Source organism: Ovis aries, chromosome 24 (genome assembly GCF_016772045.2).
Source record: "Ovis aries strain OAR_USU_Benz2616 breed Rambouillet chromosome 24, ARS-UI_Ramb_v3.0, whole genome shotgun sequence".
NCBI lineage: Eukaryota > Metazoa > Chordata > Mammalia > Artiodactyla > Bovidae > Ovis > Ovis aries.
In genome coordinates, this window is record NC_056077.1 from 13859221 (window position 1) to 14367148 (window position 507928).

A 507928-nucleotide genomic window follows, 5' to 3' on the forward strand; every position below is an offset into this window, starting at 1 on the left:
CTTACTTAGAAATGCTTTTGAAACGAAGATGGATTGATGGAGAGAGGCACGGCTGAATGGTTATGTAATAAAGTAAATACAGCAAAATGGCAGCTGTACAATCTAGGTGGGGAGGAAACTGATTTTTGCTGAACAAATCTTTCCACTTCTTTGTATGCTTGAAAGTTTTCATAATATGATGTTGGTGGGGGGAATACAAAACTATAAGAAAATAGAGCCGCAGCACTCAATCTCCACCCCAGTTCTAAAATCAAAGAACTACAAAAGGACTTGAAGGGAAACCCTGAGGTCCCCACTTCCACACCTGCCTCCACGTTTGGTTACAGTACTTAAGAAACCACAGGACTCGGTGGTTCAGTGGCTAAGAGTCCAATTCAGGGGACAAATGTTCGATCTCTGGTCTGGAAATATTCCACATGCCAGCTGGGCAACTAAACCCGTGAGCCACAACTACTGAGCCTTGGCACTCAAGCCTCTGCTCGACAATAAGCAGCCTCCACTCACCACAACTAGAGAAAACTCGCACATAACAACAAAGGCCCAATGCAACCAAGAAAAGAGAAAAGAAAGTCCGCCAGGGACTTCCCTGGTGGTCCAGCGCTTAAGATTCCATGTTTCCACTGCAGGGGACATGGGTTTGATCCCTGGTCAGGGAACTAAGATCCTGCAAGCCACACAGCATGGGGAAAAAAAAAAAAAGAAACCCCAGAACCACAGCCCCCTTATTTTAACATGCCTGAGTCTCAGTATGGAAAAGCCAAAGCAGCATCCTAGGGTTTCAAACCCAGAAAAGACATGGAGAAAGCCTGTGTGTGTGAATAGGCAGGAGGGCCAACCCAGGTCACCTGCTGTAAGTCACTTGATACAGCTGGGAAAATAGGAGTCTGGACACGTACCAGGGCTTAGCTGGGTATTTAACGCTAATTCAACCCCTCCCCCTGCCCCTATCATGCCTGTGTCAACTCCAACCAGGGTTCCAGATCAAAAGCGTCTTCAAGTATCACTACAACTCGCTGTGCACTCGTATGAGTGCTGGGTGTTTGACATGATTCCATTTAACCCTCACCACCACCCTGTAAAGTAGGTTAATAGTATAAGGCTGCTTTTATGATTGAGGAAACTAAGGCTCAGAGAGGGTATTAATGTACCTGGGAACACACAGCATGGATGCAGGCACATCCCATGAGGCTCTAGGGCAGAAGCCCTTTCTAGAGAGCACCTCCCCAAACCCCTCTGGACCATAAGCTGTGTGTCTGTGACACTTTTTGAACAGGAAGAACTGGGCTTCAGGTGATAATGAAGAATCTCATACCTGAGAATAGTCCTCCAACTCCCCCCGCCCCGAGGCCTTGCATGTGTGAAGTTCATTAGGCCGCCCCACGCTCGGCGTTTCCACGCTCGGCCTGCCCATCAGGCCAGAAGTGCGCTCCGAAAGCGCACTGACCACCACTTTGCACTGGTCTGCCCTGTTCGTGCTGTTAAAAGCAGCGTCAGGTGCGCCTGTTTCCACCTGCGGGTTTTAATGACTCAGCGGGGGCCAGCAGCACCTCTAAATCCTCCTGGAGATGCTGCTTTGTCTGGCCTCACCCTCCCGTCACATGCTTTCCCAGTGGGCTGTGCACAGTGACAGCGGCAAGGAGCAGGGGAGCCTGGGTTTGTAACTTGGGGCTATCAAACTCTCGGGGAACTGGGAAATGTCAAGAGGCCCTTAACTGGGGAAAGCATCTTACAAATCTGAATTCCCTCAAGACCTTGAATTCTGTTCAGAACCTTCCCACCATGAAGATGCACCCCTCTGACACCGCTGACCACCGGCTCCTCTCCAGCACCAGGCGCCTGACTCATCAAGGCAGGTGTAAGGGGTTAGAGGTTAAGAGAGAGAGAAAAAAGAAGAAAAAAAAGCACCAGGCTTACTGACTTTGCAGAGCTTTTTCTGGGGTGATCTTTAAAGAGAAACACATCTATATAGAGATTAAGTATGTCATTCACTTACAAAAGAAGAGAAAAAAACCCAGAATCCTAAGAAAATCTCTTTAATTTTCATCTTTCGGAAATACATTTTTCATTTCTTTTTAATTACCATGATACAAAAATGTTAAATATCTAACAATGATCTGTAGGAAGCAGATCCACGGGATTCTGTCGCTGCTGTGATCTGGTTTGACAGAGAAAGGCTGGTACAGGGTGTTGATTTGTTATGATTTCACACACATGCACACATACGCACACTTGCCACCTCACCCCCAGACACCACCAGACAAACAGACAAGACACTGGCTAACACACGGAATGCTACCTGGGAAAACAGAAATTAACTTTTCATTTGTACACCCCACCATGAGAAACTCACATCTTAGGTGGGGGGGAAAAACCACCTCTAAATAAATATGCCCCAAAGGTCAAGGCATGTGTTGACGGTGGTAGACATCTTCCTACCAGGAAAACAAGCTTGGGAGCTTCGTGGTTTCAGGCAGCAATGATGAGAAGCAGGCAGACACAACCGAATTCTTCATGGGAGGCCGTACCACACCCCAGGGCTGCCCCCGGGCCTGAGCGTGAACCTCTCGAGAAGTTCAACCCCAAATTCATGGTCACAGCACACAAGAGCGTCGGCTCTTTCTGCGGGTCTCACGGTTGGCCTTCCCCTTCGGGTGGATTCGCACACACAGATCTGTGACTGGAGGGTTTCACACAAGCAACAAGTAATGACCTTAATGACCTGATGAATCATGAACACACGACAGTCGACAACACGCTGAGTGCCAGCACATGGGTGAGGCTGAGGCGGGAGGAACACAGCCTTGAAAATAAAAACTGGGGTTTTTTCAGGAGACACACTTGGTTTCAGGCTCCTCCCACACCACAGTGGATTCAGTGAAACGCGGTATGGCTTCCAAACGTGCCAGCTGCTTCTTTCCTTCTCGCCAACAGCACCAGCGGGGTTGTTCCACTCCGGTCTTGGTTACCACGTGTCGGGGACTTCGAAGAGCTTGGCCGAGCTGTCCGAGATGCTTCCTGGTGGGCGAGGACAAAAGAAGGTGAATAAGGAGAGGGCTGCCCTGGCCGGGGGAAAGAAAGAGGAGCTGCCTGGACAGGGTTGACCAGGGCCAGGCTGGGATGGTCTTGTCGCTGGAGAGCAGTGCCCGGCATACAAAGGCCATGCTGCAGAAATATCACCGCAGGATCCAGGAATGCCCCCTGCCTGGGCATCTGTACTGACTTCACAGGAGTTAAGCATCCTCTAGTGAGCACACACTCCCATATTCTTTGCTAGCCAGCATGCTGGGCAGAGAAGGCAGTGGCACCCCATTCCAGCACTCTTGCCTGGAAAATCCCATGGACGGAGGAGCCTGGTAGGCTGCAGTCCATGGGGTCACTAAGAGTTGGGCATGACTGAGTGACTTCACTTTCGCTTTTCACTTTCATGCACTGGAGAAGGAAATGGCAACCCACTCCAGTATTCTTGCCTGGAGAATCCCAGAGACAGAGGAGCCTAGCAGGGGGTCGCACAGAGTCGGACACGGCTGAAGCGACTTAGCAGCAGCAGCAGCATGCCAGGCACTTAGTTCATTTAACCTTCATACAAGCCTGGTTTAGTGGCAGGCTTGTTTTACGGCAAGTGGCTGAGATGGGGGTCCAGATGCCCCCAGAACCGAGATCCCTGCCAAAGGCCTGGGAGGATGAGTTTCTCTGTGCTGCAGTGACTGTTAACTAGACAAGAAGTCTCAGGGGCTGGTGGCTAGATAGTGGCTAGAGGGAAGCTGACCAGTGGGGGTTGACATCCCAAAACAGATCTGCAAAAGCAGCTTGTAGCTCTTTCCTATTTCAGCAACACTGGCTATAGACTTCGTGACTTAAAGGAGCCTCTTCTGTTACAAACAGTTTCACCCCAAAGTTACAAGCCCTTCTTCATTCGGAAACACTCTGTAACAGCAGCAGCACCATTGGGTCACTGCTTGGACCACCGATGTCCACAGCCAAGTACATGGGAACTAAGTCAGGAAACAGCATGTTCATGATGGAAAATGTGACCGGCTAGGTGCTCTCATACCCGGGATATCATGCATTATTTAAGCCTTAAGGTAGGGTTGGCAGGGAAACAGGCAAAGCCAGCCCCAGCTAACAGTCCAAGACTGAAAAAGGGGAGAGGTCTGTGATGATGCCTGAAGCGGAGAGTAACTTTCAAAAACAGAGGGGCACTTGTTCAGCTGGGGGTGGTTACTGCCCGTGACAGGAAGGCCTAAAGGTAACTAGGTCCAAACACGTGAAATGACATGAGGATTTCTGCTGGCATGAGAATCCGCCCCTCTCCTCCTTTACTGAGATAAAACCCAGAGAGACAGGATGAGAAGAGCAGGAGAGGACGTCATCTCAAGTGTTCTGTCGGGAGTCTCAACGGCTGCATGGAACACACGTGTCCCAGGACTGCTCCAGAGAACTGAAGGTGAGCAGGAGATGGTCCCCATGACCAAGTCCCATGATCCAGTTAGAAAAGGAAAAACGGTGGGACTTCCCTGGTGGGGCAGTCGTTAAGAATCTGCCTGCCAATGTGGGGGACGTGGGTTTGATCCCTGGTCCAGGAAGATTCCATATGCTGTGGGGCTACTAAGCCCACGAGCTGCAACTACTGAGCCCGTGTGCCCTGGAGCCTGTGCTCCGCAAGACGGGAAGCCACTGTAACGAGAGGCCCTCGCACTGCAGCTACAGAGCAGCCCCCTGCCTGCTGCAACTAAAGAAAGCCCTCGCCCAGCAACGAAGACCCAGAGTAGCCAAAAACAAATAAATGCATAAAACTTTAAAAGGAAAGAAAAGGAATAAAGGCTATTGAAAGACAAAGCAAAACACAAACAGTCCCCTCCAGGGAACAACTAAATTCTGCAGATGGCCCAGGATAAGATTAAACTAGCCTGACCCCCTTCTCAACCACCCAGTCACACAGTACTTGATAGGGAGGAAAACTGACATCAGTAAGGGCGTTTTTGTAACTCACATATCAAAGAAATAATACAGCAGCCTATCAGATATTCTAAAGGCAAAAGCCACAAGGCCAAATGTTGGGGTGGGGGTGGGCGCTGAAATGAAACTGAGAGGGAAAAAGATCTATGGCTAAAAGCAATGTGCTGCCATCCTTACCATGGCACCCGCCCCTACCTGGGTGGGAGTGCATGTGAGTCTGGCGGCACGCCGTCCCACACACAGAAACAGGACTTCCTCGGTGGCCTGGGGGTTAAGAATCCACCTTGCAATGCAGGGAACACAGGTTCGATTCCAACTAAGCCTGAGCTCTGTGACTACCGAGCTGTGCACTACAAGGAAGATCCTGCGTGCTACAATCAAGACCAGATGCAGCCAAAAGCAAACAAAAAGAAACCACACAGCAGTGACTCTGTGGAGAGCAAGTGAGAAACAATGGAATAAGCAGAAACTGGGGAGAGAGGCAAGCGTGGTGGGGCTGTCTCAGTAGCTGTAAGACGCTGAGCAACTCTCACTGCCGTATCTGTATGGTACACTCAATGCTATTCTGAGCCTCAGAGGATTTCCATGACTCAGCTATGTTCCTGGCCACAGAGCCAGTTCTGAATGCTCATTAGCCCCTTCCCCTTGTGGAGAAGGTGGCCCAACACTGCATGTGGTTACTGCCTGGGGAAGCCTACAGCCTGCAGTCAAAGAGAGCTGCCTACAATGTGCAGCTGCTGAGAAAGGATGGTGTGCACAGAGCAACCAGAATTTCGTGAACCAACTAAAGGAAACCTAGACCAGAGGGGAGCTGAAGGTTAGTGCTGGTGCTCATTCCAGCACCTTCCAGAAAGGGAGAGCTGTAGACCGTTGAAGGATCCATTTCAAAGCTAATGGATAAGAAACTGTGGTCAGTTTTCCAGGAAACTCACTTTTCACAGCCCTGTGTGGTAACTAGAATGCAAAGAATTACTCAGGAACAACTTTTCTTTTTCAACAGAAACTTCAGGACATCTGTCTCCTGCTATGATGGACTGTACCTTGCATCATATACAAAATGGATGGTATATCTAAATGTAAAACCTGAAACTAGAAAACTTCTAGAAGAAAACATAGGAGAACTCTGCAATCTTGAATAAAGCAAAGCTTTCTCACATATGACACCAAAGGCATAATTCAAGGGGAAAAAATGATAAGCTGGACTCCATTAAAATGTAAAACATCTACCACTGAAAGGCACTGCTAAGAGAATGAAAAGCACCGTCCAGAAGAATCTGTAAAACACTCAACAGGACTTGTGTCCTGAATCCATAAGAACTCTCAAAATTCAATAAGAAAAAACAAACAAACAGCCCAATGAAAAAACAGGCAAAAGACTTAAACACTCATTTCACCAAAGAAGATATTTCAATGGACAAATAATCACATAAAAAGATATTTAACATTGTCAGTCATTAGGGAAATTCAAACCAAAGCCATAAGGAGATACCAGTCCACGTCACTGGGATGGCTACAAAGGACACCACCAGCGCTGCTGACTGCAGAGAGCCACTGAGCCCTGGTGGGGATGGGGAGCGCTGCAGCCACCCTGGAGAACAGTGGGCCAGGTTCTTACACAATTAAACATACACTTACCATCTGACACAGTAAGTCCACCCGTAGGTGTTTATTCCAAAGAAATGAACACTTATTTCACATAAAAACTGACACAGAAGGTTATATTTGCTAGATCCTCAGCTGCTAACACCTAAATGCCAAAGGCAAAATGGATAAACAAATAGTGGTATGTCTGAAAGTGGGTTGTTAATCCACAGAAGAAAGGAATGAACCAGCGAAGTGGGTAACAGCACAGACAAACGTCAAAGGCCTTATGCTAAGGGCAAGACCTGAGGGGTCACATATCGAATGATTCCATTTAAATGACCCTCGGAAAAGGCAAAATTACAGTGACAGAAAGCAGATCGGTGGCTGCCAGGATCTAGGGATGGGGAGGGGCTGACTGCAAAGGGGCACGAGGGAATCTTCTGGAATAGCTGTTTTATTTCTTGAGCACAGTGATGCTTATATGACTGTATACATTTGTCAAAACTATACACTTTGTCAAAGCCGGTACGCCTCAGAGTAATGACTTTCACTGTATGTAAATTGAATCTTAATAAAGCTGACCCTGTAAAAGGTATGAGGAATGTTGTTTAAAAAAATTTTTTTAATATAAGATATTATGCTGATAATTAAAATTATTTGACCAAGAGTTTTTTAAATGGGGGAAAACAAGATACTAGATGGCATACAGAGTATGCTCCCACTATGCATAAAAATGACAGGTAGAGAGAAATACTTGTTAACAGAGTACCAAGTAACTGTGGAATTTTATATTCTTCTATTTTCCTTCATTTTACTGATTTTCATCATAAGCCCATTATTTTTATTAACAAAACAACAAAAGAAAGTAAAAAGTGGAAACAAAAGGTGACTGTTTCTGCTGATTTGCCTTTCACCTACTTAAGAGTTGAGGGTTTCCCTGGTGGCTCAGACAGTCAAGAATCCACCTGCAATGCAGGAGACCCAGGTTCGGTCCATGGGTCAGGAAGATCTCCTGGAGAAAGGAATGGCAACCCACTCAGTATTCTTGCCTGGAGAATCCCATGGACAGAGAAGCCTGGCTGGCTACAGTCCATGGGGGTCTCAAAGAGTCAGACATGACTTTATATTCACTTCACTCCATTAATTAGAGTTGAAAAGGAGCAACTCGGAGCTAAGGCAGCTCTTCCCTCATGTGAATCTGAAAAGGTATGCAGCACATCAGGAATCTGCCATCAAGTCGTCTCTACAGAGTGGAACTCTTTACATGGAAAGATCCTCTGGGGTGCCATATGGGAGTTTTTAACTAGGAAATGCTCCGAAGGGCCTGGTCATGGGGTGGTTTCCACATTAAGAAGGCAGGGCTCCCCTGGATGGCGTGTGGGGAGTCCCTGAGGGCTGCCTGCAGGAAGAGGAAGGGCACTCGCGGAGCACACTGCCCTGCAGTGCAGCATCCCCCTCAGTGAGGCTGAAATCCATATCTTAACTGAGTAATTAGAAAGCTCCTGGGGAGGCTGCTGGGCTTCCCTAGGCTGGCCACTCAGGTGACCGACAGCACCAACTGCAGACCACGTTTCTGACTTCAGGAGACCTCTGACAGCAAGAGGAGACTGCTGTTCCAAGTAGAGTCTCCATTTTCACACTGAACCCTAAGGGCTGAAGCTGGAAAAAAATCAGCAGATTAGTCAAGACTCCAATAAAACTCTCAGTTCTTGGAAAACATGGAAAGCTCTACTGTGTTGTGTTTTAAACGTGAGGGGGAAAAGAGACTTGGAACGACATCGCTGCTACATGACAAGTCACCAGGAACAGCCACAGCTCTTGGCCCTGCTCTGTGAACACTAAGAGCGTTAGACGTGGAACCTCGGCTATTGGACAGTCCATCTCTATTTTGAGACTGGCCAGTCCGACCAGCATCAGGCCACTGGAATATGAATTCACTTCCTCAGCAAGAGCAAGGGCGCTGTGGATACCCACCCATCAAACAGTGTCTGGGAAACACTTCTTAGAGACAGCTGACTCCAGCATATACAGCACACGGAGCTGTTTCCTTTATGCACCAATGGAGAGAATGCCTTGAATGCCCCAGAGGAGAGCAGACAGCATTATCAATCTCCATTAACTCCAATAAGTATAAAAGCGGGAGGACTGATAGTATAAATTTGCTTCCTGAAAATAGGATAGAAACAACTACATTCAGGAGAAAAACATTTACTAAGTCACATGACATGCAGATAAAAAGCTCCAAAAGGGAAGAATATCTTGGATTTTTATCACATGACTTCATCACAAGAAAGTCTGGGTGGGCAGCTGTTTCTGATCTAGAACGGCTGCCAGAAACATTCACCTTTGGGAAGAACCCTTCGCGTCCTCTGAAGTTAGGAGACACCACACACTGCAGCGAGGTTTGATGCCTCTGCTCTGGCTCAGACAGCCCTCCCCGCCACCGTCAATAGCAGCTGTATTTTACTTTGCCTATCTGTGATTCTTTGACTCTTTCTTCTCTCTATAAATCAGATAATGACATCTACACTTTACTCAGTTTTTACAATGACTAGATCACAAAGGACACTCCCAGCACAATGTCTGGTATATACTATTAAACGGTCATTTCTTCTGCAACTTAAGTCCTTTTGTTCTGTGGGAAGGCATCCAGTACTTAACTCTCAGTGTATCTTTGATATTAAGATGTATAACTAAGAAAAATGACACTGTTTGGGGGGGGATTTCTTGAGCATCAGTTGGCCAGAAATTGCTATGGTACATGCTATCCTGTGAAAAACAGTGAAAGTGTTAGTTGCTTAGTCGTGTCTGACTCTTTGAGACTGCATGGACTATAGCCTACCAGGCTCCTCTGTCCATGGAATTCTCCCGGCAAGAATACTGGAGTGGGTTGCCATTCCCTTCTCCAGGGGATCTTCCCAACTGAGGGATCGAACCCGGGTCTCCCGCATTGCAGGTGGATTCTTTACCATCTGAGTCACCGGGGAAGCCCATGTGATATCCCATGGCCCTACTTTTCGCTACCTTCCCCTTGGAAAGCAGAATGCTCCCTGCTGGTGGGAGACTGTCCTCTGCGTCCCCCATGCCTTCACTGGCAGTGCTCTGGGCACCCAATGCGCCCCAGTGAGTCATGGGGGCACCTGTCAAGGCGCCGTCCCCACTGAGTTTGGGGGCTTCGATACAAAAAGATTTGCAGAATCCTGTACATACTAATATCAGAGAAGCCTTGGCCATCGTGGATTTGAGTGTCCACATAGAAGCGGCCAGTTAGACAGCAAGAGCAAAAGATGGGGCTAGGACCGAGATAAAAGCATCAGTGGCTCCCCAGGTGGCTCAGTGGGTGGAAGAATCCACCTGCCACACGAGAGATGCACGAGATGCGGGTCCATCTCTGGGTTGGGAAGACGCCCGGAGGAGGGCGTGGCAGCCCACTCCAGCGTTCTCTCACCCGGAGAATCCCATGGGCAGAGGAGCCTGGCGGGCCACAGTCCATGGGGTCACAAAGAGTCAGACACAACTGAGGTGACTCAGTACGCATGCATGGAAAAGAACTGGCAGAGTTATTCCTGGCTGAGAATTTCATCACTGGCCTTATAAAAGGAATTCATGCAAATCCTGTTATCACACTGTATGCTTTCATGTATTCAATCTGTTGAAGACATATTTATTGAGTATCTAATTCGTATAAGGACAAAATCCCTGCATAGAAGGTTAATCTATAGTGAGAGGGATGTATTTAAAATAATACTCAGATAAATATACCACCACCACATCTGATCTTGTTATAAAATAAAACTAGTGATAATAGTGTGTTCTCTGGAATTATCATTAAGTTTAGTGATGAAACACTTTATAGTTAAAAGAAAAAAAAAAAAAAAGATACTGTCCCCAGTAGGACTGCTCAGCTTGATGCCTTAGAACCCTTCTCTGCAGGAAAAATGAAGCCACATTGTACCAAACACTCTAATCCAGTTCCACCTCTGGTCTCCTGGGACACTCTGAAGCTTTGGGAGTTTAACACAGACCCTTCAGAGTCTGAACTCTATTGTTGTTCAGTTGCTCAGGCACGTTCCACTCTTTGTGACCCCATGGACTGCAGCATGCCACGCTTCCCTGTCCTTCACTATCTCCTGGAGTTTGCTCAAACTCATGTCCATTGAGTCAATGATACCACCCAACCATCTCATCCTCTGTCATCTTCTTCTCCTCCTGCCTTCAATATTTCTCAGCATCAGTGTCTTTTCCAGTGAGTCAGCTCTTCACATCAGGTGGACAAAGTATTGGAACTTCAACTTCAGCATCAGTCCTGCCAATGAATATTCAGGGTTGATTTTCTTTAGGATTGACTGATTTGATTTCCTAGCTGTGCAAGGGACTCTCAAGAGTCTTCTCAGCACCACAGTTAGAAAACATCAATTTTTCTCTGCTCATTTTAGGACCTCCTTAAAGTAACTGAGCAATCAAAACTGGTTGACCTGCCAGGCCCAGTACCTGGGATCTTGACCTACATCCTGCGGATACTTTTAGGACTATGTGCTCAAAACAAACCAGCTAAAGAGGATCCAGGGAACTTCCAGGCCTGCACTGCTGGAAGATCTAACCCAATGAATGGTGTTCTAGAAGAAAACTCATTGCTCTTAAGTTATCTGATTCAATTAAAAGTTGTCAAGATGTTTCTCTTTCTTCTTTAGCAGGACTGACAAAGAACTGAAAAAAATATACCTTTTTTTTTTTTTAAAGCTCAAATCTTGTGGCAGTGACAGCTTTACTGTCAATCGGAGGGAAAAAGAGACTATTTAAATGATGGTGTTATAAATTCAAAACCCCAAATAACTCACAGAAAGTTTTCCCTTAAAATGATGAAAGTTATAAAAGGAACTAATCTATTAATGCAATCTATTATTGGGTATTTTAATATCTTTGAGACTGTGCTGAGATAGAAGGGAAAAAACCTAAAATCCTGTCCCTGAGAAGTAACAGATAATTTTAAAAAATTCAGGAGACTGAGAGATGAAGGAAAGCTATACAAGAAGGGAAAAGCCCCCGATCCTGGTCATGCTCTGGGTGAGCTCTGACAGCCATGCTAACCTTTAGTATCTAACATCTGTGGAGCAGGCCCAGTGTGACAGGGGCAGCGGGCGTCAGAAGGGGCAACGGGCGTCAGAGCTGAAGACAATGTTGCAGATTAAAAAGCTCTCTCATACTTACATGCGGGAAACGAGGGGCGACGCACAGCCTGGAGGAGACAGTGAAAACACACAGCCCAGACTTCAAGTAAGAACTTACGCTTTCAGTTAGAGTGCAGCTTCAGCACAATGCATAAAAAGGCATCTGTGACACTTCTGCTGTCTTTGATTTCATTAACATCAATGAGATTCAGAAAACGCGCTGCAGGCAGATCAAGCCGTGTAAAAAGAGGAATTAACTGAAACACAATGCATTCTTGGCCTGGGTATGAAGCAAGTTCCAGGGCTCCACCCTTATCCTTTGACCTGACTGTTGGTTCCAACTAACGGGGGTGACTGTCACGAAGTCAGATACAGGACAGGAGTAACTTCCCTCTCAGGCATCCCCTCATCCTAAGGAGACAACATGTAACTGCGCTTAAAAATATCCACTTTGTTGGAGGCCTGACTTCGTGCTCCGTGACCCAGGGCAAGTCACACAATCCTCAGGCCTTGGTTTCCTCCTTTCCTCTTTTCCCTCCTCCTTCCCTCCTTTCTTCAAAAATTTTTTAGTTGCAGTATAGTTGACTTACAATGTTGTGTTAGTTTCTGGTCTATAGCAAAGTGATTCAGTTATATATATACACACATATAGATGTTTTTCATATTCTTTTCCATTACGGTTTATTAGAGGATATTGAACATAGTCCCCCATTCGATACACTAGCACCTTGTTCATCTGTTTTATATATAGCAGTTTGTATCTGCTACTCTCAGACTCCTAGTATCCCTCCCCTGCCCTTTCCCCTTTGATAGCCATAAATTTGTTTTCTTTGTCTGTGAGTCTCTTCTTGTTTTGTAAATAAGTTCATTTGTATCGTATTTTAGAGTCCACATAGAAGGGGTATCATATTGTATTCGTCTTTCTCTTTCTAACATTGGCTTAGTATGGTTATCTCCAGGTGCATCCATGTTGCTGCAAATGGCATTATTTCATTCTTTTCTATGATTGAGTGATACCCCACATATATATGTGCCACATCTTTATCCATTCGTCTGTCAGTGGACATTTAGGCGGCTTCCATGTCTTGGTTACTGCATATAGTGTGGTTATGAACACTGAGGTGCATGTATCTTTCAGAATTAGTTTTCTCCAGATATATGTCCAGGAGTGAGGTTGCTGGATCATGTGGCAAGTATATTTTTAGCTTTTAAATAAGGAACCTCCATGCTGTTCTCCACAGTGGCTGTACCAACTTTTGTTCCTACCGACTTTTTTCTACACCCTCTATAGCATTTTGGAGAAGGCAATGGCACCCCACTCCAGTACTCTTGCCTGGAAAATCCCATGGACAGAGGAGCCTGGTAGGCTGCAGTCCATGGGGTTGCTACAAGTCAGACATGACTGGGTGACTTCACTTTCACTTTTCACTTTCATGCATTGGAGGAGGAAATGGCAACCCACTCCAGTATTCTTGCCTGGAGAATCCCAGGGATGGGGGAGCCTGGTGGGCTGCCACCTATGGGGTTGCACAGAGTCGGACACAACTGAAGCGATTTAGCAGCAGCAGCAGCGGCTACATCATTTATTATTTGTAGACTTTTGACGATGGCCATTCTGACCAGTGTGAGGTGGTACCTCACTGCAGTTTTGATTTGCATTTCTCTAACAGTTGGAGAAGGCAATGGCAACCCACTCCAGTATTCTTGCCTGGAAAATCCCATGGACAGAGGAGCCTGGTAGGCTGCAGTCCATAGGGTCACAGAGTTGGACACGACTGAGTGACTTCACTTTCACTTTTCACTTTCATGCACTGGAGAAGGAAACGGCAACCTACTCCAGTGTTCTTGCCTGGAGAATCCCAGGGACGGTGGAGCCTGGTGGGCTGCCGTTTATGGGGCCGCACAGAGTTGGACACGACTGAAGCGACTTAGCAGCAGCAGCAGCATCTCTTCATCTGTATGCCTTCTTTGGAGAAATGTCTACTTAGGTCTTTTGCCTATTTGTTGATGGGGTGGTTTGCTTTTCTGTTGTTGACTTGCATGAGCTGCTTGTATATTTTGGAAATTAAGCCTGTCAGTTGCATCGTTTGCAACATTTTCTCCCATTCCACAGATTTTGTCTTTTCAATTTGTTTATAGTTTCCTTTGCTGTGTAAGGGCTTCCCTAGTGTCTCAGACGGTAAAAAGGTTGTATAAGTCTGAGTAGGCCCCATTTGTTTATTTTGCTTTGTTTCTATTGCCTTTGGAGACTGACCTAAGAAAACACTGCCAAGACTTGAGTCAGATAATGTTTTGTTCTCTTCTAGGAGTTTTATGATGCCATGTCTTATACTTAAGTCTTAAGCCATTTTGAGTTTACTGTTGTGTATGGTGTGAGGGAGTCTTCTAACATCACTGATTTACATGCAGCTGTCCAGCTTGGCCAACACCACTTGCTGAAGATATTGCCTTCTCTCAGGCTTTCGTTTTCTTCATTGTAAAATGGACCATGATGCCTACTTCAGAGATTTGAAGGAAAGTGTTTCAGTCAAGTCTGAGGGGCAGAGCCAGGCCCTCTACAAGCACTTGGTCAGCAGCGGCTGTCCTTTCTGTTGCTGTGACAGCTTGCTGAGCAGGTTCTGGTCGGATCTCCTAGGCAGGGCCTTTTTCAGGCTCTGGCTGCCCTGCAAGCCCCTTCCTTGCCTTGCACTCGGGCCTGCAGAAGGTCTGAGCACCAAGGGCTGGGTGAGCTCCTGGGGCCTCCAAAGCATGTCTGGGGGATGGAGGGGATGTGGGACTCAGCTCACCTTCTCTTTCTGCTTTTGGTGTTTTTTCCCTGCTCTTTAAAAAAAATTATTTATACTTAATCTAAAAAATTTTTTTTAATTAATTTTTTGGCTACGCTGGGTCTTCACTGCTGCGTGTGGGCTTTCTCTAGCTGCAGCGGGGTTGGGGGAGCCTACTCCCTAATTGCAGTGCACGGGCTTCTCATTGTGGTGGTGTCTCTTCTCAGGCGGACAGTTGCCCCCTGCGGCATGTGGGATCTTCCCACATCAGAGATCAAACCTGTGTCCCCTGCATTGGCAGGCAGATTCTTAATGACTGGACCACCAGGGAAGTCTTTGCTCTGCTTCTTACTAGCTACATGCACATTTCCTTGCCACTCTGAGCTCAGACATCTGCCATCACTAAAACAAGGGTGAGTTCCTAGGTCAGAGCTGTTGTGAGAATGAAATTCAACCAGGAGAGAGAGAAGGCTCCTACTGCACTGTCTAGCACACAGTGGGTTCACAACATGTGTTCATTTCCCATTTCCTTTGCTTCTTACGTAACTCTGCTTACGAGAGAAATTCAGGCTGCCTGGGGTTGGGTTAGGACCAGTGAAAATTCTACTGAAAATAACAAGTGTAGGAGTAGAGCTCTGTGCAAACTCACATACATATTTAAAATACTCAGGTGACTTTATACACATCACAAAACCTCTAAACAATGGAGGAGAGAGAGAAGGTTACCAAAATGGGCGGATCATCTTTAACAAGGAGGCCCCTGCCAAGCCTCACACTATCCAGAGCCAGGGCTATTAAGGGATTCCTCAAATTAAAATGAAAATGATCCAAAAAACATCTGGTCCCGTTTTGGGCTACATGGGTTTGGCCATCAACTGAAGCCCTGATGTAATTTCTTCCCCTCAATGAGAGTTTCTAGAGCACTGTGGAGGACTCAGCTCCAGGCCCTTGGTGAGACTCAATACAAACCTGTCGGAGAAAGGTCCTTCTTCATCCTTTTTAGTTTCTTGGCCTTTTTCCTTCCCTCTGAGAGGGGTTCTGCACAGGGATCTGTCTGCTCAAGCTCAGTGTCAGAAATCTCCCCCGATACTCGGGCCTCCAGGCCAGCTTCTGCTCGACTGGGACTCAGGTTTCTCTTTCCTACTGTGCTGGTGGCTGTGAGACTGAAATGCAAATAGAGGAACAACATGAGGGTGCTGAGAGTAACTGGAAGACTAAGCCTATAAAAATATTTTAACACTCTTAATTCTATTAACACTTAACTAGCAATCAAACAATACAGTCAGCTGCTCCCTGTGAACTGAAGTCTAAACGTATACCTACAGCAAGCCTATTCAGAGGAATCTTCTGTATCAGACTTGTGCACAGATAGACACAAATCTAAGAGTGTTTAAAAGAAAAAAGTTTTAATGAAAATCCCGGGTCTTTATTTGATAGAGTTACAAACAGCCGATTCATTGGGAAAGCCCCTGATGTTGGGAAAGATTGAGGGCAGGAGAAGAAGAGGGCAATAGAGGATGAGATGGTCGTATCACTGACCATCATGGACATGAGTCTGAGCAAACTCCAGGAGCTAGTGAAGGACAGGAGGGCTGGCGCCCTGCAGTCCATGGGGTAGAAAAGAGTCAGACATGACTGAAAGACTAAACAACAATCCTAACAGAAGAGTCGGAGAAGGCAACGGCACCCCACTCCAGTACTCTTGCCTGGAAAATCCCATGGGCGGAGGAGCCTGGGAGGCTGCAGTAAAGAGTAAAGAGTCAGACACGACTGAGCGACTTCACTTTCACACATTGCAGAAGGCAATGGCAACCCACTCCAGTGTTCTTGCCTGGAGAATCCAAGGGATGGCGGAGCCTGGTGGGCTGCCCTCTATTCGGTCGCACAGAGTTGGACACGACTGAAGCGACTTAGCAGCAGCAGCAACAAAAGAGTACAACAGACTAGCAGAGCAATCATAACAAAGCAGTGGTATGGATTACATTAAATCACAAAACAGCACTGTTACTTACATGCCTGCCTAACAGATACACAGGAGAACAGGAGAATTCTTGATCTGTCTGCTGCCACACTACTTGTGCATTTGACTATACTTAAGGGGCATACCTCAGGGCTTCCTGGGTGGCTCAGCAGTCAAGAGTCTGCCTGCCAACGCAGGAGACACAGATTTGATCCCTGGGTTGGGAAGATCCCTGGAGTAGGAAATGGCCACCCACTTCAGTATTCTTGCCTGGGAAATCCCATGGACAGAGGAGCCTGGGAGACTACAATCCATAGAGTCGCAAAGACACAACCATACCCCACCTTCATAGAATCTTCTTCTATTCCAAAAAAGTGACTTGTCAAGATTATCATTAAACCTGGCTTCATTTTTAAAACTTTACAGGATTTGACATGCTGAATTAGATCAGATTACATGTCCTGATTTTCCTTAAGAAAGTATGTTCCCTGAAATAGAACTTGATAAAAACAGAGACCACATGGCCAGTGTGAGTCCTGTCTCCTCTAAATGAGTCTTACAGGTTTTTTTTAAAAAACCATAGCCCCACGTTATGAAAAGCATAAAGAATCCAGTCATTCCCCTTAAGGGAGGCCATTCCAGCCCAGAGAGAAGGGTGGATAGCGAGAGAGAGAGAACGTGAGCATGCCCCTGGGTCAGCCTTTCCTAGGAAGTGAGTGCTTTAAAACAGGGGTCCCCAACCCCCAGACCATGGACCTGTACTGGATGATGAACCAGGCCGCATGGCAGGAGGTGAGCAGTGGGCGAGCAAGTCAAGCTTCATCTGTATTCACAGCTGCTTTCCATCGCTCATATTGCCGACCAAGCTCCGCATCCTGTCGGATCAATGGGGGCAGCAGATCCTCATAGGACAGCGAACCCCATTGTGAACCGTGCATGGGAGGGATCTAGGTTGCAAGCTCCTTTTGAGAATCATCCTGAAACCACCACCTACCCTGGTCAATGGAAAAATTGTCTTCCATGAACCTGGTCCCTGCGGCCAAAAAGGGTGGGGTACCGCTGCTTTAAAAATGTTACCTATAAAGCACTCAGGCTACTCAATTATTCAAGTTCAGAAATGTTACTCCTGCACTTCCCTCTTCCCTGTACCTTACACTTGTGCACTCAGAAGAAGAAGGTGGTGGTGTTTAAAAGCCACAGGAAGCAGAACAGAGCCCAGAGCAGATGGCCTCTTAAGAATGGCTGGCTGGCCTGCCACTGTCTTCTTTTCACCTGTATTATCTGCAGCTTTCAGAAACATCTTTTATTGAGGGGACATGAAGAAAAGGGAGAATACCAATGGAAGTATTGGGGGGTGGGTATTAAAAATTCATGCTAAAGTTTGCTGTTTGAAAACTGACAATACCTTTAAATTTTTCTTAAAGACTGAAACTATTTTTGGTTGGTGTCAAGAAATTTTGAAAAATTCAGAAAGCATAAGTTGGAAGATAGTAAGGACATATCCCTCCATCTAAAAAGGGGTAGGAGGCCTAAATATTCCTCTGTGCTGTAAACCCTAGAACATGACAGCCTCTGAGACATAAATGTTTAATGAAAACTCAGATGGAACCATCGGTACTTCAAGAAATACAAAGTGCTGAAATATCCCTAACTGCACACAGAAATCTAGCGGATGATAAAGGTAGTAATCAGGGATTTCCCGGGTGGTCCAGTGGTTAAGAATCTGCCTTGCAATGCAGGGGACACAGGTTCGATCCCTGGTCCAGGAACTAAGATCCCACATGCCGAGGGGCCACTAAGCCCAAGTGCCACAGCTAGAGAGCCTGCACATCGCAACAAAAGATCCTGCATGAGAGCTGAGGCGGTCGAATAAATAAATTTTTTTTGGTAATGGTAGTATTTAAATTCCCCTGGAGGAAGAAATGGCAACCAATTCTGGTATTCCTGCCTGAAAATTTCCATGGACAGAGGAGCCGGGTGGGCTACAGTCCAAAGGGTTGCAAAGAGTCAGATACAACTGAGTGACTGAGCACATACATTCAAACTACTGGGGCAGAAATAAACTTTCAAAAAACCGGTGGTGGGACAAATGGAAAAAGATACACTAGACCCATTCTTTACCCATAAAAAAGAAAAAAATGTTAAAATGGATCAGATATCTAATGAATATGAACCTAAACACATACCGAAGGAAAACATGGATGAATTCCTCCAATACCTGGGTGTAGACAGAGGCATCATGACTCACTATGACTCACAATCCATGTGTAATAAAAGATTTATAAATCTGATCACTTAAAGATAAAAATCCACTGCATAGCACAGTGAAGACAAATGAGAAATCAGGAGAAAATATTGGTAAAGTGTTTCACAGATAAAAGGCTAATGTCTCTAGTATACAAGTAAAACTCAAAATTAAAGGGAAAAAAGACCAAAATTCTATAGGAAAATCAGCAAAGCTATGACTAAATAGCTCATTACACACAAAGATAGACCACACACACACCTCTTAAACACACAAAAAAATGTTCAATTACCCCTTATACACACAAAAAGATGTTCAATTCCCTTCATGATACAAAATAAAATGAAATATTGTTTCTCACCATTAGGTTGGCAAAAACATTCAAATGCTTGATGAAATACTCTGTTGGTGAGACTATGAAAACAGGCACTCACAAACCACTAGTGAGAATGAAAAATGGTCCAACTCTTCCAGAAGCAAATGTGCCAGTATTTAACAAAACTATGTATCTGTTTACTCTTTGAGCTAGCAATCCCACTTCTAGGAATTCAGAAGATATACCTCCAACAATGCAAAAATATTTATGTACAAGATTACTCATTGCCACTTTATTTGTTATTAGGATATTTTCTTGCCAAATATCCAAATGTCTAAGTATAGGAAATTGGTTGAATAATCGGTTATAAACTGGTTGAATAGACTATGCTATGTATAGTCAATCTAACTAAGCACTTACAAGAATGAATGATAATCTCAAAGAACTGATATGGAATAATTTCCAGTGAAAATGGTGAAAAAAGCAAAGTACAAACCAGCAATTTATGAACCTGTATTCCCATTCTTGGGTGGAATATTGGGGTGGGTGGTGGAATTAAAGAAAAAATCCCGAACTCTTCAGTAGGTTTGCTTCTGTAGTTAAATGAGTGAAGCGACTCTGAAAATGTCTGGATACACGATAATGCTTAGCAAATTAGTAAAAGTGTTGATGTAGTTGGAAAATAGATATGCAAATACTGGAACAGGAGAAGGCAAGGGGGACCCTGTGGGGATGGAATGAAATGGGAGATATGAGTATGGGCGTGGCATATCATTTTTTTTTTTCATTTTTAGTGGCTATTTTCTATTACGTTTCCTATTTCCTTCTTTTTAAAGAAATATTTATTTATTTGCTTGCAACGCAGGATCTTCAGTTTTCATTGCGGCATGCCGGACCTTCAGTTGAAGCATGTGAACTCTTAGTTGTGACATCTGGGATCTAGTTCCCTGATCAAGGATCAAACCTGGGACCCCTGCACTGGGAGCACGGAGTCTTAGTCACTGGATACCAGGGAAGTCCCCAGACTTGGGATTTCAAAACCAAGTGTGGGTACACGTGTGCATGTTTATCTGCGTATGTATATGACATATATGTGTATACCCATGCACATACTTCCCAGTATTGCCCACTGAAAGAACAGAAGGAAAAAAATTTCAGTGGTCACAAGCACATGTAGTGTCCACATTATAATGTCTAACACCATACCCCACTGAAAACAAAAAGGGCTCCTCAAAGAAGAACTTGATCCCAGGGCTGGGGTAAACAAAGCACAAAATGAGCCCAGAGTATCTTGCTATACAAGAAAGCAGGAAACTGCTCAGGAGATGACAGTGGCCTGGCACAGGGACCAGGGGCCGGGGTGCAAAGGGCTCTGACTGACCAAGCATGTGAGCACCAGAGTGATTTAAGGGTCAACAATACACTCTAAACCACTGAGAAAAGACAGGAACCCATGGGTCTGCATCAATACACAACAGACAGAGAGAGGAGGGAAGAGCTCTTAATTCTGGTTAAATGCGGAGTAGGAAATGGTAAAAGTAGAGAGAGATGGAACTGGCAAATTATCCATTGGTAACCATCACATGAAGAATGACTGATGCAAAAACATCAAGAGATGCTAAATCAGAGGAGAAACTTTGATGAAGTGCAGGATATCCGCGTGACCTTAAAGTGTCACTCCTGAGGCTGATATCCTGAGAAGGGCACAGCATCACTTCTGCAGTATTCTAGTCAGGACTGTATAACTTGAATGTAATCATGAAGAAACATCAGACAAACCCAAATGAAAAAAATACCTTATGGAAAAAAAGTGGGGTGAAGGGTTGGTGTCCTTCAAAAATGTCATTGTCATAAAAAAGACTAAAGAGACAATGAAAATTAGTTGCAACACATTATCACAGACTGGATCTTATACTAGAGGTAAAGCTATAAAGATAATATTGGATCAAATAATAAAACTGGAATATAAATAGGAGATTACTGTATTATATCAATGTAAAATTACTGAAGTTGATAACTACACCACAGTTATACTACTACTACTACTACTAAGTCACTTCAGTCGTGTCTGACTCTGTGCAACCCCAGAGACGGCAGCCCCCCAGGCTCCCCCGTCCCTGGGATTCTCCAGGCAAGAACACTGGAGTGGGTTGCCATTTCCTTCTCCAATGCATGACAGTGAAAAGTGAAAGTGAAATCACTCAGTGTCCGACTCTTCACGACCCCATGGACTGCAACCCACCAGGCTCCTCCGCCCATGGGATTTCCCAGGCAGGAGTACTGGAGTGGGGTGCCATTGCCTTCTCCGTGATGTCTGTCTACTGCAGCACAATCTAGGACTGAGTTGTGTAAGCGCTTACACACGAGTGATAAATATATCACCAACCCAGTAATACAAGGAAGCAGCTCCCTGACCCATTAACAAAACGTCTCATTTGATACAAGTGAAAGTGAAAGTTGCTCGGTTGTGTCTGACTCTGAGACCCCAGGGACTGTAGTGTGCCAGGCTCCTCTGTCCGTGGGATTCTCCAGGCAAGAATATTGCAGTAAGTAGCTATTCCCTTACCAGGGGATCTTCCTAATCCAGGGATTGAAGCCACGTCTCCCACATTGCAGGAGGATTCTTTACTGTCTGAGCCACCAGGCAAGCCCAAGAATATCGGAGTGGGTAGCCCCATCCCTTCTTTGGGGGATCTTCCCAACCAGGAATTGAACCAGAGTCTCTGCACTGCAGGTAGATTCGTTACCAGTGGAGTCCCTTTAGGGTCCCCCGGAGTCAGCACCCATGCCTTTTCGTTCTTCAATGCCTGGGCCCTTCAGTTCATCCCCTCATTTAACCAACATTCTATCAACATGATGAGCATCTCTCATGGGTCTCCTTCCAACCCTGTCCAGTCCTGCCTGTTGACTCTCAGTCACCGTTCCAGCTCCTTCCTACACTGTCGCCCGTGCACCCTCCCAATCTTGCCTCTCGATTCTTAAAACAGGATCTGAAGTGGTTAGTCCTTCCCCTTCCTCCTCCTCCCAGTCTCCCTTCCCTTTCAAATCCTTTCCTTCCAATGTTACCAAACATATTCCAAAGCAGAGATCTGATCAAATATTTCTAGCTCTGAGACTTCCACTGCTTTCACCACAAAATTGACTTGTAACTGCTTAGAGCAGCATACAGGTTCCTCTGTCATCTGGGTCCCCATTGGTTTCTCTAGCCTTATCTTTTTTAAAAAAAATATTTATTTATTTACTTTTGGCTGCGCCTGGTCTCTGTTGCTGTGAGTCGGTTTTCTCTGGCTGCGGTGAGCAGGGGTTACTCTTTGCGGTGGTGTGTGGGCTGACTCTCACTGCAGCGGCTTCTCTTGTTGCACAGCATGGGCTCCAGATGCACAAGCTTCAGCAGTTGTGACTCACGAGATTTGCTGCCTTGTGGCATGTGGGATCTTCCTGGACTAGGGATCGAACCCACGTCCCCTCCATTGGCATGTGGATGCTTAACCACTGGACCACCAGCAAAGTCCTTCTAGCCTTCTCTTCCACGAGGCAGTTGAGGTGCAAAGACAGCATCTGTTTACCTTAATTAATTCCATGACATGCAGTTTTCCACATGGTCTGCTGTCCACCAGTGGGCTTATCAACCCAAATACACCCTGTATTTCCCATTCTGACATTGCTGTTTGTGCCAAGAGCCTACTGCCCATCTCTTCCTGCTCAAATACCACTAGCCTCACAGAATGCTCCCTAATTCCTCTGTTCGGTGCTCCTTTTCCTCCATGCTTCCTGGAACACTCTGCTTGTCTGTCTCCAGGGGCCTTTAAGTCATATGTCCTTATCATCTATAATAAACAAAACTGGGACCAAAGCAGATGTTCACCAATAGGGGAACAAACAAACAAACTGCAACACAGGTATACAATGAAACACTCAGCTCATAACAATAAGGAATTACTCATATAAGCAACACGGGGGAATCTCAAGCACATGCTTAGTGAATGAAGCCTTCACATAAAACAGTGGGTACTTCATAATTCCATGTGTATGAAATTCCAGAAAAGGCTTAACTACAGAGAAAAAAAAACTGAGGAAGAACTGGGGGATGGCAGAGGCAGAGGGACCTCAACTTTCTGGAGTGATGTTAATACTCTATCTTTATACAGAATACACTTTTGTCAGAACTAGTCCTCAACATTAGGTAGTTTTCTATGAGTATCAGGATTGACTGCATTAATTTTAGCCTGAATTTGCAGGTGATGATTTTGCAGGTGTTTGCTGGAAACATTATTTTTATCCTCATTGTACGTCACTGAGATAACCCATGAATGTCTAGTGTTCCTCTTGATAAATTTCTAAGAGTCTACTATGTATCACAGCCTATGCAAGCACCTTGCCTCTGGGAGGTTCCTGTTTTTATATGACTTTTAATTTTACAAAACATTTTCAGAAACATTTTCCCCCATTAATTTACAACACATTTCTTAGTTCTTTTTTTTTTTTTCCAGCACCCCTCAGCATGTGGGAATATCAGTTCCCCAATGAGGGATCAGAGCAACTCCCCATTCATTGGAAGTGAAGAGTCTTAACCATTGGACCACTTAACCATTCAAGTCCCCATATTTCCTTTTTTTTGGCTTCACTAGGTCTTTGTTGCTGTGCATGGGCTTCTCTCTAGTAGTAGAGCCAACAACAGGCTCTAGAGTGCACGGGCTCAGTAGTTGTGGCACACGGGCTTGGTCGTGGCCTTGCAGTATGTGGGATCCCTGACCAGGGATCGAATCTGCATCCCTGCATTGGAAGATGGATTCTTAACCTCTAGATCACCAGGGAAGATCTTCAGTTCAGTTCAGTCGCTCAGTGGCTCTTTGCAACCCCACGGACTGCAGCACGCCAGGCCTCCCTGTCTATCACCAACTCCCAGAGCGTGCTCAAACTCATCTCCATCACGTCAGTGATGCCATCCAACCATCTCATCCTTTGTCGTCCCCTTCTCTGCCTACCTTCAATCCTTCCCAGCATCAGGGTCTTTTCAAATGAGTCAGTTCTTCACATCAGGTGGCCAAAGTACTGGAGTTTCAGCTTTAGCATCAGTCCTTCCAATGAATATTCAGGACTGATTTCCTTTAGGATGGACTGGATGGACCTCCATGCTGTCCAAGAGACTCTCAAGAGTCTTCTCCAACACCACAGTTCAAAAGCATAAATTCTTTGGTGCTTAGCTTTCTTTATGGTTCAACTCTCACATCCATACATGACTACTAGAAAAACCATAGCTTTGACTAGATGGACCTTTGTTGGCAAAGTAATGTCTCTGCTTTATAATATGCTATCTAGGTTGGTCACAGCTTTTCTCCAAGGAGCAAGCATCTTCTAATTTCATGGCAGTTCGTAATCTACAGTTTCTAGCTTCAAATAAGAAGCCTTTGCTCCCTACGAAGGGCTACTGTTTACTGGACATTTTGCCTGAGAAAGCCCTCACATAGGTGTGAAATTAATACAGTTCAGATGTTTGAATATGCATTTGTATGAAATATCTACACCAATATAAAATTTTCTCAACTGTTACTCTTTCATTAAAAATAAAAATTGTGACTGTATCCCGTATAGCTTAACTAAAGTGGTTTTGGATCAAAAACAGTTTTTATTAAACACTGAAAACCAGATTTAGGCAGTAAGGCCTTTAAGTTTTTGATTATCCATTTTTATGGCCCAGTGTTGTGTGTGTGTGTGTAGACACTCAATATATGCAAGTTGATAGGCTAGTACCCCAGTGGTGTGTGTGTGTGTGTGTGTGTGTGTGTGTGTGTGTGTGTGTGGACACTCAATATATGCAAGTTGATAGGCTAGTACCCCAGTGGTGTGTGTGTGTGTGTGTGTGTGTATAGACACTCAATATATGCAAGTTGACAGGCTAGTATATTACAGATTGATTTTAAAGATCAAAAGTCAGGATGAAAACCCAGCAAAACAACCTCTATGAGTCTGAGCTCACTTCGCATGCAAAACTAGAATGCACAAAGTAAACTACTTTATAATGCATACCAAGTGCACATTTAAATCCAGGAAAGAAGTGGTGATTAATTTAAAAAATAAAATGTTAGAGAAACAACATGGTATGCCAAAACTGAACAGCAAACCTTTCTTAGTGTCTATATGGGGGAATGCAAATGATAAGCTGGCCTGGTTACAACAGCTCTTAGGTCAAACTTAGAATTCTGCTACGAGATATCGTTAACAATGCAGCAACTACAAATTAAATTCTGCCAGGGTGAATATCTCCATTAACTTCCTCCTCTTAGTAGAAAAGAAGGTTTGCTAACAGGAAGCTCACATTTATGAGCTTCTACAAATGCCTTTTTCTGTAAAACCACAAAAATTTGACTGCCTCAGGAAAAATTTCCCCTCTTTACTTTTAATTAGGGCATTATCTACATGCAATTAAATCCACTCATTTTAAGTATACAGTTCAGTCAATTTTTATTATTTATTTGTTTGGTTGGCTGTACTGGGTCTTAGGTGTGGCATGTGGGACCTCGTTCCCTGACCAGGCATTGAACCTGGGCTCCCTGCACTGGGAGGGCCAAGTCTTAGCCACTGGACTACCAAAAAAGTCCCCAGTTTGGTTAATTTTTGAAACTGTATGTAGCCCTGTAAGCACTGTAACAATCAAGATAGATGTCAGTTTCCTTCTCTAAAAATATTCCTTGTGCCACTCTGCACTCAATTCCCTTCCCAGCCACCACTGATCTGCCTGCAGTCCCCATAGCTTTGCTTTTTCTAATGGTTCATATGAACGAAATGATACAGTATTTAGTCTTTTCTGTTTGACTCATGCTTAGCATAATACTCTGAGAACCAGCCACACAGTTGGAAGGATCGATATTTCATTCCTTTTGTTACTAAATAATATTATTTCATAGTATGGCTATACTGCAACTCATTTACTCATTTATCAGTTGATGGACTTCTGGGCTGCTTCTAATATTCTGCTACTATAAACAGGAATACTATGCACATCCCTGTAAAGGCTTTTCTGAGTTTTAATTGTGGCAAAAGACACAAAACATAAAACTACCACCTCAGTGGAATTAAGTACATTTATATTGTTGTGCAACCGTCACCACCATCCTTTCCTAGAACTCTTTGCACTTTGCAAAACTGAAACTCTGTACCCATTGAACATTAATACCCCATTCCCTTTTCCTCCCAGGCCCTGGCAACCACCATTCTTCTTCTGTCTCTATGATTTTGACTACTCTAGAAGGTACTTCATAGAAGTGGAACCATACAGTATTTGGCTTTTTTTCATCTAGCATAATGTCAAACAAGGTTCATCCATCTTGTTGTGTGGGTCAGAATTTCGTTCCTTTTTCAGGCTGAATAAAAGCCCATTGTATAGGGCTTCACTGGTGGCTCAGTGGCAAAAAAAAAAAAGAAAAAAGAAAAAAAAATCCATCTGCCAATGCAGGAGATATGGGTTTGATCCCTGGTCTGGAAAGATCCCACATGCCATGGAGCAACTAAGCCCGTGGGCCACAACTATTGAGCCTGTGCTCAAGAGCCTGGGAGCCACAACTACTGAGCCCATGTGCTGCGACTGCCAAAGCCTGCAAGCCTGAGAGCCTGTGCTCCACAACCAGAGAAGCCACTGCAATCAGAAGCCCATGCACTGCTACTGTTAGTCCACTGTACACATACCATAGTTTGCTTATCCATTCATCTCTCAGCGAACACTTGGGTTGCTTCCACATTTTAGCTGAGAAAATGCTGCTATCAACATGGGCTGTACAAATCTCTCTTCAAGACTCTGCTTTCAATTCTTTTGGGTACATATCAAGAAGAGGAATTGGTGGGATCATAAGACAAATCTGTTTTTAGTTTTCTGAGGAACCATCATACTGTTTTTCACAGCAGCTGTATCAGTTTACATTCCTACCAACAGTGCACAAAGTTCCAATTCTCCTATCTTTGTTAACATTTATTTTCTAGTTTCGTGTTTTTCTTAATGGGTATGAGGTGGTATCTCACTATGATTTTGCTGTGCATTTCCCCGAAGCATAGTGACACTGAAAATCACGTGCTTATTGGTCATTTGAATACCTTCTTTGGAGAAATTTCTGTGCAAGTTCTTTGCTCGTTTTTGAATCAAGCTGTCTGATTCTTATTGCTGATGGGTTTTAGGAATTCTCTATATACTCTAAACATTAATCCCTTATCAGATATATGGTTTGAAAATATTTTCTCCCATTCTGTGGACCGCCTTTTCACTCTGTTGTAGTGTCTTTTAACGCACAAAAGCTTTTATTAATTTTCATGAAGTCCACTTTATCTGTTTTTTTGTTGCCTGAGTCTTTCATATCTAAGAAGTCATTGCCAAATGCAATGTCATTAAAACTTCTCCCTATGTTTTCTTTGTTGTCTTCTCAGAGTTCTATAGTTTTAGCCTCTATGTTTATATACATATATATATATTTAATCCAGTTTGAGTTAGTTTTTGTATACGGTGTTACGTTAGGGTCCGACTTCATTTTTTCCTGTGGATATACAGTTTACCCAACACCATTTATTCAAAAGACTGTCCCTTCTCACTGAATGGTCTTAGAACAATCCTTGCTGAACATCATCTGACTACTGGTATATGTCTGTATGCCAGAGCCACACTGTTTTGATTACTGTAGCTTCATGGTGAGTTTTGATATCAGCAAGTGTTAGGTCTTCAAATTTGCTTTTCTTTTTCCAAGACTGTTTTGGCAATCAAGGATCTCCTGAGATTCTGTAAGCATTTTAGGATGGATTTTTCTGTTTCTACAAAAAATAGGTTTTTGAAAGAAATTGCATTGAATCTGTAGATCACTAACATCTTAATAGTATTCAGTCTTCAAATTCATCAACAGAGAATATGTTTTCATTTATTTAGCTCTTTAATTTCTTTTGTCATGTTTTAGAGATGGTAAGAGAGACCCACCCCTCTCTGTATTCCTCTTCTTATAAGGGCACCAATCCCATCATGAAGCCCCCCACTCTCATGACCTCATCTAATTCTAATCACTTTCTCAAGGCCCCATCTCCTAATTCCATCTCATTGGGAGTTAGGGCTTCATCATATGAATACAGGGGTGGGGTGGAAACTCAATTCAGTCCACAACATAAGGTCACTAAGTCTTTTCTCCATCTCTAGAAGTGTTACAGTTTTAATTCTTACATTTAGGCCTGCAAGGCATTTTAAGCTTCATTAGATATATGGTGGATATAAGAGTGGAAGTTTATTTTTTTTGCATTTGATTGAGAACAATTTGTTGCCAAAACTAACCTTTGCCTATTGAATTACCAGCACTTTCATCAGAAATTTTTAATTTTTCCAAATTCCTGACAATTATTAATCTTAGGATTTGAGAACAAGAAATTGGAATTGCCAAATTACATATTATTCTATATTTTTCACACTTTCTTTCTTACATGATTTTAAGTAATAATGAGTTATCATGAAACACTGAATCACTTCTGTGATAGGGTTATGTTAAGAAGTTTCAGGGGCTTCCCTGGTGGTCCAGTGGTTAGGAGACTGTTTGCCAATGCAGGGGACATGGGTTCGATCTCTGGTCCAGAATGATCCCACATGCCTCAAGGCAACTACTGAACCCATGAGCCACAACTACTGAAACCCAAGCGTTTAGAGCCCTTGCTCTGCAACAAATGGTAGCCTCCTCAGTGCAACCAGAGAAAGCCTGCACACAGCAACAAAAACCTAGTGCAGTCAAAAATAAAATAAATAAGGAAATAAATCGTGAAAAAAAAAAGAAGTTTCAGGGGTTACTTTGGTAAAGTAAGATATAATAATAAACGTGTGGGTTCCTATTATTATGAACAAATAGACTGTGACAATATCATATATTTCAATCATGTAAAAAATAATCTCCACCTGATACAGAAATCTGATAATAAAAACATTAGCACTAAATGAATGCCCAATAAATATCATTTAAAAATAGAAAGATGTCACAAGTATTTTGTATTTAAAAGTTATTCTTAAATGAGATTTTAAAACACATCAGCATTAGTATTTTTCATAAGACAAATGTTCCAGATGGAGAAGAGATTCGTTCAGGTCGTGCTGATGTTGATCAAACTATTCCGAGTGTGTCCAAAGCAAATACAAGTTGGGTGTTAAACTATGCACTATTTCATATAGACTCATTTCCTTTTCTAGAGATGAAAATACTTCGTCTGCTTGCCTTAATTTTGGTTTTGCTGCTAAAATTGATACCGCTTGTCCTAATTCAGATTTTAGATCGACTGATTTCACACTGGAATATTCCACAATGACACTTACATTTGTCTCTGCATTTTTTCTGCAGAAGTCTTTACAAAGAACTGTAACCTACAGCAAATATTCAAACACTGGAACACTACTGGATTCTATTAAGATAACGTAACATTCAGATATCCTATTAACAGTACATGGTTCAAAACTGCCAAATTAAAGACTGCTTCCAAAACTGATTTCTTAGAGCAAGATTTGCAGAATCTTTATACAGTGTACTACTGTTTGTAATCTCACTAATATTTTTTAAAATTAATGTATTGCTGTGCTGGGTCTCTGTTGCCGTGTGTGGGCTTCCTCTGGTTGCGGCAAGCAGAGGCTACTCTCTAGTTGTGGTGTGCAGGCTTCTCATCACGGTGGCTTCTCTCATTGCAGAGCACGGGCTCCAGGGCACAAGGGCTTCAGTAGCTGTGACTCGTGGGCTCCAGAGCACTGCTCAGTAATTGTGGCACATGGCTCAGTCGCCCCACAGAATGTGGGATCTTCCCGGACTAAAGATCAAACCCATGTCCCCTGCATTACAGGGCGGATTCTTAACCACCAGACCACCTGGGAAGTCCAATACATTCCTTCTTATAAGAATAAGTTAGTATTAATAGCAGACAGGGCCGCAAACACATATAACAAAGCAACGGTGACAAGCGAGAATGACTGATCTGATGGTGGCCCTGTTCATCCTGTCTGCTCCAGTCCTTACTTCAAAAATGTTGACCTTAACCTTTGACATTCATTCCACTCTTGCTTTTGACTTGTCAGATGACTCCTTTGAGTTAGTAATGCCTATGACTTTTTTTTAGTAATGCCTATGTTGATGGTTAAACTTTAATCCCCACAGATGTTTTCCCTTTACCCTGATGTCTCAACTGATACTTCTTATGATTTGGAATAATACATAGATGTCCCTAGAAACGCCAGGAAGGAACTCCTGCATGGCAACCCTATTGGAAATAAACCGACCACACACTGGACTCTCTGCTGTCTCATTATCTGCCTGTCTCTCCTTATGCCAGCACCACACTGTTTTCACCCCCAGCTTCAGTGTAAGTCCTAAAGACAAAGGTAAGTTCTTTAGCTGGCCAGGAAGTTCACACTGCTAAGTAAAATAACAGCCACCTTTCATTTTAAAGGGGTGCATAGTTTATAAAATTCGCTCATTTGATATTTGTCTGTGATCATTTGAAGCTGAACATGCGTTTTCATTCCCATTTTACAAGCAAGAAACCACATCCTCAGAATAAGTGACTCCTCCCAGATTGTGTAGCCGGTTGGGTAGGTCTGAGGGTGTTCTCCGAGTCTACTCCTCTTTGAAATGCTCCACAGCCTTGCCCCTCACACCAGCTCCCCAGGGCCAGTTCCTTCTGTGCAGGTCTCAACTGAGAAGAGACCGCCTTGGAAAGGTGTGGCCTGGCCCCCTGAGGAGCCCAAGCAGCTCTCACCCTTCCCTGTCTGTCTTCCTCTTCCTACTCATCTCTGCCTCCGTTTCATACTGATTTGTGACTTGCTTATTCTCTCTCTCTGCCACTAGAAGGTAAGTTCAGCAAGAGCAGGACCTTACTCTCTGCTGACCTCAGGGTTCTCAGTACCCTGTGCAGAGCCTGCAGAGTCAGTCAGTCCTTTTCAGTCAAGAAATAAGTGAATGCTCCCCCCATCAGACCAAAGAGCTAAGTGACAAACACCAGACTGCTTATCCTGTCCTGAATTATACATAATACTAACATGGTTTACTGTCTAGGACAGTAAGTTCCCTACATATGAACCTTCAAGTTGCAAACTTTCAAAGGTGTAAATGTGCCTTCCACCAGCATCAGGGATGAGTGAAATTGCATGTGTTATTTATGTGAAAGGTATTATAAACCCGTTACAGGACAGGACTCTAGCTGGTTGTGTTAGCTGGGGACCTAGGCTAACTTTGTTGGATTTAACAAATTGGACTTATGAATGCGCTCTTGGAAAAGAACTCATTCATATGTTGGGGACTTACTGTACACAGTCAACTTCCCCAGAATGCCTAGAAAAAAGCACACACCCCACAAGAAAAGAGCCAAGGGAAAGAAGAGGTGTCCCACTGTGCAAACTACCTCACTCTGCAAAATGAACTGGAAAAATCTGGGGATGTGGGAGCTAGAAAATGCATCTTTATTGTTTTCACAAACTCCCGGGCTGCATTCAAATTCCAGCAGCATGACTGTTTCTGAGTCTGCAGGCATGGTCCGGGTGGACAAGAGGAGGATGCCACAGAGCCTAGACCCAATTCAGAAGGCAGCTCCTTGAAAACTGCTGATCAACTGTGATTCTTATTTCTAAAAAAGAAGTTTGAGTTTGAAAAGCAAAATTAAGTACGGTACATCTGTATGATGGCTACCCAGGAATAAAGGCTGTCATTTGTGGAGTGAAAGGTGTGGGTGGGGAGGATATACAAATGTGTGGCATGAGTATGTGCTCAGTCCTAGGCATAACGTTTATTTGTAAATTAGCATAAAGGAGACAAAAATTGGTTCTGGGTTACAAAAAAATCAATGGCATGCAATTAGAAATACATTTTACAAGAACATAGTCTGAACCTGGTAAATAGTCCCCTATTCCTAACTTATTTTAATTCAATATAGAAAAGATTGATAACAAACATGAACAACATCAATACTAACTCCTAAATTTAAGAATTTAGACTCAACATACAATTAATTGAAGCTGAATTCACAATATTTGGAATTCTCAGGGGCTAGGAAAAAATTTAATTTTGCAACTAAAATTTACTTTTGCCTCCAATGAAAGGGCTTACTAATCATACCAGTAATATTGGGCTTCCCAGGTAGTTCAGAGGGTAAAGAGTCCACCTGCAATGTAGGAAACCTGGGTTTGATCCCCAGGTTGAGAAGATGCCCTGGAGAAGAATACTCACTCCAGTATTCTTGTGTGGAGAATTCCATTGACAGAGGAGCCTGGTGGGTTACAGCCCATAGGGCCACAAAGAGTTGGACTTCACTGAGCAACTTAGCACGCACATACATAGCACCAACAATCAAACCAAAACGACTCCCCTCACCATACCAAAAGCTCAACTATTTCAGAAAATGAACTGCTTTTTAACAACTTCCAGGAAGTTAAACATGACCAATTGTACATAGGGATTTATCTGTAGAGAGACAGAAATATCCTTACAAAGGCACAGAAGAGGAGAGGCAGCGGGAGAGGATGCGATGTGTGCTCACCCTGGAGACATGGTCTTTGGAGATGACAAGTAAGGACAGGAGTCCCACAAAACATTGCATAGTGGGGGAAACAAATCTAAGTGTTGTATAAAAGCTGGTTCGCCCAATAGAGCTCTGCGTAGTCTAGGCAAGTAACAGGCACCAGATTCCTGTGGGTGATAAGGACTGGCTATGCCAACAGAGGGAGAGGCTGTTCTAGGACCCCCACCCCATTCCTGTGAAGCCAGGGGGCCAGCATTCCCCCAAAGTCAACAGAAGCTGGAGAGGAGGTTTTGGCTCTGGAGAAACTGATCCCCTCAGAGAGGCACCAGGTCCAGCAGTAGAGAGCGGGATTGACAAGGGCAATAAGAATTGATTAACAGAGGAAGGAGGGCTTCCTGGGTAGCTCAGCTGGTAAAGAATCCACCTGCAATGTAGGAGACCCTGGTTTGATCCCTGGGTCGGAAGTTCCCCTGGAGAAGGGATAGGCTACCCACTCCAGTATTCTTGGGCTTCCCTGGTGACTCAGACGGTAAAGAATCTGCTGGCAACGAAAGAGACCTGGGTTTGATCCCTGGGGTGGTAAGATCCCCCAGAGAAGGGCATGGCAACCCACTCCAGTATTCTTGCCTGGAGAATCCCCACAGACAGAGGAGCCTGGCGGGCTGCAGACATGACTGAGCAACTAAGCACAGCACAACAGAGGAAGGAGTACCTCCCATACACTAAGAAGCGAGCCTCCAGGGCACCAGCGGTCAGGTCATCTCCCAGAAGCTACAAATTAGAAAATCAATCTCTCAAAGAGCTCAGTCCTTAGAGCTAGCATCACACTTAACGTGGAATGCTTTTGCCCTAAGATCAGGAACAAGGCACAGATATTGACTCTCACCATTTCTATTCAAAACTGTACTAGAGGCTCTTGCCAGAGAAATAAGGCAAGAAAAAGAAATGAAATTCATAAGGTCCTTTGGATAGAGAGAAATGCTAATGCCTTTTTTTTTTTAACAGATTGTCTAAACAGAAAACACCAAATAGTCTACAAAAAGGTTGTAAGATTCAAGGATACAAGGTCAAAATAGACAAATCACCTATATTTTTTATATTAGCAGTGAATGACAAGAAATGGAACCTTAAAATGTATGACTTACAAAAAAAATAATATGACTTACAGTAGCATCAAAAAGTAAAATACTTAAGGACAACTCTAATAAAACATATGTAAAATCTGTATGCTGAAAACTACAATATGGTGATGTGAGAAATCAAAGTAAACCTAAGTGAAAATATACACTTTGTTCACGGGTGAGAAGACTCAATATAGTTAAGCTGTTAACTCTCCCCAAAATGATCTTATATTAATAGATTCAACAAAATCCCAATCAAAGTTCTAGCAGACTTTTTATAGAAATCAACAAATTGACTCTAAACTTTCTGTGCAAAAGCAAAGAACTTGGAAAAAGCATTATTTTTTTTTAAAGAAGAAAATGATTGAAGGATCTACTATCTGATTTCAAGGCTCACTATAAAGCTTCAGCATAAATCAAGACACCGTGGCATTGGCATAAGGAAAGACACAGATCAATGGAATATAACAGAGTCTAGAAATAGACCACATGCATATGGCCAACTGGTTTTTGACAAAGGAATCAAGGTAATTCAATAAAGGACAGTATTCTCAAAAAATGATGCCAGAACAAATGGACATCTATATGCAAAAAATGAAACTGTATTCATAACTCATTCTGTACATAAAAATCAACTGGAAATAAATCATATGCCTGAACATAAAACTATAAAACTTACAGAAAAAAAAAGAAAGAAAATCCTTATGACTCTAGTTTAGGCAAAGATTTCTTATGTACATTGGAAGAAGCACAAGCCCTAAAGAAAAGCATGAGTCTCAGAGAAAAGATATGTAATTACAAAGCCAGCCTCTCACCTCACCACTCTATAAGGAGAAACCATCAGTAAATTCTGCCTCCAAGAACTTCTCATCCCTTTTCAGTTCTTTCTTAAACAATATTGAAAGTGAAAGTGTTAGTTGCTCAGTCGTCTCTGACTCCTTGTAATCCTATGGACTGTAGCCCACTATCGATGGTAGTCTATCCACGGGATTCTCTAGGTAAAAATACTGGAGTGGTTTGACACGCCCTTCTCCAAGGTGATCTTCCCAACCCACATCCCTTACATCTCCTACACTGGCAGGTGGGTTCTTTACCACTAGTGCCACAATACTGGATGGCCAAAAACAGTCAAGCCTTTGAAGAAAATCTTTGAGAGACAAAACCCAAAACACACCAGGATTCAGAGAGAAAAAACTGAGGAAACAATGTAGGGAGCTGAGGGAAACTTAACGTGACTGGACAAGACTACCGTATTTGGAAGTCAATGGACACAGAAATATGAAGACATAGCAATAAGCATATTACTCGGATATCACTTGGAAATAAGGTAAATTATCAAATGAAAAGAGTTGAAAGTGATTGCCTCTGAGGGACAGAATGGGCGTGACAGGGGACTGATGCTTTTTACTATAATTTTTAAAAATATTATTTGGCTTCAAAAGAACAATGCTTATGTATTTTGTTGGCAGTATTTTAAAAGAAAAACAAGTGCCAAGAACTTCACAAAGTGAAGTTGGTATGTGAAAAATCACCATACCAACAGTAAATTGCTACTTGTCTGTCTTAAATTGCCAATTAAGTAAGAGTAAGCTCTCTTAATTGGCTTCATGGCCATGAGTAAGAGACAGCTTCTCTGACTCCCCAACTCTCCTCTCTAACACAGAGGAGGGTGTACAAGATCACCTCCAAGTCCCCTCCAGCTTCCACAAGTATGTGGCTTTATCAAGCAAGACTTCTGTTCATACAGTTATAGGCACTGCTGTAATAAAATAAAGAAGAATTTTTTTATATATAGCATATTTAAGTAGAAACGACACACAAGAAAAAGTTCAAAGCCAGTTACCTATAAAACAACAAATTATAGCATGAGTATCTTAATCCTATACGTTTTTGAAGACATTTAATTTCTTTGGAAATTGTCAGTTTTGGTTTTTGGTTGTCATTTTTGGTTATTTTTCTCACAAACCCAGTAAACCCAAACTGAAAAGGAATAAACCCCATCAATGTCAACTGAACAGGCTCAAATGTGGAGGTAAACTACTGCTTCACAAATGACAAAGGACAGGGCAAGGTGGGGCTTTTTCATACTCATGGAAGGCTCCAACTCCTTCTCTCTGCTTGGACACCCACCTTTATCTGATGCCCACTGAAGCCAAAAGATCTGAGCTAACAGAGACAGAGAAACTGGGAATGAAAGAAGAGGACAGAAAGAAGGCTAATGACCATGTGGACAAGGCTACTGCAAATTCTAACAGTATCATTCTATTCATGAAGTTAGCCATCCTAAGTGGACATTCACATTACAGAGTTATCAAACTAATGATGAGATGACTAATTAAAGCCAAGATCCAAATCAAGACCTCCGAATTTATACTTTTCAACTGGAAAGAATCAAAGACTGCAGCTATGTTTCTAAAGTAGCATCACTAAAGTATTATTCTCATGAGTATTAATGGACTACGCTGAAACAAGGTAAAACAGAGTACTCTTATTTGGTGCTTATTTTGTGAAATATTGCCACTGAAATACATTCCAGATGTTTAGCCTGACAGATGCTTCTACGAGGGTTTGTGCCCTCAAATACTGATAATCGTTATTCAAAAGTAAACTTACAGAACACCTCAAAACAAGATGAACTGGAATGTGTGGACAGTTTGATAATAGTCATTAGCAACAATTTTTTAAAGAAGGCTACTGTTTTAATGCAAATGAGTAGGTATTTAAAAACTGTCTCCATTTAGTGCTTTAGCACTTACAGTTTGGTCTGATGAATCAACAGAGTAGGATGGCTTCAGCAGAAGAGAACAAGGTAAGTACCTTGACATGGAGAACATGTTTCAGCTCCCTGAGAACAGAGAACCAGGGACCAGGAGAGGTTCTGACACCAGGAAACCACGTGCTTCTATCACCCTGGCTTGGATTTTGAAGACCCTTCTGGGGATAATTTGTGACTACAGCAAACTAAGAAACTAATCCCTTCCAAGAACGTAGAATCACTCATTTAAGAAGATGAACTAATATACTTCATGGTCCTTCCCAAGAATTCCCCAATTCTTTACATCAACTATTTGACAACTGATGTTAACACTCAAAAACTGGTGGTCTGAATACTGATTCCTGTAGCATCACGAGTTTGATTTCCTTTTAAATTACTTTCCTTTAAAATAAGTGATTAGCCAAGGGTGAAAGGTCTTCAGACTTGAGATATTCCAAGGCTTTCACAGTCACTCTCCTCCCACCTTCATATGGCTCTTTCAGATGAAACAGCTGTAAATAAGCTGGATGCTGGTATGATTATGGAAAAAAAAACGTCATTCCATCTTGCCTAACCTTTAGCAAAGCATGTGAAAGTATCCAAGCATGGCCTCATATTGTTCAAAAGGAAAAAAGCAGACTGCATGGCCTTCTCCAATCAGAAGCTGGGTGGGAAGATGTGTTCCTAATGCCTTATGGGTTCACTTGTTTATTTAAACCTTTCTCTGACTGACCACAAGGCATCATTTATCCGGTGCTGGAGCGAGCACTAATATGAATAAACAACAACCCCAACTTTATCTTTTCACTTCCTATGAGAGTCCCCACGGCAAAGAATTCTCAAGGATTCCAGGTGGCATGGAAGGCATGTCAGAGGGCATTTCTGGGGGTTTGGATGGATCACAGATAGATGTGGAGGAGACAGGAGGCATCCCGGAAAGAGTGTGAATGGGATCTGGGATGAAAGAGTTATGAGCACTTGAATCTGGGTGTTGTCATTTACTGGTTTTGTGACTCAGGGCAAAAAGGAGCGAGTCTCAGCTCCTCAATTATAAGAACAGATTATTGTGAGGGTGTAAGAGGCATACAGCAGATACTGAAATGCCAGTGCCTCCTCTGTTCCCACTCTGGACCGTGGTGAGCAAAAGGTTCACGTTTTCTAGAGATGATGTTGATCAAAGTCTTCAGAGACAGTGGCCCCAAGCTCTGCAAAGCATCAAGAAAGGAGGGGAGACAGAGAGAAAGAAGAGCAGCAGGAAGGTGCTGAGTGGCTCGAGCAGGTTGCAGAGCCTGGTCTGCATGGCTGGAAGGGTGAGAGGCGAGTGTGCCCAGCTTCCCTGGGGGGCCAGGGAAACCACCACACAGACACCCATTTGTTAACTCACAGGTGCCTGGAACCTGCAGATTATCAGGAACCACCCAAACTGCCCACCCCTGTTTCTAGAAGGCCTAGTTCCACTTCCTGCCAATATTTTATTAGGAAAACTTTCAATACACAGGAAAGTTTGAAGAGTTGTACAGTAAACATCCATTTAGGCATCACTTAGATTGTATTATTAGTTCTATTTTGGAAGTGGAGATCTGAACATATACAGCAGATTTTAGTTCTTCCTGCATTTGGGAAAAGTGGGTACAAAAGGAAGGGTCTGAAGGTTCCTATCTGGCAAAGGTCTGGCTTCTGTACTACCAGCGACGCAGCGGGATGAAATGAAACCCTTCAGTGACCCCTGAACAAACAAAGGGACCCACACACCTTAAATCTGTAGACGGTATTGAAACATGGAGCCCTATCAGTGCAAGGACAAACCTGGTGTTTGATCACAGCAGTCATTCTGCATCCTCACAACTCCCACCCCTCTCAAATAACACAAGGACGCCGCGGCTTCTGCGGGCTTCCAGTGTAGCAGCAGAATATTAAAAAACCATAAAGTGTCAAAAAAAAAACCACAAAAACTGCCAGAAAAGTGAACTGTCAGATTGCTACATCTGGCAATTAAAATATAGGATTTACATAATTCATGCTTTATTTCAATGAAAACTATACTACAAACAGGAATAATCTTAACTGCACATGACCTGAGTACCTCAAACAGGAAATCTGTTTTGTATTTCAACATGAAAAGCAGCATTTCAACTTCCCTATCATCTAAGTGTGTTGAGGGCAATTTCAATGGTTAGCAGCATTAGAAAAAAAAATTATACTCTTATATGAAGACAAGCACAAATATATAGAACTCATTATTAGAAACACAGATAATTACTGTTAATTACGGTTAATCAAGTAAACAGCATGAAGATTAGGAAAGAAAACAGTAATTTTCAAACATTACTGCTATCATGAAACATGATAGCGTCTACGATGGCACCAGCTCTGTGATCTAGAGCAAGACACTTCTCTCCGAGTTGTCTTATCAGTGAGACAGGTCTACCAATGCAACTTAGGCCTCCTCAGGGGTTCTTCCTCTGTCCTCTGCCTGGAGAAAGGACCACTGCTCTTTTTTTTATCTGTGTATAATTCTATTTATTTATTTATTTATTTATTATTTCTGGCTGTGCTGGGTCTCCGTTGCAGTGAGGGCTTTTCCCTAGTTGTGACCAGCAGGAGTTACTCTCTAGTTTTGGAGCAAGGGCTTCTCATTGCTGTGGTTTCTCTTGTTGCAAAGCATGGGCTCAGGCTTAATTGCTCTGCGGCATGTGGGATCTTCCCGGATCAGGGATCAAACCTGTGTCGGCAGGCGGATTCTTTCGCACTAAGCCCCCGGGGCAGCTCCCAATGCTCTTCTGATGAGGACGTTTGATAATCCTGCCCACAGTTCCTATTGCCCCTTCCCTCCAGTTACTGTGCCGGGCTGAGGAGACTCGACATCTCCCCTTCACCACCAGTCACTTTCCTCTTGCTGTGCTGCAGTTTCTCTACTTAAAATCAGATGAACAACCCACCAAAGGCCACTACGAAGGGGAAGACCAGTGCTGAGCATCCTAGAAGGATGACACCCCAGTACTTCTGATATTAGCTTGTACATCACAGAGTCACTTCTCTTTCTTTGGCGGTGGGGGGGGGGGGGGGGCAGGAGCCAGAAATTACAAACTAAGAGTTTTACACTGATGATCTGTGGGACTAGGTATCTAAAGCCTCTCCCCAAAGAAGTAAATTTGAAATTCAGATGTTTTAACCTCAGGGCTTCTTTAACACAGGATTTTTTTTTTTAAGCAGGGGTCCCCAACCTCTAGGATCTAATGGCTGATGATCTGAGGTGGAGCTGATATAATAATAATAGAAATAAAGTGAGCAATAAATGCAATGTGCTTGAATCATCCAGAAACCATCTCTCCGCCCCCCTTCTTAACCCTGGCCCTGCTCCTGGTCTTCCTCAAAACTGGTCCCTGGTGCCAAAAAGGTTGGGGACCGTTCTTTTAAAGAAAACATGATTTGCTAAAATGAGACCTCTTTCTCAAATACGCACACTCTTAGGTGTATATGTGTCGTCTTCCTGAGAGGCAAAGTAATGCACTTGCTATGGCTCCCAAAGGCCTGTAAGTTAGAATCTTGCATAACTTCAGTAAATTATTTAGCTTCTCTGAGACTCAGCTTTCTCATAGATAAATCAGGAATATTCCAAGGGATCACTGAGTTGTTAGAGTTTTGAAATGATATAAAGCACCTAGCACAGTGCCTGCAATGAAGAATCTGCTTCATAAATGAGCTTTCTCGTTTTTCACATCGTTCGGCAGAGATTCCAAAAAGCATGCTGAGTGTCAGTGAGCTTTACATCTTTATACTGATGAGGACAAAGAAAGAGATAAGAAGAGGAGAAAGGTAAAAGAAGAATGCTTTATCCGAGTGATTTATCATTTATCTGGATAAATGATTAATGGATTTATCCAGGGCCCTACTGGTTGTGAATTAATTTTTCACAAAGCAACTTAATACAACATTCATGAGTTTTGCTACATGGTTGATCATTTAAACTAGGATGAAACACTGAGGTTTAGCTGGTTAGTATCATTTAAACTAGGATGAAACACTGAGGTTTAGCTGGTTAGTATCATTTAAACTAGGATGAAACACTGAGGTTTAGCTGGTTAGTATGTTTTATTAAGGAGACTGAAGAACACAAAAACCATCTGCAGCATCAAGAACCACTTTTTAAGAGACACAGAATGAAAGTGACTTCCAAGATACACAGCTAAATGAGAAAAGGAAGGTGGCGAAAAGTATGTGTGGTCCATTACCAACTAACAAGAAGGTTTCATATGTAATTAATTAAGCCCTGGAGTCTAATTGGATTGGAAATATCACTATAAATTTATCTTAAAAGCAAAAAAAGGAAAGGAGGGAAGACTTCTCTTTACATTTAAGAAGTTTATAAACAATGACAAATCTAATATCAATAAACACCCTTAGAAATCAAATTATGGTTTCTAAATACAATTGCCAATCAAAAGGAACAGGGCCTTTGAGAAATGGCTGATTCTACTGCCTGCAGTGCAGGATACCCAGGTTCAATCTCTGCATTGGGAAGATCCCCTAGAGGAAGAAATGGCTACTCTCTCCAGTATTCTTGCCTGGAGAATTCCATGGACAGAGGGCCCTAACGGGCTACAGTCTATGGGGTCTCCATAGAGTTGGATACAACTGAGCGACTAACACTTTCACTTTTTCACTTTTAAATACCCTGCAAAAAAAGAACCGCTTTGTATTGGCTGGACTATGGACATGGATTTGACAGCTTTTTAAATTTAAATGGCAGCTATGATACAAACCCCAGGACACCTACCCAGCCAAAGAGCCAAAGAATAGTTCCTGTGACATGCCACCTTCTCCATATAGTCCCTTTTGGAAACCTACCACCAAACTTGGGGCCTTCACACCAACAAAATTATAAGTGTTGTTAGGTATTCATGTAAGAAGTCTTGCTGTAGTATGGATAGCTGTGATCGGTGAGTCAACTGTCCATGGCTACCAGTTATACCAAGATTGTAACAGCATTTTTACTTTCTACACAACAAAGAAGCTTTGCAAATAAAATCTTAACACTTTGAAAAAAAAATTAAAAAAGAAATGGCTGATTCCAAATATAAGGTAGAAAATGTACAAGTATAGTCTGGAATATCTTCTTAAGAATATCAGAAGTTAAAGAAGCTACTAACAACTATTGGGATTGCAATAGAAGACTCAAGAGACAGCTGGAAATGGCTCTCACCAGTCAGGAACAAGATAATCTGAACATCAAAAAGAACAGTAACTGTAATGTATTAAAATATATAAAATACATATTTTATATGTATTTGATTCAAACAAAATAAACCTCATTGCTCACCTTTGAAAGGTGCTAGGAAATCAAATTTTTCTGAAAACTAGTTTTAAAAAGGTGTGTTGGGGGGAAAGATTAAATCACTCATTCTGCCTTTTGTTTTTTTTTTTTTTGGCTGTACTGCATGACATATGAGATCTCAATTCCCAGATGAGGGATTGACCCTCAGGCCCTGTATTGGAAGGGTGGAGTCTTAACCACTAGGGAAGTCCCATTCTGTTGTTTCTATATGAACTATACCTGCAGGTAACCAAACAGATGATAAGAGATTTTTCATTTTAAGTAAGAGCATCTGGGACAATAAATGAGGAAATAACAACACATTATTATTTTGCAACCTTTAATGAAATAATGAATCTAGCCATTGATCATTAATGGCTACTAAAAATCATCAGATAAAAAATTGATAGGGGAACTTCATATTAGATGAACCAGGCTAGCAACATCTGAACCCACACGATCAATCTTATCACAAAAGGGAGAAAAGTAGACTTTTTGTGCCATCCAACGCAATGCAACAGGAAAGACACAACACCATCTAGGAGCTAGTCGTGCCATTCAGTTTAGCCCTGAATCTGATTTGAGTTTATAGATCTAACTACCGGTTGATTACAAACACAGCAGTCAGGTAACCTGTTATACAACCTTACAAGAATGTTCCAGAATACGGGAACTTCTACAGAGCAAACAATCTGGTATTTTAAAATCTACTGCAAATTACAGGCGGTTCAGGAAAAGGACAGGAGGAATTCAGAGATTGAGAAAGAAATGTGACACATCAATCAAATGTAATATGTGAACTTGTTTAGAAACTGGAGGTCAAACAAAAGAATTATTTTTAAAAAAAATCTGTGAACAAAAAATCTGAGAGTTCCTTGACGGTCCAGTGGTGTAAGAATCTGCCCCGCCAATCCAGGGGACACAGGATTGATCCCTAGTCTGGAAAGATCCCACATGCCACAGAGCAACTAAGCCTGGATGTGGCAATTACTGGCCTGAGTGTGTAACTACTGAAGCCTGGCCACCCTAGAGCCCGAGCTCTGCAACAAGGAAGCCACACAATGAGACGCCTGTGTACAGCAACTAGGGAGCAGCCCCCGCTCACAACCAGGGAAAGGCCGCACAGCAACGGACAGCCAGGACGGCCAAAAGAGCAAATCATGGGAAACACAAAAGGAGACCTGAACACTGGATCTCTGACAGTGAGGAATCATTATTAATGTTTCAATGTGGGAGGAGTATTATAGTTTTGTTTAAAGATGGTTGCTCATCTTTTAGATACATACACATGTAGACTCATGCCTGAAATCATTTGCTGTCTATGATTTATTACAAAATTACCTGAAAGGGAGGGGGAGAGAAAGAGTACTATTTTAAGCAGGACTGGCCATATGTCTATCACTGACACTTTGTGGTAGCTAGATGCTCATTCATTATGTTATTTTCTCTACTTCGGTATAGATTTGAAATTTTTCTGTAATGAAAAGTTTCAGGATTCATTAAAGCAGAAATTCAAAAGGACCTCTCTTCTGTTTCCTAGGATATCACTTTAAAGTGAAAAGACACAGCTCTTGGATGTTTTCTTAGATGTGTGGTGATTACAGTTAAGACAATAGTCCCAGGACTTCCCCTGGCAGTCCTGTGGTTAAGAATCTGCTTTCTACAAAAATATACAAAGGAGAAAAGTGGTGCTGGGAAAACTGGTCAACCACCTGTAAAAGAATGAAATTAAAACACTTTCTAACACCAAACACAAAAATAAACTCAAAATGGATTAAAGATCTAAATGTAAGACGAGAAACTATAGAACTCCTAGAGGAAAACACAGGCAAAACACTCTGACATAAATCACAAGATCCTCTATGATCCACCTCCCAGAGTAATGGAAATAAAAACAAAAATAAACTAATGGGACCTAATTAAACTTAAAAGCTTTTGCACAATGAAGGAAACTATAAGCAAGGTAAAAAGACAGCCTTCAGAAAGGGAGAAAATAGTAGCAAACGAAGTAGCTGACAAAGAATCTTAAAAATATACAAGCAGCTCATGCAGCTCAATACCAGAAAAATAAATGACCCAATCAAAAAATGGGCTAAAGAACTAAACAGACATTTCTCCAAAGAAGATATGCAGATGGCTAACAAACACATGAAAAGATGCTCAACATCACTCATTACCAGAAAAATGCAAATCAAAACCACAATGAGGTACCATATCACGCCAGTCAGAATGGCTGCTATCAAAAAGTTTACAAACAATAAATGCTGGAGAGGGTGAGTAGAAAAGGGAATACTATTACACTGTGAAAATGCAAACTAGTACAGCCACTATGGAGAACAGTGTGAAGGTTCCTTAAAAAACTGGAAATAGAACTGCCATACAATCCCACTGCTGGGCATACACACCAAGGAAGCCAGAATTGAAAGAGACACATATATCCCAATATTCATCGCAGCACTGTTTACAAGATAGGACATGAAAGCAACCAGATGTCCATTGGCAGATAAATGGATAAGAAAGCTGTGGTACATATACACAATGAAATATTACTCAGCTATTTAAAAAAAACACCTTTGAATCAGTTCTAATGAGGTGGATGAAACTGGAGCCTATTATACAGAGTGAAGTCATAAAGAAAAACACCAATATAGCGTATTAATACACATATATGGAATTTAGAAAGATATGCAAGACAGCAAAAGAAACACAGATATAAACAACAGACTTTTGGATTCTGTGGGAGAAGGCAAGAGTGGGATGATTTGAGAGAACAGCATTGAAACATGTATATTACTATATGTGAAACAGATGACCAGTCCAAGTTCGATGCATGAAACAGGGCACTCAAAGCTGGTGCACTGGGATAACCCAGAGGGATGGGATGGGGAGGCGGGCAGGAGAGGGGTGCGGGACAGGGGGACACATGTACACCCATGGCTGATTCATGTCAATGTACGGCAAAAATCACCACAATATTGTAAAGTAATTAGCCTCCAATTAAAATAACTAATTAAAAAAACAAACAAAAATAAATACATAAATCTAAAAAAGAATCAGTCTTCTAATGCAGGGGATGTGGGTTTGACCCCTGGTTTGGGGAACTGCAATCCCATGTGCAGCTGGGCAACTGAACGTCCGTGCTGCTATGACTGAGCCCCCGTATGCCGCAGCTAGGGAGAAGCCCGAGCGCTGCAGTGAACATGCTGAGCGCTGCAGTGAAGACGCCATGTGCTGCAACTAAGACTCGATGCAGCCAAATAAGTAGAAAGAAGAAGAAAAAGACCACAGTCCTCTATGTGGCACGTAGCTAGGTGCAATCGGTTTGAGTACCTTCTTTCCTTGAGGACAGAGCAGCGTACCAGACCTGGGAAAATGTATAGGGGGTTTGATGGATAGTGGAAAGCACGGGGTTCTGTAGCTGACCTGGTTTCAGGCTCCAGTTCTTTGTCAAGAATTGTTTAATCTCCCTGGGCCTCCGTGAAATGGGGATAACCTCCCCCACTCTCCCTGCCAAGAGCTGCCATGAGCATCTCAGGGATGAAAACATGAGAGCCCTAGCTCAGAGCAGGCACTGGGGATACTGGCATTCGGGAATTTATTCATTCATTTATTAACCAAACATCTGAGTATATCCGCTGGGTCAGACTCTAGGTTATGTGCTAGTGAAATCAAGACATAAAAAGCATGGCACCTGCCCTGAAGGAAACAGGAAAGTAAATGAATGATTATAGTGGTGAAAGCAATGTATTTTAAGTTCTGAAAGGATAAACTGTTGGATCTGGAATTCTGTATTCAAGCAACACTACCAATTATGAAAGTGAAATTGAGACATTTCTATAGCGTTTACTAACCATACACTATTAATATATATATGCAAAAAGGAAAAGAAAAATCACTCCAGGAAAAGATTACTTCCCTGAAAGAAAAAAATCTACACATGAAAGGCTGGGATATTTGGAAAATTATCTTTGGGTAGCAAAGCTTTAATGGCATAGGAATCAATTTTCTTCTCTGTGGGCCTCTTTATGCTACTTTTTCTCTTCAGAATATTGCGTTTACACAATCATATTACAGATGCTGTATACAGGCTTCCCAGGCAGCACCAGTGGTAAAGAACTCACCTGCCAGTGCAGGAGACATAAGAGACACGGATTTGATCCTTGGGTTGGGAAGATCCCCTGGAGGAGGACATAGCAACCCACTCTAGTATTCCTGCCTGAAGAATCTCATGGACAGAGGAGCCTGGGGGGCTACAGTCCATAGGGTTGCAAAGAGTCAGACACGACTGAAGCAACTCACGGATTATAGAAGCTGTATACCTACTGTCATCTCTGGAATCAAGATTCTCAAGAAAGCACAAAAGGACAGATACACAAAAGCAGTAAAAATAAATAAATAACATCACTCACCAAAGTGAGAAGGGAAACAGACAGAAGGTAATATACAAGTGTTAAATTTCTAATCTTTTTTAGAAGTGATCAAGATATATTGGTCAAAGTGTGTAAGACGGGAAACAGAGGTATAATTTAAAAGTACAGTGATAATAGAAAATGAAGAAAATGATAATAGTAGCTGCCACTGGGAAAAAGAACAGGGAGTGTGGAGCCAAGATTTCCTCCCTTCACTTTATATTCTCCTGTACCATGCAAATTTTTAAAAATTATGTGCATTTATCACTCCAATGGTTTAAAAAGTGTCACGGGAAACACTTTTTCTGCTAAAATATGTGTAACTTACAAGTTCTACAGTGAAATTTCCAACATTTAGTCTGCCTAAATACAAGAAAGATATTAAGGTAGCTAGACTTGATAACTTTTATAGTCTTTTCCAGACACTAAGCGTCTATCCAAAGGGAAATAGAAATTGTGTCACTGTCATTTGGATAATATAAAGACACACCTGTAAAGTCTGTTCCTAAGCTACTGAACCAAGAACAAAAAATAGGAAATTTCCCCAGGAAAAGGCAGCTGAAAACCAGGAACAGAAGCAGCAAAACTAAATGGAGATTTCTGCAACGGAACCAGGAGCAAGAACAAATGAACAAGAGAAAGTCAACACTGAGAGGGAGTAAGTGGCCTCCAGGGTAAAAGGGGTGGGGCTGAGGCTGCAAAGATTCATTCTCAGATGGGGGTGGGGTGGCGTGGGTTTCCCAGGTGGCGTTAGTGGTAAAGAACCCACCTGCCAATGCAGGAGACACAGGAGACATGGGTTCAATCCCTGGGTTGGGAAGATCCCCTGGAGGAGGGCATGGCAGTCCACTCCAGCATTCTTGCCTGGAGAATCCCATGGACAGAGGAGCGTGGCAAGTTACAGCCCATGGGGTCGCGAAGAGCTGGACATGACTGGAGTGACTTAGCACGCAGCATGGGGTGGGGTGGCAGGGGTGGGGTCTGGAAGTGAGAGGCAACCGCTCTGCCATAGAAGCTGGAAAGCAACAAATGTGCAAAAAGAAGACCAAGACATGGAGGACAAAAAGGATTGAGTACAAGTTTCTTCTGCTCCAGACAAGAGCTGTCTAACCGTCTTCATGAAATCATGGGGAGAAGGACGGTCAAAGAAATTCTAGTACACAGATGATAGGTGGAATTTGAAAACAGGCAGTACCCAGTGAAAGGGTCAACCGTCTTTTCTCTACTGGGTGCCTGTCTTTTATTATTTCAGTGTGCACTGCTGTGCCTAGTCGGTCAGTCACGTCTGACTCTTTGCGACCCCACGGATTCTAGCCCGCCAGGTACTTCTGTCCATAGGATTCTCCACGCAAAAATACTGGAGTGGGTTGCCATTCCCTTCTCCAGGGGATCTTCCCAACCCAGGGACAGAACCCAGGTCTCTCACATTGCAGGTGGACTCTTTATGGTCTGAGCCACCAGGAAAGTCACATTTATACATTTCAGTATAGTAAAGGGATTTCACAGCTTCACTTAAGATACTGGTTTATCCAATCTTATTTTTATTATATACCTCTTAACCAAAAGTTCTCCTACTACAGGGATTTTCAAAAATCTAACTCTTTGGGTTGAAAAGAAGCTACCTTCTATCTTGAGGAGATTCTCAAAGGGTCTTGAAGAGTTTGTATCAGTTTCCTCTTCATGCCCTACCTACACTGGACACAAGGTAAAAACACTTGGGATTTAAGATCTAGAAGGGACTTTGGCCTTCTTTCCAATAAGACGCCTCATTTAAGATGAGAAAACACAAATACTGGGCTCTTGCTGGTATTCACTGAAGGGAAGAATGAACGTAGTCTTAGGCAAGGTTCCAGCAGAGCGCAAGCTAGAACACTTCTTGTCCAGCTGCCTATATGTCAGCTCCCTTTTCACTCTGTGGGCTCTGCTGTCTCTATGGCATTTTTTTTCAGTCGGAGGAGAAAAAATACTTGCTCCACAGACCCATTTATGAATAAACATGTAAGCAGTCTGACAGAGCAATAGGTCCTGGGACCCAGTCTGCTTCATCTGAATCTTCTGTGTCTCTAAAGGGCTTTCCCTCCATTTCCTAATGAAATATGTACATTCAATTACTTGCAGAAACTGCTAACTTCAGATGAAAATTATATGTAATCTGAAAACCACAGCTTTGACGTATGCTTTAGCGTTTCCTACATAAAGAGGAATTCCCAGGAGCTACAGAGGAATGAGATGGTTGGATGGCATCATCGATTCAATGGACATGAGTTTGGCCAAACTCCGGGAGATGGAGAAGGACAGGGAAGCCTGGTGTACTGCAGTCCATGGGGTCGCAGAGTCAGACCCAACTGAGCAACTGAACAACAACAACTACATTTTCAAGGAAGGCTGAAATTTAGTCTCACAGAAAGGAAAGGCTAGAAGGAAGACAAGCCAAAGGGTTTTTTCCTAATAGTTGAAATAAGCCAAAAAGAGCAAATAATCCACCGATATGATGGACCAAACCACTGTAAGGGCAAAGTGGCTTTGGAAAACCATTTTCTTTCATTACAGAACATCCTTAGTAAAATGAGAAGGGAAAGAGCATCTGTTTTTTTAAGACTGTTTCAGACATCAGTGTCTGCTTATGGGGACTAAGTATCTATTAGTGAGATCTTAGATGTTTCAGCATCCACTGCAAAGGAGGATTCTTCAAATGCTATGCCAACCTGTACTTAGTCACTCAGATCTCTTGCCACCAAACCAAATCTCCTTTTTCCCTTCTCAAGCAAATCCAGTACAGTTTCCCAGAACCAAAGCCCTATCTTTTGTCCAGTTATCAACTATAAACTCTTTGAATATTCTGAATCTATTACAGAAAAGACTTCCGCCACAACATCAGTGCAAACAGAAGAAGAAATGGACAACCATCTCCAGGGAAAGTGCAGACAGCCAACCCTGGAAGCTCAGCAGTCATGAGGTGTCTCCCAAGGTCTCAGGTCAATTCTCTAAAGCCAACAGGAGCAAGTCACACAGCCAACTGTAAGGGCCCTGACAATCTTAACTGGACTTTTCTAGTTATGCCTGAATTTTTGTTTATACTTATGCTATTTTCCCCAGACTTCAGTACCCCCTCCACTTTTTTTTAAGAGTATTAACTGTTTTAAAGAAAAAGAGAGAGAAAAGGAACAACAGCAACAACATGATCAAGTTTACAGAATGTAGAAGTAAAATATGAGACAAAAGTTCACAAAGGATGAGAGAGGCAGATGGAAATACTCTTGTAATAATCTTACACTGTTCATGAAGTAATGTAATTTTCACTTGAAGATAAACTGTGATTCATGAAAGAGGCGTACTGTAATCTCAGAGGAGTACTTGGCCAACAGAAATATATTGTGAGCCAGATACACAATTCTAAATTTTCTAGGAGTACCATTAAAAAATAAACAAATAAAATGAATTTCAATATCTTTATTTAGCCCAATATATAAAAAATGTTATCATTTCAACATGTCATCAATCATTCAAAATCATGCATGTTTTAAATCTGCAACATCTTAGTTTGGACTAGACATATCTGAAGGACTCATTAGCCATGTGTGGTCAGTGGCTGCCATACTGGGCAGCTCTAGAACAGGAGTCAGGAAACTTTTCTGTAAAGGAACAGATAGTAAACATTTTGAGTTGTGTGGGCTACATAGTCTCTGTCATAACTACTGAAATCTGTTATCGTATTGCAAAGCAATCAGAGGCAAAATGTAAATTAATAGGCATGGCTGTGTTCCAATAAAACTTCACAAAAACATGTTGGCCAGATTTGGAAGGAAATGGGAACCCACTCCAGTATTCTTGCCTGCAGAATTCCATGGACAGAGGAGCCTGGTGGGCTACAGTCCAGGCGGTCGCAAAGAGTAGGACATGACTGAAGCAACTAACACAATACAGTTTGCCAACCATTACTCTGGAGCAATGACAAAAAATAACACAAAGAAATATAAGCAAAAAGTTGATAGGGAAGATAAAAATGGGAGGCTATAGTATCAGTAAACACTAAATAACACACAATTCATCCAAAAAAAGACAGAAAAGAGGTACAGAGGGACACAGAACAATCAAGACAAATAAGAAAGGAACCCCAAGATAGAAGACAGGTTCATTTGCATCATTAATTAGGTTAAGAATAAATTAGGCAGGGATTGCCAGAATGGATAAAAAAGCAAGATCCAACCATAAGCTGTTTATAAGAAACCTACTTTAATTATAAAGACAAATAAGTTGACAGTAAAAGGCAACCATATAGGATAAGAAACAAGAGTGGCTGTATTAATACCAGATAAAATAAACATCAAAAGAGTTATTTCTAGAACGGAGAAGAAATATTCCACACTGATAAAACGGGAAATCCATTAAGAAGACATAACAATCTATAAGACAGGCATACATTTATCAAAAGAGCTTCAAAATACATGAAGAAAAAACTGATAAAATTAAATGGAGAAATAAATCTACAACCACAGTTGGCGATTTCAATACCATTCTCAGTAGCTCAAAGAAAAAGTATACAACCCTCCTACCCACCCACCCCAAAAAAACCCAGCAACAACAATTAAAAAAACCTAACTCACAATCAGTAAAGATATAAAAGAGTTGAGCAAAACCATGAACCAATGTAACTTAAAATGATATTAATGGAATATCACACTCACTCGAGTGCATACAGATGATGTACCAAGACAGAACACATGTCAAGCCATAAAACAAGTCTCAATAATTATCACAGAAGTCCTAAATAATTCATGTGTTAAGGAAGACAGCACAAGAAAAATTAGAAAATATTGGTAATAGATAATAACATGTCAAAATATGTGGAATACAGCTAACAAAAACTAAAGGAAAATTCACAGCTTTAAATACTTCTACAGAAAAGAAGAAACATAACTTCAATGAGTTAAGTTCCTACCTTACAATGGGAGAATAACATATGAAATCCAAAGAATCACTATTAAATTCAAAATAAGCAGAAGAAATGATAAGAGGAGTATAAATAAATGAAAAAAGAGGACACAAATGCAATACTAGATAAGTCCTGGTACTGAGAATTAACACCTAGCATGGAAAAAAAAGAGAGACAACACAAATTACTAATATTAGAAGTTTTTAAAGGGATATAATTATAGATCCTACAGACACTGAAATTATAAGGGAATATTTCCTTTTTTTTTATTTAAATTGTTTATTTGGCTGCACCAGGTCTTAGTTGCGGCATGTAGGATCTAGTTCCCTGACCAGGGATCAAACCCACGCCCCCTGCCTTGGAAGTGCGGAGTCTTAACCCCTGGGCTGCCAGGGAAGTCCCTTAAGGGAATATTTTCAGCTAATAATTTTACGCTAATAAATTTGACAACTTAAACAGAGTATTCCTTGGAAAACACAAATTCATAAAGCGATATAAGAAATAATAGACCCGTATCTATTAAAGAAATTCAGTTCACCATCAGAAACTATTTTCATAAGAAACCCTTATGACCAGATGTCTTCACTAGTATAAGTAAGTAAGTGTTAGTCGCTCAGTCATGCCCGACCCTTTGTGACACCATGGGCTGCAGCCCACCAGGCTCCTCTGTCCATGAGATTTTCCAGGCGAGGATACTGGAGTGGGTTGCCATTTCCTTCTCCAGGGGATCTTCCCAACCCAGGGATCGAACCCGGGTCTCCTGCACTGCAGGCAGATTCTTTACCAACTGAGCTAAAAGGTAAACTTGACCATTAATTTAACCAATGCCCCCCTCCCCTCAAATCATACATACACTGTCACCAAATAACAGAAGAGGAACTTCTAAACTATATGAGGTCAGCAGTATCCTGATACCAAAACTTGACGAAGATATAAAAAAAGAGCAAACTATAATCTAATATTCCTCATGAACAAAGATATAGAAATAATTAACAATATATTAAAATCCGGCAACATGTAAAAAGGAGTGTTGATACATCATAACCCAGTGGATGTACTGGGTCCATGACCGATAGACCCAATCCACGACCCAGCTGGATTCCTCTCAGGAATGCAAACCTGATTAAGCATTCAAAAGCCAACCAATGTCATTCAAAATATTAACAAAGGGCAAAACCATATGACAATTTTGAAAGATAGGACTTCCCTGGTGGTACATGGGCTTCATCCCCCTCCAGGAAAATTCCACATACCATAGAGCAACTAAGCCTGTGTGCCACGACTACTGAGCCCGAGCTCTAGAGCCCATGAGCCACGACTACTGAGCCCTCCAGCTCTACAGCCTGTGCTCTGCAACCACAGAAGCCACCACAATGAGAAGCCTGCACAGCGCAATAAAGAGGAGCCCTCGCCCACTGCAGCTAGAGAAAAGGCCTGCATGCAGCAACAAAGACCCAATGCAGTCAAAATAAATAAATAAATAAATAAAGGTAAAAAAATTAAAGAGGCAAAAAGATACAGAAAGAGTACCTGAAAATATCCAACATCTATTCATGATACAAAAGTCGTAGCAAACTGGAAATGGAGGGTAACTTTCTCAACCTGAAAAAAGACTTGTGAACAGCCTATCAATCATAGATCAAGGGGCAACACTGAACTAATACTGTAAGCAAGGAAAGGATATCTACTCTTCCCACTTTAACAATATACTAACGGTGCTAGTTGGTACAATAAAGCAAGAAAAAGATAAAAGACACGAAGATTGGAAAAGAGATAAGACTATTATTAGTATGCCAACATGACTGCACAAATGAAAAACCCTGCAGAATATTAAGAAAAAACCCAACCTATCAGAATAAGCAAATTTTAAAAGGCTGAAGGGATATAAGATCAATATATATAAGACTTCACTATATATATTGAAGAATTAATTATATATCCATATAGAAGCAGCAGACAATTTGAAAATGAAACAAACAATTCTACCTATGATTACATAAATAATATAAATATTTAGGGGAAAATGAACATAACTACTGAGCCCAGATGCTCTAGAGCACGTGCTCCACAAGAGAAGCCCACACACTGCAACTAGAGAGAGCCTGCATGCCCCAACGAAGATCCAACACAGAAAAAGTTTTTAAAAAAATTATTTTTTGTGGAATACAAAGGATCTAGAAGAGCCAAAACAATACAAAAAAGAACAATTGTTGGTGGGTTTATGCTACCTGATTTTGAAAGTGAAAGTCACTCAGTTGTGTCCAACTCTTTGCGACCCCATGGACTATACAGTCCATGGAATTCTCCAGGCCAGAATACTGGAGTGGGAAGCCCTTCTCTTCTCCAGGGGATCTACCCAACCCAGGGATCGAACCCAGGTCTCCCATATTACAGGCAGATTCTTTAGCAGCTGAGCCACAAGGGAATCCCAAGAACACTGGAGTGGGTAGCCTATCCCTTCTCCAGTGGATCTTCCCAACCCAGGAATCGAACTGGGGTCTCCTGCATTGCAGGTAGATTCTTTACCAATTGAGTTATCAGGAAAGCTTACTATAAAGTCAGAAATAAGAAAGCGTGGTATTGGCATAAGAACAGGTATAAATATGAGTGGAACAGAAGGATCCAGAAATAGACCTAGACATACATGGTCAATTTATTTTTGACAAAAGTGCCAAGTCAATTTAAAAGGAAAGAAAAAGTCTTTTTAACAAATGCTGCCAGAACAACTAGATGTCCATATGGAAAAAAATAAACCCTGACTCCTATCTCATACAAAATTCATTTGAAATGGCTCAAGGTTAAATGTAAAAGCTAAAACTATAAACCTTCCAGAAGACAAGTTTCTAGAAAATTATTGCAACCTTAGGTAGACAGAGTTTAGGGACAGGGAAAAATCCACCAACCATTAAAAAACAATTATTAACAGGACTTCATCAGCACTAAAAAATCTGCTCATCAAAATACATCACTAAAAAATGAATACACTACCCCAAACTCAAATAAAATGTACTTCAGCACAAATATTTGACAGAGGATGTGTGGATCCAGAATATATAAAAGAACTCCTACAATCTACAGTAAAAAGAGGCAAGAGACTTATATATCTACCTCACACAGAAGATATCTGAATGGTTAGGAAGCACACAAAAAGGCGGTTAACCAGAGAAACGCAAATTAAAATCCCAATGCAATACCATCTTGTATCTTCTAGAATGGCTAAAAAAGGCTGATAATACGAAGTGCTGCCAAGGATGTGGAACAACTGGAGTGTCCAGATAGCGTTCCAGCTAGGGGAGTATAAAATGGAACATCCACTTTGGACAACTGTTTGGCAGCTCCGATAAAATTTAACATACACATATCCTAAGAACCAACAATTCTAACCTTAGATATTTACTCAAGAGCAATGAAAACACATACCCACAAAAATTTTTTTTACAGAAATGTTCACAGCAGCCTGATTTATAACAGTCCCACCTGGAAACAAACCAAATGTCCACCAACAGATGAAAAGGCAAATACTGTATATTCATACAATCAAATACTACTGAAAATAAAAATTAACGAACTCTTGATACATACAACACTAAGGGTGAATTTCAAAAAGATGTTAAGTGAAAGAAGCCAACTACAACACTGAGTGATTACATTTTTTATACATTCTAAGAATAATCAAAATTAATCCACAGTGATAGAAATTTGAAATAGCAGCTTAGGATAGTGGGGGCTTGGAGTTGCTTGAAAAGAGACACAACAAAAATTTGAGGTGGGAGATAGAAATGTTCTAACATCTTGCTTCGAGTGGTGGTCAAATGGGTATATATAACTATTAAAACTCTTTGAACTAATTAAGTATTTTAGATTAGCACATTTTATCATATGTTTATTATACCTCAATTTTAAAAATCCCTAAAAACCATTTTAAAAGTATGGAAGGCAATCCAAAATATTAACAGAGATTGCTTCTGGGAGGTGGGATTATGGCTAATTTTTTCTTTGCTGATTCACTTTTCTCATCTTTATAATTTTCTACACTGAACTCCCCCTTCTCCCCCACCACCACTTTCTATGGTATTTATGTTTTATAGTTTCACAAAGATCCTAAAATGTCACGAGTATTCATCTTCTGAAAGTACTATAGGATTACAGGTAAGTAACAGAAGCATGTGTCAAGTTCTCCTTCCACAGCAGGCATGTGGTTCAGTGTCTGCGGGGGACACGGAAGGGGCTCAGAAGCTCAGCCAGAAGCACCGTGGCAGTCTGGGGAGAGGAAGAGGTCCGACGTGGGAGAGTTCAGCTCTGACCCTGGCTCACTCACTGAGTGGTGGCCAAGTCACGGAGCCCCTGTTTCTTCACCCCTAAGATGGAAATAAGATATATCCCCTTTTCTGCCTCACTGGGGTTTTGAGGATGTTAGCTGAAATGGTCTATACAGTACAGATGGAATTAAGGGAGTAGTAACTTCTGATATTATGTGAACAGTCAGAAAAAGCCTTTCTCACAAGTCAGATTTACTACTCTTAGTCCCACAAGAAACAAATAAGAACTTTGCTAGGATGACGCAATGCTCTTCAAATCAACAGCCAAGAACTCTTACCTGTTGGCGTGGTAATGGTGATTCTGCAAACCGTAGGAGACGCACTGCGTGTTTAGCCGCTTTGGCTCAACCTCCTTCCAACTATCTTCTGTCCACTTTCTCTTCATCTGCTTCTCCTCTCGCTTTTTCCCGACATAGTCAGCATAGGTCTGGATGCGATAGCTCTCTGCATACTTGCTGGTATTGACAGCTACAAGGAAAAGAACAAATCCTTAACAAAGGGTCTGGCCTGGCCCCAGCATGTTGGAAAAGTGGCTTGAGGTCATCAAAGGAACCCTGAGGTCAGGTCTGCCATTTAGAAGCCAGATGGCTTTGGGAATATCCCACAGCTCTCCCCGTCTGAGTCTCCTCACCTGGAGAAGAGAGTCCTGCTCCCCAGCCTCCCTTACAGTGTGAAAGTGCTCTATAAACTATAAAGAACCAGAAGGATGTGAGCAAGACATTAATTTTCAGAATATCTGCAGGTAACATTAGTGCCTGAAAAGTACTCATTTTCAGAGTAAGAAAATGAAAAACAAAACCAAATCGCCAAGGGAAAACTGTTGTGAAAATAAAGATGACAAGAAAAGCAATCTGGACAGCAGTGCTGATCCCCGTAGGTCTACTGCACACCTGTGCCTGGTGCTCTGCATACGTGACGTCTAACCTTCACAGCACACTTACAAGGGAGAAGTCACCTTTACTGATTATAAGTAAGCTGGGGCTGCCGCAGGCCACGCTGCACCAACGGCAGGGAGGAAAACCAGGCTGCTTGGACCCTAAGGCCAGGGCCCTTCTCAAAGGTCTGTGCTTCCCTTTGGACTCTGCAGATTCAAGACAGTCCCACAATATTTGAGACCTGCCTCTTCTCTTTCTCTTCTTAAAGCCTGTTAATTCTCTGTAATGTGCTTCTGGCAGGAGTTCTTGAGAGCCAGAGCTTGTTCCCTTTTGGGTGTTAATGGGTGATAAGGCCAGGACTGTCTTCCTGCCTCTTTCTCGGAGGCTGGGGGCTGGAACACGGGAGTGGCCTGGGAGTGAGGACCCACAAAAATGGTATGGATGGGCCCCTTGTGCTGCTCTGGCTTCTGCAGTGTGAGCAAACATTCCCCATCCACTGGTTATTACCCCCACTAGCAGCGAGACAGCAAGGGCTGGGCCGTGCTGGCAGGGAGCTGCGGGAGCAGACCTGGGACCTGTGCTGCTGGAAAAGCACCATCATGTCTGAAATAGTCTGTGTACCTATTTTCAGCGACTTCTTGGTACAGAGTGAAGGAAGTGAATGTTTGTTGCTCAGTCATGTCTGACTCTTTGCAATCCCATGGACTGTAGCTCACCAGGCTCCTCTGTCCATGGGAGTTCTCCAGGCAAGAATACTGGAATGGGTTGCCATGCCCTTCTCCAGGGAATCTTCCTGACCCAGGGATTGAACAGGGGTTTCCTGAGTTGCAGGTGGATTCTTTACTGTCTGAGCCATATAGAGTGGTTCCCAGTAAATATTATGTGAATAAATGTAGCAGGTGATGATGGACACATCAGAACTGGAAAAGGGACTCCAGTACTCCAGGGACCTTGAACCACAGGGACAAGACACCTAGATGAGACGCAGATACCCCCTGCATATCTGACGCAACCAGCTTCACTCCAAACAGACTGGATTTGCCTAAAACTCCTCAGCACAATAGTAGTTTATAGAATGTCATGCCTTAAATGCTTAGCCATCTGAAGAGCAAAAGCAAAATAAAACAGCAACAAGAAAAATAAGGAAAGACTCCCATTCTTTATTTATTTTTTTTTTAAATTAAGAAGTTTGCTGTACTTTTCAAATATTCACTCTAGAGTTAAAGAGGGTAGGGTGGGGGTGGGAGGAACAAACCCTAAAGGTATTAAAGAACTTTCACACTGTCCCAAGGGAGTAGAGTGAGTTAGTGAAACGTGAGCTCAAAACAGCATGCTCTGACTCACTCACAAGGAGATAAACAGAAAGCAATCAGTTCTGCAGATATGCTATCGACCAAAGTCACTCAGATCAGAGAACTGCAGAAACAGTATCCTCTGCTGAAAATCCTATTCCTCGGGACGGTTACTTTTCTAGCTTCCAAAGGACTGCACGTCTGACTTTCTCAGCTCGTTCATCTAACTGCCTCACAATCTGTACATCCAACCAACATCATCCATCCATGCCTCCACCCAGCAATTGCTCACTAAGTGTCTGTCCGTCCCAGGGACCATGCTAGACATCTGGTAGAACAAGACACAGTCTCCACCTCTCGAGCCCACCTTCTCCCACACAAGCTTCACGCAGAGTTATGGAAGCCTGAGACGACCTACTATACGACAGTTCACCTCTCAGTGTGATGGATAATGTGAACCCACAGACTCTACATGCTTATTCTGTACCAGTCATTGGCAAGTGAGCATCTGCTGGATTTTCCTCTTTAGGTCTCACTCCTTACTCAGGCAGGGTTATTCTGAAGCGTGTCCCCAAGGGAAGACATATGCCGCAACACCTCTCTCGAGTTTAGTTTGGACTACCGAGTCAAAGAGGAGGCTTGAGTCAACGTTCCCCATGAAAGCAAAGGTGATGATAAGGTCATAAAGGAGCCAAGATGATCTGCTTAACAGCATCCGACTGCTTCCAGTAATTTGGGTCCCAGCCCCACGGACAAATGCTTCAAAAGCTCCCTGATCATGATGGGGAATTTATCTGAGCACATTTGGAACGAGGAGCGCTTAAAGGGGGAAACAAATAACAATCCCCTTTTCACTGCTGGCCTTCACATGGCAATAATTTACCAGCATTCCTTCAAGTCCCAGCAGCTTTGCAGCTCTCAGCCTTTAATCTGGAAGCCAGCTCTGGCGCAGAGCCACCCCTCTAATGGATGAATCAGCAAAATGAATTGGCTGTCAGCTGCGTCCTTCAGTGATTCCAGCTCGCCTGTCAGAAGCGGCGTGGAGCAGGAGGCTTGGTAACACTAACCTTTTCCAAATTTGTCAGGGAAATGCTTCAAGGCCATCTTTCGGCCATGCCACTCTGTTGAAGCCACTGTGAAACCAAACACGGTGAGGGCCTTCCCCGGCTCCCTGTGGGTGAACAAGAGCACCTCCTCTCCTGCAGACTTCACCCACCCACAGCTTCGCTGAGCTGGGCGCCCTGTCTTGAAGCATTTAATCTTCACAACCACCCCACAGGGAAGAGACGTTCTAGTCATCACACAGATAAAGAGGCTGAACATTCAAGGAGCCACGCATGTCTGCTTACAGTCTTGTAGAGCAAGCGACAAAGCTGGTTTAGAACCAACATGTGAGCATTTTAAAAAATATAACATTGCCACAAGTCTGACATATACTTGTGTATTTCTGTGTCCATTTAGATTGAGGATTATCTCATAAAATGCTTCCTTGAAGAGGACTTTTAAAGAACTACTTACAATGTTTAGATTTTTTTTTTTCCTAAAAATGTAGACCCTTCCATTATAATCAAGTAAAAGATCTCTCCAACTAGGTCAAGAGCTATATTACATTCACAAGAAGACAATGTAAGACATAGAGACCTTCCTAAATTGATCTATAGATGGGATGCAATTCCAATTTTTAAAATTCCACTTTAATAAAAACATTGAAAAAAATTTTAAAGAGATTAAGAAAAATCTCAGCAGAACACTGAGCAGCGGTAGCCGGGGGCTGGGGGGATGAAGCCAACCACCAAGGAGGCGAGGGAATTCTGGGAGTGATGCAACTGCCCTCTGTGTCTTGCCTGCGGTGGAGGTTACACCATGGTGTGCGTTTGTTAAAACAAAGCCCTGGCCAACAGAACAGTGGATGTGTATTTCATGGTATATAAATTACATCTCAATCATTCTGTGGCATTTCAAAGGTCCAATTCCAAATTTTAAATGGAAGACAAATGGGCCAATAATAGCCCAAACATTTCTGAAGAAGAATAAGACAGGGGGACTTCCTTGGCTAGCTAAAAAGCTTATTGTAAACCTGTAGTACTTAAGACAGTGCCGTAATGGTACAGAGATAAACTGACCGATGGCACAGGAGAGCCTAGAAACAGATCTAGGCATCTATGAAACTCTGATATCCGACAGAGGCAGCATGACGGCGTGCAAAAGGAAAAGTTGGAAAAATTGTTTATCCACGGGAAGAAAAGGAAAAAAAAACTGGATTCTTACTCACACCAGGCCAAAAAATCAACTCCAGATGGATGAACCACTTAAATGTCAAAAGCAAACTTTGAAAACTTGCAAAGAAAATAGAAGTGAATATCTCTTCCTGAGCTTGAAGTAGGAAAGAATTTATGATGATACAAAAAAAATGTTAAGCATAAAGAAAAGATCAATAAGTTTGGCTTACATTAATATGAAAACTTGTGTCCGTCAGAAGAGACTCTGAAGAGGGCAAAGACAATCTACATGCTGGGAGGAGATATTTCTAACATGTGCAACTGATGGAGGATTAGCACCAGAATACATAAAAACGCCTACAAATCAGTGAGAGAGGACCCAACAGAGAAATGGGCAAAAGACACAAAAAGCACACCCAGTCATCTCACAGAAAAGGGAGCATAAAATGCCAATAATTATAGAATATTCTATAGAATATAGAATTATAGAATTATAGAATAAATATAGAATAATTCCCTGCTCAACCTCAGGGAAAGGCAAATTACGAGCACTTAACTAAGGCGTCATTTTGTAGATCTGTAGAGGGAGAAGGAGGCAGGGAAGGCGGGGGGAACAGGAGACAGAGGGGAAAGAGGGGAGAGCGAGAGTGAGTCTGAGGCTAGAGAGGCACAGAGCATCAAGAAAGCAAGAAAAGGATCAACGTGACTTTTATGAGAGTGGTTCCCCATTTCCACGCTCCTCCACCAGGAATCAGGTTTGGGATGTGGAGGAACAGCAGATTCTTGTTATAATTTACTAACGGTATTTTAGCTCTTCTGGTTGAGTAGTGGTTTCACAGAGGTTCACTACATTGTAAACACATTGGTTAGGCTTTCTCGGTCCAACCCCTAAGGGCTGTTTCTGAGGCCAAGTTTGAAGGTCTCTTGTAGGAGGTTAAGAGTTTCTCTAGTTTCAATGTCTCCGGTGATAAGGAGGTGTCCCTGCATGGTTGGAGTGCTGTAGCCAAGCACGGGGGTGCTGACACACCGGGCTTCTCAGACCTTCCCTGGGGAAGCTGAGGACACTTGTGCAGTCTGTTATCAAGCTGCTGCAATCATTTTATTGCAGCAATGGCTAGGAGGGGGCGGCGGTTGGGAACATCAGGAAACTTCTAAAGCAGTTACCACCATCAGTCCTGCGTTTTCTGCAGTGGCTACCCTCAGCCAACATTAGGTTCTCAGTCAGTTTCTATGGGAATCACCTATGCTTATCCATCCGATAGTTACGAGAAAGGGAACTATTTACTGGTTACTTATTCTGCCAGGTACGGAAAAATCCTGTAAGGATTATCCTGACTTTATAGATAAGGACACTGAAGCTCAGAAGAAGTGATGGGTTCAAGGTCCTGAAGATGACAAACTTTGGGATCCAAACCAAAGCTGCATTCTTTTCATGACACCATGTGCACTGGAAGGGTCCCACACCATGTCATTTGGAGTTAACACAGGCAGGCGCCTCTGTCTGCGAGAGCCTCAGAGTCCAGCCACCTCTCCATACAACAGAGTTGTGTACAAAGCAGAAGGATCTCTCTGTGATAACCTGGTATGTTCACCTCCCACCAGAAGTGACGTGTGCTGAGAGTGACCTCTGCCAGCTTTGCAGGCCCAGACCCTTCGCCCCACCCGCCAACGTGTGCTTTAATCCTTGAAGATGCCCACTTCCGATGCCCTTCACGGCCTCTCCTGACCCCTCCGTCGGCCGCCGGCCTGGGGCCCTGCACCACTGTGTCCTCATTCTGGGCTTTCAACCCGCACCAGGAGGGCACCCGACGCTGCTTTGTATTTGCTTGCTTATTTACATGAGAACATATCGGATTGAGAAGTTTTCTCGTGTTCTACACGATTGGATCCAGTTTGGGTTTTCAAGGAGACAGTCAACTTTATAAAAAAAAAAAGTGTGTGCAAGCTCAGCCATGTCCTAGTCTTTGCGACCCTATGGACTATAGCCTGCCAGGCTCCTCTGTCCATGGGATTCTCCAGGCAAGAATACTGAGTGGGTAGCCATTTCCTTCTCCAGGGGATCTTCCTGACCCAGGGATCAAACCCACGTCTCCTTCGTCTCCTGCACTGGCAGGGAGGTTCTTTACCTCTGAGCCACCTGGGAAGGCCTTTACAAAAACACTCAACCCTAATAATGGTCAGCAGGAATATTTGCCTACGTTCAACCCATCTAAGGAACTAGGCAGATAAGGTGCTCGCAGGGCTTGGTGCTCTGTCAGAAGCATGTGCAGTACAGCTATTTCCAGGGTGTCCAACAGGTGAGAGTGGGCAGCCGCCCAGGACACAAACAGCCCTGTTTTACCCTCACCAGTCCATTCTCGTCTATAAAACCCTGCAGAGTCTTCAAGATAAAGTGCCAGCCTGCGAGAGGACGTCAGGGCGTTTAACTCAGTGCAGCCCTCCCTCAACTCTGACTTCTTCCCACGTGTGTTCCCAATGGGGCCAGGCGCTCTGTGAGGGAAGGGATAGTACTTTACTCATCTGTAGCGCCTAGGTTCTCCCATGGTACTCTGGCAGGAATTTAAATGAAGATTATGGAGGGAGGGAAGAAGCACAGCTTCTGTATCTGTTGGCAGCTTGTTTCAAGAGGAGAAAGCCAGAACCAGGACACATATTCATATCTTCAGTTAAAAGTTCCGTGATGAAGGCTGATCAGGGGACAGAGAGTCTGGGGCTAGACACAAGAGGAGTGAACTCTGACTCTGAAGGGCTGGCTCTCTCTGGGCAGTGGCAGCCCACGCACGTCACCACCCCTGAGCCTCACAGCAACACCGGGAAACGGATGGTGATGGCCCTTACAGCAGCCTCGGCGGGGCCAACACACCGGCCCCGGACACAGGGTCAGGACCCAGAACCTGTGATTCCTTGTCTGCTGCTCCTCACACAGTGCCTACTCACCCAATGAAGGGTTTCTGTTTGTTTGCTTGCTTTTAAAGTACTAAGGCTAGGGACTTCCCTGGCAGTCCAGTGGTTAGGACTCCATGCTTCCACTGCTGAGAGTTTGCATTCGATCCCTGGTTGGGACACGAAGATCCCACAAGCCTTGCAGTGCAGCCAAAAAAAAAAAAAAAAGAAACAAAATAAAAAATAAAGTACTAAGGCTAAAGAATGAATACTAAGGCACGTGAAAAAGACACAAGCCCTGTAAGAGAGGACATAATGGAGTAAGAGGCGGGGACAGGGGCCGGTAGTCCGTCTCTCCTCGTGGTCCAGTCACTAAGGCTCCACACTCCCAACGTAGGGTACCCAGGTTTGATTCCTGGGCAGGGAACTACACCCTGAATGTCACAACTAAGACCTAGCACAATCAATTAAATAGATCAATATTTTAAAAAAAAAAAGAGGCAGAGGGGCACTGGTTTCATCCACCTCTGCTTTCCCCCGGCCTCCATCACAGCACCCGACATGAGACACTCAGGAAAGAAATGGACTAGGGCCAGGGAAGCAGGCTCAGGCCACGATGCTTGAAAAGATGTAAAGGGCAGAGTGTGAGAGAAAGAGCAGCTGAGCGCTCACAGAACCGGGCTTGCACCCCACCCCACTGGGTCCTCGGCACCGTGAGGGTGGGCACTGGGAGCCCCGTCAAAACTCGACGGGCACCAGAGAGGAAGTGGGTCCCGTCCTGGTTCCGCCACCTACGAGCCCGCCTGCGCCGTGCTCCTCCACGTCACCCCCTCATTCTGCCCGTGGCTCCCACAGCGCCTTTCACCTCACGGTCTCTAATGAAGGCCAAGGAAGTGGAGAAGAAAACACTTTCCACAAACTGGACGAATGCTGATGTGTAGATATGGCGACATTTACTTCAGATCTACACAGGGGGAGGCCATGAAGTCAAGTGGGAAAAACCACAGGTTCTGAGGCCGCAGAGGCCTGGGTTCAAATTCTGCCCAAATCTTTACTTGCCTGAGGCAAGTCACCAGGCCTCCCTGGGCTTCCCTCTCTTTATCCATCAAATGGGGCCTATTTACCCATCTCAGAAAGCTATTAGGAAGGGCAGCGCTCTTAGCACAGGGCCTACCACACAGTAGCTGCTTAATTAATGAGGCTATTGTGGATAAATCAGAGTTCAGACTAAAAGAACTGTGTCTAAAGCATCCTACAGAGACACAGATTCAGCGAACTGCAGCTCATCACACGTAGGGGGCTGGAAGTGAGGGGGCCTCACACACCCAAGCCTGCAGCAGCTCATGCAATAGCACTACCGTCTAGAATTGGGGTCTTTCCCATGCAAAAAAAACATGAAAATAAAATAGATTATACAGGAACCCATACATCAACCATACAAGACAAGTGTGAAATCAGAAAGTCTGAACCATAATTTAAAAAAACTGAAGCAACCGAAATTAGTCAATTAATTTTCACTCACTCTTGGCGACACCAGAGTCTGCTTCTGAAACGTGCACCTCATTCATTCACTCCACAAACACCAGCTCCAGGTTCTGTGTCAGGCACCGGGGCATGATGGAAGGGGACAAATGATCCCCTCACAAAAGAAGCTCATAATCTGGAGGAGGAGAAAAGGAAAGGAACGGACTGGCAGGGGAGCACCGGGGAGGCAGGGCTCTAGGTGAGGAATAAAGATTTCAGCACAAGGAGCAAAAGGTTGACAGTGAGGAAGAGGCCACCGCTTAAGTTCCCAGCTCCCAGGGCCTCTGCCAACTGCTTCTGCGTTCACTGAATGGCATCGCCAAGAAGCACTGCTTCCATGAACCAGCCTGCGGGTGGCGGGTGCAGGGACGGGGGGAGGGGAGGTTCTTTTCTTTCCATGGTTCCTAGCTGAAAAGTCAATTAAAAATAAATAAAGCCACCCTTTATTGAGTGCTTACTACATATAAGCACTCTGCTGACTGCTTTACAAACAAACATATTTAGCTCCTGCTTGTTCATTTATTCACCCTTCCACCTGTGCGTGAATACACACTAAACTCTCACTTGTTCATTTATCCATCTATCCATTCACTGATGAACAAACACATCATCTTCTATGCCTGGGCCACTGGGGCTGAATCAGAGATCCGGTCCTTGTATTTGCTGGGAGGGCAGGACAGGGCACAGAGCCCCACATGTGCTGAGGGTGAGAAATGCGCTCTGGAGTTTCCAGTGGAGTGCTGGCTGGGCAAGCCTGGGACACAGGGACCGTTTCTCTAAGGAAAAGACACTCGGGCTTTCCTGAGACTGAAGGTGAGAGAGCAAACAGTAAAAGACACTGGGGACGGGGAAGGGCGTTCCAGGCAGGAGTAGCACGGAGCGACCAACCTGATAAGGAGACACGGTCTGGATGGAGGAACTGAAATACGACGTTAACAGTGGAGACTGCAGAGGGAGGGGGGAGGACCTGCAGTGAACCTGGGTGATGGGCACCCCATGCCACGTGCAGCGGGACCCACAGTCTGGCTTCAGTCACCTGGAGGGGGTACAAGTGTGAGCTGATATGTGTCTACAAGGTCACTGCGACCAACAGGGAAAACGGGAGGAATGGAGAAGGCGCGGAGTGAGAAAAGAAGTCCCAGTGGGACATTGAGAAACAGCAACACTCACCTTATAGATGGCAGGAGCAGGGCCTGAGGGGGAGGGGGACTAACCTAGGAAGTCGGGGGCTGTGGGGCCCAGAAGGGAAGAATGGTCAGTGTGCTGGGGACCAGGCAGGAGGACAGGGCCCTGGGGCTTCAGGATACAGAGGTCACCAGGGACCACAGCTGAAGCAGAGGGCAGATGGCAGGGATGATACTTGCAGACTCCTGGGACTTGCAAAAGAGGAGTCATTGGGAGCAAAGGGCACTGGAATCAGGAGTCCTTTCGAAAAGATGGAAAGGATTCGGCAGGTTTTTAGGGTGTTGGAAACAAGCTGCAGGTGGGCCTGAGGATATGGGCCCATGTGAGGCCTGGAGAGGAGGTGGGGCCCAGAGCATCTGTGGGGGCCCCACTTCTGAGTGGAGGGAGGAGTGGGTTAGAGCTTTGTGAAGCCAGGGTAGGAAGCCCCACCAGGAAGCTGGTGGTTCCCTGGGTGGAGGGAGGGGGTCTCCCTGAGTGCCCCGGGGCTGAGGCCGAGAGGACAGAAGGGCAGAAGAGGCCATGGTGCTATGACAAGCGTCCAACCGGAGACAGTGGCCTTCTGTGCAGAGTAACCAACTCTCCCATGCTCTTTCTGTCCTCAAAGCAATCCCGCAAGGTGGGCAGGAGCTCTGTTTTCACAGACACAAAAACAGAAGCTGAAAGAGGCTGAATAACCTGCAGAGGGCCAAGAAAATGATGATTTTATGATGGAGTCAAACAGGAGCAGCCGGAGTTCCAAAAAAATTTAGAATTGAGAGTCACTTAAAAAGAGAGAGAGAGAGAATTTTTTTTTTTTAAAGATAAAACACTTAGGAAGTTAGGAAGTAATTCCGTACTTAACAGTCCTGACAAACTTGACAGACAGCTGAAAGAGCTAAGGTAATTTGTAACATTCTTCACACTTCTTGGGAAAAAATTAAGGTTGATGTCTCAACTACACAGGAATAATTCAAAGTAAAATCAAAGATCTCCTAGAATGTGCGAAATGGCAGATCCTAAATGTCAGGAATACTGAATAAATTGCACTCTAGGGAAAACTAAATAGTACATGTTTTTAGTTATACTATTTTTTATAAGTGTTTTTAAGGCCTGCACATATCACAGAGGAGTACAAATAAATAATAGTCATGGTTTACAGAGGGGTTACCATGTTCCAGATGCTATATGAGCTCGAGTCCTAATAGATTACCATACAGTTTATAATACCCTAATATATTAACCTTAACATAGACTCTTTCATCTCTAATCCTATCCTCTACAAAACAGCCCTATTTTGAATATGACCAAACAAGAGACGCAGATGGGTTAAGTCCCCTGCCGGACATCACAGTGCTGAGTGGTGGTGAACAGCCAGTTTTAACCCCCTACTGACACAACCTCCTCCTACAAGGGCGCCTTCACAGTCTAAAGGCATACAGTGTGCAGCACGTTTTAAATTGCAACAGTATCACTAAAGGAGACCCACCTTTTCTACCCAACCCACTCTGATGCTTCCTATTGTTTCTTTTCTCCCTTCTTTTTAAATTCTGGTGTCAACTAGCACTGATTTCCTGACCCGAAGTTTGAAACAAGCCACAGCTCATTGACACCCACCATTCAAAGTGGCATTTCTGTGAGACAATGCGCTTTGTGTTCTAAAAGGTTAATCAACAAAAGGACTTTTAGGACACAACCTATTCACCAGCCAGAGTTCGTATGTAACTGAACTGCTGGGTGGAGGCAGTGGCTGGGTGTGCAGCTGGAGTTAAGCAGGGTTCACTAACTCTCTCCTGTGATGTTTCAGATGCCAGATGCAAACATACACCAAATAGAAATGTCCCCCACGTACAGCAGGATAATACTTTTGGACTACTGACCTTGGCAGTTTGAGCACTTTATGAAGCATTAAATCTGCCACAATATTACCGCTATTGTGATAACACATAAATGCACCATCTTTTCTTTACGTCCCAAGACCATGTTTACAGAAAGCCTGACAGAGCAGCACATTTTCAGATTTAAAGGTTTCCACAGTTGAAAAGCTTAAAAGTCTGTTTGTGTATAAGCCAACCAGATACTGTGGGAGATGCTGAGCCGCAATATTTACACTTTCACTACATGTCTCTCTGTGGCTGTTTTGATGTGGTTTTCATTTGATAAAAGAATTTACTTACACCTCGTGACTCAGCTTATTCATTAACCAAGTGAAACCCAGGAGGGAAGGAGAGAGAGAATGAAAATGACAGGCCCTTATCAGCAGGCAGGGCTGAGCTGTCTCACCTGCAGGGTGAGTCATTACCCCTGGGAGGGAGGGCATCCGTTCCCCAAAGGGGCCTCTCCCAACCCAGAAAGGAGTCACAGAAATGCCGTATAAAGTGTACACAGGGCAATTCCGTGTATGGTTCCCGTTAACCCTTCCTTGCCGCGCTACCGGTCTGGAACCTCTCAGGGTTCTCCCGAGGGCATTGTGATGCCACCCATGAACAAGCCCTCTTCCTCGTCCTGCCTTCTTCCCTTCTAGCCCCCTCGCACCCACCACTGCGATCCACCTACAGATGTGGAACCCTCTGAAATCTCCATCAGATGTGACTTGCCTCTTCAGTGTTTTCAGGACACCCCATATAAGACCTGTCACCACCAAAAAGATTAGGAAAAAATGCCAAGACGACCTGCTCTAACACTCAGGCCTGCGGCCTCAGTGCCTGCACAGAGCCCTCACTGGCAGTAACTCTTACCTGTTTACTCGACGCCAGTCCTTGTATGCCAGCTGCTGTGCTATACTAGGGTCCAGTCTCTATGCAGGGAGAACTGATTCACAACAAAACGAATGGAATCTGCTCTTTAGACCACAGGCTGCCTTGGGACCATGCAATGTATTTGTTATGACCGGCAACGTCTGATGTCAAGAGCGTATAGAGAGAGAATCGCATGCTTCGCCGATGGGGAAATAAGCCACAAATGATAAAGTTAGCCTTATTTTCCACATCAATTTTACTCTTTGCCTTTGCTGAGACTATCTGCCCGACAACTGATTTTTTTCCACTGATAGGTTCTCTCTGTTAAAACCCTACAGTTCACCAAACAGCCCAAAGGGGCAGCACAAAACTGAGTGAGAATTACTTGGGTTTTAAAGTCCCATTCCAGCTTGGCATTTAACACGTTCATTCTACACTGACAGGTAAGTCCCCTGCATACGAACGAGTTTCATTCCAAAAATGCATGTGTTAGTCCAATTTGTTCCTAAGTCCAACAAAGTTAGCCCATGAACCCAACTAACACAATTGGCTATATAATACTATACTGTAATAGGTTTATAACATTTTCACACAAATAATACATTAAAAAACAAACACACACAAAAAAAACACTTTAAATCTTACAACACAGAACCTAGCACAGTACAGCAGCTGGTATACAAGGACTGGCATCGAGTGAACAGGCAAGAGGAGTTACAGACTGGAGGAGGGAGAGGAGGTAGGAGACAGCAGGGCTGAAGGTCGTCAGCAGCAGCAGATGGAGCGCGAGCTGCAGGCTCACTCACATCTGACGTAACTGGACGTGCGAGTCCACATTCAAGTCTTTGAAAAGTCTGCAACTCGAAGGTTCGTATGCAGGAGACAGACTGTATTTTCCTCCCTTTAAGTCACCCAACCATTTCCCTGTAGACGTCAGGATTTTAGGAAGGCTATTCCACCTCTTTTACTTTCTTCATCCTTAAGTCTGTCTTGCTGTTACAGGAGGCGGAGGTTCCTGACATCAGGGGTCAGGCCTACAGGCAGCATTCAGGTCTGACAGGAAGATGCTAAGCTAACAGAAACAGGCGAAGCAGCTCAGGGTCAAACACATACATGTACAGGAGGGCAGGGGAAGGAAGGAAAGGACAGAGATGAGAAAGAGAGGGATGCGAAGAGGAAGGGGACGGGGAGAGCGTGCCTGCCTTTGAGCCAGCCAGACTGAGCTTCTCCCATCTGGGGAGGAGTTGCTTTCTGTAAGCAGCAACTTGCAAATTCAGAGAAATAACAAGCTCTTCATGACTCCTGCATGTTTAAAGCGAAGGTGTTAGTCGCTCCGTAGTGTGTAACTCTTTGCAACCCCATGGACTACAGTCCACCAGGCTCCTCTGTCCATGGAATTCTCCAGGCAAGAATACTGGAGTGGGTAGCCATTTCCTTGTCCAGGGATTGAACCCAGGTCTCCTGCGTTGTTGGCAGATTCTTTACTGTCTGAGCCACCAGGGAAGCCCCTCCTAAACATTTAAAGAACTGAAATTCTTTGCCAGCAGGAGAGTAAGGAAGGCTTTTTTTCTTTTAAAATGTGATATTGGCACTGGTTAGCTTTCCTGTCTCAAGTGATTAAGATCTCTACATTATTCTGAACAATCATTTTGTTTTCTACATCCTAAGGAGATGTAAATGTAGAACTTTTTGTATGTTTGGACATCCGATGGAAAATCAACTGGTTAGAAAAAAAGAGTCAAGTGTTACATTTTAAAGCACTTATGTTAAAAAAACAACAACAACAACAACGAATACAGTGGCAACTGTGATACTGCTAAGTTTTAAAGTATTCTGGAATATTTTATGACATTACACCTTAAAATTTCCAATGGCCCTAGAGTTTCCGGCAATGTCAAAATGCTTAACACAAATTAGGAAATTGAAAAACAACTTTTGCAAGGCCTGTATTGGTAGAGTGGAACACAGACTGCTTTCTGACTGATAATGGAGCGTTCAGGGACTTTAAAGTGCTCTCTACATTAATTTTTCCCTAGAAAAATATTTATCACCCTTTAAATTACAGCTCTGCAGGCCCACATCTACTGCCTCTAATGTAAGCCAAGTCTCATTTTAAAGCACGTAAACTTAAGTGTCATGAATGAATTTATTTATCCTGCCTTTGCATAGCATTACACTATGATTTCGATGAAGAAAATATATGAGTATCTGATGGCAACTTGAATGGGACAGAGCTGCAAAGCTCCACAAACCACGGTTCTGTGGTACACTCAGACTGTTCCCTCTCCAGGTTAGGGGAGGGAGCAGTTAGAGGCCTTCACCAACAGGAAACGCACAAACCACGCTTGCTTGTACGCTTCAACTGGATTCTTCTGTCAAAACCAAATCAAGCCTCCAATTAAAATAAATAAATTTTTTTAACGCAAAAAAAAAAAAAAATCAGCAGAGGTGCATCACTACATACAACAGGGTAAAACAGTCCTTGAGTCTGACTCACAAAAGAAGTCACTCTGACTAATGTAAAAAGGAACATGTTTTCAGTAACAAATCCCCCTCGGGATTTGATTTGGGAGTCAAACTCTCCAGCTTCTACCTTTAAATGATAGATAAGAACAGAAGAGTGAGCAAATATTAAGACGCAGGCAGGGATGGGGAAAAAGAAAGGAGAAAGTCGGCTCGCGGAGCCAAGTTTATCTCCTACTCCCTCCCGAGTGGTCAGCCAAGAGCTGATAGAGGGTTTTTGGTAAAGTAGGTAGGAAAAAAATCCCCACCAGCTCCCGGGTTGCCAGGCAACCTGCCACATTTTATTAAAGCGGGAGCAGTGAGGATCCCCAGAGGGCGGCTGGAATGCTGCGTCATGCCTTCTCCCAAGCTCCAGGCACACACTCGCCCCACAAGCCCGCCCTGGGGGGGGTGGGGTAGCAGGGAACCGGACACACCCAACAGGGAGCAGCTACCTGAGTGTGGCCAGAAAGTCACAGATGGGGCACAAAACCCACACAATCGCAGCCCGTTCTTCTCCAGCTCAGACCGGAACACAGCAGGGTTCGCTGCCGTTGCCACAAAGAGCACAGGCAGACCCTGTACTTGGTTCTCTGCAAGCCTGACTAAATGCCGCTGAGACTTTGTTTTTGGCAGCTTGTGGGATCTTAGTTCCCTGACCAGCGACTGAAGCCGGGCCATGGCAGGAAAAGCACCGAGTCCTAGCCACTGGGCTGCTGGGGAACTCTCTGTTGGGATTATTTAAATTAAAAAAGAAAAAAAATTTTTTGTAAGTGATTCATGGTTGAAAAGGTAGTAATACAACTGTAGGAGCACGAAGGCACAGTGGAATGAGTGAGCATATGCGCCCTGGGGTCAGCTCTCTGGGCAGCTGCTTCCTTGTCCTGGAGCCGAGGTGCTGCCCACAGGTCATTTCAGGGAAAGCAGTTAGTGCGGTGGAGTTGCAACAGTGTGTGTACACCTGGAGCAGACAGGCAGGGAGGCTAAAGGTGAAAGCCCCATTTAGTCGAAGTTACCCCTGTAAATTCCCTTTGGAGGTGTCACAGCAGCATCAGACGTGGCTGTTTTCCCCTTCGGTGTCACAGCACCCCACTGTTGCACCTCTTGCACACCCAGGGGAAGGGATGGCTGGCACATGAGGACAAGGTTACTGAACACACACACAGGTGAGCGCACTTAATCTCTATAATCGGCAGGAGTCTACCCTCCAGGAGGAATGTGAGAATGGATATTCTCGTGGGAGAAGCATATCCCTGCCTCCCATTTCATCTCTGACTCACTTTCACTGCGTGGTGGTGGCTGTCATTCAGTCGCTCAGTCGTGTCTGACTCTTTGGGACCCCATGGGACTGCAGGCTTCCTTGTCCGAGTTTGCTCAAATTCATGTCACTGAGTGGAGTGACAAGCCAAACCAGTCTCACTACTGAAAAAAACAATTTCCCCAACAAGTACTTTTGAATTCGTACAAGTTGAAGCATTTTATGCTGCCTCTCTAGCTGGAACCGAGTGAACACACAATCCAGGCCTTTGTGCCCGTCCTCTGGGCGCACAGACCCCAGCAAGTCCTTCAGGACAAGCAGCGTGCTGCAGTCGCTTTATGTCACCAGCGGTACTTCTCTAGGAGAGGGTATCTAACACAGCTATTTCTCTCTGCTCCCAGGAGCCCTGGGCTGGCAACGACTGCCAGTCACTGAATAACCATGACTACCCATGACTGGAGAACAGAGACGAAAAGTTAAATAATTAATCTGGTCATTGGAAAAGTTTTAATATGAAAATAAAGTGGATGTGGGATTTTTCAAATGTGTGAGGATGGTTTAAATAAAACTGCAGAGAAATGCCAACTTGCATTGCCCGCCCCCGCCCCCACACATTGGCATCCCATCCACCCTCCTTTGGAGCCAGGGGTCCTTAGTGGAGTTTAAGAGTTTCCCCCTACTGCACAGGTCCTTTGTGATAAATAGTAACTGAATAAATAACCCACTCCGTCTGGGGGAGCAAGAGCACCAAAAGAGAGAAGAAACTCATCCTCCTCTTCTTGGCAGCCACGTGGCAAAGGTCATGTCCACGTGGAGTGGTTTACACAAGACGATTGCACTCTCAATGCACACAGGATACTCACAGAGCTGTTAGTTTTTTGTGGACAGGAGCAATCCTGGAAAGAGCTGACTGGTGTGAGACAAGGATAATGCCGTATCTACTTTTCCCAGCAAAGGTGACAGCAATGTCAGTATCATGTACGAGCAAGGAAAAATGAGGGTAGCCTCAGCTCAGAGGGCGTGCTCTCACAGGTCAGGACAATCTGTCTCAGAAGGGTGATAATACTCCTCTATCCCTGCACCCTGTGGTCAGAATGGGACAGTGGGAATCCTGTCCTGCAAGCTCACAGCCTGACCCTCACTGACCAGACAAGTATTTCAAGGCCAAAGTGAAGTCATCGCCTCGCATCTGTCAGCTCATCACCAAGTGATCTGGACCAGGGACTGGGTGAGCGTGGAGCAGGGACCGCCTGCCATAGAGCTGCACTTACTACCTCCTGAGACTACATCCCATGTGATACCCCCAAAGGCTCTGCTACCATCACGGTCTAGAGAAAACGGCAATCTGTTGAACGACTTGCCCCAAGTCCTGCAGCTGGTGTAGGGAGGGGAGCTGGCATTCAGACCCGAGGTATCTCCGACACCCTACCAACCAGGAAAAATGACATCAAAGAAGTGACCAGCCACCGGCCACCGGGCCTGCTAGCTCTTCTCAGAAGCAGGAACACAGAGTCATGGTGTCAGTCCTCTCCACGCGCCACTTTCAGCAGACAGATCACTGACTGTCGTGGTGTTCTGTCGGAATCAAAGGGGCATACCCTTTCATCTAGAAATCTCTTTCAGGAAACCAGTCTATGAAAACAATCTGAAATGAGGATTAATTTTTAATACACAAAGATGCAGTAAACTTGTTTAAGGGTAATATATACCTATATTAAGGGTATATATATGTATATATATACCCTTAACCCTTTCACATCTTTGTCTAAGGATATATATTTTAACAACCCAAAACATAAGCCTCCAAAATGTTCAACAGTAGGGAGTAGCTAAATAATTATTCTATTCAAATTCATCAAAACTATCCTTTTCAGGGGGATAAGGACCAAGCAATAAATAATCAATAGATTCTCTCACTAGTTATTTGCACACAAAGTAATCTTTTAAATGTCTACCTCCCAGGCTACATCACTGATTCATTCAACAAATATATCTGCTGATCACCTACTATGTGTCAGGTACTACTTGAGGCATTGAAAATCCACTGAGAATAAAAATTCTGGCACCCCTGGAAGGTGGTTATACGGATGCACTCACTTTGAGGAAATGCACTGAGTGGTATACTTATGATGCACGCACTTTTCTATATGTATGTTAAATCTACATTTAAAAGTTTAAAAATGTCTGGCATCATAGATTTTATATCCCAGTGGTAGAGTGAAGACACTCAACAAAAAAATAAAATACACTGTTTATGTATAGTGCCATGGAGAAAAAGAAGAGCGGGGAGGGCTGATGTGGGAGTTGCAATTTTAAATAAAATGACCAGGGAAAGCCTTAATGATAGCGTCACCAAACAAAAACGTGTGTGTGTGTGTGCATGTGTGCTAAGTCGCTTCCGTTGTGTCCGACTCTTTGCAACCCCATGGACTGTAGCCCACCAGGCTCCTCTGTCCATGGGATTCTCCAGGCAAGAATACTGGAGTGGGCTGCTTCCTTCTCCAGGGGATCTTCCCAACCCAGGGATCAAACCTACTTCGCTTACATCTCCTGCTTTGGCCGGTGGGTTCTTTACCACTAGGGCCTGGTCGGACATGACTGAAGTGACTTGGCGCTGGCACTGGCCACCTAGAAAACCCTAAAAGTACAAATCTCTGCATGTATCAAGTTAAAGTTGAATTTCAGACACACAACAGGTCATTTTTTAGTATAAGTATATCCCACACAATATTTGGGCCATGCTTACTTTAAGCAAAACTAGCAACTTAACCCTACTTAGTGATAAGATGGCATTTGAGCAAAACTCATTCCTGATGGATTTAACACTTAATGCTTCTATACAGAACACAGAAGGCAAAAACTATAACAGGATAAATTGCTAGTTGTTATTGTGATAAAATGTAAAGCTCGGTGTAGCAAAATAGACTATCGTAAGATGCACACAACAAACTGGGACAAATATCTGCAAAATACAAAACCCAGCATTCATCTCTCTAAGCTTCAATTTCTTCTGTAAAATGAAGGTGGGGGTGGTTCATAAAATCGTTATGAAGATTTCAAAACAGTGTCTAGTAGCTAATAAATAATGGCTCATTAAATGTTAGAAAAGGAATAATCATAATAAAAGTATACTGACAAATCAGTAAGAAAGCACACAACTCACAAAATGCGACGAACCAATTAAACTCTTCAGAGTAACTCTAGTGTGCTCTCTGCAGCGCATCAACTAAACCCTGAATGGCATCCTTGCACAAGTACTGCCCACAGAGTACTGGTTAGCACAAAGGGGGAGAGCTGCAACGGAGATTTCTGAGGCCACCATTTAACAAAATTACCAAACAAAACATCAGTGATAATGGAACAAACAGTGTCTGTGTCCCTCAGGGAAATGTGCTAAGGCGAGGTCACCTATGTAGTGCTCCTGTCAGACACGTGGAATCCCAAGACAAAGACAAACCCCGAGTGGAGGACACCACAAAGCAACACCTGCTCTGAACTTTCCAAGAAGTGTCAATGTTACGAAAAACAAAAACAGGCTGGGGACTGCTCTATATTGAAGGAGATGGAAGAGCTAACATGACTTTACTGGCTTTAAAGATGAAGGATGGGGACGAGAAGCCGAACTATACAGGTGACCCCTGGAAGGTGGGGGAAAAGCAAAGAAATGGACTCCCCTCCCCCGAGAAGGAACACAGGTCTGCTGACACCTTAATTTCACCAACTGAAACCCATTTTGGACACTTGCCCTCCAACTATAAGACACTCCAACTAAGCCGCAAGACAATCAGTCTGTGTTGTTTTCAAGCTGCCAAGTTTCTGGTAATTTGTCAGAGGCAGCAGAAAATGAATACCAGGGTTTGTTTTTGTTTTTTTTTTTAACAACCTGTAGAAGTTAAACTGTAGAAAACTGAGAGAAATACAAGAGTTATGCAAATGATTTCTGCTCACGGAACTGTGAAAATACATTGTCTAGTGTGTTAAATTCTCATCTGAACTGCTTTTAACATCTTATTGGTTTTATCATTAATTAATGAGCTGAATAAAATCTTTGACACATGTTTAAAACCAGAGAGCTATGATGACTAAATGCAATATATGATTTTGACTTGATCTTGGATCAAAAAATAAGATAAAAAACCGTAAGAGACAATGCTGGAACATGTGGAGAAATTTTATTATGGCCTGAACATTAGCTCATATCAATATCATAAATGTAATTAAAGAAATAATAATACTTATATACTAGTGGCTCAAACAGTAAAGAATCTGCCTGCAATGCAGGAGACCCAGGTTTGCTCTCTGGGTCAGGAAGATCCCCTAGAGAAGGAAATGGCTACCCACTCCAGTATTCTTGCCTGGAGAATTTCATGGACAGAGGAGCCTGGTTGGCTACAATCCACAGGGTCACAAAGAGTCGGACAGGACTGAGCAGTTAATACTAACACTGTATTTCCTCATCTCTTGAAGAAAGTGAAAGAGGAGACTGAAGAAGCTGCCTTAAAACTCAACATTCAGAAAACTAAGATCATGGCATCTGGTCCTATCACTTCATGGCAAATAGATGGGGAAACAAGAGAAACAGTGAGAGACTTTATTTTGGGGGACTCCAAAATCACTGCAGATGGTAACTGCAGCCATGAAAATAAAAGATGCTTGCTCCTTGGAAGAAAAGCTATGACCAACCTAGACAGCATATTAAAAAGCAGAGACATTACTTTGCCAACAAAGATCCATCTAGTCAAACCTTTCTTTTTTCCAGTTGTCATGTATGGATGTGAGTCGGACCATAAAGAAAGCTGAGTGCCAAAGAATTGATGCTTTTGAACTGTTGAACTATGTTGAAGACTCTTGAGAGTCCCTTGGACTGCAAGGAGATCCAAACAGTCCATCCTAAAGGAAATCAGACCTGAATAATCATTGGAAGGACTGATGCTGAAGCTGAAACTCCAATACTTTGGCCACCTGATGTGAAAAGACTCACTGGAAAAGACCCTGATGCTGGGAATGACTGAAGGCAGGAGGAGAACGGGACAACAGAGGATGAGATGGTTGGATGGCATCACCGACTCAATGGACATGTGTTTGAGTAGGCTCCAGGAGTTGGTGATGGACAGGGAAGCTTGGCATGCTGCAGCCCATGGGGTTGGGAAGAGTTGGACACGACTGAGTGACTGAACTGAGCTTTACATTTTATGGATACATGTGCACATATGTATATGTGCAGAGTGAGGAGAAGATAAAGGAAATGTAACAAAGGCTGCCATCTTACCTATAGGTTTATAGGTTACATTTTTCAAAATAAAAAGAAAATCGCAAAAATAAAAAGAACTGCTGATAACAGTTTTAAAAAGAGAAATACTTGACACTTGGTGGATTACAAACTGACATAACCATTATACTTTATATTCCCTCGAGAAGGAAATGGCAACCCCTCCAGTACTCCTGCCTGGAAAATTCCATGGACAGAGGAGCCTGGTAGGCTACCGTCCATGGGGATGCAAAGAGTCGGACACGACTGAGCACTTTACTTACTTAACTTTTATACAGGGCTATATGATAATATACGAGAAATTCTAATTGTTCTTAACATTTTTTAAACAAAATCTCTGACTCTATCATGTTACAGACACAGGCCAAGTGAAATCCCAGGTATTTTATAATTTTGCATTTGCAGTTCATCCTTTTACACAAAATTCTTGTTCCCAAAGAGGATTGTGAGTGTTGTTAAAATGAAAATACAATGTCTGGCTAAAACCACTACAATATTGGAAAGTAATTAGCCTCCAATTAAAATAAATAATTTTAAAAAATGAAAAATCACGTAAAAACTCTATAATAAGAATATTATTGAGTAAATTATGGTACATTGACTTGAGGGTTTAAACTAATGCAGTTGGTTAAAAGCTTTTCAGAGTTGTCTCTGCAGGGCCCAGCATACCTTTGCTTATTACCAAATATTTTTTTTCTCATCTCCATGTGAACTATCTTCTTCTTCCCTTTGATACAAGCCTCTGGGGCTTTCCTGGTGGTCCAGTGGTTAGGAATCCACCTACCAACGCAAGGGACACCAGTTTGACTCTTGATCTGGGAAGATCCCACATGCCACTGAGCAACTAAGCCCGTGTGCCACAACTACAGAAGCTCGCACTCCTAGAGCCTGTGCTGTGCAACAAGAGAAGCCACTGCAAAGAGAAGCCCGCGCACCACAACTTGGGAGCAGCCCCCTCTCACTGCAACCAGAGAAGGTCCATACAGCAACAGACTCAGTGCAGCGCCGCCCCCCCTCCAAAAAGAGAGAGAGAGAGAGAGAGAGAGAAGGCATACAAACCTCAACTGTCTAACTTATCCTTGGGTCTCTCTGTATTCACATATATATGTATAAACATAGCTATCTTTTGTGCTCAGTAGTGTCTGACTTTTTCCCACCCCACAGACTGTAGCCTGCCAGGCTCCTCTATCCTGGGATTTCCCAGGCAAAAATACTGGAATAGGTAGCCACTTCCTCTTCCAGGGGATCTTTCCAACCACAAGGCCAGAGCGCGGGTCTCCTGCACTGCAGGCGGATTCCTTACTGCGGAGCCACCAGGCTTATATATGTGTGTGTATGTACCCTGTATGTGCATGTGTGCACGCTTGGTCGCTTCAGTCGTGTCTCACTCTGCGATCCTATGGACCAGAGCCCACCAGGCTCCTCTGTCCACGGGATTCCCCAGGTAAGGACAGTGGAGTGGGCTGCCGTGCCCTGCCATCCCTCAGGGGATCTTCCTGACCCAGGGATCAAACCTGCGTCTCCAGTACTGGCAGGTGGGTTCTCTACCACTAGTGTTACCTGGGAAGCCCCATATGTCCAGTATATATATAATTATATTTCTCTTTCTTCTGCTAACCTGTCTCATGTCAGTATAACTCTTAGACAAGCCAGAAGAATCTAAAAAGGATAGAGGGAAACTTTCTCCTTCCCCGACAAGTTTAAGTAACTTGAGAAAATCTCTCATAACTATTAATGAAAATAGCAAAAGCTGAATGATGGACACTTAGACCTACATAAAGAGGCAAAATACTGAAAAAAAATACCAGAAGGTTATTACCATTGTTTCTAGGCGATTGTCTTCATTCCATTTGTGTGTGTTTCTCCCCAATTTTCTATAATAAGCATGTATTCATTTCACTTTTTAAAAACAAAAGACAAAAAAATTTGGCATTCTTAGACCTAGAACACATTGAATTTTTTTTGTTATTGGAGTTACCCGATTAGACAATCTGAAAGGTGAGAGCAAGGGAATACAAGCTCACAGACCCACAGTGCTGGGTCGTCTGTAACTATAGAGAGAGAGCTCTATTTAAAAAGAAAACTTTTAAACTGACTGTGGGACTGCAAACTTTTTGATAATTACAGAGGAAGGTTATGAGCTATTTATACATATTATTAATATGCTGAAAATGTTCTACTCAAAAGGCTTGATTCAATGCCAGTAAAGATCAAATAAATTTTCTTTGAGACAGAGCAGTCTTAATATTTTATTTAATTAATTTGGGGTTTGGCCATAGCTCAACCTCAAAAATCCTAGTTAGGCTGAACCCAAATTCCGCAACTCACTTCACTTTTAACTGCAGCCTTAAGAGAACAGAGTTATCACTAACTAAATGAATATCTTGGTTTCATTCTGAATGTAGGCAAGTCAACATCTTGCATTGACAACTTTCAACATGTGACAGAATTTAAAAATTATTCTTGATAGTCAAATGTTCTGAGAATGATAAAAATTATTCTGAGAATGCAGAAGGTAAAATTTTTAAGAGGCAAAATTTTCAAAGAATAAGCTAAATTATAAACAAAATTATTCTGAATGATTAAAGTTATTGAGAGAAATAATCCACTTAAGAGATTTCACCTATGTAGACTGACTCTCAAGAAAACCCTATGCATTCAGAAAGGAACCTCCCCTACAAGGCTACAAGCTGCCACAGAGAAGATGCAATCAGCTGATCTATCTGCTTTATCGACCTCACTGATCAGCCTCTGATGCTTTCAGACAAGATTCATACTGCATGGATGGGCATGACAATTTTCAGCCTGCTTCTCTCATTCAGCTGGCAGTGCATGCTCAAAGAAAGCACAGATAGTACACTTGAGAGTTACTGAACTGAAGGTGGAGAGAAGGGGAAGAAAGAGCTTAATTCAATAAATGTGACTTACTACATGATTATTTAGTAACTTTTTTCTTTGGCTGTAAGTAAACAGATTATTTTAAGATGCTGTCACAAATGACAAAGCAGTATAATTACCAATATGCTTTCTTTTAGAAATTTTATTGAAGTATAGTTGACTCACAATATTGTGTTAATTTCTGCTGTACAGCAAAGTGATTCAGTTATACACACATAAAACATTCTTTTCCATTATGGTTTATCATAGGATATCAAATATACCTGTGCTATATAATAGGACCCTGTTGTTTATCCATCCTATATATAATATTTTGCATCTGCTAAACTCAAACTCCCAATCCTTTCCTCCCCTACACCCTCCTTGGCAACCATAAGTCTGTTCTCTGGGTCTGTGCTGTTTTATAGATACGTTTATTTATCTTATATTTTAGATTCCACGTATAAGTGATAACATATGAAATTTGTCTCCACTTTCTTACTTCGCTTAGCGTAATACTCTCTAGGTCCATCCATATCACTGAAAATGGCATTATTTCATTTTTGTGGCTGAATGATATTCCGTATATATATGCACCACATCTTCTTCATCTATTCACCTATCGATGGACGTTTCGGTTGTTCCATGTCTTGGCCATTGTAAATAGTGCTGCTATGAACATAGGGGTACCTGTATCTTTTCAAATTAAACTCCTATCTGGGTATTTCCCAGGAGTAGGATTGCTGGATCAAAATTCTGTCTTTAGTTTTTTGAGAAACCGCCACATTATTTTCCATACCAATATGCTTTCCTGTGAAGAGATACTTGGAGGATGAAAACTTTAAACCCTATACCCCACCCATCACTTAAGAGAGCTATCAAACGGATGTGTCTATGCATGCATGCTAAGCTGCTTCAGTCATGTCAAACTCCTTGAGATCCCATGGACTGCAGCCCACTAGGCTCCTCTGTCCATGGGATTCTCCAGGCAAGAATACTGGAGTGGGTTGTCATGCCCTCCTCCAGGGGATAGTTCTGACCCAGGGATGGAACTCACGTCTCTCCTACATTGGCAGGTAGGTTCTTTACCACTAGTGTCAGCTGGGAAGCCCATCAAATGGATAACAAATTATAAAGATAAATTCATGTCATCATTATTGTTTAAAGTCCACAAATATGAAGATCAAATACTTGATCAAATATTACCAAAATCTAAGAGCATCTGAAAAGCATCTTTATACACAATATTAACACAAGCATGAGGGCAAAGTGCATTAAATGACAGAGATTTTTATACCTGGAGCAAAAAGCCTATAGAAGCAACTGTTTCAGGTAGAAATAAGCTTCACAGAAATAAGCGCATCTCACAACCCTTGGAGGAAGAACTCTATTCTTAAGGAATAAACATTCTGGCATAGTATTTCTTTTAGTAAAGAAGGAAGAATATGGTTAAACGTCCTTCTTACTTCTGGTCACTAAGAAATGGGTTTCAGAACTCACCAGAGGAGAGATATACAATTTATTGTGCTAACATACGCCTGTTTTCTTTCAGAGGAGAGTTTAAATCTTCATGCAGAGCCAACAAACAAACACGTCCCAACGAAACGACAACAACTGGCGGAAGCATTCCTCTTCAGAGAAGATTCCCAGACACTCAACAATTAAACTTAACCTGCCCAGTGTTGCTGCAGGCTTTTCTAGCATCTGTGAGGCCCAAGACTCTCCCCATGGGAGAGAACAAACAGCAGAGAGCTGGACGAATATGTTCATTTGTGAGGAAAAAGAAAAGGTCAGGGCCGCTTCCAAAGCATGGGGGTAAAAAGGTTCACCTGTTTTTTCAACAGGTGTAGGCTGTAGGAAAGAGGCTGTAGGAAAACCTAATAAAACAACATATTCTCCTCAAGCTGTAAACTGCCACCCAGGGTAGCTTTTTAAACCAATATATATGCAGTGGCCAACTTCACCGCTACTGTACTTCTTGAACATTTTCACAAATTCTTGGGGCAGGGGGTGTGGGTTGGGTGGAAAAACCAAGACTGGGAAAACTATGTACTGAAGGGATAATTAAGTACCTGTACAGAACCCTAAATTATGAAAGTTTTATAAAAATTCACTTTTTTAAAGCACAAGAAGAAAGATGAATCTGTGTGATACGAAGATGATGATTAAGGCCTCAAAGAGAAAGAAAACAATTGCTTAATCAAAATGACAAATTAAGGAAATCCAAACCTTGAGCTAGACTTAGTTTCTTAATCTGTCATTCTGTGTTTCCAAAGACCACACCAGGTAACTGCATTTTAAACCGAGGTCTTCACTGGCACTTGTCAGTGAAGCACAGAAGCACACAGCTGCAGCCCACCTAGCTGCCACCACTCTGGGATGCAGTGTTTTCACTTTGCTATGCAGACAGTGCTCAGTATCTAGCCAAGCTGGCTCTCCTGCCTGCTAAACCAGGAAGGAGGAGAGACAGAAGAAATCTTTATGGAGAATAGAAAAGGTAGAAAAGAACTGGGCCACACAGGGTGGGAAAAATCACCAATGTCCAAAGTTCTAGATGCCAACTGATCATGAGATTGCTCAATCAAGGGCAGTTTCTGGAGGGAATTTCCTGGTGGTCTAGTGGTTAGGATTCCAAACTTTCACTGCTGAGGGGCTGGGTTCAACCTCTGGTTGGGGAACTGAGATCTTTTTTTTTCTCAAGGGGAATTACTTCCCCTTGAGTTCCAACAAAACACAAAAATCAGATGACAAGTTCTTTTTCTTCTGTTACCTCCAATCTACATAAGCATTTCCTTTAAATTGTACATTAGTTGTCCCTTATTTAAAAAAATAAAACAAAATTTAAAAGTCACTGCTAGCTCAAACCCTAAAAGCATACAGCTTGCTTATCTCTGTGAGCTGACGCAGGGTGATAAGTCCAAGGTTCCATTATCTTTCAAAGGTCAAGGATGAAATAGCTTGGTCTGCGCTAGGGACAAAGCCTAAACCCTGCACCCTTTCACGCCCCGCTGAGAAATGAAAATGTTCTTTTTCACAAAGGAGAGGGAAAGAGAGTCCAGACACATTAAACAAATCCATTCCTAAGGCTTAGAAAACCCCAAGCCACATCCTATTTGATGGCTCATTAAAAAAAAAAAAAAAAAAAAAATTACTTGGGAAATGTTCAAGCAACAGACGAATTCCAACGCGAGTCAGAGAGGGTAGCTAATAATACATTGCACATAACCTAAGTTTGAGTCAACACACTGAAATCATGACAAAAATATGAACCTGAGATATCTTTGTTTGGCTCTCTTCTGCCTCCTGAATTAACAGGCTTAACAGATTCAAGTAGGATCCATGTTCCTAGAGGGTTAAATGCATCTCAAAAGTAATTCTGAAAAGCTTTGGGGATCTAAAAAGAAGTGATTTTCTTTTCTTCTCTTGGAAGGAAGTGTAAGTTAAAAAGCCATTAACTGTGTACAAAACCCCGTAAGGCAAGTAAGTTATCTCCCACACTGGAGGTGGGAGCTGCCAGGTAGTGGAGAATTTCCTGAGCGGCAGGCGTGTGCTAAGTGTGGTACCAGCAATCCTCTCACTCAACCTCATCATGCTGGGAGGCTGGCGAATGGGGCCTCCTGAGGAGGAGGCTCGCTGACTCCCTACAGACGGATGAGCAAAGTAATAGCTCGGCTTTGTTTTCTATGAGAGGAAACCTAGGCTCAGAGACGTCTGGATAAAGTAATTGGCTAACATCAGTTAAGTGTTGTAAGAATCAGGCCGTGGAAATCAGAGTGAGGCCATGGAATGCCAGAAAGATCCTGCTCTTTGCACTCTGGCTTACTCCATCTGCTGTCTCCTTTTATCCATACACTTCTAAAAACCTTTCCTTTCCAGGTGAAACTGGCATTAAAAGCAGTCATCTTGCCCATTTAAGGACTGAGGCTGAAGCTGAAACTCCAATATCTTGGCCACCTGATGTGAAGAGGAAAAGGAAAAGGTCAGGGCCTCTTCCAAAGCACGGGGGTAATGAGTTTCACCTGTTTTTTCAACAGACTAGGAAAACCTAAAAAACAACATATTCTCCTCAAGCTGTAAACTGCCACCCAGGGTAGCTTTATGGACTCACTGGAAGAGACCCTAATGCTGGGAAAGATTGAAGGCAGGAGGAGAAGGGGATGACAGAAGATGAGATGGTTGGATGGCATCACCAACTCGATGGACATGAGTTTGAGCAAACTCTGGGAGCTGGTGATGCACAGGGAAGCCTGGGTGCTGTAGTCCATGGGGTCACAAAGAGTCGGACACGACTGAGCGACTGAAGCTGAACTGTCCATTTTAAAGGGCTTTTTTCTTTTCCCTTCCTTTTTTTTTGAAGTCTTATAATTAAAATAAATGCTTTTCTTCCAGAACCAACCTAAAACATATTTTCAGAACTTCAGCAAATTAAGTACACTATTAAAAACAAAAATATTATAGTACTGTAACCTTGCTAATAAATAATACAAATATTTACTATACATGTATTTATTTTATCTGAGGGCTCTCAAAATCGCTATGAGAGAGCCATGACAAATGGTCCAACTACTAATCACTCTACTTCCCTGCTGAGCATCCTGGAAAACCCTGTGTTTACCATACATACTGTGAATGCACCACACTGTCTGAGTTAGGACCCAACCTATGTGGTTGTGATGGGTACTACTGTTCAGACAGCTCACTGAGGACAAAATCTGTAACTCTGCCTGGAGGCCCTGCCAGACATGGCCCTGCCCAGCCACCCCAGTGTCTGCTCACCTCTCTCCCATTCCTCACAGTGCTGACCTGGTTCCCTCTGACTGATAAGCCCGTCAAAGAGGTGCTCCATCCTCCTGGACAACTCCCACCACAAAGCTCACACTCACCACACCGTTGCTTCTTTAGCTCAGAACTCTTCTCAAAGAGGCCTTCCCGACTGCCCTAGACTACCTGTCTCCTCTGTCCGGTCCTCTCATCCAGCACTTTCTACACTTTATTACTAACATCCACCTCTCTCAGTAGACTTTGAATTCCATGTGGGGGTGGGTAGGCACATGTTGCTCACCCGGTTACTTTATCCAGATGTCTCCTCAGTGTCCAGTATGTATGTGCTAACTGAATAAACTGCTGACTGCCTCACGTGTGTCAGGAACCAGTCTAAGCACTGGGCATCTAACCTGGACCTTTGATTCGAATAAGAGGAAACAGACATGGGGGAAGTGTACAAACTAAATGAAAAGTCAAACAACTGCAGTGCTTTGGGAAGCAGTAACGTGAGAGAGAGAGTGCATGTGCGCGTGCATGTGTGGGTAACAGTTACTGTCAAGTGGCATGCTAAGGCAAAGCGATCTGGTTCAACGATGTGACGGAGGTGAATTAAGAGAGTGAGAATCAGTAAATATCTAGGGAACGATCATTCCAAGTGGGGCGTGCACCTTGTTGAAAGGCTTGCAGCAGGAACAGCAGGCTTGGAACAACAGGCATACAGTGGGCACTTGATAAGGATATTTTGTATAAATGAGATGACATCGAAAAGTTGTATAAGATCAAGCTGTTAATTATCACAAATGCCAAGGGGAAGCTAAGCTTTTATCATATAACTTCTCTGTTGGTAATAATACATCATATGGTCCGCAGAACAAAGAACAAACATCTCTACAAATTCCCGAAATCAACACATCCCTGTTCCTCACTATCTCCTCAAACCAAACTTGCCTTTGTTACTGCGCTGGTCAGATTCTAAAATATATAACCGCTCCTGTCTCTCACAGCTCAGCCATAGCAATGCATATAGAACTTGAACCTAAGTACTTGGAGATGTTAACTTCCTTTTAAAACAACGTCCCCAGTACAAATATGAAGTGCCTTTAACCCACCACAGCAAACACTATGGTATGTTTCATTGCTGTGAGATGACTAGGACCGACGACGGAACTCAAATACACATGCACAAAAATATTTCATTGCCAACATAATGTTTCTCCAGAGGTTTTAATAGTTAAAAAATAAACCACCAAAATGAGTAACAGAAAAGGGATTGTGTTCAAATCCCATAGGAAGTTATTATAAAAGGAGCAGAAATACTACCCCTATGGTCAATGAAAGCATGCCAGAAAGACATGCCTACCAAGGAGATGAAAACTGTGTCAAATACTTTGAAATGAACTGTAAGAATTTAAGAGAATGATAAAATATATGTGAGAACAAAATGAGACCTAGAAATACTCAGAAATGAGGGGGCAGCACTCCAGAAAACATTAGAATTCAAGAAAGAATTTGACATAAAAGAAATCATTTTGTAAATGAAGACTAAATTACAAAGAAGAATGAATAAATCCAACATCTTAAGGGACAGAAGAGATGAAAAGGAGGAAGATGTTAAACCAAAAAGAAATGCAGAGGTTAAAAATGATTGGAAAATGACACAGAAAACAGACAAAGAAGATCCAGACGGGTACAACAGAAGTTCTCATAAACAAAAATAAAAGCAATACACAGAACAATACTGAAAATTCACGTTACTTCATGTTACTTCAGTTACTTCATGACTGAAGTAACCAAAACCAATTTTTAAAGAGACAATAATGCGCACTGAAAAGGCGCACACCTGGGAAAACAGATCCAGAACATCTAGCCTGAAGACGTATTTTAGCGAAACCAGTAGACTTTAAAGCAAAAAAATCTTTGGGGCATCCAATCAAAAAGAGCAACCCACTGAGAAGGGAAAATGTCAGACTGCCTTGGACAGAAGCACTTCAAGCCAGAAGAAAATGGAACATCATTATTTTAAATACTCAAAGAATATCTGAACGAACATCTAAAAATATAAGAATGCATGATAAGCTAAACTGACTCTCAAAAAGACTACAGACAAACTAACATGCAAGAATTTCAGAAGCATTTTCCCCATGACTTCCTAAAACATGTACTAGAGAAAAAGCTTCAGAAAACAAAACTGACTTAAGAAACATCATTGTAAGTACTGATAGTGAGCACTGAATGTATATTTACCTGTAGGACTCACACTAAATGATGGTTATAAGAGATAGATTATAGTGCATATGGCTGTTTGCTCTGACAATGCAAATATTAAAAGAGAAAAGCTGAGAATAAGGAAGGCATACAAGAAGAGCAGAGTAAGAGTTCTGGGACTTCCTGATGGTCCAGTGGCTAAGACTCCATGCTGTCCGGGCAGGGGGCCTGGGTTCAATTCCTGTGAGAGAACTAGATCCTACACACTGTAACTAAGCCCCAGTGCAGCCAAATGAATCAGTCAAACGAAATTTTTTTAAAAAAAGAATAAGTATAGTTAGTAATGGTGAGTACAAGGGTATTTCTGCAAGTCAGATGCAGAAGAGAGGGAAGGCAAGGAAAATAAGAGGTTATTAACTAATTTCAATATTGCTCATACTGGTAGGGAACCAACAGATAATGATAACAGACAAGATTAAAAACACTATATAATGGGAGTTGTGGCAGAATGCCAATGCCCCCAAATTCTTCCTTCTGTTCATGCACACCCTGTGAAACGTGACTTTTCTGCTCTTCCCATCAAGAGGGGTAGTAGGTTCACTGCTCCTTCTCAGACTGACAGGGGACCTCCTCTGGCCAAAGGGGTGTTAACAAGCAAAATGCAAACAGAGGGAACTCATGGACAGTGAAAAAGGGCCTGGCTAATGTATTACATAATGGCATTAGAATATGGTAGCTCTTCAGACAAAAATATAACTCATTTTTTTAAAACACAAAACAAAACAAAACCCAGGGCTTCCCAGGTGGCTCAGTGGTAAAGAATCCACCTGCCAAAGCAGGAGACATGGGTTCAATTCCTGATGCAGGAGGATCAAAGAAGGCACGAAGCAGCACCACAATCACTGAGCCTGTGCTCTAGAGCCTGGGAGCCTCAGCTCCTGACAGCTGAGCGCCTTAGCGCCTGCGTTCTGTAAGAGAAGCCACCGCCACAGGAAGCCCGAGAACCACACCTAGAGAGTAGCCTCTGATTGCTCCAACTAGAGAAAAGTCTGGGCAGCACCAAAGACCCAGCACAGCTGAAAATAGATAAGTAAATAAAAAAAATTTTAATCCACAAAAACAATAAACAAAACGTCAAAAAACATTAGTTAAAGGCAAGAGAGAATACATAAAACAGATCATTCAGAGAAAGATTACCCATAGGAAAGACTTGTATAACTATATATATAATATAAAACAATGACAGAATCGAGGCCAAGCATATTGGTTATATGAACAAATTTAAATGGGCTTAAGCCCATCTATTAAAAGAACAAAATTCAGATTGGCTAGCAAAGCAAAATCCAACCATGCGCTGTACTATTATAGTAATATGACTGTGATGCTCTCTCCCAGATAGCTTGTGAAATGAGAAAAGCAAAGCTGAAAAAAAAAGTAAATACAGATTGCAATTTATCGAACAGAATATAAATATGTCTAACTTATCTGTTTATCTTAAGAAAAATAAACAAAAGGAGGATAAAACACACTTTTAAAAATAGTTACTTATAAGGGGAGGGAGAGAACACGGTGGAGGAAACTACTAAAAACTAGCCGTTTCTGAATAGAGTATACCTTCTTTTTTAAAACCAACTTTGGGACCATGATGATATTTTAAATCATTACAAATAATTACATTTTTAAAAGAGATCCCTAAGAACTGCAAAATTTAAAAATGAGCCTAAAGTGTATCCAACTAGGGGCATAAACTCAGAGAGAAACTAATGGAAAAGGCTTTAGAACAGCTATCAGATGGTGTGTCCCTCGTCCCTTGGGGAAGAGCCCAAGCCAAACAGAACTGCAAAAAGTCTGGACTGTTCTCCATCACACTGGCACTGACTGGTTGTTCTGAGGCTTCTGGCATATATATCATGAGATAAAACAGACGAATAGCTACATGATGCTCTATTTCCACCCTTCCCGGTATTCTCCCGGTATACGGGATAAAGAAGATATAAGACAAAAGAGGTTAAGTGAAAAACTTCAGTCCCGAATCAGAAATACCAGTTTAAACTCACGATGTATTTTTATCTGAAAGAAAAAGATGTTTTTCTTAGCTCTATTGTAAAGGCTCAGAAACAATGACCAACCCAGCCCAGCGAGCCGGCTGGCACCCAGATTGTGGTCCTGAAACACCGTTTTCCATGAAGAGCAACCAGAGCCCCTCAGAGGAGTGCTGACTCCAGGCCTGGGGCAGAGCATGCACAGGTGCGCCTGGAACATCCTGTCGTGGCACAGGGCAGGCCCAAAAGGACTTGGCCAGAGGCTCTTGCTTGTGAAGCTGGGAGAACTGGATCACTGATAAGGGTCAAAACTGTACCTGAGTGGATCACATTATAGATGTTTATGTGCCATTAGGTCCATGAGTTCATTGTGATACCAAACCAAAATGGCTAACTGGTCACAAATAGACAATTCTAGTAAATCAACTCACTTTACCAAAAAAAAAAAAGAGCAATAAATGAACGAAGTAAACACATATTCTGCTTTTCCTATATCAACCGCAAACCACATTGGAGATAAGCGAGAATTTCTCTTTAGAAATGTATTCCAACAAATAACGGAAACAGGAATGCTAGAATGACAAAATCACCCTACTGCAACCTCTGATGAAATAAAGGATCTAGGGTAAGCATTAACAACAGTTTTGTGAGCTCTCTCACAGAACGAGACGCACCAGACGTCATGGGCTTCCTGATCGGAGAACACAATAGCATCCATGAAGGGGTCTTGCATCCTGGCCAAATCAAATCTTATCTGGGTCAAGCCTTTAGATTTAAGAAGTAATTTACAGGCAACAGGAGGACAGGAGAATATATAAGACAACACAAGGAGACATAGTCAGTAAAATCAGAACTGAAGGAAACTCTACAGGACCAATGACCCTGGTTTCTTCAATTAGTGAGAGAAAGAGAGCTACAGATTAAAAGACCTCACAGACATTTCAACAATCAGTGTGTGGGCCTCGTGTGGCTCTTGACTCAAATGGAAAAACTCATGACACTTGTGAGATAACTGGAAATTTTAACAATCGGTGAATTTTTGATGATAGTAAAGATTTAATTTTTTTAAGAGCAATAATAGTATATATTTTTAAATGCTCTGCTTATTTATTTGGCTGTTCTGGGCCATACTTGTAGCACCCACGGTCTTCAACCTTCACTTGCTACATGCAAACTCTTAGTAGTGGTGTGTGGGATCTAGCTCCTGGATTGAACCTGGCCCGCTGCACTGGGAGCACAGATTACCTGGACCTTGAGAGAAGTCTCATGGTTGTTTGTTGTTTTTGTTTTTTTAAAGAATCTATCTTTGAGAGATACACACTGAAACACAAACCAATGAATAAAATATGGTGTCTAGAACGTGCTTCAAAATATAAAGGGAAACAGTGAGTATTGGAGACCTGAAGCAGGACTGGCTGTTCTGGTGGCTGGGGTTGGGGGTGGGGCGCGTTTAGCACACAGAAGGATTCATTACATCCTTCCATTTTCTTGTATATCTTTAAAAGTTTTCTGCAATTAAAAAATGTTACCAAACCAACTACTGGACTGCAGGAGCCTCTCCCCTCCCCACATCCCTTTAGGTTCACCATCCGGGGCCCCCATCTGGTGACGGTGCCACAGTGGGTACCCTCTGGTTTCCTAATCTGGCTCCCTGAACAGGCTTAATGAAGGTGAAAGGTCTGACAGAACATCATTTCCACTTTCACGGCTTTCCAGCTCTGTCAAGATGCTGTAACAACACACTTTGACAAACCTAAATATTCCCTTTCCCATATGGAAAACAAAGTAAAATAGAGCACTTGACATACCACAGACCTAATTCCTGTAAATTCCCCCCTCCAACCTCATGCGAAGAGTTGACTCATTGGAAAAGACTTTGATGCTGGGAGGGATTGGGGGCAGGAGGAGAAGGGGACAACAGAGGATGAAATGGCTGGATGGCATCACAGACTTGATGGACATGGGTCTGAGTGAACTCTGGGAGTTGGCGATGGACAGGGAGGCCTGGTGTGCCGCGATTCATGGGGTCACAAAGAGTCGGACATGACTGAGTGACTGAACTGAACTGAACTTCTATTTTATCTCTCCCCATATCCTTTGTCACCCCCGCCCCCCGCCCAACTATCCCTTTATGGTAACCATAAATTTATATGTCTGTGAGTCTATTTGTTTTTTAATTAAGTTCATATATATATATATATATATATACACACACATATACACACACACATATATATGTATGTATACATATATGTATATATATGATTCCATATAAGATTCCACATAAGTGACACATATTGCTATCACTTATGTCAAATTCCTCTAATTTTTTTCTAGAATTGCAGGAATTTGCCAAATAAATAAATATATATTTTTTAAAAAGGCACATCAATGCTAGTAAAATAATGCTCAAAATTCTCCAAGCCAGACTTCAGCAATACGTGAACCATGAACTCCCTGATGTTCAAGCTGGTTTCAGAAAAGGCAGAGGAACCAGAGAACAAACTGCCAACAACCGCCGGATCATGGAAAAAGCAAGAGAGTTCCAGAAAAACATCATTTCTGCTTGATTGACTATGCCAAAGCCTTTGACTGTGTGGATCACAATAAACTGTGGAAAATTCTGAAAGAGATGGGAATACCAGACCACCTGACCTGCCTCTTGCGAAATCTGTATGCAGGTCCAGAAGCAACAGAACTGGACATGGAACAACAGACTGGTTCCAAATAGGAAAAGGAGTACGTCAAGGCTGTATATTGTCACCCTGCTTATTTTACTTATATGCAGAGTACATCATGAGAAACGCCGGACTGGAAGAAACACAAGCTGGAATCAAGATTGCCGGAGAAATATCAATAACCTCAGATATGCAGATGACACCACCCTTATGGCAGAAAGTGAAGAGGAACTAAAAAGCCTCTTGATGAAAGTGAAAGAGGAGAGTGAAAAAGTTGGCTTAAAGCTTAACATTCAGAAAACGAAGATCATGGCATCCAATCCCATCACTTCATGGGAAATAGATGGGGAAACAGTGGAAACAGTGTCAGACTTTATTTTTTGGGGCCCCCAAATCACTGCAGATGGTGACTGCAGCCATGAAATTAAAAGACGCTTACTCCTTGGAAGAAAAGTTATGACCAACTTAGATAGTATGTTCAAAAGCAGAGACACTACTTTGCCGACTAAGGTCCGTCTAGTCAAGGCTATGGTTTTTCCTGTGGTCATGTATGGATGTGAGAGTTGGACTGTGAAGAAGGCTGAGCGCCAAAGAATTGACGCATTTGAACTGTGGTGTTGGAGAAGACTCTTGAGGGTCCCTTGGACTGCAAGGAGATCCAACCAGTCCATTCTGAAGGAGATCAACCCTGGGATTTATTCGGAAGGAATGATGCTAAAGCTGAAGCTCCAGTACTTTGGCCACCTCATGCGAAGAGTTGACTCATTGGAAAAGACTCTGATGCTGGGAGGGATTGGGGGCAGGAGGAGAAGGGGATGGACCCAGGATGAGATGGCTGGATGGCATCATGGACTCGACGGACGTGAGTCTGAGTGAACTCTGGGAGATGGTGATGGACAGGGAGGCCTGGCGTGCTGCGATTCATGGGGTCGCAAGGAGTCGGACACGACTGAGCGACTGAACTGAACTGAACTGAACTGAAAGTAAAGCCTCTGCCTGTGTGGACCACAATAAACTGTGGAAAATTCTGAAAAGATGGGAATACCAGATCACTTGATCTGCCTCTTGAGAAACCTATATTCAGGTCAGGGAGCAACAGTAAGAACTGGACATGGAACAACAGACTGGTTCCAAATAGGAAAAGGAGTACGTCAAGACTGTATATTGTCACCCTGCTTATTTAACTTATATGCAGAGTACATCATGAGAAACACTGGACTGGAAGAAGCACCAGCTGGAATCAAGATTGCCAGGAGAAATATCAATAACCTCAGATATGCAGATGACACCACCCTTATGGCAGAAAGTGAAGAGGAACTAAAAGAGCCTCTTGATGAAAGTAAAAGAGGAGGGTGAAAAAGCTGGCTTAAAGCTCAACATTCAGAAAACTAAGATCATGGCATCTGGTCCCATCACTTCATGGCAGATAGATGGAGAAACAGTGGAAACAGTGTCAGACTTTATTTTTGGGGGCTCCAAAATCACTGCAGATGGTGACTGCAGCCATGAAATTAACAGACGCTTACTCCTTGGAAGGAAAGTTATGACCAACCTAGATAGCATATTCAAAAGCAGAGATTACTTTGCCAACAAAAGTCCGTCTAGTCAAAGTTACGGTTTTTCTAGTGGTCAAGTATGGATGTGAGAGTTGGACTGTGAAGAAAGCTGAGCATCAAGAATTGATGCTTTTGAACTATGGTGTTGGAGAAGACTCTTGAGAGTCCCTTGGACTGCAAGGAGATCCAACCAGTCCATCCTAAAGGAGATCAATCCTGGGTGTTCATTGGAGGGACTGATGCTGAAGCTGAAACTCCAATACTTTGGCCACCTCATGCGAAGAGTTGACTCACTGGAAAAGACTGTGATGCTGGGAGGGATTGGGGGCAGGAGGAGAAGGGGACGACAGAGGAATAGATGGTTGGATGGCATCCCCAACTCAATACACATGAGTTTGAGTGAACTCTGGGAGTTGGTGATGGACAGGGAGGCCTGGCGCGCTGCAATTCATGGGGTTGCAAAGAGTCAGACACGACTGAGCGACTGAACTGAACCGAACTGAAAGCAACCCAAGAAGGTTGAAACTACGAGGCTGGAAAAGATATGAAGCAAATACTAACTAAAAAAGGGAACTTTTGGTCTAATAAAGCTGTATCAGACAAAACTGAGTTCAGGGCAAAAACAACAAACCACTAATTAGAACAATGAGACTAACTTGCTCCAAACCAGAAACTGACAGAAACATAAGGAGAAGCCAAGAATTTCAAAACCACAGTAGGAGCTTAAAAAAAAAAAAAGTCAATTATAAACTTACAGATCAAGCAAAGGAAAAGAATGAGTAAATAAATAAAAGATCAGAGCCACATATTTACAACCTTGATTTGCCCATATGGTACCCCATACTTCACAACTGGAAAACTGCACTTTCCTTTCAAACACACTTGGAATATTTGTAAAAAGTGACCAAGTCACGGAGCAACACTTGACAAATATCATGGACTATCCTTCCAACTCAGGAGCCTCAAGAGATGTGGGTTCAATCCCTGGGCTGGAAAGATCCCCTGGAGGAGGAAATGGCAACCCACTCCAGTATTCTTGCCAGGAGAATCCCATGGACAGAGTCCACGGGGTTGCAAAGAGTAGGACATGACTGAACAACCGAGCATGATCTTAACCACATTTCCTAACGTGAAGTCATAGAACCAGAAATGCTCTGGTGGGGATTGGGGTGCAAGCAACAATAATCTCCACTTTCTGCCCCTTTCCTCTAAATACAGAGAATCTGCCCTCCCACTAACCTAAAATTAATATTGTATATGTGTAGAGAGTGAGCTCTACTGAGGAAAAATTATACATTTCTGGAGAATGTGATTGTGCCTCTTAATATCAAAGACACAGAAACAGCTAACTGCACGGCCAAACGGAACCTGCTTGTGTCTGCGTGCCTCCAGGGAGTGATGCGAGGATTAGGGAGATAAAAGGACCAAGTCATTCAAGGGAGCCCAGATGCAACACAGGGGCTGATTGTAGCCTGTGAGCTTTATTTAAATTCTCTTTTTCCTTAGCCTAACACACTGAAAACATTTCATGAGCTGTTGTTTTCCCAAGGCAATTGCCTAGTTATGAATTTTCTGTTTGGTTTTGTTTTTCCTTATCAGAAAGGAAGCTCTAAAAGAAGAGCTGAGGCCTGAAGACAAACTAGTATATTATCATACTCCTGGTCCACCCCGAGCAGTTTAGATAATCAAGATTCATTACTAGGTACACGTTCCTGTCCCACACATGAATTATGAAAAAAGATCTTGACTCCAAGGGGCAGCTGTTCACTGCTGCTGCTAAATTGAGGCATTAGGAGTATTCGATTTACCAAGACAAGGAGACAAAGATCAAGCTCTAACATAATCACTTTTCAAAATGCTTGCAAGCATTTACAAGGTAGGGGAAGGACTAGACTAGGAGGGATGCGTACATGCTAAGTCACTCAGTCATGTCCGACTCTCTTATGACCCCATGGACTGTAGCCCACCAGACTCCTCTGTCCATGGGGATTCTCCAGGCAAGAATACTGGTTGCCATTTCCTCCTCCAGGGGATCTTCCCAACCCAGGGATCCTGTGACTTCTGCATTGCAGGTGGATTCTTTACCACTGAGCCACCAGGAAAGCCTAGGAGGGATAAAGTTTCCTTTACTCAAATTAGAAATCTAACAAAAATTTAGAGAAAAGTCTTTAAATGTACCTAAAATACTTTACCGAAAACATTTTATCTCCACTTACATATAATTTTCCAAACAGTATTCTATTAAAATGTTTCCGTAGCAATACTAAAAATGACTACCAACTGCTTGTAAAAATTTCTCTAAGGAGTTAACATCAACAAAATATAACCATCGGTGCCATTCCGATCCTGCCCTGTGGTGTTTGTGTGTATCTTTCCTCATTCGGATCCATTAAATCTTTTTATTACCAGACAACATAGCAGAATTTTATACATATGTGTAAAAACTGCAACTCTTAACTTTATTCGTACATCAAAATGAATCTCTCCTTTAAATACAGCCCAACACAGCACACGTTACGGCAAGGAAGGCAGCTCCCTCCAATTAATTCTCAGTAATTTCATGAGAAAGAGGAGGAGAATTTAAACAATAACAGATATTTTCCAGAACAAACACTACTAGCACTACTTTAAAAAATATATATGCACACATGGGGGTCGCAAACGAAGTAGTTCCTTGTTTCTGTTTGTCTGAAGTTATCCAAAAGACTCGGAGGTAATCTCACTGTGGAATTTCAGTTGAAAGATCTCTCAGAAAAACACAGAGATTAAGTTCCTATGCCTTGCCTCTCTTACTAAAAGTGACCCTCCACAGATGAGGAAGTAAATGCATCAGTGGATAAAGGCTATTCTCTGCCAAAGAGTGAAACAGATGACCCCCACCCATCTGCGAGATAAGGATGTGTCTGGGAAGTGCAGGAAGCCACGTCTGAAGTTGTCCCAGACCTGTCAGTTTCAATACTTAATACTGATACGGTCTCGTCAATGCAGCAGTCACAGAAGGGACAAATCCTCTCAGCCAGCGAGGCGAGGCGTCCATCATTCTCAGACGGGTAGGGGGCACACACCCCACCTGCAAGAAAAGTCAAGAGTGGCTGTGTGTGCAACAAGCTCCCAGCCAGGCGCGTGAAGGCAGCGATGTGCCAGCCGAGCAGTGTGCTGGGGCACAGCCTGTCCACCACATCCACTGTCGCTCAGCCGTGAAGGCATCCCACATGCCACACAACCGGTCAGAGCTGCTCAGTAAATCCGGGGAACTGATTAGCCTAACAGACTTACAAGTGACACTTTAATTATGGGCTCTACTCAGGGAAGACTGGACTCCGTGTTCTGTGTACAGAGGTGAACAGAACGGTTGTGTAATGGGACAGCAAGTCCCCTTTCAACCAAATCTGCCGCACGTTACTTTCTCTAAGTACCTAGCAGAGGGATTAAGTGAGTCCTCCACAGTCTTTTACTCTTCTCCCACCCCAGGCCCCTTCCCTTCTAAGAGGGACCAACATGCAAGCTAAATTCTGTGGAAATGAAGAGGCTGGCGAGGTGAACCACACATCCCGGGTTTTCTCAAACCTCACCACACAATGAAAAAGGTGAGGTGGAAACCCACAAGAAGATTCATCTGCAGAACTAAGGTGTCAGAAAAAAGAAGAAATAAAGCAAATCATCTTCAATAAAAGTCAAATGCAAGAGTTGTAGGAATTACAGGCACAGATGTCCAACATACAATCTCGATCCTTTAGCTATACAGCCATAATAAGAACAAATGCTTAAAGTCGCGATACCCTGAGGAGATGGCTCTTGGTAACCCAGCTCACCACATGAAGCTCCTTGGTGTCCATCCACCTAATGACCCAGCACTGAGGGTGTCCCTGTGCCAGGTACCACCCGGGTCACCACTGGCGAGGCTAGGCCTCCTGCAGCAAGCCCGTCTCTGCGGCAGGGCTCCTGTCAGGCAGGAGCCAAAACCTCTCACAGCTCTCCTTGAAAAACAAGGAGCAGCCCAGAAATCCTTTTTCCCTAAGGGTGCTGCATGGAACACGCAGAGGAGAAGGGAAGGCAGAGATGAAAAGAGTCAAGTCTCGCGTTTCCGTAAGAATCCTCCAGCACTGCCACCACTCCCCGGGGGAGACCAGGGCCAGGTCCCTGCAAGCCTTGGGCCACAACACTTTCTTGAGCCAATCAACACACACGCTTGTCGTTCGTGTACTTCCATGTAAAGATACCGTATTTAAGACACGTTGCTGACTCACTACTACTGAACTGAGCAACAAGGAGCTGTAACTCATGCCTGAATGCAGCTTCTCTCACTACAAGGCACATTGGTCTTGTCGGGCCGGGAATACAGACAGCACTTTAGCCCCGTGCTAGGGGCGGGGGCATTTCAAATGGCAAAAATCACCGACAGAAAGCAGAAAAATGTGCAAAAAGTGGCAATAAATAGGCGGTGAAAAGGACCCTTGTTTACAGTATGAGCTGCACCGAGAAGCATCGCCTTGTTCAACCTCCACTGGGGACCGTGTGTGTTTGGAGAGTCACGTTTCTGCTGCTCTGCGCATGTCCGTGAATGACCACAAAAGCTCCCTGAGTGCTGATTTTGAGGTTGCAAAAAAATTTTAACGAGTAGGTGAATTCACAAACACAGAATCTGTGCATGATGAGGACTGACTGTACTTTTAAGACCATGCCCAAACCAGCCTCCCGTACTGACTCTGGGAATAAATCTGTAGACCAATCTTATAGCAATCTTACTGACTTCTGTAGGGTCCTCGGATTACTTGCCAACCTCCTGAAAAGCTGACCTCTGTTAACAGGAAGGGGCTCCAGGAGCTAGTGCAATGGGGGCCCCATGTAGGCTCCAGGGGAAACCCCTAACTACAAAGTGGGTAAATGAGGAATTAGAAGAGCAAGGCAGGAAGCCACAGGTAAGAAAGGGACAGACAATGAAAAATCATTTTGGCAGTAGTTTTGGTCTCATGTTGAAAAGGTGCACATGGAGGGTACTTTTATCTGAGAGGTACATCATTCTCCAAGTTTTACACAAGTTTCCATGTTGCGGTGATGCACACTTTTTATAGAATCAGTTCGGTAATATTATTTTAATATCGGGATTTCTGAATGGGGACGGGATAGGGTAAGAAGTGCATGTTTGCTAAGCAGATAGCGTTAAGACCATCACCTTTCTTACTGCCATCAATTCTTCCCAGCACTGATAAGTATATTTTCTCATCTTGCTTTTACAGCTGAAGGCTCAGAGAAGTTAAGTCAAGCACCCAAGATCACACAGCCAGTTTTATTCCAAGTTCATCATAGCATCCAGGTTTCTTTCAAATGGTTACAGTAAGCTGGGTAATTCAACTGTGTATCCAATGAAACAATCAACTGAGAACAGTGTTTCTGGCAAACCTGATTCAGGAGTTTTTCTCCAGGTACTCAGATCTTTTCCAAAAAGAGAGGAAATTTTCTCTCTATGGAAACTTCTCTCCTCTCTATTCATCAATCTTCATACCAAATTATGGAAGACTGCACACAGATCAAATAGCAAATAACAGAAATCTTCACTCTGACTCTTCACTCTGGCCCTGAGCAAGCACCTAAGGGAGACTCTGGTGGCAGGTTTCTCCAAGCTCCAGACTCTGAGGTTTTTGCTCCCGCAAATGCTGCCTAACTACTGCCGTACCGCATGAGGGTTACGCCGTGCAAACGGCACGCTCTATCTGTCCACACTACTTAGTGTGAATAAGCATTTAGATGACAGGGTTTACTAGGAGATGGAAAGGTGGATTAGTTGCCAGCACGACAGCACCACCTTCTGGTCGGTGACATGGAATGAAGACAAGACTCAGAAAGTCACACCTGGATTTAAAAAGCATTTCAAGTTTGGTAACCCAAAAGAGTGGCAAACTAGGAAAATTTAGTTTCCACAAAATCCAAATAATGTCAGTAATAAACAAACACCCTCATGGACCAATCCTGGAATAGAAGAAAATTTAACTGTAGGTTACTACTGGTCGACTTCCTACTTCTGGAAAGTCATGCCCAGTCTCTCAGCTCTCCCACACCACGTAGCCCATTGTTCCTATAGGAAAGAAAGGAAAGAAATTCCGTATCTTGCAGGAAAGAAATGTGAGGAAAGAAATTTCTTATCATGTCATCACCCACACTCACACCCACACACCTCTGGGTGCACAGAAAGGCTCTCTGCTGCTCACATACAAAGTCGACATCTGGTTGGGCAGCAGTACCAGGAGCCCTCAGGCTCTGGTCCTTTCCAACCATCTCTCCCACTGGTCCCAGCTGGCAGTGAGGGAGCATCACCCTCTTAGGGTTCGACAAGTTGTGGGACAGATGGAGGGATGGATGACGACACAGTATCATCTTTAGGCTCCCCCAAAGCGTGAAACTCCCTGTGCTGGAGACAGATGTTGGGTCTGAGGTCCAAACAGGGCCTCCTACCATGGCCAATGCCACCCCCTACAAAAAATTCAGACCAGAACCGTCGGCTATGCCCCAATAAAATAAAAAGTAAAAAAAAAAAAAGGGAAATTCAGACCAGGTGACCCTCCCCACCACCCGCATCAGCGAAAAGACCTGACAATTGCTGGGAGCCTCTAAAATCTAAACTATTTCCTAATCTCAAGATTAGAACAGAACCTAGCAGCTGGTTTTCCAGGCCTGCCTTCTTCAATACAATGACCCCTCCCACTGATCAAGAAGGCCCAGGGGTGTCAGCCTTTTCCTAATTTCACCATCAGCTGCCTTCCACGAGGAACAGCAAACAAGGGGGATAGAGAGGGGTGAGACATTTTGGCCACAGTATCCCTCTCTGGGTTGAGAAGCATGGAGGTCTCCACCCGATTCATGGAGACTAAGAGTGAAGGAATGAGCCTTCCTTCCAGATGCTGTCCACAGCGATCCCCAGCTCTGCTAGAGACAGGGAGCACCTGAGGACGCAGATCGTTGTCAGAGTCACCCTCAGCTGCCACGGGCTCTGCACATGGAAGAGGAGACTCTCATTACATGGAAGCTTTGCTTATCTCCTAAACTGTCTGAATTCACTTTTTTGGCCATGACCTGCAATACTACATTTTTATTACAACCCAGTACACACACACACACACCCCCCCACATGTACAGATTTATACCTGGAAAAAAGTTACATTAAAAAAAGCAAACCTATCATTATCACATGAGACTCACTCTGACATTTTCTAACTTTTTTTCTTTTATAAAAAATAGGCTGGTCACACTCACTCACTAAAACCATTTCACAGCCCAGTGAGAGGGAGCCAGCCTGACAAACCCTGTCGTAAACATTCACTCCTCTGCCTATACCAGCTCCACCTGCGCCATTCTCTCTCTCCTCTGTTAACTCAGGATCAGCCCTCTTTCAAGGACCCCACTGAGGCCTCTTCTCAAAGCCTGCCCAACTCATCCCAGCAACCACCCCACATACCAAGGACGAAAAGCGACAGACAGCACTTGCCATCTGTATGCCTTCGTTCACTCACCCACTCAGTTATTCTCTCCTACCTTGACTTGCTTCAGTATCCTTTGTATAAATGTTTACATGTTTGCCCAAAGACGAACCCACTAGGTAGGATTTCCTGTTTTTGCAATCTTATTTGTCAAGAGATAATTTTTATGAACTCTAAATTAGGATCTGAAGTGCTCTGTCACCGATTCCTGGAAGCCATTGGCCCATTTATTATTCTGTGTAGCATTTATAGATGTGGCAGCTTCCCAGATAAATTCAATTTGGCCTCAATCTCAGAGAAGGCTCTGAAGCAAAGACCAACCTCCTAGACACTTAAAAATAAACAGAATCTGCCTGAATATATCCGTCTATTTTTGACCTTGTGCTACAATGATACCAACACATATGGAGGAGTGTCATGGGGGGCAGGGGCGCTGTGTCACCTCTGATAGCATTCAGGCTTGTACAGGAACAGTTCAAATTGACACACTAAGCGCTCCATACCTGGAAATTCTTTTGAAAGCCCCAGACTTCAACAACAACAACAACAAAACAAACTGAGATGCAATATATTATTTTCAAACCTGATTTAAAAAACTACTTCAAGGGGACTTCCCTGGTGGTCCAGTGGGTAAGATTCTGTGCTTCCACTACAGGGGACTCAGGTTCCATCCCTGGTCAGGAAAAGTAAGATTCAGCAGGCCTTGCAGTGCGGCCAAAAAAAAAAAAAAAAGACCACCCCAGATCACCATTACAGGAGGCTTGTACAGGGATCAGATGCAAACTCCTAGTTTTAACGTACACATTTCATGGTTCTACCTTCTAACTTCCTTTCCAGCCACTCCACCACGTGTACCCACGTTGCAATCAAATTAAAGGATGTGCTGGTCCCATTCTTTGCCAGAACTTTCTCAGGTTTCCTCTACTAGGCTAACTCCATTCAACTCATAACTGGGAGCAGTACCACCTACTCCAGGAAGCCTCCCCAGCTGACCCTCTTCTGTGTCTCCACGACAGTCTGAACCGGTCCTCTCTCCCAGAGCAGGGTACCTTGTCCCAGCCCCAGTGATGCACTGGTTGTCTAGATTCCCATCCGCATCATCAGACCGTGAATTCCTTGAGTGTGGAGACTCTCATCTCTATTCTTACTTCAGAACCTTGGTTCTTCAACAGTACACAGGCAATTATTTATGCAAAGATTAACACTGCAGCTTTCAAATGAAACCCAGCTTTCTGATTTTTTTTGGCCACGCCACAAAGCTTATGGGATCCCAGTTTCCCAACCAGAGACGGAATCCTTTCCCCCTGCAGTGGAAGCTCAGGGTTCTAGCCAATGGACCACCAGGAAATTTCTAGAAACCTATCTTTTTAAAAAACCTTGCAAACTACCTCATAATTATTCTCTTCTCTGCCGTGACTATAAAGAACACTGAACATAAAAATACAAGGTTTCTACCAATACACAGTGATAAATCAATAAGGCTTACATGCCATCTGAATATATGATTATAAAAATGCACATCTAAATGTGACCCAGCTCGTACTATAACACAATTCATATTTTGAGAAACAATAATTACTAAAATCAGCAGGTATCCATCCTATAAGTAGCTCATACTGTTTTGCTACATAATATGCTATAATAATTTATTTCCTTCCCTTTAAATTATCTACATAATAACAATAAAGGATTTTTGAGGGGAAAAAAGCTCAGTTTCAAAGTTTTATTTTCATGTGTTGGTGTCTTTTCTATGTTGTCTGTGTGCGCAGTTCCTCAGTCGTGTCTAACTCTTTGCAATACCATGGACTGTGGCCCACAGGGTCCTCTGTCCATGCCATTTTCCAGGCAAGAATACTGGAGTGCATTGTCATTTCCTACTCCAGGGGATCTTCCCAAGTTAGGGATCAAACCCGAGTCTTTAGTGTCTCCTGCCCTGGCAGGCTGATTCTTTACCTCGGTGTCACCTGGAAAGCCCTCTTTTCTATTCCTTTCCCCAACACTGTAGCAGTTTGCTCTTTGGCCTGTGACACAATTAGAAAACAAATCTCCATGAAACTCCCCATGTTGCTCCAATTCAGTTTAGTTCAGTTCAGTTCAGTTGCTCAGTCATGTCCAACTCTTTGCGACCCCATGAATCACAGAATGCCAGGCCTCCCTGTCCATCACCAACTCCCAGAGTTCACTCAGACTCATGTACATCGAGTCAGTGATGCCATCCAGCCATCTCATCCTCTGTCGTCCCCTTCTCCTCCTGCCCCCAATCCCTCCCAGCATCAGAGTCTTTTCCAATGAGTCAACTCTTCACATGAGGGGGCCAAAGTACTGGAGTTTCAGCTTCAGCATCACTCCTTCCAAAGAAATCCCAGGGCTGATCTCCTTCAGAATGGACTGGTTGGATCTCCTTGCAGTCCAAGGGACTCTCGAGAGTCTTCTCCAACACCACAGTTCAAATGCATCAATTCTTCAGCGCTCAGCTTTCTTCACAGTCCAACTTTCACATCCATACATGACCACTGGAAAAACCATAGCCTTGACTAGATGGACCTTTGTTGGCAAAGTAATGTTTCTGCTTTTCAATATGCTGTTTAGGTTGATCATAACTTTTCTTCCAAAGAGCAAGCGTCTGTAAATTTCATGGCTGCAGTCACCATCTGCAGTGATTTTGGAGCCCCCAAAAATAAAGTCTGACACTGTTTCCACTGTTTCCCCATCTATTTCCCATGAAGTGATGGGACCGGATGCCATGATCTTTGTTTTCTGAATGTTGAGCTTTAAGCCAACTTTTTCACTCTCTTGTTTCACTTTCATCAAGAGGCTTTTTAGCTCCTCTTCACTTTCTGCCGTAAGGGTGGTATCATCTGCATATCTGAGGTTATTGATATCTCTCCCAGCGATCTTGATTGCAGCTTGTACTTCTTCCAAACCAGCGTTTCTCATGATGTACTCTGCATAGAAGTTAAATAAGCAGGGTGACAATATATAGCCTTGACGTACTCCTTTTCCTATTTGGAACCAGTCTGTTGTTCCATGTCCAGTTCTAACTGTTGCTTCCTGACCTGCATATAGGTTTCTCAAGAGGCAGGTCAGGTGGTCTGTATTCCCATCTCTTGAAGAATTTTCCACAGTTTATTGTGATCCACACAGTCAAAGGCTTTGGCAGAAACAGATGTTTTTCTGGAACTCTCTTGCTTTTTCCATGATCCAGCGAATGTTGGCAATTTGATCTCTGGTTCCTCTGCCTTTTCTAAAACCAGCTTGAACATCTGTAAGTTCACAGTTCACGTATTGCTGAAGCCTAGCATGGAGAATTTTGAGCACTGCTTTACTAGCGTGTGAGATGAGTGCAACTGTGCAGTAGTTTGAACATTCTTTGGCATTGCCTTTCTTTGGGATTGGAATGAAAACTGACCTTTTCTAATCCTGTGGCCACTGCTGAGTTTTCCAAATTTGCTGGCATATTGAATGCAACACTTTCACAGCATCATCTTTCAGGATTTGAAATAGCTCAACTGGAATTTCATCACCTCCACTAGCTTTGTTTATAGTGATGCTTTCTAAGGATAAAACTAATAGAGTTTTGCCAAGAAAATGCACTGGTCATAGCAAACGCCCGCTTCCAACAACACAAGAGAAGACTCTACACATGGACATCACCAGATGGTCAACACCAAAATCAGACTGATTATATTCTATGCAGCCAAAGACGGAGAAGCTCTATACAGTCAACAAAAACAAGACCAGGAGCTGACTGTGGCTCAGATCATAAACTCCTTATTACCAAATTCAGACTTAAATTGAAGAAAGTAGGGAAAACCACTAGACCATTCAGGTATGACCTAAATCAAATCTCTTATGATTATACAGTGGAAGTGAGAAATAGATTTAAGGGACTAGATCTGATAGAGTGCCTGATGAACTATGGACAGAGATTCGTGACACTGTACAGGAGACAGGGATCAAGACCATCCCCATGGAAAATAAATGCAAAAAAGCAAAATGGCTGTCTGAGGAGGCCTTACAAATAGCTGTGAAAAGAAGAGAAGTGAAAAGCAAAGGAGAAAAGGAAAGACACAAGCATCTGAATGCAGAGTTCCAAAGAATAGCAAGAAGAGATAAGAAAGCCTTCTTCAGCGATCAATGCAAAGAAATAGAGGAAAAGAACAGAATGGGAAAGACTAGAGATCTCTTCAAGATAATTAGAGATACCAAGGGAACATTTCATGCAAAGATAGGCTCGACAAAGGACAGAAATGGTATGGACCTAACAGAAGCAGAAGATATTAAGAAGAGGTGGCAAGAATACACAGAAGAACTATACAGAAAAGATCTTCATGACCAAGATCATCATGATGGTGTGATCACTCACCTAGAGCCAGACATCCTGGAATGTGAAGCCAAGTGGGCCTTAGAAAGCATCACTACAAACAAAGCTAGTGGAGGTGATGAAATTCCAGTTGCTCCAATTAAGAAGGAATAAAAGACATTCCTACTAGTAGGACAGTGTAATATAAAGCCTTATTACTAAACACGTATTTTAAGCCATGCTTGCTTTTTATAATCATGCAACCTGAAACACACTAGTAAATATCTAGATATGTTGATATTGAGGTATAGAAATTAAGGTAAAACCCTGGTCTGAAGTCCCAGGGTCACCACCACCGTCAATTACAAATTATTTAACACTCCAACGTCTAGTATTTTCTGGCATTTTTGCTGAACATGATGAAGTGACATTCATCCTGCTACAAAAGTGATGTTTGGGCTTTCTTCCAGGAAAAACAAGAAAAGACGGGTTGTAAAAATACTCAACAGTGGAAATATGATCAACAAATAACACAAATCAAAAATGATTCATACTTACCTTCCCAGAATAGATTTACACCAAAAAGTTGAAGAAGGAAAATTCAGAGGAAGTAATTCCGTAAATTTCATGATCAGGAAAAAGGTACCATCAAATAACTACAGTCAACCACATGCTAGACATTTAAGAATTTTAGAAGCAAGAAGTTTCCTTTTGCTGTCTTCCTGCACATATGAAAATGAGAGAAGTACACCTTCATTATTAAATTTTAATATACAGGTAATACCTGTCCTACAGAAAAATCAGAAAACAGAAAAAAAAAAAACCCTCACAAGAAAGTGAAATTCACGTGTAGTTTCACCATCCCATGAGATTTCACTGGCAATATTTTTCATCCCCTTCATGGGTCACAGCCTTCCAAGATGAATATGTCATAGTGAAGACTTCTGACAAAACGCTTCCTCCTCTTCTCCAGTGGAGGAGGAAATGGCAAATCACTCTAGTATTCTTACTTGGAGAACCCCATGAACAGTATGAAAAGGCAAAAAGATATGACACCAGAAGATAAGACCCCCAGGATGGAACATGTCCAACATGTTACTGGGGAAGAGCAAAGGGCAATTAATAATAGCTCCAGAAAGAATGAAGTGGCTGGGCCAAAACGGAAACAACAGAAAGTTGTGGATGTGCCTGGTGTTGAAAGTAAAATCATGCCTTAAGGAATAATGTTGCATGGGAACCTGGAATGTCAGGTCCATGAATCAAGGTAAATTGGACATGGTCAAGCAGGAGATGGCAAGATTGAATATCAACACCTTAGGAATCAGTGAACTAAAATGGACAGGAATGGGTGGATTTAATTCAGCTGACCATGATATTTACTACTGTGGGCAAGACTCCCTTAGGAGAAATGGAGTAGCCCTTATAGTTAACAAGAGAGTCCAAAATGCAGTGCTTGAGCGTGATCTCAAAAACGAAATGATCTTGGTTTGCTTCCAAGGCAAATCATTCAACATGACAGTAATCCAAGTCTATGCCCCAACCACTGATGCCAAAGAAACTGAAGTTGACTGTTTCTATGAAGACCTACAACACTGTTTAGAACTAACATCAAAAAAAAAAAAAAAAAAGATGTTATTTTCATCATAGGGGACTGAAATGCAAAAGTAGGAAGTCAAGAGATACCTGGAGTAACAGGCAAGTTTAGCCTTGGAGTGAAAAATGAAGCCGGGCAAAGGCCAACAGAGTTCTGTCAAGAGAACACACTAGTCATGGCAAACACCCTTTTCCAACAACCCATGAGACAACTCTACACATGGACATCACCAAATGGTCAATATCAGAATCAGACTGATTATGTTCTTTGCAGCTAAAAATGGAGAAGCTGTATACAGTCAGTAAAAAAAACAAACAAACAAAAAAAAACCTGGAACTAACTGTGGTTCAGATTATGAGCTCCTTACTGCAAAATTCAGACTTATATTGAAGAGAATAGGAAAAACAATAAGGCCATTCAGAAATTACCTAAATCAAATCCCTTATGACTATATAGTAGAGGTGCTGAATAGATTCAAGGGATTAGATCTAGTAGACAGAGTGCTTGAAGAACTATGGACAGAGGTTCAAAATACTGTACAGGAGGAAGTGACCAAAATCATCTCAAAGAAAAGAAATGCAACGTGGTTGCCTGAGGAGTCTTTATAAATAGCTAAGGAAAGAAGCCAAGCGAAAGGCAAAGGAGAAAGAGAAAGATATACCCAACTGAATGAAGAGTTTCAAAGAACAGCAAGGAGAGATAAGAAGGCCTTCTTAAATGAATGATGCAACGAAATAGAGGAAAAAGATACAGTGAGAAAGACTAGAGATCTCGAGAAAATTAGAATGATCAAAGCAACATTTCATGCAAGGATGGGCACAACAAAGGACAGAAATGATAAGGACCTAACAGAAGCAGAAGATGCTAAGAAGAGGTGGCAAGAACTGTATAAAAAAGGTCTTAATGACCTGGAAGGCCACAATGGTGTGGTGACTCACCTAGAGTCAGACATGCTGGAGTGTGAAGTCAAGCTGGCCTTAGAAAGCATTACTACCAACAAAGCTAGTAGAGTTGATGGAATTCCAGCTGAGCTATTTAAAATCCTAAAAGAAGATGCTATAAAGTGCTGCAATCAATATGTCAGCAAATTTGGAAAACTCATCAGTGGACAAAGGCCTGGAAAAGGTCTGTTTTCATTCCAATCCCAAAAAAGGGCAATGCCAAAGAATTTTCCAGCTACCATACAACTGCACTAACAAGGTTATGCTCCAAATCCTTCAAGCTAGGCTTCAGCAGTATGTGAACCAATACGTTTTGGATGTACAAGCTGGGTTTATAAAAGGCAGAGGAACTAGAGATCAAATAGCTAACATTCATTGGATCAAAGAGAAAGCAAGGGAATTCCAAAAACATCTACTTCTGCTTCACTGACTACATTAAAGCCTTTCACTGTGTGGATCACAGCAAACTGTGGAAAATTCTTAAAAGGATGGGGAGTACCAGACCACCTTACCTGTCTCCTGAGAAACCTGTATGCAGGTCAAGAAGCAACAGTTGGAACCAGACATGGAACAACTGAACAATTCAAAATTGGGAAAGGAGTATGACAAGGCTATATACTGTCATCTTGCATATTTAACTTATATGCAGAGTACATCGTGAAATGCTGGGCTGGATGAATCATAAGTTGGAATCAAGACTGCTGGGAGAAATACCAACAACCTCAGATATGCAAATGATACTACTCTAATGGCAGATAATGAAGAGGAACTAAAAAGGCTCTTGATGAGAGTGAAAGAGGAGACTGAAAAAGCTAGCTTGAAACCAACACTCAGAAAACTAAGATCATGGCATTTGGTCCCATCATAGCATGGCTAACAGAAAGGGGGAAAGTAGAAGCAGTGAGAGATTTTATCTTCTTGGGCTCCAGAATCACTGCAAATGGTAAATGCAGCCTTGAAATTAAAAGACTCTTGCTCCTTGAAAGGAAAGTTATGACAAACCTAGACAAAAGCCGAGACATCACTTTGCTTGTCAAGGTCCATCTAATCAAAGCTATGGTTTTTCCAGTGGTCATGTGCTGATGTGAGAGTTGGACCATAAAGAAGGCTGAGTGTTGAAGAACTGACGCTTTCAAATTGCGGTGCTGGAGAACACTCTTGAGAGTCCCTTGGACTGCAAGATCAAACCTGTCAATCCTAAAGGAAATCAATGCTAAATATTGATTGAAAAGACTTGCTGCAGCTCTAATACTTTAGCTACCTGGTGCAAAGAGCCTACTCATTGGAAAAGACCCTGATGCTGGGAACAACTGAAGGCAAAAGGAGAAGGGAGCAGCAGAGGATAAGACGGCTAGACAGCATCACCAAGTCAATGGACATGAATCTGAGAAAACTCCGGAAGACACAGAGGACAAAGGAGCCTGTTCTCTGGGACAGACGTAATGGAACCTACTTTCTAACTTATTCTGTGTAACCCTGAAAAGTATGTTGTAAACACAAGAACCACAAGACACAAAATTACATTCAAAGATGCAGAAGATCATCTGAGTAAAGGAAAAGACACAAATACCTCATCACAGAGACTGAATATGTCAAAATAAAGACACCAATGGAATTAATTTGTTAAAATAGCAGTGAAAAATCCAAGTGGACTTTTTGAGTGACCCTACCAGAACAATTCTAATCTCAATCTGAAGAAAAAGTAAAAGTTTATTTTGAAATAGGAGTAAAGAATCCTAAAACTGTATAAATGTCCAGCACAGAACTGGTTAAATAAATGATGATATATTCATGATGAAATGTTATTCAACTAAACACAAAAAAATATAAAGAGCTTATTACATAGACATGAAGCACTGTTAAAAGCACACAGTAAAACAATACGCAAAGCATAAAATACTGTAAGATGAATATATACTTAAACATACAAAATTCAAAAGTACATCTCAAATGCTACTGCATTATCTGTTCATAATGAGAGGGGTGCTATACAAATTATTAATTTTTGGTACTTTAAAACTTTTCTATTAACAAAAATTATCACTGTTCAATAAGAGGAAAAAATAACTTGTTTTAGATTTTTTTTCTTTAAGATCATCATTTCGATTTCACGTCTTCAGAATTTCTTTTAAGAAAATAATCAGAGATAAGGCAAAGATGCTCATTAAAGAAGCTATTTAAAATAGTAAAAATGTGGATATAACATACAATCCAGAAGGAATTCCAGATAAATAAGTTACATATATCTCTACAATGAAATATAGTGCATCCATTAAAAGAAAACATGTAGAAAAATGTGTAATGGCACGGGAAGTGCTTGTGAAATAATGTTAAATAAAAAAGCAGACCTGAAAACCACTTAGGGCTTCCTTGGAGGCTCAGTGGTAAAGAACCCACCTGCCAATGGCCGGAGACATGGGCTCTCAAGAAGATCCCATCCCACATACCTTGGAACAACTAAGCCCGTGCGCCACAACTACTGATCCTGCGCTCTAGAGTCCTTGAGCCGCAACTGCTGAAGCCCGAGCTCCCTGGAGCCAGGGCTCTGCAACAAGAGAAGCCACCACAATGGGAAGCCACGCACCGCAACTCGCAACTCGAGAGCAGCCCCCTGCGGACCCCAACTAGAGAAAAGTCTGTGCAGCAAGGAAGACTCAGCACAGCCAAAAACCTAAAATAAACAGATGAGTGTTTTTAAAAAATGCATTTAAAGTCAGGTCTCTAGTATTAAAAACATTATAAAAATACTCATCCAGACAGAGTAAAACAACTGACAGGAAACACTAGCCAAAATACTGCTAGCATTCATATCTCGATGGTGAGACCATGGTTGAACTGTTTTCGCCTTTATATTTTCAGATATTTCTCACATTTTCTATAGTGAGTTTGATTTACTTCTAAAATTGGAAGCGGGAGAGCAAAACAAAAGCAATATTTTAACAAATGACATGACAACTAAATTTGATGGGTTTCCTGAATATTTGTCCAGTGCATCACAAAGCAAACAGTCTTTGAACCAGATATAACATGGCCCCTTAAACACAAAGGTCAAACCCAGTTCCTTGAACAACAAGCAGGTGAACAGAAGATAAAGATCCAGCCTCTGAAGCATAAACACTGCGTTTCTCCTGGCGACATTCTCACTGCCACAGGACTCACTTCCTCACTGCTTGCTTTAACACTGGGAATTCTATTAAGAACTTGGGAAGCCTTATCTGGCAGTCAGGAAACTTTCCGCCCTATTCTTACACCAGTTAATGCCTTAATTAGGAAGAGCCCAAGTTACTGTCACGCTCTTAAATAAATCTGACTGATACAGACTTCACAGCAGAGGTGCATAAGACCGTTAACAATCAAGATTAAACACATAAGGGAATTAGGCAAACTAGAAGGTTCCTAATAAATATTATTAAAAATTTCCACAGTGCCTTTTGTAGATTAAGTGATTTACAGGGGGAATAAAAAGAGTCAGTTGCTCTTACAAGTTTTCAAATGAGAAGATATCAACACAAAACATATAGACATGCATGCTTTTATTTTAATTTTAAGATTTTTGGCCACAGTCCCTAGACATGCATGCTTCATACTAATAATGATTTCCCTTTACCAAACTGAAGTACTCAATAAGCCACCACTATTTTAAAAACAAAAACAAAAACAAAAAAACTTGTTCTGTATAAAAACAAATATAAGGACTTCCCTGGAAGTGGTCAGGACTCCCCGCTTCCACTGCAGGAAGCACGGGTTCAATCTCTGGACAGGGGACTAAGATCCCACATGTTGCGTGGTGTGGTCAAAACACAAAACAGAACACTGCTTTCAGGATCCAGTACTTAGGGCATAAAAATCATGTTCAATTTTAACCAAAAGTTAGGTCATCTATCCTCTCCCTCTGGAACAAGCTTATTTAAAAGAATTTTTATTTTAAAAAGGCACGTTGTAGTTGAACTCATTTATTTATTGCCATAATTTATAATTCAAGATAACTGTTGAACCCACATACCATTTAAGATTAGGAAAATTACCAAGAAAGGAAAAATATCACTTATTTTTTGGTTCTTGACTGTTCTGTGCATTTCTTCTTTGACAAGAATAAATATACAGAAACACACTAGCCAACTATGAAAAGCACCACAGATAGAAGCAAAAACACCAATCATTTCTCAGGGTATTGTCTATCAGTATATGCGTGGTATTTAAAAGGAACTAAACTTTTTATTCTGGGGGGCTTCAAAATCACTGCAGATGGTGCCTGCAGCCATGAAATAAAAAGACACTTACTCCTTGGAAGAAAAGTTATGACCAACTTAGACAGTGTATTAAAAAGCAGAGACATTACTTCGCCAACAAAGGTTAGTCTACTCAAGGCTATGGTTTTTCCAGTAGTCATGTATGGATGTGAGAGTTGGACTATAAAGAAAGCTGAGCGCCAAAGAATTGATGTTTCTGAACTGTGGTGTTGGAGAAGACTCTTTGAGAGTCCCTTGGACTTCAACGAGATCCAACCAGTCAATCCTAAAGGAAATCAGTACTAAATAAATGTTCACTGGAAGGACTGATGTTGAAGCCAAAACTCCAATACTTTGGCTACCTGATACGAAGAGCTGACTCATTTGAAAAGACTCTGATGCTGGGAAAGATTGAAGGCAAGAGGAGAAGGGCATGAGAGAGGATGAGATGGTTGGATGGCATCACTGACTCAATGGATATGAGTTTGAGTAAATTCCGGGAGTTGGTGATCGACAGGGAGGGCTGGTGTGCTGCAGTCCATGGGGTTGCAAAAAGTCAGACATGACTGAGCGACTGAACTGAACTGAAACTTTTCAACTGATTAGAGGAAGCAAGTGACAGGTTGTTATTGCATTAACATTAGATTCTCTTAAAATGTTATTAAACAAAGAGAAAGACACAGTTCAAGCATGGCATAGTACAGCAGGAAGTTCTGCATTAAAAGCAGATGCCATAGGGGCAACAAATGAAAAGCAAAGGTAGAAGCATTCCACCTCCAAGATGGAGGAATAAGCTCTTAACAAGCTGACCTTTCCACTGACGACAACATAAGCTCTGGGCGAAAATGCTAAAAACAAGTATTTAAGGGCCTTGGGACAGAAACAGAGATATACTGGAGGAGAGCCAAGACTTGAAGGAAGCAAACTAGCACAGAGTGAATTTCCTGCTGTTTTTTTTTTTTTTTTAAATGTGACTTTGCCCTAAAGGGGATCTGTAGTAAAAAGGGCAAAGAGGAATTAAAAATCTGATAGCGAAATCCCATGTCTTTCTCATCGGAGGAGTCGGGGGGTGGGGGAAGCAAGGGGTAACCAGTGGCAATACAGAATGACGAAGGAATCCTGGAAAAGAGGAACCCAGGGTATGGGCACCCCAATGTGGGGCTTTCCAGGGGCACTATTGGTAAAGAACCCGCCTGCCAACGAAGAAGACATAAAAAACATGGGTTCAATCCCTTGGTTGGGAAGATCCCTTGGAGGAGGGCATGGCTACCCTCTCTAGTATTCTTGCCTGGAGAATCCCACGGACAGGGGAGGCTGGTGGGCTAAGATCCGTACAGTCGTCTAGGAGTCGGACATGACTGCAAAGCAACTGAGCACACACAGCACAACTGGCTGGCCCTCGGCCATGCATGCGACAGAGTGAAAGCAGTCCGAACTGCTCATGTCTAAGCTACTTCCCACCACAAGCATGAGAGGCTTTGAAGTTTAAGCTAACTGCCTGTTAAAACTAAAACAAAAACAGCAACACTCTTCTGAGGAATATAAATGAATCCAAAGTCACCACAAAAGAATAGTCACACTGTCCAGGAAACAATCCCAAGTTACTGAATATATGAGGAGTCAGGAAAATACGACCCAGTCTCAAAAACAAGATAATCAACAGGTACCAATGCTTAGATGACACAGACATTGGAATTACTAGACAAAGACTTTAAACTAGCTATTCTGAATATGTTCATCAAGGTAAAGGTATATAGGCTCAAAATAAAAAATCTCAATAGAGAAGTAGAAAAAGTAAAAAATAAACTGAATGAAAATATGGAACTAAAAAATATATAAAATTAAAAATTCACTGGACAGGCTAAACAGCAAAATAATGATGACTGAGGGAAGAGTCAGTGATCTTGTAGGTCAACAGAAATGATCCAACCTAAAGAAGAGGGCAAAAAAGGTAGAAAAGAAATGAACGGAGCATCAGGAAACATAGGGACAAAATCAAAAGGTCTCCTACATATAGGTAACTGAAGCCCCAAAAGAAGAGGTACGAGGATACAAAACAGGAAAAATATATTCAAATAATGTCTAAAAACTACCCAAACCTGATAAATAAACATAAATCTATAGCTCAAGAAGTTCAGTCAACCCCAAAAGGATAGTTACAAGGAAAGCCATGCCTACCTACATCTAAAAAACTCAATGGTAAAGAGAAAAATCTTTAAAGTAGTCAGAGAAAAACAATTCATTACACAGAGGGCAACAATGATTCAAATGACTGCAACCTTGTCATCAGAAACCATGGAAGCCAGAAGATGGTGGAACATCTTTAAATGCTGAAAGAAAAGCTCAGCTAAAATGTTCTACATAAATGAAGGCAAAAAAAGACATTTTCAGATAAAGAAAAACCAAGAGAAATAGTTGCCACCATACCAGCACTATAAGAAATACTAAAGAAGTTTTTCAGGCTGAAGTGAAATGATACCCTAAAGAAACCTGGATCTTCAGGAATGAATGAAAACATTTGAAATGGTAAATATCTGGGAAAATACACAAATTCATCCTTTTAATTTCTTAAAATACCTATGACTACTTAAAGCAAAACTATAACACCATTCTGTGGGATTTATAATCAGAGCACTTGTAATGATACCTATGCCAATCACAGCCAGAAAGACAGTAGGAATTAGAGTAAATGGACCTATTTAAATGTACTGAATTCTGTGGAATATATATACAAAGGTTTCTACCTATCGTTCGGTAAGGTTTCTACCTTCTATATGAGAACATGAACTCTAAGAAAACTGTGAAAAGTTATGAATATATGTTGAAATTTCTAAAGCAAACAGGTATAACACTAAAAAGCCAACAGAAAAATTAAAATAGAATCCTTTTAAATTTTTCAAATAACCCAAAAGAAGACAGGAAAGGGGGAAACAAAGGCATAAAAAACAGAGTGAATAAACAAAAAACAAACTTCAAAATGACAAGCCTAAGCATGTCTGTTCGTCTCCAAGGCAAACCATTCAATATCACAGTTATCCAAGTCTACGCCCCAACCAGTAACGCTGAAGAAGCTGAAGTTGAACAGTTTTATGAAGACCTACAAGACCTTTTAGAACTAACACCCAAAAAAGATATCCTTTTCATTATAGGGGACTGGAATGCAAAAGTAGGAAGTCAAGAAACACCTGGAGTAACAGGCAAATTTGGCCTTGGAATGCGGAATGAAGCAGGGCAAAGACTAATATAGAGTTTTGCCAAGAAAATGCACTGGTCATAGCAAACACACTCTTCCAACAACACAAGAGAAGACTACACGTGGACATCACCAGACGGTCAACACCAAAATCAGATTGATTATATTCTTTGCAGCCAAAGATGGAGAAGCTCTATACAGTCAACAAAAACAAGACCAGGAGCTGACTGTGGCTCAGATCATGAACTCCTTATTGCCAAATTCAGACTTAAATTGAAGAAAGTAGGGAAAACTGCAAGACCATTCAGGTATGACCTAAATCAAATCTCTTATGATTATACAGTGGAAGTGAGAAATAGATTTAAGGGCCTAGATCTGATAGATAGAGTGCCTGATGAACTATGGACAGAGGTTCATGACATTGTACAGGAGACAGGGATCAAGACCATCCCCATGGAAAAGAAATGCAAAAAAGCAAAATGGCTGTCTGGGGAGGCCTTACAAATAGCTGTGAAAAGAAGAGAAGCAAAAAGCAAAGGAGAAAAGGAAAGATATAAGCGTCTGAATGCAGAATTCCAAAGAATAGCAAGAAGAGATAAGAACGCCTTCTTCAGCAATCAATGCAAAGAAATAGAAGAAAACAACAGAATGGGAAAGACTAGAGATCTCTTGAAGAAATTAGAGATACCAAGGGAACATTTCATGCAAGGATGGGCTCGACAAAGGACAGAAATGGTATGGACCTAACAGAAGCAGAAGGTATTAAGAAGAGGTGGCAAGAATACACAGAAGAACTGTACAAAAAAGATCTTCACGACCGAGATAATCATGATGATGTGATCACTAATCTAGAGCCAGACATCTTGGAAAGTGAAGTCAAGTGGGCCTTAGAAAGCATCACTACAAACAAAGCTAGTGGAGGTGATGGAATTCCAGTTGAGCTCTTTCAAATCCTGAAAGATGATGCTGTGAAAGTGTTGCATTCAATATGCCAGCAAGTTTGGAAAACTCAGCAGTGGCCACGGGACTGGAAAAGGTCAGTTTTCATTCCAATCGCAAAGAAAGGTAATGCAAAAGAATGCTCAAACTACCCCACAATTGCACTCATCTCACATGCTAGTAAAGCAATGCTCAAAATTCTCCAAGCCAGATTTCAGCAATACGTGAACCATGAACTCCCTGATGTTCAAGCTGGTTTTCGAAAAGGCAGAGGAACCAGAGATTAAATTGCCAACATCTGCTGGATCATGGAAAAAGCAAGAGAGTTCCAGAAAAACATCTATTTCTGCTTGATTGACTATGCCAAAGCCTTTGACTGTGTGGATCACAATAAACTGTGGAAAATTCTTCAAGAGATGGGAATACCAGACCACCTAACCTGCCTCTTGCGTAATCTGTATGCAGGTCAGGAAGTAACAGTTAGAACTGGACATGGAACAACAGACTGGTTCCAAATAGGAAAAGGAGTACGTCAAGGCTGTATATTGTCACCCTGTTTGTTTAACTTATATGCAGAGTACCTCCTGAGAAATGCTGGATTGGAAGAAACACAAGCTGGAATCAAGATTGCCGGGAGAAATATCAATAACCTCAGATATGCAGATGACACCACCCTTATGGCAGAAAGTGAAGAGCAGCTAAAAAGCCTCTTCATGAAAGTGAAAGAGGAGAGCAAAAAACTTGGCTTAAAGCTCAACATTCAGAAAACGAAGATCATGGCATCCGGTCCCATCACTTCTTGGGAAATAGGTGGGGAAACAGCGGAAACAGTGTCAGACTTTATTTTTGGGGGCTCCAAAATCACTGCAGATGGTGACTGCAGCCATGAAATTAAAAGACGCTTACTCCTTGGAAGAAAAGTTATGACCAACCTAGATAGTATATTCAAAAGCAGAGACATTACTTTGCCGACTAAGGTTCGTCTAGTCAAGGCTATGGTTCTTCCTGTGGTCATGTATGGATGTGAGAGTTGGACTGTGAAGAAGGCTGAGTGCCGAAGAATTGATGCACTTGAACTGTGGTGTTGGAGAAGACTCTTGAGAGTCCCTTGGACTGCAAGGAGATCCAACCAGTCCATTTTGAAGGAGATCAACCCAGGGATTTCTTTGGAAGGAATGATGCTAAAGCTGAAACTCCAGTACTTTGGCCCCCTCATGTGAAGAGTTGACTCATTGGAAAAGACTCTGATGCTGGGAGGGATTGGGGGCAGGAGGAGAAGGGGATGACAGAGGATGAGATGGCTGGATGGCATCACGGACTCGATGTACATGAGTCTGAGTGAACTCTGGGAGTTGGTGATGGACAGGGAGGCCTGGCATGCTGTGATTCATGGGGTCGCAAAGAGTCGGACACGACTGAGTGACTGAACTGAACTGAAGCACAGAAATAATTACACTTAACATCAATGGACTAAATACTCCAATGAAAAGTCAGAGTTATTAGAATGGATTTTTTAAAAATGCAAGACCCAACTATACGCTGTCTGTAAATACAAGAGATTATTTTATGTATACATAGATGGGCTCATAAAAAATGGAAGAAAAAGGATACACCATAAAGGATTTACCAAACATAATTAATATCAGATATATATTAATATCAGATTAGACTTAAAAATAACAGCAACACAGAAGATAAAGACAGGGATTTCATAACGACAAATGAATGAATTTATCTGAAAGACAAAACAATTATAACAGCTTCAAAATATATGACATGAAAAATGACAGAATGAAAGGGGCAAATAGACACTTCCACAATCATACGAGAGTTTAACACCTTCTCTCAAAAATGGATAGAATTACTAAATAAAACGTCAGTAAAGATACAGTATCTGAACAATAGTGATATTTATAGATCAAACCTTATCCCACAGCATTTACATTCTTAAAAGTGTACACAGTATGTTCAGCAAGACAAGTCATATTTTATGTGAGGCTATAAAGCAAATTTCACTGCATTAAAAGGAATGAAATCATAGTAAAATTTCTAATCACAACACAATTAAATTGTTAAGTAGTAACAATAAGAAATCTAGGAAAATTCTAAGTACTTGGAAATTAAACAACACCCTTCCCAATAATCCCTGGTTAAAGGAGCCTTCCCTGGTAGCTCAGAGGTTAAGAGAAGGCAATGGCACCCTACTCCAGTACTCCTGCCTGGAAAATCTCATGGACGGAGATGCCTGGAAGGCTGAAGTCCATGGGGTCGCTGAGGGTCGGACACGACTGAGCGACTTCACTTTCACTTTTCACTTTCATGCATTGGAGAAGGAAATGGCAACCCACTCCAGTGTTCTTGCCTGGAGAATTACAGGGACGGGGGAGCCTGGTGGGCTGCCGTCTATGGGGTCACACAGAGTCGGACACGACTGAAGTGACTTAGCAGCAGCAGCAGCAATGTGGGAGACCCGGGTTCGATTCCCGGGTTGGGAAGATACCCTGGAGAAGGAAATGGCAACCCACTCTAGTGTTCTTGCCTGGAGAATTCCAGGGACGGCGGAGCCTGGTGGGCTACAGTCCACGCGGTCACAAAGAGTCAGACACGACTGTGTGACTTCACTTCACTTCAAAAGAGCCTTTAGAAAACATGTCTAACTTAACAATAATGCAAACACAAAGTACAGTTGATGGGATGTACCTGAAATGGTGCTTTGAGGTAACTTACAGCTTTAAATGCTTGTATTAGAACCAAAAAGAGGTCAAAATCAATGACTGGGAGAGGGTCTTAGCTACATACACACTGTTGGCTGGGTGTGAGGCCTTGTGCACTCACACTGGAGAAAGAAGGTCCACCCCAAAGTGAAAACTGGGGCAGACTTATGAACTGCTTGAAGGTGGGATGCTGAAATTCCCAAACCTTGCTGGCAAAAGGAGAAAGCCTTAATGGCTCAAGATGTTCAAGCACATCTGACTGATCACTGGCTGTACTGCTAAGCTATCAGAAGCCAGGCTCAAAAATATTTTAGAAGACAGGGGGGAATAAAAAAGTACATAACTTTCTACTTCAAGAAACTGGAAAAGAAGAGCAAAGTAAATCCAAAGCAACTTAAAAAAAAGAAAACAACAAAGCAGAAACCAACAAAATAGACACCAGCAAACAACAGAGAAAAATGAAGTCAGCCAAAAGCTGGTTCTTTGAAAAGAGCAACAAAGTCAGGAACCTAGAGTGACTGAGGAAAAACGAGAAGACAAATCAATCCCACAAATGAGTACCTCTAAAAGACTCTGATGCTGGGAGGGACTGGGGGCAGGAGGAAAAGGGGATGACAGAGAATGAGATGGCTGGATGGCATCACCGACTCGAGGGACGTGAGTATGAGTGAACTCCAGGAGTTGGTGATGGACAGGGAGGCCTGGCGTGCTGCGATTCATGGGGTCGCGAAGAGTCAGACACAACTAAGCGACTGAACTGACTGACAGATTCGGTAAACTTTAAAAGGTTAACAAAAAGCACAGGTGAAGTTTAAAGTTCTAAGCAGCCTCTTTGGAAATCCAGTACTGAATTAATCACCTCAAAAACCACATCACAACTCTGATGTTTATCTGTTCAGCACAATCACAAGCGGGGCTTTTAAAAGCACGGTTTAACATAAACACACTCATACTAGGGACTGAAGTGAAGCTGTAAAGCCAGGTACCTACCCATCCCCATAAACTCATCATGAACAAGCTCCCAAGGCAGCGTATCAGGAATTTCTGTAACTCCCTGAATGGGGGCTGGCTTTACAAAATAACCACTAGGTTTTTTTTACCTCTTCTACAGTGCCTTCATCAATTTTTGCTTTTTAAAATTTCTCTGTAGTATTCATGGTGTGCTCCAAACTCTGACTTTCAAAACAAATGAAAAGCTAATTTTCCTCAAGCTATTTCTATAAGAATTACAGGCAGAGGGATAATGCCTTATAATGTATTTAAGGGGCTTCCCTGGTAGCTCACACTGTAAAGAATCTGCCTGCACTGCAGGAGACCAGGGTTCAATCCCTGGGTCAGGAAGATCCCCTTGGAGAAGGGAATGGCTACCCACTCCAGTATTCTTACCTGGAGAATTCCATGGACAGAGGAGCCTAAGGACACATAAGACAATGTCTAAATATTGAGAATAAGACTAGGAAGAGCCAGTACATTTGAAATGTTTTTGAGCTCTTTCTCCCATTTAACAAGACTGAATTAGGTATATAAAAATCCTAAATATGTCTGAGTTATTCAGATGTGACCATTACATAAGGTCACATAAGAAATAAGGTGATTTCTTATTCAATGACTCTGAGAAAAATTCGCAAACAGTGAGGCTAAGTGATCTCCTCCATGGCGTCAAGTCCCACACTGGCCACAGGCTGTCTTCCCAGACAGAGGGGAAGCATGTGAAGAAACAAAAAGCAACAGGAATCATACTAAATGACACTCAGGAGAAGAGTTTTAATCATTTTGATAGACCTGAGAAAGAGCTGTCATAGTCATGAAAATGCTCTGAAGAAATCTTGATTAGACTCAGCACGATGAAGAAATAAAAAAAAAGACAGGTGTCAGTAAAAAAGCGACTCCTTAAATGTAAATCAAAAACAAGTTTGTAACTGAGCCAAAGAAGCCATTATGAGCTGCTATATAAATAGGCATTTAATGATTTTTCCAATGTTATGTTATTGATCTAACAGGCCCTGTGTTTCCGCTGAAATGAATAAGTAATTTGTTTAAGATAACATTAACAGGATTTGCAGCATATTAAATACCTTGGGTCTTGCTCATCGGTAAACTCACCACGATAAAAAACTAATTCTGCACTGCCTTTCAGTGAAACATTTGCATTGTTTCAGAAATCACAGCACAACGCCTGAGACACGAGATACACCCAGCAAATGCAGAAAGGCATTTCTAAGTCATGACACCTTGAATGGCATTTATTCAGCTCAACAGCTATGTAACATACACTTCTAACATCAGACACTAAAACTCGAAGCCCTGAAAACACAATGGCAAACAAGAGATAAGGTCCCTGCTCTCAGAGAGTTTCCAGTCCCTCTGGGAAGACAACCAGGGAAGCAAGGTATGGTAAGAAAGGGTACCAGGCTCTGTACAGAGAACAGGGTCCAAACCACTGTAAAAGGAGCCTGAGAAAATACCTGGAGACACGGATGTCGAGGCTGAGCTGAGAAGGGAAGTAGGACAGAGCCAGGCTTCTGGAGGAAGAGGACGGTTGAGTGAAAGACAGCTCCTGGCCAAGAAAACTGCAGTCATAGGCACAGTACATGCAAACGGCCAGGTATTTATGTTAAGAGTTGTCTTTTCTGTCAGAAGAGAGACTATGGTGGAATATTAGACTTGATTAGTAAAGCTGCATGTATCAAAAGACAAGTCACAGGACTTTCCTGGTGGTCCAGTGGTTAAGAATCCGCCTTCCAAAGGAGGAACAGAGGTGTGATCCCTGGTTGGGCAACTAAGCCCCTGTGCTGCAACTACTAAGCCCTCAGGCTCTAAAGCCCACGCTCTGCAACAAGAGAAGCTGCTGCAAGGAGTGAGCACACTGCAACTAGAGAGTAGTCCCAGTGCGCCAAAACCAGAGAAAGCCCACATGCCGCAACAAAGATCCCCCAAATAAAAATAATAATAATTAAATAAAAAATAAAGAAGAGAAGGAATGTAAAAAAAAAAAACAAAACAGTCACCTAACTTCTTAACCTAGGAGGAAAAGAGGTAAAAAGGTCACAATTTCATCTTGGCCAACTCCCTACATGGCCCATTCACACGCCAGGCACGAGAAGGGGATCCAGTGGTGACTGCATTTGTGTCTCAGTCACTCAGTCGTGTCTGACTCTTTGCAACTCCATGGACTGTAGCCCGCCAGGCTCCTCTGTCCATGGGATTCTCCAAGCAAGAATACTGGAGTGGGTAGCCATTCCTTTTTCCAGGGGATCTTCCTGACCCAGGGATTAAACCCAGGTCTCCTGCATTGCAGGCAGATTCTTCATCATCTGGGCCACCAGGGAAGGCCCCAGTGGTGAATAAGATGGGCAATGAACAAATCAGAGGACTTCTGTGGCTACGTGATTCTGAAATCTAGCTTGATTTCAGGTATCATTGAATAAAATATTGAGCGTAAAAGCTACTATACTATTGAAAGATGCAAAAATAAGTAAGGGAATGATCATTACGGGACATTAAATACAGTATAACAGGAACGTTAAAAGAGGCTTTGACACCTCTTACCCATAAACAAGGAATTATGCTTGCGCTTTCAAGTAAATACTACTCACTAGTGTCTTACAGATTCCAGATTTACACACAGCGAGGGAGGCCAAGCAGTGTCATGATAAATACTACCAATTGTCTGGCACTGCTGATGGAGTGCCAGGCTCTTTGCTGGGAACTTAAAATCTGTGATCTTGGAGCTTCCCTGGTCCAGGGGCTAAGACTCCGAGCTCCCAGTGCAGGGGCTGGAGAGCCGCTGGTTGGATAACTACATCCCACAAGCTTCAAAGAGTTCATATGCTATAACTAAAGATCCTGCATGCCACAACCAAGATCAAAGATCCTGAGTGCCACAACTGAGACCCAGAGCAGCCAAATTAAACAGACAGACAGATACTGTGTGGTATCATTTTACAAAGTAACTATCACCATCTCCATCTCTCCAGTGAGGAGCCTGTGGCTTAGAATTTACGTGGCATGCCTCGAGGTGCGTGGTTGACAGGTGGCAGAGGCAGGCTAGTTCCCATGTCAGTGTGACTTGAAAGCTTGTGCGTCCCCTTTGCTCCCACTGCACGGCCTAATTTCTTGAAGTCTCACAACCATCTTAATCTCAAGGTCCTTGCCCCACACTTGAAGTCATCCTTAGCTTTCTAATAACCCGTTCCCTTCGGATTCCATGTAAACTGTCTTTCTAAGGACTGTGGGGGGATAGGTCACAGATGAGCAAATATGAAGACATGTAACTGTTGACAGCAATATAATTCACACCCTGTATCCAGTACTGTTCCTAGTGCCACAAGCTCCTGCAGTGCCTTTCATGTTGAAATCTACTTCTAAATAACCACCATGAAAGTTCCAAGCAATGCCAGCTTTATATACACAATCATCTCGTGTAATCCTCACAACAATCCTAGAAAATCCGTAGCATTGTCCTCAGTTTATAAAGATAAGCAGAAGCTTATTAAAGAACTTGCCCAAGGTCACACTATAGGTGGTGCGGCAATATGATTCCAGAGCCTAAACTTTCCGTTTCTATAACACGGCATATCTTCCTGTGATGGTTACATATCTATTTTTAAATGCCAAAAAATATTTGACCTGAATTTGTGTATTTGTAGAAATTTTCATATAGAACTGCTTATATTCTGCTCATACATCAGTCAGAATTATATACTTTTAGTCTGTGGCACTTCATTTAATAAGAAGAAAATGTTAATCAGCATACTTAACATTTTCATACATTTTTATTATTTGCACCAGGGAACTTGAAATCTATGTGAAGAAGTAGGTGAACAACACATATTTTCTTCAATAGCTTTACATCCTAAGAATATAGGATGTTTTGTGATGGTTAAAATCAAAATTATTTAGGATCCAATGTTATAAGAGAGTTGGTATTCGACCGTTTTACAATCCTAATTTAGAAGCAGCTAGAGTATCTTTCAGTTTATTTGTTTGTAAAAACAAGTATTTGATACCAGTTTAATGAAATAAGTGAATCGCAAAAAGTTATAAAATAAATGGGAAAAGTATAGAGGCAAACAGGTCAATATAGGAATCACCATCTGGTATTCCCCATTCCTCTCAACTTGCTATTTCTATCCTTCAAAGTAAACATACAAATCATTTTCGAAAAAGGGCTATAAGGGAACAGAAAAATGAAAGATATATGATAGAGTATATCTAAAGAATCTATACATTTGTCTTATTTTTTCATCTACATGCGATACTTACTAATTACTTCCTTTATTTCAAAGACAAGCTCAAAACAAACCAAGCAGCAATGCTTGTGAATCAGTTGACTGAACACCACAGTATCTAGACTGGGAAGTGGGCAAGCTCCCACTTTTAATCAATACACCAAACAAAAGCCCAACACACTTACCAATTGGCACTTGTTCAGGTTGGCTGAGAGAAACAAATGCTGATGTGTCATCAATCCAAGATATCTGAATGTTACCTGAAATATTGAATTAAAAGCAAAGTAAGCATTTAGCCATTTAGATAGCTCTCAGATTCCATTTGTATATCTGACATATTTCAGAACATCCATCAATTTAAAGAGAGATGAGGTGTTAGTTTAAAAGATGATCAAAATCTCAGCACTACAGAGAAATAAAACTTAAATCTATCATAGTAGCTGCTGCTGCTAAGTCGATTCAGTCGTGTCCGACTCTGTGCGACCTCATAGACGGCAGTCCACCAGGCTCCACCATCCCTGGGATTCTCCAAGCAAGAACACTGGAGTGGGTTACCATTTCCTTCTCCAATGCATGAAAGTGAAAAGTGAAAGTGAAATCTCTCAGTCATGTCTGACTCTTCGAGACCCCATAGACTGCAGCCCACCAGGCTCCTCCATCCATGGGACTTTCCAGGCAAGAGTACTGGAGTGGGTTGCCATTGCCTCCTCCGATCACAGTAGCTGCTACAGTTAAAACTTCAAGAAAGCAGATAACCAGGAAAACCAGAAGAATCTTCTAAAGTTTGTTTTAAAAACAAACAAACAAAAAAAGATCCTTCTGGATTAAATCCTGAGGCAGTTTACCATTCAACCCAATCTCCTGCCAGGGTTAGAGACTTTTTTCCAATCAAGATCAGGAGTAGGGAGTTCCCTGGTGGTCTAGTCGTTAGGATTCGGCACTTTCACTGCTGGAGTCAGGATTGAAAATAAGCAAACGAAAACTAATGAAGACTTAAATAAATGAGGGACTATGTCAGGTTCATGTACTAAAAGACTAAAAGTCCGTGAACCTGGTATATTTTTAAAAGGATCACTAGTAAAAACCAGAGAGCATGTGTATAAGAAATAAGAAAAAGTCAATGCTGATCTCAAGGCCAGGGAAAGAACTCAAATAACGAAAAACAGATAGGGGATAAAGGACGAGGAGAAGAAGGCGTCAGAGAGAGGAAACCAAGACAGACCAACAAAGAGGGACAGAAGGCAGAACAGTGGCACAAAATGACTTTCACATACAGAGACAAGCCCTCTCCAAAGGCGAACGCAAACAGAATGGAGTGCAGGAGAGTGGGCAGAGGGGGAGAGGAGCGGAGGGCCGGGAGCTGGAGAAAACCCAGGGGCAAGCAGAGATCTACCCACTACCCTCTTCCCGAAAACACACGGAAGACTGCAATGAATTTTTTTTAATGGCGAAACATCACCAAAACTTAGTGATGTTATCTATTAGTCTATTAATTATCTATTATCTATTAATCTTAGTCTTATTATCTATTGAAATTTTTGAAGGCTTCAGAATACTTGAAAGCTGCTTTGCGTCTCCTTCACAGGAAAGAACTTTCACTTCCTGCTGCACCATAGGGTGCCAGAACTTTCTCGATTACAAAAGTCACTACCATTACTTCCTTAGCTCTCTAGACAAATAGTGTGTGGGGGCTTCCCAGGTGGCTCAGTGGGAACGAGTCCACCTGCCAGTGCAGGAGATGCGGATCCCCTGGGGGAGGAAGTGGCACCCCACTCCAGTACTCTTGCCCGGGAAATCCCAGGGACAAAGGAGCCTGGTGGGCCACAGTCCATGGGGCTGCAAAGAGCTGCACACGACTTAGTGACTCAACAACAATAATTAACGTTTCTCAAGTAGCTACTCTAGGCCACATACTATTCTGAATGCATTCCACGGATCAGCTCATTTGATCATCCTGACAAGCCTATTAAATAGTCAGCAACATCGCCATCATCATCTCCAAGGAGGAAACACAGAGAGGTTACCTGTTCAATATCACACAGCTAACCTTTCTTTAATTAAAATGAAAAATATTCTACTCAGAGCGTCCTGATGAATATAGCCAATTAAAGTTTAAGTAAATAGGGGTAAGAGCAACACAAGATGAGAAACAACATCCAAAGCTTACCAAAGGAATGTACTGTGAAATCTCACTGCATTTAAGTTAAAAAGCAGGACTAGAATTTCAGAAGTCATTTAAACTATCTGCAAAGATTAGGATAACTTGCCAGAAATATACTTGCATACACTTACATTCCTAAAAACTGCACAATGTTTTGTACTTATAAAAGCTAATGTATGTTTATTTTAAGAAATATTGAAAAGCACAAAGAGGAAGAAAAAAATCCTATCTAAAACATTCAGTGATAAGAGCACGGTGCATCCTTTCAGTTTGATTTCAACAAAAATGATGTTAGTTATATAGGAATTCTACTTTGTATCTGCATTTTACTCTGAATGCTAAAATACAAACATTTTACCATCTTTTAACAAACTCTTCAACTCTTTCTAAAACGGCTACATATTAAGCTGTTGGGGAGACATATTAACATTCACTAAACAGGCTTATTATTGGACATTCAGGTTTTTGCTGCTTCCAATTTAATCATGAATCTCCAGAGATGACAGTCTAAATACTTTATTTGTTAAAATTAAGAGACACTGCTGAAGACTTACAATCAGAATGGCCTTTATAAACCCTAATCAGAAGGCTGTTCAATTTAATCTAATCACCTGACCTGATAAAAAAGGTAACAGAAGAACCTACCCCATACTTGGTTCTCTCAAACACCTGTGCTTGTCTGCTGGACTATTCGATATTGAGCAGCAACTGCCTGCCCTTATGAAATAGGCATTCTCTTTCCATTTCATCTTAACAATGATTCAGCCTAGACTTCTTCCCCATGGGTCGACAGTAAGGGGCCAACTGTTCTTGATTTCCATGGATATAGATGAGTAACAGAGCTCTGCTGTGGGATGCTAGCAAAAAGTCCTCAGATCATATTGGCATAAGAAGGCAGCATACCAAGCTCCAAAAACTCTCTGAGTGAGATGAAAACTTTGCATATTAATCCTCTTTTATGTCCAAGCTAAAGCCATCTACATACTCTGACCACCTAGACCGTAAGAGGAGCAGGACCCTAAAAAAACATCTATACTTATTCTTGACTTACCAAAGGCACTGAAAAGCTGGTAAAGGTCACTGGTTTTCCATTCTTTGGGGAATGTCACATGGAGGACGTGATCACGTTTAGGCTGCACTACAAAACAAATTTTTGATGAAAGCTTGATGGCTGAAAAGGGGACACCTGACCAGTGGTTCGTCAATGAAACTGAGCCCAGGCTAACTTGGAGAATCATTATGAAACCCTTGCAATTACCAAATGGGCCTTAATGTCTATGTTTATCTAACTTAAAAAAAAAAAAAGCACTGTCCAAACTGAATGGACTGTTTGAACAGACGTAGTCCTGAGTCACAATCTTGTTTTCTAATCCCACACCCACCACTTGGCTGTGCAACTCAGAGCCAGAGGCCTAGCCACTCGTGGTTATTTCCTGGGGATGACAAGACTCAGCTCACACAACTGCTGCAAGGGTGACAGGTTTGAGCATTAAAACTAATACGAAGTGCAACACAGTATGTCCTCAAACTTCTACTGCAGTGATTATTATCATCGTGTATAAAGTGTAATTCCTCTGTTTCTATCTGCCTATGGCATATATTAAGGAAATTTACCAAGGCTACAAAAAGTGCAACGGAAAAGAACAATCGGAAGAAGCGACAACCACCTCTCAAACAGCGTGGTTGTCCAAGGTCTTCAAAGAGAAAATTAAAAAACCTAACCACAAAACTTAAATATATACATACTCAAACAACTGGAAAATAGAAAATGTACTGTTATTATCACGGCTAGTACATCTTGAGATCTATTACATATACAATGTATTTATAGAAAATCATGAACTCAGAGTGCTGAGTGAAAATGAAGTAATGATGAGAAGATACATATATTTTTTAATTCAACTCATGTATAAACTGCAAAATACAAGTAAAGAGATGGGTTAATCAAGGCCCAAGGGTAACATTAAGTTAGGCATACTATTCATATCAACCACAAAATCACTGGCTATTTGTAAGTGAATAAAGCTCTTTCTTCAGTAATTCTGTTCCTGTTATCCTTTCCAGACCACACACTTAAATGTGCAGATGCAATGAGAAAATAAAAATTCACTTACAGTCTGGTCCTTCCAAGTTTAGATACGGGATATCCATGACTCTCATAAGAAATAACCTACCAAAAGAAAAGGAAAATGGATAATGGATTAACTTCTTAAAAAAAGCAACTGATAAAAACATGTAGAAAATTCTTTCATAGAAGCTCCTTAATTATATTACCTTATTTCTAAAATCATTTTGTAGAGTCTTAAGATCCACTTCACATCTTTCTCTAGGGCTAAATATTAGTCAGACACGACTGAGCACACTTCTTGAGTCTGAAGTATTTATTATAAATAGAAAACAAAAACTGGTATCCCCAACACCTACAACAGTTCCTGGCACTCAGGAGCTACTCAATAAATATTAGCTAAATGAATAAAATTAGTCATCAAAGAGTCGAAACGAAGTCCTCTGCTGAACTGCCCTGTTAGTCCAGAAAAACTGAGAGAAAATGAGCCCTACAGCGTGCCAACCATCTTAACTCCCTTGAACAACTGTCCCCACAAATCGTAAAGGTAATCCCTATGGACCGGTGCTTTGCGAGCTAGGAATGTGTCACCAGTGTCTTTCTTTTCTTTTTTTTTTAAAGTGAAATGCGATCATTGGATGAGTACTAATCTTACTGGGTGAACTGTCATTACTCCCATTTAAAACATATTAAAAGCATGAAGCAAAATAATCCTTGGTAAAAACAAACAAACAAAAAACCTATCACACTGATAGAAATCATAGCAGGATTTATGTATACTTTTTAAATGGATACAAAGGCACTTTTTAGAAGAGTGCTTCTAAATTACAGTGCTCCATAATGCCATTCAGTTTGCTTTTATTTGCAAGATTGTGGGCAAAATATCAGGCATTCTGTTGTCTGTAAGATGATTTTAATGAGTTTTATTTAGATAACGGCATATTGTGCATTTCTGGTAGCAATTGCATTATACAGCAAATTAAAAAGGCAATCCAAGTGCCCAACAAGCAATTAGTTTGGCTTCACTGACCTGCAATTAAGGCACATTATTACCAGGCATTCAAAAGCCAGGCAGGGCATGATCCAGTTTACAAATGGAGCCATCAGTATGAATACCACTGTTCTGTGAATGCCAGAAAAAACAAAGTCCTGGTACTCTGCGGTTTGAGGACTTGTTGCCTAGCCTACAATTTAATAAACCAAATCCTATGGCTAAGAAACCAAATTTATTTTTAGTTCACTAATTTAGGCTCAAGTGTACTATTCTGGCTCTGGTTCACCCAAGTTTAATCGATACCGCCTGCAATGCCAGAAAACAATGAGACATATAAAAGCATAGATTCCCCTCGAAAGTGGTTGTTATTACTACTGACAACCAGAACCTGATGAGTTAATCCTGGGTTAGAAGGATCAATATTTTTATGGTTCACATAATTCTCAGTTTTCCTTTTAGTAAATTGAGAGATGGCTCCCAACTCTACACCAAAAAAAAAAAAAACAAAAACCCAAAACAACTTTCAGTAAAAGTTGAAGAAACATATCAACCACTACAAAAATAAATTGTGTACCCAAACTTCAACAGAAGAATAAAAACTGAATCAACAAGATGTTCACTGTTATACCTTCAAAGGCACTAGTAATCAAAACCAACCTCCAGATTCAACAACGTGTGTGGGTGGGTAAATTATAGTTCGTCATTCCAACAGAATTAATTTCAAGATAACTTTCAAAAAATTCAAAACATCAGTAACTTGCAGGCCAATTTTTAATTTTTTTTAAAAAAGCACATTTTATACTATTGTGACAGCTTTGTAAAACACCCAATATCATTAAATCAAAAATAAAAAATACTCCCCACTCCCTGCTCTGAAAAAAAACAGCCAATGATTTTGGGAAACTGAGTTTTGTTCTTCAAAAATCCTTTTGTGATTATTTTTTAAACTTAAAAAAGAAAACAGAGGCTACCAGATCTGATAGGCCCAGGGGGAATAACTATAGAGATTTTCTTAGAGAAAGTTCAACTGAAAACACCGGTAGAATCAATCCTGTATATCCTGTGCACTACCCCACCTGCTGTGGGGAGACCAATATAAAGCAAGATCACAAGTTTGAGTGTGCAGCTGCTTTATTTCTTTTAAAAATACTGTTTTCCTCTAAAGGTCATGTGGCCTCACCAAGTTTAGAAAATCTATTGTCTTATAAATACAAACAAGGATCACATTTAAAAGCAGACTTCCCCAGTTCTCTCGCCATGTAAATATATATTTTCTTAATTTTAAAGATACATTTCGTCAAGCGTTACACTGGCTGTTTGTCCTTTAATATTTCATCTCGATTATAAGTTATCATTTCTGTTTAAACTCGGTAAAAATTTATTCTCAGCAGAAACACTCAAAAGATTTTTTTTAAGTCAGTTAATCCTATACTACCTTATTTGCTTATTCAATGCTTTAACTAAATAGAAACCCCTTCCAAATGAATTATATTAATAGCCCTTCTCACTCATCCCTCCACCTTCATGTTTGGGCTTTACAGAGAAGCAAATCACCCCAAACCCTGGAGGAACATGCAAACCAATTCTGTCTGTGACTTGGCTGACAGCACCCCATGCAACTGGGAAACCGATTCTAAAACTGGAACTGAGCGTCTGTGGAACAGACCCAAAGTCAACTCGCCGAGGGCCTCCCTCTCCTTTTAGGCCAGACGGTTTGCAGGCCACTGCACTGGAAGCATCCCCGCCTGCCCTTCTGAGGGAAAATTAAAACATTTCATTGCATGCACCCCTCATACTGACTGGCTGTCAGATGGCCTACACTGACACCCTGGTATGATCTGATAAAACACCTCGTGTGTGGCTCATCTGACCAAACAGTTTTCATTTTAACGTATAAGAAATGCACTAGGAGAGCAGAAATACTGACAAGCACATGAAAGGATGCTCCTTCCCTGTGAATTGTATTGAAGAACAGTCTCTCCCAGAAGGCCTTTCATCTGCAGATATTGGAAACACACTCGGACCATCGCTTGCAGGAAATGTTATTTTTATTTCAGTGAAGATTCAGGGCGGCTATAATTTGGTAGAGACACACAAGACTGTGTGGGGCCCTGGCCACGTTCCTGCAAGCTTCCTGATGAAACACTATTTTTGCACTTATTCTCTGAAGGACTGACAATGATTCTGTCAAAGACTAAAATTAAAGTTCCCATCTGATACAAGGGCCAATCATACATTGGGATTCTATCCCAGTACACTACATGACTCATGTTCACATTCTAGATGCTATAAAATAAATTCTACCCTTTTGGGCATTTGTCAGTTTCTTAATGCTCTATGATGATACTGGCAATGTTGTTTAGTGTGGCTTTCAAACATCCGGACAGATCCAAGGGTGGAGCACAGCATACTCGGGGGTCATTCAGTCAGCAGACTGGGTGACTTCAGCTCAGCCTCTTAATAGGCTACACAGAATAGGCTGTGGACAGTGCCTTTGTGTCCAGAACAGCCACCCAGCTCTGCTGCCCGTATGCTGCATGGCACTCATGGAAAGTCATCTGCTGACATTCTTTTCTGACCATGGTGGTGTGACACTGTGACCTGGACTATGTTAGAAGGCTTGTAGTCACAGGAGAATTTCATTTCAGACTTAAAGCTTCTTAGAGCCTAGAACCTTGAGCACTTATCAAAATGTGTTTCCCCAGACAGGCATCTTGATAGGAATGCAAATTCCTGGGCCCCACCCACCTAAGTCCTACTGACTCATAACCTGGGAACTGAAAATCACTGGGTTCACAGAAAAAAAGTGTGTTTAAGACTGTTAATTTCCACAAATGATGATTCACTGATCAGGTGGGTAATAATGACTTGTGTCAACTTCTCCAAAAAAGGTATTAGTTTTAATGATTTGTTTGCAGTAAATTCTTGTGGCTTAAGAGAAACACAAAACTATCACAACAAACGTCAAGGACTCCCTCAACATCCAGGCAGCAATAACATAAGGCTTCCACCATTCCCTGAAACCAGGAGGTCAATTGTGGCAAACAGCTAGGTCCTCTGCAAGAGGTCAATTGGGGGAAACAACTGCTGACCACTGTTTTCCTCATTTTGAAGAAGAAAGTAAAAAAAAAGACAGCATAAACTACTCTCTTGGCAACTCACTGGCAAAAGTCCAACCCTTTCTATGACTTGGCGACAAAGCAGCCCCTCCGGCATCACAAGCTTTAGCCTCTAATACGGACCCCAAGGCTGGCACACACATACACAGACTCTCCAAACTTGTCAAAATTCTCCGACCTTACCAACAAGCTTCAGACCCGGATTTTGGCAAGCACAAGACACACTGAGCAGCTCAAAAGAGGTACACTAAGGTCAAAGGGTATTCTTTGATGACACAAGAGCTTGTCTTGGACTGTGGCTTATCTGAATCATTTGCAGTTGTCCAATGTGAAAATGGATGGCAAACAGTGCTAGTATTAACCTGCTTTATGCAGCTGTGCTCAAGAAAACATAAAGGGCAAAGGTGACATTTAAATGCAGACAGGAAGTCCTGAAGGTGATTCAGGAATATTTTGCACAGAGGCTCAAACCTCTGGGAACCACAAAGATCATTACAGTTCATTAAAATTCCACATGACCGAGTCTATATACACGTAAAGCCAATAATTCTATTCAGAAATGAAAGGAAATATTTCGTTTTGCTCCTGCAGCAGCATGGTTTCCACTGCTGCTAAGTGATGGCAGAAAAAGACAGTGGATCAATGACCTGCACTTGGGGCCACTCAAAGAAACAATCAGCAGGACTTCCCTGGTAGTCCAGCGTCTAAGACTCTGCACTCCCAGTGCTGGGGGACCCTGGATTTGATTCCTGGTCAGGGAACTAGATCCCACACGCTGCAACTCATGATCCCACAGGAGTTCACATGCCTCAACTAAGGATCCGGCATGCCGCAACAAAGACCCGGCAGAGCCAAATAAATAAATTTAAAAGAAAAAGAAGAAAAGAAACAACTGGCAAAAAACCAGTTAATACCCAGTGCAGGGCAGTGGCTGTGCAGCTGACAGAAGGCCGGACACATGGATTAGGCTGTACGTGGACCACGATGCTCACCTGAGCCGCCACTGAAGACCAGCAACGCCATGCTGCTAACCGCTAGTGTTAACGTCTTTTGAAAAATCCTTTACTGAATTTTTTTTAAGTTACCAAATTATATAACAGTACTATCTCAATTAATACATGAAATAGAGATAGAAAACACATTAGCAGGAAATACACCAAATGACAGTTTTGTTTTGTTTTGTTTCATTTTGGCTGGTGGAATTACAAGTGGGTAATTTGTGCTTCAATCAGGATAAGAATATATTACTTTTTAAAAGGACAGGTTCCTGACTAAAATAAGCGTTTGTTACGGCTCATTCAGCCTTCTCTGATCCTCTGGTGTCTGGGGGACAGGCACCAAGTCCTATCATACAAGGAACGAGCAAGCAGCTTTTTCCCGCTCCAGCGGCTTACCCTCGGCCATCATGGGAGCAGAGACAGATTCAGACCCGAAGTTTCCCCATTACTGCTGCTGCTGCTGCTGAGTCATATCAGTCATGTCTGACTCTGTGCAACCCCATAGATGGCAGCCCACCAGGCTCCCCCGTCCCTGGGATTCTCCAGGCAAGAACACTGGAGTGGGTTGCCCTTTCCTTCTCCAGTGCATGAAGGTGAAAAATGAAAGTGAAGTCGCTCAGTCGTGTCCGACTCTTAGCGACCCCATGGACTGCTGCCCACTAGGCTCCTCCGTCCATGAGATTTTCCAGGCGAGAGTACTGGAGTGGGGTTGCCACTGCCTTCTCCATTACTAGTCTTACACTAAAGGCCTCACCTTCTCTCTGCCAGGTACTCCCTTACGCTTCAGTTGTGTCCAACTGTGCAACCCCGCCAGGCTCCTCTGTCTGTGGAATTCTCCAGGCAACAATATTGGAGCAACTTACCATTTCTTCCTCCGGGGGATCTTCCTAACCCAGGGATTGAACCCACGTCTCTTACATCTCCTGCACTGGCAGGTGGGCAGGTTCTTTACCACTGGTGCCACCTGGGAAGCCCACATCCCCCTCACATTGGGCTTCTAACCTGAGCTCTTCCCACAGCCTCACGTGAAACAGTGAGCCTCTAAGGGACAAATGAGGACACGCGTCCTGAATCACCTCTAGCGCAAGAACTCGAGATGTACAATCTCAGACATAGGCTTTTGTCAGTAGTTTTTGGCAATGCTCTAAGGGCTGATTAAATTATAGCTTCGTGCAACGGGGCAGAGTCCAGATATAAGAAACAAGGTTGCTTTCTGAGAAGAGCTTTGGGTGGACTGAGGAAGGCAACCAGGATGAAGGAGCAGAGAAGACAGCCATGCTGCTGCAGGTCAAAGGACAACGTTTCCACGTCTGCAGTGCAGAGCCAGCTGCGACCCGGGCCTCGGGCCTCGCGGTCACACCCGCCCCGCACACCATGATCACCATCAGGAAAACCTGTGAAACGGTGCGTCTTAGGGGTCAGTGAGATAATGAGGTATCTGAATACAAGAGCTTTACTTTCTGTAAGGTCAGATCTGTACACATACACACAGGCTTGAATGATCTAGAAGGATTTCTGATGTTACAGCCTGTCTTCATAAAAGAGGACAGTGTTTACTCTGGTTCTGCCTGAGCAAAAGGAAAACCCTCCAGCCCCCAAACTTTTCATTCTTTCACCTAGAAACTCAGTATTTCATTTAAAGAGTAAACATATGCATTTGTTCAAGACTACACGTCTCTTCCTAAAAAGCTTTACCTCAAAGAACAGATTTCCAAGCAAAACTGAACTCCTCTTATGCCACTGCAGACCAGAATACGGAGATGCCGAGTACAATCTCATCTCAACACGATTTGAGTGGTGAATTAATTTGCACCTAACTCCAAGTCCCAAGCCTTCCAGAGGAAAATTGAAACCTTTAACGACTGCCAGCTCTACTGTTCTTGCAAATGGTCTTGGTATTTCCTTCAGGGCACAGCAGTAAAAAGCACTTCATGAGAACCGTGTATGCAAGGGCTCATCATTATACATATTTATGCGCCATAAAAAACTAATTTTATCATCCAGAGTAGGAAGCATGCAGACATCGCTCACAAAATAAGCTCATTTATTTCGCTCGCTAAAGCTCTTGTGTAAAATGAGAGGGCAACCACTGGGTAGAGGAGTCACTGTGGCACCAGTTATTTTCATTTCACTCGGGGCGGGGAGAGGGGTGCACGCGCAATTTCCAGTCTAGTCACTTGATGTCTTGACAAATAGAGCATTACCCGACATTTGTCCCAAAGCCAACTCATGTCCCTTCTCGGAGATGAACACAAGAAACAAGGGGGGGGTGTGGGGAAGAAAGGCAAAAGGAAAGAAAGTCAGCAGCTCGTTTAAACAGTCTCCATCAATGAACCGTATCAAATTACACCAAACAGAAGTGTTAAACTAAACATTGTACAAAGGCAACGGCTGCTGGACCTATAAAACAGCAGACTGTAAAATGTCAGAGGAAACTGGTCGTACTCGATCCGGTGGTCCAAGTCAACATCTTTTAGAATCACTGCTCAAGCCAAACATGCAGACAAAGAAACCTTTCAGTGACACTAGCATTGTCTCTTAAGAAAACGTCCTACTAACTGTCAAGCCGTCTCTTTTAGAGACTGATGCTCTGGAGTAAGAATCCTATCCCCAGCTGAGGACAAACCTGGGTTATCCCAGACTCAACTGTTTCTGGGGCCCTCTGAGGCCTCAGCAGATGGCCTCAGCTTGCAAATGAGGGACCTTATTACCTACCTCCTCAGGGATGCTGTCAGAGAAGGCAATGGCACCCCACTCCAGTACTCTCGGCTGGAAAATCTATGGACGGAGGAGCCTGGTAGGCGGCAGTCCATGGGGTCACTAACAGTCAGACACGACTGAGCAACTTCCCTTTCACTTTTCACTTTCATGCACTGGAGAAGGAAATGGCAACCCACTCCAGCGTTCTTGTCTGGAGAATCCCAGGGATGGGGGAGCCTGGTGGGCTGCCGTCTATGAGGTCGCACAGAGTCGGACGAGACTGAAGTGACTTAGCAGCAGGGATGCTGTCAGAAATTATAGTCGCTGTGGGTGAAATACTCTGAACCATGGAAGATGTTCAATAGAGAAGATACTTGGCAGCTAGTCTAAATTCCCTCATGGCTCAGTCAGTAAGGAGTCTGCCTGCAATGCAGGAGACCCAGGTTTGATCCTTGGGTTTGGAAGATCCCCTGGAGAAGGAAATGGCAACCCACTCCAGTATTCTTGCCTGAAAAATCCCATGGACAGAAGAGCCTGGCGGGCTACAGTTCATGGGGTTGCAAAGAGTCAGACATGACTAAGCGACTTCACCTCTCTTCACTCTCTCACTTCTAAATTTCTTAGGGTACCCTGCTAACCTCTGACTCATATAAATTAACTGTGAAACAGTCTTGGAAATAACTATGACCTACTTGCTTACAGCCAGGGCCAAAGCAAGGCAAGGACTATCTAAGAATACTGACTTTACTACCAACATGCCTATAAATGGGCCTCCAAAAAGATAGATCCACAGCCTAATTCCCAGAACCTCTGAATGCTGTCTTCTTTGAAAAAAGGATCTTAGCAGATGGAACCAGAAATTAGGTTAAGGACCTTACATGAGGACATATCCTGAACTATCTAAGTATACCCTAAATACCATCACAACTGTCCTTACAAAAGAAAGAGAGACAGGATACACACAGAGGGGGAGGCAGAGACTGGAGTGACACGGTGACAAGCCGAGGAGTGCCAGCATCACCAGGCCCTAGAGAAGCAAGGAACAGATCCTTCACAGAGCCTGTGGAAGGAGCACAGCCACACCTATACCCTAATTTCAAACTTCTGGCCTCCAGAACTGTGAAAGAATAAATGTCTGTTGTTTTAGGTCAGCTACCAAGCTTGTGGAGATTCAAATAGGAATCACAGGAAACTATGATGATATCCTGCTAAGAAGGAGGCAAGCTGCTTAAACAAATATCCAGGAACTCATTTTTTCTAACCTCTACAAATTGTAATGATAAACAAGTTATTAAGCTAGAGAGACATGTACTTTCAAGCCAATCCAAGGCTAGAATGGGCCCACAAGCAGACAGCCCTTGGGGGCCCACAGGGCTAGCACACCGACTAGAGGTATGTGGCATGGCCTATACCCATATCAAAAGTGGCCTTCTGATAAAGCCATGGAAGCAGCTTGCCCGATAAATCTTTAGGAAAACAAGGTTGCTAGGCAGAAATTAGATAAGGCAGTGTCAGTTTGAGGCAAGCACCCCTTGCCTGGAGAACTCAACAACTAGTCTGGAAACAAGCACTAGTTTCTAGTCTTAAGAAGCCCCACACTCAAGGCTATTTTCATGTGCTCGAGACTCACCTTGTCTTTCACCTTTATGAAAATCAGGGTGCTCACTTTTGGGGCAATCAAACCAAGCCAACACTGATTTAGGAAACCCAAGGTGTTGTTTCAATAGATTAAGATCTCACTGGAGCAATGAGTTGCTCAAGAAGAAACAGCTCACACAAGGACAAATTTGTAGATAGAAAAGCAGGTGAGAGGTTCACCTGGGGCTGAGGGGAGCCAGGGGATGGGGAATTACTGCCTAATGACCACAGAGTTTGTTTGGGGTGAGGAAAAAGTTCTGGAAACAGACAGTGGGACAGCTGTGCAACACTGTGGATGTACTTACTGCCACTGAATTGTATGCTTAAAAATCGTTAAAGTGGCAAATTGTAGGTTACATACAGTTTACCATAATTTTTAAAAAATGCATAATATTATATACCCCAAACCACTGAACTGTACACTTTAAATGGGTGAACTGTATGGTGTGCAAATTTATATCCCAATAAAGCTGGTAAAAAACAAAAACAAAAAGAAACCACTTTCAAAGGGTCACTTAGTAAATGCTACTTCTTTACTTTCCTCTCCCAATAAAAATCTGCAACTAGAAATGCTGCCCATCCCAAAGACTGAGATATGACCATATGCCTCAAAGGGGGAAACAAAAAGCAAAAAAAGACGTACATGCAAATCTTCCTGAGCACCACTGAGTTACAAGCACGCTTTATCCTCCTCTCCCTATTTTTTCTGATCAAGGCTCATAACTGAATACAAAGCCCACCTTATAGGAGGCCTACAGTACTAAAGATATGATTATACGGTATTTCCTTTAAAAACAAAAAGCTCTCCATTTGTTCCCAGCATCTGGTCAACAGAAGCACCTCTTCAAAGTACAAATGTCCCCAAAGCAGTGACAAGCTGACTGAGGCCTATGACATGTCAGGCACTGTGCATTTTATACACATTCTCCCATGGCACTCTGACGGCAACCCTATCCAGTGGGTACCATCATTCTCAACTACAGATGAGGAAGCTGAGGGTAACTTGCTCAAGGGGTTCCAGGTATAGAGAGCGGGGCTGGGATTCAAATCCAGGTACCTGATCCCAGAGACCACAACTGCTCTCTATTACACAGTACCCTGAAGTGAAGCTGTTCTACTAGAGAAATTAACCAAATGATTTTAACACGTGAAACACATATGGAAACCCATCGTGTTGAGCACTGTGACACCCACAGGCAGGTCTTCCCAAAAGCACAAACTGTGTTGCACCTCTCACTCGCTTATGTTGTAAAGCTGGAAAGCTCTTGGGGGAAATTACTCTAACACTTAAAACAATGGACTTATGGGCTTCCCTAGTGGCTCAGTGGTAAAGAAGAATCTCCTGCCAGTGCAGGAGATAACGGTTTCATCCCTGATCCAGGAAGATCCCACATGCCGCAGAGCAACTAAACCCATGCACCACAACTACTGAGCCTGTGCTTGAGAGCCCGGGAGCCACCAACTACTGAGCCCACAGGCCACAGCTACTAAGTCTGAGCACCCTAGAGCCCAGGCTCCACAACAAGAGAAGCCACAGCAATGAGAAGCCCGAGCATTGCAACTAGAGCAGCCAGCACACAGCCCGACTAGAAAAAGCCAGAGCAGGAACAAAGACCCAGCACTGCTAATAATACACAAATTACATTATTTTTTAAAAAAAGAACCACAATGGACTTAACTGATACCCAAGCTTAACAGGATCTCAGGTAAAGACATATTGGCTCCATCCCCTAAGATGCTAAAACCTGAAGCAATTGCTAGGAAGCTTCCCAGGTGGCACACAGTAAAGATCCACCTGCCAATGTAGGAGATGCAAGAGATTTGGATTTGATCTCTGAGTCAGGAAGATCCACTGGAGGAGGAATTGACAACCTCCTCCAGTATTCTTGCCTGGAAACTTCCATGGGCAGAGGAGCCTGGCGGGCTATACTCAATGGGGTGACAAAGAATCGGACACGCAGTCTGAGTGACTGAGCACGCACGCAAGACAGACTGGCCTTGCCTTCTTGTTGCTCCAGCACCTTTTACTCCTCCGTATGAGAAGGGGCAGGCAGGACAGGAGAAGGTAAGGTGAGGGCTGCGCTGCAGGGGCGCAGGTAATGCTCTCATGAAAGACAAGCAGGGGGAGGCGGTCCTAAGATGGTGGAGGAATAGGACGGGAGACCACTTTCTCCCCAACAAATTCATCAAAAGAACATTTAAACACTGAGTAAATTCCACAAAACAACTTCTGAATGCCGGCAGAGGACATCAGGCACCCAGAAAAGCAGCCCATTGCCTTCGAAAGGAGGTAGGAAAAAATATAAAAGACAAAAACAGAGACAAAAGAGGTAGGGACGGAGCTCCGTCCCGGGAAGGGAGTCTTAAAGAGAGAAGTTTCCAAACACCAGGAAACACTCTCACTGCTGAGTCAGTGGCGAGCCTTGAAAGCACAGAGGGCAACATAACAGGGAGGAAAAATAAATAAATAATTAAAACCCACAAATTCCATGCCCAACAGTAACTCCCCCAGCGGAGAAGCAGCGCAGATGCCTGCACCCGCCACTAGCAAGCGGAGGCTGAGCAGGGAGGCGCGGGCTGCATTGCTTAGCATAAGGATCTGGCCTGAATGCCCCAAGCCCAATCTGAGCGAACTAACTTGGGCTAGCAAACCAGACTGTGGGATAACTACCACCCAAAAAGCCAGCCCTAACCTAAGACACTGCCAGGCCCATGCACAGAACAAAGGACTGAACAGAGACAGCTGGCTGCAGACCATCCCCCTCCGATGACAGGCAGCCAGAGCCGGAAGGGGGCAATCACAGCCCCAGAGAGACATTATCTACAAAATTGTAAGCAGGCTTCTTTGTCAACTAAGACTTCTTGGGGTTCTGGATGTCAACATCTGCCTGAGAAGGTGCGCCGGTTGTACACCCAGAAAACCGAGCAGCAAGGATGGGAGAAGCGATAAGTCGCAGCGACCGCGCTCACCAAACACCCCATCACCTGAGCTGCTCGGACCTGGGAAGGGCACAAAATGCAGGCCCAACGGAGTCTTCGCCTCTGAGGACCACCCAAGTGCCTGAACCAGACCGGCTTAGACCTGGGAGATGCGTGTAGCCGAGGGCCGGCCTCGGACGGTTCCCGGCAGAGCCACATAGAGCCTGAGGAGAGTAGGCAGGGAGGGTACATGCACCGTGAGCAGGGGAAGGCCCAGTGTGGCTGAGGCACTGCGAGCACACGCCAGTGCTATTTGTTTGCAGCGTCCCTCCCTCCCCACAGCGCGACTGAACAAGTGAGCCTAAAAAAAGTGTCCACCACCACCCTCTTTGTGTCAGGGCGGAAATCAGACACTGAAGAGACCAGCAAACAGAAGAAGCTAAAACAGAGGGAACCGCCTTGGAAGTGACAGGTGCAATAGATTAAAACCCTGTCATTAGTACCAACTACATAGGAAGGGGCCTATAGATCTTGAGAAATATAAGCTGGACCAAGAACTATCTGAAAATGAACTGACCCCACACTACCCACAACACCAGAGAAAGTCCTAGATATATTTTTACTATTTTTATGATCATTCTTTTTTTAATTTTTAAAAATGTTTAAGTCCTCTATTACTCTTTAATTTTCACTTTTATAACCTACTATTACTTTGCAAAAAAACAAAAAAAAGACCCTATTTTTCAAAAGCAAACTTCATATATATATATATATTTTTAACAATTTTTGTGACTTTGTCTTTTTTTTCTCGCCTTTTTTTTTCTTTTCTTTAATGTTGTATTTTTGAAATTCCAAATTCTAGATTTTTAATCTTTGCTTTTTGATATTTGTTATCAATTTGGTGCCTTTAAGAACCCAATTTTCAGTACCCATTTTAACATGGGAGCAAGATTACTGGCTTGACTGCTCTCTCCCCCTTTGGACTCTCCTTTTTCTCTACCAGGTCACCTGTGTCTCCTCACTAACCCCTCTCTTCTCTACCCAACTCTGTGAATTTCTGTGGGTTCCAAACGGTGGAGAACACTTACGGAACTGATTACTGGCTGGATCTGTCTCTCTCCTTTTCATTCCCCCCCTTTTATCCTGGCCACCTCTGTCTCCTTCCTCCCTCCTCTCTTCTCTGTATAACTCCGTGAACATCTCTGAGTGGTCCAGCTGTGGAGTACACATAAGGAAGTGATTACTGGCTAGCTTGCTCTCTCCTCTGTTGATTCCACCTTATCTCATTCGGGTCACCTCTAACTCCCTGCTCCCTCTTCTCTTCTCCATGTAACTCTGTGAACCTCTCTGGGTGTTCCTCACTGTGGAGAAACTTTTCATCTTTAACCTAGATGTTTTATCAACTGTGCTGTACAGAAGGAGAAGTTTTGAGACTACTGTAAAAATAAGACTGAAAACCAGAAGCAGGAGGCTTAAGTCCAAACCCTGAGAACACAAGAGAGCTCCTGACTCCAGGGAACATTCATTGACAGGAGTTCATCAGACACCTCCATACCTACACTGAAACCAAGCACCACCAGAGGGGCAACAAGTTCCAGAGCAAGACATACCAAGCAAATTCTCCAGCAACACAGGAACACAGCCCTGAGCTCCAATATACAGGCTGCCCAAAGTTACTCTAAAACCATAAACATCTCATAACTCATTACTGGACACTTCATTGCACTCCAGAGAGAAGAAATCCAGCTCCACCCACCAGAACACCAACACAAGCTTCCCTAACCAAGAAATCTTGACAAGCCACCTGCACAACCCCACCCACAGCAAGGAAACTCCACAATAAAGAGAACTCCACAAACTACCAGAATACAGAAAAGACACCCCAAACGCAGCAATATAAACAAGGTGAAGAGACAGAGGAATACCCAGCAGGTAAAGGAATAGGATAAATGCCCACCAAACCAAACAAAAGAGGAAGAGATAGGGAATCTATGTGAGAAAGAATCCCAAACAATGATGATGAAAATGATTCAAAATCTTGAAATCAAAATGGAATCACAGATAAATAGCCTGGAGACAAGGATTGAGAAGATGCAAGAAAGGTTTAACAGGACCTAGAATAAATAAAAAAGAGTCAATATATAATGAATAATGTAATAAATGAGATCAACAACACTCTGGAGAACAAATAGTAGAATAACAGGGGCAGAAGACAGGATTAGTGAATTAGAAGATAGAATGGTAGAAATAAATGAATCAGAGAGTAAAAAAGAAAAATGAATTAAAAGAAATGAGGACAATCTGAGAGACCTCCAGGACAGTGTTAAACGGCCCAACATTCAAATCATAGGAGTCCCAGAAGAACAAGACAAAAAGAAAGACCAGGAGAAAATACTTGAGGAGATAATAGTTGAAAACTTTCCTAAAATGGAGAAGGAAATAATCACCCAAGTCCAAGAAACCCAGAGAGTCCCAAACAGGATAAACCCAAGGCAAAACACCCCAAGACACATATTAATCAAATTAACAAAGATCAAACACAAAGAACAAATATTAAAAGCAGCAAGGGAAAAACAACAAATAACACACAAGGGGATCCCCATAAGGCTAACGGCTGATCTTTCAACAGAAACTCTTCAAGCCAGGAGGGAATGGCAAGACATACTTAAAGTGATGAGAGAAAATAACCTACAGCCCAGATTACTGTATCCAGCAAGGATCTCACTTAAATATGAAGGAGAAATTAAAAGTTTTACAGACAAGCAAAAGCTGAGAGAATTCAGCACCACCAAACCAGCTCTTCGACAAATGCTAAAGGATATTCTCTAGACAGGAAACACAAAAACGGTATATAATCTCGAACCCAAAACAATAAAGTAAATGGCAACGGGATCATACTTATCAATAATTACCTTAAACATAAATGGGTTGAATGCCCCAACCAAAAGACAAAGACTGGCTGAATGGATACAAAAATAAGACCCCTATATATGTTGTCTACAAGAGACCCAACCTCAAAACAGGGGACACATACAGACTGAAAGTGAAGGGCTGGAAAAAGGTATTCCATGCAAATAGAAACCAAAAGAAAGCAGGAGTAGCAATACTCATATCAGATAAAATAGACTTTAAAACAAAAGCTGTGAAAAGAGACAAAGAAGGACACTACATAATGATCAAAGGATCAATCCAAGAAGAAGATATAACAATTATAAATACATATGCACCCAACATAGGAGCACCGCAATATGTAAGACAAATGCTAACAAGTATGAAAAGGGAAATTAACAATAACACAATAATAGTGGGAGACTTGAACACCACACTCACACCTATGGATAGATCAACTAAACAGAAAATTAACAAGGAGATGCAAACTTTAAACGATACAACAGACTAGTTAGACCTAATTGCTATCTATAGGACATTCCACCCCAAAACAATGAATTTAACCTTTTTCTCAAGCACACACGGAATCTTCTCCAGGAGAGAGCACATCCTGGGCCATAAATCTAGTCTTGGTAAATTCAAAAAAACTGAAATCATTCCAAGCATCTTTTCTGACCACAATGCAATAAGATTAGATCTCAATTACAGGAGAAAAACTATTAAAAATTCCAACATGTTGGAGGCTGAACAACATGCTGCTGAATAACCAACAAATCACAGAAGAAATCAAAAAAGAAATAAAAATATGCATAGAAACGAATGAAAATGAAAACACAACAACCCAAAACCTGTGGGACACTATAAAAGCAGTGCTAAGGGGAAAGTTCATAGCAATACAGGCATACCTCAAGAAATAAGAAAAAAGTCAAACAAATAAAGTCAAATAAATAACCTAACTCTACACCTAAAGCAACTAGAAAAGGAAGAAATGGAGAACCCCAGGGTTAGTAGAAGGAAAGAAATCTTAAAAATTAGGGCAGAAATAAATGCAAAAGAAACAAAAGAGACCACAGCAAAAATCAACAAAACCAAAAGCTGGTTCTTTGAAAGGATAAATAAAATTGACAAACCATTAGCCAGACTCATCAAGAAACAAAGGGAGAAACATCAAATCAATAAAATTAGAAATGAAAATGGAGAGACCACAACAGACAACACAGAAATACAAAGGATCATAAGAGACTACTATCAGCAATTATATGCCAATAAAATGGACAACGTGGAAGAAATGGACAAATTCTTAGAAAAGCACAACTTTCCAAAACCAAACCAGGAAGAAATAGAAAATCTTTAACAGACCCATCACAAGCACAGAAATTGAAACTGTAATCAGAAATCTTCCAGCAAACAAAAGCCCAGGTCCAGACGGCTTCACAGCTGAATTCTACCAAAAATTTAGGGAAGAACTAACACCTATCTTCTCAAACTCTTCCAGAAAATTGCAGAGGAAGGTAAACTTCCAAACTCATTCTATGAGGCCACCACCACCCTAATACCAAAATCTGACAAAAGATGCCACAAAAAAAGAAAACTACAGGCCAATATCACTGATGAACATAGATGCAAAAATCCTTAACAAAATTCTAGCAATCAGAATCTAACAACACATTAAAAAGATCATACACCATGACCAAGTGGGCTTTATCTCAGGGATGCAAGGATTCTTTAATATCTGCAAATCAATCAATGTAATACACCACATTAACAAATTGAAAAATAAAAGCCATATGATTAGCTCAATAGATGCAGAGAAAGCCTTTGACAAAACTCAACATCCATTTATGATAAAAACTCTCCAGAAAGCAGGAATAGAAGGAACATACCTCAACATAATAAAAGCTATATATGACAAACCCACAGCAAACATTATCCTCAATGGTGAAAAATTGAAAGCATTTCCCCTAAAGTCAGGAACAAGAAAAGGATACCCACTTTCACCATTACTATTCAACATAGTTTTGGAAATTTTGGCCACAGCAATCAGAGCAGAAAAAGAAATAAAAGGAATCCAAATTGGAAAAGAAGAAGTAAAACTCTCACTGTTTGCAGATGACATGATCCTCTACATCAGTTCAGTTCAGTTGCTCAGTCGTGTCCGACTCTTTGAGACCCCATGAATTGCAGCACACCAGGCTTCCCTGTCCATCACCAACTCCTAGAGTTCACTCAGACTCACGTCCATCATTACCAGTTAATCAATGAATACAGTAAAGTTGCAGGATATAAAATCAACACACAGAAATCCCTTGTATTCCTATACACTAATAATGAGAAAATAGAGAAATTAAGGAAACAATTCCATTCACCATTGCAACGAAAATAATAAAATACTTAGGAATATATCTACCTAAAGAAACTAAAGACCTGTATATAGAAAACTATAAAACAATGGTGAAAGAAATCAAAGAGGACACTAATAGATGGAGAAATATACCATGTTCATGGATTGGAAGAATCAATATAGTGAAAACAAATATACTACCCAAAGCAATTTATAGATTCAATGCAATCCCTATCAAGCTACCAACGGTATTTTCACAGAGCTAGAACAAATAATTTCACAATTTGTATGGAAAAACAAAAAACCTCGAATAGCCAAAGCAATCTTGAGAAAGAAGAATGGAACTGGAGGAATCAGCCTGCCTGACTTCAGGCTCTACTACAAAGCCACAGTCATCAAGACAATATGGTACTGGCACAAAGACAGACATATAGATCAATGGAACAAAATAGAAAGCCCAGAGATAAATCCACGCACCTATGGACACCTTATCTTCGACAAAGGAGGCTAGAATATACAATGGATTAAAGACAATCTCTTTAACAAGTGGTGCTGGGAAAACTGGTCAACCACTTGTAAAAGAATGAAACTAGACCACTTTCTAACACCATACACAAAAATAAACTCAAAATGGATTAAAGATTTAAACATAAGGCCAGAAACTATAAAACTCCTGGAAGAGAACATAGGCAAAACACTCTCCGACATACATCACAGCAGGATCCTCTATGACCCACCTCCCAGAATACTGGAAATAAAAGCAAAAATAAACAAATGGGACCTAATTAAACTTAAAAGCTTCTGCACAACAAAGGAAACTATAAGCAAGGTGAAAAGACAGCCTTCAGAATGGGAGAAAATAATAGCAAATGAAGCAACCAACAAAGAACTAATCTCAAAAATATACAAGCAACACCTACAGCTCAATTCCAGAAAAATAAATGACCCAATCAAAAAATGGGCCAAAGAACTAAATAGACATTTCTCCAAAGAAGACATACAGATGGCTAATAAACACATGAAAAGATGCTCAACATCACTCATTATCAGAGAAATGCAAATCAAAACCACAATGAGGTACCATTTCATGCCAGTCAGAATGGCTGCAATCCAAAAGTCTACAAGCAATAAATGCTGGAGAGGGTGTGGAGAAAAGAGAACCCTCTTATACTGTTGGTGGGAATGCAAACTAGTGGGAATGCAAACTACAGCCACTATGGAGAACAGTGTGGAAATTCCTTAAAAAACTGGAAATAGAACTGCCTTATGACCCAGCAATCCTCCTGCTGGGCATACACACTGAGGAAACCAGAATTGAAAGAGACACGTGTACCCCAATGTTCATCGCAGCACTAATGTTTATAATAGCCAGGACATGGAAACAACCTAGAGGTCCATCAGCAGATGAATGGATAAGAAAGCTGTGGTACATATACACAATGGAGTATTACTCAGCCATTAAAAAGAATACATTTGAATCAGTTCTAATGAGGTGGATGAAACTGGAACCTATTATACAGAGTGAAGCCAGAAAGAAAAACACCAATACAGTATATTAACATATGTATATGGAATTTAGAAAGATGGTAACGATAACCCTGTATGCAAGACAGCAAAAGAGACACAGATGTATAGAACAGTCTTTCGGACTCTGTGGGAGAGGGAGAGGGTGGGATGATTTGGGAGAATGGCATTGAAACATGTATAATATCATATATGAAACAAGTCGCCAGTCCAGGTTCAATGCGTGATACTGGATGCTTGGGGCTGGTGCACTGAGAAGACCCAGAAGGATGGTACGGGGAGGGAGGAGGGAGGGGGGTTCAGGATGGGGAACATGTGTATACCTGTGGCAAATACATGTTGATGTATGGCAAAACCAATACAATATTGTAAAGTAATTAACCTCCAATTAAAATAAATAAATTTGTATTTTTTAAAAAAGACAAGCAGGGTCTGCACTTTCGGACACGTGGGTCACCCAGTGAACGACATGGTTCAACATGAAACGTGGCTGCTGGTAACTGAGACAATAAGCGTGGTTCACGTCCAGCACCAGCAAAAGAAGGTTCCGCACGGATCTGAAGTATTTTGTTTTTTTACAACCCTTCAGTTTAAAAAACCTCTCTGATGTCAAAGGTGAAGCACAGGGAGATTAGCAGAAAGAACTTACTGCCCGCACATGATTGCTCTCCATGGAGGAAAAGGGAGAAGACATCAGTGTGCTTCATCTCAGGCGCTGTAACCATTCCTCCTACTCGCCACTTATCATTGCTTTGTGTACCTATACAACCTTCCATAAATTGCTGGATTCATCTGCATAACAAAACTTTCTAAAATGCTTCAAATCAAAGCAATCTTGCTTCTATTATGTACCAATCTGACATACTTCATTGTCCTCTGATTTTTCTTTAGCAAACACTAAAAGGTGAGTACAGGAAAAGCGGATGCTTCACATTTGCTCCAGTTTTAAATCAGCACTTCAATCCATTTTCTTCTCTATCATGAAACTAAAAACATAAAAACTCATGCTGCTACGATATCTACTGTTTTGAATTTCCCAGCATGTCAAATTCTCTTGTACTTCAGGAAAGGAAAATAATAGACCCTGACCACCTACTAAGTCTGAGGAACTATCAAAGTCCTTTTGCATCTCATGTGACTTTTATAACTTACATGGGAGGGGGATAGTTCCAGTCCTGTTTTTACAGAGGAGGAAATGAACTGTCTTATCTTCAGCTTAGATGGAACACACAGCCCTGTCATCCTAGGAAGACTCCTGTTGAAATTCAGAACGCTGTGGGACTTCCTTGGTGGTCCAGTGGTTAAGAATCTGCCTTTTGATGCAGGCAGTGTGGGTTCAATCCCTGGTCCAGGGGCTAAGATCCCACATGCCTCATCACCAAGAAGCCAGAACATAAACAACAGAAGCAATACTGTAACAAATTCAATAGAGACTTTAAAAAAAATCATTAAAAAAAAAATTCAGAACACTTGTGCCCAGCATGACGCAGCTGTCCTATATAGTAAAGTGCAGGCACTTCTTCCTTTTTCATCCCACTACTTAGAGATTGGCCAAAATAAAATACGTGCTCATTTCCTTCCTCCTTCTAAGAACTGAGGAAAATCGAAAATAACCTTTCCCCAAAACCCTTCATAAAAGGTTATCTATTAATACAAGAGAGCTCAAGGGGTCTTGCATAAACAGATGGGTATTAATAAAACATAACACTAAAGTCTGATTATGTGCTTTCTGTCGTGCAATAAAAAGTATAAGCAGAGTGTATTTTTAGCTCCTTCCGGGCCTAAAAGGATTTGACCAAAGGATCTTCTCTAAGTCTGGTTTTCTATGCATTGATGAAAACTGACCAAGGTCATAAAAGAAGGTAAACCAATTCCTGAGCAGAGAGCCCACAACATAGAGGAAGAGCACGCTGCACACAGCCTGTCATTAGCAGTGGTCTCATCCCAATTTCCATCATGCAGCAATGTTAGGACTTTCATTCTGAGTCCAAAAAGGAAGGGAGAAATGAGGTGCCCAGGAAAGGAAAGAGACAAATGGTACCTTGCAAAGTCTACTGGGACATTTCCCTGGACAAACTGGGCTTAGAAAGTGCCCCGTACTACACTCCATTTCTGCAATCTGCTCAAGCACCAACTGTCTTGGGATCTTCTCAATAGCGGACTCGGTAAAGCTTCCCCGAAAGGAACACCTAACGCAATCAGATGCTAATTTAAAATAATGCAGAAATAGGCTGGGTTTATCTTCACTCAAGGTTTACTTTTTAAACAATCTTGTGAGAGCAGAGCAAAAATATTATTTGCACATGTAAGTCGGCTCAGGTCCACCCAAATTCATATTAAGGCTATGTGTGTTTGGTTAAGCTTACATTGAGAAAAGCCAGGTGCCAAAAAGAAGGCTGTGTGCCGAAGAATTGATGCTTTCAAACTGTGGTGCTGAATAAGACTCTTGAGAGTCCCTTGGACAGCAAGGAGATCAAACCAGTCAACCCTAAAGGAAATCAACCCTGAATACTCATTGGAAGGACTGAAGCTAAAGCTGAAGCTCCGATACTTTGGCCGCTTGATGCAAAAAGCTGACTCACTGGAAAACATTAATGCTGGGAAAGATTGAGGGCAGGAGGAAAAGAGGGTGACAGAGGATGAAATGGTTGGATGGCATCACCGATTCAGTGGACACAACTTTGAGCAAACTCTGGGAGATAACAAAGGACAGGAAAGCCAGACATGCTGTGCTCCATGGGGATGCAAACAGTCCAACACAACTTAGTGACTGAACAACAACAAAAACAAACAAACCCTCAGAAAAATTTAGATTCTTCTAAAATCAACCGCTTGAGATAATACTGATAGCAACTGTTGGACATCTTTTTACAAGAGCAATCTTGAAGTAAAAAAATCAAGGTTTAATATTATAAATGAAACCTGCATTTAAGTGAGAATGGGTCAATATTGGCTTCCCAGGTGGTGCAGTGGTAATGAATGCACACGCCGATGCAGGAGATGCGTGTGTGATCCCTGGGTCGGGAAGATCCACTGGAGGAGAAAATGGAACCCCACTCTAGTATTCTCACCTGGGAAATCCTATAGACAGAGAAGCCTGGTGGGCTACAGTCGAAGGGGTCACAAAGAGTTGGACACGTCTGAGCAACTGAACACGCATCTACTCACAACATCAAAAGCAACCGCTTTTCCCATTTTCTTAATGGCTTCAGGATGGGTGGCTGTACTTAACCAAGCTAGTCCAATATAGAATAAAAATAGTCTTTATTTTCCACTTTAAATCCTGCTAGAATCTTTCTTCCCTTCAAAGATAAAGAAACAATTCTTCCTTCACAGATAGGGAAAAATGGAGGAAAAAAATCAAATTGGGCAAGAATTTTCAGTGCAATATCACAGGATTCCTAAACCTCAACTATTTTTGGTATGCATCTAGGTTTTAGCAAAAAAATAATCTGAATGGACACCAGCCCCATTTAAAAGTGAAGTTATGTGTTTACTGCCCAGTTCTTCTAGTAATATCTTTGCATATAATTAGCAATACTAAATTGATCTAGAAGTCTTATTTAAACTTTTAAAGGGCTTCCCTTGTGGCTCAGCTGGTGAAGAATCCTCCTGCAATGCAGGAGACCTGGGTTCGATCCTTGGGTTGGGAAGATCCCCTGGAGAAGGGAACACCTATCCACTCCAGTATTCTGATCTGGAGAATTCCATGGACTGTACAGTCCATGGGGTCGCAAAGAGTTGGACACAACTGAGCAACTTTCACTTCACTTAAACTTATAAACCAAAGCCTACTTTGACTGCTGTTCATTTTGGCCACACAGATGACTGATAAACAAGAGACAGCCTCTATCTATCCACATTTGCAACCATCACCTGACTTTATTAGGAGCTGATTTTAGTGCAGAAGCAGGATTGTTGTTTTAAATATTTAAACGGGAGTAAACATCTCCCCAGCTGCAAAATACTGCTGAAAGACAAACTTAACATCACGTGCATAAAAATGCCAGAAAGGCCACAATCCATATGTATTTAGTGTCACTCACAGGTTCCTTGGTTGATGCCATAAGCGGTCCTAAGATTTACAAAGATAAACACTGCCCCCAATTTAGAGTTAAGGGGTTAGAAAACCCCATTTTGAACTGGATAGATAGCAAGAACTCAACTGGTGGCAGAATTAATTTTCCATGCAGAAAAATTCAACTTAATTTTCAATATACACTACATTGTTAACCAGTCCTCTTTGAAAGATTTTTTTTTTTGATGTGAAAGATGTTTTTGCAAAGTCAAACACATTTACCTCTGAACTTCCACAGAAAAGAACAAAGATTTAAAAAGGAAGAAGCCACAGGATGACAGAATTCACTAACTCAGACTACACAGATTCCAAGCCTGTAGGAATCCAGATGTTTGGAATTAACTTCTGACTGCAGCATGGTACCTATGAACAAGCACTGTGATACCAGAATTTATACAGACTCTGGAGGAGACGGCACTCTTACTCAGGAAAGCACTGATAGAAATGCAAAATGCCACATATAAGGAAATGATGTCACCAAGCCGACCTTGAAATGGCTCTCTCAGAAGTGGTGAGTGATGTGGGCTGCCCACTTCTGTCTGGCTCACCTAAACCTCCCAGAACCAGCCCTGCGGAAGAGAGGTAGGGTAGAGACGAAGGCTTGGGGCCCTGGCACAAAGCCATGCTGCGGCTGGCTGGATGATCACATTCACAACTTTAGTCTCAACTGTGCCAAGAAAGCACCAGCCTCACTTTGAAGTAACAATCTAGAGATTCTTTGGAAATGCTCTGAGAGCAGACGTTTCTCTACAATCACACTGACTTCCTCCGACGATGAAGGAGCAACTTCACCGGATCCATTCAGATGAGGGCTCGGGATGCGATGACCATCAACCTGCTCCACAGGTTATCTGAGAAGTCATTTGTGTAACCAACGTCTTCTTAGAAAGGACATTATTTAATTAGACAATAATGCAAGCGTGAAGAATAATCTCACTCGTGAAGCCTGTTGGGGTTAAGTTAGGTCTGACTGTGTATACAGACACATACTCAGAGACTCCCTCGTGGGTCACTTAAATTCTGAAGCCACCAGTCCTTTGTCTTGGAAGAGATGTGCTACCTTTCATAATGTTTTCTTTTTTTTTCTAGCAAATATTGAATACATTCTTTTCGAAAAGGTCAATTTCTATTTTTCAAAAAACATCTGAGTCACTAGCGATGAGAAATATCTTATCTAAAAATGCCCGAGAGCTCCCAGTCACCCCTCACTGACATCCCAGATACTGGGCTCTTCCACCAGCAGAGGATTCTGGGGCACTGGGACTCTGATTACTTACTTGTTAAAAAAAGGTTCGATGAGTTTTGATCTGGCAGACACATGACTCTTTGGAGGACTAAGAAAAGAACCTAATAAAGAAAAGAAGCAGAATATCACATACAGTCAAGGAAAACAAAGCCTGAAAAAAATATCCTGAAATCAACAGTATGGTTCTGCAAGGGTACAATAAGTGCTCATGTGGACCAAGGACCACAACCCCAGGTAAGCGTTTGATGGTTCTTCCTGTGCACTCCCCATCCCCTCTCCCAACCCCCTCCCCCTCCTCCCTCAAAACCCTCCCACTTCCTACTGGGTGAGTGGATCCCAGGGAAAGGGTAGACAGGGAAGATCCCCTCTGGACCATGGTGTGTTGACAGAGACAGGTACAGTGTGTACCTAGGTAGTTGGCCATGGAGATGAAACACAGTCCTGTGATATAAGCATCATAGCCTGCCTCGTGGAGCTGTTCAGAAGCCGTGTCATAACTTGGAAAGCCTTCTGCACTTTCTAAAGAGAAAAAAGAAATAACAGTCTTCCCAAGGTCGTCACAAATCATGAAGACTGGTAAGCATGCTGCCCTGCCAAATCCAGACGTCTGTGCGGCAGAAACACCATAAAGAAGCAGAAAGAAAGCTATCTCCTTAATTCTCTCCACACACGATCTTGAGATAACAGAGTCACTGAAAATGAGGGCTTGGGTCTAGACTAGAGAAGTGTCTTGGTTACGTTGTCAAAGACTCAGCCACACGCCTCCCAACTGCATGCTGTTGGATGCTATTTACAACCATGCATAACTCACTCCTGTGACCATGACTCCTCCTCTGATTGGAACACAAGGGGTATTTCAGAACAGTGGTCCCCAATCTTTTTGGCACCAGGGACCAGTTTCATGAAAGACAAATTTTCCATGGGGGCGGAGGTGGTTTGGGGATGATTCAGGCATATTACATTTATTGTGCACTTTATTTCTATTATTATTAAATCAGCTCTACCCCAGGTCATTAGGCATTAGATCCCAGAGATTAGGGACCTCAGAGCAACGGCTAGGAGCATGGCCCCCAGCGTGCACTGTCTGAGTTTGAATCTTTGCTCCATCACTTAGCTGCTATGTGATCTTAGGCACGTTGCCCTCTCTGGGCCTCCACCATGGTAGAAGGGCAATGACAGTCAGAGCTCCCTCGTTAGGCTTTCGTGAGGATCAAATGAGCTCAAGCAAGCAAAGCTCTCATGCCACGTTTGGTATGTGGTAAACACTCCGTAACTGTTATCTGACGATACTCCAGCTCACCCTCCCCAAAAACCAAAGACTCCCATCAAGGCTGGCAGCTCAAGTCAACAGTGTCCTTCACTATGTCTCCAAACTCACAGATATAAAGACGGAAAGCACAACCAAGTCCCAAAACATCAGAATTTGCTCTAACGCTGCCCTTGCAACATGGCACATGATATTCACAGATGCTGAGAGAATGAGGTTTACTGAACCTGCTTTAGACTAAACTCTCCTTACTGGAATATTATATGGAAATAACGGGATAAAACTGTAACTCATAAATAGTTCTTTCCTAGAACCATTTTGTAAATGAGAATCAAAAAGGTTACAACAGAATCAAAAGCATGAGTGGAAATTAACAATGAAAAAGCTATAATTGTTTTTATATCAATACAATGCTCTTTAAGCAAGAATTCTTTAACCTCAGTAAGTACTGAATATTAGATTTTAAGCTTAAAAAAAGTCTTTTAACATGATAGCCAACTAAGTCATGGCCTCTATTCTACCACCAGCTGAAACAGTTATTTCCAAAATCAATTATTTCCATTATACTGTCCATTATATTGTTAGAGGAAAGGTCTAGGTTTTCTCCCCTCATCCTTTTCTTAATTCCTTTTTTGGACTATTCCAGAAAGGGAAGCAAATAACTGTCATCTTGGCTGCTTTAGTACCTTCCATTGTCAATTCCTGAGCCATCAGTCCTGTTATCAATTTCTCAGGAAGCTTGCAGGCTACATCTAATGGGATGTTAATTATGATACCAGCAGCATGACTGAGGCCAAGAGGAACCAAGGAAGTAACTAACACCTGGAAGGTTCACCAAACACATGGGTGGGACCATGGCCAGATACGGCAAACATTTCCACCCCTGAGAAATGTCCCTCCCTTCTCTGGTTTTCCTCACCACTGCTGTCCAGTGCCTAAGCTACCTCTGAAGGAGGCAGAGATGGAGCCCCCTCCTTCCTCATCTGTAAACCCAGTTCTTGGGCTTTCCTGAGACAAAAAGTATATTTTCGCTCTACCCCTGACAATTAATCACCAGCTTTTTGTCTTTGCTTAAACCAAAAGGAAGACACATAAAGTTTGGGGGCAATTCCAAGCATTAAGAAACAAAAAGCCCTGAAGATTCCATTGCTAAACTTCTCAACGAACAGGCTACCCAATCCTACCCGTGCAAAATCGAGGTAGGATTAGAAGACCATCTTTATTCAGAAAACAGCAACTCAACCAAGGGTATGAGCAAGTTAATTCAGCCAAAATTTATAAATGTACAACATATGTAGTTTCTAGAATAGTTTTACCTTTCTTCTATAATAGACACCCATAATTATCATTGATAATGTGGAGCTTTCTGGGATCGTTTATATTCTTACCAACTTTAGGAGGGTTGAAAGGTGTCTCTTTTAACCGCTTTTCCAATTCTGCAAGGGATGTGTTGTTAATGATATCCTGCAAACCAGGAAACACAGGGAGCAGCTGTCATCATCTCAGAGCAACATCTATTAGAGATTCACGAAGAATTAGGACCAAAAAAAAAAAAAAGTATCTAGTACTGCCCCCTTGTGTTCTTTAAAGAAACACAGGAGTCGTTCTTTTCAATATGAGAGAGAAACCACAAGTTTAATTTCCACCATATGGGAAGTATAGCCATATGAAAAGTTTTTACAGATGTGTTAAGTATCTACAGACCTTTGGCCAGAAAGCTATACTGCTCTGGCATTCACTCAGCCATATAAAGTCACTTCAGAAAGAAGCAAATGATTATATTTTTACCTGAATTCTCTTGTAGACTATATATCCAAAATATGTAAAATAAGGAAAAGGAATGAGTGTATGCATCTGTAATCTATTCAAAAATTCATTATGTTTTAACATTAAAAATTTATATTCAAAAGGAAAAAACTCCCACAATTCCACTACCCAAAGACAACTGCTATTTACATTTTGACATATCTATTTCGAGCCTTTCCTCAATTTCTTTTTTATCTTTTTTTGTTTTTTCAGAGAATAAGAGGCAGGTAGGGGGGAAGTTGTATTGGAAAGTGACATTAATTGACCAGAATTCTAAAGCTGTTAGCAGCAATCAGGAAAATTTCAAACTATAATTTATCAACAATAGTTCTGATTTTTTAAATACCTTAAAAGGTTGTGTGCTGGCCATCAATTTTGTATCCAAGAGCCTAAAAACAGAATTTTTTAAAAAGGTAAACAAAATGGATAGCAACGTTCAAAATGTACTTTACTCCAATGAATAACAGTGGATGGGGGCGTTAGGCACATCAGTCATCTGCATCTCCACTATGTCAGACTGAGGACACGGTCCCCTCGTCCAGGCACTTCATCAGGAGGCTGTGGGGAAGCCCACACCTAGAGCACAAGTTCTAGAGGGCATGGGCTTACACTGACATCAGGGGTAAGTCAAACATCCTCGTGTGTTTGCACGTGGTTCAAACACTGCTGCAGGCCTGATGCTCCCAAGCTCTTATCATCTCCTACCACTACCCAGATCTGTAAAATATATATCTTGGAGGGTCAAAAACTGCATTTGCAGTCTCATACAACTGTTATTTCTCACTACTCTGCTTCAGAAATTGCAATAACAGAAAAAAGAGACACACACACACACATATACACACTCATATAAAAATACTATTTCCTCTCATATAAATATGAGTACTGCAGATAATTGGACAGAAATAGTCTGGCTGAAAGAGCAACTGCTCCAAGTCCTCTGCAGACAGGTCCTCAGATGTAGACTCTTGTTCTGAGGGCTTCATGCGGCTGATGTAGGATCTACCAGAATACACCACACTAAGGCTAAGGTACTGACAAAGTTGTGAAAAAGGAGTTCTCTAGCCAGACAGGTTTTGACCGACAACAGAATACTCTCAACATATCCAACTCTATCCAACTATATATTCAACCATCTTCAGTATTCAACAGAATATCCTCAACTGGATGCTTCACTGTGACAAGGTTCACCTGACAGACAAGACAGACAAGCGCCAACTCAAGCAGACCTCCCAGGTCCCACAGACAGTGGGAGGCAGGGTGAGCGAAAAGGCAGCTGCTGTCCGTTTTCACCCTTGGATCAAATTCTGGCTTTTAAATTTTAACAACAAACATAATCATCATTTGTAAAAGCAAACATCAGCAAGGTGGAGCTATTAAGCCATTTTCCAACTTATGCAAACTGAACTGTCACCATGATCTAATGGTTTTAATAAATTACTGTATACCTATGTATAATTATGGATGCCCTGATGGCAGTTTTTAACAAAAGGCAAATCCTCAAAGAAAGCTTACCTGGGGAAAACACATGTTGTCATCTCCTTAAATTCATTTAAGTCCTAAAAAATAAGAACGTGACCTGTTATGATTTTACTGGTATATTTGCAATATTTAAAACAAATATTTCAAGTCCCATGGTTCTCTTCTCAAACCATGATACCAACACAGGCACTTGAAGCTAAACTTCCATTTCTCACTAATATCTAAAAATTTTGGCAATTCCTCACTGATTGGGAATCATATGACCTGGTACTAAAATTCTGCATAAGCAAAATAGATATATGAGCATTTTTTTATGGCTGAAACAAGAGTTTGGGGAAAAGGTTTTTATTATATGTAGAAAACTATCACTAATACTTCTATTACACAATTCACTGTAAAGTGAGACATAGAATTATTTAAATAAAATGGTTGACAGTATCTTTTTTTTTTTGGTTGACAGTATCTTGTGATAAAGCATAAAGGAAAAGAATATGAAAAGGAATATTTATGTATAACTGAGTCATCCTGCTGTACAGCAGAAATTAATACAACACTACAAATCAACTATACCTCAATAAAATTTTTTTAAAAATAAAATAAAGTAGTTCATGCAGGAAATGGACATACTGTAAATTGGATCATACTTTTAATGGAAACACCATTGAAATATTGGTTAAAATGGCCACTAAAACAGAGACTTTCCAATACACATGATTCTTGCTTTAACTACTCAGAAAATTGCTTAAGTGGCACCAATAGCAAATGCCTAAATTAGGCAATTCATTTCCCAAGTTTATTTGATCAGGAAGTCTAGAGCTGGAATGAGATTGCTCTCATTTTGAATTAACTTATTTATATATATAATTGCCATACCACACTGCCTGCTCATACTCCTGACCCACTGTGACTACAGTTCTCTTCAGCGTTATTCATGCTTCACAGGAAACTGCCATTTCCCATTAGCTTTTTGAGCCTGTAAATACAGTCTGTACTTAGCTAGCCTGAAGTATTTGCCAGCTTTTTCAATGGCTATCATTAAATTAATGAACAATACATGAATAATCGGTTTCAGTGCTAAGTCAAACAAAAAGACAATAAAGACTGTAATCTCTCAGTACCATTAGAAAGCCTCACAAGCAAGATAAAATTAGAATTATGGCCAGTTCCAGGGCCAGCATATAGCAAGGTTCTAGACCAATGTCTTCTAAAAGGTAGCAAGAATGAATAGCAAGACTTTTAAGAAGAGACTCTTCCCCTAAAAACCTGCCCCAAAACATAGATCCTTTAGTGCACTTTTAAATACAACATTTGGTAACAGTGTATTTCTATCATTTTAATTAGGCTTTTTCCTTTCCTGTTATCACTTCTTCCAAAGGTGGATGGAAGAAAACCATTTTCTCCTTCTGACAATGACAGAACACAAATAAGTTACATAACATACTCAGGCCTTAGTAATAAAGCAAGGAACAAAACCACTTACCCTACCTCACCTTCTATTTTGCAATAAACCATATGCTCTTTCCAGTAGAATTAGATTGAAAACTAGCTACATGCAAGATAACATTTATTAAGTCCTCACATACAAAGCACTATGCTAGGCATTTAGACACAGACAATAAAAAGGTCACACTCCTTGTCCAAGGAGGGAATCACTTACAGAGAAAAGTGGAGTAAGATGTAAAGGCAAAATTTATGCAACAGGAGAGGTACATGGTTCTCTGGCAGTTCAGAGAAAGGAAAGATCACTCTTGGGCAAGGCAGCAGGCAAGGGAAAGGTGTACACCCAAAGAGGCATACACTGGACCTGGGTAAGATGGGTAAAGCTGTAAATAACAAACAGTCAGAAAAGCCAGAGGAAGTTCAAGTTGAAGGATTTCATATACCAAAAACTGCTGCTGCTGCTAAGTCTCTTTAGTCGTGTCCAACTCTGTGCGACTCCATAGACGGCAGCCCACCAGGCTCCCCGTCCCTGGGATCCTCCAGGCAAGAACACTGGGTGGCTTGCCATTTCCTTCTCCAATGCATGAAAGTGAAAAATGAAAATGAAGTCGCTCAGTCGTATCCAACTCCTAGCGACCCCATGGACTGCAGCCTACCAGGTTCCTCTGTCCATGGGATTTGCCAGGCAAGAGTACTGGAGTGGGGTTGCCATTGCCTTCTCCATACCAAAAACCACAGACATGCAAAAGCATACAACATTTTCTAGGGGGAGAAAAAATGAGCCAGTCTGGCTGGGAAGAAGGACAAAAATGGGTCCAGACTACACAAGAAGGTTGGGCCAGATCACAGAAGGCTTGATAATGCCAGGCTAAAAAGAATCAACTGTACAGAAAAACAAAGAACACGGGATCAACTCAGAATTTAACTCAGGGTCAGTCATGTGGACAGAGCCATACATCAGGAGATTACAAAACTGACACAGTCGGAAGACACTCATTTGTTAAATCAGTATTTAATGCCTCTTACAAGCCAAGCTCTGTTTGGTGTTTAAAACACCTATAAACACAGCATTAAATACACTTTTCCTTACAGATAACTTCACTGCTCTGAAGGTCAAAAGGCCGTGAGAGAGGCTACTACTATTCAGTCAATAAAGAGTGACGATCTGAAATTAACATTAGCTCTTTAGCTTTACACAACGCAAATTCACACCCATCACGTTTGTTTTGAGAGTCACAACTATGATGCCTTTGAGTCCCTGAGGGTGATGCAGTTTTTATGAAAAGCAAGGACAACCTTAAGGCTGCAGAAATAGGAACAGGCTTCCCAACAGACCTGCTGTATTCAGTGTTGGAATTTTCCAAAGAAAAGTAATCAAGATGCTGAAGGAACGATGCATCGTGAGAAACGTGAAGTAACTGAGGCTTTGCAGACGTATAAATGGCACTGGACTCTAAAGTAGGTATTATCCAATCCAGAAGCCATAAAAGGCAAATCTGGTGGTATATGCAGACAAAGCCGTAGAAAATGGACTTGCAGACGGGGAGGGGGAAGGAGAGGGTAGGATGAATTGAGCAGCGCTGACATGTATGCACTACCGCGTGCAAAATAGCTAGCTAGCGGGAAGCTGCCCTGAAACACACGGAGCCCAGCCTGGCACGCTGTGATGACCCAGAGGGATGGGGTTCAGGATAGGGAAGCCAGGCTCAAGAGGGAGGGGAGATATATATACTTATAGTTATAGTTATAGCTGATTCAAGTTGTTGTATGGCAGAAACCAACACAATATTGAAAAGCAATTATCTTCCCATTTAAAAAAATCTGGTGGTATATAATAGTTTAAAACAGAGGCTGGAAAACCACAGCCACGGGCCAAATCTGGCCTATCATCTATTTTTATTCTGGGGCAAAGTCATACCCATTTGTCGACGCACTGCATTCTACAGCAGTTTTCAGTGACAATGACAGTGTTGAGAGTCCTGACAAAGACTATTCAGCCTGGAAAGCCCCAAATATTTTACTATCTGACCCTTTATAGAAAAAGTTTGCCAACCTCTGTTTAAAGGATGGGCTGAAGGTTAAAGTGAGGCAGGAAATCTTGCCTGGAGTTTGCTAACTTCAGATGAGGAATAAAGCTACTTGCTACTTGAAATGGAAAGAATCCAGATGTGAGGGACAGCCTGGAGACAAAACTGCCAGGATTTTAGAACTGGCCAGATCTGGGGGACAGAGGAAGAGCCAAAACAGATGTTAAAGACCATGTTGGTGACTGGGCATCATTTACAGTGAAGCAATCAGGAGAAAGAATGGGTTTGGAGACAGAAGGAGAGAAAGGTTACGTTAAGTTGCACACCCAATTTGCGGCACATGAATTTTAAACCCCACTCAATCTGAAAGCTACCCAGGTAGAGACGTGCGGGGTCAGCACAGACTGTGACCGGGATCTGAGGAGAGATCCCAGCTGGAGAGGAAGATACTGATGTCTTCAGCTGAAGTCCTAGAAGGTGGGTGAGATCACTAAAGGACAGAAAACATGGAGAGAAAATGAAGGGGAGGCACTGAAGTGATGAGCGGCAGCAAGGTGAGACCCCAGGCAGTCAGGGAGCGAAGAGGAGGCAACAGAGAGCAGCCCTTTACCCAGAGCTCGTGCTTTGGTGCACTGAGACAGCATGGCTCCAAGAGACCCAAAACACCAAGGTCCACAAAGAATCTCAGGGAAGCAGCCTCACAAGAGGGAACCAAGACTTTTACACAACCTGATCCAGTCTATAGACCTCTAGCCCCACTACCCACCCCCTCACCCCTCCACCCCAGCCACCTCTGCTTCAATGCCCTGCTATGGTTCATGTCAGCAGTATCAAACCTGAAGACCACATCTGCGGCTCAGCCACCCCTGCTCAGCACTACCTGAGGAAACAAACCTCCAGCATCAAGACGAAACAAATGTTTAACCTCACTCCAGCAATGGCAGCCATTCGAAGATCCTTTAAAATCTCTTCAAAAACATTCAACCAAGTGCAGGAGACAGTCCCTCTGGGACAGCTGCGGACGAGGGAACAGCACCCCACAGAGAACACGTTCTCAGTATTGAAGACGAGAATTCTTAACACAGGCTGACAAGACACTCACCGCAGGCAGAGGGCAGTAGAACTGATGAACCGTGTGCATGACGTCCAAGAGCATGTTGTGTCCAATGACAAGCTTCCCCTGAAAAAAGCCACAGTTAGGAGACTCCTTGGTGCAAAGCTGGATCAGGGCTTTTTACTGAAGAGCTCAAAACACTAACAGAAAATGCTAAGTATCTTGAAATGTACGGCTTGCTTACATGAGGATTTTGTATAAACTTACTTTTTGACACTAAGGGGGGAAAAAATGTATAAAGATATGCAAATAAAGAAATGTGGGCTGGCTTCATTCCTCTTCTGGTGTAAAATCCAGAATGCAAAGTAAAAGCTCCAAAAGACTTTGATTTCATTGATCTTGTTTCTCTGATTTTTATTCATCTTCTACCCAAAAGAATCAGAAGTAATAAAATTTTTATTAACACAAGAATCAGAAGTAGTAAAATTTTTATTAAAGAGCTCAAAAAAGTAACTGAAAATGCTAGATACCTTGAACTGTCAAATAATTTGTGAACAAACTCCAAATATCTATTTCAGAAATGTTTTCTTCAAAGCAACTCATTTATTTTCAAAAGACACTCATAACAATGCTAGAAGGTGAAAATAACGAACTTAAGTAGAATGAGTTTTCATTTCCTCCATCATGTATATCAAATTCCACAGGGCTTGTTCTGAAATATTGTTTCCAATGAAATTCACTGCTCTTCAACCAATGAGGTACAATATATGTGTAATAAATTAGTCCATTTTGATAAAAATTAAACTGCAAAAAATGGAACATCAACTTAGATTTAGCTAGCCAGGTGACAGTATTTTTAACATAAAGCATCCAGAGCTTTTTGCTACATCCCAGTGGACCTTCAGAGCAATACTCCTTGACTCACAAAGCTAAACATAATTCTCTGAAATAAATAATTCTATACAAAATCTCCCAAATCCAACAGACGAGCTATCCTCTCAGCTCAGTGTGTGGGCCATTCTGAATATCTATGCAATGCTAAGATACCAAGTATTGATTGAAACCACAGAGAAGGAAGGAACCCAAAATGGAAACCCTAAAAGACAAACCTAACTGTATTATAAATGAAGCCCTCAACCATACTGAAAGAGTTTGGGAAGAACAAAACTAACATCAACACAGCAGATAACAAGAACCGCAATTCCCAGTGCTAGAGGGAAGAAAATTACAAATAAGACAAGAGAGTAGGTTAAAAGTAAACCCTGTGGTATTGGACTAGAGTCTGTCATCAGTTCAGTTCAGTTCAGTCACTCAGTCGTGACCCCATGAACTGCAGCACACCAAGCCTCCCTGTCCATCACCATCTCCCGGAGTTCACTCAAACTCACGTCCATTGAGTCGGTGATGCCATCCAGCCATTTCATCCTCTGTCGCCCCCTTCTCCTCCTGCCCCCAATCCCTCCCAGCATCAGAGTCTTTTCCAATGAGTCAACTCTTCGCATGAGGCGGCCAAAGTACTGGAATTTCAGCTTTAGCATCATTCCTTCCAAAGAACACCCAGGACTGATCTCCTTTAGAATTGACTGGTTGGATCTCCCTGCAGTCCAAGGGACTCTCAAGAGTCTTCGCCAACACCACAGTCTGTCATATATCAGTATAAATTCATTTTTCAAAATATGCATGTAAGTCAGACAGGGAAATATCAACATGTATATACATGCATGGTTACACACATGTACCATTCTTAGCTCTGTGCATTTAAGTCAGACACGGAAATAGCAACGTGTGTATACGCACGGTTACACATGTATCATTCTTAGCTCTGTGCAGGGAGGGGAACTAGAAGTAGTAACACCACAGCAGGAGCTCAGCACCAGAACTTGGTTTCTAAAAGGAACCGGGGCTCCTTGGAGAAGTCACTGATTCTAGAGCTGAGGAAGGGAAAATATAAGATAAGTGTGGAATATCTTGTGATGTCAGAAAGTAAGGAGGTGCTCAGAAAAAGATGGGGGCTTGTTCCAGGGAAGTCAGCCTGAAGAAGCGCCAATGGCCCACGTGATACCATCCGAGCAACAAAATAAATGATAAGAACACTAGATTAAAATCTGTAGAGGGACTTCCCTCATGGTCCAGTGGTTAGGAATCCACCTGTCAATGCAGGGGACACAGTTCAATCACTGGTCTAGGAAGACCCCACAAGTTGTGGGGCAACTAGCCGGTGTGCCACAGCAACGGAAGCCTGCATGCTCTAGGGCCCATGCTCCACAAGAGAAGCCCCTGCACCGCAACTAGAGAAAAGTAGCCCCTGCTCCACTGCAACTAAAGCCCACACATGGCAGCCAAGATTCAGCAGAGCCAAAAATAGATAAATTGATAATGTTTTTCAATTAAGAAATAAATCTACACAGTGGGGACTTCCCTGGTGGTCAAGTGGCTAAGAATCCATCTTCCAATGCAGGGGCTGTCAGTTCGATCTCTGATCAGGGAACTAAGATCCCATGTGCCTTGGAGCAACTCATCCTGCAAGCCCCAACTACTAAGCCTGTGTGCCACAACTCGAGACCCTGCACGCTGCAACTAAGACCTGATGTAGCCAAATAAATAAATAAGTTGTTTAAAGATATGTAGAATGAAATAAATTTCTCTGAGTCCAAAAAAAAACAAAAAACAAAAAAAGAATTAACAGAAGGGGAGCAGGGGCAGCTCTTCTAAAAGATTTCCAGAAACAAATGGAGAAAGAAGGAGGGAAACACAAGCTTGCCACTAGCATACCAGTCATGATGGCTGCAGGCAAGGTCCACTGACAGATGCTATGCCACTGGCAAAAGCTCGAGAAAAAAGAGGACTCTCCACATCTGAAAATATCTCCAATATATTCATTAACTACAAAAGGGAAAACAGTAACTCTACAGTGCCCAGCAGACACCACCTGAACTGAGTGATGGGGGTCAATGTCATAAACCATCATTTCTGTGGTGTGCCTGCCAAAACTGTGTCTTCAATCCAACGTGAGAAGAGATCAAACAAATCCAAACCAAAGGACACCCGACATAATTACAATCAATACTCTTTATAAAAGACAAAGTAAACTACAGACTGCGGAAGACTAAGGAGAAATAACAAGTAAACGCAATGTGGGATCCTAGATAGAACCATGAATAGGAAAAGGACTTAAGAGGAAAAACAGGTTAAATTCAAGTTAGCTCATAATATTGTACCAATGCTAATTTCATGGTTCTGCAACTGTATAGTTATACAAGATAGTAACATTAGGTGTCGCCAGGTGACGGGTGTATAGAAATCCTGTACCAGTTTTGCAACTTTTCTGTGGGTGAAAAATTAGTATCAATTTTTTTTAAACTAGAGGCAACAGATTCGTTACTAAGAGTGACGGGAAAAGAATCTGGTCTAATATAGAGTGTTTACTTGTTCACTGGCTATACAGAGCTCAACTACATTAGTAGTTTTGAAGTACATGACTTATTTTAAATGTCTGGATCACTAACAAACAGGGCTAAATTTTTATCATGGTATGCTCCATGACGTGCACTATGAATGGTCCACAACATGCTATGAATCACTCTGCAGAAGAGGGACCACAGAGAGGAAAAATAAATAGAGGCACAGATGGCTAAGGGATCTGAATTGTTTGTACAAGGCAAAGAAATGCCCCCACCTTGGGAAAGCCCCCTAAACCATCATGCTGGTTATGGGAGCTCAAAGCCAACTGCTTCCCCACATCTGTTTCGAGGACAGCTTCACTGCTCTGAAGACGGCTCGTTAAGTGTGTGTAATGTAAGCAAACATGACCAGAAACTCCCCTCTGCTTCTGTCTGTGTGTGTGTCTCTCAGTTATGTCCAACTCTCTGTGACCTCACAGACTGTAGCCCAGCAGGCTCCTCTGTCCATGGAATATACCAGGCAAGAATACTGGAGTGGGTTGCCATTTCCTTCTCCAAGAAATCTTTTTAATCCAGGGATCCAACCCAAGTCTCTTGCATTACAGGCAGATTCTTTACCACTGAGCCACCAGGGAAACCTTCTCTGCTTCTCTGAATACACACAATCTTGTTGCTGTTGATCAGGCATGTCCTGACTCTTTGGACTGCAGCACATCAGGCTTCCCTGTCCCTCACCATCTCACAGAGTTTACGCAAGTTCATGTCCATTGAATCAGTGATGCCATCTGAGCATCTCATCCTCTGCCACCCTCTTCTCCTTCTGCCTTAAATCTTTCCCAGCATCAGGGTCTTTTCCAATGAGTCGGCTCTTCGCATCAGGTGGCCCAAGTTTTGAAGCTTCAGATTCTGCAGCAGTCTTTTTTTTTTTTTGATAAATGTCCAAACGGATTTTATTTTATTTTTATTTTACTTTATAATACTGTATTGGTTTTGCCATACATCAACATGAATCCGCCACGGGTGTACATGCATTCCCAATGAATATTCAGGACTGATTTCCTTTAGTTTAGGACTGACTGCTTTGATCTCCTTGCAGTCCAACGGACTCTCAAGAGTCTTCTCCAACACCACAATTCAAAAGCATCAATTCTTCAGTGCTCAGCCTTTTTTACGGTCCAACTCTCACATCCGTACATGACTACTGGAAAAAGCATAATTTTGGCTACATGGATCTTTGTTGGCAAAGTGATGTCTCTGCTTTTTAATACGCTATCTAGGTTTGTCATAACATTTCTTCCAAGGAGCAAGTGTCTTTTAATTTCATGGCTGCAGTCACTACCTGCAGTGATTTTGGAGCCCAAGAAAATAAAGTCTGTCATTGTTTCCATTGTTTCCCTATCTATTTGCCATGAAGTGATGGGACCAGATGCCATGATCTAAGTTTTTTGAAATGCTGAGTTTTAAACTAGCTTTTTAGCTACTTCTCAAGAGACCCACACCTTTTGTTTTTCTCCAGGCTCATCCCTGGCTCTATTCTGTTCCGGTAACATCATTTACTTGAGAGAAAGAGCTCCAGAGGAGCCAGCCCTTTTCTCTCTCAAGGTCTAAGTCCTGTATACCCCTTGCCAGGGACAGTGGCTGCCTCCCTGAAAGTGCTCCTGTTTGACAAGGCTGTACCTGCTGTTGAGACAACCATGGACTCCTGGAGCACCGCCTTCAAGTTTCCCCGAGGCAGAGCTCAGCATCTAAGGACAAGATGACTCCTCCAGGGAGACAATTCCTTCTCCCTAGGCCAGCTACTCAAGGAAAAGGAAGTCTCAGACTCCAGGAAGTTTAGCATCAGGAAAGCAGCGTGACCTGGATGGATAACTCAACAGAACAACCAGCAGCAAGACCCAGTTTCTCTGTGCAAGGTGGGGGTGCTTCTTTTCTTAAAGGATGTAAGAAACAAGGGAAAATATCTACTATATCTATCATAGAACCCTCCAGCACATTTACATAAACAGTTGACACATTTTTTAAATGTATCTAATGTTATTAAGATATAACATTCAGGGATTCTCTGGGGTAGTGGTAAAGAATGTGCCTGCCAATAGAGGAGACACAGGTTCAATCCCTGGCCCAGGAAGATTCCACATGCTGAGGAGCAACTAAGCTCGTGCACCACAACCATTAAACCTGTGCTCTAGAGCCCAGGAGACGCAGCTACCGAGCCCACGTGCTCTGGAGCCTGCGCTCCACGACAAGAGAAGCCACCGCAATGAGAAGCCCGCACACTGCAACTAGACAGGAGTCCCTATTCGCCAAAACTAGAGAAGAGCCCTCACGGCAACAAAGACCCAGCACAGCCTAAATAAATAAATAAAATTATTTAAAAAACAAAGATACAAGATTCAGTTAAGCGGAGGAATTCAACACAATTATTTTTATCCTCTAGATTTCTTTTGATGAAGGAATACAAGGTTTCAAACACTGGATTATTTCTCCTCATCTTCTTTAGTTTGCTATTCTGCTTCTTGTTGGTTTTGAGAATAAAAAATTATCAGTTTCATGGAGCCACATAAGGCCATCACAGTATAATCCACTTCTGCGTTTTAATAGAAATGCTTTCTGAAACAACGGTTTGGATGTAATTCAGCAATTATAATGTCACACTGAGCGCATTATGACAACAAGCTATCTTTATGAAGTTCTAACTTCTCCCTCCAGACCAAGAAAACATTCTAATATCAATGTGACCAGATGATGGATTTGCAATGATAACTTGGCATTTCACAGTAAATGTTATGTTCAGGAAATTAATTACAAAGTTTGCTTCACTTACCGAATTAGCAATGGCATGAATGACTCTAGAAAATCCCACAGCATCATTCAGTTCTTCCTAATTTAAAAACAAAACAAAAAACCAACTATTGAAATATATATATTCCTTGTTTGAATAAGTTAAAATCTAGGCAAAAAAAAAAAAAAAAAAAGAGGCTGAAATTTTATATCCAGTTAGATAACTTTTGTTTCCCATGCTTTGAGTCCATCACCGCCAAATAACTGCGTTGGAAATGATTTCTGCATGTACCATTTTTCTGTTTCAGAGAAAGGGATGAGCAAGTGGCAAACTATTCATCAGTTACTAAGATAACAGTGCTAGGGTATACCCATCACTTCCTATTCATCAGTTACTAAGATAACAGTGCTCGGGTATACCCATCACTTCCCATTCATCAGTTACTAAGATGACAGTGCTAGGGTATACCCATCACTTCCAATCAACTGCTGAAATTTCCACATCCCTCAGGCTGCCTTGAGGGCTTCCGTGGTGGCTCAGCGGTAAAGAATCCATCTGCCAATGCACGAGAAATCAATTCAATCCCTGGGTCAGAAAGATCCCCTAGAGGAAGAAATGGCAACCCATTCCAGTATTTGAGCCTGGGTAATCCCATGGACAGAGGAACCTGGTGGGCTACAGTCCATACGGTTACAGAGTCCGATACAACTTAAGGACTAAACAAGAAGTTGCCTTAAAAACAGGGACTTTTAAAAGCTGCCACCTGCTGGCCAAATTAATACTGCATTCCATTCCGAGGAGAACCACTAAGATCAACTGCTATATCAAGAATTCTCTAATTTTTTTTTTTCCCTGAGTGAGTGCTTAGCTGCTCAGTCATGTCAGACTCTTTTTGACCCCATGAACTGTAGCCCACCAGGCTCCTCTTTCCATGGGATTCTCCAGGCAAGAATACGGGAGTGGGTTGCCATTCTCTTCTCCAGGGGATCTTCCCAACCTAAGGATCAAATCCAGGTCTCCTGCACTACAGGGGGATTCTTTACCAACTGAGCCACCAGGGAAGCGCCGCCCTCCCCGTGCCGCCCCCCGCCCCCCCCCCCGCCTTCTTTTTTCCTGGTTAAATGCATTTTTATAAAATTTTTACAGTACCACACTGAGACTCATTCCCACTCAGCTTCTTCTCTCCTGTCTTCTTCAATACAGTGCTTAAACAGACTCAATTTCTTTCCTATCTTGAAATCCTTTCCTTAACTCTAAGCTCTAGGGAACCACTCTCCTTCTTGTCTCTTCAAAGCTAAATTACTTAATGACTCTTCTCCGGGAGATCCCTGGTCCAGGTGTTAAGACTGTGCTTCCATTGCAACGAGCATGGGTTCTATTCCTGGTCAGGGAACTAAGATCTTTCCTGCACACTGTGTGGCATGGCCAAAAATTTAAATTAAAAAAAAATTCACTAGGTCCAGTTTAATTCCCAGGAAACTGCAAGCCCCCTGCTCTCCCATTTCACCCTCACTGAAATTGTTTACTTCCTTAAATTACTCTTGAGTCTAAAAAGCACTGGTGGTTTTGTGGAGAAATTGGAACACTTGTACTTTGTTGGTGGGAATGTAAAGTGGTACAGTCACAGTAGTCCCTCAAAATATTAAAAACAGAATTACCATATGATCCAGCAATTCCACTCCTGGGTATATATATGCTCCAAAGAATTGAAAGCAAGGACTTAAAAGAGTCCTTGACACTCATGTTCAGAGCTGCATTAGTCATAAGAACCAAAAGACAGAAGCAACACAAGAGTCCATCAACAGATAAATGGACAAACATAATATGGTATACAGAATATTATTCAGACTTTAAAAAGAAAGGAAACTGTGACACATGCTACAATAAAGATGAACCCAAAATGCCATTACGCTAAATGAACGAAGCCAAATACTATCTGATTCTACTTATGTGAGGCACTGAGAGGAGTCAAATTCATAGACAGAAAGTAGAACAGTGGGTACCAGAGGCTGGCGGATGGGAGGAGCGGGAAGTTATTAGTTAATGGATATAGTGTTTCAATTTGCAGGATAAAAACAGTTCTGGAGACAGACGGTAGCCATGGTTGTAGGACAATGTGAATGTATTTAACAGTAGAGAATTGAACACTTCAAAATGGCAAAGATGGTAAATTTCATGTTACATATTTTACCAGAATTAAATTTTTTTAAAGAATATTTTTTTAAAAAAGAAAAAAAAAAACCTATTCCCAAAGCTAAGCCCCTCTGGAGGAGGGCATGGCAAACCACTCCAGTATTCTTGCCTGGAGAATTCCATGAACAGAGGAGCCTGGTGGGCTACAGTCCATCAGATCACAAAGAGTTGGACATGAAAGACCGCTTAACATTTCCACTTCATTTTCTCCTGTTTAAGGCCACTGGCGTCTCTTAGCTGGTTGGTTACTCTTCAGCTTAACTGGTCTTCCTGCTCGAATCCATTCTCCAGAGGACAACCAAAGTGAGGTTCCAATAAAACTATGAGCATACATCTGTAGGCCCATATCATCTCAACTTTGTTTTAGGAAAACTAGTTAACCAGGCCCGAATATAGCCCCAGTGAGACCACTTAACGGGCCGAGACGCTCAGTGACACAAAGTCTGAATGCTAACCACTAACTCTTGCTCTGAGATGGCTTCATGGAGGTGAAGACTGTCCACCGCGATGCCACCCTCACTCTGCTGCTGCTGCTGCTAAGTCGCTTCAGTCATGTCCAACTCTGTGCAACCCCACAGACGGCAGCCCACCAGGCTCCCCCATCCCTGGGATTCTCCAGACAAGAACACTGGAGTAGGTTGCCATTTCACTTTGCTGGCTACGTCTAAATACCTACGCTTCGATTTCCCTCACTCTCTTTCAGGTTTTGCTATGAATTCAATTCTTCCACGGGAGAAAATGATTCACTAAATTGAATCCAACACAGGATTTACAATTCTGTTGCCATTTCTCACCCAAAGGAAATGAGTGTAGTTCAATCACCTGTTCCTTAGCATGTTTCTGCTGCTCTCTTCTTTTGCGTTCTTCTTCATCTACTTTGCTGATAACAATATATCGCTCTTTCTAAAAGACATAAAGGAGATATACAATTTTCTGGAAGCTACCTGACCCTCCTCACCCTCTGAAATTCAGGTTCTGCTACCATTAGAGGTTATAATTTTTATCAGTGCACAGTCTTTCAGGGGCTAAAGACATTCAAAGTATCTTGAAATGCCACCAAAAGCTGAGCTGTTGCTTTACAAACTAGAATTCGTCTCCATGTTTCCACAACAGTTTCCTATGATTTATTAATTCACCCCAATAGAGTCAATTATAAATATCAAGAGACTGTGACAGTAAGACACTCCATGATGGACACTAAGATGTTGCATTTGAACACGAATTTCAAAGTAGTTGGTTTTGAAATAAAAATTCTATGTAACCCATATAAATTTGAATCATATTATATACCTAAAACTAATACTGGTAAGTCAACCATACCTCAATTTTTAAAATTTCTATATCATTTCTCATTAACATAAAAGAAAAATCCTGGATTTTCCAGTAACCTGTCGGATAACTAGCATCTTCTTTCTCACACTGCATTCTGGATCAATCAAACACCACAAAATCTTCTGTGTCAAAGTTTGAGATTTATCTTCTAGCAAGATTTAATTTATGTAATCTCTTATTTAATTAGACATCTCACTTAAGAACACGAACTAAATTCTAAAATTCTATAGTTCTGTCAAAGGAACCCACCATCAGCCCACCACTACCCATTGCGGTTCTATCACTGCTCTCCGGGAAGACATGATGACAGAATGCTGATGCCCCAGATTCTAAAACCGAATTTTAGTGGCCCATGTGACAAGGAGCAATTACTACATGAGTACCATGCATATCAGCTTTCTGTGATGATGAGAACGTGTACCAACATTTGCATGCTCTCAAGTTTACAAAGTTCAGTTCCATCTACTACTTTTTAAAAAGCTGTGAGACAACAGAGCTCATCATTACCACGGTCATGCGTGGATTTACAAATGAGGAAACTGAGGCTAGCAAGTGGGGAAATGACTTGTCCAATGTCACCCAGCTCATACGTATGGGAGCCAACTCTGACTTTCAACTTCTTGATCTGATTGCACTTTGTACTTGAATATTGTGGCACTGGTTCAATGCATTTAATATTGGCCCTGGATAAGCCTTGGGGTTACCTTTTCGGTTTCTAAAGTCTCAACATGAATGCCTTTGGGATACCTAAAGGAAAGAAAGAAAACATGATTATCAGTAGATGAGATAATGACAGCTAAGACCCTAAAGGACTTTTAAAACAACTTTATAGCTATAATTTCATTACATCAGTTTTATTGAGTATGCAATAAATATTACTACAAGGAAGACTGTAGAGTAAGCCTATTCCATAATATTTCAGTTTTCAAATGTTTCCCCATCTCTGCTCTTAGAATACAGCAATGTATCTGATTTCAAATTAAGTTTTTAGGACTTAGGCAGTTTCTGAAATGTCAGGCATCATTTAATACAGACAACACATTACCTCACAGTCAAATCTTGCTTCTAAATGTCACAATGCTTACTTCCTAAGTGAAAAATTTTGAAGGTCTTTTTGGATGGTCTGGGGCACACACAGGGGAGGTTTGAGATGAGTAACTCTGTGGTAAGCTGGCACAGTAGTTGGCATCTGACAAGGAGAGGAATCTGGAATCCACAGGGAGTATGTTGCAAGGATAACATGAGAGGAAAGGAGCCTGATCAAATAATAATGGCCCTTTTCCTAGTCTGGTCAAAGTAAATTCTTTGTACATGCCACTGGCAGATTCTAACGAAAGAACAAAAACCCCAAACAAAGTCAAGTGCAAACATCCATCTGTTCAATCCTGACATTCAACTGCTAAGTTAAGAGATTCACTTGAAAATATAATTAAACTAATGGAAACAGCTCCAGAAAAAAAACACATACAAAATTTTGGATATTATTTCAGGAGATTCAGGCATCCTGAAATCCACCCATGGTCTAATCCCTGCTTTAGAAAAAGCATTCACCTTTCACTTAATCTAATTTATTTCAATATTTCTTATAAACAGCAAAAGTATGAAATTAAAAATTCTGTGTACAATGCTACTGAAATATAGTAAAGAAGGCAGCCTAATATAATTAAATATTTTAAGCTGTATAAATTAAAAAGTTAACATAAACGACAAGAATCTAAATAAAAATTACCCTGTTTCAAAAAAGAAAAACAAAGAGCATTCACCTGAGTATTTCCCAGGTCTTAAAGCCAAATCTTTATCATATACCTTCAAAGAACAAAAATAATACTATAATTTAGGATATGCCAAGTTGATCATTAAAAGAAAACTATAAAGCCTTTACAGCAGCTACTAAGAAGCAAGAGCAAATAAATTAAGCAGGTATTTAACTTAAGAAATGGGGGGGGGGGGGACAGTAATAAAATGAAGCACTGCCCAAGAACATGGTATGATCAAGTCACCAAAACCAGCAGAACATCAAAAATGAAATAAAGGCTAAAAAACTGCATTTAATTTTTTAATTCTGGGTCCCTCACAGAACACTCATGTATAATATAAACACTTACTTCCAGCTCAAAGTCTGATAAATCAGTTTTCTTTGGAACCTACAAAAACAAGTGAAAGGTATTAATTTGCAATCATTGAAGGAATATTCAAACTGACCAAGCACTGATTGGGAAAGACCATGTAGAGGCTTCATTAGAAATGACAGTTAACAAGCAAAAAAGAACAGAGAGGATGATTGAGGTGGGAGGATTCCTCACCACTTTTCTTCATCAAAATGCTCTTTACTGGGACTTCCCTGGTGGTCCAACGGTAAAGAATCCACTTTTCAATGGAGAGGACTCGGGTTTGATCCCTAGTCAGGGAACTAAGATCCTATATGCTGAGGGGCAATTCAGCCCACACACCACAACTGGAGAGATGCACTCAAGCTGCAACCAGAGAAGCCCGTGTGCCGCAACTATGTCACCACACAGCCTAACTAATGAATTGAATGAAAAAGTGAAAGTCGCTCAGTCATGTCCAACTCTTTGCAACCCCATGGAACAGTCCATGGAATTCTCCAGGCCAGAATAATGAAGTAGCCATTTTCTTCTCCAAGAGAATTAATGAACGGAAAATGCTCTTTATCACTGCTATTATTATACTGCCTTTATAGAAGAGGCAGAAGTCCTTATCTAACCAAAATATTACCTCCTGTGGTTGTATGAAGAGAACTGTAAGTAGACAAATGCATTAAAACACTTCTGTGAAGCTAGTCACAATGTAAAAGGAAGGAAAGCAGGCTGTTTCAGTTACTGACTCTTTGAAACACCGATGCTTTTTACTGTAGAGAGAAATGAAAAGGACAGAAATAGCCTAACAATGGATTCTGCTCTTCTGAAGCCTTTCTGTATGAAGCACAAATCAAGGCTACAATAATTACGCCACTCTTGAGCATGACTTAAAGCGAAGGTGCACAACAGTTTTCTTCCCTCCAGGACAGGACAAAGCACTCATTCAGTGTCTCAATATACCATGCTCCCCACTGTGTTAATGCTAAAGTTAGTGCTGAAATCTTGGGAACATACCTATAATAAAAAGACTATTTATGAATGTTTTTAAGAGACCAAGGAAAGCACATGCCAGAAATCATCTACCTTTTCCAAAAAAGAACAAGTGAAAATATTCAAGGCAACTGACCCAGTACATGGCTCTAAATCCAAGTTCTTGTTTTCTTCACTTTGTAATAAATCTTCTATTTTCTCTCTGAAGAATGAGAATAAAAACATGACCATCAGCATCATTAAGGAATGAAGTCGTCAATCAACAGAACTACCATACTCAAAAGCAATAACATATGACAATGTAATTTTACCAAATCATAACTTTTTAGTTCAGTAAGGCTTAAAATGCTTTACTTTGGCAGATTCTTTCTGTCATTGTTATCAATGAGTTAGTGACAACTTCTCAAGGATTCATTGATACAAGTGATTTACATTTTTACTTTCCTGGTAAAGTAGTTCTGTTGTTCAGTCACCAAGTCATGTCCAACTCTACTTGGCAACAAGGACTGCAGCACTCCAGGCTTCCCTCTTCCTCACCATCTCTCAGAGTTTGCCCAAGTTCATGTCCACTGAATTAGTAATGCCATTCAACCATCTCACCCTCTGTCACCCTCTTCTCGTTCTGCCTTCAATCTTTCCCAACATCAGGGTCTTTTCCAATGAGTCAGCAGTTACATTGATAACTAAACTGAGCAAAACCAGATGCTCCTCCCGTGGCACATTTGCTTGTTAGAAACTTCACCACAACAGAAAACAAAACACAGATGTGTTGCAATATCTGGATGTGCCTCTGCCTTCGGGGGAACAGTGGCTGTCAGGCCTCTGGTCCCCCCAAGAGGTCTGCCCACTTGCCAAGGCAGTCTCTGGCCTGGTGACACATGGCGATTCTGCACACAGTACACAGAGCTCAATTTACAATTGACAGTAGAAGGTTGGATGGCATCACCAACTCAATGGACATGAGTTTGAGCTAACTTCGGGAGACAATGGAGGACAGAAAAGCCTGGCATGCTGCAGTCCATGGGGTCGCAAAGGGACAGACACAACTTAGCGATTGAACAACAACATATAACACAAACTCAGGTATGCCACAATTAAATCCTGCCCTCACATCACACTTCTGTGTGCGGGTAGCACAAGCCTGAGATACAGGCATCAATCCTGCCCCCAAGACACACGTCTCGTCGCACGTCTGGTTTCAGTTTAGGAACTTACACCACTTGGTCAATAAACTTCTTCTGATCGTCAGGAATGGTCACGGGACACTTTGAAGTGTTAGGAGACGTGTAGGACAGAGCACCTGCACCATTGGACTGCAAACGCTTCTCATCATACTGCTCTCTTAACTGTCTTTCTTCTTCCTGGTTTAAGTACGGAATTCCTGAACAGAATTTTTAAAAGCGGGCATTAGCAGAGGTCACTGTTTATCGTAAAAAATTCTGTTAACAAACCACAGAGACTAAAAGACTCGGGAAAGACCATATTTGACTACAGCTCAAAAAAAAAAAATCCAATGGAAAAAGCAAGTGATTTTGAAATGTGTGTGTCTATTTCCTTCACTCCGTGTGCTCGTTCACTCATTCGTCTCTCAGCAGGCTGTGACCTGGCATGCACACTGTGCCAGGCACTGTGCCAGGCGCCGCTGAGCTAATGATGAACAAGGGAGATGCATCCTGCTCGCTAGTGAACGGAACACCTTAGGACAACCAGAGGAGGCCACTGGGCAGGAGGACCCAAAAGGGGAGCATGGATCAGACATGCAAGAGCTGAGGGAAGAGTATTTCAGGCACGGAACAGGCATAAATGCCTAAAGGACAGAAATGCTTTGGACTGTTCCACAAACAGTTCCAGAAGAAGGAAGCTGTAAGCAGGAGAACGGAGTAATGTCAGGCTGGACAGGATCGGGCAAGGTTACACGGGCCTTTAGAGGGCATGGTAAGAATTTTCATATTCTAAGAACAAGAGGATGCTATTGGAAGGTTTTAAGCACAATAATCACATTATCTGCTCCATATTTTCATGTGCTTTTTAAAAAATATTTATTTATTTTTGGCTGCACTGGGTCTTCACTGCTGCGCACAGGCTCTCCCCAGTTGCGGACAGCAGAGGCTACTCTCTAGCTGCAGCGGGCACAGCTCTAGAACTCACTCAGGTTCAGTAGTTGTGAGGTGCGGGCTAGTTGCCCTATTGCATACAGAATCTCCCTGGACCAGGGATCGAACCCATGTGCATTGCAAGATGGATTCTTAACCACTAGACCACCACGGAAGCCCTGATCCATGTTTTTAAAAGACCACCTGGACTCCTATGAGAACTGAAGTAGGGAGGTTAGCCAGAAGGAACTGTCCACTGTGGTTGTCCAGGCAGGAGATAACCGCTTAGATCAGAGATCAGTACACCTTTCCTTAAAGGGACAAACAATAAACATTTTAGGGTTATGGGCCAGATGGAGATCTCTGTGGCAACATAAGATCTCAACATCTTTCCAACATGAAAACAGCCATACACAGTGGCTAAATAAATGGACATGGTTGTCCCAATAAAGCCAAAAGTTACCTCTTGGATATATTAAATCATCTAGGGATATACATATAAATGAAAAGCTATAAATAAAAGCCTAAAGCTCAGGAGAAAGGTGTTGAGATACAAATTTAGGTGTCATCAGGATGAAGGGAGGCATTACAAGTCATGGGACAGTTAACAAACTGTGGAACCAATGATGAAGTTAGAAAATCATCATTTGCCAGCAACAATAATTGTCTCAAGCAAGACTCATCAGTGGATGCTAAACCTAACTGAAGAAGTATGATCAACATTACAAACACCAAAAGCTACACAACAATATGTATGTACTTAATACCAGCCAACTGTATACTTAGAAATAATTAACAGAAGATGCACGTGTGTTTTTCTAAAAGTAAAATGAAAAGCTATAATCAGCAGTAACTCGGCTCACTGGTGCCACGTTCTCCTGATTTGATGCACTGAGCACACATCTGCAGTATCCCTGCCCGAGAGGAATGGACGCCTGTAGACTTGGCTGAGGAAACATAAAAGTCCCAAATGAGGGGCATGCCACAAACTAGCCTCCGCTACAAAATACTGTCAAGGCACTGAAATCAAAGACAGACTGAGAAATTGTTCTGGACTGTAAAAGAGCAAAGAGATACGACAGCTTAAATGCAGCGTGTGAGTCCAGACTGAATCTGGACGGGGAGTAGTTGTTTTTCTCTTTTAATCTAAGTAGCAAAACTTATATACATTAGGTTTGTAAACGAGGTAACAGTACTGGAGCAACGTCCATCTCCTAATTTGGATAACTGTACTGTGTAAGAGAAGGTACTTGTTTTTAGGAAAATGCACACTGAAGTAGTTAGGAATAAAGAAATGTCATGTCTGGAACTTATTCAAAAATGGTTTTGGGGAAAAAATTATACACACGCATGTAATGAGAGAAAGGATGACAAGGCAAACAGTATAATGCCAACATTCAGGAAACTGAAGGGTACCAGGAATTCTCTGAGGTATTCTGGCAACATTTATAAAGTCTGAGGTTATTTCAAAATAAGAATTTAATAATAAAAAGTAAATGAAACCATGGAATATATGAGACTAACACTGAAGCCAGGCGAGATGAAAAAGAGTCAGTCAGGATGCAGAGGAGTCCAGAGGAAGGCAGGAGGAAAAGCACAGACCGAAGAGTCTGAGAGCCGGGGAGAGCGTCAGGGGAGGAGGGTGCAATCGCCCAGTCAGATCCCGCCAAAGGCGGAGTGAGGGCAAAAAGGATCCACAAGGTGTGAGATCCCGGCATATGACCTGACCTCAAGTCCGAGGAGGGGCGAGGACAGCAGACCAGTTCAGGTGGGTAAAGAGAAAACCAGAGGGGAAGAGGCGGGAACGGCAAGAGCAAACACCTCATTCAAGATGCCTTCCTCCTCTGAGTGGGAGCATCACAGGCCGGAAGGGACACTGGGGATGTGGAATCAAGTGAGGGGGACGGGTTTGCTTTGCTTAGAGTTATTCTGAGATAGAGATATCCCCACAGGCGTGATTCATCTTCATGTGGCACCTATTCCTTTGGTGGTCGGGTGAAATCTACAGGCCCTTCCTCAAAATGATGTTTTCCAATGCATAAAATAAAATACACAAGATTATAAAGAAAAGTAATTAAATCGAAATAGTTACCAAGAACTTTTTTTTATGTCTGTGATATAGTAATATAAGATACCAGCTTCCTGGTCAACACATTAAATTAAGAAGACCTAACGGCAGGGACTTCCCCACTGGTCCTACGACTCTCTGCTCCCAATGTAGGGGGCCCGGGTTCAATCCTTAGTCCGGGAACTAGATCTGGCATGCCATAACTGAGAGTTCACACGCTGCAACAAAGATCGAAGATTCCAAGCGCTGCACTAAGACCTGGTGCAGCCAAATAAGTAAATTAAATACATTTTAAAAAATTTTTAAAGACCTAATGGCAGGTGAAATAACTACAATAACTTCAAAGTACTGACGAAGGCAAACAATATTCAAGATATCTGCCAAAACGAAAATGCCATTTGAAGATACCTAGGATTTCACTTGAGGACAAACTTCCTGCTACTGCTAATGCGGCTGGGTTGTTGCCTACGTTCCCAACAGAAGAAATGAACAAATTCAGTCCAAGGTTAGACAAAAATATAGATGTCAACTCCTCACCGCCTTCCCCAGATTCACAGATTCCAGAACTCTATCTACGGCAGGAAAGCGGCCCATGGACTAGATTGGGGAGCTCTGCACTAAAAGAATGTTTACAAAGGTTGATGGAGTGATCAGCAGAGAAGGGAAAACACCCAGCAGACAGAAGGGCAAACTGGAAGAGCCAGTGCCTGACACAAAGGGAGGGACTAGCCTTCTAAGGAACACCTGTGAAAAGGCCAGGCCCAGGCTCAGCGGGGAGATCTGTGGGTCTGGTGGTAAGAACACAAACTGGCTCTTGCCTGCTGGCTTCTATTTTCATTGAGGCATGACCAGCAGCTGAGAGGGAGGCCTGGAGAGAGATGGTAAAAATACAGATATTTTAGAAAGTCAGAAAGGGAATTTCTAAGTCAGAAAAGTAGGATTTCTGAGCATGATGGAGTCCTTACTTGATGCTTGTGCTCATGAATTTAAAGTGATAAATGGGCTCAGGTATGTCCCATTTTACTGCAATACTCAGATGCTCAGAAAGAGAGAAAGTGAATGATCAGAACCAACTAAGCCTGGGACTTAGCTAGACGAGTTCAATATGCAGAGAGGAGCAAGGGGAAGAAGAAAGGATAATAACGGACCCGGTGGACAAGGAGAGAAGTCTAGACCAGACAGTAGAAGGTAACTGACAGTGAGAAAGCAACAGAGATCAACCAGCTGCTGAAATGAGGTAGCCAAGTGGATGTGAAGGACGAGAGGAGGCGCTGTCAAGGAGAAATGATGGAGGCGGGCACAGTGCCTGCTGATAAGACCCATGAAGCCACTAACGGAGTGGATAGCTAAGGGGAGGCAGAGGCGAGGACTGCTGACCACCCAGGAGCACACGCGACAGAGCTTTTGCAGGTGCTCCGTGTGGATGCTGGAGTCACCTGAAAGGAGGAGAGAGGTAGGAAGAGAGAGCAAGATGAGCCAAAGTCTAGGCTTCTCGTGAAGGCCATGCCCAGGACGTCAGCAGAAGGGGGATGGCAGAGCTGGTTACACAGCCCTGGGAAGAGCCGTGGCTCCTGAGAAGAACTCAGATGGGCTGAAGGTGGCAGGCCTACCGCCCGGCTGCACAAACAGAGCTGAAACCATCCGTGGAGAATGGTGACCACAGTCACCTGGTTCCACTTCAGACAAGAAAGTCAGAGGTACTTCCAAGGTGACTGCCAGAAGGAAAGGTTCTGGCGTGTGCAAACCCTAGAGTGGAAAAATTTAATAAGGAAGAGAAGTGAAGGTCTGGGTCAGATTTAAAGCACAGGGATAAGAGTCTCAGTAATAACAGATGGCCTGGGAGCCCTGATGTAGTTGTGACTAAAATACTCCAAGGTCTGACTACAAAACTAGAAAATGAAGCATCCTCCTATTTAGCTGCTTCTCTCCTTCTATGAAAATAAAATCATCAGGCTGGAACACACATTCATAGGAATCTGGTTAAAGTATTTCCTTCAAAACATTTCTGCGATAAGACTTCCCAGATGGTCCAGTGGTTAAGACTCCACACTTCCAACACAGGGGACACAAGTTCAATCCCTGGTCAGGGAACTAAGATCCCACATGCCACACAGTGCACCAAAACAAACAAATTGCACACATTCCATCATAGTGCTCTAACTACATGTGGAATTTGTATTTTACAGTGGCTTTCAGAGTCAAGCATGAGCCACAGGGAATAAAGTTACTTTGTGATACCCAAACTGTGTTACCCAGTGGGTATACCCAGTAGGTTAAGTAAGCGGTTTGGATTCAAAATTTTTTTAGCATTTCCAAAAATCAAAATCATCAGTAGATATGAAGACGCAGCACCACTGAAGCAATTAACAGACAACAAGACATGGTCCTAAAGACCCTACAAGGAGATCATGCTGAGGCAGAGAGATTGTAGTTGAAGTCTATGTTCTAGAACCTTTGCTGAGAAATATCTCCTCTCCTACCTCACTCAGTAACACATCCACCATGGGAAAGAACACAGTTTATAAGAATAGTTAAGTAAAAAGTAGTTACTGACCTTAGAGCAGCAGGCACTTAATACTGCTGGGAACAAGAGAGGCTCTCCCAGGCACTTTCCAAGAAATAAATGAATGGAGGAAAAAAAGCCACTCTGACGTGCTTCAATGTCCAGCGTTCATTAATTAAATATTTAACAATCACCTCTCTGAGGGATTGTGCCCTATGCTGGGGATAAGGACTAGGACTTGGTCTCCCCAACCCGCCAGGTTGCTGGTCAGCACATCACACCAGCAAGTTAGCCGTCAGAACTGAATTTTTTCCTCCAAAGACCATCACGGTATTACTGAAACACGGCTGTGTTTGAAAAAGCAACACTGGAGCACTTGTCTCAGTGAAAGACAACGGTGACACATACCCCACGGGGAGTCTGCCAGGCAACTGAGTCACACCAGTAACAGCACAAGCTCTACTCAATGAGTCTGGGGGCTCAAGAGGCCTCCTTGGAGCTGAACGAGGCAGCAGCTCCTCTCCTGTGCCCTTCATGCTCGACCAGGCCTTCAGGAGTGGGGCACAATGAGAACTTTACTGGCTGCACAGGCTGGAATGGAAATCCGAGACCCTGTATCAGACAGTATGCACAGGAAGATAATTCTCAACTGAATCCAGATTTACAAGCTCTGAAGAGAGGTCACATGTAATCTTACCGTTGCGAAAAACTTTATTAAAATCAAATCCTTGGCTTGCTAGAAAGTCAATGCTTGAGCTCTGAAACAAGAGTAAATAGAACATGCATTTCAGTGAGGTCCGTGGCAGGTGTGTGAACAGAGGCAGAGAAAGAACTCTGGGGAGTAAACAAAGGCAACCAGGCAAGGGGGCAGCATGCCAGGGGTCAGAGGACAAGGGGTTTCTACTCCATGGCTGCTGAACTGTCCATTCATTCACTTCAACTATCTGGGCTTCTCCCTTATAGTTTGTAAGAGGAATATCCTTTGTTAACCAACATTTAAGAAAATTTTACTTGGTGAACATATATTCTCCCAACAGGCAGAAAACTCCTGAATAAAAATTAAATGTATTTCTATTATCTCACCCCAGGTTCAAGTTTAAGGGAACAAATGTGCAAACTATAAGGTATCAATATTCACTTCAAATTAGATTCTGGAAGCCCAAAATAACTGGATGTTCTTTACATTCAACAACATAATATAGAAAAATTCCCAGTAAAGAGACTTATTAAATACATATTTCAAAGTCAAAATATAAACGTAAACGTAGCAAAAATATCAAGTAAGTAACAATACGCAAGAATGGGGAAATTTTCACAAAGTCCTTACTCAACTGACTGAAGAGTAGGAAACATCACTGAGCTTCTCTAATTTTATTCTTGTTTTAAGTCAGAACAGCCTTGTCGAACTCAATGGAACTATGAGCTGTGCTGTGCAGGGCCACCCAAGACGCAACGGTCATGGTGGAGAGTTCTGACAAAACGTGGTCCACTGGAGAAGGGAATGGCAAACCACTCCAATTTCTTGCCTTGAGAACCCCATGAACAGTATGAAAAGGGAAAAAGATATGTGACACTAAAAAATGAAATTCCCACGTCGGTAGGTGTCCAATATGCTACTGGAGAGGAGTGCAGAAATAACTTCACAAAGAATGAAAAGAAGAAGCCAAAGAGAAAACAATGCCCAGCTGCGGATGTGACTGGTGATGGAAGTAAAGTCTGATGCTGTCAAGAGCAATATTGCATAGGAATCTGGACTGTTAGGTCCATGAATTAAGGTAAATTAGAAGTGGTCAAACAGGAGATGGCAAGAGGGAACATCGATATTTTAGTAATCAGTGAATTAAAACAGACCGAAATGGGTGAATTTAACTCAGATGATGACTGTATCTACTACTGAGGGCAAGAATCCCTTAGAAGAAATGGAGTAGCCCTCACGGTCAACAAGAGTCTGAAATGCAGTACTTGAGTGCAGTCTCAAAAATGAGAGAATGATCTCTGTTCGTATCCAGAGAAAACCATTCAATATCATAGTAATCCAATCTATATCCCAACCAGTAATGCTGAAGAAGCTGAAGCTGAATGGTTCTATGAAGACCTACAAGACATTCTAGAACTAACACTCAAAAGAGATGTCCTTTTCATCATAGGGGACTGGAATGCAAAAAGTAGGAAGTCAAGAGATACCTGGAGTAACAGGCAAATTTGGCCTTGGAGTACAAAATGAAGCAGGGCAAAGGCTAATAGAGTTTTGCCCAGAGAACGCACTGGTCAAAGCAAACACCCTCTTCCAACAACACAAGAGAAAACTACACATGGACATCACCAGATGGTCAACACCAAAATCACACTGATTATATTCTTTGCAGCCAAAGATGGAGAGGCTCTGTAACAGTCACCAAAAACAAGACCAGGAACCAACTGTGGCTCAGATCATGAACTCCTTAATGCCAAATTCAGACTTAAATTGAAGAAAGTAGGGAAAACCACTAGACCACTCATGTATGACCTAAATCAAATCCCTTACAATTATACACCAGAAGTGACAAGTAGATTCAAGGGATTCGATATGATAGACGAGAGCCCAAAGAACTATGGACAGAGGTTTGTAACATGTACAGGAGGCAGTGAGCAAGACCATCCCCAAGAAAAAGAAATGTAAAAAGGCAGAATGGTTGTCTGAGGATGTCTCACAGATAGCTGAGAAAAGGAGAGAAGCTAAAGGCAAAGGAGAAAAGGAAAGATACACCCATTTGAATACAGAGTTCCAAAGAATAGCAAGGAGAGATAAGAAAGCCTTCCTCAGTGATCAATGCAAAGAAATAGAGGAAAACAACAGAATGGGAAATACTAGAGATCTCTTCTAGAAAAACAGAGATACCAAGGGAATATTTCATGCAAAGATGGGCACAGTAAAGGACAAAAATGGTATGGACATAACAGAAGCAGAAGCTATTAAGAGGAGGCAAGAATACACAGAAGAACTATACAAAAAAGATCTTCATGACCCATGATCTTCATGATCTTCGTGATAACCACGATGGTGTGGTCACTCACCTACAGCCAGACATCCTGGAATGTGAAGTCAAGTGGTCCTCAGGGAGCATCACTACAAACAAAGCTAGTGGAGGTAATGGAATTCCAGTTGAGCTATTTCAAATCCTAAAAGAGGATGCTGTGAAAGTGCCACACTCGATATGCCAGCAAATTTGGAAAACTCAGCAGAGGCCACGGGACTGGAAAAGGTCAGTTTTCATTCCAATTCCAAAGAAGGACAACACCAAAGAATATTCAAACTACTGCAAAACTGTACTCATCTCACATGCTAGCAAAGTAATGCTCAAAATTCTCCAAGCCAGGCTTCAACAGTATGGTAACCATGAACTTCCAGATGTCAAGCTGGACTTAGAAAAGGCAGAAGAACCAGAGATCAAAGAGCCAACATCTGTTGGATCATCAAAAAAGCAAGAGAATTCCAGAAAAACATCTATTTCTGCTTTATTGATTACGCCAAAGCCTTTGACTATGTTCAGTTCAGTCGCTCAGTCATATTCGACTCTTTGCAGCCCCATGGACTGCAGGACACCAGGCCGCCCTGTCCATCACCAACTCCCAAAGTTTACTCAAACTCATGTCCATTGAGTCAGTGATGCCATCCAACCATCTCATCCTCTGTCATCCCCTTCTCCTCTCACCTTCTATCTTTCCCAGCATCAGGGTCTCTTCCAATGAGCCAAGTCCTTCGCATCAGGTGGCCAAAAGTATTAGAGTTTCAGCTTCAGCATCAGCCCTTCCAATGAATATTTAGGACTGATTTCCTTTCGGATGGACTGGTTGGATCTCCTTGCTGTCCAAGGGGCTCTCAAGAGTCTCCTACACTATAGTTCTAAAGCATCAATTCTTCAGCACTCAGCTTTCTTTATAGACCAACTCTCACAAACATACACGACTACTGGAAAAAACCATAGCTTTGACCAAACGGACCTTTGTTGGCAAAGTAATGTCTCTGCTTTTTAATATGCTAAAAGTAAACTAAAGAGCCTCTTGGTGAAAGTGAAAGAGGAAAGTGAAAAAACTGGCTTAAAACTCAACATTCAAAAAACGAAGATCATGGCATCCAGTCCCATGATTTTGGGCTCCAAAATCACTGCAGATGGTGACTGAAGCCATGAAATTAAAAGACACTTGCTCCTTGGAAGAAAACCTATGACTAATCTAGACAGCATATTAAAAGGCAGAGACGTTATTTTGCCAACAAAGGTCCGTCTAGTCAAAGCTATGGTTTTTCCAGCAATCAGGTATGGATGTAAGAGGTGGACTATTAAAGAAAGCTGAGTGCCAAAGAATTGATGTTTTTGAACTGTGGTGCTGGAGAAGACTCTTGCTGTCCAAGGGAGATCCAACCAGTCCATCCGAAAGGAAATCAGTCCTGAATATTCACTGGAAGGACTGATGCCAAAGCTGAAACTCCAATACTCTGGCCACCTGATACAAACAACTGACTCATTGGAAGAGACCCTGATGCTGGGAAAGATTGAAGGCAGGAAGAGAAGGGGACAACAGATGAGATGGCTGGATGGCATCACGACTCGATGGACATTGAGTCTGAGCAAGCTCCGTGAGTTGGTGATGGACAGGGAAGCCTGGCGTGCTGCAGTCGATGGGGTCTCAAAGAGTCGGACATAACTGAGCAACTGAAGTAACTAAATTCGGAACAGTTAAATATGACCCCTTATAGAGCGGCCCTTCCTGAGCCGTACTTGATGGTACACCGTCAGTCTAGACTGAGGATGCTCCCCCAGTCCCAGTAAGCTCATCACCACATTCACTTTAGGGCTGCTGCCAAAGACAACGTCTTCTACATTAATGACTTTTTTATGATATCAGGGGCTTCCCTGGTGGCTCAGATGATAAAAAATCTGCCTGCCATTAAGAAGACCTGGGTTCACTCCCTGGGTCGGGAAGATCCCCTGGAAAAGGGAATAGCTACCCACTCCAGTGTTCTGGTCTGGAGAATTCCATGGACAGAGGAGTCTGGCGGGCTACAGTTCATGGGGTCACAAAGAGTCATACATGACTGAGCAACTAAGACAATGATAACAGAAAGGGAAATGTCTTGGGGTCTCTAATCTGAGGAAAGCTGAACTGGTCCTGGTCCGTTTTGATCCTTTGGGCCACAGAACTGACGGTGTGTTTCCCCCTTATCTTGGCTGATAGGAAGCTCAAGAGACAAGCTTCTGAAGTAAGCCAAAGGTAAGACTTTCTTTGGCATGAATTCTGTGTGCTAATCATAACACAGTAATCACACCCTCATTTTTCTTTTCTTCTAATTTTTCACTTACTTATTTTTAAACTTAGGTTAAAAGGTTTTATATATTATATATACTTTTATGTACTTTATGTATCTTTATTACCTGACACAAGTTCTTTTAAAATATGAGCAACCTAATCAAATATACACGGGTATGTGCGTGCGCGCACGCGCACAAACACACACACACACACATACACACACACAAATATAGGCACATCATTTTCTATCATGTCCAAGTTTTCTGTGGTGTGACTAAGCAACCATTTCCCCTGTATCTTCCCTCTTTATCCTGTCCTGAAATAAGACCCAGTGCCTTCTGACTTGGGCCATAAGTCCCTCTACCTTCCATGCCTGAGTATTCTTATAACTTTGCTCCCCTAATACCCATCACTGACAGAAACACCAAAAGATGGATTATGGAAAGGCATTTCTACCCCTCCTGTCACTAGACTCCAAAATATCCTAACTTTCTTCTTTAAAAATCAGAGTCAGAGATCACGCATCCCCTTTTTGAAGCTATTTATTTTCTACTCAAATACTACTCTTTAGACGGCACCAAAAAATGTACTCTATGCCACTGAACTTAAAGCCTTTTAAAATGGTAAATTTTAGGTTATGGATTTTTTTTTTTTTACCATAATAAAGAAAAAACACGTCAAACCAACAAACTTTATTTGTAATATTCTAAACACTATCTTTGGTTTGTCCTAAACGTACCATTTTCAGGATTCAAAAGATAAGCATAGATATTAGGGGGGACAATCTGAGGCATCTATCAAACTTTTAAATCTGTAAGTTCTATGACTCATCAATTCCCCTCCTAGGAAAGCTATCCGATAAAATCATTCCTGAAGTTTAACCTGAAACTTAGTCTGTGACAACCTAGAGATGTGGGATGGGGTAGGGGAGGAAGGGGAAGGACGTTGAAGAGAGAGGGGATATATGTACACTTATGGCTAATTCATGTTATTGTACGGCAGAAACCAATACAATATTGTAAAGCAACTATCGTCCGATTAAAAATAAATTTTAAAAATAGCTTTAAAAACATGTTGATTCAGCCAAAAAAAAAAAACTCCCATATACAACCAACACACATGCACATGGACACTGACTACAGCCCTGCTTAAAACAGGGGGCCACTGGGAAACTTTCCAATTCCAACTAGATTACAATACATCTGCATTATGAAGTATGAAGACATTGCGTTAAACGGAAAATGCAAGCTATATGAAATATGAATGTTACGATTTTGCGTATATTAAAGAAAAAACCTAAAACTGTGTATGTGTGTGTGTATATATATGTAGACACAGGAGTATATGTATATATGGCACAAAAGGAGTGAAATGGGGAAAGAAGTGGCATGGGGGAAGAGGGGATTTAAAAAAAGAAACATTTTTTACTCTATAGCAGCAGTGTCTTTTCACGACCATGTATATATTTTCCTCCATGAACTCAACTACAGATGTTCAGCCAGAGAAAAGAAGAACAGAAGAAAAAAGAAGTGAAGACAACGCAGATGCCTTGCAATTCACCTGGATGGGCATGAGCTCCAGGGGTACGCATGGCTCTCGGGGTCCGTTCCTCCACAGCCTGCCTAGTGTGCATGGATCACTCTGTGTACAGATACTTAGTTTTGAGATAGCACAGTAAGTTGTTTTGCTGCCCAATTCTCCCTGCTTTAAGGATAATAAAAGGCTTTTTGAGATCGATTTTTAACTAGACACAATCTTCACCCTACTCACTGACTCTAGAAGCTAAGTTCCTTTTAAGATGCGACTCTGCTGTAGGCATAGAATTTTAAACAAGACAAAATCCATCTTAGATGGAGGACCAGAAAAAAATTCAAAAATACTATCATTTACCTTATCCATACAATTGCCAAGTTTACTTCCTGAGTCTCAACCTCTTCTCTGCCTTTGTTTTTCCAGAATAGAGAACTGCACTATTTGAGCCCATTAATCTCTGGCCTGTCTTCAAGTCTATGATGTTTTTCTTTTTTTTAAGGAGTCGCGGGCTATTAGAACTGTATAAAGTGTTCCAGGTGTAGTCACAGGATGGTTTTGTATGATGGGTAGGGTTCTTCTGATCTGTCTCCAGTTGATTTCCTAGAATAACTGTGTTTGTGTTGGTCTTTTAGAACATACTGTCATCCCTAAGATGTCTCACTGCCACTGTGTGCGTTTGATTAATCCCTGGCTAAAACCATGGAATTCATTTTAAGGAACTGTCTTTTCCTGCTACCACTGGAAAACTACATCCATACAAATGTCCAAACTGAACCTATCTTTCTCAGAAAAAATGTATAAATATTGTTTAATGAAGTATTCTATACTCAGGTGACTGGTAAATAGTTGTTAAATGAGGATGAGATGAGATGGTTGGATGGCATCACCGACTCAATGGACATGAGTTTCAGTAAACTCCGGGAGTTGGTGATGGACACGGAGGCTTCGAGTGCTGCAGTCCATGGGGTCGCAAAGAGTCGGACATGACTGAGAGACTGAACTGAACTTATTGCAAGGTAAAGAACTATCAACTATGGTTTATCTGCTAATTTAAGAAAAATGCTGGTTACAAGAGTAAAATTGCCTTCTTTCCAGCTACTAACACACAATGAATGCTGTTTCGTTTGTTTACATCCTGCCTTATTACAGAGAGAATCTGACATGACTCAGTCACTCAGAAGCCTACCCTCCAGGCTTTCTTAACTATATTACTACTTAGATACAGGAAAAGGGACAGATGGGAAGACTCAAAGGAACTAATGTTACTCTGGGGAGAGAAGCTCAGACATAAGATTATAAGGAAGAGAAGACCAAAACTCAGGCTTTATCCAATATCCATATGATAGACACTAATTTACATTCTCTTGTTAGTGGAGATCAATGATCTCCTTTTCCATGAATCAGATTATTAAGAGAGCAGAAAGGGGAAGCTGACATTCACTGAATGTCTACCAGATCAGCTACAACTCTGAACTGGCTGTTCTAAAGGGGACCCTCCCTGTACCCTTACCTTGGCTCATAAAGTCAGCCCTCTTCTCCTCAGTAGGTAACAGTGATCTTTCTCTACCCTCTCTTTCCTAACTGGTAAGCTTGCGAAAAGAAACTGAGCCCATATAACTTAGCCCCTTCTGGGTTCCCTGGTGGCTCAGACAGTAAAGAATCTGCCTGCAATGCAGGAGACCTGGGATCGATCCCTGGGTCGGGAAGATCCCCTGGAGGAGGGCACAGAAACCCACTCCAGTATTCTTGTCAGAAGAATCCCATGGACTGAGAACCCTGGGGGCTACATTCATGGGGTCGCAAAGAGTCAGACACGACTGAGTGACTATACTTTCACGTTCACTTCTACGTTTGCTCTTTTCAAAGAGGATACACACATACTCTGCTCCTCCAGAAAATAAAGGTCTACCCTTGGAGAGGTGTGCAGTGAGAATGGGGTGGGAAAAAACCTGCAGGTCCTAATCTGTAGGTTCAGTTCAGGGGTTAAGACAATAAAAAAAAATCCCCCAAAGAGCCACAGTACGAAGTCATGGCCTCAAATTCAGCTTTACTTATAATAAAGTTCATGTTCCCATTTCCCTCTGCCTGTCTCTCACATCTTATTCCTTAACTCACTCTCAGGTCAAAGGAAAGACGGGAGTGATTTATTTCTAACCCTAAAACTGAAGGCCAGTGAGGTAAAGTGATTTGCCCAAAGTGCAAAGTTGGTTACAGAACCAAATTTTAAAGAGAACTCTGATTCCACATTTCCACACAGCCTCATCAGGGACTCATAACAGGAAAAAAAAACTCAATGATACTACTAACCTGACAGACAAATTTGACATCTGGTGAGGATCTATTGAAGGGTTTCGGGAAAACATAGAAGTTAAAAGACTTTGTTATATACCTGGAGAAAATAAGATAAAAGGAGACTTAGGGTGTTACATTATGCCATGACAAAAGAATTCCCACCACTTGTTAAAACAACCTACTTTGAATCTGTGTAGTCATACTTAAAAGTGCAAAGGCCAAACTGAAACAGCAAAAAGTCCATGGAATGCTGGAAAAGGGAAATAAAATACCTGTCAAAACAGTGCTGTATAGTCAACACGAGCAACAGTATTTGCAATCAGCTAGGTTTTCTGATTACTCTACTTGACTTTGGCAGAATACTTCTGATCCAAACAGATTACAGATCACCTATCAGAAGCATTATTAATTTATATACATTTCCCAACTAAGCACTTATGCATCATCCATAGCATCACAGTAAACCTATTTCCAAATGATTAAAATAACCACATCATATTTCCTACAAATCAACAATGAAAATACTAAACCTTCCCCAAAATGTTTTCCAGCAAACAATTATTTTTGCTGTTGTTTTAAACACCACTAAATATCATTCATAGCTGGGGTTGAGAAGTTAATAAACAAGTTTGATGATTTTATCGCTCTATAATTTAACATATGCAAGACCAACATGGGAAAAAAAATAAGATTTTCTAGCACACCCACTTACCTTTTTAAGCTTCTGATACCTTTCTTCTGGAGTGTCAAAACCATTTGTTAATGCGGTGACTGAAGGTCCATCGCTGATTCCTAGATTTTAAGAAAAAAAAGTTTTAACCTATTAGCAAATGCTACTGGAAAAATGTCAGTCAACTATTCAATGGCTCTATAATTTCATATTTTTAAGAATTAAAACTAACTGGAAGTGCTCTTTACTTCACTTTTTCAAAATTAGCATGAATTTCACAGGCTAACAAGCCAAACCCTATAATTAAGAATTCAGAAATATGAATGTTTCAATTCGAGAATGGAAAGTTTCAGTATCTAAACCAGATTTCAAATAAAGAAAACTCTACAGATATCTCACCAAAAAATTATTAGAACTAATCAATGAATTCAGTAGAGTTGCAGGATACGAAGTTAATATTCAGAAATCCATTGTAAATTTCTATATACTAATAACAAACTATCAAAAAAAGAAATTATAAAAACCATCCCATTGACAACTGCATCAAAAAGAATAAAATACCTAGGAATATATTTAACCAAGGTTAAAGACCTGTCCTCTGAGAACTATAAGACACTGGTAAAAGAAATTGCAGAAAACATGAATAAACAGAAATGCTCATTAACTGGAAGAATTAATACTGTTAAAATGCCCATATTACCCAAAACAATCTATAGATTCGATGCAATCTCTATCAAAATACCTATGGTGTTTTTCACAGAACTAAACAAATAATCCTAAAATTTGTATAGAACCACAAAAGACCCCAAACAACCATAGCAATCTTGAGATACCACCTCACATCTGTCAGAATGAATGGCTATTCTCAAAAACACAAGAAATAAGTGCTGACGAGGATGTGGAGAAAAGGAAACTGTCATGCACTGTCGGTGGGAATGCCAACTGGCGCAGACACTATAGAAAACAGTATAAAGCGTCCTCAAAATATTAAAAATAGGACATATTTGGGGAAACAGTGGAAACAGTGTCAGACTTTATTTTGGGGGGCTCCAAAATCACTGCAGCCATGGTGACTGCAGCCATGAAATTAAAAGATGCTTACTCCTTAGAAGGAAAGTTATGACCAACCTATATAGCATATTCAAAAGCAGAGACATTACTTTGCTGACTAAGGTCCGTCTAGTCAAGGCTATGGTTTTTCCTGTGGTCATGTATAGATATGAGAGTTGGACTGTGAAGAAGGCTGAGCGCCAAAGAATTGATGCTTTTGAACTGTGGTGTTGGAGAAGACTCTTGAGAGTCCCTTGGACTGCAAGGAGATCCAACCAGTCCATTCTGAAGGAGATCAGCCCTGGGATTTCTTTGGAAGGAATGGTGCTAAAGCTGAAGCTCCAGTACTTTGGCCACCTCATGCGAAGAGTTGACTCACTGGAAGACTCTGAAGCTGGGAGGGATTGGGGCAGGAGGAGAAGGGGACGACAGAGGATGAGATGGCTGGATGGCATCACTGACTCAATGGACATGAGTCTGAGTGAACTCTGAGTTGGTGATGGACAGGGAGGCTTGGTGTGCTGCGATTCATGGGGTCGCAAAGAGTCGGACACAACTGAGCAACTGAACTGAACATATGATCCAGCAATTCCACTTCTGGATATTTAGCAGAAGAAAACAAAAATTATTTTTTCTTCAATAATTCTAACTGAAAAAGATATATGCATCCCTAAGTCACTACAGCATTATTTACAATAGCAAAGTTAGAAGCAACTTAAGTGTCCAAAGATAAATGAATGGATAAAGATCCTATATATACGTAAAGAAGATGCTATTTATTTGTGTGTGTATGTGTGTGTGTATACACACATATATATGCATACATGGGGCTTCCCTGATGGCTCAGATGGTAAAGAATCCGCCTGCAATGTGGGAGACCAGAGGTTGAGAAGATCCCCTGGAGAAGGGAATGGCTACACACTCCAGTATTCTCGCTTAGAGGATTCCACAGAGAGAGGAGTCTGACGGGCTACAGTCCATGGGATTGCAAAGAATTGGTGTAAAGAAATATTATTCAACCATAAAAAAGAAAGAAAAATAACCCTGTAATATGGATAGACCTAGAAGGTACTATACTACTACTACTACTAAGTCGCTTCAGTCATGTCCGACTCTGTGGGACCCCATAGGCGGCAGCCCACCAGGCTCCCCCGTTCCTGGGATTCTCCAGGCAAAAACACTGGAGCGGGCCGCCATTTCCTTCTCCAATGCATGAAAGTGAAAAGTGAAAGTGAAGTCGCTCAGCTGTGCCTGACTCTTCGGGACCCCGAGGACTGCAGCCTACCAGGCTCCTCCGTCCATGGGATTTTCCAGGCAAGAGTACTGGAGTGGGGTGCCATAGCTTCTCTGCTAAGTGAGTGAAATAAGTCAGACAAAGAAAGCAAATACTGATGATTTCACTTACTGATGAAATCTTAAAAAAAAAAAGAAAGAAAGAAACAGAAAGAGACTTATTGATACAGAGAGTAAACTGATGGTTGCCAGAGTGGGGGAGGGGAGTAGGGGGGGAGGCCAAATAGGTGAAGGGGTTTAAGAGGTACAAACTTCCACTTATAAGTAAGTCACAGCACAGAGAATATAGCCAATAATATAGCTGACAAGAACTTTGTATGATAGCAGATGGTAACTAGACTTAGCGAGGTAACCAATCCATAATGTATAAAATATCAAATCACTATGTTCTACACTTGAAACTGATACAACTGGTTGATTATAATTCAGTAATTATAATTATATACAATTATATATAACTATATATATATATAATAAAGCAATTATAATCCAGTAATGGATTATGCCCAGTTAAAAAGATTATGCCCAACATGGATTCCTTTAGAAAGAGCTGAAGTCTTTGAAACATGTACAATTTGTAGCAAAAATGGCTATCTTTACCAAAATTTGGATACCTTTGATCCAAAAAAAAAAGAACCTTGCAATTGTAACTGTTAGTTATACTAACCTAAGTACTAGATACATGTGTACAAGGCAGGCAATGAACACTTTCATTAATGCCTAAAGGAATACCCTCATTTATCTGCAGAAGTCCAACCCTAAGGTCGGTCACAAAGCACCAATATTGTATGAGTCCTCTTAGAGGAAATGTCTAAACTAGTCAAATTCATAGAGACAGAAACAATGATTGCTAGAGGCAGAGGGGAGGGAGAAGCTGAGAATTACTGTCCAATGTGTAGAGTTTCAGTTCTGGAAGATGAAAAAGTTCTGTGGAGATGGACGGTGGGGATGGTGGTATTCCAGTGTGAATGTCCTACATGTCACTTAACTTTTAAAACCACTTAAAAATGGTTAAGAGGATACATTTTATGCTATGCGTATTTCACCATACACCAAAAAAGGCCTGACCCTAACTCTCAAGCTCTGTCCCACACTTTGTCCAGCGCAGCATCAAAACCGTAGTCTCTTATCTGCAACCCTCAGAGTTCGAACAACCCACAAACCCAATCAGGAAACCCACCGCACCTCTTTCGTGCTTTTGAAACGTTTAAGAGGAAACGTGGAGACTCATGCAACCTGACCCAGAAAACTCAAACAGGCAGGAGCGACCAGCAGGTATAAGCCCAGGCCAGAGGTCAGGAGGGCGCGGGGGTTGGGGGTGAGGGGTGAGGGGTGAGGGGTGGGGGATGGGGGTGGCGGGCAGGAGGAGGCTTGGCTATGCACTGCAGGGTGCCAGCCTCGAGCTTGCAAGCGAGGGATACCTGAAAACTCCCCATCGATGGCGAAGAAGTCGGCCTCCTCTATGGCCTGGTACACTTTGTGAAGATTACTCTTAAAATCTGCGGAGAAACCGAGAAGAGGCTCAGAATCGATGGCCTGGCTTCCTGCCCATGAGTTACTAGGGGGATAGGGAAGGACGGAGGGAGAGCTTCCAAGAATCCTGGGATGAGAGGACAAGTCCCTAAGGGGTGCACAGACCGGAGGGATATAAGCCCCGAGTGGTGCACTGGCCAGAGACGAACAAGGCCCCAAGAGGCGCAAAAGGGGAGCAAACCCCTGAGGGGACTGCCTCTGCCCCAGGCCGGGTCAAGTAGACCTGCCGCTGTGCGGGCCTAGCAGGCCGGGTGAGGAACTGCCGCGAGGACGCGGGGAGGTGTACAGCGGACACGCACTGCTCCTGATTATCTCCATTCTGCGGACTGGCCAGGCCTCCGGCCCCGCCCGGGCCCGCCTCGACCGTTCCACTCGCGAAGTTCCGCGGCGACAGCGCTGGCAGCCGCGGCAGAGATCACGGGGGCGACTTCCGGAAACAGCGCGCGCCGGCGCACGTCACGTGCGCCTGCGTCATGGCGGAGGCGGGGCCAAGAGTTGGTTTCGTTCCCCAGAGGCAGCAGGGGCGTGGCTATCAAAGTTCTCCAAGGCGTGGTCTCACTGGAGTCGACCAGACTTGGGCCTTTTACTTGAGAAGTTTGAGTGACCTTACATCCATCTAATTGATGAGGAACTATTTCCTGAGTTCCAATTATGTGCCAGACACTCTGAAATGAGTGGGGATAGAGGGGTGACTAGAAAAGACAAGATGCCCAACCCCATTGGAACTTAACTTGGAAGAGCGTAAAGTCAGGCAAGATTCAAACCTGCCGCTTGGAAATCCGAAGATCGCTTTAAAGAGAAAAAGCAGAGTGCTGCAATAAGAATAATGGGAAAGAGGGTTATTTGCAGAGGCGACAGGGAACGCAAAGCTGAGACCCTTAGCTGTGGCACTAGCTACTGGGAATACGATGGTGAGCAAAACAGATGAGGTCCTGCATAATAGAGTTTTATGTTGGTTATTGGTTTGCTGTTGATTCCCAGAGCCTACAACACTGCTGACACGAGCAGATGCTCCATAAACATGGATTGGTCAAAAGAATTCACCTTCACTTAAGTCGCTCAATTGTATCCGACTCTTCTCGACCCCATGAACCACAGCACACCAGGCCTCCCTGTCCATCACCAACTCCTGGAGTTTACCCAAACTCATGTCCATTGAGTCGGTGATGCCATCCAACCATCTCATCCTCTGTCGTCCCCTTCTCCTCCTGCCCTCAATCTTTCCCAGCATCAGGGTCTTTACCAATGAGTCAGCTCTTCACATTAGATGGCCAAAGTATTGGAGTTTCAGCTTCAGCATCAGTCCTTCCAATGAACACCCAGGACTGATCTCCTTTAGCATGGACTGGTTGGATCTCCTTGCAGTCCAAGGGACTCTCAAGAGTCTTCTCCAACACCACAGTTCAAAAGCATCAATTCTTCAGCACTCAGTTTATAGTCCAGCTCTCACATCGATACATGACTACTGGGAAAACCATAGCCTTGACTAGACAGACCTTTGTTGACAAAGTAATGTCTTTGCTTTTTAATATGCTGTCTAGGTTGGTCATAACTTTCCTTCCAAGGAGTAAGCATCTTTTAATTTCATGGCTGCAATCACCATCTACTACTGTGGGCAGGAATCCTTTAGAAGAATTGGAGTAGCCATCAGTCAACAGAAGAGTCCAAAATGTGGTACTCAGGGGCAATCTCAAAAACGACAGAATGATCTCTGTTCATTTCCAAGGCAAACCATTCAATATGACAGTAATCCAAGTCTATGCCCTGACCAGTAACACTGAAGAAGCTGAAGTTGAATGGTTCTATGAAGACCTACAAGAACTTTTAGAACTAGCACCCCCAAAAGATGTCTTTTTCCATTATAGGGGACTGAAATGCAAAAGTAGGAAGTCAAGAAACACCTGGAGCAAATTTGGCTTTGGAGTACGGAATGAAGCAGGGAAAAGGCTAATAGAGTTTTGCCAAGAGAACGCACTGGTCATAGCAAACACCTTCTTCCAACAACACAAGAAAAGACTCTACACATGGACATCACCAGATGGTGAACACCGAAATCAGATTGATTATATTATTTGCAGCCAAAGATGGAGAAGCTATACAGTCAGCAGAAACACAGAGAAGGCAATGGCACCCCACTCCAGTACTCTTGCCTGGAAAATCCCATGGACGGAGGAGCCTGGTGGGCTGCAGTCCATGGGGTCGCTGAGGGTCGGACATGATTGAGCGACTTCACTTTCCCTTTTCACTTTCATGCATTGGAGAAGAAAATGGCAACCCACTCCGGTGTTCTTGCCTGGAGAATCCCAGGGACGGGGGAGCCTGGTGGGCTGCAGTCTATGGAGTCGCACAGAGTCGGACACGACTGAAGCGACTTAGCAGCAGCAGCAGCAGCAGCAGCAGCAGCAGAAACAAGACTGGGAGCGGACTGTGGCTCAGATCATGAACTCCTTATTGCCAAATTCAGACTTATATTGAAGAAAGTCGGGAAAACCACTAGACCATTCAGGTATGACCTAAATCAAATCCCTTATGATTATACAGTGGAACTGAGAAATAGATTTAGGGAACTAGATCTGATAGACAGAGTGCCTGATGAACTATGGATGGAGGTTCGTGACATTGTACAGGAGACAGGAATCAAGACCATCCCCAAGAAAAAGAAACGCAAAAAGCAAAATGGCTGTCTGAGAATTCACCTTGGTCTTTCACAAAAGCCATATGAAGTTGGTTAGACGATCTGGCTTCTAAGGCTCAGTCAAGATGTTAGTGGTCAGACGGAAAGTGTTAGTTACTCAGTCGTGTCCAACTCTTTGTGACCCCATGGACTGTAGCCTGTCAGGCTTCTCTGTCCATGGAATTCTCCAGGCAAGAATATTGGAGTGGGTTTCCATTCCTTTCCCCAGGGGATCTTCCTGACTCAGGGGTCAAACCTGGGTCTCCTGGAGATAGATTCTTTACCATCTGTTTATTAGGGCTGGAATTATTCAATATTCCTAAGCTTCTATTTTCTCTTCCACTAAATCAGTTTTAGGATCAGTGTCGATAATGTATGTGACTTATAAAGCACTGTAGAAATAAATGTGTCAATAAGCTATGATCAGAGTTCTGACCTGCTGTCACATTTCCCTGAATTCACCCCTTAGGTTTGGGAGAAATGCTGAGTACAAACCACTTGGTCTTTTTGAAAAGAAAATAACCATTTTCCCCCAAAAGAAAACATTACATACCCTAAAGAACAAGAGTGTGGCCATATTATCCCCGCAAGGTGCCACAAGTCCATTTTCCTCTCCTCATTCAAAGGAAATTTATATATAGTTAGCTATGTCCTCTGTTCTTAGTGTAAGCAGCAATCTGTGTAAATGTGAAAACCAATACAAGTAGTCAAACTTAAAATCTGAGATATCTCTCTGCCTATTGGTATCAGCTTTGAAAGTCCTAGACAGAGAGTAGTGGCCACATATGACCACTTAAATTTTAAGTAATTTAAGTTCAATAATTATCAAAACTTACAGTAAAGCAACATTAATCAAAACAGTGTGGTACTGACATAAATAGACATAGAGACTAATGAAATAGAGTAGACAGCCCACAAATACACCCTTGAATATACATTCAAATGATTTGGATGCCAAGGTCATTCAATAAGGAAAGGATACTCTTTTCAATAAATGGTATTGAGAAAATTGAATATCCACATTCAAAAGAATGAAGTTAGACCCTTACCTAACACTGTATAAAAATTAACTCAAAGTAAATCAAACACCTAAATGCAAATGCCAAAACTATAAGGGTTTTAGAAGAAAGCATAGGGCAAAATTTCATGACATTGGATTTGGCAATGATTTTTTTGGCTATGACACCAAAGGCACAAGCAAGAAAAGAAAAAAAAATCAATGAATTGAATTATATCAAAATTTAAAACTTTTGTGCTTCAAAGGACACTACCAACAAGATGAAAAGGCAACCCATAAAATGGGAGAAAATATTTGCAAACCATATATCTGATAATGGGTTAATATCCATAATACAAAAAGAACTCCTACAACCTAAAAAGCACAAAAGGAAACAATCCAGTATAAAAGTGGACATGTGGAGTGGGGCTTCCCGGGTGGCTCAGTTGTAAAGAATCTGCCTGACAATGCCAGAAACATGGGTTTGATCTTTGGTCCGGAAAGATTCCACATGCCACAGGGCAACTAAGCCCAGGCACCACGACTATTGAGCCTGTGCTCTGGAGCCCAGGAGCCACAGCTACAGAAGCCTGCACACCCTAGAGCCTGCGCTCCACAAGGAGAAGCCCTAGCATCGAAACTAGAGAGTAGGCTCCACTCACCACAGCTAGAGAAAAGCAACAGAGACCCAGGACAGCCCAAATAAACAGATAAATAAAGTTATTTTTCAAATGGACCAAGGACTTAAATATTTCTTCAAAGAAGATATAAATGGCCAATAAGCTCATGAAAAGATGCCGAACATCACAAATGCAAGTGAAAACCAAAATGAGGTTTCATTTCACGCCTGTTAGGTGAGAAACTGGAACTTTGCCCATTGCTAGTGGGAATATAAAATGGTACAGTGCCTATGAAAAGCATTATGGCCTGTCTTTAAAAATTAAAAATAGAATTATCAAATGTAATGCAGCAATTCCACTTTTGGGCATGCACCCAAACTAACTGAAAGTAGAGGTTTGAATGGGTATTTGTACACCCATATTCATAGCAGCATAATTCACAATAGACAAAAAGCGGAAACAACCCAAGTATCCATCATCAGATAAACTGGATAAACAAAATGTCATGTATACATACAATGGAATATTATTCTACCTCTAAATGGAAGGAAATTCTGACACATGTTACAAAGTAGATGAACCTGGAGAACACTATGGTGGGTGAAATAAGCCAGTCACAAGACAAAACACTGTATAATCCCATTTACATGTGGTACCTAGATGGTAGTTATCAGAGGCTGGGGAAGGAACTATTGAGAATTGTTGAATGAATATGAACTTCCAGTTTGGGAAGATGATAAAGTCCTAGAGATGGATGTGAGTTATGCTGCACAATAATGTGGATACACTTAGTGCCAGTGAATTGCACACTTAAAAACAGTTAAAATGGTAAATTTTGTCACGTATCTTTCACTGCAATGTTAAAAATATGCTGCTGCCTATTGCCAGACTACCCTCCAGAAAATGAGTTCATACCCTCCTGGCACTAGCACGGAACATCAGTCTTTTTACTCTTTGCACATTTGATTGCTAGGGGAAAAAATGATCAGTTTTATCAACTTCCAGGCCAGTGACTTAAAGCAGATAATCAGAATGAATTCTTAACTGGTGGCTCAGACAGTGAAGAACCCGCCTGCAATTCGAGAGACCTCGGTTCGATCCCTGGGTTGGGAGGATCATGGGAAGTGCATGGCAACCCACTGGTCAGTATTCCCGCCTGGAGAGTCCCCACGGACAGAGGTGCCGGGCGGTTACAGTCCACCGGGTCGCAAAGAGTCGGACACGACTGAACGCCCAAGCACACCTTAACAGCACAGCTTAACGAACCAAGACGCTGGGTGAGAAAAAAACGTGGTGATAAAGGTATTTTAATAATCCGATTCTTAATACTGCAAATGGAAATATAGCGACGGTCCTCTGATTTCTGTATACAGTGTAACCGCCAAAAAAAAAAAATCGTGGCGAGTACAGTGCAGTCTTGTAATATTATTTCAATTTCCGGGCAAAGCTGTTTCCTGCAGTTAACGAAACAGACACCCGGAGGGAGCACCTTCAGGGTGTTAACGCCCTGCGCTCAAGGTCTGGCCACCCGAGGAAGGGGCGGGGCTGGAGATAGTACGCCTGCGCGGACCCCCAGGCGCGGGAGTGGCCGCTCTAGGCAGCGGGAGGGCGCAGGGTTCAGGGGGTTGGGGAACAACTGCGGCCTCTCCTCTATGGTCGCGGGCCGGCGGGGTACCCTCCTCCGCAGTGAGTCCAAGGTTATTTTCGGAAGTGGAGCTGCTACCTCTTCCTCTGTGTCTGTGAAGGGGTCCAGGAAGGGGTCGACTGCCAGGTTGGCCATGAGCGCGGAGGTAAGAAGCGGCTTGGCGGAGAGTAGCCAGGGTGCGGCCGGGCTCGACTTAGGGTGTGGAAGGAGGCGGTGGAGAACGGGCTCGGAGGAGGTGGGCGGGATCTCCCCTCCCAGACCTGGGTTCTCCCCTCCCAGACCTGGGTTCTGTGCAGCCTCAGCCCTACCTTTGAGGCGCGGACCCCCACTTGGCCAGCTTCTCCATCCTTCCCGAGAGCCCCACCTCGGCAAGCCGGTTCCTGGACCTCACCTGTGTTCACTCCCGGGTCACAGTCCGAGCCTGTAGTTTCTGGATTTCCACCTCCACCCTCCCCAGGGCGAGACGGAGAGGACGTGGCTGCCTCACACCTCGGAGGGAGATGACCGGGACCCTGCCCCCGGGAGCGCGAAGCGACCGCGCGTGCAGAATTGACTGGGCTCCTGATAGACGCCAGGCTGGGCTTCAGATCTAACTAGCCGGGTGGTTCTGGCCCCAGGGCTGAACGAATGATCCCGTTTTAGAAGAGTATAAGGGACTCGCAGAAAGGAAAAGTGAAACCCAGAGTCACACTCCCAGCTCTTGTGATTGTGACTTCATGGCTTAGAAATCTGGACAAAGGCAAAAGAGAATCAGGCCGCGTCTGATAGGGGATCTTTGGGGGGGCAGAAGGCGGCCCTCCAACTTTGGTGGGGAGAAGGATCCAGGTGCTGTCTTGCCCTCCTAAGTCCTCGTTGGGTCCTCCCCACCGAAGCCCATTGGCCAGTCCTTGGCCAGACCTTGTAGATGGTCTTGATGACACGCTCTGAAACGCCAATGAGAAGGAGTTTTACTACCTTCCTCTCCTGGAGCACTTCCCAGAGCTGACGCGCAAGAGTGCACGTGTGGGTTGGGTTGGATTGGGTTTGTTTTTGTCACAGCTGGCTTATAAACAAGCCCGCCTAGGGATATTCAAACCCATGTGCTCAGTGTTTCCTTGCAGATCTCTATAAACTTGATGGGAAAATTGTGCTGCTCCGGGGCAGTTTTTGGTTTTTTGTTTTTTGAAGTTCCGGTATTTGGCACCGGTACTACCTACCTGCTGCTGCTGCTAAGTCGCTTCAGTCGTGTCCGACTCTGTGTGACCCCATAGACGGCAGCCCACCAGGCTACCCCGTCCCTGGGATTCTCCAGGCAAGAACACGAATGAGTTGCCATTTCCTTCTCCAATGCATGAAAGTGAAAAGTGAAGGTGAAGGTGCTCAGTCGTGTCCGACTCTTAGCGACCCCAGGGACTGCAGCCCACCAGGCTAGCTGGCACTAAATAAACACCACCATTAATAATTGTTAATGCCAATCAATCACACAGTGGATTTTCGGACTATCTGTAGATAGAAATCAGTCATTTAAGCTTCCTTCAAAGGAGCTGTTATTATCCTGAACTTAGAAATGGGAAATAGAGGCTCAGAGGAGATAGATGGAGTGTGTCACTCTTAAAACAGTACTATTTCAATTATACTAACGTTTCCAGGGGAATCATCGTCTAGATGAGAAAACATGCACAAATGAAAGTTACTTAGTGCACAGAGGCAGGAAGAATTAATTTGAGCTATGAAGAAGGTTAGTCATTAAAGATTTTCAAGTAATGGTTGATTTGGGTCTTGTCAGTTGGACACTTTTGACCCAGAGGTGGTGTGTATCTGTGTTACAGATAGAACAGTGTGGGGAAAGGGCAGGAATTAACAGGTGGGACTAGAGTATAACCTATGAGTAGGTGAGTAGCAGGAGGTGATCAGGATAATAGTAAAAATGAACACTTATAACTTTGCACTTACTGTGTGCCAGGTACCATTCTGAGTGCTGTGTGTGCATTAATTCATTTAATCCTGTCAACAACCCTATCAGACAGGTACTATCCATATCCCCATTTTACAGATTAAGAAACTGAGGCATAGACAGGTTAAGTAACTTGCCTGAGGTCACACAACTAATAATTGGAATCATTGGGATTTGAATGCAGTCATTCTGGCCCCAGAGTCCATGCTCTTGCTTTAAAAGTTCTGTTGATTGCAGCTGGGCCATAAAGATTCTTAAGTGACCATGGGTTTTATACTCTCACAGTTGGGAAGGTTTTGAGTAAAGGAAGGACTCGATCAGGATTTTGCTCCAGTAGGATGACTGGGACTGTGGAGAGAGGAGGGATTGGAGAGGAGAGGAAGTGAAATTGGAAATGTTATTTAAACTTGATTTTGTTACTGTCTTGCCTCAGCTTGTGTGAAACATACACTTAGGATTGCAAGTGTTTATTTGTATGTAACAGCTATCAGTTCCCAAACATCCATGTAAGTAAGATCTGTGATAACCTAGAGGGTCAGGATAGGGTGAGAAGCTGGGGGGAGGTTTAAGAAGGAGGAAGCATATGTAATCTATTGTTGATTAATGTTGATGTATGGCAGAAACCAACACAATATTGTAAAGCAATTATCCTTCAATTAAAAATAACTTTTTTTTGTTTTTGTAAAGAATATTCTAAGGGGCTTCTTTAAAAGGAGCATTCCTGGTCCTCTCTCCCACATATCTTTGTTTGAATTCACCAAATTTCTGGGGTGATTCCAGCAGAGGTTCTAGGAAGTTTCTATGATAGAAATCAAAGATTTGTGGGTTCTATTTTCAGCTCCAAATAACTAGAACTCAGCTTTGTGCCAGTCACTCCCAGGTACAATGATAGAATTCTCTGACTTGGTTCCTGACCTTCAAGAGCTCAGGATCTGGTTGGAGAGGCACAGGCTGCTCAACCAGCAGTGTACAAAACCTGAAAAGGATTCATGGGTTTAGAAATGTGTGAGTCATAATGGGATAGTTTAAAAACCAGTAGCTATGGTATTGGTTAGTGGTGACCACCAGTAGTTTTTGATCACTTCCTAAATTATTGGACGTCTCCAGTGTTTTACACAAGATAAGTCATTTGCATATCCTCCACAGACCCTTCCCTGTATGCTCTTGTCTTGCACAACAGCACTCCAGAGCAGTAAATCACAGGGCCTCCGAGTGTAGGCAGCAAGTCAGTGCCCAGTTACATAGAATCACTGGGACATTATATGTGTCCCAGGTCTTTTTTTTTCCCCCATGGATTTTCAGACAGTTGTACCTTGCTAGTTAGCTGTTTCTTTGGGAGAATATACATAAGGTTAGGGTGATAGATATCTTGTGATAATTATTTCCTAGCAGTTGTTTTCTATCAGTTGTACCAACAGACCTAACCCATGAGCTGGCTGGCTACCTTTGCCCTAGTGATTCCTGACCCTGTTGAGAAAGAAAATCTGTCTCTTTAAGTTGGAAAAACACAGAGGTTTATACAGTAAGAGCCTGGAAGTTCTTCTCTTATGTTAATGAAAGCCAGTTTCCACCACCTGCAAGAAGTATTTACCACATTCTCTTTTTATTGCCACTTCTGATCTTTGCTTTGCTTACATTTGGACTCATTTCTGTGTATCTCATAATTACTAGAAATGGGTGTCTTTGGTCTTTGGACATTTGATAATATCTGTAGTGTTCTGCTAGTGTCTAAGTGGTGTCCCCAGGGGTGGACTAGGGGTGCCAGAAATGAGGTGCACCCAAACGCTATCACCCCTACTTCTCTTGGGCATATTTCTCCTAGGTGGAAGAGCACGGTCACCCTAACAGCCTCAAGCTGCAGTTCTTGTTCCAAAATGCAGTGATGTCAGATTCTAGTTTGAATTTCTCAGCTTCGTAGTGGCACCTCTATGTTGTGGCCTAGACTGACGTAGTGTACGAGGACAGGCTTTACATGAGACCATGATTTAAAACCTGACCTGGAGGTCCCTGGCTTCCACTGCAGGAGGCATGGGTTTGATCCCTGGTCGGGGAACTAGGATCCCACATGCTCCACTGTGCAGCCAAAAAAAAAGAAAAAGTAAGAAAGAAAAGAAATTTGTGTTGTTTGAAAAAACAAAAAACCGGACTCTGTCCTATACCAGTTAGGTCTCCAGTTTCTCAGCAGTAAAATGGGGATGATAGTAATAATTATCCCATAAGATTATTATACCTCTCACATTATATAAGGGCTCAATCAATGTTAGCAATTGTCATTATTCGCTGTTGTTGGGCAGTATGTAATGGGAAGAAATAACCTAACTAGAGACCAATCTAAAGCCAAAATCTTTGTATTCTTGCAGCCAACATTTCTGCTAAGAAATAGTTGAGATCACATTTTTCAGGCTGGAATCCCAATACAATAGCTCTTCAAAGACTTATTCGTAAAACGTTCAGTATGTATTACAGTCACAGTCAGTGTTTTGTTGAGTGAAGAAGTAGAACCATAATTTCACTGAACTAAGCAGCTTGATAATTTCACTTTCTGAAGAATTAACAGTCATCACATAGTGAGGTCTTTAGAAGCTAAGATATAAAAATTCTTAAACTGAAAATTAATGCATTCTTCTTCAATAAACTCAATAAAAATCATTATATTAGTTTTCTTATATGTGAGTTGAAGGACTGAAGAATGAAACAGGCCATAGCAGGGCCCCTGCCTCCTCCTGGAGAGTAGGCCCCTGAATAAATCCATAGATAAGCACTTAACAAACAACTTTCCTTCCAGGGATGGAATAGCCAAATTCATTCCAGGGTCTTCAGTTACATAGAATCATTGGGACATTATATGTGTCCCAGCTCTTTTTCCCCCCTATGGATTTTCAGACAGTTGTACCCTGTCAGTTAGGTATTTCTTTGGTTGAATATACATAAGGTTGGAGTGATAGATATCTTGTGATAATTATTTTCTAGCAATTGCTTCCTATCAGTTGTGCCAACAGACCTAACCCATGAACATTTTAGAAAATGTCAGCTGTGCAGTTTGAGCACGTGTTTATATTCATGTCATATTTCACATATTAATGCTTTCTAAGATTTTATGCCATTTCTTGACATGGCAACTTTAGACATGGTGTGCTACTCAGGAGGTCGTGTCTCTCCAGGTGTTAAAAAGTTACAGGGTAGAGAATTCCCGGACCCTCCAGTGGTTAGGACTGTGTGTTTCCACTGCGGAGGGCACGGGTTCAATCCCTCATTGGAGAACTAAGATCCCACATGTCTTGAGACACAGCCAAAAACATAATATAAAATTTAAAAAATGTCCATGTGTCTTGCAGTAAAAGCAAGTGTGGCCATTTTAATAAATAAAAGTTACATGGTACAGTAAGTTGTTGGTTATATGGCATGGGCAGGAAAGACACCACCTTAGCAATTCTTCTCTTGAATGGATTGATAAATGTCACCCGCTAGAACGTGATGTGGAAGAAGGGACCATGAGCGCTTCCTATGTGCTGTCCTCTTAATTCTGAGGCCAGTCCTGTCAGATCAGCAGCAGTAACCCCATTGCTTATGTCTGGTGATGTGAGCCTTGGGGAGGATGAATAATTTGCCTGTGATCTCATGGCTGGTAGTGAAGCTGGGAATCAGAATCTGTCTTCTGATTTTAAAACTGAGATGTATTACTCTGTCCCTCAGAACCAGGAATAGGTAAGACCTCCAAAAAATTAAGTGTCTTAAGGGCCTCTACTGAAATATTTGATAAATAGGTGCTAGGTCTGTAAGGATATGATGAGAATAAAGCCAGCTTAGGATTTTTAAACTTGACCCCTGCCCTCATGCACAGCCATTCACACACAGAATCTCCTGCACCTCTGAGTCTAAAGCAGAATAGAAGGGGTAACGTAGAAAAATGTGAGGAAGACCTCATAAGTAACCACCTTCCCAACAATAAGTAACCACCCAACAGCAGAGAAAGAGAAAACCTATAAGCCCATAGACCTCCAGAAGCTTTCCAGCCTAAAAGGCCAGTCCACCTAGAAATGCCACACTCTCATGCTGGACCCGGAAGGCAGCACCTTACGGAACAAGTTATGAAAAACAAATATCCAAGCTGGGGTGAGGATTGCAGCTCCCTCTGAAGCAGGCAGCTGCTCAGATACACAGCTTCGTGGATTCTAAACACACAAAAGGAGCACCCAGGGTTGCCAGATCTTCTGAATTTTCAGAAGCAGCCAGGAATCTGGATTTGTCTGTGACATCAGATTGTTTTAAATGCTGGCATCAAATTCAATAGAAAGTGGGGGAGGAGGAGGAGAAAGAGAAGCACCTCGTGAAAATTGCCTGTCCGAAGACTCAATGTTGGGACTTGGTGGTCCAGTGGTTAAGACTCTGCACTTCCAGTACAGATCCGATCCTTGGCCATCCCACATGCTATGCGGCCGGAAGAAAAAAAAAGAACAGATGGCACCACTGTTGAAACTGCCAGGTCGAGGAGAATGGCTGCTCTTGACAGTAATGCTGAGTCACTGTGGGGAGCAGCAGGGGTTACATTAATAAAGCCTTTGTCTCACTGGACAGTCAGTGGTTCTTAGCCTTATCTGGGCCTTGGTCCGCTTTGCATGCTATGCACACTGAGTCACTGCAGTCATATCTGACTCTGTGACCCCATGGACCATAGCCCTTCAGACAAGAATACTAGAGTAGGTTGCCATTTCCGTCTCCAGGGATCTTCCTGACCCAAGGATGGAACCCATGTCTCCTGCATTGGCAGGAGGGTTCTTCACCCCTAGTGCTACCTGAGAAGCCCCAGGAGAGTAAATAAAAACCTAGATTTCCTTCAGGAAAACGCTCGTGTAGACAAACACAAACTTGGCCCATGATTTCAGAGTGTGCCCTGACCCCTTGAAGCACTGATACAGACGTCAGCTGAAGAACCAGCTTCAACTGTCAGAAACCACAGCTCTTCAGAGTGACTCAGAGCAGAGGTCTTCAATTCTGTGGTATCCAGGCCGTTGTTGTTACCTTGTCTCTGTTTGCTGTTTTGCAGGCTTTTCCATCTCAGGCATTTTTCCCATTCGTTTTGAGCAAGGTAATCAACACTGGTCTTGTTTTGCAGTGATTAAGCACAAACCTAAGTGTCTCCGTGTGGGCAGGGCACTGGGAACAGGGCTGGAATGCTTCTCGCCCCGTCATAACCACACCCCCCAGACTCTTCTGAGACCACAACAGGAAGAGCAGTAGGCTGTGGGTGTGTCTAACACGTGCTTCCCCGTGAAGGAACTCAGCCAGCAAAGCTGCTCTCAGTTCCAGCCCGTTGCTGTGTGTGCCGCGTTTGTAGAGAATCGTCATCAACATCCTCGAAGAGGCCCTTGCAGTGCAGGAGGGTGTGTTTATCCAAGTCAAAAGACCACAGCTTAGAACTTTAGTATCTGAGCTAGATTTTTATCACCTGGGAGGCACTTTCCTCCTTTTGCTTTCTTGTTGCTTTCTTTAATGGAAACAACCCAAATACTTATACAAAAATAGCAGAAAAGATCAGTTGAATTCAGTTAAATTGTGCACCCTTTCTGTGTTAACGTCCAGTTTTTCAATTTAGAGTAAAATGAAATGAGCAGAATTCCTAGTTCAGTTCAATCACTCAGTCGTGTCTGACTCTTTGCGACCCCATGAATAGCAGCACGCCAGGCCTCCCTGTCCATCACCAACTCCCGGAGTTCACTCAGACTCACGTCCATTGAGTCAGTGATGCCATCCAGCCATCTCATCCTCTGTTGTCCCCTTCTCCTCCTTCCCCCAATCCCTCTCAGCATCAGAGTCTTTTCCAATGAGTCAACTCTTCACGTGAGGTGGCCAAACTATTGGAGTTTCAGCTTTAGCATCATTCCTTCCAAAAGAAATCCCAGGGCTGATCTTCAGAATGGACTGGTTGGATCTCCTTGCAGTCCAAGGGACTCTCAAGAGTCTTTTCCAACACCACTGTTCAAAAGCATCAATTCTTCGGTGCTCAGCTTTCTTCACAGTCCAACTCTCACATCCATAAATGACCACTGGAAAACCATAGCCTTGACTAGACGGACCTTTGTTGGAAAAGTAATGTCTCTGCTTTTCAATATGCTATCTAGGTTGGTCATAACTTTCCTTCCAAGGAGTAAGCGTCTTTTAATTTCATGGCTGCAGTCACCATCTGCAGTGATTTTGGAACCCCCCAAAATAAAGTCAGCCACTATTTCCACTGTTTCCCCATCTTTTTGTTGTGAAGTGATGGGACCAGATGCCATGATCTTTATTTTCTGAATGTTGAGCTTTAAGCCAACTTTTTCACTCTCCACTTAAAGTCCGTGCAGTTTCTAGTTTGTTGAAGACAATTAAAAAACAGAGTTAGTGGCCACCTCAGCTTTTCCAAACATGACACTTAAAATGCACTTTGATATCTTATTCTCTCTTATGGCAAATAACTTTCAGATCTGGTAAACTAAGAACTATTGGTGCATTCTAGTTTTACAAGGTTGTGAGAAATTTATTTCCATATATGTTGCCATGTCAAATGACTTTGAGATCCATACACTTGGCCTCGCTCTAACCTTACAACCACAGTTTCATATCTCCACATGCTCACTAGGCAGTTCTTAGAAATTTTGTCATCACCTCAAACTCAACTTTTACCTTCTTTTCAAGCTGGGCCCCATTAGTTTACATGGACTCTTTTTTTTTTTTTTTTTTTTTAATTTATTCAGTTGTGCCAGAGCTTCTGTTGCAGCACACAGGCTCTGAGTTGGAACATGTGGGATCTAGTTCCCTGACCAGGAATTGAACCGGGGCCCCCTGCATCAGGAGTGCAGAATGTTAACCACAGGACCGCAAGGGAAGTCCCTGCTGTGACCCATTTCTATCAGCAGAACCATCTACTTCCCCAGTTCTAGAAACTTGACAACCTCTTTGATCATTCTCTCTATTCACCAAAGCTCAGAAATGACTCTTCTACTATCTCTTGCATAGATTGATCTCTCTCTTTGCATTTTCATGTTTGTCACCATAGTTGCAGAAGTAACAGCACCTCCCCTCTACCTTGTCCCAGCCCAGCCCACCTTCCTGATGAGATTTATCATCCTCAAGCACTGGAACGAGTAGCCTATCCCTTCTCCAGCAGATCTTCCCAACCCAGGAATCAAACCAGGGTCTGCTGCATTGCAGGTAGATTCTTTACCAGCTGAACTACCAGGGAAGCCCACTCCTCAAGCACAGCTTTACTGATTTCATCTGCCTCCAAAACCTTTATGTGCCCTCATCTGCCCACCTGTCGTGAACCAGGCGTGGAACACAGGACTCTGTATCAAACCTGTATCTCCAGGTGTGTCACTCACTGCTCGCCACGACGCACCAAGAACAGCACCCAGATCAGGCCCATCTCTTCTCACCCCTGTGCAGCCCTCACCAGAAGCCTCTGTATCCTGCCTCCAACAGTGAGTGTAGATGGACTCGTGAATGCACTTCAAGTGCCCACCGGTGATGGGCATCCTTAGTGATGCTCAGTAGCTCAAAATGGTCCAGTGATTATTTCCTGGGATAACTCTGTCCACATGGTAGTTGTTTAATTAGTATTGGACGAATAAAGGAATCACTTTATCAAAACAATGATTCTTTTCTCTGAAAACCTGTATTATATGAGCTCTCTCAAGTAATTTGGAGAGACTGCCCAGAGGAAAGCAGAAAATGTTTAAATGTTTCTTAAACATACAGATAAGACTTCCCTGTCCAGTAGTTAAGAATCTGCCTGCCAATGCAGGGGACACCAATTTGTTCTTGGTTTGGGAAGATTCCACATGCCACAGGGCAGCTTGAGCCTGTGAACCTCAACTACTGAAGCTTGCAATACCTGCCAAGCTCGAGCCTGAGCTTGGCAACAAGAGAAGCCACCACGGGGAGAAGCCTGTACACCACACGAGGAGATCCTCTCTTGCCACAGCTAGGGGAAGCCCAAACACAGCAATGCAGACCCAGTGCAGCCAAAAATAAATAAAATTCAGTTAATTTTTAGAAACACAAATAATCAGCAAATGTTTAATTTATGATTTTCTCTGTATTTTTGCAGTTATCATTTTCATTGAGAACAGCTTAGTAAATACAGAAAACCGAAACCAAAACAATGATCCTCTCCCACCCAACAAAGAAACTACTAACGTTGCTCCGTCACCAAGTCATGTCTAATTCTTCTCGACCCCATGGGCTGTAACACGCCAGGCTTCCCTGTCCCTCACCGTCTCGTGGAGTTTGCCCAAGTTCATGTCCATTAAATCAGTGATGCCATCCAACCATCTCATCCTCTGTCACTCCCTTCTCTGCTTGCCCTCAGTCTTTCCCAGCATCAGGGTCTTTTCCAGTGAGTCGGCTGTTTGCATCGGGTGGCCAAAGTATTGGAGCTTCAGCATCAGTTCTTCTAAAGGATATTCACAGTTGATTTCCTTTAGGATTGACTGGTTTGATCTCCTTGCTGTCCAAGGGACTCTCAAGAGTCTTCTCCAACACCACAGTTCAAAAGCATCAATTCTTCAGCTCTCTGCCTTTGTGGTCCAGCTCTCACATCCATATATGACTGCCGGAAAGACCATAGCCTACTAACATTAGGTTGGTGCAAACGTAATTGTGGTTTAATTAAAGTTGTGAACTTTAAATCATTATAACTAGGCTCAAACGCATCATTATTAATCAAAATAGGAACCATTACAATCAACACCACTTTTGCCAACGAGCAATAAGTATGTTTATTCCTATAGCGTGAAAATATGTGCTTCAGGATTTGACAAACTCTTCAAAAGCATTTTTTGCCTCCTGCTGGTTTGTGGAACCGTTTTCCCTGCAAAAAGTTGTTGAGATGCTTGAAGAAGTGGTGATCGGTTGGCAAGAGTTCAGGTGAATATGGTCAATGAGACGAAAGTTGGTAACGCAATTTGTTCAGCTTTGAAGCACTGGTTGTTGGGTGTTGTCATGGAGAAGAACTGGGCCCTTTTGTTGACCAGTGCTGACTGTAGGCATTGCCGTTTTCAGTGCATCTCATTGACTTGCTGAGCATACTTCTTGGATGTAATTGTTTCTTAGGGATTCAGAAAGCTCTGGTGGATCAGACGGGCAGCAGACCACCAAACGGTGGCCATGATTTGTATTCTCATGTTTATAGATTTTCTTGTTTAAAATAATGTTATCATGCTTAATTTAAAATTTGTGCCCTGTAAAAAGTGATTCAGTTCCCTGAAAATCAGAGAAATCGTTACCATTTATGGTCTACTTACAGTATGCCAGGCACTTTAATTGCATTCTCATATCTAACTCTCAAAACCTCCCAATGAGGTAAATACTATTGTTTATTGTTGTTGTTTAGTTGCTAAGTCGTGTCCGACTCTGTGACCCCGTGGATTTTAGCCCGCCAGGCTCATCTGTCCATTTAATTTCCCAGGCAATAATCCTAGATTGAGTTGCCATTTCCTTCTCTAGGGGATCTTCCTGACCCAAGGATCGAACCTACGTCTCCTGCATGGCAGACAATCCTTTACCACTGAGCCACCAGGGAAGCCCCTGTTACCACCCCTGTTATTAGATGAGAGACCTGAGACTCAGATCCAGAGGGCAGAGCTGGGGTAAGAACGCAGGCGGCCCAGCCCTGGTACCTGTGTTCTCAACCACTGCCTGCGAAGAGTCCTCTGTGAGACCAGTTGTGGGTGATCAACAGCAACTTACTTTCTTTCCTGTAATAACAGTGAGATTGAGAAGCATCCCCACCGGTGTCTGTGCATGCTAATTGCAGTAGCAATGTGAATAATAATTTCTTTCGGCCCTGTTTACACCATCCACCACCCCCGTTCACCATCTCTAACCCTCACAAGGCCTCCCAGGTGGCTCTAGTGGTAAAGAACCCACCTGCCAGTGCAGGAGACATGAGAGACATGGATTCAGTCCTTGAAGTTGAAAAGATCCCCTGGAGAAGGAAATGGCAGCCCACTCCAGTATTCTTGCCTGAAGAATCCCTTGGACAGAGGAGCCTGGTGGGCTACAGTCCATGGGGTCGCAAAGAGTAGGAGAAGACTGAAGCAGCTTAGCACAGCACAACCCTCATAAGACACTGTGAGGTTGAGGAAATAAGGCTGGGAGAGCCCAGGTAACTTAGTCTCAGAGATGGAGAGTTGAACTTCTAACTCCATGCCCTCATCATATTGCTTCTCAATAAAAATCCCTTAAGACCCAGATAAGAATGAGAAGAGAATGGTCCTTTGCCATTAGCTTATTAGTGACATTACCATGTTTCTGTGACACCAAACTAGTGGGATCCAGAAGGCAGGATGTGCTTGTTTGGGTTGATCTGGGGAGAGAGGAGGGATATTTAGCCCCAGGCGAGTAGGCCTGGCATAGGGCATCTCAGAGAACCAGGCCTCTCTTCCAGGTACCTTCCCTATGGGAGCCTCTGAAGTCATATATTAAATAATTACCTCAGGGGAAGGCAGATTTGTTTGGATAAAATCTGTTGTTTATATGAAGTGCATCTGTTATTGTCAACTCCAAACATTTTAGTGGGCCAAGAATCTGGTTTATTTAAAGTTATGTACATTGAAAGGATGTCACAGATTTCATTGAGAAAACTGAGGCCGGAGAAATTAAATCTTCCAAGGAAGTTAGCAGGGAAGGATCTAGAATTCTCCAGCCTCCCCCCGACTCAAACCCACTGAAGTTTCCTTTGCACCCTTTTGCTTTACCTAATTTTTGAAAGTGTGACAGTAAGTCGAAAAATTTAGTGATGTTTATGTGGTTTACAAAATGTAAATTTTTAGAAGCCAAGTTTGTCACATTTAAAAATCAGAGCTTTAATAGAATATCTGTCATCTCAAACACCTGCTAAATTATTTGACTTGTTTCTGTTGTTTGTCTCTCTTTTTCCCCTAGATTTAATGTCATCTTGCTTAGGTCTGCTGAGTCTGTAATTTTCTATGTCTATGGATTCCAGAATTTGCTAAGAGATGGAAGAGTCTCCGCAGAATGATGTGGATGCAGCAAGCCTTGAGAAAATGGGCCCGCTCGAGAGCGCCAGCCCTCAGATTTCCATTAATGAATTCTCCTGCCACTGCTGCTACGACATCCTGGTTAACCCCACCACCTTGAACTGTGGGCACAGCTTCTGCCGGCACTGCCTCGCTCTGTGGTGGGCCTCTTCGAAGAAAACAGAGTGTCCAGAATGCAGAGAAAAATGGGAAGGCTTCCCCAAAGTCAATATTCTCCTCAGGTAATGCTCACGTCCATATGGGTAGCTCACTGGGCTTGGACAGCGTGGTTTCTCTTAACAGGAGCAGCCACATCTGGAAAGGCCCGAGACGTGGAGCCCACTGCCTCGGGGGTCACTCTGGATCCGCTGGCATGTGAGTCAGGGGGCTCAAGGGCCTGCAAGTCCTGACTCCCTTCCTCACAGGTGGCCGTGATATGTCTATTATTTATTATAAATGAGGGAAAGGAAGAAACTGGTAACCAGACCATTTTCTGTAACTCTTGGTACATAATGCTTCTGACTGGTCTGTGCTCACTGAGAACACCCTAGAATAGAGAAAGTGGCCTAACTGCGTGATTCTGAATAACTAGTGTGATGCTGATTTTCATCTCTGACTAAACTCTGTCGCACTTGCCACATTCATAGAGCTTCTCATGCGTGGCGTCACACAGCAGGTAAGACTTTCAGATGGTGGATTTTTTCCTTTTTCTGTTCATAATGTTCATCCTGTTCCTGGGAGGTCTATGAGGCTAAAATCCTTTCTGTTGCCTTCTCTCTATCAACAGAGTACCAGGAAGGTTAAAACGTTAACCCAGCATTCTCTTTTTCACAGGAAGTGTATTTACAAACACGTTGCTCTGACCTGTCAGCCTTGGTTTATCTGCAGGTTAATCTTAAGTTGAAGAAGGGTTTTCTTGGGCGGGGCGGGGGGGGGGAGGTTCTCAATTTGTGTATAATTGAAGATAAAGAGCCCCCTATGGCATGGCCTGATGGTCTAACTTTTACAACTGAACTTCACCTTTTTTCTCTTTTTATGAATTAATTTTTGATAATCAGATCGTTGCTGATACAGACCCCTTCAACCCCGCCTCCCCCCATCTTACAGTTCTTCCTTTTTCTCAGAGTAGTTTCAGTTATGATAATTTATACATTTATGTGCCAATAGGAAATACAAATATTTTCTTATGTCAGTTGTGTACAGTCTGTGTTTCCGCAGTTTCCTATTTCATTCAAATAATATGTTTGAATTAAATTTATTTATCTTGATACCCAATGATATCCAGTAAACTTATTTTTAAAACAATGTATTGCTCCTCTGTAGAAATATGCTAAGTTTTGTTGAGCTGCTTCCCTAACAGTGGACATGTAGAAATTTTTGATTTGTTGTTGTTACCAATAGGGCCATAACCAACCTTCTTATCCATTCTTTCTGAATCCTGGTATATGTTTTTTTTGTATGTTTTTTGTATATGTATTTTTAAAAATATTTACTTTTGGCTACATTGGGTCTTCATTGGGACATGCGGGCTCACTAATTGTGGTGCATGGGCTTAGTGGCCCCATAGCTTATGGGATCTTAGTTCCCCGTCTCAAACTTACACCCCACCCCCCCACATTGGAAGGTAGATTCTTAACCACTGGATGAGCAGGGAAATCCTTGGTATATTATTAAATGTTGACATCAGTGTTATTTTGTCCTCTAAACATTTTAAGTGTATTTAGTTAAACAACTGTCTTTTTTTTTTTCTCTCTCTCTCCTTCATAGGGACGCCATTGAAAAATTATTTCCTGATGCCATTAGAATGCGATTTGAAGACATTCAGCAGAATAACGACATAGTCCAGAGTCTTGCAGCCTTTCAAAAGTTTGGGAATGATCAGACCCCTTCAGCTCCCCACACAGGCCGAGGGAACCAGCACAGGGGAGGGGGTTTCTACTCCGGAGTGCTCACAGCTTTAACTGGGGTGGCAGTAAGTGGATGTCCCACGGTTTTCACTGAAGTCAGTTCTGTTGAAATACTCCTAAGTGATCGCACATGGTAATTCACTGTGTAAGTTGAAACCTGGGATGTTGCCCATACAAGTATCTACAGAGTCCGGTATTCAGAGCCCAGTAACTGTTAATTTTGTCCCATTTCATCTTCACAGCCTATGCAATAGACACTGTCATTATTCCTGCTCTAGAGAGAAGGAAACTGGTGCAGAAAGGTGTCAGGGCTGGAACTGAGGCCATGTCTTGAGCACAGCACTTTACTAACTTCAAACCTTAGAGACTGTTTTTCTTTTTAAGTTCTATCCATGCCACGAAAATCTTATTGTTAACAAATTTTCCAATAGCAAAGGCACATGAGTCAGTCACACTGGCCAAATTGATGCGGTCGAGGGCGCAGTGCTCCCAGGTGCCTTGTAGTGAGTCCCATTTCTGTCTCTGTTCCCCGACAACGACCCGAAAATCAGCAGAGGTGAGCCCACCGAGGGTCGTGCTCCCCAGCTCCCTGTGGCAGTGGCATGGCCTGGCTTCAGTGTCGACAGACTTGGCATCGTTTCCTCCCAGCCCAGCGTCTTTCCTCCCCGGCCCGACACTCGTGTATTCGGAAGCTGGCATCTCTGATCTTTCCGTGCAGTAAGGTCCTTGTCGCTTTTCCCCAGGTGGTCCTGCTGGTGTACCACTGGAGCAGCAGGGAATCTGAGCGGCACCTCCTGGTCCACAAGGCTGTGGCCAGATGGACAGCGGAGGAAGTTGTGCTCTGGCTGGAGCAGCTAGGCCCTTGGGCCTCCCTCTACAGAGACAGGTTTTTATCTGAAAGAGTAAACGGAAGGTGAGGAGCAAACTCTGCTGCTGCGCCACTGACATTTCTGAAACAGTGTTTTTGAGATGCTGTCCGCACACCCTGAAACTCACCCATCTGAAGTGTATAATCCATGGTTCTTAATATATTTGCAGATATGTGCAGCCATGGCCACAGTCTGGCTTTAGAGCATTCTCATCACCCCCCAAAAGAAAGCTCCTGCTAAAGGCAGTCAGTCCTCATTTTCCCCTCTCTCAGCCCCCGGCAAGCACCATTCTACTTTCTGTCTCCTGGATTTGCCTGTTCAGAGTATTTCCGTTCTTCCTTCATTCGTTCTTCAGCTGATGGACATTTGGATTGATTCCATTTGGGGGCCGTTAGGAACACTGCTGCTGTGATCGCTTGTGTAAAGGTTTTTGTGTGGACTTGTATTTTCAATACTCAGTACTCTTGGAGCGGAATTGCTGGGTCATAAGGTAACTCTGTGTTTACCTTTTAGCAAACCGTTAAACTTTTCTAAAGCAGCCATACCATTTTATGTCACTGGTTGACATTTTAATTGTTTGTTGCTTCCCAATTGTAAGGGTAATGTGTTTGTTTATTTCAAAATAATAATGTGGAACTATAGGACATTAGAAATGAACTACTTTCATCATCCTGCTCTTGAGAAAAAAACTCAAGATTTTTTTCAGATTTTTTTCAATGTTTATACAGTTCTACACATAGAACTGTGGATATTTATTTAAATGAAAATATGATTGTTCTAAGCAGACCTGTGTTTATATGTATATATATACATATGTATATGTGTGTGTGTTTATATGTATATGCTAGAGTCTATTAATCAACCTCTATGAACACACATTTATGGTGTTTCCTTTTTTTTCTGCTCCAGACAGTACCAAACTGCATTGGTGCAAATGGAGGAACCCATTAGTTTGAGGAACTCACTCATTGCTGAGTGATGGGGCAGGCTGCTTCTGCCCATCAGCAAAGCTCCCTGCTCCTTCCTGAGCCCTGTCCATTTTTACTGGGTCCCTGCCTTCCTTGGGATCACATAGGAATGTACTTAGACCACCAGGCCACTGCTCTCTAACCCATTTGAATCAGACACGTGGTCCTCACTGCTAGGCTGTCTACCTGGGATCCCCAGATAACCTGCCTGGTGCCCCACCTCCCACCCTGCTCCGTTTTTCCCCTTGAACTGAACTTTCAACACTTGACTCTCTATTGAGGAAGCAAAATGCTCCCACTCTGCTTTTTGTAAAGAGTAGCACCACCTCGCACCTCACCCTGCTCCCTCCTGGAATTCTCTGCCTTGTTAATACAATGTACTTTGTATAACTATCTTCCTTCCAGAGGAGAGCTTCCTAAACTGGCATTGCTGAGTAAAGGAGAATAAACCTTAATGGGGTACTTTAATGAGGAGTCACTAGCGGTAAATTCACATTTTCTGATGAAGGGGAACAGATAATGTATCTGCTATCATCTTTAATCACTACCCCCAAACAGCTACTCTTATTATCATGACATTTCATTGGATTTCCTTCTAGTTGTTGTGTTTTTTTTTTCTACACACACATACACATATACTTTGAAAAATAGTAAGGTCAGAGTGCATAGCTGAAAGATCAAGGGTAGGAGCAAAGTGGTCCTCCTGAGTGTGCCTTGGGTGAGTCATTTTATTTGTCTAAGCCAGTTTTCTCACCCGCACAATGGACATGATACCACCTACCTTGCAGAATTGGTAGATGGGTCAGTGATAATATAGCAAAGCATCTTCAGAGAGTCCCTAGCAAATAGTGAGCTTTCACTTGTTTGCTGTTGGCCATATTACTTCATATATTAGGTGCCTTACCTCAAGCCCAAAGTGTGTATTTGTGTTGATAAGGTAGAGTTCTGACTGAAAAGCTTGCTTCCACCCCTATCCCCCCAGGTTGCTTTTAACTCTGACAGAGGAAGAATTTTCTAAGGCTCCGTATACCATAGAAAGCAGCAGCCACCGAAGAGCTATCCTCATGGAGCTGGAGCGAGTGAAAGCCCTGGGCGTGAAGCCCCCCCAGAACCTCTGGGAATATAAGGTGAACACTTTCTTAAATGGAAAAAGAAAAATACTGAGAACAAGATAACAGTTATCTGTCTGCCCACTGCTCGCAGACATGGCAGACACAGCTGAAGCCCCTGTCAAGCTGTGGATCCTTCCTGGGCCTGCTCTCCTGCTTGTGTTACGGGTGTGTCTCCACAGCACTAACATTCTAGATTTTGAACCTTAACCTAAGAGGCATGAAGTGAGCTGATGCTTCTGCAAGTAGCTTTTCTCTCTGGCCCCCATTTATCAGCATGACCATCTGTCCTCTCTCCCATTGATGGCCACTCTTTCTTAATCAGTGCTATACACAGGAATGGGATTACTGGGTCACAAGTAATGCACGTCATCAACTTTACTCGATTCTGATAAATTGTTCTTCACTGGGTACCTCGTTCTCTTTTACAGGGAGAATCTAGGGAGTACCGTACTATAAGAGGAACACTCTATTTTTTAATAGTCATAGAATATCTGGAATACACAGACCTGTACCCTAAACAAGATATCATGGAGAAAACTAAATACAAATAACCAATTAAGTTGATTGGGGGTGGGGGTAATGCTCACTGATAATTCTAGTACAAACTGAGACGACCCCCTGTGTTGTTCTCAACTCTGACATTGTCAAGGATGAGAACATTTCATAATAACACAAGCAAAGAGTCACTCATGTTTGCGGATCCTAAATTGGCGCCCTCTCTTTGGAGAGCAGTTTGTTACTAACTATTCAAATTTAAGCGGTACTTACTCTTTGATCTTCATCTCACTTCTTTGCATTGAGCGCACAGGCAGCATAGTGGTCTGATCAAGGAAGGACCCGGGAGCCTGACTCCTGGGCTCCTCGCCATTGATTCTTTTTTTTTTTTTTTTTTTTTTGACATTGAATACATTTTTATTGAGCCTTTTAGTTTACAACATGAGGTAAAAGGCAAATCAGTTCTCTTTAAGTGATATTTTACACAACTGTAGTAAAATATTTTAAAGTTCAAGGGTTTATAATGGATTACATTTCTTAAAAGTTGCGGGATCAAGTAAACATATTCTAACTTGAATTTTCCAGTTGACTCTTCGCTTAACAATAGTAACCAGCTCTAACTAGATACATGAGTTTCTTCACGGCCATGTTTTATTGTTGATGGTTTCTTCCATTTCAGTCAATATCCACTAATTCCACTTCAAAAATAAGTTTTGCATTTGGTGGAATTTTGGCATCAGGCTGTCCTTTCTTTCCATAAGCCCATTCTGGTTCAATCTCCAGTCGAGCCTTTTCTCCTTTACTCATAGTCAAGAGTGCTTCATCCCACCCTCTGATAACTTTGCCTATCCCAACCTTAAAACTTAAAGGCTTGGCATTTTTCTTCTTCTTTGAACTCGTTTGAATATTAGTATCAAAAACAGTCCCGTCTTGTAGTGTTCCTGTATACCAGCAGTGAACAACATCTCCCTTTTTGGGAAAGTTGGTTTTATCTCCTTTTTTAAGAACAGATTTTGTATATTTTGGTGGACCCTCATCCAGAGTCTCTTCAGACTTGGTTTCTTTGGGTTTATCTTCATTAAGCTTCACATTTTTCACCTGCTCAGACACTTTACTTATACTTTCAGTACCCTTGAAACGCTTACTTTCAAAAAGATGGTTATAGGCTGTAACCAAATGGTCCTTATTAGCTGTCTTGGCCACATTTTTAATGTTACCTAGTAATTTATGTTCTGCAAGAAACGAATCTGAACCGTGATCCTGCAGAAACTTGATAATGTCCTTCTTGGGCAGCTGCTCGCTGCGCAGCTGCTCCACGGTCCAGGCCCGCTGCGGAACGGCGGCCGCCATCTTCCCCCGCTGCCTCCGCTTTACTGAGCCGGCCCGCCTGGCTGCGGCATCGCCCCGCCCCAGGGGCGTGGCGCGAGTGCCCCTCGCCATTGATTCTTGAGGGGTGAAATAAGGTATGTGTTGCAGTGACATGGCTCCTGCAGGACACACTGGGAATGCCAGCACGACCCTGGGCCTCCTGGTCCCTTTTGCTTCTCAGCCAGTGACCTCAGAGAATCAGTGAGAGCTATACATTCGAGTCACAGAAACCACTGAACAAGATGTTGACGCCAGTATCACTGGCAGTCGCTCATGGAAAACAACCTCAGTGCCTATTGTTAGGAGCAAGTTGAGTAAATACAGCTCAGCCCCACTTGTAGCCATTACAAAGGCGGAGGTGACCTGGGGTGCGCTAACCAGAAAGGAGGCCCAAGTGCTATTGTTAACTGAAAACAAAAAGCACGTTAGAAAACCTACGTGTTTGTGTGGATCATAGATCTCTGGAAGGATACAAGGACTGCGAACAATGTTCTCACCTAGGGATTGCAATGTGGACGAAAGGCTGAACTGTATTTGTCATTCAATTCAATTCTGTGCCATTTGAAAAAGAAGATTGTGTTTATTATGTGCATGTATTACTTTTTTTTCCCCAAACTTTAAACTTTGTATTTTGTATTGGGGAATAGCCCATGAACAATGTTGCAGTGGTCTCAGATGAAGAGCAAAGGGACTCAGCCAGGCACAACACATGTATCCATCCTCCCCCCAACCCCCCTTCCATCTAGGCTGGCACATAGCATTGAGCAGACTTCCATGTGCCATACAGTAGGTCCTTGTTGGTTACCCATTTTGAATATAGCAGTGTGTGCCTGTATTACTTTAAAACTGAAAAACACTAGTTTCAAATTTTTTGAAGAATGGGGATAGGGGTCCTAAGATAAAAGATTTCTTGTTTTCTTTTCTTTTTTTTTTTTTTTTTTTACTGTTTCACTGTTGTTCATTTGTCTATTTTTTTTTTAATCTCTATTTCTCTTTTGTCATAAATTATTAGTTTTGTTAATGCAGTCAAACTCTGGACTTTTTATAGCCGATATTAGTCCTGTGGTGGATTTTAATATCTGACAGAACCTGTCTGGGTCCTGTGACCCTCTATTTAGAGTCTGTCAAAGTAGACTTAATATTAACTGGAGTGAATGGGATTGGGATTCTGGTCCTGGTATAAAAGGCAAGCAGAATCTTGTTCCTTCCGATCTCCGCAAGGGTGGTCATTTGATGTTGCGCGTATAGGCTTCCCAGTGGTGCTAGAAGAGCCTGCCTGCCAAAGCATGAGCTGTAGGAGACACAGGTTCCATCCCTGGGTGGGGAATATCCCCTGGAGGAGGGCATGGCAACCCACTCCAGTGTTCTTGCCTGGAGAATCCCATGGACAGACGAGCCTGGCGGGCTACAGTCCATGGGGGTCTCAAGGAGTCAGACACGACTGAGGTGACTTAGCCTGCACCACAGGCTGTGCGACAGACGCGGCTGAGGTGACTTAGCCCGCACCACAGGCTGTGTGACAGGACCCCCCTGACCTTGGAGTCCCAGTGCAGCTGCTCCTGAGCGCCACTGTTCTGGGCTGACTTGAGAGAGATGGCTTGCTCCCCTCTGCAGCCCTGCCATCATGATCCCCTCGCTGGGACTTTGGTTCATCCTTCTCATCTGACAGAGAGGAGCCCAGAGTTGGGATATTTTGGCCCAGCTGACCGCAGACCTACAAACATTAACCCGGCCATCGTCCCTTCTCTTGTCCTTACCACAATGTGGCTGCACACAGCCAGGCTCCGTTTCTGGGACCTGTGTTCCTTTAGAGACCACACACTCAAAAGAGCAGTTTTGCCCCCAAGGCCGTTGGTTCTGGAGGGGTGAAAAGCATTACGTATTGCAATGACTTGTGGCTCCAGAGGTCACAGTACATAAACAAATACACAGTATTTCTGTGGTATTAACATTTTCTGGGGCAGGGGCACGTTTATGAGAAAGTCTTTAAAAGAATCCTTAAGAGGTAATAATGCAAAAAAGATTGGGAAAAGCTGCTTTAAAGTGAAGAACTATTTCCACATTTCTATGTCTCACCTAAGTTACAATATAAAGGTGTATTTTTCAGAAGTTAGACTTGTTTTTGAACCTTTACTATGGAAAATTTCGAATACACACAAAGGCAAGATAATAGTACAAAACTACCATCCGCCCATAAGACAGTCAACTCTTGGCTATGTGTATTTCACAGTTATACCTATTCCTACTACTCCTGATTATCTTGAAAATCTGAGATAGTTCTATTTCAGAAGTAAATATTTCACTGAATCTCTAAAAATTAAAGACTTTTTAAAAAAAAAACTAAAATATCACAGTGTACACCCCAGAATGAATAATTCTCTGATGTTACAAACAATCTATTGGTATACACATAACGCACTTTTTTTTTTCCCCCCAGTTGACTTGTTCCAGCCAGGGTCCAAATAGAGTCCACATTTGGTTGTCATATCTTTTTTTGTTTTAATTGAGGAAAAGTGATTTACAATATTAGTTTCAGGTGTACAGCATAGTGATTCAGTATTTTTGGAGATTATACCCCACTTAAAGTTATTAAAATATCAGCTACATTGCCTGTTCTATACAATATGTTCTTGGGCCGACTTATTTTATATGGAGTACTTTGTACCTCTTAATCTCCTACCCCTATCTTGCCCCTCCCCACTTCTTTGTCCCCTTTGGTAACCACTTGTTTCTCCAAACCTGTGCGTTGGTTTCTGTTTTCTTATAGTCATTTGTTTATTTTTTAGATTCCACATATAAGTCAAAATATATGTATTTGTTTCCTACATCTGACTTAATTTCACTAAGCATAATGCTCCCAGGTCCATCCAAGTTGTTGCAAATGGCAAAACTTCATTCCTACGGAAGAGCAGTATTCCGTTCCATATATATTCTATCATTATCATCATCTTTACCCATTCATCTGTTGATGGATACTTAGGCTGTTTCTGTAGGTTAGCAAGCATAAATAATGCTATTACGAGCATTGGCTGTCTGCTTCTTTCTGAATTAATGTTTTTTTTCTTCAGATATATTCCAGGGAGTGCAATTGCTAGATCGTATGGAAGGACTATTTTTAGATTTTTGAGGAACCTCCGTACTGTTTTCCACAGTGGCTGCAGCAATATAAATTCCCACCAACAATGTACAAGGGTCCCCTTGTCTCCACACCCTCTCCAACATTTGTTATCTGTGGTCTTTTTGATGATGGTTTTTCTGACAGGTTGATGTGATATCTCATTGTGATTTTGATTTCCACTTCTCTGATAATTAGCGATGCTGATGTGGCTTTTCACAGGCATGTTGGCCATCTCTATCTCCTTTGGAAAAATGTCTATTCGGGTCTTCTGGCTTTTTTTTTTTTAATTGGAGGATAATTGCTTTACAATGTTGGGTTAGTTTCCGCCATACATCATCATGAATCAGCCATAGGTATACAAATGTCCCCTCCCTCTTGAACCTCCCTCCCATCTCCAACCCCATCCCTCCCCTGTAGGTTGTCACAGAGGCCCCAGCTTGAGCTCCCTGCATCACACAGCCAATTCCCACTGGCTGTCTTATTTTACACATGGTAATGTGTATGTTTTGATGTTACTCTTCCAATTTGTCCCTCTCTCTCCTTCCCCCACTGTGTCCACAAGTCTCTTCTCTGTGTCTGCATCCCCGTTGCTGCCCTGCAAATAGGCTCATCAGTACCATCTTTCTAGATTCAATATATATGTGTTAATGAATGGTACTTGTTTTTCTCTTTCTGACTTACTTCACTCTGTGTAATAGGCTCTGGGTATCTGTATTTTTTTGAATTATTGTTGCATGAGGGCTGAGTAATATTGTACATTCGTGCCACAGCCTTTATCCATTCATCCGGCAATAGACGTTTAGGTCACTGCCGTATTCTGACTATTGTCAATAGTGCTGTAGTGAACATTGGGGCACGTCTCTTTCAGTTACGGTTTCCTCAGGGTATATGCCCAGTAGTGGGATTGCTGGGTCATATAGTAGTTTTATTCCTAGTTTTGTAAGGACTCTTCATACTCTGTTCCACAGTGGCTGTATCAGTTTATATTCCCACCAAAGTGCAAGAGGGTTTCCTTTTCCCCACACCCTCTCCACTCTTTACTGTTTGTAGATTTTTTGATGATGGCCATTCTGACGTGTGAGGTGATAGTTTTAATTTGCTTTTCTCTAATAATGAGCAGTGTTGAGCATCTTTTCATGTGTATATCAGCCATCTGTATGTCTTCTTTGGAGAAATGTCTGTTTAGATCTTCTTCTGACTTTTTGATTGGGTTTGGTTTTCTGGTATTGAACTGCATATTGGGTTGTTTGGTGGTTATGTCAAAGATGCAAGAGACATGGGTTCGATCCCTGGGTGGGAAGATCCCCTGGAGAAGGAAATGGCCAACCCACTCCAGTATTCTTGCCTGGAAAGTTCCATGGACACAGGAGCCTGGCGGGTTACAATCCATGGGGTTGCAAAGAGTCAGACATGACTGAGCACACGTGCACGCACACACACACACACACATCTCTTATGTCTCTTTCGGTCTATAGATTCTGCCTCCCTCTTTTCATTACCCTGCACTTAATTGTTGTAGAAACCAGATCATTTTCTCCTGTGGTTTCTGACATCTTGAACTTTGGCACTTGTCTCTGTGGTGTCACCTAACAGGTCCTTTTGTCCCCTGCATATCTTATAATCTAGTAGACTAGAGGCTAACTTTGGTTTAGATTTGGTGGGATGGCAAGGCTGCTTCATAGATGTGGTATTTTTTCCATCAGGAGGCTCATAACGTGCCACAGTCATTGATTGTTTAAATCTCTGAGTTCATTAAGGGTTGCCAAATGGTGGTATCATAACTCTCTCGTTTCTTTTTCACTTGTTGGCTGAAACACATCTTTAAATGGGAGGTTTCTTCTAACACCATTTTGATTATTCTAAGTACTGTTTATAGGGTTCCCCAGGTGGCTCAGTGGTAAAGAATCCATCTGCAATGCAGAAGATAGAGGTTCAATCCCTGGATTGGAAAAATTCCCTTGGAGAAGGAAATAGCAACCCACTCCAGTATTCTTGTCTGGGAAATCCCAGGGACAGATGAGCTTGGCAGGCTACTCTCCATGGAATTCCAAAAAAGTAGGACAAGACTGAGCGACTGAGCATGCGTGCGTGTGCGCGTGCAAACACACACACACACACACAAATATGTATTGATGTCTCTTGTGAGCCAGGTGATCTTTTAGAAGAAGATCTCAGCTATGAACCAGTCAGGGCCTGCTTTCAACAGTGCTGACTTTTTTCACCTAATGTTTTAACGTGAGCATTATCCAAAGCTCCTCGTTTGCATTCCTCAATGGCTGTATGAATTCTGGGCTAATTATCTACTGTAACTTCAGGACAGAAGTCACAGATTTCACTTTTTCTCTGTTATATACAGTGCAACACAAAATATTTTGTGCATAAGACCTGTAGTTCAGGTTATTTTTATTAAGTGGTGCCCACTATTTGGGGCTTCCCAGGTGGCTCAGCGGTAAAGAATCCACCTGCCAATGCAGAAGACACAGGTTCGATCCCTAGATCAGAAAGGTACCCTGGAGGAGGAAGTGGCAACCCACTCTAGTATTCTTGCTGAGATAGTCCCATGAACGGAGAAACCTGACGGACTACTGTCCATGGGGTTGCAAAGAATCAGACCGGACTGAGCACACCCACCCACTCACTCATTTACTTTCCTGAAAGGTTGTGTTCTTCTAACTGTGCCTAGGACCTTGCTTCTCATCCTCCTGCCTCTCCCCAACCGTGGAGAGAGGCTGGATCTTTATATAATGTGGCCCATCAGATGAATTTCTAGGCCTCCTCTTCTCATTCATTCATTCATTCATTGTTAGCACAAACCACATGGCAGAGGGCGTGAGACTGCAGAAGGAGCGTGAGTTGGGAGAATGGAGCCAGGGTTGTAATGAATACTTGTGCTCTGCAGGCCGTGAACCCTGGGAGGTCCCTGTTCCTGCTGTATGCCCTCAAGAGCTCCCCGCGCCTTGGTCTGCTGTACCTCTACCTGTTTGACTACACCGACACCTTCCTGCCCTTCATTCACACCATCTGTCCTCTTCAAGAAGACGGCTCCAGGGAGGACATCATATCCAAGCTCCTGGTGGGTCTGCAGAGGGCCTTGAGGGACGTCACGCCACCATTGCCCATCATGGAATAGATTTGGATATGTGGCTAGCAGGGAGGAGCAAATAGCACAAGTCTTCACTGGAATCTTGCAAGGAGAGCCCTCACAAAGAAAATAGAGCAGGAACTTCTCCACTCCTAGAAGCCTGTTTTGTTTCCTGCATTGCATAACCAGAGGGGTTACCCTTTAGACTTGAGATATTTCGAGGGGGAAAAAAAAAAACAGTATTGCTTCTGTTATAAAATAAGGTAGCATATTTCCAGATTGCCTGAGCGTTTGATTTATGGGCCCTCCAGCTTGGTAATGGATCTTGGTAATCTCTTAACGGGATCTTCTAAATTGGTTTAGTATATGTCCTGTGGGCCTCAGAACAGGAAGCCACCATCCTGCTCGCGGATGGCAGTCCTCCTGTTAGCTGACCACCAGGCCTTTGGCAGGGCTGGTTACCCACCACGGCTCTCTTGTATTTCTCCAGAATAGTTGATCGCATTGACTCAGATTGATTCTCTGTGTCACTGGAGGGTAATGCCCTTTACGTTGGTACTTTTGGGGACAGTCCTTCTGATCTGTTTATATCAAAAGTCACAAGGGTATAGGAATCATTGTGTATGATATTGAAACAGAATTCCCAAATCTCCAAGACCTTTTTTTAAACTCTTGGATCAAGTGCCTGCCTAAGTGACTTTAGCCTTGATGTTGCTTTAAGCCGGCTCGTTAGCCCCTTTGCACAGTGTTTCTCCATTTACCCATTTTTCAGCTGTTCTCTGCCCTTGCTAGACTGGGAGCACAGAGAACCCCTGACCTTGCCATTGTAACAAGCCCTGTCTATATCACTGTCTGCTCATCAGGCCAGCTTTTTTCTTGGGATGCTCAGTGTCTGCTCCATTGTACACAGTCTTGCTCAGCTTTCATTGGCCTCTGGATGCCTGAAAGAAAGTGAAAGTGTTAGTTGCTCAGTTGTGTCCGACTGTTTGCGACCCCATGGACTGTAGCCCGCCAGGCTCCTGTGTCCATGGGATTCTCTAGGCAAGAATACTGGAGTGGGTTGCCACTCCCTTCTCCAAGCAATCTTCCTGACCCAGGGATCAAACCCAGGTCTCCCACATTCCAGGCAGATTCTTTACCAGTCTGAGCCACCAAGAAAGCCCCAAATGCCTATGAGTTGTTTAAAAACTCTTGTTATAAATTACCTGCTAAGTTTGTCATTAAAGTTTTTCATTTTCCCAAAATTACTTTTTAAAGGTACACATTTAATTTTCCTGTGACCTGTGATCATTCCACCACAGGTGAGAGGTTGAATTTGGGAAATCGTTTGAGCTGCTCTTGCAGTGCTGAAGACATTTTAAAACTGGTTAATTTTTATCCATTTCAATCTTCTGATTAATATTTCATGCTTAGATTTTTTTGTTTTCCTTCTGAGCTTCCACAATCATATAACAATATAAGAGGTTCAGTCTCTTTGGTAACATTTATTTAGTGTAAGATGAGTTATTACAAGGTGAGTTGATGGATGGAGATCTCACTTGAGATTGTTGGATGTGTATGTCTATGTGTATGTGTGTTAATAAATGTAAAACTCTCTGGGCTAACCACAATAGCTTGTGTAAAAGTCAGTCCTCATAATTTTTTGCATCTGTTTTTATGTATTTACTCGTGTTCTCCTCCTAAAGGATCTTAGAGAGCCCACATGGAAGCAGTGGCGAGAATTCCTCATCAAGTACTCCTTCCTTCCGTACCAGCTGATTGCTGAGTTCGCTTGGGACTGGCTGGAGGTCCATTACTGGACGTCACGGTTTCTCATCGTCAACGCCATGCTCCTCTCGGTTCTGGAATTATTCTCCTTCTGGAGGATCTGGTCCAGAAGTGAACTGAAGTAAGTGTGTTTTTATGTTGGAGATGGTTGGAGCAACAGAGACTGGGGAAGAAATACCAAGTGGAGAAGTCCTCTGGAGTGCTTTGCAGACTCTAGTAGACACCCAGCAATCTGGTTTAGAAACACTGCTTAAACACAGGAAAATGACTTCAGTTCAGCATGGGGAGGCTCTCATGGTGCTCATTGTTAAAGTGTGCCTCTGGGTGCCTTTTCCCCACGTAATACACCAGATAATTCCTGGAGGGTGGGGTGTACATGAAGGAGTTTAATCACTGAGGAATAAACAAGCGAGGAGAGGGTGCTCTATGGAAAGTAGTGTGGTAGAACATAAAGAGATCTGAGGAGGAATTCTGTAGGCATGAGTTCTTACCCTGCTCTGCCACAACTGGGACAATAATCATTTCTCTGGATTAATGTGTAAAATGAGAAAGTTGGACTAGACAATCGCTGAGTCAGGACTCTTGGTTGCAAGTGACAGAAACCAACCTGGGTTGGCTTTCATACCAAGGGCCATGCCCAGTGATGGCCTCCTGCGTGGCTGGACCCAGAGACCCGATCACTGTCCTTAGGGCCAAGTGTCTTTCTCCCTCTGTTCACCTCAACAGCTCCTGTGTTTGGGGGCCCTTGATCCCTCCAGGTAGAGACCGACAGCTTAGGAACCCTAAAGGAAAGAGACACTTCTCTCCCTATAGCACTTGTGAAAGCCTCGGGCTCATGTGCCTTTGCTCTGATGGACCCAGGCTTCTTGGCCTCGCCCATCAGGTGAATAGTGAGAACCTGACAGGAATCTCCGTTATTTTTTCAATTCAGTGACTCCGCTTATTCATGCCCAGTTGATTGAACCTGTCCTCTGCCCCTGCTTCTCTGCTGGACACCGCAGATCTGTTGGTCAAGAGGATAGTTTATACTCTGAAGGCCTACAGCCTAGCAGAGAAAATATTATATTAATATTAAATTAAAGGGGCTTCCCTGGTGGCCCAGTGGTAAAGAGTCTGCCCACCAGTGCAGGAGACACTGGTTCAATCCCTGATCTGGGAAGATCCCACATGCCCAGGAGCAACTAAGCCCGTGGGCCACAACTATTGAGCCTGTGATCTAGACCCCAGGAACCGCAACTACTGAAGCCCGTGCGCCCTAAAGCCCATGCTCTGCAACACGAGAGGCCACTGCAGTTAGAAGCCTGTGCACTGCAAACAGAGGAGCCCATGCTTGCCACAGCTAGAGAGAACCCGCGCAGCAACGAAGACCCAGCACCGCCAGAAATAAACAGACAAGTTAGAATATGTCTGTATTGTATTAAACACAAGTGTGACTCGGCGCAGAAGCGGGTGGAGTTGGGGCAGTGCTGGGAAGGCCTCGCCTGAGGGGACCTGGTGACATTTCCCTGAGGAAGCCCCCTCCAGGCTCCGTCCCAGGAGTTGAAGGTGACGTGGTCAGGAAAGGTGTGTCTCAGGCACAGGGGACAGGAAACAGGGTCTCCTGCAGCTCCAGCGGCCAGACTGCGGCGGGGAAAGGCCCAGGCAGGGTCTGAGCACCTCGGTCTCACCTCTCACACGCCTCTCTTCCTTTTGCAGGACCGTGCCTCAGAGGATGTGGAGCCATTTCTGGAAAGTGTCGACACAGGGGCTTTTTGTGGCCATGTTCTGGCCCCTCATCCCTCAGTTTGTTTGCAACTGTCTGTTTTACTGGGCCCTGTACTTTAACCCAATTATTAACATTGATCTCGTGGTCAAGGAGGTCCGACGGCTGGAAACCCAGGTCTTGTGATTGACGCTGCTGAGGTTCCGAGGGACCCTTGCAGCCTCCCTGCCCGCCGAGCTCTGGGGAGAGGGGGAAGCGGACTCCCTATTTTCCGCCCCTAGTAAACAAGGTGCTGCTTTGTCCGTCAGAGGCCACGGCCAGGTCTCCTCCCTCGGCCCGTGGCAGCAGGGACTGGCACCCCATAGCTTGGCCGACACGGCGGCCGCACCTCCTACCCAGCCGCCTTCCTCGCCGGGACTTGGGAGGCTCAGCCCGCGATGGCTGGCAGGGACTCAGGGTCCTCGGAGGACAAACAGTGGGTCGCAATCCCCGCTTGCTCTAACCTCAGTGACTGACAAGAGGCTCCCAGGGTGGGTCGGAGCCCAGGGCCAGGCCTGTCCTCTCAGTCAAGTGTAGGAAAACAGGAGAAGATGTTGTCATAGGCAGAGGCAGTTGCACATAAAAAATAAGGAGGAAAAACCACAATCCCGTTGATGATTCTGTCTTGTGTAAGAGTTGCTAGAAGGTTCAGAGTTAAACCTCTGAAAGCAGTCAGTTTGAGGTTAGAATGATGGTGGTTAGACTCGCCACCACTGTTTTCTGCTTGGAATCATTGAAAGTTTGGATCTTTCTGTTGGAGTTGTTGAGTGGGACGTCAGGCAGTTTAATCAGGCTGAGCTGCTTCCGTGCTATGTAAAATTGTTGTTCGGCGGGGTTTGGTTTGTTTTTGAGAATGTAATCTATAAAATCCAAGCCAGTCCGTTTGTTTAAGGAAATACCTTGTACATTGACCTCACACTGTATAATCTTTATTGTCCTGCTCTGATGTATAAAACAATGTGTAATTACACCAAGTGCTGTAATTGTAAATATGAGATGAACTATGGCCTGTGATTTCCTGCCAGTGTGACAACAGCAGGTGTGAAAGGCTATCAATCTGAAGATCAGCCCCATATTTATACAGAAATGAGCTTGCATCCAAAGTGGTTTTTTGCGAGTCTATGAACCATTCATTAACCCTTTGTATCTTTGAAGATTTCCCTCAAACTCTGCATCTGAAAGTTTGAAGAAATGACTTGAAATAAAAATAAAGTTTATATATATATACAGATAAAACTTCTACATGGAGAAAAATTGACTGTTTAGGAAATATGAAGAAAGTCTGTGTTGCCCAGTACAACCCACTGGTCACGCTTACCACACCCCCCTCCACCCCACAGCCGAGGAGCCACTGAGGATATCTTAAGTGAAAGGGGAGAGAATGTTTTCCTTACCCTTGTGTTTCCTCATCAGGCCCTGGGCCTGCCTGACTTGATAAGCCAGAGACACTGCCAGCCCAGTGGATCCAGGGACATTGCAGTGTCTACATCTCCCTGGCCTGGTGCCTCACAAGATTACTCTTCTCTTTTTTTATTTTTTACGATATTTATCTGTCCGGCTGCCTCAGGTCTTAGTTGCAGTTTGTGGACGCTCTAGTTGTGTGACGTGTGGGTTCAGTAGTTGTGGTGTGCAGGCTTAGTTGCTTCGTGGCTTATGGGATCTTAGTTCCCCAGTCGGGGATCAGACCCACGTTGCCTGCATTGCAGGGCGGGCTCTTAACCACGGGACCACCAGGGAAGTCCCTCTTATTTGTAGATGAAGAAAGGGAGGCTGGGTAGCACTACTGGAGCTGGGGCCCAGGGCAGACTCCCTGTCCAGTGCTTCTCACCTGTGCCTCTTGGCCTCCCCACACTGTCCTCACCTGCTCCCCAAGTCGTGCTTCAGAGATGAGTAATACACGTGCTGGGGAGGAGTACAAGGCACTCGTCCTTGTACTTGCCAAGCGCAAACAGGAGAGGCGGGGTGCTCCCTGTTTGTCACCTGCAGGAGGAACAGGCATGGCAGAGCGAGGGCCACCCTCTCAGAGCAGGCTCAGGTGTCTCAAAATGAGGTGTCTATTTAAAATACTCAGACCCTTTAATGTAAGAGTTCCATTTCTGCAAATCTCAAGGAATAATAAAAAGGTGGGAGAGGGTAAAGATTCACAAGCATCCTCGTTAACATTAGTAATTGATAAGAATAGGAAATACTGCCCATGTCAGAAAGCTAGCAGTCTATAAAATAGTATCTAATAATACATGGAAATGAAGTTTTCACAGCTTTTTTTAAGACACAAAAATGGAAAAAGCTTATAAAAGTCATACAGTACGGAGTCTCAATTACATTTTTTTTTTAAATCGAGTGAGGTTTTTAAATATTTATTGATTTGACCACACCATGAAACACAGCGGATCTTAATTCCCTGATCAGGCATTGAAGCTACGACCCCTGCAGTGAAAGCACAGAGTCCTAACCACTGGACCACCAGGGAATTGCCTCCATTACATTTTTAAAACATTGCTGACAACACTGATAGGCAGCACACCAAAACGCTAAGTGTGGTTATATTGGACTGTGAGAATTGGAGTGGGCTTTTTTCTTTCTATATTTCTCTTATTTTCTTTTTTTGCTGTTTAGGTACTATTACACTTTTGTAATCAGGAAATAAATTTTAACTGTTAAAAGTGGAGTGGGATATGGAAAGAAGACTTAAGCTAAAAACTACTAGACTTGAACTTCACAGGTTTGGGCAGTGTGTGGCAGGCTTCTTCATTGCCCAGAATCTACACACAAGGTATGTGTTTGCTCTGTTTTGACTACCTGCCATCAGGAACAGGTTAGAAGATAAGGCCTAGCCCTTTTTCACAAAGGCTGAATGTCAAAAATGGTATCAAACCCAATACAGTCAGAAGCACAGTTGTGGTTTTATTAAACAGGCATGGGACTTTTGACATTAATCAAACTGGAAACCAAACTGGCTCTAGCCCAAGTTCCGGGACAGGAGAGAAAGCAAACACAAGGGTTGCCGCTTCGACACTTGGCCTCAGCTCCCTTCTGCAAAGAACTGAATGAGGCTGTTGATGAGCAAAAAGGAGTTTTATTTCCTCGTGCAAAAACATTTCAAGTCAGGCTAGTCAGTCACACTCGGGTGAATAGTTCCCACACAAGAAATTGGGATAGAAGAGGTACTTAATGTTGTACTCTGTTCGGGCTAAGCAGTAAGCAAACTCCTGGTCACACTTGCATATGAGTTCTTGGCACTTGTCCTCCGTTGGTTCTGGAAGAAGTGGAGAAACTGAAGTTAGAACAGGGATTTGCAGACCTGAAGATAAACACAAGGGAGGCTAGTAAAGCTGGAAACAGGAAGGGTCATAAACTGCATCCAGGAACACTTTGACAGTTCACCACAGTGATCCCCCTCGTCAGGACAACTCCCAAGGAAGGTGATATTCAGACCATTTTACAGAAAACAAAGTTGAAGTCACCAGGGTAGTATTTTCAGAGGAAAAGTCCAAAGTCCGTACGCCCTTTTATAAAGCTTCTCTTCTGTATCAGTATTACACTATTGCACTTGAGGATCCAGTTAGACAAGCAGTAGGTGCCTGGGAACCATCCAGGCTTTTTTTTTTTTTTTTGGAGCCCTGCTCTGTGTGAACTTTCTGAGCGAAGTCCTCATTTAAAAGGGGGCACTATCCACTGTGTGGGTTTATTATGAAGTCTGGGTGAGAAAGCATATATAAAGTGCCAGGCAGGGGCTTGGCCCTAGGCATGCACACCATCAATGTTGGTTCCACCTGCACTTCCCTACCTTTTCTCTCCAAGTCTCTTTCAGATGCTCCTTCAAGAAAACAGCTTGTTCCCACAGCCAACATAACAGTGGTGAAAAGCTGAACGACTTCCCACTGAAATCTGGAACAAGACAAGGATGCCCATTCTCACCATTCCTATTCAGCACAGTAGTGGAAGTCCTAGCCATAGCAGTCAGATAAGAAAAAGAAATACAGGGTATCCAAATTGGAAGAGAAGAGGTAAAATTGTCATTATTTGCAGATGACATGATACCATATAAAAACACAGCTTGTTTTAGGTAACAATTATACATTCCATCTCTCCCCTCCTCTTGGGCCTACGTTATACAGAGATGCAAAGGCTGCCACCCAAAGATAGATCTCCCTCTACCTTGGGAATTTTGCTGCTACAGAAGCAATCCTTTGGGTTGGAAAGATTTTGTGATCTTCAAGTTGTATCCGTTAATCTAGAAGCTATAACAGCTCTGGATACGTCGCCTGCCTTTGACTGTGAGTTTTTAATTATTCACAAAATAATTGTGGTGGAGGTGGGTGGGGGTGGGGCAGGGGCCACCCACTATTAAATCCTTCCAAGTTTCTTCCAGAGGCACAGCAAAGCATGAGCTTGGAGGTAGCCAGCTCAGCCATGGATATAGTTCCTTTGGTTACATCACTTCATCCTTCCCAGGCTGCTTCCACAGGGTCCACATGAGGATACTAAAAGTACCTACTTCTAAGGGCTGTTGGGAGAATGCAAAGAGATGGAAGTCAGTAAATGTAGGGCAAACAGCAGGTGCTTATGAGCTGTAGCTGACCTCCTTAAACTGCCAGCTAATCTTAAAATGTACATGTTCCTTAGAGATCCTAGCAAGATGAAGCATGAGAGTCAGAAAATTCAGCTTCTGTCTCAGGGCAACACTCAGAGTGCGTGGCAGCACCTGGCGTGATGAACAGCGGCAGGGCTGGGAGATGTCAAGCAGGAGGCAGGGGGCCTGAGACCCTCTGACCCTGTAATGAGCTGAGTTGATTAAAGGTGTTTATCAGCATGACTGCACACAGGGTTTCCCAAACTCAGGCCCATGGCAGCTTCAAGATGATAGCGTTATGTGTGCTAGTCTCTCAGTCTTGTCTGACCCTTTTGTGACCCCATGGACTGTAGCCCACCAGGCTCCTCTGTCCATGAGATTTTCCATGCAAGAATCCTGGAGTGAGTTGCCGTCTCCTTCTCCAGGGGATCTTCCCAACCCAAGGTAATAATATTCATGTTTGCATTGCAGGCAGATTCTTTACCACTGAGCCACCAGGGATATCTTTAAATCCCCTTTATTTTTAATAGTAAGTCAATTATTAAATAAATTATCATTTAATTATATTAAATAGTATTAAATTGCATTAAATAAATCGTCACTGCCATAAATGGAAAACCAAAATCTTATACCACAAATATATAAAACTGATTAAAAAAAGCCAGTGAAGATAAAGTTCTAATATCAAAGTCTAGTTAAATGCTGTTACCCACCTGAAGGTTATGAGCCCCCAGAAAGGAGTGTCTTAGTTTTAAAAAAGGGAGAATAGCAAGTGAAAGACAGGTTCACCCTCTCTAGCAGTCAGACCATCATGCAATCGATACTTCCTCCTTGCCTACCTGGAAGAATTAACAAAGGACTGAAAGGGAAAATCCTTCTCACCTAAATTCATTTATTAAGCTTCTCACACTCTGGGAAACTATTGAGAGAGAAGGCAAAACACAAACACCTCCAACTCCAAAAGCCTGTGTTTAAACACTCTGCCTTGGAGATTCACTGGCGGTCCAGGTTAGGACTCCAAACTTTCGCTGCCATGGGCGTAGATTGGATCCCTGGTCAGGAGACTAATGTCCCAAGCCATGCTGCAAGGCCAAAAAAACAAAACGAAATTTTAAAAAACAGAACAAAAAATCGCCTTGGTTATAATTCAGTAAATGGTAACAGAAAAAGTGCAGATGACGGAAGCCTGAGTTAACTGTGCAGTTACGTGAAGGGCTGGCTCTGTGGTCCCCACCTCACCCAGTCCTCTCAGGGCAGAGCCGCTGGCACCGGAGGCATGCAGGGCCCTCTGAGGCTCCTGGGCAAAAGGCCTTTGTGTCCCTCACTTCTTTGATTATAGGAAACAGCCTTTCTTCAGCCTCCATGAGTTCTCCATGAGTTCCTCCAACTCCTTCCCTGAGTTCCAATAGGCAGAGTCAGTTCAGTTCAGTTCAGTCACTGTCGTGTCCGACTCTTTCCATCCCCATGAATCGCAGCACGCCAGGCCTCCCTGTCCATCACCATCTCCCGGAGTTCACTCAGACTCACGTCCCTCGAGTTGGTGATGCCATCCAGCCATTTCATCCTCTGTCGTCCCCTTCTCCTCCTGCCCCCAATCCCTCCCAGCATCAGAGTCTTTTCCAATGAGTCAACTCTTGTCATGAGGTGGCCAAAGTGCTGGAGTTTCAGCTTTAGCATCATTCCTTCCAAAGAACACCCAGGACTGATCTCCTTCAGAATGGACTGGTTGGATCTCCTTGCAGTCCAAGGGACTCTCAAGAGTCTTCTCCAACACCACAGTTCAAAAGCATCAATTCTTCAGCACTCAGCTTTCTTCACAGTCGTCATTCTAGGAATCAGCGAACTAAAATGGACTGGAATGGGCGAATTTAACTCAGATGAACATTATATCTACTACTGAGGGCAGGAATTCTTTAGAAGAAATGGAATAGCCATCATGGTCAACAAAAGAGTCCGAAATGCTGTACCTGGAGGCAGAGTCAAGCAATTGTTAACTAGGGAAGGGAGTGGATGGGAGACCAAGAGGAAACAGTCAAGAGCAGCCCTGGGGCAAGGTCCTGTTTTCCTATTAACAGGTCCACACAAGAATGTCTTTGGGATATTTTGCAGATACTGAAAGGCTTCCAGATGGGAGGAGTTACCAGTAGTATGCTGCCCATAAGCGCATAGACCTCAGGCTAGTTGGACTTGAAGGTTGATGATGTTGATTCCCACTTACCTCACTACCAACCCACCAGAAGAACCTCCTCGAGCTGATCACTCCCTCTTTGGACAATTACTATAAAACTTCTCACTATCTTCCCAAGTGGGTTTTGAGGGCATAAGCCTGCTCTGTCCCCCACTTGGCCTGACAAAGCAAAAAACCTATCCTTTTCTACTTTGCCCAAAATTCTGCCTCCAAGGTTTGATTCAGCACTGGTGTACAGAGAAGCTGAGCTTTCGGCATCAGCACCCCAACCTTACAGAAGAAAAATCCAGAGAAGGGGTATAGGGACTGATCCCCACTTCAGCTCTGCCTGATCCCAGGCCTCCTGGCTTGTCTGCCAGAAGGGAACAGACTGTCAACTCAGGGGACTCATCTGCCCTTATAAATGCAAGTTTTAAGACAGGATTTTAAAATCAATCAATCAATCTGTCTGCACCAGGTCTTAGCTGCAACATGTGGAATCTAGTTTTCTGACAAGGAATCGAACTCTTGAAGGCGGGAGGAGAAGAGGACGACAGAGGATGAGATGGTTGGATGGCATCACTGACTCAATGGACATGAGTTTGAGCAAATTCCGGGAGATAGTGAAGGATGGGAAGCCTGGCATGCTGCTATTCAGTGGGGTCACAGAGAGTCAGACACTACTTGGTGACTGAACAACAATCTATTCTTTGAATAGAGCTTTTTTAAATTATTCAATTTATTTTAATTGGAGGATAATTACAATATTGTGATGGTTTTTGCCATTAATGACATGGGAAGCAACTTACATTTAAGAAAACTTAAGGAGTACAATACACACTGCTATATTTTTTATGTATTATGCACTCAAAAAAAGACAAAACAAGAACAGCACCAGAAAATTAATCAAATGGAGGTCTGGGTAGTGTCAATGGGAGTTTTATTTCCCACAAAACTTTTGTGGTAGAAGTTATCATTTGAAACTTTTCTACTTTGAGCCATACAGTGCTTTCATTGTGGAAAAGTGATCTCAATTAACCAAATGTGAGGGGCCGCTATTTTGAATTTAGTTTACATTACTTATTAGACTTAAAATATCTATACCACTCAGTGATGAAAGGAGGTGGCTTGTGGGGGTCTTTGATGGCCCTCCTCCTCCCTAATCTTCCCCAGGCCTCCCGTTAGCACCTCCCCAGCTTCTACAATAAACACCGTCTACATTGTCTAAATGCCCTTGCAGAGTAAATACTCCTCCAGGACAAGTCCTCTAACCTCCCCTTCAGGCTGCCTGCCAGCCCTTTCTACATAAAAATTCTAGCAGGTAAGTAAGTGAGTGTTAGTCGCTCAGTCATGCCCAGCTCTGCAACCCCATTGTCTGCAGCCCACCAGGCTCCTGTGTCCATGAGATTTTCCAGGCAAGGATACAGGAGTGGTTGCCATTTCCTTCTCCAGGGGATCTTCCCAACCCAGGGATCGAACCTGGGTCTCCTGCACTGTAGGCAGATTCTTTACCGACTGAGCTACAAGGTAAGCCCATTATTCTAAGGGTGCCTCAAATACACCATCTGACCCTACAATTCTAAGACTCCATGCTGCAAAAGCCTCTCACAGGTGCACAAAGCCTTATAAACAACCACAGTCTCTGCAAAATGAAGTACATTGGTGCCACAGACTGGCCATTCTCAGCTGCGGGCCATTGTGTCCCCCACCGGGCTTGTGGTAGTGTCTAGAGACATCTTTGGCTGTCCCAGGTGGAGGGTAGGGGGTTTGCTACCGGCATCTGCTTGGCAGAGACCAGGGATGTTACTAAACATCTGCAATGCCCAGGATGGCTCCCACACCAGAGATCCAGCCTCCATAGTGTCAAGATGGAGACACTCTGCCACAGGTGATTGTCAGACTTTAAAAGAATGAGGCTGGGGCTTCTCCGGTGGCTCAGTGGTAAAGACTCCATCTGCCAATGCAGGAAACACGGGTTTGATCCCTGGTCAGAGAAGATCCCACAAGCCACGCAGCAGTTAAGCCCGTGAGCCATAACTATTGAGCCCGAGCTCTAGCACCTGAGAGCCACGGCTACTGAGCGCACGCACCCTAGAGCCCATGGTCTGCAATAAAAGAAGGCACAGCACTGAGAAGCCTGCACACCGCATCTAGAGAAAGCCCATGCAGTAACAAAGATCCACCACGGCCAAAAATAAATAAATAAAATAAATAAATGTTTAAGAATAAGGCCAACCTTGACGTTTCAAGATGTCCAAGACACAATATTAAGTGAAAAAAAAAAACGTGATATATATATATATATATATATATATCCGTATATAATGTGATCCGATTTTTGTTCTTTTTTTAAAGAAAATTATTTATTTTATGTATTCCTGGCTGTGCTGGGTCTTTGTTGCTGTGAGTGGATTTTGGTTGTGACAAGCAGGGGTCACTCTCGAGTTGCAGCGGGCAGGCTTCTGAGTGCGGTGCCTTCTGTTGTGACTCTCGGGCTCTGCACCCAGGTTTAGCTGCTCCAGGGCATATGGGATCTTCCCGGACCAGGGATCGAACCTGCATCCTCTGCATTGCAGGCAGATTCTTAACCACTGGACCACCAGGGAAGTCCTGATATTTGTTCTTGTTTGTCTGTTACACATGCATAAATCTGGAGGAGAACAACATGCCAAGCAACAGAAGTTAGTTAACGCTGGTGGATGGAGCCTAACTTCTTACATTACAATGATTCTGGGATGTTTTGATTTTCCACAACAAACGTGGATTAGGTTTGAATCAGAAAAGGCATGTGCATGGATGGACAGACAGATGGATGGACAGATGGACAGACAGATAAAACTAATTCGTAAAAATTGGTAAATGAACCAGCTGGTACCAGAGCCAGCACTGTTACCGGTAAAATTTCCACGGGCCATACTCTTGGAACATGACCTGGTGGGCTAGGGACTTCTAAGGAAAGAGCCATTGAAGCTCCAAGGTTGCACTGTTCCCGCAGAGTTGGCCAAAGGACAGCTGTCTAAGGACAGGGGGACTGACACAAACACTCCAGCCATTTCCCCTTCCCTCCCCCATCCATGGGAGTCCCCTGGCTCCACCTTCCGCTACCTCCACTGATGTCATCTGTCCAAGGCACTTCTCACCCAGATCCCTGCAACAGCCTCACGGGGGGGGCCTAGCTGCCACCCTTGTTCCCTCCAGCTATATTCCTTGCAGCAACCAAGTGGAAGGTCCCCTGGAGAAGGCAATGGCTACCCATTCCAATATTCTTATCTGGAGAATTCCATGGACAGAGGAGCCTGGCAGGCTGTAGTCCATGAGGTCGCAAAGAGTCGGACATGACTGAGCAACTGACATTTTCATTTTTCGCTTTCATGCATAGTACTTCATTGATGTCTTTTCCAACAAGCACTTATAAAAGCAATTGGCATGAACACTATTTCCTGCTTCCTTTTTCGACCACAGAGCCTTGCTCCTCTGTTTTGCCCATCAGGGAGCCTGACACAGAATAGATTCTCAATAATGGTTGTTGGGAGAATATAGAAAAAACATATATCATTTCCAATTCTTGTACAAACCCAGCACCAGAGTTTTTTTTACTCCCATTTTACAGAAAAGGAGAGGGATTCAGTAACTTGTCCAAGGCCACAGATCTGGGAAAGAGTATATCAGGATTTCAGCCCAGCATCTCCTGACCCAGTGTCTGTCCCTCCGCTATGCTCCTCATGTCTCCCTGAGCAAGAAAATCCTTTGAAAAACAAGGCTTGGTCTCACTATTCTATGGCCTCAGAAGCCCAACAGATTCATGTTATTCAAGAATAATAAAAAACTGAAAAGGAAACCTAGCTCCCAAGGGTTAAGTTTAAAATAAAGGCCTGCCGGGAAATATTATTATATGCTTAATATTTTTAAAAAATATATTTGTCAAGCCCATAAATGGAAAATGGGCCACACCTGTAATTAAGCAAACAGCTAAGTTCAGAATATCTCCAAACAGAATAAGAGAATATTTTTAGCCAAAAAATGCATAATAGATATTTTGGTTCTCTTCATTCAGTTCAGGGAAAGCAGTTCTGTAAATAGGCACAGCCCCACTAGCTGACACACTAATAAGTATTTCACAAATATCATTTTTATATGGGTGTGTGTGTGTGTGTGTGTGTGTGTATGTGTGTGTGTGTGCTCGAGCACTCAGTTGTGTCCGACTCTTTGTGACTTCATGGACTATAGCCCACCAGGCTCCTCTGTCCATGGGATTCTCCAGGCAAGAACACTGGAGTGGATTGCCATTCCCTTCTCCAGGGGATCTTCCCCACCGAGGGATCAATCCCATGTCTCTTGTATCTCCTTCATCGGCAGGCAGGTTCTTTACCATTTGTGCCACTTGGGAAGCCCTTTCACATGGTTAGGGGCAGCAGAACATGCAGGTTGAAGGGAGAAGGGAAAGATTTTTAACATATTTTCCACTCAAGGTCCACTTCTCCTCTCCACTCACAATGGAAGGGGGCAGTGTGGGGACAGAGAATATGCCCAGAAGTGGGCTTATCATCACCAGGTTAAGCAAGTCACTTCTTTCCCTGGGCTTCAGTTCCCTGCAGCTCTACGTGAGATGGTTGGACGAGATGATGTCTGGGACATTTTCAGTCCTCGATTGACTGAATCAAGGACTCCGTATTAATGTCTCCATATTAATTCAGCTTTTCTCTGTGCCAACTCTTAACGTAGACTAAGAAGACACGGCTAAGAGTCTGTGCATATCTAAGAATATCTTTCTATGTAACCCTTAGTATAGCCTCCTTGCCTCTAGAGCAGACCAAGTCTGCAGAAGCTGGGGTTTCAGTGAAGAATCACACCACACCCTCAGTTCTCTCAGGTGGAGGCAGTGGGGATCAGAGAGAAGTTCAGATAAGAATGAGGGATGGAGGAGAGAGGAGGGAAGAAAGTAGCAGCCTCCATCCAATCTGGATATCACATTATAAACTCTTTTTTTTCATCTTTGCAACATCCATCTTCCAGGTAAGAAAACAGGCTCAGAGATGACACCAATCTAAGGGTCAAGTGATTTTCAACAAAAGTACCAAGACAATTTAATGGGGACAAAAGAGTCTCTTCAACAAATGGCGCTGGAACAACTGAATATCCATATGCCAAAGAATAATCGTGGACTCCTACCACTCACCATAGACAAAAACCAACTCAAAATAGATCAATGACCTAAAAAGAGTTCAGTGAAAATATATATATAACTGAGTCACGTCACTGTTCAGCAGAAATTAACACAACATTGTAAATCAATAATGCTTCAAGAAAATTTAAAAAAATAAAGGAGTTCAAACTATAACACTGTTTGAAGAATATAGGGGTAATCTTCATGACCTTGGATCTGGTGACAAATTCTTAGATAAGATGCCAGAAATGCAATCAACAGAAGACAAAATTGGGACTTCCCTAGTGGTGCAGTGGTTAAGAATCTGCCTTCCAAAGCAGGGAGGTGAGCGTGATCCCTGACTGGAGGACTAAGATCCTACATGCCTCAGAGCAACTAAGCCTGCACACCCCAACTAGAGAGACCACGCGCTCTGGAGCCCTAACACCACGACGGCTGAGCCTGGGTATTCCGGAGTCCACGCACCACAACTGGAGAAGCCCACGTGCCATAACGGAGACCAGTGCAGCCCCAAAATAAAAAAGACAGAAGTGATAAATCAGGCTTTAGCAAAATTAAACCTTTTGTATATCAAAGACATTATCAAGAAAAAAAAAAGGCAACAGAATGGTCGGAAATCTTTTGCAAATCACATATATGATAGAGTCCGGTATCCAGAACAAGAAACTCTCACAATTCAACAACAATAGGACAAACTACTCAATGAGCAGAAGACTTGAATAGATATTTCTCCAAAGAAGATGGAAAAATGACCAACCAGCACATGAAAATATGTTCAACATCATTAGTCATGAGAAAAAGGCAAATCAAAATCACAATGAGATACACTAATTATCTCCACTAAATAATAAAGAAAAAAGAAAAATAGCAAATGTTGGCAAGGCTGTGGAGAAACACCCTCTACATTGCTAATGAGAAATGTAAAACAGTGCAGCTCCTATAGCAAAAATTGGTGTGAAAGTGTTAGTCACTCACTCATGTCTGAATCTTTGTGACCCTATGGACCCTAGCCCACCAGGCTCCTCTGTCCATGGAATTCTCCAGGCAAGAATATTGGAGTGGGTAGCCAGTATTTTCTCCAGTGGATCTTCCTGACCAAAGGATCAAACCCAGATCTCCTGCATTGCAAGCAGATTCTTTACCATCTGAGCCACCAGGGAAGGGTTCCTCAAAAAGTAAAATGGAATTACTAGACAATGCAAAATTCCACTCCTATGTATATGCCCCCAAAGAAATGAAGACATGTATTCAAACAGATCCTTGTTCACAAATGTTCACAGCAGCACTGTTCCCAGTAGTTAGAGGTGGAAATACAACAGGAAGAAAAGGAGCAGGGCACAACTTGTGAAAGAATGGCACAGCCCAAGAACACACCATAAACCGATTAGAATCAAATGGGACCCAGAGGGCAGACAAGACCAGACCTTAACCCTCAATCAGCAAGTGAAACGACACACCCAGAGGTACCACGAGAGTTCCGAGGCACTGTCAAAAGACCAAGGAGTGGACAGTGGACCAAATCCCGGAAATCTCCACCTCTTCCCAAAAGTAGCTGGAATAATCCTCCCACTCACTAGCATGTGAAATTACCCAGCCTATAAAAACCAACCACACCACATTTCGCGGCCACACTCACCCTCGGTGCCGGCGCACACTCTGTCTGTGGAGTGTGCTTCTCTCTGAATCTGAGTAAATCCACTTCTCACCTATCACTTTGTCTCTCACTGAGTTCTTTCTGCAATGAGATATCAAGAACCTGAGCTTCATTAGGTCCTGAAACCAGGTACCATGGGTTGTGGCTGGGTTTGAGTTCCAGCCATGTGAGCTCAGTTGGTAAAGAATTCACCTGCAATGCAGGAGATCCTGGTTTGATTCCTGGGTCGGGAAGATCCCCCGGAGAAGGGATAAGGCTACTCACTCCAGTATTCTTGGGCTTCCCTTGTGGCTCAGCTGGTAAAGAATCCACCTACAATGTGGGAGACCTGGGTTTGATCCCTGGGTTGGGAAGATCCCTTGGAGAAGGGAATGGCTATTCTGGCCTGGAGAATTCCATGGCCTGTCCATGGGGTCGCAAAGAGTTGGACACAATTGAGCAACTTTCACTTCACTTCACTTCATGTGGGTTCAAGTCCCAGACTGGGTTTTGGCTGGGTTCAAGTCCCAATCTGAGGTAAACGGTTTCAGACACAATACAATGTCCTACAATGAATGAACAGATACGCAAAATGTAGTATATACATACCTACGGGCAAGTCACTTCAGTCGTGTCCAACTCTGTGTGACCCCATAGAAGGCAGCCCACCAGGCTCCCCCGTCCCTGGGATTCTCCAGGCAAGAACACTGGAGTGGGTTGCCATTTCCTTCTCTAATGCATGAAAGTGAAAAGTGAAAGTGAAGTCGCTCAGTCATGTCCGACTCTTAGCGACCCCATGGACTGCAGCCTTCCAGGCTCCTCTGTCCATGGGATTCTCCAGGCAAGAGTACTGGAGTGGGGTGCCATTGCCTTCTCCAATACATACCTACAATGGAATATTATTCAGTCATAAAAAGGAATGAAGTTCAGACACATGCTACAACATGAATGAACCTTGAAAACACGAGGCTAAGTGAAAGAAGTCAGACACAAAAGGCTTACTATATGACATATTTTGTAGGAAGTATCTAGAATAGGTAAGTCCATAGAGATTGAAAGCAAATTGGTGGTTGCCAGATGCTGGAAAGAGGAGGAATAGAGACTGAGCACTTGACAGGTGTGTGAGTTTGGGGGGATGTTGATGAAAATGTTCTGCGAACCCCTGGTGGTCCAATGGTTAATAATCTGCCTGCCAATTGCAGGGGACACATTACTGGTCCAGGAAGATGCCACATGTCATGGAGCAACAAAGCCCGAGTCAAACAGCTACTGAGCCCACATGGCCTAGAGCCCTGCTTCACAAGAAAACCCACTGCAAGGAGAAGCCTGTTCACCACAGCTGGAGAGTAGCCCCCACTTGCCCTAACTAGAGAAAGCGCGCACACATCAGAGAAGACCCCGCGCATCCAAAAATAAAAATAAAATGTTTTGGAAATAGAGGTTATGGTTGGAGGACATTGTGAATGCATTACATATCACTGAAAGGTACACTTTAAAATGGTTAATTTTATGTTATGCTCAGTTAAGAGTAAAAAGAAAAAAAAAAGTTATGGAGCCCATTGTCTGTGTGTTTCATTTCAGCTTCTCAGATAACTTGGAATCTCACTGCCCAAATCCCAGCCTTATCTACACAGTGCCTGTACAATTATTCACATCCTGTTTCTTCCCTTGATTCGGCTTTTTAAATTTATGTGAACAGAAACTGTAAATGGAAAACACCATCCATCAGAAGATAATCCTAAAAACAAATACTTCATTCCTTTTCTTACTGGTTTCTTTTGAAAACCAGTAAGATTGCCCTGAGGGACAAAATATTTTAAACCACAAGTTTATTTTTCTTTCAGCTTTACAGGTAGCTAGTCATGTAAAATGTACAGTGGTATCAGGTTATGTTACAATTATCCTCAATAAATACATGCTGCTTGTGGTTAAAGAGAAGTAATAGATAAACAAATAGATGATAGATGGATAGATACGAAGGATTATTTAAAGCCTGAATTAAATTTAAGAATAGAACAGTTTTTGAATAACGTTATAAGCCAGAAATCTACTCTCTCTGTTCAAAAGGATCAGGGAGGGTCCCACAGATGTTTTAGCTAGATTAAAACTGACTTTCTCCTGATTTCACAAAATTAGAAGGATTAAAAGAAAACTGAAAGAGAAATCACTTTCTCTTGGGGGCATTCAGGGTTACTCAGAACTGTGTTCATGTCCTTCCCTAAATCCTGGGCTCCATGAAATTGTGCCTGGTCTTGCTCATCGGAGGTTCTGTGTTGGGTCATTTCTTCAACAGACCATTAAGGACATCTATTAGGCATGAAATGCCATGACACTGTCACTTCACCCTCACCACAGGCCAGCTGGATTTCCACTCCCAGTTTACCAGTGAGCAAACTGAGGCCCCAGGAGATCAGGGCTTAGTGACATAACAGAATCTGAATCACAGACCAAGCTGTCAGCCGCAGACCAGGGTCTGCAAACTCAGACATCCCCTGGGGCCGGCAGTGCTAACGCAAAAGGGATTCTTCAGACGCCGGCATACTCTTCCATTCTGATAAATAAATGGGCTCACTCACCACTCTTATTTCTCTCAAATCATTCAGCCTTTGGACCTCCCTTCTGTTTTCCTAGGTTTGACAGAAAAATTCCTTTTTCTTAACAAAATCAACAGCACAGGAGAAATGAACTATGGTAATTGACCCTTGGCCTCAATGGTGGAGAGACAATAGGGCATGGTGGAGACTGGGGCAGATGGGAGAATGGCCCCACCTACAGTGGGAAGCCCCTCTATGTTCCAGCCAATGGCTGTTGCTGGGTGTTATGTTGGGAACTCACCACACTTGACAGTCTGATTGACACAATTCCAGGAGTAGGGCTGCAACTTGGGACTGCAGCCGGAGTTCTCGGCATGTGTATAGCAGCAGTCGTGTGCATGACAGCACCTGTGGATAGCAGATGGACAGACCAAGGGGTAAGTAAGGGCAAGGATGGTCCCTTGGCCATCCTCCTGTGCCATAACTTCAGGAGAATGAGGACCCACAGGGGAGAGCATCTTCTGGTCCAGGCTTTGTCCCTGAGAATCCCCGACCTGGGAATTAATTCCACTGACCCCAGTGTGTCTTGCCCTACCTCTGTCTCTCCGCCATGCTCAAGTCTGGCCCTTGCTTGCCTCAGTCTCTGAGCCTCTGAGCTCCTGCCATGCTGGTCTCTTCCAGCCATACCCTCCCTGCCTCCTGACTTTGCCCCTAATCTGCCTCTGCTTGGGAGAAATTCCTGCCCACTCTTCCTGCTTGAGGTCTCAGCCCAAGCACCAGCCCCCAACCCCAGGATGGGGGAGGCAGACAAATCTGCAGATGCAGTGGGCATGGCAAGAAACACTAGGATGCATGTGACAGGATTCTGGGAGCCAGAGGGGATGCCAGGTCCAGCTAGGCTTCAGAGAAGACTTCCAAGAGGGAGTGATGCCTGGGGGAGCTACGTCTGGAAAGATGTGCAGGAACCAGCCAACCAGAGTGTGGGAGGAAGGGCAGGGCCCACGGCAGGAGCCTTGGAGGCACGAGGCTGGATAGAGACCTGTCAGTGACAACTATATCCTCCAAGACCTGGAAGAGACTATCAACATTTTGCCCCCTGACCACTCTGGAAATGGATGAGTGGCTGTGGGACCCGGTCTGTAAAATGGGGATCCCCATCGGACGGCCATGGCTGTGGTGGCAAATGAGAGGTCGTGGAAGGTCTAAGCCCACAGCCTGGCACAGAACAGGTCCTTCTCACCCAGCAGCAGAAGGCAGTGATCAGGGGTGTGAATCCAGCCAGGCCGCCTGGGCTCAAATCCCAGTCCCCACCCCTCACTCTGTGTGTGGCTCTAGACAAGTTGATCTCTCTGGGCCTCAGTTTCCTTATCTCTGAAATGGGGCTGTTTTGAGAACTCAAAGGGGCTCTCAGGACAGTTTTGGTGCATAATAAGTCTGGGTCATTTCATACAGTGATGTATGATTTTTTTTTTTCAGCTAAAGTAATCACCCTGCCAGACTGGGGGCCAGCTGGCACCAAGGTCTGGCCTCATGGGCATGTTGCCCAGGAGACCCTTTGCCTGCAAGGAGCACCATTTGCTGGGGGCTTCGTATCTAAACCCAACCTCAGTTTGGGTATTTCCTCATAAGCCTTAACCACCCCAGGGGGTGGGGACCTTAAGCCCCCAGCATGCACTCACCAGTCTATGGCATCCTGGGGCTGGCCATGGCCCCCCAGACCACAAAAGCAGCCATATTTCACATAGACCAAGGCAGGGCGAGGGCCAACACAGTCGATAGTCCCGGCCAGTCCTATGAGCCCACGTCGGTGCACATGTGACCTCTGGGGAGCTGGGGGTGGAGGAGGGAGACAAAAGTTAGAGGCTGCAGGTGGGGGCTGTCTTGGCCTGGGGACAGGCACTAGCCTGAAAAGTGTCTGGATGACTTCTTGTTGTTCAGTCGCTCAGTCGTGTCCGACTCTTTGCAACCGCGTGGACTGCAGCACACCAGGCTTCCCTGTCCTTCACTGTCTCCTGGAGCTCTTTCAAACTCATGTTCATTGAGTCAATGATGCTATCCAAACATCTCATCCTCTGGATGACTATCTCAGGGTTGAATCCTGCTTCTCCTTCTTCCTAGCTGTGTGACCTTGGACCACTCAATCTCTCTGTGCCTTGGTTTCCTCATCTTAAAAGAGAGGAATAAGGGGACCTCACTCCCTAGAATGGAATGAGATCATGCATGTAAATTACCAGCACACAGTGAGCTCTAACTATTATTATCAATATCTTCAAGGCAGCCATGAAGGAAAAACCAGGTCACAGAGCCACGGCATCTGAAAAAAAATCATACCTCTAGGCCCTTGCACTGGCTGGTCCCTCTTCCTGGAATGCCCTCGTTCTCAATCCTTTGCCCATGTCAACTTCAGACACAGTCGGATTGTGGGTTGTGTATCTAATGTCTGTCTAGTTGCCTGTCCTGGGCACTGGACATCAGAGATGAACCAAACAGGTTTCCTGCCATCCTCTACAGGGACCTCCCCCACCCCCTCACCACTGCTTTCCAGATTCTTTGCATCACCTCTTATTTTCACTGCCAGGGCACAGCTTCCTGCCACACAGGGAGGCCCCGTGACCCCATCCCAGCCATTTCTCTGGATCCTCATGTTGCTGTGGTCCATAGCAAAACACAGTTGGTGCAACCGGAACCCCTGCATCTCACATGGGAGAAAGAGGAGGCTCAGATGGGAAGCATGACCCCTACAGTCATGGGGCTGGGGAGGGGGGCCCTTCTGACTCCCAATCCAGTGGTTCCTCCTCACCCAATAGCAGCAGAAGAGGGAGGCCTGGGGTGACAGAGGTAAGGGGCATCGAGGAGTCCATTGCTCGTGGTCAGGGGCGGTCAAACCCACTGCGACTGGGCATCAGAGAATCCCAGAGCCACTCCTCCTTCTGGTGAGGTCCAAGAGTCCACTCTGGTGTTTGGTCAGAAACCACAATCAGGGACTTCCCTGGAGGTCTAGTGGTTAAGACACTGCGCTTCCACTGCAGGGGCAGGGGTTCAGTCGCTGGTCAGGGAACTAAGATCTCACATGCTGCACACAGTCAACACGTAGAAAACACACACACACAATCAGCCACAGCGCGGAGAAGCTATCACTTGAACTTCACCTGGCACCAGGCACCGTGTTCCCCAATCCACAGGCGACATCTGTTGTCAATCTCTTTGTCTTACGGGCTGCTAGTCTCCCATTTCGAAGAAGGCAATGGCACCCCAATCCAGTACTCTTGCTTGGAAAATCCCATGGACAGAGGAGCCTGGTAGGCTGCGGTCCATGGGGTCACTAAGAGTCGGACACGACTGAGCGACTTCACTTTTACTTTTCACTTTCACGCATTGGCGAAGGAAATGGCAACCCACTCCAATGTTCTTGCCTGGAGAATCCTGGGGATGGGGGAGCCTGGTGGGTTGCCGTCTATGGGGTCGCACAGGGTCGGACACGACTGAAGTGACTTAGCAGTAGCAGTAGCAGTCTCCCATTTACAGATGGAGAGATTGAGGCTAGGAGAGGCAAAAGGACCCATCCTAGGTCCCAGAGTGGGTGAACTGCTGAACAGAAACTTGTTCCCATGTCGGCCTGACCCCTGGGAGCTCACTCTCCACCCACAGCTCCAGGACTGAGAATCCAGAGATTTGCGGATTCCCTTTCACATCTGTAAAATCTAAAACAAGATTTTATCATGCTGACTCTTCTTTGAAGAATCCAGGCCAAAATTCAAATTCAATTTTTGTTGTTGTTGGGTTGTTGTTGGTGGTGGTTTTTTTTTTTTTTTTTTTTGGTTTTGTTTGGCCGCAAGGCACAGCATGTGGGATCTTAGTTCCCTAACCAGGAAATGAACCAGACCCACTGCAGTGGAAACTCAGAGTCTTTCTTATCACTGGGAAGCCAGGGAGTCCCCTCAATTTTCTTTTTTCTCAGTGGAAAAAGGAGCATATTCATCTAGGGGATTAGAGATAAACTAAATAGAAACAAAATGTAACAATGAGTTTAGAGTTAAAAGCTTTGCCCTCCTCTCTGGATGACCAGCCCTCACCCTCACAGGACTTGCCCAGGTGCCCACATCTCTGCCTGAAACCTCCCCAGGCTCCCAACCCCCTCCAGGTAAAGCTCAGGGTCCTCACTGAGCCAGAGGCCCTGCAGAAGCCCACCCTCTCCCGCCTCTGGTGCCCTCTCTCAACATGGACCCCACATGGACCCCACTCATCATTTCCTATTCCTCCAATTAAACTTCCCATCACACTGTCACATACACCCTGTGTAACAGATGCCCTGACCCCATTCTCACTTAGCTCACTCATCACCTCCTTCTAGAATCTGCCTCCCTGCCACATGACCACAGGGGCCCTCGTCACCCTGTGCTACTCTCTGCTCATGGCAATGACCCTCCAGTCTGGACAGACCTCTGCCCTAGGAGCCCCACATCCCCTGGCATGAGCGGGCTTTCAGAAAAGGTCCCTTGCCCCTGGATCCACCAAGCCCCATGGAACATTTCCAGTCTAAGCACATCTGGGGACTTCCTGGTGGTCCAGAGGTTATGATTCTGTGCTCTCACTGCAGGGGGCATGGTCTGATTCCCTGGCTGGGGACTTAAGAATCTGCCAGAAACAAATAAAAACTTAAAAAAAAAAACAAAAAAAACAAAAAAAAACAAGCACATCTGAAAAGACCCCCATTCCAAACCCATACCCCAAAGCTGTCCCCAGAGGTCCCCCTACCCTGACTCGACCCCAGCTCTGGCATCTCAGGGTCCAGGGCTCAGCCTTAGGGAGAACCTGAGCATGGGTGGATGCCCAGCGCTGGGTTTGTAAGCAAGGCAAACACTCCCTCTATGCCAACTTAGGTGGGGCAGGTCATTCTGGGGGCTGTTTGCTCTGTCTGCCCACAACAGCCTCTACTGGGAGTGCCAAGGCTGCCCAGGCTTCCTATGGGCCTGAAGGTGTGCATATGTGTGTGTGCATGTGTGTGCTCATGTGATTCTGTGTGTGTGTGTGTGTGTGCTCATATGGGGCTGTCTCAGTATCCCTGAGTGTGTGTGTGTGTGTGTGTGTGTGTTCCCCTCTGTGTGTCTTTGCCTGTGTCTGTGGGTGAGCCTGAGGAGGACATGTCAACCCACTCCAGTATTGTTGCCTGGAGAATCCCATGGACAGAAGAGCCTGGCAGGCTACAGTCCTTGGGGTCACAAAGAGTCGGACACGACTGAAGTGACTGAGCATGCAGCACGTGTGTGAGGCCATCCGTGAGCCCAACACCTGTGTGCCCAGATGTTGCTGGTGGTGTTCTATGCCTGTGTGTCTCCGAGCTTCTGATGACCACATATTTCCCTCTGGTATCCATGTAAATGGGAGGTTGCCGAGGGGACCTCTCCAAGGGTCATGTCCAGGAGTGGTGAGAAGGAGACATCACCTTCTTCTCTGGCTCCAGGTAGGGTTTGGCCCCTTCTCTCCCTGTTCCTTCCAACCTCTTGTGTCTCCCTGGTGGTCCCACTGCAGACCCCAGGGACAGGCGGAGAGAAGGGTGGGTTCACAGGATCCCAAGTCAGGTGATGGGGAGATCTGATCACTGGAGAGGGTGACAGAGGGCATGTTTGGGGAGGACACAGAGCCCCCCTGGAGAAGGTTTCAGGGTCCCTGGAAGGGGTAAATGAGGCAGGGGCTTTTGGGGAAGTGGTGGAGGTGGGGAGGGGGCGACACACAGGACCTCCAGGAAGCCGGGAAGCAATGTGCAGGTGGGCTGCACAAAGGAGGGCCGGGGACTGTAGGGCTCCTGGGTCCCCTGGAAGGGCTGGGGAGTTGGGTTCTTGCGGATGGGTAGGGAGGCAGGGTTCCAGGAATCCCGGGGAGGACTGAAGGAGTCCCAGGAAGCCCTGGGTCCTCGGATGAGGGCTCGTCCCTTCACTCACCTGCTCTGAGCCTGGGTCCAGATCCCAGGAGCAGCAGCAGAAACAGCCCTACCATCGGGCACAAAGGCAGCGGAGCCATCGGAACCGTCGGCGGGAGGCAAGTGTGGAGCGGTCCGGCGGGCCAGTGCAGTCACCCGGCCGGGACCGAACCCCCTCCCCACGCCCCGCCAGGCCCCGCCCGGCCCCGCCCCCGGCCTCCCTCTCGGGAGCGCCCGGGCGGAGCCGCAGGAGCCGCAGGGGCCGCAGGGGCCGGGGGAGGCGCCGGCCCGCAGTCGCGACCTCTGCGTCTTGGTCATGGGATGGGCGCCCGGCTCCAGGGAGAATCCGGCCCGGGCTTAGCGGAGAATTACGGAGGAAAGGCGTTTAGCGCGCGTCGGGCCGCGGAGTCCCTAGGTGCTCGGCTGCTGTTATCATTACCTGCGAGCCCCTCCCCTCCCGGAGCTCACCTGGGCGTCCGACGGGAGGAGACGTAGGGGAAGGGGAGGGACTGGAAGGATCTTAAAAACTTTAGATGTCCCGAAAGCTTGGCCTCCCTGTCCTTGTCCCTTGTTCCTGCAATCCACTACCCACCGCCAGTCGGAAACGGAGAGGAGCCGAGGCTTGCTCAAGGTTACAGTGTAGCTTCACGTAAAAACAGAAAAAACAAAAAAGACCGAGGAACAGCGGTGGGAACCGGGAGCCAGGCTGCAGCTGCGTCTCAGCAAGCCCCCCACCCCCGCTCCCTCCCGTCCTCAGGCTCTTCATCTGGCGGAGGGCATCAAATCCTCCAAGGGGCCTCGCGAGGCCGAAAGAGGTACACAGTAGGTGCTCCGTGTCCAAAATAGATGGCACACATCTGTTCCCCTTTGTTCCCGGTGATAGCCCTACCCAATTAGTCATGACTGATTCGGAGGGCGGAACCCCTCCCCAAGCCCTCCGAAAAATAGTGGCAACTAAGGTGACCTCGCGTCTCACCTGCTAAGTGTACTAAGGACGTCGGGTGCACGATTTTACTTCAGACCCCCGATGTTCTCATTTTCACAAGAAGAAAGTGAAGCTCAGAGAAGCTAAGAACCAAGAAGTTGGGGAGCCCAGGCTCACATTTATTTCTACACGGTGCCAAACCCCAGTCTGCCTCCTTCGAGGAAAACCCGAGCCTCCGGGCATCCACCTGCCATACTCTGAGGTCGCTCTCCCCTTGCTTTGAGGAGTGAGCTTCTCAAAGCAAAACCAAAGTCTCTCCTCTTGAACACCAACAGGTATCCAGTTAAGGCTTGTCCAAACAGATTATGGGTTTCAGACTCTCCAAAACATGGGATAAAAAACATTTTCTTTCTTCTGAAAGTCTTCATGGGCAATGGGGAATGAAAATATCCCACATAAATTTAGGGAAAAATACTTCTGCTTTCAAGGAGGTTCACAATCAATATGCATGGAGGAAAACTCATTTACCCTGTTAAAAGTGTTAGTCGCTCAGTCGTGTCCAACTCTTTCCTATCATATGGACTGTAGCTCGACAGGCTCCTCTGTCCATGGGACTTCCCAAGCAAGAGTACTGGAGTGGGTTGCCATTTCCTCCTCCAGGGATCTTTTGGACCCAGGAATGGAACCTGGGTCTCCTGCATTGCAGGCAGGTTCTTTACCATCTATGCTAGGTCCGTTATAATTAAGAAATTAGGGAATCTGCTTTCAATATTGGAACTTTTGCACCTCAGACTCTACTGCTTTAACTGGTTATCCTCAATATCTGCAAAGCTCATTTTGCAAAACAATTTGTTTCCAATTATGTTAAATAACTGGAGTATCGAGACCATCACCAAACATGTAAGTGAGTGTACATCGCTCAGTCTAGTCTGACTCTCTGGAGTAGGTAGCCTTTCCCTTCTCCATGGGATCTTCCCAACCCAGGGATCGAACCCAAGTCTTTACCAGCTGAGCTACAAGGGAAGCCCCATCAGCAAATATACTAAAGACCTACTCTCTCTGTAATTAACATATTTAAAGTAACGTAAATTAAAAGACACTTGCTCCTTGGAAGAAAAGCTATGACCAATTTAGACAGCATACTAAAAACTAGAGACATTACTTTGCCAGCAAAGGTCCATCTAGTCAAAACTACGGTTTTTCCAGTGGTCATGTATGGTGTGAGAGTTGGACTATAAAGAAAGCTGAGCACCGAAGAAATGATGCTTTTGAACTGTGGTGTTGGAGGAGACTCTTGAGAGTCCCTTGGATTGCAAGGAGATCCAACCAGTCCATCCTAAAGGAAATCAGTCCTGAATATTCATTGGAAGGACTGATGTTGAAGCTGAAACTCCAATACTTTGGCCACCTCATTAGAACTGACTCACTAGAAAAGAACCTGATGCTGGGAAATATTGAAGGACGGAAGAGAAGCCATCACCAACTTGACCAGAATTTGAGTAAGCTCCAGGAGTTGGTGATGGACAGGAAAGCCTGGTGTGCTGCAGTCCATGGGGTTGCAAAGAGTCAGACTCAACTGAGCACCTGAACTGAACTGAAATTACAAGTCTGGTCCAGAGGTGCCTCCACTGAACATGCTGAGTGAGAGGGAATTTGCCACAACGTGAACGGAGCCACATCGTCTCATTTCCTAAGGGTGAGTTAAGCACATTAATTAACAGTGATCTAGAGTTGGCCTCAGGCTTCCCTGGTGGCTCACTGCTAAGCAGGAGACAAGGTTCTATCCCTGGATCAGGAAGATCCCCTGGAGAAGGAAAGGGCAACCCACTCCAGTATTCTTGCCTGGGAAATCCCATGAGGGAGGAGCCTGGTGGGCTACAGTCCATGGTGTTGCAAAGAGTTGGTCACGATTTAGCAACTAAACAACAGAGTTGGTCTCAGTCTAATCTTCAGGTTTCATCCTCATCTATTGACAAAAAATTGCTACAAATGTTTGGTGAATAAAATGATTTCTTTAGGTGATGTAAGTGAGTGCTCTTCTATGATTAGAAGATAAAATAGGGGGTATAGCTCAGGGGAAGAGAATTTGACTGCAGAAGATAAAATAACTTTATACATACAGGGGAGTGTGTGAATCTGTGTACATGCTCCAACTCGTGAAACCACAAATAACAGACCAGTTAATCCTGATACAGATGAGTACATCCTTTGACCCAGAAACCCATTTCTAGGAATAACACTAAGAAAATAAATTTCTCAGACAAGATTTATACACAAAATGGATCCTTAACAACAAAAATCTAGAAACAGCATAAATATACAACAATTAAAACATTATAAGATTTTCATACATGTTCATTCTAATAGAGAGTGTTTTGAAGAATATTTGATGGCCATTTAAAAATACTTTAAAAAGCAGGCATTGGCAGTGTGATCCTATCTTTATCATTAAAGATCACACAACAGACAGAGAGCCATATATAAACATGTGTGTGTGCTAACTCGCTCCAGTTGGGTCGGACTCTGTGCAACCCCATGGACTGTAGCCCACCAGATGGGATTTCCCAGGCGAGAATACTGGAGTGGGTTGCCACTATCCTCTAGGGGATCTTCCCGATTCAGGGAGTGAACCTGTGTCTCCTGCGGCTCCTGCATTGCAGGCCGATTCTTTACTGCTGAGCCACCGGGGAAGCCCAATATATAAATATATCTGTAGCAGAGACATTACTTTGCCGACTAAGGTCCGTCTAGTCAAGGCTATGGTTTTTCCTGTGGTCATGTATGGATGTGAGAGTTGGACTGTGAAGAAGGCTGAGCACCGAAGAACTGATGCTTTTGTACTGTGGTGTTGAAGACTCTTGAGAGTCCCTTGGACTGCAAGGAGATCCAACCAGTCCATTCTGAAGGAGATCAACCCTGGAATCTCTCTGGAAGGAATGATGCTAAAGCTGAAGCTCCAGTACTTTGGCCACCTCATGCGAAGAGTTGACTCATTGGAAAAGACTTTGATGCTGGGAGGGATTGGGGGCAGGAGGAGAAGGGGACGACCGAGGATGAGATGGCTGGATGGCATCACGGACTCGATAGACGTGAGTCTGAGTGAACTCCAGGAGATGGTGATGGACAGGGAGGTCTGGCGTGCTGCGATTCATGGGGTCGCAAAGAGTCAGACACGACTGAGCGACTGAACTGAACTGAAACTCTTCCAGTTGGTGGTGGCTTGTTAGTTCCGTGTTCTTTAGCAAGCTCTCCTGTTGTAAAATAACTCATGCAAATGGTTACTATGGTGCCTGGCTATGGTGGGCAGTCAGTCGGTGTGTTTCGCCTAACAACGCCCCCTGAGAGACTTCATACTCAAGATACGTTTTGGGGATTGGGGTGGAGGTCTCTTTCTTCTGTGACTTCTTGCTGCTGTGCGCGGGCATAGTCCTGCCTAGCAGAGCAGAAGTCTCTCTCTACCTAATCTAAATCTAGATATGAAAGAAAGAAAAGGTGAAAGTCACTTTGTCATGTCCAACTCTTTGCAACCAGAATTCTCTAGACCAGAATACTGGAGTGGGTAGCCTTTCCCTTCTCCAGGGGACCTTCCCATCCCAGGGATCGAACCCAGGTCTCCCACGTTGCAGACAGATTCTTTACCAATTGAGCTGGGTCTGAAACCAGCATTCAACCTTCTAATAACAGCCATTTAGCGTGAAACCCTGAAACAGACAGGGGCCAAACAGGGCCCCGGGAAGGAAGGCACAATTTGGGGTGAAGGCTGCAAAGTGTGTGACTTTCTTCTGATTGGTTGGTGCGAGGCAACAGGGCGGTGCTCCAGGAATCTTGCGCTCAGCCTGAAGTTACCATCCTCCACCTGGGTGGGGCTCCAGTTCTGCCAAAGAACTCAAAGATATTGTTATGCATATTCCTTGAGTAGGAAACAGGACCCTGCCCTAAGGCTGTACCACCACTTGTCTGTTCAGTTCAGTTCAGTCCCACTCTTTCCGACCCCATGGGCTGCAGCACGCCATGCCTCCCTGTCCATCACCAACTCCCAGAGTTTACTCAAACTCACTTGACTGTTCCTCTTCTGTTTTTGTATCCCACCCCTTCCCTGATCAGCAACTATTTGAATCTGCCCTTTGGAACTCAGGGAATGTCAAAAAGGCTGAATGAAGTGTGTATCCTACAAACAAGAAACAGAAGACACAGAAAGACCCCAAAACCCCATAGACTCCTGCTCACTTTAATTCAGGGAACTGGGCAACTCTGGCTCCAGTAACTTCCTGTTGAAATGGGGCATAGTGCTGCCTCAGTTTGAAGAACAGACACTGAACTGAAAGTATTTCTGAGTACCAAGTCCTGGACCTGAGTCTTCTATGATTAAAACCTAAGTCCCTTGGTCTGTCTTTTGGGGGCAACAGACCCAAGCAGAAGTAGTTGGAAGTGACAACTGGAATCTTAATAGACAAAATAAATCTCACTTATTTTCAGAAGAATAGGCCTGAAACCCACTCTGGACCTGGCACTTTGAGGAGACATATAGTCAAGTAGCCAGTTGTCTGGCTTTATAAAAAGTAAGATGGCAGTTACTTGCTGCCGGCAGACACTGTTTTGAGAATGTCTGGTGGCATCCAAGTCTGACACAAGTCAAAAAACTCAAGTTCTTAGCAATGCAAGGACTAGTCTGAAATTACACCCACAGTGTCACCTGGTTATTTCCTTGGATGTCTGAACCATAGCTACTCATAGGCAGGGATGAGTAGGTACAAACTTGTTGTTAGTGTTCAGCAACCCAGTCATGTCTGACTCTTTGTGACCCTGTGGACTGCAGTATGCCAAGCCTCCCTATGCCTCACCATCTCCCAAAGTTTGCCCAAGTTCATGTTCATTGCATCAGCGACGCCATCCAAACATCTCATCCTCTGATGGCTTCTTCTTCTGCCCTCAGTCTTTCCCAGCATCAGGGATTTTTCTGATGAGTCACCTGTTCACATCAGATAACCAAAATACTGGATGAGTTCAGTTCAGTCACTCAGTCATGTCCAACTCTTTGCATCCGCATGAATCGCAGCATGCCAGGCCTCCCTGTCCATCACCAACTCCCAGAGTTCACTTAGACTCATGTCCATCGAGTCTGTGATGCCATCCAGCCATCTCATCCTCGGTCATCCCCTTGTCCTTCTGCCCCTAATCCCTCCCAGCATCACAGTCTTTTCAAATGAGTCAACTCTTCGCATGAGGGGGTCAAAGTACTGGAGTTTCAGCTTTAGCATCATTCCTTCCAAAGAAATCCCAGGGCTGATCTCCTTCAGAATGGACTGGTTGGATCTCCTTGCAGTCCAAGGGACTCTCAAGAGTCTTCTCCAACACCACAGTTCAAAAGCATTAATTCTTCAGTGCTCAGCCTTCTTCACAGTCCAACTCTCACATCCATACATGACCACAGGAAAAACCATAGCCTTGACTAGACGGACTTTTGTTGGCAAAGTAATGTCTCTGCTTTTGAATATGCTATCTACGTTGGTCATAACTTTTCTTCCAAGGAGTAAACATCTTTTAATTTCATGGCTGCAATCACCATCTGCAGAGATTTTGAAGCCCCCCAAAATAAAGTCTGACACTGTTTCTACTGTTTCCCCATCTATTTCCCATGAAGTGAAGGGACCAGATGCCATGATCTTCGTTTTCTGAATGTTGAGCTTTAGGCCAACTTTTCACTTTCCTCTTTCACTTTCGTCAAGAGGTTCTTTAGTTCCTCTTCACGTTCTGCCATAAGTGTGGTGTCATCTGCATATCTGAGGTTATTGATGTTTCTCCTGGCAATCTTGATTCCAGCTTGTGTTTCTTCCAGTCCAGCGTTTCTCATAATGTACTCTGCATAGAAGTTTAAATAAACAGGGTGACAATATACAGCCTTGATGTACTCCTTTTCCTATCTGGAACCAGATAGGAACCATGTTGTTCCATGTCCAGTTCTAACTGTTGCTTCCTGACCTGCATACAGATTTCTCAAGAGGCAGGTCAGGTGGTCTGGTATTCCCATCTCTTGAATTTTCCACAGTTTATTGTGATCCACACTGTCAAAGGCTTTCGCATAGTCAATCAAGCAGAAATAGATGTTTTTCTGAAACTCTTTTGCTTTTTTGATGATCCAGTGGATGTTGGCAATTTGATCTCTGGTTCCTCTGCCTTTGCTAAAACCAGCTTGAACATCAGGAAGTTCACGGTTCACATATTGCTGAAGCCTGGCTCGGAGAATTTTGAGCATTACTTTACTAGCATGTGAGATGAGTGCAATTGTGTGGTAGTTTGAGCATTCTTTGCCATTGCGTTTCTTTGGGATTGGAATGAAAACTGACCCTTTCCAGTCCTGTGGCCGCTGCTGAGTTTTCCAAATTTGCTAGCATCTTGAGTGCAGCACTTTTACAGCATGATCTTTCAGGATTTGAAATAGCTCAACTGGAATGCCATCACCTCCACTAGCTTTGTTCATAGTAATGCTTTCTAAGGCCCACTTGACTTCACATTCCAGGATGTCTGGCTCTAGATGAGTGATCATACCATCGTGATTATCTGGGTCATGAAGATCTTTTTTGTACAGTTCCTCCGTGTATTCTTGCCACCTCTTCTTAATATCTTCTGCTTCTGTTAGGTCCAGACCATTTCTGTCCTTTATCGAGCCCATCCTTGCATGAAATGTTCCCTTGGTATCTCTAATTTTCTTGAAGAGATCTCTAGTCTTTCCCATTCTGTTCTTTTCCTCTATTTCTTTGCATTGATTGCTGAAGAAGGCTTTCTTATCTCTCCTTGCTATTCTTTGGAACTCTGCATTCAGATGCTTATATCTTTCCTTTTCTCCTTTGCTTTTCGCCTCTCTTCTTTTCACAGCTATTGTAAGGCCTCCCCAGACAGCCATTTTGCTTTTTTGCATTTCTTTTCCATGGGGATGGTCTTGATCCCTGTCTCCTGTACGATGTCACAAACCTCATTCCATAGTTCATCAGGCACTCTATATATCAGATCTAGCCCCTTAAATCTATTTCTCACTTCCTCTGTATAATCATAAGGGATTTGATTTAGGTCATACCTGAATGGTCTAGCGGTTTTTCCCACTTTCTTCAGTTTAAGTCTGAATTTGGTAATAAGGAGTTCATGATCTGAGCCACAGTCAGCTCCTGGTCTTGTTTTTGTTGACTGTATAGAGCTTCTCCATATTTGGCTGCAAAGAATATAATCAATCTGATTTCGGTGTTGACCATCTGGTGATGTCCTGTGTAGAGTCTTCTCTTGTGTTGTGGGAAGAGGGTGTTTTCTATGAGCAGTGCATTTTCTTGGCAAAACTCTATTAGTCTTTGCCCTGCTTCGTTCTGCATTCCAAGGCGAAATTTGCCTGTTACTCCAGGTGTTTCTTGACTTCCTACTTCTGCATTACAGTCCCCTATAATTAAAAAGACATCTTTTTGGGGGTGTTAGTTCTAAAAGGTCTTGTAGGTCTTCATAGAACCGTTCAACTTCAGCTTCTTCAGCATTACTTGTTGGGGCACAGACTTGAATAACTGTGATATTGAATGGTTTGCCTTGGAGACGAACAGACATCATTCTGTCGTTTTTCAGATTGCATCCAAGTACTGCATTTCGGACTCTTTTGTTGACCATGATGGTTACTCCATTTCTTCTGAGGGCTTCCTGCCCACAGTAGTAGATATAATGGTCATCCGAGTTAAATTCACCCATTCCAGTCCATTTTAGTTTGCTGATTCCTAGAATGTCGACGTTCACTCTTGCCATCTCTTGTTTGACCACTTCCTATTTGCCTTGATTCATGGACCTGACGTTCCAGGTTCCTATGCAGTATTGCTCTTTACAGCATCGGACCTTGCTTCTATCACCAGTCACATCCACAGCTGGGTATTTTTTTTGCTTTGGCTCCATCCCTTCATTCTTTCTAGAGTTATTTCTCCACTGATCTCCAGTAGCATGTTGGGCGCCTACTGACCTGGGGAGTTCCTCTTTCAGTATCCTATCATTTTGCCTTTTCATACTGTTCATGGGGTTCTCAAAGAACACTGAAGTGGTTTGCCATTGCCTTCTCCAGTGGACCACATTCTGTCAGACCTCTCCAGCATGACCCGCCCGTCTTGGGTTGCCCCGTGGGCATCATGGCTTAGTTTCACTGAGTTAGACAAGGCTGTGTTCCTAGTGTGATTAGATTGACTAGTTTTCTGTGAGTATGGTTTCAGTGTGTCTGCCCTCTGATGCCCTCTTGCAACACCTACCATCTTACTTGGGTTTCTCTTACCTTGGGCGTGGGGTATCTCTTCACGGCTGCTCCAGCAAAGCACAGCCGCTGCTCCTTACCTTGGACAAAGGGTATCTCCTCACTGCCGCCCTTCCTGACCTTCAACGTGGGATAGCTCCTCTAGGCCCTCCTGCGCCCGTGCAGCCACTGCTCCTTGGACGTGGGGTTGCTTCTCCTGGCCGCCGCCCCTGGCCTCGGGTGCGGGTTAGCTCCTCTCGGCCGTTCCTGCGCCGTTGCAGCCCGGCACTCTCAGCCACTGCCTCTGACCTCGGATGTGGGGTAACACCTCTTGGCCGCCACCCTTTGGGCATGGGGTCCTCCCAGCTTCTGCCCCTGACCTTGGACGTGGGGTAGCTCCTCTCGGCCGCGCTTAGTGTGCTGGTCACAGCCGCCTGCATTTAGTGCAAACTACTATATGTAAAATAGATAAACAAGATCCTACTGTATAGCATAGGGAACTATATTCACTATCTTTTATCTTACTACAATATCAATTATCTTGTAGTGAGCTTAATTGGAAAAAATCTGAAAATTATATATATATTGATTGTATATATTTATCTGAATCACTTTGCTATACCTCAGAAACTAATGCAACACTGTAGATCAACTATACTTCAATTTTTAACAAAGAAAAATTAACTTGGTATGATGATATGTCATAAGTAGTGAAACTGAGTAAATGAGATAAGAGCTTCTAAGATGAACTCTTTAGTAATGATGTTTTAGATGTATGTGTATTAAAAAAAATGGGGGGCGGGGGGCACATCTCAGGGCTTGTGAGATCTTAGTTCTTAGATTGAACCTTCACCCCTTGCAGTGAAAGTACAGAATCTTAACCACTGGATCATCAGGGAAGTCCTCCTGTTCTTTCTTTTTTTTTCTGATGGGTTAGGGAGTCTTTTTCACTTTCTATATTTACTTGTTTTGGGCTGTGCAGGCTCTCCACTGCTATCCGGGCTTTTCTCCAGTTACAGTGAGCAGGGGCTACTCTTTGTTGTGGGGTGTGGCCTTCTCTTTGTGGGGGCTCCACTTGCTGGGGACCACACAGTCAAGGCACGTGGGCCTTAGTAGCTGTGGCTCCCAGGCTCTAGAGCGCGGGCTCATTTGTGAGTTGCGGTGCACGGGCTTTGTTGCTCTGAAGCACGTGGGATCTTCCCAGACCAGGGATTGAACCTGTGTCTCCTCTAGTGGAAGTACAGACTCTTAACCACTAGACCATCAGGGATGTTCTTTTTGAAAACAAAGTTGTCCAGGTTTTATTCACCACCCACTCCTCTCTCTTCTCCCTGCCCACTGCTGTGACCCCCTTCAGCATTCCCAGTCAGGGGTGGCCTTCTCTGGTCTCCTCAGCTGTATTCTCCTGGGAATCTAGAGGTCAGAGGGGAGACCTGGCACCCAGTGGTAGGTCTCCCCTGAAGCCCAGCTGATCCAGCCAAGCCAGCCCTTCCTTCAGCAGGTGTTCCAGTACTTGCCTCACTCGCTCCATCTCCCATTTAAGACTGGCTTTGAAAGAGGGTTCAGCGGTAAAGAATTCTCCTGCCAGTGCAGGAGACAGGGGTTCGATTCCTGGTCTGGGAAGATCCCACATGCTGTGGAGCAACTAAGGCCCTGGGCACCACAACTACTGAGTCTGGGGGCTGCAACAAGAGAAGCCACTACTGAGAAGCCCACACACCATTCTGAGACTGGAGCATGGCTCTTGCAGCAACAAAGACCAGCATCCCAAAAACAAATCGATAGTTTAAAAATAGAAGACTGATGTCACTGACAGCCACAGAGCCATTTTCCCTGCCAGCTGCAGCACCACAGCATGGTCCATGTTTAGCTCAGTGGGACAGACCGCAGGAAGTAAGTGCCGCCCCCAGGGATGACGCCAAGGCCAGCGCCAAGTGCCTTCAGTGTCCTGATGGCTCCAATTAGGTTGTTTTGGCTGACAGCCTGGGCGAATGTGACCTTTCCTTTTAACACCTGTTGACGTCATGTAGTCCCTCCAGAGTTATCAGGTCTCCATTTCATTGCTTCAGGGCCAGGCACACATGGATAATCTAGACACCCAGCTTGTAATAGACGTCTCCCACACCTAGCATCTCAGACCAAAGTCCTTTCCCAGAGGCCAGAGAATCCACCCCAGTAGTAGCACACATGTCCTGGAAATCCATCTGGGACTCAGGATTCTTCCAGATCCCCTGCTTGGGCTTGCTGACATACTCTTTCAGGTTGGTCTTGTACATGTCCAACTGCTTGGACATCCGTCTCAGCCAAGACAGTCCCTCACTCCCTATACTTGGCTGTGCAAGCTTCTTCCTGGGGATGACATCAGTTCCCACCCCGCAGCAGTGCATCCCTGCCCTGGGCCATAGCCACCCCGCTGCCAGAAAATTGGATCCACCACTACTCTGAAATTATTTCCTATTATATATTGAATGGATAAACACCAAAGTCCTAGTGTGTAGCTCAGGGAACTATACTCAATATCCTGCCATAAATCAGAATGGAAATAAAAAGAAATATATATGTAACACACACACACAATGGAGTCAGTTTTCCATACAGCAGAAATTAATACAACATTGTAAGTCAAGTATGTTGTTGTTTTTAGTTGCTCAGTCACATCTGACTTATGCAATCCCATGGATCGTAGCCCAGCAGGCTCCTCTGTCCATGAGATTCCCAGGCAAGAATCCTGGAGTGAGTTGCCATTTCCTCCCCAGGGGATCTCTGACCCAGGGATGGAAACCAGGTCTCCTGTGTTACCAGTGTCTCCTGTATTGGAGGTGGATTCTTCACCGACTGAATCAACTGCTGTTCAGTTCGCTAAGTCATTGAGATCCTCATGGACTGCAGCATGCCAAGCTTCACTGTTCTTCACTATCTCCTGGAGTTTGTTCAAATTCATGTCCATTGGGTCAGTGATGCCATCCAACCATCTCATCCTCTTCTCTGCCTTCAATCCTTCCCAGCATCAGGGTCTTTTCCAGTGAGTTGGCTCTTTGAATCACGTGGCCAAAGTATTGGACCTGCAGCTTCAGCATCAGTCCTTCCAATGAATATTCAGGGTTAATTTCAGATTGACTGGTTTGATCTCCTTGTAGTCCAGGGGACTCTCAAGAGTCTTCTCCAGGACTAGAGTTTGAAAGTATAAACTCTTTGGTGCTCAGCCTTCTTTATGGTCCTGCTCTCACATTTGTACATGACTACTGGGAAAACCATAGCTTTGATTATACAGACCTTTGTTGACAAAGTTAAGTCTCCGCTTTTTAAGACACTATCTAGGTTTGTCATAGCTTTTCTTCCAAGGAGCAAGTATCTTTTAATTTCATGGAATTTGGAGCCCCCAAAATAAAATCTGTCATTGTTCCCATTTTTCCCCCATCTGTTTGCCATGAAATGATGGGACTGGATGCCATGTTCTTAGTTTTTTAAATGTTGAGTTTTTAGCAAGCTTTTTCACTCTCCTCTTTCATTCTCATCAAGAGGTAGTTTAATACCTCTTTGTTTTCTGCCACTAGGGTGATATTATCTGCATATCTGAGGTTGCTGATATTTCTCCGGTAAACTTGATTCCATCTTGTGTTTCATCCAGCCCAGCATTTCACATGATGTACTCGGCATATGAGTTAAATAAGCAGGGTGACAAAATACAGCCTTGACATACTCCTTTCCCAGATTTCAACCAGTCTGTTGTTTCAAGTTCTATTGCTTCTTGACCTGCATACAGGTTTCTCAGGAAGCAGGTCAGGTGGTCTGTTATTCCCATCTCTTTAAGAGTTCTTCAGAGTTTTTTGTGATCCACACAGTCAAAGGCTTTAGTGTAATCAATGAAGCAGTAGATGTTTTCCTGGAATCCTGTTGCATTTTCTATAATCCAATGGATATTGGCAATTTGATTTCTGGTTCCTCTGCCTTTTCTAAGTCCAGCTTGAACATCTGGAAGTTCTTGGTTCATGTGCTGCTGAAGCCTAGCTTAAAGGATATTGAGCATTACCTTGCTCACATCTGAAATGAGTGCAATTGTACAGTAGTTTGAACATTCTTTGGCATTGGCCTTCTTTGAGACTGGAACGAAAACTGACCTTTTCCAATCCTGTGACCATTGCTGAGTTTTCCAAATTTGCTGGCATATTGAGTGCAGCACTTTAACAGTATCATCTTTTAGGATTTGAAATAGCTCAGCTGGAATTCTATCACCTCCACTAGCTTTGCTCGTAGTGATGCTTCCTAAGGCCCACTTGACTTCACGCTCCAGGATGTCTGGCTCTAGGTGAGTGACCACACCATACTGGTTATCCAGGTCATTAAGACCTTTTTTGTACAGTTTTTCTGTGTATTCCTGCCACCCCTTCTTAATTTCTTCTGCTTCTGTTAGGTCTTTGCTGTTTCTGTCTCTATTTTGCCCATCTTTGCATGAAATGTTCCCTTGATATCTCTGATTCTCTTGAGATCTCTAATCTTTCCCACTCCATTGTTTTCCTCTATTTCTTTGCATTGTTCACTTAAGAAGGTTTATCTCTCCTTGCTATTCTTTGGAATTCAGTCGAGTATATCTTTCCTTTTATCCTTTGCCTTTAGCTTCTCTTCTTTTCTCAGCTATTTTTAAGGCCTCCTCAAACAACCATTTTGCCTTTTCTCATTTCTTTTTCTTTGGGATGGTTTTGGTCACCGCCTCATGTACAAGGTCATGAATCTCCATCCATAGTTCTTCAGGCACTCTGTCTATCAGATCTATTTGTCACTTCCCTTGAATCTATTTGTCACTTCCACCGTATAATCATAAGGGATTTCATTTAGGTCATACATCAATGGCCTAGTAGTTTTCCCTATTTTCTTCAATTTAAGTCTGAATTTGGCTATAGAAGAGCTCATGATCTAAGCCACAGTCAGCTCCTGGTCTTGTTTTTGCTGACTGTATAGAGCTTCTCCACCTTTGGCTACAAAGAATATAATCAATCTGATTTCAGTATTGACCATCTGGTGATGTCCATGTATAGAGTCTTCTCTTGTGTTATTGGAAAAGGGTGTTTGCTACAACTAGTGTGTTTTCTTGGCAAAGCTCTATTAGCCTTTGCCCTGCTTCATTTTGTACTCCAAGGTAAAACTTGCCTGTTACTCCAGGTATCTCTTGACTTCCTACTTTTGCATTCCAATCTCCTAAGAATGAAATGACATATATATATATATATATATTTTTTTTTTTGACATTAGTTCTAGAAGGTCTTTTAGGTCTTCATCAGTTCAATTCAGTTCAGTCGCTCAGTCATGTCTAACTCTTTGCAACCCCATGAATCACAGCACGCCAGGCCTCCCTGTCCATCACCAACTCTTGGAGTTCACTCAGACTCATATCTATTGAGTCAGTGACGCCATTCAGCCATTTCATCCTCTGTCAACCCCTTCTCCTCCTGCCCCCAATCCCTCCCAGCATCACAGTCTTTTCCAATGAGTCAACTCTTCGCATGAGGTGGCCAAAGTATTGGAGTTTCAGCTTCAGCATCAGTCCTTCCAATGAATACCCAGGACTGATCTCCTTTAGGATGGACTGGTTGGATCTCCTTGCAATCCAAGGGACTCTCAAGAGTCTTCACCAAAACCATAGTTCAAAAGCATCAATTCTTCAGCACTCAGCTTTCTTCATAGTCCAACTCTCACATCCATACATGACCACTGGAAAAACCATAGCCTTGACTAGATGGACCTTTGTTGGCAAAGTAATGTCTCTGCTTTTCAATATGCTGTCCACGTTGGTCATAACTTTTCTTCCAAGGAGTAAGTATCTTTTAATTTCATGGCTGCAATCACCATCGGCAGTGATTTTGGAGCCCCAAAAAATAAAGGCTGACACTGTTTCCACTGTTTCCCCATCTATTTGCTGTGAAGTGATGGGACCAGATACCATGATCTTTGTTTTCTGAATGTTGAGCTTTAAGCCAACTTTTCACTCTCCTCTTTCACTTTCATCAAGAGGTTCTTTAGTTCCTCTTCACTTTCTGACGTAAGGGTGGTGTCATCTGCATATCTAAGACTACTGATATTTCTTCCAGCAATCTTGGTTCCAGCTTGTGCTTCTTCCAGCCCAGCATTTCTCATGATGTACTCTGCATAGAAGTTAAATAAGCAGGGTGACAATATACAGCCTTGATGTACTCCTTTTCCTATTTGGAACCAGTCTGTTGTTCCATGTCCAGTTCTAACTGTTGCTTCCCAACCTGCATATAGGTTTCTCAAGAGGCAGGTCAGGTGGTCTGGTATTCCCATCTCTTTCAGAATTTTCCACAGTTTCTTGTGATCCACACAGTCAAAGGCTTTGGCATAGTCAATAAAGCAGAAATAGATGTTTTCTGAAACTCTCTTGCTTCTTTGATGATCCAGTGGATGTTGGCAATTTGATCTCTGGTTCTTCATAGAACTGTTCAAATTCAGCTTTTTCAGCATTAGTGGTTGGGGCATAAACTTGGATTTCTGTGATACTGAATGGTTTTTCTTAGAAACAGACAGAGACCATTCTGTCATTTTTGAGACTGCACCAAAGTACTGCATTTTGGACTCTTTTGTTGACTATGAGGGTTACTTTATTTCTTCTAAGGGATTCTCACCCACAGTAGTTTATATAATGGTCATCTGAATTTAATTTGCCCATTCCCATCATTTTAGTTCACTGATTGCTAAAGTGTTGACGTTCATTCTTGCCATCACCTATTTGACCGTATCCGATTTACCTTGATTCATGGACCTGATATTCTAAGTTCTTATGCAACATTGTTTTTTAAGGCACCAGACTTTACTTTCACAACCAGACACATCCACAACTGGGTGTCATTTCCGCTTTGGCTCTGTCTCTTCATTCTTTCTGGAATTATTTTTCCACTCTTCCCCAAGAGCCTATTGGGCACCTTCCAGCCTGGGGAGTTCATCTTTCAGTGTGATATATTTTTGCCCTTTCATATTGTTCATGGGGTTCTCAAAGCAAAAATACTGAAGTGGTTTGCCAGTGCCTTCTCTAGTCGACATTATGTTGGAGCTCTCCACCATGACCCGTCCATCCTGGGTGGCCCTGCACAGTATGGCTCATGCTTTCACTGAGTTACACAAGGCTATGATCCATGAGATCATTTTGGTTAGTTTTCTGTGCTTGTGCTTTTTGTTCTGAAGGCCATGAGACTGAAGTTCTTGCTTCTCCTGTCTGCCCTCTGATGGATGAAAATAATAAGATGCTTGCGCCAGCCTCCTGATGGAAGGGACTGGCTATTGGGAAAACTAGGTCTTGCTCTGGTGGGCAGGGCCATCCTCAGTAAAACTTTAATCCAATTTTCTGTTGATGGGTGAGGCTGTGCTCCCTCCCTGTTAGTTGTTTGGTCTGAGGTGACCTAGTCCTGGAGCCTGCACTCTCTATGGCAACCTCCTCCAAGAGGACATATGCCAACATGCCACACCTCCCAAGACTGCTGCTGCTAATGCCCCTGATCCCTCGGCAGGCCACTGTTGAGCCTCACCTCCATAGGAAGCCCCCCAGTACTCACAGGCAGGTCTGGTTCAGTCTCCTGTGGGGTCACTGCTCCTTTCCCCTGCTCCTGGTGTGCACAAGGTTTTGTTTGTGCTCTCCAAGTGCCTCTGTTTCCCTCAGTCCTCTGGAATTTCTGAAATCAAACCCTGCTGACTCAACTATAAATCAATAATTTTTTTAAAAAGTAATGAAAAAGATTGTAGGTATATGTGTAACTGAATCTCATTGTTATACAGAAGAAATTAACACAACATAATAAATCAGTTTTATTTCAATAACATAAATTTTAAAATAAGCATTTCAAATATTGAGGAGAAAAGCAAACTTTTTTTCTAATATTAAGTTCTCTAAAAAGTGACTCAGGCTTCTCAGGTGGCTCAGTGGTAAAGCACCCACCTGCCAACAGAAGACGTAGGTTCAATCCCTGGATCAGGAAGATCCCCTGGAGAAGGAAATGGCAACCTACTCCAGTATGCTTGCCTGGAAAATCCCATAAACAGAGGAGCCTGGCAGGCCACAGTCCATGGGGTCCTAAAGAGTTGGACATTACTGACTGACTAAACAACAACAAACAGTGACTCACAAGGACCTTTGTTTTAAAAGTAATACAGAAAATGCTAAAGTCTCATTAAAACAAACTGATTTCCACCCCCCCCCCCAAAGAAATAGTTTTTCCAGATTTTGTAAGTGGAAACTTTAGACTTAAGTCTATCTTTTTAAGTGTTAGTTGCTCAGTTTCTGCTCTTTGCAACCCCATATATAGCCCACCAGGCTCCTCTGTCCGTGGAACTCTCCAGGCAAGAATACTGGAGTAGGTAGACATTCCCTTCTCCTGGGGATTGCATCCAGGGATTGAACCCAAGTCTCCTGCACTGCAGAAGGATTCTTTACCATCTGAGCCACTTTAGAGTTTTGTTAAATTAAGGTAATTATGGAAAAGTCATTGACTATCCAGATCATTTCAAATAAGATATAAAACATTGAAGCATTCATTGCTGAACAAGCATAAATTTACCTACTTTGTCTTCTTATGAAGAAAAAACTAAAGATGTTGGGTTTATTAGACCCACATACCTTATACCATATTAAGAAAAAAATTATGCTATGAGAAAATGTACATTTCAGAAGGTTATAGAATATATATGTTCATAAGTTTTCCAGTCAGGACATGTTGGTATGACAAACAGTTCACAATTGCTTACTCCTTCTTTTTAAATTGAAGTATACTGATTTACTTTAAAAAATTTTAATGCTTACTTCTTAGTTTTCACTAGAAAATAAAAATTTTATGAGTTGAGAATTCTAATTAATATATGTAATTAAAACTAAAAATTACTAAAAAGACATCTTTGAATGCAAGGAAAGAGAAAGCATAAGGAAAAGAAATGCATTTTAGTAAGGAAAAAAAAAGTAATTTGGCCTTAAAGCTGGTTACTTCTAAATGGGAAAGAAAATAAGGGACAAATTAATAAGAATATAGAAAGTTATAGTATACAAAAGGTTAAAAAGAATCTTTAGAAAGGAATTCTATGTGTGGTCGGGACAGTCCATGACTAAAATGAATTTAATCAAGTAAACAAATTTTAATATTAAAGGCAGGATGGTGAAAAACCTGAACTTCTTTTCTCTATTAGGAGAACCAAGTTGTTTTTTTTTTAAGATCAAGTTATTTTGATAACAGATTGTAAGCTTTTAAAAAAATCTTTTAAATACTTTAACTTTCTGTCTTTGCTTTGAAATCTTTTATTGTCACTTTATTAAGTGAATAACTATTGTCTCACTTCCTTCATGGCTCAGACAGTAAAACAATTGCCTACAATGCAGGAGACCTGGGTTTGATCCCTGGGTTGGGAAAATCCCCTGGAGGAGGGCATAGAAAGCCACTCCAGTATTCTAGTCACAAAGAATTGGCAAAGGGACTGAGAACCCCCAGGGAATTTGACAATGAAGGCCAGTGGGACTTGATTAAAGAACTTCCACAGGATTGGGGAAACAGACTCTTGGAGGGCACAAACAAAACCTTGTGTGCACCAAGACATAGGAGAAAGGAGCAGTGACCCCACAAGAGACTGAGCCAGACTTGACTGTGAGTGTCTAGGAGTCTCCGGTGGAGGTGTGGGTCAACAGTGACCTGCCACAGGGTCAGGGGACTGACTACAACAGCCCCGGGAGCTGCAGCATGCTGGCATAAACCCTTCTGAAGGAAGTCACCATTACTCCTACCATAGTTTGGCCTCAGGCGAAACTACAGGGAGGAAACACAGCACCCCACCCCCATCAACAGAAAATTGGATTAAAGATTTACTGAGCATGGCCTTGCTTACCAGAGCAAGACCCAGTTTTCCCCACAGCCAATCCTTCCCATCAAGAAGCTTGTCCAAGCCTCTTATCCTCATCCATGAGAGGGCAGAAAGAATGAAAACCACAGTCCCAGGAAACTAACCAGACTGATCATGTGCATCACAGCCTGGTCTAACTCAATGAATCTATGAGCCGTGCTGTGCAGGGCCACCCAAGACGGATGGGTCATGGTGGAGAGTGATGACAAAATGTGGTCCACTGGAGAAGGGAATGGCAAACCAGCATGAGAACCCCGTGAACAATATGAGCAGGCAAAAAGATATAAAAAATATAAAACTGAAAGACAAACTCCCCAGGTCAGTAGGCGCCCAATATGCTACTGGAGGAGAGTGTAGAAATAGCTCCAGAAAGAATGAAGAGACTGAGTTAAAGTGGAAAAAAATGCCCAGCTGTGGATGTGTCTGGTTGTGAAAGTAAAGTCTGATGCTGTAAAGAATATTGCATAGGAATCTAGAATAATAGGTCCATGAATCAAGGTAAATTGGATGTGGTCAAACAGGAGATGGCAAGAGTGAACATCAACATTCTAGGAATCCATGAACTGAAATGGATGAGAATGGGTGAATTTTACTCAGACAACCATTATATCTACTACTGTGAGCAAGAATCCGTTAGAAGAAATGGAGTAGCCCTCATAGTTAAAAAAAGAGCTCCAAATGCAGTACTTGGGGGCAATCTCAAAAACAACAGAATGACTTCTGTTCGTTTCCAAGGCAAACCATTCAACATGGCAGTAATCCAAGTCTATGCCCCAACCACTAATGCTGAAGAAGCTGAAGTTGAATGGTTCTGTGAAGACCTACCAAACCTTCTAGAAATAACAGCCAAAAAAAAAAAAAAATGTCCTTTTCATCATAGAGGAATGGAATGTAAGAGTAGAAAGTTAGGAGAAAATTTTGGCCTTGCAATACAAAATAAAGCAGGGCAAAGGCTAACAGAGTTTAGAGAACACACTGGTCATAGCAAACACCCTCTTCCAACAACACAAGAGACAACTCTACACATGGATGTCACCAGATGGTCAATACCAAAATCAGATTGATTATATTCTTTGCAGCCAAAGATGGAAAAGCTCTATATAGTCAGCAAAAACATGATGTGGAGCTCACTGTGGCTCAGATCATGAACTCCTTATGAGGAACTCCAAATTCAGGCATAAGTTGAAGAAAATAGGGGAAACCACTAGGCCACTGAAGTATGACCTAAATCAAATCCTTTACAATTATACAGTCTAGGTGATGAATAGATTCAAGGGATTAGACCTGATAGACAGAGAGTCTGAAGAACTATGGATGGAGGTTTGTAATGTTGTAGAGGAGGCAGTGATCAAAATCATCCCAAAGAAAAAGGAATGTAAAAAGGCAAAATGATTGTCTGAGGAGGTCTTACAAATAGCTAAGAAAAGAAGAGAAGAGAAAGGCAAAGAAGAAAAGGAAAGATGTACCTATCTGAATGCAGTGTTCCAAAGAATAACAAGGACAGATAAGGAAACCTTCCTAACTGAACAATGCAAAGAAATAGAGGAAAACAACAGAATGGGAAAGATTAGAGAGCTCTTCAAGAAAATTAGAGACACCAAGGGAACATTTCATGCAAAGATGGGCACAATAAAGGACAGAGATGACATGGACCTAACAGAAGCAGAAGATATTAAAAAGAGGTGGCAAGAATATACAGAAGAACTATACAAAAAAAGATCTTCATGATCCAGATAACTATGATGGTATGATCACTCATCTAGAGCTAGACATCGTGGAGTGCGAAATCAAATGGGCCCTAAGAAGCATCACTATGAAGAAAGCTAGAGAACATGATGGAATTCCAGCTGAGCTATTTCAAATCCTAAAAAGTGATGCTGTTAAGGTGCTCCACTCAGTATACCAGCAAATTTGGAAAATTCAGCAGTGGTCACAGGACTGGAAAAGGTCAATTTTCATTCCAATCCCAAAGAAAGACAATGCCAAAGAACGTTCAAACAATCACACTCATTTCACATACTAGCAGAGTAATGCTCAAAATACTCCAAGCTAGGCTTCAAAAGTACATGAACCAAGAACTCCCAGATGTTCAAGCTGGATTTAGAAAAGGCAGAGGAACCAGAGAGCAAATTATGAAGATCTGTTTGATCCTAGAAAAATTAAGAGAGTTCCAGAAAAACATTTATTTTTGCTTCACTGACTAATCTAAAACCTTTGACCGTGTGGATCATAACAAATTGTGGAAAATTCTTTGAGATGAGAATACCAGACCGCCTTACCTGCCTCCTGAGAAATCTGTATGCAGATCAAGAAGCAACAGTTAGAACTGGATATGGAACAATGGACTGTTTCCAAATTGGGAAAGGAGTATGTCAAGGCTGAATATTGTCACCCTGCTTGGTTAATGTATATGCGGAGTACATCATGAGAAATGCTGGCCTAGATGAAGCACAAGCTGGACTCAAGATTACTGGTAGAAATGTCAACAACCTTAGATATGCAGATGACACCACCCTCATGGTAGAAAGCAAAGAGGAACTAAAGAACCTCTTGATGAAAGTGAAAGAGGAGAGTGAAAAAGCTGGCTTAAAATTCAGCATTCAAAAACTGAAGATCATGGCATCCAGTCCCAATCACTTCATGGCAAAGAGCTAGGGAAACAATGGAGACAGTAACAAACTTTATTTTCTTGGGCTCCAAAATCACTGCAGATGGTGACTGCAGCCATGAAATTAAAAGATGCTTGCTCCTTGGGACAAAAGCTACGATAAATCTAGACTGTATATTGAAAAGCAGAGACATTACTTTGTCAACAAAGGTCTGTAGAGTCAAAGCTATGGTTTTTCCAGTAGTCATGTATGGATATGAGAGTTGGACCATAAAGAAGGCTGAGCCCTGAAGAATTGATGCCTTTGAACAGTGGTGTTGGAGAAGACTCTTGAGAGTCCCTTGGACTGCAGGGAGATCTAACCAGTCAATCCTAAAGGAAATCAACCCTGAATATTCATTGGAAGGACTGATGCTAAAGTTGAAGCTCCAATACTTTGGCCACGTGCTGAGAGGAGCCTACTCATTAGAAAAGATCCTGACACTGGGAAAGATTGAAGGCGGGAGGAGAAGCAGATGACAGAGGATGAGATGGTTGGATGGCATCACCAACCCAATGGACATGAGTTTAAACAAACTCCAGGAGATGGTGAAGGACAGGGAGGCTTGGTGTGCTGCAGTCCATGGTGTTGCAAAGAGTTGAACAGACTGAGCAACTGAACAACAACAAAACTATTGTCTCACAGTGACCTACGATCCTTTTTGACCAAATGTTTTGAAACTTTTAATATTTTTGACAAATTTCCCAAGAGTTAAAATTTTGTTTTTTAATTTATTTTTATTTGGAGAATAACTGCTTGACATTGTTGTGTTGGTTTCTGCCACACAACAATGTGGATCTGCTATAAGTATACATATAACCCCTCCCTCTTAAAACTTCCTCCCCGCATCCCACCTCTTTAGGTTGTCACAGAGCGCCAGGCTGAGCTCCCTGTGTTATGCAGCAACTTCCCATTTTACAGGCTTACTTAGTAGCTCAAATGGTAAAGAATCGGCCTAATGTCTACGTGTCAATGCCACGCTCTCAATTTGTTCCACCCTCTCCTTCCCATGCCAACAGTCAAATTTACCTGAAGTTCTTTTGACCTCTAGCTAGCTTTGAGATGCTTCAAAGTGCCCCTATGGCATCCCAGAGACAAAGATTAAGCTGATTAGGATGATTAAGTATGTTAAGTTACATGGGAAACATTGTCAAGTGGTTGGAGATAAACCTTACTGTGTGGGTAAATGGGATTAATATAGATGTTCTAGAAATTTATATAACACTTCCAAGACTTGAATATGTCTTGGTAGAATTTTTTCAGTCATAATTCTTTTATTATCTTTAAATGTTGTATGTCACCACAGTAACCAAGTTTATTTGCCAATTGCATTGTAACTAGGTGTATAACCATGGCTTTTAAAGTCTTATTATTTATAGATAGTTATTGCTGTACTCTGCTGCTTTTGCAGAAAAGTAGTTCATCTCCAAGAAGATTCATAAAAAGGAGTTTTTCATATGTATACAGTTTACTGAAAACTTTCAGCTCATATTGCTGAACTGGGTAAGAAATTAAAAGAACTTTAATGGAAACCCTAAGGGATTAAATGGTTAACAGAAGATCATAATAAGGATTAGTCATGTGGGGCTGAGGGCACTGATGAATGTGGTTATAGTTTTTATGGTTTTTGTCTGCAATATTACTGATTTAATGTGTGTTTTCTATTCGGAAAGCTTTCTCAGATTAATCATGGCTCATAGTAACAGGGTAATCTATACCTTTGTAAGAGCCATTGAAACATTTCTCTTTTTTCTCTATCAGATTCTTCCAGAATTTTAAAACTCTTACTGAGTATTCTTGTGTTATGGAATATAGTTTTTTTTGTATGTTCAATAAGAATGTGTTCTCCTTATAACAGTATGGAATTGTGAACATTGGTCATATTACCATGGCTTTGACTGGAATGGCATATTTGAGAATATGCATAGAATCAAAGGACTTGGTCAGTACGGTAGAGAATTTGTCTGCAATGCAGGAGACCCTGGTTTGATCCCTAGGTGGGGAAGATCCCCTGGAGAAGGGGATGGCAACCCACTTCAGTTTTCTTGCCTGGAGAATCCCATGGACAGAGGAGCCTGGCCAGTCACAGTCCAAGGGGTTGCAAAGAGTCAGACACAGCAACTGAGCAACTAAACGGTACTAGCGTAGAGCTCAGTATAACCAGACAGGACTTCCCTGTTGATCCAGTGGTTAAGTCTCCACGCTCCCAATGTAGGGGGCCTAGATTCAATTCCTGATCAGGGAACTAAATCCCACATACTTCAGCTAAGAGCTCACTTGCAGCAACTAAAGATCTCACGTGCCGCAACGAAGACTGAAGATCCTGCCTGCTGCAAATAAGATCCGGCACAGCCAAATAAATACGCAAATATCATCAGCAAATATGACCAGGCAGTTCTACAGAGCTAACGTGGATTTTATGACACCATAAAGTTCTTGGAAAAACAACCCACTACCCTGCTTAATGGATTCCCAGCAGTCTTACCAGGTAAATACAGAAGGCCACCTCCTAGTAGATGCAGGAATCTCAGGATACTTTCTTTGGGACTTGGAAAAGAGAGGAATTCACTCAAATCCATAGATATCACAGGTGGAGTCTGATGGTAAGACCTTGGCATGGCTTTCCTAGCCTTGAGAGGCCTTTTTTAAAAAATTGAAGTATAGTTGATTTACAATGTTCTGTTAATTTCAGGCATAGAGCAAAATGATTCAGTTATACATTTTTTTTTCAGATTCTTTTCTCTTATAGGTCATTAAAAAATACTGAGTAAAATTCCCCTGTGCTATACAGTAGGTTTTTGATGGTTATCTATTTTATATATAAGTAGTGTGCTTATGTTAATTCCAACCTCCTAATTTGTCTCTCCCCCTACCCATTCCCCTTTCATAACCATAAGTTTATTTATGTCTATGGGTTTATTTCTGTTTTGTATAGAAGTTTATTTGTATAATTTTTTAGGTTCCATATACAAGCAATATCATATGATATTTCTGCTTGGTTTATTGCACTTAGCATGATAATCTCTAGGTTGATCCATGTTGCTACAAATGGCTTTATTTCATTCTTTTTGTGGCTGACTAGTAGTCATGTATGGATGTGAGAGTTGGACTGTGAAGAAGGCTGAGCGCTGAAGAATTGATCCTTTTGAACTGTGGTGTTGAAGAAGACTCTTGAGAGTTCCTTGGATTGCAAGGAGATCCAACCAGTCCATCCTGAAGATCATCCCTGGGATTTCTTTGGAAGGACTGATGCTAAAGCTGAAACTCCAGTACTTTGGCCACCTCATGCGAAGAGTTGACACATTGGAAAAGACTTTGATGTTGGGAGGGATTGGGGGCAGGAGGAGAAGGGGACAACAGAGGATGGCATCACTGACTTGATGGACGTGAATCTGAGTGAATTCTGGGAGTTGGTGATGGACAGGGAGGCCTGGCGTGCTGCAATTCATGGGGTTGCAAAGAGTTGGACACAACTGAGTGACTGAACTGAACTGAACTGAATATTCCACTGGATAAATCTACCAAAGTTCAATACAATATGAAATTCCTTATAAAAAGATTCAGCAGAGCTCACTTGAAAGAGCCTATGTGATATTTTTATGCATATGTAAGTAATCAGGCCAAGTTAATTGCAACCAGATTTAGGCTGTAAACAAATTAGTCTTTTGGGTTTTTTTGATACACCATACCACTTGTGGGATCTCAGTTCCCCAACCAGGGATTGAACCCGAGCCTTGGCAGTGAAAGCCACCAGGAAATTCCCCAAAATAGTCTTCATTTAGCTATATTTGTAGAAATGGGGGTAATTTTAGACAGAAAAAGATTATGTTTCAGAGGAAATTAAATTCTAATTCTGTCAGTTGACTCAACTTCCCAGCTAGCTATTTGCTGTTATGTTACATTATTGTATAGTTAAACTGAATTATTAAAAGGACTCTCCAGGTTTGTTTCTGAAGCTTATCACACCAATTTTTCTTTGGATGAGGATCAGATGCCTCATGACCTTCAGCCAGGAGATTGTGCACACCGGAAAGGCATCAGTTAAAGGGCTGCCTCCAACTTAGATAAAAGGACCCTCTGCAGCTTTTCCTAACCAGCTCATGCACAGTGAACCTGAAGGGAGCTGACTCTTGAATTCATATTTCCCAATTAATAAGGGCCTCTGCATTGAAGACCTGTATAGAAAGACCTGCGGACCCCAAACGACACCCACACCAGGATGAGAAGACAACAGCAGTGATGGGCAACTGACCCAAGAATCCAGACCAGGCAAAACCCATCCTATAATTCAGTTGAACTGTTTACCAAATGTTTGTCTCCATATCAATATTTAAAGTTATTAGGTTACTTCTGACCAAACTGCTGCCCTCAGCATTCAAGACAGAAAGAAAATTCTCTGGTGAAGTTTTCAGAGTGTAATTACCGGCGTGTATCACTGCTTGTTTTAAGTCTACTGCTAAAAGAACAGGCACAATGTTTGTGTGACAATTTGGTTTAATTGATAAAATGTATAGTCTATAAATGGAGGAGGAAATGGCAACCCACTCCAGTATTCTTGCCTGAAAGATCCTATGGATAGAGGAGCCTGGCGGGGTGCAGCTCCTGGGGTAGCAAAGAGTCAGGCACAACTGAGCAAGCTCACACAGACGCATAGGCTATAAAATGTTTCCAGATCAGCGTGCCTCTGAGTTTGTTCACTATGTCTGATTGTTTTTTCCCTCAAGGTAGATATCTAGGCAAATATATATATAACATCATGTCCCTCACTAGCACTGGGGGACATGATGGCAGCAACCACCCTGGCATCAGAGGACAGCAATTTTGACCTATCAAAATATTTGCAAACAAAAATCGGAATAAGATTTGTAAATTAGGTCATTATATCAATTTTAATTTCCTGCTTTCGGTAACAACACTATGGTTAAGTAAGACATTGACAGGGGAAGCTGGGTGATATAAGGTGTACAAGAAATTCTCCATACTCTTTGACGGTTTTGAAACTTATTCCTCCTAAAACCATCTTCCCTTTACTGAGTTTATGATTAATCTCTCAGTCCAAAACGTTATTCCCTTTCTTGTCCCCTCTGACCTCAATCCTGTGCTAACTGAACACTAATCAACTAGAGTCAGGTAACTAAAATTGCTGTTGTTGATAACAACATTAACGTACTAAAATTGCCCTCATAGATATCATTATCAACATTGTTTCTCCAGGGTAAGATGAGCTTGCAGACCCAAGAACCACAAAATACTTGGTCAGAGACTCAAAAGCCAGAAACAGCTTGACTCTCGAAACTATGATTAAGAAAAACATCACAAAATGGTGTTTAATCTCAACTTCTATTGTTCTTCACCTTTTACAACCCCCAACTCAAAGATTAATTGGAGTGAATCTGATGTCTGTCTCCTACTCCCTCGCTTGCTGTGCTGTGAAGTGCATAGGCGCTCAGTCGCGTCCAACTCTCTGCAACCCCAGACTGCAGCACACCAGGCTCCTCTGTCCACGGGGATTCTCCAGGCAGGAATGCTGGAGTGGGTTGCCATGCCTTCCTCCAGGGGATCTTCCCAATCCTGGGACTGAACCCAGGTCTCCGGCATTGCAGGCAGATTCTTTACCATCCGAGCCACCAGGGAAGCCCACTCCCTTGCTTGGTACCCTGCAATGAATGCTATAGTTTCCTTCACAGGGACCTGGTGTTCATAACTGGCTTTGCTGTGTGACTGGAAAGTGGACACAAGTTTGGTTCAATAAAAAGATAAACCAAAGTGTGTGTTAGTTGCTCAGTCATGCCTGACTCTTTGTGAACCCATGGATTGCAGCCCACCAGGCTCCTTTGTCCATGAGATTTTACAGGCAAGGATACTGGAGTGGGTCACCATTTCCTTCTCCAGGGGATCTTCCCAACCCAGGGATCGAACCCGGGTCTCCTGCACCACAGGCAGATTTTTTACCGACTGAGCTACAAGGGAAGCTAATAAAAATAGTTACCTAGGTTACCTGCAGGAGACTATGAGAATGTATTGAGGAAAGAGTAGATGATATACTTCTCTTAATGTATTTTTTTACAAGTTTTGATTGTGGATTCAAGTACAATTTTACATAATTTAGAAATAAAATTAAATCAAAAGGACAATAACCCTAAAAAATTTTTTTAAAAAGCTGAAACAAATGACTGTCTGTATAAGTAGTTGGTAAATAACCACAAAGAGAGGAAGAGACTTTAAAACATGGTATTTTGGTTTTACATCCTAAAGACAAACACCTACATCAAGAAATCCTAAATTGTTCAAAGGGCTTTTGGTAACAATAATGGTTCAGTTCAGTTCAGTTCAGTTCAATTCAGTCACTCAGTCATGTTCGACTCTTTGTGACCCTATGGACTGCAGCATGCCAGACTTCCCTGTCCATCACCAACTCACAAAGTTTACCCAAACTCATGTCCATCACATCGGTGATGCCATCCAACCATCTCATCGTCTGTTGTCCCCTTCTCCTCCGCCCCTCAGTCTTTCCTAGAATCAAGGTCTTTCCCAAGAATTTGGTTCTTTGCATCAGATTGCCAAAGTTTTGGAGTGTCAGGTTCAGCATCAGTCCTTCCAATGAATATTCAGGACTGATTTCCTTCAGGATAGACTGGTTGGATCTCCTTGCAGTCCAAGGGACTCTCAAGAATCTTCTCCAACACCGCAGTTCAAAAGCGTTAATTCTCCAGCGCTCAGCTTTCTTTAAAGTCCAACTGTCACATCCATACATGACTACTGGAAAAACCATAGCTTTGACTAGACGGACCTTTGTTGGTAAAGTAGTGTCTCTGCTTTTTAATATGCTGATAAGGGTATAAAGTTTTAAAATAAAATGAATACAGCAAACTAGGAATAGAGGAAATTTCCTCATCTTGATAAAGAACATCTACAAAAAGTCTTCAACTAACACCAAACTGAATGATGAGAAACTAGAACCCCCTGCTAAGATCAAGAGCAAGGCAAAGATGTCACCTCTCACTACTTTTTTTAAAAACATCATACAGGATATCCTAGCTAATTGCTTTGATTAAATGTTTGCATCCCCTCCCAACCCCTCAAATTCATATGTTGAAATCCAACCCGCAATGTCAAGGCTATGGTTTTTCCACTGGTCATATATGGATGTGAGAGTTGGACTATAAAGATAGCTAAGTGCAGAAGAATTGATGCTTTTGAACTGTGGTGTTGGAGAAGACTCTTGAGAGTTCTTTGGACTGCAAGGAGATCCAACCAGTCCATCCTAAAGGAGATCAGTCCTGGGTATTCACTGTAAGGACTGATGTTGAAGCTGAAACTCCAATTCTTTGGCCACCTGATGTGAAGAGCTGACATTTGAAAAGACCCTGATGCTGGGAAAGATTGAGGGCAGGAGGAGAAGGGGACGACAGTGGATGAGATGGTTGGATGGCATCACCAACTCAATGGACATGAGTTTGAGTAAACTCTGGGAGTTGGTAATGGACAGGGAGGCCTGGCGTGCTTCAGTTCATGGGGTTGCAAAGAGTTGGACATGACTGAGCGACTGAACTGAACTGAGCTGAACCCGCAATGTGATAGTATTTGGAGGTGGAGACTTCGGGGGTGAATCCGTCATGAAGGTAGAGCCCTCATCGATGGGATTAGTACCTTTCTAAAAGAGACCATGCAGAGCTCCCTCATCCAGTTCCTCCATTTAAGGACATGATAAGAAGACAGCTGTCTTTGAATCAGGAAGTGGGCCTCGCCAGTTACCAAACCTGCTGTCACCTTGGTCTTAAACTTCCCAGCCTCTGGGACTGTGAGAAATATATTTCTGTTGTATATAAGCCACTCAGTCTATGTTAATTTGTTTTAGCAACCTAAATGGACTAAGACACTAGTAAATAAAATGAGAAAAGGAAATAAAAGGTATACAGATTGGGAAGGAAAAATAAAACTGTCTTTGTATACAGATGACATGGTTGTCTATGTAGAAAATCTTTAAACAAGTAAGGAATTATAGCAAGATTGTATATAGCAAGGATCCAAGATTAACTTACAAAAGTTAAAAACTTTCCTGTATACCAGTGATAAACAAGTAGACTTTGAAATTGGAAACAATACCATTTACATTAGTACTCCAGAAATTACTTAGTATAAATTTTACAGAATATGTACAGGATCTATGTGACAAAAATTACAAACCTGATGAACAAAATCCAAGAACTATATGAATGGAGAGATATTCCATGTTCATGCATAGGAAGACTCACTATTGCCACATTGTTGTTCTTCCCAGTTTTATCCATAAATTCAATGAAGTCTCAGTCAAACCCCCAGCAAGTTGTTTTGTGGATATCAACAAAGTGGTTCTAAAGTTTCTGTGCAGAGGCAAAAGACCCAGAATAGCCAACATGATTTTGAAGAACAAAGTCAGAGAACTGATCCTACCCAACTTCAAGACTTTTGAGTGAAAGTTGTTCAGTTGTGTCTGACTCTTTGTGACCCCATGGACCCATGGAATTCTCCAGGCCAGAATACTGGAATGGGTAGCCTTTCCCTTCTCCAGGGGATTGTCCCAACTCAGGGATCAAGCCCAGATCTCCTGCATTGCAGGCATATTCAAGACTTTAAAAGCTACAATAATCGAAATACTGTGGTGCTGGCAAAGAATACACAAATAGGTCAATAGAAAAAACCCAGAAACCCCAGAAATAGACCAATTAAAAAAATTATAGTCAACTGATCTTTGACAGAAAAGTGAAGTCAATACGGTGGAACAGTCTTTTCAACAAGTGATGCTGGAACAGCTGGACATACATGTGCAAAAAAAAAAATCAGATACAGACTTTACATTGATCACAAAAATTAACTGAAATGAATCAGAGGCCTAAATGCAAAATTTAACACTATAAAACCCTAGTAGGTAACATAGAAAATCTAGATGACCTTGGGTATGGTGATGAATTTTTAGATGTAACATGATCCAAGAATCAAATAAATAATAAACTGGACTGAAAACTTTTGCTGTGTGACAGTCTCAGGAGAATGAGAAAATAAGACAGAGTGGGAGAAAGTATTTGCAAAGGCACATCTAATAAAGGACTACTATCCAAAATTTTGGCTCTCCAGGTGACATGGTGGTAAAGAATCCGCCTGCCCATGCAGGAGACGTGGGTTCAATCCTTGGGTGGAGAAGCTTCCCTGAAGCAGGAAGTGGCAACCCACTTGCCTGGAAAATTCCGAGGATAGAGGAGCCTGGTTTGCTATAGTCCCTGGGGTATCAAAGAGTTGAACACAACTGAGCGACAGCACATACCTATCCAAAATTTACGAAGAACTCTTATAACTCAACAATGAGAAAACAAGCAACCTAATTAAAAAATGACCCCAGAAGCATAACAAACACTTCACCAGAAAAGATAAACAGATGGTGAAAAAGCATGTGAAAAGATGCACTACATTATATGTCATCAGAAAAATGCAAATAAATACAACAATGCAATACCATTACACACCTATTAGAATGGCCCCAAATCTAGAATATTGGCAACACCAAATGCTGGTAAGGATATTCCCCAATAGGAATTCTCATACATTGCTAGAAGGAATGCAAAATGGTACTGTCTCTTTGGAAGACAGTTCAGCAATTTCTTATAAAATTAAACATGCTCTTACAGTAAGATCCAGCAATTAAACTCCTTGGAATTTACATAAAGAAGCTGAAAGCTTCCGTGCACGCAAGAATTTGCATGTGGTGTTTTGCTGTAATTGCCAAAATTTGTTCTTTAGTTGCTAAGTCATGTCCTACTCTTTGTAGCCCCATGTATCAGACCTTCAGCTTCGGCATCAGTCCTTCCAGTGAATATTTGGGGTTGATTTCCTTTAGGATTAACTGGTTTGATCTCCTTGCAGTCCAAGAGACTCTCAAGAGCCTTCTCCCGCACCACAATACGAAAGCATCCATTCTTTGGGGCTGAGCCTTCTTTATGATCCAACTCTCACATCCTTACATGACTACTGGAAAATTCATAGCCTTGAATATATGGACCTTTGTCAGCAAAGTGATGTCTCTGCTTTTTAATACACCATCTATTTTTATCATAGCTTTTCTTCCAAGGAGTGTCTTAATTTCATAACTGTGGTCACCATCTACAGTGATTTTGGAGCCTAAGAAATTAAAACCTGTCACTGTTTCCACTTTTTCCTCTTCAACTTGCCATGAAGTGATGCCATGCTACTGGATGCCATGTAGCTTTTTGAACATTGAGTTTTAAGCCAGTTTTTCACTCTCCTTTTTCACCCTCATCAAGAAGCTCTTTAGTTCCTCTTTGCTTTCTGCCATTAGAGTGGTATCATCTGCATATCTGAGGTTGTTGATATTTCTCCCAGCAATCTTGATTCAAGCTTGTGATTCACCCAGCCCAGCTAAAACTTGGAGGCAACCAAATATCTTTCAGTAGGTTAACTGTTAAACTGTGGAACATCCAGACAATGAACTATTACTCAGTGCTATCTTTGGAAGGAATGATGCTAAAGCTGAAACTCCAGTACTTTAGCCACCTCATGCAAAGAGTTGACTCATTGGAAAAGACTCTGATGCTGGGAGGGATTGGGGGCAGGAGGAGAAGGGGACAACAGAGGATGAGATGGCTGGATGGCATCACTGACTCGATGGACGTGAGTCTGAGCGAACTCTGGGAGTTGGTGATGGACAGGGAGGCCTGGCGTGCTGCGATTCATGGGGTCACAAAGAGTCGGACATGACTGAGCGACTGAACTGAACTGAACTGAAAGTGAAACAAGCTATCAAGCCAGGGAAAAAACATGGAGAAACCATAAATAAGTGCATACTACTATGTGAAAGGTGCTTCCCAGGTGGCTTAGTGGTAAAGAGTCCCTTCGTCAAGCGGGAGACGTGGGTTTGGTTCCTGGGTCAGGAAAATTTCCTGGAGAAGGAAACAGCAACCCACTTCAGTATTCTTGCTTGGGAAATCCCATGGATAGAGGAGCTGGGCAGACGACAGTCCATGGGATTGCAAAGAGTTGCACACAATTTAGCAACTAAACAGGGCTTCCCTTCTGTATCTGCCTGCAATACAGAAGACCTGGCTTCAATCCGTGGGTTGGGAAGATCCCCTGGAGAAGGGAATGGCAATCCACTCCAGAATTCTTGCCTGAAAAATTCCATGGACAGAGGAACCTAGCGGGCTACAGTCTATGGGATCACAGAGTCAGACAACACTGAGTGACTAAGACTCTCACTTTCACTTTCACAGTGACTAAAGAGCAGCAGCACTAAGTGAAAGAAGCCGATCTAAGACGGTTACATACCAAATGATTCCAGCTATATGGCATTCTGGAAAAGGCAAAACTGTGGAAACAACAAAATGATCCTTGATTGCAAGGGCGTGATTTCAAGAGTGGGGGAGGGGCAGAATGAACAGGCAGAGCACAGGGGATTTTAGGGCAGTGAAAATCCTCTATACAATAAATTAGAGCAGAGTCATTTAGATCTTCAGATTTAGTCAGTGGATTATTATGTAGCCATCCCTATTTGTCCTGCCCTCCTCCAGAGGATCTTTCCAACCCAGGGATCCAACCCGTGTCTCTTATGTCTCCTGCATTGGCAGGTGGGTTCTTAACCACTGGCGCCACCTGGGAAGCTCAACTAAATTCTAAGTCATCAAAATTATATGGGGAAAAAAATGTAATGATTGAAGAAAAGATTCAAATATGTTCTTGGGGCAAGAAACTAAGTTATAAAACACTAAGTGCAGTGATACAGCCCACATTTGTCATATGTTTATGGGGAATTGAGAAAAAGCTACAAAGGTTATGTACAAATTTTAACATTTTCTCCATTGATTGCTATTCTCTGCGGTTTTTCATAATTTTCTAATTTTTCTACAAAGAATAAGTATTACTTTACTAATTAGAAAAAATGTTGTAAGAAAGAAGATAATTCTGTTTTCAAGATCATTATCTTGATTCTTAGACTAAAGTTTACAGAGGTCTTTTCTAAATACGTTTTTATGTATTTATTTGCGGCTGCACTGGGTCTCCGTTCCTGCACTTGGGCTTGCTCTAGTTGCAGTGGAAGGGGGCTCCTCTCTAGTTGAGGTGCTGGGGCTTCTCACTGCGGTGGCTTCTCTTGCTGTAGAACGTGGGCTCTAGGGCTTAGTTGCCCCACCGCATGTGGGATCTTCCAGGACCAGGGATCGAACCTGTGTCCCCTGCACTGGCAGGTGGATTCTTCATCACTGGACCACGAAGGAAGTCCTAAATGTGTTTTTAAAATGCCAGGAGACAAGCACCATCCCTTCCACCTGCAAACCATGCCCAGTCTCCCTCTCCCACCTCCCAGCACCATCCCCCACAGAAGTTCTCCAGTGAAAGATGGAGCCTAATCAAAATAGGCATCAGGGGGGTACTATCCCCCTATTTCTCTACAGATTTTTGGAATAGGCAATACCTTGGTTTTTCTTTTTAATATTTATTTTAATGCAGTAGAGTTGACTTACAATATTGTGCTAATTTCTGTTATGCAGCAAAGCGATTCTTTTTCCTTCTTTGGTCCACACTACATAGCATGCAGGATATTAGTTCCCTGACCAGGAATTGAACCCTAGCCCCCAGGATTGGAAGTATGGAGTCTTAATCACTGAACCACCAGGGAAGTCCTACTGTACATTTATTTTAATTTTCTTTCCCATCATGGTTTATCACAGGATATTGAATATAATTCCCCATGCTATACAGTAAGACTTTGTTTGCTTGCTTTGTTTTTTTAAATCAACTGCAAATATCCTTTTGCATTTGGTTTTACCATCACTGAAAAGGAGATAATTCTTCTCAATAACTCAAAGTGTTCTGAGTTATTCAGAATTCAAGGCTACAAGTAAATAATGTCACTCATGATACTATTCTGCGAATCATAGACATTGTGAACATTTTGGTGTAATTTCCACATTGTGTTTTCAGTGTATGGAATGTTTTCCTTTTGTTTTTTTCTTTCAACTTAGTCATCTTTTTCCATTTTATTTGTGAAATTTTACTTATAAAATTTCATTCTAAAAGAACCCATTCCTCTTGCTTTTACAGGTCTAAAATTAAAAGCAATGCAGGCAAGATTTTTAAAACAGAATTGCCAGATTTAGGAAATAAAGATACAGTGTGTTTTGTTGTTTAGTCGCTAAGTGGTATCTGAGTCTGTTGCAGCCCCATGGACTGTAGCCCACCAGGCTCCTCGGTCCTTGGGATTTCATGCCCAGTTAAATATGAATCTCAGATAAGCAAAAAACAATTTTTTAGTATGTCTTAGACAAGTGGCGAGCAGTGGCTGCGGGGCACGGGAGCGGTGAGCAGCAGAGAGGAGATACCTCACATCCAAGGTATGGAGCAGCGGCTGCGCTCCACTGGAGCAGCCGTGAAGAGATACCCCACGTCCAAGGTAAGAGAAACCCAAGTAAGACAGTAGGCGCTGAGAGAGGGCATCAGAGGGCAGACAGACTGAAACCACAATCACAGACACCTAGCCAATCTGATTACATGGACCACAGCCTTGTCTAACTCAGTGAAACCAGGCCATGCCATGTGGGGCCACCTAAGATGGATGGGTCATGGTAGAGAGGTCTGACAGAATGTGGTCCACTGGAGAAGGGAATGGCATGCCACTTCAGTATTCTTGCCTTGAGAACTCCATGAACAGTATGAAAGGCAAAAAGATAGGATACTGAAAGAGGATCTCCCCAGGTCAGTAGGTGCCCAATATGCTACTGGAGATCCGTGGAGATATAACTCCAGAAAGAATGAAAGGATGGAGCCAAAGTAAAAACAACACCCAGTTTTGGACGGGACTGGTGATAGACGCAAGATTCAATGCTGTAAAGAGCAATATTGCATAGGAACCTGGAATGTTAGGCCCATGAATCAAGGCAAATTGGAAGTCGTAAAACAGGAGATGGCAAGAGTGAACGTCAACATTCTAGGAATCAGCAAACTAAAATGGACTGGAATGGGTGAATTTAACTCAGATGACCCTTATATCTACTACTGTGGGCAGGAATCCCTTAGAAGAAATGGAGTAGCCATCATGGTCAACAAAAGAGTCCAAAATGCAGTACTTGAGGACAATCACAAAAACGACAGAATGATCTCTGTTTGTTTCCAAGGCAAACCATTCAATATCACAGTTATCCAAGTCTATGCCCCAACCAGTAACACTGAAAAAGCTGAAGTTGAACGGTTCTATGAAGACCCACAAGACCTTTTAGAACTAACACCCAAAAAAGATGTCCTTTTCATTATAGGGGACTGGAATGCAAAAGTAGGAAGTCAACAGGAGTAACAGGCAAATTTGGCCTTGGAGTACAGAATGAAGCAGGGCAAAGGCTAATAGAGTTTTGCCAAGAGAATGCACTGGTCATAGCAAACACCCTATTCCAACAATACAAGAGAAGACTCTACACATGGTCATCACCAGATGGTCAACACCACAATCAGACTAATTATATTCTTTGCAGCCAAAAATGGAGAAGCTCTATACAGTCAACAAAAACAAGACAGGGAACTGACTGTGGCTGGGAACATGAACTCCTTATTGCCAAATTCAGACTTAAACTGAAGAAAGTGGGAAAAACCACTAAACCATTCAGATATGACCTAAATCAAATCCCTTATGATTATACAGTGTAAGTGAGAAATAGATTTAAGGGACTAGATCTGATAGACAGAGTGCCTGATGAATTATGGACAGAGGTTTGTGACATTGTACAAAAGACAAGGATCAAGACCATCCCCAAGAAAAAGAAATGCAAAAAAGCAAAATGGCTGTCTGAGGAGGCCTTACAAATAGCTGAGAAAAGAAGAGAAGTGAAAAGCAAAGGAGAAAAGGAAAGATATACCCATTTGAATGCAGAATTCCAAAGAATAGCAAGGAGAGATAAGAAAGCCTTTCTCAGTGATCAATGCAAATAAATAGAGGAAAACAATAGAATGGGGAAAACTAGAGATCTCTTCAAGAAAATTACAGATACCAAGGGAACATTTCATGCAAAGATGGGCTCGATAAAGGACAGAAATTGTATGGAACTGACAGAAGCAGAAGATATTAAGAAGAGGTGGCAAGAATACACAGAACTGTAAGAAAAAGATCTTCACAACCCAGTTAATCACGATGGTGTGATCACTCATCTAGAGCCAGACATTCTGGAATGTGAAGTCCAATGGTCCTTAGGAAGCATCACTACAAACAAAGCTAGTGGAGGTGATGGAATCCCAGTTGAGCTATTTCATATCCTAAAAGATGATGCTGTGAAAGTGCTGCACTCAATATGCCAGTAAATTTGGAAAACTCAGCAGTGGCCACAGGATTGGAAAAGGTCAGTTTTCATTCCAATCCCAAAGAAAGGCAATGCCAAAGAATGTTCAAACTACCGCACAATTGCACTCATCTCACATGCTAGTAAATGCTCAAAATTCTCCAAGCCAGGCTTCAGCAATACGTGAACCATGAACTCCCTGATGTTCAAGCTCGTTTTAGGAAAGGCAGAGGAACCAGAGATCAAATTGCCAACATCCGCTGGATCATGGAAAAGCAAGAGTTCCAGAAAAACATCTATTTCTGCTTTATTGACTATGCCAAAGCCTTTGACTGTGTGGATCACAATAAACTGTGGAAAATTCTGAAAGAGACAGGAATACCAGACCACCTGACCTGCCTCTTGAGAAACCTGTATGCAGGTCAGGAAGCAACAGTTAGAACTGGACATGGAACAACAGACTGGTTCCAAATAGGAAAAGGAGTACATCAAGGCTGTATATTGTCACCCTGCTTATTTTACTTATATGCAAAGTACATCATGAGAAACACTGGGCTGGAAGAAGTACAAGCTGAAATCAAGATTTCCAGGAGAAATATCAATAACCTCAGATATGCAGATGACACCACTGTTATGGAAGAAAGTGAAGAGGAGCTAAAGAACCTCTTGATGAAAGTGAAAGAGGAGAGTGAAAAGTTGGCTTAAAGCTCAACATTCAGAAAACTAAGATCATGGCATCCAGCCCCATCACTTCATGGCAAATAGACGGGGAAACAGTGGAAACAGTGTCAGACTTTATTTTTTGGGCTCCAAAATCACTGCAGATGTGACTGCAGCCATGAAACTAAAAGACTCTTGGAGGGAAAGTAATGACCAACGTGGATAGCATATTGAAAAGCAGAGACATTACTTTGCCAACAAAGGTCCATCTAGTCAAGGCTATGGTTTTTCCAATAGTCATGTATGGATATGAGAGTTGGACTATAAAGAAAGCTGAGTGCAGAAAAATTGATGCTTTTGAACTGTAGTGTTGGAGAAGACTCTTAAGAGTCCCTTGGACTGCAAGGAGATCCAACCAGTCCATCCTTAAGAAAATCAGTCCTGAGTGTTCATTGGAAGGACTAATGTTGAAGCTGAAACTCCAATTGTTTGGCCACATGATGCAAAGAGCTGACATTTGAAAAGACCCTGATGCTGGGAAAGATTGAGGGCAGAAGGAGAAGGGGATGACAGAGGATGAAATGGTTGAATGTTATCACCGACCCGGTGAACATGAGTTTGGGTAGGCTCCTGGAGTTGGTGATGGACACGGAGACCTGGTGTGCTGCGGTTCATGGAGTTCCAAAGAGTCGGACACAACTGAGCAACTGAACTGAACTGACTGAGGCAATATTCAGATAAAAGTGTTTATCTGAAATTCATATTTAACTCAGTGTCCTATATCTAACCTGGCAGCCCTAGATTTAAAGCATTACAATACTCGGTGGTTCTCAAATTTTAGGGTGCATTAAATCTGCTTATTAAAACACTGATTGCTGGGCTCTACCCTCCTGCCTCAGCAAGTCTAGGTAGAGCTTGACAATTTACAGTTCTAACAAGTTCCCAGGTAACGCTGTTGCTGCTGGTTGAGAACCAATGCCCTAGCTTAGATGTAGCCTTCATCTGGGCATCCCTGATGGTGCTAGTGGTAAAGAACCCTCCTGCCAGTGCAGGAGACATAAGAGAAGCAGGTTTGATCCCTGGGTTGGGAAGATCCCCTGGAGGGCATGGCAGCCCACTCAGTATTCTTGCCTAAAGAATTCCATGGACAGTGGAGCCTGGCAGGCTACTGCCCATAGGGTTGCAAAGAGTTGGACACAACTGGAGTTGCTTAGCATGCACGCAGCCTTCATTTAGGAGTAACAATTTGTGTCAAATAGCATCAGGTGAAGCCAAATGAGATCTTTATGGTTTCTAACTCCAAGAGAAGGTCATATAAAATCAATGTATTAATATTATTTTCTGATTATGTTCAAGTTACTTTACATCAGTTTTTTTTAATGTATTCTTTTTTCAAAAATACTTGTATTTATTTATTTTTGGCTGCATTGGGTCTTTGTTGCTGAGCATGCCTTTTCTAGTTAGAGTGAACCAGGGCTATTCTTTGTTGTGATGCGCAGGCTTCCCATCGTAGTGGCTTCTCTTGTATCAGAGCACAGGCCCTAGCCACACAAGCTTTGGTAATTGCACTGAGGGGGCTCAGCAGTTGTGGCACACAGTCTTAGTTGCTCTGCATCATGTGGAATCCTCCCGGACCAAGGATCAAACCTGTGTCCCCTGCATTAGCAGGAAGATTTTTAACCACTAGACTACCAGTGAAGTCCAAAAAATGTACTCATTTTTAATTGGAGGATAATTGTTTTACAATATTGTGTTGGTCTCCATCACATATCACCATAAATCAGCCATAGGTATACATATGTCCCCTCCCTCTGGAACCTCCCTCCCACCTTCTCTAATGAGCTGGATGAACCTAAAGCCTGTTATACAGAGTGAAATAAGTCAGAAGGAGAAAAAGAAGGATCATATATTAGTGCATATATATGGAATCTAGAAAGATGGTACTGCTGAACCTATTTGCAGGGCAGCAATGGAGACATAGACACTGCAGTAGTTTTTGACCTGGGGTGAGCTTTAAGACAACCAGAGTGCTTTTAATTTCTCCAAATGCAGGATGTTATTCTCATTCAGGTGGTTTGGGGCAGGGCAGGGGTATCTGCTTTTTTAAAAGCCCCTCAGATAGTTGCTTCTTCTGGGCAACAAGGTTGAGAACCACTGCCCTATAGCCACAAGCATTACTCACAGTCCCTGTTATTGTGAACCTTCACTCCTTAAAGAACATCAATGAAACCACAGGCTTAATTGGGAGAGGGGAAAAAAGTCCCATAAATCTAAGTTGTAAAAGTGCTTCTCTCCAGAAATCCATGTTGTTGTAATTAATGGCAATCCATCCCCAGGATTTGAAAAGGCGAGAGGTGAAGCAAAGGTGAATGTTTCTTCTCTGAAGAAATAGGTTGTCTTGAAGGTTAAAGGAGGTCTTGTCTGTTTCTTAAATTTCTTCTAATTTTTTGTCTATAAGCTGTTAATACTTTTTATAGTTCAGTTCAGTTCAGTTCAGTCACTCAGTCGTGTCCGACTCTTTGCGACCCCACAAATCGCAGCACGCCAGGCCTCCCTGTCCATCACCAACTCCCAGAGTTCACTCAGACTCATGTCCATCGAGTCAGTGATGCCATCCAGCCATCTCATCCTCATTCGTCCCCTTCTCCTCCTGCCCCCAATCCCTCCCAGCATCAGGGTCTTTTCCAATGAGTCAACTCTTCGCATGAGGGGGCCAAAGTACTGGAGTTTCAGCTTTAGCATCATTCCTCCCAAAGAAATCCCAGGGCTGATCTCCTTCAGAATGGACTGGTTGGATCTCCTTGCAGTCCAACGGACTCTCAAGAGTCTTCTCCAACACCACAGTTCAAAAGCATCAATTCTTTGGCGCTCAGCCTTCTTCACAGTCCAACTCTCACATCCATACATGACCACAGGAAAACCATAGCCTTGACTAGATGGAACTTTGTTGGCAAAATAATGTCTCTGCTTTTCAACATGCTATCTAGGTTGGTCATAACTTTTCTTCCAAGGAGTAAGCGTCTTTTAGTTTCATGGCTGCATTCACCATCTGCAGTGATTTTGGAGCCCAGAAAAATAAAGTCTGACACTGTTTCCACTGTTTCCCCATCTATTTCCCATGAAGTGATGGGACCAGATGCCATGATCTTCGTTTTCTGAATGTTGAGCTTTAAGTCAACTTTTTCACTCTCCTCTTTCACTTTCATCAAGAGGCTTTTTAGTTCCTCTTCACTTTCTGCCAGAAGGGGTGTCATCTGCATATCTGAGGTTACTGATATTTCTCCCGGCAATCTTGATTCCAGCTTGTGTTTCTTCCAGCCCAGAGTTTCTCATGATGTACTCTGCATAGAAGTTAAATAAGCAGGGTGACAATATATACAGCCTTGATGTACTCCTTTTCCTATTTGGAACCAGTCTGTTGTTCCATGTCCAGTTCTAACTGTTGCTTCCTGACCTGCATACAGATTTCTCAGGAGGCAGGTCAGGTGGTCTGGCATTCCTGTCTCTTTCAGAATTTTCCACAGTTTATTGTGATCCACACAGTCAAAGGCTTTGGCATAGTCAATAAAGCAGAAATAGATGTTTTTCTGGAACTCTCTTGCTTTTTCCATGATCCAGTGGATGTTGGCAATTTGATCTCTGGTTCCTCTGCCTTTTCTAAAACCAGCTTAAACATCTGGAAGTTCATGGTTCATGTGCTATTGAAGCCTGGCTTAGAGAATTTTAAGCATTACTTTACTAGCGTGTGAGATGAGTGCAATTGTGCAGTAGTTTGACCATTCTTTGGCATTGCCTTTCTTTGGGATTGGAATGAAAACTGACCTTTTCCAATCCTGTGGCCACTGCTGAGTTTTCCAAATTTGCTGGCATATTGAGTGCAGCACTTTCACAACATCATCTTCCAGGATTCAGTGAAATCAAAATTTCATATAAAATGCTTTGATGTCATTTAGACATTTGTTTGTTTTTACTTTTCCCTTGAAATTAAGATTTCCTTTATGTGAACTTGAAATTCCTTCTGCTTAGACTTCTAGTTGCCAAGGGGGAGGAGGGTCCAGGAGAGTAGAATTGGGAGTTTGAGATTAGCACATGATAAACAGAATACTTAGAAGAACTATACAAAAAAAGATCTTAATGACCTAGGTAAGCACAATGGTGTGATCACTCACCTACAGACAGACATCCTGGAGTCCAGAGTCAAGTGGGCCTTAGGAAGCATCCCTATGAACAAAGCTAGTGGAGGTGATGGAATTCCAGCTGAGCTACTTCAAGTCCTAGAAGATGATGCTGTAAAAGTGCTGCACTCAGTATACCAATAAATTTGGAAAACTCAGCAGTGGCCACAGGACTGGAAAAGGTCAGTTTTCATTCTAATTCCAAAGAAAGGCCATGCCAAAGAATGTTCAAACTACCGCACAATTGTACTCATCTCACATGCTAGCAAAGTAATGCTCACAATTCTCCAAGCCAGGCTTCAACAATACGTGAACCAAGAACTTCCAGATGTTCAAAGTAGATTTAGAAAGGACAGAAGAACCGGAGATCAAATACCCAACATCTGTCGGATCATTGAAAAAGCGAGAGAGTTCCAGAAAAACATCTACTTCTGCTTTATTGACTATACCAGAGCCTTTGACTGTGTGGATCACAACAAGCTACGGAAAACTCTTCAAGAGATGGGAGTACCAGACCACCTGACCTGCCTCTTGAGAAATCTGTATGCAGGTCAGGAAGCAACAGTTAGAACTGGACATGGAACAACAGACTTGTTCCAAATAGGAAAAGGAGTACATCAAGGCTGTATATTGTCACCCTGCTTATTTAACTTATATGCAGAGTACATCATGAGAAATGCTGGGCTGGCTGAAGCACAAGCTGGAATCAAGATTGCTAGGAAAAATATCAATAACCTCAGATATGCAGATGACACCACCCTTATGCCAGAAAGCAAAGAGGAAAAGAAGAGCCTCTTGATGAAAGTGAAAGAGGAAAGTGAAAAACCTTGCTTAAAACTCAACATTCAGAAAACAAAGATCATGGCATACGGTCCCATCACTTCATGGCAAATATATGGGGAAACAATGGAAACAGTGAGAGACTTCATTTTGGGGGGCTCCAAAATCACTGCAGATGGTGACTGCAGCCATGAAATTAAAAGATGCTTTCTCCTTGGAGGGAAAGTTATGACCAACCTAGACAGCATATTAAAAAGCAGAGACATTGCTGACAATGGTCTGTCTAGTCAAAGCTATGGTTTTTCCAGTAATCATGTGTGGATGTGAGAGTTGGATCATAAAGAAAGCTGAGCAACAAAGAATTTTGGTTTGTGGTGTTGGAGAAGACTCTTGAGAGTCCCTTGGACTGCAAGGAGATCCAGCCAGTCAATCCTGAAGGAAATCAGTCCTGCATATTCATTGGAAGGACTGATGCTGTAGCTGAAGCTACAATACTTTGGCCACCTGATGCAAAGAACTGACTCATTAGAAAAGACGCTGATGCTGGGAAAGATTGAAGTCAGGGGACGACAGAGGATGAGATGGTTGGATGGCATCACTGACTTGGTGGACATGAGTTTGAACAAGCTCCAGGAGTTGGTGATGGACAAGGAAGCCTGGTGTGCTGCAGTCTACGGGGTAGCAGGGAGTCAGACACGATTGAGCGATTGGACTGAACTGAGGACTAGCCCAGAATTACACTGAGAAACTCCTCCGGAGATGCAGGGTTTTCAGCACAGTATTATATCTCTGGAACAAAGAACATTTAACAAGTTAGATATACATTTCTTCAGGGTCAGAAAAGAATATTCCAGCAAGTACACAGCAAGGCAGCATGAACTTGGCACCTGGGAAGGCAGACTTACTTATCATCAGAGGGGGACCAGCACTGACATACCAGGAAGAGAGGCATTTATTCTCTTTTTAATATGGACATTTTGTACTTTTGGTCCATGTGTCCTGTTCTCTAATGATTAAAGCGGATGTACAATTACACCTGCTAGGCCACAAACAGGCTATTTTAATAAGCATAAAATTCAGGTTAAAATAAAAAATTCAGGTTAACTCATGTGTAAGCCAGAATCACTTCCCTATATCTTGATATGTGAAAATTTATTTTATCAGTAACTCAAGAGAACAGCTAACATTTTGTAGAACACTTGTGATGTTCTGGGTAATACAAACACTCCATGAATACGATTGTTGTCTTCCCCCCTCTATAGACGGAGACACATAAGCAGAGAGATTAAGCAACTTGCTCGAGGTCAGAGAGTAAGAAAGTGGCAGAGGCAGGATTTGAACCCAGGAAGTACAGCTCCAGCACTCAAGCTCTTCACCACTGTCTTCCCATAGCGATCTGCCCGATGCCAAAGATCTTTCACTACAAACTTGGTTGTCCACCTGAATTATAAAATCTTTCATAGCTTCCTCAATTTGGACTAGAGGAAACTGTTGGTCCACCAGATAGGAAAGCTTGCTTTGCATTCTTTTAAGATGCTTGGTGTACAAGTACAATCTGATAAAACAGCACATACTCAGTGGAAAGTATTTGGAGTACTCAAACTCAGTTTTTGGCAAAGATGTGTTCCAAGGGGCATGAGTTCTGCATGATTTTAAAAGGTCTTTGGTGGGATGTGGTTCAACACCCAGGTGACCCGGGGGAATACTGGGTTTCATGAGCGACGGTATTCATTGACAAATCCCCCAGAGGACTCTTGTGCATGATGAAACTCCAGGAGTATCTAGCATTTCGCAAACCCATTTGATAAAGAAAATTTCTGTTTGTGAAGCATCTCTCTGGGGATGAGTGTTCCCTGGAACTCCATCAAATAAAAAAAAATACCTGAAGTGCTGACATTATTAACTGAGTTAGAGGGAACGGAGAGCTTTCTTATCAAGTATAAAAGATTAACCAGCTCTAAAAGGTCACAGAGTCCCTCGGGCTTGTGCAGGTCTTTCTGCCCTCCCATGCCCAGCTTCTCAAGCTTTTTCATTGTTTCCAGCTGACAACTGTACATGGAACTTAAATGAGTGATAGCTTTCTTCATCTAATCATTAGATTTCAACTCTGGTAGCCAAAAATAATTTTCTTCTCTTTCCTGTAGTAGCTGTTCTTTTGTTTCAGAATCATTCTGCTAAAGAAGTATTTGAGGACTTTCTCGGTGGTCCATTGGTTAAGACTCCACCCTTCCAATGCAGGAGGTGTAGGTTCAATCCCTAGTTGGGGAACTAAGATCCCACAAGTACTGTGCATCCCAGGACATGTGGCCCCAAAAAAGGAAGAAGTATTTGAGTATTGATATTTGAGAAATATCAATAATCTCATATATGCAGATGACACCACCCTTATGGCAGAAAGCAAAGAGGAACTGAAGAGCCTCTTAACGAAAGTGAAGGAGGCGAGTGAAAAAGCTGGCTTAAAACTCAACATTCAGAAAATGAAGATCATGGCATGCAGTACCATCACTAAATGGCAAATAGATGGGGAAACAGTGGAAACAGTGAGAGACTTCATTTCGGGGGGGCTCCAAAATTACTGCAGATGGTGACTGCAGCCATGAAATTAAAAGACGCTTGCTCCTTGGAAGAAAAGCTATGACCAACCTAGACAGCATATTAAAAAGCAGAGACATTGCTTTGCCAACAAAGGCCTGTCTAGTCAAAGCAGTGGTTTTTCCAGTAGTCATGTATGGATGTGAGAGTTATACCATAAAGAAAGCTGAACGCCAAATAATTGATGCTTTCAAATTGTGGTGCTGGAGGAGATTCTTTGAGAGTCCCTTGGACTGCAAGGAGATCCAACCAGTCAATCCTAAAGGAAATCAGTCCTGAATATTCATTGGAAGGATTGATGCTGTAGCTGAAGCTCCAATACTTTGGCCACCTGATGTGAAGAACTGACTCACTGGAAAAGATAGTGATGCTGGGAAAGACTGAAGGCAGGAGGAGAAGGGGACGACAGAGGATGAGATGGTTGGATGGCATCACTGACTCAGTGGACATGAGTTTGAGCAAGCTCCAGGAGTTGGTGATGGACAAGGAAGCCTGCTGTGCTACAGTCCATGGGGTGATGGGGAGTCAGACATGACTGAGTGACTGAACTGAACTGACTAATTTGAGTCACTACGATGTTATAGGCACTAAAGTTGCAAGAAATAGGCAAGTTCTCTGTTATCTTGGATGACAGCCAGATGACCTTCATAGACACCGAGAGATTTAGTAGAGAAGAACCAGCATGGCCCCTTGCCTTGCAGAAGTCATGGGGGTTAAACAATCAGCCAGGGTGCCACTAATTCCTGGACTTGACTCTTTTCTCATTGCTCTCTGAATATTCCTTCAGGGTTATTTCATTTATTCCACAGCATCCATTACTTCCTGGTTGGGGGATGTTTCCCACGCCCAGTTATATCTATGTCAGGCTGGAGGTGTTTCCCCTAGACCTGTCTACCTAGATCTTGCCCAAGCAAGAAAATGTAGATACTGTAAGCCTAGTTACTCAAGCCAGCTGATCCCAATTCTATACCCCTCACCCCCCAAATTCCCCCCACACCATCAAGGCTTATTCACTTGTTATCAACACTCCTCTTCACTGAGGTCTTAACATCTCTTTTCTAGACTCCTTGATATTAGCCCCCTCAAATCCATCCTTCTTATGACAAATGTATTAATTCCCAAATGTTAAATGTAAATGTTATTTGCTATCTCTTGGCTGTTGGAGACCCAAGAACATTCTTGGTTTGATATTTCACTAGAAGGGCTCACAGGGTTCAGAATAGCTGTTATACTCATGGTTATGGTTTATTATTGTTAAAGGATACAATCAGCAAAGGAAAAGTTACATAAGGCAGAGTCTAGGACATTCTAGGCCCAAGCTTCCAACTGTCCTCTCCCAATGGAGTAGCTTTGACAGCACTTAACTCTGCCAGCAGTTCACAAAATGTGTGAAGTACTGTCAACTAAGGAAGCTCACCCATGTCCTGGTGTCCAGGGTTCTTACTGGGGGTCAGTTATGTAGGCAAATGGGCAGTCTCCAGCCCTTCCCACCAAGTTCAGACTGATGTAGTGTTGCCCAGAGCCCCTAAGCATACAAAACTAGGCACTCACCATAAATCGTATTACTAGCATCCACTGTATGGTGTGGTCCAAAGCCCAGGTATACAAAATACTCTTAGCAGATGGCCTATGCCAAGATCATAGGTTATCTCCAAAGAGTGATCAAGACCAGTCCTGAAGAACTTTGGAATATATAGAGTTTGGACAGCCCAGGCCCACTGAGTTAACAAGTTACTGTACATTTCTTTAAGAGTCATGAGGATTTGTTCCACTCTCAGGATCAAACCTCCATTGGTGAATTTGTTGTAAAATTCCATATTATGCGGGCTCTGCCTACCTCTTCAGCTTCTTCCTTTCTGGCCTCTCCCCTCTTTACAGAACCCAGCTTCTACTGTGGCCATGCTAAGTTACTTATTCCTCATGTAAAATGCTGCATCAATCCACTCTTCTTTGATGTTTACTACTATTCTGTCTAGCTAGAATATTTCTCCCACTTCTGCCTAGCATATGCCAGCTGTGTCTTGGGATTAAGTTCAATATGTTGCCAGGACCCATTCCTGTTTATTCCCTGTCATCTCTCCATCCATTCTAACTTTGCACCTGTGTCTGCCTCTACAGTCTCACCAATAAAGCTTTATTGCACAGACTTAATTAAGTAACTGTTGTCTTCTACCAGATTTAGCTGACTGAAGGTAGGGCTTGATGTAGCTGACAAGTTTGCATCTTAGTATCCAGGTGTTTTGCAAACTTTGAAGCCCTGTCCTCAGATCTCAAATCTGATGTGCCTCCCACAATTCTAGCCTGCTTTATGAAGTTGTTCTAAACTTTATTACTTTTAAAAATTTTATTTTTGGCTGTGCTGGGTCTAAATCACTTCGTGCAGATTTTCTCTAGTTGCGGTGAGCAAGGGCTTCCCTTGCTGTGGAGCGTGAGCTCTAGGGCACAGGGGGCTTCAGTAGTTGCAACAAGAAGTCTCAACAGTTGCAGCTCTATGGCTCTAGAGCACAGACTCTGGGTGCATGGACTTAGTTGGCCTGGAGCATGTAAAATCTTCCCAGACCAGGGATCAAATGTGTGTCCCCTGCATTGGCAGGTAGGTTCTTAACCACTAGACCACCAGGGAAGCCCTGGCCAGAACTTTAAAAGCATCATTGAAAGCATCTGTTAAAAAACATTGTTAAAAATATGTAAAGGGCATCTGCACATTTCTTGGACAAGCATAAGGATTTTGCGGAACTTGATGAAATAAGCTTTTCATTGGGTTGGAAGCTCATTGATGCTTGCATGTACTTCAGCTTTAGAATAAGTTTACCTGGAAGTTGTCACATGAGGCTTCCAACTACTTCCCTGGCACCTGTGACTCAGTGAAGACTCTGACTCGTTCAGAAAATGGTAGATGAGGACAGACCTCACCTATCCACTCAGCTGGCTACAAATTTTGGCTCTATTTTCAGGAGACAGGCCTGAAAAGACTTAATAGACATTAGCTATTATGCCAGGCACTCTTCTAGGCCTGCTAATTTAATGATTTCAAATGTCAAATGAGGTTGTTACTAGTGAAGAAACTGAGCTTAGAGAGGTAGCTTGTCCAGTTGGATGGGTTTTCTCTGTGCTGTCAAATCCCCATGGCCTGGTGTGTACTGACAGTCTCAAGGAGCCGTTTTCTTGCACTGAAGTTACTAAATACCAAAGCCATCTTGGCTGCCTATCTAATTGTTTTTTTTTTTTTTTTTGTACACGAATGTTTACAAGACTTTATTTGTAATATTTCCAAACTGGATATGGCTTAAATGTCCACCAGCAGGTAAGTGGGTAACCAATTTATGATACATTCAAAGAATGAAACATTAATCATCAATAAACTCAATGAACTTTTGTTACATTCAAAATACATGGACAAATATAAAAATATGCTGTATGAAAGAAACTAGACAAAAAGTACATATGATATCATTTCATTTTGGTTAAATTTAGAAAATGCAAGCTAATGTCAAATGACACCAAGGAGTCAGTGGTTGCCTGGGGATGGGGTGGAAAGGAGAAGCTAATGGGAAAGATTGTAGAAGAGCAAGAGGGAGACTTTATGGTAATGGATATGTTCAATAATTTGACTGTGATGACAATACCTATGTACAAAATTTTATCAAATGGTTCCTATTAAATATGTGAGGTTTCAGTTCAGTTCCATTGCTCAATTCAGTTTCCAGCTCTTTGAAACCTCACGGACTGCAGCTCGCCAGACTTCTATTCTTCACCGTTTCCTGAAGCTTGCTCAACCTCAAGTCCATGGAGTCAATGATGCTATCCAACCATCTCATCCTCTGCCATCCGGACTGTATTTATCCCTCCAGTCTCTTATGGCCACGGGATTCTCCAGGCAAGAATATTAGAGTGGGTAGTCATTCCCTTCTCCAGGGCAGCTTCTTGGCCCAGGGATCAAAGTCTCCCACACTGCAGGCAGATTCCTTACCATGTGAGCTACCAGGGAAGCTCCATGTGAGGTTTATGTTATGTCAATTATACAGTTTTTTAAAAAGCTTTTGAGCTTCTAAAGATGTCTCAAAATATCAGGGCTGTGAAATGTAAGATTCTAATAGTTGGCATAAATAGTAAAAAACACTCTACTGAGGTGTCGTTACTTCTCTACTCAATCATTACTTTCTTGATTCAATGAAAATAAATACAATTACTTTAAAAACAAAAATATCACTATAGTTTTATTTTTTAGCAGAAAATCATGTTAATTAACTCTTCTGCTCTCTTTTTATGTTAGTGAAATATTAAAATAAAATTGCACATCTAAAAAAATCAGGATAGCTCATGGAAAGCAGAACCCTAATTCATTCCCCCCCACCCTGGACAAAGATATAGGATTAAGTCATACTTACTACATTATTCAAGTTAAATGCTTGTGAAGCAAAAGATTTCTAACAATATATATTTTATGTGAGTCCTTGCCTCAAACTAAATTTAAATATAGACACCCTGAAGTTATCTACAATGAACTGTATCAACCATTTGCATTTCAAACTTAAAAATAAAGCCAAAACAGATTTGTGTGATAACCTTAGTCATTTCTATTCCTTAATTACAATGATAGCACCATTGATAGTGCCAAATTTTTTATGAGACTATTGGCGGAAATACAGACTTTAAAAATTTTTCAGAAGAATTTGGAATGTTACTAATTCAAATATATATATGTATAAGTAAGTAAGTGTTAGTAGCTCTGTTGTGCCCTACTCTTTGTGACCCCGTGGATTGCAGCCCACCAGGTTCCTCTGTCCATGAGATTTTCCAGGCAAGGATATATCTAATTGTTTAACAGCCAATACCTGCTAACATTGAGCCCTTAGGACATGTTTGTATTTAGAGAAAGTTCAAACCAAGAGAGTCCTACTGTATAGCACAGGAACCATATTCAATATCTTTTAGTGGGAAAAAATCTGAAAACGATAGTGTGTGTGTGTGTGTGTGTGTGTGTGTGCATTAGTGTGCATGTGCTCAGTCATTTCAGTCGTGTCTGACTCTTTGTGACCCCAGGGACTGTGGCCCACCAGGCTTCTCTGTCCATGGGATTCTCCAGGCAAGAATACTGGAATGGGTTGCCATGCCCTCCTCCAGGGGATCTTCCTGACCCAGGGGTCGAACCCATGTCTCCTGCATTGTAGGTGAATTCTTTACTGACTAAGCCACCAGGGAAGCCCCACATATATATGTATACATAATAAAGAATATAGAAATAAGAATGAAAAAAAAATATATATATATATATGTCTGAATCATTTTTCTGTACACCCGAAACTGAAACAGCATTGTAAATTGACTACACTTCAATAAAAGTTAAATATAAATAATTTTTAATAAAACATAAAGCTCAGAGTGGCAAATCCTATAGACATTTCACCCACGTAAAGTAATTACAGATCACTATCCAAATACACAATTGAGCCTCAAAATGTTGGTTCTTCAGTTCATATGGATTTTACTTTCTGTTGACCATATATTTGTTTTCTTAAAGTAAAAACAACCTTTTATATAAGTTCACCAAGATTTATTCAATACAGTAAGTCCCCTACATACAAACCTTCAGCTTGCAAACTTTCAAAGATGCGAATATGTGTCTGGTTCTAGCAAGGAGCCGGAACCTGCGCCATCACCCTTAGGCATGGGTGAAACTGCAGCTTGCCCCTCCCTCTTCTATTGCTGATGACCCTCCAGCTCTATCATCTCCCACCTCCTCCCTCTCCTCCAGTCTGTAACTCTTCTCGCCCGTTCACTCATGCCAGTCCTTGTATGCCAGCTGCTGCAGTGTGCTGAGTACTGTACTGTAAGATTTAAAATGTTTTCCTTTTTGTTTCTTAAGTTTTTATGTATTATTTATATGAAAAGTATTATAAATCTATTACAGTACAGTACTATGTAGCTGGTCATGTGAGCTGGGTACCCAGGCTAACCCTGTTGGACTTATGAACACTTGGACTGATGAACCCCCTCAGAGTGGAACTCGTTCGTATGCAGGGGACTTACTATAACAGATTGCTTCCTGGGGTTATTTAAAGCCATACAAGCTAGGCATTCTCTTCTCTTGAGCATCTTTCATGGAAGATATTCAAGATGATCCTACAACATTATCCTCTTGATTGATACCCAAAAACTGGATATGGTAGAACTTGAGTCTGAGCAGTCATGCTCCTTATGGGTACAAATGAACTGCATATTGAAAGCAATGTCCTTTCAAAATGAGGAATTCTTCAGTCAACCTTTCAGTGGTAATTCTGGTCATTCTTCCTCTCCTCGTTCTGCCACCACCAAAAATGTGCTGCAGCTGGCATCCCATGAGCTCCTATTTTAAACACCTTGTTACAAGAGATGCAGCTTAGAAGGCAGTTCTCGATGCTGTACTTTGAATTCATCCTCCACTTTATATTAGGATATATGCTGTTATCAATTGGAATGGCTTTGTCAGCTGAAGACTGGATAAGTTTCACCCTTGGACTACTGCTTCTCTGGGTTCTGATTCTCAACATGTGAATATCACAGCACAACAATGAAGAAAGTGAGTGACAGGCAAGTGGAACATTATGGTGTCCACCTGCAGAAGGAACCTCCACCTTCATCTGGGCTGCAAGAGTGAGAATGAGCCCACTATCCACGTCTGTGAGCAGAGTCAGGCCTCAAAAGGATCTCCATTTTGTTTATTCTTTTTAAACCTGAAATAAATTTTAGTTTTTAAGATACAGCCACAAACATCTTCCTTCTTATTCTGTTCATTTGTCTTTTCAGAAAATCTTTTCTTAGACACTGTTTGGGGAAGAGGGAAACGTTCTTTATCCTAATAATTCAAAGTTCTCTCCAAATATTAGTGATATAATAAATAATCAACAGAAGAGTTGCGTTGAGGGAGACATTCTTCTGAGCCAGGTCATGAAACCTGTTGTAAATCCTACAATCACTGTTCTCCAGAACAAGGCATTTATAGGGCATCCTATTCCCATTTAATGTCAACTGAGTCATCAGTTAGAAGTTAAAGATGACCCAGTTTTAATAGTCTTGGATGCTTATAGAACACAAGTTAGGTGGGTTCCAGAGAACATGAACAAAACCAGCACCATAATCCCTGTCCATTGAACAGAAGCTTCTTGGGTAGGAAAAGTATGTCTTTAGTGCATTCTGAGGATTCTGATATTGAATAACAAAACACATGGACTGAAGTCTAAGCTCTTTGCCTCTTTCTCCCACCAGGATATGTCTTCTTCTCTTGCAGCCATTCCCTATGAATATGGAAACCAACTGAGCCAGGTTTGTTTTTTTTAACATTTACTTATTTGGCTGCATCGGGTCTCAGTTGCAGCACGTGGGATCCTTCATTGGAGTGCACAGACTCTCTAGTTGCAGAGCTCAGGCTCCAGAGCACAGAGGCTTCATTGTTGTGGCATGTGGGCTTAGTTGCTCCAAGGCCTGTGGGATCTTAGTTCCCAGATTAGGGATCGAACCCGTGTCACCTGCACTGCGAAGCAGATTCTTAACCACTGGACCACCAGGAAGTCCCCCAGCCAGAGAGACATGTTTCAATTCCTCTGCATCAGTGGTTCTCCACTGGGACAGTTTTGTTTCCCAGGAAACACTTGGCAATGTCTGGAGTCACTTTCGGTTGTCACAACATGGAGAGGAAGGTATTACTGGCCTCTCCCTGTGAGTAGGGGCCAGAGATGCCTGCAAAATGTCCTCCCATATACAAGACAGCCCTCCCACAGCAAAGAATCATCCAGGGTAGTATTAGTCTGCTCAGGCTGCCGTAGCAAAACATCACAGACTGAGGAGTTTAACAACAGAAAATTTCTCTGTTTTGGAGGCTAGACTCCTCAGAGAGAGATGCTGGCGGCTTTGGTTTCTGGTGAGGACTTGCTTCCTGGCTTGTAGGTGGCCATCTTTATTGCTGTGTCCTCAAAGGGGCTCCTCTCTGTTCAGGTGTTTGGAGAAATCTTTGGTGTCCCTTCCCCTTTTATAAGGACCTCAGTCCTATGTACTTAAGGTGTTATCCTATAACCTCACTTAATCTTGATTACCTCCTTACAGACCCTCTCTCCAAACAAAGTCACACTGGGGCTTGAACATATGAATTTGGCAGCACACAGTTCAGTCCACATATGCTTAGTCACTTCAGCTGTGTCAGACTCTTTGCGACCCTACTGACTGTAGCCCACCAGGCTCCTCTGTCCATGGGATTCTCCAGGAAAGAATCCTGGAGTAGGTTGCCATTCCCTTCTCCAGGGATCTTCCCTACCCAGAGATTGAACTCGAGTCTCCTGTGCCTCTCTGCAGGACACTGCACCTTGCAGGTGGATTCTTTACCTCTGAGCCACCGGGGCAAGAAGCAAGTGTCAGCAGTGCTGTGAATAAAGCAAGGATGCACAAAAGAAGAAACAACCCAAATATTCCTAAGTGTATGGGTGAATAAACAAAATGTAGCGTATCTAGACAATGGGATATTATTAGCCTTAAAAAGGAAAGAAATTCTGACACATGCTGCAAAATGGAAGGATCTTGAACAACACGGATGCTAACTTAAAAAAGCCAGAGATAATAAGACAAATATTGCATCATTCCTCTTAGGTGAAGGGCACCTAGAATAATCAAAGTCACAGAGACAGAAGGTAGAGCAGAGATTACCAGGTGCTGGGGGAAAGGGATGAAGACTTACTAGTTAATAGATACTGACTTTTAATTTGGGAAATTAAGTTCTGGAGGTGAATGGTGGTGATGGTTGCATAGCTGTGAGAACATATGCCACTGAATTATAGGCTTAAAAGTAGTTAAAATGGGATAGGTGATGTCAGTATCACAGTGACACAGACATCCCTTGTTTTTATCCCTTTTGCTAACTAATAACAAAAATTTGGCATCCATCCATGGACAAAGGTACCATTGAGGGAGCAGTGGGATCCATAAGCCAACAGATGCAGAAGTCTTGCCCACCTGTGCTCAGGTAATAGGCAGACAGACCTTGCTCCCAGCTATACACCCTGCAGTGGCCCATGAACTGGCTCCAGCCTCTCTCTGCTGTGGTCTGGGAGTCCCTAGAATCAACCGTGGGTGAGAGAGCCTTTGTGGAAGTCCAGATTTCCAGAGGAAAAGATCTAGGACATGAAAGGAGCAAAGAGGGACTTCTTTGCTCCTCTGGTGGTCCAGTCGTTAAGAATCCTCCTTGCAATGGAGGGAACACAAGTTTCCAATGCAAGAATCCTCCTTGCGACGGGTCAAGGAACTAAGATCTCGGCAGAGCAGCTAGACCCATGTGCCACAACTACGGAGCCCACATGGCACAGCTAGAGTCTGTGTGCCACAGAGAAAGATCTGGCAGGCTGCAACGAAGATCCCGCACGCTGCAACGAAGATCCCACACGCTGCAACGAAGATCCTGCATGCTGCTACTAAGACTCAACACAGCCAAATAAATATTTTTTAAAAAGAAAAAAAGAGCAAAGAAATACAAGTCTGGACACAAAGGAGAGGGTAAGAGGAACCACTTCACTTTCCCCACATCACTCCGCCCCCAAGGCAGCCCAGCTCAAGTAAACAAGAGGTTTTCTCAGTGGTGATTTCTCCTGCAAGGAAAGGGAGAGCATGGGACTGAGTGCCCAGCCTTCCCAGTTGTGCAGGATGTAGGGGAAGGGGTTCATTCCTCTCTCACCCCACCCACAGTTACTGTATCCTGAGCTCCAGGATGGGAAGATGGGAAGAAGCTGGGTGAGTGGAGATAGGATTCCGAGGGCTTTAAAGGGATGCAGATCCTACTAACTGCATCGGGACTCCATCAGGAAGCCTGCCCATGTGCTGCTGCGAAAGCCTCGCTTGCCAACTGACCCACAGGTGCCCTCAGTGCTCCAGGTGCCTCGCCCACGCCACTCCACTCCTCTGCAGCCAGGCCCCCGTGTGTGCTCCTGACAGCAGCGGTGAGAGCAAACTGCGGTGGACAGCTAGTAAGAACACTCAGGAAGCCAGCCTCAATCTGTGGGCTGGGGACAGACGGCAAGCTTGGCGGTGCTAAAGCTAAAGCCCCATCTTTGGGAAAACAAAAGAGAAGTTGTCAGAACTTTGCAGGATCCAGAGAAGACATAGAAGCTTAAGAATTCTGCCACAAGAGGGAGCAAGCAGCACAGAGTAGGTATACCCCTATAAGGTCTGAGAAAGCCTCAGAATCAGTAGCAGAGCCAACAGAAGGCAGTAAAAACTGGAGAAGATGACCGCTACTTTATGTGTGAAATGAGCAAAGCAAAACTCCAAGGAACAGAAAAGATCAAGGTAACATCACACCACCAAATGATCACAAGAAACTTCCAATAACCAAATCCAGAGACACGGAGATCTTCAATTCACCCAATAAAGAATTCAAGTAGCTGTTTTAAGGAAACTTAGTGAGTTTCAAGAAAACACAGAATGACAATTCAGTGAAATCTGGAAAACAATATACAAACAAAATGAAAGGTTTAACAAATACATAGAAACCACAAAAAAGAACAAAACAGAAGTTCTGGGGACTTCCCTGGTTATCCAGTGGTTTAAATCCACCTTCCAATGTAGAGGACTCGAGTTTGATCCCTGGTTGCAGAACCAAAATCCCACACATCCAGAGGGTAATTAAACCCTGATGCAGCAACAACTGACCCCGCACGCCACAACTACTGAAGCCCACGCACTCTAGAGCCATTGCCCCACAACTAGAGAAGCCCTCGGACCACAACTAGAGAGTAGCCCCTGCTTGTTTGCAAGTAGAGAAAGCCCTCATGCAGCAATGGCAATGAAGATCCAGTGCAGCCAAAATAAATAAATACATACATAGACGTTCTGGAGCTGAAGCATACAATGAATGAAATGAAAAATGAAATAGAAAGCAACCACAGATGGATCAATAGATGATTCTGTGAGATAGAAGATAGGAAATTAGAGCTTATCCAGTTAGAGGAGATCAAAGAGAAAGGAATGAAAGGAACCTACGTGGTCCATGGATCCATCAAAAAATAAAGTATTTTCCAAATTATTAGTTTCAAAAGGAAAAGAGAGGGAGAAGAAGGCAGAAAGTTTATTTGAAGAAGTAATGTCTGAGAACTTCCTAAATCTGTGAAGCGATCTGGATATCCAATTTTGTGAAGCTCATGGGACACCTAACAAAGTCAGCTTAAAGAGATCCTCTCCAAGGCACATTAAAAAAAAAAAAAAAACTATCAAAACTCAAAAACCAAGACAGAATCTTAAGCACAGCAAGAGGGGGGTGGGAAAAAAGCCTATAACTTACAAAGGACCTCCCTCAAGCGATCAGTGGATTCTCAGCAGAAAACTTAAATGCCAGAAGACAGTGGGATGATATACTCAAGAGTGCTGAAAGGAAAAAGCAAAACAAAACCTGCCAACCAAAAGTACTTTACTGGCAAATCTGTTCTTCAGGAATGAAGGTGAGATAAAAACTTTCCCAGAAAAACAGAACCTGAGGCAATTCATCACCACTAAACCTGGTTTATAAGAAATGCTGAAAGGAATTTTCCAAGCTGAAATGCAAAGATACTCGTTAGTAACATGAAAACATGTGAAAATATACAACATACGGATAAAAGTAAGTATACAGTCAATTCAGAATATCTGAATACTGTGATATGATGGAGTGTTAACCACTTAGCTCCTTTTGGTTGGCAGGTTTTGTTTCGTTTTTCCTTTCAGCACTCCTGAATATATCATCCCACTGTCTTCTGGCATGTAAGTATTCTACTGAGAAACCACTGATAGATTAAGGGAGTTCCTCTGTTATTAAGGTTAAAGAACAAGAGTATTAGAAATAGCTATAATAATTTGTTAATGAATACCCAAAATAAAAGAGGTAAATTATGACATCAAAAAGATAAAAGGGGGAAGTAGGGGGAAAGAGTTTTTGTCTGTGATTGAAACTAAGTTGTTATCAGCATAAAATCGATGGTTATATCTATAGGACATTATGTGCAAGCCTCAGGGTAAACACAAAGCAAAAACCCAGAGTAGATTCACAAAAGATGAAAATGGCTTTACTGTACTCAAAGCAGAAGCAGTCAACAAAGCAGAAGTGGACGTTTTCCTGGACTTGTGCTTTTTCTATGATCCAACAGATGTTGGCAATTTGATCTCTGGTTTCTCTGCCTTTTCTATTCATAATGGAAAAGAATATAAAATATCTTCTGGCTCAGCTGGTTAAGAATCTGCCTGCAATGTGGGAGACCTGGGTTTGATTCCTGGATTGGGAAGATTCCCTGGAGAAGGGAAATGCTACCCACTGTACTATTCTAGCCTGGAGAATTCCATGGACAGTATATTCCATGGGGTCGCAGAGTCGGACACGAGTGAGTGACTTTCACTTCACTTTCATATACAGATAGATATAGACATGAATTACTTTGCTATACAGCAGAAATTAACGTCGACCTTGTAAATCAACTACATACTGCAATTTTCAAAGTGCAGCTTAGAGCGTGTCACATTATGTCATGGTATATTTCTTGTTGTTTAGTCGTTAAGTTGTGTCCGACTCTTTCATGACCCCATGGTATATTACCACTATGTAAAACGAAAGAGAGACCAACACCTCTCAACTAAAAGGCGTTATCATGTAAAAGAAATCTATTATTTCTGAAATTTAAATCCAGGAAGTATCATGTTAGCTACTGGAAAGTTAATAAGCAGTTGCTCATTTTTCTTCTGGTTGATGAACACCTTCCCAGCCAATAAAGGAATCAATAAGTTCATTAAGTTATTGACTTACTAAAGAAAAAAAATACTAATCTGGGGTGTGAAAATGCCTTTCTCTGAGAAACTATATTGTTACAATTACCTAATCCCTACCTCATATCAAGGACCCAGCACACCATTGATTTTTAACAATCCACTTCTGAAAGGCTTTGATCTCTGCTCCTGTATAAGAACTACTTTTGACTATCAGGAAGTAAAGCAAACATTTCTTCCATAAAAAGAATAACTTAAAAAAAATTATTTCCTCAAAAATATCCCGTGGTTTGTAACTTCTCTGGTAGTTCAGTGGTTATGACTTGGTGCTTCCACTGTCAGGGTCTGGGTTCAATCCTTAGTCGGGAAGCTAAGATCCAACAAGCCCCTGGGTGCAGCCTGGGGTCGGGTGGGGGTGGGGGAAGATGTTAATGAGTTGCTATGTTGAAAAATTGTAAAATGCGGCAATTTTCCATTTAAAACAAGATACACTAAAAAGTGTATTTCAATAGTATTATTGATGTTTGTCATCTATTTCTGCTTTACTGACTATGCCAAAGCCTTTGACTGTGTGGATCACAACAAACTGTGGAAAATTCTGAAAGAGATGGGAATACCAGACCACCTAACCTGCCTCTTGAGAAATCTGTATGCAGGTCAGGAAGCAACAGTTAGAACTGGACATGGAACAACTGACTGGTTCCAAATAGGAAAAGGAGTACGTCAAGCCTGTATAAGAAACACAAGCTGGAATCAAGATTGCCAGGAGAAATATCAATAACCTCAGATATGCAGATACCACCACCCTTATGGCAGAAAGTGAAGAGGAGCTAAAAAGCCTCTTGATGAAAGTGAAAGAGGAGAGCGAAAAAGTTGACTTAAAGCTCAACATTCAGAAAACTAAGATCATGGCATCTGGTCTCATCACTCCATGGGAAATAGATGGGGAAACAGGGGAAACAGTGTCAGACTTTATTTTTTGGGGCTCCAAAATCACTGCAGATGGTGATTGCAGCCATGAAATTAAAAGACGCTTACTCCTTGGAAGGAAAGTTATGACCAACCTAGATAGTATACTCAAAAGCAGAGACATTAGTTTGCCGACTAAGGTCGGTCTAGTCAAGGCTATGGTTTTTCCTGTGGTCATGTATGGATGTGAGAGTTGGACTGTGAAGAAGGCTGAGCACCGAAGAATTGATGCTTTTGAACTGTGGTGTTGGAGAAGACTCTTTAGAGTCCCTTGGACTGCAAGGAGATCCAACCAGTCCATTCTGAAGGAGATCAGCCCTGGGATTTCTTTGGAAGGAATGATGCTAAAGCTGAAACTCCAGTACTTTGGCCACCTCATGCGAAGAGTTGACTCATTGGAAAAGACTCTGATGCTGGGAGGGATTGGGGGCAGGAGGAGAAGGGGACGACAGAGGATGAGATGGCTGGATGGCATCATGGACTCGATGGATGTGAGTGTGAGTGAACTCCGGGAGATGGTGATTAACAGGGAGGCCTGGCGTGCTGCGATTCACCACAGAGTCGGAGACGACTGAGCGACTGAACTGAACTGAACTGATTGATGTTTGTTTCCATTAAGACCACGAATGTAAAATTGTAACAAATTCTGGTTTTGTTACAAATACTCTACAATAAACTCAAAACAATGTAAATTAAATACACCAATTTTTCAAATTTTTTTCAACTAATTTAACACTATAAGGAAAATTAAAATTCCCTTGGTCCTAGATTTTAAAATTTTAAAAATAAAAAACTAAAAAAATTAAAAAAAGATTTTAAAATTTTAAAAATAAAAAACTAAAAAAATTAAAAAAAAAAATTCCCTTGGTCCACTGGTTAAGACCGTGCTTCAGCTACAGGGGGCAGGGGTTCCATTCTTGGTAAAGGAACTAAGATCCCACATGCCTCACAGAATGGCCAAAAAAAAACACCCCACCAAACTAAAACTCAAAACAAAACTAAAAAAAAAAAAATTGGAAGGAAAATTAAAACAGAAGAAACTGAAAAGACGGGGGAGGGACGGCGGAATTCACCCCTAGGTCTGCTCTCTAGGCAAGCAAGTAATTGCCCAGTCACTAGGCGGCAAATAGCTAAGATCTGAATTAGGATATCTATCAACAGGCCCTTCACCCAAACCAGGGAAAGCCTTTACCTCTGAAAGTGGTAGCACCTGACACCGACCTGCCTTCCTAGCTGAGAAAATGGAAGTTACTGACAAGAGTCCTTGCCCTTTGCTCTCCTTCAGGATTTCGCCCCCGTTCTGGAAGGCGGGGGCTCGAAGGAAAGAATGTAGATACGTCTTCCTACAGCGGGGACACCGAGCACGTGAGGTGAACTCTCGGCTCTGCGCAGGTCCCACGCGGCACACGCACAGGCGACTGGAGCACGCGGAGGAAACCGCGCGCGAAGGCGGCCCGGGTGGAGGCGGGGCGATGGGGTACACCGCCTTGGGACAGACCGCCTTGGGGCAGACTGCGCATGCGCCCTACTCTGGGGTGACGCCTTTTTTTTTTTTTTTTTTTCCTCTCTCTGCGCAGGTGGGCGGTGCCCGAGCTTTCCGAACTCTCGTCCCGCCTCCTTCTTGGCGCGCCCCCAACGCGTCGCCGTGGCGACCCAGCGGCCCCTGCCGGCCTGTGGCGACGCCGCTTGCCTGGCAGCTTCTGCGGACCCGGCGGCGGCGGCGGCGGCGGCGGCGACAGTCGGAGCTCATGGAGGTTTCGGTTAACGACGCCGCCAAGATCGAGAAGCGGTCGTGCCTGGGCCGCTGCAAGCATTTCTTTTGGCTGGGCGTCACCTTCGACACGGTGGGCGCGGCCATGGTGTTCACCGGGGTCTTCACCCCTGTGCTCTGCTATGACATGTTCCTCTACCTGGGTGCCAGCATCATCTTCTTCAGCCTCCTCTGGTGGACTTTCTGGTACAGCGGTAACATCGAACTGTCTCCTGAAGAGGCCTTGAACAGCCCTTACCGCCTGCCTTCCGCCTACACGCTGGAAGTCCTGAGCCAGACCATCAGCAACCGCTTCACTTTCACCATAGGCAGCGTTTCCAACACCTTTATGCGGATACGGCGGCGGCGGCGGCTACCATGCCAGAGGTTCCGGGAAGGGCGGACATCTCTAGATATGACCGTCACGGGCCAGGTCGAAAGCCAGCTAGACCAAGACAAAGACTGGGCGGAAGGGGTCTCGGAGAAGGGCGAGGCTCAGGACTTTGGCAGCAAGGATCTCCCCAAACCCGAAGCTGTCAAAATTGTAAAGGAAGCTGGCTCCCAGGTGCCCGATGCTGGTGACCTGGGCCGTGAGGCTAGTCTCCCAAAGTTCGTTAAGGGACCATCGACCAATCTGGTGCAGCCATTCACGCCATCTCCTCTGGACCAGCCTCCAACTCCAGTCATGCTGACTTCTAAGAGCCTGCCCGTAGTCTCCTTGGCCTCTATGAGCCAAAGTGCCCCTATTCTGACTTCGAAGAGCCAGCCTGTAATAGCCTTGGCCTCTACGAGCCAGCCCCTTGCAGTGAATCTTGTCTCTGTGAGCCAGTTTGCAGCCCCTTTGCCCTCTACTAGCCAGCCTCCACCTCTCCTGACTTCTAAAAGCCAGTCTGAAGTTTCTTTGGCTGTAGTTTCCTCTACAAGCCAGCCCCCTGCAGTCACTCTTGCTTCTACAAGACAGCCTGCTGTCCCCTTGACTTCTACTACTCAGCCTCGGGTGGTCTTTGCCTCTAAGAGCCTGCCTGTTGTCTCCTTGTCCTTTACAAGCCAGCCTCTGACCATCCTTACCTCTGAGGGCCACTCCCTGGTACCTGTGGCCTCTCAGAGCCACCCCCTGGTGCCTGTGACCTCTCAAGGCCAGCTCCCAGTGCCTGTGGCCTCTGAGGGCCACCCCCTGGTACCTGTGGCCTCTCAGAGCCACCCCCTGATGCCTGTGACCTCTCAAGGCCAGCTCCCAGTGCCTGTGGCCTCTGAGGGCCACCCCCTGGTACCTGTGGCCTCTCAGAGCCACCCCCTGGTGCCTGTGACCTCTCAAGGCCAGCTCCCAGTGCCTGTGGCCTCTGAGGGCCACCCCCTGGTACCTGTGGCCTCTCAGAGCCACCCCCTGGTGCCTGTGACCTCTCAAGGCCAGCTCCGAGTGCCTGTGGCCTCTGAGGGCCACCCCCTGGTACCTGTGGCTGCTAAGGGCCAGCCCCTGGTGCCTAGAACCTCTCAGAGCCATCCCCTGGTGCCTAGGACCTCTCAGAGCCAACCCCTGGAGCCTAGGATCTCTCAGAGCTACCCCCTGGTGCTTAGGGCCTCTCAGAGCCAGCTTCCGGTGCTTGTGGCCTCTGAGGGCCACCCCCTTGTACCTGTGGCTTCTGAGGGCCACTCCCTGGTACCTGTGGCCTCTGAGGGCCACCCCCTGGTGCCTAGAGCCTCTCAGAGTTACCCCCTGGTGCCTAGGACCTCTCAGAGCCACCCTCTGGTGCCTATGGCCTCTCAAAGCCAGCTCCCAGTGCCTGTGGCCTCTGAGGGCCACCCCCTGGTGCCTCTGGCCTCTCAGCATCAGCTTCAGAACCTTTTGGAGGTCTGTCAAACTGGACCACCACCTCTTCAGGCCTCCCAGGCCCAGAGTCTGGCCACCATCTCTCTGCTCCAGGTTCTGCCCACCGAGTCTTTGCAGACCCAGCCTGTGGACCTGCAGGTGGCCCAGGCTATTCTGGACCTTCAGGCCACGTATCACACCCAGCAGGCCTCCCAGAGCAGCTCTTTAGTCCAGGAAATTAGACCAAGCCAGCCTCCATCTGCCCAGGAGTTTTACACAGAGCCAGTTGCTCTTGAGACCCCGCCACCAGCGGACCAGGAGCTAAGTCAGAACCGTCCTGACGCTGCAGCCCTGCCTCCTCAGTCTCCAGCTCCAGCTGCTCAAGCCCAGCAGTCAGTGCCCTCCGGGAGGACCCCTACCCTGGTCCGAGAGAAGAAGAGTCACTCCATCTAGGACAGAAGCAGACGCCAGCCTTCTGAGTGGCCCTCAGGCCTCTGCCAAGTAAGTGATTTAGGAGGAATACCTACAGTATTCCTTAATCATTTCCAGGTCCGTGTTCTGGTGGTTTCCTCAACCGCCTCTGTTCAGACACGTAAAGTTACTGGAGGTGAAGTGACCTGTTCCTTCAGTGATTCGATTATTTGAGCTTAGGTAGGTTTTTGAAACCTAGTGCTCTGAGTGGATGAGTTGTTGTTAAGGCTTTATGGCTCTACCAGCCTGAGAGTGTTAATTACCTTCACTCAGCAGTTCTAAGGCTTCAGGGGGTGTGAAGGTGGCGAGATTCTACAATGTTTCTGAAACAAGATGAGTTTAGGTGGTACAAGACACAGCACAAATAGCAGTGAGCCTTCCGATGGGAAAGGTCTTTTCAGTTCTTTTTCAATCTTTTTAATTATATGAAGGAGAATGTCCTTATTCTGGGGTTACTGATCTCTAACACCTCTCTAATGCTTTGGTAGGCAACACCTCCACCTAGCTAGGACTTAATACCATTCATATTAACAATTATTTTAGTGGATAACTTCTATCTATGCCCAGTATTATTATTAGTTTCTCTGTTTACGATAGTGATGGTAGCTTTTTGAAATCCATTTACTTAAGTAAAATTATTTTACATGCATCAACATAAAGGTTAAAATTAATTGTGGCCTGAAACTTGGAAAGATTCTGAGACTTGGAAAACATTTTGTTATTTGTATTAAATCATATACGCTTATGTACCATAGTACACATGTGGTTATGTGTACTAAATCAGAAGACCCTTTATACTGACCTATGAGATGAATGTTATGGTTAAGACAGCTGAGGAGGAGGTTCATTTAACTCCCAACCGACCCCTTGTCAATTAGAACAATAGAAGAGATCATGTGAAGGTCAAAATTGGTGACCCTTAAAACACTGCTTCTCAGTGGTTTAAATGCTGAATGTCAGTATACTGGTCTTTCTCTCTGACCCCGTTTGATAAGTTCCTTGGGGGGCAAGAAGGAAGAGTATGGAGCAGAGCAATACTTTGAGATTATGTTAATGCTCCTTGTTTACATGCTACCAACATATTCAAGAAGGTGTTCATCCTTATTTCATATTGACTGGTTTCATCTCTGACATGAAATACAACTATTAGGTGGAAGTCAAACCCTTAATTTCCCTACGATTTTCTCCAATTCACCTTTAAGAGAATGTGTAACAGTTTCTAGGTATACACACACACATATATATATTCTGTAGATAATCATAGGGGCAAAGCATTTTAGCTCTTAATTTTTGTACAGTTTGGACTTGTGGATTCTAAAATGAAATACATTCAGTGATTTAGGTTTCTTTTTTTTAAAGAGCAAAACACTAACAAATTGTAATAATTCCACAAGTTAAGGATTTAGTGTTATTGAAAAAGATCATTTTCCCATTAATTCATATGATTGAAATAATTCTCCATATAATTCTTGAAGGAGCGTTTACTAAGTGCCAAGAATAATGGTGACCACAAATAAACACAAAGGTTGCAGACCTTGCCATCAGAAAGCTTAGAGACCGTGTTCTCTAAAGAGAAGAACACTTTAGACAAGGAAGAAGAAGGGGTAGCCTGGTGTCTACCCCTTATTTTTGACAGGAACTGCCATGCAGTGCCTTTTAAATGATTAATTCATTGGCCTGGCATTTGTTGAATTTCTATCAAGTGCCAGGCATTCCATTAGGTGTTAGAGATTCAGAGATAAGGTGCCCCTGTTCTCCAAGCACTCACTGTTTATCAAGGAAGGCAAATCTAGGAATAATTAGCACAGTGAAGATCCCCTGGAGGAGGAAACAGCAACCCACTCAGTATCCTTGCCCGGAAAACCCCTTGGACCTCTGAGCTGGCGGGCTACAGTCCATGGGGTCGCAAAGAGTCAGACATGACTGAGTGATTGGGCACACACACACACACACAACAAGTGCTTGTAACACAAGTCTACTTGGTCTTCCAGAATACAGGTGTGGGCTGGGTGAGAGATTTTTTTATCTAAAGCCTGTGCGTAGCAACGAAGACCCAGAGGTATCCACTGGATGAAGAAGATGGAAAGAACATTCCATGCATGGGGGGAAATCAACAGAAAGTCTCAGAGGTTTAACAGTCCGTGACCTGCTAGGGACACACTTGGGAGAGGATAATCTGAGGCTGTAGTCAAGAGTGCTTGGGGACTTTCGTTCCTGGTGGTCAGTTGTCGAGGTTAGTAGGCAGTAACTGAGCCAAGAGGCTGCAGAATCTGCTGGACCGTGAGTACTGCTTCACATAGGCAGTGAGTACTGCTTCACACAGGCAGTCTGAGCGTAAGGTTCCAGGGAAACAAAAGCTGTTTCAGGAAGGTAATGTTATTCCAGTGCATCTGAAAGGTGGGATAGCTGATGCCCTCCTATATAGGGCTACCATGATTCTTAGAGCTGATGGAATGGCATATGCCATATAACTGACTATGACTTCATTTCCCAAGAAGCTGGATTGACTTCAGTTTATCTTCCCAGCAGTCACTTGGCTCAACTCCGTTCATCTCACCGTGAACCCGTAATCTGATAAATAACTGAGTTTTGGGGGGGATCAATATTTATTGATTTGTACTAACTGCCACCAATAAAGCAGTCTTTACCATGAAAAAAAAGAGTGCCTTGGACTCCAAAATTGGGGGTGAGAAATCTTTGCAGGCCTTCTTTTTTTAAAACTGCTCATTTATTTTTGGTTGTTCTGGGTCTTTGTTGCCCTGCAGGGCTTTCTCTAGTTGAGACAAGCAGGAGCTACTCTTCACTGCAGTGCCCAGACTTCTCATTGTGGTGGCTTGTCTTGTGGCAGAGCACAGGCTGTAGGCGCAAGGGCTTTGGTTGCCCATGGCTTGTGGGATCTTCCTGCACCAGGGATCGAACCAGTTTCTCCTGCATTGCCAGGTGGATTCTTATCCACCGAACCACCAGGAAGCCCCCTTGCTGGCTTTTTAAGAAGGGTAATTGCGTTCATAATTCTACCTGTGTGCTCTGTTATGAAGTAATGGCAGTAGGCCAATGATTAGTGAATAATTGCTGAATTCTCTCCTGGTTAGTTCGAAGCTGAAAACAGCCCTCTTTGATGTTAGCAACAGTTTCTAACTAGAGTGTAGGCTCCATGGGTATTCATCCTGGAAGACAGTGTTAGGTGTTTATTTACTTGGGCATAACATTTTACTTTGGCTACAAAGATTGTTGCCAGGCCCTTTCTAGCTTCTTGGACAGTACTACCATAGCAATGAGTATCATTTCCCCAAGGAAAGGAAAGCTTAGGCAACAAAAGCTTATGTTTATTTACTTATTTTTGTGTGTCTTTATATTTTGGCTGTGCTGAGTCTTCGCTGCGGTGTGCAGACTTTTTCTAGCTGCAACAAGCAGGGGTTACTCTCTAGTTGTGCATGGGCTTCTTATTGCAGTGGCTTCTCTTGTTGCAGAGCACAGGCTCTTGGGTGTGGGGGCTTCAGCAATTGTGGCTCACAGGCTTAGTTGCTCCCTGTCATGTGGAATCTTCCTGGTCCAGGCATCGAACCTATGTCCCTTGCATTGGCAGGTGGATTCTTATCCACTGTACCACCAGGGAAGTCCCAAGAAAAGCTTTTTATTAAAAGAGATAGCTTGTGCACAAAGGAAAAAGTGGCAAAGAAAAAAACACACAACCACGAAACAAAACTTTCAGCTCCTGGAGTAGAAAGGGTGAGTTGCTTTTATGACAAAAGGGAGGGTTTGTCTGATGGAGCACTGAAGACTTCCAGCAATCATCAACCTTCTTTGATTATCAGCAGGTGGCTCCGTGATGACTATCAGGAATAGGGAGTGCTTCTGTGAGGGGGAAGAAATGCATGAGAATTTTCTGTAAGAAAGCACAGGAACAGATAAGGTTATGATTTATAGTTGAGCTTCTAGTCTTGTGGCAACTAGCTATACTCTTTAGTGTAACAGAGATAAAGTTAATCTTTCATTCCCCCACCCCCACCCCCCGGCCAGGTTTTTTGTCTCTGGGCCCGAGACCCCTGGGGCCTTTGTTCTTAGCTCACAAGGCCTGTTTTTCTCAAGGCCCTTCCCAGTCCTTTTCCAAAATGGCTATGCTCTTGTCTTTCTGTCCCACGACACCATCAGGGAGAATGACACTGTTTTGATACATTTCTCTGTATTGACAGTCGGATGAGTGCTTATCTAATATGGAGCTGAGACTTCCCTGGTGGGCCAGTGGTTAAAGCTCCATGCTTACAATGCAGGGGACCCAGGTTTGATCCTGGTCAGGGAACTGAGGTCCCAAAAGCCATGCGGTGAAAAATAAATAAAATAAAATGGAGGCTGGCAATATTTTTTTCTATGAAAGCCCAGATGATAAATATTATAGGCTCGGTGGGTCAAAAGGGAAAATCTGGGCTATTACGTGGCTGCTTATATAACAAGAGAGTAACTGCTCCCGCCCACCCCCACCCCCACCCCCATTCCCACTCACTGGTGGGGTGGGTTGTACAGCTGCTTCGATTCCAGTTGCCTCAGCTGGAATCATCCACCTGACCAAGAGCAGCTTCTCAGTTTATATGACTCATTGCCTCTTTTTTTTCTTCTTTAAAAAAAAAAAAAAACAAACCCACAACATTTATTTGGCTGCACTGGATCTCTAGTTGTGGCATGTGAGGTCTAGTTCCCTGACCAGAGATTGATTCTGGGCCCCCTACTTGAGAACGTGGCGTCTTAGCCTCTCGACCCCCAGGGAAGTCCCAGATTCACTACCTCTTAAATATAGTAGTAGTCGCTTCTCCACTAGACCATGAGGATCTCATTCACCATTGTTTTATTTATCTTTGTGTTCCCATTTTGTATAATTTGGAATCAACACACACACACACATGGGGTATTTGTTAATAATAGTAGCTAGCATTTATTGGGTGTTATCATACATTACCCACTGTACCAAGTAACTTACAGGCTTTATCTCATTTGTCACAATAGAGACAGGCACCACTCTTATCTCTAAGGAAAGGAGATCTGATTTTGGAAGGTTATGTAATTCTTTCAATGTCATATAAATTGAGAAGCTGGAATTGATATATAATTAATGTATAATTTGTTATAAGGTGTATGCTATACACTTTCCCTGCAAGCGATTGTTATTAATGAGCCTTTTTCTTAAGCCTGTTAGTCATAACGAGCTGTAATACCCCGGATCAGTCTGTGGCTTAGTTCTCCGTTTAAAGCTCTACTTCCAGAGAAAATGAAAATCAACAACTCTTTAATTTTTTTGTTCCACTCGCATCTCAAAATTGCTTTTTTCTTTTCAGAACCCACCAGTATTCCTTCAGATTTCAACACCAAGTTTATAAAAGCACAAATACGTACCTTAACCTCATTTTGGAAACCTTCACGTGGAGTCCTGACCTATCTCAGACCAGCAAACGTAACCAGACTGCCTCTGCCAAACATACGTTTCAGGGTTGGGGAGAATATTCCAGCCTCAGATAATAAAGACATTATCAGAATTTTAACCCATAATAAACTGTGCCAGTGAACAGTTTGTTGAACAGCCAAATGAACTTTGATTTAAAATAAGTTGGTTTTAAAAATAGATTTCTCTTGTGAAAGCATTCCAGCATTCTAAGTGGAAAATAACGTCACACACTTTGGGTAAAGATATAAATACAAATCCCACAGAAATGGACATTGAAAAATGTGGCTTCTTTTTTAAGGATACCATGTGGCCTCATCAAGCTATCAGAAAGATTAGTACAATCAACATATTACAATTTGTATTTTCATTTTTTTAAATAGCAGGAGTTTCCCTTTTTCCCAAGGATTTCAAATTGCTGATTTGATTGCATATATTAATGATAACTTCCAGATGTTCAAGCTGGCTTTAGAAAAGGCAGAGGAACCAGAGATCAAGTTGGCAATATCCATTTGATCATGGAAAAAGCAAAAGAGTTCCAGAAAAACATCTATTTCTGCTTTATTTATGCCAAAGCCTTTGACTGTGTGGATCACAATAAACTGTGGAAAATTCTGAAAGAGATGGGAATATCAGACCACCTGACCTGCCTCTTGAGAAACCTGTATGCAGGTCAGGAAGCAACAGTTAGAACTGGACATGGATCAACAGACTGGTTCCAAATAGGAAAAGGAGTACATCAAGGCTGTATATTGTCACCCTGCTTATTTAACTTCTATGCAGAGTTCATCATGAGAAACTCTGGGCTGGAAGAAGCAACAAGCTGGAATCAAGATTGCTGGAAGAAATATCAGTAACCTCAGATATGCAGATGACACCACCCTTATGGCAGAAAGTGAAGAGGAACTAAAAAGCCTCTTGATGAAAATGAAAGAGGAGAGTGAAAAAGTTGGCTTAAAGCTCAACATTCAGAAAACTAAGATCATGGCATCCAGCCCCATCACTTCATGGCAAATAGATGGGGAAACAGTGGAAACAGTGGCTGACTTTATTCTTGGGGGCTCCAAAATCACTGCAGATGGTGATTGCAGCCATGAAATTAAAAGACGCTTACTCCTTGGAGGGAAAGTTATGACCAACCTAGACAGCATATTAAAAAGCAGAGACATTACTTTGCCAACAAAGGGCCATCTAGTCAAGGCTATAGTTTTTCCAGTGGTCATGTATGGATGTGAGAGTTGGACTATAAAGAAAACTGAGCACTGAAAAATTGATGCCTTTGAACTGTGGTATTGGAGAAGACTCTTAAGAGTCCCTTGGACTGTAAGGAGATCCAACCAGTCCATCCTAAAGGAGATCAGTCCTGGGTTTTCACTGGAAGGACTGATGTTGAAGCTGAAACTTTGCCCACCTGATGTGAAGAGCTGACTCATTTGAAAAGACCCTGATGCTGGGAAAGACTGAGGGCAGGAGGAGAAGGGAACGACAGGATGAGATGGTTGGATGACATCACCGACTCAATGGACATGGGTTTGGGTGGACTCCGGGAGTTGGTGATGGACAGGGAGGCCTGGCATGCTGTGGTTCATAGGGTCGCAAAGAGTCGGACACAACTGAGCGACTGAACTGAACTGATTAATGATAATCAAAGTTCATGAGGGACTGTTCTCTTTTATGTTCTTCCTTTGTATCATTGGATTATTTGTGCAACAATGCTCTAATATAGGGATAGTTTCTTTTTTTAGATTTCCACTTACAAGCAAAAATACGTGGTATGGTATGTTTTATCAAATCTTCCAAAAATGTTAGTTGTTTTTATAAATCCTCCCATTTTCTGTCCCATGCTTCAGTATTTCTCTGTTCAGAATTTTAAAAAAATTAACTCAAGCTGGAAGCCTTTATGCATTGCAGATACTTGGAAAAAAGAATAATGGCAGGATATTATGCTAAGTGAAATAAGCCAGTTACAAGAAGACATATGCTGCTGTGTGAGTCCACCTATATAAGATTTCTCATGTCAGAGAATCAGACTCACAGAGACAGAAAGAAGAGTGATGGTTTCCAGAGTCTGGGGATAGTTGGGGGAATGGGGAGTTGTTTAATGGGTACAGAATTTCAGATGAAAAGGGTTATGGAGATCAATTGTACAACAATGTGGATGTACCTAACACTACCGAACTGTACATTTGAAAATGGTTAAGATGGTAAATTTTATGTGTGCATGCTTGCCTGCTAAGTCACTTCAGTTGTATCCAACTCTTTGCAACCCCATGGACTGTAGCCCCCCAGGCTCCTCTGTCCATGGGATTCTCCAGGCAAGAATACTGGAGTGGGCTGCCATGGCCGCCTCCAGAGGGTCTTCCTGACCCAGGGATAGAACTCGTGTCTCTTACATCTCCTGCATTGGCAGGCAGGTTCTTTACCACTGGCACCACCAAAACTTTCTGTGTATTTGACCACAATCCAAAAAGAATAATTGGATTAAACCAGCAATTTATAAACCATTTAACATTTATAGATTTATTTTTAACTAATAAATATGTGCAACTGCTGAGCTTCTATATATAAAATGCACCAGGTAAGCACAGTTGTCTTGTTGCTGTTTTTAATTTTATTGATTATTTGTTTATTGGGCTGCACCCGGTCTTAGTTGCAACATGTGGAATCTAGTTCCTTGACCAAGTATCGAACCCAGGCCCCCTGCATTGGGAGTGTGGAATCATAGCCACTGGACTACCAGGGAAATCTTAGCAGAGTTGTTTTAAGAATTGAAGAGCTATAGTTAGGAATTCAGAGAAAAATCAACTTTAATGTAGTGCAGAATAAGGGACCAAGTAAGTGCAAAGGACATTCTTGGAGGACAGAGGGTGTGTACATACGCACATTTCAGGAACCTGCAGAAGAGCCTTTTATCTTGCAGAGGCTAATCAATACTCCTATGATTGGATTTTATCTTGGGTAAATAGACTTGGTTCTTAAGAATTGTGATTAGTGAACCTCAAGCGTCACCAATGCTGAGCAGCAGATCGTCACCTTGAAAGAAAAATAGAAACAACTTTATAATCATCTTAGTAAATATAGGTACTTAGGTATTTTACAAACACTAGGTCCCCAAGTGACTGACTACCTAGAGCAGAGCTACACCCCCAGCCAGGACTCCACACAGGCCTTGACATGAAGGAAAAATAAATATTAAAAACATAAATGTATGAATCAATAAATAGACAATAAAGTAAAAAACACTAGACTCTTCTGGTTTATCTTACCCTCAAATTAAAAGAAGTATTTTTATACTATTCAGCCATTAAAAAAAAATTTGCCATTTGAACAACATGGTTGGACTTGGAGGGCATTATGCTAAGTGAAATAAGTCAGATAGAGAAAAACAAATGCTATATGATATCAGTTGTATGTAGAATCTAAAAAAACACAACAAACTAGTGAGTATAACAAAGAAGAAACAGACTCACAGATACAGAGAACAAACTAGTGGAAACCAGTGGGGAGAGGCAAGACAAGGGGTAGCGGAGTAAAGAGATACAAACTATTATGTATAAAATAAGCCATGAAGCTATATTGTACAGCACAGGGAATATAGCCAATATTTTATAACAACTCTAGATGGAGTATAACCTTAATTAGGTATCACTATATTATACGCTTGTAACATATAATATCATACATCAACTACAATTTTTAAAAAGTGACATAGAAATAAAACATTTTGTAGGATGAATAAATTTTTAAAGTTTAAATCTTTGACTAGGTAATGTAATTCCATATTGCAAAATCCAAAAAGCATAAAATAGCACATATTAAAGCCTTCAACCTTCATAACATTGCTCCTGATAGACATCAACAATGTTATTAGGGGCTTTCCTGGTGGACCACTGGTGGACCAGTGGTTAAGAATCTGCCTGCCAGTGCAGGGGAGATATGTTTGATCCCTGGTGCAGGAAGATCCCACATGCCACAGAGCAACTAAGCCCGTGCCGCAACTCCTGAAGCCCTCAGTCTCTAGGTTCAGTGCTCTACAACAAGAGGAACCGCTGCAGTGAGAAACCTGAGCACTGCACCTAGGGAAAGCCAGTGCAGCGTCAGTGAACACTGCTGCTGCTAAGTCGCTTCAGTCGTGTCTGACCCTGTGCGACCCCATAGAGGCAGCCCACCAGGCTCCCCCGTCCCTGGGATTCTCCAGGCAAGAGCACTGGAGTGGGTTGCCATTTCCTTCTCCAGTACATGAAAGTGAAAAGTGAAAGTGAAGTCGCTCAGTCATGTCCAACCCTCAGCGACCCCATGGACTGCAGCCTACCAGGCTCCTCCGTCTATGGGGTTTTCCAGGCAAGAGTACTGGAGTGGGGTGCCACTGCCTTCTCCAATGAACACGGTGCATCCAAAAATAAATACATAATTTTAAAAAATGTTACTTATTTCTTATAAATCCTTTCATTCAAGCATATATATATAATGATTCATTATATATCATTTATATATAATGATTCATTATATATATATCATTTATATATGCAAAGTGCTTATACATTCTAGTGTTTCTTTACAGGTTTTTTTAAACTTAATATGTATCTCAGAGATCTTTCCATTTTGGGTGTCAAAGAGCTTTCTTTTTTTTTAATGAACACGCAGTATTCCATTGAATAGATGTATCATAATTTCACTTGTTTCCTATTGATGGACATTTTTGTGGTTTCCATTCTAATAAATATTTAAAAGCAATAATAAATTTGGACCTAATAAATACATATTGACCAATCAACCACTAGTGATTGAGCATTGACTTTAGCAATTCCAAAGGCTGTTTAGTCCATTCCCTGCCCCCAAACAAACAAAATCGTAAGTGATCTGCCTATACCTAGTTAGTGGCAGAGGCTGGACTAAAATTTGACCTCCCTGAGTATGAGTCCTCCTTCTAGCAAATCAGTATAATTATTTCATTGTGTTGTAGTTTCCTTAAAAAATACATTATCTCAGAGAATGAGATAGGGAAATAGTACTAAAAGCTATACAGTGAAAATAAATCTTCCTTCAGCTTTTGAACCCCACCCCTTGCTCCCCAGTCCTTAATGGCCCTTTCCCAAAAGCAATAATTATTTTTAGTGTCTGGAACATCTATCCAGAGAGTCTGTGCAAAACCCAGCATATATTTTTATACAAGTCTGTGCATTTTTAAAAAGTGACTAGCAGGATATTATGCATCTTTCTCAGTACCTTCCCTTTTTCTGTCCCCCTTCCCTTTTAAAGTTTCTCTAAAGTTGTTAACAAAAGTATGTATAATCAAAGCTATGGTTTTTCCAGTAGTCATGTACAGTGTGAGAGTTGGACCATAAAGAAGCCTGAGCACTGAGGAACTGATGCTTTCGAATTGCAGTGCCAGAAAAGACTCTTGAGAGTCCCTTGGACTGCAAGGAGATCAAACCAGTTAATCCTAAAGGAAATCAACCCTGAATATTCATTGGAAGGACTGATGCTGAAGCTCCAATACTTTGGCCACCTGATGTGAAGAGCTGACTCACTGGAAAAGACTCTGAAAGACTGAGGGCAGGAGGAGAAGGGGATGGCAGAGGATGAAATGATTATGTAGCATCACTGACTCAATGGACATAGATTTGAGCAAACTCCGGGATTATTTTTTGGTTCATGGGTCCACCTTCTCCCCAGGATTGCCATCCTCCTCAATAAAGCTGTCTTTCCTTTTACCTGACACTTGTCTCTTGGTATCAGATTCTTGAGTGAGGAGCAGGTGAACCTGAGTTCAGTAACAATATGGACAAGATTTTCCAGTACCATTATCAGATTATATTATGGTGAAAGTGAAAGTCACTCAGTCGTGTCCAACTCTTTGAGATCCTGTGGACTGTCTATGGAATTCTCCAGGCCAGAACACTGGAGTGGGTAGCCTTTCCCTTCGGGGAATCTTCCCAACCCAAGGATCGAACCCAGGTCTCCTGCATTGCAGGTGGATTCTTTACCAGCTGAGCCACAAAAGAAGCCTTATATCATGATGAACTGCTATTAAACAATACATTACTTCCGAAATTTAACATTCACTCAGCTTAGATTTTTGTACTTCGTGTCTTGCATTGCAAAAAGCTAACATATTTGAATATTAAGAAGGGAAAGGAATGCATATTTGCATTACAAAAGGATTCTCAATCATTCATTTATTTCAAGATTCCAATTTTGACTTTTCTCAATGGATTGTCTTCTCAACCACCACCACCTTCCTCCAAAGGACTATTACCTTAACCTTGGACTGTTAAACTCAAATCCTAACTCATATCCCCTATTCTATTCTTGCCATGGGGTCTTGCACACACTTTTCTCCTTGGTTTAAAAGCACTATCCCCACATAGCCTGTTGACCCTTTCACTCTTAGTGATTTTTAAAATTTTGATTCAATAATCACTTTCTTAGGGAAACTACCCAGAATGCCTCACGGATGTAAAGTATGCACTTTATAGAACCCAACAGCAAGTAGCATGTTGTCCCCTTTAAAGGACTTAATAGATTTGTGCTTGTGTGCTAAGTCACTTCAGCCATGTCTGACTCCTTGCGACCCCATGGACTGTAGCACCCGGCATCGCTGTCCATGGGATTTTCCAGGCAAAAACACTGGAAATTACACTCCTGAAATCCTGAAAATACACTCCAGGATTTTCCAGGAGTGGGTTGGGGCTCTTCCCGGCCCAGGGGTGGAGCCCACATCTTCCAAAGAATATTAAAGGCAAAAATGGAAACTATATGACAGTTTATAATATAATTTTGTATATTGTTTTACCTCTTTGTCCTCCAGTTGTTTCATATATGTTTTGTGTCTTCAACTGGACTAAAAGTTCACCTCATTGTTGTTCAGTTGCTGAGTCATGTTTGACTCTTTGCGACCTCATGGACTGCAGCACACCAGGCTTCGCTGACCTTCACTATCTCCCTGAGTTTGCTCAGACATATGTCCATTGAGTCGGTGATGCTATGCAACCATCTCATCCTCTGTCAGCCCCTTCTCCTCCTGCCTTCAGTCTTTCCCAGCATCAGGATCTTTTCCAATGAGTCAGTTCTTTGCATCAGGTAGTCAAAGTACTGGATCTTCAGCTTCAGCATCAGTCCTTCCAATATTCAGGGATGATTTCCTTTAGGATTGACTGGTTTGATTGCCTTGCTGTCCAAGGGACTCTCAAGAGTCTTCTCCAACACCACAGTTCAAAAACATCAGTTCTTTGGTGCTCAGCCTTCTTTATGGTTCAACTCTCACATCCGTACATGATTACTAGAAATACCATAGTTTTCACTATGTGGACCTTTGTTGGCAAAGTGATGTCTCTGCTCTTTTTTTACCCCTCCAAATTCCTGGTTAAATAAGGACTTGTTTATTTTGAGGGAAAAAAAGGTCCCAAATATCAGGCTGTTCACAAAAATAACCCACAGTATCAACTTTAAAAAACAAACCTTAAGTCTATTACACTAGTTATTTTTCCAGAGGATGCATTTAACATGCCAACTCTCATTCACAAAAATACATTGTTACATTTGTGTTTAACAGCCCTGCATAACACTGTTATGTGGGGTATAACACAGATACCTCTAACTCAAAGCTGCTCTCAGGTTCTACTCAACTAATGAGATTGCCTTTGTAGTTAGCGAAGCAGCTACTGTATGAATGGAAAGAACTGTCCTCCCTCTATAACAAGAGATTATTTTGGAGACAGTTGATACATCCTTTTTATTGTTAAGTCATAAAGACGTATCAAAATTAAAGCTAAAATTACAGGGTAAAGACAACGTAACTACTAGGAAGGTCAAAGGAAGTGAAAATGGGCAATATGAATTAATGAACATGGGAAGGACAAGGGTGGGAGAACAGTGAGCAAGTGCTGAAGATACTAGGGGAGAGGATCTGGTGAAAATTTTGATCTTAGACAAGTGCCTAGGTAAAGAAATCATGGAACAAGATTTCTAAACCCTGCTATGTGCTTAAGAGTCATCCTCGCCATTGGTGCTGTCTCTGTTATCCTCTCTGTTTCATCATCCTTGATCAACTCCAGCTGGTCATCCCCCCGATCTTCACTATCGTCATCATCCAGTAGGTCCCCCTCCTCAGCAGAGTCATCTGCACCCCCCGCTCAGACTCCATCTTCACATTAGTCTCATCTTGCTCAGGGAGCTGCCGCTCTGATCCTCTTCTGACTTACCCTTCTTCATCTCCACTCCTTCTTTGCTCTGTTCCTTTTCAATTTTTTCCCAGGCTTTCCAGTAAAGAACCCACTTTTTGTTTTATCTGGGTTAACTCCTTCTTAATGGTCCGAAGGTCATCTTTCAACTTTCCAGATTTAGAGGAAGATCCCCACTGTCTGCTCTTAGAATTGAAGTCATGTTTGCCCCTTCATGAGGTGTTTCCTGATATCTGCTGGCATTCCGAGGGCACCACAGCCCAAGCAATAGGAGGAGGAGGAACACGTGCTGGGTAACTGTACATCCTGTCATAATAATCCTGTTGAAAGTCACAGTCCAAGTCAAAAGATGGGCTGAGTGGAGGGGATGGAGAAGGGTGTTCTGGTACTGACCTGTAATCTGCTCTGCAGATTGTGTCACACTTGCTTTTCCTCGGTTCACTTTTGGCTCTGCAGCCAGATTAATATCTAAAACCTGGCCAGCAATCATCCTGCCTTCCTCTCCTGCCACAGCAGCCCAGGCATTTCTCTCATTAACACGCTGGACGAAGACAAAGCCCTTATGAACAGAGCAACCCACAATTTTGCTGTATTTTGAGAAGATTGCCTCCATGTCGGATTTCTTGTCCACAAGGGTATTAAGATTCCCAATGAACACATGGAGCAAGGATCCATCTTATTGGTAACATTGCTGGCCATTGTCTTTGGTGATACGGTGCCTCACAAAGCTGAAAAAGGTAGCTGGAGATCAAGAAAAAAGTCACAGGAGGGGGAAGGGAAAAGAGATTCGATTCTGAATCTCCTACCCCCAGTTCTACGTGGAGAAGCCGATTGCTGCCAGAGGTTGGCAACGCGGTCGCAATCACTCAGTCTTCGCCTCTTCACAAAATGTGTCTCTGCTTTTTAATACGCTGTCTAGGTTTCTCAGAGCTTTACTTCCAAGGAGCAAGTGTCTTTTAATTTCGTGGCTACAGTCACCGACTGCAGTGATTTTGGAGTTCAAGAAAATCAAATCTGTCACTGTTTCCACATTTCATCCATCTATTTGCCATGAAATCATGGGAGCAGACGCCAAGATAGTTTTTTGAATGTTGAGTTTTAAGCCAGCTTTTTCACTCTCCTCTTTTGCCTTCATCAAGAGGCTCTTTAGTTCCTCTTTGCTTTCTGTCATTAGTTAGTGTGGTGTCATCTGCATATCTGAGGTGGTTGATATTTCTACCGCAATCTTGATTCTAGCTTGTTTACCCAGTCTGGCATTTTGCATGATGTACTCTGCATAGAAATTAAATAAACAGGGTGACGATATACAGCCTTGATGTACTCCTTTCCCAATTTGGAACCAGTCAGTTGTTCCACGTCTGGTTCTAACTGTTGCTTCTTGACCTGCATACAGGTTTCTCATGATGCAGGTAAGGTGGTCTGGTATTTCCATCTCTTTCAGAATTTTCCACAGTTTGTTGTGATCCACACAGTCAAAGGCTTTAGCATAGTCAATGAAGCAGAAGTAGATTTTTTTTTTTAATTCCCCTGCTTTTTCTGTGATCCACCGGATGTTAGCAATTTGATCTCTGGCTCCTCCACCTTTTCTAAATCCAGCTGAACATCTGGAATTATTCGGTTCGCATATTGTTGAATCCTGGCTTGAAGGATTTTGAGCATTACCTTTCTAGCATGTGAAATGAGCACAGTTGTGTTCACTAAGATCATGATTTATACCAGTCGTTCTTAATTTGGCAATACTGTCTTCCTGGGGCATTTGGCACTGTCTGGAGACCTCTGTTTATCACAGTGGCGCAGAGGGGAATGCTACTACCACCTAGGGGGTGAAGATACCTTGGGGGTGAAGACCAGAGATACTGCTAAACATCCTACAATGTGCAGAACAGCCTCCACCTCTCATAAAGTATTATCTGGTCTAAAATGTCACCAGTGCCAAGGTTGAGAAACTGCTTTTATTTCTCTGGGACAAGGAAAGCTCTAAATTAATCTTCTTTGGATATACTTATCTTATTTAATCAAATATTAAATACATTAATTATATTGTATATAATTTTATATTACATACATAGTATATGAATATTTATTTATAATTTCATATATAATATGTGAATATGATCTATTAATTAGTACATATATATACATTATTAATATTCATTATCTACATGAAAGATATACAGTTGCCATCTTGTATTAATGAATGTTTTTATAAAGATAAGTGACTTATAAAATAACTGTTGACTCTTTGGAAAGGGGAAAGGAACAAATGAGATATTTATTATTGGCTTTGCTATTTAGAATTATTCATTTGGAACGTCCCTGCCATTCAATGATTTGAAAAACATTTCTGGAGCATTAATAGTGACCCTTTCATCTACAGCAAAAATTCATTGGAAGCCATTTGGTACCATATGACCTCATCTCTCTAGACTGGGTTAGAGGAGGGCTTATTGTTGTTATTTAGTCACTAAGTTATGTCCTACTCTTTGTGACCCTATGTACTGTAGCCTGCCAGACTCCTCTGTGCATGAGATTTCCCAGGCAAGAATACAGGAGTGAGTTGCCATTTCCTTCTCCAGGGGATCTGCCCAACCCAGGGATCATATCCATACCTCCTACATTGGCAGGTGGATTCTTTACCACTGAGCCAACAGAGAAGTCCCTGACTCAAATTTGGCCAGTGAGAAATTCTTTTTTGGTGCTTTAATATATCCTGTAACCTTAGAACAAATTCTTCTTTTCTGCTTAAACTAGCTAAAGATAGTTTCTGTTACTTTCAAGCCATGATTGTGGCTTTGCCCAAAAGAACTACTCTGGGGATGAGTGTAAAATTCATCTCTAGAGGAAGACTGCTCTTTTGAAAAACAGTTTAATGGGTCATCTGGGTACACAAAAGTAAAATTTCACTCTAGAGTGAAGAAGCTCAGAGCAATTATGAACAATGATAATACCTAGTGATACAAAAGGATGACTACATTGTAGGTGAGGTTGTATCTTTGCAAGCACATGTCCCTATTTGTTTGCTTTCTGTTGTTGTCGCAGTTAGAGAAGGAGGGGTCTTCATTAGTACTGGTACTTTTTGTTTTTAAGAGTTGGAGACAAAAAGCCATGAGAGTCTGAGGAAGGCAAGACTGGATAAAGGAGGCTTTTATCCTGTCACGCTGAGATGGCCCACGAAACAGAGTAAAGTAGCACCCCACTCCAGTACTCTTGCCTGGAAAATCTCATGGACGGAGGAGCCTGGTGGGCTGCAGTCCATGGGGTTGCTAAAAGTCGGATATGGCTGAGCGTCTTCACTTTCACTTTTCACTTTCATGCATTGGAGAAGGAAATGGCAACCCACGCCAATGTTCTTGCCTGGAGAATCCCAGGGATAAGGGAGCCTGGTGGGCTGCTGTCTATGGGGTCGCACAGAGTCGGACACGACTGAAGTGACTTCGCAGCAGCAGCGGCAGAGGATCCACATGAAGGAGCATGACCTGAGAACTCCCGCAGGAGATTATGCCAGTTTTCGGATTTTTCCTGTATTGTGCTCAGGTGTTATTGAAAAAAAATTTAACACATAAGCTTTGTCTTAACTGTGCTTCATGAAAATAAGGAAGAAGCTGTGTTCAAGCTTATGGACGAAGTATTGCAGGGAGGGGCACAACCACTTAGGAAAGTTCTTTGACTGTGTCTTGTATACCTCCAAGAGCATCTCTACCCTAAGACAAATTCTTGCACCTTTGAATCAGGAGGATGTGTAAGAATAATCATAACAATGTATGTAAGAGTAGGGATGAGCCGGGAAAGGAAACAATCTAAATATTGGAGACAGGAAAATGGATTGATAAATCATGGTTGTTGCTGTTTAGTTGCTAAGTTGTATCCAACTCTTTATGACCCCATGGACTGTAGCCCTCCAGGCTCCAGTCTGGGATTTCCCAGGCAACAATACTGGAGTGGGTTGCCATTTGTTTCTCCAGGGGATCTTCCTAATCCAGGGATCAAACCCGCCTCTCCTGCACTGCAGGTGAATTCCTTTTCTCTGAGCCACCAGGGAAGCCCAAGCTATATGGTAGGAGAAACACAATTATACACAACAGGATTGGATTCTAGAAGCAAAATGTTGATTGAAAAGAAACAGCAGTATGATGCCACATTGAAGTAATTTTATCATTGAAAGACAAGAGAAAAGTTGAAATGATTTTTTAAAAACTCAGGATAGTGGTTACCTTGAGAGGAAGCAGGCAGATGGTGGGGGTCTGGAAGGAGCACATAGGAAGCATCAATAATACAGGCTGTTTCATAAGTTGGTTGTACATTCGCAGGTCTTCACTTTACTATGTTTAATAACGTACATTAACATATATTCTTTAATACATATCAGACTTTTTATAAGTGAAGGAATAAAGTAACTGTCAAATTCCTTGACAGTACAGTTAAACTTCTACTGGCTGAGAGTGCAAAGAATTGTGATTTTTTTTTTTTCTTTTTAGCTCTGCTTTGCGGGTATAGGGGAAGAGATTCCCACTTAAACAGCTATCTTGAACATCTTTGTGAGCTACCACGCAATTTCCTTGGTTCCTGGGACATGGATGATTTCTGCCCAGCATTCCGCAGGAACTCTGATGCAGTGAGGCAAGAAATGGTGTGCCCATATGGAAGCAGCAGAAGGACAATAACTGATTTTACACCGTTGCCAAAACAGAACAATGCTTTATATTTTAAGTTGCTGTACCTAGTTTATGCCCTTTTGATACAGTTCTATACAGTTTCCAAAGGTTCCAACAATTCCGCCTTTTAGAAAGTGAAGGGAGGGACATCCTCTTTTTCCCTCTGCCTCCTTCCCACCCACCCTGCCTTGGCACCTGTTGTTCCCTATGTTTGGAAGACCCTTCCCTGCTTTGCTGGTCTGGCTAACTTGGTACATCTTTAAACATTGTAAGTTTAAGGGTTAAAGCCTTTTGAAAACTGCCTTCTCTCACTCTTTGATGTCTAATCCCAGAATTATCACAGCTCTGAGATTTTTGGATGTGTCATCAACCCCGTTTCCAGGAGGGTAAGATTAGCTTGGGTGTTTGTGAGAATAGCCCAGTAGGTAGGAAGAAGCAGGTTTCTGGGTCAGGCCGACTTGTTCAAATCCTGACCCACTCCATCTTTCTGTGGGTTTAGATTAATCACAGGACTTCCAGTTCTTCATTTTTATTGTTGCTTTTTATTGGAGTGTAGTTGCTTTACAATTTTGTTATTTTCTACTGTACAGCAAAGTGAATCAGCGATATGTATACATATACCCACTCTTTTGCAATTTCCTTCCCATTTAGGTCACTACAGAACTCTGAGTAGCATTCTCTACGCTGTACAGTAGGTTCTCATTAGTTATGTTTTATGAGTGCCTGCATGCTAATTGCTTCCGTTGTGTCCAATTCTCTGCGACGCTATGTACCTTAGCCCTCTAGGCTTGGGTTCTTCAATTTGATTGAGGGAGGCTCTGACTCCAAAAAGTTAAAAGTCGACAGACCAAGCCACTGATTGGCCCCTCCCGGTGTCCCCGCCCCTTCTCTGGGAAACTCAGGGCTGGACAGACACCTCCCAGCAGCTCTCCGGTTTCATTACAGTCGTTGTTCAGTCGCTCACTCATGTCCGACTCCTTGTGACCCCATGGACTGCAGCATGCCAGGCTTCCCTGTCTTTCACCGTCTCCCGGAGCTTGCTCAAACTTAAGTCCATTGAGTCAGTGATACCATCCAACCCTCTCATCCTCTGTCGTCCCCTTCTCCTCCTGCCCTCATTCTTTCCCAGCATCAGGGTCTTTTTCTAATGAGTCAGCTCTTCACATTAGGTGGCCAAAGTACTGGAGTTTCAGCTTCAGCATCAGTCCTTCCAATGAATATTCAGGACTGATTTCCTTTAGGATTTACTGGTTTGAGCTCCTTGCTGTCCAAGGGACTCTCAAGAGTCTTCTGCAACACCACAGTTCGCCTTCTTTATAGTCCAACTCTCACATCCCTACATGACTACTGGAAAAACCATAGCTTTGACTAGACGGACCTTTGTTGGTCCAACTCTGAGTCAAAGTTGGCTCAGTACAGTGCACTGGCTAAATCGCTTCAGCCGTGCATTCTTTGCGACCCCATGGACTATTGCCCTCCAGGCTCCTCTGTCCATGGGATTCTCCAAGCAAGAACACTGGAGTAGGTAGCCATGCCCTTCTCCACCCGACCTTCCCGACTCAGGGATCGGACCCAAGTCTCCTGCATTGGCAGGCGGATTCTTTACCGCTGAGCCACCGGCAGAGTCCACAGCCGCCGTCAGCAGTTAGCTTGGCGGGGAAAATCCTTCAAGCGGAAGAAGGGGCTTGATGCACGGCAGGGATTACGCCTTGGCGGCGCTCTAGCCTGGACCGAGGTAACTCAGCTCTCCCTGCCTGGGGCTCCTGATTGGCTGAAGCCCGTTGCTCTCACGCGAGTCTTCCGGGACGGAGGCGGGCCTAGAGGGAGAAAGACTTCCGGCACAAGCCGCAGTCGTCGCGTTTGTCCGGCCGGATGGCGGCTCCTCTGCTTCACACGCGGTTGCCCGGAGATGCGGCCGCTTCGGCCTCTGCTGTCAAGAGGCTGGGCTCGTCGAGGACCGGGTAAGAATCCAGGACGCTTCCTTCTGCGCGTCCGGGACCAGAGCACTGGACCGGGATTAGGAGAGCGGAGCTGAAGGGTCTGGGCCAGAGCTCATGGAATGGGTGGGGGCCGAGGGAAGAGGGTCACTTTAGGTCGTCAGGAGTGAGCCCATGACCCTTAGATGGGTAACAAAGGTGGGAGCGGGGCGGGGAAAAGGAACCTCCTCGGTTCCAGAGTCCCCTTTTCTCCCTACTGGGCTCCCTCATTTTTCCAGGCCTGGGTAGTACCTTATACTACTTTACCCTTCTTCCCTCCTGCTTCTTCGACTAGATTCAAAAAGAGATACTTGGGCTATTTGGATTATTAACCAAATGATGTCACTGATGGCAGGTTGTGTCTTTAAGTTTTTGTTTGCTTGAAGGTTATTTTGATGCACGTTTGCTTAACAGTGTTTTATATCTAGCTCAACTTTTAAAACCCATAACTTCCATAAAACACTTTGGGGTTTAACTTTGAGAGTCTTTCAGTTCAGTTCAGTTGCACAGTCGTGTGCGACTCTTTGCGACTCCATGAACCGCTGCAGGCCAGGCCTCCCTGTCCATCACCAACTGCCAGAGTCTACCCAAACCCATGTCCATTGAGTCGGTGATGCCATCCAGCCATCTCATCCTCTGTGGTCCCCTTCTCCTCCTGCCCTCAATCTTTCCCAGCATCAGGTTCTTTTCAAATGAGTCATCTGTTCGCATCAGGTGGCCAAAGTATTAGAGTTTCAGCTTCAACATCAGTCCTTCCAATGAACACCCAGGACTGATCTCCTTTAGGATGGACTGGTTGGATCTCCTTGCAGTCCAAGGGACTCTCAAGAATCTTCTCCAACATCACAGTTCAAAAGCATCAATTCTTTGGCGTTCAGCTTTCTTTACAACTCTCACATCTATACATGACTACTGAAAAGAACATAGCCTTGACTAGATGGCCCTTTGTTGGCAAAGTAATGTCTCTGCTTTTTAATATGCTGTCTAGATTGGTCATAACTTTTCTTCCATGAGAGTCTTTAGCAGGATGCTATGTTTTTTTCATTGACTTGTTTAAAAGAAACAGACTTTGTGGAACTCTTGGCATAATATCATAATTTTTTTTTTTTAAGTACCTACTTTGGATGTTAGAGTTGGGGACAGTATATCAAAAGAGACAATGTCCGTGCTCTCAACCGAGTTTAAAGTTTAAGGAGGGAAAGAGTAAATCAACGATAATTTCAGATAGTGGTAGCTACTGTGAAGAAATAAAACAGTGTGACAGTAGGGAAGAGGGAGAGGATGGGTACTTAAGATTTCTGATATGGAAGGTCTCTCTGACATTTAAGCTTCAACTTGAAAGAAGACAAGGGTCCAACCGTGTATACATCTGGAGAATGAGTGTTTTTGACAGAGGGAATAGTAAGTTATATGGGAATCTGACTGGTGAACTTGAATAGCAGAAAGGACTCTGGCTGCAGTATGTAAGGGTTGGAGGTGAGGTCAGAGAGATAGGTAGAGGCTAGATTAATGTAGGACCTTAACGATAAGGAGTTTAGGGTTTTTTATTTTAAGTGAAGTAGGAAACCTTTGGAGAATTTAAGCAGAAGAGTAGCATGATCTTTTTTAAGTTTAAAAAAAAATAAAAAATACTGGGTTGCTGTGAGCTTTCTCTAGTTGCAGCAAACAGGGGCTGCTTTTGTTGTGGTGTGCAGGCTTCGCACTGCAGTGGCTTCTCTCGTTGCAGAACACAGGCTCGGGGGTGCCCAGGCTTCAGTAGCTGTGGCGGCTTATTTAGTTGCCCCTCAACATGTGGGATCTTCCCGGACCAGGAGTCAAATCCGTGTCCCCTGCATTGGCAGGCAGATTCTTAACCACTGGACCACCAGGGAAGCCTGTCTTTAGTTTTTGAAAGATTTTTAGATCACTGAATGAAGAATCCATTGATGGGGGATTCAAGTGGGAGGAGGGAGGCCAGTTAGGGGGCTTTAGCAGTGGTCTCACTGAAGGATGAGATTGTTCCTTGTCATGCACCTAATGGCTTGATACTTTTGGTTCTGTAGGCTTTCAGACATGCTTGCATTAGAGAATGATTTCTTCAATTCTCCTCCAAGAAAAACTGTTCGGTTTGGTGGAACTGTGACAGAAGTGTTACTGAAGTACAAAAAGGTAAGAGGGGATAGTGTGAGGTTTGGTGGGTTTGTCCCTCAGATTTATTGAAATATAATTGATGTATTGAGGTTTGATTTTCGGTGGTCGGAATACAATTATAGCTATTATACTAAAGACCAATAGGCAAATAAGGTGGATTTTAGATATCAATATTGAAGTCAAATCAGTTTAACAATAGCATGGTGCTGTCCGCTCACAATTAGAATAGTAACCCCTTTTCTGTGGTTTTATACCTTCACATGCTTTATTTAAAGCTTTATTTACACTTTATTTCGTGTCCTTTAAAATCTTTAGCAAGTGGTATAATTTTAAAAAACCCATTAAATCAAAGCATTTTATTTAAGTAGTTACATAAGCTTTGCTTTGGGATAATAAACCAGCTCTATTAATGGGCTTTGTTTCCATGTCAGTTTAGAAGTGATTCTACTGTGTCTCAGTGATGGTGGGAAAATGTGCATTCTGTGTGCTTCCATGTGTGACCTGTGTTTAATTCCACATATGTGCATGGATACTGTCATGGTCAGATGTCAGTACACAGGTGTACACAAGTGTACCCAAACACCCCAGAACTGAGGTGTCAGTGTTACAGTTTTCTTTTTGTAATAGTTTAAAGTCCTGCTGTTGGTCTTTAAAAGGAAAACCCAAGCAAGCAAAAATTCATTTTTTCCCCTTCTTCTTAAGGGGGAAACAAATGACTTTGAGTTGTTGAAGAACCAGCTGTCAGATCCAGAGATAAAGGTAACTAATTTTGTGTTTGATTATTAGCAAAGTTGTTACCACTTTGTTAATGTTATTAACAAGGATGTTAATTTGCACTTTTTGTCCTGTTCCATTCTCTAGAGCTTACTTGGTGATCCTGCTTTAACGGTTCTCAACCAGGGGCATTTTCACCCCTGAGGGAACTTAGTGATGAATTGGGGACATTTTTGATAAGGGAACAGTGGTACTGCCATCCAGTGAGTGGGTGATAGGGGTGCTGCTGAAAAGCATACAGCACACACAACAGCCCTTCACAACAATGCGCAGTCTGGCCCGAATCCCAGCGGTCCTGAGGCTGGGAAACCCTGCTTTAATTTGCTGTTTTAGAACCGGTCTTCTATGCTGCATGCAACGCTCATGGCTCTCCAGTGCCAAAACAGCAAGATGAAACCAGCCAACGATGACTTGTATTTCAACCTACTACCCTGTTTCAGTGTTTTTAGAAATGGTTCGAGATATGTACCCGTCAAGTAAACATTATTCCCCCTTTCTTCCTTGACTGCCCAGTTGTGGGAAGAATAGTCTGTTACTGTGGGCAGTGGTGGTCAGATTGCCTGGGATAGAATCCCAGCTCCATTGTTTCCCAGTGTGTGATCTTGGGCACATTCTTTAACCTCTCTGCCTCTGTTTCCCTTCTTGTAAAACCAGAGAAATAAGTTCTTCAAGCGTAGAGGTCTTTCGAGGATCCAGTGAGAGCAGTGTCTGACTCAGAGGACTTTGTAATTGTTCATGCCGACAGTCTGCACTTTCTCATTCATGTTTAAATCCACTGTGAAGTCCACTGCTGTATGTACTGTGACAAAGGTTACTGATGATTTCCTGCATTCTGATTTCATGGACTTTCTCTTTCAGCCCCATAGTAATTTCTTGTAGCAATTTGTGCAGTTGACTGCCCATTTCTTAAAATCTTTCCTTCAGTTTCTTTGATCTTCCTGTCTTCTTACTGCTTATCTCTCATCTCTCTCTTGACAGGTTCTTCAGAAATTTGGTATTGATTGGATTTCCTAACTTACCCCGTCCTCACTTTACAGATTCTTCCTGTGTGATTGCCCTATGTTCTCGTGGCTTTGGGATATATCTGTGTCCTCATAATAGAGCTATTTGCATTTATAGATCAGATTGCTCTTGTGGACTTCAGACTTTGTTCTTTCTTTTTTAATTTTAATATCACTTTTTTTTTTAATCAAAGTATAATTGAATTACAACGTTGTGCGGACTTGTTTCTTAACCGCAAACCCACAGGTGTTATAGGTGCCCTGGATTTAGTGTTTTCTCTCTTTCAAAACCACTTCTATACAGGCTTTATGTGATTTATTGCTTGTCTGTCTCACGTACACGTCCCCTCCATCCCTTATATCTTAACAGTGCATCTGAGTCATCTCTAAAGCACATTCTCGAAATGCCATTGCCCTGCTTCTTGCCCACCGAGGAATAGAGGACCAGCCCCTTAGCATGGCCTGCAGCAGACTTGGAGTGTTCCGTCACTAGAGACTCTATTTCTTGAATTTGCCATTTTACGGCTTTGATGTGCCTTTTCTTTCTGCCTGTGAGAGGTTCTTGGATCCACTTTGCTTGGTGCCTGTTTGAGCATGGGCTCTGGTTACATCACCTCCCTCTCTTACTGGCTCTGTGATTGAGGGCGAATTACTGCATTTCAGTGCCTAGGTGTCCCCAGCTATGAACCAATGGTAGTTCTATCTATCTCATGGAATGTTAAAAGTCTTAGAATAGTGCCTTGCACCTAGTCTTATATTAGTGTTGTTTATTATTATTACTGTAATTATAAGACTATTCTTTGAGACCCAACTGAAATGTCATCTTCACTAATGAACTTTCCCAGATATTGTCTAAGCACATGACTGTGCCTTCATTGAGACCGTGCCCCACACTACCAGCAGATCTCTAATTAGAAATCTGGCTTACAGGGACTTCAGTGATATGTCTGGTCCCTCATTGCTCTCCAAATTTATCTGTTGGCTTGCTTGCTCACAGTATACTCCAGCCAGACTAAACTGCTCTTGGTTTTCTGAAGACATGCTTTCACCTTTGTAAAGTGTAGAGCCCTTGAGAGTACTCAGTCTGTTTAAAGACAATGGAAGCATCACTTCGTCTTTAAAGCTTTCTCTGACCTGTGCCTTCTTCCCCGGGTGCACATTCTTTGTGTTCTACTATATTTCATATCAGCACATCTCCAGGGAATTTTTACAGACCCAAGAATCACATCAGTTATGTTTATGTTAGTTCAGAGGAGTGTTGAAATAATTTGTTTCTAATAATTGTTCAGTACCATAGTCCCTGACTGGTTTACTTGAAAACTGGAGCATTAAATGTCCTTATGATTTTGTTGCACTTGTTTTAGTGGGAAAGTGACAGACTAGAGCTAACTGTGTATGTAACTTAGCTTGACCTCTCTGCTTCAGGTCTTGTTACCCTTAATGAATGTGGACATTATGAAGTTAAACTGTAGTGCAAATGAGTTGTGACTTTATTTTCCTGCCAGGTTAGTTAGGGTTTCATCAGCAAATAGTGTCATGGAGGTTTGTCACATAGATAATGCATAGGAAGCTCTCACTGGTTGAGTGGCAGGTGGGGAGCTCCACTGTGTGGGGCAAGGCACTGTGGGGAAGTGGGCGGGGCATTGATCTAGGCAGATGGGTTTGAACCTAGTCTTTTACTGGTGAAAGTGAAAGTGAAGTCGCTCAGTCGTGTTCAACTCTGCGACCCCATGGACTGTAGCCTACACACTCCTCCATCCATGGGATTTTCCAGGCAAGAATACTGAAGTGGGTTGCCTTTTCCTTCTCCAGGAGATCCTCCTGACCCAGGGATTGAACCCGGGTTTCCTGCATTGTAGGCAGATGCTTTACCATCTGAGCCACCAGGGAAGTCCTTTTTTACTGGTGTGGTGGGCAAATTAATCTTATTAATCTTTCTTAGCCTCAGTTTTTTCATCTATAAAATGAGAATAACAGTAATCCCTTCGCAGCATGTTTAGGATTAGGGAAAGGTATATATGTATGGTGCTAAGCACCGTGCCTGGCGCATGGCGTGTACTTCCTATACGTAGTCTAGGGCTGTAGGTCCAGCCCTGTCTGTCAGTAGTTTATCACTGGGTTTCAACATTGTCTGTAGTCTGTTGCTAAAGGTGCAACACGGTGTTATTTTTGTTTCTTTATTTCTCTTTTCCCCTACTGAATCTTTATCAGCATTAACCATTGTCTTGAAAAAACTAGGGGCTTTTTTTTTTTTTTGGCCATACTGTGCAGCTTGTGGGATCCTAGTTCCCTAACCAGGGAGTGAATCTGCCCCCTTGGCAGTGAAAGCAAAGTCTGGACCACCAGGAAGTTCCTCAGAATTAGGGGTTTTAATTTTTTCTTGCACATGTGTGTTGTATATATGCTTCAATGCAAGCAATATCTATTAAGTATCACTGATACCTTATTCTCTACATGGCCTCTTTTTTGAACTTAGCAGGTTTTCCTGTGTCATGGAAAGTATTATGAATAGTAATTTTATTGTCTGAAAAATATTTAATGGAGTAGTGGACCCATCATTTATATAGAACACATTTTGATTCTTTTAGACCCATTTGCATGTTGGGTTAAAAAAAGTTACATTTATTGATGACTGGTTAATCAGCTTAGACTGAATATTATCCACATGCTTGCAGGTCATCATGAGTATAGAGGAAGTAGAGGTGCCTCTTGGTCTTTGTGGCCTTAGAATATTTGATCTGTTAGAATTCTTCACCTTAAAAAAGTCCCAGGTGTCAACATTTACCATTTGAGGTGTTCTCACTTTTCTAGGGCAAGCAAAAATGATTAGATTTAAATATTGCACTTGATTCCTTTCCCTGATATCAATTACTATATTACTTCTTCTTCTTTGTTTTTAGAAAAAAGGAAAATTTATTGTAATATCTTTTTTTATTTTGATAAAAACTAAGAAATCTTCATCCCAATTTTGGCTTAAGTCCAAGTTTGTGACTTTTCCCCCCTAATTTAAATGTTGCTGATAGATGACCAGTGCCAGGTAATATAATTTCTCTGTTATTTTAGAGGACTTGTGATTTTGAAAGTACTTTTCTTTTTTTAACTTAAGGATGACCAGATCATTAACTGGCTGCTTGAATTCCGTTCTTCCATCATGTACTTAACAAAAGACTTTGAGCAGCTTATTAATATTCTGTTGGTAAGTTCACTGTTTATTTCAATGACTTATATGTAATTCAGTACTTTGAAAATAGTATCTATTGAAAATAGTATATATTGTATATGTTGAAAATAGGATATGTTGTATCAGTAAAATGTTTCGTCTTTCCCTCCCATCTCTAGAGATTGCAGTGGTTGAACAGAAGTCAGACAGTAGTGGAGGAGTATTTATCCTTCCTTGGTAATCTTGTATCAGCACAGACTGTCTTCCTTAGACCATGTCTCAGCATGATTGCTTCTCATTTTGTACCTCGTAAGTCATTGCTCTTTTCTTGCTTCAAGTTTTCTTTTTAAAAATTTATCTCTGTTAAAAAGGCTGCCTTCCCACTGTATTTTGGAGATTATGCCACCATGGGAGAGGCCAGGATACTTACTGGGGCAGCAGTAGTTTTGGTACTTGTCTGTTCCCTGTAATGACCTCCCTGGAAGTGTCTGGATTTATTTGTTGCTGTGATTTTTATGGATTTAATTCGCTTTAGTGAGCTTCTGGTGAAGTCTTGGAACTCAGGGATTTTTTGCTGCTTAAACTTCATACCCACATTGTAAATTTTATTGTAGTAAGTTTGGATAACAGAAAAATCGCTTTTTTTATGTAGCTGTTGCTTGTTCAGATTGTTAGAAGTATAACATTTTCTTTTTTCCTCAAAAGCCCGAGTGGTTATTAAAGAAGGTGACGTAGATGTTTCGGATTCTGATGATGAGGATGAGAGTAAGTACAAAGAGAATTAGACGAAGGCCACCTCTTGTGTCTGAGTGAATGTGTGCTGACCGCTCACGTATCCTGGTTCCTCTAGGACTTAGTCTCACGGGTAGACGATAACAAAGGGCAACCTTTGATGGGGTCTTTTTGTTATAGATCTAACAAAAAGAATCTCAGTTATATTTAACTGATTACTATGCAATCAGTTGCCATTACTGGCATTATTTATAGTATTCATTGATAGTCATGGAGAAAAGTCTTGAGATTATTATTTTGCTGACATGTGATTATTTAGCTGACAGATGATTCCGTTTTGGTCAGCAGACGATTTTAGCCTTAAGTTGGTAATTTTTCAGTTTTCAGTCTTATCTTATTGCTCATGCTCTCCCTTTTCACCTGTAGATCTTCCTGCAAATTTTGACACCTGTCATAGAGCCTTACAGATAATAGCAAAATATGTCCCATCGTGAGTATACTTCAGTTACTTATTTTGTATTGTGTTTAAGTCTCAAGAAAATTACAGTCAGTTAGTAGAAAATAATAAAATGTTCACAGCATCAAACCTGAAGTTGTATGCAGCACGTTTTTGTATCTCATTGCTGTCATATCACAGTGTAGAAAACATGGCGTTTCAGTTCTCCATTCATTGTCTTCAATTTCTTTTCAAAACCTGTATGCCGAGTCTACCCTCCAGCTTTCTATGGTGGTTGGACTTTTGCTTTTAACTTCAACAGACAAAATACCCAAAAATTTTCAGTGAGAACCGCCTATGTGTTTGTGTATTGTCTTACGAATAGAAATTAGCTCTATATGTAGGTTTCTTTCGGAGGGGTGAACTTCAAATTCCCCCAGTAAGCTTAGCACATAAGCTAACTTTAAAAAGTCCAAGTTGGTAATTTTTTCTCCTTTTAAAAATAACATGTGTAGTGGGAAGTGTTTAGATTTTAAACTGAAGCTCTTTGTTAACAAACTTTTGTAGAAAAAAAAGAATCCTCTTTCAATATGCTGATGATATCAAACTCAGCAGAAGCTTATTTTTCCCTAAGTTGTTACAGATTTTCTCTGAGGTGTTTTCACTTCCAGTTGCTTGAGGTAGGAGTTGCCTTTTGCCTCTTGTATCCATATTTGCTCTTAGAATGGAAATACTACCTTCTGAGAAAGTCTTGTTATCATGGATTTATTGAAATTGTTTTCTTTTTTTTCAAATAGCACACCATGGTTTCTTATGCCAATACTGGTGGAAAAATTTCCGTTTGTTCGAAAATCAGAGAGAACATTGGTAAGAAATCTTTTCATGGGGGAAATAATGGAAAAGTTGTTTTGTGTGGTTTAGTTTTAGGTGAATTTGGGTCTTTCTCTTCAAAGTTTTGTCTGCTGAATTTTAAACTCAAGGCTAAGAATTTGACTCATCCTTTCTTAGCAAGCCACTGACTGAGGATTCTTAGTGCCTTTTCTCTTATTCCTGTGTACGTGTCAAAGGCAGAGTCCATTTCAGAAATATCTAGATAGAACTTAATGTTAACACAGGTAGAAATTGCTGGAAGATAATAGCTCATTTATTACCAGCTGTAAACATGCCTTATTTGAAGGCAGAGCCTTCTGTTAATGAAGTTGTGGAAGTCTTCTGCCTAATACTTAGATCATCTGTGTAGCGTTTAGTAACTAACAGTGGTTTCCTTCTAAATACAGAATATTTTTTTCTAAATAATGTATTATAGGTATTAAATAAAGAGTTAATAACTTTTGTTGATATTTGTGAGAGTGTGCTTCAACTGGAATGTTACAAATTCTGTATCTCTTATGAGCATAGATGCTAAAATTCTCAGCAAAATACTGGGAAACTGAGCCTAACAACATACAAAAAAGAATTATACACTGAAATTTATCCTAGGAATGCAACGTTGATTTAATACTCCCAAAGCAATTAGTATAACAGGCTGTATCAGTAGAATAAATGGTAAATACCAATGATCATCTTAGTAGATGAAAAATGCCAAAACCATTTTGTGACAAAAACAGAAGAGAACTTCCTCAGCCTGATGAAGGGCATCTGTGAAAAAAATCTATGAAAAATTCAAAATTTGTCTTTATACTCAGTAGTGAAAGATTGAAGGCTTTCCCCCACAATAAGGAACAGAACAGGGATGTCCACTTTTGCCACTTCTGGTCAGTATTATTCTAGAGTTTCTAGCCAGGGCAGTTAGGCAAGAAAAAGAAAGGCGCCCAGATTGGGAAGGAAGAAGTAAAACTGTCTCTTTTTGCAGATGACATGATCTTATATACAGAAAAATCCTAAGAAATTCACAAGAACACTAGTGGTAATAAGTGAGTTCAGTATAGTCACAGGATGCCAGATCAATGTATAGTGATCAGTTGTGTAGGACAGTGGGGAAGAGAATAAATAGTCTTTTCAACAGTTGATTCTGGGACAGGAGTACGTTCATATGCCAAAAATGAAATAGGGCTTCTCTTCACATTGTATACAAAATTGAACTCAAATTGGACAAAACTGTTAGAAAAAATGTGGGTGAAAATATTTGTGATCTTAGACAATTTCTAGATATACCACAAGAAACCACAGCAAAGACAGTTGAATTGCATCAAAATTAAGACCTGTTGTGCTTCATAGTCTTCAAGAAAATAAAAAGACAAATAATGGAAAAATATTTGCAAATCATATATTGGATAAAGGACTTGTATCTAGAATATTTAAAGAACTCTTATTGAACCTAATTTAAAAATGTACAAAGAGTCTAAAGGGGTATTTCTCCACAATAGATATACAAATGGCTAAGGAGCACGTGAAAAACTAAACATTTTTAGTCATTAGGAGAATGCAAGGCAAAACCACAGTGAGATACTGCCTCCTACCTACTAGGATGGCTGTACTCAGAACAATAGATAGTAACAAGTGTTGGCAAAGATGTGGAGAAACCAGAACCCCCCACGCTCTGGTGGGGATGTAAATGGTAAATGGTGCAGCTGCTTTGGAAAACAGCCTTACAGTTCCTCATAAAAGATAGAATTGCCATATGAACCAGCATTTCCATTGCTCCCAAGGGAAGTAAAAATATGCGTCCACCTAAAAACTTTTGCACAAATGTTCAAAGCAGCTTTACTCGTAGTAGCCAAAATATGGAAGCCAAGTCTTTAGCAGCTTATGAATAAATGGAACGTGCTATCCCTGCAGATTGGAATATCAGTCAACAATAAACATGGTTTACTTGCTACGTGAATGAACTTTGAAAACATTATGCTAAAACACCACATGTTGTAATATTCTTATGTGAAATATCTATGCTAGGCAAATTCATAGAGAAAGAAAGTAGACCATTGGTTACTTAGGGCTCGGAGGAGGTACCTTACTGGAAGATACAAGGATTTTTTTTTTTAGGGTGATGAAAATGTTCTGAAATTGATTATGGTGATGGTTGCACAACTCTGAATAGTTGAGAACTATTGAATTGTACACTTAAAGTGGGTGAATTGTGTATCAACAAACCTGTTTTAAAAATACTGTAGGAGTATATAAATCACAATTATGCTGATATTGTGTATATAAACTAGTTTCTGTGTTGCTTGATAGTCATTTTTTCTATCTTTTTATGTTTTAGGAATGTTATGTTCATAACTTACTCAGGATTAGTGTGTATTTTCCGACCTTGAGGCATGAAATTCTGGAGCTTGTTGTTGAAAAGCTACTCAAGTTGGACGTAAGTATTAGATAATCTGTTTTCTCTTCAGTTTTCTTTTTCCAAATATTATGTTATAGTATTTGTTATAATAATTGAAACAATAGTAGCAACAATAGAAGAGAATCCGCAGTTCCACCTTTGATTCATTGAACATTTCTTAAACATTTCCCTTGAACATTGGTGTGTTATTGTTTATAGACAGTCCTATTTCTCATGGTTGGGGAACAAGGCATTAATTAGGAAGTCATATAAGTGGAAAAGTTGTGATAAATGCTGTGGATGGGACACATGCATTATGAGCTAGAAAACCTGCTGTAGTCAGAAGTTGGGAAGACATTCCTAGGAAGTGACCTGCAATAAGCTGCAGAGGGAATGAGAAAGTGGTGGATTCTGGCGACACGTGGAGGAAAGGGCCTTGACTGGACTGGGAGTAGGGGAGTGGAGGGGTGAGGGGAAGGAAGCCCTCAAAGGTAGCTCCCTGGGGAACGAAAGCCTGGCGTTGCCATAACAGTATTAAAAACTGTCAGGAGGAAGTTGCAGGGTGATGAGTTCCTCTTTGGATGGGTTGAGGTGCGGGTGAGGGAACAGGGTGGAGGACAGTCAGCCGGCAATTGAAGCTGCAGGTCGAGGACTGAGAGCAAACCCGACAGGAGAGAGAAAGTGAGATTGGAAGTGGGAGGAAAAGCAAGAGCCTGGGCACCCAGGGAGGATCAGGCTTCTCTCAGCAGCATGAGGTGTTGCTGGCCTTCTTCAGGAGGTTGGGGAAAGCAGAGTCCTTGGGTTTGGGGTTTCGGAGGCAGTCTGTTGCTACGGAGAGTGTGGCTGCTTAGGAAGTGGGGCTGCTAGAGACCTGCTGAGGGTTTGCGGTGTAGAGAGAAGATGAAGCAGGGGTGAGAGGCATGTTTCAGGGTTGGGGAGAGGAGGTTTGTGGACTAAGGAGATAGGGGTTGATGGAAAGCACGCTGATCTGTAGTGGGGAGGGAGTTCTAGGAAAGACCAGAGGTTGGGTGGGCTTGCGCATTGTTCACTTGGAGTTAAACCTCTGATCACCTGCATCCATAATCTTTATAAAGTCCTTCTCTGATGTATGCTTATGGAACATTTTAGAGTACATTTAGGAAGAAGGTCATGTACATAGACATGTTAAAAAGGCGTATTTGGATGGTATGTTAAACAAGCTATCTGGAGGGTTATATGCTAAAATAAATTTTCAGTAATTCAAAATTGACTTGGATTTAATAATTTTCTCCATTGATTGATCGTATGCTGTTATATTCCATGCATGTGCCTTGTGCCTAGTAAGTGTTGAGATAAATGTTGAATTTTGAAGCTGTCTGATATAGACCAACATAGCACAGTTCGTATTGATTTTTATTATGTAGTACAGGGTGCTTGATTTACAATCTTGTCAATTCTCTCATGACCGAGTTTCATTTATAGGTTTGTGCCATAATTGTATATTGAGTTACAGTGCTGTTTAGGGTGCTAGTGTGGATATCTTTAGAACATGTACATTAGGTGAATTTCCAGTTGCTGAATACTGTGGTTGTATTTTATATGTTTTTATTCTTTTTTTTTCTTCTGTGTTATGATGTAGGTGAATGCATCCCGGCAGGATATTGAGGATGCTGAGGAAACAGCAGCTCAAACTGGTGGTGGAGCCGACGCCACAGAAGCCCTATTTAATATGGTCAGCATTTGTGAACATAGTCAGACATATACAGCTCACAGTCCCAGAGGGCGGCAAGAGACAGCTGATGGCTCCTCACCTTTGTCAAGGCTTTGGGTTAAAGCACTAGTTCGGCAAGCTTGAAAATGGTTCTTTAAATGGGTCGTTTGCTGCCCTGTTGTTTATTGACTAGTAGAGTTCATTTCCAAGGCTTTGAATCTGGTTTTGGTGAAGTCTGTTTCCCTTTTACTCTTCCGTCTGTTCCTTAAGTTTGTTTCTGTACACCACTTATTGTTTGTGGAGGAGTGATACGTAGAAAAGCACGTCAGTGTGATTCCTGTGTTCTACAAATTGTGTACCTTCACGCAGTGCCTCTCTGCTCGGAGCTGTGTCTTAACTTGGGTTCACTGGGAGGAGCCTGAGATGGGGATGCAGGTGCCCTTGGGACACAGGGTGTGGGGAAGCAGGAAGGGCAGGGGGAGGAAGGAAGGGAGAGTTGGGTTTCGATTGGAAGTCACTGCAGCCTGATCCCCCCCAGGAGCTCTGGAGCATGAGTTACGGGACAGAGTTAGTCCTACCTTGAGACTGGGGGGAATGGCCTCTTGTGACCTCATGTCAGTTACTAGGTCTGATTGGGAGGGTTGGGAGGAGCCAAGGCAGTTCTCCAGAGAATGGGGCAGCTGTGAGCTGGCAGCCAGTGCTCATAGTAGCTGAGGGGGTGGGTGCCCCGTCCCAGGAAAGGAAACCCGGCACCAAGAGTTTGTGCCAGAAACTGGGGGAAAGCTGTGATGTTTGCACGGTCACACTGTAGGTGGCTCTTCTACATGAGAGTCAGAGGCTGGATCTGTGCTTTCATGTTGAGTTCCAAGGGTGATTCTGATTCATGCCTCTGGTTGACAGCCTCTGCCTGGCAAGACTTCTGGGTTTTCCCTTTATCTTTTAAAGGAAACAGTTTACCTCAGGGTTTTCTCCCTAAACTACTTTTACTGAGTTTTTAAAACGTCAGTTTTTACTTTACCTTCAAAGGATGAAGATGAGGAAGCTGACCACAAAACTGAGGCTGATCCGGGAAGGCTCGATCAGATGGTCCATCCCATGGCTGAGCGCCTGGACATCCTCCTGTCTTTACTCTTGTCCTACATTAAGGACGTCTGCTATGTGGACGGTAACAGCCTGCAGTAGCCACAGCTGGGATGCACTGTGCTGGGCATACTGATAGAAAATCACGATAAAAACCCTTGTTTTGAGTATGAGGAAAAGAAAGTTTAGAGAGATTGTTTGCCAACGTGACATAGCTTGAGAATAGTGGGCCTGGGACCCAGACTCAGTTGTGTTTGTCTTCAAAGGCCTTGGTGGTCTTTTCACTGCCTACTGTATTAAAAGATTATATACGGAGTTTGGACAGTTTAAAGTGGACCTCAAGCTGGAGACATTTAAGAATGGTATAGTGGATATTTTGGAGAAGGAAATGGCAACCCACCCCAGTATTGGACAGAGGAGCCTGGTGGGCTACAGTCCATGAGATTGCAAAGAGTTGGACATGACCAAGCATACGTACACATAGTAGATATTTGGGGCTTTTCGGGTGGCGCTTGTGAAGAGTGTGTCTGCCAATGCAGGACATGTTAAGAGGATGCGGATTTGATCCCTGGGTCTGGAAGATCCCCTGGAGGAAGGCATGGCAACCTACTCCAGTATTCTTGCCTAGAGAATCCCATGGACAGAGGAACCTGGTAGGCTACAGTCCATGTGATTGCAAAGAGTCAGACATGACTGAAGCGACTTAGCACGCATGCATGGACACACTTGGTGTTATGTTTGAAATTTAGAGTCTGGGTACTTTTGGTTGTTCCAAGTGTTGGTGGACAAATTGATATGTTTCTTGCCTTTAATGGAATTTTTAGATTTTTAGTCTAGACACTTTGCCTTGAAAAAAGCAGTTTTTTTTCTATTTGCATTTCTCAGATTAAGAATGAAACTCAACCACTCAGAATAATAGGGCTTGAATCTGAGTTGAGTATGTTACTACTTTAACTTTTTTGCTGCTATAAAAGTAATACATGTTGGTTAGAGGAGATTTGGAAAATACAGGAAATGATTTTTTTTTTTAAAGACGGTTTATGGTCACACACTCCTATTTGGAGGACCATTATTAGCATTTTTAAATTTTTTTCTGTTCTGTTTGCGTGGGTGTATATGTTTTTCTCAACGGATTTGGGGAATCACACTGCTGCTGCTGCTGCTAAGTCGCTTCAGTCGTGTCCGACTCTGTGCGACCCCATAGATGGAAGCCCACCAGGCTCCCCTGTCCCTGGGATTCTCCAGGCAAGAACACTGGAGTAGGTTGCCATTTCCTTCTCCAATGCATGACAGTGAAAAGTGAAAGTGAAGTCGCTCGGTCGTGTCCGACTCTTAGCGACTGCATGGACTGCAGCCTACCAGGCTCCTCTGTCCATGGGATTTTCCAGGCAAGAGTACTGGAGTGGGGTGCCATTGCCTTCTCCGGGGGAGTCACACTATATGTAGTATTTTATAATCTTCCCTTTTTACCTCTTAAGAACATTTTCTCATACAATTCACGGTTCTTCTAAAATAGTTATTAATCATATGGGTTTAACTGGTTCCTTATTTTTTTCCTCCCCCTGCTTTATTTGCCATTGTAAGTAATAGTGTAATGAACATACTTATACCTATATTGTCACGTGTTTGCTTGTGATAAATTCCTAGCAGTAGAACTTGTATATGGTGATTTTTCCAATGTGTGGAATTATAGTGGTGTGTGTGAGATGAGGGCCCACTTCCTTACCAGTCCTGGATTTTTATAATTGAAATGGAAACTCTGTGCCAGATAAAGATGGCCTCCTATGCCCCCACCCCGACCCCCCATTAGCTTCATGGATGAAGTATTTCTTAATGGTTTTGTTTGCTTTTTTAAAATGTAAATGAAACTCGTGGCTTGAAAATAATGTATAGAACTGAAATGCCAAATTTTCTTCACAGGTAAGATTGATAACAACAAAACAAAAGATTTATATCGGGATCTCATAACCATCTTTGACAAGCTCCTGTTGCCCACCCATGCCTCTTGCCATGTGCAGTTTTTCATGTTTTACCTCTGTAGCTTTAAATTGGTGAGTATGTCATTTGCGTTATCGTAGCTTCTGTTATTCTTGCCCCAAGTTTTCCTTAAAAAATGAGGGGTGGAGGGAAATGTTGAAGAGGGACCATGAATCGACCATTTCTTTGTCTGGAGCTCATTTTACTTAGTGCCTCTAGTCAAATAGAAAGCCCTTCTCAACCTGTGGAAGGAGCCGAGGGCGTTGCTGCCCATCAGCTGAAGCTGTGCTCTGAAAACGTCGTCCTGCGTTTGGTCCACTAGGTGGTGTCCTTCCCTTTAATTCAAGCCTTCACTAAAATCTCATATGGACACAGTTGTAAAGCAATTATATTCCAATTTTTAAAAACCGCATATACAGTATGTAACTTTATTTTTTTAAATTCTGTTTCAGTTGATATTAACTAGCCCAAACTAAAGTTTTAATCCAGGATTTTAAAACTCGGAAGAGTTTGTTTTTCTGTTTTGAGAACAAAGCAAAAGAACACAGGACTCTTCTTTGCGCTATTTCATAGCTTCCTAGTCCTAGTCTAGGAGAGTACTGTTCATGGGTAGGAAGGTTAAACTCAATCTGCCCCAAAGCATATATTAGTAGCTTTTGAAAAGAGCTGTTTGAGAGAAGTTGGAAGTTGCATTCTTTGTTGAAAAGAAGTGAATTGGTCAGTTTTTTCCCTACAGTTAGCATAATCAGTCAGATATCAACTGTACGTTAATCCTCATTTCTGTTTCTGGTTGAGCTTGTTATGTGCAGTCTGGAGGGTATGGCAAAAGGGATTCCCATGTGAGTGTGGATAAGCACTGCTCTCTAGTTACGGCTGAATATCATTTTGTTTATGTTTTGCTGCACCCTGGCAGTGAGAACACTGAGTCCTAACCCCCGGGCCGCCAGAGAATTCTCACTTAACAGAGCTTTTACAGACTGCTGGATCCCAGCGCCCTGTCAGGGGTGTGTGGGGTTCCAGAGCCCTAGGTCTGATGCTCAGCTGGCTTGGGCATCCATTGAATTGTTTAAAGCTGGGGAATGCCTTTTGTTTTTGATAGTATTATCTCAGAGTGTTTTCAAAATAAGAACCATGATGACCCTATTCATTATTTAGCAGTATAACTGAGATACTGGAGCGCTCCCATGTTGGTGAGTTTAAAATCTTAGAATTCTGCTAGCTAGAATATCTGAAGCATTAGAAAAAGAGGAGATCAACACCTTCTATTTTTATAGGGATTTGCAGAAGCATTTTTGGAACATCTCTGGAAAAAATTGCAGGATCCAAATAATCCTGCTATCATCAGGCAAGCTGCTGCAAATTATATTGGGAGCTTTTTGGCAAGAGCTAAATTTATTCCTCTTATGTAAGTAACCTGATTTTCCAAGTGCTTTTCTTATCATGCTTTAAAAAAGAATATAGTATTGTCTCAAGTCAGAGAAATAACTGCCTTATTTTTGTGGCCTGTCTTTAAAGTAGAAAATTTGTTTCTCCACTCTATGCAAGATGTTTATATTTCCAAGAGGCAATTTCAGAATAAAATGTCTCATTTTAAAACTGTAAAACCTCACATGCAAAGCTTTTGTCATCTGTATCGTTGCACTTGAACATGAAGATCCATTTGTCTTCATGGATGGGTACAGTGTTGTATACTGTTTTGATTCTTTTTATAGGTTTGTCATTTTTCATTTGCATTCCGAATCAATTGTATCTGTTAAAGCTGAAGGAAAAAAATCCCCTTTGGAGGTAATGGGTCTGTTTAGGAGGCCAGTGCTGGGCCTGTTTCTTCCAGTGGTCCATGAAGATATCCTTGGGCCAGAGCGCTATTAAAAGCCCTTCCCTGACAACCAAAAGCTGTCTGGGTATTCTGTCCTGAATTGTGGACCATAGGACTTCATCAGAACCCCCAGGGAATGGTGAAGTCAGCCAGGTTGTTTTTCTCTTCTGAGTTGTGGGTAGACATGCCTCTTCTCTGACCATTTTCCCTCAAGAGGACTGGGAGGCCATCGGAAGAACCCTTCTGAGTTGACCAGGAGAAACTGTTCTCCAAGTGACCCTTTAGGCTGCCTTAGGGGCTTCCTGTTGTTCATGAAAGGTCCACATTCTTGGCTTTGTAATGGAAGGCTGCCTTTCCACCTGCCCATCCTTTCCTTTGCTTGCTTCTCCTCTGTGCCCATGGGTAATAGATAAAGAAGCCAATGGACAGACTTTTCTTAGTTTGCAATGAGAGGCAATTATGTGTTTTTGTGTCACTTTAGTGTGTTATGAAGCAAGTGAAGTTGACTTGAATTTTTCTTTTCTCTAGTACTGTAAAATCATGCCTAGATCTTTTGGTTAACTGGCTACACGTATACCTTAATAACCAGGATTCAGGAACAAAGGCATTTTGTGATGTCGCTCTCCACGGACCATTTTATTCAGCTTGCCAAGCTGTATTCTACACATTTGTTTTTAGACACAAGCAGCTTTTAAGTGGAAACCTGAAGGAAGGTCAGTGATGTGGGGTTGATGGATATGAAACTGGATTTTCCTGTGTACTAGTTACCCTTCAGAATGAAGATTTATTACTTTTTTTGACAAAAATTGTTTGTTAGAAAGCTACATGTGCACTTAAGCTTTTACAGATAATTTCTAGCAGCTTGTGGGCCCCTAAAAGTCCCGGAAGCCTTCTTTTTAACAGTCGGTGGATTTGTGATTGAGAAGCTCCGCTCCAGAAGGTGAGCAGGAGTCGTCGTCAGATGTGAGGTGTGACTCATCACTTGCGCTGTGGCCACGCCGGCCTCGGCACTTTTGATCCTCAGCCCCCGCCCCCATGCTGCCCCCATCCCATCCCATCCCATCCCATCCCATCCCTGCAATGGCCCAGTGAACTGTGGACGTCATCCCTGCTTTACAGATGAGACCAAACCCCAGGGAAGTAACTTATTGGCAGGATGAGAGATTAAAACCAGATGAGAGTGACCCTGAAGCTTGAGGTTATTCCAGGTATGCTCCTGGACCCAAAGACTCGAGTTAATCTCCTGGTTTTCAGTTTTGCTAATTTCTAAGAGTTAAAATTTGAGTCTACCAGATGAAGATTGTTTCTTGGGTTAGTGTATTACAGTTGAAGGCAGTCCCCAAGAACAGCATCAGTTAAGTCAGTTTAAATTGTTTCATTTTCATGAATAATGCAAATGGTTTAATATGCTGTTTGCTCTAAGCCAGAGTTTCTCAGACTCTGCACTGCTGATACCTTAGGCTGGATAATCCTTTGTTGTGGGGGCTGTCCTGTGTATAATAGGGTGACCAGCAGCATCTCGCACTCTCTACCCGCTCGATGCCAGTACTAGCCCTGCTCGTCCTCTGTTGTGACAACTAAAACTATCTTCCAGACACTACCAGATGTTCTCTTGAGGGCACTGTAGCCTTTGGTTGAGAATCACAGCTCTAAGCTGAAGCTTGTACGTGTTGCATCACATGCACTTTCTTATATCATGACTACTACTAAAAAGATGGGGGCTAGAAAATAGGTCTATGAACAGTAGTAGGACAAGATTTTATCACAAGGTAAGTAAAATCAGTGCTCTTCTCTGTAAAAATAAATGCTAAGAGTCTTAGTTAAAGAGGATCTATTTTCTTTTTTTCTATTACAACATCATGATTTATTAAAGCACAGCATTCTGTACAGCAAAGGGCCTTAACAGTTGTCTGTTCTCCGCCAAACTTCTCTATAAGTTACCTTTCCTTGATAAAAAACATGTTATACTTTAAATTAGTAATTTAACTGACGAGGAAGTTACCATAATACCTATTTTAACATTGAACAAATCTAACCACCTATTGGACATTAATGTAAAATCCTGACATAGAATTTGATTTAAAACTTCTCAAAGTAAATTCATTAAAACAGGTTCCCTCTGAAAATATGTAAGAATGAAAGCTAGTATAATAGCAAGTGTAGTCTTTACATTATATTAACCATAAAAGATACTTTTCTAAAGAGTCTAATAGAGACATTAACTGTGCAAAAGCTGATGAGATTTACAGTCTTAAATACAAGCACCAACACAGAAAGGATATTGTGTCAGTTCAGTTCAGTTCAGTCACTCAGTCGTGTCCGACTGTTTGCGACCCCATGAATCACAGCACGCCAGGCCTCCCTGTCCATCACCAACTCCCGGAGTTCACCCAAACTCATGTCCATTGAGTCGGTGATGCCATCCAGCCATCTCATTCTCTGTTGTCCTCTTCTCCTCCTGCCCTCAATCCCTCCCAGCATCAGAGTCTTCCAATGAGTCAACTCTTCTCATGAGGTGGCCAAAGTACTGGAGTTTTAGCTTTAGCATCATTCCTTCCAAAGAAATCCCAGGGCTGATCTCCTTTAGAATGGACTGGTTGGATCTCCTTGCAGTCCAAGGGACTCTCAAGAGTCTTCTCCAACACCACAGCTCAAAAGCATCAATTCTTCGGCACTCAGCTTTCTTCACAGTCCAACTTTAATATCCATACATGACCTCTGGAAAAACCATAGCCTTGACTAAATGGACCTTTGTTGGCAAAGTAATGTCTTTGCTTTTCAATATGCTATCTAGGTTGGTGATAACTTTCCTTCCAAGGAGTAAGCGTCTTAATTTCATGACTGCAATTACCATCTGCAGTGATTTTGGAGCCCCTCAAAATAAAGTCTGACACTGTTTCCCCATCTATTTCCCATGAAGTGATGGGACCAGATGCCATGATCTTAGTTTTCTGAATGTTGAGCTTTAAGCCAACTTTTTCACTCTCCTCTTTTACTTTTTACTCAAGAGGCTTTTTAGTTCCTCTTCACTTCTGCCATAAGGGTGGTGTCATCCACATATCTAAACGTCCATTAATTCTACACTTAAGAGGATCACTTTATGTAAGCACAATCTCATTTATGAGTTACCCATGATATGTAGTTTAGGATCCATCTACATTATGCTTGTAACTGCATGCTGCTGCTGCTGCTGCTGCTGCTGCTGCTGCTGCTAAGTCACTTCAGTTGTGTCCGATTGTGTGACCCCGTGGACTGCAGCCTACCAGGCTCCTCTGTCCATGGGATTTTCCAGGCAGGAGTACTGGAGTGGATCTATTTCTTATAAGCCTTTACATTATTGCATTTTTAGTCACTTTTATCAAAATATATACATCAAAGGATCTCCTAACAAAAATATACTTAGGCACAAGTTGGTTTGCTCACCTCTTAGAATAAGTGTGGTGTTCTTTTTATATAGGAGAGAAGTATGGTTATTGATTCCAAGACAGTAGTATGTACCCAATTTTTCCTTCTACCTCCATAGTTTTGTTACAAAAAACAAAAAAACCCCGAAATACAGTGAATGCACGCTTGAAAAATAGGCTCAACTTTACTGATAATTTGAGTTTTGTAAGGCTTGCTGTTGGCTTTGTTAACTGTCATATTAGTGTGTGTATATATACATATGGAGTTCAGGAAGGAGAAATTCCATACTGTACAGTCATTACCTTGAGGGAATGGGGAATTCACTGTGCTCCCCAACTGCTTAATGAGTCCATGATTGTTAGCAGAAGTCAGATCACATGTTCTGTGTTTCCCGAGCTGCAGTCAGCATGTGCTGAGCTTGCATGTATCTGAGTTCCAAATTGTCTTATAAGCTCGTAGCCCACTAGGAATGTATCTTTACTTTCCTGGATCTTTAAAAGAGTAAACTCTTTTCTTTAGAAAGGTTGGTTTGGTTGTAAATGCGTGTGGTTAAGATAAACTGTGTTCTTTGGGCTTTGCACTATGTGAATATCTACATGAACCTTCAAAACATTTGTGCAAATACCCTTAAAAAATTTTTTTAATATATAGAATAATGAGTGCTGCTTAGACTGTTGTGTTTGTACCTTTTAAAAAAATATTTTTTTTGTTGTTTTTTAATCAAAGGTTTGAGGTACCTTCAGAGTCTAAATTTTGAACGGATAGTGATGAGTCAGCTGAATCCTCTGAAGATTTGCCTGCCCTCGGTCGTTAACTTTTTTGCCGCAATCACAAAGTAAGTTCTTTCTGCTTTATTTCTGGAAGTTACTTAAAAAGTAAACTTATGTTAGTATTGTAAAATTCCATTAAATTTCTGTAATATTACTTAACAAAATTCATAACAAAAAGACATTTAAAAACCAGGAACCCAGTGCCTGCAGAAAACACTGCATCGAAGGCGTTTTTGTACTTTTGGTGTCATTGCAAATTGCTACTGCTTTTTAGTCTAAAGAGGATCATTCAGCAGAAGCTCAGGCACTTTAAAGTAAGTTCGCAAGCCAAGAGGTACAAACCACAGATGTTTATTAGAATGACTCCTATAGTAGTAATAAAAATAGACTGGACATGAGATAAACATCCAACAAATAGGGAGATGGTTCAGTGGAGGCCTTGTGGCCGCAGCTGACGCATGGCGTTTGCTGTGTGCCCAGCACGGTCCCAGTAAGCACTCTACACAGACCTCACCTATTCCTCACACTGTCCTATGACTGTGTTACTAACCGCTGTTTATAAATGACAAGGTGGGGTCACAGAGAGATTGAATGACTTGGGAGAAGTCATGGGTAGACTGTGGCAGAGCTAAGGTTTGAATGCCGACAGGCTGGCTCCTTTGTCAGCATTCACTGAACTATCCTGCTTTGTGTAGAAAGTGAATTGGAGACCTTGGGCCTCTAATTAGGATATTGAGGACAGAAAGAAGTGTTAGTCGCTCAGTTGTGTCCAACATCTCTCGACCCCATGGACTGTAGATCATAGATTAAAATGCTCAACAGATGGTGCTATTAGAAGACAAGGATAATTTCTGCTCCCCTAGACATCAGCATCCTCATTTTTCCTTCACTGGGTATCTAGTCTAAGGATTTCTATCTCTCCTGAGATCTCAAAAATGATAGTGAAAAAATAAGAAACCACCCAGCAATAGTGCCCAGTGGGTGGACATTTCTAGCATGTTGCAGGAAGATCGCCTCTGGAAGAATAAGGATGGATGGAGCAAGACAGAGGCTGCTGCCTGTAGAGTGTGTGTGGGTAGGAGTAGGGGCTGCAGCTGAGGGGCAGGCTGGTCATAGAGGCTCGAGATTTAGGGCTGGGATTAGTGGCGGAGGTGAGGAGTAAGATGGGAGTCTGTAAGCAAGAGGTGGAAATAAAGGTTTGTGTCAAGGATCTTAAGTATTATTCTGTAGCTGCTGCTTCTGCATACTTATTGAGTTAACCATGTGGACCCATATGGCTGTCTTTTGATGTTGACTGCTGTGTAATGTTCTCATAATTTTAAAAAATCGATTCTTTGTTGGGGTTTAAGGAGAAGACAATGGCACCCCACTCCAGTACTCTTGCCTGGAAAATCCCATGGGTGGAGGAGCCTGGTAGGCTGCAGTTCATGGGGTCACAAAGAGTCGGACACGACTGAGTGACTTCACTTTGACTTTTCACCTTCATGCATTGGAGAAGGAAATGGCAACCCACTCCAGTGTTCTTGCCTGGAGAATCCCAAGGACGGGGGAGCTTGGTGGGCTGCCATCTGTGGGGTCGCACAGAGTCGGACATGACTGAAGTGACTTAGCAGCAGTAGCAGCAGCAAGCTGCCTTAGTTTTCCAATGTTGGGAACATGGTTGTATGTGTGTCCTGGCACACAGGCATAGACTCCTGTCACCCAGAAGTGCAGTTGCTGGGCGGTAGAAGTATACACCTTCAGTTTTACCAGATACTGGAAAGTGCAGTTTTGCCATACTACCTTCCCACCAAGAGTCAAATGTGATCCTTGGCTAATGGAACCGAAACAGCCATACTTAAGACTGCAGTAATGAGCTGAGAGCCTGAGAACAGATGCCTGAACGAGTACCGTGGGAGGGAAGCGGGGAGCCGGGGGAGTTTTCAGAAGTGAGCTAAGTCCTCATCGCGAAGAAGCAGCCCAGTGAATGATCTTGAATTGCTAAGTCAAAACCCACAAAGGGATTGACTGTGTCTTGGTCCCATGGGTTTTTATTGCAAGGTCTTCTGTCCACTTAACTGTTTTCACCCTCTATTCCTTTCTTTACCATTTTCTGAGGTTGTGATTCAGTAAACCCCATGTCTCTCCCTTAGGACCCGTCTTAATTTCTTCAGTAGCCAAGTCTCTCCATCAACAATGCGTATTTTCTCTCAGTGGAACCCAAAGCCCTTTTTTTTCACCAACCCACTAATTCTCTTACAAACAGTAAAAATAAGTAGACAGCTACATAATTTTGTAAATAATAACAATTACCGTGAACACATTCGTTTTCAGTGAGTGGTGCCTATTAATAATTTAAGCCCACTCTCATATTCTTAAAGTGATAGTAATTTTCTTCCTCCTTCGCCAATTGTAAATAGTAGGCCCAGAGGACTGTTCCCAAAAAGGATTACTTTCTACTTTATGCTGTTTTTTCTTGTAGTTGTTATGTTCAGTAAGGTCTGTGTGTTGGGGTGGCTGTCACACAGAAATGGGCGTGTCCATAGAGTAACTGTGGCACATTAATGCTTCTGTTGGTGTTGGTTTTGTTCCACAGCAAATACCAGCTTGTCTTCTGCTACACTCTCATTGAGAGGAACAACCGCCAGATGCTGCCCGTTATCAGAAACACTGCTGGAGGGGACTCGGTGCAGACCTGTACGAACCCACTGGACACCTTCTTCCCCTTTGATCCTTGTGTGCTGAAGAGGTGGGTGTTACACAGTCGCCCTTTCGGTGGTGAATTTAAATGTGGTGTGTATATGCCTTTCCCAGGATCAGCACTTAGGGTTTCTTTGTCATGCGTGGCTCTCCTGGTCTCCTTGTGTGTATTCCAGGCCCAGTGTGGAAAAGCCAGTTTGAGGCTGCTGAGGGTCTACCTCAGTAGGAGCCCAGATGATACCAAGGGGTTTTTTTGTCATCCTTGAAACTTGTTGGTTTGAACATAGAAGAGGCTGGAGAAGGAGGATGCTGCCTTTTCTTTGCTCATAAATTTCTCCCAAATGACTCGTTCCTTCCTCTAGAGACCACATCCCATAGTCTTGCACGATTAAGCAAATGCCAAGTGATTTATCTGGATGGGTAATTATAGAAAACCTCAGGCCAGTCTTAACTTCGCATGTATATAAGGAAGCAGAATTTCTGTTATAACAGTCTGTAACTAACAGCAAAGGAAGTTCTAGAATAATAGTTTCACCTTCAGTTTGAACATACTATAACTCACTGTCAATCTTCGCACAGTCGAAGTAGTTTTCACTTGAAAAGATGAGAAACAGTAGGTGTAAGACTCCATCTGTGTGAGTGGATGTGCTCTTACAAAGGAGCCACGTTAACAGATCCTGCGTAGGGTATTTTTGGACACTATTGTTTGAGTTATAGTTTTTACGTTTTCATTTTGGATCTTGTGAGAAAAGAGCTAATAAATATATGACTTTCGCTGTTAGTGTTTATTTAATTTGATTTTGAAATGTGGTCTTTTTGACAGGTCAAAGAAATTCATCGATCCTCTTTATCAGATATGGGAAGACATGAGTGCGGAAGAGCTTCAGGAGTTTAAGAAACCCATTAAAAAGGTAAATAAAGTTGTGATTTCAGTATGCTTTCTGGGAATCTCCTATGTGGCTACAGATCACAGTAAAAGAGTTAAAGGCAGTGTTACATTTGAATGCTACATTTGTTCATTCAGCCATTATGGAACACCAGACTGAGGTTATGTTCTTATGAGAAGAGTGTTTGCCTTTTGTTTGTTTGTTTGTTAAAGATTTGTATATTTATTTTTGGCGGTGCTGGGTCTTTGTTGCTGTGTGGGTTTTCTGTCATTGGGATGTACTCTGTTGTGGGGTGTGGGTTTCTCACTGTAGTGACTTCTCTTGCTGCGGAGCATGGGCTCAGGTGCGCGAGCTTCCGTGGATATGGCGCGAGAGCTTAGTTGCTCCGCAGCAGTGGGATCTTCCCAGACCAGAGGTTGGACCTGTGTCTCCTGCATTGGCAAGTGGATTCTTAACCACTAGTCCTGCTTGCTTTTTAATGAATTGTTCAAACCAGATATCTCACATGCTGACTCTGGGACGTGAAGGATAATTAAAAATCAGCTTAACAAATTTAGATCTTTACCACTGATAGTTACCACCAAGAAACAGTCTCAGATTTGCTTATTGCTGAAACATCCCCAGAAGTTCACACTAATTTTGTAGGTCTTCATGAATAGGTGGTGAAGATAGGAATGTCACCGTCTGTTTCTTTGTGGCACATTCATTTCTTCATTAAAAATCAGATTTAATATGGCTTTCTTTTTCATAAGTTATCATTGGAATGCTTTTTATTTTTATTTTTTCTTTAAATTTTGCATTTGAGGAAGATGGTTATTCATTCCATGTTATGTTAGATTGAGCAAGAGCATATATCAATATGATGTTACCTGTCCTCCTTGAACTTAAAATCTGTTTTAAAAAAATCAGATTTTAAAGAGATGTTCACAATGTGTCATGAGCAATTGTGTGAGTGGTTTGTAACAAAGAAGTATGCATCAGAGGAAGCCTTCAAAATGAAGATTTTTTTTTTCTTCACTTTTTTTTTCCTCCAGAAGTAGCACATTCCTGAGGAAAGGAATTCTTAAAAGCATTTCAAACTGCTGCTTGCAATCTTGTTTGTAATCTCTGTTTTTGTGCAGGAGGTGGTAGAAGATGAGGAAGACGATTTTTTGAAAGGTGAAGTTGGAATTACACCGAGCTCCTTTGATGCACATTTCCGCAGCCCTTCAAGTAGTGTGGGCTCCCCACCTGTCTTATACCTGCCGGACCAGTCCCCCCTGGTCACAAGGATTTGTGACTGAGGCTGACACTCCTCCCGTAGGGCCCTTCAGTACTGGGTTTCATCCTGTTTGTTTCTTTGAACTTGAGCGAGTACATGCTTCAGGCATCTTACTTTCAAGTTAGACTTACTCTGGTATCTGAACAGATGTGGTTGGGTTTTTTGTTTTCTTCTTTTTTGTTTTTTTTTTCTGTTTTGTTCCTGTAGAGACTAAAGGAAAAGACAGAGTACCATGTGCAATATTTTATAGTGGAGTTGGTGATAAATGTTGAAAGCTTGGCTCATACTTACAAGAGTTTGTTGGCATGATATCTTTTCACTGAAAAGTCCTCTAGGACACTCTTTAAAATCTTCAGAATGAGTTTAACTATTTGGGATACACTGTGTACCCTCTGCCTGATTGCATTTGTGTTCTGGAGTTTCAGTGGGGTGCAGGGAACATAGGAGGACAGATGAGGGAGGCGGCCAGGGCTGGTCCTGGATGCTGCAGGTTGGAGCTGGCACTAAAGGAGATCTCCAAGGACTTCAGAAACCAGTAGACGCATGGAGGGAGAGAGAGAGGATTTAGAGAAGCAGAATCAGACAGATCATACATTTGTGAGTGTAAAAATGGGTTTAAGAGGAAAAAGGGAGTTCTGGGTTAATGTAATTCACATTGACTAAAAGAGGGGTTGAACTTTTATAAAACACAGTATTTTATCTTGAGGCTCCCAAGAGTGCAGTTAGAACTGGAACTACTTGTTCGTAGTGGAATGTTATGTTGGTAACTAAGAATTCCTTTGTCCAAAAGTGGGGGAAGAGAGGGGATTTTAGGTTATTTGGTGGAATGGTTTTGCTAGCAACAAGAGGCCAGGGTTACAACGCAGTCCCTGTCTACTGGCTGTTCATTGTATCATGAATTCCAGCTCACTGAAATCCTCCTCTCTTGAGTCTCTTTTTGTATTTTTATAACCAAACACTGAGAGAGAGGAGTCTAAACAACATTGCTGTATAACAGACTTATGCAAGCGCTGCTAGAGTCATTTTGAAGCTCCTGCATATTTTAGCTTCATTTGTTATCTGTGTACTTTTTTGTTATTTGTGAAAATGGACATCTTTAAATATATTTATTTTTCTGTCACTTTTCCTATTCTTTATTTAAAGTTAAGCGATATTTTCTTGATCACAAATATTTTGTAATGAAATACTTTTCTCTTTCCTAGGGCTTTGTATGCTCTTGTATATTACATTGATGGCAATGTAGAATTTGGAGCTTCAGTCTGTAAATACGTTTTTGAAAAACAAATTTTTATTGTTTTAAAAAATTTTGGATATTGGTGATTTTCTTTTGGTGACTTGGTGGAAGGTCCTTTGAGAGCCTTTAGGTTCTCTTTTTAACTGCAGACAAAACGATGGGATTTTTGTATAGTGCATAAAATGAGTGATTGAAAATGTGTCTATAGAAATTAATGGTGAGTGGAGTCTCTGTGAGTTGGGGAATAGCTTTAATGTAGAAGGATATATACATAGAAGTCTAAAATTTCAAAGGAGTTGGAAAAAAAATCTATTGTGAGGATAAAACAGTGACGTGGTTAACTTGGAATTTTTGTTCTTACACTCTCTGAGCTCCACTTTGAAAATAAAAGTGGAAATTAATAACTACTTGTGAGGATTTGATGAACGTTCACGTAAAGTCGGTTGTTTCACCACCTTGGGTAAAGGGAGATACCCCGATAAAGAGGCTTGTCACACTAACGTTCTTTTGATTTCTGTGTTTTTTCCTCCTGAATTGACCTACTGTATTAAAGCACCATTTTGCAATAGAAAACTGAAATTGAGACTTTACTAAACTGAGACTTTATTAAAGAGGCAAAAATAATGGTCAGTGTGTTTGCAAGTTGTTGTTTAGCCACTGAGTTGTGTCTGACTCTTGCAACCGCATGGACTATAGCCCACCAGGCTCCTCTGTCCATGAGGTTTCCCAGGCAAGAATACTGGAGTGGGTTGCCGTTTCCTTCTGGAGGGGATCATCCCAACCCAGGGGTCAAACCCATGTTTTCTGCATTGGCAGGCGGATTCTTTACCACTGGGGCACCAGGGAAGGCCAGGTTGCAAGTACTCAGAAATAGTTGCATATTGGTGATGAGGATCACTTCCAGGTGCGTCTAGAGGGCATCCCACCCAACTGGTCCAAGGAGAACAAACACTTCCAGAAAGTTACAGGGTTTTAAGGAACATCTGTGGAAAAAAAAAAAAAGTGTTTAATCTTTGGAATTATGTGAAAACAGGATTTTTCTATCCCTCGTACTCAAAAGCAGGCTTTCAATGGAGTAGGAGTCCCAGGGTCCATCATTTTGTCTGCCAGCTATGGGTGGGCCTTCTTTAATGAGAAGTGGCTAATTCTTACAGATGTGAAAGGACTTATAAAGTGTCGAGGGTGTCAGACCTGTCTTCTTTCTGAGGTGTGACCCTGAGCAAGTTACCTAGTCTTTCTGAGCTCCACTTTGAAAATAAAAGTGGAAATTACTAATAACTACTTCATGGTTGTGAGGATTTGATGAATGTTCATGTAAAGTCAGTTGTTTCACCACCTTGGGAGAAAGTTATGCAAGAAGCATGGAAAAGTCTTTTCAAGGGGAAGATAACTTCCATTCCTCCCATGTTTACCTATTTGGTACCAACTTAAACTCAACTGGAGGAGAAGGGTCTGAAGGCTCTGCCTGCCAGGCAGTGCTTACTGCAGCATCCTAGAGACAGTCTAATAATTTTTGCTTTGTGTGAAGTGCGTCCCCCTTGATCATCTCACCGTTATGACTTTTCTAAAATTGTTTTGTTCATTGTGGAGTCGGATCTATTTGAATAGTATTGGCTCCAGGGTGAGAAGCCTCACACCAGCGTACCTGTCCTCAGTAGGGTCTGTAGGGCATTTTGCTGATCTTTACTCCCAGGGTTCTTAGCCCATCTCTTCAGTTCAGGTCAGTTCAGTTGCTCAGTCGTGTCCGACTCTTTGCAACCCCATGAATCGCAGCACGCCAGGCCTCCCTGTCCATCACCAACTCCCGGAGTTCACTCAGACTCACGTCCATCGAGTCAGTGATGCCATCCAGCCATCTCATCCTCAGTCGTCCCCTTCTCCTCCTGCCCCCAATCCCTCCCAGCATCAGAGTCTTTTCCAATGAGTCAACTCTTTGCATGAGGTGGCCAAAGTACTGGAGCTTCAGCTTTAGCATCATTCCTTCCAAGAAATCCCAGGGTTGATCTCCTTCAGAATGGACTGGTTGGATCTCCTTGCAGTCCAAGGGAATCTCAAGAGTCTTCTCCAACCCCACAGTTCAAAAGCATCTTTGGCGCTCAGCCTTCTTCACAGTCCAACTCTCACATCCATACATGACCACAGGAAAACCATAGCCTTGACTAGACGGACCTTAGTCGGCAAAGTAATGTCTCTGCTTTTGAATATACTATCTAGGTTGGTCATAACTTTTCTTCCAAGGAGTAAGCGTCTTAATTTCATGGCTGCAGTCACCATCTGCAGTGATTTTTGAGCCCAGAAAATAAAGTCTGACACTTTCCCCTGTTTCCCCATCTATTTCCCATGAAGTGATGGGACTGGATGCAGCCCATCTCTTAGTGCCTATTTAATGTCAAGCATCAAGCATTATCGCGCCTACTTGTGTCCTAAGTCTCTTCAGTTACGTCTGACTCTACAGACCCTATGGACTGTATGTAGCCCACCAGGCTCTCTGTCCATTGAATTCTCCAGGCAGGAGTCATGGAGTGGGTTGCTCTTTCCTCCTCCAGGAGGTCTTCCCAACCCAGGGATCGAACTCGCAGCTTTTTAGTCTCCTGTGTTAGCAGGCAGGCTCTTTTACCACCTGCGCCGCCTGGGAAGCCATGATCTGAAAGAGATCATTATTAGCGATCTCTAAATGTGTGGGACTAGCAAACTTCAGGGTCCATTTTTTCATCTATAAACAGTTTATGTTAATCATTAAATACAGCCCTTTGAAGCAACACGCAGGTTTGCAGACTTTCTCTAGTTCACTATGATGAACTTAGGCGACCTCAGTGCCCAAACTCAGGCCAGGTTGGCTGAATTGTGAGCCTGGCTGCCGCTGCTGCTGCTGCTAAGTTGCTTCAGTCGTGTCCGACTCTGTGCGACCCCATAGATGGCAGCCCACCAGGCTCCCCCGTCCCTGGGATTCTCCAGGCAAGAACACTGGAGTGGGTTGCCATTTCCTTCTCCAATGCGTGAAAGTGAAGTCGCTCAGTCGTGTCCGACTCTTAGCGACCCCATGGAGTGTAGCCTACCAGGCTCCTCCGTCCTTGGGATTTTCCAGACAAGAGTACTGGAGTGGGGTGTCATTGCCTTTTCCTTGTGAGCCTGGAGCTGAGCGCAAAGGCCCTCTGGAGAAGCGCGGCTCCTCCCCATCCTGCGTGTCTTTCCACGTTTTCAGGACTACATTTCCCAGCGCCCCTTGCGGAGGAGGGGGCTCCCTCCGGTTTGTACTACGTTTCCCATGGGGCCCTGCGACCCCGCTCTAGGTTTCCTTAGCCTCTGGGGACTGCGCCTCCGTCGGACTCCATTTCCCGGAGGCACGCGCGGCGCGGCGGGCCGGGGCGGGGCTGCCCGAGGCTGGGGGCGGAGGGCGGCCCCGGGGTGGGGAGGCCGCTGCCTCCCTGGGCCTGCCCGGGCGGCCGCCTCCGCGATGCCGCTGCTCGTGGACGGGCGGCGAGTGCGGCTGCCGCAGTCCGCCGGGGACCTGGTCCGAGCCCACCCGCTTCTGGAGGTGAGCAGGGCCCGGGCGGGGGGCTACGAGGCGGGCCCGAGGGAACCCGCAGGCGGGCTAGAGCCGTCCTCAGCCTGCCGCCGCCGGCACCGCCAGCTCTCCCCGGAGTCAGGCTCGAAACTTGGCGCAGCTGAGGTGCTGTCGGCACATCCGGAGCGCGGGCTTGAGGCGTCTGTGGGGCTTTTACCTTCTTTGGACCTTACAGGGCATCTGCGGAGGCCCCCCTCTTTTTCCAGAGGAGGGGGCGGGGGCCCAGAGAGGTTAGGTGACTTGCCCAAGGTGGCCCAGCACCGCGGCTGGAGGACACGCCGGGACCCCCTCTCACATATAGGGCGGTCCCAGCCCCCCAGTCCGGATTTTGACCCGTTTAGGCGAATCTGGGCAGCGCCCTGGGTCGCTCCCTCGCCGGCCATCCCCACCCGCGGTGAGTGTACCACCCTCCTGGGGGTTTCAGGAAGCTGGAGGCTGTTCCGGGTGTGGGCAGGGGCATCCCGGCGGGTCCCCTGGGCTTCTAGCCCCGCGGTGTGGGGCTCCCGGGTATTTTTAGACGGAAGGAAGGGCCCTCGGTGTTTTCGCCCCGCTGGGCTGTGTTGAGGACCACACCCTATGGAAGGTTTTTTTGTTTTGTTTCCTGCTTTTGTCCTTAGATAGACCTCTGAACCCTTATTCCATGCATAAGCAGAGACTGTTTGGAAAACGGTTTTTACTGTAAAAAGAAAAAAAATCAGAACCAAACCTCCCACTTGTCTCAGATCCAGTTCAACCCATTTCATGGATTTAAGAGATGCCCGCTAAGCCCCTCATGTGCCTTCATTATGGCCTTTGCCTCTTTCCTCACAGTCAGGGTATGTATGGGGTGGGGATGGTTTTTATGTTTTTTAGCCGCAGAGTGGCTCAAACACCATTAGCTGTTAATTAAGTTTCGTACAGGGGAGAATGCCCCTTTTCACTCGGCAAAGTGAAGCTCAGGAATCTGGCCAAGTCTGTGGGCTTAGGAAAGATATTCTTGAGGTTTCTTCTGTACCAGTTGGGCGGTGTGTAATGATCTTGTCCAGCAGGCTTGTTTTATTTTCCCTTGATCTCCGCCTCCCCTTGCGAGAACTTAAGCTTCCTGAAGGCAGAGTATGCATCTTCCCTTTGTATCCTCAGAGCCTAGGGCAGACCCTGGCCATGAATCTGTGCTTTGTAAATATGTGTTACACAAACAAGTGAGCAGAATGACCCCCGAAAGATGAGGCGATGTTACTGACAAGGGAAGAGGGGACAACTCTGTGATTCTCAACTTACATTTCGAGAAAGCCGTAGTAATATCAGCCAGCACGTACTGGGCGCCCAGCGGACACTAGTCATCGTGTTAAGCGCTTTCCTTCCTTGTGCTGTGTCACTTAACTGCTGAAGTTGGGACTGGGGCTCAAAGGGGAAGAAGTTGCAGCTGCCTGAAGAACTTAGTGACACTCTATTTTTATGTCTGTGAGAAAGTTTCTATGAAAAAGTTAGTCCAAGGCAGCACCCTAAGTGTGGAGAGAAGGGGAATGAGGTGGGATACCAGGAACCTCTAGAAGGGAGGTTTGGCCTCTGGGGAGACTCGGCCTAGAAAGGCTGTGGAGTGGGGACCAGTTTGCCTTACAGGAGTGTGGCTGGGGTGGGCGGCCGCTTCCACATGCGGCGGCCTAAGGGGAGAAGGGAGGCATTCTCACTGGGCCAACTGGACTCTGCCCCCCGGCCCCTGGGAAGGGCAGGAGGGGCTCCGAGGGCAGGTGAACTGACTGGTTTCCCTGGCACAGAGGGCAGGAGGGCAGAATGGGAGGCAAGCCGGGAGAGGTCAGTCATACGTAGGTTGCAGAGGTTTAGATGGGTCGTTCAGCTGACACACAGTGTAGAGAAATGAAAGGTTTAATTATTATTTGTTTAATAGCAAGTAGTATCCCCTTGGTAAGAAAACAGAAGTCTCAAAAAGAAGAAAAAGGAATCTGTGACCACAACCATGCTTCACACTTTGGTGACTATCCTTACAGAGGCTTTTCTTTGTATATGACGTACTTTTTTACATGATAGCATACTGTATGTTCTGTTCTATAAGGTGTCTTTTCCTGTGACAGTATGCAGTAGCAGCAGTTACTAGCCCGTCTATAGCTATGTTTAGCGTAGGATAATAACAACAGCAGCAACAGTAATAGCAGTGCTGTGGAGCTCGCCAAGCATCCCAGCCCTAGGAGGCAGGTACTAATACTGTTCCCGTTTTACAGCTGGGGACTCTGAGGCACGGAGGGTGGAGTAAGTTGCCCAAGGTTTTGCATGCTGCGCGAGGTGAACCCTGGCGGGTTGGCCTTTGCCTCTGGAGCAGCGCTGCTCAGTACCGTAGCCATTGGCCACAGGTGGCAGTTTACATTTAGTTAAAATTCATGGGAAATAGCAACCCACTCCAGTGTTCTTGCCTGGAGAATCCCAGGGACGGGGGAGCCTGGTGGCCTGTTGTCTCTGGGGTCACACAGAGTCGGACACGACTGAAGCGACTTAGCAACAAAATTCGATAAAATTAAAAAATCAGCTCCTCAGTCACACTGCGCTTCCCAAGTGGCTCAGTGGTTAAAGAATCCACCTGCAGCGCAGGAGACGCAGGAGATGCGGGTTCTGTTGTGGGGTCGGGAAGATCCCCTGGAGGAGGGCAGGGCAACCCACTCCAGTATCCTTGCCTGGAGAATCCCGTGGACCGAGGAGCCTGGCGGGCTACAGTCCATGGGGTCGCAAAGAGTCAGACACAACTGAAGCATCGTGAGCACACACACAGTCACACTACCCATGTTTCTGGTGCTCGACAGTCATGAGTGACAGCGGCTACAAGATGAGACAGCAGGTGCAGATGCCACCGTCCCCGCAGAGAGCACCCTCGGATGGTGCGGTCCAGAGCCTCCGCTCTTATCCAGCCTCTGGATGCTCAGAATCCGGTCCCGCAGCATCTTAAGACTTAACGGTCCCATGGAATTCCACATAATGTAGTTCCTGCTTTTAAGCATGCGAGACATTTCTGCTCCTTCCCCTTTAGGAACATTCACAGAGCTGAATCTTTATAAATCCCTGTAATTATCCCATTGAAGGGCTTTTTGAGCACAAAAACCCTGTAACAGAACCAGTGTTTTGAAGCAAGGATGCAGGCAGCCATCCCAAGGATAGAGTGGGTATGGGAGACCTCGGGGTCAGGACCGGGGAGCAGAGGTGGGGAGTAGGGACAGCCACTCCCTGCAGGCCTGCTCCCAGTTAATCCTCCCACACCCTAAGCAGTGGCCTCGTTTCCCAGAGGACGGGATGAAGCACAGGGGCTCAGGCTCTGCCCAGGTCACTCACTCCAGGAGTGAGTGGGGGGCGCCCCCCGCCCCCCTGCATTGTCATGCCTTGTACCTCTCGCTGGGGGCACGAGTTGCAGGAATTGAGGCGAGAGGCGCATGGGGTTCAGTGGAAGAATTCTCACCTCCCACACAGGAGGCCCTGGGCCCTGTTCTCGGCCAGAGTGCCATCGTGCTCCATTTCTTGGGCTTCCCAGGTGGCTCAGCAGTAAAGGAGCCACCTGCCAATGCAGGAGACGCAGGTTCGATCCCTGGCTCAGGAAGATCCCCTGGAGGAGGAAATGGCAGCCCACTGCAGTAATCTTTCCTGGGAACTCCCATGGACAGAGAAGCCTGGTGGGCTACAGGCCATGGGGTCACAAAGAGGGTCAGACACGACCGAGAGACTACACGGCTACAACAGCAGGTGTGAGGGAAGACGGGACGGCGATGGGGTAGGGCCCTGTGGGGGGAAGAAGGCTCAGTCCCGAGGGCTGGGCCGGGCGGTGCTTTCGTACTTGCTTTCCCGTTTTTGAAGGAAGAAAGACGGAGTCTGGCAGAGGGGTGAGGGGGACTTAGTTGTCCTCTGGGGTTGCACCCCAGTGATGGGTGAACCCAGGGACAGTCAGCTACAGCCACGGGCCGCGTTCTGTTGGTGGATGACCCACCAGCCCAGAGTGGTTTCTACAGTTTTAAACGATGAGGGGAAAGAAAAGAATGCTTCCTGAAATGTGAAATATGAAGTCACTTCGTGACACATGAAGTCTCATGAAATTCAGTGTTCATTGTCACCCATAAATATTTTCTGGGGACACGGCCATTTGTCACGTGTCCTCTGTTGATTTCACACTGAGGAGCTGAAACTGCACGGTCTGCTAAGCCCCAAATATTTACCGTCTGGCCCTTTTCTGAAACAAGTGCACTGACCCTGGGGATAAGAGGACAGTGCCCTCAGATAGGAATTGAGAAATCAGGATGAGCAGTAGCAAGAGAGACTGAGGGGAAGGGTTTTGGGGGTGTGTGTGGGGTGTGTGTATGTGTGAATCTGAGCGTTCAGAACATTAAAAAAAACCTGGGCTGCTTTTATTTCAGAGTTTATATAGTAGGGCTGTGTGTTTTTGCTTAGAGGAGAACTTGAGCTAATCTTCCTTTCCTTTTTGAAAGTGACAGACCCACGTCGCTGTTTTCCCTTTCAGGCCGTCCTCTCTCCCGATCAGCGTGCTTCTGTTTCTCTGGGAAACAGTAGGCACTGTAGATCAGAGACGTTGTGATTTGGGGTTCTTAGGTAAACAAGTGATAATTCATTTCTCAGAAATAAGCTTTGCTTTTGGGTGGTGACCCAGTTGTGAAAAGGAGCGGTAAAAATTTGTCTTGACTCCTCCCTCCCTCTCCCCGAAACAACCAAAGGAGGTGAGTATTAAAGGAATGATAAAAAAAAGAAATTCTGCGTTCTCCTTTATCTTGCCTTGAATTGAGGTGAGAAGTGGTATAGAAAGGAAGAGCGCTCACTGCTCTGAGGTGTGAGTTTTTGCACCATCGGCTGCATTTCTTTCTCTTTGACTCCAGGCCTCGGATCGCACACTGTGCTTCATTCAGTCCTTGTTGCTTTCTTTTTAGAAAAATATTGTAAATTGAAGTCTAGTTAATTTGCGATGTGTTCATTTCCGCTGTATAGCAGTGATTCCGTTTTACGTATTTATGTTCTTTCTCATATTCCTTTCCATTATCATTTATTACAGGACACTGACTGGTTCCCTGCGCCGCATACAGTTAGGGCCTTGTTGTTTGTCCATTCTGTATGTGACAGTTTGCATCTGCTGATCCCCAATTTAATTCCTTTCTGAAGTGGTTCCTCGCTATTTCTCACTGTAGTTCCTCACTGTGACTGCTGCCTTGCTTCTAATCAGGGGAAGTTTATTAGAAGAGAACTTTTTATAACTCATCGAATGGATTGTCATGTTCTCTTCTATCTCTTGTATTTTGTCTGGTAAGCCAGCACTAACCGAAATTAGCCCCAGCTGTGAGGAATGGCCAGCAGCCAGTGTAAGTCTATAAAAATGTTCTCTGGTCTAGACAAGTACCTACACGCTCTGTGTTTGCACACGTGGTTAGGAAATTGTTTATTGAGGAGTTTATTGGTTGTAAGTAAGAAGGAAATTAGGATACATTTTAGTGATGCATCAATTTGACATTTTTGAAAAAAAATTTAATTCTCATTAAAGAATTAATTGGGCTTCCCTGGTGGCTCAGACAGTAAAGAATCTGCCTGCAATGCAGGCGATCCAGGTTTGATCTCTGGGTCAGGAAGACCCCCTGGAGAAGGGAATGGCAACCCACTCCAGTATTTTTGCCTGGGAAATCCCATGGACAGAGGAGCCTGGTAGGCTACATTCTGGGATTGCAAAGTCAGACACAACTGAGCGACTGGGCGAAGAGTTAACTGGCCACCTGAGTTTTCCCCGCTCCAGATTTACTACAGAAGAATTTATACAGACACTCAGTGGACACCGAATGTTACCCTACCTTTTCGTTAATTTGCGTAGTTATGAGTTCTGTTTGGTTCTCTGCTGTAGCCTTTTTTTTTCTTTTGGGCCACGCCATGTGGCATGTGGAGTCTTAGTTCCCTAACCAGGGATCCAACCCCTGCCCCCAGCATGGGATGCTCAGCGTCTTAACACGGGACCACCAGGGAAGTCCCCTGGTTTTCTACTTTAATAGCATAATTACCTCACAGGGCATTTGGAGAATAGAGGAACGGCAGCTGGGACAGTTAAATGGCGTGCGTTGGCCTTGTTCCAACACCGTCATGGTTATGTCGGTGGCTTTCCGTCCAGTATTTCCCCTACATGTAGCAACGTTTTCAGCATTGTCGCACTAATAGCATATTCACAGCTTAGATTTCTTTTCCCACCCTTGTGTCTTGCTCTTCAGCTTTCCATTTCTCAAAGCTCCTTTCCCGTGGTCTTCATTGTTTGCGACTGTGGGGTTAACGGCTGTGAGCCGGTTCTGCATAATTTGCTTACCTTTTCGGTTGTCGTCCCCAGCTTCGTGCCGCTCCCAGTAACAGGGATAAGCGCACTGGCATTTGGGGTTATTCCTACAGTACAGGTTTCCAGAGGGGGGATTACTAGGTTGGGGCATAGGGAAGGCTTGGACCCATCCTCATTTTTAAAGAAAGTGAAGAAGGGCTGTAATTTCTGAACCACTCACTCCACTAGTCCATCTGATCTGATTCTCTTTATAATTGCAAAGAATTGTAGAAAAGGATCTTTGCATCTTATTTCATAGGTTTTAGAATGTTGTTCTCTAGGGTGAAAAACCCCAGAACTTCCTTGCTTTCTTCACTGTTCCACATGGTGGTGTTTTTATTTATCCCACTGCGTTTTTATTTTAGCCTTTCTGTCAGGTAATACACACACCTCAGACCTCACGAGGGTCTGTTTCCACCTAGGGCGCACTTTGGCTCTCTCCATCTATCTATCTAGTTACTCAATCCTCACTAATTTCCATCACTATTTTATTTTTTTTTTTAATTAAACAGGAAAGAGCCAGACTTCTCAGAGGTCAGTCTGTTCAACAAGTGGGACCCCAGGGCCTTCTGTATGTTCAGCAAAGAGAGCTTGCAGTGACCTCCCCAAAGGATGGTAGGTTAGGAACCAGTGAATTGGGCCTTCTCCCCAAAGGCTAGTGGATATTTTATTTTATTTCTTTTTTAAACAGGCTCCATCTCCATTCTGGGTTCTGATGATGCCACCACTTGTCACATTGTGGTCCTGAGGCACACAGGTATGACGAGGGACATGCAGGAAACTGTTTCTTACCTGGACCCACCGCGTGGGACCATGAGCGTCTCAATTTGCGTTTCCTGGCTCCGCTCACCTCTCCTCCGTCTGCATGGCCCCTCCCCGAGGCCCTGGTCAGATGGGTTGGCTGGGCAGCCCAGACGTCTCTGTTTTTCCTTCTTGCAGGCCGTTCAAAGATGAGGTGGTCCGAATGGACAGGCGTAGACCTGGGCTGCGCCCCGAGTTCTCATCGGGAATAACACGAGTCGTTTCACCCTTGTTCTTCAGGTAATGGGGCTACCTGCTTGACGCACTGTGACGGAAGTGACACCAAAGCTGAGGTCCCCTTGATCGTGAACGCCATAAAATCCTTTTCCGACCACACTCAATGTGGAAGGTGAGCGCCCCGCCCCTGCGTTGCGTCATGTGGGGAACGTGGCCCCGTCGTGTAGAGGAAGCTGCTGGGGTGCCCGCCCTCGCCTCAGCAGCTGCTCAGGGCAGAGTGGGCGACGGGACTCGGGGCCGGTCCCGGAAGGAGGGTCTGCTTTGAACCTGCAGTTGTGTTCTCAGTGGCGCTTTCTTGGCCTCTGTGTGTCCGCCGATGCCTTGTGGCACCCCAGCAGTGGAATCTCTCCCTTTCTTCAGGAGGTGTTTGTTGAGTGTTTCCTGTGAACTGGAACTGCTCATAGGTGCCAGGGGCCTCGCAGTGAATGGAGGAGACAAAACCCTGCCCCCAGGGCTCACAGTCCATGGGGAGGAGACACCAGCAAAGCAGGATGTTAAGTAGTGGACGGGCTGCGAGGAAAAGGAAGGTGGGAACGAAGGGGGTCAGTGTTGCAGACTGTGTGCAAGAGCTGGCGCCCCGCCTGGGCGCCCAGCACAGCGCCCGCCTGCTCACCAGTGACAGACTGCTTCCCACGTGCGGCCCCCAGGGTGGGCCCTCAGGAGCCACGTGGCTACTTAAGGGAGCCGCGGCCCCAGCCCGGCTGTCTGGCTGGTGCTCACTGTCGCCTCCCCTTTCTCTCTCATCGCCGGGCCTGGCAGGCATGGCTCTCATCTGAAGTCTGGGGCAGCAGTTCACTGGAATGAACTAGTCTAGTCATACACACGTTCTCCCGATCCCAGGGATTTAAGGAAGGCCTCCTCGCTGTCGCAGTTTCCCTAGTGGAACACAGATCTGTGTTTAAGTTTAACTCTCCCCTTGCCGGGTCTGTGATCGGCTGGGCTGGCCTCAACCTTGTGTCCTGTCAGACACTGAGCCCGGCAGTGTATATAGCTGGACTAGGCTCCAGGCCCAGGACCATGGTTCTCAGCACATGGTTGTGAGAGAGAGGATTCGAGGCCACCAGATGCTTCACGCTGAGCTGCTGACGTGGAAGATTCTGGGGCCTTCCTCAGGAGGGTTCTGTCTGTTGAGGGGAGTGTGAAAGGTGGCTGCACTCTCTTGAGCTCGGGTCCCCAGGTCGTCACAGGCCAAGGACTGGAGTTAGCAGAGAAGTGAGCTCCGGGAGCTGTACTGTGCTGCTGTGCTCTGCTGTGTGCCTGGTGGCTGCCCTGGGGGCGGGCGAGGCCGCCCAAGCTTATTGAACCCCGAAAATGCTTTTCTGTCTCATGCGGCCAGTGCTCAGGGGGACACACTGAGGAAAAAGCTGCTGCCATAGACAAGCATGTGCGTCAGACGCTGAACCAGTTTCCTTATCTGTAAAACGAAGATGAGACCCCTGTCTCTCCAAGACGCTGGCCTCCTGGTGGCGGGGTTGCCCCCACGCAGGGCCCGGTCAGTCTCGTCCCTCCCCGACCCTGCACTAGGCCGAGACTTTTAAGAGGTTTCTGAAGCGTCCCGCTCAGGGCGGGTGAGTAGTGTGATGTAATCGTTATCTTCCAGACCAGCCTTTCTTTCTTTTGCCTCCCGGTGGCATCATGTTTGAGACACAGCGCCCCTGGGCCCCCGGGCAGAGCCCCAGTGTGTGTGCCATGGCGTGAACAGGGCCAGGAACCAGGAGCTGAGGCTCAGGGCAGACCCAGGCCTGCCAGGCTGAGCCGTCCCGCCTCTGAGCACCCACTCTCCTCTCTTTGGCCAGGCTGGAAGTACACCTCATGGGAGGCTTCAATGACGACAGGCAGTTGTCACAGAAACTGACTCATCAGCTCCTTAGTAAGTTCACTTTTCCCCTCAAATCTGATAAAAATGTGTACCTATTTTTGCTTAGATGAAAATCTCAATTAGTACAGAACCTACGAGGGGCGCACCTGCTGGGAGCCACCGAAACTGCTCAGCTTGAAATCTTCCATAAACACTGGAGAGCAAAGAGCTAAATGTTTAGAGCTCACGGGATGGGGACATAGTTTGCCTTCAAAACAGCAGGTGATGCCTCACAGTAAGCCTGTGAATTGTGTGGGGGAAAAAACACCACCCTCCTGCAGAAATGTTCTTGTTAATGTGCAGAAAGTTAAAATAACCCTGATCATACTATTTTTTCTTGGTTAAATTAGCAAATACTACCATGAGAAAAAACAACATTCTGTGATTAACCATGAAGCAGCGAGGTGGGCATACTTCCACCCTGCAGTACTTTGGTGGAACCTAAACCTGGAAAGCCTTTTGGCATCATGGTCCATCACAGACCCAGCAATTTCTCTTTTGAGAATCTTTTCTAAGAAAATTAATCTGAAGTGTGCATAGAGATTTACACCTGAAGGTGGGCAAAAGATTATCTACAGCAGGAAATCTACTGTCCACCAGTAGAGGCATAGTTATACGTACCATTAAAAGATATTTAACGAAGAGGTTTGCACTGCATGGGAAAATAGCATGTACAAACAATAACATGTACAGACTGGCAGTACCTGCACGGTGTCTGAGCTCAGCTGTGCACGGACAAACACAGCAGGAAGTACACTGGTAAGTGCTAGGATTATCGGCAGGAAAAGCCCATTCGCTTACACCTTCAAAAGCCACAGACTCCTTATACTCTTCTATACTTTCCAAATGTTTCATAACAGTCAGATTTTATGACCCATCAGGAAAAAAGCGTTCTTTAGGGAAAGATTAAAATCTTATGACTGTTTGTCCCGCCAGCCTCTCCGAATAGGGAGAAGAAAGGAAAGTCTCCGTGGGAGTTTTCTCTGGGCCCAATGCTGGGCACGTGTCTGGCCCTTGGCAGGCAGGGTGCTGGGCATCCGCTCAGGGGTATCCGCCTCTGATGGACAGGCCGGGCTGTGGTCTAAGGGTGGTGGATCCCACCCTCCATCCCCCTCTTGACTTGTTCAGCGTATGCTCTGCTGCTTAAGGGAACTTTTTTGACATGAGCTTTAAAATTCTCGCTGTAGGTGAATTTGACAGACAAGAAGATGACATTCATCTGGTGACGTTGTGTGTGACAGGTGAGCTCCGCCACTCCTCCCAGAGCAAAGCTGCAGCTTTGGGGGATGTTTCGCCCACGCCCTGAAGGCAGGACCCTGCGTCTGTGCCTCAGTTGTAGATGGCACCACGTGTCGTTGGATTGCTGCCCTCTTCTGGCTTTCCCCATATCTGCTGGCATGGCCGTCCCTGCCCTCCCTCATCCAGATCCCGTGCAGCCTCCGCTGAGATCCTGACTCCCCACCCCGAGGGCTCTCCTCTGAGGGATTCTCAGCAGCCTCTTCCGTTTTCTAGGAAGGGTTGGGGCCGGTCCCACGAGGAGCTGCCGCCACGTGTGTGGGTGACCGGAGACTCAGACTCTGGAGGGGCAGTTTGTTCCAATAACCTGACTGCCCCGCGCTTGGCTGGGAAACAGGACACGGGCCCTTTCATGTTCTGATCCCCCCCTTTGCAGGCGGGGGCCTCCTTCTTGGCCTCTGTTTATAGAAAATGAAAGCAATTATTTAGTATTTCTTTAAAATTAGATCTTAAAATTCCTTTTTTTTTTTTTTTTTAATGTGTTAGAATTAAATGACCGGGAAGAAAATGAAAGCCACTTTCCAATAATTTACGGCATTGGTGAGTAGCATGCTGGGCGGAGGGTCTGTGACCTCACACTGATTAAAGGCAGATTCTGCAGCTGGTGGGCCCGCAGCTGTCAGTGTGGCAGAGCCCTGGGCCCTGGTCCTGACTCCTCTCTGGATCTGCTGGGCGAGCCTGGGCAAGGAGCTTACCTTCTCTGACCTTATATCTACGGGAGAAACAATGTCCAGGTCCTAGACTATGAAGGGAAACAGGTAGTGAATAGAAAGCCTGGGCCTCGCCGGGTTAGAGGACAGCTCGATGTCAGTGGGCTCTGCTCCCCCAAGAGGCCCCTCTGCTTTTCTCTAGCCAGAACTCTGGGGGCTGAAATGGGGCGATTTGAATCTTCTTATACTCAGGGAACTAATTAAGGTTTTGATGGAGAACAAAGAGCCTACAAAGCAAAGTGAAACCATCAGGCTAAAGATGGTTAGCCTGAAAGAAAGCCAGAGTGTCCCTTCCTCCTGTGACAGCCCCTGGGACTCCTGAGGCTTTAACAGGCTGGGACTGGCTGTCTTTATTTATTTATTTTAAGTATTTATTTGGGTGCATTGGGCTTAGTTGTGGCACGTAGGATTTTTTCTTGTGGTGCCTGGGCTTCTCTCTAGTTGAGGCACCTGAGCTCAGTAGTTCAGGTGAGGGCTTAACTGCCCTGCTGCATGTGGGATCTTGGTTCCCTGACTAAGGATTGAACCTGAGTCTCCTGCATTGGAAGGCAGATTTTGAACCACTGTACCACCAGGGAAGTCCTGAGACTGGCTGTCTCTACAGGGGGCTTCTGCCATATCCCTAACATTTGGTTTATTTGGCAGGGTGTTCACTGCTTTATTCTCTATCCTTTGTATGTAAGAAACAGTCATAACCAACACACACCACCAGCCCTGGCACCGATCCCAGGCCACGTCCGCAGCCGTGTCTTGTCAAGGCTTGTCTTCCTTGTCACAGGGCTGAGCAGGGAGGCCTTGCCACGGGCTGCCTGAAGAGATGGCGCGTCTCCCGGGTGGGGGCGGCCCTTGGTCTGGAACCAGGTCTTACTGGGTCCAGCTCGGGCCTCAGCACTTCTCAGTGAGATGACTGGCCAAAGCATTGCATTCTCCCTTCCCAGCAAGGGAGAGACTACCAACGTAACTTTGCTCAGTCCTATCACGGGCAATGGTATGAGTGTGAGACTTACCAGCTCCTTTTGCCAATTGGAGTTGTCCTGTCGTCCTCACAGCTGTCAATATCAAAACTGCAGAAATCTACAGAGCCTCCTTCCAAGACCGAGGTCCGGAGGAAGAGCTGCGGGCCGCCCGAGCTTTAACAGGAGGACCAGTGAGTCTGACAGCATCTTGTCTTAACAGGGTGAAGGGAAAGGGGAAGGGGTGGGTGCATCAAACCAAAGCCTTGAGCTTTATCCACTTTGGAAATGAAAAGTTTCTGACAGCTTCTGGAAAGCTGCCCATGATCAGGAACCACCACACACTCATAGCACGTAGAGAAGAAAGAATGTTTTAGGTTAGAAGCGCAAGACCCCAGTTCTGTGCCCTGAAGATGTTGGGGATATATGTGACTCTCCCTGCATCCAGATCCAAACAAAATGAACCCCTTGTACTTTGTAAGAGCTTTACCAGTGAAGTTACTGCAAAGAAAGGAGAGCTAAGTGGGGAGAAGAGGCTTTTCTTTTCTCTACTGCAGGTCATGCTGTCCCCAGACAAGGTCACTGGAAAGCAGTTTGCTGGGATGAATTGATGACCCCAAAGAATAATCAGATCAGTTTAAAAGTCTGATTGCCTTTGGGTCTTTTTAGTTAACTAACACCTTCATTTTAAAAGTTGGGAAAAAAAACAAGACTGGCATGCTGTGTGAGGAACGAGTGAAAAAATCCTTTAAAAACGCATAACGTGAAAAAAACAGAAATCGCATCAGAGCAACCAAAAGAAGTCTGCTTGCTTAGGAAAAGCTTTAATTTTCACTGGAAACGTCTGGACCCAGTGGTCTGTTCTGCCAACCCTTTGACATTGTTAGGTTTCCTTTCTCAGTCTCTCAGGGAGCAGAACAGTCTTGATTTAGCTAAGATTCAGAACATATTTGGAGAAAGCAATGGCACCCCACTCCAGTACTCTTGCCTGGAAAGTCCCATGGATGGAGGAGCCTGGTGGGCTGCAGTCCATGGGGTCGCTAAAAGTTGGAGACGACTGAGCGACTTCACTTTGACTTTTCACTTTCATGCATTGGAGAAGGAAATGGCAACCCACTCCAGTGTTCTTGCCTGGAGAATCCCAGGGACGGGGGAGCCTGGTGGGCTGCCGTCGATGGGGTCGCAGAGTCGGACACGACTGACGTGACTTAGCAGCAGCAGCAGGACATAGTCTCAGTAACCAAAATTGAACATTGCTGGTTAAGCTGGAAACTACCACTGGCAACATTTGAGAATTCAAGGAATTGATCATTTGGCAAATTTTTATGAGTTGGCTTTTCCCTTCTCTTGAGGAGGCAACAGGCATGTGTGGCTTTAATCTCCAAGATGACTTAGGGGTGTGAACAAAGAGGCAGCGAGGGGCATGACCTTGGGTCAGACACATGGGGTCTGCAGCCCAGCACTGACACTTACAGACACATGACTTTGGCAGCAGGCCCATCTCTGAGCCTCAGGTCTCCAACCAAAATGGAAAAAACACCACCTTCCTGCAGGACTGTTGTCAGAACTAAACAAAATGATGTCTGTTGCCCACCAAGTGCAGTACTAGACTGGTGGGAAGTAGTTAAGCGGCAGCTTTTTGCAGTGAGACCAAACTTGAAAGAAGCTTCTCTACCAGATAAATGCCTCAAGTTCAAGACGACAGGGGAGCTTGCAGTAAAGGCAGCATTTCTGCTGATAACACTCCTTAAATTCTGCCCGAAATGTTCTTTTTTTAGATGATTAGCATTTACGATGCAAAGACAGAGCAACTTCGTATAGGACCGTATTCCTGGACGCCATTTCCCCATGTGGATTTCTGGTTGCAGCAAGATGATAAGCAGATACTAGAGGTGAGCATCTACAGGCTGGGCACCTCTCTGGCCCCTGGTTTCCTCATCTATCGAAGAAGAGAGTGTAGACGAGACCATAGCAGCTTTCCCTTCGGTGTCTGTGGAGGGCACCATTCACAGACCCTGCTGAGTTGCTCCTAATGTTAGTTGGGGGTGAGTGGATCCTGGGTAGATGTCTACGCAGCAGAGCAACAGGCAGCCATCTGCTTTGTTCTCGTTAACCCAGCACACCTGTTTCTTATGTAACTTTACAAATTATATATATTTATACAGTGATCTGAGAACAGCCTGATGAATGTGTAAGGAGCACAGAGACACTCTTGACAGCTTTATCAAAGTAGGGAACAGAGCCGGTTCTCCTCTCACACCCCAAATCTTGTTTTTCCAGAACCTTTCCACGTCACCTCTGGCTGAGCCCCCCCACTTTGTTGAACATATCAGATCTACCTTGATGTTTTTAAAGAAACACCCTTCTCCAGCTAACACACTGTTTCCTGGGAACAAGGCTCTACTCTACAAAAAAAATAAAGATGGCTTATGGGAAAAGATCTCTTCCCCAGGAAGCTAAAAATAGGAATTACCAAAGAAAGCACCTCTCTGACACAGCAAAAGACCCCTGACGGGGGCAGGGAAGAGTGTGAACTTGGAATCTTCCTCCATTCAGTCTGAGGTCTCTCTCCTTACTCCTTACCTGTTTTTCAGATGACTTTAAAATAAAATCTTATTTTGGCAAAGGCATTTGTTTAGGTTTTCTTCTTGGTTAGTATTAAGAGGCCAGAGGAGAAGCTGGCTTTCTCACTATTCTATAAGCAGCTATTTCAGATACTTGGGTAAGTCTGGGTAAGTCTTCCTAATTCTGCTAAATTAGTGAATAAAGGAAAAATTGTCATTTAGTTTGTTTAAAATGCAGCCACGAGAATTTATACATCTCAGATGTTTTTTAACCTCAAAATACTTTAGAAGCATCAGATTCAAACCTGATATTATGTATTTTTAGAAACGTTTATTCTTTTGAAGTTGCTATCCGAAAGGAAGTCACCGTGCCCAATTAATGCCAAGATTTATGAAGTGAAAAACTGGGAACAATTTCAAGAACCTTTATTGAAACCAACATTCAAATAGTATCTCAAGGGTGAAATTGGTTCAGCAAAACCAATTTAACAATTTCAAATATATATAAAAACATTTAAAAATTAATCTTGTTAAAGGTAATAATTTCCCCTTCCCCCATTTTATCTGCTATACTTCATTGCACCAAAGAAACAGGGAAGACTTGTTAATCATTTGCACCAGGAAGAAAAGAAAACTGCATTTTGACAAGTGCCAAATGTCAGAAATCACATCAAATCAGAGTAATTATAGGCTTAATATGGTATAACTAAGGCTTTCAATTCGACAGTCCCCAAACCCCATGTGAATTGCCACCATTTAAGGTCTCCCATAGCTTGACTGCTGGACTGAAAGGCACAGGGGCCGCTGCCGACGGTGAAGGAAGTGACGCAGGACTTAGAAACGGGCCGCAGTCAAGGGTTTACTTCAGTTACTTCAGCAGTCATCTGGCTTGATCAGCCTGAGAAAGGCTGCCCCTCTGGATCTGGTTTCTGAGTTGGGCCCAAAGGGCTGAGCTGCTGTGAACAGACACTCCAGAAGTTCCCGTGAGAACAGGTCAGAGGTGGACTTAAATTTAGAATTTCAACATAACGAGGTGCTACACAGCATATTTAATACGAGGCTCTTAAGAGCAGCATCTGTTGAGTTTTCAGATATTAAACATAGAAATGAGTACAGTCTGTACTTCTATGCCAATTTAAAAGTTTTACCAGTATTTAAAAATATACATATATATATATATATAATATGGTTGAGAAGAGTCTGTACAGTTACTGTGAATAGAGGAGTTTTAATTTGTTTACAAATAGCATATAAAGGGAGACACGGGCTGGCGGCAGAGCGGAGCCAGAAGCAGTGCCGGGTCCAGCCTGACCTGCCGCCGCTCAGCGGACACGGCCCTGACCGACGTCTCGGGGCAGCAGCAGCGGGGGTGCGGGAGAGGGCTTTTGACGCTCCTGTTTCAACCCCATCATGCCCACTCCTTCAAGCCAGACAGTCCAGTTGCATATTGCGACCTGATCCAACTGAACACCAAGTACGACAGACGGCAGAGATCGCCGTCTGTCTGTGCAGCAGGGCCCCAGGGAACCCGGAGAGTTCTAGAAAGCTGTCTCACCAAGAACGTACTATGTGCAACCTATAACGTCTTCCATGTGTCTGTTTAGAAAGAGAAGCGCAAGTATTTCAAGTGGCAGGCACTGGAAATTCTCATGTTTTTTGTGAATAAAAAGTGTTTATGGTAACGGGGGGGAAATGGTGTTACTACAGTTGGGTAGACAGAAACAGTAGTTGTTGGTTGTTCTACAACACCCACAGAATCAGACATGTCAACTGCCCGCCTGGGCCTGGCTCTCAGGCACACATTTGTGCAACCATCCCAGTTAAGCACAAATAACAGTAATTTCTCTCAGCATGTGGCACGGTTCACATTTTCAGAATAACTTCATTTTCCTGAAATAATATTCAGTACAGTCTCCAAGCAAACACTGAGTTTTATCTTAAGCTCTCTGGCTCTTCTACCTGTGGGCGGTCATCTTGCAGGCCCTGGGCCCCATCTTGGAGGGCTCCAGGCGGCTCGGCTTCGAGAGGGGCGGGCGCCCCTGGGTGCCGCTCAGGGCTGTTAGCTTCTGAGGCCTCTTGCCCACCTGACAGCTGCTCCACCTTCTCCAAGTCTTCGATGTGACTGACTGAGCTGGTCTCGCTGATGGCATCCGAACCACGCAGGGACCTTTTAAAAGGCTTCTGGCCTAGAGGAAGATCAATGAACAGCACTGATGGTTCAGGAAAGGGCGCCCCTGCGGCAGAAGCCAGCTGTGCTCTAAGCGATCTGTATTTAATCACAGCAGAAATCCCAGGGATCCCTGGCTCTGAAGCATTGAGTGATGAGGCGAGAAACGAGAGCTGATGGGACACTAACATGCCCCCAGTGCCAGGGACCGTGAGGGAGCCCCAGCCGGGAGAAGCTCAGAGGAGTGGACACAGGGTAAACGTGACGCTCCACAAGCGGCTCCCCAAGGCTCAGAGATGGCTGAAGGGGCAGAGACGTGCGTGTAGGCCCAGTCGCTTCAGTCGTGTCTGACTCAGCAACCCCAGGCTCCTCTATCCTTGGAATTTCCCAGGCTAGAATGCTGGAGTGGGTTGCCATGCCCTCCTCCAGGGGGTCTTCCTGACCCAGGGATTGAACCCCCGTCTCTCAAGTCTCCTGCATTGGCAGGTGGGTTCTTACCACTAGCGCCACCTGGGAAGCCCAGGGGCAGGGACCACTGTTCTTAGGTGAAGAGAAATAGAACTTCGGGTTGAAGAACCAAGAAGATAGGAATGCAGGTCACAGAAGCAGTATGTGAGGCCAAGGTCTTTTCCCCAGGGAAATATGAACAACGTTCTTCAGTATCAGTGAGCTCAGGCATGGGGACTGACGTACCTGGAAGCCTCTGTTTAACGCGAGTGCCTGTGGGGGTCTGAGGCGGTGTGACCCCTGAGCCTTGCACTTTGTAGACGTACGTGTGTTCCGTGGACTCCAGGGAGCCTGCGGGAAGGGGGCAGGGAGGTGTGGGGTAGGCGCCCAGTGCAGGGGGCCCTGCGGAGGCCCGTTAGCTTCATTCCCCATGAGCTTCCTGCCAAGGCTCCAGCTCCCCTGAGCCAGGTGCTGGCCCCGTGGGGTGTTCCAGCCTTGACTCCCCAGCCAGCCTGTGTAGCCAGCCTGCAGTGTGGCCCAAGCATGCCTGGAGAGCCAGGCCCTGGTGGGAAATGTCTTTTAGCAACAAGGAGTGGACGCCTCTTGGCTAAAGGCTGAGGCCTGGTGGGGAGAGTCAGATTATCCCCTGCTGCCCTGTGACCGTGTAGTCATCATTTCCTGGGGAAGGGCCCAGGTTCGGGGAGCCTACTCCATGGCAGAACAGCAACTGGGAATACTCGCTGTTTGAACTAAAAAGGCTACAGACTACAGCCTTTCACTTGCCCCGTGCAAAAGCAGCCCTTGACTGGGGCAAAACATTCAGGAGAGCTGCAAGAATATTAACACTGATCTGAACGGACAGCTGCGGGGCTTGGACCCCAGGAAGGGGAGTCTGCTGGGGGCACGGGCACCTGCCCCCGCGCTGTTGCAACCATCAGGATAGGTGAGAAGGATGAGAGTCCAGGCAGACAAACCTCGCCTCCTCTCAGGTCCTGGCCCAGCGCCTGGTGTGAAGCCTGGGACGCAGACACGGCTCCTCATCCCAGGACACCTGGCCAAACAATCCAGATGCAAGAAAGTGGGAGGAAGGTAATCCTACCTGCCGTCAGGTTGAACGTCCTTCCTTTTTGTGATGCTTGTACTGGAGAAAACCAGTTCAGCACAGATCCGACCACGGGGATCTGCCGTAACACCCCCTGCAAAACACAACCGTTGCTCAAGGCTGTCGTCTGGAGACCAGCTCCCAGCCTGAGTCCAGCCAGGGGCCCAGCCTGGAGCCTCACCTCTTCCAGAAGCCGCTCCTCATTTGCCTTCTGCAGCTGAACCTGAGCTTCCTGGATTCCTTTCCGAACCACTTCTGTCATGTTTTCCAGAAGCTGTGTTAAGACCAAGAAAGGCATTATCTGTCCAAGCTGCTTCCCGGGGTTCTAGAACTATAAACACAGCACTGGGGACATTTTTCAAAAGTGTGTTAGGAAATGGTACTTTAACATGTCAGTGTGAAAATACAGCAGAAAATCAAATAGAAGAGATCAAGATGCTAAAGGAGGCCTAGTGTTAGGCGCCACGGTGACTGGCCTCATTTGCCAGAAAGAGAAAGAACTGCCCCTATGATCTGAACGTCCTACCAACAGGAAACAGACACAACAGGGACTTCTCTGGTGGTCCAGTGGTTAAGAATCTGCCTCCAATGCAGGGGACATGAGTTCCATCCCTGGTCTGGGAACTAAGACCCCACACATCTTGGGGCAACTAAACCTGCACGTCACAGCTGGAGAGTCTGCACTGGAGGAGGACCCAGTGCAGGCAGAGGGAAAAACTAAGACACAGCGCTCAACATTCACGGAAACGGAGGCGGAAGTGATACAGGCGGGGTCCAAAGGAACTAAGATGCCCACCCAAGAAAGCTGGCTCCTGGGCTCTATTTCAAACCCCTTTTCTTCTCCACCCCTCCTACCAAACGTTAGTTGCATGACACAGGAGTCTGCCTCCTCTCAGGCCAGCCTCGCGCTGGTCACTTTTCCCTCCCTTTGAGGGATTCCTAATGACTCATATCTGGTGTGGAGAGCATCCTGTAAGCCTGACAGCCTGGTCCTCTGTGCCAACTGGCCAAGAGCAGCAGGTCTATTACGGGCAGGAAGTTCTGTTACCCGAAGCACCATCCCATCCAGCCCCAGGACCAGCTCTGACCAGCTCTCCCCTGGCCTTGCGGGGCAGAGATGATGTGAACACATCTTCCCAAACATGCATGCACCACCTCACTTGCTCATTCACGTCTTTCCCAGGCTGGCTCATGAGTTCACCGAGGGCAGGGACTGTCATGGTACCTGCTCAACGCCTGGCTCACAGGCGGCCTTTACACACCTGGGCAAAGAATGAATGGACAGACATCGCCAAGGGAAGCTTCTTCCTTTGTGACGCCAGCTAGTTGCCCAGGGAAAACCCCAAAAAAGAATGAGGCACAGATTACTCTTACAGACCCTTGAGTTCTCCTCGATTTCTCGGGCTGTGACTGCGATGGTCTCCACTAGTTCGGAAACATCGATGTCATCACTCGCCATGCCAATGTAAATACAGCTCTTCATGCTTTTATACTCAGGGCCTGTGGGCAGAAACAACAGACCAACTTGGTTCCCAAGTCTGCTGTCACGAGTCATACACAGGCCATTCCGTGCACACCACGCAGCCAGGCATAGGGCAGCCTCCCCTAGGGGCTGAGGGCATGGATCTACTGCGGATTCAGGACCCAGCGAGGCTGTGGCAGGGGCAGGAAGCTCTCTCATGCTATGAAGTGTTACACCACTTAAGACAGCCCAACTCCCTTTAGGCCAGTTAGAAAACGGCTTCCACAGTCCACAGCTGACTTATAGGAGTAATTACCCATTTTAAATGTAAGGTCAGATTCCAGTTCATTTAACTTTTTCAGGAGCCCAGCATGGATTTTTTCCCCTTCTGGATCCAATTTCAAACTGCTCTTATCATCATTAGCGTGTTCATACCTATAAACAATATCACATAACAGCACTTCAGTAATCTAAAATAGGTGTCCCTCTAGACACAGGATGACAGGTGGAGGAGAAGCTGCTGGAAGTTACCAAGGGTGTGGAAGGAGACACAGGGCAAAGGAGCCGCTCACAGGGTCTCAAGAGCGAACCTGAAGAATGTCCCAGGGGAGCCCAAGTCTCCAGGTGCATGAAATGTACAAGGAGGGGCGTGGCCAGGAAGCCCCATCACTTGTAAGACCAGCTGGAGGCTTCCCTCATCCCGAGAGGGGACAAAGGGCCTCAAGACGCCCACTGAGTCAGAGGCCGGAGGGTCTGCCCCCACTGGGAAGTGGTTCTCCGGGGTGAGCTGTAGCTCTCTGTTCATGTCAGTGGTGCGCTAATAACTTTCAAGCTGGAGCAGAAAGAACACAGCGACTCCTGCTTCCCTGAGTGTGTGCTGCGCCGCTTGCCAGTTGTGCTCTTTTAAATGCCCAGGTCTGGGTGAACCTGCATCAGACCCGAGTGCTGTGACTACACAAATTCATTTTAGATTTCTAAGCTGGTTCACAAAATGATCCGCCCATGGTCTTACCATACCTGACAACTCCTATTCCAGGCCAGTTGGGGTCGTCAACGTACAAGAGGCCTGCCGTTGCCTCCACCTCCTGCTTGAACTCCTCTCGCAGCTGCAGTGTGCAGGTCAGGACCGGCAGCTTGCTCTGGATGCAGGCCACCAGCTGATCCACATCCTCTCCCCGCGTCCCTAAAACTGGACACATGCACAGAAAGTCAGGGAAGCGCTTAAGGAATGGCTGGAAACAAGGGAGCTGTGCTCTCACTTCCACCAGCAGAACATGAGCAGTTCACAGTACAGCCAATCAGTTGCAGATGAGTCAAAAAAAAAAAAAAAAACCCCACTAAACCCAGATACGTGAGGATATGAGATATTTATGGATGTAAGAGTTGGACCATAAAGAAGGCTAAGTGCCAAAGAACTGACGCTTTCAAACTGTGGTGCTGGAGAAGACTCTTAAGAGGCCCTTGGACTGCAAGGAGATCCAACCAGTCCATCTTAAAGGAAATCAACCCTGAATATTCATTGGTAGGACTGATGCTGAAGCTCCAATACTTTGGCCACCTGATGTAAAGAGCTGACTCACTGGAAAAGACCCTGATGCTGGGAAAGATTGAGGGCAAGAAGAGAAGCGGATGACAGAGGATAAGACAGTTGGGTGGCATCATCGACTCAATGGACATGAATTTGAGCAAACTTGGGAGATAGTGAAGGACAGGGAATCCTGGTGTGCTGCAGTTAATGGGGTCACAAAGAGTCGGACACGACTGAACTACAAACCCAGATATGGAAGAAGCAGGTGTTAAAAATTCACATAGCTGACGGCCTAGGTGTAGACACATTTTGTTCTTACACAGAAGATAGTATTCAGTTCAGTTCAGTCGCTCAGTCGTGTCCGACTCTTTGTGACCTATTGAATTGCACCACACCAGGCTTCCCTGTCCATCACCAACTCCCAGAGTTCACTCAGACTCACGTCCATCGAGTTGGTGATGCCATCCAGCCATCTCATCCTCTGTCGTCCCCTTCTCCTCCTGCCCTCAATCCCTCCCAGCATCAGTCTTTTCCAATGAGTCAATTCTTCACATGAGGTGGCCAAAGTACTGGAGTTTCAGCTTTAGCATCATTCCTTCCAAAGAGCACCCAGGACTGATTTCTTTTAGAATGGACTGGTTGGATCTCCTTGCAGTCCAAGGGACTCTCAAGAGTCTTCTCCAACACCACAGTTCAAAAGCATCAATTCTTCAGCGCTCAGCTTTCTGGTCCCATCACTTCATGGGAAATAGATGGGGAAACAGTAGAAACAGTGGCAGACTTTATTTTTTGGGGCTCCAAAATCACTGCAGATGGTGACTGCAGCCATGAAATTAAAAGACACTTACTCCTTGGAAGGAAAGTTATGACCAACCTAGATAGCCTATTAAAAAGCAGAGACATTACTTTGCCAACAAAGGTCTGTCTAGTCAAGGCTATGGTTTTTCCAGTGGTCATGTATGGATGTGAGAGTTGGACTGTGATTAGCCCCTCTGATTTAACACACAGTGAAATCCTACCATAGAAATCAGATTCTTCTTGAAGAAAGACTCTGCTTAAGCCAGGTGATAAACGTTGTATCAGGCTGGAAACAAGAAGACAGCCACGCAGTTCGCACTCTATTAACATGGAGGGGGGAGGTTTTAGGGGGTGGGGGAGGGGCGGCAGGGCAGGGTGATGATGAATCACCAGTCTATGTCTGACGCAGGGTGCAGCATGCTTGGGGCTGGTGCATGGGGATGACCCAGAGGGATGTTGTGGGGAGGGAGGTGGGAGGGGGGTTCATGTTTGGGAACGCATGTAAGAATTAAAGATATTAAAATTTAAAAAATAAAAAAATAAAAATAAAAAAAATAAAAAATAAAAAAAAATAAAAAATTTCAACCAAGTGCTTCTGAAGGTCAGAGCCTGAGAGTCTCAGGGTTCACTGCACCCTCGCTTCCACTGATTCAAAAGCCTGTGTGATCTCAGCCTCAATACGTGCAGCATGGGGTGTCCACAGTTACTTTTTCCAGTTCCAGACGCCCTGCTCAGCAGGACCGAAGGCTCCCAGAATGTCCCGAGGCCTCTGGCCACAGCCACGACATGCGGGACAGGTGCCTGCACTTCCCTACTCTGAAGTCTGTGGGAAAAATACCTTTCCAAAAATGCCGAAAACACCTCATGAAAAACCCTCAAGCATTCTCTGAACACAGATCATCTCAGAAAAAAGCACAATCAGATTTCTGATGCATCTCTACACAGCTCATTTTTAAGTGCCTACTATAAGATGCCAGGCACTCCCCAAGCCACTGCATGCTCACAATCTCACAGTTTGGTCTTCACATCGCCACTGCGCGGTGGTGGGGACAGGTCTGGAGACAAGAAGCGCACTCCAGGCCCCACAGGTAGGAAGCGGCTGAAGAGGGACAAGAACCCCCGGGACTTTCTGTCATCAAAGCCCACGTGCTTTCAGCTCTGCTGCTCTCTAGCGGTCTACGACAGTGATCTCGACCTCCACGGCCTGTTTGGTGCCCAGGCTCCACTCCGAGCTCACTCAGCCAGCCAGAGTCTCTGCAGGCGGGGCTGGCCGCTGGGGGTTCTCAGAGCTCTGCAGGGATTCTAAGGCCACTCTGGACTGAGAACCACCGAGCAGAAAACAGAAGGTCAGAGGACATCAAGACACAGGAATTCGAGTGACTTCACAGATCTCTCTCTGTGAGGAGGTACCCTGGAAAGGGGCTTGTCTACCTAAACTCAGCCAAATGAACAGTAAAAGCCTCCCCAGGGAGAGAAGATAGACTCATGGGGGAAAGCGATCAGTCTATAGCCCAGACTCTGACAACCTGGCACCAGTGCCCTCAGAACAACACCGAGGGTGCCCCACGGAGATCGCTTACCTGCTGCCGTCATCAGAGGGCTGAACCGCACACACGTGCCCTCAACCTCCAGATCCATGACCGTGAGGCCGCTCACGGGCACCAGCTGCTTCAGCTGTTCTCCCAGCTGCAGGGAAAGGGGCAGAATGAACGCACTTCAGCAAGGAGGGCACCCGTGTCTCCTCGTCCACTCAGCCCAGACCCAAGAGGGTCCTGGAGGTGAGTTTCCTTTCATCTGTGATTTTCTTTGAATACTTATGGCACCTTCATTTTAAAAATCGTAAATTTTACATTTTTTCTTACTAAAAAAATGTTTGCTGTAGAAAAATCTAGGCAATACAGGTAGACCAAACCAAACAAAAACTTACCCACAATACACCAACTGAGAAACACCTACTGACTGTTGACATATGGTATACCCTCCCCCATCTTCTGTGCATGTGAGTGCTTCTTCCGTTGGTGCTGTGAAACAGGATATACCACATGCTGCGCAGTAAGCTGCATTTTCCCATGCAATTCGCAGTGACCATTTCCCTTCTGCCATGAACACGCAGCTACACAGTTTATACTGGCTGTTCTGAACTCCACTGCATGGGTGTACCTTATTCACCCAAACACCTAGGTTAGACATGTCCAGTTATTTTTTTTAGGCTACACTTTGCAGCATGCAGGATCTTAGCTCCCCATCCAGGGGCTGAACCTGGGCCCCATGCAGGGGAAGCTCTTGAGTCCTAACCACTGGGGCCATGTCCAAGGTTTTGCTAGGGTTGGTGCTGCTCTGGTGAACACCTTTACGTTGTTTAGAATATTCTTTATACAGATCATGCCATGATTTCAGTGTCAAAAGACAGCCAAAGCAAACAGCCCCTCCACTGAAGGCATGCAGGGGAGGGTTCATGTGCCTTCTGCGATCAGCAGAGCTCCACAGTGCCGGGACTGCAGGCCATGCTTGGCTTGTTGTCATTCAGCCTTACAGGGCAGGAGAGAAACGGTTCTGTGAAGAACCTGCAGGAACAGTGCTGAGAGGACCTGCAGAACTCGTGTAGCCTCTGGGGCCATGGTTTTTGCTTAAGAAGCCCAGGACAAAGCCCACGCTTCACAGGGGCTCCCCAGTGAGCTTCTGCCTTCCTAGAGGTGACCGTGCATTATCCCAACCATCCAGACGCAGCAGGAAGGGCACGTGACAGCATTCTTACCCAGCGGTTCAGGGCATCACAGGAGTGCCTCTCCCGGCCAACAGCTGAGGGGGCAGCGCTGGGCGCTGGGATGGCATGAAGTCCTGGATCTGACACAAAACACAGAGAGGTTTGCCTCCCAGAAATAGAGCCAACTACAGCAACCCCCCAACCTGTCTCACTTAGTGCCCAGTGTGAACCTGAGAGAAAAGTCTCAAATATTATGAAGATCAATACGCTTACATATATTTATACAAATGTAATTCTTAATTTCATTAAAACATTTTCTCTCTCAAGGAATTCTGAGCAGAAATCAAAGCATAAAAATTATAAGCCACCAACTAGTCCAAAAGCACCAAGCCCTGTACAGGGGGGTCGGCCCAGCAGCACGCCAGGCCTCACAGTGCAACCGGCTTCCCATGATTAACCGTCGAGGCGCCAGCTCGTGCCAGGCACTGTGCTGGGCCTGGGGTTAGGATATGAGGCAGACAAGGTTTTTGTCAGGCTGGCGCTTATGTTCTATGGGAGAAACAGCATAAAGAAATGAAATCACTAAATACTGTTGTCAGGGCCTTGATAGAAGGTGAGGCTCTGAAATGATATGAAGGAGTCGGTCACCTCAGACAGGACAGGCATAGAAGGCTCCACGAGGGGGTGGGCACTGCAGGGACCCGAAGGCGGGCAGGTGCCAGGAGGATGAGGGGGGCAGTGGTGCCTCAGAGGAGACCAGTCTGACTGAAGCACAGCAAGCAAGAAGAGGAAAGCGGGGGGAAGGGGAGGGCTTGGACCCTCAGGCCGCGTGAGGCCTGGTCCAGAGCCTGGACCTCATCTATCGGGCACGGGAAGACACGCAGGCTACGGGCAAGGGGGTGACAGGATGTGGAGAACAGTCTGGAATGGGGTCCATGGCTGTTGGGTGAAACATGAGAGAGCCCTGGACTAAGCAGGGTGCCTTTGGGACATTATTTACAAATAGAGATTCTTGAATCCGCTTACTGAATCAAAACACTTAGGAAGGAGGGCCCCAAATTCTGTTTTCAAGGGACTCTCTCATTCATTCCAGCAGTAGTCCAGGGACTGGTGTTTGGAAACCACTGGTTTAATCACAGCAAACTGTCAGTAAAGTGCTAAGGCAAATAGGCCTGGAATTCTTGTGAACGTTATTACATTTTTTTGCAATGATGACAAGATTTTAGCAATCAAAATATTTTGGACTACCGAGTTAACATGAAGTGGTTTAACACTCAAAGCCCTTACACACAGAAAAATAACCCTCATTTAAAAATCACCTACCAGAGCCTGGTAGTTCCTGGAAAAATCTGAATACCACCACTGGGGAACTGAGCTCATCTTCCACCTGAAACATGGAATCCAGTTATTACCAAGTGACAGTAAATTCCAAACACCTACAAAGTCAGACAGCGAGCCTGGAAACTAGGCTGCAGGTGCTGCCCTTAGTAAGCACACACAGAGAATCCCCTGGTGGCCCAGCGGTTAGGGCTCTGTGCCCCCACTGCCAGGGCCTGGTTCAGTCTCTGATCAGGGAACTAAGATGCCACAAGCTGCACAGCAGGAGAAAAACCAAAACACCAAAACCAAGAAAACAAACAAACCAGAAAACCCAACCACCACCACCACCACCACCACTGCCGCCACAGCAAGAAAACCACATCAAGTTCAAAGGTTAATTTCAGTTGCTGGAGAAACAAAAACCAAAGGTTTAGTAAATTCTTAGAAATGATTATAAGCCAGTCCTGAGAATACATTATAGTATGTGACACTGGTACCCTGAGAAGCAGAAGGAAATTTTTGATAGTTCTGGATGAACATGGGTCCAACACGAGAGATCAAGAAAGGCAAGAAAACAGCAGCACTGGAATCAGCGTTGAGAGTCCAGGCTTTCAAGAATCCAGAAGTGAGGCCCCTGCAGCCAGGACTGACTGGAGCCTTTCCTACTCATCCTCCACTCATCGTGTGAAACTCGCTGAGCAGAAGGCAAGTCCTGCTGGCGTGTGCATAACCACAGTCTAGAACTGAGGCTGTGTTTCTCTAAATCACCGAAGCAGCACTTACGTTCAGGACAGGCATCAGAAAACCATCTTCACTAACAGATTTCCTAACAGATGAAGACGGCCACTGCATTAAGACTGCCCAGCCCGAGGATCCCTGTTCTCCACTGAACAAATGTACAGTCAGCCATCAGCTTCCCCTTGGGGTCAGGACACAGAGGGAGTGTCAATGCCCTCGATAGACGGGGGTGCTGCAGAAGGAGGTGGGGGTAGAGGGAGAGGGGCTCTTCAAGCATTCAACAACTCCAGCACTACAATTCTAGTCTTGAAACCTATTTCCCATGGCACTGGTAGGGCCACACCAGGACATGCCAACTGGGGAGACAGGCCCAAGATCTCTCCCACTAAGCTGTTCAAAGGAACAAATGTGTGTGAGTCTGATTAAGCAACAGGTAGATTTGAATCTGCCAAGTATTTATGGAGTCAATTCTTGTGCTTTCATATCTACTATCTCTTTTAATTTTCACATAAATAAATCTATTCGTTATCTTTAAAGTCAGAGTGGGTTAATATATAGCATGGAGTAAGCATGAAAAGTAAATGGCAACAAAGTGACAAAACTCTACATCCTGTTTTCAGGACAAGGTAGAATTTGAGTGCCAAGACACCTACAGTCTTCTGTGTCTTACTTTTTTGAGCCCTGCGGTCTCAATGTCAGTGTGCATAAGAAATACTGTACAGGGCTATATATGTAGAATTCTGGTTCTGGCCACATGGTAGACCAAGCTAATACTGAAGTCATCAATTCTAAATACCTGAAATGCTTGATTAAATGTAATCAATAGCCAAAAAAGGTTCAAAGCATTGTTAGGCTCACAGAAAAGGTGAATCCAGAAAGAAGAGAAAACAGAAAGAATACTGTAAGCTGAGCTGCAGGGTCTGGGGGAGGGGAGCACACATGGGGCCTGGAACTTTGCATTAACATCTAAGGTTGTGGGTTTTTAAGCCCATGTGAGGGGTAGTGCTTAGCTTACATAAAGCCAGGACCCTTGAAAAATGGTCTTTACGAAAAGAGAGAAAAACTTCACCCACTGATCAGTAAGAAAGCTTCACTCTACCTAAGGCTCTGCAGAGAGAGACAAATTCTTTCATGAGAAGAAAACATCAGCTGTGTTCTGCACCTGTGTGTGACGTCCTCTGTGGGACTCCTAAAGCTGGGAAACCAACACAAATAAATGGACCCTGGCAAGTCATACAAGAGAAAAAAATCTCACTTATAACAGAAAAATTATGTAACACAGGAGGCAAGAGTCAGCAGACACAACTGAGAGGACGATTTGTGGCCCCCAAAACTGAGACTGAAACAACCTCGGAAACACATGGCGATCACTGTGTTTAAACAGACAGACAAAGGACCAGAAATCCTTGCTTTAAAAAGATGATTATAAAACAGAATAACTTGAAAAAGAACTGAAGAGAATATCGCAGAATGAAAGAGGTCGCTGGAAATAAAAAGCTCAGTGAATGGGTTAAACAGCAGATGAGATGCTGCTCAAGAACAAATGACTGAACTCAAAGAAGGATCTGAAGGGAGGCTCTAGAGGGCAGCAGAAAGAGATGGAGGCGTCCAAGAAAGTGATGGAGGGCGGAACGACAGGTTCAGTATGCAGCTTGCTGGTGTTCTTGAAGGGATCACATATCTGAAAAAATTAACTTTACAGGATTAACAAAAGAAAAGAAGAATCCTCATGTTAAATCAGCACAAGTCCCCCAAAAAAATCCTCACTTAGATGCACCATGGTCAAAGTGGCAGAACAACAAGGACATAAATGTGAAGCCATGCTCACTGTCCCTCAGAACGCAGTTGCCGAGGAGACTGAACTGGCACCCTGCGAAAGCAGGTCGCGGGTGCCACCCCGGGCCCTGGCACTGGAGGTGCTGAGCTGGGGAAGTGGGTCCTTGTTTCTGCAATGGGGGAGGCTCCTGAAGGGCCCTCCAGATGGGAAGGAAGAAGGTCACAGGCACTGGGAGAAGGGAGCGGCTATGCAGCAGGGAAGCTTTTCTGAGATACCCTGGGGTCAAGTCCTGGCTTTGCCACATACTAGTTCTGGGACTCTGGACACACAGCTCACCTGAGCCACAGAAACGGAAACGCTGCCACTGTACCCCAGAGGCTTACTGTGAGGGTTCACAAGTCAGTACCTATGAAAGCACCAGACAAAGGCTGGAGCAAGGAGCAAAAGGTAATCGATAATCACCTCCACTTTATGGTGCCTGACGGCCTCCATTCTGCCTTCCCACACATTAGCTGATGCGCCCCTCCCAATGAGCCACCGAGGCAGACGGATCCATTCTCCTCTAACTACCCTGAGACAGAGGGTCCACTGGCAGAGGACAAGGCTTTGAGAGTGCCTCCCAGTTCTGCGCTGCCTCAGCACTTCCTTATCCTGTCTGTGTCTTAGCTTCCTCCTCAATGAAAAAAAGGGAATAACCACTGTGTCCAACTCACAGAGTCTGTGTATTTATTCACACTTGAACACCTATTGTATGCCAGGTACCACACTGGGTGTATGATATAAAGTCACGAACAGACAAGAGTCTTTGCCTTTACAAGGCTTCTCCAGACAAAAACAGACAAGGAACAAATACAGCCCACAATTTCAGGCAGTAACAATGACGGAGGAAAAAACCCAGAGCACAGAGAGTGATGGAGGCTGGCGGGTGTTACTCTGGTGGGGTGGGGGCTCAGGGAAAGCCTCTCTGAAGAGGTGATATGTGGGAACTAAGATCTGAAGGATAAGAAGCTGGTAATGAGAAGAATTAAGGGGAACAGTGTTTCCAGGTATGGGGAACAGCATATACAAAGGAGATGTGTGATGGTTAAATGAAACAGGCATGGAAGGGGGACTTAGTATCACGCGTGCTACCCAGCAAGCATGTCACGAATAGCAGCTGCAGTGGTGATGGTGACGATGATGATGGTGGGTTATTGACAGGAAGATGATGACGGCGGCGTGGATGGATTACTGCCAGGCCACAGTGCCTCATGGTGTTTACCAGTGACTGTCCCCCCTATTGATTGAGTAAAGCAGCCATTGGAAGGAGGGAAGGAGCAGGGTTATGCCTGGGCTGTATGTGGCCTTACAAAGAAGTCCAAACCAGCTGGCGATTAGTGAGCAACATCAGCTCCTCTTGGTTTGCAGGAGAATGAGGACGGAGGAGTGAGGAGGAGCCCAAGAGGGCTCAGCAAAGCAGCGACAGGAAATACACAGGCCCAGCACTGCCTGCACCCCACCAGTGTGCTCATTCCAGTCCATAATTTAGTCTCTCTGTTTGCAATCAAGAGTGTCCAACCAACATACCTTCACCGACAGCTGAGCTCACTAACAGAATGAGTCAGTGTCACAGGGGCCCTGTGGCACAGCTGAAATTGGAACCCAAGTCTCCTGACTTACATTGATCCTCTGCTTCTCCGGTGGGGCCACTGTCCCCTTCCAAGCTAGGAGTGGAGTCACCTTAGGTCAAGTGAGTAGCTCCCAGCTCCTACTCAGAAGGCAGTTAAGGGAAGCAGCTCCTGATCAGGCACTTAAACCGAACCATGTACTGAAGTGGACACAAACTGCACTCACTTGAACCCCAAATAAACTCAAATGTTAGTTTTAAAGTTAACTATATCCTGTAGAATTGTCAAAGAAACACCCCTTCATGCAAATGCTCTCTGGGATCAGAGGGCTTCACAAAGAGTGGCCCAAAGCACTCTGAGAGACAAAACAATTTTCCACTTGAGGAAGATGGGTGTTCTAAAAATCCCTGGAAAGGTGAAATCAATGGTGCTTATTACATCTTTGTGCAATTTTAGAATAAAAACTGTGAATGGATTATGTGAAAAGCACTGTAGGTGTTCAAACAGTGTATGGGGCAAATTTCTAGGCTTTCTGCTAACTGCAGAATTAGGTCATCAGGACATGTATGACTTTCCCAAAGAATGGTGGTTAACTGGAGCTGCTGCAATTCCATGGACATGCACCAAATCTGGAGAAAATCATGCTAAGTCGCTAAAGGTAAAAGTTACTGACTGTAAGAGACCAAATTATATACTGTACCAAGATTTTGATGTGGTTCACTTTCTTCAAGCTTTCTTGCAATCGTTGACTCTGCAAATGACAAAAGAACAGTTTCATGTAATTTCATATTAAGAAGTAGTTTTCCTAAGGGTCTTTGCAAGTCTGCAAACAAGGATCTTGGGCAGATAAAGCCATCTGCGACTTGATTTCTAAATTTGGCTGCCAATTTTTGCATGTCAACATCTGCAAATATTCCCCAATATGCCAGTTACAATTACATTTAGTGATTCCAGAAAAGCTTTTTCTAATTAGATATATGTGAATTTGTCATGTTAGCAATATAGAGGTCCTTTCATTCATTCAAAAAATACTGAGTGCAAGGCAACAAAAACAAAATTAAACAAGCAGACTACATCAGACTAAAAAGCTTCTGCACAGAAAGGAAGCCATCAACAAATGAAAAGGCAACCCATGGCACGGGAGAAAATATTTGCAAATCATTTACTTAATAAGGCGTTAAAATCCAAAGTATATGAAGAACTCATACAACTCAGTAGCAAAAACCCAAACAATCCCAATTAAAAAATGGACAGAAGATCTGAATAGACATTTTCCCAGACAACAGGCACATGGAAAGATAAAGATGCTCAACATTGCGAAATGCAAATCAAAACCACAATGCGATGTCGCTGCACACCTGGGAGAATGGCTGTCATCAAAACAACAAGAAAGACAAGTGTCCACAAGAATGCGGAGAAAAAGGAACCCTTGTGCACCCTTGGTTGGAATGTAAATTGGTGCAGCCACTGTGGAAAACATATGGAGCTTCCGCAAAAAACGAAGAATAGAACCACCATATGATCCAGCAATTCCACCTGGGTTATCTGCACTGAAGAACAGGAAAATACTAATTTGTGGAGGTATGCTCACTTCAGAATTATTTACAATAGCCAAGATACGTAAACAACCTAAGCGTCCATCAAAGGAGGAATGAGTTAAGACATTAGCGCATATAATACACACACGCACACAATGGGAAATAATCGGCCATAAAAAAAGAACAAAAGCTTGTCATTTGCAACAACATGGGTGGGCCTGAGGGCTTCCCAGCTGGTGCTAGGGATAAAGGACCCACCTGCTAATGCAGGAGACAGAAAGACAAGCGTTCAGTCCCTGAGCGGAAAGATCCCCTGGAGGAGGCCATGGTAACCCACTGCCGCATTCTTGCCTGGAGAATTCCCTAGGACAGAGGAGCCTGAAGGGCTATAGTCCATAGGGTCACAAAGAGTCGGACACAACTGAGCATCTTAGCATGCATGCATGGGTGGGCCTGAAGGGCATTACTCCAAGTGAAATAATTCAAACAAAGACAAATACCATATGATCTCACATGTGAAATCTAACACAAAACAAAGCTGACAGTTACAGAGAAGACTGGTCTCTGCTAGAGGTGGCGGCTGGGGGAGGTCGGTGAAGGGACTCAAAAGGTAAAAAGCACAAACTTGCAATTATTAAAAAATAAGTCATGGGGAATATAGTCAATATTACTGTAGTAACTTTTTTTTTTTTTTGGCCATGCTGAGTGGCATGCAGGATCTTAGTTCCCTGACCAGGGATCGAAACTGAGGCCCCCTGCAGTGGAAGCGCAGAATCTTAACCACCAGACCGCTAGGGAAGTCCTGGAAACTAATTCTTAATATGTTATCACTGGACCTTATACTTTGGGGGAGCTGCAGAGACCAAATGAGAGCCTGCATCCATGGTGCCCCATGGTGCCGCACAGTGCTTGGCACTGAGTGTAAACGCTCTGGAACTGCTTCCCAAGAGGAGAAAAAGGAAGAAAAAGAGGACACTGATTTTTGCTCAGGGAACGTGAGGCCTGGTGTGGACTACAAGGCAGGACGGGACATGGAAGACCACACCCGCTGAACCTCTGTGGGCTTTTCACATGTGCGTTTAGCAGCGTGAGTCAGCAGCAGAGGCCAGGCCTCAGGAGGGTTTGCGATCCACTGTGGTGTCTGCTGGCAGGTAGATGCCAGAGCGCAGGGACCTCAAGTGTCTGGTGGCTAATCTCATCATTATTCTCTAGTACTCTGTAAACCAAAGGGAGCTGAACAGCTCTCCCTGGAGTGCCCCAACCTTCCCCAAACTAAGTTACCATGGCAATGAAGCCTTCTCCTTCCGAAGAACCAAACCTCAAGATGAGGGCCGAGAGCCCCATGAGAAAATGTTTTTTAAAATGTGCTTCTGTAAACATAATGAGCGTGAATCTTAATAATACTTAATGTAAAAATGAAACTACTTAATTTAGAATGTTTATATTTCATTAGAAACTCATGTTAAAATATCCTGTTATAACAAGGCCCCCTATTACAGTAATATGAAAATACTAATTTTTCTTAAATATAAAAATGACACAAGGATGTTCGCATTCCAGTAATATATTTAAAACAAAGATTTATTTTTTCTTGTTTTTGGCTGCACCCATGCAGCATGCAGGATCTTAGCTCCTCAACCAAGGAAAACAAAGAATTATTTTTAAAACTATCTGCATACCTTACCATATGATTAGGCCCTACTGTGAGAGCTTTACATGTACGAACTCACTAAGTCCTCATGACAATCTTTCATTACATCATCACTTCTATTTTACAGGTGGGAAATCAGAGGGATAGAAAGGTGACATCATGCTATAGACTTAGGTAGAACTCAGCTCTCAAAAACTGCATACATAAGGAATTTTTTGTTTTGTGAACTACAACATAATTATATAGCTTTCACAATTAGAACACCTCAAACAGAGAATTAGAATTGTCCCAAAAGCTTTGCAATTTGGGACCCCAAGCCAGCGGGTGTTAAAAATATCCATGCCAGCCTTACTCCCCCCAGCCATCATATTCTTTTACCCCCAAGAGTCAGTCAGTCAAGTGGAACGCTTATCCCGGCCTCCGCATCCTCCTCCACTCCTTGGAATGGACTTCTTTTCTCCCCCATGCTGACACCGACATTCATTTTAATCTAATTTCATTTGGACACAAATGCTGGGACAGCCCCAGCAGTCTCTCCCAGAACTTTGAACAAGAAACCTATATGTGCAGGGCAATTAGTCTGCTTGCTTATGAGAAGGGAAATCCAGACAATGAGGTATTGAAGGCAGGGTAAATCAGTGAAGGATTTTTCTGTCTGTTTCTGCCATGGAGGACCTGTGACTTGTGCGAACTTCAGGTTTCCACTCACCAGCTGACAGGCATGCTTGATCCTCTCCACAATCCCATCAAGTCCCAAGTACTGTAAAGACAACCACAGTGGCAGGGCACGGAGCTTGTCTGCTGGCTTATTTGATGTAAGACCGGAAACTAAAGTCTAAAAAAGTCAATATAGGTTTATTACTTAAAGCCAGTGAAATCACATAGCAGAACTAACCACTTTCCATTTACTATGCACTTAGTTCGTGTCAGATGCTATGCAGGCAGTTGGCTTGCATTATTTATTTGATCATCAAGCAACTCCACGAGCAAAATATTCTAGGCAACTTGGCTCGGAGACCTTGCTTTTTCCAAGGGTTCGTAGCTAACATGTGGCAAAGCGGGATGAGAATCCAGACAGGTTCATCCCAGAGCAGGAGCTCTTAGCCACTCAAGAGGCAGCCCCTTCCAAGGCTGTTCTGAGCATCCTCAAATACTTGGCCAGAAACACATGAGCAAGGCTTAACTGTTTAAGAATCACTGAAAACTTATTCTGCAGCTGCCTATCACTAAGTGGCTCACTAACAAGAACCATCACTACGCTTTTAAGAATTACATCATTTTGTAACTTTTTAGACAATGTGGAAGATCAAGAGCCTTAAAATAATCTTAATTATTAATTCCACTGTGGGAATCCAGTCTAAGGAGTAATTTGAAACACGAGTGATACTCATTATTTCAGTAACAAAAACGTGAAAACAGCCTAAAAGTTCACAAATGGTGGATGACTGTGGTACTTAAATGATGGAATATTATACAGTGATAAAAGTTTTTCATACACATGGGGAAGTATGGGGAGAATAAATAGAAAAAAATATATATGGCATAGTTTTCCTTATGTAAAAAAAAGATTTTTTTTAATGAAAAATCACAGATGTAGCATTAAGGAAAAGATGTACTTTTTCCTTTTTCTGTATTTTGCCCCCAGACTCAATGATTACTAGCCACTCCCTCCTCCCTCCCAGCGAGAGGAAGTTTACCAAGGCAGGATCGTCATGCTTATAGAGGGTCACGGCCGGAACAGCTGGCAAACCCAGCCACGGGCCCGGAGTCAGCGTCATGCTGTCACATTTGGTTGCAGCCTACCACAGAGAGAACAACTTCCTGTTAGACTATCAGGATCCAGTCAACCCAGCACCCTCTTCCATTCATAAAAACCACCAGGGATTAAGTGATTTTAAATTCCTTCTTAAAAACACAGTATCTAGTAAATCAACAACATACCAGCACTGAAGAGGAGACATAACCTAGAGCCAAGGTTGCCAGATTCACACTGGAAGAAAAAACACAGACCTCAGAACTAGTTATTTACTGCTGCTTATTTGCTAAGTATGTACTCACCCCCGCAAAAAGAAAAACAAAACGGCTGTGCTGTTCCCCGCTGACGTTTACATGTCTTTCAGCTGTGTTGGTAGCATTTGCAACAGCAACATAAAGTGTGGTACATATATTATACAAATTTCAGGAAAACCTGGAAAATGCATTTTAATTAAAATGTTTCGGGGGATGGCTTCTACTTATCTAGTGTAGTAAGTGTCGTACTTTCTATCTTGGTAAGTATTATATCCAAGTCATCACGCTTCCCAGAGGGACAATATTAAGACGCAACACACCATGTACGTATGACGTGCTGGAAATGGACCCCGAGGGCTGCCCCACATCCTCCTCGCCTTTTGTCTTTGCAGCACTCCAGTGGCCTTCTGGGAATCCACCCCCACCTCCTCTGTGAGATCTCAGCCTCAAAATCACCTGAACTATCAGAGAATTACATTTCCCTGGCCACAGTGACTGGCTCAGCATGCGACTCCTGGCAGTATCTCTGACCCTCTGGACACAAAGCTGGAAAGGCGGCTGGAGTTGCTGCAGCCACTCTGCACCAGAACAGGAAAGGCTATCTACCTCCAGCCGGAGCCACCACAGAGGACGTTCAGCCAAGTGACTTGGTGCCTACTGCCGATCCTAACACTGGCCTGAGTTACGGGAGCCAATAAGATCTCTTTATTATCTGCAACCCAGAGAGTCCTTGGGCTTCCCTGGTGGCTCAGCTGGTAAAGAATCTGCCTGCAAGGTGGGAGACCTGCGTTCAATCTCTGGGTTGGGAAGATCCCCCGAGAAGGGAACGGCCATCCACTAGAGTATTCTGGCCTGGAGAATTCCATGGGCTGTATAGACCATGGGATCACAAAGAGTACAACATGACTGAGCGACTTGCACCTTCACTATCACTTCACCAGAGTCCTTAGCGATAAATATGACGACAGAGTGAGCTCTTCCCAGGCACTCTGCAGGCCCACTCTGGACCCACACTCCCCTCCACTCACCCCTCCACGTGGAGCCATATGCCGTATTGCTCACAGAGCTCTTTCAAACGCCCAATCTTATCTGTGTGCCCCACTGCTGCAGTTCCTAGGATAAAACACACAAGAAAGGACACAAATTTTTCTGAGTCTTTACAGCATGACAAAAGCTTCTATATACATTATCTCCCTTTGAGAGAAGTAATATATCTGTTGAGATTTTCCTTGTAAACTGGCTTAAAATCAACCACTGCAAGCTGATTATTCAAGGATTATTCAAGTTTTAAAAAATAAAAAATCAAGCTCGCTGTCAATTTAAATCCTCTCTCTATATATCTGTATACACTAATTTTCTATGTACTTGATCTGTTGTTTCAGAATATATTCAAGTTTCCCACCAAGAGTGTGGGTTTATCCATTTATACCAGTATTCTGTCAACTTTTCCTTTATGTATTTCAGTTATATTCATAAGCATTTATACATATCTCTGAGTAGATGCCATGAATTATTACTATGAAGTCTATTTTATCTCACAGCAACCCTGCTCTAGTACTTTTGTTCTCTCAGCATTTGCCCAAGATGTGTGTGTGTGCTCAGTCATGTCTGATTCTTTGTGACCCAAAGGACTGTAGCCTGCCAGGCTCCTCTCTGTTCTCGGGATTCTCCAGGCAAGAATCCTGGAGTGGGTTGCCATTTCCTCTTCCAGGGCATCTTCCCAACTCAGGGACTGAACACTCATCTCTTGTGTCTCCTGCACTGGCTGGCAGATTCTTTACCACTACACCAGCTGGAAAGCCCTCGCCCGAGATATCCCTTACTTTTGGTCACTTTCTGGGTTATTTTTATTTAGATGTGTCCTTTATAAAAAAATAGAGGGAGACCTCGGTTTGATCCCTAGGTTGGGAAGATCCTCTGGAGAAGGGAATGGCAACCCACTCCAGTATTCTTGCCTGGGGAATTTCATGGACAGAGGAGCCTGGCAGGCTACAGTCCATAGGGTCGCAAAGAGTTGGACACGACTGAGGAACTTTCACTTTCTATAAAAAATAATACAATTTTTTTAACCCAATATGAAGGGTTCTTTGTTTAAATTTAGAAAGCATTCTGAAGTCAGCTTAAACACATTACACACGTTGACCCAACCCCTTGGTGACATTTACATGGCAGGCTTTGCTGGGAAGACCCTCTTTACAGAACACGAATAAAATGAAGTGTCGGCATGCTCCCAATTGTCCTAAATTTCCAGTTAGCAGAAGCCACCTAGTAAGATTTCAGATCTTCACCAACTGATTCAATGAACACAACTACGACAAGTGCTTCTCTTGCAGAGGCTATGCCAGGGAAAAGGCTGAAAACTCCACCTCCCAAACCCAAACCCATCTCAAATTAAAAAAAAAAAAATCTTAAATGACACATTAAGTTTAGCTAGAACAAAATCAAAGGCCAAGACATGGGTTGGGTCACATGAGCCATCAAAACATAAAGCACAATGCTGTGTTTAAGCAACTGGAGGCCACACTCACATTCTCTTCATCTTGGGGCAGTGTCAGCTGTCTGAGCACTGGGACTCGGGGTCTGGGGAACGCAATGTGGTCACACTGGTAAGTCACGCAACCAACCGCGTGTAAACTGACGCCCCTCCCATTTGTTAAGTGATTGACAGTACATTGGTTCTGTTTCTATTTAAATATATATACACTAAATCAGGCAGAAGAGACAGTTTTTCTGGTGGCAACAAGGTGGATGGATGCTTTTTCTGTTTATTATTGTTTTTTCATAATTAACTTTACTGAATGAAGTATAATTTACGTACAATAAAATCCATTCATGTATGTGCGTGCGGCGTGCTGAGTTGCTTCAGTCGATTCAATGAATTTTGACAAACGTATACGGCATGTAACCAGCATAGCATGACCCCCAAAGTTCCCTCATCTCCCCCTGATGTTTCACTCTTCTCTCCACTCCTCACTGGCCCCAGGCAACTGTGATCTGTTTTCTTTGCTGTCATTTTGTCTTCTTAGAATTTCATTTAAAGGGATCATAGACTATGTAACTTCTTTTATGTCTGGATTTTGGCACTTAATTAGCATGCTTCTGAAATTTATCCATGTGGATATGTATATCAGTAATTATTTTCATTTACTGCTTAGTAACCCATGACTTGTTTATCCTACAATTTACTCATTCACCAGGGGAGGGGAATCTGGGTTGTTTTCAGGCAAGAACACTGCATCTCTACAGCAGCCTAAGAGTTTCACTTACTCTGCATTCTCACTAGTGTTTGGCACTGTATTTTTTTATATTCTCTATTCTAACAGATGTATAGTAGTAGCTCATTGTGGTTTTACTTTGCATTTCTCTAATGACTAATGATATTAAGCATTTTTTCAGTGCTTATACATTCATGTATCTCTTTGGTGAAGTGTCTACTCAAATCTCTTGTTCACTTTAAACACAGTATTATTTATATCTGTAATTCTGAATTATAAAAACTCCTTGTATGTTTTGGATAGAGTCTTTGTCAGGAAAATGTTTTGCCAGTATTTTCTCCTAGTCTGTTACTTGCCTTTCCATTTTTTTTAAAGCATGGTTTTCTGGATAGCAAAAGCTTTTTTTTTCCTTAATTAAATTGTAGTTGATTTACAATGTTGTGTTAGTTTCAGGTATTGTTGTTGTTCAGCCGCTAAGTCATGTCCGAGTCTTGTGACCCTATGGACTGCAGCCCGCCAGGTTCCTCTGTCCGTGGGATTTTCCAGGCCAGAATACTGGAGTGGGTTGCCATTTCCTTCTCCAGGGAATCTTCCTGACCCAGGGATCGCACCTGTCTCCTGCTTGGCATTCTTTGCCACTGAACTACCTGACAGCAAAGTCATTCTTTTTCAGATTCTTCCATTAAGGTTATTACAAGATATTGAATATAGTTCCCTGGGCAGCAAAGCTTTTAATTTTTGATAAAGCCCAATTTATGGTTCTGCCTCTTGTGTCCCCAGAAATCTGTCCTCAGTCAAGGTCATAAAGATCTTCTACATGTTCTTCCAGAAATTTTACTGCTTTGGCTTTTATGTTCAGGCTTATGAACTATTTACAATTAACATCTGCATGTAGAGTGAGGTAAAGATTGAGGTTCAAGTTTTCCTATATTGATATCCAATTGTTCCAAAACCACTGATGGAAAAAGACTATCCTTTTCCCTTTAAATTACCTTTGGCATCTTTGTTAAAAAAAAAAACCTAAGTGACCATATTTCTATAGGTGAGTCTATTTCTGAACTCTCTTTCCTTTGGTTAAGCTCACACTCTTATCTTGCAGCTGTATAGTAACTCTAAAAGTCAGACAAGGTAGGTCTTCCAATGCTGCTCTTTTTCACAATGATTTTCACTCATCTTGGACCATTTTATGTCCATATAAATTTTAGAATCAGCTTATCCATTTCTATCAGCAAGGAGATCCAACCGGTCCATCCTAAAGGAAATCAGTCCTGAATATTCATTGGAAGGACTGATGCTGAAGCTGAAACTCCAATACTTTGGCCACCTGATGTGAAGAACTGATTCACTTGAAAAGACTGATGCTGGGAAAGATTGAAGGTGGGAGGAGGAGGAGACTACAGAGGATGAGATGGTTGGATGGCATCACCAACTCAATGGACATGGGTTTGAGGAAGCTCCAGGAGTTGGTGATGGACAGGGAAGCCTGGCATACTGCAGTTCATGGGGTCGCAAAGAGTTGGACACGACCGAGTGACTGAACTGAATTGATCCATTTCTAAAAGAAATTGGAAGTCTGCTAAGATTTTGATATGGATTGAGCTGAATATATAAATTAATTTGGGAGAGATCTGACAATAATATCAAGCCATTCAACCCATGTTTATGGCACACTGTTCCATTTATTTGGGTCTTCCTGAATTTCTCTCAGCAACATTTTATAGTTTTCAGTTTATACATCTTGCATTATTTTGTTACATTTATCCATGAAGGGTTTTTTGATGCTATTATAAATGGCCTTTAAAATTCGATTTCAATTGTTCATTGCAACCTTGATAGATTTGCTTATTAGTTCCAATGGCTGTTCTCTGTGGTTACCTTAGGACATTCTATCTTACAATCATGCCATCTATAAATAAAGACAGTTTATGTCTCCTCTCTAATCTGTCATGTAACTATTTTTGTCATGTCATGTATGTGTCATGTAATTATTTTTCTTGCCTTACTGCACTGTCCAGAGCTTCAAGTACAATGCTGAATACAATTTGGTGAGCATAGCAGAAAGTGGTAGTTGACTTGCTATCTCAAATGGGGAGATTTAATTTAGAAAAATTCAATTTAGAAAGGAAGCACATGATGGAGTAGAAAAGCACTTACATCCTAAATGAAAAAGTATATACACACAAATAAGAACTCCCCAAACAAACCAATATTTTACTATTATAATTCTCACCATGGTACTGATACTGTCTACCTCACATTCTTAAGACTTGATCTCTTTTAGGCTAAGTACCAATCTTCTTTTTTTTTTTTCCAATCTTCTACCTTGTATGTCCAAAATGGAAGATTCAGGTTCATGACACCTACCAGCATTTGCAACAAGAAGCAAGGGCAGTTTTCCTCGCTCTATGTCATCTTTAATCAGTTTCTCCAGGAAGGCAACATCCTGGGATTGAAAGACAAACCACAAAAACATGAGACAACCAACATAAACGCTATACAAGGAAAAATGATAACTTCTGAATGAAGCAGATACTCTCAAAAATTTACCAATTCTTTTCTAGACAATTTTCCTTTTTATCCCTCTAATTATAGATGAGAAAACAAAATCATTTTACTTGAAGATTAACTAAAAAACTCAGTTAAATGAGATTAAAGTTAGAAACTACATACACAAAACCAACATTTCTCTACTTTAAAACATTTATGATTTAAAAAATTCTCTTAAACTGTCCCCCTTGTCGCCACAAAAACAGCCAAAAATGTATCTCTAATGTTATGCCAACAAAGGTCCATTTAGTCAAAGCTATGATTTTTCCAGTAGTTGTGCATGGATGTGAGAGTTGGACCATGAAGAAAGCTAAGTGCCGAAGAATTGATGCTTTTGAACTGTGGTGTTGGAGAAGACTTTTTTTTTTGCAACTCTTTTTTTCCCCCCTCTACAACTTTTTATTTTCTTTCCTGCAGCACATGGTTGCAGTCTTGGCTGAAGCACGTGTTTTTTTTTTTTTTTTAGCTGCGGCATGTGGGGTCTAGTTCCCTGACCAGGGATTGAACCCAGGCCACCTGCATTGGAAACATGAAGTCTTAGGCACTGGACCACCAGGGAAGTCCCCTAGAGAAGACTCTTGAGAGTCCCGTGGACTGCAAGATCAAACCAGTCCATCCTAAAGGAAATCAGTCCTGAATATTCATTGGAAGGGCTGATGCTGAAGCTGAAACTCTAATACTCTGGCCACCTGATGCAAAGAGCTGACTCACTGGAAAAGACCCTGATGCTGGGAAAGACTGAAGGTGGGAGAAGGGGATGACAGAGGATGAGATGGTTGGATGGCATCACCGACTCGATGAACATGAGTTTGAGCAAGCTCCGGGAGTTGGTGATGGACAGGGAAGCCTGGTGTGCTACAGTCCACGGGATTACAAAGCGTCGGACACGACTATGACTGAGTGACTGAACTGAACTGAATGTTATTCAATGATGTATCTAAACCAGAAAACCTAACTACCTTGAAAAAGAAATGCAGAATCCTAAAACCTATCCCTTCTGCTTCTGACTTCAGTATGGAAAGCCTCACCACTTGTATGTCTGAACATAAGCAGAATCCAATCCCAAGGATTGTGATAAACAACCTTACTTTCAAAATCTGCCCATTCATAAATCCAGGTTAACAGTGATAACCATTTGAAAGAATGGTTTAGAAGGAATTTCTGATGCTTAATTGAACTCCATGTTTCTACTTAAAGCAGGTGATACAGTGATTATAAGACTCCTTAAGAGCCAGGTGCTGCTCACCTTTCTGCCAGTCAACCTGTGTGGACATTCAAACCTGGAAGCATGTATTAGGCAATGGGAAGATCTAAGCACCCCGTGAATAAGCTAATAATTATCTGGAAGCCAGCGAACAGAGCCACAGTTGAAAGGAAGATACAGTCTCAAAACACAATTCTTTCTTATTTTATAAACTTACCATCAGAGCTTACCACTGTATTTTACCATTATAAACTTTACCATCAGAGCTTACCATCTGATGCTGGGATCCAAACACAGTGTTACAGGGCACCCGACACAAGCAGGGAAAGGGCAGGCCAAGCTGTGGGGAGAAGCACGCAATTTCACAAGAAGGATCTTTGTCTCCATCCCCTTACATCCCTGAAAGACTGTGGTTCTAAGTCACAATTATTCTTTTAAAACAATCCCTTCCTTAGGAATACTTAATATAAATATGTAGATGTTAAAGTATATCTAGAGAGTCAAGCCAAAAAACTCAAGTGGTGGAGGAGGGTGGGGTGGTAAATTTCCAGGAGCTGTCTTCTAAGAGGATACAGACAATGTAAAATTTTCTAAATGAGTCAATTGAATGAGTAACTATCAACTCATCTTCTAAATGAGTACCTATTCTTCGCTATATTTTAGAATATGCCAAAAAAAACAAAAAACTTTTCCAAATGGAGAAACAAGCTGAGCCTTTAGCATTTTGGGGGGTAATTTAGGATCTTCCCTCCAAGGATTAGTGGTAAATAACACCACCTAAAGGTATTCAAGGAACAAAATGTCCCACCCATTCTTAAAAAACAATAAATATGGAGCAACAGATGTACATATCTCAAGAGAAATGAAGTGTTATAAAGACAGTAATTGTCAAATAAATTTTATATTCTTCATTTTTAGCTTCCAAATCCTTAAGGAGATTATGTTTTAGGAATTTTTTAACATTTGAGCATATTGCTCTATATAACTAAGACTTGTAAGCCTTATAGACCAAAAATTTAATGAGCATTTTATTCACATTTTTTTCCTGTAAAGAATCTTTGCTCTAAATTATGAAAGTGAAACCCAAATAAAACACACAATAAATAATTACAGAAATTAAAAGTGAAAATGTCGTCCCATTCCCCCCACCCCTCAGACCCCCCAGTTAAGCCACAATTTGTCACTGTTGGGCTTCCCTGATGGCTCAGACAGGAAAGAATCCACCTGCAATGCAGGAGACCCAGGGTTGATCTCTGGGTTGGGATGATCCCCTGGAGAAGGGAATGGCAACCCACTCCAGGATCCTTTCCTGGAGAATCCCATGGACAGAGGAGCCTGGCAGGCTACAGTCCACAGAGTCATAGAGTTGGACACAACTGAGTGATTAACCTTACCCCTGTTAATAGGTTAGTATAGAACTTTCCAGATATTTTCTAGGCAAAAATATAATGTATTTATATATTTTTCCAGGTATTAAAAAATATGCACATTAGCATGTACATACTTTTAAAACATGAACACCTGCCACCTGCCTTTCCCACTTAACATCCTCACATATTTTTTGAAGACTTGATTGCTGTTCCAAAACAGCTTTGAGCCCGTAAGAGCCTGGCTCACAGCAAGTACCCAATAAGTAATTTCTTTCATGTTTCTGCAGAGGTATTATAAAATTCCTCATTTTGTATATCCTTAAGAAGAGGGCATGATTTCATTTTGATGTGAAAACGGGTAAAAATACTCTGTATTGCCGACCTGATTTAGTCCACTTAGGTTAATATTTGTTGCTGCTGATTAGTCACCAAGTCGTGTCTAACTCTTTTTCAACCCCATGGACTATACCCCGTCAGGCTCCTCTGTCGATGGGATTCTCCAGGCAAGAATACTTCTCCTCCAGAGAAGAAGAGGACACAATTTCTTGCCACCAGTGACCAAGGCTCAGAAATAACTCAACTCCCGAGTCTCTCCTCTGTTTCTCCCGGGGACTTCTCCATCTTACAGAAGACAATCCCTCCAATTCTATGGGTTTTGCTTTAAAATGTTCTTGGCCAAGAGGCTTAACAGGTTCTTGACTCAAGGTAGCACCCTATTCAAGCTTTCCTAAACTCCAGAAAAGGATAATGCTCTTTGATCTAATAATTCTAGACTGGCTCTGAAAATCCATCTGAGGAATATAACCCAAAGTATAGAAAAAGCTTTATGCACAAAGATGTCCATAACAGCACTATACAAAGAAAATTTCCCTAAAATGGTCATAGAAAGCCAAAGAATAAAAACACTAACTGTCCAAAAAGAAAAAAAAAATTTTAAATACTATACACTTACTTGAAGGAATGTCATGAAGGCATTAAAAATATACTTTACTTTGAAGAACTGATAAAACATGATATGCGCCTACAACAGTAAGTGAAAAAAGCCATGTATAGCCATGTAAAAACGTACATGCCCTCTGACTAATCAAAGTCTGAAAAGAAATAAAGTAAAATGTTGACTACAGTTGCCTTTGGGCAACTAAAAAAGACATACATCTCTCTCTAAACTTATTAATACACACACATTTACATCTAAAAATGACAAATGCATGTAAGAAAATCATCTTCCTTTTCACTTGAAAAAAAAAAAGCGGCTAAAGAAATAGGTCAACACACTTCAGAAACTTCTAGGACAGAATAAAGCATCGTTTCCTTAAACGATCACCCTTATGCCACATTACCTGATTACAGAGGTACTGGCCCAGGCCAGGCCTAGCAGCAGCACTTAGATAGATCACAGGCTTCCTGTTATATAACACGTTGAACCCATCCACTACAAAGTCTTCATAACGGGAATGGATGGCAAGCCTACAGATCTTTGCGAGCCCTTCTCTTTCTTCTTCGTGGAAATAAGCACAGCCATTTTCATACCTATTAAGAGACACTCACATGTCAGTATGTTCTTACCTCTGAGTTTATAAGTCCCAGTCTTATAACCATGGAAGTAAATCTTTTCTCAACCTAGAAACTGTCACCCAGATCAAAGGAGATAGGAATCACCCCCGTCTCAGATGGCTGAAAACTCACGGCAGCTGGAGGTTATAAAAAACAAAGGCAATGACCCTTTATCCACACTGAGCTCCTGGAAGAGTAGGAACTAAGAAAACCAGTAGGAAATAGGAATGCCTCCGATATAAAAAGGCTGAAGATCATGGATTGGCTTACTTTACCAGAAAATCAGCACTGGGTAATGTAGGCATGGTTTTTTGCAGTGTCAGCCCTAAAACATCCAAAGTTAAGTAAAACTGTCAATAATGCTAGTCAGGCTAAGTTTTGCTTTCACTATTATCTGCTTGGAAACTTTTATTCTTCTCCATCTCTAAAGAGAAAGAGAGAGAATTACAATTACAGGTGTTGGATTTTTATTAGAAGAAAATTTCTCCTTTGCCACACAGGCAAACTCGTACTCTCGCCAGGTCAAGCTCCTTCCCACCATCTGAAAATGAGTCTCCCAAGTTATTAAACGTTCCAACGTTAGGTAAACATTCCTTTTCCATAAAAGTAACAGTATAAATAAACACAAAATACCACTAGTCTTTATCTTCTACTGATTCCTTACTCAGCTAGAATTCCTTAATAATGACAGTATTTACCACTGTATAAAGCAAATTTCAATTTCCCAACACATACTCATCTTCCTTATGACAGCATTTCCCTTCTACTAAAACACAGCTAATACTTTAAATAAAAATACTCGAATCCAGGGACCTCTCTGGTGGTCTAGTAGTTAAGACTGGGGGCATGGGTTCAATCCCTGCTTGAGGAGCTAAGATCCAGCATGCCACACAGCATGGCAAAAAAAAAAAAAGAGAAAAACTCCCCCAAACTTGCCTCCATTTCACTGCTACATCTTCTATCAACATGTGCCAACTAGGAATATTCTTTCTCTTTCCTTATCTTTATTTTTTTAAATCATGGGTATGATGACACATTTACAGGAGACTTAGAAAATAGAGAGCAAGATCACATATAGTTCTGCTATATACGGTGACAAATGAGAAACTGTGGACATTGTTCAGCAGTGCAGGCTCATGTTCTCAGATCCTCCACATATTACTTCATCGGTTCATTTAATCCTCACAACAATGCCATCAAATGGATATTAAGTCTATCTCTGCTGCACAGATAGGGAGACTGAAGCACGCAGAGTGGTTGAGTAACTCTTCCGAAAGGGAAGAGGCAGATCTGACTCTAGGTAGCACAGCTCCAGAAAAGAGACTTCTCACAGTCTAGATCCAACTCATAAATGCCTTTACCAGAAACTAAAAACTTATTACCTGAAAATTCTGCAGAGCCATAAGGTAGTGTCTGAAAGTATCCTAGTAGTGAGTTTTCTCAGCTTCTCTTTATCCAGAGTTGAAATGTAAGCTCCCAGACTATGCCCCAACAAAGATATATGACCTTGTTCTCCAATATTCTGAATTCTGTTAATCAAAAATATTAGATTTTAAAAAAGGTATCAGTCTAAGCATAAATTAATAAAACTTAAGAGACACAGTATTCCACAAAAATTTGTCACATTTGAAATCCACTTAACGGCCTAGAAGGCAGAAATTGAGATAAATTTAGAAAATTCAATGTGTAATAAGGTATTCATAGCTTAGGGGGAAATTTTCTTTCTGAATTCAAGTGCTAGGAGATAAATATCCTTTTTATTGAATACCAACTAAATACACAAACTATTTTTAAGTAATTTTCTCCAAGTAAGTTCTTTAAATTAAATACTAGCTGTAAGAACTAGAGAGAACAGAGCTGAGATAAAATGTGCAGAAAACAATTTAAGAATTAATAGATGAAGATCAATTCCCTGCATTAAACAGCTACGTATAACAACTCAGCAAATTCAAGGGGAACTAGGTATTGCTTTACATATAATTAAAGTGGATGGACTGATTTTCCTTATAAAGAATAAATGTAATAATGAAAATGACAAAGAATCAACAGGATTCTGGGCAAAGACAGTTCACAGAAAAGGGAATATAAATGGGTCTTAAACCATACAGAAAAGACACTTAACCTGATTTCTTAAGAAAAATGCAAACTAAAACCATGCTGAAATATCATTTCTTATCTATCAGACTGGCAACAATCCATAAGTTTGCTAATACCCTTGTAGGCAAGTGTGTGGGGAAAAAGGTCCTCACACACACACAGAGTGGGAATGTGAACAGGCACAAGTCCATGCAGGGAAATTTGGCAATATCTGTCAAATTTATAAATATACAAACTTACTCGGTCTAGCAATCTCACTTCTAGGACTTTAATCTCCAGAAACACTACTTTGAGGAAATGACGCATGTACAAAGTTACTAGCTGCAGGAATGATTGTAAGAGTAAAACATGAATCGGAGACTAGTTAAATAAAATATGGCTCACCCCATTAACACTGTGTGCATGTTCGGTCATATCTAACTCTTTGCAACCCCAAGGACCGTAGCCCACCAGCCTCCTCTGTCCATGGGACTTTCCAGGTAAGACTACTGGAGGAGGCTGCCACTTTCTCCTGCAGAGGATCTTCCCGACCCAGGGATCAAATCCACGTATCCTGCACTGCAGGTGGATTCTTTACTGCTGAGCTACCAGGGAATGCCCAGAGCAACATCAAACAGCTCTTAAAAGGAGAAAGCGCCTTGTGTACTGCTATTCCAGGAATTTCAAGACATAAATGAAAACAAGAAGACACAGAACAACGTGCAGAGAATTTAGGTCCTGGAAGCAGTAAGCATAAACATCTGGCTTGGGTGTACGTATACATGAAGTATCTCTGAAGAATACACCAGAAACTGGCAGCTTATCTCTAGGAAGGAGAACAAGCTAGGGAGAGAGAGATAAGAAGGAATACTGCCTTTGCATATATACCTTTTCTATCTTTTGAAATCTGAACCAGAAGAATGCAGTACTTATTCTAAAAAACACTGTATTTAAAACAATTTAAGAGAAAACTAGATAAATTGCTTGACAGATGCATAAATGGAAATAAGATAAGCAGATGATTCACAGATGGCGTGGCTTGCCACCAATGAATTCAGCTGCAGTACTTCTCAGCAATCAAAAGCCCAGGAACAGAAACAGCCAGAAACAGAAGCACACAGCAGCTACCCTCTGGCCCCTGCGCCAGCCCCTCCCTAAGGCGCAAGACCATAAAAATGACAAGGTTTTAGTAAATGATTTCCTTTTATAAAATACATTATCTAAAACATGTCAACGTCTCCCTGAAGGAAGTGAATGCTGTTGTAACTTCATATATAATCTGGAATGAAATAAGGCTTATCATTGCAGTAACTTGTATGAATGCAATCATTATCAAACCCAAGAACACAGATACTTTCAAAGAGAAGCTGCCAACCGTTCTCCATTACCGGGTGCTCTGGGGCTCCTCATCTTCATCTCCGTGCATCAGATTCTGAACTAACTGGAGGATGCTCACCATGTCTTGTCCACTGTGGAACAGAAAAACAGTTGATAGACGGGGAAACAGCACACGCCACTCCCTCCCCTCACCAGTCTCTCACTATTTCTCTTGTCTCAACTAGCTTTGATGTCTTTCTGTTACAACAGAAATAATGTGTTTTGAGATACAGTATACACCACCTTGTTTTTTAAAAAAAAACCATAAGTTATCAACTGAATTCTGAATATAACCATACATATATTAAAGTATTAGTTGCTTAGTTGTGTCTGACTCTTTGCAACCCCATGGACTGCAGCCTGCCAGGCTCCTCTGTCCATGGAATTCTCCAGGCAGGAATCCTGGAGTGGGTAGCCATTCCTTTAACCTGGGTCTACTGCACTGCAGGCAGATTCTTGATCATCTGAGCCACCACGGAAGGCCCTTACTTGTGATTAATTAAATCTTCTACCTGAACGTAAGTTGTTTTTTTTTTGAATGTAAATTTGATTTTTAAAAATTTCACTAGCTTTAGCAGTATTTCTCTACCAGTTCATTTGAGTCTTGGAGACTACTTAGTAAGCATATTGTAAGGGTCAAAATAGTCCTTATAAGCTGCTGGAAGATCACAAAAGCAGCAAGAATACTATAATACCACTGGGTGTATCTAAGTTTCCTTCCATGTGGGATTCTTATCTGTTTGTTCTAACAGAGTTAAACATGAAATGCAGGCATCGCTTATTACCACCTCTTCCCCAAACTGGAGAAACTGGAGACTTGGTTAGAGTATAAACAGACTTACTTCTGTCCAAGATACGTTTTTAAATGCTCATTACGTGAGGTGGAAACATACGAGAAGAATGTGAGCGGGGTGTTCGTTAGCAATGGCAAGGTGACTTGCAAAACATGTGATGTCAACACGCTACCACTCTATTAAGGAGAAGGTGACATAAAAAGTTCTCCCTTTTGAAAAGCAATGTCCGCAAACCCATCTTCCTCAAGGTGCTGACCTTCACATGTGAAGGACTCTGGTCCTTGGACTCTATGCAGAAATGAAGCGAGGTGACCTTCAGGAAACCCTGTGTTACAGAGCAGTGAGGACGCCATTAGTCCATGAAAAGCACTGAACTCTGCGCCTGGAAAGTGGGATCTTGGATGCAGCTATCAGCATTATTAGTGTGAACACCCTGGACTGGCGTAATTAATGCACTCCCACTCTGAATTACAGATGCTCCTGGCAGTATCTCTTTTAGGGAAAGCTCTGCAGGATGAGTAGAACCCCATAATCCCCTTCAGCAGGCCCGGGTGAGGAGACTTAGAAGATCTGGTTCCTGTTCTCAGCTGGAAAATGAACTTCACCCATAGAGGACTTCCTCCATCCACTGGGATCCTTCCTCTGTTCTTTTGCAACCCTGAACGTATTTATATTCGGGTCAAAGGACGGCTTAAGGGAGTTGCACTATTTACCTATGCACGATTTCCTGGTTATAAAAAAAATAATACGTTTGTCCGAAGGAAACTGGGCCAGGACTTAAAATCCAAATTAAGTGCTGCTGCTGCTGCTAAGTCGTTTCAGTCGTGTCCGACTCTGTGCGACTCCATAGACAGCAGCCCTCCAGGCTCCGCCATCCCTGGGATTCTCCAGCAAGAACACTGGAGTGGGTTGCCATTTCCTTCTCCAACGCATGAAAGTGAAAAGTGAAAGTGAAGTCACTGAGTCGTGTCCAACTCTCAGCGACCCCAGGGACTGCAGCCTACCAGGCTCCTCCATCCATGGGATTTCCAGGCAAGAGTACTGGAGTGGGGTGCCATTGCCTTCTCCAAACATCCTGTAAAAACTTGGCTGAACATCTACTTATTTTCCTGATATTTTCCCTGCTACTTCAAACCACAAATATTGGACAGATTTCCTTTAGTTGCCAAAAAATAAATCACTCTACTAATAAATGAGCTGATGCTTTCCTTTCATTTTCTTTTCCTTACTATACAATACAATGGTAAATCTTATCAAGTTAAGATAACTCTCACAATAAAGCTCAGTCTACCAGATTGCTGGTTTCAAGGATGAAACAAGTACGATAGCTGAGTTATATTATGAGTCTTATATGCCTCTAAGAGGCTGTGTTAAACTCGGAACCGGGAAGGGGGAGAAACAGTAGGTATAGCAGCATCACCAACCAGCCAACAGCATTTCACTTTTCTGATGTTACACTGCATAGAACTCTCAATTTGCTTTGTGTTCATTAAAACTGTAAATCAGTGATGGTAAAATCTTGCTTTAAAGAAAATGTACACCCCATGTAAAGGTGCTTATCTGTTGTTGTGTTTTAAACCTTTTATTTACTGCTGGAGTACAGCTGATTAACAATGTCGTGATAACTTCAGGTGGACAGCAAAGGGGCTGAGCCATACGTATCCATTCTGCCCCAAACTCCCTTCCCATAACATTGAGCAACTGTGCTAAACAGTAGGAAAAAGTGGTTCTCTTCCTTGCCACCTACCTGCCTTGCAGTGGCCCTGGAATATCCCCTGATAGGGGCTTCTTTCCATTTTCCTCCTCTGTTCTTCTAATTTAAAGGAAATAAAAAATTGTTATATTTCTAACATTGGAGCATGAACATGTGATAATATTGCTCATAAACTCTAGTAACTGATGTGGGATTTGAAACACATATTCCCCCACCCCCACCCCATCCCAGCCCCCCAGGCTGGGCTATAGTTTAATTTCAGGAAAAGAATACTAAAAAAAAATAATAATACTTCAACCCATTTCTTGTTTACTTGACGTACTATACGACCTGAATATATAGTAAGAAGTATTTCTAGAGTCAAGTTAATATACTAAGTAAATTTTAATAGGCAGAAGTGAAAATTATAAGTCCTGCCCCTCAATTTCAAAATCCCTTAATGATAAAGCACCTTCCACTCCAGACAAAAACCAGTTTTAAAGTCAGCTGCAGCTAAGCATGACGTTCTGAAAGCAAGAGGTGTCTTCAACAGCAGGAAACCAGTGCCACCAGTTTTGCAGTAGGCTGAGCGCGTTTAATGGGGTCACGTCTGTTCCGCAGGCTCACCTCTGACTGTCCTCAAGCATCTTCATGGCCTCCTTCAAGTTTTTTCCCATTTCAGCTAGAGTAGGGTCTGCTATCTGGAAAAAAATTTTTCAAAAGGTTCAATGTTAACAACCTTCTACTACTTCCACAACAGAGTTCATCAAGAAAAAAACTAAATGTTAAGTCCATCTTCTTCTGGATTTATTATAACATACTTGGGTTATGAAGCACATGCTTGATGTCAGAATTCCAACAGTACAAAGTCCCAGCCCCTGGGAGGCCGCTTTTGGCATGTGCCTCTCCAAGCTTCCCTCTCCTCACGTGCGCTTCTCCACACTGCTTTTTTCCTGCTTTACAGTGAGTACCGTTCCACATCAGTAGGTCCGCTTCATTCTCTTTAGTGGTTACACCTTTTTGTATCTGATGGACGTATTATAGTTTAACGGTCCTGAATTAATGCACCTTTTAGGTTACTCGAGTTTTTCACTATTAGAAGAAAGTCCAGAGAAGTATGAATAGCATACTATTTGTTTTACGGCTGTAGCAAGCTGAAAAATGGGGCTTCCCTGGTGGCCTAGTGGTAACAATCTGCTTGCAATGCAGGAGATGTGGGTTCAATTCCTGGGTTGGGAAGATCCCCTGGAGAAGGAAATGGCAATCTACGTCAAGTGTTCCTGCCTGGAAATCCCATGGACAGAGGAGCCTGGAGGGCTACAGTCCATGGGGTCGCAAGGATCGGATACTGCTCAGCGGCTAAATCACCACCACCAAGCTGAAAACTAGCCCCCCCCAAAGACGTTCATATCCTAATCCCTAGAACTTGTGAATGTGTCCCTCATGTGACAAAGTCTCTGCAGATGTGATTAAACTGTGGTCTTCCAGGTGAGCCCTGAGTGCCCTAGCATGAACCAACATGAGAGAACTGGGAGGAGACCACACACAACAGAGAGCAGGTGCTGTGTCCCAGAGCAGAGAGAGATCTGAAGATGCTGCCCTTAGAACTGCCACCAATAAAGGCAGGGTGGCTGGCAAGCAACAAGCTGGAACAAGAAAGCAAGGGACACCCCAGAGCCTCTGGAGGGAGTGCGCCCTGCCATCCCTTGATGTCAGTTCACTGACAATGATTTCAAACTTCTGGCCTCCAGAACTGACAGAGAATACATTTCTGCTGATCCGAGCTACCCAGTGCATGTTAACAGGTTACAGCAATCACATGAAACTCCTACATTCAAGAATTTGCAAGCGCTTCTAAAACCTCCGGACACTTATACAAACGTGTAATACTGACGTCTCCAGAGGATTTATCATTCATATCCATCTACCTCCCATTCAAAACACAGATGAAACTAAATTTTTTAAATTCTCACAGAATTAAAACATTCACTCTTCTTATATCTCCGTAACAATTTTTAGGGAGACAGCCTTGTTGCCATGAATCTCTATGTAGCATGAGTTGAGTTATAAACAATTATAGAAGCTCTCTTTTGTTCCCCTCTTAAGTGTACTTCAAGTGTATTTATCTGCATTTTCCTCCTGTTGTCTACTGTACCTGGTAACAGCTTATCTTATGTAGATGTGCAATCAGTATTACCTTTAGTGTTGCATTACCTCCTCAAAATTGTGTTCTTTTTCTTAAAGAAATTCTACTGTTTACCAGTGTGAGAATACCAGGGTGGGTAGTCATTCTTCTCCAGGGGGTTTTTCCAATCCACGGATCAAACTTGCGTCTCTCACATTGCACGCAGACTCCTTACCGTCTGAGGCACCAGGGAAATCCCAGTGTAAGTATCAGAAAATGTTAAATCAAGAAGGGACCTTAGGGGTCTAGTCTAGGAATTGCCAACCTGAGTTCTTTTGAGCCTTAAGACTCTTGGGAAGAACTTTAGGGAGAAGGGGCTCGGCAGCCACCTGGAGCTTCCAGCTCCGCTCCCCTTTAATGAGATCAGCTCTGTTTTTAACAACAGGGTTTTGAGTCAAGTTTCCAAAAGAGGAAAAGTATAGCATGAAAGCCTCTGTTTCCAGTCTAACATTTTAATTATTTATAACTTACTTATTTTTGCCTGCACTACACGGCAAGTGGGATCTTAGTTCCCAACCAAGGATCGAACCAGTGCCCCCTGCAGGGGAAGTGCAGAGTCCTAACTACTGGACCACCAGGCCAGGGAAGTCCTGATGTCACACTTCCGAGAGGAAACTAAGACTTCGAGAAGGACCGTGACTTGCCTAGGCTCATGGAACTAATCAAAGACAGAGAGCTGCCAGAACCCTGGTTTCCTGATCTGTTCCTGCCTCTATTACACCACACTGATTCTACAAGGGGTTAGAAAAGAATCACGTAGCCATATCCGACCTGATTTTTACAAAAGATAGAAAAAAAATCACTTAAAAAACAACAGGTGTTTCCAATAGAAATCACAATTTAAATGCAACCACAAGGTGAGTGAGAGAGCAATTTAAAAGGGTCTCCTTGTTCTTCCTTAACAATTCTGGGTAGGAGGAGGAACAAGATAATGGTCAAGAGAAGTGATCTTGCTCCCCAGTCTGCTGGTCAAGGTCCTTACCACCCACATCTCCTGTGACACTCAAATCTTTGAGCATCTGGCCAAATGCAAAGACAAACAGTTTGCTTGATCAATTACTCTTCCCTGTTTCGTGCTTATAACATCTGTCCTGTCTGAAATGTCTCTGTGCCTTTTATCTACCGCTAACCACCTATTAAATCAGGATACACTACTTTCAAGAAACTCTTAAGGATAAAATCGCTTTCACTTTTTCACATCCCCTCTAATGATATCGATATCATTTTTTCCTAAATCAAACATCTGGACTCACTGCCTGACAAATGACTGTACTAATATTCACGGGGACAGCAGGATGGAAGGTTTGAACCCGAGGCCATTCTAATATGTATCTGCCCAATTTCTCACATCCCTCACTGTGAACTGTGTTACAGGTGGCCTTCCCAGTACAGGTATTCTCCCTAGTAAGATCATATGCTTCTTGAAGGCAGCCATTCAGACTCCCACTGATTCTGCCCTTCTCTTACAGGCCTCAAGGGCTTCCCTGGTGGCTCACTGGTAAAGAATCTGTCTGCAAGGCAGGAGATGCAGATTTTATCCTAGGGTCAGGAAGATCCCCTGGAGAAGGAAATGGCAACCCACTCCAGTATTCTTGCCTGGAGAATCCCATGGATAGAGGAGCCTGGAGGGCTAAAGTCCATGAGGTCGCAAGAGTCAGACACAACTGAGCAGCTAAACAACAGGCCTAAAATGTCTAAAGTCAGCCTGAGTCTTGGATTGCCTGCCACATTGCCTCTGAAACCCCTCAGGAAGACACAGCATACTGGATATCAACATATTGGCTCTAAGTTCAACACAACTAACTTTTCCTATAAGATTGAACAGATTTTTCAGTTAAGAATAGACAAAGTAGTCGACTTAAGAAGCTGCTTCACATGATATTACTTATTTTTAAACACCAGAATCACATGTGATGACAAGACGCTGACACTGAAAGAGGCAGGAGGGAAGTGCAGCTTCGTATTTCCCATCTGAGTCTCTCTCTCTCTCAAGAGCACACACTCATTGAGTGGAAAGACTGACATTTAAATTGTTCTTGCTCCTACTCTCTTTTAGGGAGTGAAGTGGGGGCAGGGGGTGGGGTAGCAGATGGGTAAGGAAAATAGCACGTTTAGTTAAATGTGAATAGAATGTGACTCCAGTGCTATAGACCCACATGGGCTTGTTCTGTTAACAGGATAATCCAAAATATAAAATGTTACCCACCTGCAGGATATCAGGCCTTAAGTCAAAGAATGCTCTAAGAAAAATATTTATCAATTGGTTACTTAAAAATTAAAAACTAAAAGCCATGCCTCCATACACTTCTACTGAGGACAGTGACTACTTTCTTCTTCACATTTCCCAACCTCAATACCTGTTACAGGGCCAGACAAAGGACTTGTGTGATAAATGTTAAAAAGCAATAGCAGGGCAACAGCCAGACACAAACCAAAATGAGCAAAGAATTAAGTTGAATAAAGATGTCCATCATTCAGTATTTAGAAGAAGAGTGTTTTACACTATTCAGGGAAGAAAAAAATAGTATTCTATGCCAGGTTCCTGGGAAAAATGTCATATTTTTCAAACCTTAGCACCTAACACAGGGCCTAGAGCAGAAAAAGGACTCAATGAGATTTGTGATCCTTAATTTACTGTGATCCCTCATTACTAACACTCACTGAATTGCTCTCTATATTCCAGGCATCATCTAATTAACACCTTTATATACATTGTTGTTGTTTATTCGCTAAGTCAGTTTGACTCTTTGTGACCCAATGAACTGCAGCATGCCAGGCTTTTGTGTACTTCACTATCTCCCAGAGTTTGCTCAAACTCATGTCCATTGAGTCGGTGATGCCATCCAACCATCTCATCCTCTGTTGTCCCCTCTTCCTCCTGCCCTCAGTCTTTCCCAGCATCAGGGTCTTTTCCAATGAGTTGGCTCTTCGCATCAGGTGGCCAAAGTACTGGAGCTTCAGCATCAGTCCTTCCAATTAATATTCAGAGTTGATTTCCTTTAGGATTGACTAGTTTGATCTCCTTGCTGTCCAAGGGACTCTCAAAAGTCTTCTCCAGCACCACAGTTCAGAAGCGTCAATTCTTCAGCACTCAGTCTTCTTTATGGTCCACACATGGTCCTGACATCCATATATGACTACTGGGAAAACCATTTATCATTGACTATACAGACCTTCATTAGCAAAGGGATGTCTCTGCTTTTCAATACGCTGTCTAGGTTTGTCATAGCTTTCCTTCCAAGGAGCAAGCATCTTTTAATTTCATGGCTGAAGTTATCATATGCGGTGACTTTGGAGCCCAGGGAATTAAAATCTGTCACTGCTTCCATTTCTTCTCCATCGATTTGCCGTGAAGTGATTACATACATTACTTCCTAGCAAACTCAAAGTTACAGAGTTGGCAGGCTTCAGAGCCAGAATTTAGACCAAGGTCTGAGGATTTCCCTGGCACTCCAGTGGTTAAGACTCCAAGCTTCCAATGCAGGAGGTGCAGATTTGATCCCTAGTCAGGGAACTAAGATCCCACATGCCTTGAGGTGTGGCCAAAAAAAAATTTTTTTTTAATAAAATAAGGTCTGAATTACTCTAGAACCAGTGCTCTTAACTACTAGGCAATACTGCCCCTCAATTTCATCAAATAAGAAAACAAAGCAACTTACACTTTGAAAAAGCTCTTGTCTCAAAATCATAATTAGAGCTAAGGTCTCATTTTAAACGTAATCCTTGTTTGACTGATGTTTTCACCTAGATAGATGTTAGTTTATCAGAAGACTCTCCCTATGGGTAAAATTTCTATTCTACAACAGCCTCAACTAGATGATCATAAACTTATTACCCAAACCAGAGCATATTTAAGAGTCAAGGCAGTACTATTAATAATTAAGTCAGGATAGCAGGTACAAACTGGGACAGTCCTGGGCAAACCAGGATGTACAGTTACCCCAGCCTTCACTACAGTGTTTACTTCCTATCTTAAATCAGTATTCCACCGAGTGAAGGCCAGGCAAATGTTTGCAGTGCCGGCTGTTCATGAGTTATAAGGTAAAACCAAAGACAACATATAATTCAAAAGGAGTGCACTGCAGTGCAGGTACTGCCCATGGCACTTTTCTCAATGCTCAAGATCGCACAGTATTGTTACGAGAGACATCTTTTCCTCCCTATAAACAATATATTTTCTCTCATTTAAATCTTGAGTACAGGAGCCTGATTAAAAATTAGGGGCTAACTAGAAACAATTCCTGAAAAAAGGCCCCTTTATTAACAAAAAAAGCAACAGAGTCTAACCATCCCCCGCCCCTTTTTTTTTACACAAAGGGGCTGCTTCCTCCAAAAGCTTATCACGTAGATGAATTTCCTGGACAAGATAGGGATATCTCGTCTCTAAGACAGAGTTCAGGATGAAGGAGGTTAGTAGGCAAGAAGACACTTGAGGTTTTTTAGACTCCTTATTGTTGTTGTTCAGTCGCTCAGTCATGTCTAACTCTTTGCGACCCCATGGACTGCAGCAAGCAAGGCTTCCCTGTCCTTCACTCTCTCAAACTCATATGTTTGCTCAAACTCATGACCATGAAATCAGTGATGCCACCCAACCATCTCATCCTCTATCATTGCCTTCTCTTCCTGCCTTCAATCTTATCCAACCATCAGGGTTTTTTCCCAATGAGTCAGCTCTTCACATCAGGTGGCCAAATTATTGGAGCTTCAGCATCAGTACTTCCAAACAATATTCAGGGTTGATTTCCCTTAGGATTGACTGGTTTGATATCTTTGATGTCCAAGGGACGCTCAAGAGTCTTATGGTAGCAGTCGCTAAGTTGTGTCCAACTCTTGCGACCCCATGTACTGTAGCCTGCCAGGTTCCTCAGTCCATGGGGATTCTCCAGGCAAGAATACTGAAGTGGGTTGCCATTTCCTTCTCCAGGGCAAGAGTCTTATACAGCACCACAATTCCAAAAAACCAATTCTTTGGGGATCAGCTTTCTTTACAGTCCAACTCTCACATCCATACATGAAAGTGAAAGTGAAGTCTCTCAGTCGTGTCCAACTCTTTGCGACCCCATGGACTATCTAACCATCCCTTTTGAAGTCAGTTGGCATTTAGTCTGTTTCCCTTCCATCATCTTTTCTGCTGTCTTGAAGCAAGCCAACCCAGGCTGAACATGAATGTGGTGTTTCAAGATGCTTTTCTAGGAAAGGGCCCTGCAGCCAACACACACTTCTGCATTGGACTCCTAGGGTCTCTACTCAACTGGGGTCCTTCAGCCCTCAAGAGGCTTGGAGCAATTATACTGTTTAAAAACAGAGCCCAAATGTGCAACAAAGCATATACAGAGTGTGTACATCCACTGGCTCACTTTCTAATTACAAAACCACATGTACACTACTGAAAATTCAGAATCCGTTATTAAACTGTTAGTCATTAGACTGCAAATTTGTAAATTATATTTCACGGCTGATTCTGTGTAATGAAGTGGATTCCATATTTTTGCTCCAATTATGTCTAACAGAGATGCATGGCATGGCTTAATGCAATTTCGAAGCTCCTAAGGAGAACCATTTAATTGCTCATATGGTAATGTCAGAGAACCAGACAGCTCAATTTATAAAACAAGCCCTGCCATTCATCCTTTTATAAGCATTTTTTAACAATGACTTTTATACTAGTGGATTTACATCACTTTCATGTGGGATATTAAAATAGTCTGCCACTATCAAAAGAAGAAATAGTATATATGTAATGTTAAAATATCACTAAAATTCCCACAACATAAATGTTAGAGGAAAAAAAATTGAAACTCAAATGCAAGATAACATAGTAAAGGAGGTCTGGGAGTAACTCTCAACTTTTCAAAGTTGTAGGAAACTAAATTTATTTGGAAGAAAAATTATTTGAATTAATGGGGGAAAAATACTTATTTTTGCCTTTGGCTAGAATTATATCAACTCAGTTATGAGGTAATACTCCTATTATTTGGATTATGTTACATTTATCATTTTATTCTATTTCATTTTTCTGAAAAACTGCTGGTCATGATCTGCTAAATTGATCTGACATCTCATATATAGGATGTAACTTGCAGTTTAGGGGATGGGGACTCACACCATTTTAATGGATGTCACTGAAAATTCATACCTGGTAATTAGTAACAGAATAAACAATAATTTGTTAATAGACATATTTTATTAACTGAGAAGTTGTTTGTAATAACCTTTCAAAAATGGACACTACAGCAGAAGAAGAATAAAATCCCAGGGCCAAAGATTTGGAAACCACTGCTCTCCAGGGCTTCCCTGATGGCTCAGACGTTAAAGAATCTGCCTGAAATGTGGGAGACATGGGTTTGATCCCTGGGTTGGGAAGATCCACTGGAGGAGGGCATGGCAACCCACTCCAGTATTCTTGCCTGGAGAATCCCCATGGATAGAGGAGCCTGGTGGGCTACATGGGGTTGCAAAGAGTCAGACATGACTGAGCAACTAAGCACAGCACAGCTCTACATACACTAAAAATTTTTTCAGCTTTCAAGGTGTTTAATTGAGCCCTTGAACACATTTTGTTCAATTAAACCAGCCCACCAAAGTGTGACCCAAAACTATATTATTCACTTTCACATGAAGGACAGAAATAAAGGACAGAAATGATATGGAATTAACAGAAGCAGAAGAATACACAGAAGAACTATACAAAAAAGATCTTAATGACCCAGATAACCATGATGGTGTGGTCACTCACCTAGAGCCAGATATCCTGGTGTCTGAAGTCAAGTGGGCCTTAGGAAGCATCACTACGAACAAAGCTAGTGGAGGTGATGGAATTCCAATAGAGCTATTTCAAATCCTAAAAGATGATGCTGTGAAAGTGCTGCACTCAATATGCCAGCAAATTTGGAAAACTCAGCAATGGCCATAGGGCTTAAATGTCAGTTTTCATTCCAATCCCAAAGAAAACCAATGCCAACGAATGTTCAAACTACTGCACAACTGCACTCATCTCACATGCTAACAAAGTAATGCTCAAAATTCTCCAAGCCAGGCTTCAACGGTATATGAACCGTGAACTTCCAGATGTTCAAACTGGATTTAGAAAGGCACAGAAACCAGAGATCAAACCGCCAACATCTGGTGGATCATTGAAAAAGTGAGAGAATTCCAGAAAAACATCTATTCTGCCTTATTGACTATGCCAAAGCCTTTGACTGTGTGGATCACAACAAACTGTGGAAAATTCTGAAAGAGATGGGAATACCAGACCACCTGACCTGCCTCCTGAGAAATCCATATGCAAGTCAAGAAGCAACAGTTAGAACTGGACATGGAACAACAGACTGGTACCAAATCAGGAAAGGAGTATGTCAAGGCTGTATATCACCACCCTGTTTATTTAACTTATATGCAGAGTACATCATGTGAAATGCCAGGCTGGATGAAGCACAAGCTGGAATCAAGATTTCCGGGAGAAATATCAATAACCTCAGATATGCAGATGACACCACCGTTACAGCAGAAAGCAAAGAAGTAAAGAGCCTCTTAATGAAAATGAAAGAGAAGAGTGAAAAAGTTGGCTTAAAACTCAACATTCAGAAAAGTAAGATCATGGCATGCGGTCCTATCACTTCATGGCAAACAGATGGGGAAACAGTGGAAATAGTGTCAGACTTTATTTTCTTGGGCTCCAAAATCACTGCAGATGGTGACTGCAGCCATGAAATTAAAAGATGCCTGCTCCTTGGAAGAAACACTATGATCAACCTACACGGCATATTAAAAAGCAGAGACATTACTTTGCCGACAAAGTTCCACCTAGTCAAAGTTACAGTTTTTCCAGTAGTCATGTTTGGATGTGAGAGTTGGACCATAAAGAAGGCTGAGAGCTGAAGAATTGATGCTTTTGAACTGTGGTGTTAGAGGAAACTCTTGAGAGTCCCTTGGACTGCAAGGAGATCCAACAAGTCCATCCTAAAGGAAATCAGTCCTGAATATTCATTGGAAGGACTGATGTTGAAGCTGAAACTCCAATACTTTGTCCACCTGATGTGAAGAACTGACTCATTTGAAAAGACCCTGATACAGGGAAAGATTGAAGGCAGGAGGAGAAGGGGATGACAGAAGATAAGATGGTTGGATGGCATCACCGACTCAATGGACATGATGAGCAAGCTCCGGGAGTTGGTGATGGACAGGGTGGCCTGGCGTGCTGCAGTCCATGGGGTTGCAAAGAATCAGACATGACTGCATGACTGAACTGAACCGATGTGACTATACACAACTGCCAAAACTCAAACTGTGTGTTTTTAGTGCATATAAATCGTTCCTTAATTTTTAAAAAAGGAGGGCAAATTGATTGAGTCGACTGAAAAGAAATATTCAGCAAATAACAATACAAGTGGTAACAAAGTTCACAAACAGTATATGAATAATGGCTATTTTAAAAATGCAGACCTAAACCTTCAACATTTGCATTGGACATAAAAAAGTCACTACACAGACATTATCACAACATCATAAGTCAAGTATGGTGGTGGTTTAGTCCCTCAGTCATGTCCAACTCTCGCAATCCCACGGACTGTACCCTGCCAGGCTCCTCTGTCCGTGAAATTCTCCAGGCAAGAATACTGGAGTGGATCCTCAATCCCTTCTCCAGAGGATCTTCTTCACCCAGGGATCAAACCTGGGTCTCCTGTATGCAGGCTGATTCTTTATTGCTGAGCCACCAGGGAAGCCCAAATCTACTATACTTCAATTAAAAACAAACAAACAAATCACTACCTTTCTTCACTACTCTTCAAGGCAATCAATAAAGCTCTGAATTGATGTTTTTAACATTCCACCTACTCTTCAGCTTTCCACAGCTTTCTAAGCAGGTTTAATCCTGGATAGTGATAATCATGCAAGTATCAACTCTCCAAACACCATACATTTTCCTCCCAGGTGAAAACATAGCAGAAAACATAGAGAATGCCTGCTGTCTAGCACTAAACAAGTACCCCAAATACTACGCATCTCTGAGAAGCAGAGTTTCTCAGCAGCAGCAGCTGCTGCATGAACACAGCTGTTCCTTTCAGGTTAACCATGAGAGATGACAGGGACCCTCCAAGCCGACAGAGCACCTTGCAAGCCTGACTTTCTCACTGGGGCCTCAGTTCTACATGTCTAAATACTTTTATGTAGTGCCAACAGAAAATAATTTAGTTAAGAACCAGGCACTCGCATCTGTTTGTCTTTTAAAAATTGGACACTCTTGGAAAATCTTTTATTTTTAACTATCATAGACTCTATGTGTGAGTGTTTGAGAACATGAAGACATCCTGTACTTACTGGCTTCTTAAGCAAAATATTTTAGTTGAAAAGGGATATACAAATGTGGCATAAGGTGTTAGTATGTAACCTTACAAATCCCTCAAGAAAAGAGGCAGAAAAGAACAGACAGGAAAAAGAAGGGGCAAAAATACACAAATAAGAGGGGAAAAATCTGGTTATCAGTAGGGATGAAACACAGTTAGTGACACCAGATCAAATCTGGCATCACAAGGAAAAAGGGCCATCAATTCATTGCCATAAGATACATGCTGGGCAGGCTTCCCTGATGGTTCAATGGTAAAGAATCTCCCAGCGAATACAGAAGACACCGGTTCGATTCCTGGTCTGAGAAGATCCCACATGCCACAGAGCAACTAAGCCTGTGAGCCACTGCTGAAGCCTGCGCACCAAGGGCCCGGGCTCTGCAACAACAGAAGCCACTGAGATAAGAAGCCGCACAGCACAGCTAGAGAACAGCCCCCTATCGGCGCAACTAGAGAAAAGCCCGCTCAGCAAGAAGACCCAGCACAGCCAAAAATAAATATATAACTAAATTTAAAAAATTGTTTTAAGATACATGCTGGGAAGACCAGGGACCCAAAAATTTCAAAAACTGTATATTCCAAGAGACTACTACTTCTGGAGAATCAATTCACTTAGACATTTTATCATGAGTGCCAATAACTACAAGGAAGGAAAAATACCACAACAAGCAAGCTCTAGTTCTAAAATGTTTACTAGTTTGTTTGGAACCACATAGAACCACATACTTAACTCTGGAACAAAAAAGAAAACCGCCTAAAGAAAAGCATGCTATAGTCACTGGGAAAAATAAGTCACTGAGACATGCTTCTTTAAGAAGGTGTTTCCTAGGACTTGGTGGGGGGATCAATTCAGAAAGATAAAGATATCCATTGCCCTTATCAATACAATTACTTCCAAAACTGAATTGGAATTATGCAGATTTAATGTTGTCAACCTTATCTTAATGAGAATTCTCAGGAAAGGAAACCGTCAATTCTTGAAGCCTCTATGTATCTTTAGGCCTTTACTGAGTAAAACTGTGACTCTGCTAATATTCAGCTATTTCCAGGGGCCAAAACCAGCAGTTTCATAGGACCCCACCCAATACAATGCCCAGTCTAATAAGCAATTCAGTCTCACTAGGTTACTGAAAGCCTTATAGCAGCAACATGCTCAGTGTCACTGAGTTGCACCTTCAAATAGAAGACTTTATTTTGCTGTTTCTACTTTTTATGCATATAGAAAAAAGATCTTAGAAAAGTTTACTGCCCCTCAAGTCATTTGAAACTCAATGCCTTTTCCATGGGCATTAGAAAGTAGATAGGGTCCCAGGCTGGACTCAAGAACTATCTAACATTAAGGCAGCTAAACACTTAACATCTGCCACAAAGGAAACAACAAAAACAAAAACTACTGTTGACAGTAACAGAAATTAAACAAATATTAAACTCAGAATAATTTTATAGCCCTTAAATATTGTTTGGAGAGAATGGATTCGATTTTAGCTAGATAAATTTCTGAAAGGAAGTTCTGGATACTTTCAATGTGATTGGAGGCATATAAATACATGTATCTTTTAATATCTGATTTAACCTAAAGAGACAAAATGGCTTCTTTTCTCTTAATTTATATGCTAACAGCAGTAACACTGGGAGCTTCCCCGGTAAAGAATCTGCCTGCAAAGCAGGAGACCCGGGTTCAATCCCTAGGTAAGGAAGATCCCCTGGCGAAGGGAATGGCAACCCACTCCAGTATTCTTGCCTGGAGAATCCCATGGACAGAGTCTGGCAGACTACAGTCTGTGGGACGGCAAAGAGTCGGACACAACTGAGTGACTAACACACACTTAAGCAGTAACATTAGGCACAAATATAAAGCAAAAAAATGCATTATATTTACATTTAGAACAAACCTAGAAAAGTCAAGATTCTGAACTAAGTATTCTACCTAAAGAATCTCTTCCACATAAACTTTCCGACCACTCACTCAATGCCCTTTGTTTCTTAATTCCTGTGCTTCTTTTCATCCCTCTTCACTATACAAAGTGCTTCCCGGATTAATCAGTTGGTAAAGAATCCGCTTGCAACGCAGGAGACCCCGGTTTGATTTCTGGGTCAGGAAGATCCCCTGGAGAAGGGATAGGCTACCTACTCCAGGATCCTTGGGCTTCCCTTATGGCTCAGCTGGTAAAGAATCTGCCTGCAATGCGGGAGACATAGGTTCGATCCTTGGGTTGGGAAGATCCCCTGGAGAAGGGAAAGGATACCCACTCCAGTATTCTGGCCTGGAGAATTGGCGTCACAAAGAGTCAGACATGACTGAGCGAACTTTGACTTGCTATACAAGGCTTTGCCTAAACTTGTATGCCCCCTACTGTAACCTCTTTCAGAGATCATATCTTATGCATCTTGTGTCCCTTTCTGAACACGGCACAGGGCTTTGAGTATAGATGACCAGCAATAAAAAACCTGAAGTCAAAGTGCTCTGGGTGAAAACAGATGACATTAAGCTCAAGCAACTGCTATCTATAATTATAACTCAAAATCCTAGGTAAGATGGAATACCCACGCCTGGGGAACACCAATAGCTCTACTGTTAACTATTGCATATCTTGAATAAACTGCATCTGAAATCTTGAATAAACCAAGAACCACAGATGTCACAAATGTTTGGGATCAGGAACTTTGCGCCATTTTTCCCTGACACCCAGCATTTAAGAATCACTTACTGCCCTAGGCACCATGCACCTACATGCAAAACCCTCCATCACAATAATGCAGAGGTCAGCTTTAAATGAACATTATAGGTGTTCATCTCCTCACGGAAGTCTTCCTTTTCTCTGTAAGAGTGGGATCCACAAAGGCATATCACAGAAACTACTCATTTCAAGTTTGGCTCATGGGGGCTCTTTCTGTGAGCATTTAAGTAAAGAGCAGGGATAAAAATTCTGATAGTTCTTATCAGTAATGGTCAGCAATGTTCCCACCATGCAGCTCCTGTTGCTCCTCATAAACAGTGAGGTGGGAACAGAATTTTCCAAAGTCAAGTCCAAGGGATAGGGGACACTTAACTCTGGATGAGCACAACGATCAAAAATGGGCTTGGTAGTAACTATTTAGGTTAGAAACAGGCTCCAAGTTGCCTCTCTTAGAACCAAGAGTTAGATATACAATAAATAAATTGGCCCCGCTCTACACCACTGTCCAACAGAACTTCTGCGGCGATGGAAATGTGCTATTGTCTGTGCTGCACTACAAACCACGTTGTGACTGCTGAAATGTGGCTCATGTGACTGAAGAACTGAATTTTAAACTTACTCAATTTTAATTAATTAGATTTAAATTTAAACTGCCAAATATGGCTGATGGATGGTGCAGCTCTAGATTCTCTAAGTCAGTGGTTCTCAACCAGAGGGGATCCTCTCACCCCAGGGGACAAACTGCCTCAATTTGAGATGTTTTTGGTTGTCACACTGTCGGGGAGGAGATGCTACTGGCATTGAGCGGGTGGAGGTCAGGAATGCAGCTAAACACCCCACAGTGCATAGGATGGCCCCCACGGCAGAGAACAACCCAGCCCAATGTCAGGGGTGTCAAGGAGGAGACATCTGCTCTAAGTTTACTCAAGGCTGGAATTAAAGTAAATGCAAAACAAACTGCAATACACCTTGTCTAAACATAATACCCAGGAAGAATGAGGTTTTTTTCCTAAGCAACAGGAAAAGGTCTGGGCTGTTCTACAAGTTTAAAGTAGCAGGTTTTTACTAACAGGTGTATGTAGGTGTGCTGAATACCTCATTAAGATCTTCAGCACCAGTGTTATTACTTCCTGTGGCATTTTTAAAACTTGGATCAACATTTTAATTAAACATAAGTAAACACTGTGACACTCGTTCCTTATGAGTTGGACATACAGTATTGATGGTTTGAGGCTCCTACTCTTCTAGTTTGAATTTCTTGCCCCTTGAATTACACTGGGCTTCCCTTGTGGCTCGGGCTTCCTTTGGCTCAGACAGTAAAGCATCTGTCTACAATGCAGGAGACCTAGGTTCGATCCCTGGGTCAGGAAGATCCCCTGGAGAAGGAAATGGCAATCCACTCCAGTACTATGGCCTGGAAAATCCCATGGAAAGAGGAGCTTGCTAGGCTACAGTCCATGGGGTCGCAAAGAGTCAGACACGACTGAGCGACTTCACTTTCCCTTTCCCTTGTGGCTCAGCTGGTAAAGAATCCGCCTGCAATGTGGGAGACCTGGGTTTGATCTTGGGTTGGGAAGATCCCCTGGAGAAGGGAAAGGCTACCCACTCCAGTATTCTGGCCTGGAGAATTCCATGGACCATACAGTCCATGGGGTCGCAAAGAGTTGGACATGACTAAGCGGCTTTCACTTTCACTTTAATTACCCTATCTCTAGTTTTTCCGGACAATAATTTTGAATACAAAAAGACAACTGATATATTGTGAAAGAAAAATCAAGGCAAGGAAAAGGCTCTGTCATCACAGGTTTGCAGTCTGAATATTACTTAAAGAAAAAGCAAGGGTACAAAATGACATTTGGACCAAAGGAAATGTACTGAGTGATCCTATTAAACAGCGGTGACACAGTACAGTGTAGAGTGAGAGAGATTACTTGAAATTTTAGAGGATGGGTATTAAATAACATTGTGGTTTTTGTAGCGAGTATTAATCATGCAGGGATCAGTTTAAAGGGGATCATTCAGAACTGCTCAAAAGGTTCTTAAATTTACACATACTAGCAATGTAGAATTTAACACAGAATCGTCTGTTCCTCAAAGAAACCAGAATAATGGGCACAATGCAATGTTTTACTTTGATGCAAACTATTTTTCAGAACACAAAATCCTCAACATTCATATTACAGCAATGCTTTTTCTTTTCTGCCCACTTAGCACCAAGAGAAACTGTTCATTACAAGGAAAGCCCTCTATCGCTTCAAGGAATATAAAAATAAGACAAAGTACTAGTTCTGAAAAACTTACATTCAAAGTTTCCACACTGGCCAAAGGCAGAGACTTCCAGCCCACACGTTCTGAATTCCTAAAAGATCACTGTAATTGTGAATACGCCAGGCTTAAGCATGTCGGAGTTTCAGTACCTCTTCAGATCTTCATTTGAAGAGTTTAGATCTTTTATTATCAATTAACTCTTAGGGACCAAACACTGTGATATACTGATCAAATACCAAAAAAGTAGTATGTAAAGCAGGATTCCAACTCACTCTTTCCTAGATTTGCCTGTAATGAACTATTCCTGGAGGAAAACACTCCAGTTCTTTCAGTTTCTAACGGAAATGACACAAAGCTGCTCCCATCTTCTTTATGAAATTGGAAAGGAAACAACACTGAGGGGAAATTGTTAGCATCATTTGGTATTCAACCACTGGTCCACATGAGCTGTAGACCTGGGGTTCTGGGTCTCGGCACTACTGATCATCTCTGGCATGGTGTCTGTCCGGAGCAATGTCGCATGTTAGCGGAATCCCTGGCCTCTACTTACTAGGAACCAGAGGCCCCTCCCTAATTCCTGGTTGTGACAACCAAAATATGTATCCAAACGTTGACCAAATATCCCCCGGGGTGGGAAAAACTGCCTGGTGGTTGAGAAACACTGATTTAGACTGAAAACTCCAAAAAAAGATAGACACTGTGTTCATCAAAAGCCTGGGAAGGCTGTTCCTAGGCAGAAACATTCACCACAGAGGCAGTGGAATAAAAACATATTATCTTTGCCCTTTCTTGATTCCTTCCACCCAATTTATGAGGAATAACCAACGTGTAGGCTAAATCGCATGTGAAGACCTCTGGCTCAACTTGTAGTTAACTCCCTTCAACTCGCCAGTGACAAGTGAATAAATCTATAGCAGCTGCTGCACTGAAAAAAATGACCAAATATTTGCCAGTTCAAAATTAAAATAAAGCAGTCTTAAAACACTACCATCGCTCCTGAATCCCACATAACTGAAAAACCCGGTCTGGACAAGCAGACTCCCAAGGAAGGACTCCGGAGGCGGGCAGAAAGTCGAGGTCTTAAGGTAGGGATCCGTGAAGAAACCTAAGCTCTGGTTCTCGTTTACCCGCCCTAAATCCGGGACAATTAGAATCCATTTCACATGCCAGAGCGGTCAGCTAGGTACACCACGCTGCTGTTCTCCCAAGAGGAGACCAGAGGAAAACGCTCCTTCCAGTGGTTTTCCGACTGACCCCAGGGTCTCCCTTGGCCACAAAAAGGGGGAGCCAGAAAGTTGCGCGGCAGCAGCATCGCCCCAAACGAAAGTCACCATCTGCAGAAGCCCCGCCCCTTTCTGGACCTCAGGGGTCTTTAAACTACCGCATCAGAATCACGTGGGGACCTTGTTTAACCCACAAATCCCAGTCTCGCCCCCCTGAGGTTCGGACTTCGAGGCTGAAAATCTGGATATTTTTTCCTTAACCAAGGGCCCCAGGTGACTCCAAGGCACGCTAAAGAAAGCAAACTCGGAGACCGCAGACAACCTACAGGTTTGCAGTTGGCTTCGAAACAACTGGGGCTTCATTCCAGGCGCTTCTGGGGCCGCAGACTGCTGGCTCTGTCATTCGAGAGGGCGAGCCGAGCGGAGGCAGGCGCCACGGTCGGCCCCGAGGCCCCCGACTGGGCTCCGGGTCGCTCGCAGCCCCCGCATAGAACCCGGCCCCGAAGACCCCTCCCGGTCCACGGGGACCCTAGAGACCCCCGGGCCCCGTGACGTGACCAGGGCCCAGCCGCGAGGGCCGAGACGGACGCCCTCGCAGCCAGACCACCTCAGGCGGGCCCGTTAGCCCCCGGTCCCCTCCCGGGTCACAATGGCAGCTCCCGAGCGGCAAACAGTCGCCCCGGAGGAGGGGGGTTTCGGGTCGCCGCGCCGCGTCCATCCCCAAGCTACGGACCTTCTTCTCCAGGGACGCGTCCATGGCTGAGGCGGCCGGTGGAGCCAGAAGGAGGCTCGGCAGTCCCAGGCGCTACTTCCGCCTCCCGCGCCCCGCCGCCGTTTCCACGCTGGCAGCGCTGACGTCCAGCGCGCCCGCGGCGGGCAGGGCCGAGATGAGGTGGAGCTGCCTAACAGCGCCGCTGGGAGGGGAATGCGGGTCTCGGGGTGCAGAGGTGGGGGCGGGGGCGGGGCGCGGCGAAGTGGGGCGGGGCGCGGCGCGGAGGGGCGGAGCCCGCGTGGAGGCGGGGCGCGGCTTGAAAGGGCGGGGGCTGGGTGGGGGCGGGGCGGGGGTTGCGTGGGGGCGGGGCCCTCCAGGCTTCTGTTCCTGGCCGTCTCGCCGGCTAGCCCAAATGGTCCCAGGTGAGAGACTGTGGCCCCGTTCCAAACGCTCCTCAAAAAGCCTGTCGCGGGCGTCAGGGTAGAAGTGTGATAATTACAAGATATCAGTCATGTAGTAAAATGGTGGAGATGCTAGTAAACTCACCGGCACTTCCGGGCTTAGTCTCCCAAGCTCCCCCACTATCAACATCCCTCAGGAATGGAACAGGCCATTCCGCCACAGAATGGCGCAGCATCGGTGGTTTCCTAGGTGCTAAGGGCTTCCGCGGGTTTCAAGTATCGGACTGCATCGAGAGTACCGGCTGCTCTGAAAAGGCCCTGGTCAGAGCTGTGGTGGGCTGCCGTTTATGGGGTCTCACAGAGTCGGACACGACTGAAGTTACTTAGCAGCAGAGCTGTGGAATTTGTCTCAGATCTTCCCGCAGAATTTTAGACGTTCTGAGACAACCGGCACAGTCTCTTTCTTCATGTCGGGACACAATTATGACTTGTTAGATAATAATGATAATAATAGATCAGCGGCTGCTCTTCCATTTTATGCTACAGCAGCCCTGTGATGTAGAGATCATCATTATCCCGGTTTCACAGTGCCAATCTAGGTAGGATCCCAGCGCCTGTATGCTACACGTACTGCCTCTATAACCACTCCCACCCCTGCTGTATAATCATAAGGTATTTCCAGGGAATGAGGGAGGACATAAATGTCCTATTTTCCCCTGTAAACGAGAGAAACTGAAATGAACTAGTCTATTGCTGTTGCAGTCCATAAACAATTCACCACTAGAACACCGATGATACTACGACCACAGAAACATTCATTTTCTCTCTTTTTGTGCACCTCTTCTGAAACGTGTAAATGACTGGGTCGCATTTCAGTGTAGTAATTACATTGTTTGAGCTCTCTAACTTGAATCAGATAAATTGGCCAGTTATGTTAATAAAATTATATTCTACCAAAAGATGCCTTGTGTGTAGATTTAGAGTGTACAGTGGGAACAATTAAGGTTCTCTAGACAGCTCTGCAAACAAAAAAATGATAGATTTCTGCAAGAGTTAAAAGTGGAATGTACCTCTGCTTGAGCTAAACAACTCTCCTTTTCAAACGTGTTATCAAACAGAAAAGTTGTTATACCATGAACACCTATATGCCTATTCTGCAGTGAACATTTACCTATATTTGCTTTAATATTGTATTTACATCAGTATCCATCTATCTGGGACTTCTCCAGTGCCTCAGTGATAAAGAATCTGCCTGCAGTGTTGGAGACACAGGAGATGGGAGTGATCCCTGGGTTGGGAAGTTCCCCTGGAGGAGAGCATGGCAACCCACTCCAGTATTCTTGCCTGGAGAATCCCATGGACAGATGAGCCTGGCTGGCCTCGGTCTCAAGCAGTCTGAAGTAAGCAAACAGACTAAGTAAGCAATCCATCTTTCTATCCATCAGTATACCTTATGTTTTGATACATTGCAAAGTTGCAGACCTCAATACATTTCACCCTTTAACACCTCATCCTTTGGATATCATTAAAAACTCCTAATTTTTAAAGCCACCTCCAAGTATCTGGATTATATTAAAAAGTAGAGTCTACAAAACAAATAATAGAGATGTGAAATTTATTGATACATTATCTATTTTAAAAGTAGACTTTAAAACTCAACATGAAAAAGTGGGAATAATTGGTTCATTCAGTATTTACCCAAATACTTATTGACTACCATCTTGGACAGTCAGGGGCTAGACATACAAGAATAAGGCAAGATCCTGCTGTTAAGAAAATACTAAGGCAGAGATTTTTACTTTGGGACCTAGGAGGAGGTCTGAAACTCCTGAAACTATGCTCCAAATTTTGCACGAGTGCATTTTTCTAGAGAGAATAAGCATAGCTTTCATTTTATACTCAAGTCACACACACACACACACACCTGGAAAAACAAAACCATTAGCCTATAGATAAACAGCTAAATTATAATACAGCATTTTATGGGCTAGTATGAAGAGAGGGTCCAATGAGAAAAATATTGTAGGAAGTCAGAACATGAAACCACTCACTGTGTGGAAAACTGAGCTTATACATTCTGATATAGACTTTTCCTGATTAATAGACAAAAAGCAAACCAAATAAAGGAAGTTTGTGGTTATTTTTCCCTTTGGGTTTTTGTTATACCCTGAATAATATTTACATACCCACAACATGGGCTTCCCTGGTGGCTCAGATGGTAAAGAATCTGCCTGCAACACAGGAGACCTGGGTTCAGTCCCTAGGTTGGGAAGATCCCCTGGAGAAGGGAATGGCAACCCACTCCAGTATTATTGCCTGGAGAATTCCATGGACAGAAGAGCCTGACAGGTCCATGACTGTCAATAAAGTCCATGACTATTTGCAAGGGGTTGCAAATAGTCAGAAACGACTGAGCAACTAACACATATACATTATACTGTAGTTTTTAAGTCTTTAAGTTTTAAAATCAACCAAGTTTCATATATGGAATATATATTTATTATTCATCGTTGTTGTTCAGTTGCTCAGTCATGTCTGACTCTTTGTGACCCCATGGACTGCAGCACTCCAAACTTCCCTGTCCTTCACCATCTCCTGGAGGTTGCTCAAACTCATGTCCATTGAGTCATTGATGCCATCCAACCATATCATCCTCTGTCACCCCTTCTTCTTCTGCCCTCAGTCTTGCCCAGCATCAGGGTCTTTTCTAGTGAGTCGGCTTTTTGCATCAGGTGTCCAAAGTATTGGAGCTTCAGCTTCAGCATCAGTCCTTCCAATAAACATTCAGAGTTGATTTTGTTTAGGACTGACTGGTTTGGTCTCCTTGCAATCCAAAGATTGCAATCCAAGGGACTCTCAAGAGTCTTCTCCAGTACTACATTTCGAAAGCATCAGTTCTTCAGAGCTTAGCCTTCTTTATGGTCCAACTCTCACATCCATATATGACTACTGGAAAAACCATAGCTTTGACTATGTCAAAAATCATAGACCTTTGGTCTATAGACTTTGTCTTTGGACCTTTGTTGGAAAAATGACATCTCTGCTTTTTAACATACTGTCTAGGTTGGTCATAGCTTTTCTTCCAAGGAGCAAGCGTCTTTTAATTTCATGGCTGCAGTCACCATCTGCAGTGATTTTGGAGCCCAAAAAAATAAAGTCTGACACTGTTTCCACTGTTTCCCTATCTATTTCCCATGAAGTGATGGGACCAGATGCCATGATCTTTGTTTTCTGAATGTTGAGTTTTAAGCCAACTTTTTCACTCTCCTCTTTCACCTTCATCAAGAGGCTCTTTAGTTTCTCTTTGCTTTCTGCCATTAGGGTGGTGTCATCTGCATATCTGAGGTTATTGATATTTCTCCTGGCAATCTTGATTCCAGCTGTGCTTCATCCAGCCTGGCATTTTGCATGATGTACTCTGCATATAAGTTAAATAATCAGGGTGACAATATACAGTCTTGACGGACTCCTTTCCCAATTTGGAACCAGTCTGTTGTTCCATATCCAGTTCCAACTGTTGCTTCTTGACCTGCATACAGGTTTCTCAGGAGGCAGGTAAGATGGTCTGGTGTTCCCGTGTCTTGAAGAATTTTCCACAGCATATTGTGAACCACACAGTCAAAGGCTTTAGTCTAGGCCATGAAACAGAAGTAGATGTTTCTCTGGATTTCCCTTGCTTTTTCTATGATCCAGCGGATGTTGGCAATTTGATCTCTGGTTCCTTTGCCTTTTCTAAAACCAGCTTGTATATCTGGAAGTTCTCGGTTGACGTATGGTTGAAGCCTAGCTTGAAGGATCTTGAGCATTACCTTTCTAGCATATGAAATGAGTGCAATTTTATAGTAATTTGAACATTCTTTGGCATTGTCCTTCTTTGGGATTGAAATGAAAACTGATCTTTTCCTTTGGCCGCTGCTAAGTTTTCCAAATTTGCTGGCATATTGAGTGCAGCACTTTAACAGCATCATCTTTTAGGATTTGAAAGCTCAGCTGGAATTCCATCACCTCCACTAGCTTTGTTCATAGTGATGCTTCCTAAGGCCCACTTGACTTTATACTCTAGGGTGTCTGGCTCTAGGTGACTGATCACACCATCATGGTTATTCAGGTCATTAAGACCTTTTTTGTATAGTTCTTCTGTGTATTCTTGTTACCTCTTAATATCTTCTGCTTCTGTTAGGTCCATATGGTTTCTATCCTTTATTGTGCCCATCTTTGCATGAAATATTCCCTTGGTATCTCTAATTTTCTCGAAGAGATCTCTAGTCTTTTCTATGCTATTGTCTTCCTCTACTTCTTTGCACTGTTCACTTATGAAGACTTTCTTATCTCTCGTTATTCTTTGGAACTCTGCATTCCAATGAGTATATCTTTCCTTTTCTCCTTTTCCTTTAGCTTCTCTTCTTTTCTCAGCTATTTGTGAGGCCTCCTCAGACAACCATTTTGCCTTGTTGCATTTTCTTTTCTTGGGGATGGTTTTGGTCACTGCCTTCTATACATGTTACAAACCTCCATCCATAGTTCTTTAGGCATTCTGTCTTTCAGATCTAATCTCTTGATTCTATTTGTCACTTCCAATATATATTCATAAGGGATTTGATTTAGGTCATACCTGAATGGCCTAGGAATTGAAGGCAGGAGGAGAAGGGGATGACAGAGGGTGAGAGATGGTTGGATGGCACCAGCGACTTGATGGACATGAGTTTGAGTAGGCTCCAGGAATTGGTGATGGACAGGGAAGCATGTGGCAATCCATGGGGTCGCAGAGTCAGAGATGACTGAGTGACTGAACTGAACTGAACTGAAATTGCCTGTAAAAAATAGATTCGAATCATTTTTACTACTTTAAAAATTTGAGAGAGAAGTATGCAGTCCCTAAAGGCGACTTGAGGTGGTGACCCTGAGACTATTTGATTCCTAACTTACTTTGTTGGTTACATCAAGTTCACTAAGAAAGTTTTTCTTTAAAAAATCTTATTGTTAAAATATAGAAAACAACTTAAAAGAAGTGAATTGTCATTGACTAATACCCTGTAAGCTTCACCCCCAATGAAAGGAGCCTTCTCAGACACCCTATAAACAATCACACTTTCTCAGACAATCCTAGTTCCCTCCCAAGAAAAAATAGCCATTTCCTATATTTATAGTAATCATTCACTTACATTTTCTTTGCAGTTTTATCACCCAAAGATGCACCCCTCACCATTACAGTTTAGCTTCATCTTTAAAAACAAAAACAAAAAACACCTATTCATATCTGTATCCTTTAATCTCTTTTAATCTACAGGTTTTCCTATATATTTTTCCTCCTTTGCAATTTAATTGTTGAAGACACCAGATTATTGTTCCAGATTTTCCTTAGTCTGGATTTTCCTCTGTTCGGTATATTTCCTGCAGCTTGGCTGTTGAATCTACGTTTAATCAGATTCAGATTTGAAGTCTGCAGAAAAGAATTCAAAGATGGTGTTGTTCTCTTCACCAAGAGGCACTCAGTGTCTGGTTTTCTGTCTTTTTGTGTTGTTAGAAGGCAGTAAGTAGTCCAGTCTCTCAGTCATGTCCAACTCTTTGCGACCCAATGGACTGTAGCCTTCGAGGCTCCTCCATCCATGGAATTTTCCAGGCAAGAGTATTGGAATGGGTTGCCATTTCCTTCTCCAGGGGATCTCCTGACGCAGAGATCAAACCTGGATCTCCTGCATTGCAGGCAGATGCTTTTACCAGCTGATCCACGATTCTTTAACTTATATTAATTCTAACCTCAGTGGAAGAGCTGTGAATTTTTAAAATACCATATACATTTTTACATCTGAGGAAGGTTTTTCAAGAGTATAAATCCAAGCTATGATTTCATGTCACCGTACTTTCCATTTTTAAGATTCTTGTGTTTTTGTTTTATTTTTAAATTTTATTTAAGTTTTTGGCTGCACTGGGTCTTCATTGCTGCATGTGGGCTTTCTGTAGTTGCGGCAAACTGGGGCTACTCTAGTTGTCGGGTGAGGACTTGCTTGCTGGAGGACTTCTTCAGCTCTAGAGTTCAGGCTCAGGACTTGTGACGCCCGAGTTTAGTTGCCCTGAGAAATGTGGGATCTTCCCGGACCAGGGATCAAACCTGTGTCCCCTGCATTGGCAGGTGAATTCTTAACCTCTGGGCCACCAGGGAAGTCTGTCATGTTTGTTTTAACATAACTTCAGACTTACGTACAAGAAAAGTACAAGGAATTTTTGAAAACTCTTCACCCAAATTCCTCAAATGTTAACATTTTACCATACTTGCTTCATTGTTCTCTCTTTCTTAAATAAACCCACACATTTTTTTTTCCTGAATCATTTCATAGTCAGTTGCAGATGCTCCCCTTGGTTTCTCAACAATTTGACGTATATTTGTGAAGGACATCCTCCTTCACAGCCACAATACAAGCACCAAAATTATGAAATTGACATTGATACTGCAATATTTTCTAATCAATAAACTCTATTCAGATCTTGACAATTGTCCCAGTAAAGTCCAGGAAGGCAGAAGTCTAGAATAATGCATTCTAGAATAGTTCCTCCGACTTTGTGTTTCACAACAGCGAAGGGTACAGGCCAGATACTTTGCAGAACGTCCATCAATGTGAGATTTCCATCTACTTTTAGAAGGTCCTTATGTTGATATTTCAAATACGTAGTGACTTTCTTCATACAAATGTCCAGAGCCTCACCTGATATAAAAATAGATTAATGTCTTATTGTTCACAAATCTCAGGTAGTGAATAATCATGTTTTCTTCCCTAGAAGCTTGTAAAAGATTACAAACTATTCTTTCAATGGTAGACTTTTAAATCAAAGGTGTAAATATTGACTTATGCCCAGACCAGCTTTTCCTTGATTAGTTCTGTAGCATATTTTCACAGCTCAGATTCTAGACCCAAGTCAGTCTGGGGTCTTAAAGCTGTGCAAGTGAAAGCTCCTTGGACAAGTTGCTTAAGCTCATGATGTTTGGTTTACTGATCTGTAAAATCTAGGTTATACTTAACCTTTTGGTGTGCTTTAGCATACGTTTGTATGCTTTTTTTTTTTTTTTCAGCCGAGAAGCACGTCAATAAGAACTTCTCCTCGGACCCCCTTCCCTTCCAGTTACTGTCATGGTCTGAGTTTTCATGACACAAGCACCACCAACTCATTTCGTTTCTTGTTTGTTTGTTTGTTTGTTTGTTTGTTTGTTTTTGGCTGCGTGGAGTCTTATGTTGCTGCGTGAGGGCCTTAGTCGCAGTGCGTGGGCTTCTCTTGTTGGGGCTTGTGGGCTCTAGAGCGTGGACCCGATAGTTGTGGCCCGCGGGCTTACTTGCCCTGCAGCGTGTGGAGTCTTCCTGCTCCAGGAATGGAACGCATGTCGCCTGCATTGGCAGGTGGATTCTTAAACACTGGACTACCAGGGAGGTCCAGCCAACTCCTTTCAGTCTAGTTGCAGCTGCTTTCCCCCAAGCGAATCTCATCCACCCATAGAATCTTCTCAATCCATTTTACCTCATGTCTCAGCTACACCGGATCCAGATAATCACCCTCCTTTGGCAACTGAGACTTTTCTTGCTTCCTAAAGTATCAGACTCTCTTGGTTGTCCTCTCCTCTCTGCCCTTGCTCAGTCCTTCTTCCTCTACCTAACATATAACCACTGGATCTCCTCAGCACTCATCCCTAAAGTCCTTTTCTTACTCTATACATTCTCATTCTCCATTATTCACTTAACATCTCAACATCTTGTTTTTCAAACTGAGAGTCACCTCATTAATGGGTTGTGAAATCAGTTTACTGGGTCATATCTAGCAATTTTAAAAAAATCAAATGGAATAAAAAACATCAGAACCACATGGTATATGGAATAAGAATATTAAGGAGAAACACCAAATGTCCATCAACAGAAATAAATTGTGGTTTGGCCATACAATGGAGTAGAATATTATACAACAGTAAAAAGGAATAAAGCACTGATATATGGAATAGCACAAAGTAGGGATTAGCAAACTTTTCTGTCAAGTGCCAGACAGAAAGTTTTTAGGCTTTGTGGACCATTTGTCTCTGTTGCAGCTACTCAACTCTGTGTAGCATGAATGTAGCCATAGATAATACATAAAGAAATGAGTCATGACAGTGTCCCAATAGAACTTTATTTATAGGCACTGAATTTTGAATTTAATTATTCTGATTTGTTAAAGTTGTTTGAAAATATAAAGCCATTCTTAGCTCTTGGGTCTTTAAATAAACAGGCAGTAGGCAAGATTTGGCCCATAGGCTAGAGTTTGCTGATCACTGCCATAGATGAATCTCAAAAACATGAAGCTGAGTGAAAGAAGCCAAACCCAAATTAATACAGATGCTAAATATGTCCTTTGTGATTTCATTTATATGAAATTCTAGACAATGCAAACTCATCTATAATGACAGAAAGCCTGGGGCCAGGGGTCAAAGGGTTTCCCCAGCGGCTCAGGGGTAAAAGAATCTGCCTGCCAGTGCAGGAGACTCAGCTTTGATCCCTGGATCAGGAATATCCTCTGGAGAAGGAAATGGCAACTCACTCCAGTATTCTTGCCTGGGAAATCCCATGGACAGAGGAACCTGGGGGGTTAAGTCCATGGGTCACAAAAGAGTCAGACATGACTGAGCAACTGAATAACAACAAGGGGTCAAAGGGAATTGAATGTATGGGGGTATTAGGGGACTTTTGAGGGTGATAGAAATGTTCTGTATTTTTAAAATATTTCTTTATTTGGCTGTGCTAGGTCTTAGTTGCAGCACTCCAAATATTTTCACTTGCCTCATGCTGAATATTTTTACTTGCAGCTTGCAGGATCGTTAGTGTGGCATTCAGGATCTAGTTCTCTGACCAGAGATCAAACCCTGGGCCCCTGCATTGGTAGTGAGGTGTCTTAGCCTATGGGCCACCAGGGAAGTCCTCAGTTTGCCTTTAAAAAGGCTTTACTGAGGGATTTTCCTGTTGGTCTAGTGGTTAGGACTCCACACTTTCACTGCTGAGGGCCAGGGTTCAATCCTTGATCTGGAAACTAAGATCCTGCAAGCTGAATGGTGTTGGATGGGGTGGGGTGGGGTGGATGGGGTAGGTGAGGGGGGTGAGGGGAATAGGGGTGGGGGCTTCCCTGAACCCTTTGGGGAACTCAGGTTTTGAGGGAGGACATGAGCCCCCCTGTCTCCAAGCTTGGCCCTGCAATAGACTTTGCTCTGATCTAAACTCTGAAGTTGATGTTTGTGTGGCCTCACCGTGCAGTAGGTACTCAAACTTGCCATCAATAACAAGTTCTCTGTTAACAATTCTGTTCTCTGTTAAACAGAGAAACTGGATCCTCTGCTTATAAGCCTTCCTTGTTGCTAGAATAAAGTGTATGTCCTTCACATGGCCGAAAGGTGTGGTATTACCCTTTTCAACCTCTTTGGTCTCAGCTGTCATTCTTTGGGCAATGTCATCAGTACTTACAGGCACCTATGTGTCTCCTTCAATGTACTTAGCATAACTGTAATTAATTAGTTATTTAATGCCTGTCTCCTCTGATAGACTACGAATGCAATTTCTGTAAAGATGGAGTCTGTCTTAATCTTATTTTGTCCTTAAGGACTAGCAGGTAAGCTCTAAAAAAAGTTGTGTGATGAATGGATGAATGAATGAATGATGAATCTATATGGCATGATGTGTGGATTTTATTTCTAGACATTTCCATTATTTTCAATCTGGTTTTAATGGGTTTATTTATTGCTCAGTTTCTAAGTTGTGTCCGACTCTTTGCACCCCATGGACTGCAGCTTGCCAGGCTTCCCTGTCTTTCACTGTCCCCTGGAGCTTAAAGACACTTCATCTTCCAAGTGGCGATTTTTACCTCCCAAGTCTGGGCAGGCCAATGTCTAGGATGGAGTGGGTGTTCAATGAGTAGTTACTGAATGCCTTGATTCAACAAATATTTTCTGAGAGTCCACTATATGCCAGGCAGTATTCCAGGAATCAGGAATACAATAATTAAAGGAGATTTTTAAAAATATATTTATTTATTTTTGGTTGCACTTGGTCTTCATTGCTGTGAGTGGGCTTTCTCTAGTTGTAGCAAAAGGGGGCCTCTCTTGTGGAGCACAGGTTGCAGGCACAGGGGCTTCAGTTGTTGCAGCTCTTGGGCTTTGTAGTTGTGGAGCACGGGTGTAGTTGTTCTGGGGCATCTGGAATCTTCCTAGACCAGGGATCAAACCCGTGTCCCCTGCATTGGTGGGTAGATTCTTATCCACTGTACCACCAGGAAGTCCTTAAAAGAGATTCAGTTCAGTTCAGTTCAGTTGCTCAGTCGTGTCTGACTCTTTGCAACCCCATGAACTGCAGCACGCCAGGCCTCCCTCTCCATCACCAACTCCCGGAGTTTACTCAGACTCATGTCCATCGAGTCGGTGGTGCCATCCAGCCATCTCATCCTGTCATTCCCTTCTCTTCCTGCCCCCAATCCCTCCCAGCATCAGAGTCTTTTCCAATGAATCAACTCTTCGCATGAGGTGGCCAAAGTACTCGAGTTTCAGCTATAGCATCATTCCTTCCAAAGAACACCCAGGGTTGATCTCCTTCAGAATGGACTGGTTGGATCTCCTTGCAGTCCAAGGGATTAAGCCTGTGCATTTGGGAGCATGGAATTTTAGCCACTGGACTACCAGGGAAGTCCCTTTACTAAGATTTTAAACTACGTTAAAAGAACATTTAAGATGTTCTTTTCTTTTTGTTTAAGATGTTCTAAGCAGGATTTTCGAGTATATTGAAATTTTAGGTGACATTGTAAAAAGGTGAAATAGTATAAAATGGTAATTTTACCTTTCATGTGTCTCAGATTTATATTTTATGAAAGAATTCGGTCTTCTCTAACATTTGTTATTGTTGTTCAGTCACTAAGTCATGTCCGACTCTTTCGTTGTATACCCCAAAAGAATAATGAACAACGACATTAACAGACAATATAAAAAAAGAAAAACATGTGTAGATGTTGATACACATGAAAAGGTATCAACATTACTAGTGATTAAAAAGTGCAAAAATCAAGTGAGATTTTTGCCTGTCAAACTAACTGGGGTTTTTTTTTGCTAATAATGTTAATCTGCTGTTACTTAGAGTAGAAGAAATAATCTCATGCATTGCTGCTTGAATTTCAAATTGTTATGACACCTTTTATAGATTTCAGTTACATTCAACTGAGTGCAGTTTGCAATTCAGTAATAACAACAGAAAAACCTAAAATATACATATCTTTTGTTCCCCAAATTCTGCTCCCAGAAATTTAAACTAAAAAATCATTAAGTTAAAGGTTTAGCTATAAGAATGTCATATCAGCATTGTTTATAATGATGAAGTATTTTAAGCAATCTATATGTTCCATAATATAATGAAAAATTGGTCATTATGGTAAACTTGGTCGAAACACACCTTTCCAAACAATGATGTAGATAACCTACTTATTGACATGGAGAGATGATATGTTGCCTCAAAAAGATATCTAAGAAAATATCATGTATATTATAAACCTATTTTTTTAAGGAAAAGTATGTGAATACATGGGGTTCCCTGGTGGCTCAGTGGTAAAAAAAACCACTTGCCAATGCAGGAGACGTAAGAGATGTGGGTTTGATCCCTGGGTTGTGCAGATCCCCAGGGAGAAGGAAATGGCAACCCACTCCAGGATTCTTGCCTGGGAAATCCCATGGACAAAGGAGCCTTGTGGTCTACAATCCTTGGGGTTGAAAAAGACTTGGACACGACTTAGCAACTAAACAATAGCAGCAACATATGAATACATGGAAAAGGTTATTAAAATTAATTAAAATTGGAAACTGCTTAGCTGTAGAATGTTAATTTTCTTAATTTGATTTGTTTTCCACACATGTAGAGTCACTTAAAAGGAGAACATTAAATAGTACTTGTGGTGGTGGTGGTGGTTTAGTCGCTAAGTTGTGTCCGACTGTTTCGTTCTCATGGACTGTAGCCCGCCAGGCTCCTCTGTCCATGGAATTCTCCAGGCAAGACTACAGGATTGGGTTGCCATTTCCTTCTCCAGAGGATCTTTCCGACCCAGGAATCAAACCCTGGTCTCCTGCATTGAAGGCAGATTCCTTACCCACTGAGCTATGAGGGAAGCCCAGATATTTGTGCTATTTGTTAATTTATAATCTCCTTGCTCCAAATCCATTCCTTTTGCCTGGTTTGCAAAGATGGATCTGGGCCCTTTACAAATATGTCTCCTTTGACAGCTTGGCACAATGTTATGTTACATTTTGTCAGTAGAGGGCGCTGGAAAGACATTACAAGAGGAAAGAGTTTTGCTTCTAGGTTCTTAACTGGTGGCCTCTCTAATGCTAGGAGCAGGTTTCCTTAGATGTAGGGAAAAACTCACTCCTATGTCTCCTCTACTCTTGACACTTTACTGTTGATACAACACGACTCCACTTCTACCAGATGTAAGGGTTTGCCACTCACCTAGCGGTTCTGTGACATCAGCTGGGTGTGATGTCCAATAATTTAATTCTGACACTACCTTTCAAGTATCAGATCCCGTAGGTTAAGGCCTCAGTCCCACAAGACTTCCTCCCACTTCAGACGCCAACCACGAATGCAGATTGTTTCCCTATGTTCCTGACCAACCGGATATAAATCGGAATTTCTCACAACCTCCTCCTTGGATCTGATTAATTTGCTAGAGTGACTTATAGAACTCAGAGAAACATTTTACTTACTAGGTTACCAGTTTATTATAAAAGTATATAATTCAGGAATCAGTTCAGTTCAGTCGCTCAGTCACATCCAACTCTTTGCGACCCCATGGACTGCAACATGTCAGGCTTCCCTGTCCACACCAATTCCTGGAGCCTACTCAAATTCATGTCCACCGAGTCGGTGATGTCATCCAACCATCTTATCCCCTGTCATCCCCTTCTCCACCTGCCTTCAGTTTTGCCCAGCGTCAGGGTCTTTTCCAATGAGTCAGTTCTTTGCGGCAGGTGGACAAAGGATTGGAGCTTCAGCTTCAGCATCAGTCCTTCCGATGAATATTCAGGGTGGATTTCCTTTAGGATTGACTGGTTGGATCTCCTTACTGTCCAAGGGACTCTCAAGAGTCTTCTCCAACACCACAGTTCAAAAGCATCAATTCTTCAGTGCTCAGCTTTCTTTATGGTCCAACTCTCACATCCATACATGACTACTGGAAAAACCATAGCTTTGAGTAGATGGACCTTGGTCGGCAAAGTAATGTCTCTGCTTTCTAATATGCCATCTAGGTTTGTCATAGCTCAGGAATAGCCAGATGGAAAAGGTTCATAGGGCAGGGTATGTGGGATGGAGCTTGAAGCTTCCATGCCCTGGGAGGGGAGACCCTCTTCCCTAGATGGCCACATGTCCACCAACCCAAAAGCTCTCTGAATCCCATCCTCTCGGGGGTTTATGGAAGCATCATTACAAAGGCACAGGTGATTAAATCACTGGTGATTGCTTCAATCTCCAGTCCTCAGCCCCCCTCCCTGGAGGTGGGAGCAGGACTAAAAGTCCCAACCCTCTGATGTCGCAGTTGGTTTCCCCTGGTAACAAGTCTGGCCTTAAAGGCAGCCCAAAAGTTGCCTCATTAACATAAACTCAGTTGTAGTTGAAAGGGGCTTGTTGCAAGGAAATGGCAACCCATGCCAGTATCCTTGCCTGGAAAATCTCATGGACAGAGGAGCCTGGTGGGCTGTAGTCCATAGGGTTGCAAAGAGTCAGGCACAACTGAGCGACTAACACTTAAACTTGTTGCAAATAACTAGACACTCCTCCTTTCAGTTTGAGGACTCGGAAGCTATTTCAGGCAGAGTACAAAACTGTAGACCAAATATTATAACAAAGTGATGCTCCCATTGCTCTTATCGCTCAGAAAATCCAAGCATTTTAGGAGCTCTGTGCCAGAAATGGGACACAGAGCAAATAAATATTTCTTATTATAAATCACTATATCATTGGGACTTCCCTGGAGGTCTGTGATTAAGACGCCACTCATCCAATGAAGGGGGTGGGGTTTAATCTCTGGTTGGGGAACTAAGATCCCATATGCTGCACAGCCAAATTACATAAATAACTTTTTTTAATGCTCAGCCCACTCCAGAGTTCTTACCTGGAGAATCCCAGGGATGGAGGAGCCTGACAGGCTGCCGTCTATGGGGTCGGCACAGAGTCGGACACGACTGAAGTGAATTAGCAGTAGCAAGAAAATCACTGTATCACACCCTGGTGCTCACTCTGGTGGTTTTCCTAGTGGCTCAATAGTAAAGAATCTGCCTGCAATGCAGGAGACATGGGTTCCATCCCTGGGTCAGGAAGATCCTCTGGAGAAGGGAAATGGCAACCCACTCCAATATTCTCGCCTGGAAAATTCCGTGGACAGAGGAACCTGGCAGTCTACAGTCCATGGGGTTGCAAAGATTCAGACAAAGCAGCTAAACAACAAACCTCCAGTGAGGTCCCACAACAGTTTACCCTAGAAGGCAGATCTCCAGCAAATTCCACTGGCTGGCAGGTCCTTAGAGCAGCTGACTTATCTGCCATGTGCCCTCCCAATAAGATCAGGATTTCAGCCCTAAAGGGTAGGGAGGGTTCTTCTTGGGTGTTTTATCTCAGCCCTAGGAGTAGTGGCTGGTCCTTATATCTGCTATTTCTGTATTCTTTAGGGTTCTCTTGTATTCAATCCCTCATCATTTGAATTTACCATTAACAATTCTTTATACAGTCGATAGTCATTATTTGGTGATTCTATATTTGCAAATTCACCTACTTGCTAAAATTTGTTTGGAAGCCCCACAACCAATACTCTTAATGCTTTTGCTATCATTTGAAGACATGCACGTGCTCAGAGAAGCAAAAGCTTTGAATCTTCTAACTTGCATGTTCCCAGCTACAGTCAAACAAGGCGATGCTTGACCTTTTTGTCGTCTCTCCTACTGCAAGTGTCCTTTTCACAGTGATTCCTGCATTTTTATGCTTTTTGTTAGGAATTTCACGGTTTTAAATGGCTGAGCTTACTTCTACAGTGCTGTCTAGTATTGCTAAATGCAAAAAGGCCGTGATGTGCCCTCTGTAGAGAATACCTAGTTTTGTTCAGGCAGGAGTTATAAAGCTGTTGGGTTGAGAGTTCAGTGTTAACACATCCACAATGCATATTCAATAAAGTGTCCTTTGTGTTTCAGCAGAAACACAAAGCAATACAAAGCAAGGCTTTGTATTGATCAATTGATGAAATGTGACCAGAGGCTGAAAGGAACCTAACCCTGTAATTCCTCTAGGAGGAAGGGTTAGCATTCACTGGTTTAGTGCTTATAGCAACTTTATAGACTATAACTAATTCGAGTAATAAAAATCGACTGTATCAAACTTGCCCTGTTCTAATTACAGTGTGGTTTCTCTCTCCTGATTGGATCATTCAGAACACTAACATCATCTTTAAACCATTATTCCACCAATTAATTATTTCTTTCACATATTAGTAGAGTCATACCTTTTTTTGAAAGTAATTGAAGTTTCAGAGGTTCAAAAAAAGCATAATTGGAGAAGAGAACTCTCTGAAATGATTTCTACCTTTTATATGGAAATTCTTAATTGCATATTTGAATATGCACTATCATTAAAGCTGCCTCTAGTGTTAGATTTTTCATAATTTCAGATTTTTAAAAATCTCTTCTTGACATATTTTAGGAGAACTAAAAAGGTATTTCTTTCTCCAAAGCTTAAAAATGAAAAATTAATGATATAAATTTAATTGGCTGCCCTATTATTCCACACCAATGTGGGCAGAATAGTCACTGAAAACAAAGCTGGTGAAAACAGTTCCTGTGCCAGAGAAACCCTCTATTTCAAATATTTCTTTCAGATAGCACAAAGTACCAAGTCTCAGGTGAACTCTCTGATGTCCACCATCCCTATTAAGAAATCCATGGCCCCATTTTCATATTCTCTTGAGGGCAGGATGGAAAGTGGAAACTATTCCAAACTTCTCAACAAGAGCAAGGGATGGATACAACTCTCACCTTAGCACTTTGTTTTACTTCCAGCCCAAACTAAGCCACCAGCTTCCCTGGTGGCTCAGTGGTAAAGAATCCCCCTGCCAATGCAGGAGACATGGGTTCGATTCCTGGGTCAGGATGATTCCCTGGAGAAGGAAATGGCAACCCACTCTAGTATTCTTGTGTGGAGAAGTCGATGGACAGAGGAGCCTGGCAGGCTGCCATCCATGGGGATGCAAAAGAGTTAGACACGACTGAGCACCTGAACAACAACAACAACAGCGTTCAGTTCAGTCACTCAGTCGTGTCCGACTCTTTGCAACCCTACGGGCTGCAGCACACTAGGCCTCCCTGTCCATCACCAACTCCTGGAGTTTACTCAAACTCGTGTCCATTGAGTTGGTGATGTCATCCAACCATCTCATCCTCTATTCTCCTCCTGCCTTCAGTCTTTCCCAGCATCAGGGTCTTTTCAAATGAGTCAGTTCTTCGCATGAGGTGGCCAAAGTATTGGAGCTTCAGCTTCAGCATCCACCCTTCCAATGAATATTCAGGATTGATTTCCTTTAGAATGGACTGGCTGGATCTCCTTGCAGTCCAGGGGACTCTCAAGAGTCTTCTCCAACACCACAGTTCAAAAGCATCAATTCTTAGGCACTCAGTTTTCTTTATAGTCCAACTCTCATATCCATCCATACAACAACGTTAAGAAGGTCTGAAAACGATCGTATGGAACCCAGCACTTTCAGATAACTGGTGCCAGTGTCAAGGGAGTAAGAGTTGCCTAGGTCATAGAAACGGAATTCTTTTTATGCATATATGAAATTATTTATTTTCGGCCGTTTTGGGTCTTCGTTGCTGCATATGGGGTTTCTCTAGTTGCGGCAAGCAGGGGCAACTCTCCTTTGCGGTACACAGGCTTCTCATTGCAGTGGCCTCTCTTGTTGTGGGGCATAGACTTTAGAATGCATGGGTTTCAGTAGTTGCAGTGCATGGGCTCAGTAGTTGTGGAGCACTGGGCTTAGTTGCCCCGAGGCATGTGGAATTTTCCCAGACCAGGTATTGAACCCACATCCCCTGCATTGGTAGGCGGATTCTTAACCCCTGGACCACCAGGGAAGTCCGAAACAGATTTCTTAGGTGTGGTTTTTCCACATTAGAGCTGACATGCAACGATTTCATGATGGGATTGCTTCATATCATTGCTGCTAAGAGGAGAAATTAAGGCTCCGGTTGGAACTAGGCTTGTATTTTCTTCCTTCTAACCTCTCTGGAACTTTTTCAACTAGAGAACCCATTCTTTCTCTCCTGTGGACATTTATGTAGTGAAACAGAGCAGGACTCTATGATCCTTGCCCCTCACCATGTCTTCTGTCCGCCTTTTGCCTGTAGAAAACTTGAATCAAAGAACAAGTTTAATCCGAGAAGTGAGAAATGCTGAAACAAAACAGTCAAAGGAGACTAAGTAATAACAATGTTGTCATTAAGTATCATCAAGGACCTTCAGTTCTTTCTCAAGGGCTATAGATAATATTCTGAGCCATATCCTGTGAGCTGTCTTATAGATATGAGAACACCAGGTGGAGAAGGTAACTACGTGATGACCAGACTGTACCCAGGACTTGAGCTGCACAATTCTGAGAGCTGGCCAAAAAGTAATGGGAACAAGTGCACCCTGAAACTGATGATTAACTGTACCTAAAGCAACCAAGATGATGCTAGTCAGGCCACTGTGCTGTTTCTGCATATAACCTCCGCCCCACCCATCAAATCTGTCTATGAAAGCTCTTACCCTCTGCTTGTGGGGGTTGCGGGGGGAATCAGCCTTTGGACATATGTCTGCCACCCTCCCCCTCCTCCTCCCCCACCCCAATTGCCAGCATCTAAAATAAAACAAAATTTCCTTTCCATCAACCTGGCCTGTTTACTGGCTTTTGAGTGGTCAGCAACCAGACCCCCATGCATACCTTTCGGTAATAGTAGGGCGTCAGCAGTGGTGGTACCTCCTACCCCCACCTCCATCATTTCAACCCCACCCACTGGAACCCATCCAAAGAAAAGTAATTTTTAGAAAAGAAAATGATATTAACATTTACATAAAGCATAGCTCTTTTTATTCATCTGTAACCACACTAAACAAAAACCTTGTGTTTACTGAGCATACCTAGCTTCAAATCAAAGCACCCCCTTCCATTCAGATCAAGGCTGGAGAAATTCCATTAAGAAAGAAGGCCTCTGGGGGTACTTCCCTGGTGGTCCAGTGGCTAAGACTCTGTGCTCCCAATGCAGGGGGCCTGGGTTCAATGCCTGGTCGGGGAACTAGACCCTACATGTCTCAGCTAAAAGATCCCGTGTGCCACAAGGAAGATTGATGATCCCGTGTGCAGCAACTAAGACTTGTTGCAGTCAAATAAATAAATAAATAAAAATAAAGAAAAAAGAATGGACTTCTGTGGTGGTTCAGTAGTTAAGAACTTACCTGCCAATGTAGGGGACATGGGCTCCATCCCTGATCTGGGGAGATGCCACATGCCTCTGGCAACTAACCCCTTGAGCCACAACTACTGAAGCCCACCCACCCTAGATCCCTTGCACTGCAGCAAAAGTCACCCCAAGGAGAAGAGCATGGCAACTAGAGCGTAGCCCCTGCTTGCCACGACTGGAGAAAGCCTGAAGCAATGAAGACCCAGTGCAGCCAAAAATAGATAAATAATAATTTTTGAGAATGAAGGGGTCTGGGCTGAAGGGGTGAGTGGGTGAGAAAATGTTGCAAGAAAGAGGATTATATTGGAGCTTTTGTTGCCAACCTCATTTCAGGTGACAAGGAGTCGGTCTCTGGCTTAGTACCCACACCCTCAGAAACAAAAGACGTCTCAGAGGTGATATTGAAGGGACAGGAGGAACTTCCATGACCTTTTCTGAAGGTCATGATTTTTTTTTTTTTCTGAAGCTGATTGCTTCCTTCGTTTGTTGGAAAACAGACCTGTTGGTCTTGGAGCCTATTCAGCACAGTAAACTTTTGTCAGTAGAAATTTCCAGATTAGCGAAAGAAGACAGAAGATTTTAGACATTGCAGCCCACATGATGGTTCTTATTAAGTCCCCATTCATTTAAATAAAATGAAATAATAATGGTTACAATAAGCTTCCGTGTAATCATCTTAATGTGTGTTTAATGTGATCCTTAGTTGTAAATTGAAGCTCAGTTCCCACATTAGTACTTTACTCCCTGCTGAAAGAACTCCTAACAAAACTCTTTTCCATTTTAACTCAGCACTACATTCCCTGGTTATCCTCCATTGTTCAGGGATATTAATGTCCTGTAAAACTGTTAATTCATTATTGCCAGAGGGCTGGAAACCACAGCTTGCACAAATGATGAAGCATCAATGGAATGAATTAATTTATCTCACAGCATCTCTTCTCCTTTGAAGGCCAGGCAGGTTCTTTAGCATTTTTACTGAGTTAGATTGTTTTTAACTGCTGCATTTTTTTTTATTGCTTTTAAGAAGAAACAAGTATATACCACTCTACATAAAACCATCTCAACTTTCAAAATATTAATTGCTCTTCCTTTCAACTCCCATTAAGTAAATATGTTGAGCTCCTTCATAAACATCACCGTAGATTTTGGAGGATATTTGCCCCTATATAGATTGTTACCAATCCTCAGCCTCACTGGCTTTCTGTCAGGAGAAAAAGAATTCATGTATTAAAGTGGTTAGTAGAAAACTGCCACATGCAGCGCGCTCTCCAAGAATGTCAGTCCCAAGAGTTGTATTTTAAAATACAGGATGCCTGGACTTCCCTGCTGATCCGATGGCTAAGACTCTGCACTCCCAGTGCAGGGGGCCCACATTCAGTCCCTTGTCAGGGAACTGGATCCCACATACCACGACTAAGCACAGTCAAATAAATAAATATTTAAAAAACCAAAGCAGGATGCCCTTGGGAGTTCCCCGGAGGTCCAGTGTTTAGGACTCAGCACTTTCACTTCCCAGGCCTGGGTTCAATCCCTGGGCGGGGAACTAAGATCCCATAAGCGACAGGGTGTGGCCAAAAATTAAAAATAAAGGTACAGGCTGCTCAATTCACTTCAAATTTCAGATGAACAGTTAAAATTTTTTAGTGTAAGCATGCTTAAATACTGCACCAGGGTATATGTACACTAAAAATTATTCATTGTTCATATGAAATTCAAAATTAAATGGGCATCCTACACAGAAGAACTGTGCAAAAAAAGATCTTCTCGACCAAGATAATTACGGTGGTGTGATCACTCACCTAAGATATCATTCCAGATATCCTGGAATATGAAGTCAAGTGGGCCTTAGAAAGCATCACTACGAGCAAAGCTAGTGGAGGTGATGGAATTCCAGTTGAGTTATTTCAAATCCTGAAAGATGATGCTGTGAAAGTGCTGCACTCAATATGCCAGCAAATTTGGAAAACTCAGCAGTGGCCACAGGACTGGAAAAGGTCAGTTTTCATTCCAATCCCCAAAAAAGGCAATGCCAAAGAATGCTCAAACTACCACACAATTGCGCTCATCTCACACGCTAGTAAAGTAATGCTCAAAATTCTCCAAACCAGGCTTCAGCAATACGAGAACTGTGAAATTCCAGATGTTCAAGCTGGTTTTAGAAAAGGCAGAGGAACCAGAGATCAAATTGCCAACATCCACTGGATCATGGAAAAAGCAAGAGAGTTCCAGAAAAACATCTATTTCTGCTTTATTGACTATGCCAAAGCCTTTAATTATGTGGATCACAATAAACTGTGGAAAATTCTGAAAGAGATGAGAATACCAGGCCACCTGACCTGCCTCTTGAGAAACCTATATGCAGGTCAGGAAGCAACAGTTAGAACTGGACATGGAACAACAGACTGGTTCCAAATAGGAAAAGGAATACGTCAAGGCTGTATATTGTCACCCTGCTTATTTAACTTCTATGCAGAGTGCATCATGAGAAACGCTGGGCTGGAAGAAGCACAAGCTGGAATCAAGATTACTTGGAGAAATATCAGTAACCTCAGGTATGCAGATGACACCACCTTTATGGCAGAAAGTGAAGAGGAACTCAGAAGCCTCTTGAAAGTGAAAGAGGAGAGTGACAAAGTTGGCTTAAAGCTCAACATTCAGAAAACAAAGATCATGGCATCTGGTCCCATCACTTCATGGGAAACAGTGGAAACAGTGTCAGACTTTATTTTGGGGGGCTCCAAAATCACTGCAGATGGTGACTACAGCCATGAACTTAAAAGACGCTTACTCCTTGGAAGGAAAGTTTTGACCAACCTAGATAGCATATTGAAAAGCAGAGACATTACTTTGCCAACAAAGGTCTGTCTAGTCAAGGCTATGGTTTTCCAGTGGTCATGTATGGATGTGAGAGTTGGACTGTGAAGAAAGCTGAGTGCCGTAGAATTGATGTGTTTGAACTGTAGTGTTGGAGAAGATTCTTGAGAGTCCCTTGGACTGCAAGGAGATCCAACCAGTCCATTCTAAAGGAGATCAGTCCTGGATGTTCTTTGGAAGGACTGATGTTAAAGCTGAAACTGCAATACTTTGGCCACCTCATGCGAAGGGTTGACTGACTCATTGGAAAAGACCCTGAGGGATTAGGGGCTGGGAGGGATTAGGGGCAGGAGGAGAAGGAGACGACAGGATGAGATGGCTGGATGGCATCACTGACTCGATGGACAAGAGTTTGTGTGAACTCTGGGAGTTGGTGATGGACAGGGAGGCCTGGTGTGCTGCAGTTCATGGGGTCGCAAAGAGTCGGACACAACTGAGCGACTGAACTGAACTGAACATTTTACCAGGAAACCCTAATCCCTCCCCTACCCTACTTTTCAGAAAATTTCCCCAATTTTGCTCTATTTTTCTCTCTAACAAATTTGGTTAAGGGAATTGTGTAGGAGGCATTAGGATGATTTCCTTTTTTTTTCTTAATGAAGACCACAATTTCCTCTAATTTAGGCAGGAATTAGATTTTTTTTTTTTTTAGAAAAAAATCATTTTGAACACAAATCCATGCCACAAGCCCATAGTTTAGTGCCCGGCCCATAACTGTGCTCAGTAAATACTGATCAACTGAATGAATGAATGAAAGATTGCCTGAGTTAACAGCTGGTCCTATCGCAGTTTGTTGAGATATGGGTCCTTTTATTTCAGCTGATGTGATCAATTGCAGTTAGCAATTGAAAGGATTACAGAGAAGTAAGACAAAGTGCACTAAGTCATGTCTGACTCTTGTGACCCCATGGACTTCAGCGCCCCCAGGCTCCTCCGTCCATGGGATTCTCCAGGCAAGAATACTGGAGTGGGTTGCCATCTCCTTCTCCAGGGGATCTTCCCAACCCAGGAATCGAACCCAGGTCTTCAGCATTGCAGGCAGATTCTTTACCGACTGAGCTACACAGGAAGCCCCATAGCCCTGCAAAGATGTCCCAGGTGTTGCAGTGGTAAAGCATCCGCCTGCCAATTCAGGACGAAAGAGACAAGGGTTTGATCCCTGGATCAGTAAGATCCCCTGGAGTAGGAAATGGCAGTTTAGTATTTTTGCCTGGGAAATCCCATGGACAGGGGAGCCTGGCAGGCTACTGTCCCTAAGGTTGCAAAGAGTCAAACAGGTAAGATCTCAAGGCATGGAGGTTACACTGTGTTATCCAGGTAGGATGAATGTGATCACAAGGGTCCTTCTAAGAGGAAGAATAGATGGGTTGGAGTCAGAAAAGACTATGTGGTGATAGAATGACAGAGAGAGACTGGAAGATGCTATGAAACCGACTTTGAAGACAGAGGAAGGAGCCATCCAGGGATGCAGGGGGCCTCTAGAAGCTGGAAAGGGCAAGGAGATGGATCCTTTTCTAGGGCCTTTGAAGGGAAGGCAGTCCGTGGGTCCATTTTAGACTTCTGACCTCCAAACCTCTAAGGCAACAGATTTGTGGTAACTTGTCACAGCAACAATAGGGAAAGAATAATACAAGGGGAATTTAATAAACAAACAAAGGTGTGTGCCAGGAACCTGCCTAGTGGAGACAAGTCTAACAGAAGATTTACTTGCAACCAGTAACAAGGACGACGAGCACGAAAGGATGAAGATCAGCACATGAGCAGATAGCAAAGGTCAAAGGACACGGAAATTGGCAGAATCCCAAAAAGTGAAGAGAATGGGTGGATTAGTCGGCTAGGGCTGCCAGAAGAAAATACCACAGGCTAGGTGGGTTAAACAATTTATTTTCTCACAGTTCTTGAGGCTGGAAGTCCAAGGTCAAAATGTCAGCTGTCTTAGTTTTTTCTGAAGCCTGTCTCCTTTGCTTGTAGGTGGCCCCCTTCTCACCCGGTCCTTGCATGACCTTTCCTCTGTGCATGCATGCACTGCTCATGTCTCTTCCTATGTCCAAATTTGCTCCTCTTATTAGGACACCAGTCAGATTGGATTGGGGCCTAGCCTAAGGGCCTCATTTGAACCTAACCACCTCTTTTAAAGCCCTTTCTCCAAAGACAGCCACATTCTGAGGTACTAGGGGTTAGAGCCTCAACCTATGAATTTTGTGGGGACACAGTTCAGCCCATAAAGTAGGGCTGACAAATTGAGGAACAAACTGTAAAATAACTGGTTAATGCTCCTAATTGGCGACTAAAGTGCTCTGTAACAATTCAATGCAATGCAAAGTGACCCAGGATTGAATACTAGTCCTTGTAAAAGGACTTTGGTGGGACAATTGGCAGTTATTTGAATATGGTCTCTAGGCAGGTTATTACATCAGTGCCTGTTTCCTTGTTCTGAGGATTGTACTGTGGTTATGTAAGATGTCAATATCTGGGAAAACTTGGGTGAAGAGTATAGGGGAACTCTGTACTACTTTTGCAACATTTCAAAAAGTCTGGCATTATTTCAAAATGAAAAGTTAAAATCAAAAATTAATAATTAACCAAATAAGGTAAACAGAAGAGGGAAAGAGAGAAAATGAGAATGGAATTGGATGTGACCACGGAGGAAGGGAAAATGGAGAAAAAGAAGCAAAGAGAAAGTGACTTCCATGAGGTCAGAGGTTACACCTGCTGTTTGGGTTTTCAATGACCCCCTGCTTCTGGGAACTCAGCGTATGTTTTGGGAAGTAATATTCATTGAGGCATAGCCTCTGAAGAGGATTGAATACCACCTCACATTCAGAAAAGACCTCAGAGGTTAATTTCTGACATTGTCTCCAAAGACTGGTACATAGTCAGTGCACTGTATGTGTGGAAACTGTGAATCTCTTGCATGTAAAAACATTTAAAATACACCGCCACCTTGGTAATAGAGTTTTGGTATGCCCACTTTTCCCCAAGTTTTTCCTTTTTTTAACTTTTTTTTTTTTTTTTTTTGGTTTGTTTTTGAGGTATAATTCACATACCACACAGTTCACGATTCATTCAATGGTTTTCGTTACCAGGCAATCGCTACCATTACCTAATTACTAGATATTTCATCACGCCACAAAAGAACCCCACACCCGGTTAGCAGTCACTTCGCACCCCCGCCCGCCCCCACGCCATCGCCCAGCCCCTGACTAGTCTACTGTCTGAATGGATTTGCCTGTTCTGGGTATTTCTTGCAAGGGGATCAAGCATTTGTGGACCCACCGCACATCAAAAGCTCAGCCCCAGGATCGCCAGGGGCCACGGGATTGGCCGGCGGGGGTTGGGTGTGCGCGGGGCGCCCAATCACCTTCGAGCATCGGAAGGAGGTAGGTGCAAGTGGCTGGAGGCGGCGCGCCGGCTGCCGGGGCGGAGGGCGAAAGGGGAAGGCCCGGGAGCCAGCGGCCTGCGTTCGTGGGGCGCCTTGGGAACCGGCATGGTGAGCTGGTGGCAGGCTCTCACGCGCGCCGCCGGGCGTTACCCTTGGCCAGCGAACGTACTGCTTTACGCCGGGTTCTTCTCGGGCGGCGACGCGCTGCAGCAGCTGCTGCGGGGCGGCCCGCCCGACTGGCAACATACGCGGCACGTGGCTACCGTGGCCGTGGCCTTCCACGCGAACTTAAACTATGTGTGGCTAAGCCTGCTGGAGCGCGCGCTGCCTGGGCGCGCGCCGCGCACCATCCTGGCCAAGGTGCTGTGCGACCAGGCTCTGGGCGGGCCGGTGTACGTCTCTACCTTCTATGCCGGTGAGAAGCCGGGAGGGGGACCTGGAGGTGGAGCTGGGGAACGGGGTCGGATCAGGAATTGGGGGACTGGAGGCAGGGGCTTCCTGGGGCTGGGACGGAGCAGAAGCCTGGGGCTCTGTGGGAACGGGGCCGGGGCTGGAAACCTTCCCGTGGGGGCCAAGGGTTAGGAGGCTGGGAGGGTCGGGGCGAGAGCGGGAGATCGAGGTGTGAGGACCGGGAAGTCTGGGGACCGTGGATTAAGGGGGTTGAAAGGAAAGCGATTGAGGCGTGGTTGCTGGAGAGGCCTGGGATAAGGGCGTGAGGGGCGCATTTGGGACGCTGGGGTTGCAAACAGTCTGGGGCTGGAAGTTTCAGGGGGCCCTGCGGTGTACGCAGGCCGGAATTGGGGGAGACAGGAAAGGAGATCCATTTTTCCCCTGAAAAAAAAAAAAGATCCACAGGAATAACAAGGAGACCCCCAGCTCGTTACCGTAGCCGCTGCGACTAGGTTGTGGGGTGGGGGTGGGGTGGGACGGTCTGGGGTGGGGTGGGGGGAGGCGGTCCCGCTCCTGGGAAAATTCACGCCTAGGCCTGGGGGCCTCGTTTCCACTGGAGGGATAAGCCTTTCCAACACGAAAAACAAATGTGAGGGGATTCAGGATGGTCGGGGCAGAGACAGGGGAATCTGAGGTCCCGCCTAAGTGTTCAAGACTTAGTCGCTCAGTCGTGTCCTGACTCTTTGTGACCCTATGGACTGTAGGCTCCCCAGACTCCTCTGTCCATGGGATTCTCCAGGCAAGGATACTGGAGTCCGTTGCCAATTCCTTCTCCAGGGGATCTGCCCGAACTCAGGGATCGAACCCAGGTCTCCTGCATTGCAGGCAGATTCTATACCATCTGAGCCTCCGGGTCCCACCTGTTTCCCCCCAGAATGTGTGCTCAGGGCCATTTTCCTGCTTTTGTAAAGGTTTACCTGAAGGGAGTCCCATCCCCACATCAAAACCCACAGAAAAATGTGAGAAGACCTTGGACCCCTGTTATGAGAGGACTCTGTACCCGTGAGGGTGCAGGGAGCCCCACTCTTCAGAAAGTGCACCGCGGAGCCTGAGGGCCTACATTTGGGAATCTTCCTTAGCGCCCTAAAATTCTAAAACAGTGGAGAGGGCTCTGTGGCCTTCATCTTCATAGCGTTTTCTATCACCTGGAAAGGAGTGATCAGGGGAGGGGTACCCATCCATTAAGAAAATTCAAGGATTCTGGGCCAGGCCTTGGCATTGGGGATCACAGATTCCCCCCCATAGGGTCATGCCAGTGCCTGTTGGTGCTTTCTTCTAAACGGGTCGAAGTGATCAAATTACCACTTTGAAGGAACCTACACTGCCCCATGGATCTCATTTTGAGGACGAGCTGCTACTGCTAAGTCACTTCAGTCGTGTCCACCTCTGTGGAATCCCATAGACGGCAGCCCACCAGGCTCCCCCTTCCCTGGGATTCTCCAGGCAAGAACACTGGAGTGGGTTGCTATTGCCTTCTCCATTGCATGAAAGTGAAAAGTGAAAGTGAAGGCGTGCAGTCGTACCCGACTCTTAGTGACCCCATGGACTGCAGCCTCCAGGCTCCTCTGTGCACGGGATTTTCCAGGCAAGAGTACTGGAGTGGGGTGCCATCGCCTTCTCCTCGAGGACCAGAGTTGCTCACAAATTGCACAGGAATCATGCCTGATACAGTGCCAGCCACAAAGTTGACAGGGTCCATGAGGTCAGGGCCTAGAGGACCTGAGAGCAGGAGCTGCCTGGTTTATCAGAAATCTGTGCCTTATCCCCGGGAGTGACGCCCAGGCCAGGTTGGTGAAGTTTCCTCATGCCTGCTGCAGCAGTGGCCTTGTACCATGGTGATGGGGTGGAGGGTGGTGGTGTTGGCTTTTGGGAATCAGATTCCTGTTTAATTCTCAAAATTAAACAGCAAGGCAGGTACCATTATTCCCATGTTACATATGAGGAAGGGGCTTCCCTGGTGGCTCAGACAGTATAGAACCTGCCTGCAATGCAGGAGTCCTGGGTTTGATCCCTGGGTCGGGAAGATCCCTGGAGGAGGGAATGGCAACCCACTCCAGTATTTTTGCCTGGAGAATTCTATGGAGCCTGGCGAGCTACAGTCTATGTGGTCACAAAGAGTCAGACACAAATGAGTGACTAACACACACACACACACACACACACACACACACACACACACACACACACACACGAGGAAACTGAGGGTCATAGGAGAAAAAATGATTTGCCCGAAACAAACACAATTCATGGCATGGTTTTCATCTCCCTGGGGAATGTCAGTATGCCTGAAACCAGAAAGATGCTACAGTCACAGGGCTGCTGGGGCTTGTGAGTCAAGCCCAAGGACCCTGAAACAGATTCCTGCCCACGGGGCTTGGTTTTCTTTTCACATTTCTGGACCCTGCTTCCCTCTCCTCCTGTAAAAATGAAGTTGGGGAGGTAGGAGAGGGGTAGGTTGGATGTCTGTTCAAGGCCCTTTAGGCTTGGAAACTGCCTGTCTTAGATGATCCTTTGTGCTGGGCATCCCTTGGAAGCTAGAATAGCTGAGATTATGAGACCTGGTTCAGAGTCCACACCTGGGTTGCTCTTGGATCACTATCAGCCTCCCTGAGCGCTTTTCCTCCTTTGTAACTTGACCATCCTTAGCCCAGGGTTATGAAAAAAAGCACAGAAAATGCTTAGTCCTTAGTTACTGCTGTGTAAGTTGAGTACAGTATTACCAATATTGGGCTCAGTTTTCTTGTAAGTCCTGTTCTAAGAATCCCCTGCAATTGACTTAAAATATTTTATTTCCCCTTCCTCCTAATCAGAGTTGGGGGAAAGTTTTTAAAGCACTCTTATGGTAGGCTGCAGTCTTTTATGGTTGCTGAGGGTCGGACACAACTGACCAACTTCACTTTCACTTTTCACTTTCATGCATTGGAGAAGGAAATGGCAACCCCCTCCAGTGTTCTTGCCTGGAGAATCCCAGGGAAGGGGGCGCCTGGTGGGCTGCCGTCTATGGGGTCGCACAGAGTCGGACACGACTGAAGTGACTTAGCAGCATGTTTACACCCTTCCTAAAATAAGAGGGTTTTATTCTTTTCCCCTAACTTCCTTTTCAGGGTTGTTGAATATCAAAGTTTTCCACATGTTTTTAGGAGCATTGAATTGATGTTCCGCTTTCAAATTCCAATTTGAAAGCCTCTTTAGATGGGAAATCTGCAGTTGCTAGAACATCCAGGGTCTGGCAGCCTTTCTGTAAAAGGAGGAAATTAATTTTTAAAAATTTAAGAATTTCAAAAAATGTTTTGAAAGGAGAGGAAAAATGTCACCAATAGTCCCACTGTGATTATATTGAGGTTTTGTGAATTCTCTTACAGTTTTTTTTTAAATAATTCTGCTATAACCTCATACCCATATTGTCACTTCATATTAATCATCACTTTAAAATGTACTCAGTTTTAGAATGCAGATTGTCTTGTTTTCACTGTTGGGTCAGATGGGACATACTGAGTGAGTGATAGCGGTGGTCACCTTGCATATTGGAATAGAAAACTTGAACGTGAACTGTTACACAGTATTCTTCCTATTGAATCTTATTAAAATTCTTTTGGTATGTGTTTTTGCAAATAGGTATGAGTATTCTCCAAGGAAAGGATGACATATTTTTGGACATGAGACAGAAATTCTGGAATACGTATAAGGTAAGACAGACTTGAAAAATACAACCATGATCTTTCTGTATCTTTTTTTTTTTTTAATATTTATTTATTTGGCTGTGTCAGGTCTTAGTTTCTGCACGAGATCTTTCACTGTGGTGTGCAGGCTTAGTTGCCTCAAGGCATGTGAGATTTTAGTTCCCCATTAGGGATCGAAACTTCGTCTCTGAACTGGAAGGCAGATTCTTAACCACTGGACCACCAGGGAAGTCCTTTTTGGTATCTTTTTAACATAAAATACATTTAAATAAAAATATTCTTAAATTAGGGCTCCAGATGGTTGACACAAGGGTACAATGTTTTGACAGTTCTTAAATTTGTTTTAATGGTTAAAGGAGAAGCTTTAAGAATGTCTATATGTGTCTCTGAATTTTATTCAATGTTCACAATGATTTCTGACATTCTTGTATTTATTCTTGTAAGTGATTACAGTGATTTTTGGAGTCAAAGAGGTTATTGCAAAATAGGAATTGTAGAATATGAGTGGCTTAATGGAATCATTGCCACTTTTAGAGCTGATGTTTCCAGGTATGCATTCTGCTGTGTCCCTGTGAAATGAACCTTCTTAACGTCACAATGGTATTTACAGAAAAGGAAACTTTCTCAGGGTTGTTCCAGGGCTTGAAACAAGTTACCTCTTGTCCTGTATACTCAGTTGTTGTTTAATCACTAAGTCATGTCTGACTCTTTTGCCACTCCGTGGACTGTAGCCCGCCAGCCTCCTCTGTCCATGGGATTTCCCAGGCAAGAATACTGGAGTGGGTTGCCTTTTCCTTCTCCAGGGAATCTTCCCAACTCAGGGATCGAACCTGTCTCTCCTGCGTTGGAAGGTGGATTCTTTACCACTATTACCTGGGAAACCCGAACCAACAGGTTAAAGCCTGTTAAAATAAATCCATCTTAAAAGCTAAATTTATTCTCTAGCATGAAGTAGCTAGACTACATTATTAGAAAATCACCATAAAGTGGGTTTGGTCTATAGTTTCAAAAATTCATTGACGATCCTGTGTTTTATCGGTGTTTCCCTGAATCATTTGCATGAGCAAACAGGAAAACTGCAATATATAAATATATGTTGTTAACAATGATTTGAAAGTAGTTGTCTTCCAGAATTGGTCCTCATTCAGGTAGACTTTTCTATAGTCTAGGTCTGTGACTACAACTAATAAAAATCTTTATTCCTGTGCCTAACAGCTTTCTGCACAACTTCCCACCCTCTTCCACTTGAGAGACCATAAGTCGTCTAATTTAATCTGCTTAGTCTGAAATATACTCCCACCTCCACATTCTTCCTGCCTGGTATTTCTTTTTTAAACCATTGTTTCATCTTTGTTTTTATTTATTTATTTTGTTGTCTGTGTGTTGTTTTTTTTTTTAACACTTTATAGAACAAACTGATTACTTTGTGTTATTTAAAAGCATCCTAATAAAATTTTCCTTTATTCCAGAGTGGTCTGATGTACTGGCCTTTTGTACAGGTGAGTTTCAAACTACTGAGAATGCTAATTCGTGGGTTTGGTTTGTATGGAGCTCTCACAGATGTGTCCTCTCTGTTACAGCTGACCAACTTCAGCCTCATTCCCATTCGCTGGCGAACAGCTTACACTGGACTCTGTGGTTTTCTGTGGGCCACCTTCCTCTGTTTTTCTCAACAGGAAGGTGATGGCACCTTCAAATCAGCTTTTACTTTCCGTCGTATCAAGGGGACAGATGAAGTTGAAAAGCCCCCAGAGAAATGACAAGACAAGAACTCCCTGAAAGGGACTCATTTCTTCCCCTTAAGTAAGCACAGTGAATTGCCTGCAGATAAAATACTCTGCTTACCAGTTACGTGCTCCCTTTTGAAGATTTACTTTCCTATAGACCTGACTGCTTTTTAATTAGCAATGATAACTTTCAATTTTATCCAAATATCCTTCTCCCCCCTACTTCTAATCTGGAGCTATTAATTCTCTAACGTTTTCACCTCTCTAATGCTGGTGCTCAGTTGTGTCTGGCTCTTTGCGACCCCATGGACTGTAGCCTGCCAGGCTCCTCTCTCTGTGGAAGTTTCCAGGCAAGAATACTGGAGTGGGTTGCCATTTCCTACACCACTTTGACCACATTTCCTACACCTCTACTCCCTTGGTTAATATCAATGATAGTGCCGAAGTGGCATTTTATAATCATTACTATTTCTGGTCTAATATTTTATTGCCAGTTGATGTAGAAAACCCCCATTTTGATGGTATACATCTCTTCTAAAATCTCAAGTTGTCTCCCAAACACTTTTGGATCAGATTATTTTTTTGTACCAAAAATAGTCCTTACAGTAAATGTTTCTTTACACCACATTCAATCAGAAAGTTTGAATAAACAGATTACCCCCAAAATATTGTATAATAATTTATTGTTATGCTAACATGAAAGCTCTGCAAGTACATTTTATATATTAAAAATAGTGTATCATCAGTGGTCCTGAATAGAGTACGTTTTATTGATGTTTTCTATTTTGGTTTTTTTTTTTTTGGTTAATGTTTTTTAGTTTTTAGTATATTCACTTGGTTAAATATCCCATTTCCTAGATGTATGAAATGTATAAAATATTTGGTTTTAAAAAGAAATATATTGAATGAAGTTCCTTAAAAAAAAAAAATTTCTCTTCTGGAAGAAAGAACTCAATTCCATAAAGTTTCAGGGAAAATATTTATCCCGAAATTCACACTGATGATATATTTTTTTAAATTACTGCTTTAACGTAAGTCTTTATAGGTAATTTTTAAGGTTGACATGAGAAACTCAATCCAGTTTTTCATTTCTATCTTCAAAGTCAGTGGATTTAAAAATTATGTGATTATTTTAAGAAGCTTTAGCAATTTTCACCCAAGAAATGCATCACTATTCAGTTGTTTCCAATGGAGCGTTTCACAAATTTAAAGATGTTAGACATTGCGATATTAATATATTTATCTTGAGACTTTATATTTAAGATTAATTTAAGCTTGTTTGCCTAAATATTTAAGCATATAATTTATGTAAGTTGTAATTTAAATTTATATGTCATAAGTTATTTGAATCTAATAGATATTAATATATTTTACATTATTGGGGCAAGAGTAAGATAGAGTTTAATTCTAAAATAATTGGTTTTTCATATAGTCTTAAAAGTAGTTCATATTACAGAAGAGCTATTTCACAACATGTAAGACCTGTTTTATCATTTAAAAAATATATCCAGGACTTCCCTGGTGGTCTAGTAGTTAAGAATCCACCTGTGAATGCAGGGGACATAGGTTCAATCCCTGGTCTGGGAAGATGCCACATGCTGAGGGGCAGCTAAGCCCTACCTTGTACTGCAATTACTGAGCCCATGCTCTGGAGCCCACACGCCACAACTAGAGATCAATCAATCAATTTATCTATCAAAAAGAAAAGCATATCCCAAGTAACTATAGTAAGGACTGCTTGACACTGTTCTAGATCAGTTTCAGCACTGCTTATGGTGGAAGAGTAGTGTTTGGGAAAACATTTGAGAAAACAAACCTTGGGGGAAGGGCGAAAATCTTATTATTCATAAAAGTTTGATAATCTTGACTCAATAATGTGTTACTCTGTACTCCAGAGACATGTAGCATGTATTCTCGGAATTTTTGCAAATGATACCATTTTAATTTTTCTCGAGTCTTTTTGTGCTTTAGTGTGAGAAATGGAACTCATTTGAAATAATGCAATGTTTGTTTTAAAATGCTGCCATCCTTGGTAAAACACGCTCTTGACCTTCCAGGGTTTAGAACAGACCAGATGGATGCTATTCTTCCAAATTTCTCCATTCCATAAGGCTTCTTCTTCTCTGTCTGTTTTTTCAATCATTATTTTTGGCCATGCCTCGCAGCGTGCAGACTGAGTTCTCCAACCAGGGTCCTCTGCTTTGAAAGTGTGGAGCCCCAACCACTGGACCATCAGGAAAGTCCTCCCTAGGGTTTGTGCTTGTAGGTTACCCCCTGGCCCTCTTTTCTGGTCCCCTGTTGCTCAGGCAAAGGTAAAACCTTTCATTCATTTCCCATGACAGAGCTGAAGAAGACTGGATTTTCAAAACAACTTCACCTAATACATGTAGAAAACAAAATGGAAATTTGGAGGATGTCAAAACATTTGTTTTCAAAGCTCACAGACTACTGCTTCCTGATCCTGGGTCCATTTGCCCTGTAGCTGTGATGGCACTTAGCCAGTTTTCCTCCTTTTCTGGCTCTTTCATAGTCACCTTGTAATGATGCCATTGGCCACCACCCCCAGGGAGCTGTCTTCCTGGCCCTGCTACCATTAATATCAAGGGTGTCCAGTCTTGACTTTCCTGGTTTCCATTTCCAGTTTCAGATATAGGCCTTTTACTCAAATAACTAAAAAATGAATTCTCAATTCAGGAGAGATCTTTTCCTTCTACATGAGTGGATGGAACCCGTCTTATAGTCCACTAGGATAACTGTTTAGATAAAATTTCATAACCCTCACGTAAATAGTAAAGGTTATTAAATGGCCACTGTAGGGATGTGGAGAGGATAAATAGCATGTGACAACTGTTAAAAGAAGTCGATGGTCTTGGGGACTTCCCTGGTGGCCCAGTGGTTAAGAATTCGCCTACCAATTTAGGGGACTTGGGTTCAGTCCCTGGCTGGGGAACTAAAGATCCCACAAGCCACAGAGCAACTAAGCCTGAGCACTGCAACTGCTGAGTCTGCGTGCCACAACTAGAGAGTCCATGCGCCACAACAAAAAATCCCTCACGATGCTACAAAGATCCCACGTGCCACAGCTAAGACCAATGCAGCCAAGTAAATAAATGTTTTTTAAAAATTAAAAAAGAAGTCCTTGATCTAGTTGCAAGGATAAGTATTAAAAAAATGATAGTCAGGTTCTCAGGAGATCTAATCCAGTTCACCATTCAGTACCTGAACAGCATCCATGACAAGTGGTCAATAGAAAGCTTGACTGTTAATGTAATAATGCCACCCAGACATAGGCTGGTGACATAAGCAGTGAAAAGTGAAAATGAAGTTGCTCAGTCATGTCCGACTCTTTGCAACCCCATGGACTGTAGCCCACCAGGCTCCTCTGTCCACGGGATTCTCCAGGCAAGAATACTGGAGTGGGTTGCCATTTCCTTCTCCAGGGCATCTTTCTGACCCAGGGATCAAACCTTGGTCTCCGGCATTGCAGGCAGACTTTACCGTTTGAACCACCAGGGAAGCACATAAGTTTTTAAAATCATGGTGCCTGAGCAATCTGGGGAGGCTCCATGGAGGAGATGCCACAGTTCGATGTTGAAAGATGGATTCAAAAGACTGAGGGTCTGTGAACTGGAGTGGTAATGGTAGGATCAGATGAGATTTTTTTTTTTTTTTAATTTGACTGCACTGGTCTTAGTTGTAGCACTTGGGTTGTTTAGTTGAGGCATATGGAATCCTTAGTTTCAGCGTGCAAACTCTTAGTTGCAGCATGTGGGATCTTGTTCCCTGCCCATTGATTGAACTTGGGCCCCCTGCATTGGGTGCATGGAGTCCTAGTCCCTGGACCACCAGGAAGTCCCAGGATGAGATGTGATCTTGAAGGAGAAAGCAAAGAAAAAAAAAAAAGGCATGTAGCTTCTAACATAGAGAGAAATATCCATAACCATTCCTCAACTTTGAATAATGTAGATACTTCTGTCTAGCTTACTTATAATTTAAAATCATACATAATTTGCAACCTATCACTCTTTCATTTGTAGGAAAATTAATGACAGTTACTCCATTTTATCTATGTCATAGTTGGTTTGGTGAGAAAGAATTAGGCAATGTGAGAGTTTGCACATTTTAAAAATTTTCTGCTGACAAAAGTCCATCTAGTCAAAGCTATGGTTTTTACCGGTAGTCATGTATGGATGTGAAAGTTGGACCATAAAGAAAGCTGAGCACCAAAGAATTGATGCTTTTGAACTGTGGTGTTGGAGAAGACTCTTGAGAGTCCCTTGGATAGCAAGGAGATCCAACCAGTCAATCCTAAAGGAAATCCACCCTGAATATTCATTGGAAGGACTGATGCTGAAGCTGAAGCTCCAATCCTTTGTCCACCTGCTTCAAGGAACTGACTCATTGGAAAAGACCCTGATGCTGGGCAAGATTGAAGGCAGGAGGAGAAGGGGACGACAGAAGATGAGATGGTTGGATGGCATCACTGACTCAATGAACATGAGTTTGAGCAAGCTCCAGGAGATGGTGATGGACAGAGAAGCCTGGCATGCTGCAGTCTTGGGGTCGCAAAGAGTCAGACATGACTGAGCAACTGAACTGAACTGAACTGAATGTGTTGTGATTTAAATGGTTAAATACCACTCAATGTCATTTCTTTGGATAATAGTTTAAATAATTTAGTGGGTTTTAGTATGTTCTTAGAGTTATGCAACCATTGTATAATTTTATTTTACAATTTTACATTTATTTTACAATTTTACAATTGTACTTTGTACAATTTTATCTTATTATTATTGTTTGGTTTGCATAAAAATTTAAAGCGTATTATTTGCAAGTATTCAGAGAATATATGCTGTATATTCTCTACAGTACAGAGTAACACATTAAGTAAAGATTATCAAACTTTGATGAATGATAGTTTTTCCTGTGGTCTTGTATGGATGTGAGAGTTGGACTGTGAAGAAGGCTGAGGGCCGAAGAATTGATGCTTTTGAACTGTGGTGTGGGAGAAGACTCTTGAGAGTCCCTTGGACTGCAAGGAGATCCAACCAGTCCACTCTGAAGGAGATCAGCCCTGGGATTTCTTTGGAAGGAATGATGCTGAGGCTGAAACTCCAGTACTTTGGCCACCTCATGTGAAGAGTTGACTCATTGGAAAAGATTCTGATGCTGGGAGGGATTGGGGGCAGGAGGAGAAGGGGATGACAGAGGATGAGATGGCTGGATGGCATCACTGACTCGATGGACGTGAGTCTGAGTGAACTCCAGGAGTTGGTGATGGACAGGGAGGCCTGGCGTGCTGCGATTCATGGGGTTGCAAAGAGTCGGACATGACTGAGTGACTGAACTGAACTGAACTGAAGCTTTTCTCTCTTCCTCCAAGGTTTGTTTTCTCAAATATTTTCCCAAACACTATTCTTTCACCGTAAGTAATATTAAAGCTCATCTAGAAGGCTGCCGAGTAGCCCTTACTGTAGTTACTCTGGTAGCCTTTACTGTAGTTACTCTAAAACTATAGTTATAGTTTTAAATGACAAAGCTTGTGTTACATGTTGTGAAATAGCTCTTCTGTTGTATGAACTACTTTACAACTATGCAAACCAATTATTTTAGAGTTAAACTGTCTAGAAATTTCCTTACTCTTGCCCCAGTAATGTAAGATACATTAATATCTATTAAATTTGAGTAAATTATATACTTAAAATAGGACTGAGTGCACTGAATTGAAAATTTTCTGAAGCCATGTGTGACAGTGGCATGAAAAAATGTTTTCCTCAAAATCTATCACTAAGGAGATTGAATAGACAAAGTGATTAATTTGTCCAGTATACAGTGAGTGGAATTTGGCACTTAGGGGTTCATAAAAATGAAGAGTGCTTTAGGAAAACTTTATCTTATTGGCACTGATTTTCTTTGGGATCCAGAATAAGAAAACTGTCCAGTGGAGGAAAGGAATTAGAGCTACTAAGTGAAGTAAAGTTGCTCAGTCGTGTCCGACTCTTTGTGACCCCATGGACAGTAGCCTACCAGGCTCCACCGTCCATGGGATTTTCCAGGCAAGAATACTGGAGTGGGGTGCCATTTCCTTCTCCAGGGGATCTTCCCAACCCAAGGATGAAACCTGTGTCTCCTGCATTGCAGACAGACACTTTACTGTCTAAGCCACCAGAGAAACCCAGAGCTACTAAAAGATAACTCAAGGTAGAAAACATTTTTTCACATTCTAATACTTCATTAATAATTGCAATTTGGATTTATTAATACTTTTAAGAAAATTTTATTCTGTTTCTTTCACTATAAAACATGTGGATATAGAAATTTAACTTTGCTATTTCAGGTTGTATCTAATGCAGGAGACGCAGGTTCAATCCCTGGATTGGGAAGATGGCCTGGAGAAGGAAATGGCAACCCACTCCAGTATTCTTGCCTGGAGAATCTCGTGGACAGAGGAGCCTGATGGGCTACAGTCCATGGGCTCGCAAAAGAGTTGGACATGACTTAGCAACTAAATAACAGCCCAGAACTACAATTTCTAACTCATCCATGTTTTATTTCTCCTCCAAGGATTGTCATCCTTTAGAATTCTTTTGAAGCTATTGAAAATTTATTTTTTTCTACGTGGGCAATTTACTGTTAGTTCAGTAGAGTTTCATATGAATTTCTACGCTGTTTGCCAAAACAAATTATACCCAGAACATACTTAACCATATATTCTGGAGGCAGCTTTCATCTGAAATAAGGTTCATCTTCTGAAAGTATTAGAACATTAATGGATTTTTTGTGCCTGAAGATCTTGACTTTGCATTGGCTATATGTAATCTAGTTTTGCCTACAATGCTTAGAATCTGAAGAAACCAAGTCATAGAAAATGCAATTTTAAACCTATTGAAAAATTTTCTTTTAATATTGTCCATGGGAATAAGTGAAATGGGAAATCTGGTTTAACAATAAATGATGTACTTGGGATTTCAAGCTATTATAAACTGTAGTCACCCAAGTGTATAGTTAATAACTGATTAACATTATGGGCATATATCAGAAGCTTATCTTTTTTTAGTTTGCTTCCCTGTTGTAAGTCTGTCTTTCTTTAAATCTTTATTTATCCATACCTTCCTCTTTCTGTCAAATGGCCATAACAAGCCCTCTTCTGTCCTTCATTCCTCCACAAACCTGACCACCCAGACACTCCTAGGGGACGGAAACTGATGAAGTTAGAGCCCACACAGTTCAGTGACAAGACAGCCATGATTCAGAGATGGAAGCAGAGCTTGCTCTGTGGGTCTCTTCTTCCTTCTGGAGAAAGAAAAAGGAGGAAGTTCAGCCCTTGGGAGAATTTTGAACTGAGTAAACAGTCCATTCTAAAGGAGATCAGTCCTGGGATTTCTTTGGAAGGACTGATGCTAAAGCTGAAACTCCAGTACTTTGGCCACCTCATGCGAAGAGTTGACTCATTGGAAAAGACTCATGCTGGGAGGGATTGGGGGCAGGAGGAGAAGGGAGTGACAGAGGATGAGATGGCTGGATGGCATCACCAACTCGATGGACATGAGTTTGCGTGAACTCCGGGAGATGGTGATGGACAGGGAGGCCTGGTGTGCTGCAGTTCATGGGGTCACAGAGTCAGACACAACTGAGCGACTGAACTAAACTGAAACATTTTGGAGGCAGGTTCCATCCGAAATTAGATTCATCTTCTGAAAGTATTAGAAACTTAATAGGTTCTTGTGCCCAAAGACTTCGACCTTGCTGCATCCCCTTTCTTTTCTGAAATCCTCTTCTATCTCTGGATGCCTGTTCTCTGCATTGTCTCTGTGCGTGTGTCCTGTTGATTCAATCGTGTCAGCTCTTTGCGATGCATAGACTGTAGCCCTCTAGCATCCTCTGTTCATGGGATTCTCCAGGCAAGAATACTGGAGTGGGTTGCCATGCCGTTCTCCAGGGGATCTTCCTGATCCAAGGATTGAGCCCACATCTCCTGTGGCTCCTGCATTGCAGGAGGATTCTTTATCGCTGAGCCACCAGGGAAGCCCACGTTCTCTCTGGCTTAGTGCTGTATCTTCCAAATCAGTTCTCATTTCTTTTCCTCATTTCTCAAATCTCCCATTCTCTTCATGTGACTGATTTCAGCTCCATTTAGAGGAGTAGGTTTATTAAACTAATTTACTAAGATGTGGATGACAGCCTTTCTAGTTGAGTTTTGCTTCGCTTTTTAAATTACTAATGCCAGCGTATCTCTGGATGGAGTTTTAGGGAACTATTGCTGGGTGGGTGGGGGTGGAGAGAAGGTGTGTTTTGGCAGAAGATTTCTGATATACTTTACATTACGCGGTCTACTTCCCATTGAATTAAAACCAGCTGGGCAGAGATCATTGCAATTTATTGTGAACTTTTCACAATGTATGATCATCCTCTGTTTGCATATTTATAATCCCTACTGAAATGAACTTCTGAAAGGAAGAATATAGTTCTTATTTATACTTGTTTCTGAAATGTCTAGCACAGTGTCTGGCATGGAGCAGAAGCTCTGTAACACTGTTGAATGAATGAATGTAATTTGTGGATTTCTCCTGTTTTTTGCCTCTAGACTGCTGCTGAGCAGTCTGGATGGATGACCCTTTCATTTTCATCCCTGTGTGCAGGTAGCTGTCCTGTCTTAAGCTGGATACAGCTCAGACCTTCACTTACTTTGGTCCCAGGCCCAGAAAATTGTGTTTTCTTAGAGATGGTGAGGACTTGAAGGCTTTGATGCCCCTGGTCCAACTTGCACACACCCTCTGAAAATCATCTCTTTATATAACTCTCTAAAGATTGGATTGTTTGTCTTTAAGAAATGTGTAGGACTTCCCTGGTGGTCCAGTGGTTAAGAATCCACCTGCCAGTGTGGGAGATATGGATTCAGTCCCTGATCTGGGAAGATTCTGCATGCCCTGGAGTAACTAAGCCCATGTGCCCCAACTACTGAGCCCATGCCCTAGGGCCCATGCTCCACAAGAGAAGCCACCACAAGCCACCCGTGTATAGCAAGTAGAGAGTAGCCTCCACTTACTGCAACTAGAGAAAGCCTGCACAGCAACAAAGCCCCAACACAGCCAAAAATAAAGAAAGAGAAAGAAAAACAATTGGGTAGAATCAAGGTAGTTTGGCCTCCTTCAAACCAGTAGACTACCATTGAAAGAAAGTGAAAGTCACTCAGTCGTGTCCAGGTGTTTGCAAGCCCATGGACTATACACTCCATGGAATCCTCCAGGCCAGAATACTGGAGTGAATAGCCTTTCCCTTCTCCAGGGGATCTTCCCAACCCAGGGATTGAACTCAGGTCTCCTGCATTGCAGGCGGATTCTTCACCAGCAGAGCCACAAGGGAAGCCCAAGAATACTAGAATGGATAGCCTATGCCTTCTCCAGTGGATCTTCTCAATCCAGGAATTGAATCAGGGTCTCCTGCATTGCAGGTGGATTCTTTACCAGCTGAGCTATGAGGGAAACCCTTTTGTGATGGTTAATTTTATGTGTCAACTTGACTGGGCCATGAGGTGCCCAGATATTTGGTCAAATATTATTCTAGGTGTTTCTCTGAAGGTGTTTTTGGATGAGAGTGACATGTATATTATAGACTAAGTCAAGTAGATTGCCCTCCCTATTGTGGATGGGCCTCGTCCAATCAGTTGAAGGCCTGAATAGAACAAAAAGCCTGGCTTCATCCTAAGTAATAGCATTCTTACTGCCTGACTGCCTTCAAACTAGGACATTGACCTTTTTGCTACCTTTGGACTCAAAACATTGGCTCTTCCTGTGTCTGGAGCCTGTCAGCCTTCAGATGAGAGCTTCACATTGGCTTGCCTTGTTTTCAGGCCTTCAGACTCAGGCTGGAACTAAAGTGTGGCCTCTCCTGGGTTTCCAGCTTGCTCACTCATCCTGTAGTCTGGGACCTGTCTCCATCATCATGTGAGCCGATTCCTTTTCATAAATCTCCTTTTCTTGCTCTATACACAATCCTATTGGTTCTGTTTCTCCGGAGAACCCTGCATAATGCCTCCTGTTTACGTATATGAATATTTATGTGTATATTTCATAGTTTGTGGCTCATGCAGTATGGTTGTCTGGGTGCTGACACCCAGCTCACAACTGTTACAGATTTACTCTGGACATTAATTTCTGGGGCCCCTGAAATCATAATATGTAGGTGGTTATATAGGGGCTTCCCTGGTAGCTCAGCTGGTAAAGAATTTACCTGCAATGTGGGAGACCCTGGTTCAATCCCTGAGTCGCGAAGATCCCCTGGAGAAGGGATAGGCTACCCACTCCAGTATTCTTGGACTTCCCTGATGGCTCTGGTGGTAAAGAATCTTCCTGCACTGTGGGAGACCTAGGTTTGATCCCTGGGTTGGGAAGAGCCCCTGGAGGAGGGCATGGCAACCCACTCCAGTATTCTTACCTGGAGAATCCCATGGACAGAGGAGCCTGGCGGGCTGCAGTCCATGGGGTTGCAAAGAGTGGGACACAACTGAGTGACTAAGCATAGGTGGTTATACACGCCTATTCCCCAGCCTCCATATATGACCTGGAAATGGAAATTCAGTCAGGTCATCAAATAATTGCCAAAGAGCAGAACTGATTACATTTTCAGTTAGATTGACAGTGGATGGAGTACGTATGTTGTGAATTCTGTGAATTTGGGAGACAGAATTGATTGCTGTTGGATTAAAAGCCATTTCAGACTTGAGAGTATCACAGTGTCTGATGACGCTTCCTAGTGAAGGACTCGGTCAGTATGATGGATAACCTACCTCAGTACTGAGGTCAGACAGTGGGGCAGACACCTGCTGCGTCTGAATATTGCCTTTTTAATGTTCATAAGGAAGAACTATTTGTTCGTCTTCTGAACCATGGAGCCAGAGTACTCTTCATATTTTGTATGGAACGGGTTGCAAAAACACCACCGGTTGCTTCATTTCTAAATTTAAATTTTATGTATATTAAATTTTTAGGGTAATTGTGATTTAATGTATATGAAAAATAAATGAATTTTAGTTAAATACAGAAAATTACTCTTTTGTGTTATCGGTGGTATGAATATTCTGGGAAATATGTAAAGGAAATGAGATTTACATCCTGTAATCTTTCCTAATCGTCTTTATTGCAAATATAAGATTTATGTCTTTACTCTGGATTGAGATACAGGTTGTCCTTATCTAACGTGTGCTCTTTGTCACTTACTGAATTCTTCCAAATGTTTCGTCTGCATCTTATGAATGTATGTACTCTGATAGAGCTGAAAATTTAGAATTGGTGTCGTTCCCAACTGACTTCTCAAGAGCTATTCTTTTTGAGTATTAAATAGGGGGGAATGCGTTATTAAGATTCCTCTTATTAATACTATGGAGGCCAACTTGAGCTTCAGCTGGAAAATTACTGAAACTGCAGTCCCATGTTCTTGTGGCTCCTTTGGCCTGGAGTCCACTCATTCTTTTTTTTTTTCCCACTCATTTCTTTTTTCCTGATTTAAATCCTTTCCTACTGTGTTGACTGAAATAGATTTCCCTGAACACAGTCCATGAGGGAACTGCAAGTATGTATCTGAAAAATATGTTGCTTTGTTCTGGAGTTGACTTCAGCAAATGTATACAGTTATGCTGTTTGTGAACGTGTGTGTGCCTTGGGGTCACAGTAGATTTTTCTGTGGCTCCCCTTTCTGTATCACTGCACCTTCCTTTCAGGTCCCTTTCTTTACCACATTGTTTTATTTTTAAACTTTATTCTTTATTGAAACTATTTTATTGAAGTGTAGTTGATTTACAATGCTGTATTAGTTTCTGGCATACAGAAAAGTGATTCAGTTTATATACATATACACACATTTTTTTTCATATTCTTTCCATTATGGTTTATTTCGGAATATTGAACATAGTTCCCTGTGCTATGTCGTAGGTCCTTATTTTCCAATTTCCCCATCTCTCTTTTTTTTCTTTCTCAAGATTTTATCATATATAAATAGCACATATAATAGAATATATATTTCAGAAAATTTATGAATTTTTGCCTAGCTAAAACATTTATGACATTTTGGTTCCACTTGTTTGAGTAAATGTGGATAGAATGCTAGATTTCTAGTTTATATTCACTCAAAACTTTGATATAGTTCCATTTATTCTGGTATCTAGTATTATTGCTACAAGTCTAGAAAGATTATTATCTTAAAGATTTTTAAAGATTTTGAATGAGGCTTGAAACTTCTGATCCAATTCTGAGAATATAAAGAAATGGCTATGTTGTTAAAAAAAAAAACAACAACAGGAAATTAACGTGGTATAGTATTATAACTAAAGTACAGATTTTGTTCAAATTTCACAGAATTTTATGCTAGTATCCATTATTTTCATGCCTCATTCAAGATTCCACATTGTATTTAGCAGCATTGAGCAACTTCAGCCATATACAACAAATTCTGATAAATGCTCTTTTCATATTTATTCTGTTACAAATATTTTTTAATTTTCCTTGTTATGGCTTCTTAGATACAACCACCATTTAAAAGTGGACATTTACTTTCCAAATATGTGGGGTTTTTAAAGTGTCTTTCCTATTAATTTCTCATTTAAATGCTTTCTTCTCTGAAATCACCCTCTGTATTTCCAGTCTTAACTTTACTGAGGCTTTCCATGGCTAAGCTACAGAGCTTCCTGGTAGCTCAGATGGTAAAGAATCTTCCTTCAGTGCAGGAGACCTGGGTTTGATGTCTGTATCAGGAAGATCCACTGGAGAAGGGAATGACAACCCACTCCAGTATTCTTGCCTGGACAACCCCATGGACAGAGGATCCTGGCAGGTTACAGTCTGTGTGGTTGCAAAAAGTTGGACATGACTAAGTGACTAACAGTTCTACTATGGCTAAGTCAAAGATCTCTCTCCGTAAATGTCACATTGCACTTGAAAATATGTAGGTTATTTTAAATTACCTTTTGATATTTATTTCTAACATAATTCCACATTGATAAAAAGAACATAGTCTATATGATTTCAATACCTTTAGGCCAAGAAATTTTTGCACCTTGTTTTATGTCCCCGGATATGTTCCAGTGTCTCTTGGTTTATAATCTATGGGAACTTGAACAGAATTTGTATCCTGCTTTTGTTTTAAAACATATTTTTTTCATTGAAGTACAGTTGATTTACAATGCTGTGTTAGTTTCTTATATACAGCAAAGTGATTCCATTTATATACATATATATACACACATATATGTATATTCTTTTTCGTATTCTTTCCATTATGATTTATTACAGAATATTGAATATAGTTTCTTGTGCTATGCAGTCAGTGTGATGTCGTAGCTCCTCATTGGTTATCTATTTTCTATATAGTAGCATGTGTCTCTGCAATGTGGGAGACCTGAGTTCGACCCCTGGGTTGGGAAGATCTCCTGGAAGAGGGCATGGCAACCCACTGCAGTATTCTCGCCTGGAGAATCCCCATGGATAGAGGAACCTGGTGGGCTGCAGTCCAGTGGGTCGAAAAGCACTGGATGTGACTGAGCGACTAAGCACACACACAGCACAGTATGCATCTGCTAATGTCAAACTCCTAATTTATCCCTCCCACCCCTTCCCCTTTGGTAACCATAAGTTTGTTTTCTATGTCTGTGAGTCTATTTCTGTTTTGTAAATACATTCATTTGTATTATATTTTAGATTCCACATATAAATGATATCATGTGATGTTTTTCTCTATCTGACTTATTTCACTTAGTAGGATAATATCTAGGTCCATCCATGTTGCTGAAAATGGTATTATTTAATTCTTTTTTTACGCCTGAGTGGTATCCCATACACAATGGAATGGATGTGAATTTAAATGGCAATCCACTCCAGTACTATTGCCTGGAAAATCCCATGGACAGAGGAGCCTGGTAGGCTATAGTCTATGGGGTCCCAAAGAGTCGGACACGACTGAGCGACTTCACTTTCTTTCTTTCTTTCTCTGGTGGCTTAGATGGTAAAGAATCTGTCTGCAATGGAAGAGACCTCAGTTCGATCCTGGTGTCAAGAAGATTCCCTGGAGAAGGGAATGGCTACTCACTCCAGTATTCAGTCCATGGAGGTCACAAAGAGTCAGACACGACTTAGCGACTGAGCAACAGAAACACATCTTCTTTATCCTTTCCTCTGTGGATGGGCACTTAGTTTGCTTCCATGTCTTGGCTGTTGGAAACAGTCCTGCTGTGAACACTGGGGTGCATGTATCTTTTCAGATTAAATTTTCTCCAGATATATGTCCAGGAGTGGGATTGCTGGATCATACAGTAACTCTATTTTTATTTTTTTTTTAAGGAACTTCATACTGTTTTCCACAGTGACTGTACTGATTTACATTCCCATCAAATCCTTTTAGGTTTTTCAAAATTATAATCAAACTGTTGTGAATATAATAGGAATTATATTATATATAATATTATAAATTAATTTTATATAAAAATTAATATAAATATATTCGATTATATTATATATTTTAGATTCCTAAAATATAGGAAGGTAACTTGGAAGGTAGGAGATGGAATTGCCTTCCTTGTACCCAGCACTTAGCTTTTAGTTCTAGAATTTGAATAGCTATAGAACAGATGAAATCAAGTTACATGTAAAAGTTCAGGTTTGTTAAATTTTCACAGGTCATTCTTTCTGAATGTCTTCTGCATAAGGGTTATATTAATAAATTGGAAAGTTGAAACTACTGAACCAAAGTAAAAATATTCCCTGTTCACTTGACTTCTTCAATCACAGGTCTCTAAATGGAAGATTAAAAGAATGTTCTCAGGGGGTGGAATGGTGTGTCTGTCATTAAAGGTTCTTGCATGTTTTGGCCAGTTTTACTTTAATTTTTTGCTACTAAAAGGAAGTGGGGAAAAGTCAGTTTATACATGAGTTGAATACCAGAAAAAATGCTTTATAATATTTAGAGGACTTAATAAAGGGACAAGAAGTATTAATATTCTGAACAATAAGATAAAAACCCACTAGGCAAAAATGGTAACATGCCAAGTTTTTGCAGACTGTTTTTGCTCTATAATGATAAGTATTACTAAAGTGAACTGAGATTTCCAGGCTTTTGGCCAATAATGAATCTGTGAGAAGACTATTAGAGAATCTCCTGCAGGTGATGTGTGAAATCTCTGAAAAGAGTTAATGAACAAAAGTAATTTATTTTACCCTCTGGAAGAAATTTTAAGGAGCAATATATACATCTAGAGTAATTTCTCAACAGTTTGGAGCAATTATGCTTTTCTCTGAAGAAATGAAAATGATTTCACTCTGTAAAAAATAAAAAGAAGGAAAAAGGTGTATAAAATACTCCACTGTAAGGCAAAAGCTAGAGGAGGCAGATTTTATTTATATTTATTTATTTGGCTGCACTGAGTCTTAGCTGCAGCATGCAGGATCTTTAGTTGTGGCATGTGAAGAGCTCTAGTTCCCCAACCAGGGATTGAACCTGGGCCCCCTGCCTTGCAGGCCTTTCATCTTAGCCACTGGACTGCCGGAGAAGTCCCAAATGCAAATGTGTGGAAAGAATGATGAGCAATACAGACAAATGGTAAAAGCGAAAACCAGTTTATCTGTTACTCCCCACTGTGCTTTCCCTGCTACAGACTGACTTCTATGTTGTCCCGTTTGCTTGTGGGTCATATCGTAGGATGCTGTGTCCTTGCCTTCTTTTTATCCAAATTCTACTTGTTAATCAAAGTTGAAAAAAAGTATTTTTTCCTATTTCCTAGGTTCATATTTATCCCCATCCTGGCTTCAATCAGAATGGCAAGGCTTTCCCTTCCGTTCTCTACCCAAGATTAAGGAAAATGGGCTTATGCACACAGAACAACTCATTTACTTATTTTGGCCATGCTGGTGTGTTGTGGGATCCTAGGTCCCCAGCCAGGGTTCGAACCCCTGACCTCTACAGTGAAGCGTGGAGTCCTAACCACTGGATTGCCAAGGAATTCCTATACACAGGATAATTTAGAGGGCTGGATTCCGTCTGAGCTGCACATGAGTCTGTCTGGCTGGAAAATGGACATGCAGGCATTGGGGAGGGCTACCACAGAGCTCCTGGGTATGGACCCAGGCTGGACTTGGCTTAGGGAGTAACTTGGGTGATTTGTGAGCCTTGACCTGGCGCCCCTTTGCCGATGAGGTCCAGTGCTTACCCCAGAGAGGCTGGAGGCCTTTCCATGCTGACTCAACCCTCCAAGCTGTCTCTCCAACCTGAGGGACTCCTCTCCTAGGGGCCTCTGCAGCCCTCCCTCTGTTAAGGAATCTATCTCCCAGGGCAAGGTCATCTGACTCTTCATTTGTTCTTCACAAATCTATCAATCATTGCAGAAACTATGCTGTGAGCCCTTAGGGACTTGACTTTTGATACTCAGAAGTTAGTTTTTGGACTGTAAGAGCTTTTGAAAATCCTTCTATGATTGGTTTCCAAAGACTGTTTTGAAATCCAAAAGCTAATAATTGACTGACTTCTGGGTTATCAGCATTTTTTAAAAAACTGTATTTTACTTCCTCAGAGCTGCTGGTACAGGGTAGAGCCATGGATACAATAAATGGTGGTAGGGGACTAAAAATTCACGATAGTACTTACTGCTCATTCATTCATTTATCCATTTATTCAACAATTGTTGAACTGAGCACCTACTCTATTTTAAAGCTGGTTTTCAAAGCCCCACACCAGACACCTTGCCATAAAGCCATCTCTTCCAGTTCTGGCTTTTATTATGCTTTTTTTTTCTCCCTGACTCTCAGAGGATTTATAGTCAGTATCATACACCTTAGGGCTTCTCAGATGGCTCAGTGGTAAAGAATCTGCCTACCAATGCAGGAGATGTAGATTTGATCCCTGGGTCGGAAAGATTCCCTGGGGGTTCCCATGGCAACCCCCTCCAATATAAGGAGAAAATCCCATGGACAAAGGAGGCTGGCGGGCTGTAGTCCACAGGGTTGTAAAGAGTTGGACATGACTAAAGTATGATTTAGCACACGCACGCGCTTGCACACACACACACACACACACACACACAAGCACAGCGGTTAGGGTCTTTGAACTTTAAGGGTCTATAAAGATCTTTGAAACGTGTGTGTGTCTGTATACATATATACATGCATGTATATATACATATATGTCTATAAATACATAGATAAGGCTTCAAAATACAAAAAAAATCTTAGTAAATCAAAATGAATAAGTTTAAATGTCTTTAAAAAGGAATATAATGTTGGTCAGTCATTTGCAACTCAATTTTCCTAAATATATCATTTATATTAAATGTGGGATGTGGGTGCATTTCAATATGTTTGATACACTGTAGGGTAATCCTCTAAAAGAAAGAGTGTCTGGGTTTTACAAAGGTTTAAAAATAGCTCTGCTGATGTCAGGCAGGATCCAACATATTGTTTCTGGATGCGTGCCTGAAGGGAGAAGGATGTGGTTTCCAGACATGGAGGATGCTAGAATCTAAGACCAACTTGAAAAATCCAAGGAAGACCTGAGTGAAAACACAGCGCTGACAGGATAATCAAGGTCAGAAATTGGAGGCAAGGGAGAAAAAAAAAAAAGAAGAGTTTTCCTGAATTATCATGAATATGAAATAATTTATTATACAGTGCTAAAAAAAAAAATCGTACCTTCTTTTTCAGTGGTCAAACCAGTTAGTCATCGCATGTCACTCCTCTGAGAATGACCCTGTCAGTGGCTTTCCATCCCACTCTGGGGAACAATCAGGATTCTTACAGAAGCCTGGAGATCCTACCAGACCTTGACCTTGACTTTGACCTTCTGCGCTCAGTTCCCGCCACTTCCCTCTCCGCCTCACGTTCTCCAGGCAGAGTCTTGCTTTAGGGTCTACATTACTCAGTTGCTGCTGTGTAACATATTACCCCAAAGTGTAATGAAAACAAAAACCATACATTATCTCACACAGTTTTCATGGCTCAGGAACCTGGGGGTGGCTTAGCTGAGTAGTGGGGGCTCCATATTTCTCACGAGATTACAGTCGAGATGGCAGCTGGGGCTGCCATCAGCGAAGAAGTCTCGACGGGCTGGAGGACCTGCTTCCAAACTCACTCAGCTGGCTGTTGGCTCGGGGCCTCGGTTCATCACCACATAAACCCCTCCGTTGGGAAGCTCCCAACATGGCTTTCGCTCGAGTGAGATCCAACACAGAGAAAAAACACTCGAGAAAACCCCAACACAGGCCTTTTGTAACTTAGTTTTCAAGTCGCACACTTTCACTTCCTCCACACTCTCTTCTCCTCTCTTCTAAATCCAGCCCTCAAGGGCGTGAACCCCAGGAGGCAGGCGTCACCCTAATGGAGGCTGGAGACTGCAGGACTCTTGCACTGGCTCGTCTCTATGATAATCTCATGGCCAACTCCCTTAATTCCTTCCATTCTTTGCTTAAATGCATCTTCTCAATAAGGTTTACCCCTACCACTCTGGTTAAAAAATCCCAGGGCTGATCTCCTTCAGAATGGACTGGTTGGATCTCCTGGCAGTCCAAGGGACTCTCAAGAGTCTTCTCCAACACCACAGTTCAAAGGATCAATTCTTCGGCACTCAGCCTTCTTCACAGTCCAACTCTCACATCCGTACATGACCACAGGAAAAATCATAGCCTTGACTAGACGGACCTTAGTCGGCAAAGTAATGTCTCTGCTTTTGAATATACTATCTAGGTTGGTCATAACTTTTCTTCCAAGGAGTAAGCGTCTTTTAATTTCGTGGCTGCAGTCACCATCTACAGTGATTTTGGAGCCCCAAAAAATAAAGTCTGCCGCTGTTTCCAGTCTTTCCCCACCTATTTCCCATGAAGTGATGGGACCAGCTGCCATGATCTTCGTTTTCTGAATGTTGAGCTTTAAGCCAACTTTTTCACTCTCCACTTTTACTTTCATCAAGAGGCTTTTTAGTTCCTCTTCACTTTCTGCCATGGGTACTAAATAGATACTGTGATTGAGTAAATAAATGAAGATCATGAACAGAAGTATTTAATTTTAAAATTGCATTATTTACAATAGGCAAGATATGGAAGTAACCTAAGTGGCCATCAACAGATGGATGAAGAAGGTATGGTATGCAATGCAAAACTACTCAGCCAGAAAAAAGAATGAAATTTTGACATTTGCAGCAACATGGATGGACTTGGAAGGCATTGTGCCTGCACAGTCGCTTCAGTCATGTTCCAAATCTTTGGGACCCCGTGGACTGTAGCCCACCAGGTTCCTCTGTCCCCAGGATTCTCCAGGCAGGAATACTGGAATGGGTTGCCATGCCCTCCTCCAGGGGAGCTTCCTGACTCAGGGATTGAAGCTGTGTCTCTTATGTCTCCTGCATTGGCAGGTGGGGGTTCTTTACCACTAGAGCCACCTGGGAAGCCCTTGGAAGGCATTATGCTAAGTGAAATCAGTCAGATAGAGAAAGGCAAATACTGTATGCTGTCACTCATATGTGGAATCTAAACACTACCACAAACTAGTGAATATAACAAAAAGGAAGCAGACTCAGAGATACAGAGAACAAACTAGTGGTTACCGGGGTGGGGGGTGTGCAACATAGGACCTGGGTACTGGGAGGTACAAAGTATTGGATGTAAGGAAGAGTACAAGGATGCCTTGTACAAAATGGGGACTATGGTCAATATTTTGTAATAACCGTAAATTAAGTGTAACCTTTAACATTGTATAAAAATAATAAAATGAATTGATTTAATTTCTTGATTTCTCAGTTCAGTTGCTTGGTCATATCTGACTCTTTGTGACCCCATGGACTGCAGCATGCCAGGCTTTCCTGTCCATCACCAACTCCCAGAGCTTACTCAAACTCATGTCCATCGAGTTGGTGATGCCATCCAACCATCTCATCCTCTGTTGTCCCCTTCTCCTCCTGCCCTCAATCTTTCCCAGCATCAGGGTCTTTTCCAATGGGTCAACTCTTTGCATCAAATAGACAAAGTATTGCAGTTTCAGCTTCAGTATCAGTCCTTCTAATGAATATTCAGGACTGATCTCCTTTAGAATGGACTGGTTGGATCTCCTTGCAGTCCAAGGGACTCTCAAGAGTCTTCTCCAACACCACAGTTCAAAAGCATCAGTTCTTTGGCACTCAGCCTTCTTCACAGTCCAACTCTCACATCCATACATGACCACTGGAAAAACCATAGCCTTGACTAGACGGAACTTTGTTGGCAGAGTAACGTTTCTGTTTTTCAATATGCTATCTAGGTTGGTCACAACTTTCCTTCCAAGGAGTAAGCGTCTTTTAATCTCATGGCTGCAATCACCATCTGAAGTGATTTTGGAGCCCAAAAAGATAAAGTCTGACAGTTTCCACTGTTTCCCCATCTATTTCCCATGAAGTGATGGGACCAGATGCCATGATCTTCGTTTTCTGAATGTTGAGCTTTAAGCCAACTTTGTCACTCTTTCACTTTCAAGAGGCTTTTGAGTTCCTCTTCACTTTCTGCCATAAGGGTGGTGTCATCTGCGTATCTGAGGTTATTGATATTTCTCCCGGCAATCTTGATTCCAGCTTGTGCTTCTTCCAGCCCAGTGTTTCTCATGATGTACTCTGAATAGAAGTTAAATAAGCAGGGTGACAATATACAGCCTTGATGTACTCCTTTTCCTATTTGGAACCAGTCTGTTGTTCCATGTCCAGTTCTAACTGTTGCTTCCTGACCTGCATATAGGTTTCTCAAGAGGCAAGTCAGATGGTCTGGTATTCCCATCTCTTTCAGAATTTTCCACAGTTCATTTTGATCTACACAGTCAAAGGCTTTGGCATAGTCAATAAAGCAGAAATAAATGGTTTTCTGGAACTCTCTTGCTTTTTCCATGATCCTCTTACCTCAGAAAGAAAACTGGGGACTTTCCTGGGGGTCCAGTGGTTAAGAATCCATCTGCTAGCGCAGGGGACATGGGTTTGATGCCCCCTGCAGGAAGATCCCATGTGCTGCAGGGCAACTAAACGCGGGAGTCACAACTACTGAAGCCTGTGATTCACACCAAGAGAAGCCACTGCAATGAGATGCCCACCTGCAGCAACAAAGACCCAGTGTAGGCAACAAATAATAAGTAAATACATAAAAACTGGAACCCAACCAAGTTCAGCTTTCCACAAGATAGAAGAAATGAGAGGTGAACTAGAAGTCTTTTAACAGAGGCACGCAGCAGAGAATGGACAAATCTGGTCCACAAGAGTGCTTTTTATGGCAATCACAAGGTCTGGAGACTTTGGAACTTTCATGTTAAAAATCTGGGTCTCTGGCATCTCCTGGAAGATGTGGTCCTCTGATTGCTATAGTCCTCTACTGAGCACTGTATACAGTATCTGCTTCCATTAGACAGTTCACTATAGACTTCATTCTCTACTCTCTTACAACCTGCCCAATGCAGGCCCTTGTAGGCCCTGCGTTTGCAATCCTTTTTTTAGATGGTACACCACACTGGTGATGTTGACCAATGTGCTGTGTGTGCTAAGTCGCTTCAGTCGTGTCTGACTCTTTGTGACCTCATGTGACTGTAGCCCACCAGACTCCTCTGTCCATGGGATTCTCCAGGCAAGAATACTGGAGTGGGTTGTTGCCATGCCCTCCTCCAGGGGATCTTCCTGACCTAGGGATTGAACCAGACTGAATTACAGTCTGGGATTAAAATTGGAATATATTCCATTACATATTTCGTGTACGAATGCTCAATCGCTCAGCATGCTATGTCTCCTCCACTGGCAGGCAATGCAGGAGACATAACGTAACCAGCACCACCTGGGAAGCCCCGTGGACTGGATAACCACACACTAATAATTAGCTTAGTTGATAGAGAAAATAATACAACATAGGGACATAGGACCATGACATTTCTTGGATCTGTCTCCTGGTAGAAGGATGAACCTGTTGGTCAGAGATGGTCTGATTCCGTCTTGCTCATTGCTCAGCACATGTTATATTAATAGTGGTAACATTTTCTGTGGTACACTGTGATTCAGCTTTTCCACTTCTCATGGCAACAACAAATGTGTCCCTTCTGAGTCAGCATTACCTAGATGCTACCACTGACCAAAATTAGACTGTGTATTTGCAACACATAAATATGAACAATTAAAACTGCTTTTAATATTGATTGCGTTTGTGGGTCATGGAATTAGCCTATGTTCAGGGGTCCTGTGATCTACGTATGGCTGCTACAGAGCCACAGGCAGAAATACAACAGCATTCTCTGTTATGCAAGCATCATTGCATTATAATGAATAGGTAATATTAAATTGGGCTGATGAGTCACATTGCTGTAATCCAATATTTCCTTTGTAAAGTCCCTGAGGTCTATACAAGGAACTCTTTTCTGGTAATGAGTAGAATGATTTTTGAGGCATGTGCCTCTCAGCGCCTGGGTCTTTATTTACTAGTTGTGTGATCCTGGGTTAGGAGATTACCTTTCACCGCCTCAATTTACTCAGGATTAAATGAGATCACATTTGTGAAAGCTTGAAGGATAGCTCCTGGCACATAGTGGGATTAATCAATGTTAGTATCTGCTTAATTGACATTGATTCTGAAGATCTGCAAAATAATAAAATAGATCAGCCATCCTCTTGAAACTTGTTTTCCTGTAAGCAGATAATGACCCTTTACTTAGCATTCTTTTCTGAATTGACCAAAAATTATAGCCAGGCCCCTAAAATATGTACCAGTTCTCCAGGTGGCTCAGTGGTAAAAGGGAAATGACAACCCACTCCAGTATTCTTGCCTGGGAAGTCCCATGGACAGAGAAGCCTGGCGGGCTACAGTCCATAGGGTCACAAAAGATTTGGACATGGCTGGGCGATTGAGCATGCATACACAAAATATGTACTGGAATATATTCCAGTTTTAACTCTAGTCTGTAATTCAACTATATCCAGCATTATCTTATTAATGCTGTGGAACAACAAGAGTATGTGTTTTCATATTTCCTGAAGTCATGCAATCCTTTTTCCCTTGTTGAAATCATTTCTATAATTTATAATTTCTATAATCTGTATAATTTATCACCTTGTATTTCTCATTCCAACCATTAACGTTAATTTAACAAATATTTATGCTGTGTCCCAGGTGCTGTGCTAGGTATGAGGGATGCTTGAGGTGAGAGAAGGTCCTCATTTGCAGCCTGCTTACGGCCCAATAGACTTATAAGCGAATTACAGCTACCACTTACTGTGTGCCCACAAACTGCAGACATGGGTCTGCGCCATGTCCTTTATATAATGTACTAATGGGCGTGGTGTAGTGAATAGTTGCAGCCTCTCCAGCATCTATTCTCCACCCTCCTTCCCTAAAGCTCCCAACTTCCGAGTGGAGAGCTTCGGGGCAGGCGGTTCCACTCTCAGCCCAAAGGGTGGAGCACCTGATCAAGGGGAAGCCAATCAGCACATTTCCTGCCTCTGACTACAGTGATTGGTTCAGGGGTGGTCATGTGACCTGCAGTGGCCCAGTTCGATGTTAGCAGAGTGATACTGCTCACTTAGCTGGAAAAGGCAAACAAAGGCATTCTCTCATTTTCCAGTTGGGATATTAATACAGATGTGAACCCTAGAACTGCTGTAACCATTTTTACTAGCTTGAAAGGTGCAGGAAGAGGGGTATATCATTGAAAGAATCTCAGGAAAACCCTGATGATTTCTTAATCTTTACACCAGCCTGTTTCAAAGCCTGCTTTACCTCTGAGATTTTCTGTTTCAATAACTGATATATTCTCTTTATTATTCAAACCATGGTGAATTAGATCTCCTATTATTCGAAAGAAAGCATCTTAAAGGATACACGTGACCTCACAGTAGATAGCGCCTCCATTTTTAACAGTAACTATTTGGCCACATGGGATCTTTAATTGCGGTATACAGGGTCTTTTAGTTGCAGAATGTGGGATCTAGTTCCCTGACCAGGGATCAAACCCCCGGGCCCCCTGCTTTGGGAGCATGGAATCTCAGCCACTGCACCACCACGGAAATTCCCGGAACTCCCATTTTTATAGCTGAGGAAACGAAGGGACTTGTCTTCATCATCAACCCAATACATGGCAGAGCTATAATTTGAATTGTGAAGTGAAAATCGCTCAGTTGTGTCCAACTCTTTGCGACTCATGGACTATACAGTCCAGGGGATTCTCCAGGGCGAAATACTGGAGTGGGTAGCCTTTCTCTTTTCCAGGGGATCTTCCCAACCCAGGGATCGAACCCTGGTCTCCGGCATTGCAGGCGGACTGTTTACCAGCTGAGCCACCAAGGAAGCCCAATTTGAACTGTAGTTTGATTCATTTCAAAACCCACACTTTTTCTAGGATTGTATGAATAGAATTGCCCTCAGCAGTGTGATAAGAAGTATATGAAAGATACAACAGTGACACAAAGGAAGAAATGGTCAGTACGTGTGTGTGTGTGATGTGGGCATGGAGATATTTCAGGAGGGAATAACATGCAGAGGCATGCAGTGACTGGCTCATAGTATATGCTGAGGAAATGCTTTGTATTTCGCCTTACTTTGTGCTTCAGAAACATTTGTAATGCCAGAGAATCTTAACTGGAGGGTTCCGATATCTCCATGGATCTTCTTAAAGATAACATAAGGGTTAGTTATCTGGGAGTTGTTTTCAAAAAGCTATCATTCTAAAGCAAAGTTGCACTGATTAATTCAAACATTCCTTCTGCACCATTCTCAGGAGCTATGTCAACTCAGTGTGGCTGCCTCATGCTCAAGTTGCTTCGGTAGCTCAGTCAACAAGTCCTGTCTCTTTATCTCTCTTTAATGTCTTCCTATTGATTCTGCTGCTATTGTTTCAAGCCCTCATTCTCTCTCATGTAAAGTCTTGCTACTCAAAGTGTGGTCCCAGGACCTTGACATCACTTGGGAACATCTAAGACTCTCAGACCCTCACCCTGGACCATCTGGATTTTACACACATTAAAATTTGGGAAGTATTTACGTATTTTACAATTAGACTTTCCCAACTGATATCTCTACCTCTAATTTTATGCCACTTGCACTCCTCCCTGGTGGTTCACACAGTAAAGAATCTCCCTTCAGTGCAGGAGACCCCAGCTTGATCCCTTGGTTGGGAAGATCCCTTGGTTGAGAAGGGAATGGCTACACACTCCAGTATTCTTGCCTGGAGAATTCCATGGACAGAGGAGCCTGGCAGGCTATGGTCCATAGGGTTGCAAAGAATTGGACACAACTGAGTGACTAACGCTTTCACTTTCCACTCCTCTGTTCCATTCTCCCCAGGACCATCAAATGGCCTTTTAGGAGTAATACTGACTGTTTCTCAACCTGCTAAAAATCAGTGATGAAAATAATTGTCAAAGGGTAGCAATCATTTGAGTCCAAATTAGTTCAATGGGAGTAGAAGTAGAGAGGAAGGGATAGTCTAGGTTAATAAATTTAGATATTCCTAGGTAATATCAGCGAGATCTAAAGGACACAATATTTCTGGTTTGGCTGACTGGCTGGAACAAAACTGTAACCACCCATGGAAGGGATTTAAATTGAGGTGCTTTGGAGACATTTATTCTAGCGGAGCTATATAACAGAGGAATGCATCCCATGCTGCCTGTGTGTCCAGTCCCTTCAGTCGTGTCTGACTCTTTGTGACCCTGTAGATTGTAGCCTTCCAGGCTTCTCTGTCCAGGGGATTCTCCAGCCAAGAATACTGGAGCGGGTTGCCATTCCCTTCTCCAGGGGATCTTCCTGAACCAGGGATCAAACCCACATTTCTGGTGTCTCCTGCATTGGCAGTCTGGTTCTTTACCATTAGCACCACCTGGGAAGCCCCATCCCTCACTGTCCCTGGGCTATTGGTTCTAGGACACCCTGGATACCAACATCTGCAGATGCTCAAGTCCTCTATAAAAAATGGTGCAGGATTTCCTTATAACCTATGCACATCCTCCTGTATACTTTAAATAATCTCTAGATTACTTTTAATACCTAACACAATATAAATAATATGGAAATAGCTGTAAATACAGTGTAAATAGTTGCCACTGAGCAGCAAGTATACATTTTGCTCTTTGGGAACTTGGGGAACTTTTTCCGCCAAGTATATTTATTCCGTGGTTGGTTGAATCTGCAGAACCCACAAGCACAGAGGGTTGAGTGTACCCATCTAGAAATACAAATTTGTGAAATTTTGTTTGTTGTTTAGTTGCTAAGTCGGGTCTGACTCCTTTGCAACCTTATGGACTATAGTCTGTCAGGCTCCACTGTCCATGGGATTTCCTAGGCAAGAATGCTGGAGTGGGTTGCCATTCCCTTCTCCACAGAATCTCCCGACCCAGGGATCAGACCCGAGTCTCCTGCATTGGCAGGTGGATTCTTTACCACTGAGCCACCAGGGATGCCCCTGTGAACTTTCAGAATCCTTTTAACTCATTTTACCATTTAGGGTAACTCAGTTCCAGATAGCATTTAACCTGCATAGGTGATGATGGAAAACTGAAGAAATAAAGATCGAGTCTGGATATATGTAATGTATATGAGTAGGATGGAAGGATTTGTTCCTTGGATGAAGTACAATTGTGGAGCATCCCATAAATATCAGTCCCATGTGACAAGGATGCTACTGTTTCAATCCTACATGAAACAGGTTTAGATAGCATCTAGCAGTTGTGATATATTTAGTTTAAACTAGACATACATCGGGGAGCATTTAATGGACTTTTCTGTTTATTCAGTTCATTCATTCATTCAGCAAACATTTGCTGAGTACCATGTGCCATTCAGTATTCCAGCTCTGATGATTTGAAAATGAACAGAACACATTTCTACTCTGTGAAAACATGTGAATTCTAGTAAGTTGTAGTACACACTTCTGGTGAGTATAACTTAAGTATGACATTTCTGGAGAGCAGCTTAATGACAGGCATCAAATGCCTTTGACAATGCGCATATCCTCTGATTTGGCAGTTTCACTTTAAGGAATTCATCCTAAGAGAATAAATGACATCTACAGAGGATGAGGTGGTTGGATGGCATCACCGACTCAATGGACATGAGTTTGTGCAAACTCCAGGAGATGGTGAAGGACAGGGAAGCCTGGTATGCTGCAGTCCATGGGGTAGCAAAGAGTCGGACACATCTGAGCGACTGAACAACAACACAGAACTGTAACTCCAAGTCTCTCCTCGCAGTTTTCTTCATAATCTCAGAAGTTGGGAATAACCTGATTGTCCTCAAAATCAAGGAGATTGCTATATAAATTACTCTGCAGGCAACAGAAATCCACTAGAGGTTTTTAAGCATAAGAGTGGTATTGTGTGTGTGTGTTTTAAAGATAATTTTAGAAGCAATGTGGATAATGATCTCCAGTGGGGAAAAACCCAGAAAAGATGTTTTTTTTTGCAATAGTCTAGGAAAAAGGCAATGCAGCCTAGAGCTAGAGCAAGGCAGTGAGGATGAAGGGGAAATTGGATTTGGGAGAGATTTCCGGGGTAGAATCTTCAGGATTTGTTGATTGACTATGTGTGGAAGAGTGTGGAGTACTCAAGAGTAAGGTGTATGTGTTAGTCGCTCAGTCATGTCTGAGTCTTTGCGATCCAGTGGACTATAGCCCGCCAGGCTCTTCTGTCCATGGGATTTCCCAGGCAAGAATACAGGAGCGGGTTGCCATTCCCTTCTGCAGGGGATTTTCCTGATGCAGGGATTGAATCCAGGTGTCTTGCACTGCTGACAGATTCTTTACTGTCTAAGCCACCAGGAAAACCCTCAAGAGTAAGGTATGGAGGCTAAATCTGAGATTTATAATTGAGGTAGGGGTTTGGGGGGAAATACAGCAAGTCTGGTTTTGAACTTCTTTGGTTGGACGTTATAAATCCCCTCTCCCAACTATTGCTATGGTGAGTCCTGGAGAAGAAAGGAAGGCTTTGAGAGGGGATATGGAATTGTGGTTAAGTGCTTGGGCTGTGACTGGCCGACTGAGATTGAATGCAGGATCCACCACTTACTAGCAAGCTACAACCTCTCTGTAGCTGCAAGCTCTGATCTCACAGGACACTGTTCAGAGTATAAAGTTAAGAAGGGTGAGTCTTTTAAAGTGCTTGGTACATCAGCTTAGTTCAGCTCAGTCGCTCAGTCGTGTCTGACTCTTTGCGACCCCATGGACTGCAGCATGCCAGGCTTCCCTGTCCATCAACAACTCCCGGAGCTTACTCAAACTCATGTCCATTGAGTCAGCGATGTCATCCAACCATCTCATCCTCTGTCGTCCCCTTCTCCTCCTGCCTTAATCTTTCCCAGCATCAGCGTCTTTTCTAATGAGTCAGTTCTTCACATCAGGTGACCAAAGGATTGGAGTTTCAGCTCGAGCATCAGTCCTTCCAATGAATATTCAGGACTGATTTCCTTTGGGATTGATTGGTTTGATTTCCTTGCAGTCCAAGAGACTCTTAAGAGTCTTCTCCAACACCACAGTTCAAAAGCATCAATTCTTTGGTGCTCAGCTTTCTTTATAGTCCAACTCTCAAATCCATACATGACTACTGGAAAAACCACAGCTTTGACTAGACGGACTTTTGTCGGCAAAGTAATGTGTTTGCTTTTTAGTATGCTCCCTAGGTTGGTCGTAGCTTTTCTTCCAAGGAGCAAGTGTCTTTTAATTTCATACATAATACCACCCAATAAATGTCTGCTCTCAAAACAGAAGTGGAGAGGGAGTTCCAACACACTTCAGTGAATTTTTTTTTCAGACTCCTCCTTCCCCCAGTACAGCTTTGCTAGTGGCTCAGTAGTAAAGAATCCACCGGCATGCCAATGCAGGAGATGTGGGTTTGATCCCTGGGTTGGGAAGATCCCTTGGAGAAGGAACTGGCAACCTACTCTAGTATTCTTTCCTGGGAAGTCCCATGGACAGAAGAGCCCAGTGGGCTACAGTCCATGGGGTTGCAAAGGATTCGGACAGGACTTATCAACTAAACAACAACAGCAAACCTCCTTTAAAAGGAATACACAGCATGCTTTCTGGAACTCTCTTGAACTCTTATTTTCTCTTCCAAATCCATTTCCCTCTTTTATCTATTTTCCCAAGACCGCTTGGTATTTCCAAGAGGAGGGTAGAAATAAAAGGGAGAAGTTAGGGGGCTGGAGATGGAGACTGAACAAAAGACAGGTTTAACTGGGAAGAGGTGAAGAGTGAGATTCAAAGGAATAAACACTGGGAACCGTAACTAAGGGAGCTCGGGATGGGGAAACAGCCTATAAAGGAGACCAGAAGTAGGGGCCTGGAACAGCAGGAATGGGAACCAGAGAGACCATGAGGGAGCAGGTCCTGAAAGCTGGGTGGGGAGAGAGTTTGAGTAGGGTCTGCTCCACAACGTTATATATTTTTGGAGAGATTAAATAGGGTGACAACTAGAAGGAAGCTATTGGACATGAGCAAAAAAGGCTGTCGGGGATCTTAGAGCATTTCCAGCAGAATAAAGAGGGAATAAGTGGCGCTAGTGGTAAAGAACCTGCCTGTCCATACAGGAGACGCAAGAGACGTGGGTTCAGTCCCTGGGCTGGGAAGATCCCCTGAGGGTGGGCATGGCAACCCACTCCAGTATTCTTGCCTGGAGAATCCCATGGACAGAGGAGCCTGGTGGGCTACAGTCCATGGGTCGCAAAGAGTCGCACACGACCAAAGCGACTTAGCAGCACTTGCCCAAGGTCATGTAGCTAGTAAGTGGTGGAGCTAGGATAACAGCACTCAAGTTTCTTATTACTCTGTTGTTCAGTTACCCAGTCGTGTCCAACTCTTTGCGACCCCATGGACTGTACACCAGGCCACCATGTCCCTCACTGTCTCCCGGGGTTTGCCCAAGTTCATGTTCATTGCATTGGTGTTGCCATTCAGCGATCTCATCCTCTGATGCCCTCTTCTCCTTCTGCCCTCAATCTTTCCCAGCCTCAGGGACTTTTCCAATAAGTCGTCTGTTCGCATAAAATGACCAAAATCCTGGAGCTTCAGCTTCAGCATCAGTCCTTCCAGTGAAAACTCAGGGTTGATCTTCCTTAAAATTGACTGGGCTTTGATCTCCTAGCTGTCCAAGGGACTTTCAGGAGTCTTCGCCAGCACCACAGTTTGAAGACATCAGTTCTTTGATTCTGTGCTTTCTTTATGGTCCAGCTCTCACAACCATACGTGACCCCTGGGAAGATCAGAGCCTTGACCATATGGACCTTTGTTGGCAGAATAATGTCTCTGCTTTTCAACACACTGTCTAGGTTTGTCATTGCTTTTCTGCCAAGAAGCAATCCTCTTCTGATTTTATGGCTGCAGTCACTGTCCACAGTGACGTTGGAGCTCAAGAAGAGGAAATCTGTCACTACTTCCATCTTTTTCCCTTTATTTGCCATGAAGTATTGGGGCCAGATGCCATGATCTTAGTTTTTTAATACTTAGTCTTAAGCCGGCTCTTTCACTCTGCTCCTTCACCCTCATCAAGAGGCTTTTTACTTCCTCTGCACTTTCTGCCATTAGAGTGGTATCATCTGAATATCTGAGGTTGTTGATGTTTCTCATCACTCTGCCCTGCAGGTAATATTCTTTACATGCCCACTGACCTGTCCCAAGTGTGTCTTGCGTTTATGCGTATTAGAAATTCATGACATATAATTTTGCTATAGAAATGAAACACTAAAATCCCAGATTTGCTTTATGAAAGTGATATCCTCTTTTTCAAAAACATAATTAGTTAATTAATTTAGCTGCATTGGCTCTTAGTTGCAACATGTGGGATCTTTGACCTTTGTTGTGGCATGTAGGATCTTCAGTCGCATCATGTGGGATCCAGGTCCCCAACCAGGGATTAAACCTGGGGCCCCAGCACTGGAAGCACAGAATCTCAGACCACCAGGGAAGTCCCAATGATGCCATCTTAAGATACTGATCACAGACGTTACAAATGGAACAAATCAAAAAGAAAAGAAATATACAAATGGAACAAGCCAATAAAATACCCCAGTTTTGATGAGAGAAGGAGCGGTGCTAATCCCAGCTCTGCTTGATGAGGTGTCTGATTCTGTCTGAGAATCTGCCTTGCTTGTGTAAGTGACAGCTGCTTTGCCAAACAGCTGGCATGGGGTAGCTCCTGGGCTGTGCAGGAGTTGCGCAATGTGGTCTAACTGTTGCATTTTCCAGCTCTTCTTTGTGAATTTCTTTTAGTGCTTTCTGAGGCTCTTCATCTGTGGAACTCCAAGATATTTGCTAACCATCAATTTGTGTGTATGTGTGTTTGTGTGGGTGTGTGCTCAGTTGCTTAGTCATGTCTAACTCTTAGTCGTGTGACCCTATGGATGGACTATAGCCCACCAGGCTCCACTGTCCATGGGATTTTCCAAGTAAGAACACTGGAGTAGGTTGCCATTTTCTTCTCCAGGAGATCTTCTCGAGCCAGAGATCAAACCCACGTCCCTTGCATTGGCTGGCAGATTCTTTACCTCTGAGCGCTGGGGAAGCCCCAGCCATCAGTGTAGGAAAGTGTTAATACTGATTAACACTGATATCCCTGGAAGGAGTCTGTAAACTTAGGAATATTATTATGACAAATGTAATGACTACCTAGAGCTGCATATTCTAGCATTTATGTAAGGATGATCTTGATATTTTAATGAACACAGCACTACATGGAAGCCAACTTTTAACTTCAAGTAATGACAACAATAACATTAATAGTAATAAATGACATTTATTGAATATTTATTCCATGCCATGTCCTGTGCTAAGCATGTTTCATAATTAACCCTATTTTATAGGAAAGCAAACAGTCTCTTGGAGAGCTTCTGTAGTTGGTTTAATGTAAATAGCTACCAAACCTGGAGTCAGGATCTTCACTCAGGCAGCCTGACTTCCAGCTATGGCCTTAACCTCTAGAACTTTCTTTTCTTTTCTTAAAAAAGAATAATTTATTTTCATCTGTGCTGGGTCTCTGTTACAGTGCACGGGCTTTTCAGTGTGGTGGCTTCTGTCGTTGCGGCGCGTGGGTTCTAGACACTCGGCTTCAGTGGTTGCAGAGTGTGGGCTTCAGTAGTTGGGGTTCACGGGCTGAGTTGCCCTGTGGCATGTGGAGTCTTCCTGGATCAAGGATCAAACCTGTATCCCCTGCATTGGCAGGTAGATTCTTAACCACTAGACCACCAGGAAAGCCCTCTAGAACTTTCTTTTCTGAATCTTATTTATTCTCATGAAAATCACAGTTTCCAGATTTCTCACATTCTAGAAGCAACTCTTTTATTTCTTTGAGACCCTGGGAGAGTTTCTTTTCCCTCTGCATTGGGCTTTTCTCTGGAACACAGATCCATTCCTCTCTGGCTCTTCCGCTGATTCTATAATCACAGTGTGTGACCAACAGGATATGATTCAGCCGGAATACAAGGCATAGCATCATACCGGTTATGGTAAATGGCTAGTAATTTCTTTCCTTGAAGTATTTCTGATTTTCTGAATGTTTTCCAGGAATCCAAGAGAGACAAGGCTGACAAATGATATGCTTTAATAAAGACTGATCCATTAGGAGAAATTGGGGCTATTGGGGGGAACCCATTTTCTGTGAATAAAAAGAGTTTAAACAATATGAAGGCATCTCCATGCCCATGTTTTCCCACTTTCTCCATGATTTGAAATGGAACGAAAGACATATCATGGGAACAGGAAATGATCCTCCTGATGTTCTTTCACGTATTCATTTGTACAATTGAAACTTTTATTCTCTCCGCCAGATGCAGAAGTATAGCTATTGTCCTCCTGGCATATAACCTATATGCTAGTAGCAAAACGGCTCATTCACTAAAACCCCAGAATAATGCTGGCCAAAGTAGAGAGTAAGTGGGGCACAGAAGTGTTGAAGGGGTGGGATGTTGCAGGTGGAAAGGTGTCCGCCCAGCCTTTCTGAATCAGGCGCCTGTAATTAAGCCACTAACTGGGGGAATCACTGTCCTGGAATCACTGTCATTGTTTTGGAAATTCCAGTTGCCAAAGGACCTCAAGTGATGTCCATCAGTACACAAGCTGATCGGGGATGGATGGAGTGGGAGTTAGCATCGGGGAGTAGCAGATGCTAACTATTACGTATAGGATGGATAAACAACAAGGTCATGCTGTACAGCACAGAACTATAGTCACGGTCCTGTAACATCATGGAAAAGAATGTGAAGAAAACCCAGACAGGCTGGAAAGGGCAAACACTGTCGGGTAAGGCCAAATCCCAGGTAGGACCAGGGCAGATCTGGATCGTGTGGCCAAATCCCCGGAATTCTCCACCGGTTGGCTGCACAGGCTGGCCTTAGTCATTTCATTAACCTCATGACAATGTGTGTGTTCATGGCAAATAGATGTAGAAATAAGGGAAACAATGACAGGCTTTATTTTCTTGGGGTCCAAAATACTGCAGCCATAAAATTAAAAGACGCTTGCTCTTTGGAAGAAAAGCTATGACCAACCTAGAGAGCATATTGAAAAGCAGAGACACTACTTTGCTGACAAAGGTCCGTCTAGTCAAAGCTGTGGCTTTTTCCAGTAGTCATGTATGGATGTGAGAGCTGGACTATAAAGAAAGCTGAGCACCGAAGAATTGATGCTTCTGAACTGTGGTGTTGGAGAAGACTCTTGAGAGTCTCTTGGACTGCGAGGAGATCAAGTCAATCAATCCCAAAGGCAATCAGTCCTGAATATTCATTGGAAGGACTGATGCTGAAGCTGAAACTCCAATCCTTTGGCCACCTGATGCAAAGAACTGACTCATTGGAAAAGACCCTGATGCTGGGAAAGATTGAAGGCAGGAGGAGAAGGGGATGACAGAGGATGAGATGGTTGGATGGCATCACCGACTCAATGGACATGAGTTTGAGCAAGCTCTGGGAGTTGTTGATGGACTGGGAAGCCTGGCGTGCTGCAGTCCATGGGGTCGCAAAGGGTCAGACACGACTGAGCAACTGAACTGAACTGAACTGAATGTGTTGTGATTTAAATGGTTAAATCCCACTCAATGTCATTTCTTTGGATAATAGCTTACATAATTCAGTTGTTTTTACTATCTTCTTAGAGTTATGCAACCATTGTAACAATTTTATTATTATTGTTATTGTTTGGTTTGCATAAAAATTGGAAGGGTATTATTTGCAAATATTCAGAGAATACATGCTGTATATTCTCTACAGTACAGGGTAACACGTCATTAAGTAAAGATTATCAAACTTTTATGAATAATAAACTTTTCTCTTGCTTTAAGGTTGGTTTTCTCAAATATTTTCTCAAACGCTATTCTTTCACCATAAGTAATATTGAAGCTCATCTAAAAGACTGCCAAGTAGCCTTTACTATAGTTACTCTGGATACATTTTTAAATGACAAAACATGTCTTATATGTTGTGAAATAGCTCTTCAGTTGTAGAACTAGTTTAAAACTATGCAAAAAAACAATTATTTTAGAATTAAACTGTCTAGAAATTTCCTTACTCTTGCCCCAGTAATGTAAAATACATTAATATCTATTAAATTCAAATAAATCATATACTTAAAAGTTATACACTTATGACATGTAAATTTGTATTACAAGTTATATGAAATATGTAGCATGTATTCTCTGAATTCTTGCAAATAATACCCTTCTATTTTTTATGCAAGAGTGCTTCTTTGTTTTAGTGTGAGAAATGGAGGGCTTCCCAGGTGGGGCTAGTGGTAAAGACCCCTGCCTCCCAATGCAGGAGACTAAGATGTGTGGGTTCAGTCCCTGAGTGGGGAAGACCCCCTGGAGGAGGGCATGGCAATCCACTCGTGTTCTGGCCTGGAGAATCCCCACGGACAGAGGCACTTGGTGGGCTACAGTCCATAGGGCTGCAAAGAGTTGGACACAACTGAAGCAACTTAGCACACTAGAACATAGTGAAAAATGCAGCTTCTTTGAAATAATGCAATGTTTGTTTTAAAATGCTGCCATCCTTGGTAAAACACGCTCTCGACCTTCCAGGGCTTGGAATAGACCAGATGGCTCCTATTCTTCTTCCAGATTTCCCCATCCCATAAAGTTTATTTAAAAAAATTTTTTAAAATTATTTTTGGCAACATGTGGAATCATAGTTTCCTGACCCTTGAGAGACAAACCCTTGCCCCCTGCATTGGAAGCTCGGAATCTTAACTACTGGACTGCTAAGAAAGTCCTGTTAACATCACAGTTTTAGAATATTTTCACCTACAAAGAAACCCTGTACTCTTCAGCAGTCATTATCTTCACCTATTCTCCCTCGCCCCCAGCCTTAAGCAACCACAAACCTACTTTATTTCTCTATAGATTTGCTACGGATAGTGTTTTCTCTGTAGATATAGATTCTAGACAACTTATATAAATGGCATTATATAATTTATGGTGTGTTATGGGTGCTTTCTTTCACTTAGCATAATGTTTTCAAGATTTATCCATGTTGCAGCACGTATCAGTGCTTCATCCCTTTTTATTGCCAAATATCATTCCACCTGCAGGAATACACCACGTTTTATTTATCATTCATCAGTTGATGGACATTTGGGTTGTTTTCACCGTTTCGGGCTATTGTAAATAATGCTGCCGTGAACATTTGTTCAAACAAGGTTTTTTTTTTTTTTTTTTACAATTTTATTCATTCATTCACGTTTGGCTGTGCTGGGTCTTCATTGCTGCGCAGGCTTTTTCTAGTTGCGGCAAGCGGGGGCTTCTCTCCAGCTGTGGTGCATGGGCTTCTCATTTTGGGGGCTTCTCTCGTTGAGAAGCTCAGCCTCTAGGTGCACTAGCTTCAGTAGTTGTGACACATGGGCTAAGTTGTGGCTCCTGGGCTCTAGAGCACAGACTAAATTGTTGCGGCTCATGGGCTTAGCATATGGGAGATCTTCCCTAATCAGGGATTGAACCTGTGTCTCCTACATTGACAGATGAATTCTTTACCACTGGACCACCAGGAAAGCCCTGAAACAAGTTTTTGTGTGGATGTATCTTTCACTTATCATGGGTCTATACCCAGGAGTGGAATTGCTGGGTCATGTGATAACTGTGTTCATCCTTTTGAGAAACTGCCAGACTGTCTTTGAAAGTGGCTGCACCATTGTACATATCCACCAACAACGTATGAGGGTTCCAGTTTCTCCACTCAAGTGTCGTTTTGGTAGGTTTCTACTTTGGGCTTGGACACTTCATTCGGTAAATACCCAAGATAACAGGGCTCGAAACATCAGCCAGCACAACCCAATAATAATAACAATAATAACAACGTTGTACTGTCATCACAACAACATCATGGGTTCGATAATGTCATTAGAATTTTAAAGATGAAGAAAGTGACGCTTAGAGAGACTGTGGCATGTCACACAGGGTCGGACAGCTGGCAGGTGGTTGAGCTAGGGCTTGAACTGAGATCCTCCAGGTTTCAAAGCCTGTATTTTTGAAAACCATAAGCTCAGTGTCTTGAACATTTGAAGCTGTCAACATGCTGGATAAAGTATCAGATTATCGAGATGATATTGCATTATTTTCTCTTTCAATCAACCTAAATGACAGTTGTAAAAGTATGCTCCGTTGGCCCCTGCTGCCCTGGCTCTTTGTAATCATCTAGCATCCCTCTGAGTCTTTGGCATTCCCAGCAGAGCAAGGCACAGAGCCAGGACGAGAAGCCAGGGCTGGAATAGCCACTTAATTCCATGCAGATGGTTACTTCAGCCAGTTATTGAACTTGAAGCATTATCACCCTGAACTAATGCAAACAGACAGGCTTCTAGGCACCACTGTGGCACGGATGGTTTTGTCCTCTAAGATTACAGAATTGCATTACTCACACAGTCTTAGGGACGGAATTTATTCCTTTTTGAATGATAAAATGCACAGTATGAGTTTTCTGAATATTCCAACCGCCTATACACTAACTGAGTGTATGGTGGTTGGAAAATTCAGAAAATTAAGAAGAAAGACATCTCCCACAAATCTCAACTCTTAGAAACAACCCCTGTTAACATATTCATGCATTTATTCCTTGTCTTTTTATTTTTCATGAATTAGAAACATATTGATTTTCCCCCTGATTATAAAAGTAATACATATATCTTGTAGCGGTATTGGAGAATTCAAAGAAAACATTATTTATTACCTGGATGTTCATAGGTAGTATCAACAGTTTGGTATATGTCATTTCAGTGTTTTATTAGATATGTGTATATATGTGTGTGTATATGAACACATTAAAAAATTGGGATCAAGGTATTTGTTTCATTTTATTTATACCACTTTTGTGAAATACTAGTATGATCAAGACCACAGTATACACTTAGCCTTAACCAAAGATCAAGAATAACAGTGCATCCTTTCTATTACAACTTGTATTCTGATTTTCCTCTGATGCTCTGATTAACATTGTGTTATAATAGTTTTTTGCCATGACATTTCAAACTCTCTGTGAATATCACTTTTTAAAGTATACCATATTCCATTGCATGCATTCCATAATTTATTTAGCCATGTCTTTTTGTAGGATATTAGACTTGTCCTAGTTTTCCCACATTTTACATAAATTGTGAGAAATATCTTACTGGTAAGTATTTTTTGTTGCTGTTGTGGTTCAGTCACTCAGTCGTTTCATACTCTTTGTGACCCCATGGACTGCAGCATGCCAGGCTTCCCTGTCCTTCATCATCTCCCAGAGCTTGCTCAAACTCATGTCCATTGAGTTGGTGATGCCATCCAACCATCTCATTCTCTGTCATCTCCTTCTCCTGCCTTCAATCTTTCCCAGCATCAGGGTCTTTTCCAAAGAGCTGGCTCTTTGCATCACGTGGCCAAAGTATTGGAGCTTCAACTTCAGCAGCAGTCCTTCCAATGAGGATTCAGGGTTGATTTCCTTTAGGACTGACTGGTTTGATTTCCTTGCAGTCCAAGAGACTCTCAAGAATCTTCTCCAACACCACAGTTCAAAAGAAGGTACTCAGCCTTCTTTATGGTCCAACTCTCACGACCATACATGACTACTGGAAAAATCATATATCTCTTAGGTTAAATTCTCAGGGGTTGAATTATGGAGTCCAATAGGTCTGGCTAGCTTTTCTTTTCTTGTTTTTTGTTTTTTTTTTTTTTTTTTTAAATCATGAACTATTTCAACCTACAGAAGAGTAAAGAGCATAACATGACAAAGTTCCCCAAAACTTTTATTTAGTTTTTTGTATTAAGTTATAATTTTCACACAGTAAAGGGCATATATCTTAAATGTCATTTCTTCCTCCCCCTCCCCCAAGTCTATGTATTCATACACACATCACAGTACATCATCGACCAGATGATACATTTCTAACATTTCACTAAGCTCCCCTTCATTTAGTTTCCCATTCAGTACCACCCCAAAAGTAAGCACTATTGTGACATTTATCACTGAAGATAAGTTTCACCTGTTTCTGAACTTTATATGAATGGAATCATTTCGTATGAATTCTTCTGCATCTGACTTCTTTTGTTTAATGTTAAGCCTGTAAGATTCATCCATTTTGTTGGTAGCAGTTTGACCTTTCCCACTGTTGTGGCTATAATCTCAAAAACGAAATATAAAAGTGTTAAGTGAGAATGTAGAGATGTGGGATCGCTCGCTCATACATTGCTGGTGGGAATGGAAAATAGTTCAACCACCATGGCAAACAGTTTCGAGGGTACTTAACAAGTTAAACCTACAATTTACCACATGGCACAGTAATTCCACTCTTCAGTATATACCCTAAAGAATTGAAAACAGATACCCAAACAGATACTTGTATACAAATGTTCACATGGATACTGTTCACAGTAGCCAAAAGGTGGAGAAACCCAAACATCCATCAATGGATGAATGGATAAACAAATTAAGATATATTCATTCATACAATGATATATTATTCAGCCATGAAAAAGAGTGAAGCACTGATACTGGCTACAACTTGGATGAACCTCAAAAGTAGCAGGCTAAGTAAAAGAAGCCAGATACAAAAGGTCACACGTATGATGCTATGTGAACTACCCAGAAAAAGTAAGTTCATGGAAAAAGAAAGGACTGGTACTTTGCAGAGACTGAAGGGAGTGGGGAAAGTGGGGTAACTGCTTAAAGGACATGGTGGTTTTCTTAAAGGTCATGTGGTGTTTTATAACTAGATAGAGGTGGTAGTTATACCACACTGTGAAGGTAAGATACCTTGACTTGGTTGCTTTAAAATGATTAATTTTATGTTTTGTGAATTTCACCTCAAAAACTTTTAACATAGTCAAATTATTAATATTTTTCTTTAAGGTTTGTGTTTTTTTGGGGGGGAGTCTTAATATATTCTTCCATTGCAAAATAATCAAAGTATTCTTCTACATTATAAGTTTAAAAAATTTTGCTTTTCTCATTTAGGTTCTTAATCAACCTGGAATTTCTGTGTATGTGTGATGGGAATTATGAAAGTGAAAGTGTTAATTGCTCAGACGTGTTTGACTCTTTGTGACCCCATGGACAGTATCCCATCAGGCTCCTCTGTCCATGGGACTCCCCATGCAAGAATACTGGAGTGGGCTGCCATCTCCTTCTCCAGGGGATCTTCCCCACCCAGGGATCCTACCCAGATCTCCTGCATTGCAGGCAGATTCTTTACAATCTGAGCCACCAGGGAAGAAATGTGATATTTATTTTAGTTTTCCATTTCCGTAGGCAAATATCTTAGCACCATTTATTCATCATTTTGGTACTGATTTGTAATGCCTCCTCTGTCATATATCAACTTTCCAAATATGTGCGGGTCCAGATGGGGGCTCTCAATTTTCTTCTTAGGCCTTAAGACAATAATTTAAATTTAACTGGGACTTCCCTCATGGTCCAGTGGTTAAGAATCTGCCTGCCAATGCAGGGAACATGGGTTCAATCACTGGTCCGGGAAGATCCCACATGACACGGGGCAACTCAGCCTGTGTACCACAACCACCTAGCCCATGCTCCGCAACAAGAGCAGCCCACACAATGTCATGAGAGAGTAGCCCCCGCTCACTGCAACTAGAGCAAGCCCAAGT

The 507928-nt window shown here is 43.1% G+C and overlaps 9 protein-coding genes, 1 long non-coding RNA gene and 2 pseudogenes across 36 annotated transcripts; 6 read left to right on the top strand and 6 right to left on the bottom strand.

Annotated features, from left to right (window-relative positions):
- Window positions 1-2017: 2017 nt before the first annotated feature.
- PARN (poly(A)-specific ribonuclease) lies at window positions 2018-201469 on the bottom strand. 13 transcript variants are annotated; one of them, XM_042240571.1, is made up of 25 exons: window positions 200998-201469; window positions 194559-194636; window positions 190837-190916; window positions 190307-190374; window positions 190140-190221; window positions 181708-181768; window positions 175562-175727; window positions 174483-174548; window positions 173363-173401; window positions 171962-172004; window positions 170748-170828; window positions 167775-167831; window positions 161598-161675; window positions 157062-157105; window positions 155893-155935; window positions 155129-155204; window positions 152882-152992; window positions 152505-152574; window positions 128077-128132; window positions 127014-127100; window positions 123987-124061; window positions 55621-55810; window positions 54444-54500; window positions 15443-15636; window positions 2018-3015 (listed from the first exon to the last, which is right to left on the bottom strand). In XM_042240571.1, the coding sequence occupies exons 4-25, from the start codon at window positions 190366-190368 to the stop codon at window positions 2963-2965; spliced, it is 1791 nt and encodes a 596-aa protein (XP_042096505.1). In that variant the 5' UTR covers window positions 190369-190374; window positions 190837-190916; window positions 194559-194636; window positions 200998-201469; the 3' UTR covers window positions 2018-2962. The 13 variants fall into 13 exon arrangements, with proteins under 13 accessions (XP_042096505.1, XP_060261977.1, XP_042096502.1 ...); XM_060405994.1 differs by having other exon boundaries at window positions 200915-201005; XM_042240568.2 differs by lacking the exon at window positions 200998-201469 and adding an exon at window positions 194970-195102.
- BFAR (bifunctional apoptosis regulator) lies at window positions 200515-231220 on the top strand. Of its 9 annotated transcripts, none has more exons than XM_060405997.1 (9): window positions 200515-200751; window positions 210626-211158; window positions 213463-213799; window positions 215325-215529; window positions 216208-216377; window positions 218284-218428; window positions 226294-226467; window positions 228162-228364; window positions 229939-231220. In XM_060405997.1, the coding sequence occupies exons 3-9, from the start codon at window positions 213537-213539 to the stop codon at window positions 230129-230131; spliced, it is 1353 nt and encodes a 450-aa protein (XP_060261980.1). In that variant the 5' UTR covers window positions 200515-200751; window positions 210626-211158; window positions 213463-213536; the 3' UTR covers window positions 230132-231220. The 9 variants fall into 9 exon arrangements, with proteins under 9 accessions (XP_060261980.1, XP_042096507.1, XP_060261982.1 ...); XM_042240573.2 differs by having other exon boundaries at window positions 211002-211158; XM_060405999.1 differs by having other exon boundaries at window positions 211002-211158; window positions 213524-213799.
- LOC114110613 (peptidyl-prolyl cis-trans isomerase FKBP3-like) lies at window positions 219371-226106 on the bottom strand. The gene has a single exon (XM_042240575.2). It carries the CDS (start codon window positions 220388-220390, stop codon window positions 219584-219586), a length of 807 nt encoding a protein of 268 aa, XP_042096509.1. The 5' UTR covers window positions 220391-226106; the 3' UTR covers window positions 219371-219583.
- Window positions 231221-233040: 1820 nt separating the features above from the next.
- Window positions 233041-252120, bottom strand: LOC101109935 (group 10 secretory phospholipase A2). 4 transcript variants are annotated; one of them, XM_042240576.1, is made up of 6 exons: window positions 251995-252120; window positions 248615-248744; window positions 247735-247885; window positions 246357-246463; window positions 233772-233872; window positions 233041-233240 (listed from the first exon to the last, which is right to left on the bottom strand). In XM_042240576.1, the coding sequence occupies exons 2-6, from the start codon at window positions 248712-248714 to the stop codon at window positions 233175-233177; spliced, it is 525 nt and encodes a 174-aa protein (XP_042096510.1). In that variant the 5' UTR covers window positions 248715-248744; window positions 251995-252120; the 3' UTR covers window positions 233041-233174. The 4 variants fall into 4 exon arrangements, with proteins under 4 accessions (XP_042096510.1, XP_011959527.2, XP_042096511.1 ...); XM_012104137.4 differs by lacking the exon at window positions 248615-248744; XM_042240577.1 differs by lacking the exon at window positions 233772-233872.
- A 10439-nt stretch (window positions 252121-262559) lies between these two features.
- Window positions 262560-263526, bottom strand: LOC101110203 (vacuolar-sorting protein SNF8-like; annotated as a pseudogene).
- Window positions 263527-312366: 48840 nt separating this feature from the next.
- Window positions 312367-326072, top strand: LOC114110664 (MAGE-like protein 2). Its single transcript, XM_027961963.3, has 3 exons — window positions 312367-312429; window positions 312472-314952; window positions 320250-326072. The coding sequence occupies exons 1-2, from the start codon at window positions 312367-312369 to the stop codon at window positions 314902-314904; spliced, it is 2496 nt and encodes an 831-aa protein (XP_027817764.1). The 3' UTR covers window positions 314905-314952; window positions 320250-326072.
- A 2115-nt stretch (window positions 326073-328187) lies between these two features.
- Window positions 328188-329235, bottom strand: LOC105604678 (heterogeneous nuclear ribonucleoprotein C-like; annotated as a pseudogene).
- A 5800-nt stretch (window positions 329236-335035) lies between these two features.
- RRN3 (RRN3 homolog, RNA polymerase I transcription factor) lies at window positions 335036-364031 on the top strand. The gene is made up of 18 exons (XM_004020785.5): window positions 335036-335149; window positions 337207-337312; window positions 337997-338053; window positions 342176-342265; window positions 342409-342538; window positions 342935-342994; window positions 343388-343451; window positions 344195-344264; window positions 346600-346698; window positions 348278-348370; window positions 349376-349514; window positions 351350-351480; window positions 352681-352811; window positions 353751-353935; window positions 357354-357462; window positions 359973-360125; window positions 360900-360987; window positions 362085-364031. Exons 1-18 carry the CDS (start codon window positions 335061-335063, stop codon window positions 362244-362246), a joined length of 1956 nt encoding a protein of 651 aa, XP_004020834.1. The 5' UTR covers window positions 335036-335060; the 3' UTR covers window positions 362247-364031.
- A 2810-nt stretch (window positions 364032-366841) lies between these two features.
- NTAN1 (N-terminal asparagine amidase) lies at window positions 366842-381827 on the top strand. The gene is made up of 10 exons (XM_004020786.5): window positions 366842-366993; window positions 373855-373957; window positions 374034-374099; window positions 374384-374492; window positions 376177-376250; window positions 377426-377479; window positions 378021-378074; window positions 379294-379391; window positions 380976-381089; window positions 381478-381827. The coding sequence occupies exons 1-10, from the start codon at window positions 366913-366915 to the stop codon at window positions 381655-381657; spliced, it is 933 nt and encodes a 310-aa protein (XP_004020835.2). The 5' UTR covers window positions 366842-366912; the 3' UTR covers window positions 381658-381827.
- Window positions 381828-382170: 343 nt separating this feature from the next.
- On the bottom strand, window positions 382171-436977 carry PDXDC1 (pyridoxal dependent decarboxylase domain containing 1). 2 transcript variants are annotated; one of them, XM_042240056.2, is made up of 24 exons: window positions 436872-436977; window positions 434949-435006; window positions 419068-419141; window positions 418495-418560; window positions 415965-416045; window positions 413883-414029; window positions 412287-412476; window positions 409848-409916; window positions 408190-408268; window positions 403639-403723; window positions 402542-402590; window positions 402298-402399; window positions 401310-401435; window positions 398112-398162; window positions 393293-393356; window positions 392021-392109; window positions 390846-390951; window positions 387957-388128; window positions 387256-387374; window positions 386856-386977; window positions 385659-385751; window positions 385475-385571; window positions 384622-384726; window positions 382171-383947 (listed from the first exon to the last, which is right to left on the bottom strand). In XM_042240056.2, exons 3-24 carry the CDS (start codon window positions 419115-419117, stop codon window positions 383694-383696), a joined length of 2316 nt encoding a protein of 771 aa, XP_042095990.1. In that variant the 5' UTR covers window positions 419118-419141; window positions 434949-435006; window positions 436872-436977; the 3' UTR covers window positions 382171-383693. The 2 variants fall into 2 exon arrangements, with proteins under 2 accessions (XP_042095990.1, XP_004020836.3); XM_004020787.6 differs by lacking the exon at window positions 434949-435006.
- A 248-nt stretch (window positions 436978-437225) lies between these two features.
- On the top strand, window positions 437226-446636 carry LOC121817833 (uncharacterized). Its single transcript, XR_006057890.2, has 3 exons — window positions 437226-437272; window positions 438455-438668; window positions 444318-446636. It is a non-coding gene; the product is annotated as an uncharacterized LOC121817833 (long non-coding RNA).
- A 15410-nt stretch (window positions 446637-462046) lies between these two features.
- Window positions 462047-487618, top strand: MPV17L (MPV17 mitochondrial inner membrane protein like). 3 transcript variants are annotated; one of them, XM_060406274.1, is made up of 5 exons: window positions 462047-462433; window positions 466084-466154; window positions 467618-467647; window positions 467729-467951; window positions 481865-487618. In XM_060406274.1, the coding sequence occupies exons 1-4, from the start codon at window positions 462124-462126 to the stop codon at window positions 467906-467908; spliced, it is 591 nt and encodes a 196-aa protein (XP_060262257.1). In that variant the 5' UTR covers window positions 462047-462123; the 3' UTR covers window positions 467909-467951; window positions 481865-487618. The 3 variants fall into 3 exon arrangements, with proteins under 3 accessions (XP_060262257.1, XP_004020837.1, XP_042095951.1); XM_004020788.6 differs by lacking the exon at window positions 481865-487618 and having other exon boundaries at window positions 467729-481590; XM_042240017.2 differs by lacking the exons at window positions 466084-466154; window positions 481865-487618 and having other exon boundaries at window positions 467729-467945.
- The last annotated feature ends 20310 nt before the right edge of the window (window positions 487619-507928 follow it).

Excerpts from the sequence above, each read along its gene's own strand:
- PARN (XM_042240568.2), bottom strand. Across the intron at positions 190,917-194,558 it reads CATCGATGGGGAGTTTTCAG|GAATCAGCGATGGACCTTCA; the intron begins GTATCCCTCGCT and ends CTTAAAATCTAG. Across the intron at positions 127,101-128,076 it reads AAACTTGGAAGGACCAGACT|TGCAGCCTAAACGTGATCAC; the intron begins GTAAGTGAATTT and ends TTTGTTTTGTAG.
- BFAR (XM_060405997.1), top strand. The coding sequence starts at position 213,537 with ATGGAAGAGTCTCCGCAGAATGATGTGGATGCAGCAAGCCTTGAGAAA. Across the intron at positions 218,429-226,293 it reads AGAACCTCTGGGAATATAAG|GCCGTGAACCCTGGGAGGTC; the intron begins GTGAACACTTTC and ends TGTGCTCTGCAG. Across the intron at positions 226,468-228,161 it reads ACATCATATCCAAGCTCCTG|GATCTTAGAGAGCCCACATG; the intron begins GTGGGTCTGCAG and ends CTCCTCCTAAAG.
- LOC114110613 (XM_042240575.2), bottom strand. The coding sequence starts at position 220,390 with ATGTCACTGCAACACATACCTTATTTCACCCCTCAAGAATCAATGGCG.
- LOC101109935 (XM_042240576.1), bottom strand. The coding sequence starts at position 248,714 with ATGGACCACAGCAACATGAGGATCCAGAGAAATGGCTGGGATGGGGTC. Across the intron at positions 247,886-248,614 it reads CCTGGCAGTGAAAATAAGAG|CTCCCCAGAGGTCACATGTG; the intron begins GTGATGCAAAGA and ends CTCCACCCCCAG. Across the intron at positions 246,464-247,734 it reads CCCCAGGATGCCATAGACTG|GTGCTGTCATGCACACGACT; the intron begins GTGAGTGCATGC and ends TGCTATCCACAG.
- LOC114110664 (XM_027961963.3), top strand. The coding sequence starts at position 312,367 with ATGGGGTACACCGCCTTGGGACAGACCGCCTTGGGGCAGACTGCGCAT. Across the intron at positions 312,430-312,471 it reads CGCATGCGCCCTACTCTGGG|GTGGGCGGTGCCCGAGCTTT; the intron begins GTGACGCCTTTT and ends CTCTCTGCGCAG.
- RRN3 (XM_004020785.5), top strand. The coding sequence starts at position 335,061 with ATGGCGGCTCCTCTGCTTCACACGCGGTTGCCCGGAGATGCGGCCGCT. Across the intron at positions 360,126-360,899 it reads GATCCTTGTGTGCTGAAGAG|GTCAAAGAAATTCATCGATC; the intron begins GTGGGTGTTACA and ends TCTTTTTGACAG. Across the intron at positions 360,988-362,084 it reads TTAAGAAACCCATTAAAAAG|GAGGTGGTAGAAGATGAGGA; the intron begins GTAAATAAAGTT and ends GTTTTTGTGCAG.
- NTAN1 (XM_004020786.5), top strand. The coding sequence starts at position 366,913 with ATGCCGCTGCTCGTGGACGGGCGGCGAGTGCGGCTGCCGCAGTCCGCC. Across the intron at positions 373,958-374,033 it reads AGTGACCTCCCCAAAGGATG|GCTCCATCTCCATTCTGGGT; the intron begins GTAGGTTAGGAA and ends TTTTTTAAACAG. Across the intron at positions 378,075-379,293 it reads TCCAATAATTTACGGCATTG|CTGTCAATATCAAAACTGCA; the intron begins GTGAGTAGCATG and ends TCGTCCTCACAG.
- PDXDC1 (XM_004020787.6), bottom strand. The coding sequence starts at position 436,895 with ATGGACGCGTCCCTGGAGAAGAAG. Across the intron at positions 403,724-408,189 it reads GCTTCTTGTTGCAAATGCTG|GAACTGCAGCAGTGGGGCAC; the intron begins GTAGGTGTCATG and ends GTTTTATCCTAG. Across the intron at positions 387,375-387,956 it reads CCTGGAATAGGAGTTGTCAG|GTATGAACACGCTAATGATG; the intron begins GTATGGTAAGAC and ends TATTGTTTATAG.
- MPV17L (XM_060406274.1), top strand. The coding sequence starts at position 462,124 with ATGGTGAGCTGGTGGCAGGCTCTCACGCGCGCCGCCGGGCGTTACCCT. Across the intron at positions 466,155-467,617 it reads AATTCTGGAATACGTATAAG|AGTGGTCTGATGTACTGGCC; the intron begins GTAAGACAGACT and ends CCTTTATTCCAG. Across the intron at positions 467,648-467,728 it reads TGTACTGGCCTTTTGTACAG|CTGACCAACTTCAGCCTCAT; the intron begins GTGAGTTTCAAA and ends TCTCTGTTACAG.